The 492,167-nt window shown below is 39.9% G+C and overlaps 2 protein-coding genes, 1 long non-coding RNA gene, 2 other non-coding genes and 5 pseudogenes across 8 annotated transcripts; 6 read left to right on the forward strand and 4 right to left on the reverse strand.

Moving 5' to 3' along the window:
• The first annotated feature begins 9,825 nt into the window (after window positions 1-9,825).
• LOC133078850 (U6 spliceosomal RNA) lies at window positions 9,826-9,932 on the forward strand. Its single transcript, XR_009697956.1, has one exon. It is a non-coding gene; the product is annotated as a U6 spliceosomal RNA (small nuclear RNA).
• A 57,292-nt stretch (window positions 9,933-67,224) lies between these two features.
• BICC1 (BicC family RNA binding protein 1) lies at window positions 67,225-370,171 on the reverse strand. 3 transcript variants are annotated; one of them, XM_061181707.1, is made up of 22 exons: window positions 369,754-370,171; window positions 266,062-266,108; window positions 190,028-190,097; window positions 116,074-116,153; window positions 114,165-114,323; window positions 112,828-112,881; window positions 112,191-112,385; window positions 111,712-111,963; window positions 109,502-109,633; window positions 106,586-106,772; window positions 104,588-104,749; window positions 103,794-103,990; window positions 103,523-103,655; window positions 102,838-102,994; window positions 91,587-91,752; window positions 88,888-88,927; window positions 88,359-88,513; window positions 82,302-82,458; window positions 78,235-78,395; window positions 75,446-75,545; window positions 72,613-72,691; window positions 69,768-69,854 (listed from the first exon to the last, which is right to left on the reverse strand). In XM_061181707.1, exons 1-21 carry the CDS (start codon window positions 369,941-369,943, stop codon window positions 72,636-72,638), a joined length of 2,850 nt encoding a protein of 949 aa, XP_061037690.1. In that variant the 5' UTR covers window positions 369,944-370,171; the 3' UTR covers window positions 69,768-69,854; window positions 72,613-72,635. The 3 variants fall into 3 exon arrangements, with proteins under 3 accessions (XP_061037685.1, XP_061037675.1, XP_061037690.1); XM_061181702.1 differs by lacking the exon at window positions 72,613-72,691 and having other exon boundaries at window positions 67,225-69,854; window positions 91,587-91,749; XM_061181692.1 differs by lacking the exon at window positions 72,613-72,691 and having other exon boundaries at window positions 67,225-69,854; window positions 369,754-370,170.
• On the reverse strand, window positions 220,639-244,578 carry LOC133092280 (5-hydroxytryptamine receptor 3C-like; annotated as a pseudogene).
• LOC133096510 (centriole, cilia and spindle-associated protein-like) lies at window positions 310,224-311,751 on the forward strand. Its single transcript, XM_061198125.1, has one exon. The coding sequence runs from the start codon at window positions 310,270-310,272 to the stop codon at window positions 311,095-311,097; it is 828 nt and encodes a 275-aa protein (XP_061054108.1). The 5' UTR covers window positions 310,224-310,269; the 3' UTR covers window positions 311,098-311,751.
• A 9,758-nt stretch (window positions 370,172-379,929) lies between the features above and the next one.
• On the reverse strand, window positions 379,930-427,200 carry LOC133096530 (uncharacterized). The gene is made up of 3 exons (XR_009701797.1): window positions 427,150-427,200; window positions 398,575-398,609; window positions 379,930-380,023 (listed from the first exon to the last, which is right to left on the reverse strand). It is a non-coding gene; the product is annotated as an uncharacterized LOC133096530 (long non-coding RNA).
• On the forward strand, window positions 383,263-383,941 carry LOC133084963 (cytochrome c oxidase subunit 2-like; annotated as a pseudogene).
• On the forward strand, window positions 383,994-385,643 carry LOC133084953 (ATP synthase subunit a-like; annotated as a pseudogene). The gene has a single exon (XR_009699497.1). The product of XR_009699497.1 is annotated as an ATP synthase subunit a-like (transcript).
• On the forward strand, window positions 387,836-390,164 carry LOC133092907 (NADH-ubiquinone oxidoreductase chain 5-like; annotated as a pseudogene).
• On the forward strand, window positions 390,403-391,542 carry LOC133096519 (cytochrome b-like; annotated as a pseudogene).
• A 61,225-nt stretch (window positions 427,201-488,425) lies between the features above and the next one.
• Window positions 488,426-488,560, reverse strand: LOC133079317 (small nucleolar RNA SNORA61). Its single transcript, XR_009698155.1, has one exon. It is a non-coding gene; the product is annotated as a small nucleolar RNA SNORA61 (small nucleolar RNA).
• Between the last annotated feature and the right edge of the window lie 3,607 nt (window positions 488,561-492,167).

Consider the following 492,167-nt stretch of genomic DNA (forward strand, 5'->3'; position numbering starts at 1 on the left):
AAGCTCAGAGATCCAGGGTAGTCTACTCCAGCTGCAACCCTAGTATCATGATGTGTTGGTTCAGAACAAACCAAAAACTAAAATTACAGGCCATGCCTGAATATAGGGTGAAGCAAAACTATCCTAAACAGTCACTGTTTCCTAAAGGATATAGAGTTTACTTTTTAAATTACACTATGAGAAGCAGGGATTTGCATTCCTTTATGCCTTTATGTGACAATTGCAGAGTCCCTGATGCACAGAGAGAACGGGGTAAAGTATAGTCTATGGTGACAAAATCAGAAGGGACAAAGGACTAAGGGAGTTGTAGATCTCTCCCACCTGTCTTCATCCATCTGGCTTTTACCCACTGCTCCAGTCAGCTTAGTATGAGTGTTCCAAAATCTCCTCCTTGTCCTACCCACCCCCGCCTCCAACTAGGACTCAACGTGCTCCCATCAGTATGTCTTTGTCATAGATTTTTTACTATGTCCTGTCATCACTGATAACTTTCTCTCTCTCTCTCACCATAATGCAAGTGTCATGCACATATGTCATATCTTTTGTGAATTTTTCTCACAGGACTTGGCACAAACATGGCATGCTGTAGGTGACTACTAAAAGTTCAAACATTAGGGTAAAAAGGCATGATCTCATACCCATGAAACAACCATGTTGTTTATTCAGCTTTACATTCATATCAGATAACCAGAAGTGTGAACTGTTTAACGTAATGAAAGGATGCAAATGATATCACCTGGACATGATCTGCTATATTTAAGACTCAAGAATGTGACTTAGAACAGTTGGCTAGAATCCATGATCCACTTATCTGACCTTCTGATAAAAATGGAAGCTAGTGAAAATAATGAGAGTATACAAATACTAAAGATAAAGATAAAGATAAAGGTAAAGATAGTTATACCATTGGCCTTTCTTGTGTGGTGACTGGCACTGGGCCCATTCATGCCTCATGTGTGCCTCAGGACAACTTTGGACTTTCCTTCGAACCATGGTAGAGGCATGAACCCTACTCATGGGTCAGGAAGGGTCTCATTTCTTGGCCACTCAAGAAATAAGAGATCAAGCCTGAAAGCTAGATTCTTCCGAGAAATAAGAGCAAGAGGAGCAAATAGACAATGTGATGCTGTGTGGAAGCTGCCTTGTGTGGGGGGGTGTGGTCAGGGAGGGCTGGGGATGTGCTTTTGTGAGCCAGAAAAGGTATCAGAGGAAAAAAGCAGAGGGAGTGTAAGGCCATGCCACGTAAGCAGGGGATAAAAGGGACGGAAGACACAAGGCAATGTTCTGGAGCCAGGCAAGCAGTGATGGCACCATCTGGGGAAGGATCTCAGTGCCCTAGTTGGCATTCCTCCAGATACTGCATGGTAGTGAGCTGGCTCCAGTGAGACAAAAGCATTCATTTATGGCTAGTAAGCAATCTTGGGGTCGTAACCAAATCCTCCAGGAGCTGGTAAACAATTTCCATGCCTCTTATGAAAATACACTTTGTTCTGAAGTGAGACTATATATTCTCAGGAGCTACGGGGTTCACAGAAATATTTTCAGTAGCCCTTGCCATTGAAGTTGCAAAGAGACCTTGGATGTTAATTTTAATCAAGCTTAAGGTTAGCACATACTGCACCCAACCAGAAGCAATGACAATCCAAGGACCAGCTTTGATCATCCCTATTAGTGCCTTGTATGTAATTACCTGAATAATGTGACTAAATGATTCTGGCACCAAATCTATGTTAACTTACTATGGATGGAAAAGTATCAACATGTATTGAGCAAGCAGGGTGCCAGACATTTTGCTGGATACTTTAACTAGTTATCTCACTGAGTTCTCATAACAAACCTATGAGGTATGACTTCACAGATGAGAAAACCGAGACCCTGAAAGGTGAAATAAATTGCCTAAACCATACAGCTACCAAATAGTAAAGGTATATTTTGGACCCATGTCTGCTAAACTCTTTCCACCTGCAACATTAACAGTAATCATTGTAATAGAGCAAATGTTTATATAGCATTCATTCTGTGCTCTAAGCATTTTATATACATTCTTGGAGGTGACATCACTCCAGCCTCCATTTCCTCACAAAGATCAACAATTAGACAGCTATCCATGAACAAAAGCAGCTCTGGGAAAGCTCTGGAGTCTGCTTAAGGAACTTTAGCAACACAGTGGGAGGAAACCCTGAGAATAACCACACAAGAAGAGAAGAAAGACAGCTTCATTTTGCCTGAATCGTCCCATCCCCCAAGCGAGCATTGCTCCATGCCAAGAAGGAACTTCCCAGGTAGAAAGAGTCCCCCTTGCCAGGAGAAGTAGAGCAGGGTGAGCAACCAGCTTCCCCAGCCTTTCCAGGTACCACATGAAGGTCTCAGTTCAGTTTTACCCCACCCAGACTGCCAAAGATGAGATGTGTAGAGCCAGCTAAGAAAAGAAGAGCCAAGGGAGAAAAGCAGGGGCTACCAATAGCAGCCACATGGGAGGAGCCATTTCGGTTCACAGTGACCTGCTTTGCGGACAAACTGAGCAGATTTTGCCGCTGAAGAAGCCATTGGTCAGCACAACTGATGTGGACCCCCCTTACAGATTTCACCAGAATTTGCCCCACAGGTATTCATGTTCATTGATGCCAGCTGCCAGAGTACCTCCCTGCTCCCTCCCTCCTGCCCCTACTAGAGCCAAGGGACTGCACCTGCAGCCAGCCCAGACCTCTGTGGCTATGCAAATGCAAAACTCCAGCCTAGACTCCCACAGAGGAACCCCATCGCTGTGCATATGCTTGGGAATCACCCTCCAGATATGTACTGGTATGCTGCTTGCCTGACACCTGTCACCAGCCTCCACTACTGGGAGCACACCTTGGGGGAGACTGTGCAGCTACAGGATGGCATGCTGACAACCAGGGCCCCTGCAATTGCAGCGGGCCCAGATCAGGCCGTTTTCTGTCCTGGCCTGCACTACCATGTTCACCTGCAGCAAGCCCCTCTAGCTGTGTACCTGAATGGCCCTGGCCCAACCCTCATCACAGGCCCCCAGTGCAGGGCCTGGCTGTGGAGGGACAACTATGCAGTCACAAGTGAGCACACTGACAGCAAAGCCCCTACAGCTCCCAGTAAGCCCATAGTTTGCCCTGGCCTTTCTGACTGTCCTGGGCTGCACCACTACATTTGTCTGTAACCAGACCCTGCCACTACGTAGGCACCTGTAGCTGGCCCCACAGCCAAGTGTATGCACACCACCAGCTCCAGGCGCCACCATTGCCTGCCCTCCTAGTCCATACTAGCTGGACCTGAAGGTGCCACTGAGGATCCCCAAAGCTCTTGCAGACACTGAAGACTCCCTGCAGTCCTCACCAAGAACCATACATTCGTCAATGCTGTGGACCTCAGCAGACTGAGCCTAATGGACATCATGCCACCTTGGACCCAGTGTCATCACATGTAGCACTTTGTACCATTGGACCTGGTGTCATGCTCCAGGATGCCCCTTCCTGTAGGTGAAAGTCTTCCTTTACCAAATTCAGTCCATAAAGCCTGGAAGAGATGACTGCTTCTTCAGATGTACAGACACCTAAGCAAAGCTATAGGGATCATGAAGAATCAGGAAAACATGACTCTACCAAAGGAATATAGTAAGTCTCCAGTTACTGGCCCCAAAGAAGTAGAGATCCAGGAATTTCCCAACAAAGAATTCTAAATGATTTTTCCAAAGATGTTCAGAGAGCTATAAGAGAACACAGATAAACAATTTAAAATATCAGGAAAACAGTACAAGAACAAAATGAGAAGTTCAACAAAGAGATAAAAAAGGACCAAACAGAAATCTTGGAGCTGGTGAATATAATGACTGAATCTAAGAATTCAATAGAGAGCTTCAACAGTAGGCTTGATGAATCAGAAGAAAGAATCAGTGAACAAGAAAACAGACCAATTGAAATTATCCAATCAGAGGAGCAAAAGGAAAAAATGAAAAGGAATAAAGAAAGCCTACTGTACATATGTGACACCATTAAAAGAAAAAAAGTTTTGCATCATTGGGGTCCCAGAAGGAAGAGAGAGAAATTAGTAGAAAGCTTATTTAAATAAATAATGGCTAATAACTTCCCAAATCTGGGGAGAGATATATATTTCCAAGTTCATGAAGCTAATTGGTCACCACAAAATTTCAATCCAAAACAATCCTTTCCAAGACACATTATAATAAAACTGTCAAAAATCAAAGGTGAAGAATTTTAAAAGCAGCAAGAGAAAAACAATTCTCTGATAAAGACAACCCCCATAAGGCTAAACCCTAACTTATCAGAAGGAAGGAAATAACAAAGATGAGAGCAAGCAGTAATAAAATAGAGATTAGAAAAACAACAGAAAAGATTAATGAAACTAAGAGTTGATTTTTGAAAAGAGAAACAAAATTGACAAACTTTAGCTAGACTAAGGGAAAAAAAAGACTCAAATAAAATCTGAAATGAAAGAATAGACATTACAACTCATGCCACAGAAATACAAAGGATCATAAGAAACTACTATGCCAGGGAGGAGAGGAGTGGGGGAGGGATTGATTGGGAGTTTGGGATTAGCAGAAGCAAACTATTATATATATATATATATATATATATATGTGTGTGTGTGTGTGTGTGTGTGTGTATATATATACATATATGTATGTATATATATATGTGTATATATATGTATATGTATATATATTATAATGGACAAACAACAAGGTCCTACTGTTCCCTGAATAAAGTACAGGGAACATTATTCAATATCCTGTGATAAACCATAATGGAGAAGAATACACACACACACACAAGTGTGTGTGTGTGTGTATAATTGAATCACTTTGCTGTACAGCAGAAATTAACATAGTAAATCAACTATACTTCAATAAAATAAATTTTTTTTAAAAAAGAAACTATTATGAACAATTTTATGCCAAGAAAATGGACAATCTAGAAGAAATAGAAAAATTACTAGAAACATACAACCTACCAAGACTAAATAATGAAAAAACAGAGAATTGGAACAGACCAATAATGAGTGAGGAGATTGAATCAGTAATCAAAAACCTCCCAACAAAGAAAAGGACCAGATTGTTTTGATAGTGAATTCAACCAAACATTTAAAAAATTAACATCAATCCTTCTAAAACTCTTCCCCAAAATTGAGGAGAAGGAGGGAACACTCCCGAACTCATTCTAGGAGGCCAGCTTTACATTGATACCAAAGCCAGATAAGGACACTGCAAGAAAAGAAAACTGTACACCAATATTCCTGATGAATAAAGATGCAAACATTCTCAAAAAATATTAACAAACTGAATTCAACAGCACATTAAAAAGATCATACACCATGATTAAGGGGGATTTATCCCAGGGATGCAAAGATGGTTCAACATCTGCAAATCAATCAATATTCCACCACATTAGTAAAAAGAAAGATAAAAGTCATATGATCATCTCAGTAGATGCAGAGAAAACATTTGACAAAATTGAACATCCTCTTGGGACTTCCCTGGTGGTCCAGTGGTAAAGAATCCACCTTAAATGCAGGGGACGCGGGTTTGATCCCTGTTCAGGGAACTAAGATCCGACATGCCGCGGGGCAACTAAGCCCGTGTGCCATAACTACTGAGCTCACATGCCTCAACTAGAGCCCACATGCTGCAAACTACAAAGCCCACATGCTCTGGAACCCACACACCACAGCTTCAGAGCCCATGCGCCCAAGAGCCTGTGCGCCACAACTAGAGAAGAGAAAACCCGCACGCCACAACTAGAGAGAAGCCCGCGCACCACAACAGAGAGTCCATGCACTGCAATGAAAGACCCCACATGCCTCAACGAAGATCCTGCATGCCACAACTAAGACCTGACACAGCCAAAAATAAATAAAATAATTTTTTTAAAAAATTGAACATCCCCTCAATAAAAACTCTCTACACTAGGTATAGAAGGACCATATTTCAACATAATAAAAGCTTTGGGCAAACCCACAGCTAACATCATACTCAGTGGTAAAATGTTTAAAGCTTTTCCTCTAAGATCAGGAACAAGAAAAGAATATCCATTCTCACCACTCCTGTTCAGCATAGTACTGGAAGTCCTAGCTAGAGCAATCAGGCAAGAAAAAGAAATAAAAAGCATCCAAATCAAAGAGGAAGAAGTAAAATTTTCTTTATTTGCAAATTATATGATCTTATATGTAGAAAATCTTAAAAGTGTCCCCCAAAAATGTTAGAACTAATCAATGAATTGAGTAAAGTTGCAGGATACAAAATCAACATACAGAAATCACTTGCATTTCTACACACTAACAATAAAGCATCTGAAAGAGAAATAAAAACAATCCCCATTCACAATAATATAAAAAATAATGGAATACTTAGGAATAAATTTAGCAAAGGAGGTGAAAGATCTGTACACTGAAAACCATGAGACTTTGATGAAAGAGATTAAATAAGACACAAAAAATAGAAAGATATTCTGTACTCAAGGATTGGCAGAATTAATATTGTTAAAAATGGCCATACTACCCAAAGCCGTCTATAGAGTTAATGCAATCCCTATCAAAATTCTAATGGCATTTTTCACAGAAATAGAAAAAAAGATCCTAAAATTAGTATGAAACCGCAGAAAACCCTGAATAGTCAAAGCAATCATAAGAAAGAAGAAAATACTGGAAACATTACACTTCCTAAGTTCAAAGCTATAGTAATCCAAACAGTATGGTACTGGCATAAAAATAGACATATAGACCAATGGACCAGAAGAGAGAACGAGAAATAAATCCTAGCATATACAGTCCACTAATATTTCCCAAGGAAGCCATGAATACTCAATGGGTGAAGGATAGTCTCTTCAATAAATAGTGCTGGGAAAATTGGATAACCACATGTAGAAGAAAGAAATTGAACCCCTTACACCACTCACAAAAATTAACTCAAAATGGGTTAAATACTTAAGCATAAGACTTGAAACAATAAAACTCCTACAAGAAAACATAAGAAAAACCTTCTTGACATTGGTTTTGGCAGAAATTTTTTGTAAGTAACACCAAAAGCGCAAGCAACACAAGCAAAAATTAATAAGTGAAACTACATCAAATTTCTGCACAGCAAAAGAAATGCTTCTTTTCAACAAAATGAACACTAACAAAATGAAAAGGAAACCTGTGGAATGGGAGAAAATATTTGCAAATCATATCTAATAAGGGGTTAATATCTAAATAAAGTTCTCATACACCTCAATAGCAGAAAATCTGATTAAAAATGGGCAGAGGAACTGAATAGACATTTTTCCAAAGAAGACAAGACCTACAAATGGCCAACAGATACATGAAAAGAAGCTCAACATCATTAATCAACAGAGAAATGCAAGTCAAAACCACAATGAGCTATCACCACATTCCTGTTAGAATGACTGTCACTGAAAAGACAGAAGATAAGTGTTGGTGAGGATGTGGAGAAAAGGAAACCCTTGTGCACTGTTGGTGGGAAAGTAAATTATTGCAGCCACTATGGAACACAGTATGGAGGTTTCTCAATAAATTAAAAATAGAACTACCACCGTATGATCCAGTGATTCCACTTCTGGGTATGTATCCAAAGGAAGTGAAAACAGGATCTTGAAGGGATATCTTCACTCCCATGTTCATTGGAGCATTATTCACAGTAGCCAAGATATGGAAACAACCTAAGTGTCCCTCAAGGGATGAGTTGATAAAGAAGTTGTAGTATACATATATACAATGGAAAAATATTCACTGATGAGAAAGAAGAAAATGCTACTATTTGAGATAATATGAATGGACCTTGAGAACATTATGTTAAGTGAAATAAGTCAGAGAAAAACAAATGCTGCATGATAACACTTATGTGGAATCTAAAAAAGCCAAACTCATAGAAACAGAGAGTAGAGTGGTGGTCACCAAGGGCTGAGAGGTAGGAGAAATGGGGAGATTTTGGTCAAGAGTACTGTTTTATGCCAGTCTCAACCTATCAGTAAGTAGTGTTGTTGCTGGACCCTTATGGTTCTTATCATGATTGTAAGATGCCCTCAGCAATAACCAATAGGAAACTTTGGAAAAAAGGTTTATTATTCAAAGGTTCTGGAAATTGCACAGCACACCTCGGGCCGCACAGTGAAGTCAGGGGTAGAGAAAGAGAGGCAGCAGGCCTAGGGTTCTGCTTTTATTGGCATCAAGTATGGGGACCTAGGGTTTCAAGGGCCTTCTTTTTATTGGTGAATTTAAAACACAGAATGGGAATTTAAAACGTGGGAAGAGAATAAACAAGCAGCCCAAATGGTCAGTTATTGAAATCAATCAAGATCTCTGAAACCAGCTGTCACATCCTCTCAATGACCTCCTCCAACAGTTAAGATGGATATAAAAGAGTATTTTGGTATTATGGAATAGTTCTTTATCTGATTGTGGCAGTGTCTGTTACAATTCATAGAAATGTATATTCCCCCAAAAAAGTCAGTTTTATTATATAATAATTTTTAATGAAAAATAAAGTGCAGGCTTTGCAGACAGACTTCCTAGGTTTGAATCACGTACTAGCTCTTTATCTTGAGATATGTTACTTAATCTCCCTGTTTCCTAATTTCCTCTTTAAAATAATGGGAATAATAGTGACAGCACCCTCATAGGTTTGAAGTGAACATTAAATGGGGTAAAACATGTAAGCATTTAGAACAACCCCTGGTATATAGTAAGTGCTCAATAAATATTAGCAATCATTATTAGTACACATATACATTATGTGGGATTGTTTTATGCTGTGTAATTTTAAAAGAGTATTTTCAACAATTCAGGTGTTCCTTAGTTGATGAGTAGATAAACAAATGTGGTCTAGCAATACAATGAAATAGTATTCAGAAGTAAAAAGGAAGTAAATACTGACCCATGCTACAATATGGGCAAACCTTGAAAACGTTATGCTAAGTGAAAGAAGCCAGACACGAAAGGTCACATATTGTATGATTCCACTTATATGAAATGTCCAAAATAGGCAAATAACTAGAGACTTAAAGTCAATTAGTGATTGCCAGGGGATGGGAGAAAGGGAATTGGGACTGACTGCTAATAGGTATGGGATTTTTTTTTGGAATGACAGAAATGTTCTGGAATAGATCACAGTGATGGTTGCTCAACTCTGTAAATATACTAAAAACCACTGAATTGTATACTTTAAAGTGTGAACTTTATGGTATGTGGATTATGTCTCGATAAAGCTGTTATTTTTTTTATATATATATAATTTTTGCTTGTGGCCTTTTTTCAAGTTTATTTATTTATTTATTTATTTATTTTTGGCTGTGTCGGGTCTTCATTTCTGTGCGAGGGCTTTCTCTAGTTGCGGCAAGCGGGGGCCACTCTTCATCGCGGTGCGCGGGCCTCTCACTATCGCGGCCTCTCTTGTTGCGGAGCACAGGCTCCAGACGCGCAGGCTCAGTAGTTGTGGCTCACGGGCCTAGTTGCTCCGCGGCATGTGGGATCTTCCCAGACCAGGGCTCGAACCCATGTCCCCTGCATTGGCAGGCAGATTCTCAACCACTGCGCCACCAGGGAAGCCCAAGTTGTTATTTTTTTAAATCTCTGAAACAAAGGAGCCTGGGGCAGTTGGGGGCAGCTCAGCCTGGCTCTTTATCTAGCCATGTGGCTGGCAAGGTGTTTATAAGAGATAACTGTCTTTGAAGTGGATGCCTCTTTGAAGTGGCTCCCTTGGCAATCAAAGCTTAAGTCAGACACTTGCATCACAAAAAGAAAAACCAACTGTCAGGGCTTATGCTACAGGTACAAACTGTCCGTCACAAGATAAACAAGGTGCTCTCTTCGGCAGCACATATACTAAAATTGGAATGATACAGAGAAGATTAGCATGGCCCCTGCACGAGGATGACACGCACATTCATGAAGCGTTCCATATTTTTCATCCACATTTGTCAGATTCAAAATCCCAGTATTTTCTAGTGTACCTTGACTATAAATTAAAAATTGTTAAAATAAATGATTTTATGGCATTATATTATGTTAGTAATTTGTTAGTTTATATCAGATATTTATGGTAACTCTAATATCTTGATGGCTATTGTAAATCATGTAGAAATTAAATTTGAGTTATAAATTACCCCTTTGAAAATTCAGTTGTGGATATTATAAATCTATAAAATATAAATTCATGTAAGTAATAAACTAACGCTACCTTAATATGCATATGGAAAGAGTTAAATAATAAATTTCTTAGAACTAAAAAAAAAAAATAAGTTGAATAAGTTCGAGGGAATCTAATGTACAGCATGGTGATTATCGTTAATAACACTGTATTATATACCTGAAAGTTGCTAAGACAGTAAGTCTTAAATGTTCTCATCACAAAAAAGAAATGGTAACGATGTGATGGAAGTGTTAACTAACACTATGGTGGTAATCATTTTGCAATATATAAGTATATCAAATCAACACACTGAACAGCTTACACAACATTAATGTCAATTATATCTCAGTAAAGCTGGAAGAGATATTTTTAATTAAAAAATCACTGTTTTATAAATTAGCTCATTTTATTCTCACAACAACTTTATGAGAAAGACACCATTACTATCCCTGTTTTATAGGTAAGGAAACTAAGGTCAGAGCATTTGAATAACTTGCCCAAGGTCATACATACTAAAAAGGGAAAGAAATGGGATTCAAACCCAGGAAGTCTGACTCCAGAAACCATACTCTCAACACATTCTACTGTTCTGTTTTCAAATATTCTGGAACTAAGTGCTTTTCAGAACTTTAGACTTTCTAGCCAGACAATGTCAAAACTCCAAAATGGCATTGATAAGCCCTTAAAGGAAAACATGACTGACCAGAATCCTAGGGATGAGGGAGGTGACTCACCATCCCTAAGTAACTGAGTGGTAAAGACACCGAAACTTCTTGAAACATTATAATACACACCCCGCACTGTGACACCTCACCTCACCTAATACCTCTTGCTGAAACCCCAGAAGTTAAGGGCAGGCACCTGGAAAAGCCTCAAGGGACCTAGGGAAGTCTGGCTTCCAGTGTTGAGACAGACTCTACTTCCAACACGAGTAGCTGCCCCCCTTTAGGACCACCATACCTGCTGCTTCCTGGCCTTAGATCTGAGAGGTAGGAAAAACATATAAAATCTTCATACGCTGAGCACACACTTCATAGGGAGAAGCAAAGTTCAGATCAAAACAGCTGACTTGGCTTTCTTATTTTCCAGAGCTGCCTAAAATGTATCTCATGAGGAATTCAGCCATCTCTGAAGGACTTCTTTGGGAAGAGAGTGTGAGTCAAGACCTCCAGAAGCCAGGTAGGGTGATCCACCATCTTGGTTTGCCAGGGACTGGGGGACTTCTAGGCGCACGGACTTCGATTGCTAAAACCAGGACAGTTGATCACCCTTCACTCTTGTTAGGGTCAGCAAGGACCCCTAGGATTCTGCTTCATTCCAGTGCATTCCATTCATGCCAAGCTGTGCTACTCACAGATACAGAGGCATCCAGTCATGCAAATGTGTTTTCTGACGGTGAGCATTTTATTTTGACTCCCCCTTCAGCTATTACTGCTGTAACCCCAGCACCCATTTCCTTAGAATGGCCGCTTTATTCACTGAGCTGGGCTGCTTAAATAAGATGGGATTATTTTCACTAGTTGGTGCCTCCCAGCCAGAGGGGATGTAAAGCTTCCTGGCTTGTTTAGAATTTAACCCAATCTCCTTGAGCTGCTGACTCTCTGAACTCGTCACCAGATAGGCTGCTATCAACCTGAGATAAAGATGCCAGACATGAATAATGATGCATTTCACCATTTTAAAACTTCTCAGTTACAAAGCAGTAGCTGGAACTGGCCCCAATGAAGAGTTTTGACTAATTGTTTTTCATTAAGTTTTTCAATCCCTTACATAGTCAGCTTCTCAGAAGCATGTGTCTTGTGGGCAGGACCACCCAATGTTCCCTTGGAAACCTGAAGATGGGGTACCTTCGTGCATGAGCATTTAGAGTGCAGTCAGTCCCATTTAAAATTCCCCATTATAAGTAAAGCTAAGCATGTAGTGACAGGCACAGCCCCTGCTTATAAGAGCTGGTGCAGTCTAATTAAGGAACTGCACACACACACCCTCCTGCAAGCCCCAGGGATTACAGATGTCAGGAGCTGTTAGACAGAAACTCATTTCTGACAGAGGAGGAGGGGAACCAGGTGTGAGTTCAAGCACCAAAGTCTCTGCCAACTGCAGCAGTTCCCTTCCAAATTGACCTCCTGCCTTTGTGTCTTCTACACTTTGGGAAGGCATCTGGATGCCCTGGGGTTGTCCCATGTGGAGGACTGAGTGACTCAGCCTTGGAAGGTGTGTGCAACCCCCCACCTTCTCCTCTACTCTGCTCACATCCACCCATGCAGTTCAACCCCAGGGACTTTGCTGCTCTTCTGTCTGGCAAAGGTGCCTGCTAGAGCCCCATGGTCTCTGATTATACTAATAAGATCCATCCCTGAACAGATGGGCCACCTCACTTACAATGGACTTCATATCTGGCCAAGATAGGCCATTATCTATCTAATGAGCAATCTAGCAAATGAGGTTGAACATGCAAGCATCATTCTTCATTTAATCATCCAAGCTGTTGGCTCATAGGCCATGGACTGTCAGGGAGGCTGAGTTGGGCCTTAGTATATGTAAAGGTGTGGGCAGGGGAAGAGCCTCTCAGAGACCAACCAGGGCACCAGATGGAGTTAGGTAGCATTACATGAATTTAGATTGTGAAGGCTCCCAACCTCTTATGAACAAAGAGCAGGCTGCCCAACTCCCACCTGAGAGATGCCATGATAGAGGGAATGTCTAGGAAACAGCAATTTTCATGCTGATGAGAGCAGTGTTTGTTCATTTTTATTGTCGGCTGCAGTCATTCTTTTTTTTTTATTTTAATTTTATTGGAGTATAGTTGATTTACAATGTTGTGTTAGTTTCAGGTCTACAGCAAAGTGATTCAGTTACACATATACATATATTCATTCTTTTTTAGATTCTTTTCTCATATAGGTTATCACAGAATACTGAGTAGAGTTCCCTGTGCTATACAGTAGGTCCTTGTTGGTTATCTGTCTTATATACAGTAGTGTGTGTATGTTTATCCCACGCTCCTGATTTATCCCTCCCCCCAATGTTTCCCCTTGGGTAACCATAAGTTTGTTTTCGATATCTGTAAGTCTGTTTCTGTTTTGTAAATAAGTTCATGTGTATCATTTTTTAAAAATTAGATTCCCCATATAAGTGATAGCACATGATATTTGTCTTTCTCTGTCTGACTTACTTCACTTCCTGTGATAATCTCTAGGTCCATCGATGTTGCTGCAAATGGCATTATTTCATTCTTTTTATGGCCGAGTAATATTCCATTGTATACATGTACCACATCTTCTTTATCCATTCCTCTGTCGATGGGCATTTAGGTTGCTTCCATGTCTTGGCTGTTGTAAATAGTGCTTCAGTGAACATTGGGGTGCATGTATCCTTTCAGATTATGGTTTTATCTGGATATATGCCCAGGAGTCGGTGTGCTGGATCATATGGTAGCTCTATTTTTAGTTTTTTCAGGAACCTCCATACTGTTCTCTGTAGTGGCTGTACCAATTTACGTTCCCACCAACAGTATAGGAAGGTTCCCTTTTCTCCACAGCCTCTCCAGCATTTATTGTTCGTAGACAGTCATTCTTAAATTTTAGCTTTCAGAAGATCACTTGGAAGGATTTAAAAACGCAAAGTAGGTCCAGGTGTGGGACCAGAGAATTTGCATTTTAACACATTCACATGTGGAGACCATGGGTTCCAGAACCACACTTTAAAAGGCATGGGTCTACAGGAAATAATCCATATAGCAATAAGTTCCTTCTGCGGACCCAGCCCACATAGAAATTGTTGTGAAGTGTCATATACCAACACACCCAGATAGTTGTTGGAAAAAGAGGGATGGAAACTCACAACCAACATTCAATCAACTAACTACAAAGTACTTATTACACAGCTACCATGTGTAAAACTAGGTCCTAAATTCTGTAAAGATTAAAAAGAAATGTCAAATTTAAATTGGAAAAATCTTTCTGGAGGTCATTTAGTCAATATATATAAAAAGCCTTAAAGCTTGCCACTTTTTCACCAAGCAATTCTGTCTAGGAATTTATCACAAGAAAATAATTTAAAATGCTGACACAGATTAAACTAAGGAAATGTTTACTGAAGCTTTTTTAAAGTGAAAAGGTGAACATCTAAATGATCAACAAACATAAATGTAAATAACTAACAGATACATTATATTCTCTCTCATGCACATCCTCTCTCTCTCTCTGTCTCTCTCTCCCTCTCCCTCCCACCCTCCCTCCCTCCCTCCCTCCCTCCCTCCCTCTCTCTCTCTCTCTCTCTCTCTCTCTCTCTCATACACACACACACACACACACACACATGCACACACATACACATGCACAGGCACACTTCCTCCCATGTTTCTCTGGACCAATGGTTCTCAAAATGTCTCGTCACATTTTGAGATTTGTATGTGTCTTTACTTGTCACAGCTCAGGAGAAGGAGTGCCACTAGCATCTAGTGAGTAGAAGCCAGGGACGCTGCTGAGTATCCCACAATGCACAGGATGGCTGTCACAACAAAGAGTCGTCTGGCCCAAAGCATCAATAGCGCCGACCGTGAGAAACCCTGATCTAGCCTCACTTGCCAGAGGATTCTAGCAGAGCCACATTGACTATGATGACTATTTCATAGAATCAGGCCCCCGCTGCAGAGTGAAGGACTCTAGTCCCCTCAGAGTCTCATGCTGTTATTTCTGTGTCTCAGGGACTGTCTCGAGTGAATTCATGCGTGGTTCATGTAGGCTTTCTCCCTCAGCTTCTGCCCGTGTTGTGGCAGCTCAGAGAGAAATCTCTTGGGAGCGGCCACTCACCTCGCACAGCTGCTCAGGCCCCCCCCCCCAGAGAGTGATGATGAGGCCCAGTGCACCACCGTCTGGTGCCCCCATAGCTGGCTGATGCTGTCCTCAGTGTCAACATTGCCATAGCTCTGTGGAGTCTAGTTACCTGGAAACCAAAGCACTGCCATTGGTCGGTCTCACAAAACACCCTATGAGAAGAGTTCCTTTGGCTTCTGCCTGCAGCCGCTCTCCAATACAAGCCCGTGGGGCCTAGCCAGCAGATGAAGACCTGGAAGAAGACTGCGTTATCCTCTCATATCTCAGGTACCTGAGCCAACCACTTTTCTCCTCCTGTGGACAAAATTCTGCAAGCAAATAAACATTTGCAAATCGATATACACACACGAAGAGTAAATACTGTGAGTTCAGAGAAAGAGACAATTATTCCAGTTGGCATTCTCCATGGCAGCCTGGAGAGTCCTCTCGCCACCAGCCACATGGGCCAAGCTAATTCCCATTCCTTTGCCTTAGCTTATCCTCCAACAGAAGATCTCGCTACCTCCTTTCTGCCTATGTAAATCTTGCTATCTTTTAAGACCTGGTTCTCATCTCCTCCAGGAAGTTTTCAAAATCAGCTTGAATGATTTTCGCTGTAGGTAGTAGAATGTTTAAAACAATTAGTGGTCTTATTATTTCACATAAAAAGAAGCATGAAACTAGAGAGTTCCCGAGTTGAGCAATTCAACAATGCAGTGGCTTCTCTCCAATTCTCTTGATTTTGTCTCATGATCACAATATGGCTGTCACAGCATCTTATCATCATGAAAATATCAAAAGACAGGAAGTAAACAAGAGGTTCCCTGCCTCTCCCTTGCCTGGGGTATAAAAAGGAATTTGATTAGAAGCCTTTTTCTTTCTTGTCAGAGAGGAAATTCTTTCCCGCAAGTCCCCAACAGATTTATCTTTATATTTCATTGGCCAAAACTAAGCCAGTCATTGAGATGATTGTGATTGCTTCAGACATATCATGGGTCATTCCTTAGGCCTGGAGGAGGGACCCATCTTACCTTAGTGCATTGCTGCTCGATGGAAAGAAAAGCACAGGTGCTTTGGGAGTACACAGAAGGAGACTGGCCAGGCCCTTTAGAATGCAGAGTAGGACCATGCTATCTTGCATGCTACACATAGTAGCAGCAGAATTATTTGAACCTGTTGATGACAAAACATATCAGGAGAAATACATATTTAAGACCACCAAGTTCTACTTTCTTTCCCATCATTGACCATGCAAGAAGCTCAGTGAAAGGTGCCACAATAGAGAGAATATTGAGAGTTAACATTGAGTTAGTTTTGAGAATAGTGAGAGTTAACAAACTTAGATTTGAGTTCCAATCCTGGCACTGATGAATGACCTTGGACAAGTCATTTACTCTCTCTGAGTCTTAATTTTTGTCAGTTCTGGCAGTCTGTTATTCTCAAATACAGAAAATGGCACCTTGGGAAAGCTGGAAGCTGAAAACAAAAGTGTCTCTCATGGGCTGCCCCCCACTCAATCCTTCCCCCTTCCTCAGCCTCCTCCATAATGGGATATTACCATGAACCACGGTCATGTCTATTCAAAGTTCCAGCAGAAGCTGGACGCTCAACATTGAAACGCTGAATCCTGGCCCTTAGGAACGTTGAACATAGCAGCAAGGGCCAGCCAAGAGTAGAAATATTTAGAATTTCAAAGTCACCAAACTCAAGAAAAGGATTCTATTCAGGACATTGGGATTTTTTTAAAAAGACTTCATCTTTCTTAGAGTAGTTTTAGGTTCACAACAAAATCGATAGGAAGGTGAGAGATCTCCCATATCCCTCCTGCCCTCACACATGAAGAGCCTCCCTGATCATCAAGATCCCTCACCAGAATGGCGCATTTGTTATTAATGATAAGCCTACATTGACACGTCGTCATTACCCAAAGTCTACCGATTACCTTAGAGTTTACTTTGCTGTTGTACATTCTGTGGGTTTGGAAAAATATATAGTGACATGTATTCATCATTATAATATCACATAAAGTATTTTTACTGCCCTAAAGATGCTCTGTGCTCCACCTGGGTATCGCTCTTGCCTCTCCCCCACCTCTGGCAACCACTGATCTTTTTATGGTCTCCATAGTTTTGACTTTTCCAGAAAGTCATATAGTTGGAATCATATAGTATGTAGCCTTTTCAAATTGGCTTATTTCACTTAGTAATATGCATTTAAGTTTCCTACATGTCTTTTCATGGCTATAGCTCTTTTTTATGAGAACTGTTGGGATTTACTCTCTTAATAACTTTCATATATATATCATACAGTGGTGATGACTATAGTTATCACATTGTACATTACATCCCTAGTACTTATTTACTAGTACTGGGGGGATCTTATAACTGGAAGTTTGTACGTTTTGACCACCTTCCTTCAATTACCGCTCCTCCAACCCCTGCCTCTGGTAGCCATAAATCTCATCTCTTTTGCTACGAGTTCTTAAAATTTTAATTAGATTCTACATGTAAGTGAGACCATACAATATTTGTCTTTCTCTGTCTGACTTATTTCACTTAGCATAATGCACTAAAGCTTCTTCCATGTTGTTGCAAATGACGGGATTTCCTCATTTTGTAGCTGAATAATATTTCATTTTATGTATAAAACAATTTCTTAATCCATTTATCCATCACTGGACACTTAGGTTGCTTCCATGTAATGGCTGTTGTAAATAATGCTGCTATGAAGATGGGGATGTAAATATCTTTTTGAGTTAGCTTTCTTTTCCTTTGGACATATTCCCAGAAGTGGGATTTCTGGATTATATGGTAGTTTTATTTTTAACTTTTGAGGATCCTCCATACTGTTTTTCATAGCAGCTGCACTAGTTTCCAATCCCACTAACAGTGCACAAGGGTTCATTTTTCTCCACATCCTCACAAGCAATTTTTTTCTCTTGTCTTTTTGATGATGGACATTCTAATAGGCATGAGGTGATATCTCATTGTGGTTTTGACTGGCATTTCCCTAATTACTAGTGATGGTGAGCATCTTTTCATGTATCTGTGAACTAGTCACGTATCTTCTTTGGAAAAATGTTGTTTAGGTTTTTTTACCCTATTTTAATTTAATTATTTGGTTTTTTGCTGATGTTATTTGAGTTCTTTATATATTTTGGTTATTAATCTCTTATAAGATATGTGATTTTTTATGCTTTTGTTGCTTGTGCTTTAAGAAGTCATATCGAAAAAAATCATTGCCAAGATCCATGTCAAGGAGCTTTTTTCCTATATTTTCTTCTGGGAGTTTCATGGTTTCAGTTTCAGGTCTTATATTTAAGTCTTTAATCCATTTTGAGCTAATTTTTGTGAGTTTCATTTTTTGACATATGCATATCCAATTTTGAGGACCATTTATTTATTAAAGTCTTTTTTCCATTGAGAATCCTTGGATTCCTTGTCAAATATTAGTTGATGTATGTTTGGGTTTATTTGTGGGTTCTCAATCCTGTTCCATTGATTTATTTGTCTGTTTTTATCCAGGACCATACTCTTTTGATTACTATACCTTAAGAGCATAGCTTGAAATCAAGAAGAGTGATGCCTCCTGCTTTGTTCTTTTTCAGGATTGCTTTGGCTGTTCTGGGTCTCTGTGGTTCTATATGTAATTTAGGATTGTTTCTTCTACTTATGCAGAGTATGCCATTGGAATCTCAATAGGGATTACATCGAATCCATAGGTGGCTTTGGGTAATATGGACATTTTAACAATATTAATTCTTCCAATTCATGAACACAGTATACCTTTCCATTTTTGTGTTTTCTTTTATTTCTTTCATCCGTGTCTTGTAACTTTCAGAGTAGAGATCTTTCGCCTCCTTGGTTAAATTTATTCCTAAGTATTTTTGTTTGTTTGTTTTTGATGCTGTTGTAAATGGGATCAATTTCTTTATTTCTTTTGCAGAAATTTCATTTTTAGTGTATAGAAACATTACTGATTTTTGTAGTTAATTTTATATCCTGCAACTTTACTGAGTCTTTTGATTAGATATACAGTAGTCCCTCCTCATTCACAGTATCACTTTCTGTGGTTTCAGTTAACCACAGTCAACCATGGTCTTAAATATTAAATGGAAAATTCCAGAAACAAATAATTCATAAATTATAAATTGTGCACTGCTCTGAGTAATGTGATGAAGTCTTGTGCCATCTCTCTCTGTCCTACCTGGGACAGTATCCTGCCCTTTGTCCAGTGTATCCATTCTGTAGACACAATCCACCCATTAGTACGTGAATAGGAAAAAAAAAACATAATAAGTATACTTAGGGTTCAGTACAATCAGGCATCCGCTAAGGGTCATGGAACATATCCCCTACAAATAAGGGTGGGGGGACTACTATAACAGCTTTTGGTGGAGTCTTGGGGATTTTCTATATATAAAATCATATCATCTGCAAATAGAGACAATTTTATTTCTTCCTTTCTAATTCTGATGGATTTTCTTTCTTTTTCTGGTCTAATTGCTTTGGCTAGAACTTCCAGTACTGTGTTGAATAGGAGTGGTGAGAGAGTAGGCAACCTTGTCTTGTTCCTGATGTTAGAGGAAAAGCTTTCTATCTCCCTTCATTGAGGATGATATTAGCTGTGGGCTTCTCATATATGGCCTTAATTATACTGAGATATGTTCCTTCTATACCTAATTTGTTAAGTGTTTTTATCATGAATGGATATTGAATTTTGTCAAATGTTCTTTCTGCTCTATTGAGATGATCATATGATTCTTTTCCTTCACTGTATTAATGTGATGAAACACACTGATTGACTTGTGAATGTGGAAACATCCTTTCATCCCAGGGGTAAATCCCACTGTATCATAGGGAATGATCCTTTTAATGTGCTAATGAATTTTGTTTGCATGTATTTTGTTGAGAATTTTTGCATCTGTATTTATCAGAGATATTGGCCTGTAGTTTTCTTTTCTAGTTGTGTCATTTTCTGCTTTTGGTATCATGATAATGCTGGCCTTGTAAAATGAGTTTGGGAGTGTTCCTTCCTCTTTGATTTTTTTTTGGAAGAGTTTGAGAAAGATTGGTGTTAATTCTTCTTTAAATGTTTGGTAAAATTCACCAGTGAAGCCATCTGGTCATGGGATTTTCTTTCTTGGGAGGTTTTTGATTACTGATGAAATCTCCTACTAGTAATTCTATTCAGATTTTCTATTTCTTCCTGATTCAGGCTTAGTAAGTTGTATGTTCCTAAGAATTTTTCCATTTGTTCTAGGTTGTCCAGTTTGTTGGCATATAGTTGTTTGTAATAGCTTCTTATGATCCTTTGTATTTCTGTGGTATCTGTTGTAATGTCTCCTTTTTTATTTATAATTTTGTTGATTTGGGTCCTCTCTCTTATTTCCTTGGTTAGTCTAGCTAAAGGTTGGTCAATTTTCCTTATATTTTCAAAGAACCAATTCTTAGTTTTATTAACATTTTCTAATGTTTTCCTGTTCTCTGTTTCATTTATTTCTGCTCTAATCTTTATTATTTTTTTCCTTCTGCCAACTTTGGGCTCAGTGTGTTCTTTTTCTAGTTCCTTAAGGAGTAGAGTTAAGTTGTTTATTTGGAATAATTTTTGCTTCTTTTTTTCCCACATTTTCTTTTTTTTATTTTATATTTTTGGAGTATAGTTGATTTACAATGCTGTGTTAGTTTCAGGTGTACAGCAAAGTGATTCAGTTATACATATACATATATTCATTTTCAGATTCTTTTCCAATATTGGTTATTACAGAATATTGAGTAGAATTCCCTGTGCTATACAGTAGGTCCTTGTTGGTTATCTATTTTATATATAGTAGTGTGTATATGTTAATCCCATACTCCTGCTTTATCCCTCCTGCTCAACATTTCCCCTTTGGTAACTATAAGTTTTCAAAATCTATGCATCTATTTCTGTTTGTAAATAAGTTCCTTTGTATCATTTTTTAAATTAGATTCCACATAAGAGCGATATATTTGTTTTTCCCTGTCTGACTTACTTCACCTAGTATGATAATCTCTAGATCCATCCATGTTGCTGCAAATGGCATTATTTCATTCTTTTTTATGGCTGTGTAATATTCCATTGTATATATGTACCACATCTTTGTTATCCATTCCTCTCTCGATGGACACTTAGGTTGCTTCTGTGTCTTGGCTATTGTAAACAGTGCTGCGGTGAACTCTGGAGTGCATATATCTGTTTGAAATATGGTTTTCTCTGGATATATACCGAGGAGTGGGATTGCTGGATCATACTGTAGTTCCATTTTTAGTTTTTTAAGAAACCTGCATACTGTTCTCCATAGTGGTTGTACCAATTAACAGTCCTACCACTGGTGTAAGAAGGTTCCCTTTTCTCCACACCCTCTCCAGCATCTATTGTTTGTAGATTTCTTGATGATGGCCATTCTGACTGGTGTGAGGTGATATCTCATTTGTAGTTTTGATTTGCATTTCTCTAATAATTAGCGATGTTGAGCATCTTTTCATGTGCCTCTTGGCCATCTGTATGTCTTCTTTGGAGAAATGTCTATTTAGATCTTCTGCCCATTTTTTGATTGGGTTATTTGTTTTTTTGATAATGAGCTGCATGAACTGTTTGTATATTTTGGAGATTAATCCCTTGTCAGTTGCTTCTTTTGCAAATATTTTCTCCCATCCTGTGGGTTATCTTTTCATTTTATTTATGGTGTCCTTTGCTGTGCAAAACCTTGTAAGTTTAATTAGTTTATTTTTTGTTTTTATTTTCATTGCTCTAGGAGGTGGATCCAAAAATATATTGCTGTGATTTTTTTTTAAATTTATTATTTATTTATTATTTTATTTTTGGCTGTGTTGGGTCTTCGTCTCTGTGTGAGGGCTTCCCCTAGTTGCGGCAAGCAGGGGCCACTCTTCATCGCGATGCACGGGTCTCTCACTATCGCGGCCTCTCCTGCTGCAGAACACAGGCTCCAGACGCGCAGGCTCAGCAGTTGTGGCCCACGGGCCCAGTTGCTCCGTGGCATGTGGGATCTTCCCAGACCAGGCCTCGAACCCGTGTCCCCTGCATTGGCAGGCAGACTCTCAACCACTGCACCACCAGGGAAGCCCCTATATTGCTGTGATTTATGTCAAAGTGTTCTGCCTATGTTTTCCTCTAAGAGTTTTATAGACTCTGGCCTTACATTTAAGACTTTAATACATTTTGACTTTGTTTTTGTGTATGGTGTTAGAGAATGTTCTAATTTCATTCTTTTACATGTGGCTGTCCAGTTTTACCAGCACCACTTATTGAAGAGACTCTCTTTTCTCAATTGTGTATTCTTGCCTCCGTTGTCATGGATTAATTGACTAGAGGTGTGTGGGTTTATTTCCGGGCTTTCTATCCTATTCCATTGATCTATCCTCCAGCTCTGTTTTTCTTTCTCAGGATTGCTTTGGCTATTTGGGGTCTTTTGTGTTTCCATATAAATGTTTAAAAATTTTGTTCTAGTTCTGTGAAAAATGCCACTGGTAATTTGATAGGGATTGCATTGCATCTGTAGATTGCCTTGGGTAGTATAGTCACTTTGACAGTATTGATTCTTCCAATCCAAGAATTTGGTATATTGTTCCATCTGTTTGTACCTCTTCGATTTCTTTCATCAGCGTCTTATAGTTTTCAGAGTATAGGTCTTTTGCCTCCTTAGGGAGATTTATTCTTAGGTATTTTATTCTTTTTGATGCAGTGGTAAAGAGGATTGTTTTCTTAATTTCTCTGTCTGACTGTTCATTGCTAGTGTATAGGAATGCAAGAGATTTCTATGTATTAATTTTGTATCCTGCAACTTTATCGAATTCGTTGATGAGCTCTAATAGTTTTCTGGTAGCATCTTTAGGATTTTTTATGTATAGTATCATGTCATCTGCAAACAGTGACAGTTTTAGTTCTTCTTTTCCAATTTGTATTCCTTTTATTTCTTTTTCTTCTCTGATTGCTGTGCCTAGGACTTCCAAAACTATGTTGAATAAAAGTGGAGACAGTGGATATCCTTGGCTTTTTCCTGAACTTAGAAGGAATGCTTTCAGCTTTTCACCATTGAGAATGATGTCAGCAGTGTGTTTCTCATATATGGACTTCATTATGTTGAGGTAAGTTCCATCTATGCCCACTTCCTGGAGAGTTTTTGTCATAAATGAGTGTTCAGTTTTGTCAAAAGCTTTTCTGCGTCTATTGAGATGATCATGTGGTCTTTATTCTTCAGTTTGTTAATGTGGTGTATCACACTGATTGATTTACATATGTTGAAGGGTCCTTGCATCCCTGGGGTAAATCCTACTTGATCATGGTGTATGATCCTTTTAATGTATTGTTGGATTTGGTTTGCTAGTATTTTGTTGAGGATTTTTGCATCTATGTTCATCTGTGATATTGGCCTGTAATTTTCTTTTTTTGTGGTATCTTTGTCTGGTTTTGCTATCAGGGTGATGGCGGCCTCATAGAATGATTTTGGGAGTGTTCCTTTCTCTGCAACTTTTTGGAAGAATTTCAGAAGAATAGCTGTTAACTCTTCTCTAAATGTTTGATAGACCTCGCCTGTGAAGCCATCTAGTCCTGACTTCTGTTGGAAGTATTTTAATTACTGTTTCAATTTCAGTAGTTGTGATTGTTCTGTTCAGATTTTCTGTGTCTTCCTGGTTCAGTCTTGGAAGTTTGCATCTTTCTAAGAATTTGTCCGTTTCTTCTGTGTTGTCCATTTTATTGGCATATAGTTGTTTGTAGTAGTCTCTTATGACCCTTTGTATTTCTGTGGTGTCCGTTGTAACTTCTCCTTTTTCATTTCTAATTTTATTGATTTGAGCCCTCTCCCTTTTTTTCTTGATGAGTCTGGCTAAAGGTTTATCAATTTTGTTTATCTTTTCAAAGAACCAGCTTTTAGTTTCATTGCTCTTTTCTATTGTTTTATTTGTCTGTATTTCATTTATTTCTGCTCTGATCTTCATGATTTCTTTCCTTCTACTAACTTTGGGTTTTGTTTGTTCTTCTTTTTCTAGGTGCTTTAGGTGTAAGGTTAGGTTGTTTATTTGAGATATTTCTTGTTTCCTGAGGTAAGATTGTATTGCTATAAACTTCCCTCTTAGAACTACTTTTGCTGCATCCCATAGGTTTTGGATCATCATGTTTTCATTGCCACTTGTCTCTAGGTATTTTTTTATTTCCTCTTTAATTTCTTCAGTGATTCATTGGTTGTTTATTAGCCTCCACATGTTTGTGTTTTTTACCTTTTTTTTTTCTTGTAATTGATTTCTAATCTCATAGCATTGTGGTCAGAAAAAATGCTTACTATGATTTCAGTTTTCTTAAATTTACTGAGGCTTGATTTGTGGCCCAAGATGTGATCTATCCTGGAGAATGTTCTTTGTGAACTTGCGAAGAAAGTGTATTCTGCTGCTTTTAGATGGAGTGCTCTATAAATATCAATTATGTTCATTTGGTCTAATGTGTCATTTAAGGCCTATGTTTCCTTTTTGATTTTCTGTCTGGATGATCTGTCCATTGATGAAAGTGGGGAGTTTAAGTCCCCCACTATTATTGTGTTACTGTTGATTTCTCCTTTTATGGCTGTTAGCATTTGCCTTATATATTGAGGTGCTCCTATGTTGGGTGCATATATATTTTCAGTTGTTATATATTCTTCTTGGATTGATCCATTGATCATTATGTACTGTCCTTCTTTGTCTCTTCTAACAGTCTGTATTTTAAAGTCTACTTTATCTGATATTGCCACTCCAGCTTTCTTTTGATTTCCATATGCATGGAATACCTTTTTTCATCTCCTCACTTTCAATCTGTATGTGTCCCTAGATCTGTAGTGGGTCTGTTGTGGACAGCATATATATGGGTCTTATTTATTTATCCATTCAGCCAGTCTGTGTCTTTTGGTTGGCGCATTTAATCCATTTACATTTAAGGTAATTATCGATGTGTATGTTCTTATTGCCGTTGTGTTACTTGTTTTGGATTTGTTTTTGTAGATCTTTTTTCTTCCCTTCCTCTTTTGTTCTCTTCTCTTGCGATGTGATGACTATCTTTAGTGTTGTGTTTGGATTGCTTTTTCTTTGTTGTGTGTGTATCTATTGTAGATTTTTGTTTTGCGATTACCATGAGGTTATGATATAGCAGTTGCTATATATACAAGATTGTTTTAAGTTGCTGATCTCTTAATTTCCAACGCATTTCCAATATCCTGCATTTGTACTCTCCTCTTCTCACAATTGCTAGTTTTGATATCATATTTCTGAGTGAATGATTTCCTACCTTTACTTTATGTTTGCTTTTACTGGTGAGCTTTCCCATTCATAATTTTCTTGTTTCTAGTTGTGGGCTTTTCTTTTCTGCCTAGAGAAGTTCCTTCAGGATTCGTTGTAAAGCTGGTTTTGTGGTGGTGAATTCTCTAAGCTTTAGCTTGTCTGTAAAGCTTTTGATTTCTCCATTGAATGTGAATGAAAGCCTTCCTGGGTAGAGTGTTCTTGGTTGTAGGTTTTTCCCTTTCATCACTTGAAATGTATCATGCCACTCCCTTCTGGCCTTCAGAGTTTCCGCTGAAAAATCAGCCAATAGTCTTATGGGGATTCCCTTGTATATTATTTGTTGCTTTTAATATTTTTTTCTTTGTCTTTAACTTCTGTCAGTTTGGTTTATATGTGTCTTGGTGTGTTCTTCCTTGGGTTCATCCTGTATGGGATTCTCTGCACTTCCTGGACTTGAGTGAGTGTTTCCTTTCTCATGTTGGAAGTTTTCAGCTATAATATCTTCAAATATATATTTTCTCAGGCCCTTTTCTTTCTCTTCTCCTTCTGGGACCCCTATAATGCAAATGTCATTGTGTCTTATATTGTCCCAGAGGTCTCTGAGACTGTCCTCATTTCTTTTCATTCTTTTTATTCTGTTACACAGCAGTGATATCCACCATGCTCTCTTCCAGCTCACTTATCCATTCTTCTGCCTCATTTATTCTGCTGTTCATTCCTTCTAGTGTATTTTTCATTTTAGTTATTGTATTGTTCTGCTCTGTTTGTTCTTTCTATCTTCTAGGTCTTTGTTAAACATCTCTTGTATCTTCTCAGTCTGTGCCTCCATTCTTTTTCCGAGATCTTGGATCATCTTTACTATCATTACTCTAAATTCTTTTTCAAGTAGATTGCCTATCTCTACTTCACTTAGTTGTTCTTCTGGGTTTTTATCTTGTTCCTTCTTCTGGAAAATATTTCTCTGCCATCTCATTTTGTCTAACTTTCTCTGTGGTCTCCTTTCTGCAGGCTGCAGGATCATACATAGCTCCTCTTGCTTCTGGTTTCTGCCCCATGGTGGGTGAGGTTGGTGCTGGGGCTTATGCTGGCTTCCTGGTGGGAGGGACTGGTGCCTGCCCAATGGTGGGTGGAGCTGGGTCTTATCCCTCTGGTGGGCAGAGCTGTGTCAAAGGGTGTGTTTAGAGGTGGCTGTGAGCTCAGTATGGCTTTAAGGCAGTCTGTGTGCTGATGGGTGGGGGTGTGTTGCTATCCTGCTGGTTGTTTGGTCTGAGGCGTTATAGCACTAAAGCCTCCAGGCTATTGGATAGGGCCAGGTCTTGGTGTCAAAATGGCAACCTTTGGGGGAGCTCACACCAATCGATATTCCCTGGGGTCTCTGCCACCAGTGTCCTTGCCCCTGCAGTGAGCCACAGCTGACCCCTGCCTCCCCAGGAGACCCTCCAAGACCTGCAGGTAGGTCTACCCTAGGCTCCTATGGAGTTACTGCTTTGTGCTGGGTCCCAGTGCACGTAAAAACTTGTGTGCACCCTCCAAGTGTGGAGTTTCTGGTGCCCCCCAGTCCTCTGGAGCTCCTGCACTCAAGCCCCACTGGCCTTCAGTGCCAAACGATCTGGGGGTTCCTCCTCCTGATGCCAGACCCTCAGGCTGGGGAGCCTGACGTGGGGCTCAGAACTCTCACTTTTGTGGGAGAACCTCTGCAATATAATTATTTCCCAGTTTGTGGGTCACCCACCCATCGGGTATGGGATTTGATTATGTTGCAAAAGCGTTCCTCCTACCATCTTGTTGTGGCTTCTTTGTCTCTGAATTTGAAATATCTTTTTTGGTAAGTTCCAGTCTTTTTTGTTGATGGTTGTTCAGCAATTAGTTGTGATTTTGATGTTTTCATGAGAGGAGGTGAGCTCAAGTCCTTCTACTCCACCATCTTGTCTGGAATCAAGGGGCTGCTCTTAGTTTGGATGCTTGCTTCCAATTTCTCAGTGTGTGCTGGCCGTTATCCCCTTGATATGGGGTATGCAGGTGCAGTGGCCCTTGCGTGCCCCCAGGATGGTGGGGCCAGCACTTGGCACCTGCTCACAGGTCTCATAGCAGCAGCTGTGGCCTGTGCATTCCCGGGACAGTGGGGGCAGAGCTTGCCGCCTGCTCGCAGATCTCTTAGGGACGGCTGCAGCCCACGCACTCCTGGGACAGTGGGGGCAGCGCTTGGTGCCTGTTCATGGGTCTCGTAGTGGTGGCAGCAGCCCATGCCCACCTCTGGAGCCCACAATGGCGGCAGCGACTCGTGCCTGCCCCTGCAGCTCCTGTAGGCAGTATCCTGTTGCCTGAGAGCACACACACGGGGAAGGAAGATCTTATGGTGGTCCCACCCCTCTCCTTGTACACCCGCCAACAATGGCACTTTGCCTCTCGGGTGGGCCCAGGCTTCTTCTGAGTGCACCCTCAGTTCCTCAGGCTGTCTCTGCACAGCCAACCCTGGTCCTCTCCCCGGGTCTGATCTCTGACACCTAAGCTTCAGCACCCAGACCCCACCATCACCAATGGACTAGCATCTCAGGCTGGGGCGTGCAGGGTGGTGGTGCTGACCTTCTGTGCAGTTACTCTCCATTTTGCCTTCCACAGACCAGTTGCTGTGCTCTCCTCCTAGGCTCCAAAGCTCCCCCTTCATCCAGGCTGATCTCCCCGCCTGTGAGGTGCCTTCACAGGATGCAGGAACCTTTCCTTCTTCAAAGCTCCCTCCCTGGGAGGAGGGCCCTGTCCTGATTCCTTTCTTTTACCTTTTCCTTTTGTCCTACCTGGTTACATGGAGGTTTTCTTGCCCTTTTGGAAGTCTGAGGTCTTCTGCCGGCATTCACTAGATGTTCTGTGTGAATCGTTCCACTTGTAGATGTATTTTTAATGTTTTTGTGGAAGGAGGTGAGCTCCACATCCTACTCCTCCACCATCTTCATCCCGTCTTCCCATTTTTGCTTCTTAATGTAGGTTTATTGCTACAAACTTCTTTCTTAGAACTGCTTTTGCTGTGTCACATAAGTTTTGGTATGTTATGTTTCCATTTTCATTTGTCTCAATACTTTTTTATTTTCCTTTTAATTTCTTCTTTGATACATTGGTTGTTCAGAAGAGTGTTGTTTAATTTCCACATATTTGTGAATTTTCCAGTTTTTCTCTTGCTATTAATTTCTAATCTCATATTGCTGTGGTCAGAGAATATACTTGGTATGATTTAAATCTTCTTGAATTTCCTAAGACTTGTTTTGTGGCCTAACATATGGTCTGTCCTAAAAAGTGTTTCATGTGTGCTTGAGGAGAATGTGTCTTCTGCCATTGTCAGATAGATTGTTCTGAATATGTCTGTTAGGTCAATTTCACCTATACTGTTGTTTGAATCTACTATTTCTTTATCGATTCTCTGTCTGGATCATTTATCCATTGTTGAGAGTGAGATATTAAAGTCCCCAACTATTATTGTATTGCTGTTTATTTCTCCTTTAACTTTTGGTTTTTTGCTTTATGTATTTAGGTGCTTCAATGTGAGGCACATAAATATTTACAATTGCTATATCTTTTTGATGGATTGACCTCTTTATCATGATGTAGTAACCTTCTTTGTTTCTCTTTAGCACTTTTAGTTTAAAGTCTATTTTGCCTGATGTAAGTATAGCAAGCCCAGCTTGTTTGTTAACATTTGCTTGAAATTTCTTTTCCCATCCTGCAGTCTCAGACTATGTCTGTCTTTAAGACTAAAGTGAGTCTCTTATAGGCAGCACATTGTTGTATTTTGTTTTTTTAATCCATTTAGCCATTTTATGTCTTTTGATTGGAGATTTTAATACATTTACACTTAAAGTAATTATTGTTAGGCAAGGACTTACTATTGCCATTTTATTCTTTTCTGGTTGTTTTATAGATCCATTGTTCCTTGTTTCTTATCCTGCTGTCTTTTTGTGTGTTTTGATGTCTTTTGGTATCAATACGCTTTGACTTCCTTATCATGTTCTTTTATGTAATTACTATAGGTTTTTCCCTTATGTTTACCACGAGGCTTACATTATATATCTTAGGTTGTTATCAGTTTAAAATGGTGTGTTAAATTTGAACTTCAACAGAATTCTTAAACTTTATACTTTTACTTCCCCTCCCCCATATTTTAGGTTATTGATGTTACAATTTACTTTTTTTTTTTTTTTGCCACGCTGCATAGCTTGCAGGATCTTAGTTCCCCGACCAGGGATTGAACCCGGGCCAAGGCAGTGAAAGTGCCAAATACTAATGACTGGACTGCCAGGGAATTCCCTACATATTTTTTATATTGTGCAACTAATAAGAGATTATTGTCATTATGGATATTTTGACTTTTAAACTAGAGCTGGAAGTGAATACTGCACCATCATTGCCATATTACAGAATCTAACGTTGACTATATATTTACCATTAACAGTGAGTTTTATGCTACCTTCTTATGTTTTTATGATGTTAATTAGTGTCCTTCTACTTTCACTCAAATAACTCACTTTAGCATTTCTTTTTTTTTTTTAACATCTTTATTGGAGTATAATTGCTTTACATTGTTGGGTTAGTTGCTGCTGTACAACAAAGTGAATCAGTTATACGTATACATATATCCCCATATACCCTCCCTCTTGTGTCTCCCTTCCACCCTCCCTATCCCACCCCTACAGATGGTCACAAAGCACTGAGCTGATCTCCCTGTGCTATGCGGCTGCTTCCCACTAGCTATTTTACATTTGGTAGTGTATATATGTCCATGCCACTCTCTCACTTTGTCCCAGCTTACCCTTCCCCACCCTGTGTCCTTAAGTCCACTCAGTACGTCTGCGTCTTTATTCCTGTCCTGCCCTAGGTTCTTCAGAACCTTTTGCTTTGTTTAGATTCCATATATATGTGTTAGCATACAATATTTGTTTTTCTCTTTCTGACTTACTTCACTCTGTATGACAGACTCTAACTCCATCCACCTCACTACAAATCACTCAATTTCGTTTCTTTTTATGGCTGAGTAATATTCCATTGTATATATGTGCCACATCTTCTTTATCCATTCATCTATCGATGGACACTTAGGTTGCTTCCATGTCCTGGCTATTGTAAACAGAGCTGCAATGAACATTGTGGTACATGACTCTTTTTGAATTATGGTTTTCTCAGGGTATATGCCCAGTAGTGGGATTGCTGGGTCGTATGGTAGTTCTAGTTTTAGTTTTTTAAGGAACCTCCATACTGTTCTCCATAGTGGGTGTATCAATTTACATTCCCATCAACAGTGCAAGAGGGTTCCCTTTTCTCCACACCCTCCCCAGCATTTATTGTTTGTAGATTTTTTGATTATGGCCGTTCTGACTGGTGTGAGATATCTCATTGTAGTTTTGATTTGCATTTCTCTAAAGATTAATGATGTTGAACATTCTTTCATGTGTTTGTTGGCAATCTGTATGTCTTCTTTGGAGAAATGTCTATTTAGGTCTTCTGCCCATTTTTGCATTGGGTTGTTTGTTTTTTTGATTTTGAGCTGCATGAGCTGCTTGTAAATTTTGGAGATTAATCCTTTGTCAGTTGCTTCATTTGCAAATATTTTCTCCCATTCTGAGGACTGGCTTTGAGTCTTGTTTATGGTTTCCTTTGCTGTGCAAAAGCTTTTAAGTTTCACTAGGTCCCATTTGTTTATTTTTGTTTTTACTTCCATTTCTGTAGGAGGTGGGTCAAAAAGGATCTTGCTGTGATTTATGTCATAGTGTTCTGCCTCTGTTTTCCTCTAAGAGTTTGATAGTGTCTGGCCTTACATTTAGGTCTTTAATCCATTTTGAGTTTATTTTTGTGTATGGTGTTAGGCAGTGTTCTAATTTCATTCTTTTCCGTATAGCTGTCCAGTTTTCCCAGCACCACTTATTGAAGAGGCTGTCTTTTCTCCATTGTATATTCTGGCTTCCTTTATCAAAGATAAGGTGACCATATGTGCATGGGTTTATCTCTGGGCTTTCTACCCTGTTCCATTGGTGTATATTTCTATTTTTGTGCCAGTACCATACTGTCTTGATGACTGTAGCTTTGTAGTATAGTCTGAAGTCCGGGAGCCTGATTCTTCCAGCTCCGTTTTTCTTTCTCAAGATTGCTTTGGCTACTCGGGGTCTTATGTGTTTCCATACAAATTGTGTAATTTTTTGTTCTAGTTCTGTGAAAACTGCCAGTGGTAGTGTGATAGGGATTGCATTGAATCTGTAGATTGCTTTGGGTAGTATAGTCATTTTCACAATGTTGATTCTTCCAATCCAAGAATATGGTATATCTCTCCATCTGTTTGTATCATCTTTGATTTCTTTCATCAGTGTCTTATAATTTTCTGCATACAGGACTTTTTTCTCCTTAGGTAGGTTTATTCCTAGGTATTTTATTCTTTTTGTTGCAGTGGTGAATGGGAGTGTTTTCTTAATTTCACTTTCAGGTTTTTCATCATTAGTGTATAGGAATGCAAGAGATTTCTGTGCATTAATTTTGTATACTGTTACTTTACAAAATTCATTGATTAGCTCTAGTAGGTTTCTGGTAGCTTCTTTAGGATTCTCTATGTATAGTATCATGTCATCTGCAAACAGTGACAGCTTTACTTCTTCTTTTCCGATTTGGATTCCTTTTATTTCTTTTTCTTCTCTGATTGCAGTGGCTAAAACTTCCAAAACTATGTTGAATAAGAGTAGTGAGAGTGGGCAACCTTGTCTTGTTCCTGATCTTAGTGGAACTGGTTTCAGTTTTTCACCATTGAGGACGATGTTCGCTGTGGGTTTGTCATATATGGCCTTTATTATGTTGAGGTAAGTTCCCTCTATGCCTACTTTCTGGAGGGTTTTTATCATAAATGGGTGTTGAATTTTGTCGAGCGCTTTCTCTGCATCTATTGAAATGATCATATGGTATGGTTTTTCTCCTTCAATTTGTTAATATGGTGTATCACATTGATTGATTTGCATATATTGAAGAATCCTTGCATTCCTGGGATAAACCCCACTTGATCATGGTGTATGATCCTTTTAATGTGCTGTTGGATTCTGTTTGCTAGTATTTTGTTGAGGATTTTTGCATCTATGTTCATCAGTGATATTGACCTGTAGTTTTCTTTCTTTGTGACATCGTTGTCTGGTTTTGGTATCAGGGTGATGGTGGCCTCATACAATGAGTTTGGGAGTGTTCCTCCCTCTGCTATATTTTGGAAGGTTTGAGAAGGATAGGTGTTAGCTCTTCTCTAAATGTTTGATAGAATTCGCCTGTGAAGCCGTCTGGTCCTGGGCTTTTGTTTGTTGGAAGATTTTTAATCACAGTTTCAATTTCAGTGCTTGTGATTGGTCTGTTCATATTTTCTACTTCTTCCTGGTTCAGTCTCGGAAGGTTGTGCATTTGTAAGAATGTGTCCATTTCTTCCAGGTTGTCCATTTTATTGGCATAGAGTTGCTTGTAGTAATCTCTCATGATCCTTTGTATTTCTGCAGTGTCAGTTGTTACTTCTCCTTTTTCATTTCTAATTCTATTGATTTGAGCCCTCTTCCTTTTTTTCTTGATGAGTCTGGCTAATGGTTTATCAATTTTGTTTATCTTCTCAAAGAACCAGCTTTTAGTTTTATTGATCTTTGCTATCGTTTCCTTCACTTCTTTTTCATTTATTTCTTATCTGATCTTTATGATTTCTTTCCTTCTGCTAACTTTGGGATTTTTTGTTCTTCTTTCTCTAATTGCTTTAGGTGTAAGGTTAGGTTGTGTATTTGAGATGTTTCTTGTTTCTTAAGGTAGGATTGTATTGCTATAAACTTCCCTCTTAGAACTGCTTTTGCTGCATCCCATAGGTTTTCAGTTGTTGTGTTTTCATTGTCATTTGTTTCTAGGTATTTTTTGATTTCCTCTTTGATTTCTTCAGTGATCTCTTGGTTATTAAGTAGTGTATTGTTTAGCCTCCATGTGTTTGTATTTTTTACAGATTTTTTCCTGTAGTTGATATCTAGTCTCATAGCATTGTGGTCAGAAAAGATACTTGATACAATTTCAATTTTCTTAAATTTACAAAGGCTTGATTTGTGACCCAAGATATGATCTATCCTGGAGAATGTTCCATGAGCACTTGAGAAGAAAATGTATTCTGGTGTTTTTGAATGGAATGTCCTATAAATATCAATTAAGTTCATCTTGTTTAATGTATCATTTAAAGCTTGTGTTTCCTTATTTGTTTTCATTTTGGATGATCTGTCCATTGGTGAAAGTGGGGTGTTCAAGTTCCCTACTATGATTGTGTTACTGTCAATTTCCCCTTTTATGGCTGTTAGCATTTGCCTTATGTATTGAGGTGCTCCTATGTTGGGTGTGTAAATATTTAAAACTGTTATACTTCTTCTTGGATTGATCCCTTGATCATTATGTAGTGTCCTTCTTTGTCTCTTGTAATAGTCTTTATTTTAAAGTCTATTTTGTCTGATATGACAATTGCTACTCCAGCTTTCTTTTGATTTCCATTTGCATGGAATATCTTTTTCCATCCCCTCACTTTCAGTCTGTATGTGTCTCTAGGTCTGAAGTGGGTCTCTTGTAGACAGCATATATATGGGTGTTGTTTTTGTATCCATTCAGCTAGTCTATGTCTTTTGGTTGGAGCATTTAATCCATTTACATTTAAGGTAATTATCGATATGCATGTTCCTTTTACCATTTTCTTAATTGTTTTGGGTTTATTATTGTAGGTCTTTTCCTTCTCTTGTGTTTCCTGCCTTGAGAAGTTCCTTTTGCATTGTTGTAAAGCTGGTTTGGTGGTGCTGAATTCTCTTAGCTTTTGCTTCTCTGTAAAGGTTTTAATTGCTCCATCAAATCTGAATGAGATCCTTGCTGGGTAGAGTAATCTTGGTTGTAGTTTTTTCTCCTTCATCACTTTAAGTATGTCCTGCCACTCCCTTCTGGCTTGCAGAGTTTCTGCTGAAAGATCAGCTGTTAACTGTATGGGGATTCCCTTGTGTGTTATTTGGTTTTTTTCCCTAGCTGCTTTTAATATTTTTTCTTTGTATTTAATTTTTGATAGTTTGATTAATATGTGTCTTGGCATGTTTCTCCTTGGATTTATCCTGTATGGGACTCTCTGTGCTTCCTGGACTTGATTAACTCTTTCCTTTCCCATATTAGGGAAGTTTTCAACTATAATCTCTTCAAATATATTCTCAGTCCCTTTCTTTTTCTCTTCTTCTTCTGGGACCCCTATAATTTGAATGTTGGTGCGTTTAATGTTGTCCCAGAGGTCTCTGAGACTGTCCTCAATTCTTTTCATTATTTTTTCTTTATTCTGCTCTGCAGTAGTTATTTCCACTATTTTATCTTTCCAGGTCACTTATCTGTTCTTCTGCCTCAGTTAGTCTGCTATTGATCCTTTCTAAAGATTTTTTAATTTTATTTATTGTGTTATTCATCATTGTTTGTTTGCTCTTCAGTTCTTCTAGGTCCGTGTTAAACGTTTCTTGTATTTTCTCCATTCTATTTCCAAGATTTTGGATCATCTTTACTATCATTATTCTGAATTCTTTTTCAGGTAGACTGCCTATTTCCTCTTCATTTGTTAGGTCTGGTGGGTTATTACCTTGCACCTTCATGTGCTGTGTGTTTCTCTGTCTTCTCATTTTGCTTAACTTACTGTGTTTGGGGTCTCCTTTTCGCAGGCTGCAGGTTCGTAGTTCCCGTTGTTTTTGGTGTCTGCCCCCAGTGGCTAAGGTTGGTTCCGTGGGTTGTGTAGGCTTCCTGGTGGAGGGGACTAGTGCCTGTGTTCTGGTGGATGAGACTGGATCTTGTCTTTCTGGTGGACAGGTCCACGTCTGGTGGTGTATTTTGGGGTGTCTGTGACCTTATTATGATTTTAGGCAGCCTCTCTGCTAATGGGTGGGGTTGTGTTCCTCTCTTGCTAGTTGTTTGGCATAGGGTGTCCAGCACTGTAGGTTGCTGGTCGTTGAGTGGAGCTGGGTTTTGGCATTGAGATGGAGATCTCTGGGAGATTTTAGCCATTTGATATTACGTGGAGCTGGGAGGTCTCTTGTGGACCAATGTCCTGAACTTGGCTCTCCCACCACAGAAGCACAGCCCTGACGCCTGGCTGGAGCACCAAGAGCCTGTCATCCACACGGCTCAGAATAAAAGGGAGAAAAAAAGAAAGAAAGAAAGAAAAAGATAAAATAAAGTAAAGTAATTAAAATAAAAAATAATTATTAAAAAATTTAAAAGTAATAAAAAAAGAAGAAAGAAAGCAACCATACCAAAAAACTAATCCACCAATGATAACAAGCACTAAAATCTATACTAAAAAAATAAAAATAACTGGACAGACAGAACCCTAGGGCAAATGGTAAAAGGAAAGCTATACAGACAAAATCACACACAGAAGCATACACATACACCCTCACAAAAAGAGAAAAAGGGGAAAAAATATATATATTGTTGCTCCCAAAGTCCACCTCCTCAATGTGGGATGATTCGTTGTCTATTCACGTATTCCACAGATGCAGGGTACATGAAGTTGATTGTGGAGCTTTAATCCGCTGCTCCTGAGGCTGCTGGGAGAAATTTCCCTTTCTCTTCCTGGTTTGCACAGCTCCTGGGGTTCAGCTTTGGATTTGGACCTGCCTCTGCGTGTAGGTCGCCTGAGGGCGTCTGTTCTTCGCTCAGACAGGACGGAGTTAAAGGAGCAGCTGCTTCGGGGGCTCTGGCTCCCTCAGGCCGGGGGGAGGGAGGAGTATGGATGCGGGGCGGGCCTGCAGCGGCAGAGGCCAGCGTGACGTTGCACCAGCCTGAGGCGCGCCGTGCGTTCTCCCGGGGAAGTTGTCCCTGGATCACGGGACCCTGGCAGTGGCGGGCTACACAGGCTCCTGGGAGGGGTGGTGTGGATAGTGACCTGGGCTTGCACACAGGCTTCTTGGTGGCGGCAGCAGCAGCCTTAGCGTCTCATGCCCGTCTCTGGAGTCCGCGCTGATAGCCGCGGCTCGCGCCCGTCTCTGGAGCTCCTTTAAGCAGCGCTCTTAATCCCCTCCTCGCGCACCAGGAAACAAAGAGGCAAGAAAAAGTCTCTTGTCTCTTTGGCAGCTCCAGACCTTTTCCCGGACTCCCTCCCAGCTAGCTGTGGTGCGCTAGCCCCTTCAGGCTGTGTTCACGCGGCCAACCCCAGTCCTCTCCCTGCGATCCAACCGAAGCCCGAGCCTCAGCTCCCAGCCCCCGCCCGCCCCAGCGGGTGAGCAGACAAGCCTCTCGGGCTGGTGAGTGCTGCTCGGCGCGGAGCCTCTGTGCGGGAACCTCTCCCCTTTGCCCTCCGCACTCTTGTTGCTGCGCTCTCCTCCGTGGCTCCGAAGCTTCCCCCCTCTGCCACCCCCCGTCTCCGCCAGTGAAGGGGCTTCCTAGTGTGTGGAAACCTTTCCTCCTTCACAGCTCCCTCCCACTGGCGCAGGTCCCGTCCCTATTCTTTTGTCTCTGTTTTTTCTTTTTTCTTTTGCCCTACCCAGGCACATGGGGAGTTTCTTGCCTTTTGGCAGGTCTGAGGTCTTCTGCCAGCGTTCAGTAGGCGTTCTGTAGGAGTTGTTCCACATGTAGACGTATTTCTGCTGTATTTGTGGGGAGGAAGGTGATCTTCGCGTCTTACTCTTCCGCCATCTTGAAGCTCCTCCTCCTCCATTGAATTCTTAAGTTCAGTTATTCTATTTTTCAACTCTTGGATCTCTGTTTTTGTTTTTTTATGGTTTCTCTTTCTTTGTTGAACTTCTTATTTTGTTTATTCATTGTTCTTTAATTTTTACTTGTCCATGTGTTCTTGTAGTTCACTAAACTTCTTTATGAGGATTATTCTGAATTTCTTGTCTGATAGTTCTAGATCTCCATTTATTGAGGGTCATTTACTGGAGCCTTATTAGCTTCCTTTGGTAGTATCATATTTATCTAATTTTTTATGATCCTTGATTCCTTACATTGGTATCTATGTATGCTCCTCTTCCAGACTTTACAGGTTCACTTTGACAGAGACAGTTTTTGACCAGTCAGCTCAGATTGGGTTCTGGGTGTGTCTGCTAGCAATTTCCTTGGGCAGATGGGGCCTGCTATTAGGATCTAATTTTGGTTAAGGCAACTATTTGAGCTCTGAGTTTGGTATGAGGGGTTTGCCACTGGCTGAGAACAGCTGGATAAGACTCTACCTTGGTTCCCTGCCCAAGTGAGGCTGTAGGATGGGCTTTGCAGTTGCCTGATTTCTCTGGTAATGCTTACTTAGATGGTCATGACTGGGTACTATACTCACTGGTAGGTGGGGCTATGAATTAGCTTCCCTTCCCTGGCAGGGCAGGAGGACAAGACACAGGGCCTGTACAGCTTGTTGTTTGGAGACCGGAATCAGGCAAGTGTGTGCACTGAATTTCCTGACAGGTGAGGCCACTGGTTTTTGCTCTGCAGATGGGGAGACTAGATGCAGTGCTCTCTGTTCAAGTGCCACTGTAAGCAGGACTGTTGGATGGGCTATGCAACCTCCTATGTGCTCTGGTTAAGTTCCCTGATTGGGCAGTCGGAAAGCTGTTTTCAGCAATAAGTGGGGCTGTGAATTAGTTTCCCTGCCTAGGCATAGCAGTAGAAGCAGCTCTAAGGGCTTTTTGTTTGTGGTCTTCACTCAAGCTGACCCATGCCCCAAGTTCCCTGGTTGAATAGGGCCACTGGCTTGGCTTTGCAGACTATCAGCTCTACCTGCCCATCTCTTGGCTTGACCATTGCTGGATTACCAACTTCCAGGTGTTCTCTCTGGCACTTCTGGTCAGATGGGGCCAGAAGCCAGGCCCCACAGCAGATGAGACCATGACTCATTTCCCTGCCTGGATGGGACAAGGAGGGTCCACTCCAGGAAACTCACAATTTTTCTGAACTGGCTTTCCACTCAGGAGGCGCCAGGAGCTACCCTCTACCTCGGTGAGGCTATGGATTAATTCCCCTGCCTGGGTGTGGAAGGGGAACCCTCTACACCTGATACTGGCTTTACTCTGGGGACATCAGCTCTGCCCAGTCACCTTTCAGCTGAAGTGTTGCTAAGTTACACAGGTCTCCCCAGCCCTTCTGGTCTCTTGGGGCCAGGAGTCATGCCCGCAGCAGCAGGTGGGGCTATGACTGAGCTCTCTTGCCTGGATGTGGGCAAACCAGTCTCTAGGGCCAGCAAAATTCCTTGTTTGAGGACCTAAATCAGGCAAACCTGCACCCCCCACTGAGTTCCCTGGTCAAAGTGTACCCCTGACTTGATTCTTCAGATGAGCAAAGCTGCTGTTTTGGGGCTTTACAGGAAGGAACTTGGTCTGCCAAGATTTGAGTGCTGGTTATTGCAAGCCCCTCCCCTCTTCTCCGTCACAGTCAGATTCCCAGTGGTTGAGCCCTGCAGTCCCCGTGGGGCAAGACCAGAGAGTAGTGGCTCCCACCAAGCAACCCACAGCACTGGGGAGGCTGGGTGAAGTCCCTCCCAGATTCTCTCTTCCCACTGGAGGAATGGTAAACTCAGGGGAGACCTCTCCACATGATGCTGCACTGGCCTGGGGGCGGGGGGGCAGTGTGGTCAGTGTGTAGCCACTTCTTCCCTTTCTGTGCAGTCTATCTTGGTCTCTGTGGTGCAGGGGGTGCTTCAGCCTCATCCCCATGTTCTAGGATTCTCTCAGTGGTGTGTTGTCAATGAATAGTTTTCAGTTTTTCTTCTGTGAGAGGGAATGAAATCAGGGGTGACCTGTGTCACCATCTTGGTGAAATCATGTCCAGCTCATTTCTTTTCAGCACTGATTAATATTACATTGTCTGAATGTACCATGGTTCATCTGAATTTTTAAAGCTATCATGTGAGTGATTCAGATTGATCTATATGCCTCCCTCCACATCCCTGTTTCTCTGTCACTCAGGCATAGTCAAGCGATTATCATCAGCCCTGCTCCCATTTGTTAGTGACCTCCTGTGTGCCAGACATCTTCATGTTCTGTGATCCTCACAACAGTCCTTTAAGTTGAATTTTATCATCAGCTCATTTTTACATATGAGGAAACAGGCTTAGTGATGGTGAGCAGGGTGCCCAATGTCACACACCTAGAGTGGACTTGGCTAGAATCCTATCAAATGCTATTTGGTCTCAAAAGGCGTCTGTCTTGTTCGTTTTTCCATTCCCAGAACATGTTGCACAGCCTGGCACACAATAGCTACTTATGAAATAATTTTGTAATGGATTGATACAAATTGTACTTGTCCTGGTTGAGCTGTTGTTCTAATAGAATTAAAAGTGAGGGTGTGTTCCATATTCTCTGGGAGATAGATGCTTTGTGGCATATCATTTCCATCTATCTGTTTCATAGATGGAAAACTTGAGGCCAATCGAAGTTAATTGCTAGAGGAGATTAGAGCTGTGAAAAGAGCTTAGACTTCCTAGTTTCTAGTACCAACCCCTTCTCAGGCCAGTGAAAGTCCTCACTGCTAAGTCTATTATTTAGCAGATCTGACTCCCAGTACACTCCAGAATGATCTTCACCTGCCAGCTACTACCCCAGTTGCTCTATTGATGTTTCATTTTTGTTCTATATCCCCTTTCCAGTTTGAGGCTATTCTTACTAATTCTTATCAGTTTGATCCTTTGGTCTTTGACACACATCAGACCAAATATCAGCACAAATATTCACAGAGCAATTATAGCAGATGGGCCATGCTGTGAAATGACACAGAGCTTCAACAGAGCATGCTTTTTGTCCATTTCAAGAACAACAGATTCTGCATTTGGAAAAAAAAATAATTGTATCTCATATGTCTTGCATTCTTCTACTTCCTGCCTTAGTTCAGTCACCTCCAGGACCTCCTCCACTATAACTGGGTATGAAATGATATTTACTGAACAGCAGCACAAGAGAAATGCTGGTCATTTCCACTTCTCTGTAGCCTCTCCTTATTTTCCATCAAGTACCCTTGAACTCAGTTCATGTTGGTAAATATTTGCTGGACATTTACTCTTCCACTCATTATCTTAGGCACCATCCTAGGCACCAATGAGGAAATAGAAAGAAGAATGAAAGCTAGCATCTATCCTCAAATTGTAATACAAGGCAGCATTTGATCAACCATGTGAGAGAGGTACACAGAGCGACAGGAATTCAAAGGAGGAGTGAGATGCTTCTACCCAGGTAATCAAGAAATCTGCATGGTGGAGCTGCCTTTTGAATTGGGCCCTCAGAGACAGATAAGATTTCTACAACCAGTGAGTGTCAGGGAGGGCATTTCAGGCTGAGGGAACATGGTCATGGACTCATAGGCATGGAGAATGTGCTCAAGGAATGTCCAGCTGTTTAATTAGGCTGAACAGAAGAGTGTGTGTCCTGAGTCTTGGAAGATAAGACTAGAAACAAAGTGTGGAGGGTCTTAAAAACTGTGATAAAGGACTTGAACTGTGATCTGAGGAACTGGGGAGTGTTGAGGTGGGGATGACTTTCCTGTCCATCACTTTATATTTCTAGGGCAGCTAACATCTGGGGGAAAAGTGTTATTGGATGTTCTTTCCCATATACTCCTCCCTGTAGCTCCTCCCAACAAAAAGGAAAGTTAGAAATCTAATTGCAGAGTCTTTTATCACTCATTGGATCTGTTATTTCTAGTGGGCTAATGCTGAGCTTCACAGATGGAATCCAGACTTCAGCTTGCCTCTTGTCATTTCTGGTCCCTGCCCAGTGGGCCCTCTTTTCACTTCCTCTTCCCACTGTCTGTGATGTGTACCCAGGGCTTGGCCCCTAGGAATGAACTCAGACTGTGCTCCATCGACCCAGCCATCCAGTGTCAAGGGGGGAAGGAATACATCCCTCACTTTACCTCTTGGTTCAACCATGTTCCCAAACTCAGTTTTATCAGAGAATCCTCTTTGGGAAGGGGAATTGGAGTTAATATTAGGCATGTACTCAGCTGTTAATAGAAAGAAGCACTTCATTTCCCATTTAGATACTATTCCCAGAGGCCTTCCTCTTCTGTTCTCACTTTCCTTTCTGAGTGAGCCAAACCATCCTCCTGATAATAAAAGCAGGGGAATCTAAGCATCAGCGTCTGTACTTCCCATTCATCTTTCACTGCAACCCAGAGAGTACGTGTCTATCACTTCCTCTTCCCAGGGTTCCTTCAGGCAGCAATGCTGTTAGGTATAACTGGGAAGCAATATGGATAAGCAACTGCATAGTATTCTTAATACCTACCCTGACTTCTATGAAAGTGGTAAAAAAAAAAAAAAAGGCTGTGAGATGTACCCAGGAACCCTATGATCACACATCCAGTTAACTCTGTTTACAGAACTCATATTATTTCCCTCAACGTCATTTTTTTCTATCTGCCGATAAATAGCTCTAAAATCCTAGAATTCTCATCTCTGGCAACACCTCTAATGCCTGTTTACTTCATTTCCGTGTAGGCGATTTTCTCACGGTCACGTTGGTAACGAGGAGGAGCCCCACTTGTCACCCATGTCCTGCCCTTATGGCAGAAGCACATCTATTCCATTAACCTCACGGTGTCCTTGGCTTACCTTACTTTGTGGTTGCACAGCTCCAACATTTTGCAGATCCCTCTCCTTATTTTGTTTCTCCACAAGGTCTTTTGTAATCTGTACACATTACTCTGAATCCACAGGCTTCACTCATTCTTTTCTTCTTACTAACCCTGGTACATTTCTCCTTCCAACTCAAGATTATCAGTTTGATCAACACTACCTTCTCAGTAGTGCGCACCTATCTTCCTAAATACCTTAGCTTCCTCCAAAAAGGTGCCGTTCATGATATTTTCCTATTTATTCTTCTTCTTGTCTTTTTCTGTTATATTACATTGCAAAAAGAATATAATACTAATAGGATAATTATTAAGATCCTGTTATTATAATCCCTCCCTCTAAATTCTTTAAAATATTAACTGCCCCAACCCCGTATTCCAAATGGTGCTCTGGAGTGACCTCAGAGCACTGCAAGGAGGGCTTCACTTCCCCCAAAGTGATCCAGTGAAACCTCATCTCCCTGATAATTATGTCAGAGTTGGGCCATGACTTGCCTCAAATCCACATAGATCTCTATAAAAGTGTCTGGTTCGAGACATCTATGATGTGTGTCCAATGCGAGTTTCTGAGGCTCTGTTAATTTCTGTCCTGGATGGCATTCACACAGTATTTTAGCTCAGATTGTCAAAGCCTAAGGTACCAGAGTCATATACTAATAAAAAGTGATTTGGATCACATGGTCGGTTACAAAAAGCACAGCAAGGCCCAAACATACACCCAGTTGTCCTGTGAGGACAGGATACCCTGGAGTGGATGAGGGGCACATGGCCCTCCCACACATTAAACCTATCCTGAATCTCTTACTCTATAAGGTCATGACTCAAATTGCAGGTTCAGTTGCTTGAGACCACCCTACCCATATCAGTAATAACCAAAGTATGTAAAGAGCAATTTATTTATTTATTTATTTATTTATTTATTTTTGGCTGTGTTGGGTCTTCATTTCTGTGCAAGGGCTTTCTCTAGTTGTGGCAAGCGGGGGCCACTCTTCATTGCGGTGCGCGGGCCTCTCACTATCGTGGCCTCTTTTGTTGCAGAGCACAAGCTCCAGACGCGCAGGCTCAGTAGTTGTGGCTCACGGGCCTAGTTGCTCCGCGGCATGTGGGATCTTCCCAGACCAGGGCTCGAACCCGTGTCCCCTGCATTGGCAGGCAGATTCTCAACCACTGCGCCACCAGGGAAGCCCTGTAAAGAGCAATTTAATAGATCATAATGATTATGGCTGCCTTTCATTAACCACTAACCATGTGACAGAAACTGTGATAAGTACTTCACGTATCCATTATTTAACTTAATGATGATCATCAATCCTCCACAGAGAAGGCCTCTTATGGGGATAAAGCAAGTACCTGGTTCCCTGGTACCATTCAAAGTTTTATGAAAGCCATACTGAAAATCTTTTCTAGAAAGGACAATGGCTGATGCCTAATATGCCACCATTGGTTCTTCATTCCTTTAGATTAAGTCATTATTTCTGGACAAGTTACCAACAGCCACTTTGAGAGTTAAAAGAAATTCTTGCCATTCACACCTAAGCAGCATTTTTTCCCCTCTCTTCCCCAGGTGACCTTATTTGATTTGAAAGCAAAACTAATGTGTTGAGGAAGGGGACAGACACATGTTGGGGAACCTATAAAAGCAAATGTAGGAGGGGAAACTGGAGGCTCTAGAAGACCAAGGGAAAGCTGAGTGCAGAGCCTGTCAGGGATGAAGTATTTATTCTACAGCTTTTCCCACAGATAACTTTGCTTCTCTCCTATGCAAAAGAACTAAGCATGCAAAGAGGAGGTGAATTAGCTAGAACAGGAGAGATTTAACTGGGATATAAAGAAGAACTCCCTCCTAGTAGTTTTTGTTCACTGATGTTTGACCACTGGGAAACAGAATCCCAAGTCTCTACCAGCTTTGAGCTCATCTTTTCCATTTCCACATGTGTTTCCCACTTCCTCTTGGGTCTTTGGATTTTTTCTTCTAAAGAAATACTACAAACAGCAGAGCTTGTTAATAGTCTTAGATTATAGCTTTAGGAGGCATCTTGATTATAATTCCTTTGGAGCATGCACTGCCAAGAGAAATCTCAAGCAAATGCCACGCTGTCCATAAACTGACCATGTGAAGACGGATCTGCCTCTTTCCACTCTCTCTGACCTCAGTGTCAAAACGGTAGTCAGCCATCCCCAGCCTAATCAGTTCATCTTCCGCTCTGTCACTCTGGTTGTGCAACACCTGGAATTGTTGCAGCGCTCTCTGGGATGGGGACGTCTCATCCCATTTGTTCAGGTGTTGGCAACACAGGCAGAGTGCTGGCTGGTGGGAGGCTGTAATACTTGACCTGCCCTCAAGATTCACTCTCTCCCTCGCCAACAACTAACCTGAGAGAGAGTGACCTGTATCTTGCTTTGGTATAAACAGGTGTCAGGGTGCAGATTCTTCCACGCAGGTGCAGCAGAGAAGGGAGACTGTCGACTGCCCGCAGGAGGCCTGGCAATGTCTGGGTTACTCACACTCACACACACACACATACACTGTGTTCACACAATAGGTACTAAGTAAGGAATTTTGAATAAATAAACGTACAGAATCCAGGGTCAATGATGGGATGAGAAGGGCTAAAGAAGAGTGAAATTCAAAAAATAACTTTTAAAAAAAACCATAGTTGGACCATGAGAACTTTTTGTGGTTAATATTCTTTCTGTCCCTCTCTGGCCTCTCTCTCCCAAGCTGTTCCAGGACTGGTTCTCAAGAGTCATTCCCAGATATCAGGGCACTAGAGAAGTGCCCCCTCAAAATCTCTTCCCTCCTCTATGTACTGCAGGAGCCATCCCGAAGGGCAGGCAGGTAAAGTTCATGGGGTAGTGCAGGGAGGGGGGTTGCTGAAAAGACCCTGATGACTGCCTTCTAGGACAAACACAACTTGCCTTCACTGGTGACTCTCAGGAGCCCTGACTCATGAGCCAGATCGCCTGGGATTGGATCCCAGCTCTGTCATCCACGAGCTGTGGGAAATTTATTGGGCAAGTTATTTCAACTCTCTGATCCTCAGTTTCCTCATCTGTAAAATGGGGCTAAAAAAGGGACTAATCTCTTCAGAGTATTATGGGATTAAATGTGTCGATATCTGGGAAGCTCTCAGAACAATCCCTGGCAAGGACTAAATAGTCAATGCTGTAAGTAAATTAGTTAAATAAATTGTTTAACTAGAAAAAAAAAATTGAAAAGTCATGAGAAAGAGAAAGGCAGCCCCCTAATATGTGGGACAGCTGCCTGGAACTCACAGCCAGAACTTGGTGTTCTCCTGTGCAACATAAACAGTTTTGCACAACATCAGCATCAGACAAGGCCACTCAGTGAGCGTGATGGATCAAGACAAAAACAAGACCATTCCATCACCACGTCTGAACACAGACAAAACATGAACATTGTCCAAGCCTCAGAATTCCAAACATCCCGCTCTCCTAGCTCATGTGGGTCACTGCTTGTTGCATTTTTACGTATCACAGCTTTATCCTATCCTGCATCCTTCTAGATCAAATGCATTAAGAAACCCAATCAGAATTACCCCTGCTTCCTGACAGCATCCAACCCAGAGAAAAACCTCTCTTCCTTTAAACTCTTCCCCCAAATCACCTAACACCAGCCCAAATCCTAAGAAGGCCTTTTTAATACCACTTACTGAGGTGCCCTCACAGTTCCCCATAGGGGCTTTCTCCCTCTCTGCAAGGGAGGATAAACCCAGTTGTCAGCTCCAGGTGTGCTCCTGGTGAGTCTGGCTGGAGAGCACCGACAACTACCTTATGTGAAAAATTCACTTCAGGAGAGGCAAGGAACCCTGCCTGTCAGATTATGAAACGTCATTCTATGCAGATAGCTTTAGTTATTGTTTTTCCAACAGTTTTTGAAGTGTTGCCCTGGAAAGATTACTGGGACAGGAGGGAGGAAGAAATGAACACTTGCTGAGCAATGCTAATTGAAAGGTACTAGGTTAACCCCAATTCTTTTACTTAATCTTCAGGATAACCCTGGGCAGTAGATGTTTGTTAACTACATTTTACAGACAAGGAGCTTGAGTGTCAGAGAAGCCAAATAACTTGCCGCAAAGTAATGACAAGCTGATAAGTAAGCTAAATCCAATGGTCAATATTCAGTCAGTAGCAAAGCTCAATTCCATCAGATCTCTAGGAAGAGCACAGCAGAATATTTGTGATCAAACACTTTCCCAAAAGCACCACTGGAGGAATTCAAAGATACATCAGACATGTTCCCCCACCCCGAAGGAGGGTTGGGAATGGAGGGTGGGAGTGCAAGTGGGATGGGGAGACCTGGCTCATTCCATGTCCTCTTCCCCCTTCCTGTTATAATTGCAATTTCTTCTTGATTGGTTGAGAATGAGGCATGTGGGAGCCACAGCCTTTACACTATTTTCCATGTCAAGGCTTCTTTAGGTTCTGTGGCGACTAGAGAAATCAGAGCCTGCAAATCTCCCAAGAGGGCTGAAGTGTCAGGAAAGCACATTTCCACATTTATTCCCGATGTGACTCCCCCAGGTCAAGTGTTTTCAACACACAGTCTCGAGGAGGTGCTGCCACATCTAAGCTGTGCATGCTCAGCTGTGATCCTCTCCTGTACAAGGTGCTCTCACAGCACTTCTCAGCATTGCCTGGAGAGGGCAGGCTGCACAGAATCCCACCATCCTGTCTGCTCCCAGAGACAGAAAGATGTTCTCTTTTCAAGTCAGTCTTCTGACCACAGTTCCCCTCTAAAAACAAATAGGCAACTTATGATCAGCCAAATCAGCCCATGTTGCCCCAGATCTTTTGCAGCTCAGCCGACTGGAGAAGAGCCTATGTTTAATCCCCCACTGGCTATATGACCCCTAGCAAATTAGGTAACATGACTCTGCATCAGTTTTTACCATCTGCAAGAGGGAATAACAATAGTGCCTCCCTATAATGGAAGTTTTCTGTTTTCCCTGCTACTTCTTCCACCTTCTTCCAACAATAGCCCCTCTTTTTGGGGGAGCTACTCCTCCCCAACTCAATCCATGTGGCTCTTTGGGATGCACCCACCAGTAGGCTTCATGGATGGGCATGTAATCCAAGCCTGGCTAATTAAAGTCAAAGACTGGGTCAGAAATCATCATGTGATCCAATGTAAGCCAGTAAGAGTCTGCTTCAGGACTTTTGCGAGAATAATGTGAAAGACATCTTTCCATAGGCTATAAACTTGGAGGTGCTAATAGCCATCTTGAGGAGAACTAATGAATAAAGCCCACAGAAAGAAAGGCAAACCTGAGAGTCGGAGAAAACCAGACTCCTAAGAATACTGAGTACAGGGACCTAGCCATGCCCGAAGCATCCCCTGGTCCTTCCAGTCGTATGTATCCGTGCATTCCCTTTTTTGCTTTAAATACATTTGAGATGAGTTTCTGTCACTTGCAACCTAAGGAGTGCTGACTAATACCTTCCTAAGGTTATCGTGAGGTGTAAATGAGGTAATCTATGTCAAGTACTTAGCACAGTGCATGCATGGTACCTGGCAAGAGCTCAGTAAATAGTTGAAAGCCAGCCAACCCATTTTCAGATCCTGGTGAGTGCAAAGCTGTCTGGAAGGGACTGACTCCCCTCTGCAGGAAATCCTCAGCACTTGGTAAATACCAAAACACTTACATCACCCTTTTCTCCTTTGAATCGCTTCTGATCTCTGCAACTTTCAGAATTTAGCCAGGTACTGTATGTCTCAGTGCCATGACTTCTTGTCATGTTGACTGTTTCATCTGACCTTTCTACTCCCTGACACATGTCATGCCAAATCCAGTATATCTTAGAACATAAAGTGGGCTACTTAAAGGGTTCAGAAAGCAATTCTGGGTGAGGGTTTGAACCTTCATTTGATTAAACACTGCCTCCTTCCTGCCAATGCCCTAGGCAAGAGAAAACAATTTTCCCTCTCCTCTCACCTGCTCTGTCCTAGTCTAACATCTCTTTCGCCCCGCCACCCCATACTCCCACCTTGAATTTTATTCTTGAGGACCCATTTGATATTTGCTGGGAGTATCAAGCTGGTTAGGAGAAAAAGAAGTGAGTTTTAGCTTAAAGATCACACAAAAGCAGATGATCCAAGGAGGAAGAAGAGTAGACTCGCAGGCTCCTTTGCAAAGGCACTAGGCAAAGTGAGGAAGAATTTAATGGCAGTCACTGGCCAGACCACATGGCCCTTAAGTCAATCATTAACTTCACACACACATGGCCCAGCCTAAGCAGGAGGCAAGGGAGAAAGGATTCTTTTATGATTCTGGCTTCCCTAAAACTCTCCACAAAAACAATAATGATAAAATTATATGCCGAATTGGCTGTTTATTGAATGGAGCCCAGTCTGTGGGCCAAGTGTGGCTTAGAGGGAGCTCTGTGTGTCTTGCCAAGAAGGGGCAGTGGGCCAAAGGAAGCATTCTCCCCATCACTGTTCCAGTGAGAAGACCTATGTCTAATCCCCCAAATCAGGTCACCTCTCCTCATTCATCTTGCTGCACAGTTTAATGTGACAGCCACAAAAATGGAAAGGAAGTTGGACTGGCCAAGTGTTTCTGAGCATTCATAGGGAGCTGGATCAACCTTAGAGGCAGGAACAGCTGCATAATTTGTGGGCCCAGTGCAAAATGAAAATGAGGAGTCTCTTACTCAAAATGTATTAAGAATTTCAAAATGGCAATAGCAGAGCATTAAACCAAGTGCAAGGCCCATCTAAGCACGTCCATGAAGCTGACTGTGCCCAGAATCAAGGGATCCAGCAAGGTAGGAAGGATAAAAGGAGGCACAATGAAACATATTTCCGGTCTCCACATCTTACTTTTGTTTGTTAGGGAACACACCTGTCTTAGCCCAAAGAGGCAGATTTAATGGTGGACTTCAGGTACCATGACAGTCCAGGAAGAGAAATGTTTTAAGCCCCAGGGGAGTGTGGGCTCCCAGATCCACAATGGGAGCTGCCTTCTCAGTGTTTTCAGCACCCAGATGCCATTTTCTGCTATAGGTCACAACGAACATCTCCCCTTCACAGGAAGAAAATTGTTGGTGTACAGAAGAAGAGAAAGAATATGGCAATGACAGAATATGGCAAATCATTACTTCTAATGATGAACTTTAGGACATGAGAGGTTAGATTTAGCTTACAAAAAGAACTTTAATAACGTAAACTTCAGTTTTAAAGTGGTAGAATGGGGACTTCACGAACTGGGGGAAGGGCAAAATTCTAATAATGTAATTTTATTCCTTCCAAGGACAGTGTCCAACCCACTAATCTGTTCTTCAAACCACTGCCTTATACAAATCTTTAGGAAATCTGTGACTGATTACTGGATTATCTTGCAACTGATGTGTACATAGTAAATGTTTTTAAAGTTTGAGGGAGTTAAAAGTGCATTTTCCTAGGATTGCCCCATTTAGAGCTCTTAGTTGCCCCTTGTTATTTACACTTTGAAGAATGGATTTGCCAAACAAAAGCAAATTGCAATTCATCCCCTACTCAAAATCTTTCAATATTATTCAAAAGATGGCGTTAGACGTCAATTTAGAATAGAAAAGTGTTAAATTGGAAATGATTATTTAACAATGATCTGGTCCATTGGTTACAAAGACTGGGCTTCCAGCCCTGATGTGACAGAACCATCTGGGAAACGTAGAAAAATACAGATTCCCTGAAATTTTCCCCAGAAATTTTTCAGTCATTAGAGTGGAGCTGAGAAATCTGTATTTCTATAAAACTACTGGTTTCAATTTAGTAAACATTAAAAAGAAGTACATAGGCACAAGCATCACAAGTCACAAAACCAAGCACAAAGTAGGAATTAATCTTTGTAACTCATAGACGGACCTGGGTCTGAGAGCCAGGAGTGAAAGTATCACCCTACAGGACCCTCCAAGCTGGCACAGGCACTGTATACACACAAGCCCACACAACCCAGCAAGACTGTCTACGTGTGGCTGCAGGATGCAGATATATCTATTTACAAAGGAAGACTTTGTGTGCAAGCTCTGATCATCACTTAACTTCAAACTTGCCGTGGCGTCTTCCCCATTCCTCCCATCATGAAGACAGCGGTGTTCTTGTCTGTCCCCTCTCTCTCCCCCAGCTAACTGGGAGAAATCCTGGAAGGCCTGAGCAGCCCTTGGAAAGGAAGCCTCTTCCTGGAGCCTTGTCATTTCAGGAGTTCCTTTTTTGACTGAAGCAGTTTCCGCTGCATGGCTGGAGGGTCTGGAAGCAGAACACATCCAGGGCCCACAGACAGACCCAGGGATTTCATTCTCTTGTGCTGTGGCATGTAGGCCTTACTGTAGCATGTTCCCCAATTTCCCTCTTTCCCTTTTTAGTGTTTTATTTGGTTCCTTTCCCTTCTGTGTGAGCAGTTGGTCCTCATAATCCCCAGGTGGCTTGTAGTTGGTTTGTTACTGTCATTCCACATGGTCGCTGCGTTCGGTTCCAGCAGGCACATTGGTTTGGACATCCTCTTCACATAGCTGTCAACTCGTTTCTCTAGGCCGTAGGCCGGAGTGGCCACTGTTTGGGATTTGGTTTCCCTTTTTGCTACTGAAAGTGTATCTGTGTCACTGCCTGCTGTGGGTATTGGGATGATTCCTCTGCTTTAGCAGAACGTTGAAATCAATTCCCAAGAGCATCCTAAAGAGGTAAAGTTCTTGACCCAGCTCCTAGAGAAATGGAAATAAAAACAAAAATAAACAAATGGGACCTAGTGAAACTTAAAAGCTTTTGCACAGCAAAGGAAACCATAAACAAGACGAAAAGACAACCCTCAGAATGGGAGAAAATATTTGCAAATGAAGCAACTGACAAAGGATTAATCTCCAGAATTTACAAGCAGCTCATGCAGCTCAGTAACAAAAAAAACAAACAACCCAATCTAAAAATGGGCAGAAGACCTAAATAGACATTTCTCCAAAGAAGTTATACAGATTGCCGACAAACACATGAAAGAATGCTCAACATCATTAATCATTAGAGAAATGCAAATCAAAACTACAATGAGATATCACCTCACACCGGTCAGAATGGCCATCATCAAAAACTCTACAAACAATAAATGCTGGAGAGGGTGTGGAGAAAAGGGAACACTCTTGCACTGTTGGTGGGAATGTAAATTGATACAGCCACTATGGAGAACAGTATGGAGGTTCCTTAAAAAACTAAAAATAGAGCTACCATACGACCCAGCAATCCCACTACTGGGCATATACCCTGAGAAAACCATAATTCAAAAAGAGTCATGTACCAAAATGTTCATTGCAGCTCTATTTACAATAGCCAGGACATGGAAGCAACCTAAGTGTCCATCGACAGATGAATGGATAAAGAAGATGTGGCACATATATACAATGGAATATTACTCAGCCATAAAAAGAAATGAAATTGAGTTATTTGTAGTGAGGTGGATGGAGTTAGAGTCTGTCATACAGAGTGAAGTAAGTCAGAAAGAGAAAAACAAATACAGTATGCTAACACATATATGTGGAATCTAAGGAAAAAAAGAAAAAAAAAGGTCATGAATAACCTAGTGGCAAGACAGGAATAAAGACACAGACCTACTAGAGAATGGACTTGAGGATATGGGGAGGGGGAAGGGCAAGCTGTGACAAAGTGAGAGAGTGGCATGGACGTATATACACTACCAAACGTAAAATAGATAGCTAGTGGGAAGCAGCCGCATAGCACAGGGAGATCAGCTCTGTGCTTTGTGACCACCTAGAGGGGTGGGATAGGGAGGGTGGGAGGGAGGGAGATGCAAGAGGGAAGAGATATGGGAACATACGTATATGTATAACTGATTTACTTTGTTATAAAGCAGAAACTAACACACCATTGTAAAGCAATTATACTCTAATAAAGATGTTAAAAAAAAAAGGTAAAGTTCTAACGTCTGCTACTAAAGAATGGCTCCGAACAAAGTGGCCTGGATTAGCCTTGCAAGGGTGAAAATGAAAATGGGCCTCCCTCCAAAATGCTGTAATATTACATGCGTGCCCTGCCAGCCTCTGCCTTGGAACCCTACAAGCCACCATCTTGAAAACATCAAAGGAAATATTTTTCACTTCTAGAGCGTGCCAGATCCTAGAGGTACTGCCACACAAAATAAACTCTCCTCCAAGTGACTGAAAATGCTATTTCCCCTCAATTGTGGGAAAGCATAAATAAATGGGACAGCGTGAGATGGAGAAACCAGCAGAGGGAGAATTTGATACACTAAACACATGGGAAGCAGCAGTAGTAGCCACATGGCTGGCAAAAGAACAGAAATCAAAAGCAAATCACGTTGACATTGAGTGCATGGGAGGCACATTCGCTGTTTCTCCAGCAGATTTATTCAACTTACCGCATCTTAAAGATGCTTGAAAGCACATCCAAGTTCTTTCTAGGCTGGTGCAGCTGCTAAAACATGTGGACGACACTCAGTAATTCCGTGTGTATCTTTTTAAATACATTTTAAAGCTTTCTATTACAAAAAACTTATAATTGAGTCCTCCTGTAAGAGTGGTCTGTGGAGAGGTGTGCATTTGAGAACTGTTTATTCCTGGTCTACAATAAGTACAGGAAGTGAGAGTAAGCATTTAGAAATGTTTATTATAACTTTATACTGCCACATTGTTTTCACTATATTTTACAACTGTATTAGTTAAATGAATTCATTTTTTCAAATGAATTTTTAAAAACTGGCATTTTAATCACATATGGTTTGGAAGGCACTGGAATAACACCCATGTTTGTATCACCTAGATTTAATTGTTTCTAACAAACTGGGAGAAATACAGAATACTTCATAGAGAAATACTGTATGAAGAGGACACAAAGTTATGCACCTAAGATTTGCTTTTAAATTATTTCTTTAACTTTCTAACTAGCTTCTCTGTCTTGTTAGCTTATCATTGCCTTGAAAGTAGTGTGACCGAAAGTAAGGGATCCATTTTTCATATTTCCACTTCCTAATACATGGATATTCCAAAAAGTTTGTATATACTAGGCTTTTAAAAATACAAGGGAAATAAGTATTACCTTTATCATTCCTGCAATACTCAGTTTCTAACTCAGTTCTGTGTTCTCTGATATTTTTAACAAGTCAGTTCTTTAAAGACATCATTATAGTGGAGTGCCTGATTTAAAATTTATTTTATGACATGTAAAAGCTGTAACTTTCCTTAAAGCTACCCTGTCCCAACATGTTTTATGGAAAATTTTAACATAGTTTTATGTGTTCTTAAAAGATTTTAAATATAGAAAAAATGTCATAGGATGGACTTACCCCCCTCATTTAGGAATTTAACTCAGATTTGTGAAACAGAAGGTAGCCTGACTTTTCACTGTGGAGACTCTTTCAGCCCATAGGAAGAATTTAAGTAGAGCAACTTCATTTGGTTGTTATTAGTGTCAGTTAAAGATTCTGGCAAAGAGGGGGAAAAATAAAGGAAGTGTCACCCACGCACATCACCAAACTTAAAAAGCTGGAGAACTTTATTCACAGTGACTTTATATCAAATTGCATCAGCCATTTGGACAAAGAGTCAGTAGTGCTTCAGTGAAAATTTTGTTTGAACATAAATTGTTTTCTAGATGTTTTGCTAAAGTCTTTTAATGTCCAATTCCCACAACCTCTCTATGAGGGATTAAGAACCAGTGAACACAGTGAGTTCAGAGTCATTTGTTTCCTCTGGCCTTGAAAAAAGAAGGGGGCCACACACACCAAATTATTGAGCTACTCTTTTTTTTCCTCTTGTAGCCCATCCAAACAGTCTATTGTGAAGTTGAAACATTTCAGTTACTGTAATTTTTTCCTAAAGATTCTGGTTCCCACACTGAAATTCTGCCTCCACAGTCAGATTCAGAATCCAGTTCCCAAAATCTGTTCCAAAACACATTGACGGCCTAACCCTTGAGAAAGGAAACTTCAAGCTCCACTTGTCTCCTTGCAGAATGAGTCAAAGTATTTTAAAAAGCAACAAAAATGTGAAATCCCTTGATGAAGTGTTTTTGAAGTGTCCTGGCCACGTCTGTAGAAATGGTCAAATATTATCTAACTCAGTTCACTTTTTAAAATGGAAAACAACTAAACTTAGCACAAATCCAGGCAAATGACTCCTTCCAAAAGAAAAGAAAAGCTCATTATACACACACAAAGGAAACTGGTATTAAACCCTGGGGTGGTGTGGGCCCCAAGGAATGAGAGTGGGAGAAGTTGGGCAAAACCAGGGAGTAGCATTGACTTTAGCGGGGAGAAATGCCATCAGGAAGTAATGAGAACTCTCTGGGAACATGACAATTGGGCCCGAAGTATATGACTCTTAGAATTAGCCACTAATCCTCTCCACACATTTGAAGATTTCTGTTATCAATGTTCTGGCGAGTCAGATTTAAAAGAATCAAAATAAAGAGCAATCAAATACAGTACAGATTTCTGTACAAAGTGTAAGGCCCTCGGCCTTCACCTTCAGGAAAGTGTTCTGACTTCGATCTTAATCAGTCTTGGAGGCAGGTCCCTGAGACCGGAGTTTACAGTTCTCATGACTAATGTTCTGGCACAGGAAATGGGAGTCTCCTCCTGATGCAGAAGGCAGTTGAACACAATGAAGATCCCTGATGGGCAAAGAAACACCCATGCGGTGAAAGGAACACCTAGTTAGTAATAATAGTAGCTGCTGTTGATTCACTGCTCACTATGTGTCACATATTATGTGGGATGATTGACACAGGGCCTCTCTTTACCCTTTCAACCATTCTAGAAGGTAGGTATTATTTCCATTTTACAGGTGAGGACTCTGAGGCAAAGAGGGATTCTCCTGAGATCTAAAGGCAAGATCTAAATGCATGTTTGTCAAACTACAAAGTCCAACCTCTTCACCACTCAGCCAAATTACCTGAAATTTATCTGAATGGCTGTTTGAGGTGAGGAAAGGAAGTGACTTACCTGGAGCAGGATTATAAGAGAAAAAACAGGCTCATGGCCTCTGGCGAGAACTGGAATTGTATAACATTGAAAAACCTTCAGTGTATTATCAAAATTAGCTTAAATGCACGTTAACGTAATCGAATATATTTAATTAATAAATACTCAAGACAGGACAAATCCTAAGCCAATTTAATAATGTATAACAAGTTTTACATAGCCAAGAGAGTGAAAGTTCTTTGGAAACAGTCATCCAAGGAGACTCCATTTATTCCATTGTCCAGTGTCTTTAGGGAGGTCTATTTTTTTTCTTATTATAAGATATTGACTACATTCCCTGTGTTGTACAATATATCCTTGTAGCTTATTTTATACATAATAGTTTGTACCTCTTAATCCCCTACCCCTGTACTGCCCCTCTTCCCCTTCCCTCTCGCCACTGGTAACCACTAGTTTGCTTTCAATATCTGTGGGTCTGCTTCTTTTTTGTTTTATTCACTAGTTCGCTGTGTTTTTAGATTCCACATATAAGTGATGTCATACAGTATTTGTCTTTCTCTGACTTATTTCACTTAGCATAATACCTTCCAAGTCCATCCATGTTGTTGCAAATGGCAAAATATCATTCTTTTTTATGGCTGAGGGGTATTCTATTGTGTATATGTACCACATCTTCTTTATTCATTCATCTGTTGATGGACACTTAGGTTGCTTCCATATCTTGACAATTGTAAATAATGCTGCTATGAACACTGGGGTTCATGTATCTTTTTGAGTTAGTCTTTTTGCAGTTTGGGGATATATACCCAGGAATGGAATTTCTGGATCATTTGGTAGTTCTATTTTTAGTTTTTGAAGAAACCTCCATACTGTTTTCCACAGTGGCTGCACCAATGTACATTCCCACCAACAGTGCACCAGGGCTCCCTTTTCTCCACATCCTCGCCAACATTTGTTATTTGATGTTAGCTATTCTAACAGGTGCGAGGTGATATCTCATTGCGGTTTTGATTTCCATTTCCCTGATGATTAGTGATATTGAGCATCTTTTCATTTGCCTGTTGGCCATCTGCTTATCCTCTTTGGAAAAATGTCTGTTCAGGTCTTCTGCCCATTTCTTAGTCAGGTGTTTGTTTTTTTGACGTTGAGTTGTATGATCTGTTTATATATTTTGGATTTTCAACCCCTTACTGGTCGTATCATTTGCAGATGTTTTTCTCCCATTCAGTAGGTTGTCTTTTCATTTTATGATGGTTTTCTTTGCTGTGCTTAGGTCCCGTATGTTCATTTTTGCTTTTATTTCTTCTGTTTTTGGAGACAGATCCAAAAAAATATTGCTGTGATTAATGTCAAACAGTGTTCTGCCTGTTTTCCTCTAGTAGTTTTATGATTTCCAGTCTTACATTTAGGTCTTTAATCCGTTTTAAGTTTATTTTTCTATATGGTGTTAGAGAATTTCTAACTTCATTCTTTTACATGTAGCTGTCCAGTTTTCCCAGCACCACTTATTGAAGAGACTATCTTTTCTCCATTGTGCATTCTTGCCTCCTTTGTTGTAGATTAATTGACCATAAGTGCATGGGTTTATTTCTGGGCTTTCTATTCTGTTTCATTGATCTATGTTTCTGTTTTTGTCCCAGTACCATACTGTTTTTGTTTTTTTTTTTGTTTTTTTTTTTATAAATTTATTTATTTACTTATTTATTTTGGCTGTGTTGGGTCTTCGTTTCTGTGCGAGGGCTTTCTCCAGTTGCGGCGAGCGGGGGCCACTCTTCATCGCGGTGCGCGGGCCTCTCACTGTCGCGGCCTCTCCCGTTGCGGAGCACAGGCTCCAGACACGCAGGCTCAGCAGTTGTGGCTCATGGACCTAGCCGCTCCGCGGCATGTGGGATCTTCCCGGACCAGGGCACGAACCCGTGTCCCCTGCATTGGCAGGCGGATTTTTAACCACTGCGCCACCAGGGAAGCCCTACCATACTGTTTTGATTACTGTAGCATTGTAATATAGTTCAAAGTCAGCCTGATTCCTCCAGCTCTATTTTCTTTCTCAAGATTGTTTTGGCTATTCAGGGTCTTTTGTGTTTGCATACAAATTTTTAAATTATTTGTTCTAGTTCTGTAAGATTGGTAATTTGATAGGGATTGCATAGAATCTATAGATTGCCTTGGGTAGTATGGTCATTTTAACAATATTAATTCTTTGGGACTTCCCTGGTGGTCCAGTGGTTGAGACTTCACCTTCCAATGCCGGGGGTGCGGGTTCGATCCCTGGTTGGGGAGCTAAGATCCCACATGCCTCATGGCCAAAAAACCAAAACATAAAACCGAAGCAATATTGTAACAAATTCAATAAAGACTTTAAAAATGGTCCGCATCAAAAACAAATCTTTAAAAAAATATTAATTCTTTCAGTTCAAGAACATAGTATATCTTTCCATCTGGGTTGTCTTCAATTTCTTTCTTCAGTGTCTTACAGTTTTTTAAGTATAGGTCGTATACCTCCTTTGGTAGGTTTATTCCTAGGTGTTTTATTCTTTATGATGCAATGGCAAAATAGGATTGTTTTCTTAATTTCTCTTTCTGATAGATCATTGTTAGCATATAAAAATGCAACAGATTTTTGTATATTAACTTTGTATCTTGCAACTTTACTGAATTTATTGATGAGCTCTAGTAGTTTTCTGATGGGGTCTTTAGGATTTTCTATGTATAGTATCATCATCTGCAAACAATAACAGTTACTTCTTCCTTTCCAATTTGGATTCATTTTATTTTTTTCTTGTCTGATTGCTGTGGCTAGGACTCCCAATACTGTGTTGAATAAAAGTGGGGAGAGTGGACATCCTTGTCTTGTTCCTAATCGTAGAGGAAATTTTTTCAGCTTTTCATCATTGAGTATAATGTTAGCTGTGGGTTTGTCATATATGGCCTTTATTATGTTGCACAATTTCTGGAGAGTTTTTATCATAAATGTATGTTGAATTTTGTCAAAAGCTTTTTCTGAATCTCTTAGGTGGTCATTTAATTTTTATTCTTCAGTTTATTGGTGTGGTATATCACATTGATTGATTTGCAGATATTGAAAAATCCTTGCATCCCTGAGATATAAATCCTAGTTGATCATGGTGTATGATCCTTTTAACGTATTGTTGGATTCGGTTTGCTAATACTGTGTTGAGGATTTTTGCATGTATGTTCATCAGTGATATTGGCCTGTAATTTTCTTTTTTGTGATATCTTTGTCGAGTTTTGGTATCAGGGTGATGCTGGCCTCATAGAATGAGTTCAGAAGTGTTCCTTCCTTGGCAATTTTTGGAATAGTTTGAGAAGGATAGGTGTTAACTCTTCTCTAAATGTTTGGTAGAATTCACCTGTGAGGCATCCAGTCCTGGAATTTTGTTTGTTGGTGTTTTTAAATTACTGATGCAATTTCATTACTGGTAATTGGTCTGTTCATATTTTCTGTGTCTTCTGGTTCAGTCTTGGGAGATTGTACATTTCTAACAATTTGTCCATTTCTCCTAGGTTGTCCATTTTATTGGCATATAGTTGTTCACAGTAGTCTCCTATGATGTTTTGTATTTCATGGTGTAAGTTGTAACTTCTTCTTCACTTCTGATTTTATTGATTTGGGCCCTCTCCCTCTTTTTCTTGATGAATCTGGTTAAAACTTTATCAATTTTATCTTTTCAAAGAGCCAGCTTTTAGTTTCATTGATCTCTACTATTATTTTCTTAGTCTCTAATTTATTTGATTATGCTCTGATCTTTATGATTTCTTTCCTTCTACTAACTTTGGGTTTTGTTTGTTCTTCTTTCTCTGGTTGCTTTAGGTATAAGTTTTGGTTGTTTATTTGAGATTTTTCTTATTTCCTGAGGTAAGCTTGTATCATTATATATTGATACTATTGATACTTCCCTCTTAGAACTGCTTTTGCTGTGTCCCATAGGTTTTGGATTATCGTGTTTTCATTTTTATTTTTCTCTAGGTATTTTTTTAATTTCCTCTTTGATTTCTTCAGTGATCCATTGGTTGTTCAGTAACATATTGTTTAGCCTCCTCTTGTTTTTTATGCAGTTTTGTTTTTTGGGGTTTTTTTTTTGTAGTTGATTCTAGTCTCATAGGGTTGTGGTTGAAAAAGATGCTTGATATGATTTCAATTTTCTTAAATTTACTGAGGCTTGCCTAGCATGTGATCTGTCTTGGATAATGTTCCATGTGCACTTGAAAAGAAAGTTCATTCTGCTGCTTTTGGATGGAAAGCTCTATAAATATCAATTACGTCCATCTGGTCTAATGTGTTGTTTAAGGCCAGTGTTTCCTTATTAATTTTCTGTCTGGATGATCTCTTCATTGATGTAAGTGGGGTGTTAAAGTCTCCTACTATTATTGTGTTACTGTCAACTTCTCCTTTTATGTCTGTTAATGTTCCGTTATATATTTAGATGCTCCTATGTTGGGTGTAAATATATTTACAATTATTATATTTTCTTCTTGGACTGATCACTTAATCATTATGTAGTGTCCTTCTTTGTTTCTTGTAATAGTCTTTATTTTGAAGTCTATTTTGTCTAATATAAGTATTTTTACTCCAACTTTCTTTTGATTTCCATTTCCATGGAATACCTTTTTCCATCCCCTCACTTTCAGTTTGTGTGTTTCTCTAGATCTGAAGTGAGTTTCTTGTAGGCAGCATATATACAGGTCTTACTTTTTAATCCATTCAGCCTTTCTGTGTCTTTTGATTAGAGCATTTAGTCCATTTACTTTTAAGGTAATTATTGCTATGTATGTTCTTATTTTGTTACTTGTTTGGGAACTGTTTTATAGATCTTTTTTCCCTTTCTTCTTCTTTTGTTCTCTTATGATTTAATGACTTTTTTTAAAATTTATTTATTTTATTTATTTATTTTTGGCTGTGTTGGGTCTTCGTTTCTGTGCAAGGGCTTTCTCCAGTTGCGGCGAGCGGGGGCCACTCTTCGTCGCGGTGCACAGGCCTCTCACTGTTGCGGCCTCTCCCGTTGTGGAGCACAGGCTCCAGACACACAGGCTCAGTAGTTGTGGCTCACGGGCCTTGCCGCTCCGCGGCATGTGGGATCTTCCCGGACCAGGGCACGAACCCATGTCCCCTGCATTGGCAGGCGGATTCCTAACCACTGTGCCACCAGGGAAGCCCTAATGACTATTTTTAGTGTTACGTTTGGATTTTGTTTTCTTTCTGTGTGTGTATACCTGTGATAGATTTTTGGTTTGTGGTTACCATGAGGTTTTTATATAGAAATCTACATATATACATTATTGTTTTAAGTTGCTGATCTCTTATTTTCAAATGCATTTAAAAATCCCTGCATTTTACTCTTCTCCCCTCATTACTGCCACAACTAGAAACAAGAAAATTACAAATGAAAAGCTCATTGGTAAAGGCAAACATACAGTAAAGGTAGGAAATTATCCATGCAGAAAGCTAGTAGGAAGGTTAAAAGACCAAAGTACTAAAATCATCTATATCCACAATAAGCAGTTAAGGGATACACAAAACAATTGGGAGGTTTATTTTTGGAATTAACTTCTAAATATTACTGTATTTTCCCAGTTTTATTGATATGTAATTGACATATCACTAAATAAGTTTAAGATGTACAGCATAATGGTTTAACTTTCATATATTGTGAAATGATTACTGCAGTAAGTTTGTGTAGCAGCCATCATTTTTATATAGATACAATAGAAAGAGAAAGGAAAAAAAAATTATTTCCTTGTGAAGAGAACTCGGGACTTACTCTCTTAACAACTTTCCTATATATCATACAGCAGTGTTAACTACAGTCATCATGTTGTGCATTATATTGCTAGTACTTATTTATCTTATAACTGAACGTTTGTATCTTTTAACCACCTTCCTCCAAATTCCTCTCCCCTACCCCCTGCCTCTGACAATCAATCTTTTTCTATGAGTTTTTTTTTTAATTGGATTCTTCATGTGAGATCATACTGCATTTGTTGTTCTTCGTTTGACTTATTTCACTTAGCATAAAGCCCTCAAGATCAATCCATGTTGTTGCAAATGACAGGATTTTCTCATTTTTATGGCTGAATAATATTCCATTGTATATATTTACTACTACTTCTTAATCCATTCATCCATTGATGGACCCTTAGGTTAATTTCATGCCGTGGCTATTGTAAATAATATTGCTGCTATGAACATGGGGCTGCAGGTACCTTTTCAAGTTAGCATCTTTGTTTCTTTCAGATATATTTCCAGAAGTGGAATTGTTGGATCATATGGTAGTTTTATTTGTAATATTTTGAGAATCCTCCATACTGTTTTCCACAGTGGCTATACTAGTTTACAGTCCTACCCAGAATGTTCAAGGATTCCCTTCTCTCCACATTCTTGCCACATTTGTTTTCTCTTGTCTTTTTCATTATGGCCATTCTAACAGTCATGAGGTGATATCTCATTGTGGTTTTGATTGTCATTTCCCTAATGACTAGTGATGTTAAGTGTCCTTTCGTGTATGTGTTGGCCACTCCTGTATCTTCTTTGGAAAAATGTCTATTCAGGTCTTTTACCCTATTTTAATTGAATTATTTGGTGGGGTGTTTTTTTTTTTCGCTGTTGAGTTGTATGAGTTCTTTATATATTTTAGATATTAACTTCTTATCAGATATATGGATTACAAATACTTTTTCTCATTCCTAGGTGATCTTTTCACTTTGTTGATTGTTTCTTTTGCTCTGCAGAAGCATTTTAGTTTCATGTAGTCCCACTTTTTAATTTTTGCTTTTATTGCTTGGACTCTAGGAATCATAGCAAAAAATCATTGCCAAGACACATGTCAAGGAGCTTTTTTCCTGGATTTTCTTCTGGGAGTTTTATGGTTTTAGTTTCAGGTCTTACATTTAAGTCCTAATCCATTCTGAGTTAATTTTTGTGAGTGGTGTAAGACAGGGGTCTAGTTAAATTCCTTATGTCCAATTTTCTGAGGATCATCTATTAAAGAGACAACCTTTTTTCTCCATTGAGTATCGTTGGCTTCATTTTCAAATGTTGGTTGCCCGTGTATATTTTGGTTTATCTATGAGCTATCAATTCTGTTCCATTGATTCCTCTGTTTTTGTCCAAAACCATACTGTTTTGATTACTATAGCTTTAGAGTATAGCTTGAAATCAAGAAGAGTGATGCCTCCTGTTTTGTTCTTCTTTCTCAGGATTGCTTTGGCTATTTGGAGTCTTTGTAGTCCTATGTAAAATTTAGGATTGTTTTTCCTACTTCTGTAAAATGGAATTGGAATGCCATTGGAATCTTGATAGGGGTTACACTGAATCTATAGATGGTTGGCAGTAGTTATGAACATTTGAATAATATGAGTTCTTCTAATCCATGAACGTATATAATTGTTTGTAGTATTCTCTTATGATTGTTTGCATTTCTGTGATAAAAGTTGTAACTTCTCCTCTTTCATTTCTGATTTTATTTATTTGGGCCTTCTCTCTTCTTGATGAGTCTGGGTAAAGGTTTGTGTATTTTGTTTATCTTTTAAAAACCAGTTCTTAGTTTCATTGATCTTTTCTATTGTATTTTAGTCTCTATTTTATTTATTTCTGCCCTGGTATATATTATTTCCTTCCTTCTACTGACTTTGGGCTTTGTTTGTTCTTCTTTTTCTAATTCCTTTAGATGTAAAATTAGGTAGTTTATTTGACATTTTTCTTGTTTTTTTGAGATTGGCCTTTATCACTATGAACTTCCCTCTTAGAGCTGCTTAGATTTTGGAAATTTATGTTTCTATTTTCATTCATGTCAAGGTATGTTTTTACTTCCTCTTTGATTTTTTTTGTTGACCCATTTGTTTATTAGTTGCATGTTATTTCGTCTCAATATGTTTGTGTTTTTTCCAGTTTTCTTCCTATAATTAATTTTAAGTTTCATACCACTGTGGGCAGAAAAGATGCTTGATATGATTTCAGTCTTAAATTTTTGAGACTTGTTTTGTGGCCTAGCCTGTGATCCGTTCTGGAGAATGCTCCATGTGCATTTGAAAAGAAGGTGCATTCTGCTGTTTTTGGATGTAATGTTCTCTCTCTCTCTGAATATATGAATATATAAATAAATAAATATATATAGAGTCCATCTGATCTAATGTGTCATTAAAAGCCACTGCTTCCTTATTGATTTTCTTTCCGGATGATCTATCCATTGATGTAAGTGGAGTGTTGAAGTCCCGTACTACTATTGTACTACTATCAATTTTTCCCTTTATGTCTGTTAATATTGGCTTTATATATTTAAATGCTCTTATATTATGTGCGTATATGTTAACCAGTGTTATATTTTCTTATTGGATTGACCCCTTTATTATTTGTGTCTTGTCATAGTCTGTTTTAAAGTCTATTTTGTCTGATATGAGTATTGCTACCACAGATTTCATTTCCATTTGCATAGAATATCTTTTTCTATTTCTTCACTTTCTGTCTGTGTGTCTTTAGCTCTGAAGTGAGTCTCTTATAGGCAGCATATAGATGGGTCTTGTTTTTTTTCATCCATTTACCCACTCTGTATCTTTTGATTGGGACATTTAGTTCATTTATGTTTAAAGTGATTATTGATAGGTATATACGTATTGCCATTTTGTTACTTATTTTCTAGTTGTTCTTCTCTGTCCTTTTCTTCTTTCAGTCTCTTCCCTTGTGGTTTGATGGTTTTCTTTAGTGCTATGTTTGGTTTCCTTTCTCTTTGTTTTTTTGTGTATCTGTTATAGGTTTTTGGTTTGTGATTACCACGTGGGCCATATATATAGACATATATGTTTATTTATTTTAAGCTGTTGTTTAAGTTTGAACACACTCTATAAGCTCTACATTTTTTTTACACCCCTGCAAATATGATTTTGACATCATATTTTACATTTTATTTTGTGTATTCCTTAACTGTTTATTGTAGTTATGGTTGATTTTACAACTTTTTTCTTTTACCTTCCAACTAGCTTTGTAAGTGGTTGATCCAGGTTACACTGGGAGCCACCACCTAGATGGGTGTGGGGAACACTGGAGCCCAGCATGGACCAGGACTTCTCCTGTGGTGCACCAGGGGCTACTGCCTTGGTGGGTAGGAGGGACTGGAGCTGGAGCTCAGAAGAGGCTGGGGGGCATGCTATCTTAGCAGGCTGGCTAGAGTGCCAGGTGCTTTTCAATCTGCTGCCTCTATGCTGGGACTCAGAGCAAGTAACCCCTTTAGGAGCAAGTTTTGGTTTCTTGTTGTCCTCTGGCTCTCCTTGTTGTAAGCCCCAAGGGGGCTCATATTCCCAATTCTAGTCCCTAGGGCTAAGGTGCTCTATTTGGGGTTTGAACCCCTCATTTCTTAGGGAGGACTTCCAAGTTTGTGATATCCCCTTCTGCTTGTGGGTCACCCATTGGGGTGTTGGTCCTGACTAGATTGCATCTGTGCCCCTCCTACCTGTCTTGATGGGTTTTTCCTTTATATCCTTAATTGTAGAAGAGATGTTCTGCTAGCCTTCAGGTTGCTCTCAGAGAAAGTTGTTCTATACGTGGTTGTAGTTTGGGTGTGTCCATGGGAGGAGTTGAGCTCAGAATTTTCCTACTCTGCCGACCTGCCTCTCCTTCATTCTTTTTGCTCCTATGACTAGATAATGTCCTATCTTCCAGGTTGCTGATTCTTTGTCTGCATGGTCAAGTGGGCTTTTGAAGCTCTCTATTGAATTATCAATTCATTTATTCTGTTTTTCAGCCCTAGGATTTCCATTTTGAGTTTTTTTGTTTGTTTTTGGTTTTGGTTTTGTTTATTGTTGTTTTGTTTTTGTTAGTGGTTTCTATTTCTTTGTTAAAATTATTTGGTTCATGTGTTACTTTCTTAATTCCATTGAGTTGCCTGTGTTTTCTTGTAGTTCAGTAACTTAAGAGGATTATTCTGAATTCTTTGCCTGACATTTAATAGTGCTCCATTTTTTTAGGATCCTTTATTAGTGCTTTATTAATTTCCTTGCATGGTGTCATATTTATGTGATGTTTTATGGTCCTTGATTTCTTACACTGGTATATTTGAGTAAGTGGTCTCCTCCTCCAGACTTTGCTGGTTCACATTGGCAGAGAAAATTTTTCACCAGTCAGCTCAGTTGGGTTTCCAGGCATGTCTGCTGGTAACATCCTTGGGCAGGTGGGGAGCTGCTAAGGGTCTATTTTGGGGCAAGGCAACTGTTTGAGCTCTAAGGTCAGCGTGAGGCATGTGCCCCTAGCTGAGAACAGCTGGATAGACTGCTGCTTGGTTCCCTGCCCAAGGGAGGCTATAGGATGTGCTCCACATTTGCTTGGATTCTCTGGTGATGCTTGTTAAGTGGTCATGACTGGCCTCTTTACTCAGCAGTAGGTAGGGCTATGTATTAGCTTGCCTTGCAGGACTGCAGGTCAGGACCCAGGGGCTGCACAGCTTGTTGTTTGGGGACCTGAATCAGGCAAGAGTGTAAAATGAGTATCTTGGTCAGGCAAGGCCACCAGTTTTGCTCTGCAGATGGGAACAGCCATGGATTGTGCTCATGGGTTTCAAGTGACACTGTAAGCAGAGCTATTGGAGCGGCTATGCAGTGTGCTCTGGCTAGGCTCCCCGATCAGGAAGCCTGAAGGAGCTATGAACGGAACTATGAATTCACTTCCCTTCCCCAGTGCAGTGGGAGAAGCAACTCCAAGACCATGATAAGTCTCTCTGTTTGTGGTGGTGACTCAAGCCAATCCATGCCCCAAGTTCCCTGGCCAAAGAGGGCCGCTTGCTTTGCCCTGGAGGTCAGCTCTGCTGCCTGCCTCTCAGCTTGCACATTACTGGGTGATGCAGCAGCTTCCAGGTGCTCTGCCAGCCCTTCCTGTCAGACAGGGTGGGGACTCACAATCCACAAAGGGTGAGGCTATGACTCAGCTCCCTTGCCTGGGTGTGGGCAGACCAGGCTCCAGGGCCTGAAAAACTCATTTGAGGACTTGAATCAGGCAGACCTGCACTCCTCTAAGTTCCCTGGTCAGACTGTGCTACCGTCTTGGTTCTGCAGATAAGCAAAGCTGCTGCTTGGGACTACTACTTGGGCACTGCAGGTAGGAACTCAGACTGCCAAGATCCGAGGGCTGGTTGTTGCAAGCCCCTCCCTAGTGGTGTCTTATCCATGAACAGTTGCTGGTTTTTCTTTTAGTTAGGGGAAGTGAAGTCAGGAATGACCTGTCACCATCTTGGTGACATCATTCTCTATGATTGCCTTCTTGGAGTATCCTCAGGGGAAGCAACCTCATGTTCTTTCAAGGTAAATCTCATTTCTGAATACTGCAAAGTCACTGGGAGTCAAATCTAGGAAGTGATGGGTCATCAACAAAGCTGTGTCATAACCCTTTTGGCTTACACACTCCTTTCAAGAATGTGATTAAATCTATGAAACCTAGAAAAAGGAGAAAGGGATGCTGTGAATAATATTTTGCATTGAAAGCACAGGCCTGTTTCTATGAGATGGGTACTTTCAACCATTTTGTCAAAAACCGGGGTTTCTAGACAGCACTCAAGAGCTCCCTTGGCATGCTGTAAATGCCAGGAGGCCTGTGTTGAAGCGTAGGGTATTCCATCCTTCATTCCCTCTTCATCAGTTCCATCTTTCTCCAGTTTGAATGTAAGATTAGGGAGAACAAGGGTTTATGTTTCATTTACTGGTGTTCCTAGAACAGGGCCTAGTACTCAGCCCTCATTTAAGTATTTATATAATGAATGAATGAGTGAATGGATGAATAATTTAATATTGGGTTCACAAGTAATATTTCAGTTATCAAAAGAACTATTTGCTAGAAACAATTTTTAAGAACCACTAGCACAGGTAATTCAAGTGGAGATAACTCTGGGAGCATAATGGGTAGAGGGCTAGGGTTTCTTTGAGATTTAGACAAATCTCAGGATTAACAGTATAGTGCCAATTCCATCTGAGAATAAGTTCAGATACAATCTCAGAGCAAGGCACAGTAACCATTCGGTGTGACAGCACAGTCAGCTTCTGAAATGGGAACCTGGGTCAAGAAACCCGGCATCACTTCAGTAAGGAGCTCCTTTGCTTACGGATGAGGTCGTCAAAGCAGTCATAGACTTGAGTCTTTATTAAAAAAAAGAATGAACAAGAATGAAACCTGTTCCATAATCTTACTCTTTTTCTATGTACCTGTGGGTGGCCACAGAAACAATGATTGATTACTGGTCCTGGATTCTCTGGCTAAAATAAAGTGCCTTAGTTTCTGGTTGAAAATGAGGACTGTCAATGCAAAACAACAGGACAGGGAGTGCATATATAATTCTACTGCATAAATGTCTTTCAATTCTGCTGAAAATATTTTTTGAAAAGCTAGAAAACAAAGACACATTTCATCTAGCAAGGGCAATACAAAGGGGTTATATAAATTTATTTTTCATATAACAATTGATTAGTTTAGAAAAAAATTCCCATTTTCAATGTTTAATTCCATCTCTCATTTTTTAAAAAAAAGTCACTAAAAGGACAAAAACCCACACAAAAATACAATCTGTATCTGTTCTATATTTACAGATAACCGGTCACTATTAAGGCACAGATTGATTAAAAACATTTATTCAAATAATCCAAATATTTTGTGCATCATATAACACTGACAACACCGTATACTGTAGTGTCATAATCCCTTCATTGCATCAAGAGAAAGTGAGAAAAGTAATTTCCAGTGTTTTTTATTTTTTTAGCTACCCTATTTAATCTGGTTTAATTGGGACAGTTTTCCCTTTGGCGTAATATCAAAGCACTGTTCATAAAACCTATATCAACTCAATACTGCAAATCATTCCATCTTCCTCCTGTTGCAAATGCATGGTAGAGAGCTGGGGGGAAAGACTCCAAATGATTATTTTTTATTTGGGGAGGAGGTCTTATTAAAGAAATGATAAAATTTAGAGCACTGAGTTTGCTGCACAGGAAACTGATCTGGAATTCTTACTCTGTTGCTGAATGTGTAGCATGATGTGTTCATATAGCCATATAAGGCAGGGAGCTCCATGTGATGACCTGCATACATGTGACATACATGCAGGATCATTCCATTGTACTTGTGAAGGGAGCGATTTAGTTCTACATCCATAAGCACATACAGTTCTGTTTGGGAACAGGCATCTCCTTAGTGCTGTTATAATTGATAATTTTATGACAGGTCCATTATCTATGCCTTCACAGTAACCAATACTCTTTTTTTTAAGTGAAAATTTTTCGGTGTGCAAAATTTCTCTCCGATTCTTGTTCTTACTTTAATGATAAGACTTAACCATGGAAAAAATAAGACAAGTATTTCTGATCCCACATCTGTATGAAAGTCCCCAATTGCTGTGTATGAATCTAATGCCTTCTGTGGAGAGCACGTGACAGTGGTTTATGTCCATGTAGAAAGTCTCGAATACTGAACATAAATAAGTCATTACAGTACAGGTAAGTCACCACATGTCCTATGGGAAAGTTTTCCAACAAATTAATACACTTGGAAATAATATTGCTTTGAAGAAAGAGAGGCACTTAGTGATTGTCTTCATGGATTGAAAACCCTTCATAAATCCATAATAAGATGTCTGAAAAGACCTAGGAAACAATGTTGCCTGATTTCTTGGACTTTCACAGTATCAAGATTGTAACGAGTTTAGCCACTTAAAAAATAGTCTTTTATTTTTCCTCCTTCAGAACTCTGCTGTCTTTGTAAACTGTCACCCTGGAGACTTAAATAAAGCCTTTCCATTCTCAACAAACCCAAGTCTACTTCAAGCAGACAGATACGGTTTTAGGAAAGTCCTGTGACCATATGGAGCACAGCTAATGTGTACATAAGGACAGTAATGTGTTTCTCCTCCTCATGGCAACAGTGCTGTCTTGTCAGATGATTATTTATCTTTTTTAAATAAAGTGACAATCTAGGGCTCCAGTTATTGAATGCCGTCCATTCTCTACCATAAATCTCTAGTAGATATCAATTTAATCAGTTATGTACGGTATGCTTATAATATCTAAAAATAAAAGTTTGATATAAATAAGTGTCCTTTAGTGGCAGTATACTAAAAATAGCCCTTTGCCTTCAGACAACCATTAAAAACATTTTAGCAATAAAGGCAGCAGCTAAATATGATGACTGCAAAGGGTTAATATTGCAAAGTCCATTTGGTCTTTCTTTGCTCGCACCTGTTACAGTGAACTAGGTTCATTGCTAAGTGTTTCTAGGATGCTGACATAAATGAACAGAACTGGTCCATAACCAAGTGGAGTCACTTACATTTCCCAAAGTCACAGACTATTCTGCACAAAAACTAATAATCCAGTACTACTATGTCAAATAAAAATTTAACGCAGTCTGATTTGTACCAATACATCAGGTGACATAAAAACGAGAGAAAGAGAGAGAATTTCCACAGGACAAGAAGTAAGAAAGTGTAAAGTGCTGAAAGACCTCAATAATTATTTTAAAGCAGTACCAGAAAATTCCACTTTGATTATTTTTTTTAAAAAATCCCCAAATACCAAAACAAAATAAGCAAACAAACAAAATAACTTCTGTGTTTTCTGGCATCCCAGATGTCAACTCAGCCTTCATGTTAAGTAAAAAAATCAGTGCATATGTTATTATATAGGTAAATAAAAACAGGAAATAAAGCCCTACCCTCATATTGCAAATTCTGTCCAACTGCCGTTAGGAAAAAAAAAAGTAATCCTCGTGTGGCATTCTGTAGGATGACATAAGAACGTCATCTTCTCTCTTTTCGGCACAAAGTTCAGGTGCGAATAAGATGCTTTTGGTCCTGATACCAGACACCCGAGTGCTGAGGACGGTGTGCAGTGAAGGCTGTTCACAGATCTCCTGCGTCCAACTTGACTGACAGAGTTGGCGGGCGTGTGCCTGGACGGTACCGCTACCAGCGGCCACTGACACTAGCAATGTCTGAGTGATACTGACGGGGTAGCCTCCCACTTGCTCCGCCTTCCAGGAAAGAGGTGCGTGTATTTGGCGGTTCAAAGAGCTTTCTTCGGTTTTTATTTAGTTCTGGAGAGAGAGAGAGAGAATCAGCACATGGCAGTAGGGCTCAGCTCAGAAAATGGTGATGTGGTAGGTTTTGGGGGGAAAGTCAAGTAGGTAGCAAAAGGAAAACCTTTAAGTTGACCGTCAAGACATTTTTGAAATGCTAGAAAGTCTGATATGAAAGGTAGCCATTTGTAGCTGAGAGAACCAAGGACAGCAAATCGTTTTTACTGCAGTTCGTAAAGTATCTGGGGAATATGTCATCCTCAGAACACTCTCAAGTCCAAATATACAAAATAGTTTCACCGATCCCAAATGTCATTTCAGAGGCAAAGGGAGAGGCACCATCAAAGCTGGTGAAAGGCATATGAGAGGATGTATTACCAGTGATACAGAAAATTATTACAGCTCATTAAACTCATCCATGTCAAACACAGTGATCATTAAATTATTTAAGTCGACATGAAAAGAGGATCCCACTTCTAAACACCAGAATACTGGAGAAGCACACTGATCTGTTAATCCACAGCCCCAGGTGGGAGGGAGACGCAAGAGGGAGGAGATACGGGGATATATGTATACGTATAGCTGATTCACTTTGTTATACAGCAGAAACTAACACACCATTGTAAAGCAATTATACTCCAATAAAGATGTTAAAAAAAAAAATCCACACCCCTGTGGCTCCACCGACTCATGATGCCTACGCTCCTTGAGTCAGAAAGGGTTATATGAAGAAGCATATCGCATCAGCAGGAGGTTTCTTTGAATAAAAAATCAACTTAGTAAACATAGCAACAGTTACGGAAATTAATACAACTGAAAACAACCAATACATGAATCCAAATTTTCAGGGAAAAACTAAGATCTTCGATTTTCATTTGAAACAAACTAGAGTACTGGTTGTTTAGTTTGTCTTTTCCCAACTAAAAATTATTAACCAGAAAGGTGAAAAATGGAAGCAGCCTACCTGCAATACCCCATCCTCCCCTCCATACACACATTCACAAATTCTCAAGTCAACTGATGTAATTATTACTAACGAACTCATACAAGTAAATAGAATTGTCAGACTCTAGAAAGGAGCGTTTCTGATAGCCACCAAATGCAAATATAGTTGACCATTGAATAGCACGGATTTGAACTGAGTGGGTCTACTTATACATGGATATTTTTCAATAGTAAATAGTACAGTATTACACGGTTGGTGGAATCTGCAGATGCAGAGGAACTGTGGATACGAAGGGTGACTATAAGTTACATGGGGGTTAACTCCTGTGTGGTTCAAGGGTCAACTGTATCTTCAAACTTATTCAATCTCAAGTAGACGGAATATATAGCTGATGTGTTTAAAGCTGTTGTCTTTTTCTCTGGGAGGGTGGTGATTCAGCACCTTTAATTATCTGCATGGAACTCAGTACTTTTTCAACCATACACACACACAACCCCATTCTGAGCTCTGAGATTACACAGCAAGCTGTGGCCTGCTACAGTAATGCTGAGGAAGAGAACAGAGGCTCAGGCGGTTGCAGTGGGTCGTAGGAGGCCAGGGACAGCCATATGGCCAGATGTGCTCTTGTCTCCCAAGTGCTAGAAGAGGGATCAATACCCTTAACATTTCACCCCACTGCTTTCCAAAATGTAACTGTCTGCCCTATAGGGGTGACGTATGAGTGAAGACACCTCTTTTCTGTTTACATTTAAGTCTTAGGGGAGAAGAGAACCAACAGTAATTTATTAGAGCCTATTATACGACAAGCATTTTACATTCGTTGTGTCCTATTTAAGTCCTCCTTAAGGGGTAGATAATATTACCATCCTCCATTTTATAGATAAGGAAGCTGAGTTTCAAAAATAGACGAAGTAACTTGCCCACATGCCTGTTAAGTGACAGAGCTGAAACCCTGCCTGCCTGATGCAAAGGTCTATGCTATGGGCTTCAGTGGTCCATCCATTGGGCGGAGATCAACCGAGGTATCAGGAATACAAATATGAGAAATTGGTAGTTTCAGGTATGTAGATAACAGAGCTTTCCTTCATATTTTATATGGATATCAAATTTACTTTTTAAATAGATAAAGCTTAGAAACTCTGAAGAAGCAAGGAAGATATTACAAGCAAAAGACACATGCAGGCATGCGTATAGATGGCTATCGTTTCAAGTTCCTGCAGAAACGCAGTAGCAATGACATTCCTATCACGTGTATCTTGTTTAAAAAACAAACACGTAAAATTCAGAGATCAAGACAGAATTGAATATATTTAAAGGCAAACTTATAGCCGAGTTGAGAATAAATGAATCCCCTTAAACACAGCCTGGGAAAGTTTTATCACCTTCAAATGAGGAGACTTTCTTTGGCCTCCGTTTTCTCATGGGGAAATAACCCATGAATCAGGAGGACATTCCCACACTATAGAGAAGGAAAAGAAAGGAGTAAGTCAAACACCATTCTCCATGAGCACATGAAAACAATCGGGCCACTGAAGACAAAAATTTTTAACAGACATTGAAAACTTCATTCTGAAAAGTCACATCAGCTAGATTTTTGAGAGGACAAATGATCATGAAGAAATTCAGCCACTCCCTAAAGATGTAATTTCTAAGAGTACATATATAGAGATATTCCAAGTGTGAAGCACAGAGAAAAATCTTTAAGATTATCAAGGATCAAGTCCTACTGAAGAGACTTTAGTTTTTGTTGTTGTTTTTTAAATTAGAAAGCAAACTCCCTCTTCTGATTATTTTCAGTAAGCCTAAGGGATAGTTTGAGAAAATACCAACCTTTTTCTTTGAAATTCCAAGGTTCACACAATCCTGGCAGCTCTCAGGATCTTGTTGCGGATCTGAACAGAGTCACAAACTAAAAGAATAGGTCGGGAAATGTTAGATCTACCTGAGGCTGTGGCGGAAAGCCTGTCAACAGGATGCTAAACTTCCTTTCACTGAGTCCCTGTACATTTAGTTAACCAATCACTAAAATACTCAGAGAGAAATCCATGAATTTTCAAAAAATCGTGGATTTGAAAAAGAGATGAAATTTTTTCTCTGATTCATTCCTATTCGAGATAAATCTCATCTCCTCCTATAACATTAAAATAAATGTCTTCTGGCCCAAGATTAAAAGCAAACCAAAACCTTATACTGAAAGAACAACTCCGATTATAAGTTTAAAATCTACAAAATTTTAAAAAGTAGTTTGAGCAAACTCTGTATCTAACCAAACTATGTAACCACAAGACAAACCTAAGTCAAGGCTGACCTGATATCCTGCCTCTATCTGGAAATGAAGTATTCTGAGACTTTAAATGAATGTCTTTGTTATCAGAGGAATTGAATTGGAAAAAGAAGCTTTTTGATGAAGGGTTTCTCAATAAAAACTCATTCCTTGCAGAGAAAATGATTTACCAAGTTCAAACAAATGCACTTCAACAAAGTAAGGCAAAATCATCCTTAAATAATCAAATACTTCCCACTGTACAGAGCATTCATAAGGCATCTTATTCAAAGTCTCTAATTCCCTTTAAAAGCAAGAGGACCTGTGAACCTCACTGAGAGAGGCAGTCTATAGAAGTAGGACATAACCTCAATAGAACACATTGAAGATGATGATTAGAGACAACATTTTTTTAAACGAGGACTCAAAACCCCTCCTGTTTTTGCACTCTACTCCCCAAAACCCACCTAGAATATATCACCAATGTATCCCAGAGTAAAAGTACTGAAGATCCACTTGGAATCTATGAAAATATTTAGAGTATTTACTTGTTGCTGGAAGCTTTAGAGAGTTTGGAATTGGGTTGGTACACAAAGAAAAGACTTAATTTTCACTATACTGTCACGGATATTCCACAAATCTCTAGTGAAAGATTATGGAGTTCTGAAACATACACTTCTGTGGTATAAATGTGCGGCCCCATAGACATATTTTAACAGTATAGGCATGGTGATTGAGTTAATAAAATTTCAAGTAGTATGTCAATTCCATTTTCAAATTAATAAAATAATGTAAAAATATATAAAGTTAATTTGGGTCCAGAAGTAACCCTCTGAGACTGAGCTTTAGGGTAAAGAAGTTGGAAACTATCTTATTGCCACAGATAGTAAAAAAAGAAAGAACAATAATAATACGTATCATTAAAACTGTAGGTTATTTTCACTGTGCCTGATGCTATAGCACATGGAAGGACAGATTTTAGAAATGGAAGGTGACCTTACACAATCATCTACTCCAATCCACCTTCACAGTTAAGAAACCACAACCAAAAGAGGTTTGGAAACTCACCCAAGGGTACATGACTTGGAGAGGCAAATCTCAGATCTCCTTATGTGAATATAGTGTTCTTTCCACTATAACCAAGCTGATCTGATGAGTGAACAGGAAACCGTGGCTGCCCTGTGGAGCACCATCAACGCAGCCACTTGGGTATATAGGGCGGAGGAAGACTTCTCAAACTGATGTGTGCAGGACTCTATCCATGGACAGGCCTAACGGGCCGCTCAATGGCTGAATTTCTACACCTATTTCAAGGCTACTCTGCTTATATCTGCTTCAGATATATACGATTTCCTGTGGGGAGGTGGGCGGGGTTGATCAGCTGCTATAAAATAATGGAAGAGCAATCTGCTGCTGAAAGAAAACGGAAAACCACTGAGGCTTTTAGTTTGATGGTTCGATTAGCGAATGCTGTTTAGAAAGGGCTTTCACCAGTTGGATGCCACTGCTGACCTCATAAAAGCATAGCCTACAAATTCAGCGTTTTGAAAAGCAACGTCATTTTCTCACCACACCTGACGTTTGGCTCTGTCTTTTTGAGAGACTGGCACACTTATAAAATTGGCATTCATGAACTTCATCAGAAAGACTTTAAAAAGTAACCTCATTTTTTTGCCCCCCAGATTCCTTCCTCATATTTCTCTAAACACCTTTTTGAGGTACGTTGTTATGTATTTGCCAACTCATCATCTGCCCATTCCTTCCACGTGGGAGGTACCTAGTAAATACGTATAGAGCATTTTCTTATACATAGAACATGCAAAAGATGCACAAAGGCGGTGGTCTGGGAGACAGACCTTCAGACTTTCCTTCATTCTGTGACTACTTTTACGATACTACCCTCCTTCTGTGACTCACAAATTCTATTAAAACTTGGGGTAAAGTTAAAAAGCATTAAGACAAGAAATACCAATTCTCTTTTTCTCTGGTGCAATGATCTCAGCTGCTATACAGGAACACATGCATGTAAAGCATGACAGCCAGTCCAGAATAGTTATTCACGAACACAATGATCATTGCTTAATACAACCGCAAAATGGAGAATTAAACTGCTCCCTCATCCCCATGTTCTGCAAAGGGCAGTTTTGGTTAGATCTTTCCGAAGAGATCTGTTCTAAGGAAAGACACTGTCAAGGCAGGTTTTCAGGCAATGCCTTGACGAAGGAGTGGGCATGTTCTTGGCATCTGTCACACTGTTAGTGGGAAGCACTCTGAACCCACAACCACAAAGCTGCCAGGTAGTAAGCAAGGGGCTGATGGGCAGAACCAGCCTCATTGGCTGGAGACCAATGGCAGAGGTTCTTCAGACTTTAAAATATGAATAAGAACATTTATATTCACCTGAGATTGCAAGCAGCATTTTCCTCCTGGCACCGAAAGTTGTAATTCCCAGCTCCTTCAGATCCTGATCTGTGAGAGTGAGGAATGTCTGAAGATCGATCTGTGGGTGAACAAGTAATCTATAATCAATATATTAAGCATTTTTCTTCTTCAGCATAAATTCAACTCATTGCTACACTTATTTTATTTATTAATTACGCTCTGCCTACTTTCAAAAAAGAATGGCGGGGACAATACAAACCTAAGGGACAAGAGTTAAGTAATAAAGGTGGTAAAATGAAAGTGATGATTCTAGCAGAAAACTTAATCTAAGCCAATGATTTACTGCAACTGAGATATAAACTTAGGCATCCTAAGGTCTTAGCATCCTGGCAGCCAGGGCAAAAAGGGAAACAGAAATTGCACAGTTTTGTGATCTGACGAAAGGAAGAATACATACTTGTCCAGAAGAGAGAAAATAATTCTTAGTTTTAGATTCTGACTTGGTTAAGTATATCTCCATAAAAAGAGACTGAATAATACCATAAAGGGTATCTTCCATTGTATTCTACATAAAAATGATAGCAGAATTCACAGTCTACCTCAGACCCATGACTCACTTCGCTTAACCCAGCAGACTATCTCTGAAAGTGGCATATATGAAGTATTTCTAGCAACAGTATAAATGTACTTCCTGGCAACAATGTGTGGAAGGAAGTAGCCCAAGAATCCCACCGTTCCTTGTGAAGACCGTGTGGAGGAACAGAAAGGCAATGGGCTCTGAAGCCAGAGAGACTTGGGTTCAGGTTCTGACTCTGCCATTACTAGTTGTGGGCACTGAGAGTAGACAATCCTATACCTCACAGGGTTGTTTTGGGCCTTAAATATGATCTTAGATATAATGCAATGTGCTCACCAAAGGGGTAAAATAGTTGGCAGCTATAGTTAGTAATAATGTATACAGACATATCATCTGTGAAAGTTGCTAAATAAATCTTCATCCTGGTTACAATATATTAAATCTCCCAAGGTTACTTAATGGGAGATTCTTGTTAAGTCATATCTGTATATGAGAAAATATCCTACATAAAGGGAATAGTACCAAATTTCAACACACCTGAAAACAGTAAAATATACTTTTTATTCAAATTATATAGAAATTAATTTGAAATTTTCTGTTTTGATTTTGAAGATTACACCCAGATCTTGAAAAACCTTTTCATTTACCATTTATCACAAATCTAGAGATATGTTTTTTAGAAATTCTGTCCAATGGAGACTATTTCGGGGATCCTCAAACTCTTTTTAAAGGGCCAGAGAATAACTATTTTAGGGTTAGTGCACGTACTGTCTCTCTTGCAACTACTCAACTCTGCTGGTTTAGCTTGAAAGCAACCACAGGCAATATGAGGTAATTGAGTTAGTGTGGCTGTGTTCCAATAAAACTTTATTTACAAAATTAGGCAGCAGGTCTGCAGGCCGCAGTTCACTGACCCCTGCTCCAGTTAATATTAGATGAAGCCAGTCTGACTTTATATTATCATGTTTTCTTCCTTTTTGAAGTAACTAGATAAGAAGTACCCATAATAAATTTCTATGCTTCTTCAAATAGGAAATAGAGATTTAAAACAAACCCAGAATATCACTGAATAACATCTAGTCACTTACTTTTAAAACCTTCTGTGCATGAGCAAGTTAAAATACCTCTGCCCTGAGCTTCTCAATCAGCCACCTGCATCTAACCAGGAAGACTAAATAAATAAATGCAGTTCTTTAATGCACTGATGATGAACGTGTTATTCAACTTAGAAAATCCTCGGTTAAATGAACACTAATTTAGGTTTAGGGGAAAGAAAACAAAATCATTGTCCTAAAGTCCAAAATACACATGACAACATTTTTCTTGGTGTTAAAGAACAAAAAAAGTTCAGCATTAAACTTAAGTTATGGGCAATACATTAGATTTATGATATAAAGTGCCTAACAAAAATCTTAGATTATTTACTGACTGATGCATGCCAGGGAATTACTGGCATGTAATCTAACATGAAATGAAGCCAACTAGCATGAAACTTGGACCATGTCAGGATTTGAAAAACAGATACATTTAGAGAACTATTCTAACTTTCTGTTGCCTTGAGTTAGCTGTGCCCTGGTAATATGACAACACAATTAGAAAGAACCACACTTAGGGGCTCTTTTCTTTATGCCAGTGCATCACAGCCACGGCTGATCAGTCTGGCCAAAATCCACGGTAGGGATGTTTCAGAAGACATCTTAGTTCTGCCTCAGTTCAGGCAAAACCCAAACAGTAAATTAATGAATAAGTTAACATGTATAAAAAGCGCATTATCTTCTGTGAGAACTTCAGTAACATGATTAGGATGGTGTCACAAACAACCATAGTTATTTATTTCAGACGCTGTTATTTACTTATAAGTGCACCAAATAAAGATAAGAACAGATGAAAGAGTAAAATCTGATTAAATAGAGAGTTGTTGCTGACCTTAGGGAATTTGTGAATCAAAAGTTCCTATAAATCAAGACACTCATTAGGTCTTTTAGCTAAAACTGGTGAAGGTGTTTTGGCAAACACAGTTTCCTATATTTCTGCGATCCTGTGTTTACCAGTTGCACTAAGTAAGAAATAAGATGGCGACAATTTTCTTGGCGGCAAAAATAAGCTATGAGACTTGAATAAATGCTCAGTGAAAGCACAGTCATAGGTAAATGAGTGATTTCATTCTAGAAGTCATCATACACACAACCGAGACAAAGATGCCTGGGAAGATAAGTAAATAACCACCGACCTCTTGTTGCTGGAAGACGTCCGTGTATTTGCCCAGGCCCAGTTTGCTGAAGAGCTCAGGGAGGTCAGAGCCTTTGAAAGAGCTGTTGAGGTTGCAGCCGTTGCTTCCCGTCAGCGAGGAAATGCAGTCCATGTAGTTGCTACTGCTGAGATAGTGCTCCGCTGAAAGGCAGAGGGAAGACAGGCCTGAAGTGTAAATGCCCAGAGACACCATGGTTTAATTAAAAGTCTTAATCACTCAAACAGTTCAGATTCATTGTTTTGGGCTGAATAGACCAGTAGCTGCAGAAATGCAGCAGTCCTTTACTGAAACACTGGCTTTTCATTAAGGAAATGCTGGTTACGGCTTTCAGGGAGGCTCTCGCCATTTAAAAGGTTACGCTTGGGAGGGAGCAATTCGGCAACAGGGCCTCCGTAGTTAATAATCGTTAAGCATAGTCTCCCTGAGCGTTCAGGAACACTGGCTCTTCACAACTGAGTTGATGTGAATTAAACGAGGAAGTGGAAGCAGGATCCCTAGGACACAACAAAGGTAAGGAAAGTTACAGGCTCCTTTTAGATGCAGGCTGGCCCTCTGTATCCACACTTGTGCTTTCCTGTGGTCAGAGAAATACTATGATACTACCACATATAAATCTCATTTCTCTCAAACATAATTGGGCAGTGAGTTCATGAAATAAGAGTGCTTCCAAAATTAAGAGTAACATATGAATGAAAAGAATGATGCTGGAGTTCCTGGATTTAACTTACAACAAAAACAAATCCATCTCTTAGGGGAAATTCTAAGACAGCCATGCCGAGCTTTGCCTTGGCTCTGCTACTGATCTGGTGGGCGAAGATTTCTCCATGTTGTCTGTGGTTCTCAGACCCAAGGACGTGCACAGCTGGGTGACAGACTAGTAAGCCACACCAAGTACTTGACCAAATATTCAAACATTCTTCAGGAGCTGCTTTGGAGAGTCTAGCAGAGCTATGCAGCCATTCCTACCACCCTGAACAACAACTGACTCTCATCCATGTGGAAATTCTATCCTCTTATACTAAAGATGCAGCTTCAGGGGGACTCCCAGATTGATGAGGGCAGAGGACACTCACCTAGGTAATCAGATCCATCTAATCTCCTCTGGCATCAGTGCATTCAGCAAATCTAAGAATTTTGTTCTGCATTGCACTGGGTGCCACTGATCACTTTCTCTGGTTGTTTTCATCTCCCAATTGAGAAATCCTATATATGTTTCAAGTGGAAGGAATTTCTTGATAAGGTTTCTCTTTCTTTTAAAAACAGATATTTTATCTCTTGTAGGAAGAATGTGTAGAGAAAAGGACCCAGGACCAAGCCCTGATGCGCTGAGCCCTGGAACACTCCACCAAATGAAGGTAAGGCCCCAAAGTCACCAAAAAAGATTGAGGAGGAATGACCAGTGAGGTACCGGTTCGAGGGTGACACAAAGCGGAGTATGATGAGCACCCTGGAGTGACCACTGGACTTGACAACATGGAGGTTACTGTCAGGCTGACCACATAATTTACTGTCCAAATGATAAATTTACTTTCTTTGAGGAAAAAAAAAAAGAGGGCGTTACGGAGGAATTACAGTGGAACGACTGGTGAAACAGGGATACCCAGAGAAAACCTAGACATTGGTGACCTTGACAAGGGTGTCAAGAAAACTTTTCTAAAACTCTGTTGTTCAATACACTAGCCATTGGCAGCATGGGGCTCTTGCGCACCTAAAATGTGCTAGTGTGGATTAAAAATGTACTCGAGGTGTCAGATACCACACACCATATTTTAAAGACTTAGTACAAAAAAAAAAGAGAATGTAAAATATCTTTACATTGATTACATGTTTAAATGATAATAATTTACATATGTTGAGTTAAGCAAACAGATCAGCAAAAAGTAAAAAAATGTTTTAAAATATTCTTAGTGATAAATATTTATTATGGTACACAACTTTGTTTTACATTTCTTTTCATCTTAACTACTTATAGTGTCTATATTCTCTTTTATACTCCCTAGGCTCTTAAAACATTGGACAAAGGCCAAGGAACAGTGCTTTTTTAATCAATCTTTTTAAATTAATGAATCCCCTATCTTAACCCTAATCCTGAATTTCAATGCAGCTAAGTCGCACAGTCAATTTTAATCATCCAGGGTTCAGTGCAGGGAAAGGGGATAAAGATAGAAGAAGAGAGGCACAAAGCTAATTGATGTTGGAATATAAAATGGAGATCATTTCCACCCCGAGATGTGCACCTGGCACCAGCCTGCCTCTCAGCTCCACTGTCCTGTCAGCGGTGGAGGACCTAGCCCAGGACTAACAGGAAGACTCCAGGCTACTATTGACAGTACGCTTGGGAATGAAAGAGTAGACCATGCTTTCTTATTTAGACTTGGCCGACACCATGACTGGTCTTTTCAAATCTGAGACTCTTGACAACACGGCCCACTTGATTGATGGTAACAACTGGCTGTTACTGTTTACTATGCTCATTGAGACTGCCTTTCTCCAAGTATTCTTCAAACACTCCAGGGTATGTGCTTCAGGATTCCAAATTCATCAAAAAGCCTGAAATAAGGCATTAGGGGAATATCTTGTGATTACTGTGTCAGTTCTTGTCTGTTTACCTATTTATACAGACATGTGGGTGCTGTTACAGACACAACCGCTGGACTCATGCTGCGTCTTAATCATATTTGTTCAAAGCCTATGCTTTAAACGTTTTTTTTTCCTGTTTATGTCATTTAGCTACATCTTGTCAATTTGAAAAATCTTGCTCTTCACCTTTGGTAGCCAAAGGTGGCTGGGCAGACTGTCCTCTGTTGTCTAAGATACTAATTTGATCACATTCCGCTCAACTCCTTTACATCCCTGCCTTTTCCTCCTCATTCTGATGTTCGTGTGTGCATGACATTCGTATATTCATTCCACAAACATTTACCGAGCACCTACTAGGTGTCAGACACTGTTAGACATTTGAGAGGAAATAATAAATTAAGAAAGAAGGCACAGCCTCCTGTTAGTGGGATTGTAAATTGATGAAGACACTATGGGAAACAGTATGCAGATTCCTCAAAAAATTAAAAATAGAATTGCCATATCCAGCAATTTCACTTCTATTTACCCAAAGAAAACAAAAACACTAATTCAAAAGGATATATGCACCCTATGTCCACTGCAGCATTATTTGCAATAGTCAAGATATGAACGCAACCTAAGTGTCCATCAACAGATGAACGGATAAAGAAAAGGTGGTGTGTATATATATATATACAATGGAATATTACTCAGTCATAAAAGAAAATGAAATCTTGCCATGTGTGACAACATGGAGGGATCTAGAGGGTATTTTGGTAAGTCAAATAAGTCAGAAAGAGAAAGGCAAATGCTGTATGATCTCACTCATATGTGGAATCCAAAAAAAAATACAAAACAAAGTGAAAACAGACTCACAGATACAGAGAACAAATGGGTGGTTGCCAGAGGGGAAGTGCAGGTGGGAGTGAGATGAAGGGGATTAAGAGGTACAAACCTCCTTAGTTATAAAATAAATAAGCTGTAGGAGTGTAACACGGCATAAGGAATATGGTCAATAATATTGTAATAACTGTACAGAAACAAACGGTTACTATACTTTTCGTGGCAATCATTTCATAATGCCTGCAAATGTAAAATCACTAGGTAGTACACCTGAAACTAACATAATATTGTACACCAACTATATTTCAATTAAGAAAAAAGAAAGAAGGCACAGCCTAAAAGAATGCTCGGCACATGGGCACTAAATAAGTGTTTACTGAATGAATGTAGTCCCTGACTTGTGGAGCTCAAATTCTACAGGAAGAGACAGTTATGTAAGTAAGTAATTGTACTTCAGTACGACAAATGCTAATCCATTTTTTGGAAAAAAATAGGGAAGGCTTCTCACAAGAGGTGGCCTGTGAGTAATCCAAAACACTTGAAGGCATGGAGTCCAGAGTTTATAACTCGAACATTACCCTAAACCAACTAAACAAATTCCAAGCTGATTACATCTAAAAGTATGACGAAAAGTCAAAGCTCACTTGATTTGTTCTGTTTACGCTTGGGGCTGCCAATAGAAGCTGCAAATTCACTATGACTTGCGGGTCCTATTCCATTTCGGTCTCTCCAGTTATCGGATTCGCTTCCACTTCCCAGGTGTTCACGACTGTTGGACCTCGAGAGGGACATTGATGAACCCTGAAAACAATCAAAGCCAGATAAGGAAATGTTTAATAAGGTAGGTTTCCCGGGGTGGGAGGAGAAAAGAATACACATTAGACCACTTATCATTTATTTCGATTGTTGGCCAATGTGGTTACCCACGAATGCTGATTCTCAAGAAGAGGCTATGGGACCTGTCTATAGTCTTTGTCTTCCAGCTACCAAGGACACTTGGAAATACACACAGTGAAGTGTTTTTCCTTCGTTATGAGGGAGTTGATAATGAGGGTGCCCAGAGGAGTTCTGAGAGGCCCCAGTATAAAGATTCATTCCTATAAGATTTAGAGGATTCCTATTTTGGGGAACAAGGCAAATCCTCCATCTGGTATAGCAGAGATTCTCTGCCTTGTATCACACAGGATGAGTAGGGAAGCGGTGCAGCTACACCCAATGCTTTGACAGGAATCGAGCTCCCAGGCTCACAGAGTGGAAGGGTGGAGAGGAATCTGGCATTTGTCCTGTGTTACTCTCATTCAAATAAGTACATGATCTCTCCAACAAATTACAAGTACCTGGAAATTTTAACTTTATTAATTCCCCCAAATCAAAATAAAAATAGTAATTTAAAAGATCTCACAGTTTGCACTGAACTTGCATTTATTCATTCTTTATTCATTTATTTAATCACTGTATTACAGGTACCATACTTTGTACTGTATCTACAGTATTAAAGTCAAGATTCTCTGATTCTAAAAGTTTTATGTTTACTGGGTAATTCCAAGAGAATCCTTTACTATTCAGGTCACTAAACTCACTTAATTCAATCCCGCAGCAGCATAACCACAGCTGACCGTGCGGGGCTGTAATGCTTCTTTCGTCAGGGCGTTATACCACCACTCTCGAGGCTTTCTACCTACCTCACTGTAGCCATCGTAGGATCTTCCTCCCCTTTTCTACTCCAAATGTCAGATTACCCTGAGACTTGGTCCTCGCATTCCTTATCATCTCGCTCTACACTTTCTCCTTAAGTAATCAGTAATCGCAACCTCTGTCAAGGCTTAACAACAGCCATGACTCAAATTTTTACCTCTGGGTTTGAATTCCCTACTGAAATTTAGCATCACAGAGTTGCCAATCTGACACCTCCATTTTACTGTCTCATAGGTATTTTAAACTTAGAGTGCTTGAAATCGTATTGTTGATGACCATCTCCCCCAGCTACACCCAAACCTACCCCCTCTCCCAGAATTCCTAAATCTCAGTGATGACCATTCACCCAGTTGCTCAAGCCAAGCTTCTAAGAGTCATATTCGTTCCTCCTCCCCTCACTACATCCAATCTATCAGTTAGTTTTATCAATGTCATATCTAAACATACCCCAAATCTACCTACTTTTCTCCATCTCCACGACTGTCACCAATAGCTTCCTTAATGGACATTTTGATTCCATCTTGCCTCCCACCCCAATAATCCATTTTCCATGAAGCAACTAGGTTGTTTTTTTAAATGCAAATTAGAACAAAATCATGCCTCTCCTAAGTATAAAGTCTTACCATGCTTTTCTAGTACTTTACTGTGGGCTGAGATGCTCCACAGCTGAGTCTCTGCCTGTCTCTCCAGCCTTATCTTCAGTGCTCCACCACCCTACCCTATCCACCTTGCTCCATGAACTTACCAGTCTGCTCTGACTTCAAGATGATAATGCCAGCTGTTTCCCTGGCCTAACACTCTTCTCCTAGATCTTCACAAGGCTGGCCCTTTCCTGCCCTCTAGGTCTTACCTTAACCATCATCTGCTCATTAAACCCAGCTAAGACTACCCAGTATAAAGCAGCCTCTGCTTCACATTTATCAGGGAGTTTATTACTTAATGCCTTCTTGTTAACTTGTTACATATTTCTCTCTACCCACCAAAAAGAAAGCTCTGTCCATGAAGGGAAGAATCTATATTCAAGCATTGTATCTCTACTGTCTAGAATTGTGTCTGAAACACAGAACGTCCTTAATAATAAATATTTGCAGAATACTGGATCTCACAGATACCTTTTCCTACATCTGTGGGATCCCCTTTGCTGAACAGTGGGAAGGGGCATAGGGAAAGGAAGGCTCCTAAGACCAAAAAAAATGCTCTTTTTCAATTAAAACCCACCTTTAACATTATACTTCAACCAGATAAATCCCATGCAGCAAGGGAAATAAGAACATGCTCAAAACTGGTAATTACCAGAAGCATTAATGAGATTATTATGTAGTATTTCTATATATTTTAAAACTTCCATATCTAAACTCATTTTGAGTATAAAAAAACCACTCATCTGAGATCTAAGCTGATTTAATTCACACAGCTATATCAGACCTGGCTAAACGATGTTTTCTAAAAACATTAAGTAAAACATAGTCTTGTGATATTTACTACTTCGTTATCTACTAACTAGAGTATCACGAAGGGCAGCTCACCTCCACTCTTAGATCTGTGAGACGTAAAATAACCAGACAACCTCATTACTCTTAGTGCTGGGGAAATTAAAAACCATTTTTTGATTCCCAATGCAGGTTTTATTTGCTCCAGAGAATATGTAACCATTCCTAATGCCTTTAAGAGATGACTAGCAAAAAGAAAAGGAAAATCCCAAACCTTTTGTAGTTCTGTTGATGTGACAAAAATATTGCAGGTCAAGTAGCCTTTTGTTTGACCTTTGCTGTCCCAGTATATCATCAAGTGGATAGGGTCATACTTTTGAGTCTTGAAGAAAACAAAAATAAGCCTCAAGCTACCTACTTCTTCTCTAAAGGAGCTCTTTGGAAAAGGCTAATTTCTCAAAAATGCCTTAAAACTGGAAACAACTGCTCAAATCTGGTTTCTCAGAAATCTGAACAAGATGTTCAAAGCCTCGGTTGCTTCCCTTAAGCAAGCTTCCCAGAGCAGGAAACTCATGTGCCTTGATCCCCGACACACCGAACAGCCCACACCCATCAGGACCTACTGGCTAAGTGTGCTTCTCTAGAGCAGCATTCTACTTGTCTATTTGGTTTTGTTTTTCTTTGGAAAAGATTAAGGAAAAAGAGTGTTTCTAGCTACGCTCCAATTTTAAAATAGTGCTACAAGCAGAGATGTGGTCAATCTTTTAATAAAAATTGTTTAAGTTCTCTTCACTTTTCCCCAGGTCCTTCTCAACCCAACCCTGTCCCTGTGTTCTAACCCAAAGAAACAATCTTCACTAATTGCCCAGTTTTTAATCCCTCTGAGCTATAACAGAATAAAGAGAAGGGCGGGCACCTGCAGATAGCAGCTGCTTCAGAATATCAGATCATGCTACGTAAGGGCCCTTTCACCTCCTTTCAATGGCTTTCGGATGCATGAAGAAAAGTTCAAGTCCTACACACCTGGGAGAATCTAGAACCATTCCCTAAGAAAGCTTGGTTATATTTCTTCATCAGCAGTGTTTAAAGGGGCCGTGAATAAAAGCAGATTACATGGTGAATGCCCTTGCACTGATCTCGCTGGTTACATCCTCTCCCCTACCTTTCAATGTGAATGAGCTGTTAGACATTAGCCAGGAAGGTAGAACAGCCTAGCCCAAGAGAGCCAAAGCAAGAAAAGCCACAGGAGGGGATTCAGCCACTGAGTCAGGACCCTGCACGTTCCCGCCCACAGAAAGTGGTCTACTTGTCCTTGGACAAGTGCCAGAGCAGAAGAGTCTTCCAGCTTCTGACATGATTTCTGTGCCATCCCCCTTATGTTACGTCCCTGTAGAGCAATGTTTCCAGAAGGGAGGCTGCATCAGAGACAGACTACACTTGTGCTGAAAATGTGGATTACTGGTTCCTGCTGGCTCCCTCCCTGATGAGTGAGATCCTGGGGGAAGAATTTGCATTTTTAAGCGCTCCAAATGATTCTTATGTCTTTTAAGGTGCAGTAACATGGCTCTAGAGCATTTATATATCGCCTTGCTATGTACCCTCTTGAGTTAAACCATTAGGAAGAGGAGTATAAAGAAATTCTGTAAAATGAATTCAAGTCCTCTCTCTGACAACTACTACCATGACCTCAAGTAAGACACTTAACTGATCTGGGCCCCTTTCCCTCACTGGGAGTTTATAGGTATCAAATAAGCTTGTGGATGAAAATATAAAGTATAAAGTACTGTATAAACCCACAAAGAAATAAATGAGTGTGATCTGATAATTATTACTAGCACATTATGTGTTCATATAACACTCTAAGGTATTCCTTTGGATATAAAACGCATATCTAGTTTGAATGTGCAGAAATACTTCCAGCAATAAGCATTCATATATGTATATGAATCACATCTTTCATCAGGCTCTTGCGTTTCTTCAGGGTAAAGTTCTTCGGTGGAAATAACAGTAGCTGCTAAATATTGCTGAGAACTTCCTGCACACCACGCTGAGCACTGGATGCCCTCTCCCACATCATCCTGAAACAACTGCAATGAGAAAATGGGCTCAGAGGCGTGAAGTCACTCATCAAAGCTGTACATGTGTCGGTGGTAGCTGTCAGGCCCCATAGCCCCTGCACTTGACAACTACGTTATTAGAATGATCATCATTTCAACCTGTCACACTATTGGTCTTTGAGAAGAGAACTGAATTAGCATTTCTAAAGTGAAACATTTCATCTCTGAAACTACAGAAACACAATCAACCACCTAACACTCCACTCCGCCAAAGGTGAGGGTGAGCAGGATGGAAGACTGCAGGTATTCAATACATCAGTGGAAGCCTAAGAATTAGCAGAGCAGTTTTAAGGTCTCCGCCAGTGAAAGGAGATGTTTATTTTCTCTCAAAGCTACAATGGCAGAAAGAGGGATGTGCCTCCAGGAGCCTCAGATTTTTCACAATGGTTCCTACATTCTAGCTGCTGACGGTAACTTCAATCTTTAAATACAGCCGCTAGGTTGCTACTTTAAGTCTGACAATGAAATTCACAGGAGACTGTTCTTTTCAGTATTTCAATAGTATTTTCTTTTTCACTTACTCAAAGAGACAAAGGAAAAAATGTCATGTTTGCTTCTGCCTTTCATCAACATTCTAATTTATTACAAAGAAAATGGGTGGAGAAAAGAAGGTCAATCTACAAATGCTAGTTATTAGACTAACAATTATGAAACCCTTAACCACTATTTGTTTTTCAGCCTACAGTGTTCTGGTTGAACACTGTGATTCTTGGATTAATCATTTTCATCCACGTTTGGGTTTGCACAGCCTCACCAGTAGTGTGTGTGCATGTGCTCTAACTCCACCCCACTCGCAAAAGGCTTACAGCCAAAATCTGACACTCTCCAACTGAAAAGCCCTTGCCGAGTGAGTCGTATAGTATAGCCTAGCTGAGAAGCAAGGAACTCTGGATCTCTTCTCCATGTGGTGAGGATACCAGCTTCCCGGTCTCACCCTGAGCACTACAGCCAACATCTGGGAAGCATAACATTTTGGGGCTCTCGTTTGTGCATTACTTCCTGCTGTGTTCCTGGCACATCTGAACACACTGAATTTTTAACTCATATCTGAGAACTTGTTTTTGTTGAATACTTGCCTTTTCCTCCTATGGTGGGCTTGCGACTGATACCCTTGGATAAAGGGATTCTTTATACATTTTTTATGGAATGTTACATCTGTCCTTTGCTCAATCTCAGCCCTGCTCTATCACTTATGACACTCTCCCCCTAACAAAAACAAGTTTATCCAAATTTACACCTCCTTCACAGCTGATCAACACTGTGAGAGAAGACGCATAAAAGATCATAATATATTGGATTGTATCAATTTCATAGCAATACGTTTACAGGAATAGAAATTAAAACAAATCACCATTAATAGATTGTCCTTCTATAAATAGAGAACGGGAGAGGAGAGAAGATTGTTCTCTTCTGCTGAGAGAACAGACAGGAAGAATAGGTAGGGCATGACTCTACAAACCTCAAAAGTGGTTGTCATTGTGGGCTTATAGGACACATGGTTGGCCCTCCTGAGCTCCTTGATGGTTTCGGCGGGCATGGATTTAGAAAACCCGAGGCCACTCCAGGTATCTGTGGGTGTTCTGACCTCCGTCACCACTGGTTTCTTTAACATAGCTTTGGAAAACAGAACGTAAAACAAATGCTTGGTATTTTTAATGAATTTCTTAAATAAAATATTGATGAGTATCATTTCTTTGACATATGTAAAGAAATTATCACTGAATGTTATTTCTTAACACAAAATACCTTAAAATATCCTCATAAAACATTTTATACAAAGTAACGGTAAACTTTAAAATGATACATTATTTCTTAATTGATCTAATGCTAATCTATTCAACCTCAACAAAGTTTGTGCAACTTGAACCTAAACATTCTGGGATTCCTTTTATGAAGGTCCAATTTCTCAGTTCAACATCAACACTGAAAAAATTTTATGTGTTTACTGAAATAAAAATCCAAGTATAGATCATTAACGTATCACATACCTTTGGTTGCTAATAGCTTTTTTTGTTCATAGTCAAATGCCTGAAGAAAAAAAAAAAACAGAGAGAAAATATCTTTATTGTCAGTCTGTCCAAATGTTATGCCAATACTTCATGAAAAGATTTTGACTACAGCCCATGAATCTGCCTGGGACAAACACTAAGCTCTGCACCATCATGTGACAGTAATCCATGCAAGTCTGATAAACATGTTTTCAAAACTAATTCATCATAATAATAAAGTACTACTTCCAACTTTAAGTCATGACAGTGACAAAAGTTAGAAATTTTCCTTCAAAAAGAAAAAAATTCCTATTTACTATGAAATATTTAACACACCAGGACCAATATATGCTAACGTATAGTGAATAACCTAATAAGTTATGCTAAGTTTCAAAATAATGCATTATCAGAATGCTTAAGCAGTACATTAAAATTAAACCTAAATAAAAATATAAACCTAAATTTAAAAAATAAAACTTAGTTATCTTTTATTGCACAGGACTAGGATGGCACCATTTATTCTTCCCATTCACATTGAATAAGTGACTATGACACAGTCAGGTCTACATAGGGACCAAGGTAGGTCATTTTGAAGAAAGAAGTCCAGATATAGCTACATCTCAAATGCTAACCCAGGGTTCTCAACTCGCCAATTCAGGAACTAGCTTAGACTTGATTTAAGAGTGTCTCTTGTAATAAACTATAATGGAAAAGAATTTTTTAAAAAGTATATAGATATATACATATATGTATAACCAAAATCACTTTGCTGTACAACTGAAACTAACACAATATTGTAAATCAACTATACTTCAATAAGTTAAAAAAGAAAAAAAAGAATGTCTCAAAGGCCTATCAGATGGGTCAAGAACCCACTGGCAAGAGCTCTTTGGACCTTCCTCCCAGGAGGACTATACCATCATATGTAGGGTGTCCATATAATTTACGGTCTGAAACAGGATACTTCTGAAAGTGAAATGTACTACAAACGATTAGGCCAAAATAATAAAAGTAAACAGGCTGACCTAGACCAACCAGAAGGAACATGGCAGTAAATTGGGAGAGTCAGATTTTTAGATAACACCGTTTGATAATGTTTTCGAAATCCTAGGTCTAAAATTATTCTGGGAGTTAAAATCAACTTGTAATGACTAATGTCTAAGGGCAAGATGTGGGGAGATGCTAAAGTTACTTGCTCAGTAAATATTTATTGAGTGCCTTCTGGCTAAAGGGACTGTGCTGCACTTTGTGGAAGAATATTACAATGAATCAAAAATAATCTATAGCCTCAAATCATATAGAGGCTTAGCAGGGATGAGTAAGAGAAATAACCCCAAAATAAATTAGAAAGTGAGATAAGTGTGAAGAGAGAGCTGGAGATAGAGAAGTCCAAGAATGATCAGGAGGCAGAGATCATCTTCAGCTAAAGCAATCAGGGAAGTCTTCAAACTATTATCATTGATTTCTTGGTGATTTTAAGAGTCACTTCTTCACTAATGGCATAAATACATCTATTTAAATTGAAACTCTATCACCAAGAACATTTACATCCATCCTGAAAGAAAGGAACATGAAAATGGTTCACTATAGGTATATACCTGATGGAAAAGATAAGAATCACAAGATAGATGAAAACTATAAAGGGATCATAAAGGAATTTGACACTTCTTAGATGAGAGAACTTTAATTTATAATAACTGAAAATAAATCCGCCAGAGAAAATGTAATAAACGTCTTTTTTTTTAACTTTGCACTTTATAAAGGCTATGGCTTTTGTAAAAAACATTCATCTAAAAACTCTTGAAAATGTTCAAATGCAAAGGATTAGAAAAACAGACAAGCAGGATTGTACTGTAGTTTTCACTGGAATTACAGAAGTATAATTTAGTCCCATGAATTAATTTCTTTGACATATCTATGACAACTTCTTTATTTCTAGGGTTTTGTGAAGTTTTTCCCTTTTTTGGAAGTGGGGGGATGGGGATGATAAATCTCTTTCTACAAAGTAGGTAAGTCTACCCAGTAATTCAGATACTGAAATCAAATGTTTATAGGCATCTCTAAAAGCACAAAATCCTTATCTTTCATATTGTGATCTATATGAAAATCAGATTTCTGAATTTCATGATCAATAGTCTATTTTGAGTAATTAGCCTAAAACTTTGAAAATGATACAGAGAAAATCCCTGCTGAGGAAATTGTTCAAAATAATCATAAAAATCTGTGAACCAACATAACCATCAATAATATTTAGCATCTCCTTTCAAAACACTAAAGCTTCACATTAGTTATTTTTATAACTGTCTAAGGAACACCAAATTTATCTTCTCCATTTCACAGATAGAAGAATATTATATCTATTTATCCAAGACTATGTCATGAGATAGTAAATGCTTAGAAATAACAGCTCTCATATTTATCTAAATTTTTTTAAACAGATGAAAAATGTCATTTGCATAAGACACAGTGACATAGACCATATTATATCATTTTTAATATTATATTTTAAAGAATTCTTCTCAAGCTAAATCCTGCATTTCATTTTTAATGTTTATAGCAAAACCAATTCCTCACTACTGCATATATATTTAAATTTAATTTCTGCTCTACTGCTAAAAGCTCACTGAATTCCCCATTCCCCAACCTAGGCAGCCTACATTTGGATGACTTGTCCATTTTTTTTTTTTTTTTGTCGTTACCTGCATGTTGACATATGATGGCCGTGGGGCAAGGCGGGCCCTTTCACTGTTCTGCTGGGCAGCTGCAGCCCTCTCTGCAGCACGCTCACTCCCTGGAGCCTTCTTGTCAGCCACCGGGCTTTCTGCAGTACTCAGCTCAGGATCGGAGAGCAACCTGTCAGTGCTGCTGTGAAAGACAGTTTGGGATTGAACACGCCACCATTACATACAAATGTAGCACACATTTCCTAGGTGCCACATTGACTATGTAGGTTTACCACCGTCAACCATTTACATGTATTATCTCATTTAATCCTCACGGTACTGCTATGAGGAAGGCAGTCTTATTATCCCTATTTTTCAGATGAGGGGAGTACCTTGTCCAAGGTCACACCTCTGGTAAATGGTAGAGCTGGGATTTGAACCCAGACTTTCTGATTCTAGAGATGGTGCCGAAACTATTTCATGATCTATATTCACACACATTGAATATAGCATGTATGATATACACTGTATGCAGTACATATGAAATAGACATACAGACAAGATTTCTAATTTACATACATCAAGGAGATATCCCTGACCCATGTTTACACAGTCTAAACAAACTGACTCAATCTGAAGGCGTGCAGATGATCCAATTCATTTGTGTGCAATATACATGATATTGCTAACAAATCTGCTATGATAAAGGCAGCAGGTAAATATTCTTTAACATCTGTTCAGGGTGCAGGGAAAGAACACGAAAGTGCTTCTTAAAATGGGGGGCAATTATCTGAATTATAAGAATTTATAATGCCCTATACATGCACCTCAAGTTCACATCCAACTGCATGTTAGGCTCAAGTAAAACAGAAATAACAAACAGTATTAGTCAAAGAGCTGATTTGCTCACACATTCTTCTTTTTATCATTCACTCTTCAGTTGTGCCAGGGGAATTCAGAGGAATTTAGAAAGGACTATTAGAATACAAAAGGAGAGGCAAAGAACTTTGTTTGACAAAAGTTCAGAGAGGCTTCACACAGGCATGTGACCCGGAATTTAAAGGGCATCTGCAGGTTCGCCATTGTGTAACAGCAACTCAGAGGGAACAGCATAAGCAAAGGAAAGGAAGTGTGCAGTCACTGGTGGTTTTAAAGCCAGAGTGTGACAAAAATTACTGGAACAAAATAAAGGATTGATAGAGCTGATAAGAGACTGGAGGCAGGGAGACCATTCTGGAGGTTGCAGCTTAATTCAGATGAGAGATAATCAGTTCACACTTACACATTCAATGAACACATTTAATGATGAAAAGTACAGGTATATACTTCAAATGCATCAACACAGAGGGAAAACAAAATCATTTCTCTAACCTATAATAAATAATGTTAATTTGGCGTATTAGTAGCATGTTAAGAAAAACACAAGTAAAGTAGATTTGGACAAAATGGGAACAATGGTAGTTAATCAAAGAGTTTATAAAAAGTAAAACAGATTTTGCTTTTTATAAAAGCAAAACAGATTTTGCTGAGAAAAAGAGGATATAAGAATATATATTAACACAACACTGGAAATCAACTATACTTCAATAAAAATAATTTTTTAGTTAAAAATATATATATATGTTATATTTGCCTAAACACACTCTATTCTGTAACGATATAAAAGACAGTAGAGGAAATTGGGTGGATGAAGTGGATGGGAACAAAACCTTTCGATGTAGAAGCATTCCACTGTTTTGCATTTTTAAAATGTGAATAGACTGCCTATTTGAAAAAAATAAAATAAATGGAAGAAGTAAGGATAACACATTTGTTATCCCTAATGGTGCTATGGTAAGGGAGAATTATATTTAATATAACATATGCATTTATACTCACTGTGATTTGTAATAAGTAAAATCATGATACTGCCAAGTATTTATTACCAAAGTGAACAATTCACTACCTTGGAACAAGGGAGCCATAGTTTAAGTTGGAAATTCAAAGCCAAATGAAGGAGAATTCACACTAAGAAAATTTCTTACAGCAAAAATTGGAGAGTTAAAATTGCCCTGCTGATTACTGAAGAGCAGAGAGAATGCTAAAGTTTCAGAGCAAAAGAGATGGTTTAGAGAATCCAGAAATAAACCCAACCAGCTAAAGGAAGGGGAGAGATGACAGAAGATTTAAGGGTACTAAAAAGGAGACAACAGGCCTAAAATGGAGTCACTTGTCCTAAACCCCACATCAACAAACCAAGACTTGATACCTAACCTAACTGCAGTTTCAGCCTCTCCTAGGAATGTAATCTTAACCAGTCCTGTCTGGAATTTCCTGGCCAACACTAGTGAGGTAATCCACCAGACAGACCACTGCCTTCTCCCAAAGGAAGGTGACCTTGCCTGAAATAATCCTTTTTCTTTATGACTTCCTTGTCCCTCCTTTTTTCTCCTTTTAAAATGTTTTCTTTTCTGCAGCATTTTGGAGCTCCTTTCTATTTGCTAGATGGGATTCTGCCGATTCATGAATTGTTGAATAAAGTAAATTTGATCTTTAAACTTACTCAGTTGAATTTTTTTTTTAACAGATTTGATAGCAGTAATAGGACTGAAGGAGACTTCCAATAACTTTGGGAATGAGAAACACAGGTGTGGCACCTGCAAACCCTTTTGAGTTCTCTGTCTCTCTCACTGCTTCTGAGGACTGTAGTAACTTCCTCTCAGTTCTGAGCTCTGCTCTCTTTGCACTGAGCTCCCAATCTAATTGGCTTTCCAATACAGGGCAGGTCAGCTGGATCCGGCAGATGATTCTGCCGGGAACTCAAGCCCCTAGCCTTTATTTCAGACCACAATAGTCAATTAATTGGTGGAAACCCCCAGGCCTTGATTCTGTCCCAAGATCCATGTGGGAACTATTAGTTCTCCATGTATGTGGAGCCCCTAGTCCTCAGTCTCCATTTGCTGAGGTCTGCTGGTTCAATTCTTTCCCCAGGCCAAGGTCCCATGGCAGGAATTGTTGGTGGTATACACGAGAAGGTGCATGTGTGTGTTTATCTTGTTTTCTGTAGATAAAAGCTACCACTAATAGGAATCTCAGAAGCCAAAAAGCCACAAAAATTCGTGGGCATGGGTGAAGCACTTAAAAGCTGATAAAGTACCCTCCACCTAACTCAAGGACTCCCGTGTTCAAATAAGCTGGTCATGGAACAGGTTACCTTGACACTAGGTCATCCACCAACCTCAAGAAGATTTCCGTGCAACAAGGTTCACTGTAAAACACCACACAATCCCCAAGCCCAGAGCACATCCTTCTTAGATATTGATCTGGCTCCCCAAAACCCAAAAAGGCTTAGCTGAAAGAAATGGGATCCTTAAAATTCAAAGAGTTAAGCACGCTACCTTCTGGTACACTTGCTTATTTTACATCTAAGAACTATGGTCCTGGAAGCTATAAATATCTATAAAAATGGCAAAGTGTTACTGAAGATGACCTACAATTAGAATGGCCATTATGAGGTATGTTCCAATTATATAAGATCATTTAAGAAGTGCACCGAAAAGCAAGGGCTCCCCACTCACCCCCCCCAAAAAAATGGGATACCTATTTTAATTAGCATGCAGAAGACTCCAAAAGGCTTCAAAATTCCAAAATAGCTTCAATGAAAGATTCATTGCAAAAAGGCTAATGAAAAATTAAAGACACAAGAGGTACCTAAAACAAGAGACAATAAGACTGACATAACTACTACTGCTCCCCTCTATCCTCTTTTTTTTTTTTTTTTTTTTGGCCATGCTGCACATATGGGATTTTAGTTCCCCAACCAGGGATCAAACCCTGGGCCCTCAGCAGTGAGAGCACAGAGTCCTAACCACCAGGGAACTCCCTATCCTCTTTTATATGAGTACTCACTCCAGTAATCCTGTCTAAATTGCCTTTCCACTCTGAAGAGACTAGAAGGTCACAAACAAATGTCTGACATGTTAGTGGTCATGCAGTGAAACCATTGGGACCCTGTGGGGCTCCTGGGCATGGAAGCCTTTCTGTGTCCCCTGTTTCTTGTTTGTAGGGAATAGACTCCAGCGTCTGTGACCTTCCCTGAGTTCCAAAGGGCAGATTCGAACAGTTGCTAATCAGGGAAGGGAGGGGATGCAGAGACAAGGGAGGAGCAGTCAAGAAGCAATAGTGCAGCCTTGGGGCAGGGTCCTGGTTCCCCCTCAAGGGATACACATAACAACATCTTTGAGCTCTTCTACGGAACTAAAGACCCCAACAACTGGAAGACGAACTACCTGATGAAGCAATCCTCATTCCAGAGAGCAGCTCACGGTTTGACAGCCTTGAGAACCAGAGAAGCTCATCAGGAGACCACCTGAGGCCAGATTAAAGGAGTGCAGGCCCTGCACACACCCTGATCCTTATCAGCAACCCCACCCTTGAACCACTGCTATAAAAGTCCTCACCAAATCCTCCCAGGTTAGGACACACAGTTTTTCAGGGCACAAGCCCGCTGTGGCCCCCTTTGCCTGGCAAAGCAATAAAGCTGTTCTCTTCTACTTCACCCCAAACTCTGTCTCCAAGATTCGCTTCAGCACTGGTGCACAGAGGCTGAGTTTTCAGCATCAATAGACACTCTCATATCTACCCTCAAAGGAGGGCCCCTGAATGAGCCCCTCTCAGAATCGATGAGATTCGGAGGGATTTTCTTATAAACTGCTATATTATTCCCTTAAACAGCTAAAGGAAACTAAATTAAAATTCATGAAAAACCTTGCCAAATTCTGGTAGATACTAGAGCTACACCCTCTATTTTAAACCTCACTTGGAGCCTGTAGGTGGGATCCTGGGAAAACTGGCAGAAGCCCACGAAGGGAGAAAATTCTTACCGGAGTCAGCTCTCCTGGGTCTCTGTCTGTAGTACCCAATAAAGAGAGGAAAATAAAATATTTTTTGCACCCTCTTCCGGAATACCTCTTAAGTCTAAGGGGTTGTTCAATACTGCCAGAAATATTTACTGCTTGTCCACACTGAAAACTGACAAGATAGTTAAAAGATTTTTCTTTTAAGTAGCTCTGCAGTCAACAGTTGGTCAAAAATTGGAAGCTGATATTCAGAGGCTGATGGGAGTTTTTTTTAAGTCTCCTCCCTTAAACTAAAATTAAACTATGCACTCAGTGGGGAAGAAAAACCCTCTAAAGCCTCTGTGAAAGGATTTACTAAAACATTCCAAAGGCAAACAGCTCTAAATCCAGAACACAGAAATCTTGTGATTGCCACCTTAGTTAGAAATCTCCCTGATATTTAAAAAAAAAAAAAAAAAGCAAATTAAGGATAATGTAGTTGGATGGGTGGCTCAAACTATAATGTCATTTAGGCTGCAACCCAATTCTTTGAGGAATTGAGAGCAACTGCCTTTATCTTACAAATCTTTGCAAAACTAGAAACTAGCTGTAGAGGCAGTTCAAGGTCCACCTATTCCTTTTACCAATCCTAAAACCTCCCCTATTCAGAAGGCTTGTAAGTATTGTAGAAATTCTGGCCTTATAGGAAGAAACCAAAGTCCTTGGAGGAACTTGCATTCTTTCCCTGTACCTTTGAGATGTAAATGTTCTACAAACTTCAGGGAGGTAATTCTTATCAGAAGATGAACAAAAGGGAAAAGGTCATTTGAAACTTAGGTGGACAAAAAACTTTTTAAGTGTCTTCCCCACAAATACAGTAAAAAGCTTCAGCCATCTGAGCAGGTAAACTTAACTTATTCCATCTACCAGAAAACAACTTAAATCCAACTTTTTTTTTTATAACTAGTGAAATTTTGTATTATTGCACCTGATTCACAGCAGTAATTTAAAAATGGAACCCAAAAGGTCTCTGTTTATGACTGTCAATTTATGTGTGTCTATGTATGTGTTGCAGATGTATTGAATTTTCCGGATGGTATTGCCAAAATTAATTTGTAAAAGAGCTCTATTTAAGTGGCTTTAAAAGATTAAGTGCTTATATAAATTAAGTAAATTGAATCCAGTAGTCCCCCTTTATCTGTGGTTTCACTTTCCATGGTTTCAGTTACCCACAGTCAACCTCAGTCTGAAAATATTAAATGAAAAATGCCAGAAATAAATAAGTCATAAGTTTTAAATTGTTTGCTGTTCTGAGTAGTGTGATGAAATTTCTTGCCACCCCACTCCACCCCACCGTGGAATTCCCCAACCATCAACATCATCATAGCTCAACGATCCAGGATCAGATCCTCCTTCTGATATATCATCAGAAGGTCAATAGTAGCCTACCACTAACTACATCACAATGCCTACATCACTCAACTCACTTCAGTTCATCACATAGGCATTTTAATCATCTCACATCATCACAAGAAGAGGAAGGGTGAGTACAGTACAATAAGATATTTAGAGAGAGAGAGAAAGTGAGAGAGAGATACCACATTCACATAACTTTTATTATAATATATTGTTATAATTGTTCATTAGTTATTGTTGTTAATCTCTAATTACATTTTATCATAGGTATATATGTATAGGAAAAACCATAGTATACATAGGAATTCAGGACTATCCATGGTTTCAGGCATCCACTGCGAGTCTTGGAACATATCCCCCACAGAAAAAAGGGGATTACTACAGATGTAAATGGGATAAAAGTTTTTCAGTAAACTTTTAAAATAGTTTCTCTAAAATCTTTTTGGTAACCTAAAACCTTAAAGTTTTGCTAAGTTAAAGTAAATGATGGATAGTCATTGAATATCCAGATCATTTCCAAATAAGATAAAATACTAAAACATTAATTACTGAATGCAGGTTTACCACTTTTGGCCTTTTTATTTTTTTACAGAGAAACTAAAGATATTTGGATACATTAATAAATGTGTTTTGTGCCACACTGAGAAATTTACTATGGAAAAGCATATGTTTCTAGACATTATAAAAAATATTAATTTGTCAAGCCACACAATTGTTTACTTCTTTTCACTAAAAAGGTTGTTTAGGGTTAAAAATTAAATATATATTATACAAATATGTTTATAATATATATATGTGTATATATATATATGTATATATATATAATTAAAGTTACTAGAAATAATAAGGAAACATTTCCATATGCAAGGAAAGTAGGATGTGTGTTTTCAGTAAAAGAAGGTATGAGGAATGGAGAGGAATTTTTGTTGATGAAAAAGAAACTAACTTTGTCCTGAAGTGAGACTGGTTACTTCAGAATGGGAAAGAAGAAAACATAAGACCAAACTGTAGAAGGTTTGTGGGAAAGGAATCTTGGGAAAGGAATTTTATGTGTGGTCAAGCAGGCTAAAATTAGAATGAATTTATTTAAGTGGAAAAAAAATGAGTTTTAATATCAAAAGTACATCAGTGCAAAATCAGAATTGATTTTCTCTCTGTTAAAAGAACAAGTGATTTTGAATTACTGGTCTGCTCTTAATAAGAGATTGTAAAAGGTTGTTCTTTACCTTTAAGTAATCTGCCTAGAAAGCAAGTATTTTGTGCTTTACCAAAATAATTTCCTGTAACAACCATTTAACTTTCTATATTTGCCTGTGTAGTCTTCAATTGTCACTTTGGTTAAATGGATAACTAAATGTTGTTTCACAGTGACCTATGATCCTATCTGACCAAGTGTTTTTAAACCTTTTGATATTTTTGACAAACTTCCCCCAAATCAAATCCCAAATGAAATCTTTCTGACCTCAAACTAACTTTGAGATTTTCCAGAGGGGTCCTGGGACACATCTCAAAAGATTTGTTCCCTCTCCTTATAAAAGGAGAGATCTTAAACTAATTAGGCTTCTTTGATGTGTTAAATTACATGGCAAGTATTGTCAAAAGTAATACTAAGCCCTCTCTATTTTGTATTTGTATAGGTATATAAGTGTTCCAGAGCTGTGTGAAATTCCTAGAGATGTGATATGTCCAGGTATAATATTATCAGTCATAATTAATATTAACGTAAACTGGTGTATATCACAGAAATAACTACATTTCTTTATCAAATGAAATCTCATCAGATCTTGAACAATGGGCATTTTTAAGTCTTTGTCATTTACAGAGACTTATTGTCTTACATGCTTCTGCAAAAGTGTTCTTACAGAAGTGCTTCATCTTCAAGGAGATTCATGGAAAGGATTTTAACAAGTGCATGTTTCTGATAACATAAAGGTCATAAAACTGAACTGGATTCAAGCAGAACAAATATCAATTATTGTACATGGGACTAAATGAACTGAGGAGGAGGATGATTATAATTTTTTAATGATTTTTTTTGTTTGAAAAATTGCTAGTTCCTTAATGTTTTGTTTTTCCAGATTTAAGGAAACCTTTTTTCCTAAGTTATCGATGACTTACAGCAACTTTGTAAAGTATACCTTTGTAAACAAAGACGAAACATTTACTTTTCTCCCTACCTGATCCTTCCAGAATTTGGAAACTCTTCTGTATTCTTTGCACAGCAATACAGTTAGTTATTTGCAAAGGTCAATAAGAATCTGTTCTCCTTGTAACAGAACACATTGGAAATATTGGCTATATTACCAAAGCTCTGACTGAAATGTCATATTTGAGAGAGATGTACACAGACTCAGATATGATCTGACAGCTTTAAGGAACTAAGGTTAACTTAATAAAGCCAATAAAGGCCCTTGAAAAAAACTGGCCTGGTACTCTGCTTACAGGGTTCCTGGCAGCCTTACCCACTGAGTAAGGAAGGTCATTTCCTGGCAGGCCCAGGAACCTCAGGTTATTTTTGGTACCTTATGAAGAGAGGAATTCACCCAAACTATAGGTATTGCAGGTAAAATCTGATGGCGAGTCCTTGGCTTGGCTTTCTGGCCTCAGAGGCTTTTAAGAGTTCAATCTGAGATTCCTTATGAAAAGTTCCTGCAAAGCAGTTTTAAAAAGAACTCATACAATACAATCACTATTCTTGCTGCACTTATGTAAATAATCAGGCCAATTTTAAAGCAAATAAATTAGTTTAACTGCAATTATCTTTTGTTTTAAAAAAATGGAAGTAACTGTAGAGAGAAAAATGTTTGTACTTTTGTAGATATTAGATTCTAGTGCTATTAATTTTCTTTGAGGTTTTGTTATATTCCTGCAAACTGGACTGGATCCTGAATTCTTCTAGTTCCCTTCAAATAACTAGCCACAATTCTCCAAACTTATGTTTCCAATTTTCTCCCACCATTCTGATTTGGAATCACTAAGAACAAAGATGGTCCTTGAGTCTCCTTGGAAGGGACTATATCAGATCCTCTTCACTACTTAGATGGCAGCCAAACTTGAGAGACTTAGGTACACATCTCACAGCTGAAGAAGTCTCCACCTGACATCTGGTCCTGTACACCAGCTGGAGACCTCAAAATCAAACTGACTAGTTGGAGAAGTAGCTGACACTGAGGTAGACTGCTTCCTCCTGAGACCCCAGGTCAAGACTTCATACTTTAAGTAAATATGAAACCTTTTTCTTCTCTTTTTCTTTCCTTTACTCTGTCTGGCATTGATCCAGAAAGATAATGCAGTCATCTGAATCTCTCAGGCCATTGCTAAGGGAGGTAACCTCTGTAATTCAGAACTTTTTATTTCAGGTTAGGAGATTTACTTCCCAAATGCACTGAAAACTTAAATGACTCATGGCTTGAATGGGCAAATGCAACAATCCCTGCAAATGAATCCATGAACAGCACCACTTTAGTGGAAGTGGTCTGTGCCCCAACAGTATTTATCTTTGTCTGTGGTGGTTATCATTCTCCTCGGGCGTATGGATGCCTAGATGGCTGGCGCGTAGCAGGGCAATGCCTCTTGAGTTATCTAACTGTGCCCCTAACTATTTACAAACAAACTGAGACACTTCATTGGACAACTCCCCTGAATTTATATTGCAGAGTTAGAAAAGTCCAGGAGGTTTTCATGGCTCAGGATTCACATTCCATAGCAGGGCCCTACTCCCAGGGTTAAGAGTAAATGTAAATGAAACTATAATCAGGAATCTCTCCTTAACTCTTGAAAATACTGCAAAATCTACCAAGACAGTAGCTGCCCAACAAAATTCCTTAGATTCTCTGGCCAAAGTTGTTCTTGATAATAGAATAGCCTTTGATTATCTTTTAGCTGAACAAGGGAGTGTCTGTGCTGTGGCCAACACTACATGCTGAACCTGGATTAACATTCTGGGCAAGTGGAAACTCAGTTAACTAAGATCACTGAGCAAGCCACTTGGCTTAAAAAAAAATGTCTCCTTCAGCAGGGTCTTTCTTTGACTTATGTGATTTTGATTGGTTTGGGTCTGGGGGACTATGGCTCCGAACTGCCCTCCAAACATTGGAAATTATTTTACTTATTAACAGTCGTAGTAGTCTCCCTGGTGCACTGTATTCTCTCAAAAGCTTTAAATGTATTTTTGCAGCCACTAACCACTGAGCAAATGACCTCCCTATAACTGGAATGCCAGAAAACAAATGAAGAAAATGACTGACTAAAACAATTGTGAGCCTGAAGTCATGACCTGTGAATACCACAGAGATTCAATAGCAAAAAAAAAAGAATCACGACCTGTGAACACCACACAGAGGATCAGTAAAAGCTATAAGAACTAAACTACAGAGAGGTAGCTGAGAGTGGTGCTAATGCCTTAAATTTTGATCACATCTCTCACTTGGGCTGAAAGTCTGATCAAAAGGAGAGAATTGTGAAAAAAAGGGACAACAGGCCCAAAATGGAGTCACTTGTACTAAGCCCCATATCAGCAAACCAAGACCTGATACCTAACCTAACTGCAGTTTCAGCCTCTCCTAGGAATGTAATCTTAACCAGTCCTGTCTGGAATTTCCTAGCCAACACTAGTGAGGTAACCCACCTGATAGACCCCTGCCTTCTCCCAAAGGAAGGTGACCTTGCCTGAAATAATCCTTTCTTTATGATTTCCTTGTCCTGCACCCTTTCTGCCTTTAAAAACCTCTTCTTTCTGCAGCTCTTTGGAGCTCCTTTCCATTTGCTAAATGGGATGCTGCCAATTCATGAATTGCTGAATAAAGTCAATTTGATCTTTAAATTTACTTAGTTGAATTTTGTTTTATAACAAGGGTGAAAGTTATCAGATACTATTCTTAATAAAATTTTTAAAAGTAAAAAGAGAAGGTAATCATAAAGAGAAATGAAAAAACCCACGGATAATGTCAAATGCACTTGAACCAAAGAGCACTAACTATTGAGTTTAACACAAATCCAGCCTGTTATACACTTTCTTTCAAAGGATCAAGGGATTTTAAAATTAAAATACATACTGTAAGTGTGAGTTTTTCGTGCCTTGCAATAGTTCTACTGTCTGCCTCTTGGCACAGGAAACTTTGGAGGGACCCATCATCTGTTTCAAGTCACCAGCATTTCCAGAATGGGAAGGACTTCGGGGCATGCCTACTTCAACAAAAGCATCATTACAACCTGCAGAAGAGGAGAGAAACAAGCAAAAATCCAGACATCACCTTACTATCAACAATCACCTGCAATGGAAACAAATCAGAATCCAATTCTATGGAGACAAAAGCATAACAGCTTTCAGCTACAGAGAAGATGCCTTAAATTCAGGCTACCTCAAAAACTCAAGATGAAATTTGAAGACCCTCATGTTTTTTTAAAGATTGTTAAGGACGAAGGTGTTATAAAAAGAAATACTCTACTTGGGAAAAAATTACACACACACACACTTAGTAAGTTAATGCTTTCCTGCTGCACAATTACAGTCACTTTAATTTAGGAAGGTCCAATGTAATGGGAAAGTGGTTCTTTCTATGGCAAAGTGCTCTTTCACCATGTTCTTTGGAATTTCATTCAAGATACTGTCTTTCTGCAGTCTTGAGGCAGGGTGAATCATAACCAGTTAGAAAAACCCACTCAAAATCACTCCACAGACTTTCTACAATCCCCTTTATCCAATCAAGGGAGCAGGCTGAAGTTCAGAAGGAAAGATACCTTCTGCAGGGTTTGATTTGGTAGATGCCTGCTCAGATGCAGTTGTTTGTCTCGATGGATCACCATGATTCGCACTCAGCACTTTTTCTCCAAGTGATGAAGTGGATATTGCACCATATTTTATATTCGGAGACTGAAATAATAATAGAAAACAACACAGAGATATGGTCACAATTCTAAAATTCACCTCAGGTGAAAGCTTAAACGCGTTACCAGTGGCTTATCTCTTACAAACAGCATAGATCACATGATTCTTGCTGAAGGGCATTACCTGTGTGTGTCCATTTAATGAAGCAGAGATTTTTTTGCTTTCTGTCTGCATACTGTTGATATGGACATCAACAGGAGTCAAGCCAGGAGGGGGAGATGGAGCTGTGTGCCCATAGGTGGGCACTCCAGACAACAAAATATTGGTTAATGTGGCTTGGGCAGTAGATGGAATCATAAGGTGTGGTATAGCAGAAAAACCTACAACAGCATTTCATGAAGACAGACATTAGACAGGAATAAACTCAGAATCAAGAAGCATTATTTTATTACTTTCAGTAACAACAAAAAAAGTCATTTTTGTTGCTGCAAACTGAGAATTCAATTTTGATACCTCTCTGTTAACAGGTTTAACACATTACTATAAAAACATAGAAGTATTAAAATGGAACAACATTTTGGAGAGTATTTAGTCCAAGCTCTTCACTGTACAAATGCAGAAACTAGCTAGATTTAGCACGTGCGTATGACTACCAAGCAAACTTGTCAAACTAGAACGTGCATTTCCTAATTACCAGGTCAGTGACCCTCACGTGCTTTTGCCACTGCTCCCTGCACATCATGCTCTTTTTCCTGATCTGCTTGTCACGTTTGAAGATTACCTATTACTTTTATGAAAATCTCCCTGCTCTATTATGCTTCATTTTAGTTGATTTACACTTTGGAGAATTTGTTTGGCTGCAGTATTCTTTGAACCATAGTCCTTCCCTACGGAAACGGAACCACTAGTAAATTTTACTAAAAAACTGATTAATACCTAAGAATACACACCTTTGATTGTACTTAAATAATACTGACCTGTGGCACTTGAAGTACTAGCAAGTGGAGGTGCCCACAATGTGGGGCTAGGGGTACCAGAACTCGGACTTTGCAAAGGACTGACTGAGCTATTGAGAGCATTCAAAAGTGAGTTCGGGGTTGTCGAAGTATTGAGAGATAAGGCAGTGGGTCCCAAAAGACCTGTAATGAATGAATGTAAAGTCAATACACATAAACTCAAGATTTAGAAATACAGATGGCCTCAATATTGCCATTTGGAATGCACATTCATATAATCTGATATTTTCCAAATATAAGAGTGACAGATTACCTTCTTTCAAATATTCACATGAAATATTGCATGATACAACTCCAACACAGGACCCCACTTGCCCACAAACAGAAATGGAAGACAGATGTGCCCAGACCAGGACAGCAGTCAGGGGCCCGGAGCACCAGTCACTTGCTTCATAATCACTTCAGCTAGCCAGGATGAACAAAATTGTGCTCACGTGGAGACCCATTTTGTATTTCTCTGCATAATTCACTTGTCATCTGCTTCCAAACAAACTCTTTTTAAACCACTTACAATTAGCAGTGACTAGGGGGACGTTTTCCTGCAACAGAATATCTCCCTTCGGTCCATTTGCAGAGGCTGGCCCACCTGGAACAGTTTTCATACCGTGTATGACTGTCCATACATGACGTCTTTGGGTCCATCTCAATGCGTATGAAGACTTTTCTCAGAAAAAAGAATTGTTTTTCGGCTTTTTGCTTGTTTTAAGGGTTTAATGTTTGATTTAGTAATGAAATTTCCCTTCGGGCATTTCAAATATGTTCTAAAGTGAAATGTGAGTTTGTATAAATAAGTTCCCAGGAATACTTAAAGCATTAAGTATTAGAGGCTAGAGATAGCCATGAAAACATTTTAAAATTAAATCACTCTGATCTTTGCTCACTTTTTTTCTCTCTCGTGCAGGAAGAACTCAGTTCCTGCTAAGTTGCCTGATTGGCATTTCCTGACTCACATGCATTGCTGTGTTATTACAACTCTGTTCAGAATCTCCAGTGGAAGGGACAACTTTGGGAGATTAGGGGCCAAAGGGGAAATCTGTCTTTACTTGTAATGGTGTCTGGGCAGGGATACTTGGAATCTTAATCATATTATAACCATATTACATTTTTAAAAAGCAAGAATAGCTATTAAAAATTTTAAAGGCTGCTGAGAGTATTTTTTTCTGTCTCAACACTGAACTTGGTAGAATGATCTGCGAGGGTTATTGCATTAACTTTTTATATAATAGCTACTGAAAAATGTGCAAAAAAGTAGTGAACCTAGAATAACTGTAATATAGCAATGAACTTCATCCTACAAGATGGGAATCCGTAAATGACGCAATACATATCACACCATGCCTACTAAGTGGCTCACCCTGCTTTCTTAAAGAACTAAAGCACCAAGATGATGTTGTTCTTTCATCTTTCTCTTCTTCACCTGAGATATAAATGCAGGTCGGTTTCCCGTGGTGGCCGCAGGCTAGATCTCCTTTGTGTTTGGGCAAGGCAGGCCTAACCACTGGGACTGAGGGTTCTGCTTCCTTTCACCTCCCCCCTCCCCACCCCTCATGCAGGCCTGCAATTACTTTTTGAAAAGCAAACTGGATAATCTTTATCTCTAGGGACTAATGGCAATATTGCAAATGCACGAGAGAACAAACACATCAATTACAGTCAGCCGGCTCACTTCACTCTCAATGGCATTCTTAATTTAGAAGAACAAACACAGCCACCGAAAATACAACAGCCAGACCTTGATTATTTATGCCAAAATAAAAAGAATGTGGGAAACAGAAATCCATAGAGTCTAACAAAAAAATCAAAATGGATTGATTCGAGTTTTGTTGCTTTTCACCTGATCGTAGTGCCTGAAGAGGAAAAAAACAGCCTTTAAAATGTAGCCCCAAACAGGAGAAAGAAAGGAGACTGGATAAGCAATCCCCCAGTGGCTGAGAAGGGCTATAATAATAAATTTTATACCTAGTCCAGTGAGTCCGAGGCCTGCGGAAGCTAAGATATCCAGGCTGGGACATGCCAGGCCGGCAGGGCACGATGCTGGGGATGGACTGGTTGCTATGGTAACCCCACTGCTTTCAAGTCCGAGGAGACATTTCCTTGCTTCATACATATTTAACGCATTTCGCTCAACACTTTTCACAATCACAGACTATGAAAACACATAATGAGAAAGAAAAAAGTGACATGCAAGTAGTCGACAATGAATTGGGGAGGGGGGTGAGAAATGAATATGGTAATAAGAATTCCACTCAGGGAATGGATGAATGATGCTTTAAAATCAACTGCAAATTCTAACCACGTATTTCCTAAGTTTACTCCTTGTGGTAAAACCATAAAATGTTAGTTACCATTTATTGGGTGTGTCCTGTGTCCCAGGCACTGTGATGGAAGCTGCACATATATTCTAATTCCTGCAAAACCTCATGGGGTGGAATTATTATTCATGTTCAGTGAGGACAAGGGCCTTACCCAAGGTCACAGCCCAGCTGTGGAGGAGCAGCTAGAGGATTGGAACTTGGGTCCTTCTGTCTCTACAGCCCATTCTCGTTTATATCCTCTTGTCTTTACATTAAAGCTTTCCCCCCTTTATCTCATCTTTACAAAACAAATCAAACATGTCACCATATACAGACTGCATAATAACAGTCACTTACATTTGACATTTACAGTCTACTAGTTAACTAATGGACCTTGAGGTACCACTCTTCCTCATTGATGACATATCTGTGGCAAAGCTTATAGTAAAATAAATTTCCAAACCATAAATCTTCTTTTTTTCTTCAATGGACTCACCTAGAAAATTGGAAATGTGAACCCAAGGGGGAAAGCCTCCAGTGGACAAGAAAGAAAATGTGTGGCTGAGACAGCAGTTAAAGCAGCAGTCAGCCTCGGGGCCTGTGAGGCATAATTCAACGGCCCGGGGATGCTGCAAGGTTTCAGAGTTCTCACTTAAAATCTCTTTTCCCCTGACCTCTGCTCACTTCTTGCTGAACTCCAGAAACCTTCCTGTGCCTGTCCATCTTTACATGCAAAGTCTCTTCTGACTGTATCTTTTCGTTCTGGTACGTACAGTGACTCTAGTCAACTCAAATTAGTAAAGTACAAAGCTTCACAATACATAAAATTCATGTTCTATTCTCTAACTTTAAGCTCAATATATCAAGTTCATTTAGAATCAATCCTATCTTTTCTTTTAAAGTTTTCTTTTGAAGAAGGCATGATTCTTCTTCTTATGTTGGACACTAAATACCACATTATTTACATACAGACAAAATTGTATATAGTAATACATGTTATACATATACCATATGCATAAATGCATATATGATAAAATTCAGTTTAGAAATTTTAAAAATGGAAGGCACAACTGTTTGGTGTTTTACCTACTATAATTTAAAATATACATAAATGTTATCATTTAGTACATGTTATTATGCAACTTGCTAATTTTTTTTTTTTTTTTTTAATTTTTGGCTGCGTTGGGTCTTTGTTGCTGCACACGGGCTTTCTCTAGTTGCAGCGAGTGGGGGCTACTCTTTGTTGCGGTACGCGGGCTTCTCATTGCGGTGGCTTCTCTTGTTGTGGAGCATGGGCTCTAGGTGCGTGGGCTTCAGTAGTTGTGGCTCGTGGGCTCTAGAGCGCAGGTTCAGTAGTTGTGGCGCACCAGCTTAGTTGCTCCTCGGCATGTGGCATCTTCCCGGACCAGGGCTCGAACCCGTGTCCCCTGCATTGGCGGCGGATTCTTAACCCCTGCGCCCCCAGGGAAGTCCACAACTTGCTTTTCGTATTCAACACCATTCTTGTCCTTTGGCTTCTGATTCAAAGGTTTCTTCGGCATGTATAAGTAGAAGTAGCATCACTGAGGGTAGGGTATCCGTGTTATCAGTGTGAGCAGATGATCACAAGTTGCTTTTCAAAGTGTCTGTGTCAACTTACGTGCTTTAATGTGGGAACACTCCTCTTTCCTCACACTCTCACTAGCACTTAAGAACGCCAGAATTATCGCATTAAACTTTGCAGCATCTTAGAGGAGAAGTTCCAAGAAGGCTGAACTGGGGATGCTTCATTATTTAAAGTATATATGACAGACAATGGCGCCTATTCTTTAAATCTCCAGGGCTAGTACAGTGGCTCACAATTAGTAAGTAAACTAAGTATTTTTTTAATTGCCTTGGATATGTACACATACACATAGGCACATAACACAACGTTTAGCCTTACCAACTCTCCGGCAAGTTAGTAATGTTTAAAGTTACCAGATTGCAAATTAATAAGAAAATGTTTTCTCTTTCCTTCCCATATATGTAATTAAAATAATGGTCGGGCTTCCCTGGTGGCGCAGTGGTTGAGAATCTGCCTGCCAATGCAGGGGACACGGGTTCAAGCCCTGGTCTGGGAGGATCCCACATGCCGCGGAGCAACTGGGCCCGTGAGCCACAATTACTGAGCCTGCGCGTCTGGAGCCTGTGCTCCGCAACAAGAGAGGCCGCGATAGTGAGAGGCCCGCGCACCGCGATGAAGAGTGGCCCCCGCTCGCCGCAACTAGAGAAAGCCCTCGCACAGAAACGAAGACTCAACGCAACCAAAAATAAAAATAAATAAATAAAACTATTCCCTAAAAAAAAAAATTAATAAATAAAATAAAATAATGGTCACAAATGGACTCCAAAAACCAACACATATATAAAAAAAAAGGTCAATAATGAATGCTGTTACAAATTTACATTTATATAAAATAACTAAATATAATACATAACGATGTATATTATATAGAATATTTAGTTCCATGTATATGCAAATACACATTTATGCGAAAATAACACTAGACAGAATGTGAGGTGATACACGGCTCTCTTCGGGCCCAGACTCTGAACCAACCTTGCTCGGCTGTTTTGGCTTCGGTTTAATACTGATGAAGACGTCGAGCTGCTCCATCAGCTGAGCAATGAACTGTGGATCAACTTCAATTTCTTCCTTCATATCAAACATTAGCACAAGAGGAAGACAACCCTAGGAAATGTCACAATGGAAAGGGTGAGAGGTAAAAAGTTACTCATTTAAACATCCAATAATTTAACATGCCTACAGATAATACAATCTTTTATAGATTTAAAGAGTAAAAACCAAAGTATTAAAGCTAAATTATATACCTTCACACAGCTTAGAAGGCTGGTGTTTAAATAATGTTGAGGGGTAGAAACTATTTTTTGGATGTCAAAAACATGTGTCTTATGTTTGTTTTTGGCCCTGAATTCTTTATCTACTCTCCACCTTGGAAAATTCCCCCATTCTCTGACTTCAGTTTTGTTAGTGACGCCAGAAACTACATTCTCAACCACATCAAGAATACTAATCTTGTTCCCTGGCTCAAAGACCTACAGTGGAGGTTTTTTTAATCTGTCTCCTGAATGAACTCTAAACATGTATCAGCCTTTAAAAATCTCCACATTTCAGCTCGGCTTTGCTGGTGCAATCACAGGTTTATGTGTACACATCTGCCCCTTCCTCCAGGCTAGACCAGCCTCTTGACTATCTTTTAAACAGGTTCTCACATTGGTCTCTTAACTCATCAAAAGGCTTCTTTGCCAACCCAAGTCCTACTTCTCTTCTGACACAGCTCAAACCTTACCTCCTTCCTGGAGTAAAATGCTACTATCACCCCTTCTTTTCACTATCTCACTCTATAGCATGGCAGAGTTTAGCACTTTTTTTCTCTGATGCTGTCTTCCTGGCCCCTTATCTACTTAGTATAGGAACCAGATCCCATACATTTTTACGAGGTACAGATTGATGGATTTGTACATAAGTATCAGAAGAAGTTACCATCAAACATACTAGCATTAAAATGAAATCACCATGTTCCATTTCTCTTCTGGATACGTGATGTTTGTAAGGACATTGCTATAAAAAAATGGTGATGGTATTTAAAATGTAAGTTAAAGCCATTTAATTTATCTCTCCCTCACGCCTTTCAGTATTGTTTAATAATAATAATATGTCTCACTGCACACCTGTATTTTTGGCAGGTGTGATCAAAGTATGAATATGAATTCATAACTGTGCTGATCGCTTGAAAAGTTTACTAACTCAAAATAATATCTAAAGAACTTGAAAAGCGCAAAAAAGAAAATATGAACAGTAATCATAATAATCTTTGAATACAAATATGCTCTCTAACTAGCCATATGTTAAAAGTAGCCTAAGTAAGCCTGGCTTTTAAGAAAATTAAAAATTAATTTCTTAAAATTATATATCATAATCCTTAATGATTATAACAAGTTCTCCTCTGTCAGAGGAATGGAATCAACAATACAAATCTGGATCTTCTGAAAGTTTCTCAAGAACAGATTCTGCAAGTTAATAATAGCAAATGTCACACCTGAAGCTTATGGATTCAAATGTCACTAAAGGTCTAGCCCGAACAGGAGAAAATGATGGTGTTTTTAATAAGAATACTTGTGAGTCCACAGTATGTCAGTCTATTTTGTTACTATACATCAACCTACACACTGGGTTTTTAAATGAGTATAGGAAGGATAGAAATATTGAAAATTATAAACTGGAAGCAGCAGTAAATTATATAACTGTTATTTTTCTTCAATGCATGACACAAATTCATGGCTTAAACAGCATTTTTAAAATTGTATCAGAGATTTATGAAATGTTCAAATGTTTCATGCTACCAAAATTTACATCTTTGAGGGTAAAATTTTCAATGTGTTAATTTTTAACTTTTCTGTTTAAACAGAAGACTTTTTTGGCAAACGCAAATTAATACCACACGTCAAATAAAAATAACCACCTTCCACAAAATACAGCCAGTTATTTCAATGTAACCTCTTCTGTTGCTTAGTGTAAGTTAAAAAAAATACTAAAAGGAAATTACTCACCTATCTAATGAAATTAAGTCTGTGAGGCACTATGTACCTTATTCTTTTATTTCCTTTTACCAAGTAAGTTGCTTATTTGACCAGGATTTCAAAGTGCTTCCATAAATTACCACATTGGTACATTATGGGCAGCAACAAACACTGTACCCAAAGAGGTAAAAAAAACAAAAATCGTACCATTAACTTCAGTAAACCTACCATGAGATATTGCCTTGCAAGACAGACAGACTCAATGGTGCCCTGGAGGTAGACGGTGGATTTCTTCTGTGGATTACTGGGATCGGGAAAGTGGATCTGAGCACCCGTTCTCTGCATAATATGTTTGATGTTGCTTCCATTTCGACCCATCATAAAGAGATGATGCTGAGCTGCGATATCTAGTTGCGTGCTCACAGGGATAGCTGACGCCAAACTCCCGGCGAGATGTTCCAATAGCATGGCAGTTCCTTCCTAGGAGAAAAGGGTGGGAAAGAAGTAGGCCTATACAGTAACCGTCCACGTTGAAGGGAAAGATTCTACTGCACTTCTGCCAGCTATGGAAAAACTCAACACATTCTAAGAACCAGAACGTACTATGAGAAAAAATTCTGGAAAACAAATTAGTTTTAAAATCCTTTAAAAATAAAACTTGCATGATTTGTACACCTACAATGTTCGGAATTACCTAAACCACTTACCTTCACAGCACTTGTGTTATTCTGAGACCCTCGTACTATCACAGTAGCACCATACATTCGGGACCGCTGTTTAAATGACACTGAAATGTTGTACGTTTGTGATATGTGCTGAATAGAGGGGGAATTAGGATCGGGCACTGGTTGAAGAATTCCAGCAATCGGCAGCTCAAACATCAGCACCAAAGGAAGCAGCTCCTAAAATGAAATTACAGAACCCAGGGCAGATAGTTAAGTCATTGTACATTTAGAGATGTGTGTAGTTCATTCATTCTTTTCTGAAGATGGAATTTTAAAACATAATGCTTTTATTACAGCCACAAGCTTGGGTAGACGATATAAAGTTTTTTAAATGAAAGGAGCCTTTGTGAAACCTGAGAGTTTGTAACTTAAGCTGCCTGTGGCATTTTTCCTCAGGCGCCTTTTTGATCATTTCAAAATCATCAGAGAAATCGAGCCAGATAAAATCCAGAACGTCTCTAAGAAACACCTCTGATACATTCATACAATTTCTGTCACTATTTCCTACATGTTGAACATATGATTTGGTTATAAATTGATAAATTATGGTATTTTTATTGCCTTATAATGCAGACATCGCTGACATTGATTTACAGTACTGAAGGTAATAAATAGTTACCCGAATTCTAACTCGGGCTGATTCTACTCCTGCCGGTTGTCCTGCTATAGATACCTGCAAAAATAAGAAAACACAGAGTTAGATTTATTGTACTTGAACCCACAACTGCTTTCCCAGTTATCTACACCCTCACTACTCAAAGTGTCGTCCAAGATAAAACAGCATCACCTATCTGGGAGTTTGTTAAAGATGAGGGATCTCAGGCACCAACCCAGAGCTACCTAATCAGAATTCGGATTTTAACAAGCTCTGGTGATGTGTGTCAACTGATCAACGTCACCTCCTGGACTTACCTAAAACCTCCCAGCCCCCATGAGCCCATCCTGCCCTCTTCACAATTTCTCGTGTTCACTGCACTTTCTCCCTTTTTATAAAAACTCTCTGAATTACGAGATGGATATCAATGTGCAATGATAGTGCCACACTAAGTTCTCAAAGTAATGAACTACTTTCATGCTAGTTGGCAAAAAAATGCTGCTCCAACAGCCCTCTCCTGGGATCTCCTGGGCTTTTCTACGATCCATCAACTAAAGAATTACTCTTGGCGTTAAGGCAAGCGGGTGGGGCTCCAGGACAGTGCTCTCTCATGGGCCATGCCCATGCCGTATCAGCTATCAAATATTTTGATTACTGCTCTTGCTTTTTACCATGGCTTCCTATCTAGTTCTTTATGTATGTGTCCCACTGTCACCATTAGTCCCCACAGAGAAAAAACTACATCGTATTCATCTTTGTGGCCAACATAGTTTCTATATTGTGATTAGAGGAGAGAAAACTTCCAAATAACACAGAGAACACCATCTGTTCTTCAAGTACTGACAGCGTTTTCATGTAGACAGGTGAGTTCCATTTGTTTCCAAACCCAAGAACTAGAAAAAAATGTGTATACAACAGAGCCATAATTCAGTCACTGTGAGGAAGTCAGACACTCATACACTGCCTCTCAGAAGGTGATCCGGTGTAGCCTGGAGGACCACTTGTGCGATGCTGCAGACAGAATCCCAGCTATCGATAGGTGCTTGGACTAGGCAAGCTTTCAGGTCCTTTCCTAACTCACATGCCTTCCGAGCCTTTCGTAGGGACTTCGTTTTATGTTGCCATGATATCCTTCCCTCTCTTCTACAAACTGTTTAGAGAGCAAGGATTTATGGCCCATCTACAACTCATCTCTTCAAAAAAGAAGAGCACCTGCAGTCTCCTTGGAGAGGGACATACAATCCATACTAAATGCCATCTTCATGATTACTCTTTTGCTCTCATCTCCCAAAAAAGTTATGCATACAGAAAATTCAAGCTTTAATTTGTCCCATAAAAGTTCATGTGAAAAGACAAAGCACCTGGTTGCTTTTTTCTGCTTGATTATTCCTGTTGGAATCTGGAAAGTGGATGTGGCATCCTGTTTCTTCCATCACCTTCTTAATATTGTTGCCACCTTTGCCGATTACATGAGAATGTTCTGTATGTGAAACATCCATCTTCAAGGTGACCCGATTGCTCTATGTGGAAATAATGTATTATTTCTTGATGCATGAAAAAAGGAAGGAACAACTCCTAAAAAACACGTTTCCCCCAAAGGAATAGGATTAACAAAAAGTGACCCAGTGGAAAATCTTACAGATTTCTTAATAAGATCATCTTAATCTATAAATTTTTCAATTTCTATTTCTCCTAAGCTAATAAAAAAGAAATTTTCGTTTAAAGACAAATTTGTCAGAAAAAATAGAAAGATATATTTTTTACCAAGATAATTTTGGGGACAGTAGTATCTAAGTAAAATTAGGTATAATTACAAAAAAATTACTCATTTTTCCTTTAATAGATATTATTCATGAAACAGAATTCAAATAACTAAAACCAGATGAAAACAATTACAAGAGTGAATATATGTATGTTAGTAGAAACGTTGAACAACGATAGAAAACTAGAAATAACAATAAAATTCAAAATGGAATAAAAAAGTATTTACAAACATTTTCACAATTTCTCTACCACTGTGTGTCAAATTTTACAAAGTAGATAAATTATTCTTGCCGGTAGAAATAAGAGTGAGGAAGATACCACAAAGTATACATCTCTAGCAGTAAAATGGCTTAAGTAAACCAATACGGAGTATAAGATTTGTTAGTTACATTAAAGCAAAATGTAAAATTCTAAAACATAATGAATAATTACAGTCAGACTGGAATCCATGTATTTAATTTGGGAAAATGTAGTGCTGTAAAATTATAAAGACTGACATGAAATGTTTTCTCATTTATAAAATTGATATTGAAATTCTTCAGTCCTTACAAAGTAAAATTAAAAAGTCAAATACAACAAGATGTTAAAAATATCAATAGGTTTACATTTTCTGAATTCTTAAATTTTAAACTTATATCCATTAGATACTTTGGTTTTTAAACTTAGTTCTTCTTTTAGTTTAACCTCTAAAAAGAGAAAAAAAGATATCCTTTTTTGGATATCCTAAAATATTTTATAATTATAAGGTGAATATTTCTTAAAAATTAAAAAAACAACAACAAAAAGGAACAGGAAAGGAAATAAAGAGGAAGAGATCAGAAACCATTTCAGTGAAATACCAGGTGGCAAAACATAGTGGTTAAGAGCCAGACAGCCTGGATTTGAATCCCACCTCCCCACTTTTCAGCTATTGGATCCTGTGCAAATTCCCTAGTATCTCTGTGCTGATAGTTATGAGGATTAAACCAATTAATATTTGTAAAGAGTGTAGCTAAGTGCCTGGCATATAGTAAGTGATTTTGACGTGTTTATTAAAATAAATTCTCACAAACGAGTATACATTTTTACATATTTTAATTTCTCTATTGTCTCTCTCTACATATACTTGTAGAGAGACAGAATGTACAAAAGAAATTGTCAAATTTCATGCCATCACACACACAGAGCTATACAGAAGATAATTCTAGTTTTCTACTGACATAAAGGCAAATATGCTAATTCTTGCAATTTTTATTACTTGCCCTATACTAATCCGGGTCAATATTTTTTAATATATATATATGGGGGGGAGAGAGAGAATATTATTCAATTACCCAGCATGAGAGAACCTATTCAAATTTTAAACAGAACTTTAATCCACTGTAGAATCAATCACACGTGCTTATTTCAAAACCCACCATTACTTTCTCCTGGTTTTTCTTCTCCAAATGGTTCTTTCACAACAGCATGAAGTAGCCCTTGCAGAGACAAGGTTCTGACATCTGAGTGTCCTTAACATTCACTTACTTTTGTGTCTAAGACAGACATGATCATTTCCTTGGCTTCCTTAACATCTTCTTTCTTTCCAGAAACCTTAATATGGGGATCTACAAGAAATCAAAAACAAAGGGCCCATATGAAACTCCCAAGCTCTGTTTTAAAACTGCTGTTACATTATAAGAAAAGAGATTACATAATAAATTTAATATTTGATTCATTCCAGGTGTGTTGTCACTGTAATAAAAACGAATATGGAAAATACCCAAATTGTGCATTTATCGATACTTTTTTTCCTTCTGAACACTGGCTAACCTATTTAAATTTAATTGCAAAATATCATATAATTATTTTTTAAACAAGTAAAGAGTCTATAAATTCAGTTTATCAATTCATCTCTTGCTACATTCCAGGCCCTGTTCTAAGGCTTGAAATGCATGGACTCATTTAATCTACACCACAGTTTTGTGAGGTTGTTTACAGAGGAAACTAAGGCACAGAGCAGTTTAGTAACTTGCCCCAGAAAACCATTCAGGGCTTGTTTATTGTAATCCAATGTCTTCCAACTCTGGATTCATACTTTAAACCATGTGATAATTTAGAAGATATTCTTACCAGTCAAGGTTAATAGAAAAAAAAAACTTAATCTTCATTCAGGAATATTTAATATTTATTCAGAATTAATACTACCTGACTAAATATCTGCTATGTCTATTGCTTATTAGTGCCAGGGAATGTTCCTCTGCAGGAATGCAGAGGAAAGCATTCATTCATTCAGCAAATATTTTCTGAACCTCTACTATGTACCAGGCACTATTCCAGGGGCTGGGGGATATGTTAGTGACAAAAAAAGACCCTTGTCCACATGAAGCTTACAGTCTTGTGCAGGGAGGCAAAAATCAATCAAATAAATAAATGATCTAGTATATTAGAACGTAAATATTATGATAAAAAGGAAAAGGAGAAAAAGACGAAGGATGGAGAAGACCAGCTTTGGACGGGGCAGGGGCATCAGGCCGCACTGAGAAAGGAAGGCTTAAAGGGCGGGAGGCAGCTGGCCAAGCTCTGATCTTCCAGGAGTAGGAGAACATCAGAGCCAACGCCTGTGTGGGGATGTGCCTCTTGGGTTCTCTCTTGAATCAGGTTTTCAAGTCTCCCCAACAATCTGAGTGTTTTATTACCCCACGGGTCAGCCTGACAGAGACCAAGACCATCCTGGGGGGTAAGCTGCACGTTCTATGCGATTAGCTTTAGTGATAAAGCTGAATAACAGAGAATGCATCATCATCCCACCATCGTTAATAACGCCAAGCTTACTGACTGCTTACAACACACTGCCTTCTCTGCTGAGCACACTTCACAGACTCAGGTCGACGACGGAGTCAGCCAGTGTTTGCTGAGCAACTTTCACAATTAGCAAGCAGTTCTGCCTGAGTCCTTCTACACCAGGACAAACTAGGACAAGAAATTACACTGACCTGGGGTAGATTTTATCCAACTACACGCACATCATCCTCATATTGTGATTTAACCTACCCATCTCCACCTCACAGTCATCAAGGCCATGACTCATAAGGTGTGACTGAAAGACAGAGGGAGGGAGAGAGACAGAGAAAGGAATGAAGGATGGGAAGAGGGAGGAAACCATTTTCTAAAGCCCCCCGTTCTTAGGATAGGATGGGGCAATCCTAGTCAACAAGAGTGCACGTGGAGCCTCAGAGCTCGGGAGTGTCTGGCCTCCTGCGGAGGCCTCCCAGCAGCAGGGCCTAATCGGGGTCCGGCCCCCGCCCTCTCCCCAGACTGTGTCTCCTGGGGGCTGCTCCCGGCTCATGCACTTTTCCTTAGTCTGTTCCTTAATCCCTCCTCTGACAGTCGCCCTGTCAAAGGGATGTTGTGAAGATCAAAGACCTTAATGCTGGTTAAAACTTTCTAAAGTGTTTAAGTATCAGGTATTACAAGGCGAGGGGCTAAATAAACGTAGGGCAAAACGGCTGTCCAACCACCGCAAGCTGGGAGAGCCTCCGCGCTATTGCTGCATGATGTGGTGTCTGCTTGCTCCTTCAGGCGTCCTAACAGGGACCGCCTTTTCTGTGCAAGACTCTCGCCAACTTTAGCATACTTTAGTAACCAAACATTCTCTTTAATAATTCTTATTATATCCATTATGGCTCCTAGAGGCAATATTTACATAAAGAGCTGTCTACATTCAAAAGTTTGGTCTCAACTCTCTTGAACTTTGGTTTGAATTACTGTAGGCTCTGACATTAATGTCTACTAGAAATGCTCACTGCTGCAGTGGGGGATTAGAGCTCGGTGCTGCTCTAATCCAGACCCACATGTCTGCTCATCAGACTCACTTGTAGCACTTACTAAAATGTAGGTTCCTGGGTCTCCAGGACCCGGCAATCAGCATTTTGTTGTTTTCCCAAGTGATTCCTCAATCAAGAATAGGACACAGCAGATCAAGCCACATAAAACGTGCAATTGTAATCTCTTATGTATCAGCCAAGTATATATAACATAAGATGCTTCTATAAGAAAAGAATGTATTTTCTCACAAAATAAATTAACACTATGTATTGAGTGGTATGATAATCTGAAAACCTATTACTTTACAGGCTGGATAATCATATTAAAATTCCTATGCATCTGTAGAGGGACAGGAAACCTCAGATCCAATTTAAGAAGGAATTTGATTTTCCACCATCTCTGCATCAAAGGAACAATAAACAAAATAAAAAGCAAAAGGTTCAATTAAAATATATGTATACATTTTATTTCAAAGTGAAACAGCACCATCTAGTGGCCAAAAATATAAACTATCAATGGACACAAAAGAGAGACACAGTAGCCACCAACAGCATCAAACTGTCTCCAGGACCCAAATCAGCACTCATTTGGAAAATGGTGCTTTAAATAATCAAGTCTCGTAAGTAAGTACAGAGCAAAAGATGACAAAATTCCGGTTTAGATTGCTGAAGTAGCCTGTAGTATTGGAGTTTTCATTCCCTCTTTGCTCTTGCTTAAAAGGTATCTAAAGGATGTGAGTGGGCTCTTCCTCCAGGTTGAACTTAATGCACTCATCTCAAATCCTGAAATACTATTCTCTGCTTTCAATAAGTGCTACAGTTTACCCTTCAAGCTTGTCTTGGGACTAAGGTTTCATTCAGACCCATTCTGGAAATACTTGATGGAGAGATGAAAAATCAAAGTATGAACTATATTAATAAACATAAAAACAAGGAAAAGAACTGTTGGAAGATGGTGGAGAAACAGGAAATAAGTATGCAGTCTCCTCCTCCCCAAAACTAATTGCTTTGAAGGACAACTCTGATTTGGGCATGAAAGTTTTAAGACATTGCTCTAAAAATAATATTGATTGCTGTTGAATCAACCCTCAAGCTCTCTGAATACAGGAATTGTCTTAACTGGTTTTGTAACTTCCACAGTTCAAAATAAGTAGTAGATACTCAGTAAACTGTTGTGGAATAGATTGATGGCACCCCTATTTTTGGAGATGGCAAAATACAGTGAGAGGAGATCCAAATCTGTGGAAAGAGTCTAAACCTCACAACCAAGGTGACCGTATGTCCTGCACTTCCCAAAATATTCCCAATAGTTTTAATTTCAAATATTCTGATTTCAGTACCTCTATAAAAATACAGAGAACTGTCAGATATTCATCCAGATTTCGGGTTTTTAGATTCCTGTCCCATCAATCTGCTCTTATCTCTCTGGTGTCATCCTATGAAGACCAGGCAGTGATCCAACCTTCAATAAGTAATATGAAGCTGTATGGACATGGGTATGACATGGGTATTTTATATGTGTACCCTGCAAAAGAGCTAAACCTTTGGGCACAAAGAGGTTTTTTTATGACTCCATATGGAAATTCATAAGGACTTGGTAAAGCAACAAATGTTTTCATAAGAACATGCTAAAAACCGTATTTTCAGAAAGATAAATATTTCAAAGAGTTGGGATGTTTATACGAGCTTAAATTATGGTTTTAAAAGATTATCTCTTCAAACTCTGGTTTCTCCTCTTCTGGTTTTCTATCCTTGGAAACATTCCCATTCCTGGAAGCATTAGTGAATATTTTATTGTCTTTGCCTTCTCTCCTCAAGATTAAACATCCTTTCCGTTTCATTCCTATCCCACAGCAAAAATCTATAGAGAATACTCATGTTAGGCATTTCACTGTATTTATTATGCTACAGAAAGTAAGATACTACTGACACGTGATGAATTTAAGTCATCAATGTTTCACCAATGATCTATTTGTAACTACTTTCCTGCCTCAGAAAAATTCAAAGCAATGCTTTCATTCTCAGCATGTTCTCTTGGAGAGAGAAAATAATAGAAAATCCCTTGTTTGACTAAACTCACTCCTCCCACCCTCAACACCCCAAAATAAAAGACATCATATTAAAATTCATTTTTTTGTTTATGGGGAAAAGTTCCATATCATGGCCTAAAATCAGGATGGCTTTTGGTACATTTTTGCATGTAAACCAAAGTGTCAAACTGGCCTTAAATCCATAAGAAGAGACCAATGGACAGAATTCACTTTCTCCTGGCTTGGAACTCTTTGCACTTTTATTTCTTGTTCTTCCTAAAGAGTCTTAGCCTTTAAACCTGTCTAACTAAGGACACTGGCTGGGGCCAGGTCTGTCAACACTGTTAGGAGTGGTCAGTGTTGACAGGCAGAGAATTTCAACTTCCTCTGAAATTCCCTCCAACCACTGGGACTATATCCTCCGCTGGCAAGTAGTTCCAAAGTAGTATGGCCAAATGTTTTATGGAAGGAAGACTCTGGCTCTAGAGTAGGAATTCTGTCGAACAGCCAATATACATCGTCTCAGAAAAATCCCCACACATCTCAAGGGCACTGGCTGACTTGGATCAAATAGGGAGATGCTAGGAAAAGAGAGCAGATACCACAGAGAAGGGATTAAGTTTCAGTATCTTCTACCTAGGCTACAGATTACCTTCATGTTGTGGGGAGAATACGTGGCTTCTACTGTCATGATACTAAGTTCTGAATCCCGATTCAGCATAAACAAGCTTTGTTACCTTGGAAAGATCACTGAATCTCTGGAGTATACCTTCTTCCAAAAAAAAAAAAAAAAAAATAAGGGAGTTTGGTCAGATCAGTTTTACACTGTCTTATAAATCTGAATTTCTTTGGTGTAAAGCAGTAGTACTATCGGGTTCTTAACTAAAACTAACCTCATAAACAGGTGTATTTTCCAATTTTTTTGGTATCTCATGAAGTGGCTCACACCAAAGACACCACCGTCTAAAATGTTTCCAAGAACCTGAAGATGCAGGGAGAAACACAAATGTGTCTGAAATTGCAACCTGCTTCTACGTGGAGAAGATGAGCTTCACAGATGGCAGCTCAGGCTTTCCTTTTGTTCGGGACACCCTAGGAATGTGGAATTGTGTATCAAAGCAGGTGAAATTCAGTGCTCACCCCACCGCCACCTCCTGCAGAAGGTGCTTGTAGCCATAAAACAAAGGCAGTGATGACCCCAGAGGGAGATGGGATTCTACCTCAAACCCTACTGAGCCATGTCACCATTCAAAGTTAGACACCATCCAATACGTCTGCTATTTTGATCACTTTTCCTTTAGGCTGGAAAGTCGCTTTGCTGATCAGCGAAAGTGAACTAAACTTACAGTCAACTGGCCACAGCCCTTATTTTTCTGTGAAATTAAAGTTTCCCTCTAACTTCTTGAGAAATAGACTTTCCTTTTTAGACAAAAATGTGATACGGGTCAAATAACATACCAATATCACTTTTTTTGAAGTAAAGATATATATTTTATCAAGAGATAGGGAAAACCTGAACTGACTCATTAAACCTGACTGGAAATGACTTTCAAAGAACGAAACAGAGTAACAGGAAATCAATTGCACTTTAAGCTTATTTTGTAGCCAGTAATACAGACTCCAGATTATTTCAAGGAATGCTCCTTTGACAACAAGAATTCCAATAAACTGAGTTAGAATAAAAATAAAAGAGCAAGGAGTATATTTGGACAGGGGGTGGAAAAGCCCAAGCTCTAAGTACTTAAGGCAAAATGTTGGTGAACAGCCATAACAGTCAAATATTATAACTGGGATCAAGAGGAACAAATTCACCTGTTGCAGGCATTCCCTAAACCAACTATGCTGCTTTAGGATATGGCATACGTTCATCCTTATTTACCTTATTTTAAAACAAAAAATTAATCTATTTACTACTCAACTAGAAGAGGGATGGGCAGTGAGACATGAAAAAGCAAATGTATTTTAAATTAAAAAACCTAGTTTTCACAAGAAAAAAATATTTCCACTGGTACCCACCATCAGTTTATATGCCATGATGCCCCTAGATAACTTCCTATCAAAATTCCATTTGGAAGAATGAAACAATACTCAACAGAGAAAGGGTATTCTTGACTTCACAGTGGCATGAATGACACAAGCAAATCAAAAGACAAGAACGTATGGCAAGGTCCTCAAGACACTTTTCAGTTCAACTATTCGGCAATGATTGGAATGAAGTGCCCTCACCACTGTGGTAATGAGCACTTGAAGCAAGTTCTTGCTGAACACAAGGAAAGGGTGTGTTCACATACCAAGATGGACCATATGGACTCTTTATCAAGTTGGTAGGACAGAGCTATCAGCTTGAGAAAATCCAAAGCTAGCTAGAAGATATACAAGAGCTTTTGTTGACGAAATACCAGCATTGCCAACAAAATCAGCAATAAAAGAATTCAAAATACAACAATAATGCTGTTATAATTGTTCTCTACTGATGTTTCAACTTTAGGAGGAAATAAGGCATAAGAGAGGAAGGACGTATACCAGGCACCTCTTTCTTTTCTGTTAAGATTTCTATGTGCTTTATCAAAGCTATTAATTTAATCAGAAACAGAGTTTTAGGAGCTCAGTAAAAACGCAGAAATAATCTCAGAGAAAAACAACGAAATGCAAACAAAGTATAAAGCAAGCTCGAAGCATAAGAGATGAGAAAATCAAGGACAGATGTATTTGAGGAGTGTGAGAACTGGGTAAGGGTTACTGACCTTGTTTTATCAACCACCTTATCTTACGCATTGTAACCTGAACCGCACGTGTAACTGCAGAGTTGCTGTTCAGGTAGAGCGAGGGAGAAAAAATCCAAAGCACAAGAGAAATCTTGCTTTGGAATACAGAGGGTAAAAAAGAAAGTTAAAAACACAAAGCCTAACTCAATTAGTTTCCTGAAGCCTTTGGCATCCGAGCTCTATACTTCAGAAGGAAGTAAGAGAATTCTGAGAAGAGAGAGGAAAGGAAACTAAGTGCCAGGAAGAGATCTGGAATCGTCTGAAGCGTTGGTACATAACAGGTCTACAGCAAGCATGAGCAGTTCTAGGTTACTCCGAGAGAGAACATTCACATTTGTATGGACAACTCTTGTGACAGCAGGAACAAAGCCCAAGCCGCAGGGCATGACAAAAGCAATAATGCAAGGACCTGGGATGAGGAAGGGGCATGTAAAAGAGAGCTGGACTGAATACCGGCCCTCTGGAGTGCAACTCGAGTTCCAGTCCGATACTCAGTGGTCCATTTGATAGAAGAGGGAGCATTGAAGTGGGGACGGAGGCTTGTGCCAGGATAAAGCATCCCCAGGAAACTGCACTGAGATAAAAGCAAGTTATGCAAGAATTTCTCAAAGCCAGAAGTGACTAATCTTCATTCTTTCTCCAAGGAATACTGATGTTCACAGTGTACATGGCAGGTCCCAGTGGTATTGCCTGTGGTCTAAAACCCAAAACTCTGTAATCTGTGGCCAGGGCAGACTGTTCCATCTTACAACAGCTGGGACCATTCGTGCAGTCTTAACGCATAGCTGCTAGCTGCAGTCACAGAAAAGTAACCATGCATAGAGGAGTTCACACACAGTACACGAGGGAAGTCCCGTAAATGGAGATGTGACCCTGTCACACCACATACATGGTGTCTTTGTTTTACTTCTGGCCTACTGAGAGGAGAAATTTAAAAAACAGAGAGCCTTATGAAGATATTTGAGGCACAATTAAGGAAGATATTTGAGGCACAATTAAGGGTTTACATAAGAAACAGCAAAACTCTTAGGAGTTCAGTTCTAAAAATAACTTACCAGCTTGAGGGTGGCATTAAAATTCTCCACCTTTCTCATCTGTGTTGTAAGATCTAGTGAGGAAGTTTTACAGAATGCACTGAAGAGCAGTTAATTAAGGGTTCATACAACTCTGGGGGTTAAAGACTGTTTCAATCTTGTTCATGATCTCGAGAAAGTAATTCTCACAAAAACTGAAAGTACCTAATATTTGGTAAATAAGCTTGAAAGAAAATTATCTGGAAAATGCCTATCTACCAATCCCTTCTTCTTCTTCCCACTTTCTACAGACTAGCTGAACAGCTGATTGTTGATAGTTTTTTATGTACACACATTGAAACAACAGTCAAACCCCTGTCTCCAACTCAGAATCATCCTGTATAGTGCTTGTTTTTCTCATACTTTTTTGGTAACTGTTTCTCAAGTAAGTAGGAACCAAGGGTCTTAATCTCTCAGTCCTAAGAGATTTATATCTTCCGGGGGGAAATATAATTTCAATTATCAAATAACTTTAAAATGGTCCTTTATTATTCTTAATAAAAATATCTAAACTTACCTTGAGGCCCAACAATTTCTAAATCAGAATTCACTAAACATTTATCCAAAGGTAATACTCCTGCTTAAATATCTTAATTAATGAAAAAGTTGAAAGTTCAGTATTTTAAAACTGGCTTGCCTTTTGAGAGCAAGAATGTAGGGCCCTCTCACCAAAAATCACAGAAAATAAACATCACCTAATAAGGGTGACCAATCTGCCCTATTTTTTCTAACAAGAAATTTGATCTTCTTAATTTGTTTCCATACAAAGAGGTCCTCTAGAGCAAGGGGGAATAAACAAACAAAAACAACACTAATTGTCCCACAGGAAAATGGGCAAAAGACGTGGATAAATAATTTAATAGAAAAATGGCCAATGAACGTATAAACATGAATAAAATTCAACCTTACTAAATCATATTTTATTTATAACATTGGGAAAGATTTTTGAAATTATAAGTCTAATAAGGATTTAGTTAGACAAACTAACATATTCTTGATGGAAATAAAAACTGATGCAAAATGCCTGGAGAGCAATTTGGAAATGCTAGGGGAAACACTGAAACCGCCCACCCTGGCCAGGCACCACAGTAACCACTTGCATGAGTTATCTTAAACAGGATGTCCTGGTAAGGAATGTGGAACTAACAAGCTACCACCAACTGGAAGAATTCAGGAAAGGTCAAAAGGAGATAGGAGACTCCAGTCCATATGTCCTACCAACCTCCCAGAATCCTTCTCACTGGAATCCATCTTGGCTGAGTGATGCGTGCACCACCAGGAAGGACCCTGAATCAGAGTGATTGGCCAGAGACAACCTGGAAACCAATCCCATCACCATAAAACCCGAGACTGCGAACCACATGACAGAGCAGTCCTCCTGGGTTCCCTGACCCTCCTGCTCTCCACCCGGGCGCCCCTTCCCAATAAAGTCCCTTGCTTTGTCAGCACGTGTGTCTCCTGGGACCATTCATTTCCGAGTGTTAGACAAGAGCCCACTCTTGGGCCCTGGAAGGGGTCCCCCTTCCTGCAACAGAAATATTAACAAAGACTCATAATACTATAATTTCATTTTTAAAGATACACATATATTCAGTGGAATAAAAAGGAAAACAACCAAATTGATAGTGATTACTTCTAAGTAACAGGGTCACCGGTAATTTTTATTTCATCTTATGCGTCAAACTTTTCTGTATTTTCTTCCATGAAGAAGTATACATTTATAATGTGGAAAAGTACTCATACCTTAAAAGATTATCTGTATCAGCAAAATCTGAAATCTATTTGCTCCAATTAGATCCTTATACTTTAAAACAAAATGTATTTAAGTCAGAGCTCCCTGTTTTCCAAGCACAATGTTTCAAAAGAATTCTCTTAAAAACTGAGACCTTTAAAAATGTTAATGATAACAACAAAGTGCTTTCTCAATTAGAAAAGTTCCTTCTTTCTCCTTTACAATTCTGCAACAGGCTTCTTGCCAGGCATTTTCTGAACTCTACCTCTTTTTTGTTGTTGTGCCATTACCCTTAATATTTTATCAGCGTACTTTGGCTCTGAACACAGACTTCCCCCGTGAAACTGGAGCAGGAATATGATGACAGGGTTGACTGCAGTTGAAAGACGCAGCTGGAACTGCATCCAGAGAGTCGGGCGAAGCCCATATGTTTATGGCCACCACTAACGACACATGGAATTCCTTCAAACAATTATGGCCACATCTCTCTTTTTCTTCAGCAATTGTTTCCAAAATAAATGGAAACGAGCAATCCTGGTAGTGGGAGTATAGTGCCCTTTCTTGAAAGAATTCTCCCATGTCCTCCACCGAGCAAGGACACATCATTCTCGGGGTGATTAAATCACCCATTAATATAAGTACATAATAACCTCAAAGGACAGCGTCCTCCAGACAAAGAGTTTCACCAGCAAGGCAATAACAATTCGTCTTCTCAGGAGAGAAGTCAAAGAGCTGGAAACGGGACGTGGATGTGCTCCGCTTGCCCTGCCCCGGGCCTGCGCTGTCTCCTCCCCACGGCTTCACGCCCGGGAAGCTGAACCAGCGCCTGCGGCAGTCGCTGCCTGGCTCCATGGCCAGCACTGCATGAGCAGCCTCTGTCGTGGTCCCCTTCTCACGGGGCTCCTGCCCTCCTCGGCCCTCCCCTGGCCCCTTCGGCCCCTGGGCGGTCACGGCTTCCAGCTGTTGCCAGTTGCCGTGCCTCAGTGCCTAACCCTTGACTCTGTCTACTGCAAGTAGCTCCTTCATCCAAGTTCATTTAAATCATTTGGAGTTCATTCTGTTTTCCCTCAGACCAAGACTGAGAGAACACCTGCTCCACCAAGGCCTCATCTCCTGATGGGAAAGCATGCCTGAGGCTGAGGCAGTGGAGAACCCCGCATTCAGCACTGGGGCTGCCTCCTTCTCCACAAAAGCACCAACTTTTAGCGGGTGGGCTCCGTGCCTTACGTAGGTTAAAAATCATATTCCTTAGATCTTCGCAGACGTTGTTTTGAAAAGACTGACTTCTTATTGTTCAACACAAGTCCATTTTACAACTACAGTAGAACCGTAATACAGTTTTCTCTTTATTTTCTTTTTCTTTCCTCTTCCCTCTCTCTCCCCACCCTACCCCCATTTCTGTCTCTGTCTCTGTCTCTCTCTCTCTCCCCGCCCACCAGCTCTGCCAATGCATTTTCACCACATGGTCATGTTTACTCTGGTACATTACTGGAAGTATCTTGACACCTTGTGATGTTCCTTGATAAATGTGCTGTAATGTTTATCAGACCTTTGAGAAATATGTGTGGATTCAGCAGCACTTAAAAATCTCTTTAGTATTTCCTTGGCTTCTATACAACTTTTACCTCTAAAGGCATTTGTCTGCATGTTCCTCCCCAAAAACCACTGTTTTAAATACATACATGCATCTGTTTTTGTGCCAACGTCAAATCTACGGAAGTGGGATTTCTGTAAACCATGGCGTCATTCTAAAGTCAGAGTTTCTTATTAGGGAGGGAAGGTCGATGGCTTACCCCTGTGGAGCCTGTGAACCTACCTGGAATTGCATTCAAAGAATGTGTACATCTGCTTTGGTAAAATTTTAGAATACAGTTTCAGGAATATTTAACACATGAATGCTAACCAATAAGATGACACCAAATTTGTGTTCAGCATTACTTTCTTTCAGTTATCATAAGAGACACAGGAGAAAACAGTAACAAAGAATGCAAGGTCTGTGAAAGAAGACACAACTGAATCAAGTTCTCTTTCTTTAAAAATCCTATGTATTTTATTAGAGTAAAAATCCTTTTATCATTCTGCTACAGAAATAGATCGTCATTCAACAGATGATACGAAATCTTATTTCAGAAGAACTCCTAGAATTCTATCAAAGAACTTCAGACCTGGAATGGAACAGACTTCTAGCCTTCCTTCCTGTCCTTCATCAAGGTTCACTGAGGGTCCCCACTGGGCTGGGCACATCCTACAGAGCCCAGTTGCAGTGGAGATGACACCACAGTCCGAGCCGTGTAGGTGACCACAGATTCTAAAACTTCCCACTCCCACGATGCTTTCTCTGTAGAACACGCCTCCCAAACTGTCATCAAGACTGCCACATTTTTAGTGACAGAAAGTGTACTACTTTCTCACACAGCAGAAGTTAGCTGTTAAAAATAATTCTCTTCAAACCACCTTTCTCATCACAAACCTCCGATGATTCCCCAACCTTACAGAATTAAAAGCATGGACTGTTGGCTGTACTCTCCAAAGCCCTCAGGATTGGGACCACACCCAGCCGTTTCTCTTTCACTTCCCTTCTTTCCCTGTATCTAACCTGCACTACAGCCCAGCCTGAACACTCACCATTACACCAGCATGTCCTATGACCTCCCATCTCCGCGCCTCTGTGCCTGAAGCCATCAGACACTGCACTGTTCCTCCTTTCAGCTCCACCTGGCCAATCCGCGCCACCTAAGGTCAACCCAAATGTCACTTTTCATCAGGTCCCTCCAGCACGAAGTATACGTATCACCGTTGATCCCCGAATAGCCCTGTCACAGGCTCCGCTATCATCCACACACCTACCATCCTCCTGAAGTCTGCAGGCTCCTCTATCTGATGGGACACACTGTGTCCCCTTTTTCTATCCTCTGCAGAACATACTGTTTACTGCATCTTAGAATACAGGTGTTAGATGACTCTGGATTTCACTAGAGTGGCCGGTATCTGCTTCCCAATCTCTCTTAAGCACTTACCCCTCCCCCTCCACACTACACAGCCCACTCCCCTTGGCTCACCCATCACAGCCCTCCAGACTTTGGCACAGATTTTGGGGCAGTCGCCCCTGCTTGTTCGGCTAGGAACTGACTTTAAGAGAAGCAACTTTAATTTTTTGAATCCTCAATCTCTGGCATATTCTCTGGAACAAAGTAGGTGTCCCACACACACAGTTGTGAGGACGAGATGATAGTAAGTGGGACAGCATAACGGATTTAGGTCTGTAGAACCTTTTCATCCCTCTGTTAAAGCTGACAGCATTGGCTTTTGTAACAGCACCAAGGACACATCACGGCTGGTGCAGTGACTTTGAGCAACCGAAACCCCAGAGCCTTCTCACATCAACTGGGGTGAGCTCTGCATTTCCCTTCCCCGGACTGTCCCAACAAGTGCAAACAACTTCTCTTCTTTTTCACTACGGTTTTAATATAAACTATATTAAAATGTCTCTGATGTGCTTTATTATGTTAGCATTTGTCTTTCAATGGGAAACTTCTATTGGACTGTTGGCATCGCCCCGAGAAAGAGAGAAGATAAACAACAATGCGATAAACTCTTATTCCTGGCTTTTCAGAAAAACTTTTACATGCGATGTGACACTTGATCTGTTTGTTTTCCCTCACTTTTAAGGAGTATTAGGAATGTACCGCATAGCAGCATGGTAACTCCTTAGTGAGAACCGATGCTCTCCGCAGCCTGTGAGAGGATAACACTTGAAAAGAGAAAGGCAAGAATTAAAATGAGATGTATTCACTTTGCCATCACTTCACTGTTCCTCTCAAAAAAAAAAAAAAAAAAAAAAGGCAAAATATCAGCTTAGATCGTTATGGCCACAAGAGAAATTCTAAAACCTGGAAATCAATGACAGCAAATTTAGCATAAAGTCATCACATCTCTACAAGTTATATTTTTCACAGCAGAGTCTCTCAATGATACTTATAAATTAGAAAATACAGCAAAGGAGTTTGAAGCTAGACTTCTGAAAGTTAAACTAGGTCATATCTGCTAAATATTATAAATGATTGCTCAGGAAATTTTAGGAATTTTCATTTTGCAACTGTAATTAAAAACTTAACCACTAGTTTAGACAGCTTGGAAAGACCATATAATAAAGACACGGAAACATGAAAGTTTTTTCAAGTCCTATTTTCAAAATTCTCCTATGTTCATACTAATCAGTACAAAAGTCTCCAATCCACACTACTTTGTTTAATATTTCCTATTTTACTGCCCACTTTTAGGAGTTTAGGTGACAAATCTTAAATATCCTCTCAGCTTCCTAGCTACTAAAATATAAACCATGGCATATTGTTACTGAAGTAAAATATATGATGAAGGTAAAACCTCAAAACAAAAAGCCATCAATATTCACAAAAATATTTTCCAAAGACAAATAACAATTACCGAATTCTCAAGTTCAGAACTGTTCATGTATATACAGTTGGGCCAACAGTACTTCAGAGAATACTTGTTAAAAGACAGAGACAAATAAGAAATTAAAAATCAAAGAAAATATGTGGCATGGTACTTATATGCCTAACGGTATAAAACCCTTCCCTAATGAAATATGAGCAGGAAAGGGGGGATTGCTTTGAAAATTATGAGATTTTATTGTTGAAGAAGATATCTTATTAGCACCTTCAGCTGATAACTCTGAGATGATCCAAATTTTATTATGATTTACATAACAAACAAAAATATTATGTGCTACCGACGTGAAACATTTCCCTGCACCAACACTCAATTACTCTCCCTACTCCATTTCAAGGGGAGCAATGAAGCTTAAAAATACACACATGGGGTCATTCTTCTACTGTATAATTCCGGCAAGTTCCAGCTGTCCTGCCAGGCAGTGCCCCTGCCACCCCTCTCCACTCCCACCCCATTGCCCGACATCCAAGACTAGATTTGGCCTTAATCTGGTTCACAGATTGGTCTTTCCTGGAACATAGTGCAGTATGAACCACCTCTGCAACTACCAGACACTAAACAGCAATATAACTGGAGAGCAGGCCTACTGTCCGGCCAGAAAAGACCAAGATTTTCAAACCAGCAGGAGGCAGCTTTGGGGAGTGGGGCTGTGAGGCTGACTCATAACTGAGCCAAAAGGGAATATTTCCGTGCTGCATCCAGCAACACACACACTCTAATGTTACTGTGGACTGGAAAGGTTTTCATGTGCCCTGTGGACTGACTTGATTGTGTGCCTGGAAAAGAGATGGGAGTTGGATTGGCTGGCAGCTTTCAACGGACCTACGCTTCTCTGTAACACCTGCTTCTGTTGATTAAACTTTAAAGGGGCTTTTTTCTCTTGATAGAGTTCAAGAGGAGACATGGAACAGGCACCAGCTTTCCTGACATAAGTATTAACAAGTACAGAAGCATTAGAAGTACCCTTACAGAGCAGGAGAAAAGTCTTTTCCCCTCTGACTCGTTATCTTAGAATCCAAGATTTTAGTTGGAGAAAGGTTAGATCGCTTCATTTGTGCTCTGGCCTATCCAGAATTGCTGCTTAGGTAAGTTTTCAAATCTTAGACAGCAAGGGGATTCTCATGGCCATGACAAAGAACATGTTTCAGGATGCCCACTGGGAGTTTATTATGTGCAACCTCATTCATGTGGATGTCACTCATTCACAATATCAAAGTTTTGAGCTAGGCTGGGCTTTACCTTTACTTTGGGAATGAAGAAGGTGTTTAATAAGTAAATGAATGTAAATAAAAATGTTTGGGCAAGTGAAACGCTGTTCACACACCAGCAGGTCCTTTAGAAGCCAAATTTACACATTTTAAACCATATAATACCTATAAAAACATAATAGCGAATCATTAAACTGGTCTCAAGAATATTAGGTCATAATTTGATAATGCAATCCAGAGGGAAAGAAAGCTTTCTTCTAATAATAGCTTTTGGATTCAAATTTTCCCCTAGATAACACAGATATCCCATTGATTATTCTAGATCAGCAATGATTTACTGAAATGTTTGTTCCCACATAATCTGTTGATGATTCCCAGACAGGCTAATGAACTTGCCCAGTTTTATTCCATTTTCGTTTCCTCAGGGTCCCTGAATTTCAGTTCAATGATTTTATATTTTTATCTCCATCAAACAAGGATTAAAGAAAATTAAAGGCATAAAATTTAAAACCAACCCGTTTTCCTGTTTTAGGAAGAAAGTGGAAAACACCCTACCTGGAACCAAAAAAAAAAAAGGGAATTATGGATCAATTTCAAGGCTTAATGTTTCTCTTCCCCAAGTCTGGAGTGGGTTTTATGCTTACTCAGATCTTTTTGCCCTTCTGCTATATCAGCACATACACATGTATCACCTTCTTCACTTTCTGTATGCTTTTACTGCCTTAAGCATTTCTTTTGCTTTTTCATCCACAAGTGAATTTCAGGTCCCTTCCAAGTTAATGGATCTCTCTGCCAATAAGGTGTCCGGAAAAGGATACAGCATTCCAAGTACAGATTTTCCCCACAGTCACATAAACTAGATTTTTTCCACATCTGCTGCTCACGTCTAAAGTCTCTGGGTAAGTAAGCTAAATTCTTATGGATCCTTGATGGAATTGTGTTTCTGGTAATCTGTGGTCACTTCCAGCTCTCTTTGTTTGATCATTTATCTAATAACATTCAAAAGCTTAAGGTGGGCAAATGGTTATTATCAAGGTAAAATCGCTATGAGTCCTGGTTCTACTGATGTGAACTCTGTTTCCTCACTCATAAAATGGTTTTGATAAATTGCCTATTTCCTAATACATGCTTAGTAAACATTAGTATGTGTTATTACACCTGTACCCCCAAACATCACTAAACTTACAGCAATTTTATGACTGAGTCTTTGCTTGGTATTCCTCCTCAGTCTCTTTTCCTGCCTTCTCTGCCTCTGCTCCCAGGGTATCCCCTTTGGCATTTGTCTGTGTCTTTTGCCTGGATAATCCATCTCCTCATGCAGCTTTAACTTCTCCCAGCACCCTGACGCTTTCCAGTTCTGGTTTCCCAGCTTTGGCCTCCCTGCAGTTCCAGCCACCCAGTAAACAACTTCTCACTCTTCAATTTCAACATGGCAGGTCCAAAATGTATTACTGTCCTCTCTCCTTTTGGGAGAAATAGGGATCTCAGCTTAGGAAGGAACATGCTTGTGCAAAAAGCAATTCAAAGATTAACAGATCACCAGCATGTGATCCTGTCCTACTTGACAAGGTCTGTGCTCAGAACTAAGTTCCTCCTGGTTCTCTCCCATGTGAGTAATTCCTCTTCAGCAGTACCAGCCAGTGTGGCACTGTCCACTATTAGGAATCATCATGCTTATTTTTTGCTTTGAATAATTCCAAAATTTATGAGCTTCACTTATATCTGAAAACGTTTCCTTCCTTCATCTAAACCAGATTTAACTTGTCCTTTGGGGATGCTGTCTTAGGGAAAGCTCAGGACTATACAGTCGTAGTTTTAAAATCACCTTTAAAAGTTGACCAACTCATGCTACCAGCTACAGTGGCTGGTATTAGGTACCAACATTGAAAAAAAAGATTAAATATATGTTAGGCAATAATTTTCCCAAGACCTCCAATATTTTTAAAGTAACCATCCTATCTTTTCAGGGTTTATTCATTATTGGATAACTATTACTTTTATCCTTGGTAGAGGTGGTCATGATTGTGCAAGTTTGAAGATCTGACAGAACTACATCTGGGTGTAAGGAGGGAAATCATGTCATGTTAACAACTCAATACTCAATGGCTTCCTCTATCTTTCCTCATTCAAAAAAGTATTGATGAAAGATCACAGGGGGCTTCCCTGGTGGCACAGTGGTTAAGAATCCGCCTGCCAATGCAGGGGACATGGGTTCGAGCCCTGGTCCGGAAAGATCCCACATGCCGTGGAGCAACTAAGCCCGTGCGCCACAACTACCGAGCCTGTGCTCTAGAGCCCGCGAGCCACAACGACTGCAGCCCGTGCACCAAGAGCCCATGCTCCACGACAAGAGAAGCTACCGCGATGAGAAGCCCGTGCACCGCAACGAAGAGTAGCCCCCACTCGCCGCAACTACAGAAAGCCCACGTGCAGCAACGAAGACCCAACGCAGCCAAAAAATAAAAAAAAAAAAAAATTAAAAAGATCACAGGGCCTTGAAACAACAAACATAATAGAGCTGGCTTCATTTCACATTTAGAACCTATGAAATTCTGATAGACTTTTTATTCCGCTGAGTCTGACCAATACATGGGGATGTGCTGTGGCAATGAAGAATATGCTGAGTTCATCCTTTGTTTATAAGGATGAAATCACTCAAATACTGCGATATACTTGTAGGGGCTAATCTAAAAAGAGATTAATACTCTTTGTTTTTTAAAGTTCCAAAGTACACTTGCAAAGAGATTAATACTCTTTGTTTTTTAAAGTTCCAAAGTACACTTGCAAGTTTGGCCAATGCCTTTTGACTTCCATCTCACAATAAAAAGTCAATTGCCATGTAAAGAAAATTTTGAAAAGCGAATGTACAGAAGCTTAATGCCACGTATACCTCCTGGCACAAATGGCCCATCACGACAATCAATCCGCTCATTTAACCAGACAGGCTGGACCTTACCTGCAGCGGCTGACCACAGACCCCAGAGTTTGTAAAAAAGAATGCCGGCCATTTAATAACCTATCCCTCTTTCTTTTACCATATGATGTGGAAGCAAAAGAAAACAAAGTGGACCACATTTTTGGCCAGATACCACGATATAAATATATCATGTAAAATGTTATGGATCTTGATTTTGGCACTTCCACTGTATACTTTAGACATTTTTTGCTGTATTCAGCAAAACTGACAAGTGCATTCTCCAATATTTCACAGACATTCCCATCAAGCTTGGCTGCAAATCAGATCTCAATGTCTGACCAGATTTCCTCGCTTTGGTGGCACCTCTTATAGTCTCTTGTTCTCTTCAAGTTTCCATGATTTTTGTTTTCCTATGTTTGTACATTCTTTCAGCATTCACTTACTTGGCCTTGAATTTGATCAGCTCTGAGAGTCTCCTGGCCACAAAGTTCTCTTAGAGTGAGGAGGAACTGGCCCATCCCAGGTTGGGAACACAGCACGTACAGGCTCTTTCTGACATAAATCAACAAAAAAAGACACGTGGGGAAACCAGTGTCGTCAGGGAAAGCAGTGCCAACTTAAAAACAAACACTTGAAAAAGAGTTTGGTTTCCAACTGAATCCTGGACTCACACCTACAAGAAGCTGACTTCTACCATTTGACCTATTTTCATCCGACTGTAGGCTCCCAATTCTTTCCTGATGGAAATATTTCCTGAGAAATTTTTTCCAGTCATTATGGAAATGGTTGCTTTTATCAGTGGCTGATATGAACTTCAAAACCCATGAGTTCTTGAAGTGTGTTGATGAAAAGGATTATACAGGCACTTACTCCAGACTCCTGGAAGATGAGGACGTGCTCCCAGGAATCAGAATCCCACGCCAATGCTTGCTCTGCAGTCTCCAGAAGAGTAGCCCAGCCACCTCCTTCAGTTAGTACTTTTTTTCTAAGACAGACTTAAGGAATCAATAGCCTGAACCATTTGTTAATCATCTACTCTCGACAACCCTTATCCATAGGAGCACAATGCCTTTTATAATATTTAAGCAGACAAACACTTCTAAATTTTTCTAAGTGATTTTATCAAAATAAATAGAGAGACAGATGGAACTAATTAACACACAAGGGAAATCACAATAAATCATCTTTAAAACTCTATATTCGGGCTTCCCTGGTGGCGCAGTGGTTAAGAATCCGCCTGCCAATGCAGGGGACACAGGTTCAAGCCCTGGTCCAGGAGGATCCCACATGCTGCGGAGCAACGAAGCCCGTGCGCCACAACTACTGAGCCTGCGCTCTAGAGCCCGAGAGCCATAACTACTGAGCCCGCATGCCACAACTATTGAAGTCCACGCGCCTAGAGCCCATGCTCCGCAACAAGAGAAGCCACCACAATGAGAAGCCCGCGCACCGCAACGAAGAGTAGCCCCCGCTCGCCGCAACTAGAGAAAAGCCTGTGCACAGCAACAAAGACCCAAAGCAGCCCAAAAAATTAATTAATTAATTTAATTAAATAATAAATAAATAAATTTATTTTAAAAACTCTATATTGATGGGTTTCTCTGCCGGTTCCTTCCAATGGAAACTGATTTAGGCCCCAGGGAGCTTAAAGTCCTTCACTGGCTCATTTTTTAGCGTTTATCTCACATAGATTTTAAACTTTTGTCAGTGTCTCCTCCTCTAGGATTTGTGCATCTCCTCTTGTAATTACAAAGGAAACAACTTTCTTCCCAGCCCCATCTATAGACAGCTGGTACAGAGTTAGCGACTTCGATCTGTGTCTCGGCATCATCTAGTTTCACACAAACTCATCATTCTGTTCATAAATTCTTAGCATCTTACCTTACAAAATCTTAAATCATACCCCTAAAGAATGAACTTGACATCTTTTATAACAGAGAATGAAGAAGTCTTTGTCTGTAAAGGAATTAAAATAACCTTTGACCTTTCAGGAAAAAAACCTAAGGAAGGCTGCGTGTTACTTCTCAGCAAGTTCCTCTGGTTCCAACAAATGTTCATTTATGTCGATCATAACTAATGTAAAGAAATGATAAGCAAAACAGATTACCAGAGTCTCCAATGGAAAACTATGCATGGTTTAGAGCTCATCTTTCCAGGTTCTCTGATGCTAGCCTTTCACTGCCTTTGAACTACTTATAACTCCTTAAATTTTATATAACTAAGAGCAAAGGAAAACAAGTGTTGTCTACAGACATGCAAATAAATTCTGTCCCCTGGTGATTCAATTAACTTCATTTCTCCTTCCCATTAGAAAAAGCCAGCATCAGATAACGTTTGTAAATTCGTATGACATTCCTTTATTCTATATAAATGTGTGCTTCTCCTGTGAGAGGTTATAACATCTGTCTGGTTCTCTCACTAATAATTAGATAAATAAAATCTCTAACACGTGTTCAATTTATATCTGTATGAGAGTCAGGATTTTCCATTTGGGGGGAAAATTATCCTTGAACTCTAAAACAAGTAATTCCCAAGGCCATTAATAAAGACAACTTAAATACCATTAAAATAGATTCTGAAAAGCATTTTTTGCAACAGAAATTTCTCTGCGTTCAATTTTACTTTAAATAAATGTATTTAAAGACTTAGAAAATGTATTCTATGGTGTTTGGTGGTGATGTATTTACGGTGATGAGATTTCACCTGGAATGTACATGTGAGCTTCTCTGTGGAAGGTAACATAATATATGAGTTCTACAGTTTAACAAGAAGCAAAACTATTGGGTACAGACACACCACAGAGCTGGAAAATAGTGGAAACCATCACCTGGGGACTCACCAATCTGCTGCAAGAATGTAACCTACAGTAATTTAACACCCTTGATGGAATAAGGGTTCCTTGAGAAAACCAATCCCGTTCTCAGACCTGGCAACGACCAGGCTTCTGTTAGCATCATTACCTCTTCCCACAATATATGAATTCACAGTGGACTTACGATCAAAACCAAAAACAGAGCTAAGAATGTGTTCGCTTAAAACGTGCTGATGAAAAACAGCTAGCATTATGTCATGTTTCAAATGACCCCAATTCCCTCAAAAATGAACAATTTTTCTGACTCCTTTGCCCTTCTTCTTGGTATAATTTTATTTTTAGTTTCCATAAAACAGAGGGCCAACACTGAGTTTCTTTCACACTATAGAAAAAGAGGAAACAGAAAGTACTGTCTTAACAATGAAAGAACGATTTTGCAGTTTTCATTCTTTCCCTACTGTGATTTGTTAACTGGGTGAAGAATGTTCTGTGGCACTATACCAATATATATGGTGAATACCCAAAGCTGTTCATATCAATTAATCCTTTCCATGTTCCAGCAAAAGGGCTGAAAATGCCTACTTCCCAGATGTTTAGCCTGATGTTTTTCCTCTAGAAAATTTCACAAAGATTTCAGAGTTTACAGATATCTTGCTCATATTGAAAATATTTACAGTTCTATTTTAATGCCCAAAGCTATTGTCCTTGGAATCTAAGCTGGGCTTTCAGTAAGTGGCCAGCTTTTATTTTAAAAAATCCCATTGGAACAAATGCTCAGTTTTTATTTTAATTTCAGTTTCTTTTCTCTGATCACACTTTACAGAACTTAATAGTTTTTATTCCCAAGAGCAACAGAAATTTTCAACAAGTAAGAAATAATAGAAGCTAGTCCCATTTGTTTCATTATCTTGGACCTACAGATGGTGAGAAGAAATGGCTGATGAAGTATTTCTGATGCTTGACAGCTTTTGGTAATGATCTAAAGGGTTGAAATGGAATTATTATCTAGTCCAATAGTTTGGTTATTAGAAGTAACCTTGCCTTTGCCAGATGAGGCACAGGAAGGAATAATAGGCTGGCTTTTTGTCACAGCTCTCAAAGGGGAGGGGGAAAAGAAGCAAATGAACCATGTGCCAGGAACTGCTTCATTACTGAGTGTCATACTCATGATAGCAATATAATTGCCTCTACCAGGATCTGCCACAAATTCCATTTTTTATTCAGTAGAATTCATAGAATTTGGTAGGCAGGAGGGCATGAGAAACGATCCAGCAACCTTTAGGTACCTATTGTGAGGGCTCCTGCATAATCTAATATCTAATATGCGGCCCATGCTCAACACACAACTGGGGACTACAAACTTTGGAACAGGTAACATTCTATAAGTGTTTTTCTGGACTCGTAGGAAATATGCAATATATTTTGCCAGTCAAAAAAAAATTTTTTTTTACATGATGGCTCTGGTCCCAGTTAAAAGAAAACTGGATATATAATTTTTTAAGACAGTAGAGAAAACATATTGCAAATGCATGTCAGGACATTTTGTCTTCTACCAAATGGCGTTGGGAACCAAGCACCATTCATAAGGTTGTCTCCTGGGGTTGTTTCTGACACAGGGAGTGCAGCTTCTCAGTGTTGCCAACTTCCAAGAACTTCAAACCTTTTGCTGTGCCAGCAAAAAGAAAAGCCTTCCATGTGAGACCCAGTTGCTCACAGCTGATCTGAGTTGGAGGTTTCAGGCTTAAGGACAGACTACATCGGTATTTATGGCACCTTGGTTCTAACAAACTTTACCCACGAGCAACCTAAATCAACAAATAATCTTTGACGAAAGTCTTATACTGGTCCCTGTCCTGCCACCTCCTTTTTTCCTCAGAATACCTGGGAACAACTGACCTGAATGGGGTTCCAGCCTCTCTGATAGGGCGAGAAGTGACTTAGGTGTGTGGAGTTAAGGAAAGGCCTGTCGTCATCAAAAAATCTACAAACAATAAATGCTGGAGAGGGTGTGGAGAAAAGGGAACCCTCTTGCACTGTTGATGGGAATGTAAATTGGTACAGCCACTGTGGAGAACAGTATGGAGGTTCCTTAAAAAACTAAAAATAGAACTATCATATGAACCAGCAATCCCACTACTGGGCATATACCCTGAGAAAACCATTATTCAAAAAGAGTCATGTACCAAAATGTTCACTGCAGCACTATTTACAATAGCCAGGACATGGAAGCAGCCTAAGTGTCCATCTATAGATGAATGGATAAAGAAGATGTGGCACATATATACAATGGAATATTACTCAGCCATAAAAAGAAACGAAATTGAGCTATTTGTAGTGAGGTGGATGGACCTAGAGTCTGTCATACAGAGTGAAGTAAGTCATAAAGAGAAAAACAAATACTGTATGGTAACACATATATATGGAATCTAAAAAAAAAAAAAAGGTTCTCATGAACCTAGGAGCAGGACAGGAATAAACACACAGACGTAGAGAATGGACTTGAGGACACGGGGAGGGGGAAGGGTAAGCTGGGACGAAGTGAGAGAGTGGCATGGACATATTTACACTACCAAATGTAAAATAGATAGCTAGTGGGAAGCAGCTGCATCACACGGTGAGATCAGCTCAGTGCTTTGTGACCACCTAGAGGGGTGGGATAGGGAGGGTGGGAGGGAGACGCAAGAGGGAAGGGATATGGGGATATATGTACACATATAGCTGATTCACCTTGTTATACAGCAGAAACCAACACAATATTGTAAAGCAATTATACTCCAATAAAGATGTTTTTAAAAAAAATAATAAATAAAGGCCTGTACCCTTCCTGCCCCTCTCTGTGCACAAGACCTCTTGAAGCAACTGAAACCTAAGTCAGAAATCCTGAATATTCATCCTCTGAAACAAAATATCCATTTATTAATCATAAGCTACACTCTGGCAATGGACTCTCTGATATTTATTTTTGTATCTTTCAAGCATAAATCAAGGCCCACACAGAGGCACTTTAATATTTGTTGTACTTTTCACCACTCACATCTCAATTAGGGGTGCATTTTCCAACAGAAACACAGAAATGCAATAGTCGGGCAATGAATTGGTAAAGCCAAATACTGTTCCTACAGATAACGTGCTATGATTTCAAAGCACTTACTGAAATCTATATTTCACAACTGAGAAATGTCCACACTCATAAGCAAATATAAATCCACAGACCACAATATTCAGGTAGTGTAACATACAACATGGAGGCTAATTTCACACCAGGGCCAGAGAATTGACATTATTTTATACACACCCCTTGTATATTCTAAAGTGAGGTATCTAATTATACATGTGAATTATGTTCAGCAGTGTGTATTTTAATTACATATGGTTATTTCAATGCAAAATAAGTTTTCTTATCACAGCAATTAAATTAAAGCACCAAGAAAATAAATTGCAATTTTTAATGTGAGCACCTATGAAAATTCTTTGCAAATACCATACAAGCATTCCTCACTATCAAAATCTAATAAATTCATGTTATCTGACTCTATTAGGTCCCAGAGTTTCAGACAGGTAAGTTTTAATAGCATGGTTTACACAGTACAGTACAAAGGCTAGAAAGTTATTTCCTTTCTTTGTGAGATGAAGCCATTTTAGAAGGCATCTCAATGTTGCCAGAGTGTTAAATCAGATATATTTGCACAAATATGATTTTGTTGATTAATTACCTGCTTTTCTTCACAAAGGAATTAACTGCTAACTTAATACGTGACTAGAGTTATTATGGAAAACATTCTGGCAAAAACACTAGTAGGTGCTAAAGAGTCCTGATGACGAAGAACCTCTGTGGAAAGAGGTGTGATCATATGGAAAACGTCTGGGGTAGAACCAGGGCAAGAGAAAAAAGCAAACCAACAGAGCCCTTGGGTGTCCTGCTAGAAAGAGAACCAGAGGTTAACTCAGGAAACTAGTCCCAAATATAGGAATAGCTTAAAATCAACAAAATGTTAATGAAAAACCTATGGGAGGTAGAGGCCAGAGACTCCAAATATTACCATGTCCCCCTCTTCTAACCCCACACGCAATCTCAAAACAGCGAGTTTAATTTCACACAGGAATGCTTGTGGTTTCTAAGTAAGAAGCAACCCATTCCACTTAGGAAAAGCAAAAAGAAGCCTTTCCAACTGGTCTTTAAGCGAGAAGAGCTACTGGTTTCCACACGATGAAAGGGAATTGAAAAAAAGGTCTCCATCTTGAGGATGTCGGAACAGGCCACGGAAGAAAAAAGGAACGTTTTTTCCAAAGGAAAAGATGCAAGACTTGAAGACACAAGTGAAAATGGAACAAGAAGAGGTACGACCTTGGAAGGGTGAGAAGAAGCAAAGGTATACAGAAATGGGAGGGGAACAAAATCTAGAGGGAAAATGGAAAAAAACAAAGGCAGGCAAAAACAGACAGGGCTCATGAGCGCCAACGGGGAAAGTGAGATCATCTCACGACGAAAACGGCAGAACTGAGAGGTGACCCATTAGCACAGCGTCCACAGGCGCAGTCTCTCAGGTTGCTCAAGAGACACGAGCGGCCGGGGCAGGGAAGCTGCCGCTGGAAACCCCAGAGTCTAATCCACACTCAACCACCGCTGCAAAGGTTTCCCCAAAACTCAACTGAAATTCACCTTCCAGAATGGCATTTAATACTCACACTAAAAAGGAAAAAAATTAAAAAGAAAAAAAATATCCAATCCAGGAATGTAATGGAAAAACATCCACTCAAACCTAAGGTGTTTCTTCCTTTGTCCATTCAGAATTGTGAGTTTCCACAAACTCTGTGTAATTCTTCCTGAAGACCTCAGATGGAAAATCCCCAACATGGAGGAAGTGGTGCAGAGTAGCCAGAGCCCAAGAAATCATTCCCCAAATGTACTGTAATGTGAAACCCAACCAAGTGTAAACCGAAATCACATGAAGTCTCAGCTATCCACCAAGCAACCAGCTTTTCTGTTTTTAACTTGACATCCCCACTGACTTTGGGACCACAGAGGCTGAGTACAAGTTAAGTACAAATGCTCTCAGCTCCCTCTTTCCCCAAGATGACCAAACACAAAACAGTAGAGCTGGAGGTCAAAAGCGGGGTAGACACTAAAACGTGTGCCCTGGCAGTTCAGAAAAAAAAAAAAAGGAATCAAACAAACCAAAGTTCATAAGGCTAAAATAAGGCTGTCTACTTAGCTCCCTGCATTTGTACTTGGTTTAAATAAACAGTCACCAAACCCAGAACAATTCCTCCATGAAAACAAAAACAAAGAAAAATCTTGTGATCTGGACACAGCTGCTTTTCAAAATTTTCAGAGTCAGGCTTCTACTCACTAGCAGTTTCGGTTTACCAAGGAACTTTAAGAGAAAGCAGATGTAACCTAAATACAGGGACTGCGATACATACTGTAATTCGTCTGGAATTGCAAGCAATAAACCTCAGGTCTGCAGGGGACCCACTCGCAATTCTGATCTGCTACAAGAAAAGCATTTACACATCCAAAGTCCCTTTTCAGGCTTCCTCTTTTTTCTCTCGATTATTTGGAAGGTAAACAATTTCAACTTGGAAATTCGAGTTCAAGTAGAGTGTTACACACACACACACACACACACACACACACACACACACACACACGTTCGTCCCTAAAGCCGGTACAGTACAGACAGCCACAGAAGGAAAATTTCCCAGCCACGCCTGAGGTATCCCTGGGCTCCTCCGGGGGGACCACCCACCCCAGACACAGATGAGACATCCTTCCTGCTCCCTGCAGTATGTACCATCAGCTGAGTAGAGGTTGCCAACCTTTGGCAAGTTACGAAGAAATCAGAATAGAACTCCGAGAGATTCTGGACTTCTCTCCAAGAGGAAACGCCCACTTTAAAACAGCTGCAGGGTTTGGTGGTGTTGCTTTTTTCTAAACAACTTGTGACCAAAGGTACTTTATTCCTCCGTGACTAACTTGTGCAGACCCCCACGTTTCCAACCTCAGGATTATCCAGTTTGCTGATGGAACTGACTAAATTTATTCAGCATCTTTCAAGTACTATTCAACAGAATCAAAAAAGTCACTTTGTCCTTGGAATACAAGAAAATAAGCACTTCCTCTCAAAGTTCTTCACTCTCAATTCCCAATACAATAATTATTTTTAGTCAGATAAGGGGTGAGAGAGACAAAAATCTAAAATGGCAACACTGTTCAGGGCTATGTTGTAGTTTTAGGTGAACACACTGGTCCACCTGGCAGTAAAAGGACAAAGCAAAACCAAACCAAGCCACAAACGTCTGTGGTGGACAGTGTATTAAGATTTTCATATTACCGTTTTTAGTGTGCGACTGTTGAATCTAGGCTTCTTACACACCTAGTACCTCAAAACTGCTTTTTAAATTGGTGATCCATGAAACAGAAACACAAACGTTAATAAGCTCTTTCACATGCTGCGTACGGAGAGACAACATCTACACCGCACTGTCAATGATAAAATGGGAAAAGCAAGAAACCGAAAAAAGGAAAAGAAAACATCAGTACAGAAGAGAATAGAAAATCGGAAGGACAAGGACAGGACAAGAAAAGAAAAAAGGGTCTTTGCCTACCACAAACTAAGACATATTATGATATCTAAGAGACGAAAAGAACAAGTTCCAGAAAAATATGAGGGAAGGAGGAAAAGTGTGTGTGTGTATGTGTGTGTGTGTGTGTACATCAACTTGGTTAACAAAGGAAATCACAAATCAGTGAGAAAGCACAGATTACCTAGAAACTGGTGCTGAGAAAACTGACTCCTTTTATGGAAATAAATTTGGATCCCTATCTCATGTCATCTACAAAAACACACTCCAGAGGGATCAAAGATCTACACCTGAAAGGTAAAATCAAATAGAAAAAAACAAGATAACTCTGAGCCATCGGGCTGGGGGGAGACCAGCATAGGCTGTCGAACTTTCCATCAGCAGAGGAAGGAGTGATGAACACCTGGCAGGCCTTCCTCCCCTCCCTCCTGACCACACATGACAAGCAAGAAGACGACCAGCACGTAACAGAGAGAATGCCAGCACCTGGGTCCCAGCTGCTACTAATGAAAGTCTCAGTTAAAATTTCAGGAAATCATCTATGGTTGACATAGTTTTTTTGATATCTATATTTTTATTACAAATATTTACCAATAACATCCCAAAACTGATAGCACATTAGGCTGCGTGACATCTGTCAAAATCACAGGAGAGACATTAGGAAATGGGTGTGATCAATATTTTGGCAACTGTACCATTTATGTTAGCATCATTTTACTAGTAGAGAAATTTAAAAGGAGATTTTACATAAGTTACAGGAATAGATGATTTTAAAAAATTAGTGGAGAAGAGAAAAACAACTTTAATCATTTGGACCCCATGGCCCTTCCTGAATTACGAATCATTTCTGGAAGCCTGTAGCCCTGCTACACTTCTATTGCTATTGATTTGGGTGTGTGCATCTTCCATTTTAAACCTCTTCAATGAGCCCTGTGATTAATAGTTTATTCTCTAGAGTTGTGTTTCCATTTCACAAAGCCTTAACATTTCTTTTTAGAGAGAAAGAGAAAAAAATTGGGGAAGCAAACGTCTTTTCCAAAAATGAAGACAAACATGAAATAGGAATCAGCTGTGTTCAGTGAGACCCCTTCATGTAAGAAAATATTTGTGGCTTCAAAAGAATAAAGACTGATTCCAATTAAAAAGCAGGTGCCCTTCAGATTTCTAGAACTTAGGTCTTCCTTAAAAAAACTTGTCACATGGAAATGCTAACAGCTGGATGGTAATGTTAGTTATGATCGACCTGTTTCGTTTCAAGAATCTTCTACTCAATCCAGTTTATGGGCAGGAACATAATATCTAGCATGTAGAATTTTTCATCTATTCTATTTAATTGACTGTAAGATGTACATTTCAACACCAACAAAGTTGTGATGGCCGTGATGCATCTTAAAATTGACAGCTATCAAAACTACAATGAGGGGCTTCCCTGGTGGTGCAGTGGTTAAGAATCCGCCTGCCAATGCAGGTGACACGGGTTCGAGCCCTGGTCCGGGAAGATCCCACATGCCACGAGCAACTAAGCCTGTGCGCCACAACTACTGAAGCCCGCGTGCCTAGAGCCCGTGCTCCGCAACAAAGAGAAGCCACCGCAATGAGAAGCCTGCGCACCACAACGAAGAGTAGCCCCCGCTCACCGCAACTAGAGAAAACCCGCGTGCAGCAACAATGATACAACGCAGCCCAAAATAAAAAAAAATAAATTTATAAAAAAAAAACAAAAAACTACAATGAGGTACCATCTCACACCAGTCAGAATGGCCATCATTAAAAAGTCTACAAATAATAAATGCTGGGAAGGGTGTAGAGAAAAGGGAACCCTCCTACACTGTTGGTGGGAATGTAAATTGCTGCAGCCACTATAGAAAACAGTATGGAGGTTCCTCAAAAAACTAAAAATAGAGTTGCCATATGATCCAGTAATCCCACTACAGGGCATATACTCAGATAAAACTATAATTTGAAAGGATACATGCACCCCTATGTTCACAGCAGCACTATTCACAATAGCCAAGACATGGGAACAACCTTAATGTCCATCAACAGATGAATGGAAAAAGAAGATGTGGTATATATACACAGTGGCATATCAATCAGTCATAAAAAAGAATGAAACAATGCCATTTGCAGCAACACAGATGGACCTAGAGATTATCATATTAAGAGAAGTCAGAAAGAGAAAGACAAATACCATGTGATATCACTTATATGTGGAATCTAAACTATGACACAAATGAACCTATCTACAAAACAGAAACAGACTCACAGACATAGAGAACAAACTTGTGGTTGCCAAGGCGGGGGGAGAGGGATGGATTGGGAGTTTGGGGTTAGCAGATGCAAACTAGTATATATAGGATGCATACACAACAAAGTCCTACTGTACAGCACAGGGAACTATATTCAAGGTCCTATGATAAACCATAATAGAAAAGAATAAGAAAAAGTATATACATATATAACTGAATCATTTTGCTGCACATCAGAAATTAACACAACACTGTAAATCAACTATACTTCAATAAAATTTTTTTTAAAAATCGCAGCCATAATAGCTCTTGGTACTGTAGTGATCATGGATGGCACAGTTCCATTGTCTGTGCAAACTGGGACACAGAGGTTCATATTTTCATATTTCTTGTGTCAAAACACTTCTTACAGTTTGCAGACACAGAATACATGTTATGAACAGTTTTAGAGTTCTGGCACCCAGTGGAATTAATGCTCCTTAATTCTAAATGGAATTTTACAGAAAGCCAGCAGCAACTCAGGAAGATGACCTTAAGAAGCATTAAGGGGGGGGGGCACGGGGGGCGGATAAATTGGGAGACTGGGACTGACACACACTACTATGTATAAAATAGATAATAAGGATCTACTGTATAGCACAGGGAGCTCTACTCAATACTCTGTAATGGCCTGTATGGGAAAAGAATCTAAAAAAGAGTGGATATATGTATATGTACAACTGATTCACTTCACTGTACACCTGAAACTAACACAACATTGTAAATCAACTATACTCCAATAAAAATTTTAAAAGAGAATTCTGTCCCCTAAGTTTAGGTCAATTAAACATATTAGTACAGAGCACTTAGTGCAACTGTGGACTTGGGATACAAACAGAAAATCATGAACAATCATGGCCTCCACCCTTAGAATTGAGCATGCACTGATTTTCCCAAAGAAACTATATAAAATTTACTAAATGCACATCAGTCCAAGTGACCATAAGAAGAGATTTTAGGATTCTCACTTCTTTGGAAGCTTCTCCTCAGTAAACAGTCCTGAATATTAAGTAGTCACCTTGGTCAAATCATTAGTGGGAACTTCCAGTCTCCTTCAAAGAGCTATAAAGCTTTTTCAGGGAGTTTAAAAATACTGGAGGAACTGGACGGGCCTCCAGGATCCTGGAGGGCAGCGGTTCTCTAAGTGCAGTTTCCCAGGCCAGCAGCAGAGCTGGCCTCACCCGGGACTATGTGAGAAATGAAAATTCTCAGGCACCACCCCAGACCCACTGAATCAGAAACTCAGGGGGCGGGACAGCAATCTACGCTTTAACAAACCCTCCAGATGATTCTGATACACACTCAACTTTGACAAGCACTTAGAGAGTACAGTCCCCTCCATGTTGCAGAGAAGTTAAGAACCCTTAAAGGCCATTCAGCCAAAAAGAGACTAAACAGGGACTAATACAACAGGTTTCCTATTGCCTAATCAAATTTTCCCCTACCATACCAAAACACATATATCTTATTTGCCATGTTATATCCATGTATAAATGTAATTTTGAACCATATGTAAAAAGCTCAGAGAATTACCGGTTTGAGATATTTTCATTCTCCATCCCACCCCTTTTTTAAAAATCTGAACCTCACTGGAGATTCAGATATTAGGGAAAATTAACCAATTTATTGCTAATGACAAATAAGACCACTAGCGTGCCCTCAATATACATAAAAATATAGCACATTCCAGGCATTACACGATATGTTCATCTCTTTATTATCTGCCTGCTCTACTAGGCTGCAAGCTCCATGAGGGCAAACATTTTGTCTTCTTTGTTTACTTCTACTTCTTTCACTTTAGAACAATGCCTGGCTCCCCGGAGGCAGTCAAAAATCACTCGATTTGAGTTAATGAATAAATGAATTTAAATTTGACTTGTGCCATCACTTAAACTCAGGGATATCTTTTCTCCAACTATGTACTAAGTTACTAGAGACTCACCCTTTAATAATTTTTGAACCCACATCACCTACTATGGTGTAATGTACCTTACCTGTCTAAGAGTTGACACTATTTTTTCTGTAAAGGGCCAGAGAGTAAATATCTTTGGCTTTGCAGGACATAAGGTCTTTATTTCAACTACTCAACTCTGCCTCTGTGGCAGGAAAGTAACCACAGACAATTCGTAAATGATGGATGTGGCTGCATCCCAATAAAACTTTATTTACAAAAACCGGCGGCGGGGCAGATGTGGCGTGCGGAATGTAGTTAGCTGATCCCTGATCACAGCAAAAGAGCTAACAACTGTTATTACTTTAATATTTTAAAGACTAATTAAATTGACAGATACAAATTAAAGGCTATAAGCAGCTTTCCAATACCTATTTTTAGAAAGAGCACATTAGTGCCTGTTATTTAAAATTTATATACTCTCAGAAAATGAAAAAAGTTGTAGAGACTTACATCAATTATTTATTGACTTAGAAGCTGGTCAACATAAAGTTCATTCCGGTATCTTTTAACATCTTTAATACAGAGCTATAGCCAAGGTGAACATTAAGGAAGGGCTGCCTCCTTCACTTCATTGACCTTGTAAGTTTCAGGGCCAAGGAAGTCAGTAGGAAAATGGGCATGACTTTATTACACACAATTTACTCCAGCACCCCAAGGCTATAAGCGTAATCTTCTCCACAGCACCCCAAAAGGCTTTAATAACAAATATGTCACTTTGTACTTCTCTTTTTTAAAAAAAAGAGTACTTCCTTTGTAATTACAGCCACAGGAAGACAGACCTGGCCGACGAACCACACTGTGTGGTCCCTCGAACCTCAGCGGCTGACATGAGCAAGGATAAATCACTTGGTGCTATTGTTGGGGAGAATGTCCTTTGGAAACAGAGGGAAAGAAGAGAGCCAAGAGCTGGAAGTCACCCTCCGGAGCATTATTCCGTTGCCAGAACCATGGCTATTGTTATTGGCATTCACTTTTTGAAGAGAGAATGAATTATTTCGCTGCTGTTGACACATCAGCTGACTTAAAATTTTTTGTTTAGCAAGTTCTATGAACTCAGAACACATTTTTCCCTCCTTCCCCTTTTTATTAAATGTAATCATTGAGTGTGCTGGTATATGTACACTGCACTAGAAAACAATGGCTTAATATATTCCTGGCCTGGTTTAGGAAAGGAGAAGAATGCTTCTCTCTCCCATCCCACCCCTGCAAACTGAGTCACATCAAGGACCAAAGAGAACCAGACTGACATAGAAACACAGGCACAAACAATGAGCAGCCATCAGGTTCGTCCCCGTAGTTTCCTGGGCTGTAAAAATGGGAACTCATTTTTCCCTCTTCCCACTGATCCTACCTCTGCCAAATTTTAATTAAGGAAGAAGGTAGGTGTTTTTCCTACCCCATCCTCTGGCAGAAGCAAGGAGCAGGCAGATCTCTAGAGATGACTTTGTTGTCTGAACGATTTGGGCTGCTTTACTTCTCAAAATGCTGATAGGCGTCATAAAATAATTTTTATAAAAACATTTGTAAACTGTGAGCCACCTCGCAAATGTTAATACATTTTATTTCATTGTTTTAAGTCTCTGCCCACTCTAAATCATAATATTTGATGTAATTAGGTCATATTTTATGGATATAAGCAAAAAAAAGTTTAAGTAGGGAAACGACCTCTCATGGATAAATGGATTAAATGTTGTTCGTATCTTCTAAGCTGCTGTTAGCAAACCTTCAGAGGCACTAACCAAAGGGGAAGGTCAATTTGGATGGTTATAAAGATATGACAACAGAATTATCTCTAATCTATGTAGATGCAAAAAAGAGCATCAGCACATAATTCTTCCCACTTTTCTCTCTTTCTTTGGCCCCTCTCTTCTGTCTGTGGTAACATACCTGCTCCGGATTGAAAAAAATTGTGGGAAAATATAAGCATCTACTCTGTAACACTAGGATAGCATGAGATGAAAAGAGAAAAGGGACAGAATAATTACTTGCCCACCACAGATTTCCACCTCCTAACTCCCTGGATCCTGTGAAGGTGTCAGGTTACATGGCAAAGGCTATTTAAGGTTGCAGATGGAATCAAAGTTGCTAATCAGCTGATCTTAAAAACAGGGAGGTCGGGCTTCCCTGGTGGCACAGTGGTTGAGAATCTGCCTGCTAATGCAGGGGACACGGGTTCAAGCCCTGGTCTGGGAAGATCCCACATGCCGTGGAGCAACTAGGCCCGTGAGCCACAACTACTGAGCCTGCGTGTCTGGAGCCTGTGCTCTGCAACAAGAGAGGCCGCGACAGTGAGAGGCCCGCGCACCGCGATGAAGAGTGGCCCTCGCTTGCCACAACTAGAGAAAGCCCTCGCACAGAAACGAAGACCCAACACAGCCAAAAATAAAATAAATAAATAAAAATTAAAAAAAAAAAACGGGAGATTATCTTGGATTATCTAAGTGGGCTCAATATAACCACAAGGGTCCTTAAAATTAGAAGAGGGAGGCAGAAGAGGAGAGTCGGATGGAGATGTCACCATAGAAAGGCTTTGAGGGTGACAAACGGGCCTTGAGTTAAGGAATGTGGGTGGCCTCCTGGAATCAGAAAAGGCAAGAAAATGAATTCTCCTCTAGAGACCCCACAAGGGAACACAGTCCTGCCGACACCTTGATTTTAGCCCAGTGAGACCTGTGTGGGAACCGTGACCTATAAAACCACAAGGAAATAAATTTTTGTTGTTTTAAGCCACTCAGTTTGTGGTGACATGTTACAGCAGCAATAGAAAACTAACATATTACACAATTCTGATATATCAATTCTTCTTTTTTTTCTTTTTGGCTGCATTGGGTCTTCATTGCTGCATGCGGGCCTTCTCTAGTTGCAGCGAGCGGGGTCTACTCTTCGTTGCGGTGCGCGGGCATCTCATTGTGGTGGCTTCTCTTGTTGCGGAGCACGGGCTCTAGGCGCCCGGGCTTCAGTAGTTGTGGCACGCAGGCTCAGTACTTGTGGCTTGTGGGCTCTAGAGTGAAGGCTCAGTAGTTGTGGCACACGGGCTTAGCTGCTCCCCGGCATGTGGGATCTTCCCGGACCAGGGCTCAAACCCGTGTCCCCTGCACTGGCAGGCAGATTCTTAACCAGGGAAGTCCCTATCAATTCTTATATAATTGTATGAAGCAGGTACCATTATTATTCCCATTTCAGAGAGGAAGATACTATGACAAGAGAAGTTAATAACCTGCCCAAGGTCACAGAGCTAGTAAGTGGCAGGGCCAGGATTCCAGCCCAGGTAGTCAGGCTCCAGTGCCCACACTGTCAGCAATAGTTTACGCTGTGAAAGACGTGAAGCTGCAGAGAACTCCTCATGGACAACCACATCCTGTGGCTAAAATTTAAGGTTTTGGGACGAAGAGTCATTGGAAGATTAGAGTCATCATGTGGTCAAAGGAAGTGAAGTGGTTTGTTATGACATTTAATCAAGAATGTGGATGTATCAAAATAGGGTCATAACCGGAGACAAGAGACAATCCAATTTAACGCCTGACTGAATCTGGGAAATAGACCAAATAAAAACACCCTTGTAAGATCTCTCAGGATTAGTCTAGCTTTCTCATTTCTTCCAGGCCATCAATTCCATCCATTTGCTGTAATTAACTTTCTTTCTGTGGTTCAGCTCTTATGAAGTTACCCCTGCTCACCTTCAAGTGTCCTCCATCTCCCAGTATCTTTGGCATGACTCCCTGCATCCTTCTCCTGGGATCAAGGTCCAGAAGTGGACACTGTCCTGAGCACCAGACAGAGACATCTGGATTTCACAAAGGGGGACTTAGCAAATGGTTTCTTACCCAAGATAAGAATAAAGATGCCAAATCATGAAAAGTTCATCATGGAATTTAAGATTTCATGCTTTCCCCTCAATGGTCAGTAAATAAAACAGAATACTTAACAATAAACAAATACAAGAAGAATAATTGTCACTTTTGGGAAAAAAATGATCCTATTAAAATTCAAGTGATATTGGTTAATGAATAAAACAGCTTATTCCTTAAATGGCACTTCATTCATTATACCTGGGTAACAGTTTAAATCCTTCACAAAGCTTCAAAAAGCACACATTACAATGGCCACTGAACTAAAACATTAAAACTATTTTTCAATTAAATCTTTTAATAAATATATGGCTTCATCAGGTATTAACTTGAAAATGAAATTTTTATTTGGTGGAAAAATTAGGGGGAGAGGGTGTATGCCAGAACATGGAGAGACATTATTTATCATACTACAAAATCGCCAATATTAAAAAACAGCAATTTTTTGCTATGCTTAAGAAATTTAAATTTTTGAATCATAAATTTATGATATGTATTTTCCAATTGGCAACTGAAATAATATTTACTTGTTTTTAAGTGAACAAAACATCAATTTAACATCACTCAATTGTTTTAACAGTTCACTTATAATTGTAATTTTATTAAGCTCTTAACAACAAAAAAAGATTTTGAAATATTTGTCCATATAACACCTTGAACTAACTGAAGTCTTCTGCCTCAGCTTATTAGGTAGCGATAAAAATCGAATGCATTTTTGCGACAAATATTTTACAGCAAAGATGATACTCAATACCTGCAAGCAGTTTTGTTGTCATGGGGACCATCTAGGAGAAACCATTTAAATGCCAGAATTTCAAACCCCTTGAAACACTACCTTCAAGTCTGGCTTCACTTATAACTTGGAAATCAAAACTGTAGTGACCATTTTTATTTTTAAAAAATGTATAACCCATCTGCTTTACAGAAAAAGAAGTATTGACTTCACTCTTTGAAAAGTCTTAAATTTCCTTTCCATGAAAATTCTGATGCTAGAGCATACCAACTGGGGGGATTCTGCTGCCTAGCAGGTAGTCATGGCAACTGAAGTACACATTGTGAGCCTGCACTGAAGCTAGCATGGTAAGACCACAGTTGAGAAGTTTGGCATATGTTTTCACAGCTGCTGTCTCCTTGTTTTATTTCTGTTGATATTTTAAAAGAAATTCAGCAACCTTCATCTTTTCCTTTAAGCCTACCTGAAAATCACCATCAAAATAACGATTTGCCCAAATGGTGAAATTAAATGGCATCAGAGAAACAAAAATTCAAGCGGGGAGAAGGGGAGAGGCCCTGATTCCCAACTAGTTGGAAGCATGTATGCACCATGCTATGAGCTGGCCTGGTAGTCTCACACCAGCCCACGGAAGCATCCTAGCCAGGCTCATACTAAGAGACTGGGAGAGTGTATTTTCTTAAGAAATCAGATATTATAGTCCTCCTCAGTTTGGTACCAAGCCACCTTATTTGAAGCCTGTTTCTAACTACATTATTCCATGAACTCTGCATTCCAGCCAAATCTGCCTGATTGTCATTCTATAAATATGCTGTGTACCTATCTGACACACCCTTCGCCATACCCACCACCTAAATACCCTCTGAGCCATCATCCTACAAGGAGTAAATGATCTATAAAACCATGACCAGGGACTTTGCTGGCAGTCCAGTGGTTAAGACTTTGCCTTCCAATGCAGGGGGTGCGGGTTCGATCCCTGGTCGGGGATCTAAGGTCCCACATGCCTCGCGACCAAGAAACCAAAACGTTATGAAACAGAAGCAATATTGTAACAAATTCAATAAAGACTTTAAAAATGGTCCACATCAAAAAAAAATCTTAAAAAAAAAGAAACCATGACCAATCCCCATCCAGCAAAAGTGCCTTCTGCATTGATATAACTCTTTTATTCATATTGCTTGTTTCACATTAACTTTATGCCTTCCAGAGTATTCCGGGGTCTAGCTCACCTCCCCATACTCTGAGAAGCCCGTAACATAAGAAGGCAGTAATAGTTCTTGATCTAATAGCTGGTGCTCCACTTCCTTGGACAACAACAGTAGAAGGAATGGCAGAAAATTAAAGAATATTGATAGCAACCAGCATCTAATAATAATGACGTATAAACCTTTAAGCAGATGAAGCCAGAGTTGTATGAGACACACTATTAGAACAGAAATTTTTTTTAAAAATCATACACATAACCTCATGGCAGAGATGAACAACTCTTGAAAACACCACTGAGATACAACAATCCATTCACATGGATACTTACTGGTATCAGGAAATCCTTAAAATACTCCCAGGAGCTAGAGATAGTATACTTCTCTCTAAAGAAAATGATTAAAGATATTTTTCTCCTAAAGCTTTTTTCCAGACAGCTTTCTGACAAAATATACACATACAAAATGAAGTATGATACTTGGGCATGAAGTATCAATAATACTGCAACTAGAAAAAAAAAAACAGAAATTTTCAAAGTGACTACTTTGGCCACTTGGGACATCAACTTAGAAACTTTTATTTAAAGCCATAATAAAATTGAATATCCATAAAGATGATACAAACAGATGGAGAGATATACCATGTTCTTGGATTGGAAGAATCAACATTGTGAAAATGACTCTACTACCCAAAGCAATCTACAGATTCAACGCAATCTCTATCAAACTACCAATGGCATTTTTCAAAGAACGAGAACAAAAAATTTCACAATTTGTATGGAAACACAAAAGATCCCAAATAGCCAAAGCAATGTTGAGAAAGAAAAACAGAGCTGGAGGAACCAGGCTCCCTGACTTCAGACTATACTACAAAGCTACAGTAATTAAGACAGTATGGTACTGGCACAAAAACAGAAATATAGACCAACGGAACAGGATAGAAGGCCCAGAGATAAACCCACGCACTTATGGTCACCATATCTTTGATCAAGGAGGCAAGAATATACAATGGAGAAAAGACAGCCTCTTCAATAAGTGGTGCTGGGAAAACTGGACAGCTACATGTAAAAGAATGAAATTAGAACACTTCCTAACACCATACACAAAAATAAACTCAAAATGGATTAAAGACCTAAATGTAAGACCAGACACTATAAAACTCTTAGAGGGGTACTTCCCTGGTGGCACAGTGGTTAAGAATCTGCCTGCCAATGCAGGGGACACGGGTTTGATCCCTGGTCCGGGAAGATCCCACATGCCATGGAGCAACTAAGCCCGTGTGCCACAACTACTGAGCCTGTGCCCAAGAGCCCATGAGCCGCAACTACTGAGCCCATGTGCTGCAACTACTGAAGCCTGTGTGCCTAGAGCCCATGCTCCACAACAAGAGAAGCCACTGCAATGAGAAGCCTGTGCACCGCAGCAAAGAGTAGCCCCCACTCACCACAACTAGAGAAAGCCCGTGCGCAGCAACAAAGACCCAATGCAACCAAAAATAAACAATAAATTAATTAATTAATTAAAAATAAATAAATAAATAAAAATAAAACTCCTAGAGGAAAACAGAGGCAGAACACTCTATGACATAAATCACAGCAAGATCCTTTTTGACCCACCCCCTAGAGAAATGGAAATAAAAACAAAAATAAACAAATGGGACCTAATGAAACTTAAAAGCTTTTGCACAGCAAAGGAAACCATAAACAAGATGAAAAGACAACCCTCAGAATGGGAGAAAATATTTGCAAACGAATCAACGGACAAAGGATTAATCTCCAAAATATATAAACAGCTCATGCAGCTCAATATTAAAAAAACAAGCAACCCAATCCAAAAATGGGCAGAAGACCTAAACAGACATTTCTCCAAAGAAGGTACACAGATTGCCAACAAACACATGAAAAGATGCTCAACATCACGAATCATTAGAGAAATACAAATCAAAACTACAATGAGGTATCACCTCACACCGGTCAGAATGGCCATCATCAAAAAATCTACAAACAATAAATGCTGGAGAGGGTGTGGAGAAAAGGGAACCTTCCTGCACTGTTGGTGGGAATGTAAACTGATACAGCCACTATGGAGAACAGTATGGAGGTCCCTTAAAAAACTAAAAATAGAACTACCATATGACCCAGCAATCCCACTCCTGGGCATATACCCTGAGAAAACCATAATTCAAAAAGAGTCATGTACCACAATGTTCACTGCAGCTCTATTTACAATAGCCAGGACATGGAAGCAACCTAAGTGTCCATCGACAGATGAATGGATAAAGAAGATGTGGCACATATATACAGTGGAATATTACTCAGCCATAAAAAGGAACGAAACTGAGTTATTTGTAGTGAGGCGGATGGACCTAGAGTCTGTCATACAGAGTGAAGTAAGTCAGAAAGAGAAAAACAAATACCGTATGCTAACACATATATATGGAATCTAAAAAAAAAAAAAAAAAAATGGTACTGATGAACCTAGTTGCAGGGCAGGAATAGAGAGGTAGACATAGAGAATGGACTTGATGACATGGGGTGGAAGGGCGAAGCTGGGGTGAAGTGAGAGTAGCATCAACATATATACCCTACCGAATGTAAAACAGATAGCTAGTGGGAAGCAGCCGCAGAGCACAGGGAGATCAGCTCGGTGCTCTGTGACCACCTAGAGGGGTGGGATAGGGAGGGAGGGAGGGAGACGCAAGAGGGAGGGGATATGGGGATATAAGTATATGTACAGCTGATTCACTTTGTTATACAGCAGAAACTAACACACCATTGTAAAGCAATTACGCTCCAATAAAGATGTTAAAAAAAATTTGAATATCCAAACTTTAATGGCCCATTTTATAACAGAAAAAGTTACAGTTCTGTCAGGTCCAAACTATGCTTTTCGTGTCTTTTCTGTATTCCAACTGCTTGCCCAACATCTCCACCAACCACCTCAAATGCAACAAGTCCAAACCCAAATGGCTTCCACACACACAAAACAAAACCAGAACTGCTCCTTCGCTCCTATTTCCTATTTCAGTTAGATGCACCAGCAACTGTGGTCAGTCAGACCAGAAGCCGTTAAGTCAGCCTTGACTTGTTTCTCAGCCTCAAACCCTAAATCCAACAATTTCAATAGGGAAACAGTATCACATAAAATAAACAGCAAGGATTTAAATATAAGGGCTTCTTATTAACTATAAAATCCTTGGACAACATATTTAATCTTTTTAACTCTCAGTGAGGATATGATTCGTCTAAGACTTTAAAAAAATAGGTTTTGGGCTTCCCTGGTGGCGCAGTGGTTGAGAATCTGCCTGCCGACGCAGGGGACACGGGTTCGAGCCCTGGTCTGGGAGGATCCCACATGCCGCGGAGCAACTAGGCCCGTGAGCCACAAGTACTGAGCCTGCACGTTTGGAGCCTGTGCTCCGCAACAAGAGAGGCCGCAACAGTGAGAGGTCCGTGCACCGCGATGAAGAGTGGCCCCCACTCGCTGCAAACAGAGAAAGCCCACGCACAGAAACGAAGACCCAGCGCAGCCAAAAATAAATAAATAAATAAATAAAGTGTAAAAATTAAAAAAAAAAAAAAAATGTATTGTTAAAAAAAATAGGTTTTGAGATAGATTTCTATTATGCTATTATTATTCTCTTGGAACTCACAAAGCATGTTAACAGATTAAAGGTGATGGGAAATAACATAATGAGAGCAAAAGCTGTTTCACTTTAATTACTCTTTCACAAACTTATTTGACTTCTTTTTTTTAACATCTTTATTGGAGTATAATTGCTTTACATTGTTGTGTTACTTTCTGCTGTATAACAAAGTGAATCAGCTGTACATATACTTATATCCCCATATCCCCTCCCTCTTGCGTCTCCCTCCCACCCTCCCTATCCCACCCCTCTGGGTGGTCACAAAGCACAGAGCTGATCTCCCTGTGCTATGCGGCTGCTTCCCACTAGCTAGCTATTTTACATTTGGTAGTGTATATATGTCCATGCCACTCTCTCACTTCGGCCCAGCTTACCCTTCCCCTGCCCCGTACTTGACTTATTTTTAAGGAATGAACTGACATTTTTTCTTCTAAAAAAAAAAAAAAAATCACTCGTGAAATACTTTACTAACCTCTTTCATGGGCTTGGCTCTGTGACTGTGTGTGGGGAAACGCAGGTCTTTTGGGGTGTCGCTCTGTGCTGCATCCCCTCCCAGATGTCCCACCAGGCCTAGGGTGTCTGGGGGCTCTGTGGTATGTGCCCACCCTTTCTCCCCATTAGCCTTTCACTTTGGGTCCAAAACGCTGCTCAGGGCAGCTTCTGCCAAGTGGGACTAAACAGGATGGGTTTTCTTTTGTGTGTGTGTGTGTATTTTTTCTTTCTTTTTTTTTAAATGAAGTATAGTTGAATTACAATGTTGTGCCCGGGCGTCCCTGGTGGTGCAGTGGTTGAGAATCTGCCTGCTAATGCAGGGGACACGGGTTCGAGCCCTGGTCTGGGAGGATCCCACATGCCGTGGAGCAACTGGGCCCGTGAGCCACAACTACTGAGCCTGCGCGTCTGGAGCCTGGGCTCCGCAACAACAGAGGCCACGATAGTGAGAGGCCCGCGCACCGCGATGAAGAGTAGCCCCCGCTTGCCGCAACTACAGAAAGCCCTCGCGCGAAACGAAGACCCAACACAGTCAAAAATAAATAAATAAATAAATTTTTTAAAAGTAGCTATAAAAAACAACACCAACAACAACAAAAATGTTGTGCCCATCTCTGCTGTACAGCAAAGTGACTCAGTTATACACACATATTCTTTTTTTATATTCTTTTCCATTATGGTTTATCACAGGATATTGAACATAGTTCCCTGTGCTATACAGTAGGACCTTGTTGTTTATCCATCCTATATATAATAGTTTATATCTGCTAACCCCAAACTCCTGGTCTTTCTCTCCCCAGCAGTACTATTCACAATAGCCAAAACATGGAAACAACCTAAATGTCCATCAATAGATGAATGGATAAAGAAGATGTGATACATACATACAATGGAATACTACTCAGCCATAAAAAAGAACAAAACAATGCCATTTGCAGCAACATGGATGCAACTAGGACAGATTTTCTTTTGATGAGTCAGATGCCAGAAAGAGAAACCATTCCCTTGAGTGTGTAATGCACATTAGAGAATAAAGCTCCTGTTTCTATGCTTAAAAAAAAGGTTTAAATATGAGGGTAAAGCTCATGTAGTATCATGCACATCCCATATTAATTAAAATCCTTTCTCCTGCAAATCAACCCTATTGCCTAAGTATCCCACTCTTAACCTCTTTTGTTCCTATTTCTGTCACCACGTCTCATCTCTCATCTATATCTATCCTCTCACCTCCTCCACTCCTCCTCCACCCAGACACCTCTCTAAAATATAGATGTGGGACTTCCCTGGCGGTCCAGTGGCTAAGACTCTGCGCTCCCAATGCAGGGGGCCCAGGTTCGATCCTTGGTCATGGAACTAGATCCCACATGCCGCAACTAAGAGCCCGCATGCCGCAACTAAAAGATCCCACGTGCGGCAACTAAGACCTGGCATAGCCCAATAAATAAATATTTTTAAAAATAAAATAAAAATTTTAAAAAATGCAGATGTGAACACTGCCTTCCAGGTGAAGAACACATTCCTTAAGATACACACCCTTCTCAATTTGGCCCAAATCCTCTTCCAGTATCTTGACACACTGTTGCCCACTGGCGGCCACTCTCGCACAGGTCTGGGGGCAGCTTTCACACTGTCATTTCTTATGGTCCCAGCAGCTAATTTTTTTTTTTTTTACCGTTAATGAAATACATGTGCTTTCAGGGCTCTGCCTTTTCACGTATGGCTCCCTTGGTCTGTAAAAGCCACCCCACACCCATCCTGTTCTCTCTCTGGCAAACAATTCATCCTTCAAAGCCAACCCAAATGTCACTTCTTCTATGAGGTCTTCCAGAATGAGTTAGTCACTCCTTCTGTGGACTCCCATGGCACTCTGTTCTCAGCTCTGTCCTGGGGAGCTATTAAAACTCAAGAACAAAAGCGAAAGACATAAACACTGATTTCGAAATTATTAATTCCTGATGAGTTTTTTCCACCAAAATCCCAGGCACTCCATATCTTCTCTTGATTACACACACACACACACACACACACACACACACACACACAACACACACACAATCCAGGGAAATACTGGGAACAAAAAGCCTCAATATAATCAAATAAATTCAGAAACCATCAGAATCATCCGAATGAATCAGACCTGATCTCATTTTGAAATACCTGCAACTCCTAAATGCCAAAGGAGTTTCAGGGAACAGCCAAAAAATTTTAAGACTCTAAGTTTCCAAAATATAATTCCTAAATTGTAACAGTCTTTTCTTTACACATGTGTAAAACTTTTAGAATTCAATGGGGAAATAAACCTTCATTTCAAAAGTTAACTTTGAAGTTGGAAAATCAAAACATATGCTATTTCCAGGCACTGGTCATAATGATAATCGCTACCATTTGCTGGGGGCCTTGTGCTAGGGCTCCTCAGGGCACCACTTCCTGCAGATTCCTGCACGTGAATCCTGCAGCTACTCCATGCAGTAGAAGTCAGTACTCCTATTTTACAGATAAGGAAGTTGGTCAAAAAGATTAAGGGAACCCAAACAGACATTATCCAGTGTGGACTCAAATCCAGGCCCTCTGACTCCCTGGCCCAGACACACGTTCTATAAGCTACGATACAGAATCAAAGCTAGGCCAACTGGATGACTTCTCTATGGAGCAAATAACCAAACACCTGCTCAGACTGCCCACTTCAAAGGGGCAGCCTTCTGTAACCAGGGGGCTTTAACATGAGCCACTCACCTAGGATTTATACACTAATCTCCCAGAGTACTAAAAAAAGTTATCAAAAGTATTTTTATTTCCTCCTAAAGGGAGAAACGTTAAAATTTCCTTAGAAAATGATATATAAATATTTTTTAATTTGACAGAACTATAAACTCAATTTAAGGAAGATCGATTCTAAGAACAAAGGAGTTTGTTGAGCTAAAATTTATATTAGCTCAAAAACAAACAAGAGGGGGAAAATCTTGCAGTTCATGTAAGAATTGTTGGAAATAAAGTATAGAAAATATTAAACCAAGGTTTTGTAAATCCAGTTCTATTTTTCTTTACTTCTCCCATCAAATCAATGTTTCTCATCTTGGCTGAACATGACAAAAAGTTTAGACGTACATTTCCTTCAAACTACTCGGCTCACTTCTCTTTTGTCAAGTACTAGGTAATCATAAAGAGTACTGTGCTTCAGTAAGTCTCCCATTAACACGAGAATTCTATATCATAACACTGACCTTGATTGTAACTACTCTGTAAATACATATTTATCTTCATACACAGTCTTTCTTTAATAAGAATGGAGATAATTTTAAAATTTGTTTGCTTATTTATACTTCCCAAAAAATGCATCAATAAATCACAGATATATGCACTGGAAAGATAGCATTGTAGTCTTCCTGAATTTTATGGAAATTTAGTCAGTCATAAATGCTCCAAACTGACCAATATTTTCACCTCTGTGATGACTCACACAAGTTATCTGGTACTTGATTTTTCACAAGAATAAGAAGTGCAAGAAAAAAAGAGCATGCTACGTTGGATGAAGTAATGAATAAAGCAAGTACCAAATGTAATCACAGAATTCTACATATTATTTAAATTATTTATGAGAGAATATATGATAAGCAAAGTAATAAAAAAAAAATTTTAACACTCTGTCCCATTTTAGTGAGTCAACACCTATTGTTGAATGCCTGGTATATACCACATACCACCCTTCAGGGATGTAGTGGGCTATGCCTCTCATAGAGAATAAAGACAGTAAACAAATAATGACAAGTGTGATATGGAAACCACAACAGAGGAGAAATATAGGGTGCTTTGGGTTTTGCATAAGGTAAGATCTGAAGAGTAAACAGAAGTAGGCAGAGTAGCAAACAAGAAGTTTCCAGGTGAAAGAAATAATGAAACTGAGCAGGACCCTGTGGGGCTCCTGGGCACAAAAGCCTTTCTGTGTCCCCTTCCCTGAGTTCCAAAGGGCAGGTTCAAACAGCTGCTAATCAGGAAAAGGAGGGAATGCGGAGACGAGAGAGGAGCAGTCAAGAAACAAGAGTGCAGCCTTGGGGCAGGGTCCTGGCTCCTCCTCAAGGGACACACATGACGATTTCTTTGAGCTCTTCTGCAGAACTAAAAGCCCCACCAAATGGAAGATGTTCCAGAGAGAAGGTCACAGTTCAGTAACCTCGAGAACCACAGATCAGGAGACCACATGACGCCAGAAGATCTCTGGACTGAAGGAATGTGGGCCCTGCACGCACCCTGATCCTTATTAGCAACCCCACTCCTTGACTACAAAACGCCTCACAAACGCCCCCGGGTTGGGACACACAGTTCTGAGGGCATTAGCCTGCTGTGGCCCCCTTTGCCTGGCAAAGCAATAAAGCTATTCTTTTCTACTTCACCCAGAACTCGGTCTCCGAGATTCAATTCGGTACCAGTGTACAGAGGCCAAATTTCGGCATCAATAACAGGCAAGCAGGCCCAGAGGCTGCAGGGAGACGTCACGCGTGGCTGGAGAGGAGCCCACGCAGGGAGCCGAGCAGATCTCCCTGCGGGATCGAAGGACTCACTCCCCTAAAATGCTGGGAGGGGTCAGCCCCCTCTGCCTCCACTTCAGCCTCTATTGAGGAAAACTCCCCTGCCTGGTCACAGCTTCTTCCCGCGGCATTGGGGGACTATCCACCTCATGGTCTAGAGGCCTGGCCCTTTGACCCAACTTGGGACAGCTCTGAAGGGCCTCCCAACGCCAAAGCTTCCACTGAGGGCGGGGGGACCTGTCATGGGTCCTGCACTGCAGCGCCCTCCTCCCTGCACCCAGCCAGGCCTTCTTCTCCACCCCTCCCTCCCACACGGGGTTGATCTCAAGGGCAAGGGCATTCCTCAACAAATGTATCAACCAGGAAACTCCCTCTGAGAGTCTGCTCTCCAGCTCTGGGATCTAGTGTGAGCCGGGATGAGAGGTGAAAAGGTAGACAGAGGACAGCTCCCTCAGGACCCCACCTGGAATCTAGCCTAAGGGTTTAAAATAAAGGTGTGACAAGATCACTAATTACATCATTAGAGGTGAGTCCTAAAGGACAAGAGAATGCAAAGAGAGAACATCAGGGGAAAAAAAAAAAATCACCCACTAGGGAATTTCTCCCCAGACCTTGGGGCTGGTGATCATGGAAAGTAAATTATCTTGAAATTCTGATATAATAGGATTACACCTCAGTTTGTGTACTGGTGTTCATCCAACCCTGGCTTCATATAGGGATTGTGATGCTCAAAAGCCTTAGGTTAGAAATACTAGAGCCCCAGGATAGCATTCATCTAAAAAATTCTTATATGGAATCACATGAGAATAAAAAATATCCCATACCATGTGGCACAGCAGCTGTATTCTAGTGGAAACACTGTAACAAAAAGAAAAAGAAAAAGGAAAAAGAAGGACAAAGAAACAAATCCTTTCGTGTTAAGTAAAACTTTGCAATTTGAATATTTCCTGCAGTGTAAAAGTCACACCAGAGAAAATTTATTGAAAATATCTCCCTGTTGCCACCTTTTGGTATTTTTGTATGTAACTCCTTTGGGGGATCTATTTCTTGGTTTACAAGTTACCTAAAAGGTGGTAGCAAATAAGCCATAATTCTGCCAAAGATAATTCATTCAATGTGACGTGTACAAATCCATTTTAAATACCGTCTTACCTCTAGACGTACATAGCCTATCAAGAAGAAGCAACTTTTAAATTTGCGTTTGTTGGATAAAGCCACCTTCTGAAAAATCAAAACAAAACAAAACAAAACGGCTGTAGGGATGGATTAAAGTGGAACTAGAGCAGTCAGAGTACTGTATAGTCCAGATGAGAGGGGAAGGCAGCTGACTGGGGTGTGGGTGAAGAAACGGGGCTCAGGGGTGGACAGACTGAAGCAAAGGCGGTGGCCACTGGGGGGCGCTGTTCAGACCGCCCTTTCAGATAGAACTTGCAGTGCAGCTGCAACAGTGTAGTTAGCCGACTGCTTCCGGCTACAGGGCCTCAGGATTTACCTCAGCTTTTCAGCCCAGGCCACACTCTTCCCCAGGAGCCCCCAGCCAAAGACTAAGTCCAGAGGCATATTAGGATCCTGTCAATTCTGCTCAAAATGGGATTTCTGTAACAGGCAACTTTCCCTCCAGAGCCGCTGTTGGACCAGCAGAGGCGTTGTCAGGTCTGCATCGCCGTCTAAGGCTCTCCTGGCCCCATCTCCTCTCCCCGCATGCTTCCTTTCACAGGTGTCACAGCTAACTTGGGCCTCCACCCTGCTTCTTTCCCAGGCATTCCTCCAACTGACACAGCGATGCTTAACAGGTAAAATCAATGGTACTTTGTGCCTGACGGAATGTGGAGGGTGAGACAGAAAGAGGAGTCAAGGATAACTCCTGGGATTCTGGCTTGAGCATCTGAAATGGGAACTCTGAAAGGGGGACAAATTTAGGGAGATCATAAAGTCACTTTGAGTCAGGATAAGAACGAGGTACCTTGGAGAAATGCATTTTCATCCAGGGACCTAATGGTACAAAGAACCCAGTTTGGGACCCAGATTGGAATTTTGTGAATTTCTTTCCAGCCTGACAATATTCACTGATGATCTTGAATGTTTCACTTCACTATAAAATTCAGTGAGGTGACTGGTGTGGTAGGCAGGCTTTAGACTCTAAGAGATACAGGTTTAAATACCAGCACATATTAGCTGGATAGTTTCCCAAGAGTGCCGCAAGGGTCCGTTTCCAAATCTTCACTTGGGGTGGTAATCCCTGCCTGGCTGGGTGGCTGTGATCTAGCACAATGACTGAGATATACCAGGTACTTTCAAAGGTGTATTTCGTATTCTTTTTCCTATCTCAGTGGACACATTTGTTAAGCACAAGCAACACTAACCCCTTCATTAGATAGACATGCGCATGGAAGGGTTAGATGAAAAACATCCTAGAAGGCTCCGTGCCCTGTGAAACCTGGCTGGCTTCAAAGGTTTGAACAGCGTGTGGCATGTCCCAATTGAAGGCACCTCCACTTGCGTGGCAGCTAATGCAGAAAGAGTGAGTGTTTCCAGTAACACTGGGAGCAGGAAGGAAAAAATAGCCCCAGACAACGGAATCCAAACAGGAGACCACATGTTCCAAGTAGACCCTGCTGCAGGGAGAAATTTTAAAAAACACTCATGAAGAGAACATAGCCTATCACATCACAGACAATGCATGTTTAGGAAAAAAAATGTTTTCTTTTTCACAGTATAAAAGAAATTTAAAAAGCAATTTACTTCTGCTTAAGACTGGATGTACTATATCCTCATATAATTTTTCACCGTCTACCTCCATAAGAAAGGCCATTGTGATTTATTTCCTGGAGAACCAGAATTTGTATGGCAACTAGTGAGAGAATGAAAATTCATTCCATGAGATCTGCTTGACTGACAGTTATAGAAACCAAATCTGCTTGCAGATGTGGAAATACACATGGCCGACTGTTTTTGTGCCCTTGCACCACATACCATATACTACCCAGCCTTCCTCAAATATTGATTTAATATTTAGACAAAGAAAACAATTTCTTGATGTGCCAAAAGGTCAAGTACTGCCTAAAGTCACTGCAGACAACTTGGCAGCGAATTCCCTTGAAAAAGGAGTTTTTCCTATGAAAAATGGATCATTTGCCTCTTCACTGAGAATTTTAAAATTCAGTTTTCTCAGCTAATATAAAGTTACCACCAATTTCCTGAAAATCCAAACACAATTTTGAAACCCCAAAATTATGATGCCAAAGAAATATTTCCAATTCACTTCGGCATCAAGCTAAATGAAGAAAAATGTTCAGGATTCCCCAAATCATAATCGTTCCTCTTCATCCACTTCAAACACCCAGTGAGCAGAAGCAAAGTATTTATCGAGTCCATATGGATGCTTAGAAATGTTAGCAATTGTATTTAAAACAAAAATAAATTCAACTCTGTCAGCATTTCAGGAATTTATAGCCAAAAACCACAGTCAACACATGCCAAAAATCTCATGCTAACCAGAAAGCATTTTCAAACTTTTCCAGAATGAACATTTTTATCACAATGATCACAGACTCTGAAGAGTTTAATTAAACACTGGCACCTAGACGGAAACAGTGACCTGAAGTCCTTGCCAAGCTTACAAGTCACAGAGAGGGGGTGTTTGCTCCCCAACAGGTGCAGATGACCAGAAGCAGGGTGGCAGGTGAATAATTAAGTATAGCCCTGGCTATTAATTAAGGTTAGCCTTAATTATACTGAGGTAGACATCAATACAAATCCCCTAAGAGGTAGCTACTACTTGTGTTCCCATTTTACAGATGAGGAATCTAGAGGTTTAAGGGGGCCTACTGCCCACTGTTTCATGATTAGTAAGTAGCTGAGCCAGGATTCCAACATAGGCAGTTCTGGATTAAGACATCACGCTCCTAACCATTGCCCTGTACTAGAGTAGAGATCTTTAGAGCATAAAAGAAAGTCCTTCCAAGATAATCAAGGCCAACCTGACACGCATTTACCCGGCCATGCTGACGGATCATGTAGCAGCTGCAGCAGCCAATGAGCCACTTGACTCTCTCGGCTTTAGCTGAATCTGGGAAGGCAGGGAAGCAGGTCTGATGGTGTCGGGGACTGATAATGTCTAGAGGGACTGATAATGTCTAGAATACTGAGGCTATCAATCTCCACCGAAATTTATTTGGACTTTGTGCCTGGGATTATTATTCTAGTTTTAATCCGGCATGTTCTCTAAGTATACCAGAGTAAGGAGGTAGGGGACAGAAGAGGAACCACTGGTTGTTTATTAGAATCCTAAGAAATTGCACTGACAGCAAAAGGAGGGGTTAAGCTCGTGTATTCACACATCAACCCACTGATCCAGGCATCAACCACACATGCACCAATTCTCTCTCTCTCTCTCTCTCACACACACACACACACACACACACACAAACACACACAAACACACAACATTCTAAACACCTACTATGCATGAGGCACTACCTCAAGGGCTGGTAACTGTTTCACAAAGTCCTATTCTCAGCGATCCATAAAAATTAGAAGAATTACAGGTGTTTACAGAGTTATGCTTATTTTTAGCTACATCATGATTGTCTATCTAATCTCCCTATACATTACTAGTTTATTACTTGATTAAAAAGCTGTTAACTGATATCACTCAGGTGTACTGCTAAGCGAATATAAATCCAGTTTCTAAAGACTATATTTTCAATACAAAAAAAGACTCGCTTTTTCACAGAACTTTGCTATGAATCCTTTTGCAATTGTAAAGTATGAAAACAGTTTTTTTAACTATCCGGTTAGAGACATTGGACACTTAGGCATTAAGTTTTCTCAAGGAGAAGTAAATACGTAAAACATAGCCAGAATCAGCATTCTAATCATGTCTATATTACCTTGTTACTGTTCCATGGAAAATTCCATTTTCTCTCAGTAAAATTCAGTTGGGTTTTGCACCGAAAAGAGCAACAATGAATTCTATCACCTTTTAAAGGCAAACATTAACATTAGTGAGATAAAGTTACAAAGCTCTGTGAGGTTAACATTTCTGCTTATTTTTTAATCAACTGTTTACATTTCTCAGTCACCTTCTTCACATTTTCTCAATCTCCCACCCGCACACATATTCTTTTCCTCCTGGACTTTAAACCCTGCCAAGTTCCAGGAGGAAAAAAAAGTTTCATTTTACATAACAACAGTCTGAAGATCTGATTTTCCCTGGGGTAAACTTGTTCCTTTGTACACTGATTAAAAGATATTTACCATCAATTGAGTTATTCAACCTTAAGAAACAACTGCAGAACATTCCATGGTAATAGGTGTATATTTTTAAGATGATGACCCAAAGGAAAAAAAAAAAAGTAGGAGGCCAATGTTAGTTGTTCCAGAAGAAAAGGCTACCAGCTAATGTCTTGTGTGTAAGTAAGAGACACAGGACGAATGGGGGTCGCACAGCCACCTCTAATCTATGCTTATGACGTAATAAAAACATCATCTTCTAAACTCAGAAAGATTTAACTATTAAAGTGCTCAAAAATATACACGTGTCATCCAAGTATAACAGGTCAGGTCCAGGGTTCTATACCGGAAGCCCTAAACACCGTCAAGAGGATGGACTACCGGCTAAATGAACTGTGGGTGCAAATTTCCAGTCCGGACACGTACTAACTGCATAACCCTAAGCGTCCGTTCCTGCATTTGAGATGAGATGTTAGGTCACAGAATTCATTAGAGTGAGATAAATTAGAAAACACATATACCGTAATCCAATGCCTGACTTAGTAACAGGTGTTCAATAAATGATAGTTGTTGTTATTGAAACAGGTTAAAAGATTAAACCCATTGTGGATAGTCTTATCTGGATGAAAATAGACATGCTTATTATCTGATCTCATTTTTAATTCTTCCCATTCGAGGCTACAAAGACTTAATTTTAATGGGCAGGAAGAGTTGGTCAAATCACTGAATTTTCAGTCTAATTAAAATTATATTACGCAAGGAACAGATTCTCATCCATTGTGGATATGAGAGAGAAAGCGGTAGAAATGTTTTAAATAATTAAATTTTATAAGTAAAAATGCCACTAACAATCTACATTAAAGTTGATGTTGGCATCCCCAATTATAAAGGGCATTTATAATGCACTGAGTGTGCAACCAATTCCCCACAAAGTTGTTAAGAAACATCAATCAAAACAATAAGGCAAGTCTTCTAGAACTTACTTCAGCATAAAAAAAAGACACTTTTTTTTTTTTTTTTTTTTTAACTAACTTTCCCCTAAAAACATGTTTTCAGGAAACCAAGCACCTATAAGATATCTCCCCAGATGGTGCTAGATTTATGGTATTAAGACTGGTAATCCAAGCTGTCTACCAAGCCTGAGGTGGCCAGGAAGGTCCCAGGCATCAGGTGAGAGTCCACAGGTCCACAGTTTGAAAGATTCAAGAATCATGTGGGGGCTTCCCTGGTGGCGCAGTGGTTGAGAATCTGCCTGCCAATGCAGGGGGACACGGGTTCGAGCCCTGGTCTGGGAAGATCCCACATGCCGCGGAGCAACTAAGCCCGTGAGCCACAGCTACTGAGCCTGCGCGTCTGGAGCCTGTGCTCCGCAACAAGAGAGGCCGCGATAGTGAGAGGCCCGCGCACCGCGATGAAGAGTGGCCCCCGCTCGCCGCAACTAGAGAAAGCCCTCGCACAGAAACAAAGACCCAACACAGCTAAAAATAAAATAAATTAAAAAAAAAAAAAAAAAAAGAATCATGTGGATTTGTAAAAGTAAAACAAGCAAACACACAAACAAAAACACATGCTGGTTACTTCCCCAAAGGAGCCATCTCTGCCTTTGGATACGATGTGTTCACCCCGGTGGTGAAATACATTCGCACCTTGCTCCTCTCCCCTCTTAGAGACTGGCAGGTGAGGGAAAAGGTACCTTCACAAGCCAGAACTTAGAGTAGATGATCCATACTTTAAGGAAGCCCAAATGGCGACCAGGGTCAACATGAAGGCAGAGAGACTATTTGATGTTTTTAAATGTTTGCTGAATTACATTAGGGCAGAGCCTGGAGGCCGGGATTGCAGTAGGGAGGGGGCTGCCAGGAAGCAGAGTCTCCAAGGAAAAGAGGAGGCTAAGCAAACTCTCTTGCTCCCTCACACATTTAAGTCAGCCACAAACGCCTTGCACGGCTGATACAAGACGGAAACCCAAAAGGAAAGGCTGTGCTCCTTGCCATTAATGCATAATAAAGGGCACAGGACAGGAAATTCGGCCATACTTTAAATAAGGTAGAAATGACTAGATGCAAGTCTCCCGAAACCCACACCCACCAAACTGCTCTAGAGAACTACGGATTCTCTCTCACTGCAAATGGGGAGGGATTTGAGCAAAATGTATTTGCATTTCAAAGGGAATAGTGGACTTCAGCTTATACCTACACCAGGCAGGGACTCGAGTTCAAATAAGACTCTGGCTAGTAAAGGGAGAAAAACAGACAGCCAGGACAGGCAACCAGATCCTTAGAGACTCTTATCTGCCTTCACCCCCTGAACTCACTTCTCAGTAAGGGAGGCCAGACCCCATGATGAGTAACTGGGGGTACAAGAATCAGAGACCTGAAGGTGTGCTGTCTGCTTCATCAGAACAGAGGCAGCCATGGCTTTGGGCAGACGTGCTCCAGAAAATGCCAGTCTGTGAGCCAAAGCCTCCACATCCTGGAAGTCACCAACAGACCCTGCTGCTACAGCAATTCAGGGGATGCTGGAGGGGAAGGAGGGCTGAGCATAAATGGCCACTCAGGCAGAGTCAAAGGCCTGGAATAGAAGGAATGGCTGGGAGGGTGGAGAACACTCCCTGTGACTCCAAGGAATCCTGTGCATAGCTCCAGGGTGGCACAGGTCACAGCTTTTGATGTTCTGGAACTGAAAGGTGACCTAGATGGTCACTGGGGTGGTCCAGAGGGAGCAGCCAGAGAGATGGTCAGATCAATTCAATTCTAATTAATATTTGAGTATTTGCAAAATTACACCCACACACCCACACATAAATGTTCTTCAGCCAATCATCCTGTTGAATTTCTATAAGAAATATAACTTTTTCCCCCTTGTAAGGAGCCATGAGATTACATAATGACTTCAAATTATATAACTAGGAAGTTATGCAGTTCCTAGATTGTGTAACATCTAAGAATCATGGATGCCTTTATTTTCTTTCGCCCTATGATGTAATTCTCACTGGAAAACATGCATAAGTTATGAGGTGTTTGCACATGTAACATTTTAAAACTGGCTAGCAAAAGCATTGATCGGCTGTTACATAAGTCATTTTCCCATACATGAAAGTCAATGACTAAAGGAGTATGAGCTTGGCTGCCCAGCTTTGAAATCACACAGAATTCAGTAAACTAGAGTCATATTGACACTAACTGTTTCCATCTTACTTGGTTTTAACTCCTTAACAAGTTTCTTTTTTGCTTGTTTAAAGAATCCAATTTAATTTTGCTAAACAATCCTAAAGTTGCTAAAAATTATTAAATTGTGAAACTAATTATACATTAGTAACCCACAAACCCAGCCATAAATTGGATCTCATCACAACCCAGACTATGCCACTTCTAAGACTTCTTCTAACTGGTCATTTCTTCCTGTGGCTACAATCTCCTACCAATGCAATTCTTGAATGCCCTCAACCCTGCAAGTTCTCTAGGATATTATGTCTCCCGGTGCCCTGCCCTCTCTCTAGCTTCCTGCTGGCTTCAATTCTCCCTGTGCCATCCCACCCCCAGGTCGACCATTTCACCCTCTCATCACACACCCTAAAATCCCCCTAATCTGTGTTCTCCACTTCTGAGTGACCAAAGCACTGGGAAAAGGCATATAACTGTCCTAAGAAATCTGACTACAAATTCATACTGTGCAGCCTCAGCTGTATACTAATTTGGTTTGGCAAGTTTTTTATTCATCTCTATTGCATTTTCCATAAGCAGCTGTTCTGAACGCTCCCCAGTTTCTTCAGGTCTCCAAAGCATCCTCCTATGTTCCCAAGAGATGACTTCATCTCCAAACAGACTGAGCAAAGTAGAGGAAATTTACACTCAGTTTTCTCCCCTGTCTCTTAAATCCATCGCAATCTTTACTCTTCTCTCCTTCTTCTCACCAAACTCAGGAAAATATGTTCAAACCCATTTAACAGACATTCATCGAGGACATACTCCAAGCCAAGCTTTCTACAAGTCATGTATCTGGCAGGATCAATGACCTCAGGCATTAAACCTGTGACCATACCTAGCAGAGTCTACTGAGGACTACAGATAGGAAGCAAGCATTGAAACAGGTTATTGACTAAAATGAACATAATAATATCAGTGGAAGGACTCACAAAGTGAGGTGAATAGCCCAAGGCTAACTAACTTCAGCCCCAAAACCTGTCATCTTAAATCTAGCCCTGCTCTCCTATTTTCCCTAGTGGCATTCTTTTCTCTACACTTTCTCAGCCTAGAAGTTCAATCAACTGACTTTTATAAGAAAAGAATGAAATAGTAAAAGAAAAATAAACTCAATTCACCTCAACCCACGGACGTGTCAATCAACCACTCCAACTATTACCATTTTCTTTCATTTCATAGATAGACACCCTTCAATATTAGTTGCTGCCTCTTCCTTTCCTGCTTGTTGTATTCTAGAGTCTGCTGTTCTCTCAAAGGTCACTAATGTGATCATTACTTAATTTTACTTTCCTATACATGATGTTTTATTCAATGGAGGTGACGATCTTCTGAATAAAAAAAATACATGTTCCTAAAAAGTATTCAAGTTTTATTTTATTCCTTAATTCATATGACTGATGAGATTATAAAGTAATAATGCAGATGAGCTCTCCAACATTTATTAAATGGTAAACAAACAATCCATGCTTTACATTCACTTCAATAAAATTAATAGATTTTAGGAGAAAAACATCAGTATATACTTTCTTTCCCTTCTAGAATAAGGTCCAATACAGAACACAGGGCTAAATAAAGCCAGGGTTTCATTTTCTAAGGCAGTGTAATAGATAGGACCACCCCTGTGCAGGCATCTTTTCAGTCAACCATCAAGTTCCAAATGCTGAAGAGTGCAGGTATGATTGTTCATGGAAACCGGATGGATTCACTGCTTCCTTCAGTTTTAAGCAATTTTCTTGCCATTTGTCTATAAAACTCCATCAAGGGCTGACTTTTAAAATAGTTGGATGCTAATATGATCATGAGGAAAAAAATAGGAAAAGAATGAAATTCTTCTGATTACTGTCAAGTAAATATTTCAGAATCCCCATGGAGCATAGTTAACAACTATATTGTTAGTAACGGAAATATTTTCCCTAACTTGGCTGAAGCCACTCAGCGTGACTTTTCAGAACACAACAAATGGACAGAAATGATCCTATGGTGGGTCCTCTCCCTGTGACTGATCGTCAGTGCTCCCTGACGTCAGTGCTCCCTGACGTCAGTGCTAACCTGGCAAGAATCACATCACAGCTGCCGATGGCCTAGGACTCCTAAGCCACCTGGATGACACCCAGGTGAGGAAGCTCAGGGCTCCTGCTCTGCTCACCCACTGACATTCTCTTTCCTGACCTGCTAAAATCACGGGTTTCCAGACCCTTTCTCTCTTCTTGCTTCTCCCCATATAGTGTATATTTTTTCTCTTTGTTGACAACAATCTAATGTGCCTGGAAACTGCTTCAAGTTCCTATGTGCTACTTGGGATCATTTTAATACTTTTGCAGATGGTTTGGAGCATTTTTTTCTCAAAATGAGCCCTGAACTCTAAATCATTTTGCCATATTTCTGCACTGATATATAAAATACACTTGAGATGAATGCAGTCATTTTTTTCACTAAAAAACAGAGTTGTTAATTAACGACTGGGAGAGAATGCCAACTCCACTTGTCCATGGCATAATGACTGTTCAATCGACCAGGATAGCCATCGTAGCTTGCGTTCCCCCAGGAAAGAACCTGAGACAAGAACCTGGGTTAGTGTGTGTTAACTTGCGATAGTTTATTCGGGAGGTGATCCCAGGGAGCACAAGTTAGGGAGTTAGGAAAATATGGGTGAGGAGAGAGGAGAGCCAGTAAAGGGAGTGGTGCGGAGCAGCCACTGCTGGGGCTCCATCCCCCTGGGGCATCCTGAGGAGACATGAATAATATGTCGCAGCACTGTCCCACAGAGAGGAGGGGAAACTGGACACGTGTTTTCTGACTCCAGTCCTTCACTAACGTTGAAGGCTGTCCCTGGGAGAGTTCACTTCCAGCATCACTGCCAGCACTTCTAAGCTGCTCTGCACCAGAGGAGGAAGTTCCCACAGGGCTGACCCCGGGGCGGGCTGGGGTGGGGCGGGGGAGGGGGGAGAAGGGCAGCAACCCAGCACTCGAGGTGGGAAGCTGTCAGCATGCATGGGAGATGCCCACCACAGGTAAACTCAGAGGGAGGCCGAGAGCCAAAGAACACCATTTGCTACAGCAGCCCCAGTTCCCTGCTTTCATCAAGCCACCATGTTCTGCTTCACCTTTCAAGAAGTCTCCTTGATCCCATTGATCAAATATGATCCACTACACTCGTCTCCCAGTCTTTAACCCCTTCCTACCACATGTATCACTTATCTCCTGCGACCATCCCCTACTCCAGGCTTCCCACTGACCACAGGATGGACGAGGTTCACATGAGGTCATGGCCCTCACGGACCTGCCCTACCTGCCCAGCCTTATTGGCCACCAACTCTTCCCACTCTCTCCCTTTCACCTTCTCGTCCTCTAACAAACAATGATCCTTCTCAGCTTTGAGCCTTTCCCACACAGAATGCCTCAACCCTACCTGCCCTTTGGAAATCCACACTAGGAAGCACCGACTCCTAAGGAATATTTTCCTTGGCTGTGGCTTGCACTCTTCTCCTCCTCCTCTGAACTATTCTAGTCTTGACAGCAAACAATGCCATTTTAAAAAATGTGTTTAAAGTGAGAGGGCAGGAAACGCTGGCCAAACTCTAAGGTTCCAAGGGGCAGAGACTGAGATCAATGCTCCTTTAAATTCCTCCAACACTCACTATAGGGCCCACTAGCTAAAGACCACCAGCAACACAACTGCAGTGAATAAATCGAGCTTTCTTTAGCTTGCTACAGCAAGAGAGAGAGTGCACCAACGGGACTGGGGCATCCAAAAAGGAAACTGAAGGAAGCTTATTATAGAACCTGGGTTTGTTCTGGGTGATTCCAAGGAGGTCTTAGGAAAGTGGTGACCAGATTTGGGCTGGAAGCTGTCAGGAAGTGGGGGAAATTTACTGAATAAGTATCTTGGCAAATTTAACACAGAAGGCAGAGGATGAAAGCAGAGTTGGTGTCATCGTTGGTAAAGCAGCAGCAATCACTCAGGTCAGTCATAAAAGACGGATGCTTAATTACTTTTGTGGCTGCAGAGTGTCCTTGTCTCAATCTTGCTTCAGACATACTGAAGGAGTAGCCTTGTCTGGTTATTTATACTCTTCAAGAGGTATTTATGTTCAACTGGGAACACTGCGGCCAAGCTGCCAGGCACATTTTTCACTTTCTCCAAAGTGACTCAAAAGATACCAGAATGACTTAAATCACTGCTGAATTAATTTCAAATTTGTTCTAAAGCTAAATGATAATGTAAACTTTAACTCCTAAGTTATAACTCCACTCCTGGCAGGCAGTGTGCACACGGCAGGGAATAAGCCATGCTGGCCTCTGACACAGGTCCATGAGTTCACAGTGCAGGAGGAAAGGCAAAAGTCTAGGCTGATACAACACAAGCCTGGAAAGTGCCAAAATGTAAAAATGCGTAAGGTACTGACTTAGCGTAGGGAACTGAGTATAAACTGCATCTGGAGTGTCGGTGAAGCTTTCCAGGAAGACATGTCATCTGAGATGGATGTGGAAGGATGACTTAGGAGTTGACCGGTTGGAAAACGAAGGGTGGAGACGCAGCAGACACAGCAGACGCAAAGGTGTGAAATGGCTTAATGGGTTGGGGAACAGAACATAAGTCAATGTGACTGAAAAAAACTTTACTGAAAACTAAAAATTTTGCAATGAGCTCGAATGAATTTCCAAACCTAGACTATACAGATACTACATTTTGCAGGTGTGGAAAGAGAGAGTGTTACATAACTTGCCTATGATGTAAAAATCGATTCAGCATTGACCTAGGGAGAAAACCCAAGAGGATTAGATTAAAATATACCCACTTGATGGTGAAAGCAAAGGAAATAGGGGCATATAGTTTGATCTCAAACATGTATATCCTCAGTGGCTGAAAGTCTTTTTTCCTTTCTTCAGCCTCACTTTGCTGAGTTCATATATATCTCCCAGCTAAGTGAAATAAATCTGGACTCCTTGGTGCTGTATCAGATTTGAGAAAGAGTGAGGACCACCCAAAGAAAGCAAAGGGGCACTTCTGAAACAGTGCAATGCATAAGGAGACTTTAGTTCTGTTAAGTCAACTGAAGGTTGAAGAGGAAGTAAATTTTACCAAAAACTAAATACTCTTATTTATGGATCCCACTCTAAAAGTGGAGACAGTGTAGAAACAGAATACAAGTCAATCCAAAATAACATATTTAGGTGTCCTTCCCTTGAATATAAGGGGGAATGGAAAAATTTTCAGAAACTTTTCCCACTAAAATACAAAACTAAAGCCCAATACATGCAAATACAGGCAAATGACTTACTGGGTCTTATTTCTGTTACACCAAGAAAACTCAGGAGTTCAATGATTTCTTGAATAATATTATAATTATTTCTCATGCCTTGCCAAATAACACACACATCCATATACATACATAAATACATATCTATATGTATGTGTGTATATATGTGTGAGTATATCTATATATTTATATAATTTCCATGCTATTAATATTGACAATCCAATCTTTAAATAGTTTACTTTGGAAATCCAATGTCTTAAAAGTTCATGCATACTTTTGTACAGTCCTTCAAAAATTAATACATTATTACTACTTAAGGTCAATTCATTTCTTTCTAGTTTTGAATAGAAATGATCCATGAATTACTGTAAATAAATATTAATAGTGAGAAATGAGCCATTTGGACACTACAGTTAGAGAGAAGCATAAGTAATCTTAAATTTCCAAGTAGAAAAAACAATTTAAAGGTCTTTATTTCATTAGAAAGAAAAGATGAACTACTCACTAGAATAGGTAAATGATATGAATCAACCAACAAAAGGTAAGGACAAGCAATTCACAGAATAATACAAACAAGTGTTCCATGAACAGATGAAACATGCTTAATTAAGGAAGTGTATGAGACAACGTATTTTTCACTATTTAGGCTGCCTGAAGATGGGAAAGCACAGTGTTGGCAAAGATGGGAGGGAAGAGTTGTTTCCTTTCCAGAAGCCAGTCCCTTCTGGTAGGAGTTCAACAGTCATTGGGAGGACAAGATGGCAATCCTAAAAATTATCAAAGTTGCTCATTGCCTGTGGCCAAGGAACTCTGCTTATAAGAATTTATGCAACAAAAAAGCCTGTACAAATGGACAAATAAATCTGACATTCATTGTAGGAAAAAAAAAGAACATCGGCCAAAGTCTATTAAAACAGATGTGTCAAAACACATTATGATATATCCATACCCCACATACACACAATGGCATTTCATACCGCTACAAAAAAAGAATATTACCATTTATGTGCCTACACAGAAGACATCCTCTTATTTATTTTTTTTTTTTTTATATTTTTTATTTATTTATTTATTTATTTTTGGCTGTGTTGGGTCTTTGTTTCTGTGCGAGGGCTTTCTCCAGTTGCGGCGAGTGAGGGCCGCTCTTCATCGCGGTGCGCGGGCCTCTCACTATCGCGGCCTCTCCCGTTGTGAAGCACAGGCTCCAGATGCACAGGCTCAGTAGTTGTAGCTCACGGGCTTAGTTGCTCCACGGCATGTGGGATCTTCCCAGACCAGGGCTCGAACCCGTGTCCCCTGCATTGGCAGGCAGATTCTTAACCACTGCGCCACCAGGGAAGCCCCATCCTCTTATTTTTTAAGAGGAAAAGTCCAATTGCAAAAATGCTTGTGTGTATAGAATGAGCCCATTTTCATAAAGTGATAATATATAATTCTGCATAGACCAAATAGCCAAAAACATATGTATGCTGTGTTCTCGTTTTATTTTTATTTCGGGCAAGACTTATTTGCTTTAAGAGTAATTTCTGGGGGCTTCCCTGGTGGCGCAGTGGTTGAGAATCTGCCTGCTAATGCAGGGGACACGGGTTCGAGCCCTGGTCTTGGAAGATCCCACATGCCGCGGAGCAACTGGGCCCGTGAGCCACAACTACTGAGCCTGCGCGTCTGGAGCCTGTGCTCCGCAACAAGAGAGGCCGCGATAGTGAGAAGCTCGCGCACCGCGATGAAGAGCGGCCCCCACTTGCCACAACTAGAGAAAGCCCTCGCACAGAAACAAAGACCCAACAGAGCCAAAAATAAATAAATTTTTAAAAAGTAACAAGTGTTCAAGTACAATTGGTGTCTTTAGAAAAAAAAAAAAAAGTAATTTCTGGCAACAAGATATAAAGAGAATGTAACTCTTCATTCCTGAAATCTCTCTGATATCTTCTGATAAAAACGTCTGTTAGTACCAAGGTTTGTATGAAAATGTTATAATAAGCCACAAAGCATGTTTTAGTGCCACAGAAAGACCATTTGAAGAAGTGAGGCTGCCACTATGATGTTGTTTTCCTTAGCTTATGAGAAATGCCACATGGTACTTCGGTCATGTTTGCAACTGCAAAAGTCTTCTTGAAAATAATCTAATTGCTACCGACAGGCCTGACAGACGTCACCGAGTTCTGTCCAGCAGTGCCGTGACTGACAGAGGAACGCCAGGGAGATGCCACACATGGCTTGGGAAACCATCAAAATCTGGTGCCCATCTCCAGGCCAAGTTAGGAGCATATGGCACCATCGTGGTGTTCAAATATGGTCATAAAACCTTAGCAACTGTCACAGTTATCACAACCACGCGTTCCAGAAACGAGGAATGGAAGACACAGACAGCAGGAACTGGGAGGGCGGCTGGCCCATCCCCCAGCACCGGAGCTACAGGCACAACTTGAAACTTGGGCTGAAACACTCATGGAGAATAAACGAACAGTGCAAGTTGCACAAACTATATAATTCAAACTTGACTGCAAACTAGCTTTTAAAATGCACAGGCTGGCCCTCTTACCGTGTTTTATCTCTCTTACTGAAATTCCGTCGCTTCACCTATGTTGTTACGTACGTACGCCCTTTCTTCAGGAGTCACTAATATAGATCAACTATCCCGTTTCCAATGCTGCAAAAGGAAACCAGTTACACAAAGCAAAGGGCTGCATGAAATGGTCTAGTAAGAATCCAGTGCATGGATGGACCTAGAGATTGTCATATTGAGTGAAGGAAGTCAGACAGAGAAAGACAAATATCATATGATATCGCTTATATGTGGAATCTAAAAAAATGGTACAAATGAACCTATTTACAAAACAGAAATCGAGTCACAGATGTAGAGAAGAAACTTATGGTTCCCAAGGGGGAAAGGAGGGGGGGATAAATTGGGAGACTGGCAATGACATATGCACACTATTCTATATAAAACAGATACTAATAAGGACCTACTGTATGGCACAGGGAGCTCTACTCAATACTCTGTAATGACCTATATGGAAAAAGAATCTAAAAAAGAGTGGATATATGTACATGTATAACTGATTCACTTTGTTGTACAGCAGACACTAACACAACATTGTAAATCAACTATACTCCAGTAAAAATTTTAACAATAAAAATAAATTACAAAATAATAAAAAAGAATCCAGGGCTGTGCAGAGAGCTGTCTCCCAATACCACGCCTGCTCCTCTAAGCTCAGCGTTTCTCAGCCTTGCACTGCTGACATGTTGCATCAAATAATTCTTGTTGTAGGTGGCTGTCCTGTGTGCTGCAGCATCATGCCTGGCCTCTACCCACCAGAGGCCAGTAGCACCACCTCTCAGATGTGATAACCAAAACTATCTCGGCAGTTCCACACTGTCCCCTGGGGCATAAAACCATCCCACCTTGAGAACCACTACTCCAGATAATTATTTTATGCAAATCCTAGTAAAACCATTAATGGGGTTTAAAAGAGGAGAAAAGGAAGGAAAAATACTGCAAAAAGCACAAAGAAAAATAAAAAATCTAGGTTGAAAGAAATTTTAAAGATGGACATCCAGCAAGCTTCTAAAATGTGGGTATAAGGAGTTAGGATTGCATTTCTTCCTAAAGAGATAGTTAAGAAACATATTCTCAACCTGGGTTTCCCTAAATGAACGTGCTGGTGAATCTTCATTCCTTTGGTGACCAAACTCATCATGAGCACCTATGCTCAGGCTTAGGGAGTGGAGGGAATTACCTTGAAATGTGAAATCAAGGTTTATGGCCTAACTCCATCATTTCAAATTCTATGTATGACACTGAACAAGTTATACCACCTCTCCATCAGTTACTCACGTGTATCATAGGGATAATAAGGTCATTCATATAGGGTTATCGTGAGGATTATGAGAGATAACACACCTAGAACAAGGCCTATTACAAGGTAGACAAATAAATATTTTTGCTCTTCCTCCTCATACGGTTTAACAAGGAAAAAAGAACTGTAGGTAGAAGGGATCCTGGGATAGCAATTTCTTCACTAAAGGCAATGGACTTAAAATAAAACATCTGCACCCCAATGTTCATTGCAGCACTATTTACAATAGCCAGGACATGGAAGCAACCTAAATGTCCATCGAAGAAAGAATGGATAAAGAAGATGTGGTACATATATACAATGGAATATTAGCCATTAAAAAGGATGAAATAATGCTATTTGCAGCGACATGGGTGGACCTAGAGATTATCACAGAGTGAAGTCAGTCAGACACAGAAAGACAAATATCATATGATAACACTTACATGTGGAATCAAAAACAAAGGGTACAAATGAACCTATTTACAAAACAGAAATAGAGTCACAGATGTAGAAAACAAACTTAAATTAGGAGATTGGGATTGACATATACATACTACTATATATAAAATAGGTAACTAATAAGGACCTACTGTATAGCACAGGGAACTCTACTCAGTACTCTGTAATGGCCTATATGGAAAAAGAATCTAAAAAAGAGTGGATATATGTACATGTATAACTGATTCACTTTGCTGTACAGCAGGAACTAACACAACATTGTAAATCAACTCTACTCCAATAAAAATTAATTTAAAAATAATAATAAAAATAAAACATCTGTTCAGGAAAAGAAGACAACTGAGGGAAAAGGAGCGCTCCCCAGGAGACAGAGGTCACAAAGAAAGATCATGACTTGGCTCCAGTCACCTTCTGGGGAATAAAAAGGTGTGATTTACCATTTAATCATCCTTCTCACTTTCTTTTTTTATTTTACAAAACTTTTCACTGGTTCTTAGGAGATTTCATGGTGCTTTTAAACTTATACATTAAGGAGTTATTGCTCATATAACGTTATCTTTGCATATAATACACTTTAAAATGCTGATTATAAAGTACTGTGCCCAATATCTAGGACTATTTTTTTAATAAAGACTTTATTTCCTAGAACAGTCTCAGGTTCACAGCAAAACTGATGGAAAGCACAGAGTTCCCATATGCCCCTCGCCACACGCAGGCACTGCTTCCCCCACTGTCAACATCACATCGACATCAAAACCCATTTTGTGGGTTTTGATGAATGTATAATGTTTCGATGAATGTATAATGACATGTATTTACCATTTTAGATCATACAGTTTAGCTGCCCTAAAAATCCTCTGTGTTCTGCTTATTCATCCTTCCCTCCTCACAAGCCCCTAGCAAATACTAACCACTAATCTCTTTACTGTCTCCACAATTTTGCCTTTTCTATAATGTCACATAGTTGGAATCATACAGTATGTCTTATTGGCTTCTTTCAGTTAGTAATACTCATTTTAATACTCATTTAATACTCATTTTAAAATTCCTCAAAGTCTTTTCAAGGCTTGAGAGCTCATCTCTTTTTAGTACTGAATAATATTCCATTGTCTGGCAGTACCACAGTTAATAATATTCCATTGTCTGGCAGTATCCATTCACCTACAGAAGGACATCTTGGTTGCTTCCAAGTTTGATTATCAATAAAGCTGCTATAAACATCTGTGTGTAGGTTTTTGCATGGATATAAGTTTTCAACTCATTTGGGGAAATACCAGGGAGTACAACTGCTGTTGTATAGTTAAGATTATGTTTAGTTTTATAAGAAACTGCCAGACCATCTTCCAAAGTGGCTGTACCATTTTGTATTTCTACCAGCATTATAATGAGAGTTCCTGTTGCTCCACATCCTCACCAGCATTTGGTGTTGTCAGTGTTTTGGACTGCAGCCATCCTAACAGATGTGTAGTGGTTTAATTTGCAATTCCCTAATGACATATAATATTGAGCATCTTTTCACATGCTTATTTGCTATCTGTATATCTTCTTTGGTGAGGTGTATGTTCTGGTCTTTTACCTGATTTTTAATTGGGTTGTTCATTTCCTAATTTGAGTTCTTTGTAAATTCTGGGTAATAGCCAATGTATCTTGTGCAAATATTTTCTCCCAGTCTCTGGTTTGTCTTATTCTTTAAATGCTTTCACTTTTCCACTTACTTTCTAACCTCATCATTCTACTCCAAATTTGTTTCCTTACTAAGTTAATGAAAAATATCTTTCTAAAAAACCATCAGGTATATTTGCTTATTTCAGGTTTGAGAGGACAACTGGAAAGCTAAAACCATCTTCCTCTCTGGCCCTGGTACAGGAAAGAGAGAAAAGACTGGAAAGAGCAGCTAGCCTGCGGCAGTTATAAGATGAGCAAGTAAGCTAATCCTTGGGGCCTTCAGAAGGGAAGATAAGGGAACCAGCTAGAGATCAAGAAATGAACCCAAGGGACTTTCCTCGTGGCACAGTGGTTAAAAATCCGCCTGCCAATGCAGGGGACATGGGTTCGAGCCCTGGTCTGGGAAGATCCCAAATGCCGCAGAGTGACTAAGCCCATGCGCCACAACTAATGAGCCTGCGTTCTAGAGCCCGCGAGCCACAACAACTCCTGAGCCCGCGCGCCACAACTACTAAAGCCTGCGTGCCTAGAGCCCGTGCTCCGCAACAAGAGAAGCCACTGCAATGAGAAGCCCATGCACCACAACGAAGAGTAGCCCCCGCTCGCCGCAACTAGAGAAAGCCCGCACGCAGCAACGAAGACTCAATGCAGCCAAAAATAAAATTAATTAATAAGAAAGAAAAGAAAAGAAAAGAAAAGGAAAGAAAGAACGGAAGGAAAGGAAGGAAGGAAAGGAAGGAAAGAAAGGAAAGAAAGGCAAGAAAGAAAGAAAGAAAGAAAGAAAGGAACCCAAGCTCAGGTCCTGAGTCCTGATAATATGTCACAGAGCATGAATCATCTCACCTGTGAAATGATGTGTGTGTATGTTTTATGTCAAGAGCAGACGTAATCAGAAAGGATCTCATATTTGGATGTTTGGTACCATCTACAAATGAGGTTATTCATGTAGAAAGAGATATACTGACAAATTGTATATTTAAAATACATATTAATTTTTATAAGCCTTTTATTGTTTAAGTATACTGGAAGCTTCAAGAACTAGAAATACCCCAGGGCTCTATCCTCCTCTGAGAAGTCCTAGTTACATCATGTTCTCTCTAACCAGAGAGACTATTAGTACACTGCATACAACGTTTTCAGCTCTTGGCTGAATTCCTACTCGTGGCCCCTAATTAGCATTCACCAATTGATGGTGAGTCACATCAATAATATGCAAAAATGTTAAGTACAAAATCTTTCTACCCAGCAGAAAAATAAAGGTTCCTGGACAGGTCGTAGAAATTACTATCAAAGATGGAAGGCAAAAAGGCAAGCAAAAACCCCCCAAGCAATTTATAACATATTCTGAGCTTATTTTCCTTTCAAATCCATCTTCGAAGTTGTTTAGCTTAATGACAAATCAGAAAGTCTCTTCCTAAGGAAATAGCACATGAAGGCAGGAAATATCAAGTTAAAATTCAGAAGCAGGCATTTTTCTACATGCACACAGCTAGGAGCGGTTTCACGGAGTGGGGGGGGTGTTGTTGTTTTTGGCTGCACCACGTGGCTTCTGGGATCTTAGTTCCCCAACCAGAGACCGAACCCAGGCCCCAGCAGTGGAAGCACTGAGTCTTAACCACTGGACCACCAGGGAATTCCCTTCAAATTTTTTTTTAACTGTCAGGTCTAACTGCCCTGAAAACTGAAGTGTCATCTATACGAGTAAAGACATGCTAAACTTAGCCCATCTTCAAGCCTCTGGAATTCCCAAGGACTGAGGCATTATGAAACTGATTGTTATTACTGACTATAATCAGCTATTCTTGGAAACGGGTGACAAAGGGATGTTACATGAGAGAACACCCTGGAATTAAAAAAAGGCATCAAGAAAGGTATTTTCTCCCCCAGGTTGTGGTTGAGAAAAGGCATTAGAGTACAGTCATTTGGATGTGGGGTTCTGACAACAGATCTGAGTTCAGGTCTGTAGTCCGCTACTTACTAACTGTCAAACCCTGAGCAAGTTATTTGACCTTCATGTGCCTTAGTTTTTTCACCTGTAAAATGAGACTATCACCACCTAACTCACGGGTTGCTCCGATCAGTAAATAAGATTATATATGTAAAATATTTAGCAGAGTGCTTGGCCCCAGCAGGTCTCAACAAATGGTAGTAGTCAATACTACTATTGATGTATCAATTACATAACCAAATCCTAATTAAAATAACCACAATCAAAACAGTTCCGGTCTGGAAGACAACCAGGAGGCTGCGTCTTAAGTCTCATTTACACACCCACTAAGAATAGTACCAGAGTTTTACTCATTCAAGGGTCCCATGAGTGACAACCATCAGATCATTTTCCTTAAGTTTCTTTCCAAAATTATTAGTCAATAATTTTCTCAATAGTGAATGCCACTCCTCTGTGAAGGCTGTGATTCTAAATCTTTTCCCTACACAATACACCTTAGTGATATATATTCCCATCTCTACTCATAGTTTCACTATACCCACGACTGAGTTGAGTTGAGGGACCAATCGCCAACTATATACCGGTTACAGTGCTAGAAACACAGTGATGAACAAAATGCATGTACTCTTTACCCTCTGAGGAACTAACTGCCTAGAACAGCGTTCTTTGACCTTTATCACCCATTATACATCATGACCTAGTAATATATGTGTGTATTTGTTTGTATATATAAACAGTGACATATATGACTAAAGGTTTCATGAAACAATACTCTTACACTCTGATGTTTTCTAATCTAGAAGTGGTTTTTTTACATGCTGGTTGTGACCCCTAAATTAATTTTTGATACACTAATAGGTCACAACCCACCACTGGAAATACTGTGGTCCATATGCTATGCCAGGCCTCCTTTCTGCCCTCTGCCCTTTGAGCAATAAATACCACGTTAAAATCCTTATCTAGTCCAATGTGAACACACAACAAAAGTTTAAGTACACTCAGCAAAACATTTTTCCTCTGGAAAAAAATAAAGTGAAAAGTCTACAATTTTTCTCATGCTAAGATTTTGTATTAGATATTGCTTGTTCTGATGGAAGACAACCAAAAATAATAAAACTTCATGGAATTTTGATGATCCTCTTGTTTATTCTAGGAGGAAGAGAATGGCCAAACTTGGTGCCAAATGGCCTCCAAAACAGGATACATCAAGCAACCCAGTCAACACCTTTCATTCCCTCTGTCTTGGGGCATCGAAAGCGTCATAAGAGAAACACTTGCAGACAACAGTTTCTATCGCTAAACTCTGCAGGACAACTCTTCCCAGAACAAAAGACAATAAAGCTTCATTAACGCTGACCTTAGTTATTTGGAATTTGGCATAAAACTTTAAACAATTTTTAGTCACATTTACCTTTGCCAGTCTAAGAAGAAAGAGATTGATAGCAAATTAAGAGCAAGAAGAAGACTGTAAGAAAAATGTTTACCTTATTTGAGAGAATAAACTCATCTAACATCACGGAGCATGCAGCACAATAATACCAGTGCGATAAATTCTCATTACCAATCACTTTTATCTATTTGTTAAGGCAGCTTTGGCAGGGCTTGTATTTGGCGAAACAGTCAAACTTGTTCAAAATATTATTTGTACTTCAGTAAAGCTGCATTTACTTTAAAATAGGCTGTGATTCAGAAAAACATTCAAAATTTTAATGAGTGCCTGAAGTTATTCTGTTAGTAAGTTCTTACAGTATTATACACCTTAATTTTTTTTTTTTTTTTTGGCCACACCATGCGTCTTGTTGATCTCAGTTCCCCAACCAGGGACTGAACCTGGGCCGCAGCAGTGAAAGCCTGGAATCCTAACCACTAGGCCACCAGGGAACTCCCAGCACCTTTTTTTTTTTTTTTTTTTTAGTATTTACTTATTTATTTAGCTGCGCCGGGTCTTAGTTGCAGCATGCGGGACCTAGTTCCCTGATCAGGGATCGAACCCAGGCCCCCTGCATTGGAAGCACAGAGTTTTAACCACTGGACCACCAGGGAAGTCCCCACCTTAATTCTTAAATACTGCTCTCACAGGCACAAACCTCAGGTCTTTCTATGGAAAGCAGAATGTTCTAGTATTCTGACTCCAACAGTTGGAAAGTTTTATTTTCTTCCACTCAAAATAAATTTATGTTATACAGAAGAAATACTAAGTATTGTTTTATTTTTCTTCATCATGACCCCCATTAAGACAATCCTAGACTTCCCTATTTAAATGCCATTATACTGAATCTTAAATTCTTAGTTCTTTTTGACTCTAATAAGGATTTGATCTCCCAATAATTTCAAATACTAGGGAATTTTTTTTTAAATTCTATAGTCCCTGAGTTTATACCATAAAATGTGCACTTCCCCAAAATGCCCTGCTTACTAAATGACAATGTTCCTAGTACATTTTTTCCAGTGTATTCTCTATGGTTAAAGGGGAATGGAAGAAAGGGAAAGGGAAGAAGAGGGGGGAGAAGGAAGGGGGAAAAGGGTGGCATGGGAGGAAGAGGGGTAGAGGGAGGGGACAAACACCAGACGGTCTTTTATCCAAAATTACATTTCACACAGGCGCTGAACAATGAGGTTATCATCGTTCTAAACTCATTCACGTTAACTGATTGCAAAGATGACAGAAACTTAAGATTAATGAATCCATGCAGGTGCAGTTCGTTAGAAACCAAGATGGACATTATCCAAGAGAAGTGACTGCTGAAGGATTCTGCCTGTTTTGGGTTTGTTTTTTTTTTTCCCAAAGATGAAATGTTTATTTTAACCGGGCACCAGAATATAACCTGATCGCAGGGGCAGATAGGGGAAGAGAGCAGAGGAAGACTCCAGGAGTAGTTTACCTTCAAACAGTTCTGCCTGTTTTTCAATAGCAGTCATCATCCATCCATTGCTTTCTGAACGCATGGTCTCCTTAGTGACTAAATCATGATATTTCCATGTCGGATGGTGAGATTTTTGTTTCCCAAACTCAACCTTAACAACCACCAGGGGAACTTGTTGAATATATGGATTCCCAGTCCCACCCCAGACTTACTGAGCCAGAATCTCTAGAGAAGAATCTTAAATTTCTAAATGATGTCAACTTCAGGCTGTTGGCTTTTTGCCTTTCTGCCGGGCAGGATCCTACCAGCACATCAACCAAAGGAGCCATACAGCTGCTCTGATAAAGGATTGATGACTTAAAAATTACAGTTTGGACAGGACTACTAGAAGTTTATTTGAAAAACACAGGACTAATTCCAGTAAGGTAAAGAAGGGGACAGACTATGGTAACAGTAGCCATGAAAAATGTTTGTCTAGGCTCAAATATTCAACCAATAAGCATCATAAATCTAGAAGGTGAAATACAACACAAACAGATAGCTGCATTGCCTCTCTGGCACACTAGGGATCATCTGTATATTCTAAACCTTCACATCACCATGGGATTTAGAATTCAATAATCATCCAAAACATGGCATGAGTCCCTAGACACTTTTATATTCTTTGGTCTCTTGAATAATAATAGTTTGGAATGAAGAAGGCTTAAAATAAAGACCACTAACTCTTTCCTCTACAACATTCAGAGATAAGAAAGGATCAGATGAAAGAGCAAATAATTACCTTCTAAAATTCCCCCTGCCGTTTTCATTTTACTTTTACTAAATACGAATTGTAGTCAAACAAACTTCATCTCTGAATTAGACCATTTAGAAAATAATATAGGAATACACGTATCAGGGCTGTTAGTCAAGATCTGATTCAGCAGCTGCGTCTTCAAGTAATAAGGGCAACTCAAGTCAATTCTCAACAGTAATTTCCTCTGAGGAAACCTTTTCATTTTTTTCTTTCTTCCTTGAGCTCCACCTCTCTCTTCTGGCACATTCTGCTCATCATACAGTACTGTGTACATTTATAGCACTTCATAAATAATAAAAAATAAAATGATGTCTGTAGACCTAGGCCTGGAGGGATCAATTCTTAGGCACAATTCCAAAGGTTAACTTTTAACCATGTGGAAATTATGCTAAATGCCCTCAAATGTAGTGCTGAGATATTCTTATTTTCAAAGCAAAGTATATAATCATAATGTGGAATATAGTTGGCCATTCTGAATGGGTTTAATGTGTCAATGACTGGAAACTAAAACATTATCTTAATCTATCCATCTCCGTATTATCTAACATCTCTAAAGTTGTAACCACATTTTAAACTAAAAAAATGAATCAATTCTCAGCTTCTCATGATAGTGGGGGGAAAACCGTAGCGTGGATAATGCAAGAGAACAAGCCATCCAAAATTATCTGGGATTGTTTTAATATTCATGTTTCCTAGGGGGTTTTCTTTAGGGACCGATCAAATTACATTTTTATTAAGCTAGTAATGAAGCTCATGTCATTCTTTAAGTAAAAATACCTGACAACAGGGAAAGGCTCCAGTTCATGTTCAAGTTCCAATTTACTCAAGTGGCCGGCCAGGGATTTTTGTACGGCAGCAAACAACCAAATAGGTAGATAGCCCACTAACAGCAGTTTCTCCTTCTGCATAATGAGTATAAAACATCTCAACACACTGAAGATTAATTGAGAATATATCCTATAGCACTTAGCAAATGCAAGGTTTCTACAAAGTTGGGGAATTCCACTTGGAAATTCACCATTTAGCACATAAGCTTCCCCTTCCCTCGCCACTATGGTCACAAATAAGAAAGTAACAAGATCAGAGTTTCAGTACGAATTCCAGTCCCCTGTCGTCCAGTTAACCACACTCATAACAAGAACTGCAAAATAATTTACATTCCATGTGATGAGTAGCTCTAATAAAATGCAATTAGAAGAAGACAATCTGGATGAAAAGAAACAAGAAAACTGACCAATCTTGTGGTGTTTAGTATCATTTAGTAATAAAAGTCATAGGGAGAAGGGGCAGCAAACACAAAACTCAACAGCAACAACAAAAAAGCTAGACCACAAGAGATAATGCTCAGCTCACACAATCATTGTTTTTTTAATTGCTTGGTGATAGTTTTCCATTATCTCCTAGTGACTACATGCATTTTTAATGAAGTATACACAACAAAGTTTCTTGACACTGAGGTTATCCTTGAAAAAGAAAAGCTATCCATAGAAGTATATACTGGCAGATCATTAGAAAATACTATGTAATTTTGGAAGAAATAAGGGTCCTGTATTTCCCTTTCTGACCATCCACACATTAGTGAGTGGCCTCTAGGTTAAGGCAGAGGAAAGGCCAGACAAGGGAAATGCTCGGCCTAAAAGAGTAATCAAGTGTGTTCTTCACTGTGCAACAGACGAAGAGGAGAAGCAGCAATCAAAAAAGGAAATCTAAGTTCCTAGCATATTGGAGGGGAAAATAATCAGCTGTTAAATCTGGTACATAATCAAGAAGCCTAAAGTGTACACAGTGGGAGTTTATGTGTTGAAAACACATTATTACATGTGGAGAGAGTGACCATGATTCACGGCCACCGAATGAACAGTCATCCTTGAAATCGTAAGTTGCCACGATATCTTCTATAATAACATTTCTATTACAACAGAATACTTAAAAATATTATTCTGTTGTTGGATAAAAGGCTGTACATTATTTTTCATTATGATAATCCTCCCCAAATATTGCTATTTAACAAATATTTGGGGACAAATATGATAAGGATAAAGGTTGATTTTTCTCCCCAGGAAACCTGCAGGAATTCCGCAGTCTCCATTACCAAAAATTTCTTCATCTCTCAGGATTTACCTTTCTTGGATTTGGCGCCAATCTTCAGTTTTGATGGCCAAGCAATCTGCGTATTTGTTTCCTCCATGATCTGTAGCAAAAATTAAGAGAAAATTATTGATTCAATTAAGAACTTGTATTTACAGATTTTTTTCCCGAGAGAAAAATTCTTTTCAAGTCCTTAGCCTCATGCTGATGCAACAAAATGATCTCCTTTTAAAACAATGCAAAAAAAAAAAAACTTTGGGGGAAGGAAAGAGATGCATTTTTATAAGCCTTTAATCTATTAGAAATATTCACATATATTTTGTTACTCCCAGCGTTCCTCTCTGTGATGCTCCAGAATTTTAACGTAGAGACGAGACCAAAAAGTACATGAACAAGTAATTAACCCAACTTGTTGCCAAACCATCCGAGATGCTTGGGCTGAATAAAGCAATCACCAACAGATTGCAACACACCAAACACGATCCTTGTAATACAAAACGATGTGGGTTAGGCCTTACTAAATGAAGTGTTTTTTTTTTTCTGGGGGAAAAAAAAATTAACTTGCTTTGGACACATTTGTGTTTCATTAAAACTGATGAAAAGCCTCTAAACGGGAAATCATGTCGTAAGGCTGCACGTCCCATCATCTTTCGCCTCGTCTAAAATGGCATTTTTGCCACAGTTCTTTTGCAGTTACACGCACCTAACGCTGGCCAGAAGGACTTGAGACCCAAACGTGCTGAAGCCCAAGAACAAGTGATTCAGGCGTCTGCAGAGCAAAGGAAGTCGACAGTAAATGTGAGAAAAATGAGCAACCGAGATAGGCTCACCCTTCATTCTTCTCCACTGTTATCACTTAAATTAGCCTAGTTTAATGTCTACTTTCATACCATGAACATAAAATTCACCCAACAAATGAATAAAAGCAAAGAACTGAACAAATCAGTAGGCAAATGACAGCAACTACCACTTATGGATTTAGAGGTAACTAAACAAATTAATGGTGAAGGCAATGAAACGCATGAACAGCGCAATTAATAAAAAGTACCTCCGTATTGGTTACGTTCTGGGCACAAGGCTAAATGGTTAACATGTTAACATGCACCATACTTCACTTAATCCCCTTTATCACAGCAGCAAAGGGCTTGCAGCAGATGTTTCGGCCTGGCAGCTCACAGATGCATTCTTATGCAATCCACCATAAGTTTTTTTTAAATGTAAGCCAACATTTTTAAATCTGGGAACTTCACAGAGACATTTCTGTTTCTCTGGAAAACGTGGCAGATTTAGCACCTGGAGCCCACATTCCCACATGGCAACACTTGGCTGGCACTGAGGACCAGATGCCCCCTTTAGTCAGGGTCAAGAGACCCTGGGCTGCCCTCCAACCTCCACTGCGTCTCCCACAATGAGATCAGGAGCCACTTACCATTCTCATCACCGTGTCTGTATTACTCACTTGCCATTTATCATGGTGCCGGCACTGCTGTTTTTCTTAAGAGAAATAGCTCCCTACACCCATATCTCTATTAAAAATTGAAAAACAAAAGTGAGGTCTTTACAAAGTCGAGGGACTGGCCTGGCCCTGAAGGTTGTTTGCCCCAACTCTCCGGATCTGGCCCCTGACCCTTCTCCTCCCATCTATGCTGTCCTTGTTCATGTGTTTCATTGTCTTCTCCATGAAATTGCTTAGTTAACTGTAAATCCGTATCTTTAGTTTTTATTGGAGTATAGTTGATAAACAATCTTGTTAATTTTTACTGCACAGCAAAGTGAATCAGTTATACATATACATATATCCACTCTTTTTTAGATTCTTTTTCCATGTAGGTCATTACAGAATACTGAATAGAGCTCCCTGCGCTATACAGCAGGTCCTTATGAGTTACCTACAGAGAAAGACAAATACCATATGAAGTCGCTTCTATGTGGAATCTTAAAAAAAGGTACAAATGAACTTATTTACGAAACAGAAATAGAGTCGCAGATGTAGAAAACAAACTTACGGGTACCAGGGGGAAAGGGGAGAGGAGGGATAAATTGGGAGATTGGGGTTGACACATAAATCCGTATTTTAAAATAAAATAAATTATTATCACCCCCCCTCAACTTCCTCGACTGCGGCCATACGGTCTCCCCAGGAAGGCGCCCAGCAGACCCCCCTTCAGGGCCCCAGCTGCCCCCTTCCCCAGCTGCCCCTCCCGCTCGAGCACCCGCCCAACCAGGTCACTGTGTTCGTTTCCCTCCTAACCCTTACCACAGTCTGAAATTCTCCTGTTTTCTGTGTTTACTTGTTTATAGTTTGTCTCTGCAAAATAAAAGCACTCTGCCCTGCACACAGCAAGCGCAGATTTATTTGGGCAAATGAATCTACATAACACCCTTAGGAAGTGGATTCCTTTATTCCTCAAACAGCTGGGAAGCAGCAGTGGGGATAAAAACCCCAGACTGCTGACAAAAACCGTCCTTTTAACCACCATACTGTACTGAATATAAGGCCTCTATCTTTAAAGAATGTGTATATACACATTTGAAAACATGCTTTAGGATTTGTGCAGACTGACTCGTTTTAACAACCTACAAATATTTGTCAAAAGCCTCCCTAGGTGCCCTAAGTGCCAGGACCCATAGCAATGAATAAGAAACAATTCCTGGTGTTCACAACCTTACAGTCAAGCCAGGGACATAGACAGACAAAAAAGGCAACTACCTGACAATGGGGTGGGTGCTGGCACAGTGCCAACTCACAGAGGTGGCTCTGGCTCCTATCACGAAAGGTCGGGGTTGGGGGAAGGTTAGTAAAGGGCTCCCCAAAATATAACCTGCAAAGCCACTCAAGTCCTGAAAGCCAAGTTAAAGCAAATTTATGAATGAGTTCATCAGTCACTAAACGAGGGCAGGAAGGCCCATTTACGAGGGCTTTCTCATTGGTCACATTTTATCACCTGTTATCTCCAGCTACTGTACACATATCTTCAAAGTGACTAAAATTAGACTGTGCGTTTTCCTCTAAGGTGACTAAGGCACCTTAAGAGATAAAATGGGAAATTAAGATCTTACTATTTATAATGCTATTGGTGGGGAAGCAGAAAGAAAATAATCTATATACTTTTTGTGAATGAAATAATTTGGCCATTTAATCCAGTAAATTACATCAGGTTCCATAACTATAAGCCTCAATAAAGAAGCTTCCTTGTCAAATACGGTTGGAAGACATAACTTTCTGAAATCTTAATCAGCTGGAGAGCTTCCCAGCGATCATCCTGCATATGATCATCTCTTTTTATTAAACACCAATAGAGGGACTTCCCTGGTGGCACAGTGGTTAAGAATCCGCCTGCCAATGCAGGGGACATGGGTTCGATCCGTGGTCCAGGAAGATCCCACATGCCGCGAAGTAACAAAGCCCGTGTGCCACAACTACTGAGCCTGTGCTCTAGAGCCCACGAGCCACAACGACTGAGCCCACGTGCCACAATTACTGAAGCCCACGTGCCACAACTACTGAAGCCCACGTGCCTAGAGCCCGTGCTCCGCAACAAGAGAAGCCACCACGATGAGAAGCCTGTGCATGGCAAGGAAGAGTAGCCCCCGCTCGCCGCAACTAGAGAAAGCCCGCACACAGCAACGAGGACCCAACGCAGCCATAAATAAATAAATAAATAAATAAACACCAACAGATGCTCCAGAACAGAAGCACGTAACAGAAAATCATTTGCCACAGAAAATATCCTATTAGCAGGTAACAGCCATCAAGTTGAAATGCCTTCTTTACACACACTCCCTCTAGACCTCACACCAGTCCAGTGTCTCTATTGTGTAGTGAAGTGATGGGGCCCCCAAAAATTACATTCAACCTACCCACATCCACACTGTCTTTGAGAGGAAGAGACAATATCCTAAGCTTTGTATCCTTAATTCTAAAACCAGAGTTCTATCTTCTGTACCACATGATCTCCAAAGTCCATTGAGCTGCAATAAATGTCAAATTTTTCAGAGAAAAAAAATCATTAGTTATTGGAATTTGGTACCTGGAGCTGACCTTTCCCATATGACTAGGAAAAAAAAAAAAAAAAAAAAGCAATTCCATTGACTGTGGCCAGCCAAGGCCAACCTCACAGGTCACTGACCAGGCTGCAGTCCCCACACGGAGTTCTGAATGGATGCCTTCTCCGGCATCCCTTTATACGTTCATCACTGTGTTGAATCTAGTCATGAAGGGCAGTTGGCTCGAGAATCAAGGACCAGCTCTGCCACTTTCTAGCCATCATGTTGGGCAAATTACTTTCAGCAGCCTCACTTTTCTCCTCTGTACAATTAATGACTCACAGAGTTGTTGTGCTTCGCTAAGAAAATACGTGGAAAACCCAAAGCACAGAGCGTGGCACGTATTGATTGCTCGGTAATACCGTTGTGTTCATTCCACATTGATGACCTCTGGCCAGGCACTGTCCTAGACACTAGGGATACAAGAGCAAACAAGACCGGGCTGCCCTCCAGGAGCTCGTGGTCTAGCGAGGAGAATACTAGTTAACCCACCATTAGGTACTGGGTGCCAAGCTGCAGAATGGGGAACGGCAACAAGAGTGTACTGAAGGGATCCTCACCCCGCAGCGTGCTGTCAAGAAAAGTTATCTCAAGGAAATGCCTATTAACACTGTGACCTAAAGAGGAAGGAAAAGTTGGCTAGTTGGGGAAAGAGGGGAGAAAGTGACCAAGGCAGAAGAGGAGTGTGTGTGTACAGAGTTCTAGAAGGAGGGAGAGCAGGTACCCTGGAGGGCTGAGGGGGATTCAGTGCAGCAGAGGCGCTTCGAAGCCCCCTCACGCGGCAGAGCCAGGGACCTTGTGGCGCGTTTTCTCCAGCCGCCCACGGCTCCGCACACGGGCATGCACAGTAGAGACTTGAAGACACGACACAAAGTCCGCCAGGACCTGTGCTCGGCTATCACCTGCTACAGGTAAACTCTGAGAACCAGCGGGGTAACTACCCACAGGCAGTGAGACTCCCCATAGGAAGTTATCAATGAAGCTTTTCAAACCAGCCTCTCCGGTGACTCCAAGTCAGTTCCCACAGCTCCGACACCGCACACTGTTCATTGGTTTTCACCTCTGCCAATTACGGGAGTAGCACTAGCTGAAGAGCAGAGTCGCAGTAGGGCGCATGCTCAGGAGGAGGCGGCGGAAGCGCAGCTCTCCCCTGGGGGTGTGGGTGGCGACTGCTCCAGGAATCCCAGGACTGAAGCCGAATTACTGCAACAGGGGGCTGACAAGCATGTCCCCTGGTAGAAGTAGGATACGGGTGGGCGTCGGGGAGTTCAGAGGCAGAAATCAGGGCACTCAGCAAGTCCGAGGCTCTGTCTCTACCATGTTATGCTTAAAAAGATGGCCTGAATGGTCATCAAGACAAGTATTGTAGATAGGGGAGCTGGAAAAGGTGAGGTCAGGAAGCTTGTGGCTGAAATCAGAGAAGCCACAAAACCTCTGGGAAAAAAATGACTACCTTACATCTCAAAAAAAAGAAAAAATAATCCCAAAGTGAGTTCCATCGAGTTTTTTTTTTACTCTTATTATGGCCCCTGTTTCCACCTTCACAAAACCAAAGCTTCAACAACTACTAATTTTGAATCATGTTCTATAAACATCAAATCACACCTTAAATATTTTAAATACTTGTTTTAATTCATAATTCTGGATGCTGTAACCTTAATAAAGCAGCTAATGAATGGAGGTCAGAGATAAAGCTAGGATTTCTCCTAGAGGCAAAAAAAAGAGCTAGAAAGCTTACAGGTGAATTCTACATGTTTTTAAAAAGATGTCCCAGGGCTACCAGACGACCCTGACCTAAGGGCTTACTTTCCTTTTCACAGAGGCCATGTCCTTGAGTTGAACAACAGCTTGGGTGTGGACACAAGTCATGTCAAAGTCGCTGAGAAGACTGGGCTGTGGATGTAACAAGTTCCTAGTGCATCTAAAGGGTCAGCACGTTGGGAAAGGAGATGAGCAGGAACGACTCTCACAGGAGCTGCGGGCAATCTCTCACTGTCTTCACAAAATCCAGACAGGTTTAGGAGAGAAGTGAGAATTAAAGTGACATTTTTTTTTAAAGCATGGAAACAAGGACACTGGAGCAGTTCATTCTGTGGATCTTATAATGTATGAAAACCCTGACACCTTTTCAAGAGGATAATATACACTTCCCACAATCCAATTAATTCCTGCAAAACTTCACAATGAAATCAATTCCCAGAAACCCCATGATATGCCCTAATTTTTAAGCAAATCAGGATGATGTCCAAAAACTTCAGTTTGCATTCAAGGAATAATTCAATTAAGTGGCTAACACTGACCAACCCCTCTCCAAAAAATAAGTTGTTGATGTCCTCCAGTTGTGTGACATTTGAATTGAAATTTGGGAAACATGCTTAAAATGAACTAGTGCTTCCTTGTGAAACAAAATCTATAAATACCCTGATGTCAGTTAAGCTAGGAATGCCTAGGTATACAAAGCCACAAAACCTCTGAGAAGAAAATGACTATCCTCGGTCTCAGGAAAAAAGAAACCTAAAGTGAGTTCCAGCTAGTGTTTTTTTCCTAAATTGTATTATTGTTCTGGCTTCCACCTTCACAAAATCAAAGCTTGAAGAACAAATATCTGATGTTGAGTCATTTTCAATAAACATTAAATGATACCTTGAATATTTTAAAGACTTGTTCTAACTCATAATTCTGGATGCTGTATGTTTATAGCATCTCAAATAGGTCAGTGTCAACTTCTGGACAGCTTCACTCTCAGAAGAATCTCTTCTCAATCCTACCAATTTCTGCTAGGTTTCTTTAGCTGCTCTCATAATAGGCAGCAATTCTACATGTCATAAGGAGAGAGGAGATTTTGGAGGAGTCCATCTAAAAATATAATTATTTGAAAAATAACTTTTAAATTTCTGTTGTTAGACTTACTGTACTCATTACTTACAGGGGACTAATTATTAAAATGTAACCTAATTCTTTTTTTTTTTAATGTTACATTATGTCTTGATACCTTAGTTATCTTTTGCTGTGTAACAAATTACTCCAAATTTTAGCAGTTTATAAATTTATTTATTTATTTTTGGGTGTGTTGGGTCTTTGTTTCTGTGCGAGGGCTTTCTCTAGTTGCGGCAAGCGGGGGCCACTCTTCATCGCGGTGCGCGGGCCTCTCACTGTCGCGGCCTCTCTTGTTGCGGAGCACGAGCTCCAGACGTGCAGGCTCAGTAGTTGTGGCTCACAGGCCTAGTTGCTCCGCGGCATGTGGGATCTTCCCAGACCAGGGCTCGAACCCATGTCCCCTGCATTGGCAGGCAGATTCCCAACCACTGCGCCACCAGGGAAGCCCCCGTAACCTAATTCTTATGCTAATCTCTGATATAATGAATTGCAAATACTTATACTAACAAGAGTATTTGACCTACGAATACCAATTTTGAAATATATGAAGCAATTAAAACTAAGATTGTGGATATTAGGAAGAATACCTATTTTTATAGTTTATCTTTAAAGGGTACTTCATCATGAAAAATCTGATGAAGACAGAAGCTGATAATAGCTTTGGAAACTAAAGAGCCATCTTAACATTCTAATTCATATTTGCTTTTCATAAACGGGGAGTAGTTTCCTTGATCAAAGAGTAATAGCACTGCTTCTTATATTAAAAAGGTACCTAATAAACATGGAATCATATATTCTTATTTTGGTTTTAGTTTCTGTGGAGTAAGGGAGGGAAAGAAGGAAAGGAGGGTAATGTTTATATAAGCTGGAATATAGAAGCTTTTTTTTGACTGGAATAAACTTCTATCAGCTATTGAAAAAAATTATCACAGATTTACATGGAATCATTTAAATAATTTCACTTTCCTTAAACAACCTGCCAAAATTAGAATAAAATAAACAAGCATAACTTAAATTCCACATGTAGTTTCACCCATGATAAAAATAATTTCCATTTATATTCCTCAATGCTCAAGTCACAGTAGATTTTTTCCATCTCCAACAAATTCCAGATTAGCACACCATGTGGAAAGAGAACATATCTATGAATGTTCACTATACTACAACCTTCTGAAAGTCTGCAGCAATTATAGGATAATATCTTACAGATGAAGGAAACCTGTGCCAAACCAACAACATTCTACTAATGTGCTTATTTCACCAAATTCTTCAGTCCAGACGTAAAGTTAAAAATCCACAGGTAAGTAATCAGCATCTCAGATCAACCTGAAACAAGTCTATTTATGCTGACTTTACTTGAAATATTTATTCTTGGACCAGGAAAAGAATGCTCGACATTTATACTCTAAACTACTGAAAATTCATCATTCAAAATGGCTACCAGCTGGGCGCCATCTGCAGCCCGCTTCTCCAAGAGACCAACTCTTGTGTGCTCTATTTTCCTTGTACCACTAGAGAAATAAGGTCTATCTTCAGGGAGGAAGCTGTTTCAGGGTACTTCACATACTGATGGATTAGGAGTCAATTTGCTGAACTTCACCATGAGGGGAGCAAAGCGAGAAAAGAGCAATTAGAAGACACTGGAAAGTGGAGATGGGAAAGTAGTGAACTTCTCACACGAGGGGGTGTCTAAAAGCTGAGGATACTGATTTTGCTGAGACATTAGAGGCCTCTAATATATTTCATTTTAAATCCAAGAAATGCATCTCAGTGATTAAGTTATTCATCATTGTCAGAACAACTGCTCACATTTGCCTGATGTTCACATGCACTTCCCATGTACTCACAATAATCTTGTAAACCTTTTTTTATAGATAAGGAAATCAGGATTCAAAGAGGTTAAGCAGCAGATAGGCATGTGGCAAAGCCCGGCTAGACGATTAGTCACGTGACTCCCCAGGCAAGGGCAATTTCTGCCTCACTTGGCTTACGAAGGAAGGGAAGGCACCACGTACTCATGGGGAGATGGCTCCAGAACTCTGCCATGAACACTGAACTGCTCACCAGCAGCAGAGTGGCTGCCCCTCAACATTCCAATTAACTAATGACAGAGTGACCCTATCCCCACCCTAAGCACATATGGAGAATGTGGGAAGCATTTTGGTTGTCACAGTGACACAAAAGAGGGCCACACTGGCACTCAGTGGCCAGCACTACAGATGCTGAACTTCCCACAAAGGGCAGGAAAATCCACTCAAGATATCCATAGAGACAGTCCTGGCTTTGCAAAGTTTTGATACGCATGGATTTTAGTTACCACAGCTCAGTTCAACACCACCAATTCCCCAATTACATTCCAGTTACCAAATTCTATTAATTGTGATTGTGAGTAGTTGCATCAAATAGAAATTCCACTGCCAGCTCTTCAGTGCACAAATCACTTCATATATAACAGATGCTCATGTTGATCAGTGATCAGTCATGTTGCTTCTTTCAAAGTCTGTCTGTGGTTACTCATGGGACGTCTGTAATCAGTTCATGCATAGACACCAAAGCAAGGAATTGTGCTGACTTCCTGTCTTCCAGTGATAAAACCAAGTGACATGAAAATGGATAACCCAAAGTGAAAACTGGCCAACGAAGATGAAAGTGCAGCAAAGAAATAAAAAATTATACTGCTGGAATTGGAATTTGAATCCAATGTCAGTGGGGGTAGAATGAATAGCTGAGGGCTTCCCTGGTGGCGCAGTGGTTAAGAATCCACCTGCCAATGCAGGGGACACGGCTTCAAGCCCTGGTCCGAGAAGATCCCACATGCTGTGGAGCAACTAAGCCCGTGCGCCACAACTACTGAGCCTGCGCTCTAGAGCCCACGCACCACAACTACTGAGCCCACACGCCACAACTACTGAAGCCCACGCGCCTGGAGCCCGTGCTCTGCAACAAGAGAAGCCACCGCAATGAGACGCCTGCACACTGCAATGAAGAGTAGCCCCTGCTCGGCAAAGCTAGAGAAAGCCCATGCAGCAACTAAGACCCAATGCAGCCAAAAATAAATAAGTAAAATTAAATTTAAAAGAATCAATAGGTGACAGCGGGAATAATGAGACTGCCGCTGTGTGTGAGACTCTGAATACACAGCCAGAGGAACTTAGTGAAGACAAAGGTATTGAAATTAAAAAATGAAAGCTGTAGTCACAAAAAGGATGAAGATGTCCCAGGGGAGGTGATGCCAGCAAAATAACTCACATTAAAAAAAACTCTGGGAGACATTTCACAACTTTCAAAGTACAAAAGATGAAATGTTGGAATTTGATACAGACTTACGATTCTGACTATTCAAGGCATAGAAAAGATGCTCTCTCCATACTGTAAGTCAGGGGTCCCCAACCCCCGGGCCACGGACCAGTACTGGTCCATGGCCTGTTAGGAACCAGGCCGCACAGCAGGTGGTGAGTGGTGGGCGAGCGAGCAAAGCTCCATCTGTATTTACAACCTCTCCCCATCGCTCGCATTACCACCTGAGCTCCGCCTCCTGTCAGATCAGCCACAGCATTAGATTCTCATAGGAGCGCGAACCCTACTGTGAACTGTGCATGCGAGGGATCTAGGTTGCACACTCCTTATGAGAATCTAATGCCTGATGATCTGAGGTGGAGCTGAGGTGGTGACACTAGCACTGGGGAGCAGCTGCAAACACAGATTATCATTAGCAGAGAGGTTTGACTGCACAGAGACCATAATAAATCAATTGCTTGTGGACTCATATCAAAACCCTCACAGTGAGTGGCAAGTGAAAACAAGCTCAGGGCTCCCATTGATTCTGCATTATGGTGAGTTGTATAATTATTTCATCATATGTTACAATGTAATAATAAGAGAAATAAAGTGCACAATAAATGTAATGCACTTGAATCATCCCGAAACCATCCCCCCCACCCCCAGTCCGTGGCAAAATTGTCTTCCGTGAAACCGGTCCCTGGTGCCGGAAAGGTTGGGGACTGCTGCTTTAAGTTATACAACAAAAAGAAAGCTAGCGCTGTTGCAACTTGACAAGCTTTTTACAAAGAAACGAAACACGTTAATTCTCGATATTTCTAATGTTTAAATATAGTGTTCTGAATAAATATTAATTTTACTGTTTTTTCATTTTCCTATACATTTATGACTGTTAGGAAGAGATTTTTTTTAATGTTTTGACAAAAATTTTTAAAGGTTGCATATCATTCCATTTTCCCATTGATTACTAAAAGGGCTTTGCACAGTTTCAGCTTGCAAGGTCATTTTTAGGGTCCCACATCACTATGCAAGGTGAAGACTACCTTTTTCACCCCACTGAAAATCACTGATAAGGAGTTTCAAACTGTTCACACTATAGGCAGGTTTAGCTCATTTACTTCAGAAAGTTCAGAGAACACTTACTTATCAATCAAAACCTAGCTCAAATGTGCCCTCCACTGTGAAAACTCCTCCAACTTTCCCAGGCAAATGTCAGCTCTCTCTCTCCCTCCTCATCCTCACTTTGGTGTGGCAACATTATCGTGCTGCTTTCTTTGCTTAGGTTGCCAATCCCACCAATGAATTGGGCTCCTGGTGACCAACAACTGTATCTTGTTCATTTTTAAACATTAGAATCTAGCACTTAGGATCTCAATAAGCATTGGTAAAGGAATTAGCAGAGATAAGGAAGAGATCATGAAGGGAAAAGGAGACTTTCTTTTTTCCGGACATAGAAAGTATTTTTCCTCCTCATCTTTCATTAATATTTTCTGCACTTATTTTCTCTATTAAGACAGATATTTGACTTCCTGAATCTGCCTTCTTTCTCTTATCATTTTCCTCAGCTTTTTAAAATCACTTTTCTCAGGAAAACCTCCTGCACTGTTTGTGGGAATGTAAATTACCAACAGCCACTATGGAGAACAGTAGGGAGGTTCCTTAGAAAACTAAAAACAGAGTTACCATATGATCCAGCAATCCCACTCCTGGGCATATATCTGGAAAAGATGAAAACTCTAATTCAAAAACATACACGCACCCCAGTGTTCACAGCAGCACTATTCACAATAGCCAAGACATGGAAGCAACCTAAGTGTCCACTGACAGAGGAATGGATAAAGAAGATGTGGTACATATATATAGTGGAATACTACTCAGCCATTAAAAAGAATGAAGTAATGCCATTTGCAGCAACATGGATGGACCTAGAGATTATCACACTAAGTGAAGTAAGCCAAAGACAAATATTGTATGATACTGCTTATATTTGGAATCAAAAAAAAAAAAAAGATACAAATGAACTTATTTATAAAACAGAAATAGATTCACAGACATAGAAAACAGACTTGTGGTTGTCAAGGGAGGGTGGTGGGGGAGGGAAGGGTTGGGAGTTTGGGGTTAGCAGATGCAAACTAGTATATATAGAATGGATAAACGACAAGGTCCTACTGCATAGCACAGGGAACTATATTCAATATGCCCTGTGGTAAACCATAATTGAAAAGAATATGAAAAAGAATATATATATGTATTAAAAACTGGGTCACTTTGCTGTACAACAGAAATTAACACAACACTGTAAATCAACTATACTTCAATAAAATAAACTTTAAAAAAAGTTAAGTAAATAAATAATAAAATCAATCAAAAACAAAAACAAAAGAAGAATTTCCAATTATACAACACATGGTGTAGCACAGAGCGCAGCCATTCCATCTACAAAGTCTCCTTTAACTCATCCAAAGCATGGCATTTTTGAAGAGTATGCTTATAGAATAAATGAACTGAGTGAACAGTCATTAAATGAAAGTAAATACTAAATCACTGACAAGATTCATTCTCCCAGGGGATATCTGCATTATAATAAACAAACTCTCCAGCCACAATGTCTGAGGTGGCAGGGTAAGTACAGTGCGTGGCAAGTTGGGCCAAGTGTAGGTGGGAAGTTCTGTCATTTCTGTTCCAGCCTATGGTTGGCACAGGCTTGGGGGGACAGGGCACACCCACCCATTTTAAAATCTGATTTCTAATTGTTGGCACCTATTTCAATAATGTAAAAAACACTTTGTGGGCAAAAAAAAAAAAAAAAAAAGCATGGTTCCCACTTCCCCATCTGTGCTCCACACCAAGGAGAATTTTCATGGGGTATGAGTGGGTTATTCACGATCACCTATAATGTTAGTGAAAAACCAGTTTCTTGGTTCCCCTGGGACATAAGGACCTGTGATTCTTAAGGTTATTCCATTCTCCAAGTATCACTTTATTATAATTCCTCAGAAAGATTAACCAGCTCTCTAAGAGATTTATTAAACTTGAACTATCAGAGTATAACTTTTGTGTAACTTGAGTGGAACAGTATATAAATTGGGGGAAAATGTAATACTATTGATATCTTTAATAAAATCAAGTTACCAACCTTTGATTGTTAATTTTCTAGCCTCTGATTTTTCATATGCTTAGTGACTCCAGTTACACGAATCCACTTTTATGCTTTTTTAGGCAATACATTTTACCACCCAGCTCATCTTAATCTTCTCAAAGTCAACAATCTTACTTAGCTCAGTAATCCCCAATGGCATTGATGCTGATGAGGAATAACAGATCAGCACAACAGCAGCTCTATAATGGCATCCCTGAGACATCAAAAAGAGATAAAATTCCATGCAGGCTATGCTACTGCAACAACTCCAAATGGAGCGTGTTCAGGAGGTGAACAAAACAAAACTTGATTCCTCTCTCATGTTAAATGGCCTGCATGAGTCGGCAAGGGGCTTGGCTCTACACACTTAGGGACCCAAGCTAAACGGAGGCCCTTGCATTTTACAGTCGCCCACCTGGAATCCATGGCCTCCTCAGTCTCCCTTTGGGAGAAAAACAGGAAGAATCCTGCATCACTCTTTTACTGCCTTGGCCTAGAAGAGAAACACACTACCTCCCCCACAGCCCACTGGCCATGACTACATATGTATCTCTGCCAACTCAAAGGGATCAGGGACATGCAAGGGGCAATCAGAATATTTGGTGGGCATGACTGCCTCTGCCAGATAGTTCTTTAAAAGCTTCAACATCAGTTAGTTGAAGAACTTATTCTGAAGTAAAACCTCCCTCTGCCCTTTCTTTTCAGAATCCAGACTCATACACATAGCCTTTTAAGCTCTCTCTACCTGGATATCTCACTAGCTCCTCAGACATGTTTAAACTGAGCACAATCTTCTCCGTGCAGCTTGACACTATACGTTGTCTACCCAGGATCCAAAATCGACCAATTATCTAAGAGTGATGCCATTCCCATTGCCAGGGGTTAGTTTAAAAACAGTCATGTTAAAACTCAACAACAAAGAAACAAACAACTTCATCCAAAAATGGGCAAAGAACTCGAAAAGACATTTCTCCAACAAAGATATATAAATGGCTAATAAGCACATGAAAAGATGCTCAACATCTGTGATCGTTAGGGAAATGCAAATCAAAAGTACAATGAGATACCACCTCATACCCATTAGGATAGCTACTATCAACAAAGCAAAAAACACAGAAGGTAAGAAGTGTCGGCAAGGATGTGGATAAAATGGAACCCTCATGCACTACTGGTGAGAATGTAAAATGGTACAGCTGCTGTGGAAAACACTATGGTAGTTCCTCAAAAACGTAAAAATAGAATTAACATATGATTTAGCACTTCTGGGTATATATCCAAAAGAACTGAAGTCAGGGTCTCAAAGAGATATTTGTACAACTATCAACCATGTTCATAGCAGCACTATTCAAAGTAGCTAAAACGTGGAAGCAACCCAAGTGTCCATCATAGAATGAATGGATAAGCAAAATGTGGTTTATACATACAATGGAATATTATCCAGTCTTAAAAAGGAAGGAAATTCTAACATATGCTACAACATGGATGAACCTTGAAAACATAACACTAGGTGAAATAAGCCAGTCACAAAAATACAAATTCTGTGTGATTCCATGTATATGAGAAAAGTAGAGAGTCAAAATTAGAGAGGTACAAAGTAGAATGGTGGTTTCCAGGCACTATGGGGAGAAAGCAATGGGGAGTTATTGTTTCAGTTGTACAAGATGAAAAGAACTATGGACATGGATGGTGGTGATGGCTGAACGACATTAATGAATGTACAATTAAAAATGGTTAAAACGAAGTGATGTCAGCATCATGGCGGCATGAGACACTCCCTTTGTCTCTCCCCTTTAATCTACAACTAGTGAAACATCCATAACTCAAACAAAGGTTCCTCTGCCCAACACACCAGGATGCCAGAGACTCCCACACATCTGTACACCTATAGGTGGGTGTACTGGAACACATGGAGGAGGTGGAACCAGGGGAACAGCAGAGGCAGTGACCATGATCCTGGCCCCCCCAGCCATGGCAGCTGAGCCTGCAATCCCAGAGAACCTAGTAGCAGGAGGGGAAGCAGGGTACATGGCCCTGGCCTCCCAGCTGCAGCAGCACCTGCAGCCAGGGAACTGGGCAACAGCAGCAGGACCTGTGACCCTGGTTCTTCCAGTTGCTGCAGTGCCCACGTTTCCAGCCCCCCTCCCACTCACAGCAACAGTGCCCATGAACCCAACAGCCCTGGATGTAGCCGAGGCACCCAACTCATCTCCCCAGCCTTCCTACCTGCCCTGCCACAGCAGCTGCCTGCAACGCAGGTGACCCTAGACATGGTGGTGACACCCACCATCCCAGTGTTCCCAGCAGTGACACCAGCAGCGGCAAGGCACCACCAACCCCAAAGGCACAAGCAGTGACAATGAGGGCACCAGGAAACACATCTGACAGAGAGGCAGTGGAGGATGGAAAGTGCCAATTCTCAAATATAGCCAGAGGCAGCTCAGGTAAGAGAAATCCAAAACTTGTAATATAGCACCACCTACTGAAAAACAAAAGAAAAGCCTCTAATTACCAACCTGCTGAATTGTTAGAATCAAATGAAAAAAGCTTTACCTAAAGAAGAAAGGTGTCTGCTACTTCAAAAGTGCCAGAAGAACAACTCACCGAGCACCATGAAAAACCATAACAACATAGTATCACACACACACACAAAAATGACAATTCTCCAAAACTCAAACTTAAAGTCATCGAATACTGCAGTCTAAATGACAGACAATTCAAAATAGCTGTCATGAAGAAACTCAATGAGCTATAAGAAGAATCAGAAAGGCAGTTCAATGAGCTCAGGAATAAAATTAATGAACAGAAACAATACTTTGCCAAAGAGACTGAAACTGGAGAATTTTAAAGAACCAAACAGAAATTCTGGAGCTGAAGAACTCAATAAATGACATTTTTTCAATGCATTAGAAAGCACTGGAGGGACTTCCCTGGTGGTCCAGTGGTTAAGACTCCTCACTTCCACTGCAGAGGGCATGGGTTCAATCCTGGTTGGGGAACTAACATCCCACATGCCACGTGACACAGTCAGACAAAAAAAAAAAGAAGAAGAAAAGAAAAGAAAGCACTGGAAACAGAGCAGACCATGTGAGAGACAGAATTAGTGAACCTGAATATACAAATCTAGAAATGACTCAGGAGAGAGAGCTATGATTTTTTAAAATGAAGAAATTCTAAAAGAACTATCCATTAGGAAGGGCAAGACGTGTTGGAAAGGCAAAATAAGGATAATGGTATCCGAGAGGGAGAAGGGAGCAGAGAGTTTATTTAAAGAAATAATAGCTGGGAACTTCCCAAATCTGCAGAAGAAACTAGATATGAAGTCAATGAAGCCAAAAGAATATCTAAATCTGTTGACGCAAAAGGACCTTCACCAAGACACACTATATTAAAACTGTCAAAAGTCAATGACAAAGAATGAATTTTAACGGCAGCCAGGAAAGAAAAAGACAGCAACCTACAAAGAATCCCCATTAGGCTATCAGCAGATTTCTCATCAGAAACTCTACAAGCCAAGAGAGAGTAGAATGACATACTCAAAATACTCAAAGGTAAAATACTGTCAGCCAAGAATATTCTATCCAGCAAAGTTATCCTTCAGATTTTTAGGAGAAATAAAGGCTTTCTCAGTAAACATACTTTGAGGGAGTTCATTACCACTAGACCCGCCTTACAAGAAATGTTGAAAGGAGCTCTTCTACCTGAAATGATAAGGCAAAAGTACACAAAACTGAGTAAGGTAATAATCAGAAAGGAAAAATCAGAAAAATTCAACTCTATGTCAGAGTAGGTTGTTAAGCACTTAATTATAACATAAAGGTTAAAGGGAAAAAAAGCAGTAAAAAAAAAAAAAAACTATAGCTACTCAATTTGGTAACAAACTCACAACATAAAAAGGGATAACTTGCAACAACAAAAACATAAAGGGAAAGAACAGAACCCCTAGATGTAAATGAAGACAAGATGCTATCTCAGCATAAAAAGGACTATTTTAGCTTTGAGACATTTCGTATAAATCTCACAATAACCACAAAAATAAATCTAGAGCAGAGACATGAAAAACAGAAAACTGAGAAAAACATTATAGAAAACTGCCAAACTAAAATGGTAGACAGAAACACAAGGAAAAAGAGAAAAAGGAGAAATAGAGCAACCAGAAAACAAAAGATAAAATGGCAGTACTAAGTTCTTATTTATCAATAATCACCCTAAATGTAAATTGATTGAATTCACCAATACAAAGAGACAAGTGACTGGGTGGATTAAAAACAACACCAAACCATATGTGGCCCCCAGGAGAATCATCTCGGCTCTAAAGACAAACATAGGCACAAAGTAAAGGGATGAAAGATGATACTCCAACCAAATGGCAGCCAAAAGAAAGAGAGCAGAGTCATACTCGTATCAGATAAAACAGACTGCAAGCCAAAAAGGGCAACAAGAGACAAAACTGTACATTATATAATTAAAAAAAGGTGACAATCCATCAAAAAGACATAACAGTTAATATATATGAACCTAACTTAGGAGCACCAAAATATATAGAGCAATCATTTACAGATCTAAAGGGGGAAACTGTCAGCAATGCAATAATGGTACGGAACTTTGACACTCCACTTACATCAAGGGATAGATCATACAGACAGAAAGTCAACAAGGAAACATCAGCCTTAGATAAAACATTAGACCAAATGGACTTAACAGATTTAAACAGAATAGTTCATCCAAATGCAGCAGAATACACATTCTTCTCAAGTGCATATTCTCAAGGATAGACCGTATGTTGGGACACAAAACAATTCTTAATAAATTTAGAAGACTGAAATCATATCAAGCATCTTTTCTGGTCACAGTGGTATGAAACTAGAAATCAACTATAAGAAGAAACCTAGAAAAATCACAAATGTGTGGAGACTAAACAATATGCTACTAACAAATATTGGGCCAATTAAGAAACCAAAGGAAAAATCAAAAAATGCCTGAAGGCAAATGAAAATACCAAAATCTATGGGATGCAGCAAAAGAGGAAGCAAGAAAAAAGTTTACTGCAATACAGGCCCACCTCAAAAAACAAACAAAAATATCACAAATAAACAATCTAATCTTACACCTGAAAGAACTAGAAAAAAACAAAGCCCAGAATTAGTAGAAGGATAGAAACAATAAATATCAGAGAAGAAATAAATGAAATAGAGACTAAAAAGACAATAGAAAAGATCAATGAAACTAAAAGCTGGTTCCTTGAAAAGATAAACAAAATTAACAAACCTTTAGCTACACTAAGAAAAAAAGAGACTCTGATAAAGAAATTCAGAAACAAAAGAAGAGAAATTACAACAGATACCCCATAAACACAAAGGATTATAAGAGAATACTATGAACAGCTATATGCCAACAAACTGGACAACCCAGAAGAAATGGATAAATTCTTAGAACCATACCACCTTCCAAGACCAAATCATGAAGAAAAGGAAAATCTGAATAAACCAATCACCAGTAAGGAGATTAAAACAGTAATCAAAAACCTCCCCAAAAACAAAAGTCCAGGACCAGACAGCTTCACAGGTGAATGCTATCAAACATTCATACGAGATTTAATACCTGTCCTTCTCAAACTCTTCCAAAAAATTGAAGAGAAGGGAATGCTTCCTAACTCATTTTACATGATGCCAAAAGCAGACAAAGACAACACACAAAAAAGAAAATTACAAGCCAATCAATATCTCTGATGAATATAAATGCAAAAATCCTCAACAAAATGACAACAAACCAAATACAACAATACAGTAAAAGGATCATACACGATGATCAAGTGGGATTTACTCCAGTGATGCAAGGATGTTTCAGCATCTGCAAATCATTCAACATGATATACCACATTAACAAAATAAAGGATAAAAATAATATGATCATCCAAATACATGCATATAAAGCATTCAACAAGATTCAATACACATTTACGTTTAAAAAACTCAATAAAATGGGTATAAAAGGAACATATCTCAACATGTATATATGCCATATATGCCAAACCTACAGCTAACATCAAACTCACTGGTGAAAAACTAAAAGTTATATCAAGAACAAGACACAGATGCCCACTCTCATCACTCTTATTCAGCAAAGTACTGGAAGTCCTAGCCAGAGCAATTAGGCAATAAAAAGAAATAAAAGGCATTTAAATTGAAAAGGAAGAAGTAAAACTGGCACTATTTGTGGATGACAAGATTTTATACATAGAAAACCATAAAGACTCTACAAAAAAACTACTAGAAACAATACACAAATACAGTAAAGTTGCTGGGTACAAAATCAATATACAAAAATCTGTTGCATTTCTGTATATTAGCAATGAACTAGGAGAAAGACAAATTGAGAAAACAATCCCATTTACAATCACAACAAAAAGAATAAAATACCTCAGAATAAATTTAACCAAGGAGGTGAAAGACCTGTACACTGAAAACTGTAAGACATTGTTGAAAGAAATTGAAGACAATACAAGGAAATGGAAAGATAGTCCATGCTCACTGGATTGGAAAAATTAACATTGTTAAAATGTCTATATTACCCAAAGTATAATCTACAGACTCAACGCAATCTCAACATTTTTCACGCGTCTAGGACAAACAATCCTAAAATTTTTATGGAGCCACAGAAAACCCCAAATTGCCAAAGCAATTCTGAGAAAACAGAACAAAGTTGGAGGTAGCACACTCCCTGATTTCAAATTATACTATCACAAAGCCATAGTAATCAAAACACCATGGTATTGGTGGAAAAACAAACACACAGATCAAGCAAGAACTGGGAGCCCAGAAATAAACCCACACATATATAGACAATAAATTTATGACAAAGGAGCAAAGAACATACAATGGAGAAAGGAGAGCCTCTTCAATAAATGGTGTTGGAGAAACTGGGCAGCTACATGCAAAAGAATGAAACCAGACCTATCTTACACATACACAAAAATTAACTCAAAATGGATTAAAAACTTGAATGTAACACCTGAAACCATAAAAATCCTATAAGAAAACATAGGCGGGCTTCCCTGGTGGCGCAGTGGTTGAGAGTCTGCCTGCTAATGCAGGGGACACGGGTTCGAGCCCTGGTCTGGGAGGATCCCACATGCCGCGGAGCAACTAGGCCCGTGAGCCACAACTACTGAGCCTGCGCGTCTGGAGCCTGTGCTCCGCAACAAGAGAGGCCACGATAGTGAGAGGCCCGCGCACCGCGATGAGTGGCCCCCGCTTGCCACAACTAGAGAAAGCCCTCGCACAGAGACGAAGACCCAACACAGCCAAAAATAAATAAATTAATTAATTAATTAAAATGAATAATGCTTAAAAAAAAAAAAAAGAAAACATAGGCAGTATGCTGTTTGACATCAGTGTTAGGAATATCTTTCTTAGTATGTCTCCTCAGGCAAGGGAAACAAAGCAAAAATAAACAAATGAGACTACATCAAAAAGCTTCTACACAACAAAGGAAACCACCAAAAAATGAGAAGATGACCTACCAAATGGAAGAAAATATTTGCAAATCATATCCTCAATACGGGGTTAATATCCAAAATACATAAAGAACTCACACAATTCGACAACAACAACAAAAAAACCAGATTGAAAAATGGGGAGAGGATTTGAACAGACATTTTTCCAAAGACAATATACAGATGGCCAACAGGCACATGAAAAGATGTTCAACATCACTAATTATTAGGAAAATGCAAATCAAAACCACAATGATGTATCACCTCATGCCCATTAGAATGGATAGTATCAAAACGGCAAGAAATAGCAAGTGTTGGAGAAGATGTGGAGAAAGGGAACCCTCACACACTGGTGGCGGAATGTAAATTGGTAGCAGCCACTACGGAGAACAATACAGAGATTACTCAAAAATTTAAAAATAGAACTACCATATGACCCAGCTTTTCCACTTCTAGGTATTTATCCAAAGAATATGAAACACTAATTCAAAAAGATAAATTCACCCCTATGTTCATGGTAGCATTATTTACAATAACCAAGATATAGAAACAACCTAAGTGCCCAAGGACAGAAGAATGGATAAAGAAGATGTGGTATTTATATGCAATGGAATATATACTCAGCCAGAAAAAAAAGAAAACATAGTTATCTCCAACAACATGGATGGAGCTTGAGGGTATTATTATCCTAAGTGAAATAAGTCAGACAGAAAAAGACAAATACCGTAAGATTTCGCTTATATATGGAACATAAAAGAACAAAAACAAAATAAACAAACCAATCTAAACCAAAAAACCACATAGATACAAAGAATAGGTTAGTGGTTACCAGAGCAGAAGCGGGTGGGGGGAATGGTGAAATGGCTACAGAGGGTCAACTGTACAGTGACAGAAAATTTAAACTTTTGATGGTGAGCATGCTGTAGCATACACAGAAGTCAAAAGGTAATGTTGTATACATGAAACTTACATAAAGTTATACACCAATGTTACCTCAAAAAAAGGTTAAGATATTAAATTTTATACCACAATTAATAAAAAGAATAGTCAGTCATGTAATCTAATTTGGGCCAAAGACAAGTGGGAAGTGGTCTAATGGAAGCTTTTGAGAATGAAGCTTTCAGGCTTTTGTAAGAGAATTTCTGAAAAGGTTTTCTCTATCCCACTAGATGTGAACAAAGACAAATGGAGCCCGACTCCTACAGGCTGCCACCCGTGACCATGAGGAGGATCAGCTTCCGGATAAAGCCATCCATGTGGAAGGCAGAGCTGAGAGTCAGGGAACATCTGAGCTTTGGATGACATCATGAAGCTCTTGATCAACCACTCCTGAAGCCCACTTACCTCTGCACTCTTCAGTAACGTAAGCCCACGCATGTCCATGTTGTCGGAGCCCACCTGTTACTTGAAACTGAAAGCATCCTATCGGATACACCTTCCAAACCAGGTCCTCCTTCGGACATCCATACTCGACACCATCCGTTCAAAACCTTCCCCTCCAGCTCCTCCCTCCCCACTGCCCATCCCCCCACACTACCATAACCAAGAAGCTGCACAGACCTAGTGATTCTCTCTCCAAATCTGTGCCCAGAATCTAAGACAAGTTTCCATCCAAATCATCGCCCCTCGTGAACACTTCCACATTGGGTTTCACCACTGGTGGCAGCACTTCCAGCTTTTTCCCCTTCAAGTCATAGGCTCTGATAAGTCCCTCCCCTAATTCAAAAGTCAGCCAGGGCTTATTCATTATCCCTTAAGTTAGGCGCAAACTTCTTGGCCTAGCATTTAAGACTGTCCATAACCAGGCCTCAACCCACCTTTTTGGTTTTGCTTTTCCTCCATTTCCTCTACTTTCATCAACACCTCTAGCCACTGTCCTATCCACACCTGATCCCTTCAATTTTTTTCCTTTATTCAAACTGTTCTACGGTTTCATTGTCTCCTGCTGCTGATTTTCTACCCATTGTTCAAGGCAAAACATAAAAGCAACTTCAAGATCCCCTCAATCAGATGTAATCTTTCCCTCCTCAGAGCTGCTATATTGTCTCTCTTAAGCCAGTTATGTGACATTACTATTTTTAAAAATGGTTCAATCTCCTTTTTAAATATACAATCCTTACGGCAAAGTTTGTTTTACTTATACTGAACTTGCCATGTCCTATAAGGCCTAATTATTGGGAAAGCCAGAAACAGCTACCCTCTTGACAAGTCACAGACAGGATACCTGGGAATTTTACTCCAAGAGAGTCGTAAGCTTCGAGGAGATTAATATACTGTCCTCTGAGGGACCCAAAGGTGGAGTCACTTTCTTTTTATACGATCATACATCTAATCAAGAGTCCCTGATTCATATGTCTATAGGAGCCAGGAAAGGAACTGTTAACAATGAAGGGGCATAGTGCATGCTTTTAATTCAAATATACATTCCACAAAAGAAAAAACTAGACATATAAAAGTTATTCATTTCCCCAAACAAATATACCTTCTCTCATTTTCTTGGAATTCACTGTCTACCCCCTCACTCACATTTCCCCTAGACTGACAGACAGGGGTACAAGAATTATTTTATTGTACCATGAGAAAACCAATAGTACAACAAGGATAAATGGTAACTGACACTTGACCTCAGTGTCAGGGAAACAACAGGGAGTGGTAGAGGGTGTACCAAACAGGAGACCACCTGTCCTGCCCAAGGTGGTTGCTTGATATCACCAGCTCCAACTAGCATGTGCAGGAACCGGCCCAAAACAGCCAGCCTTCCAGATTTTTCAAGAAAAGCTATCAAAACAGATTGGTTATGTAAAATCTCCTTAATTTTAAAATGTTGGCAGACACATCATTTATATCAAAATCACTGTCTGAATGAATATGATACGGCCTAAACACGCTGTATGCCAAATATAACCAGCAAGTGATCCATTCGTCTTCTGTTTACCTGAAATGGGTTCAAGGGAAAATATCAGGACTGTGGTAATACTCAAAAGAGTGAGTAAACAGTACTTCTACCAGAATCAGAAAAGCTGGTGCCCCAGGCATTTTATAACTAGCTAGGCTTTGATCTTAGGAAGAAGGAATGAACAGACAGCTTTATAGCCCAGCACCTGACTTTTGGTTGAGGGTATATGGTGGAGAGGCCTAGGGCTAAAAGCTGTTGGGAAACTGAGGCCAATTAACACAAGGTGATAGGCAAATCCCCTTGCACTTGGTAGGATTTTTAAAACCACTAGACTTTCCTGAATTGAAGTTGGAAATCATTCCTTCCAAGAACATGCCAGAAAAAGAAAGTGTTACCCCACTGAATTTATATGGCATGGTAGAAAATATCTACTGTACTCCAAATGTATTTTTCTGCAAAAGTAATTTTAAATCTTTCTGATATAGGAAAATGTGTGGTGCCCATAAAAAGTTATGAGTAACATTCAAAGAATTTACACATTTCAAAAATGAATTTAACTGATTATGAAAATTTCCAAAGAAGCTTCTCTGGAGGCTTAAGCTCACTAATGATGTCACAAGGGAGACTTGGAAAGACAAACATGCAGATGGACCAGGATTTCATTAATCTTCAACAGTGCAGAATTGCACTTGGCAATATTTCAGATGTCTTCATGTGATGCTCAGGATGAAAGTTTCAAAACAGTTTTTCTCTTGCAAATTTTTAGGTTCTTAACATCTAAGGAGAATCCAATTAAAAATCACTCAACTCTCCAAATTCTGGTTTCAAGAAATTAAGATTCTCTCCATACATCCTCAATCTCCAGCACCTAGTCACATCTGATAAAATGGTATATAACTATCATAGTATGAAATGTCAACCAGTTGGTGAGGTATATTTTCGCCACTATGAGCTCATTTACGAAACAAGATGAGTGTGGAGCAAGATGCTCATCTGATGGGAAACAATGATTGACAAAAACAGCCACGGCCACTGCTCTCATGAGGCTGACAGTACAGTCAGGGAAATAAACAACCAAACAACCCTGCCCGATGTATAATTAGAAAGCGTAAGAATTTTCAAGAAAGAAACTTAAAAGTTGCAATGATACCATCTGATAGAGAGATGCCATGTAGTCTATTAATCAGGGAAGGCAACCTTCAAAAAAGTGAGCCACAATATGAAGCATGGTAACACAAACCAAACCATGCCAAGGAGAGGGATCGGCTTTCATTCATTTACAAATATGTACTGCCTGCCAAATATGTGTCAGTCATCGTGTTAAACATTAGGTCTATGTCATAGGGAATAGAATTTAAACAGTCCCTGATAACATTTACAATCTACTGGGGAAAAGGAACAAATTTTTCTAAATAATAATAAAATAAACCTACTGGGGGAAATGAAGAAAGAAGGGGAAGAAATCATTGTTTAACATGGGGGAGGGGTTAAAAAAGAACAGGATGCTCTGAATCAGAACAATAAGAGGGTTTCTACTTAATACTGGCTGGGGCAATCTCTCTGGGTCTCTAAAGGGTCATTTAAGCCAAGTCCTGAAGGATGTCAAGAATACATACAGAACATTGCAGGAGGGGAGTACCATACAGCCCAAAAGCCCTGAAGCAGGAGGGAACTCGGTGTTAAAGGAACTGAAAGAAGATCAGACTGGAAGGAGAAAGTGGCAACACGTGAGGTGGAGAGGACAGTAAGGGCCAACTCATCAAAGCCTGGAAAGCCATGGTAAGGAGTTTAGATCTTATTCTAAGAGTACTAGGAAGGCAATGAAGGGTTTTAAGACTTGGAGGAATGACTCTATTTGTGTTTAAAAGAACACATTGAAGGGATCAGGACCGGGAGGAGAGAGATGAGTTAGGAGGACATTGCAGTTGTCAGGCAAGAGATGATGGGAGCGTGGTGAAGGTTAGGAAGGTAGAACGAAGAAAAGTGAATCAAATCAACATGTACTGAAGGTAGAACTCAGAAGCCTACTGACTGGTTTGATTGGGGTGGGGGGGGAGGGAAAGGAAGTTATCAAGTTATCAGGCATGTCTCTGGTTTAAATAACTGGATGGCTGAGCTTGGAAGAAAGGAGAAGAACAAATGAGACTGAGAAAATAAAAGTTTTAGATAAGTTATATTTTTTTTAAAGTCTATGAGCTGTTGAAGTGGATTTCCATCCAAGTGGAAATATCAAGCTAAAGTTTTAAGAATCTAGTGATTGAAGGGAAAAAATCTGATCAAAAATATAAATTTGGAATTCTACAGATGATATTTAAGGTCATGGAAACTGAGGGTCTCGCATAGGAAGGACACAAAGAAGAGATAAAGGTGCTCCCAATTTATTTTTATTTATTTATTTATTTATTTATTTATTTGGCCATGCCACTCGACTTGTGGGATGGGATCTTAGTTCCCCGACCAGGGACTGAACCTAAGCCCTCAGCAGCGAGAGCGTGGAGCCCTAACCACTGGACTGCCGGGGAATTCCCAAGGTGCTCCCAATTTAGATGCAAAACCAGCCTTGAGAATTCAAAGGGACAAAGTAGAAAGGTAGTTGTAAGGAACTGGGGGTGGGGAAAATGGCTAGTTATTGTTTAATGGTTACAGAGTTTCACTTTGGGAAGCTGAAAAAGTACTACATGTGGATAGTGACAGATGGTTGCACAACAATGTGACTATACTTAATGCCACTTAAAAATGGTGAAATTTTTATGGTAAATTTTATGCTTTGTATCTATTACTACAATTAAAAAACAAAAAAACAGAAAAACTAAACCTTGAGAAATTCCAGCATTCACGCATTAGGTAGAATAGGAGATGCTGAAAAAATAAGTGGATAACGAGTTTCCAGAAGGATGGCAGACGATGAAGTCACAGAAGATGAATGGAAAGCTCGAGACTGATCCACATACAGGGAAAGTCCTTCAAGGGAAAAAGAACTGAAAGCTACTGAGAAATGACATCAGATAAGACTTGTACATATTCCTTATATTCTTGAAACACCGAGATCACAGGTAACCTTGACACAACCAACTAGGGTGAGCACAGGAGTTGGGGTGAGTTGAGAAGAGAAGGGGCTTTGAAGAAGTAGAATATCATTAATAGACAACTCTTTCAAGTTCTGATTCTAAAAAGCAGCAGAAAAACATGACAGTGGCTGGAGAGGAATGTGGGGGTCTAGGGAGGTATGGCAATGGCAAATACCTACCCCAGTTGTCCACTTTCCCCAAATCAGAACCTCCGATTTTTAGCTGCCTTCCTTGAAAAATAGGTGCGGCCAGGTAACTCAGTTCTGCACAGGGAAATGTTAGCAGATTCTGAGAAATCTCATCATCCAATGAGTGGATGTCTTTTGTCCTTTCTTCCATTCTGCTGATTGGACTGTGATTTCTGAAGTTCCAACTTGGATTATGAAGATACAAAGGCCATAACCTAGGAGTGGGAAACTGTACAGGGAGAATCGATTTGGTTTACTGAGGTCTTGGGGGAGCGCTGTCCTGCTACACAATTCTTCCAGGAGACATAATCTTCCAACTTATTTTAAAAACGATCATTTTGCTTTGCTTTGATTTTCTGCTGCCACAGACAGTTCTAATCCAACTGATACAGGCAGTTTTTGTCTGTCTTTAAAATGGGAGACACCAGAACAGAACTGTGGGTCAATGGGAATGATCCGATTAGAGAGACTGAGCCAAGACAGAGGAGGATAAAGCCTAAGGCGCGAAGCATGTGCGACGTGCAAACCCAGCGTGGTTAGAAAGGTGAGAACCAGGGAAGAGACAAGAGTCAAATCATGCAGAGCCTTGCAAACTATGGTCAGGATTTTACTTTTTTTATCCTAAGAGCAATGGGAAACAACCAGACATTTTTCAATAGGTAAGTAACATGATCTAATGTGTGCTTTTTCAAAGATCCCTGACAGTAGTTTGGAGAAAGTAATAGAGGGAGAGCCAAGAGAGGTGGCAAGAAAACTAGTTAGGAGGTTACATTGGCAATCCAGATGAAAATGGTGATGGCTTCCAACAGGATCATGATTCGGCACTATGGCAAAGTGAGTAAATGTGATGAAGACAGTACTGGCAGGACTTTGTATATGATGACGTGTGAGAGCTCAGGGACACGAAGCAGTCAAGGTTATGACTTGGACAGCACTTTGAAGGGTGGTGCCATTCACTGACACAGGGACTTGGGGAGAAGACACAGTTGGGTAACCTCAATTTTGAATACACTAACTTTTAAGCTCCTGAGTTAATCAGATGGAAATACCCAGCAAGTAAATGGCTTGTTCTCAGCAGCTTTACTCATGATAGCCAAAAATGGGAAACAGTCAGGAAATAGATAAACCTTGGTGGGTTTCATATGATGTAATACAACTTATTAATAAAAAGGAATGAATTACTGATATACATAACAATACAGATGAAACCCCAAAACATTATGCGAAGTGAAAGAAGTCTTACACCACAGAGTACATACTGTATGTTTCAAGATATGTTCTAGAACGAAAAATACTAATCTTTGATTTAAAAAAAAACTCAGAAGAGTGGTTTCCAGAACGGTTGGGATGTGATATTCAAGTGGGCTGAGGGGAAGGGGTAGGAGGAAACTTTTTCAAGTCACGGTTTGTATCTTCATAAGAGTTTGGGTTACATGGATTTATATTATACATCTGTCAAAACACAGTGAATGCTACATTTATTTTAAATTTAAAAGCAACAAAACACCATGAACAAATACTGAATGCCAGTTATTGGTATGCATGTGCTGTCTGCACATCAGTCTGAAATGCAGCAAAAAGATGGATTCATGAATAAATAGAAGGCTGGATAGATGATCCATGTGTGATGAAGCAAATATTTAAAAACTGTAGAATGTAAGTAGTGGCTATATGGTATTCCCTGCATAATCCTTTCAACATTTTTGTATTTTTATAATAAAACGGTAGAAAAGCCTTAAGTAACCAAACAATGCATTTCTATAAAAGCATTAACTAAAATTTTACAATAATATAGACAAATGTACTCTCCTTTACTTTCCTTCACATCTTCACTTTTATTGTGAATCCATGAATGTTGACTACTAAGGAATTTGTAACCAATTCAATCACCAAGAAAATTAATATTTTATGCCATATGAAATCATTATCAAGGGCCCAAAATACGGACTTTGCAGAAAAAGGGTTAAGCAGAAATACTGTAATGCATTTTAAGCAATGAAACCATGATAATTCAAGAAAAAAACAGGGAAAGTTCCAGCTAATACAGGGAAAATAACGGTCATTCTGACTTATGTAACATTTTAATGGATACTGTTTTCTTCCTTTTTTTTTTTTTTTTTTTTAATTTTTGGCTGTGCTGGGTCTTTGTTGCTGCGCAGGCTTTCTCTAGTTGCGGCGAGCGGGGGCTACTCTTCGTTGCAGTGCGCGGGCTTCTCACTGCAGTGGCTTCTGTTGCGGAGCACGGGCTCTAGGCACGCGGTCTTCAGCAGTTGTGGCACGCGGGCTCAGTAGTTGTGGCTCGTGGGCTCTGGAGCGTAGACTCAATAGTTGTGGCACAGGGGCTTAGTTGCTCTGCAGCATGTGGGATCTTCCCGGACCAGGGCTCGAGCCCGGGTCCCCTGCATTGGCAGGCGGATTCCCAACCACTGTGCCACCAAGGAAGTTCCTGGATACTGTTTTCTTATTTTCATACATTGGTAGGTCTTTAGGACCTATTTAAGAAGTAGGTAACTAACACTGGCATACCAAATGTCACACTGTGTTACTCATTAATGTTTTTTTTTAATGTTTCCCTAGGAATACTGCTTATATCCTTAATTTCCACTACCAAACACAAGTGTTTTACTTAAGGAAAATTCCTAGGTCATTCATTGCAAAAATTAGTAACTATAAAATTATTAAAGGCTTAAATTTTACTAAAAATATACCTTCAAAAAAAAAAAAAAGTCGAATTGTCCCCTTTTTTTCCCCCCTGCAAAAGGGTTGACGGGAGATGATTCAACAAAAGAAGTCCAGGAACTTGATTCCTGAGGAGCCAGATAGAGCTCCAGGGCTGGCTGAGGGGAGCCAATGGCATGCAGGGGCAAAGACGTGACTTCTGGAGAGCGCAGAGGACGATCCAGGCCTGGTCTGAAGCTGCATAGAAGAACTGGGTTAAAAACAAGGTGGCTGCCAGGGCTGGGGGCTGGGATCTGGACAGGCATGAGCGCCTGACCAGTTTCCAGAGGCAAGAGAAGCTCCAGACTAGGGTTGGCACGTGGACACCTGCTGAGGTGTTCCAGAAGACAATGACCATGATGATGCAAGAGGCCGAGAAGAGCAGGGAGAGGTGAAAGAGAAGGGTACCCGTCATGTGGCTCAACAGCACCCACAAGCCCACCAAGTGCTGCTTCTGAGTCTCACATTTCTACTGGCCCTTGTTGATGCAGGGCATCCATTTAACTCTGCCTCTCCGGTACCTGGCACCTTCCCTACCAACTCCACTGGCTCCTTCAGGCCAGGCAGGCGAGCGGGGGTGAGACCTAGACCCTTATTTCCTTTCTGGGGTGCAATAGGGCAGCATTTTCTTGGGCTGGTGCAGTGCAGAGGCAGAAAACAGGCTACCGAGGCACGGGTGGGGGCCAGGTACAGCAAGGCGGTGACGAACGTGGTCTCTGGCAGGCTGAGATAGGCAGGACAAATCGGACATGGATGAGGGGGTGCCAGTGGCCAGGAATAAGTCATACATCATGAGCAGAAAGGTGGTGTAGCCCAGGAGAAGTGTCATCATCTTTCTGCCAACAGGAGGAAGCTGAAGGCACTGATGACAAACAGAAAACCACCAGGCACCAGAAGGTTCATCATGCAGAGGCTGGACCTGGGCCTGATGGCCACCTGTTCAGATGAAAGGGCCGAAGAGGAGTGTGAAGTTCTGTTCATCGAAGGGGAAACAGAAGATGTCCAGGTTACAGATGGGGACCTCTCACAGTGGCTTCTCGTATTTGATGGACCTTCACCGTTGACATAAACCATGAGACCTGTAGGTACCTGATCCACATCCATGAACTCCTCAACAAAGGTATCTAGAAGCCACAGGCTCTCAGTTGCCATGCTGAGCTTCCTGATGCCCTCATATTCCTCTGGGTTCCACCTGATGAATGGATTGTATGAGATCTTATTTAGTCACAGGAACGACGTCATCCGTTGAAGCTGTGCATCCACTTCCAGGATGGTGGACAGGGTGAAGGAGATGTTGACATGAGTGGGATGCTGTAGCTGATGACCGGATGGAAGCCCTTCTGTCAAACAACAGGATCTACACCATGCTGGTCAGAGCCTGAGTGACTGACAGTCAAAGTGTTTCCTTTTTCTTGAAGCAGCAGGTAGAGAAGGAGGCAGAGGAAAAATCCTTCCTGTGGAGCCAACCTCTTTCCATCTTCCTCTCCTAGGCTCTTCTCTGGAGACTTAGTGATGATGTTGACTTTAACAGATCACAGGCCACACCTTGAGCCCTAGCTCAAATTATCCTTTTAATTAAAACTTTTAATTAAACTGTATTTTCAAAACCAACAACAAATTAAAACACTCAATATCAACTCTCATTCATTTATTCAACCAATCCTTCCAGAAAGCTTCTTATGTGGCAAGCACTACTGTCAATACTATATATGAAAAGAGTTTTCATTTAGTAGCATAAGTATTTTAATTACATACTCACTGCTTGGGAAACTATAATTTATTGCTCATTTTCAGCAGTGAAGTTTTTAACATATAGTCTGGGGAATATTATAAGACAAGTAGCTTTCCTTACTGCACATGCTATCAGCTTGGACCTTTCCTGTACAAAACTTTTGATAATCCTTTTAAACTCTGAAAGAAAGGTTTATTAATCCCTCAAGAAAACATCTAGCCACTATCTCTTCTTAGAGCCCCATTGTTAAAGTAAAGGAAAAAGAAATAGCTAAGTGAGCACAAGTCTGGTCCCAAGTCCTCAGTTTGTAAATTCTTCTCTGGTCTGATCAGGAAAAATACTGAACTAGTTACACCCCCCAGTTTTAGAGAGGGAAGAGAAATCTTATTTTACAAGTTGATGGGTCCTGGTTTGCATACTGAAACTGGCCCAAAGCAAAGTGCGTTCAATAAATGGGGTAAACAAACACCAGGACTCAATGTCATCAATAAAACTTGAGTTTTCCCAAACAAGAGAATGTCGAGTTACACACGCCAGCCATTTAAACTGATGCAATGCTTGGAATGTGTGTTCATTAAAAGGGCAAATGAAGTCATGTAAAGCTCAAATGTGGCTACTGGGGTACAGGCTGTTGTGCTAAAGGAAAATGTCAAGATTGTTTGCGACGAGGGTCAGACCTAAAGGTGAGACTCAGAGCGCTGTGAATTCATCTGGAAAAACACTGAGCAGAAAGTTGAAGTGTGAAACTTTATCGATATTTTCCCTTTCTTTTATAAGGACATTCGGTGAAGATCAGAAGCCCACAACAAGAGGACTTCACAGAAGAAAACGCAAGGAAAAGTCGTTACAACAGCTTTTTGTATAAATTGGTGTACCTGACCCAAGGCAATAATATGCACTGACTGAAATTAGAGCATCTAAAGATGATATTAAACTCCATTTTCTCAAGCTAAAATGATTCAGGGAATCTTCCAAAAGAAGTTTTACTTCCAGTCTGCACCCTGTGCATTTTGTTAAAAAGTGGAAGACCATAAAATATTTAATTCTGTGCTTACTGCCAATTTTCTACTTATTATGTTCACACCAAAAAGTAATTTACAGTAAGTCAAGATGAGACAAAGGAAAAAAACATTGATGGAGCACCTGGTATACATCAGCACTTCATAAACACACACACGAGCTCCACTTCATCCATGTAACCGTATAAAGCAGGCGTGATCCCCTTTAACACTTGAAGAGGAAGTTTAGGGAGATTAAAAAGCTTGCTTGGATCATGTAGCTGTGAGTCAGGAGTATCCTTCGCTCCTGGTTTTGTCATTAACTAGCTATAAATCCTATATATTTATAAGTCACCTCTCTGACACTCTATTCTCTCATACGCAAAATAAAAAGACTCAACTAAACATTTCCATTACGTTAAAAGGTGAATTTGGTTTTTGAGGGACTGATGCTGGATGCCCAGACTTCTTTCTCCCCCCACCCCTCCTCCACCTCTACCCTGTCTTCCATGCCTTGGTCCCATTTCACTCTTCTTCACCCATTCCACAAGAAGGCAGTAAAAGGAACAGCTCTCCTACCCTAAAAGAGTACTTAAAAGTTTTGATACTTGACAACACATCTAATTTTTAAAGGAAAAAACATCGTGAACAGAGAAATTAAAACTACTTCCACTTTTTGCTATATTTTTTTCATGATTACAGTGAACAAATGAGAACTGACTTCATAAAATTCCCTCAAGTGCCTCACATCTTCACTACAAAAAAATAAATAAATCATTATGGTGATTTCACAGTAACAAGTTTGGTAGACATGGAAGCAACCTAAATGTCCATCAACAGAGGAACGGATAAAGAAGATGTGGTATAGGGCTTCCCTGGTGGCGCAGTGGTTGAGAATCTGCCTGCCAACGCAGGGGACACGGGTTCGAGCCCTGGTCTGGGAAGATCCCACATGCCGCGGAGCAACTGGGCCCGTGAGCCACAACTACTGAGCCTGCGTGTCTGGAGCCTGTGCTCCACAACAAAAGAGGCCGCGATAGTGAGAGGCCCGCGCACCGCGATGAAGAGTGGCTCCCGCTTGCCACGACTAGAGAAAGCCCTTGCACAGAAACAAAGACCCAACACAGCCAAAAATAAATATAAATAAATAAATAAAATTAAAAAAAAAAAAAAGATGTGGTATATATATACAATGAAATGTTAATTTTAGCCATAAAAGAGAACAAAACAATGCCATTTGCAGTAACATGGATGGACCTAGAGACTGTCATACTGAGTGAAGTAAGTCAGAGAAAGACAAATATCATATGATATCACTTATATGTGGAATCTAAAAAAAGGTACAAATGAACTTATCTACAAAACAGAAATAGAGTTACAGATGTAGAAAATAAACTTATGGTTACCAGGGGATGGAGGGGAGGGATAAACTGGGAGATTGGGATTGAGATATACACACTACTATATATAAAATAGATAACTAATAAAGACCTACTGTATAGCACAGGGAACTCTACTCAATACACTGTAATGGCCTATATGGGAAAAGAATCTAAAAAAGAGTGGATATATGTATAACAGATTCACTTCGCTGTACACCTGAAACTAACACAACATTGTAAATCAATTATACTCCAATAAAAAATTTTTTTAAAAAAGTTTGGTAAAGAAGCATTATTAATAGTAAGTGAGAAATTGTAATGTCTAGGCTATATTTAAATGTCATTCTTTGCGAGTTAGCTCTTAAAGAACTAGAAGGCCAAAGGGAATAAATGAGTAGTTTCTTCTGTATCCTGTTTATAATCCACAGAGGTACAAAACTCATCGCAATTAGGTAGAAAATAAAATCCTAGTTTGGCAAGTAGTCATCTGTGCCTTCCTTGAAACTGTCAAGCTGCAATGAATTGAGATTTTTCCATCTGGCCTAAATTGTGTACCTCTCTTTCTAGTTCATTATTGAAAAGGCAGAATAAGCTATCACTTCCAATATATCTGTCAAAGGAGCTTAAATATTAAATAGAGAAGACAGGAGCAAATAGGAGCAAATGGCTGAGATTTTTGTATTTTAAGTTCCTTGCAGAGGGGAACTCAAGGGAAAAACAAGCGTATACTGAATAATTCACTGGGTATTTGAGAGGAAGCATGAGGTTAACATTTGAATGCCTAATATGGGAAACGCCAAGTGGGAGGTTTTCTGTAGGTTGCTTCATTTAATCAGGTCTTTAGTCCTGTAAAAGGTAGGCATTACTATCCCATTTAACAGGTAAAGAAAGAGACTCAAAAACTAGGTAATTTGCCCAGTGTCACACAGCTAATAAATACTGATGATGTGTCTCCGGCTCAAATACACTTGAATATAAACGGAATGAAAAGTCTTTATACTACCTCCTCCCACCTTTTCTGTGCTTGGCTAAGGATTCAAAACTACATGATTATGACACAGTTTATCAACTGCTACAGCAAGAGGGATGAGAAGATAGCATATAGAACTTGCACTTCCAGCAATAAGGTAAACCGGATACTCAGATAAAGCCAGTTAAGTAGAAAACATCTTAAAAAATAAAAATGTATTTTGGAATGTAAGGAAATTCTTTAGAGATCAGAAATGATAAAGAAAGAGATAAGAAGAAGTTGGAGTAAGCATTTGCCACAGAAATGTCCATTATTACCTGGTAGCCTTTAGCCTGGATTTTAACACACCACGATCAGAGAATAGAAAATAAAGTTCACATCAAAAACACTCACATAAAGCCCCAGAGGTTGAAATAAAATAAAACTCCCCCTTAATGATGGACCGTGGTGATGAGTGCCTGGCTTTTCCTTGGTGGAACAAGGGAAAAGAGAGAAAGTCTCCCCGATAATTTTTTTTTAATTTTATTGAAGTATAATTGCTTTACAATGTTGTGTTAATTTCTGCTGTACAGCAAAGTGACTCAGTTATACATATATATATTCTTTTTCATATTCTTTTCTATTACGGTTTATCACAAGATATTGAATATAGTTCCCTGTGCTATACAGTAGGACCTTGTTGTTTATCCACCCTATATATACTAGCTTGCATCTAAAACAGCATTTCCTTTTGTCCAAGCCCAAGGCCGCTGGTGGCTTTAAGCTCATGGTTCTGTTTGTACGACCAGCAGAGTTAAGAACTGCAGTGTGCCTGGGACTCCCCTCTAAGCAGCACACTTCCCACTGCCCAGGACAAAGACACAACACCAGAGTACAACAAACATTATCAACAGCGTTTTTTTCTCGAGTGTATTCATCTAGCAGTTCAAATTCATTTTTCAAGTTTCCTATAAGCAGTTTCTCTGTTAAATTTGACTCCTCAGACCTCACGTGAACTCGTCACTCTTTTTTCTTTCCCTAGTAAATTAGATTTTTATTTTGTTTTGGAAATAGGATTTTGATTAAATTTTGTTTTCTTTGAAAGAATAAAGCAGTGTTCACACTTTTTTCTTTGAAGTATAGCTGACTTACAATGTTGTGTTAATTTCTGCTATACAGCAAAAGTGATTCAGTTATACACATACACATTCTTTTTTTTAATACTCTTTTCCATCATGATTTATCATAGGATGCTGAATAAAGTTCTCTGTGCTGTACAGTAGGAACTTGTTGTTTATCCAGTCTACATGTAAAAGCTTACATCTGCTAACCCCAACCTCCCGCCCCCTCCCTCCGCTATCCCCTGAGAATTCTTAAACACAAGTCTATATTCATGCACCCTTGGTGACAGAATTCACAAACAAAACAAATTAGTTTAAAATGGCCTTAGGCTAAGGCTGTGCTCCCAGACAGAGAGACAAATACTATTTGGAGCAAAGGGATTTAAACATAGTCTTCAAAAAAATCTCATGGATAAAATTCCAATGAACATGAGCTCACAATCAAAAAAAAAAATCACTAAAGATGTGAGAGGAAAACCTATGAGTAGTGAGGAATAACAGAAACAATAAGCTACAGAAAAAGACCACCAAAATAATACAGATATTATAATAATTGACATAGACCATTTATGCTGAAAGATGTAAAAGAATTTATCAGAACTATGTTGAAGGAACAAGAGACTATCAAAATTAATCATACAGATTTCAAAAATAATTAAAATGAGAGGGCAGGAGCACTGAGAAAGCCCATTTCCTGAGGCTCAGGCACAGAGGGCCTGCCTAAAACTGAGGCTGAGGGAGAAGGGAGAATACCAACTCACCCTCTACCCCACTGTGAACCTTGAACCAAGTAACAAGCAACAGCAGTCTACTGCAGGGGAAGGGGCAAGAACACAGAGAGCGCCCTGCGGCCCAGGTATGCAGTACTGACCTGAAAATCGAGGTGGCTCAGGAACGCTGAGAAAACCTTCCTGCGCCCCAGGCCTCATACTAAGCTCAAGTTAGCAGCAGGCCACCACTGGGGAAATTTGAAGCCTGTTTTGTACTCATAGTAAATATAGCAACAACAAAATTCAAATTCAGCTCAACTACTGACAATAGTGACACAAATACCTACATTAAGGGCCTGAAGGAAAAAGAGAAGTTACCATTTACTGATATTAATATTATTTACCTCAGTCTCCGTTGTCCTTTAGCACACAATACCTGACATTCAATTTAAAAATTACTAGACACAAAATGAAAAAAATAGAGCCACTGTTAGTAGATGACATAGTCAACAGAACCAGACTCCAAGATGACCCAGATTTTCTTAAGTATCAAGTATTTAAGGGTATTAAAACGTTATAAATATGATAAGGATCTAACTGAAAAAAAATGATCAACGTGTACATAAGCGGGGGAGGTAGATTTACTACAGAGATGAAAATTATATAAAAAGAGTCAAATGAAAATGCTTAAAATGCATTTTAAGAACAAAGCCACAGGCTGGGAAAAAACGTTTACAAAACATATCTCCAACAAAGGGCCTGTGTACAGAACACTTACTACTCAATAAATAACCCAATAAAAAGTTAGCAAAACGTTGAACAGACACTGACGCCACATGAATGGCCAATAGCACATGAAAAACTGCTCGGCAACACTGGTGATCAGAAAAATGTAAATAAATCCACAAGGAAAAATTACTAAGGTATCCACTAGAATGGCTAACATTAAAAAGATGGACAATATCAAATGCTGACAAGGATGTGGAACAACTGCAACTCTCATGCATTGCTGGTGGGAAGCCAAAATCGTACAGCCACTTTACAACACAATTTGGCAGTTTCTGATAAAGTGAAACATACACTTACCATATGAGCCAGCAATTCCACTCCAAGGCACTTACCCAAGAGAAACAAAAACATATGTCCACACAAAGACCTGTATGTGAATTTTATAGAACCTTCATTTATAACAGCCATCAAATGTAAACAACTCAAATGCCTAAGGACTGGTGAATGAACAACAAAAAAGAAGTATACAACAGACATCGACTCGGAACAAAAACAATAAACTACCGATATACCCAACCACCGAGATGAATCTCACAAGATTTATTGTAGGTGAAAGAAGACATAAGACTAAATACCACAAGATTCTAATTCAATGACATTCTGAAAAAGGCAAAACTGTAGGGAGAGAAACAGATCAGGGGTTGTCAGGTGCTGGAAGCTGAGGGGAAGGAAACTGCTCTTTGAACTAAAACTTATAAACTGAATTTTCAAAACCAACTTACGAATAAAAATATCTTTCATTTATTTACTCAACAAACACTTACTGAGTACCTATAATGGGGCAGGCAGTACTCTAGACACTGCACAAAAAAGAGGTTCTTTTAGTTGCACATGTTTGAATTTTCGGAAAAGTAACTGATGATCCAGGTTTTCCATATGTGTTGACAATGTTTATCAGTCAGAACTCTTAATATCTTCTCCATCTTCTTACCAGATCATTACAAATATCCTGTATTTTATCATAATTTATTATACATTAGAGTTAACCATATGAAACTGCAGTATAATCAACAAAATCGTTCTTTTTCTATGTTCCCACAGACAAGAATTCAAATAGGAGAGCTGTAAAAGTAATCAGTGGTCACGTCACACCTTCTCATTGTAATGCAAAATAATCAATGACTGAATTTCAAGTCAAAACACCAGATATTTTGGGCTAACTTTTTTTCACTTTTCAAGAATTCTTCCCAAAATCCAGACTGAAATGTGTTATTCATCTCATAAACAGAGATGATTGCTATGGAGACTTAGCTGACTTCTGGTTTCCTATTTCTAATGTAAGAACTAAAGGACAACAAAATTACTCCCGTTTTTAGTTAAAAGCCTTATATTTAACCTCCTTCTTTATCCTTAGTGGAAAACATGTGACAATCCTTCTTAAAAGGTTTATTTCATTGAGGCATTTTAAAATGGAATATACCTATAAAAAAATTAATGTACTTTCCAGAATCAGAAAAATCAAATGGAATATCCTTTTGTTGAAGAAGCAATTTTATGTGGCATAATTCATGCAGATAACTTTAGGAAAAAATTTCAAAGTTCATGCTTTAACACTATCTTAATATTTTTTTTTACAAGCCATTGGGGCATTTATACACTTCTAGTAGATTATTTCCACGAACTGTGTGGACAGCATTTTGGCCTGGAGGGACCACCCACACACCAAGACAACAGAGCTGTAGGACGATGAGTCTCACAAAGAACCTCATCACAGAGAAAACACAATGAACAGAAATTCAGAACATAAGGGACGAAACTTTTTTTATCCCTTGCTCCTAACAATTTTTTAGAATTCCAAAATATGCAAGTTCTCAAAGTTAAAAGTTTAGTTCTCTTTGTTTCCAATTTTTTTCTTCAAACTCTACTCTAATTTTTATGCTTTTTCTTGATTTCTTCATCATTTATAACTATACGAAATCTTCAAGCTATGGAATTTAATCTTTAGTCAAATGAATGCTACTACAAAGCCTAATATTTTAAAATCTAAATTATATCAGATTTGAAATTCATATAAATTCCATAATACTTAATCCAATTTTTTAAGTAAAAGTGAAATTTTACATAAAGTGCTCTGTTACCCTCCAACTGACTTCAGATATTTTCCACTATGTAAGAGATCATCTGAAGTAAACTTGCGCCATATAACTTTTGCAGAATGAATATATGCCAACAAATGAGCAAAATCTGAACACAGCATACGTAGGTAACTCTATACCTTGATTTTAATTGTTTAAACCTAAACACTGTCGATAATAGCAACCAACGTAACAATCTGCAGAAAATGAAAAACAGATGAAAAGCCTTAGATCATCATGAATCACAAAGCAACGGAACTTAGCTTTAGATGACTCCTAGGATTCTTCTGACTATAATCAGGTTTGGGGCTTTGATTTTTATAATCTAGGCCACTGGCTCCCAACTACTTCTCCCTCCAGATTTCCCAAAAGGGATGGGGTTTGTCTAGGAGATGCGTTACCTCTTTAAAATGCCATTTCTAAACTGAAGGGAGAAAAGACATGGGACCATCTTGATATCAGTGCTTCTGAATTTAGTGAAAAAGCAGAAGCAGAGAGAAGCATGAGAGAACTTCAGAGACTAAGAGAGAAATCCAAGCTCAATATCCGAGCCCTTGTAAAGTCACACATTTAAATAACACACTACTAGGGACTTTCCCGGTGGCACAGTGGTTAAGAATCCGCCTACCAACGCAGGGGACATGGGTTTGATCCCTGGTCCAGGAAGATCTCACATGCTGCGGAGCAACTAAGCCCGTGCGCCACAACTACTGAGCCTTCACTCTAGAGCCTGCAAGCCACAACTACTGAGCCCACGTGCCACAACTACTGAAGCCTACGTGCCTAGAGCCTGTGCTCTGCAACAAGAGAAGCCACCACAATGAGAAGCCTGTGCACCACAACGAAGAGTAGCCCCTGTTCGCCTCAACTAGAGAAAGCCTGCGCCCAGCAACGAAGACCCAACGCAGCCAAAAATAAATAAATAAATAATTTAAAAATAATAATAAAATTTTCTAAAAATGAACACACTATTATATATAAAATAGATAACTAATAAGGACCTACTATACAGCACAGGGAACTCTACTCAATACTCTGTAATGACCTATATGGGAACAGAATCTAAAAAAAAAGAGTGGATATATGTATATATATAACAGATTCACTTTGCCGTACACCTGACACTAACACAACATTGTAAATCAACTATACCCCAATAACATTTTTTAAAAAAAGAAAAGAAAAGCATCTCCCCCCTTAAAAACATTGACCGTACCAGGTTGCTACCAATATACCAGATCAGGCCATTTTGGAAACCACATCCTACTACCACAAAGGAAATTAAAAACATCAGAATAAAATCCAGCTATCAATACCCTGCTAGAGTCTCACAATTAATAAGAATTTATCTCTATTCTACTTATGGAAGAAATTAGAAAAAGACAAGCTGATAACAAAGATACATCTCTCAAACCTCAACTACTTCATGAGAAAAGAATATATGGTTTGAAATATTTAAATCAGACATAACGTATGAAATGTGTTAAATACAGTGATTTTCAACATTGACAGCACATGAAATCACAGCGGGGGTGGAGGGGGTCCTCTCTTTACATTCCCTTTCCCTCCCTCCTGGCATGAAGATATTGAAATCTGAGGAAGTGGGACCGTGACGGGGAGGGAATGCCATGCAGAGACATGGGTGGCAGCGTGCCTGGCTGCCAGGATGAGAGGAGAATGGGGGAGCACAACGGTGGCAGAAAAGAGGATTTCTAAGCGGCTGGAATATTGGCTACATTAAGCAGAATTAATTAATTAATTGGGCATAAAATTAATTAACTGCGGATAATGGAAGCCAGCTTTCTCAATCTCTGGAGAAGGAAGGCTAGAAAGAATACCGAGGAATTGGATTACAAATTGAACTATCAGAATAAACTCATTTTTCTAAAGTTATACAGACAGATAAATATAGAAATAGTCATAGATATACATGTGTGTATGAATGTAGACACATATATATTTCCTAGTTCTGCCTGCTGAGAGGGCCTGGAAACAACAGCACCACTGATGCCCAGATCATGATTCTAGCTACCATCTTCCACTCAAAAGAACAAGGGCTGGGGTCAGGGTCGGGAACGTACAAGATAAGCCTGGAACATCTTTTTGTGCCTGAAAGTAGGAAAATGCTCAAGGAATGACGGGAAATTGTCAAAAGAACACAGGGGTCAACGTGAAAGATCCCAAATCTGGGACAATCTGAGTATCAGAATAATGAAATTATCAGAGTAAAACCCATGAATAAAATGAGAATTCATAAATCCATACTAAGTTAAATGGATAAATTCATTGACAGATAAGGAAGAAAAGAAAGCTCTTACAGAATGTCAACTAATAAATGTAGATGGGATCATGAAAATAAATAATCACCATTCAGCAGCTATCAAGTGGTAGTCTAAAAAGGAAGGAGTCATGAATGGATGCTAGGGCTTACAGGCGGAGATGTGATGAAGAATAGGATATTGGCACAATATGGGAACATCTCCTCACAAAATATAACTAAATACAATGGGGACAATGGTGGCTGCACAGTGGACAGACTCAGCATTCCCCAACCTCAACATGTGATCACAGTTAACACCACCAGTGGTGGGACAGACCGACAGTATTTTTCTTGACCTGATAACACTTTAAAGAGCCTGGCATCATTCCTGCCAAGAACGCATGGCCTGAGTCCGGTCATGGGAAAACACTGAGTGATCCCAGTTGAGGGTTTCCCTATAGAATGAATGGTCTGTCAAGGGCATGAGAAACAGGGAAGAGACGTAGGAATGGGTTCCATACTGAAGAAGACTGATGCGTATGACAACTAAATTCAACCTATGTTCATATATACAATCCTGGACCAGAAAGGGAAAGATAGACATTACTGGGGCATTTGGTGAAATTTGAACAGGGTGTGTGGGTTGTATGGTGGTTTATGTAAAATGTTGATTTCCTGATGGCTGATAGACAATTTTTCCATTCCTTCCCATCCTCCCTTACTTTCCTTTGTCTGACCCTCCCAGCATGGTGACACTGACACCCAAGGAAGTGGGGCAGGAAAGGGGATAGAGTGCAAATCTAACAGCCCAGGGAGGGGGGAGGGCAGTGAAGGGGAAGCATGGTGGTGAAGGGGGAAGGAGACTACAGGGTCATTACAAATATGAATGTATGTAGGGGAAGGCACTTCTTTGGAGAGGGTACACACCACAGCATTTAAGGGTGATGGAGCATTATTTCAAAAAAAGATTACATTACACAGGTTAATAAAAAGGGAAGAAAATTCAGTGAAAGGTTAACAACTAGGAATCTAGGTGACAGGAGTGTAAGAGTTCTTGGCAACATTTTTGGAGATCCAACATTATTTAAAAGGAAAACTTACTCTATTAACAAAGAATCCCCTGGGGAGCTTGTTAAAAAAAGCCCAACACCCCAAGCTTCCCCTTCCACCAACTAAATCTTTGGGTGGGGAGAATCCAGGGCCAGTATTTAATGCTCCGAGGAGAATCCACCTACTTAGCTCTCTATGACACACAGTGACTGCTCAATAAATGGTTGATACTGGTGCTCAAGCTATTCTATTTAGCAGAGACTCACATGTCTATATGCAGAACATAATCCATATATTGAAAACTATTCTTTAAGACAGCAATCCTGAATAACTGTAACCTCCTATCTTAAGCAGCAAAGTTCCAACACAAGCGAAGAGGTGGCTACTATTAGCAGAGACAGCACTAAGAAAACTGTAAGTAAAATATTAATAGTGATGGGAAAGCAAGTCTTTAACCTCTCAAATGCTTATTACATCTCAAAACAATTACTAAATTTGATCTCAGATAAGGATATAAATTATTACAAACATTATTTGCCTATAGAGTCCTTGGAAATAAATAAAATATCAACTTAAATTGGAAACAAAAAGAAGCATATTCAACTAAGAGCTACTTGTACCAAATGGGTTTTTAAGTGGCTCTTTAAAACTTAAATTTTGTTATTTTGTTCACTAAAAGAAGAATTTATGTAAAACAAACTGTACCTATTAAAATTGTCTCTATCTTCAAAGAATACCCTTCTCTTTGTTCAAGATCTTATACTTCTTCTAGTTTTTTTTCCCTCCTCCTCTAGTTTTGCAAATGCCTGAAAATTCATCTCTGTTACAATAAATAGTTGTATACAACTTAAAGGTTCCCCAGTCGGGGACAGGTGAACCATTACGCTGCTTCCATATAACGTAATAACATGTAACATGCAGCAGGAAGAAAAAACAAGGGTCATCTTTATGTATTCAACTGGAATAAGTTCCCAGATATATTGTTAAACGACGACAAAAGGCAAGTTGCAAAACTGGAAATATTAATTACATGCTGGGAAGGGAAAAGAGACTGAAGATCTTTTAACTTCGTATGTGCACTTTTGTATGTTTCGAATCCTGAATCCTGTAAGCATATTAATTAAGCCAAAATTTAAATTAACTTATACACAGAACTGTTTTATTTTCAAGAAATCCTCCAGCACTAAGGTAACTTTCACGGACCCAGACCCACTCTTCTCCAAAATCACTGTGTACATTAAGTGGAGGCCACTTAAATCACAGGAATGTGCATTCATTCAATGACACTGAGCTCCTACTGGGACACAAGAATTACCACAGTGCATGTTCCTTTGAAACATATCAAAAATGCAAAAACAAGCACCTCTGCCTTTATCTGGATACAGCATGTCTATTATATTGCAATGCAGTGTTGCATGCAAACAAAAACTCCAAGGAGGGATAGATGGTGCATATAGCACATTTGTAAGGATCAGTTCCAGCTCCCCGTGATCAGGGATGACTTCACTAAAAAAACAAGGCAGGTGGCCTTTCAAGAATAATCCATCAATAGGCAAAAAGAGGGATAGAAGGAGAGCATTCAGGTAGATGAAATGGCAAGACTGTTGCATTTGGGAGCAGCTAGCAGCCCATTTGGCAACAGCACATGATTAGCATACAAAAGCTGAAATTGAAGAGGCTGGAAAGTGAGGCTAGTGCAGAAAGCAGAGGCACTTAAATTACAGGCAAATCCAAGGCCCAGGTTAGTGTCTAGCTCACAATAGATGCTCGATAAATGTTTAACATGGTAAGTCATGGTGGAGACATTGTCAAGATTATAAATTGTCTGTACACCCAGATGCAGTCAACCGTCTACAATAAACTGAAGGTTGGAAGTAGTCCTGGCAGTGTGTGTGGAGATGTCATTTACTTTAATTCATTCATTCTAGAGTTGTATTCTCAGATCAAGGAACTTTAAGAATTCTGAAAGACCAAACTTACTAGGACTTCTACGATTTAAACAACTATGTTTTCTCACTGAAGTCACAATCTATACAGGCTAAACATGTACTTGCTGGAACAAAGCAGGGACGGTGACACTTGGTTAAGGATACACGTACCCTGATTCAAACAGACCTGTGGATTGAACAGATGGCAAATGAAGGCTGGACTCCAGCGTTTTCCATGCTGGACTATTTTGAGTTCAAACTTTGAAGAAATGCTGAACAACGTTTTCACGGAAATAAAGCGTCCCTTCAGAAGAGAAGTGCGTAGTTCAATGCTTACGAAAAGGGCTTTCAATTTCCGCTACTGCCTCTGGGGTGCACCATCTTTGTGTGGGCGTGAGTCCCTGAACATTTGTCCCACCAGTGGGGCTCAGTTTCAAAAAGAACTGAAAACTAACCAGACCCATGAAGATGATGCAATACCCCTGGAATTTTGGAGACAACTCTATGAATCCCCAAACTATTTCTGGCTACTTACCCAAACTCCGGGCCAAGTGTTTGTGTCTGCCCATCTCAGTGAAAACACAATCTCTTACATGAAATATAGCAGCTACTATTAGCAGGACAAATCATCAAAATCATTCACCCTGACTAAATATACACCAAATTGTAGAGAATAACCAGCCTTTTAAATACAACATTTCAATAACCTTATTGAAAGTACTCAATGATTAGCTCTAAGGCTGTAACTATGCATTACTGTGACTAGTCTATTAGTTTCCTGTTTGTCTCTTGTATTAGTGGCTAAAATCTTTATTGGCATGGCCCAAATGTTCTAGTGTATGTAACAGGCTGTCAGGGAAACCTGTGTTCAGCCTCCCTATGTACAGATTTCAAATTACAAAGCCTTCCACTAATAGCAAACACTCATTTAAGGAGGAAAAAAACTTAACACTTACTAAGCTCCAACTATGTGCTAGGCAAAGTGCTTGTCCTCTTCTACCCAACGTATAGAATATGTTTAAGAGTTCTTTAATAAGTAAATAAAAACCAGCTACCTCCTGCCAGACAATAACCACATTCAACATCCTTCTCCCCAAAATCATAAAACAAAAACGTTTAACAAGGCAGACTCTAAGGTCTCCTCCAAGGTTAAAATGGTGTGTCTTTATAAAATGTTTTCAAATGAATTCTGAGGTAAGGTAGCAAGGCATTATGTAACTGACCATTTTTAATGGACGATACTATAAAATTCCAAGTCAGAACAATCAACGCTTATTAAATAGCTACAATGGGCATATCAAAACTCACCAAGAATATGACTATGAGTAAGTAACCTTCTTGGTAACTTATAATCACAGCTGCGTGCATGTGTGTGCATACACAATTACTTCCATTTGCTTTACTCCAAATTATGAGGAAAACACCTGTCTGCTGGGTCTGAACGCCGATCATTCTGCCAAGAGACTGCAATGACGGTATGAGGATTAAAGTTAATTCAGCCACCACTAAGGGCCTCAAATCTCAGGACTCCCAAATGTCTACTTACACACGTTGTGATGGTGAATGCTCTTTTCAAGGTTCTATTTTAACTGCATTTGGAAAATCACAGAACTTTAGAGTTATGTTCGTTTTGTCTAGCTCCTTCATTTTATAGAGGGGAAGACTAATTTAGAAAAGGGAAAACGGCTTCTCAAAGTAACATCACTGGCTAACAGTTCTCTTGCTTCTCAGGATCAACACCTCACACTCCACCTGCTTCTTCTGAGATATTAAGTATGATGATTTTTTTTTTTTTTTTTTGGCACTGCACAGCTTGTGAGATCTTAGTTCCCAGACCAGGGATCAAACCTGCGCCCTCGGCAGTGAAAGCGCAGGGTACCAACCACCGGACTGCTAGGGAATTCCCAAGTATGACTTTTTAATATGCTTTCTGTCCCAATTCATTACTGAATGTGGAATGGCCCTGTGGATGGTTCCTTAAAATCTCATATCAGCTAACTCTATTGAGTAATTAAGATGACCTTTCAATCATCTTCATCCTGCTATCTCAAGAAAAATCCACTTTTATCTTAGTCACAACTACCCTTGCCAAACGTAGAACAAGAGTTCAAGGTCTGCAGAAAAGCTGTGGTCCTGCTCTCCCACTATAAATTTGGAGCCATAACTTGTTTTCAATTACAACCACTATTTAAGGCAGTAGATAAGCAAAGCTAAAGCTTTCAAAACACACGTTACATTTACTCGGCAATGGCACTCCGGATGTACGTGATTCACGATGAGAACTGGAGGTGTCTTATTAAACAGCACGTATGAAACAAAAGTATCCCATGAAGAATCGAGAGAATCCCAGAAGGAAAACTAGGATGGGAGAAGAATAAAACCAAGGGAAGGATAGGGACACAGAATTTCATACCACAGGGCTTGAATGGTCACTGTCCTGGGCTGCAAATTTGATCCCTGCTTCCCTCAAGCGAAGAGAGAAACCACATTTGTACACTACTCAACAGTGTCCATAAAGCTTAAAAAGTATGCCAATTTTTCAGGGCAGGAGCACCAAGGTTGCGGGTATTGAGATCTGTAAGCAATTTCCCCAGCAGTTCCTCATCAAAAGTCCAGTCTGTGATGTAGTGGCTGTCCTCCACAATACTGGCATGTGTGGCTCTTTTCTGTTCATAGACTCTCAGTACAGGATGATGGCCTAGAGCCAAGTAAAGGAGAGACCAACAACCCATCTCACTGGGGTGCAGAAGTACACGTGAAGAAAGCCAAAACCTCCCTTAGAGAAGAGTCTGGCTCCACTCCAACTCTGAGACAAATGGGCGATTAAGGTCACAAAGCTCAGAGCCTGGTCACAATCATTTTAGCCTGGAAAGTGTTCAAGGCAGGCATTCTTCATCGCCTCCAGAAGTAATTTGTAAATTGGGGGTGGGGTGAAGAGGGAGCCTAGTAATTTTTTGGTCTCTAGAAAGCATGATTCAATGAACTCTAACAGAAGTTTTGCCATTAACACTTGTACTTCTTTTTCAAGGACTAACTGCCATTGGTTTCATCTTTTCCTACCGAGACATTTTTTCATCTTGACTTATTTTTAACAAAGGGAGTTCCAGGTTGACTTCAAAAGCTTATTAAAAGGATATATTTTAAAAAAGGATATAAAGAGGCTGAGTTTTATTGAAAATAAATTATAAACCAAGGAGGAATGAATGAATATGATGTGCTGTAAGAAATAAATGCAGTCATAAATAAGTCTGAACTAGCAAAATAAGTCATTTCAATAAAATCTGCTCTGGGCTACTAATACAAAATAGATAGAGGTCTGAAATCAGCACCCCAATAGCCCCACATTAGCAGTGAATAAGAAGAGGATAGCCTATATTCCATGGATGACAGGCAAGACCCACAGAGGACAAAGTCATCCTACTTGAATTGCAAGCCCCTCACACTGTCATTCAGTCAAAGGCTGATATAACCAGCTCACAAAGAAATCACGGATTGCGGGGGCAGTAACATGAACCCCGACATCACTACTTTCAACTGTGCTCTCTGGAATCCCTCTTCCCCATCTCTTACCAGGAAGGTAAGAATCCATCAATTTCTGGTCACTTTCAGTATTAGAAACTCAGTCCAGTGCAGTGTAACTCTCCACTCTCATAACCAACTCTGTTAACCCCACTCTCCGTGACCAGCCAGATTTACAGCTCAGGAAACTCCGGGTGGTGTGGACAGGGGAGAGGAGAGGAGAGAGCTACAGAAAGAAGGCACACAGGGAATGGGCGCTATTCCTTCCTCCCTCCAAACCTCTTCTAAGCTCCAGAGCATCTACTCAGTAGGTGGTAACTAGCATTTTTTTAACGAAACAGAAAAGAACAGAAAAAATTCAGGTTGTATTACACGTAAACGTCATTTCATTAACTTTTTTCCATTTATTTATTTTTATGTAGGTGTGTACTGGGTCAGAATGTAAAATGTATTTCTTCCTGCTGGTGACAGTAAAAAACTGAAAGTCACATCTTTTGACCTCAGATGGTATGACAAGATGGTGGTTATAGCATGGCCTTGGGAGCCGGACCACCTCGATCCAAATTCCAAATACTAAATCTCTCTGTGCCTTAGTTTCCTGTGTATGTAAAATATGAACAATAATAGAACCTATATCATAGGGTCATGTTGGGAGGATCAGATGAAATAACACATGGAAAGTGTGCAGCATATGCCAGTGCAGATTAGCTAGTTAGGGGGGAAAAAAGGATGAAAGAAAAAGCAAACGCCTCCTTACTGACCTGGGTGCATCAGCAATCCTCTCACCACTGCTTTCCAGGGCTTCTCTGACTAATGCTAACCAGCTGCTGACAACCTCTCAGGGAAGGTCTGCAGGTGTGGCTCTCCTGTGGGGAGTCTATATGAGTTTTCGAGAGGCAGCCATGAGGATTCCACTGCACACTTCCTTGACATGAGAAAACCAACATCCTCCATGTCTCCTTACCCACCGACACCAGGAGAATAGCCAGTGGTCTCTAGATGCTGGGCTCTCCTCACCTAGCGATCAGGCTTCATGGGTGGGTGAACAGAGAGACAGCTCTCCAACCCAACTACCTTCAGTGGTATCAACTTGACCCACAGTAAACTTTGGGAGAGTTTCTCCCCAGTGCTCTTTTCAAATCTCACACAGACACTGGGGCACATCAGCAAGACTGTTGCTTACATAATTATGCCACCAGGTAATAAGACACTAGTCTTCCTCTTGCAGACATGCCCAATGTTTATGAGAGACTTCCTTGGAAAGACCCTTCTCCCAAGGGATCATCTTGTTTTTATGGGGACCACCCCCATTTCCCACCGGCCCAACATGCCCAATGACTCTCTAACTCTTCCTTCCCACTTCAACCTTCTTATTGGGTAGGGGGTTTGCAGGGAAGAGGGGTGGCTTGTCATGGTGGCTGCTGGTATTAACAGCAGTTTCTGCCACCCCTTAATAAATGTGAAGAAGTGTACAGATTCAAGTGTTGGCAATTCTTCTGACTCTCTCTTCAGAGTGCCAGGGCCACAGAGCCCTCCAATCTGAGTCCTAGTTGCCAATTGTGGGGTAACAGGAAAAGGTCCTACTCAAATCTCGTGTAGTGGAACTACCAAGAAAAAAAGAAAAGCAAAAAGGAAAGAGAGAAGCAAAGAGATCAGAAGTCATCTTGAGTAGGAGGAAAGGCAAGAGTAACAAGTAGCTTTATCCTCAGACAATGGAGAGGATTTCCAACAGCAATGAGCCATTCTGTCCCTCAGCGCTCTGGCAGTTACGCGCGCGCACACGCGCAACCTGGGATATTTTTGTATATTGTGAGTATCTAAAACCTCCAAGTACCACACACTCCTACAGCAGATGACTTCAACCATGTTCTACTGTAGAAGGTCTCAGTCAAAAGAGCTGACACCGCCTTTCAAGATGTCCTCGTGGCTTGCTGAATAAGAAAAGTGTTTTTTTAATGCAGTTGGCTGTGCCATGTTTATTTCTGAAAACCTTTTCAAATTAAAATAAGGCATGAAGACCCTAGATCAAGTTGAAAAAGAACTCAAGGTGCCCTAAAGCTGGGGGAAAAAATGTTGTGATTTCTGGAAAATACATTGCTGAATGCAGTGTGTCCTCAGAACAGTTTACAACACTTTATAAAATCAGTCAATCATGGCAACATTTGTCAACTTTTCTCTGTAGTTCTGGTCAAAGCAAAGCACCAAAGGGAGCTGGAGAAAACTTCAGCCAGTTTCACGTTTGCAGAGCTGTGCTTCTCTCCCATGATTACACACACACTCTTTTTTTCTTTTTTTGAGAAAGCACTCCCCAAATCCCTTAAGCACACATTCTTGTAATGGTGAGGGATAATCCTTTATACCCCATCAACAAGACATAAAAGTAGTTGTGAACAGCCAAAGAGGGTTGTGTGACTTGGAAAAGTCTTATGTTTTCAAAGTGCTGACAAGCCAAAAGACACAGATTATGGTGAAGATGATGGTTTTCAGGAGTGTGGAAAGTCACCTTGGGAAAAATCACTCCTTCACAGTCTTTGATACTATAACCACTATGACGCATTCCTCTGGATTCCAGATAACTAGTATTTTATGGTATTAAAATACTTCCTAAACTCATGAATGATCTTTAAGTTCTTTCAAATTTCTGAACTAAGCTAAAGGCCAAGGATTTCTGATTCTCTAAAGCAGCAAAGAGATTTTGACATTTCTGCTCTTTCCTAAAACGGTATCCTTTCCATGCTTTTATAAACTAAACTTCTTACAGCAGAAAGTTGGCATCCTCTCTTTCAACGGTTACTATAGACAAATATTCAACGTTTAATGCTAGTTTTCTAATTAAATAAAACATTTTCGTATTCTAATGAGAAAATTATTAAGTGATTCCATGATCATCAAACAGGATACTGTAAACCGATATTTATGAACAAGAAAAGTTGATGACTATAAAAAACACAATACAGACTATTTGGCAGAGTCAATGACAATGAAATGAAATTATATATATAGGCTTATCTATGACAGGAAGATGACTAGAGAGATACTTCCAACATGCATGTAGTATCTTTAGGCAGGAATGTGGCTTTTCTTTAGTTTCTGCTCTGTAATTCTCTGCACTCTTTTTTTCTGTCAACGAGTACATAGCATTTCTACTGGGGGGGGGGAAAAAAAAGAAAAAGCTATTTCTCCAAATAGAATATAAACTTATAAAAAGAAACATTTTCTGTTGTATTTAAAACTAACATGTGAACTCCTTAAAACAGACAAGGCAAGAGAGACCCTGTATCTCCCAAAGGCAGGACTACCTGTTGCCTTTTTCACAGAAGTGTCTCCCACGGCCTAAAATACAATTGTGAACTTCCATTACTTCCACTGTGAGTTTCCTAAGAGGTTCTGTGCAAGAGGCGCACAGATACCATGCGAGTCTCAGTCAAAATGTTCTAGACACATGAGGCCAAATTAAAAAGGGTTATTAGCAATGAGCGTTTATACGCAGAAGGATGTCGATCTTTACAGTAATCGCCACAGCCTCACCTCTATGTAATGATATCCAAACAGACAATGCAGGCAGCCTGCGAGACCCTAAGCCTTTTTGGAAGGATATATGATAGTCATACCTCACCAGGAAGCATGGTAAAGCTAATTCTGTTTGTGTATTATGGAGCATTTTAGCCCAATGGGTTATTCATATATACTTCTTTTACAGGTAAAGGTAAATTTCATATTTCACATTCTTATAAACATCCCAAATGTGCATACTGACTCTATTTGGGAAAGTGGAAAGTTATATTTATCAGCATCTTGCCCCCAGCATGACTGACACATTTAAAAGGTGTTGTCTTTGAAACATTTAGCCTTCGTAATTGGTCTACATTTTCCATCTCATAGTAAATAGCACAGTACTATTCTTGGCCCGAAGAGTCAGTGCAAAACAAAAACAAAGATAAGTAAATGTACAGACCTATGGTTCAACAATTACTTTTCAACAGCTTTGCACGTCTAATCACTAGTCCAGAAAAACATGTATTTCTTCAGTTTCACTGGCATTGCCCCAAATTCATCTGGAAAAGCTGCTTAAGTAAAGGACTTAAGTGTACCTGGGTGTGTGAAAATTTTGTTCATTTGCCAGAAGAAAGAGATTTAAAAAAAAAAAAAAGCCAGCATATCTCCAGCAGGAAAATCCAGTCATCAGAAAGGAGAGCACCAAAGGAAAAGGCCACTCCTCCTGGCAAGATGGCGTTGTTTTCTTTATATAGTTTCTCTTCACCTTTGAGGCGGTTCAAATGACCTGGCCCACAGTCTTGGACAGCACACCCTTACTTCAAGTCAGCCACCTGGCCTCCTGGGGAGAAAACTCACTTCACTACTGACTCAAATGACAATGTGACTGCTGGCAAAATTCTGTATTCCAAATTCAAACAGTAATAGAGTTGACTACATTTTGAGCCAGGATCACAAAACTCAAACTGAGAAACCAGCCAGGTTGGACGCTTGGGTAATGTCCTTCGTGTTTGTTGAAGTCTGCCTAGCAACCACTGGCAACTTCTGAAAGCACGTTCACCCTGGAAAAATAAATAACCGCCAAAATGCCAATGTGGTTCTAATTGCATACCCTCTTTAAAACGTATCATCAGCTTCTCCACCTTGACCTAAGGTACCACAAATTGTGTGTGTGTTGGGGGGTAGTGGTTGGGGGCGGGGGGTCCCTTTCTGTCCATATAAAGCAAATGCTTTGTTTCAACACACATTCAACCTTTTAGAGTGTAGACATAATACTATCCTATGAACGTCGTTACTAAAAATTGACATTTAAAAGTAACTTTGTCTCTGGCTTAAAATATATATAGGCATATTAAAGCTAGTTTTCAACATATGCTATACTGTCAAAATGATGGAAGGAGAGAACCTATACACTGTTTTTCACTTAAATTTTTAATCAAGAGGACGTGGTAGAAATATTATCAGATCTCAAATATCTTTACATGGAAGGCTTTTTCTTTTTCCTCCTTAAAAGATTGCCCTTCCTGACAACATTAGACGAATTAAACTTAATTATGTTTTCAAAGCTTAAGAATATTTAAAAAATCAAAGCAAGAAAATACTTGTTCTTATCTAATTTTTCCAATCACTCTCATGTGGCTCTGGATGCACAGCTCTGAGTCTTAAAGGGAGCCAGCTGTGGAACGCCACAAAGCACGCCTGCGACACACAGGGGGCCACAAAGAAACCAGAGGCGCCCAGGTGCAGGGGCGGCCGGGGGTCTATCTCTGTGCTGCATGGGCTAATGTGAAAAAAAGGCTACTCCCTGGACTGTTTTTAAGATTTGGCTGAAAAGAGCTCAACTGCCCTCTCTTCACAACTTCTTGGTCTCAGGTAGTGGAATCTGTACAAGGCGCACGAGCCAAGTCAGTCAAATTGTCTGAGCCAATTTCCTTTCCCTGAAGTCAGAATAAAGCTTCCGCCAGGTTTCTGCAAGGATTACGAGATGTCTTCTGCAGCAAGTGCCTCAATACCATGTCTGACACATTATAGGGACTAGGAAAAGGGTAGCCACGTGTTAGAAAGTGGTGTTATTGCTAGAATTATTAGTAAGGATAAAAACGAATAAGTAATAGTAAAAGCTCGATCACCACCTTATCTAACTCAGCTGGGAGAAGGAATATTCATCGAGGATTGTCTCACAGCTGTATAGGTCATCCTAGATTTTTTTTTTTTAATTAATTAATTTATTTATTTATTTTTGGCTGCGTTGGGTCTTCGCGGCTGCGCAGGCTTTCTCTAGTTGCGGCGAGCGGGGGCTACTCTTCATTGCGGTGCTCAAGCTTCTCATTGCAGGGACTTCTCTTGTTGCGGAGCACGGGCTCTAGGCATGCGGGCTTCAGTAGTTGTGGCACTCAGGCTCCAGTAGTTGTGGCTCCCAGGCTCTAGAGCACAGCCTCAGTTGTTGTGGTGCACGGGCCTAGTTGCTCCGCGGCATGTGGGATCTTCCCAGCCCAGGGCTCGAACCCATGTCCCCTGCACTGGCAGGCAGACTCCTAACCACTGTGCCACCAGAGAAGCCCCCATCCTAGATACTTTAAATTCCTAATTTTTGTAGAATTGCTTTAACTCATAGTAGCACAAAAGCAACTCTATTTCTCCCACACTGAGACGTAACCAGAAATAATCATACAGCAGCTGGGAGTAGTTGCTGTTGACAACACAGCCTACCAGACACATACTGCAGGGTCTCCTTTAGCAAATTCACAAAAGATCTTCTGAGGTTGAGGCTCCTGTAGCCATAAAACCTGTGATCTTCCTGAGCCACTGACACAGTTTTAATCTTCTGAAACTTGTGCTTCTCATAACCGGTCAGTTTTTCAGCTTTGACCATGGGGGAAGCTCCGATTCTGAGGTGTGTTTTGTATACAAACCCTAATGCTCCTCACCTCAGATTATTTCCAAACTCTTATTTTCCCTTCACACTTTGTGAAACAAGGGATAACACAGTGTACCTTAAAGCTTGACCACTGTGCCATTCAGAACTCACCCTGAAAATAGAAGAGTGCTGTGTTCAACGCAGGCCAGCCAAGTTTGCACCTGGAGGTAATGGAAAGGTTTCTCTGATGGACAGATGGTGACAGATGACTATGGAGGAAACCGCTTCAGGAAATATCTGGGAAGCTTGGCAAAATCAGATGCAAAGGAAGAAGACAGCAAAGAGCTCTGTAATCAAAGGAGGGTGCTTCAAACACTGGATGCAGCCAAATGCTTTTGGATGCACAAGGATGTCACGTAAGCGAGACTATCACCCCTCCCTCGAAGGCTCACATCCCGATCTGAGACTGGCACCATCACAAAGCCTTCAGAAGACAGACCAACCACAGGGATTTAAACTCTCCAGTTTTTAAGCTGAGAAATTCAACTTGGCTTTCCTTTAAGTAACCGGTTGGTTGAGAAAGCCAGACAACACAAAATTTTGTTCAGTGGTATCTAAGAGAGACCTGGTTGACAAGCCCCAAAAGTAAATGTCACCTCGTAGGCATTATGGTCTAAGAATAATACAAATGAATGGTCCATATTTTCAGGAGCGTAGGTGTTCTTGCTGATTTGTCCAATTAAATCATGGGTCGTGCAGTCAACCACACTTTCCTGCAAGACCACGGGCTGCGGAGAGGACAAAGGGCCAGACTGGTGGAACAGAAATGGTGACTGCACAGCCCAGACTTGACGGAAAGGTTTTGCAGGTGTTCTCAAATCACCAGGAACTCATTACAGAAAAAGTTCCACCAAGTTCCAGGAGTAACGCCAGCCTAGAACTCCTCTCTCTGACCTCCTCCTCTGCCCTACCAGAGTCACTATTCTCCATCCTGGAACACGACACACACAGAGACTTAATAAACATTTCAGGGAAGACGGACTGAGCTCCACACAAGTGCTGTTTCCCACAAGCATCTTTCACAATGCGGAGTAAGAAATAACACAGTAAAGACTGTGAAATGTAGAAACATGTTAGAGGACCAATAAAGAAACAAAATCGCTGATATAGCATGGATTAAAAATTGAAGTGATCAGATCTGCTGAAGTCTGAGAAACAAGTCTGGAAATTACCCGCTTCCCCACGAAGCACGGGCACACCTGTATGCATGCAGCTGCTGTGGTCACCCAGCCACTGTGGAATTGTAACCTACTTGCGTGTACACGTGGATATCTACAAATACAGAAGACATTCCAGTTCACTGGTTATTAAAATGCATCAAATAAAGTACAAATAAAAGAAAAAAAAGAAGCCACGATCAGCAGCTGCTGTGCATTTTTGCTCACTCCTGAAGCGCAGAGTATCTAACCCCTCACAAAGTGCAAAGAACTCCTTGTGCTTTTTCCTAGGCACCCAGCATCTATCAACTATTTAGTAATTCTAAATGCCGGCTTTAGAGTGACTAGATACTGTTCACTGAAATGTGCAAAGCTGACCTCTTAAGAATCCTGGCTATTCCAGATAAATATGCAGCAAAGCTATTACAACTTCAAATTTTATCTTTCCAGCAAAATATTTCGTTTCTGTGATTCAACATGAAATTTCTTTCCCTATAAACAAGTGACTTATCTTAATGTCAAAATACAATTCAGATGGGTTGATTTTTCACAGCAAGAATTTAAGCGGTAAAAAAACGTGAATGTACTTAATGCCACTGAACTATACACTTAAACATGGTTAAAAGGATAAATTTTATGGTATATGTATTTTACCACAGTAACAAAAAACAAAGAATCCCTAGAGTGAGGTTTCCTCTGTCTAACCATATTATTAACCACGTGGCCAACTCATTCTTCATTAGAAAGTGTAGAAGCTATTGGTTTCCTAAAATACAAGTGATAAGCTTTACTATATTATTAGAACTTAAAATTATAAATGATTCGTCTCTTTAAGACTAATCAAGACTTGACTAGCTCGGGGCATGAAGACACCACCATACACTTCCTTCCAGCAGTTGTCACTGCTTGAAATTATTCAGCAACAGTGTTCTTCCAGGGAAAGCAAAAGATCAACCTAGATGGCGCCAAATCATCCCCGAACCTCAGGAAGACAAACATCTGCCTTGGAATTTGCAACAAGCCCTAGAAAAATTCCGACATGAAGAAAGGGCACGACAGCAAAACCACAATCCAAGTGTTGCCCTGATTTAAAAGGCAAACAAAACCCCGAGTCTGTCCAACACAGAGTAGATAATGAATAGCAGCCATCACATGATAAAGCTTCCCTAAATCATTTCCTCGGGATCTGACTGTTTAGATTGGCTTAAATCGGTCTTTCTCTCCCTCCCCCTCCCCCCCCCTTTGGTTGCTCTATAAAAAGAAATTTTTTACCAACTGTCTTGACATCATAGGTAATGGAATAATACATCAAATGAGATGCTTCATTGTTCCTGCTGAGGCTTAGCTCTAAGGAATGTAGTACTGTTTTGGAAGAACTGTAAAAGAATTCCAATAAAGACAACTAAAGAAAACACAATCATATCCTTCATGGGTAAGATTTCTTAAATGTGCTAGTGTAAGTGGGAGGGTAAAGAATTGCTTTTGAAAGCTGAAGTAAACACTATAAAAAGCTTTTTGTATATTCCAAGGAAATGATTAAAATTTAGCTGTCCCCTGAAATTACTTCGCTTAAAAAAATTGAGTTCTTTTTTACTTGATATGTTCATCCATTTAATAAGCCTTTCCCCATTTTAGTACTTTGCATGTTTCTTTCATAGATGGATTACAATCAATCATGGTTTTATTTGCTTATTTTCTTGTATTGTGTTTGTATCCTTCAGTAAAATTTGTTTGCTCCATAATGGCAGAACTTACATCTAAATCATTCACCACTGTATGCCCAACACAGTACCTGGCACACATTAAAAAAACTCAAAAAAAATTTTAATGAGTAAATCATTTCATTCACTCAATCAACAAATATGTATTGAATAACTTTACTCCAGGGCTTCAACAACCATCTTAAGATTTAAGCAAATGTCTATAAGCTACGTATGTAAACTTTTTTGGTCTCTGGAATTAAAAACTCACAAAAAGGAGAGACAGGCAGTTTGTAATTTCTTTAGAATCTAATGACTGAAAACACCTTAAAATTTCACATGTAAAGAAGTCACAATTCAGCATTCCTCAGTATGAATCAAGACTAGTTATTACATTTCATGACACTCCTACCTGTTTACAGGTAAACATTTTGGTACAAGTAACAAATAGTAAACAAAATCTGCAAGGCATGTTGTCACTAAACAAAGGTAGGGCATATGTTGTGAACCTACAACAAAAACTAGGCTGTGGATTCAATTCTTTTTCTCACCCAATCCTTTCTGAGACACTTATATTGCTTAACTTACTATATATTGCCTCAACCAGAAAGGGGAGTACAAAATAATGTTTCCTTATGCTTAATGAGAAATTACCATTTCTGTCCAAAATTCAGTTAACGAGAACTAGTCATGAGGCTCGGGGCAAATCATAAAGCTTTTTGTACATGCTCCCATTTGTCATTACCATGTGGTTTCCAAGAAGATGAACCTGGATTAATTTCAGTGGTGGGCTTGCTTATTGAGACTGCTTTAACAACTGAAGACCTTCCTCCTGCCCTATCTTACTGGGGAGTTCAGGAAAATAAAAGCCTTGGCAAATATAAGAGTGCTACATAAATCTCCCATGACGAACAAATATACTCTATGAGCTGCTACTTGGACCCCGTCTTGATTTATTGGGAACACTTATAGTATGGATACGGATCTTACTTCCGTGCACTAAAAAAGCAGAATATCACAGCTTTAGAGACCAGATGGTGCTGCCCCTTCCTTAATGAATAAGGACCCAGAGACTTAGAAAAGATATCCAACACTGGGATTATCTCCCTCTTCTTTCTCCTCATCCAATGCTCTTTTCCCAATAACCAGCTGTTAATAAACTGGTACAGTAGCCTTGGGCCTCCTTTCTCATCACGACCATACCACAGAACCACTGCGGAGGCTGATGTGACACAAGTGACTCTTTGGAAGAAGGAACTTTCAAGTCTGTGAACTCTGGGTGACCACATATTGATGCATATGTGGCAGTGAGACACTGGTCTACATCTCAGAAGCACTGAGACCAAAATGAGGGCAGGAGAGTTAGGGGAGAGGAACCTGAGGCAGGAAGAGAGCAACGAAGGAAGGAGACAAAGAACTGAAGCTTTCTTCCTTTCACTGCAGCTTGAGCTCTTCCAAATACAGACCCACATTTCAAAAGAATACACATATGCTCGCATTTCCTATTGGATATCTTCTAGCCATTTTTTTCAAATCTCCTTTAAAAAAAAAAAAAACAAACTCCATGATTACTTACCATAAAATGTAATGGTTATTTTCCATAATGTTAAGGAGATGGTTAAGAAAACTCCTAGCTTATAGGCAATTTTACACAAACCACTTCACTATTGCTGGAATAATGCAAGTGATTCCAAACAAGTCACTATTTTCAGCCCTGATCTCTCTGCTACACTCTACCAAACATCTCCACCTTGGTTTCAAAGTCAACACGCTTCTCCAAAACAGCTCTCCTGCTAGACGGTACTATGTCTGTCCCTTTTCGTATTTGAAACTTTGAAGTCATCCTTAATTCTTTCATGTTCTTCTTCTCCACACCGCTAGATGCTAGCAAGACTCTTCATTCGCATTTCCTTATATCCGCCCTTTAATCATCCTGTCTCATATCCGCCCAAAGTTCCCGGTCTTCTTCACCTTACAGGTCCTATGTAAGTGGCTCCCCCTGGCCCTCACAGCACAGGCCCACCATGCCTGTACCAATTTAACTGTCAGTTACAATATCCAAACCTATACTGATCCCCAAATAAATACCTCCACTTACAATCAGCAACCAAGAGAATCACTGTCTTATCAGGTCCCTGCAGAGGCCTAACAGTGCCCCACATTCAATATTCAATAAATCTTTCAAAACAATCATGTTGCATGGCTCCCACTACCCCTACCAAGAGGCCAACAGGCTGTAGAAAATGGAGTTCATGAGTGGTCTTCAAAGGACTCTCATGGCTCAGAGCCAAGAGCCACGAAGCCACAAGCTGCAAGCAGCACAGGCATGAGGAGGGAAGACAATGCACATCTGAACCAAAATGGCAAATTCTTGTGGCTGAGACATGAAACGTTCCTTGCACCCAGAGAGAACTGGCAGCCCCTGAATCAAAAAATTGCTTGGATTTTCTTTTTATCCTCTTCTGCCAAGCAGAACAGAAATATTTTTTTCATCCAAAATGAAACTTCGGTTTGCCCTGATGATCCTTTATTGGTAGCAAACCTCACCCAGCCACAGGCCTTCATTCCCTGACAATTCTCCATCCCATAACAAAGGAGGACTAGGATTTCTAATAGTGCAAACTATTCCATTGCATGAGCACTTAACACCATCAACAGCACCTCAAGAAAAAGAAAGTCACTAAGGAAGAAAATATTTTTACTGTCAAATACCAAAAAAATTTAACATAGTTCAATAAAAAAACAAACCAACAAATGGGATCTTTTCTCAACATAAGAATCCAGAAAGTAGTATCCCCAAATAAAAGTTACTATCACTCAATTCTAAACTGAAAAGAGTTACCAACGATATTATAGACGTGTGTGTGGTTTTTGACCCAAGCAATTAAAGACATGAGGTCCCCTCCCAGGAATTCCCTGGTGGTCCAGTGGTTAGGACTCCTTGATTTCACTGCCATGGGCCCAGGTTCAATCCCTGGTCGGGGAACTAAGATCCCACAAGCCGTGGCATGGCCAAAAAAATAACAATAATAAAAACAAGGGGTCCCGTCCTAAAACAATAAAGCCCTGCAGGCTTCCCTCAACCTCAAAGATGCAAGCACTGACATGGAAGGGTCTCAGAAGAATCCCATCATCTCTCACATTTGCTCAAAGCTTTTCAATTTCAACCAATTTGAAATTGCTCAGATTCAACTGATTTTAACACTAATTCTACGAGGAACTGTCTCCATTTTTAAGTGAGTACTAGTCTCAACAACCAAATGACTTGCATAAGATTTCATCGTTGGTGACTGCACTGGGACTTGAACTCAGATCTCATGGTACCTAGTTTAGTGTTCTTCATAATATTGACATCTCTTATTTGTTTCCTTCACTGATTGGTTCAGAGTGAGGGCATAGCATCAGGAAAGGGAAGAAGGGATAAGGAGGGGATGGTATGAAGGAATGCACACTGTAATCACCTCTGGGACATCCAAGTTTTAAAAACCCAGCTTCCTAAACACCATCTCAAACAAGTGTTCCCTAAGAACCTCCAAAGCATCAAAATGTGGGGGTAGGTTGGAAGAGTGAGGAACAAGACAGCACTTTCTCTCATTACTTTGATCTGTTTTAAGTAACGATATTAACTGTTTTGCCATTAACAAGAAAGAAGGCCAGGAGATTTTAATTTTTCTTGAAAGAGCAAATGGATTTTTTTAAAAGACATAAACTGTCAGTGCAGTGAAAAGAAGAGTGACTTGGGTTTCCTCTCCAGCTTCAACAATTAGAAAGTTATATGACTTGGACAAATGGCTTAAATTCTCTAGGTCTTTCTTCATTTCTATGCTAAACTAGAAAATCTCTTAAGGTCCCTTTCAGTCCTACAATAACATGATTCTAAGAAGTTACTTAGCCCCAACCATGCACAGAGACCAATGGGTTAGACCCCAAAATACTTGACTCTCTCAATTCAGAAGTCAGAAACTAGTTGGACTATTAGTATATCAACTCCAAAGAACAGAACAACAACACAAGAAAATTAACTTTTTAATAAAATCCAAAGTGATGCAGGTGTGTAACGTATAAAGAAATAAAAACTGTCCATGGAGGCTGGGCCAGCCCAGAACATGCCACAGAATGGTGGGACTTTTAGCTATACACCTGGAAAGGGTCAGAGATCAAGGTGAGAAAAAGACTTTCTAGGTGGGTAGATATTTTTATCTCCAGCCACAAAAGTCAGGAATGATCACGGCTTGGGGATCCCACTGGTTGATACCAGGGGGGTTGGTTTAAGCAGCACTGGGAGACAAAGGTCAATAAGCAGGAAGGAACCAGACTGTAATGAACGTTCAATGCCAAAGCTTAAAGACATTTAAGCTTTATCTGGGAGGCAATGGAAAGATGTTAAAAAATTCTGAGCATGGTTATCAAATGATAACAGTTGTGTTTTAGGAAAGAATCATGTACTCTGCAATGATTTACACTCTTCCCCCTATCATGAGGCTCACTGAGGAAATATACTTTTTAAGAAAGTCTCCGTTGTATAAGTGTATCACGTCCAGCCCTAATACAAATCTTGGTCAGTGGAAAAAAAGGAATTTCTAAATAATTCACTGATTGTTTAATTCTATAGACTATCTTGTCACCAAAAGGAAAAAAAATGATCAAATAGTATTATGAAGTGCTGCATAATATATATTCCTCTAACAAATTCACAAAATGCAAATAACTAACACATTAGTGGCTGCAAGCAGTTCTGAAGGAAAGAGCCTTTTTTAACCGTATATAACAGCATTCCTCAAACTTACCTAATCATGGAACTTTTAAAAGTACAGTATTTATTAACATAATACAGAACTAGTGTTCCAGAGTATATCCTTTTGGAAATCGTACCACGGAACACTTAGTCCTAAGAGAATGAAACTCAACAGAAAGTGAAATCCATTCATAACTGGCACAAACGCACACAAAATACACACAATTCCTTCCTTTTAATCAGCATTAGAGACCAACACAAATTTAGAATTTCTCTCTGCACTTGCCCACATGCTGTATCAGTGGTTCCAAACCTTGGTTGCATATTTAAGTCACTTGGGCAGTTTAAAAAATAATAATAATGCTCAAGCTTTAACCTTCCAGAACAATTAAATGAGAATCTTTAGTTTGGACATCAATAGCTTTTAAAAGATCCACAGGCAAACCTACAACAATGAGGGTTAAGAATACTGCTGTATATTAAGAATTTACTAACTCTAAAATGGTTCACGGTAGAGTTAGGGAAATGGGAAAGGGAACATGAATTCCACTTCTTTCAGTTAGAAAACCTTCCCCTGAAAAAATGAGACTTGGCTATATTTATTCTGCATACAATACTCGATCTCGAATATTCTTGGCCTTCTCTGTACTTGTTCATCATTGTATAATGGTGGTTTAATGCTAACACTAGAACATGCTAAATGGTTGATAGCCAACAATTTCTTTAAGAGAAGCTTTAATTTTGAACAAATAGAACCAAATTTTCTATTATTTGCCAAACTGGAATCATTGGTCTCAGAAGTTTTAGTCTGATTCCCATAAAACACAGCCAGAAGTAAACTGCAAAGCCAAAATTTTCAACTGTCCTCCTGGAAAATACATTTTTTAAAAACTGCCTATCATAGAAGGTTTGGGACTTAGTCAAATGATGCTATTTATTTTATAGCCATCATTCCAAACTTGGAAGTTTTATCATCCAAAATGCAATGAAGGTATTACAACAGTTGAAAACTCATGTTTCAAAGCATAGTTAAAAGTTAATCTTCCTGGGAATGCATTTTTCCTCCAGGAAAGTAGAGGGAAGAAAAAAGTAATAATACACCCCTAAAGCCAGCACTTACAAAGAAGTCAGAAGCTGCAAAACAAACTGTAACACAAAATGTTTGGTTATCCTGGCTATCGTCTTTAATTCTCATCATCTTTCAGTAGACAATGAATACAAACAGTATGATCTCCTAAATTTAATCTGGATTTCCAAACCTTCTATTCATCCTCTCAACCTTCCACTTGACTCTGAGTAATTAGCTCAGAAAAAGATGATATAATGATATATATCACTTTTAACTCATTTGCTTTCTAGGCCACAGGACAGAAAAACATTCTCCACTGTCTCTTATTTTGCCTTTGCAAAGGCACTTAGGGGGTTCTTTCCGTGAGGAATGCCTTTCCATCTTGCCTCCATTAAGACATTTAGGTCACTTTATCACAGGTCCAGAAGACATCTTAACCTAATCTCAACCCTGCTCTCTGCTCAGAAACTCTTCCACAAAGCCTGACCTAATCTTACCCAACATACTAATCATATGTGTTACCTTTCCCTCAAATTCCTGCTCCAATGCTTTCTCCTGAGGGCAGCCTTTCTTGATGCCTGAGAGGAGAACAAATCACTTCTTCTGTTTCCTCTGTTACATGCTCTCGCCACCCTGGGTGGCACTTCCGTGCCACTTCTCCTTTAGAGTATGACCCCTTTGAGGACAGGGACCAGATGTCGCCCGTTTCCCCTCCACGATCCTGCACCTGCACAGTGTGTAGCTCACAGGGAGGGTGGTAAGTGTCTCATGAATGGCCTCCTTGGCATCTTTGTAAAGCCTGTACTTCATCATTCATTCTAACCCTTTCTTATAAACATCTTTCTCCTTCTGCTTGAAAGCTCTTTGAAGGTAGAAATTATTTCTTCTTTAGTATTCCCATGAAACTAGAAGACAGAGTTTCCAGATTGACAGAGTATGAGGTAGCACGCCATATTTTCTTTTTATTCATTTATTTTTTTGGCTGCGTTGGGTCTTCGTTGCTGTGCGCGGGCTTTCTCGAGTTGCGACAAGCGGGGGCTACTCTTCGTTACGGAGCACGGGCTCTAGGCATGCAGGCTTCAGTAGTTGTGGCACGCAGGCTCAATAGTTGTGGCTCGTGGGCTCTAGAGTGCAGGCTCAGTAGTTGTGGCGCATGGGCTTACTTGCTCTGTGGCATGTGGGACCTTCCCAGACCAGGGCTTGAACCCGTGTCCCCTGCATTGGCAGGCGGATTCTTAACCACTGCGCCACCAGGGAACTCCTAGCACACCATATTTTCAATGTGTGAGAGGGATGCTAAAGTGAAGTGGTACTCACAAATGAGAAGAAACACAACATCCATGTTCCAAATAAATACTAAAATATACTACTTCCTCAATTTTGTTAATAACTCCTTCTCAGCATACTGGCTGAAACCAGGAAACATTTAGGCTCTCCCAACCTACCAACCTAAGGACCATGCCACAGAGCGTCTCAAACAGCATCTCCTATTGACTTACACATGGATTTGGACAATTGTCTTGGAAAATCCCATAGACAAATATAACAGGAAGATGTTCTATTTAAGAAAACAACTCCAAGGTAACTCAGTTTACAGTTTTCTTATTCACATGGGATTAAGGTTTCTTGGCAACTCCGAAGTAAACAGCCACATGGGAATTGAAGCTGGGTTTTTTTTTTTTCTCTCTCTCTCTCAAAAAAGTAATTGATGGAAAACTCAAGAAAGAAAACCGAGAAGGAAACACAGAAGCCTCTATGTATTTGCCTGTAGTTGGTTTCATCTCTGGCTAAATTCCTTCATTCCCAATCGTCATCACTTGAACTATTAAGAAGCAGAAAATTTGAATGACTGAATGATAATCTAGAATGACAAGAGTACTAATGGTAATAAATGCTAAGGAAGGAAAGACATACTTATACTCTTATCCTAGATCATTTTGATTTCACCAAGGGGGAAAAAAACGGTAATGAAATCTATTTTTTCACCTCTTAAAGTGACAAAAGGTAGCTCCTTTCAAGAAGGAACTTGCCTCCAAAGAAATAAAAACCTGCAAAAGAACTAGTTTGGGACAATCCACAACTGCTGAACATACAAAATAAGAGAGTAAAATTCAGGATATTTAATAATTTAATTAAAGGATCATGTTACTTAAAGAGGCAAAGAGTAACAAAGTGTTCTCCCTAACTATTACTAAGAAAAACAGAAAATGTTGTATGCTGTACTAACCCCTCCTCACGTTGGCTGACTACAAACTTCCCACAAAAAGCCTAACACTGACTAAAACAATATATTAGTGCCAATGTCCAAGGAGAAGGAGGAAATCCTAAAACGTACAAAAAAAGCCCACAGCTAAATCTTTTTGGAAAATAAGGCCAGCACAAGCTTTTTCCACTGAAGATATTAACAGCAATTATGACCTTATGATTCCTTGAATAATGCTGGCAACTGACGAGCAAAAAGAAACACACCCTGAATAAGAATACTATTCATACACACACACACACACACACACACACAAACATATATATATGTATATATACAAACACATATATATACACACATATATATGAATTTTATTCAGTAAGAGTCTTAATCATATACTGGTATGGTATATTTTCATGTTTTACAATACACTGTGGTATGTGTTGTAAAACACGAAAATATACTATACCAGTATATGATGAACATTCTCTCTGAATAGAATTCATATATATATATATGTGCTGCTGTATACATATTTTAATGACCCGTTTGGGGAGAATGTCTTAGGTCTTATCTAGGGAGCACTGCTCCTTTAACGATATAACTTAATTTGAGATACTCCTCGAGGGGTTCAACTATTCTACACACAGACACCAAAGTTTCTCAAGCACATCAAGAGAAGGGAAGAAGTTTGCAAAAGCACCTACTGAGCCAAACTTGAGAAACATCACAAACTGTGCCAGCTCCCCCAAGAGGCATTACTCCCTCCCTCTCTCTCTCTCTCTCGCTCTCATTCTCTCGCTCTCGCTCTCGTTCTCTCTCTCGCTCTCGCTCTCTCTCTCGCTCTCGTTCTCTCTCTCTCGCTCTCGTTCTCTAGCTCTCTCTCGCTCTCGCTCTCTCTCTCTCGCTCTCTCTCTCTCGCTCTCGCTCTCTCTCGCTCTCGTTCTCTAGCTCTCTCTCGCTCTCTCTCGCGCTCTCTCTCGCGCTCTCTCTCGCTCTCTCTCGCTCTCGTTCTCTCGCTCTCTCTCTCTCCCTCTCTCTCTCTCGCTCTCGTTCTCTCGCTCTCTCTCGCTCTCTCTCTCTCGCTCTTTTTTTTTTTTGGTGGTTGTTGTTGTTCCATGTTCCCTTCTGTGGATGGGTTTCGTCTGCTGACTCACAGCCGCCTCCCCCTGTGACCCCAGCATTTTCCCGTGGCCCACACGGTCACCCCCGGCTTCCCCCCGACCCCACCCGACACCACGACCTTTCCCTCCGCGTCCCCACTACCACTCTAGGTCTTAGTTTCCCCGATTTGTTAGAGACAAGTCTCGCTCAGTGAGTTTTCAGAGCCCGTCACACAGGTCGTGGCCAGTGTCTACAGAAGGTCCCTCATTGGGTCTGGTGCCACATCTAGGACTGTCAGCTGCGGCTGGAAGAGCAGCGAAACGGGTGATGCAAAACACCTGGCTCCTCTCCTTTTCTCATGGGAGGGTATGTGGAAAGGCAGGCATATAATCACATAAATGCCAAAGTCCATAAATTTAAAGGTATTATTCAGAGACAAAAGGTAAGAGTTGAATTAGCCAAAGTACAAAGTCTAAAGCAATCTATTTTGTCTAAATAAAATGCAAAATTTTAAACGCCATCAAGCAAAAGGCTGTTCTTTAAAAAACAGCAAGAGTTCCTAAATTGAAGAAAGGATTGATTCATGAGATGACCATAAGCCACTATTGTAACTCTCCTGGATAAAATAAAATAGTGAAATATCAGACCAACCAACCTTAATATGATTTTGAAATGTGACTGTTTAAACAAAATATAAAGGACTACAAAATCCATACCATTTATTTTACAGTATTAATTTGCTTCAGCCCTTTGGCTGTCCCTCTAATGCACCACAATGACTCTAATTCAGAGTCCTACTCAGCAAAACTTACAGCTTTAGACAGAACTTTTCTCACTATAGGAGCACAGTCCCCCCAAGACGGCATGATAATCACCGATTTACAGAAAATGATTTATATTTTATGAACAACAGTCAAACAAAGTCAGAAAAGCACTCTTCAAGTCCTGGCTGCCACCAACTAGGTCTCTGACAATGAAAAAAAAAAAAAATCAATCGAAGACCATTCAGATCCTTGTCTAGAAGAAAAGGACATGACCACCACCCCCAATTTTTAAATGTACTAATTCTTCTGTAAACCCATTTTAAAGCAGTCAAGCTTAAAGCTCTTTACTAAATGTCACAGCATTCACTGGAGTCACACTAAAAGGCACTGCACTGGCCCCGTCATTTTATGGGCTGTCATGCTGTGGTTGAGTCCTTTTCCCAGGTAACGTTGTGAAGTCCATAATGAAGAAAATCATGCAGGAGTTCTGACTACACAGTCCCAGAACCAGGTGAACTCTTTCAAAGGGATGCTTCCCACACTTTCATGTTCTGGCCACCTTAACTGCCACATGGTCTCCAAGCCAAATGTCAGGTCAAGAGTTTAGAGTGACAGAGCATGTGAGCTATCTATAAGTGGGCTTTAACCTGCCAGTCAGGATTCTAGTATCCTTAATTTATATTATACACCTAGTAATGACAGTTGGAGCCACACATTCCTCTTCAGTTGGATGAAGAATGGCCAAAAAAAAAAAAAAAGCCAATTCTTCACGTCTGTGACCAATTAACAGTGCCTAAAAATTATATAATCTTTAGCTACTTCTGGATCACATCTGTATCATGGATATCATGGCCTCACTATAGCTGTACTCGTCAGGTTATACCCAAAATACTGTACCCAGATATTGTTGCCACATGTAAAATCTTGCTCCTAAAAGTGAACAGAATGGTAAGGGATCTGAAAATTGAGTTATATGATAAATAAAATCTAAATATCTTTAGTCTGAAGAAAAGAAGATGTACAGATTTTATAAAAAATATCTTTGAAAAAATTTTTATACCTCCAAATGGCAAAACAAAAAGATCACATGGATGAAAAGAAAGGGGGAAACTTTCTGAAAATCAGCACTGACTAAAAATGATCTGCCTTGTATATACATCTGAGACCTGTACTGTCTTTATACCTGTTGTAGAAGATACAGAAGGAACTTCCGTACTTCATGGGTGGCAGAAGCAAATGACCTTTCACACTTCTTTCAACAAAATACTTTATGTTCTACAAACTGGCAATAATTTATGCATTCATGGGCAACCTCAACCTACTTTAGCCATTACGATCTGTTTCTCTCCATGAGGTGGTGGTGATGATTAATCTTGGTTTCAAAAATAATAAGGGTTCACTGCATAGTAAGTATAGAGAAAGAATACAAATCAACCATAATCTCATCACTGAGACAGACACTTAACATTTTGGAATAATTTCTGCCCTAGTAATGTTTACATGATTTTTAAGGCCTACATAGTAATCCAATCATAAACTCAATGTGATTTTCCACATGATCCAATGCTTTGAGTTTGGGTTCAAGAGACATTTTAACCAGTAATGACTAAACTTTCACAGGGTATTGATTTAAAGTAACTATTATTATTCACTTTAAAAAATCATAATAGCAATTAGGGTATATTCACTGCCATCAAACACACAGTTTAAAGGAACCCCAATGACATCCACTACCTCCCTAGATGCTGAAAGAGGAATAAAACAGCAAATGTGGTTTTCATAAAGCAGTTGCGTGAAATGACTGCCGAAAGAAAAGCCAAGTACCTGATACGATGACAGAACTCAACAGGTGACTGTACAACATGCTCGAGACTATGGGCTTGACACCCAGGCTCCTCGTATTCAAGTCAACACAAAGACAGAACTTAGAAAAGAAAAAGAGAGAATGAGCAAATCACTTAAGACAGTCTTTTTCTTAATCTTTTCTCACTAACCCTTATCTGCTCGACTCTGATGGAAGACAGAGAGCAAATCAGAAGATATAAAAACAGGACAGATTCTTACCCTTAACAACTTTCTGAAAGATGACCATATGAGAAAAGAATCTAAAAAAGAGCGGATATATGTATCTGTATAACTGATTCACTTTGCTGTACAGGAGAAACTAACACAACACTGTAAATCAACTCTACTCCAATAAAAATTAATTTTGGGGCTTCCCTGGTGGCGCAGTGGTTGAGAGTCTGCCTGCCAATGCAGGGGACACGGCTTCGAGCCCTGGTCTGGGAAGATCCCACATGCCGCGGAGTGACTAGGCCCGTGAGCCACAACTACTGAGCCTGCGCGTCTGGAGCCTGTGCCCCGCAACAAGAGAGGCCACGACAGTGAGGGGCCCGCACACCGCAATGAAGAGTGGCCCCCACTTGCCACAACTAGAGAAAGCCCTCGCATAGAAACGAAGACCTAACACAGCAAAAAAAATTAAATAAATAAATAAATAAATAAGTCAGGAGCTCTTTAAAAAAAATTTTTAATTAATTAATTTCTTAAAATAAATATAATTAATTAATTAAGAGATGACCAGAATAACCTGTTTGGGGGGTTGTCCATTTTTTCTAAGTCTTGTACGTGCCAGTTACCCCTATTTAGCCAGTTGTAGGAGAAAACAGTGATCACAGACTCTCTCAATGAAACTTATGCTCAAGTCCATAACGCTGTCATCAGAAATAAGAACTCAGGGTCCCTGAATGTTGGCTTTAAGGCCTAACTGTCCATTCGTGATGACATCCAGTGGTGACAACATTTAAGTCTGGAATCAAAATCAACACTCATTCTGCAGCCTCCTCAGCCCATCTTCAGCACTGTGACATCAAATACTCTTCACTGTATATACACGTCCTCTTGGAATGTCTGAATTGTGAACCACGTGAATATATTACCTATTGAAACACATACTGAGATTAAAACCTTAAATATCCTAATTTCATTTAAATCAAATTTGATTTTAAATGTTTAAGCATAAAGACTCAGTGCTAGAGAAAGTATATCATGGGCTATAATGAAGTGAATTCACTTTTAAATAATTAAATCAAAACTTATTTCTATGACCAGAGGACTATGACCTATTCAACCTATACAAAATAATGGTCAGTGGAGGAAGCAGAAGCAATTATACTTAGAGATTTCTGCCTCCCCCCCTCCAATAAAAAGATTCAAGTGGCCCCATCTAAGACCAACTAATGCACTCATTTTGAGGTACAAAGGGAGACAGATATTCCTCCAAGCAATTTATCCCAGAAGACAACACTTGCTACCTTCCAGTCTCAAAATGACAAATCTATTTGCCTAACAAGATGAGCCTGAGGGTAATAAAAATATGCCACATAAACCATCAAACAGTTTCTTATTTATATTAGTCTTAGTGATAAGCCCTTCTGAAAAACCATAGTTCAAAGGTCACTTTTCTAAACTGACATATTTTAAGGGTATAAAATATCTCTACTTTAAAATATGTGATGTGTACTTTGTGGTGAAACGATGTATATAACCCAATGTAATGGAAAACTTGGCTTTCATCAATTATGATGCCGAATGGATTTTCTCTTCTTCAGCCATTGGGATTCGAGATTCCTAAAGCATTTTGCTTTGATGAATCACATTTGTAATACAATCACTTTACTCATCCCCACCTAATACACTGTAACACATCTTCCCCTCCAAGATGTCTCCATAGTCATTTCACAAGAGAAAGAAAAAAAGTAGTCATTTCACAAGAGAAAGAAAAAAAGAAGTGATTAAAGGAAACAGGACAGACAGTGAGTAAGCCATGAACAACTGGCCAAAGAACTGTAAAACTCCTGGCAGATCATTTCCATGTGTTTCAATTAAAGTTCCATGAGAAGTGGACAAAGAACTAGAGAGAACAGCAATAGTCGTATCCATTCCCTCCTTTTGTAAATATAGTTAGAGCCAAAGAATAAAAAATACAATTACTGGAGAACTTGCAAATTTCAACATAGAAAAACATTTGGGATGTACCCAATACAAAGAGTCTAATTTGTAATCTCATCAGCCAATCAGAGAATATTAAAAAGCACTTTACATTTTTAATATAGATAGAAAAAAGGACTAAGGGTGTATAAATAGTAGTTCTCCTTCAAAGGTGGGATGACTAAGTGGATTTTTTTTTCTTTCTTGCATGTTAATTATGTATTTGTTATAGACAACTTAAAAATGACTTGCTATAATGAAAGAAAACAATTTAGTACAAATGACTAGGAAGTTAAAATCTATAGATCAAATTGAGTATCAAAACATGATAACACAACAATTCTACCAAATTTTTCTAATTATAGTAAATGTTCTACAAACTTTATTTCCTCCATTAAAAGGTATTAGTAGTTGAATTGTGTCCCCCAGAATTCATATGTTGAAATCCTAACCACCAGTACCTCAAATGCGACCTTACTTGGAAACGGGGTCACTGCAGTTGTAATTAGAGAGATGAAATCATTAGAGTGAGCCCTAATCCAATAGGGCTGGTGTCCTTATAAAAAGAGGATGTTTGGACACAGCAAGACACACACAAGGAGAACGCCATGTGAAGAAGGCAGAGATGGGGACGATGCTTCTACAAGCCAGGAACACCAAAGACGGCAAGCAAACCTCCAGGAGCCAGGAGAGGGGCGTGGACCAGATTGTCTCTCACAGCCCTAGGAAGGAACCAACCCTGTCCACACCTTGATCCTGGACTTCTAGCCTCCAGAAAGGTGAGACAACCCATTTTTAGTGTGGAAGCCACTCAATTTGTGGTACAAATTTTTAGAGCAGCCCCAAAAGATAATACAAAACGTTTCAAAGCCTTAACACACAGAGATATTACCCTCCGACCACATTCATTTTTCTTTAATCTGTCTTTTGGTAAATAACGTTTGCAAAATCAGTATTTCCTCCAGATGCTCCTCCTCCCACCCCTATGACTGCAGTTACATAAGGCCACATAAAGGAATTTTCTCCAGGAGAATGTGAGAACAAGTGACACATGCCAGACCCAGACCTGACCTGCCTTAAGACCACGGCACACTCCCTCCTTCTCACCAGCTCCCATCTGGCCATGGTGATGACCCAGTTTTAACCATACAGATGAGATCGTGCCTTAAGGAACAGCAGGGCTCTGTCTTAGAAGGAATCTGGGTCTCTCACTGACAGCATGGGACAATGCCACCCACCAAGCGGGAATACTCTCCTTAGAATGTTACATGAAAGTAAAATAAAGAACTGTTCTTTTTTTTTTCCTTTTTGTTATTGTTTCATTAAAAATTTTACAAAAGATGTACACACTTACTTAAAAATTGTACTATGTGGAAAGGACAAAATAAAAAGGTGCGCTCTCTGTTGATGGTTTTATGTATCTGAAATGTGTACCATTTCAGACCTATATTTTATCTTGTTTTTATATGTATTTTGCAAAACAGAAATCATACTATTTACATGTTTGCTTTTTGATTCAGCAATACATTGCAAGTATCTTTCTGTGTCAATGGGTAAAGATTTACTTAGTTTTTTTTAAACACTGCATATAATTTCATGATGTGAATACACCAAAATTTATTCAACCATTCCCCTATTTTCGCACTTTTAAGATGCTTCTAATTTTAAAGAACTGTTCTTTAAGGCAAGATATTGTTGGCATTATCTGCTGTAACAGGTTAGACTTTTACCCTAATAGAGTATCAGTGTAAATAAAACATTTTAAACACATACAGGAAAACAGTATACAGAAAACCAGGGAGATCTCTGAAACAAACAATAACTGTGACTCCTGGCAGAAGTCTAAGTGTACAGTAAACTGAACAACTGCAAATTATAGCTCCAAATTTGAGACAATACATTTGGTGATCCCAGTAGTTGTTAAACTACAATTTCAACCCTTTGTAGAAATCTACCCATTCTTACTCTTAAAGATATTTAAAGTTTTCTTTTATTTTTTAATTTCAAAAATTACTAATGAAAATAATAACTATAATCATATTGTTATGATTTTACATATATTTTGATCGTCCAAAAAAACCCAAGTAACATATACAAGTCTCATCCTCCTCTTCCAATCCTCTCGTTAGGGAGAGCCAGTATGAATCCGGGAGGTATCCTTCCAGACTTAGATATTTTTAAAGTCAGGATAGTCAAATTTTAAACTCAGCTCAAAGAGAGATTCTAATTTTGGTTTGTGATACACACCCCAGAGTAAAAAACCAAAATATATTCTAATAATAAGCATATAGAAACTTCATATTTGCATTTCCCTGGGAGAAGAAAAGCATTTTTTCAAACATGCTAATGACCAGCAATGTCGTTTATTTTTTGTTCCCAAATGTTTCGCAAAATGCCATTAATTTTAATGGAAGATGTGTGACTAGAAGAAAGTTCCTGGAGGAGAATTCAATATTTCTCCGCTCCTTCATTCTACTGGAGACAGACCATTAATGTCTACTTCTGTCTGGTCAAAACACTGAAAATTACTTTTCCGAAATTTGGGACGCTTGCCTTTTAGTAAGCTGCAGGGTTTTTTCCAGGGTAAGTATCCAAATCTTATATTGACACTTGTCTATCAGGAAGATACTTTATTGAACAAAAGAAGAAAATGAGGAGATTAAAAAGTACTCCATTTAGTTACTCTGAGACTTCATTAACCTGTGACCAAGAATGTAATCTATGATTCCAACTCACAGTTTGTGGGATGCACACATGTTCCTGGATTCAAACATGTGTTTCCATTTAAACTGCTGGAATGTATATATGGCTGTGCAAAGAGTGATAAATATTAGCAAATCTTCTAAGAATGAAGGTCCTTTATGACCACATACACTGTGTTTCGATTCAGGTTTTAAAATGTCTGAGTCACACAAAGCTGAACAGGCTGCTTTTTACATCTCTTCGCAAGTTAAAGAAGAACTCAAAAAAAGAAAAAAAAATCCTTCCATAGATTGCATCTATTTGTACCACCACAGCCAACCCAAGGCAAATCTGCTATTTGTCTTCTCTTTTCTTCCCCTTGTGGCAAGCCTGCCCCAGCTAAAAGCAGAGTATTCTGAATTGCCCAAGTATTGAGTACAAGTTGGACGTGAACCAACGTCAGACAATGCCAAGGAAGGCGGATTCAGACACAGTACATAAACTTCAACAGCATGAGCCTAAAAAGCAGGGGTGGAAAACTGTGGTCTGGCACATTCTATTTGGCCAGCACAGCACTTTTCAATTTTTAAAATTTAAATCCCTTTAAGAAAGGCCGCCCAAACAAAGAAGGTACCTCATCATATAGGATAGTACACCTCACCTTGCACTATCAACTCTCCGATGTCATATGCCAGCCAAATGTTTGAAGTATGAATGCTGCATGAATTCTTCCACATCTGAGCCTTTTTCCATTCTGTTTCTTCACCTAGAATGCCCTCCCCACCCACCCAAGCCTACCTCCACTTGGCTAATTTCTACTCTTCTAAAGACCTCAACAAGTCCTTTTTAATCTCCTCAAGTGCCAGTCAAGTGCTTAATCCTGTACGGCCCAGACTTTCCTGCTATTTATGCGGCTTTATCATCAAACGCCAGACTAATTCCTTTAGGGCAGGGACTACGCCTTGCTCATTTTGGTCTTTCCAGTGTGTTGCACAACACAGCAGGTGGTAAACAAATATTTTCAGAATGAAGAAATGGCAATGCCAGTATCAGCTCTGAAAATATTCGCTTTCAATATCCTTGGAAGAGAATGCAGATGAATGATGAAGTTGACCAAAAAAAAACAAAAAAAAAACAAAAAACAAAAAAAAACGCAGATCACACCGAAGGCAAGAGAATGAGGAGGATTGTAAAAGCCACATCTGGTCACACAGGTGTTTTCCAAAAGTTTGATGACCCTCTACAGTGATATTTAACCTCATCCGTAGTTGCTGCTGTATTTCACTCTGGGACAAACTGTGTATTTCTTCCTACACACATGCCTTCTGGAAACCAACAACAAACACACAAATATAATAAATTCAACTGAACAAAAGAAAGAAGAACGAGAACTCGAGTCAATTTCTTTGAAAAGACAGACATCTTCCCTTACATAAAACACTTATTTTAAAATAGAGCTAACCAGAATTAATCAACTGCTCTCCACACTATCTCAAATCATTTTCCATCAGTTCCACTCCTATTTCCCTCTATGACTGGCCAGGCTGGCTTCACTGAAGGTCAGAACTTCCAGAGGGCAGCCGGGGACAGAATGGACATGGTTACCAGTCGTGAGCAAGCAGGTCTAATGGTGCATCTTTTGCCAATTTTATTACCTCGCCCATGGTCATGCTTACCAGAAATGAAGAAGCTGTGAGGGACTCCTTCTCTCCAGCCCCCTAGGCCAGGTATGTGTTTGGGGAAGGAGGAAACAGGTGGTAAAGAAGACAATCTGGGCAGCAGATCTGGCAGTCCTCACTGCCTCCTTGCCTCCAAGGGAAAACTTCGTTAAATTTGCCTAGAAGGAGCCCCCTTTGAATGGTTACATCCCAAACAGCCGACCACCCTTTCCTTGCCCCAAGCGTCTCCAGCTATCTTATCAAAACCTACTCTCTTTCCTATGGAAGGGGCGCTTTCAGGGGCTTCTAGTGTAGCTGCTGAGACAGGTACATTTCTCCTTAATTATCGCCAAGGCACGAGTAAAAAGTGACTTACCTTCTGAAAAAAGTCTTCCCCACTTTTGCCTTTTCCTTCAGCAGCAGCTGTAAATAAAAATGTATACATTTAAAATAGTTTCGTTTTTCAATCTATGTATTTAAAAAACTCTCGAGTATCAGGTATGAGAATACAAAGGTAAACAAGATACCAGCCTTGCTCCCCCAAAGCTCAGTGCCTGTCGATAGGCCTCATCTGTAACGCAAAATGGATACAGAATAAAATACTAATCCAATCAATCAGACATCTTTAGATAACTTCACACTCCTTTTTCTGTCTGAAAGCCTCACAAGTCTCTATCTTCACACACAGATGAAAGTAATCTTGTTTTCTCATAGTCAAGGAACTACATACGTGAACAAATTCAACTACCAGTAGAATCAGCTGTGGTGCTGTGAGCACCTCCTGCCTGTAATGAGTCCCAGGCGCGAGGTTGCCTTTTCAAGTGATGGCTCATCCGACAAGGCCTACTCAGAGCAATTTCAGCTTTATGTTTTGCAATGACTGTATAATCTACTTGGATTTCAGCTGGCATCACACACTACACTTTAACTCACTCCTTTATTCACATTTACAAAGAGAGAGACAAAACAACAAGAGAGTTAAAAAGCCATGGTGAAGGTCCCAGACAACAAAACTTCACCTGAGATTAATTTCAAGGTCATTACATTTGAACAATCATTTTCATATCTGAATGGTAGCCTATAAATAAAGGACAAGCCCAGTTCTTTACGCGCAAAAGTTTTACGGTTCTGTGAACATTTTCTTTTTAATCTGTGGAGAGACAGGAACAAAGAGCTAATGGCATCTTGCTTGCAATAGCATCAAATTGCACCTTTCAGAAGGCAAACACCAGGTCTCAGATTCAGGCACAGGGTGGAAGAGTTCCCTCCCTGCCCAGGACAGAGAAACGAGCAGGAGCAAGAACTTCTGGAAACTGAAATCCGGAACACCGTGGTACCCCAAACACCTAGTGGGCAATACCGTCAAGGGGCCTACCTGTAGGCACACAAGTGTGTGTGTGTGTGTGTGTGTGTGTGTGTGTAACAAGGGCACTTGCTAAAATTATTAAAGACCCAATAAGTGTGGCAGATCATTCCGTTAAGTAGAGAATTCAAAATTCAAAGAAATCCTCTCTGCCCTCAAAAAGTAGTAAGTATTAACGTCTAAATTCTTTTGTCACCAACTTTAATTTCTCAGTTAAATGTAAGATATCTTCTATAATTTTGTAAAAATGTGTATTTTATTGACATGTTTTCATTTAAAAAACAGAGCAGAGGGCTTGCCCGGTGGCGCAGTGGTTGAGAGTCTGCCTGCCAATGCAGGGGACACGGGTTCGAGCCCTGGTCTGGGAGGATCCCACATGCCGCGGAGCGACTGGGCCCGTGGGCCACAATTGCTGAGCCTGCGCGTCTGGAGCCTGTGCTCCGCAACAAGAGAGGCCGCGATAGTGAGAGGCCCGCGCACCGCGATGAAGGGTGGCCCCCACTTGCCGCGACTAGAGAAAGCCCTCGCACAGAAACGAAGACCCAACACAGCCAAAAATAAATAAATAAATAAAAATTTTAAAAAATAAAACATAAAAAACAGAGCAGAGTACATGTTTCTGTGATTTCCAAAGAGAGTTTGGGGAAATGTATGAAAACAAGAGCTAGAAAGAAATAATAAATTAAAAACTGTATTCTAATATGTGGCAGCTAAACAGCCCCTCAAAGATGTCATGTTCTAATCCCTGGAACCTGTGAATATATTACCTTACATATGCAGAAGGCATTTTGCAGGTGTGATTAAATTAAGGGTCTTGCGGTGGGAAGTGTATCTTGAATTATTCAGGTGGACCCACTGTAATCACAAGGGGCCCTTTTAAGAAGGGAGCATGAAGGTCAGAGTCCAAGAAGGCAATGTGACAACACAGGCAGAGGGAGAAAGAAGGACATGTGATGGCAAAAGGAGAGGGTCAGAGCAGAGAAAGATACAGAGATGCTACACTGCTGGCTTTGAAGGTGGAAAAAGGGGTCAAAAGCCAAGAAATACAGGCGCCCTCCAGAAGCTGACGAAGGCAAGGAAATGGATTCTCCCCTAGAGTCTTTGGGGGAAGTGCAGCCCTGTCAACACCTTAGTATAGCCCAATGAAACACATTTCTGATTTCTCACCTCCAGAACAGTAAGATAATAAATTTATGTTGTTGTAAGCCACTATACTTGTGATTTGTTACAGCAGCAAAAGGAAACTAACACACAATTCCAATACCATTTTAACTTTACTTTTTGCACAAATACCACATCATCAACAGCATGAACTAAGCACAGAAACCGATGTGAGCATCTGAGTCACACACTTCCACAAATAGATTCTTTGTAGTTAACTCTACAAATTATGATTTTCACTCCAACTAGGAAATATACCAAAAGTAAAGCTTTTGAAAGACCATAAAAAGCAATTTTGAACAACAACAAAATAAGCAAAGCTCACTCTTTCTAAATAAACTGGCAAACTTGGTTGGTCCTAGCCAGAGGGGCCAGGAAGATAAAAGGTTGGCACCCTAACCTAATGACACAAATGCCTTGGGGGCACTTCAACTCAGCTACCTCTTGGGCTGGCTTTATCTCTAAAGCCAAAAATAGCTTAAAGGCACCCCTGCTCGATGACACAATTGCTTGGCAATGAAAATAAATTGCATACTAGGGCACAAAGATTGGAAAAAAAATTCTAGTGACATCGAGGGAACTCTTCTTTTAAAAGAAATTTTAGAATCAAAGGTATTTTCAAAGGCCTATCAAGCAAGGCAGATAAACACCCCTTTCACCCACAGGGAACCTCTTCACAAATTAAAATTCATCAGTTTAAATTTCATGATACAATTAACGTTTTATTACAGAAACTTCCTTTAGACACTTATTTTGCTCATGACAAACGCATTATGTCACAACCTTGAAATGCCCCTTCATGCCAAGTCCAGCTCAACAGACTTCATAGAATGGCCTTTCAATCCCTGGATGAACAAAAGGGGGGGAACTTCCTTAGTTAGACCCAAATTATAATTATGTTCCCAGAAAAACATCTAAAACTTAACCAGAAACCTGTACCTTTAGCAACCTTATGATTTGAGGGGGAACAGGAGGGAGGGAGCCAGAGATAGCACACTCATTGACACCAAAAATCTCTGGCTTTTTTCATTCCAAATGTTTACACACAAGAAACTCCAAATCTGAGCCTGATTTTCCCCTAAATCCTGAGACATGTCCATTTCCCAAGCCCACAAGGACCTGGTAAAAGCCTCTGGTTGGACTCTTGGGTAGTCACTGTCTCCACTGCAAACCATGGTAAGTCTGCCATCAGTCCTTGCTGGGAGCATGCTTACCTCATTCCCAGGTTGCTGGGTCTCCTGCACAGCTTTTACTGACTCCACCCAAACAAAGCTGTCAAGGCCACAGAAGCCAATCAAGGGAGAGCAACATTTCACCAAAAGTATTCTCTCCCCGCCCCAAGAGGGATCCTTCTGAGCTCAAATTTGAGAGTTCCATTCTCAAACTTACTCTAAATTCCTCAGTATTAAAATATCAACTCCTCTTGAAGAAGTGAGAGACTGGGAGGGAGGAGGTTTGCGGAGTATTTCTTTCTCAGTATAAACTCAGGCATATAATAAGATGTTCATTCTACAGACCCAGAAAAGAAAGAGAAGTTCACTTTCATTCCACAAATATTTAAGTCCCATGCTGGTGACTCAAAACAGGCAATACAGACCTTCATTCAACTTACAACCTTGGCCCATATATTCAAAGCCACCCAACGAGTGAGATCAAGACAGAATTAAAATTCGGTTCTAGAAACAACTTTCCCTAAGATCTTTCCACAGTCACAACTCTATCCAAATTAAACGTATTAGAAATTTAATTTAGCTATTCTTATTCTGGACAATGCACTAAAGAGCTAGTCATTTTACTCTTAACCCAACACTAGAGCTGGGTACCTACTGTTAGGACTAAAGAAGAAAGGGTGCTTCCAGGGAGACCATTTGAGAGTTGGATTGCAAGAAAAAATAGGAGGTATGGTAATTTCTTAACCCAATGATTTTCTTTTTATTATGTATGGAGGGGGAAACATCACCTGTGGAATGAGCCAACCCATACTTGATGTCATGGCATTCCCTGATCTTTGAAGTCTGATTGTATTCTGTGGTAGAACAGTTCTATCGAGCCTTCACACATTCTTATACACTGATACACCCTCATCTTTTTTACTCACAGTAACATAAACACACACAACGATTTAGCAGGCTTTTTCTAACTGTCGTTACAATATGACTTCTGCCTGATGTTCCAAAAGTTAATCGTTTGATTGTAAAAACCCTGGATTATTCCTGCCAATGAAAGCAACTGTCTTTATTTTCATGACACAGAACTCCAGGAATAAATTACTTCAATACTACTGAAACATGGCTTCATGTGCAGGTAAAGCATTTCATGTTTTAAGCTGAACAATTCATTTTTTATGGTTATTATAATTTCTCCAATGCTTTGCCCTATTTTATTTCATATTTTTGCTTCATAAGAAATACGGGATGGCAAAACCCACGGCCAAAAAAAACAGCAAAAGTTGAAACAGGTGTAAACTATTACACTCCCCCAAACTACAGGGAAAGTCCAGTTAATTACTGAATTAAAGATGGGGGGAAAAAGCTCGATTTTCAGTTCTTCACAGGGCAAATGGAAACTTATTTAAATTCATTCTGAAATGCTTTTCCATAACATCTGATGCTTTCTTTACACAGCCAAATCTAAAAACACAAGAGCTATGTATTTCATATTTGAAATATAGTATAGAATATCTTTAAACATTCCTTTGAAAAGAAATGGGTTTTTTTCACCCTTGTGGAATATGAGCAAGAAAAAAACCAAATTCAAATTACAAAAATTAATTGAGAAATAATTCTTCAAATCTGTGAAGAGGCCATCTTGAACTGCAGTGTCGGGTGCAGCCATTTCGCAAGAGGAACTCTGGTCTGAAGCGCTGGAGGTGAGGCCTCTGCACGTGGCACCCTATGAGCAAGTGAAACTAGACGAAGCACTGAGGAAAGAAAAAAGCTGCCCCCTGCCTCCCCAGGAGACACTCCAAGACCAGCAGGTACACAGGTGACTTGTGGCCAACATTTTGGACAGCACAGATCTGGAGAGCAGGAGAGGAACAGGAAGACTACCCAGGATTAAATTAGATGAAATGATTTTGAAGGAGAGCTAATAAAAAGAGAACAGGAGAGGGCAGACAGCAGAAACAAGAAGAACTACAATCCTGCAGCCTGTGGAACAAAAACCACATTCACAAAAAGATAGACAAGATGAAAAGGCAGAGGGCTATATACCAGATGAAGGAACAAGATAAAACCCCAGAAAAACAACTAAATGAAGTGGAGATAGGAAACCTTCCAGAAAAAGAATTCAGAATAATGATAGTGAAGATGGTCCAAAACCTCAGAAAAAGAATGGAGGCAAAGATCGAGAAGATGCAAGAAATGTTTAACAAAGACCTAGAAGAATTAAAGAACAAACAAACAGAGATGAACAATACAATAACTGAAATGAAAACTACACTAGAAGGAATCAATCACAAAATAACTGAGGCAGAAGAACGGATAAGTGACCTGGAAGACAGAATGGTGGAATTCACTGCTGGGGAACAGAAAAAAGAAAAAAGAATGAAAAGAAATGAAGACAGCCAAAGAGACCTCTGGGACAACATTAAACGCAACAACATTCGCATTATAGGGGTCCCAGAAGGAGAAGAGAGAGAGAAAGGACCCGAGAAAATGTTTGAAGAGATTATAGTCGAAAACTTCCCTAACATGGAAATAGCCACCCAAGTCCAGGAAGCGCAGCGAGACCCATACAGGATAAACCCAAGGAGAAACACGCCGAGACACATAGTAATCAAACTGGCAAAAATTAAAGACAAAGAAAAATTATTGAAAGCAGCAAGGGAAAAACGACAAATAACATACAAGGGAACTCTCATAAGGTTAACAGCTGACTTCTCAGCAGAAACTCTACAAGCCAGAAGGGAGTGGCATGACATACTGAAACTGATGAAAGGGAAGAACCTACAACCAACATTACTCTACCCAGCAAGGATCTCATTCAGATTCGATGGAGAAATCAAAAGCTTTACAGACAAGCAAAAGCCAAGAGAATTCAGCACCACCAAACCAGCTCTACAACAAATGCTAAAGGAACTTCTCTAAGTGGGAAACACAAGAGAAGAAAAGGACCTACAAAAACAAACCTAATACAATTAAGAGAATGGTCATAGGAACATACATACTGATAATTACCTTAAATGTGAATGGATTAAATGCTCCAACCAAAAGACACAGGCTTGCTGGATACAAAAACAAGACCCATATATATGCTGTCTACAAGAGACCCACTTTAGACCTAGGGACACATACAGACTGAAAGTGAGGGGATGGAAAAAGATATTCCATGTAAATGGAAATCAAAAGAAAGCTGGAGTAGCTATGCTCATATCAGATAAAATACACTTTAAAATAAAGAATGTTACAAGAGACAAGGAAGGACACTACATAATGATCAACGGATCAATCCAAGAAGAAGATATAACAATTATAAATATATATGCACCCAACATAGGAGCACCTCAATACATAAGGCAACTGCTAACAGCTATAAAAGAGGAAATCGACAGTAACACTATAATAGTGGGGGACTTTAACACCTCACTTACACCAATGGACAGATCATCCAAAATGAAAATAAATAAGGAAACACAAGTTTTAAATAACACAACAGACCAGATAGATTTAATGGATATTTATAGGACATTCCATCCAAAAACAGCAGATTACACTTTCTTCTCAAGTGTGCATGGAACATTCTCCAGGATAGATCACATCCTGGGTCACAAATCAAGCCTCAGTAAATTTAAGAAAATTGAAATCATATCAAGCATGTTTTCTGACCACAATGCTATAAGATTAGAAATGAATTACAGGGAAAAAAATGTAAAAAACACAAACACATGGAGGCTAAACAATATGTTACTAAATAACCAAGAGATCACTGAAGAAATCAAAGAGGAAATAAAAAAATACCTAGAGACAAATGACAATGAAAACACGATGATCCAAAACCTATGGGATGCAGCAAAAGCAGTTCTAAGAGGGAAGTTTATAGCTACACAAGCCTACCTCAAGAAACAAGAAAAATCTCAAGTAAACAATCTAACCTTACACCTAAAGGAACTAGAGAAAGAAGAACAAACAAAACCCAAAGTTAGCAGAAGGAAAGAAATCATAAAGATCAGAGCAGAAATGAATGAAATAGAAACAAAGAAAACAATAGCAAAGATCAATAAAACTAAAAGCTGGTTCTTTGAGAAGATAAACAAAATTGATAAACCATTAGCCAGACTCATCAAGAAAAAGAGGGACAGGACTCAAATCAATAAAATTAGAAATGAAAAATGCGACATTACAACAGACACCGCAGAAATGCAAAGCATCCTAAGAGACTACTACAAGCAACTCTATGCCAATAAAATGGACAACCTGGAAGAAATGGACAAATTCTTAGAAAGGTATAACCTTCCAAGACTGAACCAGGAAGAAACAGAAAATATGAACAGACCAATCACAAGTAATGAAATTGAAACTGTGATAAAAAATCTTCCAACAAACAGAAGTCCAGGACCAGATGGCTTCACAGGTGAATTCTATCAAACATTTAGAGAAGAGCTAACACCCATCCTTCTCAAACTCTTCCAAAAAATTGCAGAAGAAGGAACACTCCCAAACTCATTCTATGAGGCCACCATCAACCTGATACCAAAACCAGACAAAGTTACTACAAAAAAAGAAAATTACAGACCAGTATCACTGATGAATATAGATGCAAAAATCCTCAACAAAATACTAGCAAACAGAATCCAACAACACATTAAAAGGATCATACACCACGATCAAGTGGGATTTATCCCAGGGATGCAAGGATTCTTCAATATACGCAAATCAATCAATGTGATACACCATATTAACAAATTGAAGAAGAAAAACCGTATGATTATCTCAAGAGATGCAGAAAAAGCTTTTGACAAAATTCAACACCCATTTATGATGAAAAGTCTCCAGAAAGTGGGCATAGAGGGAACCTACCTCAACATAATAAAGGCCATATATGACAAACCCACAGCAAACATCATTCTCAATGGTGAAAAACTGAAAGCATTTCCTCTAAGATCAGGAACGAGACAAGGATGTCCACTCGCACCACTATTATTCAACATAGTTTGGGAAGTCCCAGCCACGGCAATCAGAGAAGAAAAAGAAATAAAAGGAATACAAATTGGAAAAAAGAAGGAAAACCATCACTGTTTGCAGATGACATGATACTATACACAGAGAATCCTAAAAATGCCACCAGAAAACTACTAGAGCTAATCAATGAATTTGGTAAAGTTGCAGGATACAAAATTAATGCACACAAATCTCTTGCATTCCTATACACTAATGATGAAAAATCTGAAAGAGAAATTATGGACACACTCCCATTTACCACTGCAACAAAAAGAATAAAATACCTAGGAATAAACCTACCTAGGGAGACAAAAGACCTGTATGCAGAAAACTATAAGACACTGATGAAAGAAATTAAAGATGATACCAACAGATGGAGAGATATACCATGTTCTTGGATTGGAAGAATCAATATTGTGAAAATGACTATACTACCCAAAGCAATCTACAGATTCAATGCAATCCCTATCAAATTACCAATGGCATTTTTTACGGAACTAGAACAAATCATCTTAAAATTTGTATGGAGACACAAAAGACCCCTAATAGCCAAAGCAGTCTTGAGGGAAAAAAACGGAGCTGAAGGAATCAGACTCCCTGACTTCAGACTATACTACAAAGCTACAGTAATCAAGACAATATGGTACTGGCACAAAAACAGAAACATAGATCAATGGAACAAGACAGAAAACCCAGAGATAAACCCACGCACCTATGGTCAACTAATCTATGACAAAGGAGGCAAAGATATACAATGGAGAAAAGACAGTCTCTTCAATAAGTGGTGCTGGGAAAACTGGACAGCTACATGGAAAAGAATGAAATTAGAACACTCCCTAACACCATACACAAAAATAAACTCAAAATGGATTCGAGACCTAAATGTAAGACCGGACACTATAAAACTCTTAGAGGAAAACATAGGAAGAACACTCTTTGACATAAATCACAGCAAGATCTTTTTTGATCCACCTCCTAGAGTAATGGAAATAAAAACAAAGATAAACAAATGGGACCTAATGAAACTTCAAAGCTTTTGCACAGCAAAGGAAACATAAACAAGATGAAAAAACAACCCTCAGAATGGGAGAAAATATTTGCAAACGAATCAACGGACAAAGGATTAATCTCCAAAATATATAAACAGCTCATTCAGCTCAATATTAAAGAAACAAACAACCCAATCCAAAAATGGGCAGAAGACCTAAATAGACATTTCTCCAAAGAAGACATACAGATGGCCAAGAAGCACATGAAAAGATGCTCAACATCACTAATTATTAGAGAAATGCAAATCAAAACTACAATGAGGTATCACCTCACACCAGTTAGAATGGGCTTCATCAGAAAATCTACAAACAACAAATGCTGGAGAGGGTGTGGAGAAAAGGGAACCCTCTCGCACTGTTGGTGGGAATGTAAATTCATACAGCCACTCTGGAGAACAGTATGGAGGTTCCTTAAAAAACTAAAAATAGAATTACCATATGATCCAGCAATCCCTCTACTGGGCATATACCCAGAGAAAACAATAATTCCAAAAGACACATGCACCCCAATGTTCATTGCAGCACTATTTACAATAGCCAGGTCATGGAAGCAACCTAAATGCCCATCGACAGACGAATGGATAAAGAAAATGTGGTACATATATACAATGGAATATTACTCAGCCATAAAAAGGAATGAAATTGAGTCATTTGTTGAGACGTGGATGGATCTAGAGACTGTCATACAGAGTGAAGTAAGTCAGAAAGAGAAAAACAAATATCATATATTAACGCATGTATGTGGAACCTAGAAAAATGGTACAGATGAACCGGTTTGCAGGGCAGAAGTTGAGACACAGATGTAGAGAACAAACATATGGACACCAAGGGGGGAAAACCGCAGTGGGGTGGGGATGGTGGTGTGCTGAACTGGGCGATTGGGATTGACATGTATACACTGATATGTATAAAACTGATGACTAACAAGAACCTGCAGTAAAAAAAACAAACAAACAAACAAAAACAACTAATACTAAACTTTCTTTGGGTTATTTGTATGGAAATATGTTAATACAAATGTTTCAGACATTACATGAAATTTCTAAAAATCTTATATGTTCTGATATAATGTTATGTCATAATTCTAGTTATTACTTTAAAATGTATATCTCAGAAATTACTAAAAAAAAATAAAAATAAAAATCTAAAAAAATAAAAATCTGTGAAGATTCAGGGCGTTCCTCCCTTTTTTTTTTTTTTCAGACAACCCAACTGTAGCACATTTGCAACTAAGAAGGTTGCTGCACCTTAAGTTCACCTGAAAGATAAATGTAACCATTTAGCTAGTCTAATTCTCCTGCAAAAATATTTTACTAACAACTTTTTAAAACATTCACTTATTGTTATCGATGTAATCCATATGCTAAAAGAGCTTTACCATATATTTTATTTGTATATTACTGTTTTCAGAAAACTTCCCTACAAGTCTACTGGAAGAAGAATCAGCAAAAGATGTAGAACATGCAGTTTCTATATACTCCCAGAGAACTTTTTATGCTCAGCAATCATGTCTAACACTCTAGACTGGCATGCAAAGCTCTGAGAATTGATTGAAGAAATAGTGGACATTAAGTCAATTTATAAAGTTTCTTCAATTCTCAGTTAAAAACATTTAAATACTCTAGCCAACTGAAGAACATCTCCAAGTTTAAACTCCAGTAGTAAATAGTGTCATTTGAAGGTTGTTTATCATAGTAAGTGGGAAGATGTTCAGACCTCACCATTCCTAAAACTCCCTACCTGCTTCCCAGAGTTAACTGAGAACAAAATCAAATTCACTCACCCTGAAAAAAAAAATCATGTACGCCTACAGAGAAAAATCAAGAAACAGACAAAAATTAAATTTATCTTTACAGTGGCTGGATATTTAAGGATGGTTTTCCTCATCTTCTTTTTTCCTTAAATACTGTTTTATTTTTGCAGTTAAAAAAATTCCCATGTTCAAAAATGCAATAAATTGTGTATATTTGAGGGGGCTATAAAACAAGACATACAAAATGATCAATTCTGTATTGAAGTATCATGTGTGCATATACATATAATGTATATGTTAGGGGAAAAAAAGACTTAACGGATAAACAAAATATGAACAAGTGTTATTTGAGTGGTTGAATTATTGGGTCATTTATGGCTTCCTCCTTTGCATTTTTCATTTATTTATTTGTTTGTTTGTTTTGTTTTTGGCTGCTTTGGGTCTTCGTTGCTGCGCGTGGGCTTTCTCTAGTTGCAGCAAGAGGGGGCTACTCTTCGTTGCAGTGCGCGGGCTTCTCACTGCTGTGGCTTCTCACTGCTGTGGCTTCTCGTTACGGAGCACAGGCTCTAGATGCGTGGGCTTCAGTAGTTGGGGCACGCAGGCTCAGTAGTTGTGACTCGCGAGCTCTAGAGCGCAGGCTCAGTAGTTGTGGTGCACGGGTTTCAGTAGTTGTGGCACACGTGCTCAGTAGTTGTGGCTTGTGGGCTCTAGAGTGCAGGCTCAGTAGTTGTGGCGCACGGGCTTAGCTGCTCCGCGGCATGTGGGATCTTCCCGGACCAGGGCTCGAACCTGTGTCCCCTGCATTGGCAGGCGGATGCTCAACCACTGCGCCACCAGGGAAGCCCTGCATTTTTCAGAATGTCTTTAAATAGTTTGAATAAATAGCTTTTAATAGCCTCCAATTAGGAAAAAAATCAGTCAAAATCATTTGAAATACTTCTGCCTATTTGAGAGTGAACCAAGTTTTTACCATTACTGGTTTGTCACAGCCTCATTTTCAGTCCACAGTGTAAGGCAATCTGGCAAAAGTCTAAAGGTCAAATGTAGACATAAGCTACCAAAGGAGATAAATCACTAATGTAATAGCAGAGACAGATAACAGTCCATAAAATCATGCCCAGCGTTGAACATCATACGCCTTAATCAACCTAGCACTATCTAGATTGAAATTCTGATTATGTGCAACTAACTCTGAGTAAAGAAGTTTTAACAACTTAACGCCTAGAGTAAGAAATTTCACAGCTGATAGAGTTATGGATGTGGAGAGCAAACTTATGGTTACCAGGGGGTAGAGCGGCGTGGAGGGATAGATTGGGAGATTGGGATTGGCGTGTACACACTACTATATATAGAATGGATGGCTGATGAGGACCTACTACTGTATAGCACAGGGAACTCTACTCGGTGCCTTGTGATGGCCTATATGGGGGGGGGGGGAGTCTGGAAAGGGATGGATACTGTATATATGTATATGTATATGTATATGTATATGTATGGCTGATTCACTGTGCTGTACACCTGAGACTAACACAACATTGTAAATCAACTCTACTCCAATAAAAATTAAATAAAATTTAAAAAGTGGATGGAATGCCAAGAAAGAAAGAAACAGAGAGAGAGAAAGAGAGAGAGAAAGAAAGAAAACTTCATAGCTGAAAACACTAAACAATCCAATATTTGGAAAACCTCTGTGAGTCACATCCAAATTTAATAGCTAGCCAAAAGACAGAAAGAGATGCTCTCTAAAATGCATGAATCAAAAGGAGAAAATTTTTACTATATAGTTCTCATTATACATAAATTATACATTAAAAAAAGGCCGTTTTTACCGAAAGGTCACATCAAATAAAACATGAAATAAAAAGGATAACACCTATTATATTTCTATGTTATATTTAGATTTACCACATTCTAAAAGGGCTCAATGGCTAAGAGTTTGAAAGAAAAGAGATGGATTATCTATGATAATTTGAGCTAAGAGCATGGACCACTTAACACCAAAACTCCAAGACATCCACTGAGGCTTTTTTTTTTTTTTCATTTCCCATCAAATTTTCAACAGAACTAATAGAAATGACATAGATAATGATGGGGGTGAGGAGAGGAGTCCTGATCTCTTCTAACAATGGGGGCCACTGCTGCCTCTTTAAAGTTTATACCTGCTAACTCTAACAATTAAGTCCTAGCCAGACTACACGTCTCAAAATTCAGATTTCAGGGGATTTTTTTTTTCCACGTTAAATCTCTCAGGGCAATAAACCTCTGCTAATATTCCAGTACTGGGGACAATCTAAGCTGGTGGTGGCCCTGCCACACTCAGGGCACAGCAGGAGCCTGGAGCAAAGGCCAGCCTTCTGTAATCTACAGGCTTTATAGTTTCAGAAAGCATCTGTTGCTGTCAAACGTAAGAAAACAAATATTCACCAAAATCTGAGAACATCTAAATTACATTATTCATTGCGTCAAGCTAACTTGAACTCTTCAAGCAACTCTGGCTAAGAGTTTATTCAGACTTCAAATTTATTGGCCTGCAATGAAGACTTCCTTGTGGGCTAATGACCCTGACATACATCAATGGACTTTGAGTCCAACTGATTAACAGAAACTTTGGTCATGTCAAATGTCTTGTGTTCACACCCTATTTCTTCATACATAAGCAACCTCTGAAGCACCATTTAGTTTGGCCTGTGGTCACAAACACTATTTGACAACTTTGGAGTATTTACATAATATTAGTTTTTTGTTTTTTTTTTAAAGCAACACTCTTCTAGCTTTATGAAAAGCTAAAGCATGTTCATGGCCTTTATATAGCTTATATGGGTCTTGCCATTGAGCTGTGCTGTCTAAAATGATAACCATTGGCTGCTGTGGCTACTGAGTGCTTGAAATATGGCTGGTCTGAACCAGATGTGCTGAAAGAATAAACACAGTGGACTTCAAAGACAGTACAAAAGAAAGTAAAACCTCATTAATAATTTTTGATTATATGTTGAAATGATACCATTTTCATATATTGGATTAAAGAAAACTATATTAAAATTAACCTCACCTGTTTTGTTTCTTTCTCGTGTGGTTGTAAAATTTTAAATTACACTGTGGTTCGCATTACATTTCCATGTCACTGTGTTACTATAGGGGATAGTAACTTTGCTACTACCCAAAGAGGGCTGCAAAGGACCGAAAACAAGGAATACTTCCAAACAGAAGGAGTCAGCAGCTTGAAATCCAAGCTGTATCTGTCTTAAACCCCTGGGAACATTTTGAGGGAAGAAGAAAAAGGTTGCCTGGTGTTTGTGGAGGTGCTGGGAGGGTTAAGGAATTAGTTTGAATAAAATATGTAACATTAATAACCATTTCCTTAATATCCAGCTTTGGCCCAACCCAAAACTATGTAAGAGTTTATGTGGATGGTTATTTAACAGAATGAAGTTTATATTTCTTTTGTGTTTGTAATAACATGGCAATGGAGCAAGCCAACTTGTTTTAAATCAGAACCAAATGTGTTCCAGGCATGTTTAAAGTTCAGGTTATGTGCAGAAATCGGATACAGGGCAATCTGTTTGCTATTCTCCTCCACCAAAATGGGTGCAGGGGTGGGAGGGGGCAAAGATGTGCTTCCTTTCATCAGGGCTACTCCAATTCATCTTCACGCTCAAAGACTCATTTATTGATTCATCTAAACAATACTTATTTAGCACCTGAGGCATATAAAGAGGAGATCAAAGTTGTGGAGTCAGAGAAAACTAGGTTCACCTCTAGGTTTGCCACTGACTAGCAGTATAGCTCCAAGTGACTGAGCCTCCCAAAGGCTCTATTTTTACCTCCAGAAACGCAAATAGGCACTCTGTAAGAATTTAATAAATGGAAGCCTGCAACTTTGACCTCAAAGAACTTACGGTCTTACCTGCAAGTTCTTTGAAGTTAGTAATTTAACATGACAAGACTCTGAAAGGTTGAACGTCATACAGGAGTCACAGGTAACAGGAATTCAAAGTATGGACACGGTAGGGAGCTTCCGAGCTGACTGTTTAACATGGGGAAGGACTGAGACATGGGGAGATGTGCAAAGTAAAATCTGGGCAGGGAGAAAGCTGTGAATACCCACGTCTGTCTGTCAGAAACTTTAGTTTCCCTTTTATGTGCCTCAGAGCACTTAAAATAGCCCCTCTTCCTAAAAGGAGCTGTAGGTGCAGCACAGCAGAGAGGAAGGGAGCTCTCCAGTGACCGTGGGGCAGGAATTCCTTAAGTAGGCTCACGGTGATGCTCCTGAGGAAGCACCACTCCTCAGAGGCGCGTTCAGAAATATGTAGGTGTTTTCTGTCGTCACAGGATGGGGCAGTGGTGCAGACATTTAGCACCCATCCAGGGTAGTCACAAAGAATCCAGCTCGATAAAGAAGTGTCCCACCCATTAATGCCAAGACCCTCAGCTGAGCAATACTGTTAAGGGTGTTTCTTTTTCACATGTTCTTTTTTTCAGTAAATGATCTAGATAGTGCATATCTCTGTCTCTTCTCCTTTCTATACTGTCAGCGACTCAGACTTACTCAAGGACCATTCACTGCCATGAAAACTGTTCCTACTTAGGGTTAGAATTTCCTCCTAGGTGCTCCACATGTGTGGTTCTAATGCATGATATTCTAATTCAGGACCTTAGCTGAGGTACTGCTCTACGTGGTGGGGACTGCACTGTGGTAAGACGGCCATAGAGCAGTTATTTACCTTGAAATGTATCAGCGTACAAGGTCATTCCCTTGTTGGCAAGGTCCACCAGTCAACAAATCCCACCAATGCAAAATGTTTCCCTCACTCTAAAATATGAACAAGAGCAAAACAAAATGACAGAAGGAGGAAGGGGAAGAGGAGGTGAAGGGGAAGGAGAAGAAGGGAAAAGAAGAGGAGGAGAGGGAAAAGGGGAGAGGAGGAGAGGAGGAAAGGAGAACAGGGCAGGAGGAGGATGGGGGGAGGAGGAGAAAGACGAAGGAGGAGGTGACAGTAAGGAAGGACAGGGTAGGGAACAGGGGAAGATAGAGGAAGGAGAAGGGGAATTTTTTTAAACCCACAGTATTATCATAATGAGAAGAAAAACTACCGCATTCCAAAAAATGGTATACTATTTTTAAAAGAAAAATATTTAGTGAACAAGAAAATATCCTGTAAACTAAAAATAAAACAAAAATAACACAACAGTATCCAAAATTTGGAAAATTTTTAAAATCTCCCAGAAAGGAGAACAAGAGGACATACGTATGTAAAATAAAGGAGGAAAGATAATATAACTTTTTTTAAAAAGTTCAATCCAAGAGTCCAAAACCAACTAACCGAATTTCCAGAAAGAAAGAAAACAGATAGACTATAAACTGGATAGGGGATTCCCTGGTGGCGCAGTGGTTAAGAATCTGCCTGCCAATGCAGGAGACATGGGTTCGAGCCCTGGTCCGGGAAGATCCCACATGCCGCAGAGCAACTAAGCCCGTGTGCCACCACTACTGAGCCTGCATTCTACAGCCCGCAAGCCACAACTACTGAGTCCACATGTCACAACTACTGAAGCCCATGCGCCTAGAGCCTGTGCTCCGCAACAAGAGAAGCCACCACAATGAGAAGCCCGCGCACTGCAACAAAGAGTAGTCCCCACTCGCCGCAACTAGAGAAAGCCCACGCACAGCAACGAAGACCCAACGCAGCCAAAAAAAAAAAAAAAGAATATAAACTGGATAGAAAATATCAAAGAGATATACCAGAAAATTTCCAGAATTAAAATGTTTCTATATTGATAAAGCAAACTAAGTATCTAAGCTGATATGAATGAATGAAAAAATACCCTTATCAAGGCACAGCCTACTGAAATTTCACGCCTGAAGTAAAAGCAGCTTAAAATCTTCCAGAGAGACTATAACAAGTCATAGGCAATTACAATAGTATCATAATTCTCATTCATGCCATAGAAAGCTACATCATAATGAAGTAAAGCCTTCAATTCTACGGGAAAATGATTTTCAACCCAAAATTCTTTATATGGCTAAAATTTCAGTCAAGCAGAAGGAAACAGTGACATTTTCAGGCATGCAAAGTTGAAAAAAAAGATTACTTCCCTACTACTTCCTGGCACTATTCGAAGTTGCATGCTACCAAAATGAGGAACTCAGCCAAGGAAGTGAGAGACTTTCCTGAATATAGAAAACTGAGAGTTAAAGACAGAAAAGAGGGGGAAAAAAAAGAATTCCCGGGATGGAAGCAGAAAAAATTCCTCGGATGCTAGGGGCATCCCAAGATGACAGCTGTACAGCCAGCCCAGAAGGCAAATGGTAAAGGATGGATCATGTCAACCAACTTCAGGCAGAAGATTATCAGGGGGAAAAAAAAAAAAAAAAAAAAGGAACTAATTATCTGACATCTTGACCATGGAGAAAACTACACTGAGAGGATACAGAGGTTGTGGAAAGAACCTGTGATAAGTATAAAAATATTAAGCTCAAGGAAAAAAACAAGGCAATTGTTAACTCCAGGGAAAACAAAATTCTGTCAAAAAAGGAAACAAAATCTTTGTATATTCCTGGGCTTGTCAGGGAACAGCAACAGCATACATAATATAAACAATGAATATTGAATATTGATTTAACCAAAATTTGTGATTTAACTTTATTGGGAAGAGAAGGGAGGAGAAAAGTGAACAACTAAATCCTTTCTACCACACAAGAGTGCAGCAGAATATGTATGAAAGAAATGAATCAAGAGAAAGCAATAAAAATAGATTATTTAGAAAATGGAGAAACAATACTAGGAGAAACAGCTCAAAGAGTAGAAAGTGGCTTCATCTAAGGAACAGAACATGGTGTTGTAGGTAAGGGTACTATGATTTTTTAATAAGCCTTTTTATACAATTTCATTTTTAAACCATATGTATGTATTATTTGATGATCATTTTTAATATACTGGCCAATTTCAGTACTCTGGCCTCAGAAAGAACATAAAGGGCAAGTGTGAAAATCTGGCCTAAGACCATTACAACTACCCTTGCTAAGTACAGAGTCGACCTAATGTTCTTCCATGATTTGTAAAGATAGTAATTATGCTTTTACTTAATTTTTTTTATCTTGACCTCATAGTATTTACACTGACATCTTATTTTAAAGGATTCTGGTTAAAGTTGAGTGGTCTAAGTATCAGACAATGAAACAACAGCAGCAAAAAGAAAATGTTACTTTTTCACTGCAGCCTTCAAGACAGCAGTAGCGGGAATTCCCTGGTGGTCCAGCGGTTAGGGCTCCGTGCTTCCACTGCAGGAGGCGCAGGTTCGATCCCTGGTTGGGGAACGAAGATCCCGCATGCTGCGTAGCGCAGCCAAAAAAAAAAAAAAAAAAAGACAGCAGTAGCAAGGCTTCTTGCAAGTGGGTTCCACTTTCCCACCTCCCCAGGGTGGGACTGGGCAGCACCACACTAGGAATGTCAGGGGACAATGGTGGCATTAAGTGAACCACTCAAGGGGCAACAGACTGGAGGAGCCCTTTTGCTTTGAAGTCTTCTTGGCAGTGCAGAATCCAGTGGGAAGACAGAGCAGAAAATGGTGAGACAAATGGAAAGGCAGTGGGGCAGACGACACCCGCAGCAGTCAAAAAAGAAGACAGGTCTTTGCACATAACAGACAGATCTGAACGTTATCTGAAGATCATTAAGAACAATTACACAGGCCTACCCAATATTGGTGATGCTTCGTATCACTTATGCACTAAATCGAGTACCAAATGAGTGTCTAGTTGTCCACTCTTCTGTGACTTTAGAAATTGTACCAACAGAATGCTGTTGTCCTCCCACTCTAATAACTATTATGGAAGATTGTCATTTTCACTACAAGGAGGACTCCACCTCTGTCAGTGTACCATCTATATACGTTCACTTGCTCCACAAAAGTAACCCGTGAACTACCAAATGGACAATTAATTCACATGGTCTTTCCATAATCTTTTAAGTTGTCGATACATTTAACTATATCACAAAATTTACCTGTTTTTCACTGGATGCTCCCACTAGCTCAAATGTTTGCTGAAGCAAACAAACCAACTGGACAAGGGCTTTCTAATATTCCAGTGGACTGTAGTTATATCAACTCAAAGACACACGGGGGGAGACGGGTGCTCATGGAAAAAAATCATATTTGTGGGCCCTACCCTCAGATCCCAGTGAATCTTAATCATTGTGGGGGCCCGGGAATCTGCATTTTTATAAACACATCAGATGATTCTCACACACAGTTAAGTCTCGAGCATTGAGACATCGCCAAAATCACGTGGTGATGTCAGTGCTTTTCTTTCCAAACTCAGTCAAATTGGTTTTCTATCATCCTAGCCAGCTGCCCATCGCCATCCACTGCACTTTTCACCTGAACCCCAGGGCTACCGAGAAATACAATTATTCTGAGGCAAGTAAAGGATTTAAATCTGACAACCTAAGTCATTCTCGGCATTAAGGCCATGCCAGCGCTCTGGATATGCAGCATAATTCACCGCAGCCTAGAGAAGTTTTCAGGGCTAACTAAAGGATGGTAGAAGCAGTCACAGACTTACCTGTTACTGTGAAAACTGCTTCCAGCCTTTTCTAAACTTGCTCTACTCAAGGCCTGTTGAGCCAACACTGCCTCACACTGTATCTCATTAGAAGAGGTCTCAAGTGCTAATATAATCAGCAGGTGTTCAGTAGGTCTGGAGAACGTTTTCCTCCACTCAAGAGGACTGGGTCTATGATCTACAGGCTTATGGAACGAGTTCAGATATGTAAGACAGCAAAGGAAGTCATTCAGAGAGGATCTGACCTACGACCCCACCAGGTCCTTCCTCCACAGCCAGCTGCACAATTCCACCTTCTGTAAAACGTGGCTTTGCATAATCAAGTTACTACAGATCAAGGCATCCTCATTCGGAACGCCTAGGAAAACATTTAGGGGAGCTCTTATTTCTTAAACTCAGCAGTTTGCTGCCGATAAATCACAAGCCTGTTTTTAGGAAATTAAGCAGATGCCCTCCTCTCAAGACATTTAGTCTGAAAAAAGATAAACTCTTTGAGGGTTAAGCCATCAATTCTCATCTCTGAAAAGAATCATTTGTTTTTGCTAAAGCTGATCGAAATCTAACATCTGATTATAATTTATTCCATTTAAAGGCCTTGGTTGGTTAACGTGAATTCATTTTTCATCAGTAGGCAGAAAACTACCTTTAAATGTGGTTTTCATCTCAAACAATGCTTGAGGAGTAATTTTAAGGTAATAGTCTTTGGCCTAGGATAAAAGTTATAACCGATATCGTTACCTCGATTTCCTTTCATAAAATATGTGCGTATATTTACGATGCAAACATGGTGGTCATATCCTAAGCCATAGCTTTATTCTTCTTCCCAGAATTGTAACTTTGGTTAAGGATCACATTCTATCTCAATTAAAATGAATCTGCTGTAATAGCAACGTGGGCCTGGATGTATTCATTTTCTTCTGTTTTCTCAGCAGCTTTTTGTACTCTGTTTACTTTGGAAAGTTTAAACTCATTTTTCTTAAGTTCAAGGAACTTAAATGTCTCAGGCCTTGATTATTCACCAGTCTCAAAATATTCAAGCTTTTCTAAAAAGGTAATGAAAATTTCTTTTCCAGCCCTGGGTTGATAGTTGGCAATGCTCTGTCAAGCTCTGGGTGTTCATGCTTAAAGCACCTATCCTGAAACATAAAGTGTAAAATACTCTAGATTATCTTTCTGATTTTGCTAAATCTGTTTAGGTTAATTTCAGAATGGTTTGAAAATAAATTCTTGATATGTAAGGGGTCAGATATAATACCTGAATCCATTCTTTTTTTTAAATGCTGTATTTTCCCAGAGAATTTAAAGATTTCATCTCAAGGTTTTATAATTTCTAAAACTATGTTATAATAACCATGAAATTCAGTAATACCGTAAGCGTCAGTAAGAATATAGTGCTTGCAGAGTGAAGTATAAATTCACATAATCATTTTGGAAAGTAATTTGGTTTATATAAAGAATAATTGTAGGGCTTGCCTGGTGGCGCAGTGGTTAAGAATCTGCCTGCCAATGCAGGGGACACGGGCTTGAGCCCTGGGCCAGGAAGATCCCACAAGCCGCGGAGCAACTAAGCCCGTGCACCACAACCACTGAGCCTGCGCTCTAGAGCCCGCGAGCCACAACTACTGAGCCCACATGCCACAACTACTGATGACCGTGTGCCTAGAGCCCGTGCTCCACAACAAGAGAAGCCACCGCAGTGAGAAGCCCGCGCTCCGCCACGAAGAGTAGCACCCGCTCACCGCAACTAGAGAAAGCCCGGGCGCAGCAACAAAGACCCAGCACAGCAATCAATCAATCAATAAATAAATAAATTTATTTTTTAAAAAAAAGAATTGTTATTCTATTTCTAGGAGACTAGGTCCTAAGAATATAATCCAAAACGTGAAATAAAGAGGAAAAACTATCAGCACAAATGTGTTCATTTTAGTAATATTTAAAATAAGCAAAAGGCATGGCAAAAGCAATCTGAGAATTAAAAAAATTTAGATATAGGCACTTATTCAAACATTTTAAAGTTATTTGAAAAGATGGTTTTGATGATTTGCAAAAGGTGAAACAGTAAGGAAAAAATGATTATAATAAACTATCCAGTAAAAATAAAAATTTTAAATGGGCATGATTTTTAAATGGGTCATAAAATTGTGAAATATGATTACAACTATTATTTTTTAAATATACACACAAAAACTAGGGATGTTCATCAAAAGGCCAAAATGTGTATGCTATGAAAGAATATGATTACTATATTATAGTATTTTTTTTTCATTTCCCAATTTTTCTTGGGCTACAGCTGCAGTACTCTGATAATGACCCCAAAAAAGTACAGACACACACATACCTAAAAGTAAAAACCACTTAAGAGTTTTTATCGTAAGTCTAATCATTTTTTAAATTATCTCCTTTGAAAAAATAAGAACTTTATGAATTTGTATTAACTCATATATCTAACTAAACCCAGTAAAGCCTGTATTTACAAAGGCTATTTAAGATTAACAAAGTCAAGCAGAGGGATAAATTGGGAGACTGGGACTGACATATACACACTACTATATATAAAACAGATAACTAATAAGGACCTGCTGTATAGCACAGGGAACTCTACTCAGTACTGTAATGGCCTATATGGGAAAAGAACCTAAAGAAGAGTGGATATATGTATGTGTATAACCGATTCACTTCGCTGTACAGCAGAAACTAACATAACATTGTCAATCAACTATACTTCAATTAAAAAAAAAGGTTAACAAAGTCAAAACAAATGTACCAAACAGTACATCTTGCCCAAATTCTTCCAAAGTCTACCCAAGCTAGAATGCCTGCCTTCTAGTAGGTGCTGCCAAGCTCCTCCCGCTGTTGTGAGGTAGAAACAGCCTCCACCTTCCCACTCCCTGGTCCTGATTCCACACAGACTCTTCCCCTGTACAAGGCAGTCAGCTTAACTGTACCTGCTCAGTGTCTATAAACAGAACTCTACAGCTGTGGGGCTTCCAAATAAGCACGTTTTATGAGCACAAGTCACGAGCCAACAAAAACGGTTTTGAAAAATGGGGTGCTATGTTACGTGCCTGTTACAGCAGCAGGGGCTGAGCGTCAACTTCTCAAAATAGCGCTGCTGTTCACACCAAGAGAAACCCCCCTCACACTCACGAGCAGAGACAATGAGGGCCAAGGGAAGAGCAAAGAGTTCACCTCCAGCACTGAACAAAGAATATCTCGAGCTTCAGTGGATGCATCTTGAAGCAATTCGTAACCAATCTTTGCCCAAAGAACGTCTCAAAGTGTAAGGAATCACAAAACAGAAGCGAGGTGTTCCTTCCCATGCCTGTTCTACTAGATTTTGCAAAAGACAATCAAAATTGCATTGGTTCAAGCAAGAATGCTCTCTGGGAGGCACTCAAGCGGCTACAGTGTATGAAGAAATATTCCCATCAGAAAAAAAAGTCTCCTGTACTTGTCACCGTCCTGCCCCTGAAATGGAGGGAAAACTGGTCTCAAATTTTTTAAATGGAGATGCTCCTTGGTCAAGCAATCCACATTGATCTGCTACTGCGTCCTTCCCTCTGCCAGGTGGAAATGATGGGAGAAGAAGAGGACAGGTAAGTAAAAGAAACTTAAGAAGAATTGTTTAAAAATTATTTGAAGGACTTACGGTTAGGAAGAAAATCAACATCACTGCAGACTATTCTCTAAAGATAGTTGATACTGACCAGGGTTCTTGGTCTTCCCCAATCAACAGAAATTGCCTAGAGGCCAGACAAGAAATTCAGGCAAGGCTTTACTGGGGCTTTCCCTGTCTGCTCAACAGTTACAGATGCGCCCCCAAAGTTAACCTGGTTCCTTCCCTTTCTAGGCTCCCCCCCCTTTTTTTAGTATTTATTTATTTATTTGGTTGCACCGGGTCTTAGTTGAGGCAGGTGGGCTCCTTAGTTGTGACATGAGAACTCCTAGTTGCGGCATGCGTGTGGGATCTAGTTCCCTGGCCAGGGATCAAACCCAGGCCCCCTGCATTGGGAGCGCACAGTCTTAACTACTGCGCCACGAGGGAAGTCCCTGTAGGCCCTTTAATGGCTATTGTTGTTGTTCTCCTTTTTAGCCCTTGTTTATTTAACCTTTTGATTGAGTTTGTGTCTTCTAGGCTGCAACGGTTTGAAGGAAGGCTCATGATGGCTCAAGGAATTCAATCCATTCCAGCAGAGGGTGGCCCAGGTCCCTATAGGTCCTTGGAACAGTTAGCAAGGGACTTCTACACCTCTAGGGTAGGCTAGGGTCTGTGGCCCCTGTCCAGCAGAAAGAAGTTTCAGAAGAAGAGACCTTCAGTCCCTTACCCCTTAAGAATAAGGGTGTAGAGTCTCTCAGGGGAGAATGAGACAGGCTGGGACCTGGAACCCTTTGCTGCAGTGCTTGCACTTGGATGAACCTCTCCTTCAGCAACAAAATACAAAGAAACTATAAGCGACTAAAAATAACCACATGCATGCGGGCAAATTCTGCACGAAAGATACAAAAAGACCAAAAAAACCTCAACTGCCGCTTCCGAAGAGCTGGGAGCAAAACCAGGGGACTGCGCATGCCCCCTGCACACACCACCACGAGAGGGGTGGGCAAGCCACCTAAGCCCTACCCCTGGAGACGCCCCTACCCCACCCCATACAAGGAACAAGCTGGTCCCCCCTCAGGTGGGGACACGCAAGGGAGACTCGCTCCCCCCTGCTGCAGCAGGAGACCCAATAAAGCCTTGCTTGAATTTCATGTCTGGCCTCTGGTCAATTTCTATTGACTGGGGAAGGCCAAGAACCTTGGTCGGTATCAAGTGACTCAAAATCTAACTGTCCCCAACTTTCTCCACCATCTTCCCCCCAGCCCTCACCAAAGAAAAAAAATGAACAATGACAAAAGAGAGGGCAAAGAATATTATCCCAAACAAATAGCCATATGTGGAATACTGCATGTACTTCTCATCAGGACACCTGAAGAAAGGACTGTGTCCAGATAAGACCAATTAATATAATGAACAAGATATTTATTAGAGACTATTTTTCCTCTAACAAAGTTTCCCGTGGAAACTTTCATTCTAGGGAGGAGAAGTTGAGGACATCATAAAATCGCATCTATAAAATTAGAAAAGGTATGCAGAAAATACGAAGGTTTGTCACGTTCTGGGAAATACACTCTATGTATTCTAGAAATACATGCACCACCACCTCATCTTGAGAAACACAACTAAGCACTACTTTATATGCGGTTAGCAAACCTATGAAACTTGGTGGCAGACCAGAGAAACAGAACTAGGTGCGAAAAGGATTCAGAGCAATTCATTCACTCCACAGTCCACAAGGAGGGAGTGTGTTTGGAGAAGCTGGGTGTCCACGGGGTCAAAGAGCAGACAGCTCGACTCCTGAGGACACACCAGCCTTTCTGAGACAACTCGAGGTGCCTCCTATTCAGAGAACCGGCATCTTCTTGCTGCATCTTACAACCTCCGCACCAGTTCAGCTCACCTTCCCATTCTCTTCACTCTGCAACAACAGGTGAAAGGAATCTGCTTTTCAGTCTCACCAAGGGAAGAGGCCCCCAAGTCACACTCACACTGGGTTTAATCCTTCCCAGCATTTCTTATCTTCTTACGACTCAACAGCACCTAAAGCAATGTGAACAAGCACGCGTGTGTGTGGCACCTTCAGGGGACAGGATGTGAAGCAGATGTGAAGCTGGGAAATGAGGAGCCAGATGTGATGAATGAATGAAAGCATATTTCCCCAAACCAGGGAGTGTCTGTTTAGATCTTTGAGGGAAGGCAGAAGTGCACTAGTAGAAAGGATTAGTAGACTGGAAAAGGCAAGCGAGCACTTATGGTCAAAGGTCAGTTTCTCAAAGGCAAAATTCTTCCACGTCTTTTTCCAAGTAAACTATTTCCCGCTGATTCCTAAACATGGGCATTGGTTATACTCTACACTTCTGCATAATCTCATTTTATTTCTGGGGATCATCTGCCAGGCAGTTGCCTTTTTTTCAATGGGTAATCTAAAGAGCCTATAAAACTACAAGGGATTGAGAACAATGGGAAAGAAACTTAAATGCTCAGAGACGGGAGTCACTTTTATTAGAGAAACTTGGAGCGCTTTCAGTTAGGCTGTAGGTTTGCCGTGAAAGGAGTTTTAAGTCCGTTATGATTCCCAAGCCTCTCGCTTTCAAATAAGAGGGAAATACGCTCATTCCCCAAAGCATCCATTTTCACAAGAAATTCAAGTACCATAAGTATCACAGCCATTCTCAACGCACACTACGTTTCTTGGCAGCAACTAGAAATGAAAGCAACAAAATTCTTTCATTAAAGAGAAATTTTAAGAGATGCTCTAAAACAGGGAGGGATTTGTTTTTAACAGACTTCCTTATAATGAGTCATTTCATAGATAGAAGGCTCCAGGCTGAGAGCCAAGAAGCAGGAGACACAACTCCTCAGCACAAGCAGGCCGTTTACATCCAATCTGGTCGGAGACGTCAAAGTCCTGCTTCCAGCCAAGGCCAGGCTGAGCATCACTAGGGCAAGGGATAAGCACTGCGTCCTTAGTCAGCAACTCCCTGGTTTGGGAAACTGTGTATGAAAGATGGATTTCTCCTTCGTCAAAACAGCTCCAAACTCCTCTACAACGAGTTTTCTGCTCCACGCTCAATCCTCTGACATTAAGTGTAGCACAGATAAAATACCACACCATCCAGCAACCCACTGGGCTGATGGTTGCTTACTGTTAATTCCACAGGAATAAATAAAATTTTAGATTTTCTGGAAATAGTGGCCAGTGGGCAAGTATGGAAACAAAGCCGTACACGACGTGATAATGAAAAGTTCCTCATTAGCTCGACGGTGCGCCCACCAAAAGACTCTGAGCAAGATGACAACCTCCCCCACGTGAAAAGGGGGCAAAAAGAGTTCCCAGCCCTATGTTTTTAATTGGATTCTCCCAGAAGCAGACTCTGTGACAAGCAGCTGAGTGAAAGGCATGTATGCAGAAGCTGATCCCAGGGGTCACTGGAAGGGGGGAGGGAAAGACAGCAAAGGAGGAAGCTGGTCCAGGTGTGTGAGCGGGGCCCTCTGCCAGCCTCAGGGCCAGTTCCGCAGGGGACCTCTCAGGGCTGTCCCTCAAGGGGCTTGGAGGCGGACATTCACCGCCCCCAATTCTAGCCTGTCACTGGTGGAGGGCAGCTTCTGCTCTGAGCAAACTCCTCGGGCTGCAGGGCCCTCAGGCAGGAGTCACAGGCTGGAGGACCCACTCATCAACGGGTTTTTAGCGCTGGAAGTCCAGGCTCCCGGGAAAACCCTCAGGTGCAGGCAAACTAAGACAACTGGTCACCCTACCTGGTGCTCGAGTGGCGAGGGGGAGGGGCACAGCACTGCCAGCGTCTGCTCAGCCGTCCAACGTCACGAGGGTCAGATGTGCTCCGCCAGGCAGAGCGCTCAGCCCGGGGTGTAGCACTCAGAGTGGGATGTTAGCTGCTTCTGCGTATTCAAAGCAGCGTTAGGAGTCATGGGATCCGCTCTTCCCACACAGGACACACGTGGGGCCCGTGCCCTCTGGAGCTGGGTCCGCTGGACACCACTGCTCAGGCTGCCAGGCCCTGCCTGCTTAGGTGGCTCCAGAATAACACAAAGGGGAGCCTCCGATACAAGAAATGCCCTTTTTACCTGCTCTGTCTCTGATTTGGAGCAGAGAAGCTCAGCTTGAAATTTAAGTTAGACATAAAAGAGAACTGAAGGTGTCACACCAATAGGAGCAGCTCTTCTAATCAACCTCCACATCTCCATCGCTCTCCCCGCCCTTCTGCGAGACGAAGGGACCCACACACTAGAGGACCCTGAACCCTCGAGGCTGATGAGATACACGCATGCACCCTGGGCACCTCCGCTCCCATCAACTCTGTTGTCTGTTACCAAGATCCAGCTGTATTTGTTCCCAAATGTCTGTCAAATAAATAATCCTAAAAAATGTGACTGTTTCTAATCCCTCATATTCAGAAAAGGTCTTGGCCCTGTAACAAAAAAAAAAATGTAAATGGATATTTATATTTTAAGGGTATAATAAAATATTTATAATATGTATATAGTTTTTGATGATTTCCCCAATTTATCCAAGTTTATTTGGTTTCAATCACTTTGGAAAAGCACTTTTTTTAAAAAAAAAAGGCACATTTCTTTTTTTAAATTTTTTTAAAATTTTTTTATTTTCTTTATTTTTTTGGCTGCATCGGGTCTTAGTTGCAGCATGCGGGGCCTTCGCTGAGGCATGTGGGATCTTTCATTGCGGCGCGTTGGCTTCTCTCTAGTTGTGGCGTGCGGGTTTTCTCTCTCTAGTTGTGGCGCTCGGGCTCCAGAGCACGTGGGCTCTGTAGTTTGCAGCGCACAGGCTCTCTCATTGAGGCGCACGAGATCAGTAGTTGTGGCACGCGGGCTTAGTTGCCCCGAGGCATGTGGGATCTTAGTTCCCTGACCAGGGATCAAACTCACGTCCCCTGCTCTTGGAAGGCAGATTCCTTACCACTGGACCACCAGAGAAGTCCCTGGAAAAGCCCTTCTACTGTATACAACCACTTCTCTAGGTAGTATATGTGGGGTGGCTGGGGAGTCTGTTCAAAGATGGCTTCCCAAACAATCTAGAGGAGCTCCTCTCTGAAGGTGGCAAAGGAGACACCTGACCAGTTATTAATGAAAAGGAATGAACTACTTCCCACAATACACAGAAAATGCAAACAATCCTATCAATTACTGCTAACCTTAAACATGCTCCCAGGTTTACTCAAAGGCCAGGAGTTAGATCATGAATATCTAACTCTTGGTCAGAATGAAATGGAGCTTCTTAGCCACCCAAAACCTATTTACCTTAGTCTAACGCTTTTTCTTACAAAATAACATTTCCATACACTATAACTTTGGACCATACTATATTAAAAATGTTTACAACACAGAGGAATAAAACTGGCAAGTCCAAATTCAAAACCCTGAAGACAGAAAGGAGTTTCAAACAGCATTGTCACCTCCGTCCACAAAGCTTCATGATACTGACCTGAAATTCTGAATATGAAAAATATTTTTCCAAGGGGGTGGGGGGGTGGGAGAGGGTTGGATTGGGAGTTTGGGATTAGAAGATGCAAACTATGATATATAGGATGGATAAACAACAAGGCCCTACTGTATAGCACAGGGAACTATATTCAATATCCTGTGATAAACCATAATGGAGAAGAATATGAAAAAGAATATACATTTGTACAACTGAGTCCGTTGCTGTACAGCAGTAATTAACACAACACTGTAATTCAACTATACTTCAATAAAAAATAAATTAGAAAAAGAAAAAAAAAACAATAAAAAAATATTTTTCTTTTCCCTGAAGCTTCTGGTACAAGGCTCAGGGAACTTTACAACTGGACATCTGTGATGTACACTAACTGTATTGTTTGAGAAAATTCAATTCTGCTCAACAGGGCTGGAAATTCTGCTCAATAACACAAGAAAATAGATGCATAGATAAAACTCCTCAGATGTGTTAAGCATAGATAAGTAATGAGACAAGACAAAGTAAGTTGAACATTTGCATGTGAACACAGAAAGGGATGGAAGGGCCAAAAGACACCTAAGATTCATGAAACACTAAATATGCAAAAGACAGCTAATATTCATAAGGCACTAAGGCACTAAATGTGCAGAAGGCACCTGACGCACACTAAATATTCATGATACATAAATTATACATGAGCCATGTGGCACTCACTATTCATGAGGTCTTAATTAGGCCACTGGGGTAACATTCTTCTGCACAATACACACAAATAAAACCCATAGCTGTGAAGAGGCTGACTGGCAGATCCCTGTGTCTCTCCCACAGAGAAGCAGTGGGCAAACCCGACCAGAGAAGACCCTGGCTGCAAGTTAAAAATGTTTGGTTGATGCCTGTTTGCTGAAGTCAACCTCAACTGAGTGAACGCACACACACACACACACAAAAAAAATTTCCAAATGATATATACATGTTTGTATGCAACTGCATGCTTCTATACCTATACAAATATAGGTACTTGCATATATTGGGTTGGCCAAAAAGTTCGTTCGGGTTACAGGAAAAACCCGAACCAACTTTTTGGCCAGCCCAATATATACACATATATAGTGTGTAGTGTGCGTATGTTTGTGTATAGTGTATGTGTGTGTCTACATCTACTATATGACATATGAGTGTAGGAAATCTGTGATCTTTTTCACATTGTATTTCAGGCACCTAACAAGAGAGTCTGACACTAAGTACTCAGCAAATATTTGTGAAGCTAACTGCTTGTCAGTAGGAGTTACCAAGAACATTCAACTACAGACCTTGAATTTCACCCAGACAGAAATTGGATTTTAATCATTTTATTTTTTTACCCATCAATCCCCCAATCTACATATCTGAAATACAGCAGACATATAAAACACATTAAATGGATGGATGGATGGATGAATGAATACATGGGTTAAGAAACCAAAGAATAAAAGAAATAAGTAGCATTTTTTTAGTTACTCTACTTACGAGTATTTAATCCTCATAGAGAAAATTGCATGTGACTACATTTTGATTACTAGCATGTATAAACTCATTTTATATTTTCAGAAAAATTTAAATAATAAGGTGAGGATATCTCTTAAATGATAAAGCCTAACTGGAGTAAATGAATATTAGCAATATTGTGTATTTTGTGTGTAGCATACCAACCCGTACCTTTCAGAACAAAAGTTGTATGTCTGTTAATATATAGTAACAATACGTCTTAACCACCTCTCTGAAAATATATCATTATCTGTCACACTGGTAGAATGCTACCTACACCGTCTAGAGTTTTGATGATTAAATGAACTAATGAGTTAATAATAATTATTGAGAAAACAGAATCATAGCTGATTTTTTTAAAACTGGATTTCAAAATGACCGCACAAAGAGTTATGGCATACAGTCCTGGATAGGAACAGACCACTCAGACTACCTGATCCTTATTTGCTAATGCAAAACACTCTTCAAAATCAAAAGAAAAAAATGCTATATAAACACATGACTCCAGTCTTATTTAATATCACAAATTACTGATCTGCTTCACAAAGCATTGAGTCAACTGAATTCCACTTTTCATACTCTACCTCTATAACTCATTAACACTTGCCAAGTACAACTGTAAGCTAGAGATCTAAGGTGAAGGAAATTAATAACTGTACAGGTGAGGTTGCACAATGACTAGCTGTATTTATTCTGAATATTTATTAACTGAGTGAAGCAGAAACACTTGCAAACATCTTGCAATCACGTTAGCCTTTGTCAAACTCTTCTGTACTCGTTTATTCAAAAACCGTTTTATACCCACTTTGTCAGTCACTATGCTAAGAAAACACTGAAATACACTAATTCACCCCAATTTGCCCGGGAGTTTCCCATTTTTAGCACTGAAAGCCCTATTTCCTCAGAAACTCTTCAGTCCTAAACTAATAGTTGGAATAGTTGGTCACCCACACTGAGAAATAAACGAAGAGGAAAAACAGATATGATTACTACCCATGAACTTCACTGCCCAATGAAGGAGAGAGAAATTAATTAACAATCACAAAGAGAAATTATGTAATAGCATCACAGCAATGATCCCTGAATCCTAAATTATGGCTAAGGCCCAGAGATAAGTACACCACAGTACATGTTCAGAGGGCAGCCTGCAGAGCACCAGATATTGGGGAAGCCCTCCTCCCAGATTTTACTAAGAGACACCAGGACCGGCCTTAACTCTGCCCTGCATCATACCATCCACCCAACCCCGGGGAATACAAAAGGGGGACTGAGAACACAGCGATGGCCACATTTTAAGGAGACTAGAATTCATGGAGGAAGAAGTTATTTCTTCCCATTCCTGATTTGAAGACAAAAGATGTAAAAAGAACAAGATTGAGACTTAAACACAGAAATGAGAATGGAAAGTTATAATATCTGATTGAAACATCATTCAGGAAGATGTTATATTCTACCTCGCAGAAAAGGGAATTTCAACATAGCAGAGCTAAGAACAGTTACTGAAAAATTATGTGTGTACACGTGTGTGGTGTGTATATGACAGTTTTGTGTTTACATTCAGAGTAGAGATACTTAACTACTCAATAAAATAGTTCAAATTGCAAACTGTGACAACAGTTATGAAGAAAAACTACAGGCAAGTCTGAGAACACTCAGCTGGAGTCCTTGACACAGAGCAAAGAGCACAAGCAAGGTTTTCTGTAAGGAAGGGTATTGATCAAAATATGAAGAATGAACGTGAGTTAACAAAGCAAAGATGATGAGCAGTCAGGGAGACGGGAGAGCTTCACAGCAGAGAGAAGAGTCCACATAAAGGCCCTGAGGCAGAGTGGGAATGGAAAGAGAACCACAGAGAATGACGGGATCAATCTTGAGGCCACATCACAGACTTTTTTTTGTCTTGAAGCTTTTAAGAAGAGAAGTGACACTAGCATATTTGCATTTTTAAGGACCACTCTAGCTAAAGTGTGGAAAACGTCTAGAGGTCAAAAGAATATACCCAAATGCTGTACACTTTAAAAAAATAATCATGTTGTACAACCTCAATATATACAGTCACCCCTCGGTATCAACAGGGAGATTGGTTCCAGGACCCCTGCCAATACCAAAATCCACAGATGCTCAAGCCCCTTATATAAAATGGCATAGTATTTGCACGTAACCTAATGCATCCTCCAATATATTTACGTCATCTCTAGACTACTTATAATACCTAATACAATGTAAATGCTATATAAATAGTTGCCTGCAAACTGCAAATTCAAGTTTTGCTTTTTGGAACTTTCTGGAATTATTTTACAAATATTTTCAGTCTGCGTTTGGTTAAATCTGTGATGTGAACCTGTGGATACAGAGGACCAACTGCACAATTTTTATGCGACAATCATACCTCAATAAAGCAGAAAAGAAAAAAAAAACATATTGGGAGAGTAGTTAGGAAGTTCCTACTATACTAGGGTACCTACTCTTAAAAGGTACCCTAGTATAGGTATGGCAGAGGCAGATGTCTTTCTTTGATCTGAAAGCTATCTTGGAAGCAAAATACACAAAGTTGATGACAGATTACATATTAAGAAAACAAAAGATGGAATCAAAGATAACTCTGAGGTATCTATTTGCTCAACTGATAGATAGTGGAGTGATTTACTAAGACACAGAACAGAGGAAGACTAAGTTTAGGGTAGGAAAACTGAATTTCGTGTTGGCTACATGCAGTTTAAGTGGTACGGTAGGCAGGATAATGGCCCCCATATCCTGATCATTGAAACCTGTGAATAGGTCAGGTTACAGGGGGAAGGAGAATAAGGGCTGCAGATGGGATTAGGGTTGCTAACAGCTGAGTTAAAATAAGGAGATTATCCTTGATTCTCTGAGTGGGCCCAGTGTAATCACAAAGGTCCTTAAAAGATGGAAGAGTTAGTGTCAGAGATTTGACGAGGTTTCTCTGCTGGCTTTAAAGATGGAAGGCGCCGTGAGCCAAGGAACAGAACGCAGGCAGCCTCTAGAAGCCGGGAGAGGCAAGGAAAGGGATTCTCCCCTAGAGCCACTGGAAGTAACACAGCCCTCCCGAAGCATTGATTTTTAGGCCAGAGAGGTCTATTTTGGACTTCTGACTTCCAGAACTGTAAGATAATAATTTAGTGTTGTTTTAAACCACCAAGTTTGTGGCAGTTTATTACAGAAGCAATCGGAAGCAAATACAAGTGGCCTTTGAGACATCTAAATAGACGGTAATTGAATAGGAATATATAACATCATCACACCACACCACAAAACAGAGGCACATGAAAAGTTGAAATATCCTCTTTAAAAAACTTGGAGTATTTTTCATATATGCTCCCAAGAACCATATCAATCAATATCTGTGGATTAAGAAAAACAAGGTATTTTAAAACAGTATTAAACATGTATACCTATGATGATAAAGAAGTTGATCATGAATAACAATATTATAATAAACTGATAAATATTCTAAATACAAATATTACCACTACCACTTAGGTTTTTTGTGGCTCGGTGAAGTACTCGAATTTAGGAAAGCACCATTATTAAAAATAGTTCAATTAACACTTCAAAAGATGCCTCAACATATGAAACCTTCAATATTTATTTTTTTATTCTTTTGACCATGCCACATGGCATGCGGGATCTTAGTTCCCAGAGCAGGGATCGAACCCATGCCCCTGCGGTGGAAGCGTGGAGTCCTAACCACTGCACTGCCAAGGAATTTCCAAACCTTCCATATTATTAAGTACAATTATCTGAGATTTTGCATTATCCTTATAAAAACAAGACTATAAAGAGATTTTTATTCCTCCTGTAATTAATAAGTATGAACAGTAGAAAGATTTCACTGATTTTTAGGACAAGAAAGAAAGTTACCATTTATTTTCTAAAAGGAAAATAATACAGCATAGTGACTACAGTTAATAATACTGCATATTTGAAAGTTTCTAAGATAATAGATCTTAAAAGTCCTTCTCACAAGAAAAAAAAATCTGGGACTTCCCTGGTGGCGCAACGGTTAAGAATCCGCCTGCCAATGCAGGAGACACGGGTTCGAGCCCTGGTCCGGGAAGATCCCACATGTCGCGGAGCAACTAAGCTGGTGCGCCACAACTACTGAGCCTGCACTCTAGAGCCCGCGAGCCACAACTACTGAGCCCATGTGCCACAACTACTGAAGCCCACACGCTCTAGGGCCCGCGCACCACAATGATGAGTAGCCCCCACTCACCACGACTAGAGAAAAGCCCGCATGCAGCAACGAAGACCCAACGCAGCCATAAATAAATAAATAAATTTTATTTTAAAAAAAAATTTTTTGGGGGGCTTCCGTGGTGGCGCAGTGGTTGGGAGTCTGCCTGCCACTGCAGGGGACACGTGGGTTCGAGCCGTGGTCTGGGAAGATCCCACATGCCACGGAGCAGCTAGGCCCGCGAGCCACAATTACCGAGCCTGCGTGTCTGGAGCCTGTGCTCCGCAACAAGAGAGGCCGCGATAGTCAGGGGCCCGCGCACCGCGATGAGGAGTGGCCCCCGCTTGCCACAACTAGAGAAAGCCCTCGCACAGAAACAAAGACCCAACACAGCCATAGAATAAATAAATAAATAAATTTAAAAACAAACAAACAAAAAACCAGCCCTCATCTTGGGAATTCCCTGGTGGTACAGTGGTTAGGACTCGGTGCTTCCACTGCAGGGGACACGGGTTCCATCCCTGGTTGGGGAACTAAGATCCCGTAAGCTGCATAGTGCAGCCAAAAAAAAAAAAAAAAAAAAAAAAAAACAAAGGGCTTCCCTGGTGGCGCAGTGGTTGAGAGTCTGCCTGCCAATGCAGGGGACGCGGGTTCGAGCCCTGGTCTGGGAAGATCCCACATGCCGCGGAGCAACTGGGCCCGTGAGCCACAACTACTGAGCCTGCGCGTCTGGAGCCTGTGCTCCGCAACAAGAGAGGCCGCGACAGTGAGAGGCCCGCGCACCGCGATGAAGAGTGGCCCCCGCTTGCCGCAACTAGAGAAAGCCCTCGCACAGAAACAAAGACCCAACACAGCCAAAAATAAATAAATTAATTTAAAAAAAAAAAAAAAAAAAAAAAAAATTTTTTGTAGCTATGTATAGTGACAGATGTTAACTAGACGTATTACGGTGATCATTTCACAATATATACAAATATCACATCATTATGCTGTACACCTGAAACTAATACAATGTTACATGTAAACTATACCTCAATTTAAAGAAAAGAAACAAACGAAACAAATAAAAACTCTAGGACACTTCTAGGAACTTTCTGTGCACAACTTCAAACTCTGAATACCACATCTCTCTCCCTGATTAAAACCTTTCCTAGAATCATATACAATAGCTGTCACGTAAATTCTTCTGTTCTTACTCCCATCCTAAGCAGACACAAAATTCCTCTCACACTGTTTGAACTTGAAAAACCACCACCTCTGTTATACACTGAGGTTCATTTCTCTTGTATGTACTCTATTTGGAAGAGGTTTTCAAATTTAATGGAAATGTTGCTTGACGCTGGGAAGGGGAGGCTGGTGGCAGGGAGTGCCAAAAAATCCAGAGCATAAAATTCAGAGAAAAATATAATAGAATCAGTTCTCACATAGCCGTGGAACTCAACTGGAGTGATTAAGAGTGAGCGACAGTGACTTCCCTGGTGGCGCAGTGGTTAAGAATCCGCCTGCCATAGGGAATCTAAAAAAAAAAAAATGGTTCTGAAGAACCTAGGGGCAGGACAGGAATAAAGATGCAGACGTAGAGAATGGACTTGAGGACATGGGGAGTGGGAAGGGTAAGCTGGGATGAAGTGAGAGAGTGGCATGGACATACATACACTACCAAATGTAAAACAGATAGCAAGTGGGAAGCAGCCGCATAGCACAGGGAGATCAGCTCGGTGCTTTGTGACCACCTAGAGGGGTGGGATAGGGAGGGTGGGAGGGAGACGCAAGAGGGAGGGGATATGGGGATATATGTATATGTATAGCTGATTCACTTTGTTATAAAGCAGAAACTAACACACCATTGTAAAGCAATTATACTCCAATAAAGATCTTAAAAAAAAAAAAAAAGAATCTGCCTGCCAATGCAGGGGACATGGGTTCGAGCCCTGGTCTGGGAAGATCCCACATGCCACGGAGCAACTAAGCCCATGCACCACAACTACTGAGCCCGCACTCCTAGAGCCCATGCTCCGCAACAAGAGAAGCCACTGCAATGACAAGCCTGCACACCGCAACGAAGAGTAGCCCCCACTCGCCGCAACTAGAGAAAGCCCGCGCACAGCAGTGAAGACCCAGTGCAGCCAAAAAAATTAATTAATTAAAAAAAAAAAAAGAGTGACAGTGTAAACGGCCTATTATCCAAAATAATGGATAATCCAAAAGGCTGTTCTTTTATACTTTGGAAAACATGCAGGGCTTTCTTTGCTCTGTAGACTTACCTTTCTAATCATACTCCCTTTTAAGCTAAGTTAGCCTGCATTCCCTCTGAGAACACACCGACTCAACCGACGGGGCAGAGTCATCCAGAAGCAGATTAGGTGGCAACGGGGAGGTGCCAGCGCTTCACAACCGGCTCAGGGGTGGGGAATTAAAAAACTCCCATCACTTCAAACATCAGGAAGGCTTAGGAATGAGCACCTCCGACCCAACCTCCCTCCTGAGAGAAGGAAATAATCACCTGGCAATGAGAGGATGACATTCAGTGACAGCCCTGAATTTCTCTGCCTGGGATGGACTGTAAAACAAGAGCAATGCAGCCAGGGAAACACTTCCCCGCCAGGCCAGGCCAGGCTCTGGGGTGTGACCACTGCTACATGGATCACCCCTGTTACGGCGCTGGCCACCAATGAGCGCCCACACACAGACAACTACTCCTTAGGAAGGAAAGTTCTCCTTTTAACCACGGGTGTGAGACCACCCCGGCAAAACCTGAGAGTCGGGTCAAAGTGTCTTCTCTCCAGCACGGAGCAGCCCATTCCCACCATGGAAGCTTACCCACTAAGCTTCACTTTCAAACCTGCCGTAAGGAGAGTTCCAATGAAGCCAGAGGCATGACCGAGTCAGGGCAGCAGTTAAGGCCTCGGGTCCCAAGGGAGCACGGCGGGGCTCGGAGGGGTTGACCATCAGTGGGACAGTGTGAGGGGAGCTCTGGGTGCCGCAGCAGGTCCTCATCAGCCAGAACTTCCATGAGGAATCAACTCAAGAAATGTAGGTATCATGAGGATTTACTGCAAAATAGCCACTTCCTGGCCGTTCAGGGTCTTAAGAGGCACTGCCGAGGTAGGCCCCCCCTCCTCCACGTGCACAAGAGCAGAGTGGACGCTGGCGCTCAGTGAGGAGCAGCACGGGGGCACGGAGAGAATTCTGCACACTTGTCACTCCCCCACACATGGGGGAGGGAAGCCCGGCTCCCACAGGATCCTGAGCTCCTCTCGGAGGGAGGGGACGGGGACACAGCAACCGGACCCCTGGCCTCTGGCAACTATGCCAGAAGCTGTTTACCTCCACTCCTTTCAAATCTCCATTTCCCACACATTTAAGGAGAAGTGGTATCAGGAAAAGCCGCTCTCAAACACTACAAAGTTTTCGGCCATCGGGAGGCAATCATTTCCACTGTGCTCACAGAGGCATGAATGTGGGCTATTATTTTAGGAGCATTTTCAACAGCCTGGGTCAAAAAGAAAAGTTTCTGCATCCCTCCTTATTAAGAAGAAAAAGAGATTAAGCGGAATAATCCATTTCAAGTTTTCTATCAATTAGGGAAGTGTATTGGAATACAATGTGGGCGTTAAACCACGGGCTGTTGGATTGTATTGGGGAATAGAGAGGCAGGCTGCAGAATGTTCTGGTAGAAAAAACAAAGCAAACAATTCGAAGAGATTCTCTGACTCAAGTCTCAGGAACAAAAAATAGTAACTTGAAAACACTCTCTAAATGAAAAGAAAAAAATGATCAAAAGTAAAGATATTAAAGTTGGAATGTTACTGAAAATGTCATACAGGGAAAAAAGCATAATTAGGGAACTGAGGTCACAAATCAATAGTCCTTTTTATAAGAGAACATTTTAGTTGTCCTTAGCCTCCCACATCCACCTCTCCATACCCATTACAGGGGACTATGTCGTTATTTGTTGCCTTATGACTGAATATAAAAGCTTTTGTTATCACTTAGGTAGAAAAGTCAAAGACAGCTACAGTGAAACCTCCTTTGGGTCTTCCATTAAGGAACAATAATTAAACATTTAAGTAGAAAACATTCCATGTGTATGTAGTAAGGGAGCGCTAAACGTAATCTTTCTTTAAAGCAAAAACACAGCTTACTCTAGCTGAAACAGTTGCCAGTTCAGAAATATTTTTTCCACTTGGAATAAAATACTACTTCAAATAATCATTTGGAGTGACTCCTTCTGTGCTTCCACCATTGTTATTACAAAGAATTTAGGGTTTTAAGAGCATATTTTGGATTAAAGGACCACGGTTTCAAATTCAGGTACGTATATTTTTAAAACTCAAAGCAGCTTCAGAAAGATTGCAGAGAACTAGCAGAGATCCAGAAAGTATTGCAACGTAGCCAAAAACCTTTGGATAAATAACATCTGGCATTAGTGGTTTGCTATCCTTGAGTTTCTCAACTTCCTCTCTGGAGAAACTTAAGTCCCTTTTGGCTTCTCTCTGATTTCCTTCAAAATGTTTCTGGAAACAGATACTTCATTATCCAGCTTCTTTATCTGGAGAAGTACTGGAGGAATTGGTAGGAAACTATACTGGAGCGAGTAAGCACCCACATGCTCCAGCTCTCGGGTGGGCCCACGTCAGTCTCACCTCCTGATCTTTTCAATTTGCAGCTGATCTGGGAAGAGCAAGAGGCTGTGGCATCACACTGACGTGGGTTCCAATCCCAGCCTCACTGCTCCCTAGCTGTGTGTCCCTGAACAAATACTTTACCTCCATGGGCTTCACGGTCCTCTTATCCGCCTTCTTGGATCTGTCATGAGGATGAAGTGAGGTTCCATGAAAAGAAACCAGCCCCTGCCTGGCACATGGTTGGCGCCCAGTAAATGGTAAGTGCCCAGAGAAATCCCAGCCCTGACCGTGACAATCACAGCTCCAGCTGAGAGCTGGGAAACCAACCTCATCTCTCTCTATCTGCTAGATCCTCCTCTAGCCCTGGCCGACCTGTTGGATTCTGTTTGCCCTCTTTTTCTCAGCTGCGGCCCCTTCTGACCGACTGTACCTGTGCTGCTCCCCTCACCCACAAGTCTTCAGTAAAATGACTCTAAGAACCCAGCAAAGAAAAAATAAGCAACCACTCATTCCTTCCCTTAACTCAAGCCATCTGGGATAACCTCTTTCTCTCGCTAACTTGTTATTTTGTCCCCCTCAAACTAGTAAGCCAGTGCTGGTATCTTGTTCAGTGAGAAAATAAGGTCCAGAACAATGTTATTTGAACTTATGTTTGAGTATATTTTGGGAACAGTAGTGATCCTTTTTAATAATATACTTTGAATATACATACCTTACTTTTGCAACATCATTTCCAAGGTACAACACTATTTAAATATTATTTGAGAAGGCAGAGAAGAATATATAAGAATTCTCTAGTTTAAACTGAGGTTAAGGATGGAAGGCAGGATGTAAAATGACTAAAATCCAGGTTTGAACTACGTGAGAAGGCACAGCGGTTATAATGGACATGGGTGCTACTTGAAGTGTGGTCTGCTCCCAGACAGCAAGGCGATGACACTGAATAAGACAGAATTGAGGGTAAGCACTTAGAAACTCTTACAGAAACTTGAAAGGGTAGTCATATGTACATGGAATAAAATAGTAAAAATTGGGACCCGTCTTTGCTGCTTTTCTAGCAATTTTCACTTTCCTCACAATTCATTTTCACTGACTATTAAAAGAATAGTACATGGAACAAAAAGTCTACTGCGAGTTTAAAATTTTAAAACACAGATCCTATACAATAGATTTGTTCCTGAAAGGCTTGGGAGAGAGACTTGCTTTGACCTCCATAGACGGCACAAGTTTGTGGAGAGTATAAATATAGTTAATTAGGGCTAGGTGACACTCGGCCAAGTCCACTCTTCTAAGGTGTGAAATATAATCCACATAAGGTGAGAAAGTAAAATGACTGCCCTGAAATAACCTATTTAAAGCACACACTAAAAAAACCATAGTAAATAGTACCCTGTGTTCTTATCATAAGTGCTCATCAAGCATTAAAATATTACAGTGAAAACTTCATATACGAACGTTTGGAAAATCACCCAAAGCAATAACTCTCTGCAAACAACTCATCTCTTATCATGAAGTTGCCTCAATAATGGTGAATGCTTCCCTCTCCCTGAAATCTAAGTTTGATTAGAAGGTAGACACAAGTTATGGTAAACAAGGACATACACTGAAAAAGAACAAATCACACAAGCAGAACCATCAGAAAACCCTCATTTAAAAATTGGCTGCACCGCTATAGAAAACAGTATGAAGGTTCCTCAAAAAACTAAAAACAGAGTTGCCATATGATTCAGCAATCCCACCCCTGGGCATAGATCTGGACAAAACTACAATTCAAAAAAGTACATGCACCCCAATGTTCACAGCAGCACTATTTACAACAGCCAAGACATGGAAACAACCTAAATGTCCATCAACAGATGAATGGATAAAGAAGATCTGGTACATATATACAATGGAATACTACTCAGCCATTAAAAAGAATGAAATAATGCCATTTGCAGCAACATGGCTGCAACTAGAGATTATCATACGAAGTGAAGTAAGTCAGAAAGAGAAAGACCAATACCATATGGTATCACTTATATGTGGAATCTAAAATATGACACAAATGAACACATCCACAAAACAGAAACAGACTCACAGACATAGAGAACAGACTTGTGGCTGTCAAGGGGGAGGGGGGCTGGGGGAGGAATGGATAGGGAGTTTGGGGTTAGCAGATGCAAACTATTATATATAGAAAGGATAAACAACAAGGTCTCAGTGTATAGCACAGGGAACTATATTCAATATCCTGCAATAAACCCATAATGGAAAAGAATATGAAGAAGAATGTATATATATAACTGGGTCACTTTGCTGTACAACAGAAATTAACACAACATTGTAAATCAACTATATGTCAATAAAAAAATGAAAGTAAAAATTGGCCGCACTAGCAGCGGAGGAAATTTCACAGTGCTGCGTACTCAAGGGTAGGCCTGCAGGAACCTCAGTTTTCCTCCACTATAAAATGGAGCTATAACTGATGCCTCACGGAGAGCATAAGGACCAAATCAAGTCGTGGTTGGGAGGGCACTTGTTGAAACTTTGGAGCAGAAGTTCTCAAAGTGTTGTCAGGACCCTTGGGGATCCTTGATATTCTTTCTAGGGGCAGTGGGGGTGGGAGGTCTGAGAGATCAAAACTATTTTCAAAATACTACTAACTATTTTCCAGTACAGCAGGCATTAGAATCCAGCTGTTTCCCAGTACGTGAGATACTACAGAGATCTGCAAAAATATAAAACAGGGCTTCCCTGGTGGCGCAGTGGTTAAGAATCTGCCTGCCAATGCAGGGGACACGGGTTCGAGCCCTGGTCCCGGAAGATCCCCCATGCTGCGGAGCAACTAAGCCCGTGTGCCACAACTACTGAGCCTGCGCTCTAGAGCCCGGGAGCCACAACTACTGAGCCAACGTGCTGCAAATGCTGACGCCCACGTGCCTAGAGCCCGTGCGCCGCAACAAGAGAAGCCACCGCAATGAGAGGTCGCCGCAACACAACGAAGAGTAGCCCCCGCTCACCGCAACTAGAGGAAGCCCGCGTGCAGCAACGAAGACCCAATGCAGCCAAAAATAAATAAAATTAAATTAATTAATTAAAATATATATATATATAAAACAATGTCACTCACTTTCTCACTGCAAGTCTTGTTTTGGAAAAGAGAATTTCTCATGAAAAAAAATTTTTTTTATTAACATGCAATGGGTTTGGAGTTATGTTTAAACTCTGATAAACTGTTAAACTCTGTTAAACATAGAATTTACATTTAAACTCTATGTATTGATAAATACATTAAAATTTCTCAATGTTAATTTCCTTCTTAAAGATTTATTTATTTTTTTATTTATTTTTGGCCGCATCGGGTCTTAGTTGCAGGATCTTCATTGAGACATGCGGGATCTTTCGTTGCGGCTCATGGGCTTCTCTCTAGTTGTAGCACGCAGGCTCCAGGGCGCGTGGGCTCTGCAGTTTGCGGCACACGGGCTCTCTCGTTGAGGCACGTGAGCTCAGTAGCTGTGGCACGCAGGTTTAGTTGCCCCGCGGCATGTAGGATCTTAGTTCCCTGACGTGGGATCGAACCCACGTCCCCTGCATTTTAAGGCGGATGCTTTACCACTGGACCACCAGGGAAGTCCCTCAATGTTAATTTCTAATACAGTCAGTATCAACAGCTATAACCCACACAAATGACATCTCTTTTGGGGTCCTCAAATAATTTTTTAAATGTAAAAGGGTCATGAGACCAAATGTTTAAAAACTGTTGCTGAAGGTGAAAGGGTTGTGTACACTTTAATATGTGATCCATACATAAAATCAACTTTGTATTTATAAGTATACCTTGCTTCAGTATGCATTTCTATTTTATGCAAAGAAGAAGTTTATTAGACTGCATTCTGTGTTTGTATCTCACTTCCACGTTGCCTCTGCCCAGGAAAAAGCACTGAAAGGGCCTGTTCTCTGGCAACCATGTGTCCAGGTTTTCCCAGCCCATCTTAACATCAAATGTGTTTCCAATTTTTCCCATCAACCACAAAAATGTTCCTTATATTTCAGTTTTTTTGCGTCCAAATGCATCTCCCAACCTGGTTCTCACATAAAAGAATAATCACAAAACATCCTCCTATTGTGTTGTCTGTAATTATATGTTAAATACTTCAGCACAGCTCCTCTGACAAATGCATATCGGCTGTTTCTGACCCACACCCCAGGAATGGTTGATTACTCCAGCTGAGAACACTCAGGCGTGTTTCCTTAGCATCTGAAAGCCTCCACTCAGAAGGACACACTCTAGGGTCAGCCAGTAGGTGTCTGAATCTTTCTTTCTCTTTCATAAATACCAAAGGCTTTGTTAGTTAGCAAAATGAACGTTAAAAAATATTTTCATGGGTGAAATAGTGATGTTTTTAACATGTGGACTGACTACAAAGACTGTAGGGTATTCCAACCCTTGACCAAACAGGGCACGTGAACTGAGAAAGTCCAGTGGCCCAACTCCTCTGGATCAGGACCCTCAGTTCAGGGTTTCCAGTGTAAGGGTTGACCAGAAGTCAGTCACGCTGCTTGCACAACTGCCCTTCTGGCTCAAGGAACGTCTCATACAAGGACTGTAGGAGTGCCAGAAGGACAGAGAGCTAGGACCTCACTGAGCTTATGAAGCAGCATTACTGGGCCCTGCTCATGAATAAGGACTTGCATGTGAGGCAGAATTCCTTGTAAAGTTTTTTTAGTGGTTACACATTACCTGGCAGTAAGGCTGTTGAAGAGGAAACCTACAGCCCTCACCTACGCTACCTGTTAGGTTATGAACACCTTCAAAAAAGAACCGAAAAATTACAAACCATCCAATTAGCTTAGAAGTGTTAGCAAAACCTCTTTCAGACCACTGGGGCCTCAGGAATGCCTAGGCCTTCTCGTCCAGCTCTATCATCTAACCGCTAAGAACTGCCTAGACGGGCTCAAAAGCTGCAAGGAGATTCCGCCTTACAAAGCCAGTCTCCTCAGTAATGACAAAGGCTAGATATGATTTTTCAATGACTGAAATGCAGAGTCTAGTTACCTTTTGATGAGCAATCTAGCTACATCTTCTTGCAAGAAAAGTAGTTGAGGCGACAGCGCGGCGCGGAACGGCGGGCACTCGGGGCCGGCGGGCAGCACCATGTCCCCGGGGACCGGCGTGAAGAGCGAGTACATGAAGCGCTACCAGAAGCCGCGCTGGGACGAGTACGGGCCGTGCTACCGCGCGCTGCTCCACTACCGCCTGGGCCGCCGGCTGCTGGAGCAGGCGCACGCGCCCTGGCTCTGGGACGACTGGGGCCCGGCCTGCGCCTCGGACGACTCGGCGTCGTCGGCGTCCTCGGGCGCCGGGGCCCCCGCGCCCCAGTGCGCCCCGGCCTCGCCGCCGCCGCCCGTGGAGCCAGCGGCGCGCGAGGAGCCGGAGCAGCGGGCGCGCGCGGCCCCGGAGGAGGAGCGGGGCGCGGAGGCCGCGGGGGACGCGGAGGCCAGGGACGCGGAGGACGCGGAGGACTCGGCGCTGCCAGCACTGCCAGTGAAAGACATAAAAGAAAAACCTGAACGACAGATCAGGACCAGAGAGCCTGACAAATTACCCAGCAGTACCGAACCTCAACAACCACCAAGTGCCTTACCTGCCAGAGGAAGTAGGAGAGCGGTCAAGAGTCCTCAGAGGTCATCAACTAAAATTAAAGAACATAAGCATCCGTTTGCCCTTTATGGGTGGGGAGAAAAACAGACGGATACAGGAAGCCAAAAAACTCACAACGTCTGTGCTTCTGCCTCAGTGCACGAGATTCATGAGTCGGCCCTGCGAGCCAAGAGCAGAAGGCAGGTGGAGAAGAGGCGGCTGGCGGCGCAGCGGCAGCGGGCTCACTCCGCCGCCGAGGACAGAGCCAGGCGGCTCAGGCCTGCCTCGTCGGAGAGCCCGTGGGTGACGCAGTACATGAGGTGCTACTCCGCCAGAGCTTGAGGGCCGGGACAGCTGCTCGGACAACCTCTTTTAAAAAGCGTAAATGAAAGAGAGGAAAAAACAAAACGAAAACCGTCGAAAGAAACTGGACACAGGTTTAAGAAACCAACTGATTATGCAAGATTTTTCTTAGGGAATTTCCAAAAGATTGTCTCTTTTGATGAATCCCGGTCACCTACCTCAGCAGTAGGGTGACAGCTGAAAGCCATAGACATTTGGTTATTTATGAGAATTCCCTAAATCTTTGATATTCTTATAAGGGTTTTGTTTTCAAGCATCTTAATCTTTTAAGATACTGACACCAAATGCCTTTACATGGCTTACAGATTCTTAACTTCAGTATCTTCCCTCAGTTTAGGTGGAGCCTGTGTTGCTCTGTTCTGAACGAGTTCTGAGATTCCGTAGCTGGTAAGATCACACCAGCTGCGGCAGAAGACTCATTTTCCTTATGTGTAGATTTCTTTGTGAAAGAATATCACGCTAAAAGTGAGTTTCAACGCTAGTACTGATGCCATGTATAGTGAAAGTAGAGCTTTGGTAGTTCCTAACAATTAAACCTGCTTTTGCATTTCAGTTCAGCACCACTTCATGTGGGCTGTGATATTTAAGAATTATTGGGCTGGGTGAGGGTCATCTTTTCTCTTTAAATTGTCATCTAGGCACTTATTAATAGTTTAATAGTTCAAGTGCATTCCAGTAAACGAAGTGCCAGTGCAGTGTGCTTAGAAGTAGTACTGGTTTCTTTTGAGTCAAAGACTGTCACTTTTGATTGGGAGATTTCTTAAGAACACATAATGGGGTACCGTTCACTTGCTGCGGTCTGGCCCTCTGACACACACCCACTGTGGACTTTTGCCTCCTTTCTGATAGTTTGGCGATGACATTTAGAATTTAATCGTCCTGCCCATTGGGGATGGGGACAGATTTTAAGATACCCATTAGAGATGTGGACCACCCCTACTTTCTCCTCCATAGAACTCACCAGTAACAAAGGCTTGATGATGTACATTGTTGAGACTTTTGGTTGAAATACATTCCTCCTAGGTTGCTAGCCGGAAGGTCTTGTGTAGAACCTAACGCGAGAGGATGCTGGTGTGTGCGTGGGCAGAGGTGTATGTAAATGAAGTGCTCCTTTTCTCTAGTACATTTGCTTTTGTGGTAGAAAGTGATTTTGAGGAACACTGCTTTCCATCCAGGAGAGACAGGACTCTTCAGGAAGGATGAATGGTAAACTCCTCATAGGAGAGAAGGAAGTACTTTGCCAACTTAGCACGTGCAGGCGTGTGAATGAAAATCTGGTGTTTGATGTGAGTTTGAGCATTTCCTTGACATTTTTACTCTGGGTCTTTGAAGTATTATGGTCAATTTTTAGAACACAGATGTTTTATTCCATGTAATATCTTCACACAGTATCATCTTACACAACTGTATTAAGTTTTGCAAACTCATACTGAAGAATCATGAGCTTTTTAAAAAAAAAAAACAACTTTTAAAATATTTGCATTGTTTTTAGGTGAATACATCGTGAGCTCTCCTGGTCACTGCGATGTATATTTAGTACGAAGAAGGTCTGTGTGTTGTCCAAAACCACCTCGCTAGTGATTCTGGTGAATCTTGCTGTTATTATAGTCCTTAAACATTGCAGGTACCTAAAGATGAAATTCCTGTGGCGTCGTGATGGTGGAAACTGTTTCTTTAAAATCACTTCCCGCATGTTCGGTTTCAGCCACCGGCTCTGGCATTCCATTCCCGTTGCAGCTGACAATCTTAGGAAGAGGCCAAGGGGAGTAGCTCGGGTCCCCACGGATGGACTGTCTTAGAAAGCCGACCCTTCGAGGCTCTGAGCAAGCCAGACTCTCTCCTTTAGAAAACAGACTCATATTCAATGTGCTTACTTATTACTGCAAACTCCAGATGCAGATCTGGAAGAACCTAGAGGGCAATACTGGCCAATTTTTCCCCATTTTTAAGTAGAGGACAAATGAACACAATTTTTAAAGTACTTTTAATGTGCATGAACAATGAATGAGTCAATATGAAGTACTTGTGAGTCCCCTTCCTATGTCCAGGTCATTAGTTGGTTAGGGTTTCTTTACTTTTCTTTCTCTTTAGGGGTAAAGATGATCTTTTAAGTCTACAAAATTTTTTAAGTTGTAACAATTTGATGTCCTACTTTTTCCTTCTCATTCTAGAAACTGATGTGATCATGTTCCCATTTCTTTGGACAACTTATAAGACGGCAAGGTAGTTTAAAATTACCTATCATGTTGAAAAGTCTGAAACTGAGAATCCAGTGATATTTAAAATATAGAATAAAATAATTGCTACATAGGACTCTCTTTTTAAAAAAAAAAAAAAAAAAAAAAAGAAAAGTAGTTAATGGAACAAACATCCATTGACTACTTTCACATGCCAACACTGAGCTACACCTTATAAAAATGCTATAAACTGGACCCAATGCCAGAGAAGATGGGAAGGCAATCAGCTCAGGGCATCACTACACGATCACTAAGACAGCCCCACCTACAACTGGAGGAAGCAGGGAAGGGAGAAGAGAAAGTATCGTAAGAGCGGGAGGGAGCCAAGAAGGGAAAATACGCAGTTTCCAAAATTCAAGCCACACCCAGGTGTTGTGTTGTCATTTGCTTGAGGTAAAACTTCAGATAATACAGAAGCCAAAGTCAGATGTGAATTATCTGCTTGGGCTTCCTTCCATTAATCCTGATGAAGAATTATTAAGAGTAAGCACCAAATCTTCTCTCTCACTCCCCAAATAACCAAAACAAACCAAACATCCATAGGATGGAATACCACAAAATAACAGAAAAACATGCTATCAAAACATTCACCACATTTTATCTTCCTCTCCTCCCAAAACGGGAGTGGGGGGGGGGAGGCGGGCGGCGGGCAGCTATGTACAGCATGGTGTTTTCTTCCTCTGGCAGTTTATTCTTATACTTCCCAACACCAGAGATAATCCTTTTTGACATACTGTCCCTCTAGTTTTCTCTACATCTTTAAATATAAATATATATGCTAAATATCTATCTACAGATACAGATATGAGATATAAATGTTTAAGGGTGACTTTTTGTGCTTTTCAGTTTTATGCATATATTAAGAATTATAACATCATTTTTAATGAAATTTGTTCGAATTGACAAATAATGTTTTCATATTAGATTAATAATAAAATCCCATAGCAGTTATATATTCTTGCCTCTAGGTAATCTCCATAAATGTGGCCTCCATCAAGACCATCTATAAAAATAATGGACTGCTTGGCTGTATCAGTTCTATTCAACAAGTTTTTAATTAAGCATTTCCACTAGCTAGGTTCTTTGATAGGCCCAGTGGAAAGACAAAGGTTCCTTCCAATAAAACTATGCAAGTCTCTGAATTCTCAGTACTCCACTCAGAGCTAACCAGAGTGCCTTCCTAAAAACTTTCAGTCTATGAAGAAGAAATTTTAAAAAAAGAAAACCTGGGAAGTCAGATTCACAATTCAAATTGTTTAATGTACTGCTTACAAACAAATCTAGAATGTCCTGGATACAAAGATATGACAGATGAAGGTAAAAGAAGTGAGAAATTGGTGAAGTGGATACCTTTGCTGGGTACTGAAAATGGCCAGAGTCAAGAAAATCTTTCTATGCAAGAAGAACAAAAAAAATCGGCAGCAGTATTTTTACAAACCCAAAACGGAAATGGTGTCATGAAACATTTCACAAACAAAGGTGATTCAGATCCTTCTTTATGATTCACATAAAGCAAGAGCATCTGGAAGAGTCTGACCAAAACTACAGTTGCTACCCGTTTGTTTCTGTTTAGGCTGGGTCCATGCTCAATTACCAGTTGGCTTAGTGATTCCAGGTTAAATGGGTTCAGGTCTGGGAAATACACACACAGTTATGGTTTAAGTTAAATTTTCTATTGACACATAACTTTCCTAACCTTAAGTTTCCAAACTGTATTTGCACAAATCAAGCAAGAATTCTAAGTTCTGCTGGCTCAAATCTAGTATGGCTAGAAAGTTAAAGGAAAGACAAACACACAAAGCCAAAGTAAGAAGCAGTTCAAAAGTTTGAAAAGAAGCCTACAAAGATGGGATCAATTGCAGTAAGTCACTCCGCATCTGTTCGGAATAGCTCCACTTCATCCTCTTTCAACACCAGAATCCTAGCTCCAATTATCTTGGCTGCTCCTGCCATCGCCCCCAGCCTATCACGTTCAAAGAGTTCATCATGAGGGTTGGCCAACTTGGAGAACCTTTAAGTCTACCAGGGCCAAACTTACGAGAGCAGCAAGCCAGGAAAAGCACATGAGGGGCATCACGCTCCAGCATGCATTTCAATGTTACAAGGCAAGATAGAAGATAACCTTAGCCAAAGATAATTTCTCTACTCTGCCATCAGAACTAGACGCTGCGACTATTGTTTTTAACTAAATTTTCCTACGAAGGCGCTTTGAGCTTCCCAGAACCAACAAACACATAAACATTCATCTTATCATTGCTCTCGAGCTAAGCAGTCATGTGCTTCTTTACTCATTACTGCAGTGGATCAAGAAATCATCTTCAGTTATAATTCCCAAGGCTACAGGTTTGAAGGATACTCATAAAAAATAAATACTCCCCCAAGAAGGATTCCTGACATTCCATTTCAATTGCAGTATACAGCCCTCAAGACGTTTAAATGTTATGACATGGACACTTGTTCCCGGTGCTGAGGGGAACAGCAACGAGTAGGAGAATGCAATACTGTGTAATTAAAGAGGTTGAGACTGGAGAACCTCCAGGAAACTGTGTAGACAAATGCTCAGCTACAACATCTCCAAACGAATGCCACTGGCTATATAAACTCTATCAACTGTAATCTACACTTAACTCACTTGAGGTGCTCTTTTCCTCTTTCAGTGTAACTTGAAAAACACTTGTTTTCAAGTTAAAAGAGCACTTGTACTGCTCTTTTACCAAGCCCATCCAGGTTTATTTCCCTACCTGTGCTTTTTGAAGAAGGAAAAAAAAAAAAAATGTTAAAGCCCAAACTGAGAATTCTTAAGCATAACCTAAGAAGTGCAATGTCTTGACTCATCTTTTTGCAAAAATCTTTCCGTAGGAACACAAAAAAACAGGGGCAACCTGAGCAGTCTCTGCCTCTCACTGCTTGGTGAGCCCACAGCCCAGCAGCTCCGGGGTGAAATTCCCCTTCCTTAGGAAGGCCCCGGTATTGTCCTGTAGTTCTGACAAAAGGTAGCCAGATGTGAATCCTACCCCTCTCTTTTATGAAAATCCACTGAGCTGAGAGGGGGCAGGGGAGGCGGGGAGAAGGGGCTGGAGCACCAGGAGTAGGAAAGAATATAAAGAAGTCCAAGCCCAACCCTTAGGGCTTCCCTGGTGGCGCAGTGGTTAAGAATCCGCCTGCCAATGCAGGGGACGCGGGTTCAAGCCCTGGTCCGGGAAGATCCCACATGCCGCGGAGCAACGAAGCCCGTGCGCTGCAACTACTGAGCCTGCGCTCTAGAGCCCGCGAGCCGTAACAACTGAGCCCACGCGCCGCATCTACTGAAGCCCGTGCTCTGCAACAAGAGAAGCCACTGCAATGAGAAGCCCACGCACCGCAACAAAGAGTAGCCCCCGCTCGCCGCAACGAAAAAGCCTGCGTGCAGCAACGAAGACCCAACGCAGCCAAAAATAAATAAATAAATCATAACAAACAAACAAACAAACAAAAAAGACCAACCCTTACCTAAAGAAATCCCTGGCTGGACTTTGGGGATTGAGAAACCTCCTGCCTCCTTGGAGTGGATGTGGGGTGCTGATGTGGGCGATCTCTGCACAAGTTTCTTTTCTGTTTTTGCTGGCCAGCAACCCTTCTTCCTTTCCTTTCATCCTTGCCAGAAGGATTTCTCAGTTTAAACTTTGGGGTTAAGAGATAACCCGCTGGAACATTTAAATAAGTGCTGTGTGATACAGAATGAGATTTAGAAGGCCTTGGAATAAATTTGACCCAGGTTTACGGTGTGATGCTCTCAAGGGGAACTCTTTGAAGGGAACAAACCAAATGTTGCTTATGCAAGGGCATTCCCAAGCCAGACTTTTCCCATAGAAGTCTGGGGCTCTGTTTGGCACCTGCCAGTCTGGTCTGGCCTGCTGAAAGTACCAGGGATGGTTGCCCGGGGTCCTGAGGAGATTGAAGAGAGAGGGATATCCCATGTAGAGGACTTAATTCCAGGAAGTGTCCTAGAGGCTTCTATATCTTCTCTGCTAGTCCTTATGAAAGCTCTCCTAGAGAGCGACACTGTTAGCACCATTAATTGTGCAGATGAGGAAACCAAGGTAGAGAATGGGGTACGTTACCCAAACTCACATGGCCAGAAAGTTGTTGGGATTAGAATGTCATTGACTGCAAAATTCCCACTCCAGGAAAGAAGACTAACCTTTTCTTTCTTTTTTTGCCCCAGATTTCCTCCCTGCAGTATTTTGATCACATAACACCTCTCAGTATTCTCTGAGGAGACCATACCCTTTCTAACATCCAAGACTTTATGCTAAAAGGTGCCTCTGCCTGAATGTTCTGAAGAAGCTCACTTCAGAATCAGATGATGTTAACTCCTCCCCTGGGCAGCCTTCAGCACCTCTCCAGGCACAGGTGGTCAGGGGATCCTTGGACACTAAGAACTTGAAAAATGCTACCATAAACTATCCATTCGTTTATCTATCTCCCACGGCCAGTGGCTGTCTTAGGTCCTAGTTGGCTATACAACTCTGGTTATAGCACTGAGCAGGAGTTTAAAAAAATAAATTAAAAAAAAAAAAAAACAGTCAAATACTGAAGCATCAAAGTCAAATAAGCCAATTACGGGGGGAGGAAAAGGAAATACATATATTATATATTTTTATATATTATTATATATATTTTATAGAGATTATGTATATTCTCTTTTAAGAAACGACAAATCACTTTTCTTTCTCTTCACAGCTCTCCTAAAGGGAGAAAAGAATTCAGTTTTGTTTTTTTTTTCTGGCTGTGCCACTCAGCATGCGGGATCTTAGTTCCCCAACCAGGGATCAAACCCGTGCCCCGTGCAGTGGAAGGGGGGAGTCTTAACAACTGGACCGCCAGGGAATTCCCAAGTTCAAATTATTTTTGAGGGCTTATGCTAAAGGCTGACTCATGAGAGCTGTACTAAAACTTCAGCTTTATGGCACTTCTAGGGAATGAGTCACCATAGAACACTAAAGTTTATGCTCTCGAGCAAAACAACTACAACAAAATTTAAGTTAACCACTGAGTATAGAACGTGTTCTATGAACATGTTAAACACTTTTTCCACATCTTTCAAGACACAAGAGACATGGTCTAATCCAGGTCATCACCATGAACCTGAATGACAATGCTACACAGCCTCCGGAGATGTGAGTGGCAGCAGCCCCAGACAACTATCAGTTTTTACACCTTTTTATAATTCTCCCATCAGGTTTTCAATTGTGTTTCATGCTGATGATGTCAGAGCAGCTGGCCTAAGTATCCCTTCTCCAAGCTTCTAATGTGCCACTTCTAGTTGGCCATAGACTTAAGTGCCAGGTAACCAAACTTCTAAAACTGAGTAACAGAAGAAAACACACAGGTTCCAAGGAAGTGCCTTGCTCATAAATACATGGACTGGAAAGGGTTATCTTCCAACAAAGCAAGCAGAGGCAGCGCAGTGTGTGACTGCCAGGAAGAATGGCCATGTCAAGATGGCACTGTCGCCCGTTCATTACTTCTCTAGGCAGCCAGAATCTCACGGGCATGGATGGTTACTACAGACATAGAACTTTTTGCTTAGCTAATTCAAATGACCTATGAAATAGGAGAATGTCTTGAGCGTCTTTTTCCAGCTAAAGCTATTGATAGTGATTCTGCACCAGCTGGCAATGAGAAGGTAAGCTCCGTTCTCGATGTCCCTGGCCACTTCCTGGTAAGACTTGAGAAGATTCATTATTAAGATGACTTTCTCCCCTGAAAAAAGTGTTTCACGGACTTCCCTGGTGGCACAGTGGTTAAGAATCCGCCTGCCAATGCAGGGGACACAGGTTCGAGCCCTGGGCCAGGAAGATCCCACATGCCGCGGAGCAACTAAGCCTGTGCACCACAACTACTGAGCCTGCACTCTAGAGCCCATGAGCCACAACTACTGAGCCCGTGTGCCACAACTACTAAAGCCCGCATGCCTAGAGCCCGTGCTCCGCAACAAGAGAAGCCACCGCAATGAGAAGCCCACACACCGCAACGAAGAGTAGCCCCCGCTCACCGCAACTAGAGAAAGCCCGTGCGCAGCAACGAGGACCCAACACAGCCAAAAATAAATAAATAAATAAATTTTTTTTAAAAAAACTGTTTCACTTGTTGTGCTGCAAGGGCTTTGTAAAACTCATAAGCACTGTTTAATTAAGTAGGGAATTTATCCCCGAGCACAACTGAGTTGTAATGAATTAACAGATACCTGTGAGTAATTCCTCAAAATTTAGGGAAGGCTATTTTTTTAAACCTACTACCTCAAGATTTCATTCCAGTCAATTTTGACAACCCTTAGACTATAAGTTTAAAAATTCAAGTGTTGAAGTCAGTATTCATTTACTTATTCGTTCATTCTTTCCTTCGTTTGTACCTTTAGTTAGCATGTGCTGTATTCTGTACTGGATTTTAAAACGTAAGAGACACAGTTCTGCCCTCTGAAAACCTCACCGTTTGGGGGATATATTATCAATAGTTTCCTATGGCTGCTGTAACAAATTACCACAAACTCAGTGGCTTAAAACAACACAGATTTATCATGTAGATGTTCCAGAGGTCAGAAATCCTAAATGGGTCTTACAAGCTAAAATCACAGCGTTGGCCAGGCTACGTTCCTTCCGGGGGCTCTAGGGAGAATCATTCCCTTGTCTTTTCCAGCTACTAGAGGCCATCCACCACATTCCTTGGCTCACAGCCTCTTTCTTCATTTTCAAAGCATATCATTTCAACCTCTGCTTCTATCCTCCCATCTCCTTCTCTGTTACTATGACCTTTCTTCTTATAAGGACCCTGATGACTACACAGGGCCCACTGGATAATCCAGGACAATCTCCCCAGCTCAAGGTCCTTAATTTAATCACATCTGCACAGTCCCTTTGCCATATATGGTAATATATTCACACGTTTGGGGATTAGGACATGGATGTCTTCAGGGGAGCCATTAATCCGCCTCCCATAAGGAGACTGATGGAAATAAAACCATGAATCTCAGCAAGAGATTCTACTCTTTATTCTTTAAGTCCTCTCTCTGAATCTTACTGACTCTTAACAAAATTCCTAAAAAGCTTAGTTACCTGCTAAACGATGTCACAGCACGGTGCACCACAATGTAGAAGAATGGAGGACATATTAGGGTCCTAATTTCAGGATATATATTAACACTGGAACAGGAAACATACAAATAAAATGCAGACTTGCTACAGTACAAAACCGTAATCTTAAAAAAAAACAAGAAAGTTAGTGTATTCAAGAAGGCAGAAAAGTGTATGAAGAATTTTAGAAGCACTTCAACTTTTAAATGTTTTACAATATGCTCAGTCTACTACTGATTTTTAAAGTGCATAATCCTATGTATATAGTCACAGAAAAAAATGTAAAGATGTAAAGATAAACCAAGGATTAACAGTGATTATCACTAAAAAGTATTGCTGAATAGTTAAAAATAGAGGTACTTTTTTTTCTTACCCTTCCCTTTTAACTTTTTCTATAATGAACACACGTTATCATTTCAACCAGAAAAATATATGCTGAAATATAATTTTTAATGATTTGGTAGTTAAAAGTATAGGCTTCAGTTCCCTGGAAATATTCAATTAAATTAGAATATACCTTTCGGCTATAAGGCCGCATTTATTTTTAAGTCTTCATTGAACTTGTTGTAATATTGCCTCTGTTTTATGTTTTGTTTTTTTGGCCGCAAGGCATGTGGGATCTTAGCTCCCTGACCAGGGATCGAACCCGCACCCACTGCATTGGAAGGCAAAGTCTTAACCACTGGACCACCAGGGTAGTCCCCACATTTGTTTGTTAACTATTTTATTAATTAAAGATCTGTTCTATAATGTTACGAAGTAACATTCTGATTATTAATTGACCCTCTCAGCTGCAGGGAAATGGATATCCTGGAATTAGTACTTTAATCACTGACCATTTACAGATTTTTAATGCATTTTAATATGGTTAAAATCAGACTTATGTATACATATACACACAATAGTTAACAGTTTTATGTGTGTAAATCACAAAATCAATCGCTAGTTAAGATCCAAAGAAGGGCAACACAGGTAAGCTTAGCATTAGTATGTTCACACCCCCAAAAGATAATAAAAGCAATACTCTACATTTTTACTCATTGAAATTTCATTCATATATGCACACTTCTCCATTCAGAGATGGGAAATTTAAACAGCATATTTTTCATGCATTTCTCATTCCTCCTGCTTTATGGGGGAAGAAAGAGAGAGGAGGAGAGAGGAAAAGGAAGAAAAACAGGAAAAGGAGAAAAATTTAAAAGGCAGGCAAGAGAAAAATCAAGCTTTGCCCTGGATACTTACCTGGACCAGCATTACACAGCAACACTTCGTTTTAAAAACACCATCTCCCCCCTCCTTTGACAGATTAGTCAAAGAAGCTACCACAGATTTCGCAAGGACTTTCAGAATATTAATCAACTTTACAACCAAACCAAAGAGAGATCTACATAATATTGATATGACAAAGGGCTCCCTGCTAAAGTATTTTGTCTTTCCATTAGAATTTAGTACTATCCTCCCAAGGCAGGTAATTTGGAGTGGGCGACAGTATTTTCCAGCTACGGTGAGGATGGGGGTAGTCTGCTTTCTCACTCAGAGGCTTGTTCTCTTTCTTAAGCCCCCAACGGACATGGTGTACAGAGGCAGGGCTTTTCAGACCACATAACTGACCAGCTCCCCTGAGGGCAGGAGGAAAAGAGGCTTCCCTCAGCAACTGTTCAAGGTTCCCAGACTCCTGCAATCCTTGACAGCAAGCCCTTGGAGATGAGAGCCCAGGTCTGTCTCGTTTACACTGTATCCCTAGGATTGGGGACATAATAGACACAACAGAGGTCCTTCACATGCACCTATCTGCTGAAATGCCACCTATTAATAAGCATAAGGGCCAATAAAATCCTAAATTTAAAGTGCATATTTCTATCGATTTGCAAGTTATGTCACCTTCTAACTCAAGAACATAAACGGAATATTCATATTATACCGAAGAGATGAATCAGTAACTCTGAAAAGTGTTGGAAAGATTTGGCTTTTATAATAAAATGAGGCGAAAATTGTACATAGGTAAATCAGATAAGAATCATAAAGAAGAGGGTGTCAGAAGTGGCTGGCACCCAGATTCTTAAATAGTTCCTTCTTTCCTAGTCCCCTTTTCTGCTGATACTACTGATATTTAAAATGGAAAGGACAAAATTATACACGAAATTTGTCATTTCATAGATACTTTTTAATTATTCCTAAAAGTACTTCAACAGCCAGAGCCATGCACAGCCACATTTTCTAAAGTCATATAAAATGGTCATTATAGCCCATTTTTTATAAAGCGGTAGAAATTCCCTACAGACAGTTCAAGACTGTAAGTGACAGACTGCAATTGATTGTACCCTGGATGAGGGTACAATGACCTCTGTGACAATGGACAAGGGCACTAGAACAGCCAATAGTTGCCTCTAGCAGTCCAAGGGGTTGGGTTGGAAGACAGCATAATGTCGTGGGTGCTATGGAGTCCAAAGAGTCAGCCCTTTGTTAGTGGGGTGACTTGAGGGACAGCTTCCTGTGACCTCACTGAGGATCAGGTCCCTCATCTGTAACATTGCTGCATGTGCTCCCAATGCTTTTGAGATGATCAATATAAAGTGCCTGCCGCCTGCAAACCCCAGGAGAGCCCCAGGAGTTCAAATGCAGCAATCGGCACTTCTGGCCTCACTCAGGGAGCCAAAACCATTTTCTCATTTATGGACTTGATTTAGAGCCATGGCAAATAAACAATAACTGAGAGCAAAGCACTTTGCGAAAGACTTTGCTTCAAAACCATTTTGTTTTTTTTAACAGCCCACAAAGAGAAAGGGAAAAAGATTGAAAATGACCCAAAATTATTAGATATACAACAAAAGTATAAAGCTAAAACAAAGAGATTTTTACGTGAAATCAGCTTAAAGTAAGTCAGCTTTCACTCACCTCAAACTTTGATCACATTGCTATCACAAAATAGCACAGAGCTTTTATTTTATTTTTTCTATTTGAAAGCCAAACGCAAAAGTTGTATGTAATAAAATGTGGAATAGGACTCTATTAGTAATTAAATAAATGCATTTGGGTGTTCAAATACGCAACCTGTTTCTTATAGCAAACATTAGGAAAAATTGTGGCAACTGTTTTCCAAGAAATTTCAATAACTTCATCACATCACTAAAAATTTTATCACACATAAAAATGCAATCCAAAGAAAATTATTTGTTTGCTGTCACTAAGAGACACCAAAGGAAACACTCCATTGTTTCTGAATTTAAATTTTCATGTATTCCAAAACAGTTACATACCACCCATGTAATGGCTGCACTTCAATATTAACGTTTTTAAAGAAAAACACAAAAAGTGAATAAGTGTGCTACCATTTTTCAGTTTTGTAAGCTGTTTAGAACTTGAAGTTTAATGTATTTCAGGATTATGACTGAACTCTGAAGATTTCTACTGTATTGTATACACCTTCTGATAAGTCATCATCAATCATCCAAAATATATAAAGACATAATATTTTTCAAGCTCTAAGTAAAACAATAAAAGTCTGGGTGTTTTTATTAAACAAGATGCATTGTGACGTTAACAAGAACAACAAGGCAATCCTATGAATGTTGCTTGGAGATGATTAAGATCTCACAGGCAAGAGAAAGAGGGACCGGATTTATCCACACAATTTTAACAACTCAAAAGTGGACAAAATATTTTAAACAATGGTTTTAAAACACTGGACGTTGAGCAACAAAGGACTGATTCCTGAGAGACAGGAAACAAGCAAGGTAACCATACGAAGCGTACCGCCTGGATAGAATTTTCAGACTGTGGCCCAAAGAATGGGGAGCCAGGCAGAGCCCCGTGCTCTCCCTGCGTTGCGAAGATGGAGCCAGGAGTTCAAGGAGGCCAAGATGCCTGAAGTTTGCAGGGCAGAGTACCAGAGAGGAGAAGGCTGCAAAGACAGAGAACTCTGGAGATGTGCTGGGGTCCCCCCTTGAGTCTTCAGCTGACCAACCCACGTGTGTGAGGAAACTACTCAAGAACTATCTGAAAGGATGAGAGGGAACAATCCCCAAAGCTCACACAGGCTGGAAAGGCCTCCTTATGCTCCCGCTAATCAGAGTGGGAAAACCTCGTAACTAACAGGACATTAGGTAGAGTATTTAGAAGGGTTTTACCTCAGTAGGCAGTAAAATTAGAGTAAATGCTGCTCTGGTTCTACCTAAGAAAGCTTAAAAGCAAGACATGAAAAGGTCAGACCCTTTCCAAGTGACTTAATTACATCCCATAACAAAGCTCAAGAATAAAAAAAATATTCAGCACCCAACAAGATAAAATTCACTATGTCTGGCATCTAATCAGAAATTACCAGGCATGTAAAGAAGCAAGAAAATACAATCCACAACAAGGAGATAAATCAATTAGTAAAACTGACCCAGAACTAGCACTAACATGTTAGAATTAACACAAAAGGACATAAAAAATGGTTACTATGTGTTCAAAAAGCTCAAGGAAAATTTGAAAATTTTAAGATATTCAAGTATCTTAGATATTTGATTAGATCAAATATCAAAGATATCCTAACTGAACTTCTAGAGATGAAAACTACAATGTCTGGGGTGAAACACACAATGGATGGGATAAACAGTACATTAGACAGTCACAGACTGCCAACTCTATGTCAGCATTCTATAAGTAATATTTCTTGATAACTTTCTTTTCCCCTTCATACTTTTAACCAATTTGCAGGAAAAAAAAAAATTAGTGTATTTAAAGTGATAGAGACTAAAAGGAATCACAGTGGTAAAAAATACTGGAAAAAAATGAACAGAGCATCAGTGGAACAACTTCAAACTGTCTAATGTGCACGTAAAAGGAGTCTCCAAAGGAGGAGCAACAGAAAAAATATTTGAAGAAATAATGGTTGAAAATTTTCTAAATCAAATGAAAACTATACATGCATAAATTTAAGAAGCTCAATGAACTCCAAGCATAAGATACATGAATAAAACAACACAGACATACACATCAAATTGCTTAAGACCAGCGTTCAAGAGAAAATCTTTAAAACAACTAAAGAAAAAAAACACACATTATTTACAGAGCAACAAAGATAATGATGATCACCAATTTCTCACCAGAGACAAAGTAAGCCAGAAGACAGTGGAATATCTTAAAAGTAATGAAAGAAAACAAAAAAAAATGGCCAACCTATAATTATTTATCCAATGACACTATCTTTAAAAATGAAGGCAAAATAAGAATATTCAAGGGTAAGAAATGTTAAAAGAAATTCTTCAAACAGGAGAAAAGTAATTACCCAGGATGATCTCACCATCTCAAGATCCTTAACTTAATCACGTTTGTGAAGAAGCTTCTGTCATGTAAGGTAACACTCACAGGGTCCAGGAATAAGGACATGGACACTTTTGGAGGCTATTATTCTGCCTACTATACACCCCATATGAAGATATTACTAAAAATGTTACATTAAAAAATAATGCAAGATAATACATAATATTTTTTTTAAAAAACCAATGGAAACTGAGTATGACTGAGAAGAAACAAACATATAAAAAAAATTGAGACTCCTTTGGACTTTGATTCCTGGAACATTCTCCTTTAACCTGCAGATTTAGTAATTTAAGATTTTTTTTTCTTAGAATACTGCTCAATTATTATGTAATAATGGTACTTTAAATGTGTAGATAGTACCAAATTTATTAAATTTTTTAGTTAGTTCATTATTTTATCTATATCCCCAAATATTCATATGTTCAAGATAGAGGAGAAAAATTCAAGAACCCTCTCACTAATAATGCTTTCTATTCAAGGGCAACTAATATTTGGGCATCTGCACTAAATCTCCAAATCTCTGCCATATACCAAGTTATGGAGTTCAGCCCAGCAAAACGAGTGATCATGCCATCTGCCCCAGAAGCAGCAGGAACTCTGAAAGATCTTGAAGGAAGTGCAAACACAACCAGGTGTAGGACATTCTGCAGGTTTCAAGTACAATCTTTTGTTTGATTCACTTTCCTGAACAAATGTATTTGTGATATTAATAATGGAGCTATAAATAAAAATTACTGAGTTGAATTTAAATAAATTAAAGGAGACTAAATATTCAAGCAATGACCATCCAAAAAAAAAAAAAATTGTCTTTTTCTTAACCACTCCAAGCATACTACTTGATTCTGCAGCAAACAATATTTACATATTTATAATATTGCAAATGCTGTTTTTTTAAAAAGAACTCAAAAGCAATCAAAAAGAGTGATCTGAAAAAAGCCCAAGGCTCCTGCCTTCTTACATCAAGTGCTCTATCAATCAAATTAATTTTAAGGACAAATTGAAATTAAGCTAACTTAACTCTATGACAATATTCTGTATGTAGTATTTCTTGATAAATTTCTTTTCCCTTTCACACTCTTAACCAATTTGCAGACTTTTATGCTAAGTGGATTTATGGCCCATCAGGAATTTCAGTAACTCTAATATACATTTTTTTCTTACATGAAATGCTTCAATGCATGACCAAATTGACCTATTATAACATTTTAGAATTAGTAATGCAATTTCAGAATTTGAGAAGCTGCAAATGAGTAAAATTAATCTTCTTCTACTTGCATGCATATACCCATGCCAGTAAAAATTAGAATCAAGGCTTCCCATTCAACAGTAAAGTCACATTTTTAACACAACCTTGGAGGTATAACTTTCATCCCAAGTTAATAATTTGTCATAGTATTAACCATCCCCCAACACATCTAAATAGAAGTTCCACAGTCTTACAAATAGGCTTTCTCATCCTATAATTTATAAATTATCTAAATAACCACAATTAAGCAAATAAATGGAAGACATTTTTAAAAACATACAATTTAATATTACTTCTCCATCCAAATACTACCTAACTGGGAATAACAGTTCTCATCCTTAGTGTAGAACACCACATTTAGAGAAACAAGGACCATCTACAGAACTAATTCTCTTTAGTGATAACACCAGGTTCACCAGTGGTGAAATATTTCACTTGACTCTCCTCCAAGCAAAGTTAGGGGCTATTTAAAAACCAAAATCAGGGCTTTGAAGCCACTGTATTTGTTCACCGACTTCATCTATTTCCATTTAATGATTAAAACTCTGTTTAACAGAGGCCAAACCCATTTGGCCATCGTTTGAGTTCCAGAGATGCCAGGCCAACATTTAGTTTCACATGAGAGACCCCACTGACAAGCACACACTGAAACTTCCCTTACCAGGGGCTGCTAATCATTATCATGAGAAGAGATGAGAATGCTGATGGGCTCGCTGAAAATTAACTGACTCCACATACAGAGAACCTCATTACCTCGACCTCAGCTTCCCTTTTTCGAGCTTGATGATCACAAGAGAAAGTGTGCCCGTTTACACTGATGTTTCTAGGACTCCTGCCAGGACTACTGATTACTACACAATTTTTTTTTAAGTTTTTATTGGAGTATAATTGATTTACAATGTTGTGTTAGTTTCTGCTGTACAGCAAAGTGAATCAGTTACACATATACATATATCCACTCTTTTTTTTTTTTCTTTTTTGGCCGCGCCACACGGCATATGGGATCCTAGTCCCCTACCTGGGATCGAACCCGCGCCCCCTGCATTTGAAGCACGGAGTCTTAACCACTGGACCGCCAGGGAAGTCCCTAGCCACTCATTTTTAGATTCTTTTCCCATATAAGCCATTACAGAGGATTGAGAAGAGTTCCCTGTGCTTATTAATTATCTTTTTTATATATAGTAGTGTGTATATGTCAATCCCAATCTCCCAATTTATCCCTCCCCCAACCCTTTCCCCCCGGTAGCCATAAGTTTGTTTTCTACATCTGTGACTCTATTTCTGTTTTGTAAATAAGTTCATTTGTACCATTTTTTTTAGATTCCACATATAAGTGATATCATATGATATTTGTCTTTCTCTGATTTACTTCACTCAGTATGACAATCTCTAGGTCCTACTTTCTAACCAACTCTCTCCCAGAGACGACACAAAAGTAATGCTGCAAAGGAGTAATTAATCCAATAGGTGAACTATCTAGGGCCACAAGTTGCAGTATTCAGTATGCTGCTCATGTCCTAGGGCCAACCACCTCAAAGAGTCCAACAGCCTCCACTGCATTCAACTATAAAATAGAAATCTGATATCCATGAAGTTGTCACAACAACGGAAATCAAGAAAGTGCATTATACCAAGTTTCAGAAGTTTGCACCATCTAAAGATAATTCAAACAAAAATATGCTTTTAAAAATCTCAAAAATGCACTTTTCCCTAAGTAATTATTCTAGATCTAAACAATTTTAACTAAAATAACGATTTTTACTTTCCCCACTTTGTGTGAGTTAGTTATTATTTATTCCTTTACCTTTGAAAGGACTCTGAAGTATCTATCACAAAATCTGGTCAAACATGCCAGCTGAAAATAATGAATTCAGAGTTTACACATTTAGTCATGTTCTTGATCAGACACAAAGCCAAAAAAGAAACAAACATAATGGAATTAAGCTTATAAGGAAATAAAAGAGTATATTAATATACATTATAGAAAAAGAGGTAAGCATATGTAGCAGAATTTATACCAAAATTAAACATAATTCTAACAAAGTCGGAGAAGCAAAAAATCCACATGTAATTCATGTAAGAACTTTAAAAATCACATAGTTAAGCCAACATTAATATTAAATTTTAAAAATTAGGTCCTTCGTTTTTGGCATATCAAATATTCATATTTCATGGGTCCAAAGCACAAGTAATTCTTATCTTGTATATGCTGTCCTGGCAAACAAATCAGCATTTAGCTGATTCTTGGCCCTTCCTTTATACTTCCTTTATACTTTCAAAACTACTGCTATTTAGGGTTGCATCAAAAGAAAAAACAAACAAAAGGAGAAAATTCAGAAACTGAACGATAAGAATATGCCTGAAAAATAAGAATGCCTGTTTGTCTGACATGTTTATAATGGCTGCTGCATTTTAAAAGAGAATACTGCAGACTCCTTATAAGAAGTATATAACTTCAGAATTGACTGAAACAATTAAGTTCAACTTTAAGAGCTTAAAATTTTCTCATTTTCACCTTACCTCTGTGTGTAGCAAGACGGAAAAAGACGAGTGGATTTAGAGCCCAGAGATTTAAGTTCTGCTCAGGGTTCTAAAATAAACCAGGTGAGCTAACTTGAGCTAATCCCTTAAACTACCCTCTCTGAACCTCCGCTGTCCTTAACTGTGGAATTATTATGACCTCAACAAATCTTCATAGCTCCTTCTGCTTCTTATAAGGGATTAACAACTCTGAATTCAATCAATCCTGCCTCCCATTTGCCACTTGATAAGAAATCTGTCCATTCACATGTCGAGAAAATGGCATTCATTTTAAAACTAGCTATTTTTAAATACACATAACATAATATAAATTTTAGTTATTTTTTAAAATAAAACCCTTATTCTAAACCATCCAACGTCGTCCAAATTCAAATACAAATTATTCAATGTTTTTAATTCTATAGGTCAGGGACTTCCCTGGTGGTCCAGTGGCTAAAACTCCGCACTTCCAATGCAGGGGGCCTGGGTTCAATCCATGGTCAGGGAACTAGATCTCAAATGCCGCAACTAAGACCCGGTGCAGCCAAATAAATACATAAATAAAAATATTTTTTAAAAAAATTCTATAGGTCAGCATTCCTCTCAAATATTGTAGGTAACCAAGAAGCTAAAACTCTTATCTCGTGAGGAGTGAACCCCTTCTCATCCAGACCCAGTAGACTGACACCTTCAAATTTCTTACAGTTTTTGTACTTTACTGCCAAAACTTCTAGAAAGCTAACCTTGAAAATGACACGAGAAGTTTTAGCATTAAAAATGAGTATTATAATTCATGATGTTCATTAAAGAAACCTAAAAATAGGGGCCCCACTCCCCCAAAATTATTTGTCTTGATACATTTTATGAATGTTTTCAGAATGTTAATTTCTAAAATTGATTTACACAGTGCTCTCTGCACTAGACATCTGTATTTTCATTAGTTTCCTATTGCTGCTATAACAAATTACCACAAACTTAATGGCTTAAAACAACACAAATTCATAATCTTACAGTTTTCAAGGCCAGAAGTCCAAAATGAGTTTTACTGGGCTAAAATCAAGGTGTTGGCAGGGCTGCATTCTTTCTGGAAGCTCCAGCGCAAAATCTGTTTCTTTGCGTCTTCCAGCGCCTAGAGGCTACACACATTCCTCGGCTCGCAGTCCCCTCCATCTTTAAAGCCAATCAGGGCCAACTGTGTTTTTCTCACACGTGTCCCACTAACTCTCCTGCCTCCCTGTTTCACTTATCACCTTTGTGATTACAATGGGCTCACCTGGATAATCCAGCGTAATCCCCCGACTTCAAAGTCAGCTGTTTAACAAACTTAATTCCACCTGTAACCCTAATTTTCCCTTGTCATGGTAACAGAGTCACGGGTTCTGGGGATTAGGATGTGGACAACTTTAGGAGACTTCCACCTAGCACAACATCTATTATCTAGTGCTGAGAGAGCCTACCGACAGACTGCAAGACGGACAAGCCCTGTGGGAATCAATTTAACGGGGATGACAAAGAAGATAAAACTATAATTCAGTGGGAAAAAATATAAACACAAGAACACTTAGCAACAAAAGGCAGATGTATAGGGAATATTTTTTAATAATAATTTAAAATATGGTCGACTGAAGCCGCATGCTGTTAGAGATAAGAGTCCTACATACTTGAACATTACTTTGAGGAAAGACCTAGTATAATATGCCACAAGAAATGAGGTCATTATCAGTTACAACTTTAGGAACTGATGGGATCTTAAGAGATCATCTAGTCACTGAAACTAGTGGTCCACTGAGACGCAGGGAAATTATAACTTTTATAAGATCACTTGGTTAGGTCATTTCACAAAAAGGCCTTTAGCCCAATTTCTTGATTTCTGGTCAAAATATTATATGAGACAGCACAAAGAATAAATTAAGTTCAGTATAGTGTATTTAAGAAATCAAAGTAACATTTGAAAATACTGACTGCAGACTTTTCCAATTATAAATTCTGCTTAATGCTTAAATGGTTAGAATGTTTAGCCATTTAGCAAATTCACCTTTGTACAATAACCTGTTGCTCAAAGATGTTATACATTTGAGACCCCGTATTTCATTCATCTAGTTTACACTACATCACTGAGATCTTACTACATGCCAGGCAAGTCCTAGGCAAAAGACATACAGCAGTGAACAGCAACAACAACAAAGTCCTGCTCTCATGGATCTTCAATTCTTGTGAAGAATCAGGAAACAGATGAAAAACAGCTAAATAAGTGTATCATATGTCAGGGAGAGGTTCTATTTACTATTACAGGGATATGAAGGAAGACTACAGACATGCATGCTCAACATCACTTGAAAACAAACACGATGTGCAATGTTAAGAGTTTATGACAAGATGGAGATAAAAGATCTAATGTTTTAAGAAAACTCAAACACACAAGCATTGTTATAAAACTGACTCCTTTCTCAACTCCTAACTAAAAATTAATACCAATTAAAATCAAAATCAAGACAGAGTGGAATGGGCAAAAGAACAGACATATAGATCAATGGAACAGAATAAAAAGCCCAGAAACAGACCCACACAAATATAAACAACTGACTTTCGGAAAAGGCACAAAGGCAATTCAATGGAAAAAGAACAGTCTTTTCGACAAATGGTGCTAGTACAACTGGATATCCAATTAGATATCCAATATCTATCTAACCTAGACTTAGATTTTACAACTTAACAAAAAAATTAACACAAAATGAGTCATAGACCTAAATATAAAATGCAAAACTATAAAGTTTCCAGAAGAAAAGATAGGAGAAAATCTACATGACCTTGGGTTTAGCGGTGAGTTTTTTATATGCCAAAAACACGATCTAAGAAAGAAAACATAGGGAAGTTGGACTTAATAAAATTTAAAACTTCTCTGTGAAGGATACAATTAAGAAAACAAAGAAACAAGCCAAAGAATGGGAGAAAATATTTGCAGAACACATATCTGATAAAGGATTGTATACAAAGTACGCAAATAATTTTTTTTTAATTTATTTATTTTGGGCTGCTTTGGTTCTTCGTTGCTGTGCGTGGCTTTCTCTAGTTGCGGTGAGAGGGGCTACTCTTTGTTGCAGTGCACAGGTTTCTCACTGCAGTGGCTTCTCTTGTGGAGCATGGGCTCTAGGCACGTAGGCTCAGTAGTTGTGGCTCGTGGGCTCTAGAGCGCAGGCTCAGTAGTGGTGGCACACGGGCTTAGTTGCTCCACGGCATGTGGGATCTTCCTGGACCACGGCTCAAACCCGTGTCCCCTGCATTGGCAGGCGGATTCTTAACCACTGCGCCACCGGGAAGCCCTCGCAAAGAATTTTTGAAACTCAACAATAAGAAAACAACCCAATTTAAAAATGGGCGAAAGATTTGAACAAACACCTCACCAAAGAAGATATATAGATGGCAAATAAACATATGAAAAGTTGGTCAACATCATACATCAATAGGAAAACACAAATTAAAACAATAATGAGGTGCCATTACACATCTACTAGAATGGCTAAAATCCAAAACACTTTCAATGTGAAGTTCTGATGAAAATGTAGAACAACAGGAACTCTCAGTCACTGCTGGTGGGAAGGCAAAATGGCACACAGCCACTTTGGAATATGGTTTGGCGTGTCATAAAGCTGAATGCGGTCTTAACATACAACCCAGAAATCTTGCTCCTAGGAATTTATCCAATTCATTTGAAAATATATGTCCATACAAACACCTGCATGAGAATGTTTATACAAGTTTTATTCATAATGGTCAAAAAATATAAACAATCTCAACAGGTAAATGTATAAAAAAAAATTGTCTTCCATATAATGGAATACTACTAAGAAAAACAAAGAGTGAACTATGTAAAGCCATGCAAAAACATGGATGAATCAAATGCATACAGCTAAGTAAAAGAAGCCAGTCAGAAAAGGCCGCGTACTATGTGATTACATTTATGTGACCTTCTGAAAAAGGTAATATTATAAAGATAGTAAACACACCAGTCATTGCCAGGAGGTTGGGAAGAGGTGAGGGTTGAATAGGTAAAGTACATGGGATTTTTAGGAGGGTGAAACTATACTGTATATTATAATGGTGGACACATGACATTGTGCATTTGTCAAAACCCATAAAACTTTACAGCATACACAGAAAACTTAATGTATGCAAATTTTAAATTATTTATGAGGATGGAGAATCCCAGGATGGAATGCAGACTGTGACAAAGGAATCTAACAAATGTGTGAAATAAGCTCACTTAAGGGGAAGAGGGAAGTGCTGACCTTAGAAATAAGTGCAGTGTGTAAGGGTAAAGGCAAAAGGAACTGTACATAAGCTCTGTTGATAAAATTATTTCTCACGGGGGGCGGGGGGGGCGGTATTAGTAAACAATTCTAAAACCACTATATACTGTATACTAGAGTTGAACAATTACATAAATGAATGGTGGATCCTGAGAGCCAGATTTCTCATTGTTGGAGCAGGTGTTTACCAACAAGGGAAAAAAGCTCCAATGACCCATATGGTAATAGATGAGAGTTGGAGCTATCAGTTCTGAGCTCATGTTTAGCTTAAACAGAAACACATAAATACGAGTATATATGGGTTACTATACACAATATAGCTCCTTGCTTGCTCTGTCAGCTGAGAGAGCCTAGAAGCAACACAGATCACAGATTTAGTGGCAATGAGCACACCAGATCTTGGTTTCCAATACCATTCTCCAATAAAAGAAACCAGGGCTCCTCAGAGAAATGGCTGGTTCTAGGGCTGACCAAGGAATATAAAAGACGAGCATAGCCATCTTGCAGTGCTAGAAAGTAAGAAAATGCTCAAAAAAAAAAAAAAAGGCGCAACAATGGGGGTATGTGAAAGGGACACAGGAGCCAAGTCAAAGAGCTCCCAATGGCCAAAGCTAGAACAATCTGAGCACCAAAATAAAGAAGTATTGCCTTCTACCCCAAAGTATAAAATAAATATCCATGGTCTACACTGATATAAATAAATGACTGAATAAAGAAATAAAAGGGGGAGAAGAGACCAATCACCCACATGAAAGAATTCCATAATATTACATGGGCTCTCCCCTCTCAGGGAGGTGCAGCAGAAGTCCCTACTGAAGTGTGGACTGCACACTGGGACTTCCTTCCAGTATCCAGTATGGAAAGGGGAAATGTTTAAAAGAATAATATTACAGTGGAGAAACCTGACAAATACTACGTCAGCCCGGTGATCAAGATTAGCATCAACAGTGACAGGTCATACTGATGGTACGTGATGAGAACGGTACTTCACCTCTCTGGTCTTCCTCCCCAAAACTCATCACCCCAGCCGAACCATGAGAAAAAACTCAGACAAACCCCAGCTGAGGGACGTTCTACAAAATACCTAACCAGTACTCATCAAAACTGTCAAAATCATCAACAACGAGGGAAGTCTGATAAAACTGTCAGCCGAAAGGAGCCTAAGGAGACGTGACAATTAACGTAACGTGGTATTGTGGATGGGATCCTGGAACAGAAAAAGTACATTAGGTAAAAAAGAAGGAAATCTGAATAAAATAAGGACTCTGGGTCAAAATAATACATCATTATTGGTTCACTAACTATGAAAATATACCACACTGATGTAAGATGTTAATAATAAGGGGAAACTGGGTGTGGGATATACAGGAACTCTGTACTATGTTCACAACTATGCTGTAAATCTAAAATTGCTCTAAAATAAAAAGTTTACTTTAAAAAATTCGACTAAAATGAATTAAAAATTCTCACCAGTGGGGAAAATAAGAATCCTGCATTATTTCCCTAGGTATCAACTGAAACACATCTAAAAGTCTGACACATTCCTTACATATTAAAAATAAAATAAAAGCTGATACATTTACAAGGCAGGAGGCCAATACATTATCATTTTTTAAAGCCTACCATTTTCTAAAAAGTACAAACATCCTCTGGATTGCAAAACTGATACTTCAATATTGATTTTTTTCTTAAGTATTTGAAACCACTGATAACAGGACAACAAATTAAATTACAATAATAAGAGGACCATTCATTTTAGGTAAAACTGTGGTCAACTGTGGGTGTCATTTGGAGCTAGGTTTTTCCTGCAGCTACAAGAGCCATTGAATACTGAGTCGCAGAGGTGACTCCTCCAGGACTGGTCACCAGGGTACCTCAGTGGAAGTGATGTTCTACAAGCATCACCCACGACCTGGAGGAGCAACAGGCCAGCTTCCTACACTCTACACTGAAGGCTGAGAACAGGTACTGTATTATTTGGCCCATAAATATTTCTTTTTAATCTGGACTTGGTACCCATAATAAAAATCGGGAGACTGTTCAACTATATATACTTCGATAAAATTTTTTAAAAATTGAGAGACTGCATGTAAAATAAATCAAATTACTACCTTTCTGTTCGAACATTAGGAAGATCTGGCCACACCTGGCTGCATTTCCCCAGGGCAGCGACCTGACGCAGCAGAGCAGAGCTGTCCGCTGTAGGCCAGGCACCGCCTCTATAGTTCGCCTGGACCCCCAGCACTCCCTATTTTTAATATCCCAACACACTTCACTTATTACTCACAGCTCTACAACCGGCCACCCCATTACTCCCGAAATTTGAAAAACAATAACCTCGGAGACACAGCAACGATATCCATAAGCTAATACAAATATTATTATTTTGGGGGTTTCATGACCCAGAAGTATCCTGAATTATACTGGTAATAATGGGCAACCCTACTAAAAATGCCAAAACAGCATTAATTGTTTAATTCTGGTTCAAGAAAGAAATCATGGATTAGGAAGGATATGTAATAGATAAGACAAGATACAAATACACACACTCTGCTAATTCCCATTTACCTTCAGGAATCTAGAATAAATAATGAGATGGTCATGGGATCATAAGTGAGACAAAGAGGAACAAGGCTCTGGCACTGTGTAGACTTCTTGTCTTGGAGCTGAAATAAGGGACAACCCAACTGGGCTGCTCGCTAGAGCGCTAACCCTCCAGAGGCTCTAAAACCTCTAGGGCACTAAAACATCACCCGATGTAATAAGATGGAGAAAACAGTATTGACCAGAACCCGGCTCAGAGAGGATGCTGCACGTTCCAGAGAAAATAACTTGATAACCTTCTTTGCATAAAGAGTGAACTCCACAAAGGACAGGTAAAGAGTCTTCTAGAGAGAGCAGGACTAACGAGTGGGTGGGTTTGCTTCACTAAGGTGGAAGATGCAAGTTTGGGCAGCAGCAAAATTTCCTGAAACAAGAAAAAAGAGGCCTGGAGCTGCCACCAGAGGGCTGACTTCACCCTTCCCCCATGCACTGCCCTGCCTCTCCAGGCACTATCCATAAAACAAATATCTAAAGAATCTGGGCCAAACCATGAGCCTGACTGGAGCACTCACTTTTCTTGACATTTTCTATTTCCATCACATATATCCAGTAAACTTAAAGAAAAACTTTGAAATCAAGCTAGTTCAAATTAGTCACAACCATTCAAATCCAAGAGACAAGATCATGAGCAAACCTCAGATACAGAAGAACACTACAAGTTATTATCAAACCTTATACTCGTATCTAATAAAGGAGTCACAAAACAGCCAAACATGTCACGGCCATAGTGATATATACTCTAAGGATAAATCAAAGTTGAAAGTTTCCATTTTAAACTTTAAGAACGAAATTATTCTTCAAAATATATCCAAAGGACAACTTTTGAATCAACCTGCAAGAGATCTATGAAAGTATAAGCACTGAATTAAAAACCAATACTACAATAGCACACCTATACATTTTAAACTAAAAGATGACTAAAATAATCTAAAAGGCAAAGATAAAGTAAGCAGCATAAGTGCCATATATTACCGTTACAGTAAAACAAGTGTCATTTATAAAAAGCCTGCAGTACCTAAGAACGCTCTGAATAATTCAGCTATATTTTCAAATTGTTTCCAAGCCTTTAATTTGGTGCTGAATAATCTGGATCAACGAAATTTGTTTTCCAATTATTTATTCATTTGCTTAGTCTTTATAAAGTTTCTCCTGAAAAGTACTGTGGTTAGGAAAACTACGACTGCACATCCTACACAATCCTTTCTACAGCCATATCATGTTTAAGAATGCACATTTACAATATTCATTGGATAATGTACAATCTAGAATAAAATGAGCTTTTTTGTAATAATTTACAGGTAGTCAAGGACTTAACTTTATTAGATGAAGAAGGCTCCATCACCTAAAAAAGCTGTATGTCATATCAAGACAATGGGTCCCACTAACAGAAACTAAATACATAAAACTCTAAATCTATAGTAACAAAAATCAGGCATGAGCTTCCATTCCAAAAGTAGGCTTCACTTTAGGAAAATAGTTCACTATATGATTTCTTTGAATAGCTACATCATCTAATACGTTCAAATTGTGGCTTAATTTTGATATTTGAGGAGCGAGAGTTAATGCTTTCCAGTGCTGTGTATCACTACATTATTTATTTTTAATTGTGGTAAAATATGCATAACATAAAATTTACCATTTTAACCATTTTTAAGTGTGCAGTTCACTGTCATTGACTACATTCACACTGTTGGGCAACCATCACCACCATCCACCAGGTGGTTTTCACCTAGGACTGTTTCATCTTTCCAGTCTGAAGCTACTCATTAAACCGTAACACTCAACTTCCCTTCCCCCTCCCCCCATACCCTGTCAACCACCATTCTACTTTCTGTCTCCTTTAACTTGACTACTCTGGGTGCCTCACATAAGAGGAGTCATACAATATTTGTCCTTTTGTGACTGGCTTATTTCACTTAGCATAATATCATCAAGGGTTCATCCATGTTGTAGGATGTGTCAGACACCAGAGTTCCAAAATAGTTACATCAGACAGATTCTGCCAGTGCAACAGCTGTCTAGGTGGGAAGACAGATCCCTGGAGCTTTCTACTCTGCCATCTTCTCTCTAGCTCCCCCAGTCCATTGCATTCCATTTCGTAAATTCTATGAGAATACAATCCACGTTGACCCAAAGAACCACTCTATTTATTGCAAATCAACTGAAAGGGCAGATATTTTGATATTTAAGAAGTTACTGTGAGAGAATATGCTTTTTTACTTGTTGCCATAATTATATATCTGGACTATTTTAAAGTTCAATCCTAGCCAAAATATTTTTCTCTTAAAACATCAAGGAGTAATACTGCAAAATGAAAACCAAAAATGTAAGTACAGCTCTTGTATGAAAAATTCATTGAAAGCCAAGGAATAATTTGCAACAAAACCACAAATGAAGTTCCATATAAATTACCTTAAAAGTTATTCCCTCTAAAACTCAACGTCTCATGGCATGTTTTCCTCCATATCCTTAAAATTAAAATTAGAAAAATAGGAATCATTTGATGAAAAAAAAAACAAGAACTCTGAGAAATTCCACTTCCAGTAGTGGCAGACCAGGTATAGAGACCCTCCCATTGTGGTTAACTAAAAAAGATGGACATATTTTTTTTAATCTGCTTGGAGGCACTAGAGCATTAACAAGAGACGGAAGAATTGCCAAGCCAGGATACAGTGGGGAACAGAAGATCAGGAACAGGAGGGCAGCACGTGGGGCCTTCTCCATGAGAACATGTGCTGATTTCAAGAGGAGCGTCCCACATCATGGGCTGGACAACCTCTCAACTAGAAGCTAGAGAGTCAGGCACTGGAGTTACGCAAGATGGCATACTGAAGAGATGTGTCACGAAAGTGACCATCCAAATAGCCAGGAAACGTGAAAAGATGCTCAACCTCATTAGTAATCAAGGATGTGCAAATTTAAACCACAATGAAATACTACACACTCACCAGAATGACTACAACATAAAAGATTGACAACTATTATTGGCAAAGTTCCAGAGCAACTGGGAAACTCTTAGATTGCAAATAGAGTGCAAGGTGGTATGACCACTTTGGAAAACTAATTGGCAATATCTTCTAAAACTAAACGTTTTCTTACCATATATCATTTTCATCCCGAGGCACACATCCAAGAGAAATCAGTCCATCAAACAACATGCACAACAACATTCACAGCAGCTTTATTCATAATAGCCAACAGATAAAAATAACATAAATGACTGTCAGTACAGTAAATTGTGGTATGTGCATACAATGGAATACTCCAGGGTAAAAAAAAAAAAAAAAAGAACAAATATGCAGCAATTAACATGTTCAAATAAAACTAAGAAAACTGGTCTCCAGCAAAACTGTACTACAAGTAATCTTAAAGTGATTTTTTTTCAGGATGAAGGTAAACATTACATAGAATCTTGGGTGTTAAGGAAGAAATGAAGAGCTCAAAAAAGGCAAATATGTAAATAGATTCACAAATAAATTTATCTTCTTGATTTCTTTAAAATACACATGGCTGTTTAAAACAAAAACTTGTAACATTGTACTGTGGGATTTATAATTTAAGTAGCCATAACACATAGAGGAACTATATAATAAAGGATGGAGGATGGTGGTAAATGTATGTATACGGTTGCAAGGCCTTTCCTTTTACATGAAGTGGTCAAAAATTACTCTAAATAGATTGTGAGAACCTGAGGATGCACAGTGTAATACTACAGTCACCATTAAAAAAATAAGGAAAAGACCTATTGCTAAAAAGCTATTAGATAAGTTAAATGGAAATTTTATAAGTAATCAATTGAGCCAAAAGAGGGCTGGACAGGAAAAATCAAAGAACTTGCCATTATATTTTTGTTCAAACCCATATAATGTACAACATCAAAAGTGAGCCCTAATGTAAACTACAGACTTTGGGTGATTATGATGTGCCAATGTAGGTTCAGCAACTGGAACCATTGTACTACTCTGGTGGGAGATGTTGTTAATGACTCTGCATGTGTGGGTTCAGGGAATGGATGGGAAAGCTCTGTACCGTCTGCTCAATTTTCCTGTGAACCTAAAACTGCTCTAAAAAATAAAGTCTACTGAAAATAAAATAAAAAATAGATGAAACAAATAAAATAATAGTAAAATTATAGATCTAAATCCACCTATATCAATAATCACATTAAATATCTGTGGAACTAAGCAGTCCAATTAAAAGGCAAGGATTGTCAGAGTGGAAAGGATAAACTATGACATGTTCACACCACAGAAAATATTCAGCAGTGAAAATCAATAAACTTTAGTATATACAATAACATGGATGAATTTCAAATTTTGACAGAGAAAGCCAGACGCAACAGATTATATATTGTATAATTGTATTTCCATGAAGTTTAAAAGAAGGCAAAACCCAACAAAGTATACAAGGATCCCTCTGTGTGTGTGTGTATATATATATATACACACACATACACACATACATACATGTGGTAAAATTATATGGCAAGCTAAGACAGATACTACCATCCAAATGAGGAGAGTTGTGACTTCAAAGGAGTGGGCATGAAGGGAGTGCTTCTGAGATGCTGATAATGTTTTCTTTCTTGACCTGAGTGGTGTAAATAATTTATAATTCATTTTTGGTACATTTCTTGTATCTCTATTACACTTCACAATTTAAAAGCTTAAAAATAAAAACAAAAACAAAAATTACTCTCAACTGACTAGATTATTTTATAACTAAAAACTGTGGGTTTGAAGTGTTAGGATGGAAACAGACATAACAAAAGCACCCAAAAAAAGTGTATTTTGAAAAGACACTCATGGCGATAACACACAGGAAAATTCTATCCCAAAAATTCAGTGTCACAAAATTCTCAAATTCATAAATATCATAGAATGTCCCTTGATTAGTTATTCTCTAAACATGAAATTCATTTTTGGAATAGATAATAAAAATTTACCAATGACTAGGTCAATTTTTGCAAAAGGTCTGAGTTCTTCATTACTCCAAAAACTGTATAGTCTTATCTTCAACACTAAGTGTAAAACCTTTTCGGTGACATACCTTGGTATATTTTGAGCTACTAGATAACTGGACAACATAGTCAATAACATGACTGAAAGAATGCTAGCTTCATAGAACATAGTTTCTTTTGTATTCTTAATTAAAAATTACTGCAAAGATATAGAGAACAGACTTGTGGTTGCCAAGGGGGAGGAGGGGAGGGGAGGAATGGATTGGGAGTTTGGGATTAGCAAAGGCAAACTATTATATATAGGATGGATAAACAACAAGGTCCTACTGTATAGCACACGGAACTATATTCAATACTGTGTGATAAACCATAATGGAAAAGAATACATATACACATAACTGAATCACTTTGCTGTACAGCAGAAATTAACACAACATTGTCAATCAACTTCAATACAATTTTTTTAAAAAGTTACTGTGGGGCTTCCCTGGTGGTGCAGTGATTAAGAATCCACCTGCCAATGAAGGGGACACGGGTTCCAGCCCTGGTCCGTGAAGATCCCACATGCCGAGGAGCAACTAAACCCGTGCGCCACAACTACTGAGCCTGCGCTCTAGAGCCGGCAAGCCACAACTACTGAGCCCACGTGCCTAGAGCCCATGCTCCGCAACAGGAGAAGCCACCGCAGTGAGAAGCCCGCGCACCGCAACGAAGAGTAGCCCCCGCTCACCGCCCCACGCACAGCAACAAAGACCCAACGCACCCAAAAATAAAATAAATAAATTTATTTTTTTTTAAAAAGTTACTGTGAAAATCATTGATCAGGCCAGTTTAACAGCTTTTCTTTTAACACTATCTTAATCTATAAAATTCAAGTAGGTATAAAACTTTTTCACCCAAAGATTAACCTCTCTCAACCTCCATAGCAACAATAAAAGTATCAATACCTAACATTTTAAAATAGCTTTCTTCTTCTCTATCACTAACTCCAATTCTCCCCAGTCAGAGATCTGGGTAAGCCAGGTAGTGAACTCGGATATGGGTTCACTTGGATATGGGATATGGGAAACCTGGGTATGCCATGGATTGCAGAGGGAAAAAGCTGAAGGAACGCTTCCTCTGCCACTTTTCCTAGCGCTGAACTCGTGTCCCTTCTACTGATGACAAAATGAGCACAAGAAAAAGGGATGTACACCTTGGGGCAGTGGAAAAAAATGGTCATTTGAAGACAGCTGTTGCTAATCTCCAGAAAATTTAATTCCAGTATGTGTAATTTTGAGGGTTTTTTGTTTGTTTGGTTGGTTTTTTGGTGCTGAATAACAATAGATTTGTTTAGGTCTCTAGTGGACTCTGGCACTGCTACAAACTGCACAAATTCATAAACTCCTGAATAAGGTCTGATTTGTATTTATACAGTACAGGGTCAGAGATTCTAGATCCACTTTCCAAATCTAACTGCTTCATCATCATGGCCTACCTTAATTTCTCTACCTGCCTGGGAAACTAATTTCTTAAGAGTGCTTCAGATACACTAAGAAATGTTAAAATGTTCAAAGACTAATCATGTATTACAGCTAAATAAGTATATCCTGATGTGTTGCATAATAGGGAAACATATTATATTAGCTTTTTACTGCTGCCATAAGTACCGCAAACTGGGCGGCTTAAACAACAGAAATACACTGTCTCACAGTTCTGCAGGCTAGAATTCCAAAATGAAGGTGCTGCAGGGTTGGATTCTTCTGAGGGCTGTGAGGGATGGCCAGGTTCTCCCTATGTGTCATCACATTGTCTACCCTCTATGTGCCTCTGTGTCCAAATTTCCCCAATTTTTATAAATACCTCAGTTATACTGGATTAGGGTCCACCCTAATGACTTCACTTTAATTTAATTACCTATGTAAAGACCCTATCTCCAAACAAGGTCACATTCTGAGATTCTAGGGGTTAGAACATCAACACGGATTTTGGGTGTACACAATTCATTCTACAACATATACATAGATATGTATGTATGTGTATATTATATATATATGCATGTATATATGCTACATGTATATATATAACTAGAACCATTCTAATCAATTATCAAGACAATTTAATTGTACTGAATATTTTTCATTCCACTTCTGAAGTCTCATATCCCTAGTAATGTGTATTTGTAACACAGTGTACGACATTTTTAATTCTTTCCTTTCTAGATTCATAATGCAGATCACACATATATATCCATGCTTCACGGCTAACCAGAGGTGTTTCAAGCCAAGCAGCCTGAAACAAACATTCAAAATAGGGCATATTTTCCAATGGAGGTAAAGATTATAGTGTAACCAACAGGAATGTGCAAGCAGGCAATAATTTAATTTAGTAGCTGAGCCAAACCATGATAGTCCACTTGAAAAATAAGGAAATTTGAGAAAGTGATACTGCTACAATTGTTAACTATGGAATGCAAGCACATTTAAACTTCAAGTCATACAAATCCATTTCGTACATTTATTTTTTTAAAGAAATGTTTATTCAGCACATTTGGGACTTGAGAGCTTGAAAATAACTGAATCCTTTTTCCTGTTATGTGCATGTTAACACCAAATGTAAATGCTATGACAAGGTTCCAGTTACCGCAGGACTCTGCCTTCGTGCTGACTTATTTTTATGCATTTCTCAGAAGGAAATACTCATGGTTCAGGTTTCAATGGATGAATGCTTTCACCCTTATGAAATACACAAAGTGCTCCCCTCTTGAACTTTTAACGAAAGATAAAGAACTACTTAGGATTCTTCAAGTGCCTTTGCTCTTTCATTTTGAAACCTTTTAAAGAGTTTTTAAAAGATCACGACTGTTCATAAAGGTTTACCTAAGGCGAATCTGTCATGTTAGGTTAAAAATCAGATGACAGCACACAGGATTGTGTTCTTTTTTGGTTTTTTATTGTGGTCAATAAAACATAAAATTTACCATCTTAACCTTTTTTAAGTGTACAGTACAGCAGTGTTAACTATATGCACATCGTTGTGCATCAGATCTCTAGAAGTTTCTCATCTTGCAAAATGGACACAATAATCACTGAACAATGACTCTCCATTTCCCTCCCCCCAGCCTCTGGTCCCACCATTCTACTTTCTGTTTCTAAGACTTTGACTACTTTAGATACCTCATATAAGTGGAATCACACAGTATATATCTGTCTTTTCGTGACTGGCTTACTTCACTTTTTCACTTAGTATAATGTCCTCAAGCTTCATCCATGTTGTAGCATGTGACAAGATTTCCCTCCTTTTAAGCCTGAATAACATTCTGTTATATGTACATACCGTACTTTGTCCATTCACCTACTGATGAACATTTAGGCTGCTTCCAACTCTTGGCTATTGCAAATAATGCTGCAATGAACATGGGTGTGAAGCTATCTCTTTGAGATACTGTTTTCAATTCTTTTGTATATATACCCAGAAGTAGGACTGCTGGATCATATGACAATTCCATTTATAATTTTTCAAGGAACCTTCATACTGTTTTCCATACCAGCTGCTCCATTTTACATTCCCACTGAGAGTGCACAAGCGTTCTAATTTCTCCACATCCTCAGCAATACTTGTCATTTCCCAGTTTTTTGATAACGGCCAACCTAATGGATGAGAGGTGATATCTCACTGCAGTTTTAAATTGCATTTCCCTAATGATTATTTGAGGTTGAACATATTTTCATCATTTTTGGCCACTTGAATATCTTCTTTGGAAAAGGGGCTATTAAAGTCCTTTATCCACTTTTTAATTATATTGGTTTTTGTTCTTTATTATGGATATTAGTCCCTCAATCAGATCTATGGTTTGCAACTACTTTCTCCCATTCCATAGGTTACCTTTTCACTCAGTTGATTGCTTCCTTTGCTGCACAGAAGACTTAAAGTTTGATCTATTTGATCTAGATCAAATAGATCAAACATTTGTCTATTATTGCTTTTGGCGTTTGTGCTTTTCATGTTATATCCAAGAAATAATTGCCAAATCCAGGGTCATAAAGCTTTTCCCCTGTTTTCTTCCAGGATATTCAGGTCTTACATTTAGGTGTTTAATCCATTTTTTACTGAAGTATAGTTGATTTACAATATTGTGTTAGTTTCAGGTGTACAGCAAAGTGGTTCAGACGTACAGAATGGACTTGTGGACACAGGGAAGGGGAAGGGTAAGCTGGGACGAAGTGAGAGAGTAGCACTGACATATACACACTACCAAATGTAAAATAGATAGCTAGTGGGAAGCAGCTGCATGGCACAGGGAGATCAGCTCGGTGCTTTGTGACCACCTAGAAGGGTGGGATAGGGAGGGTAGGAGGGAGACGCAAGAGGGAGGAGATATGGGGATATATGTATATGTATAGCTGATTCACTTTGTTATACAGCAGAAACTAACACAACACTATAAAGCAATTATACTCCAATAAAGATGTTAAAAAAAAAAGTGGTTCAGTTATATATTTTTTTCAGATTATTTTCCATTACAGGTTATTACAAAATATTGAATATAATTCCCTATGTTATACAATAAATCCTTGTTGTTTATCTATTTCATATGCAGTAGTTTGTATCTGTTAATCCCATACTCCTAATTTATCCCTCTCCCCTCCCTTTCTGCTTTGGTAACCATAAGTTTGTTTTCTATGTCTGTGAGTCTATTTCTATTTTGTATATAGGTTCATTTGTATTGTTTTTTAGAATCCACACGTAAGTGATATATTTGTCTTTGTTTGCCTTACTTCACTAAGTATAATATTCTCTAGGTTCATCCATGTTGCTGCAAATGGTAGTATTTCATCCTTTTTTATGGCTAAGATTCCATTGTGTGAGACATAGATAGATAGACAGGTAGACAGATAGATAGGTGTCACATCTTCTTAAGCCAAACTTCTATTAATGGGCACTTGGGTTGTTTCCATGTCTTGGCTATTGTAAATAGTGCTATGAACATTAGGGTGCACGTTTCTTTTCAAATTAGAGTTTTTGCCTTTCCCAGACAAACACCTAAGAGTAGGATTTCTGGATCATATAATAGCTCTATTTTTAGTTTTTTAAGTAACCTACATACCATTTTCCATAGTGGCTGCACTAATATACACTCCCACCACCAATGTAGGAAGGTTCCCTTTTCTCCACAACTTCTCCAGTATTTATTATTTCTAGACTTTCTAATAATAACCATTCTGACCAGTGTGAGGTGATACCTCACTGCGGTTTTGATTTGCATTTCTCTAATGATTAGTGATGTTGAACATCTTGTCACATGCCTGTTGGACATCTGTATGTCTTCTTCAAAGAAACGTCTATTTAGGTCTTCTGCCCATTTTTCAGTTGGGTTGTATTTTTGCTCTTGAGTTGTATGAGCTGTATGTATATTTTGGAAATTATGCCCTTGTCAGTCGCATTGTTTGCAAATATTTTCTCCCAGTCTGTAGGTTGTCTTTTCATTTTGTTTATGGTTTCCTTTGCTGTGCAAAAGCTTTTAAGTTTGATTAGGTCCCATTTGTTTATTTTTGCTTTTATTTCTTTTGCCTTGGGAGACTGAAGAAAATATTGCTACAATTTATGTCAGAGAATGTGTTGCCTGCCTATGTTCTTTTCTAGGAGTTTTACACTGTCATGTCTAATATTTAGGTTTTTAAACCATTTTGAGTTTGTTTTTGTATATGGCGTAAGGGAGTGTTCTAATTTCACTGATTTACATGTAGCTGTCTGGCTTTCCCAGCACCACTTGTTGAAGAGACTGTCTTTTTTCTATTGTATATTTATGCCTCCTTTGTTGTAGATTAATTGACCATAGGTGTGTGCGTTTATTTCTGGGCTCTCTATTCTGTTCCATTGATCTATATGTCTGTTTTTGTGCCAATACTATGGTGGGTTTTTTTAATTAATTTTTATTGGCGTATAGTTGCTTCACAATGTTGTGTTAGTTTCTACTGTACAGCAAAATGAATCAGCTTTACATATACATATATTCCCTCTTTTTTGGATTTCCTTCCCATTTCGGTCACCACAGTGCATTAAGTAGAGTTCCCTCTGCTATAAAGTATGTTCTCATTAGTTGCTATAAAGTATGTTCTCATTAGTTATCCATTTTATGCATAGTATCAATAGTGTATATGTGTAAATCCCAATCTCCCAATTTCTCCCACCTCCCTCCCCCATGCTGTTTTGATTACTGTAGCTTTGTAGTATAATCTGAAGTCTAGAAGGGTTATGCCTCCAGCTTTGTTCTTTTTCCTCAGGATTGCTTTAGCAATTCTGAGTCTTTTGTGGTTCCATATAAATTTTAGGATTATTTGTTCTAGTTCTGTGGAAACTGTCATGGGTATGTTAACAGGGATTGCATTAAATCTCTAGATTGCTTTGGGCAGAATAGCCATTTAAACATATTAATTCTTCCAATCCAAGAGCATGGGGATATCTTTCCATTTCTTTGAATCACCTTCAATTTCCTTTATTAAAGTCTTGTAGTTTTCAGCATATAGGTCCTTCACCTCCTTGGTTAAGTTTATTCCTAGGTATTTTATTACTTTTGATGCAACTTTAAATAGGATTTTTTTTTTACTTTCTGTTATTTCATTTTTAGACTAAACAAATGCAACAGATTTCTGTATGCTAATTTTGTATCCTGCTACCTTGCTGAATTCATTTATTAGTTCTAATTAGGGCTCTCTACATAGAGTATCATGTCAACTGCAAATAATGACAGTTTTACTTCTTCCCCTCCAATTTGGATAATTTTATTTCTTTTTCTTGTCTGACTGCTGTGGCTAGGACTTCCAATACTATGTTAAATAGAAGTGGTGAGAGTGGGCAGCCTTTTCTTGTTCCTGAATTTAGCAGGAAAGCTTTCAGCTTTTCACCATTGGGTATTATACTGGCTGTGGGTTTACCATAAATGGCTTTTATTATATTGAGACATGTTCCCTCTACACCCACTTTGGGGAGAGTTTTTATCATGAATGCAGGTTGAATCTTGTCAAATGCTTTTTCTGCATCTATTAAGATGATCATGTGGTTTTTGTCTTTCCTTTCATTAATGTGGTGTATCACATTGATTGATTTGCAAATGTTGAACCATCCTTGAGACTCTGGAATGAATCCAACCTGATCATGGTGTATGATCTTTTTTTATGTAATTTTGGATTCAGTTTGCTAGTATTTTGTTGAGGATTTTTGCATCCATATTCCTCAAAGATATCGGCCTGTAATTTTCTTTTTTGTACTGTCTTTGTCTGGTTTTGGTATCAGGGTAATGGTGGCTTCACAGAATGAATTTGGGAGTATTTCCTCCTCTGCAATTTTTTGGAAGAATTTGAGAAAGATAGTTTTAACTTCTTCTTTGTACGTTTCGTAGAATTCCCCAGTGAAGCCATCCAGTCTTGGACTTTTGTTTGCAGGGAGTTTTTAATTACAACTTCTATTTCACTTCTAGTGATCAGTCTGTTCAAATTATCTCTTTTTTCTTGACTCAGTTTTGGCAGGCTCTATGTTTCTAGAGACTTGTCCATTTCTTCTAGGTTGTCCAATTTGTTGGCAAATAACTGTTCATAGTATCCTCTTATGATTTTTTTGTATTTCTGTGGTATTGGTTATTACTTCTCCTCTTTCATTTCTTATTTTGTTTATTTGGGTCCTCTCTCTTTCCTTCTTGGTGAGCCTGGCTTGAGGTTTGTCAATTTTGTTTATTTTCTCAAAAAACTAGCTCTTGGTTTTATTGATCTTTCCTATTTTTTTTTCCTCTATTTTATTTACTTCCTCTCTGTTCTTTATCATTTCCTTCCTTCTCCTACTTTGAGTTTTCTTTGTTCTTCTTTTTCTAATTATTTTAGACAGTAGGTTAGGTTGCTTATTCGAGATTTTTCTTGTTTCTTGAGGAAGTCTAGTATTGCTATGAACTTCCCTCTTAGAACTGCTTTTGCTGCATCCCATAGACTTTGTGAGGTTGTGTTTTCATTTTGATTTGTCTCAAGGTATTTTCTGCTGTCTTCAATGATTTCATTGTTGAAAACAATGGTTGGTTTTTTAGTAGCATGTTGTTTAGTCTCCATGTGTTTTTGCTTTTCCCATTTTTCTTTCTGTGTTTGATTTCTAGTTGCATACCACTGTGGTCAGAAAAGACGCTTGAAATAATTTTTATCCTCCTAAGTCTTTAATCCATTTTGAGTTAATTTTTATATATGGTGAAAGGTAAGGGTCCAAGTTAATTCTTTTCAACGTGGATATCCAGTTTTCCTATCATCACTTGCTGAAGAGACTATCCTTTTCCTATTGTATAGCCTTGTCACCTTTGTCAATGAGAAGGTTTATTTCTGGGTTCTCTATTGTCTATATGTCTGTCTTTATGTTAGTACCATTGTGGTTTGATTATTGTAACTTTGTAATATGTTTTGAAGTCAGGAAGTGTGAAGCCTCCAACTTTGTTCTTCTTTCTCAAGACTGGTTTCACTATTTGGGGTCTTTTGAGATTCCATATGAATTTTTATTTTTTTTTCTATTTCTTCAAACATGACATTGAGATTTTGATAGAGTTTCCAATGAATCTGTAGATCACTTTGGGTAATATAAACATTTTAACAATATTAAGTCTTCCAATCTATGAAAACAATACGTCTTTCCATTTATTTGTCTTTTTGCCAACAATTTTTGTAGTTCTCAATGTTCAAGTCTTTCACCTCCTAATTAAATTGATTCCTGTTTTATTCTTTTTGATGCTATTGTAAATGGTACTGTTTTCTTAATTTCCTTTGTGGATTGGTCATTATTAATGTATAGAAACACAACTGACTTTTGTGTGTTCATTTTGTATCCTGCAACTTTGCTGAATTCATTTATTAGCTCTAACATGGTTTCATGGAATCTTTAGGGTTCACACAATATCAAGTATATATAAGATCATGTCATCTGCAAACATAGATAATTTTACTTCTTCCTTATCTATTTGGATGTCTTTTCTTTTTCTTGTTTGATTGTTCTGGCTAGGATTTCCAGTACTATTTTGAATAGAAGTAGTGAGAGTGGGCATCCTTGCCTACTTCCTGATCTCAGAGGAAAAGCTTTCAGTTTTTCACCATTGAGTGATATTAACTGTGGGCTTTTCATATATGTCCTTTATTATCACATTGAGGTAATTTCCTTCTATTGTGTTTGTTGTACATTTTTGTCATGAAAGGATGTTAAATATTGTCAAATGTTCTTACTGCATCAATTGAGGTGCTCATGTGGGTTTTGTCCTTCATTCTGTTAATGTGGTATACTACACTAATTTTCATATGCTGAACCATATTTGCATTCCAGGAATAAATCCCACTTGGTCATAATGTATAATCTTTTTAACTTGCTAGAATTTAGTCTCCTAATATTTTGTTGAGTTTTGCATCAATATTCATCAGGGATAGTATGTAGTTTCCTTTTCCTGTAAAAATAAAATCTTTTCTTGTAAAAATCAAAATCTTTCATTTTGTCATCAGGATAATGGGGACCTCGTAGAATGAGTTTGGAAGTGTTTCCTCCTCCTCAATTTTTAGGAAGCGTTTGAGAAGAACTGCTGTCAATTCTTCTTTAAATATTTGGTATCATTCTCCAATGAAGCCATCTGGTTCTGGGCTTTTCTTTGTTGCATGGTTCTTGATTACTGATCCTATTATTCTAGGAATTTACCCATTTCTTCTAGACTATCCAATTTGTTGGCTATAATTGTTCACAGAAGTGTTTTATGACCCTTTTTATTTATGTGGCATCACTTGTAATGCTTCCTCTTTCATTTCTGATTTTTGTTACATGAGACTTCATTTATTCTTAGTCTAGCTAAGAACTTTTCAATTGTATTGATCTTTTCAAAGAACCAATTCCTAATTCATTGATTTTTTTCTATTGTTTTTCTATCCTCTATCTCTTTGATTTCTGCTCTAGTCTTTATTATTTCCTTCCTTCTGCTAACTTTGGGTTTAGTTTATTCTTCTTTTTCTAGTTCCTTGAGTTGTAAAGTTAAGATGTTGATTTGAATATTTCTTCTTTTTTAATGAGGCATTTACCACTATAAACTTCCCTCTTACTACTGCTTTTGCTGCATCCCATAGTTGTGGTACATAATTATTTTCATTTTAATTTGTCTCAAGATATTTTCTGATTTCCCCTGTGTTTTCTTCTTTGATCCACTGATTATTCAGAAGTGTGTTGTTTAACTTCCACATATTTGTGAGTTTTTCAATTTTGTTTTTTGGGGGGTTTTTTTGGCTATTGATTCACTGTTTCATCCATTATGATCAGAAAAGATACCTGCTACGATTTCAGTTTTCTTAAAGTTGTTAATACCAGTTTTGCAGCATAACATGTGATCTATCCCAGAAAACGGTCTATGCATACTTAAGAAGAATGTGTATTCTGCTGTTGTTGGGTAGATGTTCTATATTTGTTTGTTAGGTCCAACTGGCGTATCATATTGTTCAGGTCCTCTGTTTCCTTGTTAACCTCTGCATGACTGATCTCTTATTAAAAGTGGGGTGTTGAAATCTCCTCCTATTATTGTGTTACTGCCTATTTCTCCTTTCAATTCTGTCAGTGTTGGCTTCATATAATTGGATGCTTTGATGTTAGGTGCATATATTTTAATTGTTATAACTTCTTAGGGAATTAAGCCTTTCATATTATATAATGACCTTCTTTGTCTCGTGTCAGTTTTTGACTCAAAGTCTATTTTGTCTGATATAAGTATGACAACCCCTACTCTCTTTTGGTTACCATTTGCATGGAATACCTTTTTCCATCCTTTCACTTTCAGCTTGTGCATGTCCTTATACCTAAAGTGAGACTCTGGTAGACAGCATATAATTGGCCTTTTTTTTTCTTTTTTATCCATTCAGCCACTCTACGTCTTCTGATTGGGGAGTTTAATCTGTTTACTTTTAAAGTAATTGCCAATAGGGAAGGACTTAGTATTACCATTTTGTTAACTGTTTTCTGTAAGTCTTGTCAGTATTTTGTCCCTCTTTTCCTCTTTTGCTGCCTTTCCTTGTGTATTGTTGATTTTTTACAATGACATGCTTTGATTCCTTTCTCATTTTCTTTTGTGCATCTTCTATAGGGATTTTCTTTACCAGAGAGCTTTATATTTTCATATGCTTTAGTGATTACGAACTCCCTCAGTTTTTATTTATCCAGGAAGGTCTTTATTTCTCCTTAACTTCTGAAGGACAGTTTTGCTGAATATAGCATTTTTGGTTGACAAGTTTTTTTCTTTCAGAACGTTGAATAGATCATCCCACTCCCTTCTGACCCATAATGTTTCTGCTGAGAAATCCGCTTGTTATCTTATAGGAGCTCCCTTGTAACATAACAAGTTATTTTTCTCTTGCTTCTCTCAAGATTCTCTGTCTTTGACTTTTGACTGATCATTTTGTATGGACTTCCTTGGGTTCTTCCTAGTTGGACTCTTTCAAGCTTCTTGAATTTGGATGTTCATTTCCTTCCTTAGATTTGGGGAGTTTCCTGCCATTATTTCTTCAAAGAAGCTCTCTGCTTATCCCTCTCTTCTCTTCAGGGACACCCATATAGTATATATAGTCCTTCTGATAGTGTCCCATAAGTCCCTTAGGCTTTTTTTTCACTTTTCTTCATTTTTTTCCTTTCATTCCTCCAATTCAATAATTTCAAATGAACTGTCTTCAAATTCACTGATTCTTTCTTCTGCTTGACTGAGTCTGATATTGATCCCCTCTGGTGAATTTTTTCAATTCAGTATTGTATTCTTCAGCTCCAGAATTTCTGTTTGGTTCTTTTTTATACTTTCTCTTTTTTGATATTCTCATTTTGTTCATATATTGCTTTCCTTATTTAATTTACTGTGTTCTCTTACAGTTGACTGAGTTTCTTTAAAATGATTATTTTGAATTCTTTGTCAGGTAATTCATAGATCTTTATTTCTTTAGGGTCAGCTTCTTGAGATTTATTTTGTTCCTTTGATTGAGCCATGTTTTCTTGCTTTTTTGTGTGCCTTGTTATCTTTGTTATGATTTTTGCACTTAAAAAACAGCCACCTCTCCCAACCTTTATAGATTGGCTTCGTACAGAGGAAGACTTCCATATCAATCAGCCCAGCTAGAGATTCTGGGGGCCTTTCAAACCTTTTACAAGCATGCCTCTTCTCCAGGCATGCTGGGTGAAGGGAGGTCTGCTGGTTTCTTTTTCATGAGTCTCTCACTCCCTCTGATGTCTGTCTGCAGTACTGCAGGTTCTCTGGCACTGCCATAGGCTGCTAAGCTCTCTTTAGTTCTCAACAACCTCCAGGCATCAAAACTATGCCAGTTCCCCCATCAGTACTCCAAGTCAGGCAAAATAGAAACCAATCCCTCAGGTAGTCCCTCAAAAAGCTGGAAGGTTGAATGTATGTTCCACTATTCTCTTTGCCTTCCAAGGGAGAAGCAGCATATTGGGCTTTTTCTCTCAATTGCTAGCTCTTCCAGCTTGGGAAAGGGGCTGGTGTAGGTGAAATGAAACCACTTTTCTAACCCATTTCACTGCAGCTGTTCTTGCCTTTGAGCTTGCCTGGGCATTCTCATAATGGCTTTCTGAACTGTATATTGTTGATAAGTCAGTGTTTCTGTCAGGCAGTGAGTTCTGGAGCTCCTTACTCCACCATCTTTCTGGCGACAGAAAGGTTTATTTCTGTAATCTCACATTACAGCAAACTCAACAGAAACATACACAATAGAAGTCATCAAAAATTTACAGTAAAGACTTTTCTTTGATTTAAAACAAAGAGCATGTCACATTTTAAACATCCACTTCTCTGTTTCCCTTTTTTTTTTTTTTTTTTTTGCATTCAAAGTATATAAAGATATTGCACTGTAGGAACTTCTCCGGTGGCACAGTGGTTAAGAATCTGTCTGCCAATGCAGGGGACATGGGTTCGAGCCCTGGTCCAGGAAGATCCCACATGCCACAGAGCAACTAAGCCCAGACGTCACAACTACTGAGCCTGTGCTCTAGAGCCTGCGAGCCACAGCTGCTGAGCCCACATGCCACAACTACTGAAGCCTGTGCCTAGAGCCTGTGCTCCGCGACAAGAGAAGCCACTGCAGTGAAAAGCCCGTGCACCACAACAAAGAGTAGACCCCGCTCGCCACAACTAGAGAAAACCCACGTACAGCAATGAAGACCCAATGCAGCCAAAAATAAAAAATAAATTTAAATAAATAAATAAAATAAAGATATCGTACTGTATACACCATCTCACCCCCACTACACTTCATCTCTGATTCCAGTCAGGCTACAGTAAATGGCTCTGATCACATGTAGACCCACTTTGTACTGACAGTGCCTCACCTCAAGCTGACAGCAGACAGACTTCTCATGTCCTGCTCTGGGCTTTTGCTGGATGTATGCAGGGGCTGGTAGGTATCACATGTATGTAACCCAGAAGTACAGAAGGGGCAAACCTCATGGGGCAACCCTCAATCCTCTTCAAAGAGGGACAGAAGCTGATAGACAAATGATTCTTTGAGTCCCTTATATGAATGATTTACGGATGCAGACTCTGCGACTCACCAGAAATAGCAATCACCCTCAGAGGTAACCAACTCAATTATACATCATTGTAGTGGCTTTGCCTTCTTCCCCATGTGACTCTCCTTATTCCCTCACTTCCTCTCCTTGAGAGTACTTCCCAAATAAACTAGCTATCGCAAGCCCTCATCTTGCGGGAGAGAGGTAGGCAACCCCAGACTATGATGCACACTAAGTAAGCACAGCCTTATTCTATGGGATCTCCTTTTCTTCTCTATTAACAAATTCAGGTAGGTTTCCTCTCTTCCACTAGATTGTATTCCTCTTAAAGGTAAAGGGCCTCATTCACTTATGCAGTCCCATTACATGACTTCATGATTTTAACACATACAGTAATTTCCCACTGGGTTTTTCAAATGGCTTCACTATTCCTGAATAATTTATAATGAGAGACAAATTTCACGAGGTTGAAAGCTAATGATTCATACAGAACTTCAAAGTCAAATCCATTTTAATAATATTTTTTGCTCAAGCCTACTTGTTTCGACTTGGTCAAATAAACTTTCATAGATAATGCATCCCAGATACTCAATCACTGATAGTAAAAATTTTTTTTTTTTTTGGCCACGCCATGTGGCTTGCAGGATCTTAGTTCCCCGACCAAGGACTGAACCCAACCCCAGCAGTGAAAGCGCTGAGTCCTAACCACTGGACCACCAGAGAATTCCCAGTAAATATATTTTTGAAGCTATCTTTCTGTTTAGGTGACAGTATGACTGCCAGCAATGTTTTACTAAATTACAGATCCCTGTAAAATAAAATTAAAACTCTATAGATCTATGCTATCTTGGGTTTCTATTTCCCATATTAAAATTTTTTTAATTTAAGAAAAACTGTCTCCCGGACTAAAATAAACATTTCTTTATAGGATTGCTCCCGCAATACTAAAGCTAAACATGTATTTTCCTGACTTTTTAAAATTAAATCATTATAATCAAGCAATTTAAAAGATTATAAAAGCTTGTCAGAATATTGACTTTGGGACTTCCCTGACAGTCCAGTGGTAAAAACTCTGTGCTTCCAATGCAAGGGGCATGGGTTCAATCCCTGGTCAGGGAACTAAGATCCCGCATGCCACGCGGCCAAAAAAAAAAAAGACAAATATGCAAAATATTGACTTTGTTTGAATGGCACTTCAAAAGCTCAGCATATGATAAAGGAATCAACTCAAAACATAGCTAATACAAGCTTTAGTGGTATTCTGTACAACACAAGAGAAATATTTTGCTAGTTCTCAATAATCGATAAGCAATTAAAGCGATTCTGAAAATACTTAAAATCTGGACATACAGATGTCTTTTCAAGTGAGATTTTACTCTAATGAACACTATTATGTTTCCCTGCTACATTTCTCTAGTGGTTTACATGACAGATATAAATCCTGGCACGTGGAACTTGATAACTGGACACACTGGCAAAGGAGGAAGGAAAATGTGACAAAAAAGATGCTACTTGGGGAGCATACGATCTCCTTTGTTCATCTAACACAGTGTGTCAACACCAGCAAGTCTCAACTATGGTTTACACTGTCATTCCTGCTCAGTTACTGCAGAAAACCTTAAATTAGCTAACATCTAGCCCACAGAATACAGGGCACTGTAAACCTGACTGCCAAGATGTCAGAAAGCAGAGCTTGTGGTCAGCTGCCTTGGGAATACTTGCTCCTCCAAAGATACTCCAACTGTCTTCATTCCAGCATCTTCCCCGTTTGCTGTGAATGCTCACGTGCGTGGTTCAGATCAAGGCAAATTTGTACCAAAACTACTCATGGATGTAGAGCTGAGTCAGACCCTAACACCACATGCCAAGTACTATTGGGCTTGTACTGTACACTGTGCAAAAGACTCAGAATACTGGAGTTGGAAAGGATTTTAGGGGACATCTAATCCAAACCCTAAAAAGTTAAATAACTTATACAAGATGACAGTGTCAGTGGAAAGACCAGGTCATGAACTCAAGTTGCCTTGAGCTCCCAGTCACCCGCTCTGCTGCGAGGAGTGGTTTATTTCCCTTAACCCAAAATACCTCAGTGAGTATCCTAGTGCAATGAACAAACTAACATAAAAAAAATCTCTTATGTGAGATGCTTTAAAAGCACATTTAAACAAGTATCTGGAGATGTATTATTCTAAGAATAAGATAATCTGTAACCGAATAAATTGAAAAATTATATTCACTGTGACAAATTTCAATTTATAAAACTAATCAGATACAGCCACAAATTATCCCACATTAACCTCACTTGAATTAAGTTTTGCATATCCTCATTCAAAACACCATGCTAATGCACTATCACTAATAACACAACATTCTACACAAGCCCTAGACTGAGGGTGAAGAAAGACTACCTTGCACGTAGGGAATTACTCTGCCTTACTTACTTATGTAAGGCAGAACTATTTGGTGTTTCTTAAGGCCAAGCACATGCCCTAGCTTTAAAGTTCCGTTCTATGAGGTCAATGCCAGGTCCACCAGCCCAAAATGGTACAGTCTTTAATCCAGATCCATCATGAGCCATTTACTCTGTAAACACACACAGGTATTTTCACAGCACTGGGCTGGAGGCTGCACAGGAATAAGAGATGAATTTGAAACATGTAGACCACGTACAGGGCACCAACTGCAAGCCAACTTTACATACATTCTCATATGATCTTCACAAAAACCCTAGGAGAGAGGTATTATTATCCCAGTTTCACAAAGGAAGAAACAGAGAAAACTTAACCAAAGCTAGCAGAAGGCAGCACTCTGGAACGTCTGCATTCTCACCAAGAATTCTAACCACCTCTGTGCCTACCACCACAGCCCTCTGCATTTCGGCAGGGAACTGAGGAAGCAATAAAACCTTTTCTGGAGTACAGTTTATCATCCTAGACTCAGATTTGATATGTCTCCACACTATGTAACAGCTATGACTCTGTAACAACCCCAAGAGGAAAACCAGTGTCTAGGTCCACTCAGAATTCCAAAAAGAAACCCAGGCCCCAGATTTAAAGGACTTACAGACACAAACTAGAGGACAAACATATGGACACCAAGTGGGGGGGGGAGGGGGTGGTTGAACTGAGAGATTGGGATTGACATATATACACTATTGATACTATGTATAAAATAGATAAGTAATGAGAACCTACTGTAGAGCACAGGGAACTCTACTCAGTGCTCTGTGGTGACCTAAATGGGAAGGAAATCCAAAAAAGAGGGGATATATGTATACATCTAGCTGATTCGCTTTGCTGTACAGTATAAACTAACACAATATTGTAAAGCAACTATACTCCAATAAAAATTAATTAATTAAAAAATAAAATAAAATAAAGGAGTTACAGCTTTTGTGTCTGTAAAACAAAGACCCAAACAGCATCTGTATCTATTGGGTTGTTGCATGAGAGGCTGAGATGACTGAACAGGCATAAAGCATCAGAACAGTGTCTCACACATAGTAACTGCTCAATTAAAGTTGGCCGCTGCTTTCAAAATCGCCGCTATTCTTCAGTAACCATATTCCTCAAAATTTTTTCCTCGGAATATAGTTTCAAAGGAGAAAAAAGCTATGTAATTCGCATTCACCATAAGGTAGTCTAGAACTGCAAAAAAAAATTTTTTTGATCAAAGGTACCATTATCCAACCATAAAATTTTAATTCTGAAAACTTGCTTAGAAACACAAAAACATTTAATATATTAGATTAATGCTGAATACAAAACAGTAGCCAATGCTACAACAACAGCTACATAACCCCTATGCCAATAGTCAAGGACTGTATTTCAAGGACTACATTTCAAGGCAGAAAAATGAAAATAGCTGTTAGGAAGGTGAGATTACCAATGATTATTTTTCTTTTTAAAAGTTTCCCCTCATACTGCTTTTTAAATTTCTGTAATAAAAAAATGTGTGCTCTTAAGTTATTTGATAATATATTAAACAGATGTCTGTTACACCTGACTTTATAGGAGTCTGTAGGACAACTAAATGCATTCTGAGCCTGCTGTGCCATAATAAAGACAGTATATCCCCTCCACAGAAATATACAGGGTTATGCTCTTCCCCCAAGTTCCTTACAACAAGCCACTCTCTAAACAACGTTGTGCCAGTTATAAATTATGCTCCTAGACTAAAATGCTTCAAGGTGGTTTAATAACATGGAGAAAGTACTAGGTTCAAGGGTAAAGGGAATCAGGGCTTCCCTGGTGGCGCAGTGGTTAAGAATCCGCCTGCCAATGCAGGGGACACGCGTTCAAGCCCTGGTCCGGGAAGATCCCACATGCCGCAGAGCAACTAAGCCCCTGCGCCACAACTACTGAGCCTGAGTGCCACAACTACTGAAGCCCACGTGCCTAGAACCCGTGCTCCGCAACAAAAGAAGCCGCTGCAATGAGAAGCCCGTGCACCGCAACGAAGAGTAGCCCCCGCTCACCACAACTAGAGAAAGCCCACGCGCAGCAACGAAGACCCAACACAGCCAAAAATAAATAAGTTTTTTAAAAAAAAGAGGTAAAGGGAATCAAAGAAAGAAAAGGGCCTGAACATTCTTAATTTTGATCACCGTCATCTAACTATCTAGCAATATTTCTCAAAGTGTATTCCTGGGAACACCTACATTAGACTCACACGAGATTCTTTTCAAAATACAGATTCCCACCACAAAATACAGATTCAAACCTACAGAGCTGGAATCTCTTGAGAGGCCCAGAGTTGGCCATTTTGTACAATCTCCCCAGGTGATTTTTATGCACACAGATTTTAAGAACTAGTGACTCCCAGACATGCTACTCAGGTATGATAAACATAATTCAAAGTTTGCTATGAAAGAAACAAACAGAACTCTAACTCTAGATTGGTGATTCAATTATTTCCTAATTTCTCACAACCACCAGCTCAAATAAGCCAGGATGTCGGATCACAGGTACAAGGAGAAGAGAGCCTACAAATTTGTTGTCTCTTCTGCCTACGATATGAATCTTTCCAGAAAATTTTTTTGCGAACTTTATCAAAAGCCTTAAAAATATCTATTCCCTTTGAGCTAAAATTTTCACTAGTAAGAATTTTTCCTCTGAGAATAATTAAGGATGGAAAGAAAAAAAAAAAGGTTTTTAGGCAAAAGTATTTGGGGCAGCAGTGTTAACATTCATCACCTGACAATTCTTGAGTATATGCACTACATCTGGCACTGGTGCATGCTTGACATACAGTATTTTTAACCCTCACAACCTAGAAATGATATTCATTCCATTTTAGAGATAAGAAGACTGAGGTTCGGAGAAATTATTAACTTGCCCCAGGCCACACAACCAATAAATGATAGAGCCAGGACCTGAATCTGGGACATTCTGAGTAGAAACATTAGGTTCTTTCCACTGCCTGGCCACCTAAAAACGTTATAAAATATCATAATGTTTAAGCAAATCATGACATGTCAAGGTAATATTATATAGCTATTTAAAACCATGTTCTTCCTTATCTACAAAACAGAAATAGAGTTAAAGATGTAGAAAACAAACTCATGGTTACCAATGAGTTAGGGGCGGGGGAGGGATAAATTGGAAAATTGGGATTGACATTACACGCTACTACATATAAAATAGATAACTAATACGACCCTACTGTATAGCACAGGGAACTCTACTCAATACTCTGTAATGGCCTATATGGGAAAAGAATATAAAAAAGAGTGGATATATGTATATGTATAACTGATTCACTGTGCTGTACACCTGAAACTAACACAACATTGTAAGTCAACTCTACTCCAATAAAAATTTTTTAAATAATAATAAAACCACGTTCTTCAAAAATCTTTAATGAAATGGAAAATATCCGTGATACAATGTAAAGTGAAAAAGAAGGGAAGTATGATCCCAGTTTAGAATTTAAGGGGCACAAGTCACACAAGGGTAGGAACCATATCTATCTTGGTTTTGTCTGCACCCCCAAAGCCCAACACTGTACCTGACATATAGTAGGAACTCAATATCTGTTGCAAAAATAAATTATGTGTGAGCATACTTTTTAAAGACCAGGAAAAAATTCCCAAAATATTACCAGTGGTTATTGCTGGATTCTGGACTTAGGGGTGACTTTTGGTTTTTCTTTTTTACATCTGTTTGTATTTTCAAGTATTCTATAATAAGTTTGATTACTTTCATAATCTGAAAAAAAATACAATGGCTAATTTTCAAATCTTATGTTTAAGCATCTTCCTATACAAGAGAGTTAAGCTCCAGATCAACTCAGTATGCAGACTGATATGTGGTTTATCTTATTCACTGTAACAGAGAAACTACTTTATAGCTAGAAAGTGAGCATTATCTTTTTATATGCCAGCATCATAAATGGGAACAGGATTTAATATGTGTTACAAATATAAATGCTTTCATCAACCACAGTTATTAGTAGCTTATTAGGTAGTAAATGGATTTATAAGTGTATAACATCTACAAAATGTTTCTATTAATGGTTTGTGCATTCTGGATACTTCCCTAAATACTAATACCATAAGGATTAAAAATCAAATGTGGTGGCTTTTGCAGCATAACAACAAGGGTTTCTTGCCAAGATCATCCCCACACTGCAAAAGACATTATAGGTTAGCATTAAAATTGTGCCTTAGGACTTCCCTGGTGGTTCTGTGGTTAAGAATCCGCCTGCCAATGCAGGGGACACGAGTTCGAGCCCTGGTCCAGAAAGATCCCACATGCCGCGGAGCAACTAAGCCCGTGCGCCACAACTACTGAGCCTGCGCTCTAGAGCTCGCGAACCACAACTACTGAGCCTACACGCCTAGGGCCTGTGCTCCACCACAAGAGAAGCCACCGCAATGAGAAGCCCGCGCACCACAACAAAGAGTAGCCCCCACTCGTCCCAACTAGAGAAAGCCCGCATGCGGCAACAAAGACCCAACGCAGCCGAAAAACTAAAATATAAATTAAAAGAAAAATTGTGCCTCATCCCAGGTAGTCTATTAAGCATTTTACATAAAGGAATAGTCATGGTCACTATTATCTCATGCATTTTTAAAGAACTAGATTTTTAAATAAAGAGAATGAACTGAGGATGAGCCAACTGGTATTTTTATTAGCTCATCATTCTGGACAATTTCAAACAGCAAAACATGGCACAAATCTGATGATAATTCTATTATCAAACTGCCTCCAAAATGACTTCATCTTCTGAACAAATTCTGGCTTCGTTGGCCAGATGCTATTGCAGTGGCCACTCCAAGAAAACCCTAAAGGGCAGAAGCATGAGCTACATTGAACCGGTCTATTCTAAAAGCGACCTGAGATGGGTGGTGGGAGGGGAGGAAGTAGGAGGGGAGAAAGTATATCTTAGAGTAAGAAAAGGTAAAATGTCGGGGAGGGAAGGACTGGGAGTCTGGGGTTAGTAGATGCAAACTATTTACATATAGGATGTATAAACAACGAGGCCCTAATGTATAGCACTGGGAACTATATTCAGTATCCTGGGATAAACCATAATGGAAAAGAATGTAAAAAAGAATGAATACATGTGTATAACTGAGTCACTTTGCTGTACAGCAGAAATTAACACAACACTGTAAATCAACTATACTTCAATAAAAAAATAAAATAAATTAAAATAATAAAATTTTTTAAAAAGGTAAAATGGGGCTTCCCTGGTGGTGCAGTGGTTGAGAGTCTGCCTGCCAATGCAGGGGACACGGGTTCGAGCCCTGGTCTGGGAAGATCCCACATGCCGCGGAGCAACTAAGCCCGTGAGCCACAACTACTGAGCCTGCGCGTCTGGAGCCTGTGCTCCGGAACAAGAGAGGTCGCGATAGTGAGAGGCCCGCGCACCGCGATGAAGAGTGGCCCCTGCTTGCCGCAACTAGAGAAAGCCCTCGCACAGAAACGAAGACCCAACACAGCCATAAATAAAATAAATAAATAAATAAATAAGTGAAATTCTTTTAAACAAAAAAAAAAGGTAAAATGGACGTTTGTATTGTGTTGTATGATTTTCAATGAAAAAAACACCTGACAGGCAGAAAACAGTGGAGGAGAAAAAGACAGTTACAGTACTTGGGGGTCCTAGGTTTTGTTTGTAAAAGGAGTAACAACATGAGAACTGCTTTCCATGATCAAAGCTGTTTTCTCTTTGGGAATTAGGTTTATTCCCGGACTATGCCAAGAAGAAATTCCACCCACATAAGCATTACCAAATCATCTAGATTTCTAGGGGTTATCAATGCAGGCCAAAGTCTCTGACACAGGGAAGCTTTTGCATCAGGCACAACTTGGAACTTCTGTCACAGTGCCCTCTGCTTTGCCCTTTGCGGGGAAACTACGGGTTGGATCACTCGGCATCCATTCTGACTCCCTTCTTCCTTGCCTACTTCTACGAGAGAAGCTAGAAAAGAAGTCACTTTCCCAGAATCTCTTGTAGCAAAGAGTGGCCAAAGAAATACAGATGGAAGTTCCAGGAGAGAGAATTCTTTGTCACACAAAAAGGCAAAATCTTGAATAAAAAATTTTTTAAAAAACCATTTTTGTTTCCCTCCCTTTTCCCTGCAGAGATCACAGGCGCATCTCAAGGCATAGCCTTGGCCAGACTGCACCAATGAGGCCAAAGCCATCAGCTGGGATGGCCGAGGTCAGGGGGTAGGTTGCTGGGCTCCCTGAAGCCCCTGAGCAGCTCTTGAGGCCTGGCCCTCTTAGTCCCAGGTTTTTTTGTTTCAACAGGAAAATAAACCCCTGGCTTGTTTAAGTCACTCTGTGTTGGGTTTTCTGTTAGTCACAGCCAAATAAATACATTCCTGCCTGTTAAAATCATCGATATAACAAGCCCTTTCTATGTTTTAACTTATCAATGATCAACTTAAGCAAAACCCCAGAAGTCTTCACAGAGATAAGACTGACAGAGAGCGCTGACCCCCTGCCCACGAGTGCAGGCCTGTAACACCCTCTCACAGCATCCTCGCGGGGCTCTGCAAGAGGTGAAGTTAGGACCCCAACCCAGGCCAGCCTGATAACAGTTCCTGAACTCTTCACCGCCAGGCTACACAACCTCTGATGGATTTTATTCATTTAGTTTCTAAAACAATCTGAACCTTCAGTTCTGCTCTCTGAGTCTACTACACTTGTCCTAATAAACTCTTCTGATTGGAAGAAGAATTTCACTGAAGAAAAAAAGAAAAGATTCATATGCAGTTGTTTTAAAAAAAAAAAAACCTGGCAAGCATTTGCTTTCCAATGTTTTGAAATCCTTATGCATCACATGGCACGGGGCTGCTGGGGCTGCTGCAGTACCGTCTACCAAACACCACGTGCCCGGCACTGAGCTCCACTTTTCACACACATCATCTCGTTCTGCGCTCACAACACCCCTGGAAGATAGGACCTTCATGGTCCCCATCTTACAGGTGAGCAAACAAAACACGTTAGCCCAGGCACAACATTTTCTTTGAAAAAGTCTCTTTCGAGACACCAATGAATGACAAGTTCAGAGCAACATCAAACTACAATGGAGATTAATGGATTTTTGCGGCTAGTCTCTAGTAAAAATATTAGAAGTGACGTGCTCCGGACCGTTCAAAGAATGAAAAATACTCAAGGCAAGAACAATGACAGCTAAAGAGAGCGCAGAGCCCTCTTTTCCTGCGCAAAATCGAAAACTCCACACTCGTGTCCAGTACAGCTTTACTCATACCTGCTCCTCCACCTTTACAAGGGGCTAATACACTGGGCGTACAAGGAAGGCCAATAAAAATATTTAGATAGCTGTGAATGTTCATTTATTATAAACCATTTAATTCATTTTCAAGTATACTTGATTTTCATTTTCAATATGAGAATGTGCATTTTATGAACTATGGTTTATAATAAATATGGTTATTAGTGATTTATTCAGCACTTACTCTGTGGCCAGCGCTGTGATGTTTTGCATCCATCTTTTTTTCTCTTAATGGTCACAACTACCTCAGATGTAGGCACGATGATTAACACCCCCTTTCATAAATGGGGCTGCAGGTAAAGAATTTTCCCAAGCTCCCTATTTAAAGGTAGGACCAAGACTCAAATCCAGATCTGGCCAAGAACACTTTGCTTTCAACCATTAAGCTTCATAAAGTTATTGGATTTGTTCTTATTGTTTATTAGCCTTAATCAAGCCTTAGCTAGAAAACTACATTCAGCTTAGCTCTTGTTTGTTTTCATTTTCAGCACTCCCCCATTCTCATATATTTTTACTTCATCTCTCTCCCTGATCCCACAAAAGCATCTAAAAGATTATTATCTATTTACCAAATTATAAGACAATCTTCACTAAAGTTTGCCAAATTAAAAAAATATGTAGGGACTTCCCTGGTGGCGCAGTGGTTAAGAATCCGCCTGCCAATGCAGGGGACATGGGTTCGAGCCCTGGTCCAGGAAGATCCCACATGCTGCGGAGCAACTAGGCTCCAAAACTACTGAGCCTGCGCTCTAGAGCCCGCGAGCCACAACTACTGAGCCCATGTGCCACAACTACTGAAGCCCACGCGCCTAGAGCCCGTGCTCCGCAACAAGAGAAGCCACCGCAATGAGAAGCCTGCGCACCGTAACGGAGAGTAGCCTCCGCTCGCCGCAACTAGAGAAAAGCCCGCGCGCAGCAACGAAGACCTAACACAGCCAAAAAAATAAATAAGTTAATTAATTAAAAAAAGAAAAAAGATATGTAATTACATAACTGCTGCTCTTACTTTTAATCTATATGTGATCAGCTGTTTTAGTGGCTAGTTCTACTCCTCAAGCAAGCAGTGGTCAATGATTCCTGTTCTGCCCATCACTGTGAACATGTAAAAACATGTTTGTTTTTTTTTAATTTTTTAGCCACGCCGCATGGCACATGGGATCTTAGTTCCCCAACCAGGGATCCAATCTGTGCCCCCTGCATTGGAAGCACGGAGTCTTAACCACTGGGCCAACAGGGAAGTCCCCAAAACATGGTTCTTAATGTCTTTAACAGCAATATCCTAAAAGTCCACCAGATATCAACCTCAATTCATAAAAACAGGCCACTGCCCCCAGACCACAATTCTTTCTATGATGAAATACAAGGGATTCTGAACCTTGAAAATGCCTATGAGTCTAAATTTTATGTAGGGATTTTTAACTGTACAGCATGCGTATATGTTTTTCAGTGTAAAAATAAAAGTATAATCATAAGATGTAAAACAACCCCAAAAGAAGAAAAAGGAAAAAAAAAGGAAAAGTATAAATGTACAAATTCCATGTTTGTCTCTCAGGACACTGGCCAACACCAAGGCTGTATTTCTGACTCTTCTGACCCATTTATTTGCTACTTTCTCCCAGACTTTCCTCTAGACCACTCTCCTCCCTCTTTACATACCATAAATCACATTTAATTGACTGAAATGAATCAATACTACTATCCCACATGAAATATGAAGTCTAAATTCTGAAGATCAGTATTAAGTAAATCAAGAACAATTTTTCTTCATTATTATAATGTTGTCCGTCGTGTCTATTCCAAGGCCTACCATCCCCATCAAAAACCTAAACTAAACTTGAAAATCAATTCCCATTTACAAAACTGTTGACTAATATAATCAATAATCTTCATTTAGATTCAAACAGAAGTGTCAGATACTCTGCACGGCTGTTCCAAAGTAGGTATTAGATAAAAAACAAAAGCAAAAAATAAAAAACTAGTGATCTTTTTTCCTACATTTTTGGCCTGGTGGATTTTACGTGTATCAATTCTTTGGGGATTCATCCAAGAATGGTATTTCATTTCTTTGACCACTACCCTACTGCCCATATTTTAACCTCACTGAATTTTTGGTCCATTGCGTAGAAGAATTTCTCTACTAATAAAAATACAACCCATTAAAGATTAACTTACCCCCAGGACAGTCTCTCTGGAAACAAATTCCAAGCATTATAATCACCAATTTGCACTATGTAGACTTAAAGGCAGAGAATCTTATTTATCCTGATTTAAATTGGAAACCTGCACATATTTTAAGGCGATTGTGTGAGGAAAAATGGCAAATCCAAATTCACAATAATCAGAAACCCAACCAGGCAAATACAGACTTTTCTTAATTGGCACTTTTCAAATGAAAAGCTTTCCGCCCAAGGATATCTAACAATATTAGAATATTTGTTGACTCTCCAAACTTCCTACCTTGTTCTCTATTTTACTTCTTCAATTATGAAACTGCAAAATTCTTTTGTTCTCTAGATATTTAGATAGAGACTACTGTCAGAAATTGTGATAGGCATTGGAAGTTATTTGAATCCGTGCTATAATATTTATTATTAGTAATAATAAAATCAACTGATATATATTAAGCTGTTAGCATTTATAAAACAGTGTGGCAAGTTTTAGCTTATTAGGCTTTATCTCTGTTAATTCTCACAAAACTCTAAAAGAAAGGTACTAATATCAGTCCCATTTTACAGATGGACAAACTGAGACGGGGAGGTGCCCAGGAACTGTCCCAAGGTTCCACAGGGATTTGAACCTAGGTCTGAGTGATTCCAGTTGCCCACGCTTGCTTTAACCACCTAGTATCGAGCAATGAGACACATGATTCTGTTTGGTTCAGAAACTAGTCTTATTCCTTCAAACATGGTGGTTCTAACAAAATTTGACACTAGGAAGCATGCATGACAAAATGCGTTGGTACACAGTGCACTGGGTTCTATTGTCAAATGTGTTCAAACTTACTTTCTTAGAAGGCATAACTCACTTATTAGTGATTTTGGAAAGTTAATCAAAGCACTATGTTCAATTATTCAAGAAATCTTTGGAGTTGAAGTGTGAATATTTCATTAATACATAGATTGTTGAAGAAATACTAACTCAAGAGTTTCTGTAAAAGCAACTTCATCACAGCAAAGCAATTTTAAACTACCTCATGTCAGAATATCATATCTACAAAGGGAATGGCCTTCAAATTTTAAAAAATGCCTTACCCATATTTCGTTTCATTCTAAATGGAAATTAATTAATTCAAAAAAGAAATCCACTTCTAAAGCTCAGGTTATGCAAGAGGGCTTCCTAGGAGCTAACATCACTGTCGTTACTTGCATGTGCGTAGGCAAGGCAGGTAAGGAAGACGTAGAAGATCCATCTTTCACAACCCTCCAAATGTACAAAATAAACTAGAAACTTGCTGAAAGGATAGGTATGTGTGTTATCAGTTCAACCCAAACAATCTCACAGCAATATTTTTCTGGATAAATTTAATATTTTGTTTTATAATAGGAACTAGGCAAAAAAGAACCACGGAACAAATGGAATAACTAAAATAGGTTACTGAAAGGCAACTGGGGCTTTAATTTCCAAATCCACTTTGCAATATTCCTATTTGAACAGTTTATCACAGAAGTAACTCTCCTAGAAAGTTACATAATTTAAGGAGGAAAAAAAAGAGGGAGTAAGACAGAGACATGATAAGCACTGGGGATGTTTATCAATAAAAATAAGCAACAAGGGAGATGAGTTTGTAACTCATCCAAAAACGCCTACCAAACACTCTTGCTATTTGTTTCCACCAAGTTATTGTTTTGGAAAACATCTTGTTCTGTCTTAAAATAACCTGCTTAATTGTTCTACAAAACCACTGCATTTCCATGGAGGGCTAAACAGCTCCCACACTGCGATGCACTGACTGATAAAGTCAAAGTAAATTAGGCACCAAGCCACAGAAGAAAGTTGGAAAGCTCCAATCCTCCCTTCATATAAGGATACGAGCTACTGAATGAATCCACCACTGCACCCTTAGTGAAAGTAATGCCTGGTCCCTCTACAATATTTTAAGAATAACAGTCATTCAATTTACCTTATTTCTCTGGATGATGGAAATGAACCACACTGGGGACTACAGGTAAGCTAGTAATTAACATTTTTAGGGAAGATCAAAATGACATTGGACATTTTAGCATTCACTCTGAGAACTCCAATCCTCCCATTAAAAGTCAAAATTTGTTCCCAGTCCTGTATGGTTAAAGCTGTTACGCCTGGGAAAGTCCCAGAGAAACGAAGGAGTTTAAAAAAAAAAAAAAAAAAAACCCAAATTGTGAAAGACAAAGTTAAGATACCCATAATACGGGAAGACTTTTATGAACCGAGTGTAACTCAAGATGTGTTTTATAAGCCTGTCAGGCGATGAACACGCACTGTCCCCCAACCCAGCAGCACTGCCCGGACACAATCCCCACGCTTTGGCCGCTCACCCCCATGCTGGCCCCTCTTACTCCGGGTGCGGGGCGGGAACTCCTGTCTTAAGCTTTGACATCTGCAGAGCGTTTCCCAATAGCGAGACAAGGCCCTTCAGCTGGAGGAAGTGAATACTGACAAGAGGAGGGAGAGAAACAGAGACGGAGCTAGAATTCCAGAGTGCCAGAGAGTGGGGAGGGAGTCACGCATACTCTGCGCGGTCCGACTGGGTCCGGATGGCATAGGCCAGGTGTCCGGACTAAAGCTGGCATCTCCAAAGTCCAAGAACGCCACTTGGGCGCGCGGGTACAAACACGGCCTTCGGCTTTTCTGAAGCCGGTCAAGTTAGCACAGGGTTCTCGGTGCCCGGAGACCTGGGAGGCGTGGAAGGGTGGAGACTCCCGCGAGGTCTGCACTCCCTGTGGGTGTCCTCCGGCTCCGCGGGGGAAGGGACGGGGGAACTAAGTCGGCTTTGGGCCGGAGCGGCGGGCGCCGGGACGCGGGGCGGGGATGTCCGGGAAGGAGTCGCGGGCGCAGCCCGGGAGTCCGAGAACGCGGGGTGGATGCCTACCTTGTAACATGGCCTCAAGTTTCTTCCTGTCCACGCGGAAGCGCTCCTCGCTCCACTCGGGGCTGTGCAGGGGCGCTCCGGCGACCAGGTCGTCCTCTGAGCCGGGCATGGGCGAGTCGGTGCTGCGCTCGCTATTGGAGCCCGGGTCCGACTGCGCCGCCAGGTAGCCGGGCTCGCCTTGAGCGGCCATGGTGGGCGCGCGGCGCTCGGGCTCCGGCTGCGGCCGCCGCTCTGCCTGCGCCGCTGCCTCCGCTCGCCCGCCGGGCTCGACTGGCTCCCCGCGCCGCGGCGCTAGCTCGTGGCCCCGCGGCCGCCGACGCCGCCGCCAACGCCGCCGCCACGGATCCCCCTGCGCATCCCAGTCCCGGGCGCCGCCTATGCCGCCCGCCGCCCCTGGTCCGGGCCCCGGTCCCCGGCCAGTGGCTGCGCCGCCCCCCGCCAGCAACGCCCGCGCGGAATGAGCGCGCCGCGCCGCCCGCGCCTCCATCCGCAGGGCCCCTGCGCCCCCTCCCCGCCCGCCGCCCCTGCAGCCGCGCGCTCATTGGCCGGGCCGGCCCACGGGGAGCCGCGGCGGGCGGGCGGCCGGCCCCTGGCTCGCGCACTCACCCGCGCGCACACACTCACCACGTACACGCTACAACTTTCCGCGCTTACACGTCTAAATCTTGTCCCACACACATGCTTTCACAGTTCTTCCGTCACAGACACTCGCAAGTTCAAGCACAGCACCCTCCTGAACGCGCTCGAAGTACACACACAATGCCCCTTCTATTGACGTACACACACTACACCCTAAAAGTCACAGCCCCAGTCGGTCCCACAAGTTTGAAAACAGGAGGAAGGAGAAAAAGAGGATTGCGGAAGAAACAACGTCCATCTCTCTCAGACATCACTGTGGTCCTTGCTTCCAGACACCTCACTCCTCCACCAAATGTTAAAACCAGATTTCTCCTCTCATCCCACCAAAGTGGCCAGCTGCACATGAGGCGGACAAGGGGCTTACACTTTTTATTGTGAGGAATGGGATTTTTTTTTTTTTCTTGAATGAGGTGAGGAGGGAGTCATTTTCTATGCGATTCTCAAGGAATGGATTCAGCTGATTTAAAAAAAAAAAAAAAAAAAAAGGGCTCAGGAGAAAAGAGGCTCTGAGATTGCAGTGGCGGTTAGCTGGATCCCGCTGGCATCTGGGCAGGGCTGTCTTGTCAGGGACTGAAGGCTTTTCTCTGTTCCCAAGGTCAGTCCCTCACAGGTGATGGCCAGCAAACGAACCTCTGATCCTACCTGACCAAGCCAGCTCACCCACTGCCACTCTCAAACTTGAACTTGAAGCACCAGGAAATCCTGTTGGAACTCTGTTTTTCCAGTTCACATTGATTCTTACTCTCTCTTGTGACCAAAAGCACAAATTTTTTTTGACATTTTTAGGGGCTGGGGATGGGATAGCTGTTTGTCACCGACCGCAGAAAGAGACTTACTGGCCTACATAAGGGGCAAGCCATATCGTTGGCATGAGCCTGTGGATAATCATGTACTGTGCTTAATTAAGTGAAATTCTTATCAGTTCCGTTGCCTAGTTACCAAGAATTGACTCTGCGCTGAGTACTGTGATGTGATTTGACAGATGAGGACACTCGGACTGTAAGAAGTCAAGTGACATGATTAAGGTCACACAGCAGCAGATAACGGAGCCAAGAATTGAACCCAGGTCTGGGTATCCGGCACATAATCTCCACAAAACCCTGCCTTGTTGAACAGGGAACCCCCTGCTCAGAGTCACCTCCTGAAGAACCAGGAGCAGATGTACAGCTTAACTGGTCTTTGATTCACCCTCCGTGTTCCTTCTCAGAACTTATTACTTACTGTGCAAAACACTAATTTAAGCAGCAAAAGAGGTTATCAAAGAGCCTTCCATCAGAGATGGTTACCGTTTTTTGTTTCAACAAACATTTTGGGGGGAAACCTACTAAGTAGTGAACACTGTGTTAGGTATGAAGAATAGTGACAAAAAAACAAACACTATCCTAGTTTCCTGGAGCTGACATTTCAGTGAGAAAGACAGAATGTTAACCAAAAATAAATACATAAATCACTCAGAAAAATATAAAATTGCACCTATATTAAGCATTACAAATAAGAGACTCAACATAACGAGAAAAGCTGTAAAGAAGTAATTGGATTCAGTCAGAAAGGTCAGTGGAGGCTTCTCTGAGAAAGTGACTCTGGAGCTGAGAACATAAGTTTGAGAAGAAATTAACTGGGCAAGAAAGGGGAGGAAAGAGCCTTCCCTGAAAATGATCATTTGATCATAATAACACGATTATGATCAACTCTATTACAATTATCCTTATTTTCCAGTTGAGGAAACTGAGGCACAGGAGATAAACTAACTTACCCAAGGTTGCACAAATAAGTAAGTTGTAGAATCGGTATTTGAACCCAGGCAATCTCCCTTGAAAATTAGACGTGAAATGTGCTATGCTTAGCTGCCAAGCTGTATTGGCTCTCAATTGGATCACAGTGTAAGCAAAGCTCATGTAGTTAGAGGTGGCAGCATGGGGAGCTAAAAGAAAACCAGCATAGCTGGTACAAGAGAATGAGAAATTAGATGGTGTTTGCCAAGACAGGAGAGGTACGTAAGGAGTACAGCTTGTAAGCCCTGCAGGCCAAGTTAAGGAGTTTTTGTTTTTATCCCTAGAGCAGAAGGAAGCCATGTAGAGGCTTTAAGCAAAGGATGATGTACTTACATTTACATTTTAAAAAGATGACAGTGGCTATAATATGGAGAACAGATTGAGAGACCTAATAGAAGTAGTTAGGTCAACTAAGAGACTACCCAGGAAGTTTAGATAAGAAATGCTGGTAGCTTACCTAGAGTGGTGAAGATGGAGAAATGTGAGAGGACTTGAGAAACACTTTGATTGTAAATATCATCAGCTAGATGGGTGATGGATTGGATATGGAGCAGTAGGAAGGGAAATGCCAAGAATGACTCTAGGGTTCTGGCTAACATAATTGGAGAGAGAGAGGTACCATTAACTGAAATAGGAAACACCGGAAGAGGACTGACTACCTTGGAGGAAAGATGACCTTGAATTGGATATATTGAGATTACGGTGCCATTGAAACCTCCAAGAAGATATGTCAAGTAAGCAATTGGATATATGGGTCTGGAGTTCAGAAAAGAGATCTTGACTATAGATTAAAATGTGTTATTTATTTGTTTATAGGTAGTAATTCTAGTCATATGCATGGGTACCACCGTCTAAGGAATGAGAAGAGAATTAAAGAGGACCAAGGAAAGAGCCTTTCACAAATTCTAACATTAAGTGATCAAGTAGATGACAGTAAAACGGGAAACATAATAGAAAAAGTAATGAGAAGAAAAAACAAAACAAAGTTTTATCATGTAAGCCCAGGAAAGATTCTGTTTCAAACAGGAAAGTGTGATCATCTTTGTACAATAAGAGAGGTCAAAAAGTTTTGATGGAGGTCACTGGAACCTTAGCAAGAAAGCCAGAATGGAGTGGTACAGAAGTGAATATAGCTAATGAAATGAGGAGTAAAGACAGCAATCTGGGAGAAGTTTGGCTAAGAACGGGAGGAAATAGTAGTAGCTGAAGGATAATGTGGGTAGATGTTTCTTGTTTATCGGGTTGGTTGGCTGTTAGGTTGGATGATGATTTAATGGGTGAGGTTTGAGCACTGGAAAAACCACTATACATGGTCCAGTTGCAAGAAATGGAACGTACAAAAAAAAAAAGGAGTCATCATTATTATAGGGCTTTGAAAACAGGAACAGAATAGACTTTAAGATACAAGTAGAGGAGAAACAGTTCATCAAAAGATGAACAGATGAGTATAAATATAGGTCAGTTTGTAGGCTTCATCTCTGGAACACAAGGGCATCCCATCTGATGGCTTTTATTTTCCAAAAAAAGTAAAAGTCAAAGTTATCTGTTGAGAGTGTGGGAGAAGAGCTGCCAGAGGTTTGAGAAAAGTAGAGAGGGGTGTGTGTGCGTGTGTGTGTGTGTGTGTGTTTAGAGGTTTTAAAATAGCTTTTGCATCTGTAAAAGAATGAATTGGAATGCTGCTGCTTTAAATCAACTATACTTCAATAAAAATTTTTTAAAAGAATAAATTGGTACTGTTGAGAGTCCAGTTCATGTTGGTAGTCATAAATTTATAATGGGATCACTCTGCTTGTCCTGACTTTCTCCACCAGCGCTAAGCTTCATGGGTACAGGCACAGAGAAAACATAGGAGTCCTGCCAAGTAGGTGAAACACCAGGAGCTAGAAGGCAATGGAACAGTGCCTGATGGCAAATAATTTTCAACGTAGAAGTTGAAACTTCTCCAACGTAGAAGTAGAATCCAGCAAAACTATCAATCAAACATGAGGACGAATTCATGCATCCATATGAGGGTCTCAAAGACCTCTCCTTATACTCTATCCGAACAAGCTGCTGAAGGTTGTGTGCCACCGAAACAAAAGAGTAAATCAAGATGAAGAGAAAAACATGGAACGTGGGAAATAAGAGATCCAGCACATGATAGAGGCAAAGGGGGTCCTCAGAATGATGGTGAAAGGAGAACAAAAATTGGAATAGGTCAGACATCTCCAGGGTTGAGATTTCCTCTAGATTAAATAGATAGAATTCTTGACTATGAACATATTCAGAGATTAAGAAAGTTTTTGGAGACTTTGGGGTTAAATTCATGATTGGTTCATAGAAAACTATTAATAACTCCAAGTATTGATATAACAAAACATTGTGCTGAAAAATTACAGTATTCTCCATGGCTGAGCTGTAATTAGTATTTACGTAGTTGTAATAATGTAAACTCTGGATACTGATCTAACCTAAATTATAAATATAACTAGATTAGGAATTTGAGGGTTGGGAAGTATACATGTGGGTAGTGGGGGCTTTGGGGAGGCAGTAGTAAAAAAGTGAGACCTCATCTGCTCTAGGGGAACACCAAGAGATGATGACTAAAGCTTTTTTAAAATCAAGAAGTAGCAATATAAGCATGTTATTTGGAGATATGAGGTAAAAATAGAATGGAGCTGAAAGTGTTGGAAGTGGTTGCCTGTAGGAAATGGGAAATGGGGGGAAGGCATATGTTATACTTCTGGTTGTTACACAAGTCTTCTAGAACAAGTTGATTCTTTAAACCATATGGATGTATAACTTTGATTATAGAAAAGGTAATGAAGTAATACATAATACCATTATTGAAATGGTATATAAATAACAGAACCTTGAATTCACAACTTTGAGTGCTGTGCTCTTTCTACAAAAATTGAACCACAGTTTGAATAATTGAAAATCTTTGTTTCCATTAAGTATACTTGTTTTGTTTGTCTTTATCTTCCTACATCATTCAAGAAAAGAATAAATTTCAGTTACTCGGAAGGATAGGAACAGATCAGATGCCAGGTAATCAATTGTGCAGGTTTTGTTTTTTTTTTTAATGGAGTAAAGCTCTCAAAAAGAAAAATCCGGGACTTCCCTGGTGATGCAGTGTATAAGACTCCACAATCCCAGTGCAGGGGACCCAGGGTTCGATCCCTGGTCAGGGAACTAGATCCCACATGCATGCTGCAACTAAGAGTTTGCATACCACAACTAAGGAGCCTGCCTGCTGCAACTAAGACCCAGAGCAACCAAATAAATAAAAAAAATATTTTTTTAAATCCCTGGGAAAAACTTAAATAACTAAGATCACCTTAAATCTTCAAGTTTACAAAATATGAAAATCCATAAGACTTTAAAAGAAAAAAAAAAAACAAGAAGTGAGTGTTATCTTACATTTACTTTAGAAATGCACGCCGAACTTTGATTAGTGGTCATCTAATGAAAAAACTCCTCTGAGAACTTTTAAAGTAAAATGGATTGGTGTTCTTTTCCAGATTCTCTTAATTAGTTTCCCTGAATTCGTTTCTTCTAAGACAAAATACAAAACTATTGATCCTACACTGATGTATTTTTGTAAGAGTTTCAGAAATTTATATTAATAACTACTTTTCAATTTTAATTTAAAACCTTGGCATTTCACTTACATTTGAATAATCTCAATACACATTAAAGCAATTATCTTTGCATTTATTGTCTTTATCATCATCATTATTATACACCTGATGACTCAGTTCCTGAAGGCAAGAAATGTATCTTTACATCACTGTGTCTCCAACACCCAGCAATTGCCTGGTACTATATAGTCTAACAAGCTTTTAACCATGCACATAGAAACATATGTTTAGAAATTATTTTGTGATACAGTTTGGATGATTATGTAACCAGAGAGTAACCAAGTTGAAGAAGAGCATAAATAGAAAAGTTAGAAAACTCTAATGCTAGAATTAAAAGCAGCTGATAGGTAGGAACATTCTCTTAATTTGCAGCTGAGGAAACAGAGGTCTGGAGAAATGAGACAAATTGATTAGAGTGCCACATTATGTGAAAATCAACTTAGAAGCATCAATGTTGAACCTGAAAAATGATCTGGTCCAGTCCTTTTACTTCACAGTTCAAAAAACTGAGACCTAAAAACTCAAAGAAAAATGAAGTTGTGCAAAGATATGCTTAAAACTTATGAAAAAGTTGATTTTCAGCAAAGCATCATCCAAGAAACTATTTGTTTCATCTCATTTTTTTTCACTTTAACTTTTCACTGCAACTTTTTGGCCCAAAATTATAGCCATGGTATGGTACAGTATATTTTAGAGATCTTAAGTGAACATTCTAAAATTATATAACATTTCCCTGTAGTGTCAAATTAAAAGAGCAGCAAAGTATTTGATATTCTATTTTAATACCTTTATATTTGGTTCTAGGAGGAGGCTTACTTGACATAAACACAAATGAAGTAATAAAGGAAGATGAGCATGCCATGTAGAGTGTCTTTCAGTCTTTTCAGACTAACAATAACGCCTAACACTTATTGAGTATTTATAATTTGCTGGACACTTAATTATCTCATTTGTTTCTCACCACAATCCTATAAGGTTGGTACAACTATCATCTCCATTTTACAGAAGAGAAGAGCTAATACCTCTCGAGGATAACATGCCTGGAGACCCACAGTCTGGAGTGGTTGGGACTGAAACACAGAGACACCTGACAGATGATGTTCCATCACACTGGCTTTCTCTCCTGTCTGGGCCTGATTACATGTAGCTAATGCAAACTGTTAGAGTGGAAGGAACCTGAGGCTCATCGATGCTGGTAGTTTTCACATTTAAAAAACAGAATCTGTGTTTCACATAAACTCTAATACAGAAAGCTCTTATAGAAAACTAATAATAACAGAGTTATTCTGGTCGAAAAAGGACAGGGGATTCTTACTAGCTCAATTTTCACCTTTTCCTTCCATGATCCCAGGGTTCCAAAGGCTCACAAAACTACTGATCTCTCTTTCTCTCTCTCTCACACACACACACATACACACACACACACACACACACACACAGGCACACACATTTATATCTGGGTACAAATAAGGCATATAGAACCAAAGTGACTTGCCTAAATTCCACAGCTCAAAGCATCAAGGCATGTTCAGGTTTTTACAGCTTTCTCATCAGAAAAGGAATGGTTTTGTGTTTTCCAGAAGTCAAGGGCAGAGAATATCTAGTTGCCAGAGGGCATGTTGGATTCTCTTACTATTTCAATACAATAGGCTTCTGATAAAGAATATTATGAAAAGTAAAAATTTTCATTGGGGTTTCAACACCCCAATGCTGAAAAGGAAAAGAGAAGATGTAGGTCATTGAAAAGAGAATAGAATGAATCCAAATGGAAGAAGAAAGTTAAACAGCAGACAGAAGAATAGAAGAAGGAAACAAACTTTCCCAGTCACCGAATTCCAACATTGCCCAATAATCCACTTACCAAAATGGGAAAGGGAAAAAAAAAAAAAAAAAGCTAGCAGTGCCACGTTGAAACTACCACCCATGGAGATGCATAAGCCTCAGCCTCACGGCTCCTACAAGTTTCTGTCCAAGTTTCAAGGCACATGTTAATTGTGCTTTTGATCTACAATACCAATATTTTACCCTGTCGTCCAGGATAACTGTACTAACACTAATGTGCAAATTTATCCTCACGAGCCCCTGGGACTGAAGAAGATGGAATGTTTAGCAAAAGACAAGAGTAAGTATGTGCAAAATTGTACCTTCCTGCATTTTTTTTTTTTTTTTTTTTTTTTTGATGGCCTGGCAGGTTGCTGGCAATGTGGCTTTCAGATCTCGCCAGAAATGGAGCCATAAGAGCATCCAGCCTTCAGGGATGTGAGAACTGACTGGCTCCTCTTCTAACACTATACTCAGTTACAAGGTAAATTTCACCAACGTCACTTATGTGCTAAACCTCACATCACATGAGAAGAAAAAGATCCCAGAAACGAGGGCCTTCCTGGGCAGCTTGTGTGGCAAGAATGGTTCATAGCAGGAAAAGCATGGGTCATCAAAGGAAGGACCAGGCCCCAAAACTACAGAAACACCAGCGGGCAAATACATGGCACAAAGTCCACCACACCCTCAACCTCCACTCATGGCTGACATTACTAGTTGATCACAGCCCCTTCCACTCCAGCTCAGGAAATGCTTCTCAATGAGTCCAAAGAGCCAAGACAAATCATGTGGGGTTGGCTCTGGATATGAAACTTCATTGCCATGTTGGAGCCAGTGTTGTGGTTAAGGGATTGGAAGACGAATAGTCATTCAGTTGGACCCAGACTGTTGACCTCTCCTTCAGAGAAGGTGAGCCTAAGAGCAAAGGAAGTAAATATCCTACTCATCATCGGCTGTTCCCTTCACGATCCCTCTGTTTTTGTACAGAGAAAATGAATGGGAATCAAATTGAACCTACTCCACGTTCAGAATGTGGTAGTACGCTACGACCATGTAGAACCACCAGTACGTACCGGCTCACAGTCCTAAACTGGACATCAGGAGACCTGGATTTTAATCCCCATTCTTTCACTAATTCTGGAACTTTAGGCAAGTCTCTTAATTTTGCTGGACCTGATTTCCTTACCTGTAAAAACTGGGAACAGTTTGGTTTGGACTACATGAATTTTCAAGTTCCTTCTAACTCCAAATTTCCATGACTTAAAGAAAGTGCTCACTTATTACTCAGTTCAGCAACAGGCAGTTTCTACATAGAAAATGTTCTCTTAAAGAAAAATTAATAGAACAAAGGAAGAGCAGGAAGACCGTCAAATTCAACGTGGTAGAAATAGTAGCTCATAAAGTTAAAGGCTACTCAAAGTCAGTGTCACAAAGAGGTGAATATAGACCCTGGAATGAGAACCCCTGTGTTCAAGGTCAACTGGAACACTTATTACTTTTATGACCAGTGCATTAGTTATTTCTTGCTGTATAATAAATTACCTCCAAATTAACAGCTTAAAACAACAAACATTATCTGTGGATTTTTGTGGGTCCAGAATCCTAGTATAACTTAGCCAGGTGCCTCTGGCTCAAAATCTCTCACAAGACTGCAATCAAAATGTCAGCTGGATGTATATGTATGGCTGATTCATTTTGCTGTACAGCAGAAACTAACACAACATTGTAAAGCAACTATACTCCAATAAAATTAAATTTTAAAAAAATTGTCAGCTGGAGTTGTGGTCTCATTCAAAGGCTCCATGATCCACTTCCAAGTCATTCATGTGGTTGTTAGCTGTATCCAGTTCCTCACGGGCTGTTGGGCGGAGGGCTTCAGTTCCTTGCTGGCTGTTGTCTGGAACCGTCCCTCAGATCCTTCTACATGGGCCTCTCCTAAGGCAACACACAACATGGCAGCTGGCTTCCATCAGGATGAGCAAGCAAGGAAGTAAGAGAGAGTGAGTGCTTGAGCCACAGTCTTCTTGTGGGCTTATTTCAGAAGTGACATACCATCATATTTTCCATACTCTGTTTATTACAGGCAAGTCACTTGATCCCGTCCACACGGAGGGAAAGGGATCGCATAAGCACATGAACACCAGGAGGCAGGGATCATTAGTGCCATCTTAGAAGCTGCCTACCCCAAACTGGGATCAAATATTTTAGCTTTTTAAACCGTGGTTACCCTTATTTAATGGGCATAAAGTAACTACATCCAAAGGTTGTTGTAAAAATCAATGAATACTTTATAAAACATTTAATTCATTCAGTACCTGGAATGTAGTAAGTACTCAATAATGGTGGATATTATTTCTAAAAATTGTTTTCTGTAGAGAAATTGAGAAATCTACTTGAGAAGACATATTCATATACCTGAAAAATATAAATAAAAGAAGATTGAGGTGGGGTTAGCGGTTTATTTTCTGAAACTCTCTGAATCCTCTTCCCTGCCCTGCTCCCCCCCCAAAAAAAACCCAGACAGAACAATTAGTTTGCAAAACCAAAAACTCACCAAGAATATACACAAGAAAACTAGATGACTAAGTATTCCCTCAAACCTCAGAATAGAGGCTAGTGGGGACAGCATCAGGAGAACCGCAAAACTACCATCAAGGACTCGTTAGAAAGTACAGAAAGCTAATCTGAACTCAGCTGAAACCAGGTGGGAGTCCTGCAGTATCCAGTCTGTAGGTGAGCACAATGGGATGGCGATAGGTCTGAGTGTTGGTGCTGAAGCAGTCTGGCCCCTGTGAACAAAACTCTCTTTCAAGTCAAATCCCTGTATTGAGGAGAAACTTCTGGAAATAGGATCAAATTAAGGAGGACAGAGAAATGGGGCAAAGGAAAGAGAAGTTCAAGACACAAATGGAAGAAGGGAACAGAGGAAGCAAATCTTAAGAGTATGGGGCCATGTGTTTTTACCTCTTTGCTAAAGAAATCTACTTTCACTTTAAAATGAGCAACAGAAATAAACTGAGATTGAATTATGATGGGAAAAAAAAAGGAAAGAGAATTTAAATAATGTAGAAGATATCCCTAGAGATAATGAAAACATGTCAGAAAGACATCCTTACAAAAAGCTGAAAACTGGAACTTAAAATTTCAAAACAAGTGAAAAGAAATGTTTTTAAATAATAGGAAATATAAAAGAAGAAATAAATCAGAATTGAAAAAACTCTAATATGAATGGAGGAAATGGAGGTTTGGAAGAGAGGATAAAGGACTCAGGAAAGAATCAAATAAGTTTAAATTAAGAAATTAACACTAAATTAGAAGAAACTAAAGAGTAAATGAACACAATGAATAATGCCTGAAGAGAAATGGAAAATGGAAGGAGAAAAATATTTTAAGTAAAAAAAATATATATGTTTTTAAAGAGATTTGAGAGAAAGTGATAGAACAAGGGGAGGGGGACTTCCACATAATAGGAGTCTCTGAAGAAGAAAAGCAAAGCAATGGGGCAGAACAACACTAAAAGAACAACACTAAAAACTACTACTACTACCCCTCACACCAATACTCTCAACCCTACTGTAGGAGTTTAGGTTAAAACTAGACCAAGAGCCTTCAAAGCCCTAAGCAAGTATAATTTACTTAACTCCTGCCTAATAAGGACTGCAAGACTATATCTTACATCAATTGAATGCAAATCAAACACTTTAATTAAGCTAAATCCTCACTAGATTGGAGGGATACATCTCCCACGAACTTTTAGTTAACAGCTAAATACCCTAATCAACTGGCTTCAATCTACTTCTCCCGCCGCGAGAAAAAAAAAGGCGGGAGAAGTCCCGGCAGGATTTGAAGCTGCTTCCTTGAATTTGCAATTCAAAATGACTATTCACCACAGGACTTGGTAAAAAGAGGACTTCAACCTCTGTCTTTAGATTTACAGTCTAATGCCTACTCGGCCATTTTACCTATGTTCATAAACCGCTGACTATTCTCAACCAACCACAAAGACATTGGCACCTTATATTTATTATTTGGCGCCTGAGCAGGAATAGTAGGCACTGGCCTAAGCTTATTAATCCGCGCTGAACTAGGTCAGCCTGGCACCCTAATCGGAGACGATCAAGTCTACAACGTATTAGTAACAGCCCACGCCTTTGTAATAATCTTCTTCATAGTAATACCCATTATAATCGGTGGATTTGGAAACTGACTAGTTCCCTTAATAATTGGAGCACCTGACATGGCTTTCCCCCGTATAAATAATATAAGCTTCTGACTACTCCCTCCTTCTTTCCTACTACTAATAGCATCCTCAATGGTCGAAGCCGGTGCAGGCACAGGCTGAACTGTATATCCCCCTCTAGCCGGAAACCTAGCACATGCAGGAGCTTCAGTCGACCTTACCATTTTCTCTCTACACCTAGCTGGCGTATCCTCTATCCTCGGAGCCATTAACTTTATCACAACTATCATTAACATAAAACCACCTGCCATAACCCAATACCAAACACCTCTTTTCGTATGATCAGTCCTAGTCACAGCAGTGCTGCTCCTACTATCACTACCTGTCCTAGCAGCTGGAATCACCATGCTATTAACTGACCGAAACCTAAATACAACTTTCTTCGACCCTGCAGGTGGAGGAGACCCAATCCTGTATCAACACCTATTCTGATTTTTTGGTCACCCTGAAGTATATATCTTAATCCTCCCTGGGTTCGGAATAATTTCACACATTGTGACTTATTACTCAGGAAAAAAAGAACCTTTCGGCTATATAGGAATAGTCTGAGCTATGGTATCTATCGGATTCTTAGGCTTCATCGTATGGGCGCACCACATATTTACAGTAGGAATAGACGTTGACACACGAGCATACTTCACATCAGCCACTATAATCATCGCCATCCCTACAGGGGTAAAAGTCTTCAGTTGATTAGCAACACTCCACGGAGGCAACATTAAATGATCTCCTGCCCTAATATGAGCCCTAGGCTTCATCTTCCTTTTCACAGTAGGTGGTCTAACAGGCATCGTCCTAGCCAACTCATCATTAGACATTGTCCTACACGATACCTACTACGTAGTTGCCCATTTCCACTATGTACTTTCAATAGGGGCCGTCTTCGCCATTATAGGAGGCTTTGTCCACTGATTCCCGCTATTCTCAGGGTACACGCTTAACTCAACATGAACAAAAATTCACTTTATAATCATATTCGTAGGCGTAAACCTAACATTCTTCCCACAACACTTCTTAGGTCTATCCGGTATACCTCGACGATACTCCGACTATCCAGACGCCTACACAATATGAAATACTATCTCATCAATAGGCTCATTCATCTCATTAACAGCAGTTATACTAATAATTTTCATCATCTGAGAAGCATTCGCATCCAAACGAGAAGTATCAGCAGTAGACCTCACCTCTACTAATCTTGAATGATTAAACGGATGTCCTCCACCATACCACACATTCGAAGAGCCCGCATACGTCAACCCAAAATGATCAAGAAAGGAAGGAATCGAACCCTCTCCCATTGGTTTCAAGCCAACATCATAACCACTATGTCTTTCTTTATAGATGAGATATTAGTAAAATCTTATATAACTTTGTCAAAGTTAAGTTACAAGTGAAAATCCTGTATATCTCTATGGCATATCCTCTCCAACTAGGCTTCCAAGATGCAACATCACCTATTATAGAAGAACTTCTACATTTCCATGATCACACATTAATAATTGTTTTCTTAATTAGCTCCCTAGTTCTCTACATCATTACCCTAATACTCACAACTAAGTTAACACATACCAGCACCATAGATGCCCAAGAAGTAGAAACTATCTGAACTATCCTTCCAGCCATCATCCTAATCTTAATTGCCTTGCCCTCTCTACGAATCCTTTACATAATAGATGAAGTTAATAACCCCTCCCTCACTGTAAAAACAATAGGTCACCAATGATATTGAAGCTACGAGTATACTGACTACGAAGACCTAAACTTCGACTCCTACATAATCCCAACATCAGACCTAAAACCAGGAGAATTACGACTACTAGAAGTAGATAACCGAGTAGTTCTACCCATAGAAATAACAATCCGAATACTAGTCTCCTCAGAAGACGTACTACACTCATGGGCCGTACCTTCCCTGGGCTTAAAAACAGATGCGATCCCAGGACGCCTAAACCAAACAACCTTAATATCAACGCGACCTGGCCTATTCTATGGACAATGCTCAGAAATTTGTGGCTCAAATCACAGTTTTATACCAATTGTCCTAGAATTAGTACCCCTAGAAAACTTTGAAAAATGATCTACATCGATACTATAACATCATTAAGAAGCTAAACTAGCGTTAACCTTTTAAGTTAAAGATTGAGAGCCCAAACTCCCCTTAATGATATGCCACAACTAGATACATCAACATGACTCCTCACTATCCTATCTATACTCCTAACCCTATTTGTATTATTTCAACTAAAAATTTCAAAACACTCCCACTCCCCCAACCCCAAATTAGTACTAACCAAAACACAAAAACAACAAACCCCTTGAGACACCACATGAACGAAAATCTATTTGCCCCTTTCATAACCCCAGTTATAGTAGGTATTCCTATCACCACCCTAATTATTATCCTCCCATCCATTTTATTCCCAACACCAAACCGACTAATCAACAACCGCACAATCTCTATCCAACAATGATTAACTAAACTAACATCAAAACAACTAATAAATACGCACAGCCCTAAAGGACAAACCTGATCTCTAATACTTATTTCATTATTCCTATTTATTGCCTCCACCAATCTCCTTGGAATATTACCCCACTCATTCACACCCACCACACAACTCTCAATAAATGTAGGAATAGCCATCCCCCTATGAGCTGGCACTGTTTTTACTGGATTCCGCAACAAAACAAAAATATCCTTAGCACACCTACTACCACAAGGCACACCCACCTTTCTTATTCCTATGCTAGTAATTATCGAAACTATTAGCCTATTCATTCAACCAGTAGCACTGGCCGTACGACTAACTGCCAACATTACAGCAGGTCACCTACTAATACATTTAATTGGAGAAGCAACCCTTGCACTAATAAATATCAGCCTATTTACAACCCTTATCACCTTTGTTATTCTTACTCTATTAACCATCCTTGAATTCGCTGTCGCCTTAATCCAAGCCTACGTATTCACCCTCCTAGTAAGCCTATACCTTCATGATAACACATAATGACCCACCAAACCCACTCATATCACATAGTAAACCCCAGTCCTTGACCCCTCACTGGAGCTCTATCAGCACTTCTTATAACATCAGGCCTAATTATGTGATTCCATTTCAACTCAATAATCTTGCTAACTTTAGGCTTACTAACAAATATCTTAACAATATACCAATGATGACGAGACATTATCCGAGAAAGCACATTCCAAGGCCATCACACACCAACCGTCCAAAAAGGACTTCGATATGGAATAATCCTATTTATCATCTCAGAAGTCCTATTCTTCACAGGCTTCTTCTGAGCCTTCTACCACTCAAGCCTCGCTCCTACTCCAGAACTAGGTGGATGTTGACCACCAACAGGCATCCACCCCTTAAATCCCCTAGAAGTTCCCCTTCTCAATACCTCTGTGCTGTTGGCCTCCGGTGTATCCATTACCTGAGCTCACCATAGTCTAATAGAAGGAAACCGTAAACACATACTTCAAGCGCTCTTCATCACAATTGCACTAGGTCTCTATTTCACCCTACTACAAGCATCAGAATATTACGAAGCCCCTTTCACAATTTCTGACGGAATCTACGGATCTACATTCTTCGTAGCCACGGGCTTTCATGGATTACACGTAATTATCGGATCTACCTTCCTCATTGTTTGCTTCCTACGTCAAATAAAATTCCACTTTACATCAAACCACCATTTTGGCTTCGAAGCCGCTGCTTGATATTGACATTTTGTAGACGTCGTATGAGTATTTCTTTATGTATCTATCTATTGATGAGGCTCCTAGCTCTTTTAGTATTAATAAGTACAACTGACTTCCAATCAGTTAGTTTCGGTATACTCCGAAAAAGAACAATAAACCTCCTATTAACACTATTAACAAACACAACACTAGCCCTACTACTCGTATTTATCGCTTTCTGACTACCCCAACTAAATGCATATGCAGAAAAAACAAGCCCCTATGAATGCGGATTTGATCCTATAGGATCAGCCCGCCTGCCTTTTTCCATAAAATTTTTCCTAGTAGCTATCACGTTCCTCCTCTTCGATCTGGAGATCGCCCTTCTACTTCCCCTCCCCTGAGCAATCCAAACAAATAATCTAAATACAATACTCACTATAGCCCTATTCCTAATCTCCCTACTAGCAGCCAGCCTAGCCTACGAATGAACTCAAGAGGGCCTGGAATGAGCCGAATATGGTATTTAGTTTAAAACAAAACAAGTGATTTCGACTCACTAAACTGTGATTAAACTCACAACTACCAAGTGACCTTAATTCATATAAATATCATTATAGCCTTTAGCATGTCCCTCGTGGGCCTACTAATGTATCGATCCCATCTAATGTCCGCACTACTCTGCCTAGAAGGTATAATATTATCACTTTTCGTCCTAGCAGCCCTTACAATTCTAAACTCCCACTTTACCTTGGCCAACATAATACCCATTATCCTCCTAGTATTCGCAGCCTGTGAAGCAGCTATCGGATTAGCTCTATTAGTCACAATCTCCAACACATATGGCACCGACTACGTACAAAATCTCAACCTCCTCCAATGCTAAAATTCATCATCCCCACAATCATACTAATACCCTTAACCTGATTATCAAAAAATAATTTAATCTGAATCAACTCCACAACCCACAGTCTATTAATTAGCTTCACAAGCCTACTCCTCCTTAACCAACTCAATGATAACAGCCTTAATTACTCCCTAATTTTCTTCTCCGACCCCCTTTCCACCCCACTTCTAATATTAACAATATGACTCCTTCCACTAATACTAATAGCAAGCCAATCTCACCTCCTCAAAGAACCACCAGTCCGAAAAAAACTCTACATTACGATACTAATTATACTACAAGTCCTTCTAATCATAACATTCACCGCCACCGAACTAATTCTATTCTACATTATATTCGAAGCTACGCTAATCCCCACCCTTATTATTATTACCCGCTGAGGTAACCAAACGGAACGACTCAATGCAGGACTATATTTCCTATTTTATACACTAGTTGGATCCCTCCCACTATTAGTAGCACTAATCTATCTACAAAACACAACAGGATCCTTAAATTTTCTACTACTACAACACTGAGCCCAACCACTATCCACCTCCTGATCCAATATCTTCCTATGGTTGGCTTGCATAATAGCCTTCCTAGTAAAAATACCCCTCTATGGACTACACCTTTGATTACCCAAAGCACACGTAGAAGCCCCTATCGCAGGTTCCATGGTCCTTGCAGCCGTATTACTAAAACTTGGAGGCTACGGCATGTTACGAATCACATCCATGCTTAACCCCTTAACAGAACACATAGCCTACCCATTCCTCATGCTCTCCCTATGAGGAATAATTATAACCAGCTCTATCTGTTTACGCCAAACAGACCTAAAATCACTCATCGCATACTCCTCAGTCAGCCACATAGCACTTGTCATCGCAGCCATCCTCATCCAAACCCCCTGAAGTTACATAGGGGCTACCGCCCTAATAATCGCTCACGGTCTCACATCCTCTATATTATTCTGTCTAGCAAACTCAAACTATGAACGTATCCATAGTCGAACCATAATCTTAGCCCGAGGCCTGCAAATTTTTCTACCACTGATAGCCACCTGATGACTACTAGCAAGCTTAACAAACCTTGCTCTACCCCCATCTATCAACCTAATCGGAGAACTGTTTGTGGTCATATCAGCCTTCTCATGATCTAACCCCACCATCCTTCTAATAGGAACAAACATTGTAATCACCGCTCTCTACTCCCTATACATACTAATCATAACACAACGTGGCAAGCACACACATCACATTAATAACATTACTCCCTCCTTCACACGAGAACATGCCCTAATGGCCCTACACATCATCCCCCTCCTACTCCTATCACTTAATCCCAAAATCATTCTAGGCCCTCTTTACTGTAAGTATAGTTTAAGAAAAATATTAGTTTGTGAAACTAATGACAGAAGACCAAAACTTCTTACTTACCGAAAAAGTATTGCAAGAACTGCTAACTCATGCTCCCACACCTAACAGTTGTGGCTTTTTCAAACTTTTACAGGATAGTAGTTATCCATTGGTCTTAGGAACCAAAAAATTGGTGCAACTCCAAATAAAAGTAATAAACCTATTTACCTCCTTCGCCCTACTCACACTACTAATTCTAACCACCCCAATCATAATATCCACCACAAACATCCACAAAAACAACAAATACCAATCTTATGTAAAAAACATCGTCTTCTGTGCCTTCATCACCAGCCTAATCCCTGCAATAATATATCTTCATACCAACCAAGAAGCACTCATCTCAAACTGACACTGAGTTACTATCCAAACCCTCAAACTAACACTCAGCTTCAAAATAGATTACTTTTCACTCATATTTATACCAGTATCATTATTCATCACATGATCCATTATAGAATTCTCAATATGATATATGCACTCCGACCCCTACATTAATCAGTTCTTTAAATACCTACTCCTCTTCCTCATCACTATATTAATCCTTGTTACAGCTAACAACCTCTTCCAGCTCTTCATCGGTTGAGAAGGAGTAGGGATCATATCCTTCCTACTCATCGGCTGATGGTTCGGACGAACAGACGCAAATACAGCCGCCCTCCAAGCAATCCTATACAACCGCATTGGAGACATCGGACTCCTCGCATCAATAGCATGATTCCTCTCTAACATAAACACATGAGACCTACAACAAATCTTTATACTTAACCAAAACTCCCCGAACTTTCCACTCATGGGACTTGTACTAGCCGCAGCTGGAAAATCAGCCCAATTCGGACTCCACCCCTGACTTCCATCAGCAATAGAAGGCCCCACCCCAGTTTCAGCCCTACTCCACTCAAGCACAATAGTTGTGGCAGGAATCTTCCTACTTGTCCGGTTCTACCCTCTAATAGAAAATAATAAATTTATCCAAACAACAACCCTCTGCTTAGGCGCTATCACAACCTTATTCACAGCCATCTGTGCCCTCACCCAAAATGACATCAAAAAAATCATTGCTTTCTCCACCTCCAGCCAACTGGGCCTAATAATAGTAACAATCGGCCTCAACCAACCATACTTGGCATTTCTACACATTTGCACACACGCTTTCTTCAAGGCTATATTATTCTTATGTTCTGGCTCCATCATCCACAACCTGAACAATGAACAAGACATTCGAAAGATAGGAGGACTATTCAAGGCCCTTCCATTCACCACAACTGCCCTCATCATCGGATGCCTTGCATTAACAGGAATACCATTCCTCACTGGATTCTACTCCAAAGACCCCATCATTGAAACTGCCACTTCGTCGTATACCAACGCCTGAGCCCTACTACTAACCTTAACCGCCACCTCCCTCACAGCTATCTATAGCACTCGCATTATCTTCTTCACGCTATTAGGACAACCCCGCTTCCCTCCCTCCACAACCATCAATGAACATACTCCCCTATTAATCAACCCCATCAAACGCCTACTAATCGGAAGCATTTTCGCCGGCTTCATCCTATCCAACAGCATTCCTCCAATAAACACCCCCTTGATAACCATGCCCCTACACCTAAAACTGACCGCCCTTGCAATAACAACCCTAGGCTTCATCCTCGCATTCGAAATTAACACCCACACACAAAACCTAAAACACACATACCCATCAAACTTCTCCAAATTCTCCACCTTACTAGGATATTTTCCCACAATCATACATCGTCTGCCTCCTCACCTTGACTTGCTAATAAGCCAAAAACTAGCAACTTCCCTACTAGACCTAACCTGATTAGAGACCATTCTACCAAAAACCACAGCCCTTATCCAACTAAAAGCTTCCACACTAACCTCAAACCAACAAGGCCTTATCAAGCTTTATTTCCTATCCTTCCTCATCACCATCATCCTCAGCATAATCTTATTTAATTACCCCGAGTAATCTCTATAATAATTACAACACTAATAAATAAGGACCAACCTGTAACAACCACTAATCAAGTTCCATAACTATACAATGCCGCAATCCCTGTGACTTCCTCACTAAAAACCCCAGAACCCCCTACATCATAAACAACCCAATCCCCCAGCCCACCGAACTCAAATACAATCTTCGCCTCCCCACTCTTTAAAACGTAAACCACAACTAAAAACTCTACTACTAACCCTAAAATAAATGCTCCCAGTACAACCTTGTTAGAAACCCAAACCTCGGGATACTGTTCAGTAGCCATAGCTGTCGTATAACCAAATACAACTAATATTCCCCCCAAATAAACCAAGAACACCATTAAACCTAAAAACGAACCACCAAAATTTAAAACAACTCCACACCCAGCACCACCACCCACAATCAACCCTAAACCCCCATAAATAGGCGAGGGCTTCGAAGAAACCCCTACAAAACTAATTACAAAAAGAATACTTAAAATAAAAACAATGTATATTATCATTATTCTCACATGGACTTCAACCATGACTAATGACATGAAAAATCATCGTTGTTATTCAACTACAAGAACACTAATGACCAACATCCGAAAAACACACCCACTAATAAAAATTATTAATGACGCCTTCATCGATCTCCCCACCCCATCAAATATCTCTTCATGATGAAACTTCGGCTCCCTACTTGGCCTTTGTCTAATTATACAAATCCTAACAGGCCTATTCCTAGCAATACACTACACACCAGATACAACAACCGCCTTCTCATCAATTACACATATCTGTCAAGACGTAAACTACGGTTGAATTATCCGATATCTACATGCAAACGGAGCCTCCATATTCTTCATTTGCCTCTACGCCCACATAGGACGCGGCCTATACTACGGCTCCTACGCCTTTCAAGAAACATGAAACATTGGAGTAATCCTACTATTCACAGTCATAGCCACTGCGTTCGTGGGCTATGTCCTACCCTGAGGACAAATATCATTCTGAGGTGCAACCGTCATCACCAATCTCCTATCAGCAATCCCATACATCGGTAATACCTTAGTCGAATGAATCTGAGGTGGTTTCTCCGTAGACAAAGCAACACTAACACGCTTCTTTGCCTTTCACTTCATCCTTCCCTTCATCATCCTAGCATTAGCAATCGTCCACCTTCTATTTCTCCACGAAACAGGATCTAACAATCCTACAGGCATCCCATCTAACATAGATAAAATTCCATTCCACCCCTATTACACAATCAAAGATATCCTAGGCGCCCTACTACTAATCCTAGCCCTACTAATACTAACCCTATTTGCACCTGACCTGCTTGGAGACCCCGATAACTACACCCCAGCAAACCCCCTCAGCACCCCAGCACATATTAAACCAGAATGGTATTTCCTATTCGCATACGCAATCCTACGATCAATTCCTAACAAATTAGGCGGAGTCCTAGCCCTATTACTCTCAATCCTAATCCTAGCCTTCATCCCAATACTCCATACATCCAAACAACGAAGCATAATATTCCGACCCTTCAGCCAATTCCTATTCTGAGTATTAGTCGCAGATCTACTAACCCTAACATGAATCGGCGGCCAACCCGTGGAACACCCCTATGTAATCGTAGGCCAATTCGCATCCATCCTTTACTTTCTCCTAATTCTAGTTTTAATACCAATGGCTAGTCTTATCGAAAATAAACTCATAAAATGAAGAGTCTTTGTAGTATAATTAAATACCCCGGCCTTGTAAACCGGAAAAGGAGACGAACCACATCTCCCTAAGACTCAAGGAAGAAGCACTATACTCCACCATCAGCACCCAAAGCTGAAATTCTACTTAAACTATTCCCTGAAAAAGTATATTGTAGAGCATCACAAAACCACAGTATTATGTCAGTATTAAAAATAAATTATCCTATTACATATTGCTATGTAATTCGTGCATGCATGTACTACCACATAACCAATACTGGTCCTGACTCATAAATTGTACTTATACATGCTATGTATAATTGTGCATTCAATTATTTTCACTACGGGAAGTTAAAGCTCGTATCAAATTTTATTTATTTTACATACGTACATAATAATCATTGGTCGTACATAGTACATGTCCTTAAACCAATTCAAGTCAGCTGAATCTTATGGCCGCTCCATTAGATCACGAGCTTGGTCAGCATGCCGCGTGAAACCAGCAACCCGCTCGGCAGGGATCCCTCTTCTCGCACCGGGCCCATTAGTCGTGGGGGTAGCTATTTAATGATCTTTATAAGACATCTGGTTCTTACTTCAGGACCATATTAACTTAAAATCGCCCATTCGTTCCCCTTAAATGAGACATCTCGATGGGTTAATTACTAATCAGCCCATGCCCACACATAACTGAGGTTTCATACATCTGGTATTTTTTATTTTTTGGGGGGGGCCTGCATAGACTCAGCTACGGCCCGTGGGACGGGCCCTGTCACAATCAAGCAAATTGTAGCTGGACCTGGATGTATTTGTTATTTGACTAGCACAACCAACATGTGCAATTAAATTAATGGTTACAGGACATAGTACTCCACTATTCCCCCCGGGCTCAAAAAACTGTATCTCTTAGGGGATCAAACCCCCCTCCTTCCATACAATACTAACGATCTGCTTAGATATTCACCACCCCCCTAGACAGGTTCCTCCCTAGATCCACGAGCCATTTTATTCATAAATCAATACTAAATCCGACACAAGCCCAATAATGAAAATACATGAACGTTATTCCTATCCAATAAGTTAATGTAGCTTAAATATTTGTAAAGCAAGACACTGAAAATGTCTAGATGGACTTAACTAACCCCATTGACATTAAAGGTTTGGTCCCAGCCTTTCTATTAGTTCTAAACAGACTTACACATGCAAGCATCTACACCCCGGTGAGAACGCCCTCTAAATCATCAAGGATCAAAAGGAGTGGGTATCAAGCACACTAACACTAGCAGCTTACGACGCCTCGCTTAGCTTTCTTAGTTTAAGAAACTGTTGCATGCCGCAACAAAGATCCTGCATGCCACAACTAAGACCCAGCGCAGCCATAAATAAATAAATAAATAAATAAATTTAAAGAAATGTTCACAAAATAAAAGATGATATAAATCTACATATTTAAATCAAATTTCCAGAACTTAGGGCAATCAACTTAGAATAGCCAACCCTGAGACTATTCTAGTAAAAGGTATTATATTTTAAATGAAAAGATAAAAATTCTTTGGACTACCAGGCAAAAAAGATGAAGTCATTTATAAGGAAAAATAATAAGATTGTAATTAGACTTTCCAACAGCTATACTTATGCCACAAGACAAAGAAATAATATATTTTAAGTATTCAAGAAGAGAAAAATTGAGGCATTCAAGAAAAAAATAAGAAAATTCCCATATCAAGGATTCTATATCCCGCTAAACTTGTTTACTAGTATAACAAGGCTACAGATAAACTGTTATGAATATACTTAGGAAATATTGCTCCCATGAGCCCTTCTTACAGAGTCTTCTAAAGAATCTACTTTAAGCTCTCATCACACAAAATGATTTGGGAGATATCCAACATAAGGACTGAACATTAAATTATGATTAAGACCTAAGGCTAAATTATGATTATAAAGGAGATAGTATAGTATGCAATGTCTCTATATACTTCCAATGTAGATACAGAACAAGTGAAAGACAGGAGGAAAAATCAGGAGAGGATATGAAAAATAGAAAAATCTTAAAAAAGAGAGAGTGAGAAAGAGAGAAGAAAAAGAACAGGATAACTAACAATACCATATATAATCATCACCCTCACGCTTACAGGCATTAATTAAGTTAGGGAAGTCATCTTTCTTTAGCAGAAGTCAGTAAGAAGAATATCTATAAGAACTGTTCCAAGCCTTTTGCCTTTTAATAGCTCTATATTCTGCATTATGAAATTTCATATATGAAAAATTTCAGAATGAAATTTCTATGGTCCCTTTTTTTTTTTTTTTTCTTTTGGCTGCACTGCACGGCTTGTGGGATCTTAGTTCCCTGACCAGGGACTGAAGCCGGCGCCACAGCAGTGAAAGTGCCGAGTCCTAACCACTGGACTGCCAGGAATTCCCTATGGTGCCTTTCTTAAAGTATAGTCCAAGGTCACCTATATCCGAATCACTTGGAGTACTTATTAAAAATGGAGATTTATGGGACTCTTCCCAGACCAGCTATATCTGAATCTCATAGTGGGAGATGGAGGAAGAGTGCTTGAAAATCTACACATTAACGTGTTTTCCGGAAGATCCAGAAGTCATTTGAAAATCACTATTCTAAATTCTTACTCAAACAAAACATAATCTCTATATGCAGGTGTAATCCCTTTTCTCTACAGTTGGGTCTTGGTGACTGGAACACAAATGACAGTGGCATATAGTCAGTCCCTGCATATGCCTTTCACTGAAGTAATAAGGTATTCAGTTACATATTCTTTTTTTTTAATAAAAACATAAATTAAACACTTGGATGATATTTTTCCTCTTAAAAATCAACAAAAAAACTCCCAGACCCATCCTTCAACCCATGTTCAAATACATTATTCAAAAATCCAAACCACCCAAACCCCACATATTTGTGATTGAATTCCTCCCTCAAATATGTTTCAGTTTCTGCCATATTTTAACTCCAAGCTAAATTCTACCTTCAGTTATACCGATCAATATTCCCTGATTATAGCACATACTTAGTGAAAACAAATGAAGTCTGTATTTAATTCCTATATTAAAATTCCTTTTGCATAGTATAATTTGCATTTTATAAGGCCAAAGGCAATATGGCTACAATAACATTTAAAGGGAGCATGTGATCAGGTAGATAGAAGAGGAAATAGTGTATTGTAAAAGCTCAAGGTCAAAACAACAATAAAAAAAAAATTTGCTCATCTTGGCAAAAATCTTTATACTTTTGAATTCTTTCTTCTTTCTTTTGGCCCTGTTATCACTGTGGTTTGTTCTTACTCATCCATTGGTACAATATCTCTGACATTTCCACATACTATATCTGATCGACAAAAAAAAGAAATGGCAGGGGATGGAAAGAAAAAGAATCAATGGAGGCTGTTTACCTGTGTTCACTGTCTACTTGATTGATCTCCATGTTCACACTTTTAAGACTCAAATGTCACTTCCTCAGGGGAGACTTTCCTATTCATCCCCAGCCCAAAGGCAGAACTGACCACTCCTCAAGTGTCTTTATGGTACTGACTACCTGATTCTATCATGGTATCTGACAATTTAGTCACTGTATACATACCCATCTTTGTCTATTAATCACTAAGTCCCTTAAAAACAGGCTCAGGACTTCAATGGCCGCCTGGTTAAGAATCCATGCTTCCACTGCAGGGGGCACAGGTTCGATCCCTAGCTGGGGACTAAGATCAAGCATGATGCGTGGTAGTGCAGCAAAAAAAAAAAAAAAAAGCAGACTCAATCTCTCTATCTTTATATCTCCAGCACTAAACAAAGTTAACACACTGGAGGCACTAAATAAAGTGAATGAATTAATGTTCTACTTTCCAACAAAACTGAATAAAAAGTGAAAAAAATAAAACAATCAGGAGTTCTGCTCAAGCACAAAATAACCAACATGATTTCTCTCCTGCCCTTTTTTTTAAGTGACTGGCTGTTTTGACATATATACATGGTTTTTACAAGATTGTTTCCAAGGACTTTAAAAGGAGAGCTACTTCAAGGAAGGGATTAAATAACAGAAGCAGAAAAAGAGGACTAGCCCTTGATATATGGTGTCTATTTACACTTTACAACCATTTACTACCAGTTTGATGCTGGTTCTAAATATGTATGGTAGAATGCAGAGTTGTTCAAATTATCAAGTGAATAATGCAACATTTCCCCCAAATTTATTTAAAAATACCAAATTGATATATGAATTTCTTCAATTTTAAGTTTTTCTCTCAGAAAGGTTTTTAAAATAATTTTGGAAACTACAGCTATTTGTTTATTGACAAAATCAATTGGATTTCCTTACTAAGCATAGATTAATGGAGAACTCAATTACCATGAACTTAGGCTTACTTAGTTAGACAACTTGTCTTTTTCACAGGCTTCTTTGCTTGTGGTTATGGATTAATAACTCATAACCAGAGAAACAGGAATGTCCAGATCTCATTTAGCACTCTCTGTGAGAGATTAAGCTCCCGTCTCTCAGCTACAAACCCACCCTTGTATACATGCTCCATGATGCTGGGACTGGCATTTCTCTTTTGGGAGAGCATTTTCTGTTAGGTTCTGCGAATGGAAACAATAGAGGGAGACAAAAAACCTGGAGGAGGAAGAAGGGATTTGCTCCATCCCTTTTGCCACTGTCATCACTGCCCCAGTAATGTCCTTTGGCCCCAGCAGCACAGGTTAGTTGCAGTTTCAAGCTCCTCCCATCACTGCTGGAACCAGCCTCAGCCTCAGAGGTACCAAGAGCAGGTGGCGGCACCCCCTCTGTGGAGGTCATATACGCAGCTTCTTAGGGTCCCTCCAAGCTTGCAGATTTTGCACATCTAACTCTTCCTTTTGTTCCCCCCAGCCATGGGGGTCACAGTTGCTCTCCAAAAGTGTTTACCTGCATTACCTTAATGTTCCCTTTTTGCCTACATCCAATACTATTTAATCAATTTCCTTTATTAAATTTTCTCTGTTGGAGTGGTGGGCAAGATGGTGGAGTAGGAAGACCCTGAGCTCACCTCCTCTCATGGGCACACCAAAATTACAACTATTTCCACAGCAACTATTGATGAGAAAGACTGGGAAAAAGCAGAAAAGGTCTTCTACAACTAAGGATATAAAGAAGGAAACACAACAAGATGGGTAGGAGACACGGTATAGTCAAGACCCATACCCCCAGGTGACTCACATTTGGGAGGAGAATTACAACTGCAGAGGTTCTCCCCCAAAGAGTGAGGGGTCTGAGCCCCCCATTGGGCTCCCCAGCCCAGGGGTCCTGCACCAGGAAGATGAACCCCCAGAATGTTTGGATTTGAAGGCCGCAGCAGGGCTTACCTTGGAGAGAGCCAGAGTGCTGTGGGAAGTAGAGACTCCACTCTTAAAGGATGCACACAAAATCCACATGCTCCAGGACCCAGGACAGAAGCAATAATTTGAAAGGAGCCTGGGTCAGAGCCACCTCCTGATCTTGGAGAGCCTCCTGGAGAGGCAGGAGGCACCTGGAGGTCACCTCAGGGACACAGACACTGGCTGCAGCCATTTGGGGAGCTCCTACTACCAGGTGGACAGTGGTGCTGGGGAGCGTCATTTTGGAAGCCTCCCTCGAGCCTATCAGCACCAGGACCCAGCCCCACCCACCAGTCTGTCCTCACTGATACTGGGACGCCCCAGGCCAAGCAATTAGCCCTGCAGGGACATACCCTATTCCCCAGTAAGCAGGCTGCTTTTTAAGACCCCTGAGCCCACTCTGGGGCACAGCCCTGTCCACCAGAGGGCCTAGGACCTGGCCACACACACCAGTGCACTAGCCCTAGCCCCCAAACCCCAGGGCCCCACAGCCAGATATAACAGGACCCAGTTCCACCCACCAGTGACAGCACTAGCCCCATGACCCCCAGGCCTCAGCCCCACCCACCACCAGACCAACACCAGCTCTGAGACACCTTAGACCCCTTGGCCAGCTGCCCTGGGATACAGCCTTACTCACCAGCAGGCCAGCACCAGCTTTGGGACACCCCAGAACCCAGAGCCAGCTGTGTCAGGAACTGGCTCCACCCACCAGCAGGCAGACACTGGGAACCCCGGCCCTGTAACCACCTATCCCAGGATAGTGGGCCAGCATAATAAGGCAGTTGTGGGGCCCTGCAGCCAGCTGCCTTGTGAACCTGGCCATGCCAACCAGCAGCCAGCAGCCTCTGCAGAAGGCAGAGCCCAGCAACCAACCAGACTGGGGGCCAGCCACATCTACCAGCCCGCTCACAATAGTCAGCCTGCTGCAACAGAAGGACCCATGCAGCCCATATAGGGCTTATAACTCTGGTGACCAGGGGGGAGTGCACTGCTGGGACACACAGGACATCTCCTACAAGAGGCTACTTCTTCAAGGTCGGAAAACATAACAAACCTACCGAATACATAGAAATAAAAACAGCAAATTAGACAAAATGGGGCAACAAAGGAACATGTTCCAAATGAAGGAACAAGATAAAACCCCGGAAGAACTAAGTGAAGTGGAGATAGGCAATCTACCTGATAAAGACTTCAAGGTAATGATGGTAAAGATGATCAGAGAACTCAGGAGAAGATTGAATGAAGACAGTAAGAAGTTAAAAGACAACCTATGGAATTGGAGAAAATATTGGCAAATGATGCAACCTACAGGGTGTTAATATCCAAAATATACAAACAGCTCATACAACTCAATATATATATTAAAAAAAAGCCCCAATCAAAAAATAGGCAGAAGACCTAAATCAACATTTTTCCAAAGAAGACATACAGATGGCTAACAAGCACATGAAAAATGCTCAACATTGCTAATTATTAGAGAAATGCAAATCAAAATCTCAATGAGGTAATCACCTCACACGGGTCAGAATGGCTATCATCAAAAAGTCTTCAGATAATGAAAGCTGGAGAGGATGTGAAGAAAAGGGAACCCTCATACACTGTTGGTGGAAATGTAAATTGGTGCAGGCACTATGGAAAATAGCATGGAGATTCCTCAAAATACTAAAAATAGAGTTACCATATGATCCAGTGATTCCTCTCCTGGGTATATACCTGAAGAAAATAAAAACACTAATTTGAAAAGATACATGAACCCAATGTTCATAGCAGCCAGCATTATTTACAATAGTCAAGCTATGAAAACAACCTAAGTGTCCATCAAGAGATGAATGGATAAAGAAGATGGATAAAGATAAAGAAGATATATACATACACACACACACACACATATTTACATACATATACATATACATACCTACATAATGGAATACTACTCAGCCATTAAGAAAAAGAATGGAGAGGCCGTCTTTTATCCATTGTATATTCTTGCCTACTTTATCAAAGATAAAGTGACCATATGTGCGTGGGTTTATCTCTGGGCTTTCTATCCTGTTCCACTGATCTATATTTCTGTTTTTGTGCCAGTAACATACTGTCTTGATTACTGTAGCTTTGTAGTATAGTCTGAAGTCAGGGAGCCTGATTCCTCCAGCTCCGTTTTTCTTTCTCAAGATTGCTTTGGCTATTCAGGGTCTTTTGTGTTTCCATACAAATTGTGAAATTTTTTGTTCTAGTTCTGTGAAAAATGCCATTGGTAGTTTGATAGGGATTGCATTGAATGAAGGGTAAGCTGGGACGAAGTGAGAGAGTGGCATGGACATATACACACTACCAAATGTAAAATAGATAGCTAGTGGGAAGCAGCCACATAGCACAGGGAGCTCAGCTCGGTGCTTTGTGACCACCTAGAGGGGTGGGATAGGGAGGGAGGGAGGCAGACACAAGAGGGAGGAGATATGGGGATATATGTATATGTATAGCTGATTCACTTTTTTATACAGTAGAAACTAACACACCATTGTAAAGCAATTATACTCCAATAAAGATGTTAAAAAAAAAAAAGGAATGGAATTTTGCCATTTGCAACAACATGGATTGACTTGGAGGATATTATGTTCAGTGAAATAAGTCAGAAAAAGACAAATACCAAATGTCATCACGTATATGTGAAATCTAACATATGAGATGAATGAATATAACAAAACAGAAACAGAGTTACAGATATAGAGAACAAACTAGTGGTTACAGTGTGGGGGGGTAGAGAGAAGCTGGGAGGTGCAAGACAGGTGAAGGGGATTAAGAGGTACAAACTACTATGTATAAAATAAATAAGCTACAAGGATATATTCTACAGCACAGGAAATACAGCCAACATTTTATAATAACTTTAAATGGAATATAATCTATGAAGATATTAAGGGACTTCCCCGGTGGTGCAGTGGTTAAGACTCTGCACTCCCAACGGAGGGGGCCCAGGTTTGATTCCTGGTCAGGGAACTAGATCCCAGATGCATGCCACAACTAAGAGTTCGCATGCCACAACTAAGGAGCTGGCGAGCCGCAACTAAGGAGCCCGCCAGCCACAACAAAGAAGCCTGCCTACTGCAACTAAGACCCAGCGCAACACAAATAAATAAATAAATAAATAAATACTTTGGAAAAAAACATTGAATCACTGTCGTACACCTGAAATTCATATAGATAAATAAATAAATAGGAAAAACACTTAGGTTACAGGGTTGTTATGATGATTAAATATGAAATGTATGAAAAATAATCAGTGGAGTGCTCTAGCAGATCATCAATAAATAAAATACCTATTGGATGAGATAGTCAAAAAAATTCTCTTTGTTAAAAATAACCAGTGTGTTTTTTGTTTTCTTGACCGGGCTCTGATGTCTTGTTTGACTGTGGTGGTTAATGCATCGTTCATACTTAAGGAAACAAGGATATCTGCTTCCCCTTCATCAGACTGTGACTGCAAATAAGGGTTATGTCTATCTTTAGCCAATCACTTTTTTACCAGCTAAAGCAGCAGTTTAGTGCCACCTCAAAGAAATCCTCAAAGAGGACATTATACATTGTCACACGTCAATCTATTAGCACAATCCATTATGAGACATCCACAAAGTAATGTTCCAGCTCCCACTTATTCATTTCCACTTCTCATAAAACTTCTCTGAAGACATCTCAATGCCAATGTCTTTGCCAAGTCTACAGTAACTGGATGCCTCCAAAGCCATCAATTCTCATGGACTGGCTGGGTCCTACACATAAATAAGAAATGCCAGAACTTCTGAAGATTGACATGGAAACATGTCTATTCTATATACAGTTAGGTTAAAAAAGCTGCTTTCAGAACAATATTTATTTCAGAACAACATTATATACATGCTCTTCCTTTAAAAATCTTGATTGTAGGGGCTTCCCTGGTGGCGCAGTGGTTGAGAATCTGCCTGCTAATTCAGGGGACATGGGTTCGAGCCCTGGTCTGGGAAGATCCCACATGCCGCGGAGCGACTAGGCCCGTGAGCCACAACTACTGAGCCTGCGCGGCTGGAGCCTGTGCTCCGCAACAAGAGAGGCCGCGATAGTGAGAGATCCGCGCACCGCGATGAAGTGTGGCCCCCACTTGCCGCAACTAGAGGAAGCCCTCGCACAGAAGCGAAGACCCAACACAGCCAAAAATAAATATAAAAATAAATAAACAAATAAAAGAGCCTTCCCTAAATTAAAAAAAAAAAAAAATCTTGATTGTAAATGGTGGGGGAATAAGAGGTGGGGTATATTCATATTGAAGATAATAGTTAAGAGTGATTATCTCTGGGTGAAAAATATTATAAATTTAAAAATATTAGACATTTCTCACAATCATAATTATTGGGCATCTTCCTACCAAAGAGAATTTAAAGTTGAATTAAAATTTAAATTGAATTAAATTTTTCTCCCGAGATGAAAACAAAACAAAAACCCAAAAAGCAAAAACAAAAAATCTCAAAATATCAATCAAGAAAGTAGCTTCCTACTCTATTTTATAACTTGTACAAAGGTTAGCTTTAAGTTGCTTGGTAATTAAAGTCCTAAAAGTAGTATCCCAAAGTCTGGTCAATTTATTCCGTTAAATATGTGACTACACTATTTCATGGAATGAAGTATATGATACTAACTCTTGTACCTCAATTTTTAAATAAAGAATTTGGATCTATCCATAAAGATCATAAAACTGAAAGTAAAAGAAACTACTTTTTAAAAAATCAGCCAAATTCATTTGTCTGGGAAGCTGTTTACCCAGTACATGATTTCTGGTCTGGTTGCATTTTTCTGTTTTTGGCATCTATGGAGCCCTTTATTGTATACCACATAATTACAACCATTCCTAGCTAGCCAACATATTATTTATACCAAGGGAAAATAGGTACCTTGGTTTTTGAGTCATAAATGTAACAAGGTTTTTTGTTACATTTAAGAGATTTAACCCAAAATTTTCATCTTTTATTTTCTCAGGCTTGATATTGTCTCTAATCACTAATTTTAGGGTTATGAAATTTGAGACATCATCTACCTTTGAAATTTATTTTCTATTTGCCTCCTGATGGTGAAATAAACGTATTTATAAGTATGCCCTGACTTGAAGACAACCTATCCTTGGGAATTAAAATTTGCAAGCAGTACACTGGGGGGCAACTGATTATTCTATTGAAAAGAGATGCCCACATACAATTAATTTCTTACAGAGAAGAGGGAGTGGGTGTTAGAAAGCTGTGAAATCGCAAGAGGGAAGAAACACTTAAACCTTAAGTGTTAAATATCTGGAGATGAGTAAAAAGGTATCTGAAATTATAAGTCTATGAAAAAGGCAATATGATGAATATTCAATTTATAAAAAATAAGTTGACAGCACAAATTTTAGGGACATATATAACATGGAAATCAACATTCATCTGTAGTGGAAATCTGTCCTTCGCTTATTATACATTGAACAAATCGAGCGTCTGCCTTGTTTCCAGGCACTTTGTGAAATGGTCACTGATGGTAAGCGTGGAGCTCTGGCCTAGCCAGCCTTAAAATGAAATACCAGGAATCCATTAGCATCATACAAAAGAAGTGTATTAAGCCACTTAAAAACTGTTGGTGGCATCACAGTGATACCCCACGTTGTATGGTTCTTAGGCAAAGCTAACACTGGGGGTGGTGGGGTGTGGATGGGCCGAGGAGGGTCTGCTGGGAGCCAACAGAGTCTACTATTTCTACATGAGTCATCTTTTGTTTTTCCAGAGACATATCAAATGTCAGAAAGAGTACCTCCAAATGTGCTGTCTAGTGAGTAGCATGGAATTTTTACTATGCATGTTGAATGCTCATACTCAGAAACTGTCCCATTTCCAAATGGTCCAATCCATCTGCATTTGGCAGGTCGCTTCAACTGTAAAGAAACACTTGAAATCATTGAAATAAGAAAAAAAAATTGCAATTGAGTTTGAAAATAATGAGTTGAAACACCAAGTGATCACTAAAATGGCAATGCTGATTTCTGAATTAAATGGTATTTGTAGCTATCTTATTTTTATAAATTTATTTAATTATTTGTTTTTATTTTTGGCTGTGTTGGGTCTTCGCTGCTGCACGTGGGCCTTCTCGACTTTCGGCGAGTGGGGGCTACTCTTCATTGCAGTGCGCGGGCTTCTCATTGTTGTGGCTTCTCTTGTTGCAGAGCACGGTCTATAGGCGCACAGGCTTCAGTACTTTTGGCTTGTGGGCTCAGTAGTTGTGGCTCCCAGGCTCTAGAGCGCAGGCTCAGTAGTTGTGGCGCACGGGCTTAGCTTCTTCACAGCATGTGGAATCTTCCGGGATCAGGGCTCGAACCCATGTCCCCTGCATTGGCAGGCAGATCCTTAACCACTGGGGAACCAGGGAAGCTCTGTAGCTATCTTAAGGTGGTCTCAATGTAATGAATAGAAAACAATTTATTGATAGCTTATAATGTGTCACTTACTGTTCTATGTGCTTTGGGTTTATTATCTGATTTATTGCTCACAACAATCTTTTGAAATAAGTTCTTTTATTATCACGCTCTTATAAATGAGAAACCTAAAACACAGAAAGGGGAAGCAATTTAACCAACCACACACAGCTAATAAGCATCAAAGCTGACCCACTATATCTGCTGCCTCAATAATTTGCTTGAAGGCTCTGTTTTGCCAATTCATGGATGCTTTAAAGATTAACTATTTTTTAAAAACTTGATTCAAGTTTTTTCTGGATTTTAATAGATTCATTCTGCCAGTTTTCCAGTTGATGAATTTCTATACATAGGCCTTATGTGGGCCTCTCACATAGTTTGAAAAGTTTACTCACCTAAGCAAATACAAAAGTAGCTATTTTCAGGACTGATCTGAGAACTTTTTCCATAAGCTACTTTTTGAGCAGATCATGAGACTCTCAAAATAGAATAAAAATAGTAAAGTTCAAACCCATTTGGGTAATGGAAGCTAGAAGTATGTAAAATAGAAGATGGTGTAGCTTTTCCTCTTTGTACACCTCAAAAACATCTGAAAAGATTTAACCTTCTCAAAAAAATGCTCACCTTTGGGCTGAAACCAAACAGAAAGAACTTCAGTTCCAAAGGAAGCATTAAAAAAAAATTCTGAGTGAATTAGACGAGGCAATTGCCTGGAATTTGGTTGCATACAAAGCTACATTTTGTGCCCACACGTGCTCTAGTGTTGGTTTCCTGCTCAGTCAGCACTGATAGTTATTATTCTATAAAATAAATGTTTGCTTCTCAGGGCTATAAATCCTGAGACCACCTCAGAATCTTTAATGAACTTCATCTCTTATAGCAAAGAGAAAAACAGCCTCCTTTTTCTTTTGGTGCAGGATTTAAGATGTGGTGGAGGGTTTCCCTGGTGGCACAGTGGTTAAGAATCTGCCTGCCAATGCAGGGGACACAGGTTCGAGCCCTGGTCCGGGACGGGAAGATCCCACATGCCCCGGAGCAACTAAGCCCCTGCGCCACAACTACTGAGCCTGCGCTCTAGAGCCCACGAACCACAACTACTGAGCCTGCGAGCCACAACTACTGAGCTCACAAGCCACAACTACTGAGCCTGCGCACCTAGAGCCCGTGCTCCGCAACAAGAGAAGCCACCGCGCTGAGAAGCCCACGCACCGCAACGAAGAGTAGCCCCCGCTCACCGCAACTAGAGAAAGCCCGCGTGCAGCAATGAAGACCCAACGCAGCCAAAAACAAATAAATTAATTAATTGATTTTAAAAAATAAAAGTGTGGCACTGCCATTTAAAAAAAAAACAAAGATGTGGTGGAAAGAAGACACTGTAATATTTCCCCATCTTCCAACACTGCCCCATATCTAGGGGCATTATATCCTCCATGGAAAGCAATGGATGCCCTGTCGATAATATATGCAATATTCCCTCGGTTTAAAAATCTCATCAGTTTAATAATAGTTTTTGGCTGTGGGAGGGGAGGAGGAAGAAGAAATACTACAACATACATCATTAAATGAACACAATGATTGTGGGGCATGACTAGATATCAGATACATTAACTTATGAAAAAGCATGTCTTTAGAATTGAAGAGATTTGAGTATTTGTTGAATGGAATTAAATTGAAATAAAAGCTGTCAAGGAACAATTAGAAGTTACAAAGCCCCATTTCTTTTCCTGTTATGTCAAAGATGGCAGCCAGTGCTGCCACAGCTTTTCCTGAGAGAATCTACTCCCAACCCCAGCGCTTACTGCATCTCCAGTTACAGCTGATTGGATGATGGAGGGACACTTGACAATAATCCGGGCCAATCAGATTTTTCCATTCTGGGAATTTGCCATTGGGACACTGAAAGACAGGCTCAATTAGCTGGGGGAGACAAGTTTCAAGGACATTAAAATTTGGCTCAGAGTCAAGCTCACAGCCAGAGCCATCACCTGGAAGGCAAAATTATGGGAGAGCAGCGATAGCCAGTGCTCAGAGAGGAGCACAAGAATGCAGATCCTGCTGCCTTTGAAAAGTAATGGAATAGCCTCAATTCCCCAGTTTTCACTTTCACTGCCTGTTTAACTCAGCTGTTCTTAATTTGCTGCCCTTTGCTAGTGTTAGCCCTAAAAATCAACTCTTTTTTTTCTCTAAAATAACTTGACTGCGCTTTTTTCTTTTAACAAAACAGTCCCATTTTCCATTCTCAAGCCATTATTTGTTGCCTTCCTGGCAGCCACAATGCAATGTTCATACCTACAGCTGATATCTGCTACAATATTACCTAGCAAGGTCCAGACAGCCAAGCAAAGTTCACTGACTTGCCCAAGGTTTTATCATCTAAGCCAGAGCTGGATCCTAAGCCAGGTTTCCTTTACCACCTAATGAAGTGAAATCTGCTCCAAATCTGGTCCCTTTCTGCATGCTTCTGACCAAAAGCTTCGTTCCCTTTGAAGTAAATACTAGCTGTTCCCAAATTATCTTCCCAAAGTTTGTTGGTACACATTTTCTTACAGAAATAATATTTTAATGGTGGCCAAGTTTCAGATTAGGCCTGTTTTACCTATCATGAATCTGAACCCCACTTTGTTTATTAAGAAAATAGTGCAATACAATAGTTTAGCAATGGTAGTTATTAAACAAAATAGTAAATTGAATAAGAATTCTTTTTATGTATTTTGAAAGTTCAGTTTGAGGAAGACCAGATTTTATTGGAGATTTAATGCAGATTCCTAAGAGCAGGTCTGGGTATTTTCAAAGGCTTTTTAGAGTTTCAGGAAACCAACTCTTCTTCATTATGCCTAAATACACCTCAAAATTTAACACCACCAGGAAAACAAAACAAAAACAAAAACCTGAACCAATATGCCCCCAAACTGTTATCAGAGGTTGCCTCTTGTAGGTGAAGTTATATGAGACTCTCTTTCATACATTTTTAAATCCGTCAAACTTTTTAAGCCACCCTGTCTTACTTTTATCATCTGAATAAAAGCAATAAAAAGACAAAAATCTTTACAGCTTCCTTTTACTGGATACTGTTGTCTCCTATACTTATGATTTATGATCATAGTCATTTTTGGATTCACAAATAGAAGAAAGAGTACATTTTATTATACAGACATGGGAAGAGAGAGAGATCTAACAAGGATTTGACACATGGGAGAGAGTTGTCCGAGGTGGAAATATCCGAAATGTAGTTTGGCTGGGGTATCCAACATATCACTATCAGGAGAAAGGAAGGAGGTGGTAGTAGAAAAAAAAGAGAGAGAGAGAGAGAGAGAGAGAGAGAAGGGAAGGAAGGAATGAAGGAAGGAAGGAAGGAAGGTAGGAAAGAAAGAAAGAAAGAAAGAAAGAAAGAAAGAAAGAAAGAAAGAAAGAAAAAAAGAAAGAAAGAAAGAAAGAAAGAAAGAAAAGAAAAGAAAGAAAGAGACAGAAAGAAAGGAGGAAGGAAGGAAGGAAGGAAAGAAAGAAAGAAAAAGAAAAGAGTCCCTGCTTTCAAAGGTGTAGAATGGTTTTCTGGAACAGATAAGTTAAATGGGATGGGCCTTTGGGAAGACCACAACTAGAATCAGTGTACACAAGACTGGGATTGTCACAAAGAGGGCATTTAGAACCAGGGGAAATGCTTATGTAGACAATAAGATCAGCCTTAACTAAAGGTGGAAGTAGGAGAGAAAGGGGATAGGAAGGCATCCCTCCTCTCCTCCCCATCAGCGTACCCCATGAAATGACTTCACTGAACTTCTTTCAATATAAGAAGGGCCATTACGCTCTGCAAAAATAAAATTGAAGTGAAGAATGCAAACATCCTTGGGAGAGTAACAACTCAAAATTACACAAATACCATGAATTAATATTAAAAGCTATAATTTATAGAGAATAAATTTGCTATAATGGTGAAAGAATTGTAATATAGTGCTTGATGAAGGGGAAGTCGAGCGGGGGTTACTCTTCGTTGCGGTGCGGGGGCTTCGCATTGTGGTGGCTTCTCTTGTGGAGCACGGGCCCTAGGCACCCGGGCTTCAGTAGTTGTGACATGTGGGCTCAGTAGCTGTGGTTCGCAGGCTCTAGAGCGCAGGCTCAGTAGTGGTGGCGCACGGGCTTAGTTGCTCCGCGGCATGTGGGATCTTCCCGGACCAGGGATCAAACCCATGTCCCCTGCATTGGCAGGCGGATTCTGACCCACTGTGCCACCAGGGAAGCCCCCCCACTCTCATACGTACTGACTGCCCAGGCCATGATCGGTGTCTTCATCTCCCTCCCCTTCCGTGGTTTGCTGCTATCAAGGAGCACTTTCCACCCAGCACAACCCTCACCACTCTTGGTCCTTCCAGCTCCAAACAGATCCTACTGCCTGGGGCTCCCAACCGCCTGTAATTCGTAAGTCATTTTTGAGAAGTGATGCTGCGAATGCTCACTCAGACCGCTGCTCCCAAAACACATGTGATAGGGACAAAGTCACCTAATACCTCAGAGCCATTTCCTCTTCGGTAGAATGAAGACACCAGGTTCAGTGATCTATAAGGTTCTTTCTCAAAAAAAAAAAAAAGAATAAATGAAAACTAAGAGGATAGCAACTATTAATGTAAATGGAATAAGTAGTCAACATATATTCTGTCAGACATTTCCTGTTATGAAGAGTATTCTCTCTCTCTCTCTCTCTCACACACACACACACACGTGCACACACACACAAGTTGAAGACATCATAGACTTTAATATGCACCATTCCTTTATGTACTACTAATAAACAAAAAAGTGCTGCCAAATGACACACCATTGATTGTAAGATGCATCCCACTTTCAAAGATATTGAGCTGGATCCTAAAATCAATGAAATATACTGAGGTGCTGGGAGACTCACTTCTCACATTAAACTCTGACATATTATTAGCATTTGCTACAACATACCTGTACTACTCTATCAAATAGTGCAAAGTTCATTCTTATTTCTCCCTGTGATACATCCCACTTCCTAGCTATTGATGGCTCTTCATACCCTCACTCCAGGCTCTCTGAAGCCTCAAGCTCCCATCTGTTTCCCAAATGTCTCCAGAACTTCCTAGAAGTATCTCTTCCTCCTCATTATGATAATTTTAACTTTTCTAGCTCCCCTGTCCCTTTGAAAATAATTCAGTCCTGTATCTCATTCTCTTAGGTCTTGTTAAATGACTGGAATAAAATTTATGATGTAATTACAGCTAGAGTTTTCATGATGGGCAATAAAATTTTCAGATGTCAGCTTTTCATCTTAATGTAGGCATTCTTACAAAAGAAACCAATGTGTATTTATTGAGGAATAAAAAGGGTGGTATGTGGAGAAGAAGAGTTTTGTTCCCTTTAAGTCATACTGTTTGATCACCATTTATTGCCTCAAATATGTAAGTCTGGGTGGCCTCGCTGCCTTCTTACCACAGGGGCTACCAGAAGTCTGAGAAACCTCACTTTCCTTTGTCTCCTGCAGGAATGCAGATGCAAAGCCTCGGAAATAAAGAAAATCTAAGCAGCTACTATGACCATCCACCTCTCCCTCCTCCCCTCTATCATCGTCATCATCATAATCATCCTCCTGCTTCCCTCTTTGATTTCTTTAAAAAGAAATCCTTTAAAAAGCTCCTTTAAAAAGACCCTCAAAATTAAAGTAATTCCCTTTCTCCAAGGATCTGTATAGGAACCCAGTGCCTACACTTTGAATACTAATTGCATTTCGGGTTGTACCTTAATTTGGATCCTTATTTATTTTTATTTCTATATTATTTCCCTGTGGTAGATATAACTTAGAAGTGCATTTTACCTTTTTTTAAAATAAGAGGGGCATTAATTTATGAGCTCTTTGTAACTTTTTAGCAATTTTCCCCATTGAAAAACCCTTTCGTTGGTACCCAAACACACTGCTTAATGGGAACAAAACTTGATAAGATTTCTCTGATGGGCACTGTGTCAATATGCATCAAAAACCTTAATATTATGCAGGAATTTTAAACCCAGAAGTTTCATATCTAAGATCTTATTTTAAGGAGAAAATTTGAGATAGGTAGAAAAGTTTAAGAATATTCATTAAGTGCATTTTATAGTTCAATCAATATGAATTTGGTTAGGTGTTAGTGAATCCAAACAATGGATTATTAGGCAGCCATTATTGTCATATTGTTCAAGAATATTATTGACATGGAGATGTTCATAATAAATTTCTAAACCAAAAAGACAGGTTACAAAACAAAACTCTCGCTATTATACCATTTTCACATAGTATAAAGGTTAAAATGTTTAGAGTCAAAAGACATTTGGGTTCAAACCTTGGTTCCTTGGTTCCCAGTTCTATCACTTGCTCCTTACACAAATGTGGATAGGTTATTCAGCCTCACAAACCCTCAGTTTCCTCATATGTTATGTAGAAATAATAATGTCCAGTTCTTAGGAAGATTAATTTAAATAATGGGTGCAGAGCCCTAAGTACATGGCCCTACATATAATAAGTGCTCCATAAATGGTTCTCAACATGTGTGTCATTTGGGGTTTTTGATTATAGGTAACAGAAATAAATTTTGGCCAACTTAAACAAAATTTATTGAAAATAATGCAGGAAAGTTGGAGAGCTAGGCCTCCAACCAGAAATAGGCAGAAACCAATTTAGCTTCAGGGGCTAGAAAGCAGGAATTACAGGACTGGTCTTGTAGTGGAGCAGCCTGGTAGAGACGTTGCTGCCCTGATAAAAGAATGCCAATCCCTTCACTGACCAATTTCACACACTCAAAATCAAAGTCCCAGCAGAGAGCTTCTATGGGCTGAGCTGAAGCCACAGCCCACCTTCTGGCCACAGGAGGCAGGAAAGAAACAATCTGCACCCCAATGTTCACAGCAGCACTAGTTACAACAGCCAGGACATGGAAGCAACTTACATGTCCATCGGCAGAGGAGTGGATAAAGAAGATGTGGTACATACATACAATGGAATACTACTCAGCCATCAAAAAGAACAAAACAATGCCATTTGCAGCAACATGGATGAACCTAGAGATGATCATACTAAGTGAAGTAAGTCAGACAGACAAAGACAAATATCATATGATATCACTTTTATGTGGAATCTAAAAAAATGATACAAATGAACTTATTTACAAAACAGAAATAGAGTCACAGATGTAGAGAACAAACTTATGGTTACCAGGGGGGAAAGGGGGGAGGGATAAATTGAGAGATTGGGATTGACATATACACACGACTATATAAAAAACAGATAACTAATAAGGACCTACTGTATAGCACAGGGAACACTACTCACTACTCTGTAATGGCCTATATGGGAAAAGAATCTAAAAAAGAGTGGATATAGGTATATGTATAACTGATTCACTTTGCTGTACACCTGAAACTAACACAATGTTGTAAATCAACTATACTCCAATAAAAATTTTAGGGGGCTTCCCTGGTGGCGCAGTGGTTGAGAGTCTGCCTGCCAATGCAGGGGACACGGGTTCGAGCCCTGGTCTGGGAGGATCCCACATGCCGCGGAGCAACTAGGCCTGTGAGCCACAATTACTGAGCCTGCGCGTCTGGAGCCTGTGCTCCGCAACAAGAGAGGCCGCGATAATGAGAGGCCCGCACACTGCGATGAAGAGTGGCCCCCACTTGCCACAACTAGAGAAAGCCCTCGCATAGAAACGAAGACCCAACACAGCCATAAATAAATAAAAATTAAACTTTAAAAAAAAAAAAAGAGTCTAAGAATTCTTAAGTTTATTAAAAAAAAAAATTTTTAAAAAAAGGAAGAAAGAAATAATCTGGGCCTTCAGAGCACAGGCAGCTGAATTTTTTTAATCTCATCGAGATGATACACAATGGTTGTAGGCTGACCCTCCCAGAGGAAATCAGGGTTCTGTAATGAAGGGCGTGTATGCTGCTGGGTGGCCATAAAATGACACATGTTCTTATAGCACATAATCATCAGGCAATTTTTTTTTCATATTCTTTTCCATTATGGTTTGTCACAGAATACTGAATGTAGTTTCCTGTGCTATACAGTAGAAGCTTGTTGTTTATCCATCCTACATGTAATAGTTTCCCTCTGCTAATTCCAAACTCCCACTCCTTCCCTCCCCCACCCCCTCCCCCTTGGCAACCACAAGTCTATTCTCTATGTCTGTGAGTCTATTTTTGTTTCACAGATATGTTGATTTGTTTCGTATTTTAGATTCCACATATAAGTGATATCGTATGGTATTTGTCTTTCTCTTTCTGACTTACTTCACTTAGTATGATAATCTCTAGGTTATGTTGCTGCAAATGGCATTATTTCATTCTTTTTGATGGCTGAATTATATTCCATTGAGCATGAGGTAATTTTGAAATGGAAAAAATATAAATCAAACATTTATTTTAAAAAGAAAAAGAAAGCTCTTTCACATACATGTGACCAGCATAAAGCCCTATGAGGAGAGCAGGAAAGGAACTGTTTTCATTTTACACAGAGAAACTGAGACTCAGGGAAGATAAGGGACTAGCCCAAGGACTTCACACTGGGTTTGGGGCAGAGCTGAGACAGGGTCATGACTCACTGTCTAAGGCTGTTCCCTAGGTGCTCAATGGAAAGCGTCAAATATCTCCCAGCCTTCCCTGCTTCCCAATCCAAAAGTTCAAAGGACACAAGGTTATTGGTTGGTGGTATTTCCCTTTCATAGCACTTGCTGGTCCCCCTGCTGCTGGGAGTTCAGGCCCTGAGCTGGAGGCCCTGCTGGAGGCAGGACAGTTGGCATAGCTGAGGGAGGCCAGGAGACTTGGCAGCCCGCCTTCATCACATTTGGGGGAGGGAGTGGAGAACCAAGGGCTGAGAAACCGTTGGAGAATAAGTCAGGCTAGAGGAAGACAAAAAGTCAGGGGCCTGGGCTTCCCTGGTGGCGCAGTGGTTGAGAATCTGCCTGCCAATGCAGGGGACACGGGTTCGAGCCCTGGTCTGGGAAGATCCCACATGCCGCGGAGCAACTAGGCCCGTGAGCCACAACTACTGAGCCTGCGCGTCTGGAGCCTGTGCTCCGCAACAAGAGTGGCCGCGATAGTGAGAGGCCCCCGCTTGCCGCAACTGGAGAAAGCCCTCGCACAGAAACGAAGACCCAACACAGCCAAAAATAAATAAATAAATAAATAATTATTAAAAAAAAAAAAAAAAGTCAGGGGCCAGCCTGGAGAGGAAGTGTTATGGAGGGCAGGCAGTGAGGAGACAGAAGAATGGGGTTTTTTGAAGCTAAAGAACTGGCGAAATTGTTAAATCAGCCAGGAAGGGGCCCAGTGGTTACCAAGATCTCCTGCACCTGGCTGCAGAGAAAAAAAAGTAAAAGCCTCACAAAACTGCCCTCCCCTGCTCTGATCACTTCTCGTGATTTACCATGATATTTGACATCTGAGTCACTGAGGGTTGTCTTCTGCTTTTTCTCTCTCCTTACAGCTTATAGAAGAGCCCACCAGAAAGAACAAACGAACTGCAAATTCCCAGATTCCACAAGTTACAATGATAACTGAATAGTTCTAGAAAGATCCTATTTAGGAGTCATCTTACCTAATATATGCATTTTTCAGTTAGAGAAACTGAGACACAGAATTACAAATTTGTCCACATCTATCTATTTATATACCTTAAGACACTTAAAATATGACTATCTAAACCAGGGCTTGGCAAAGGGCCATCTAGTGAATATTTTTGGTGTCGAGGGCCATATGGTCTCTGTTGTAGTACTCAACTCTGCCACTGTAGAAAAAAAGCAGCCATAGACAATATATAAACACATGGATATGGCTTTATTCCAATAAAACTGTATTTACAAATACAAGGTGTGGGCCAGACTTGGCCAGTAGGTTACAGTTTGTCAACACCTGATCTAGACCTAGTTATTTATTAAACACCATGTGAACATCCCAGAAAAACATATGAGCAAATAGTGGGTATCAATTAAATTCCCACAGGAGTGATAGTAACAATGGCTACAATTTATAAAGCACTTCCTATGTGACTTTCCTCACTTAATCGCTCCACCGGTCCTGTGAGATGGATACTATATGCTCTCCATGTTTTCCGATAAGAAAATGAAAAACACAGGCAGGTCAAATAACCTGCCAATGGTCAGACAGCTAGGAGTTGGTAGTTTCTGTATTTGAACCCAGATCCATCTCACTTAAGGACTCAAGTGTGCTTAACAACATCAGATAAAAGAATATAAATACCTAGAAGGCAGAATAGAAACTGTGTGAAGTTTCTCACAAAGCATTTAATGTTTCCATGTTATTCTGAAGGAAACTTCCAGTAGTTTATATATTTTAACAATGCATCTATATCAGCAATTTGGATGAGGCATGGGTCTGCCTCTCTCTCTCTCTCTGTAACATTCATTTTGTTACCTCTTTCTTACGATCATTCTGTGGGGCTCTCTCTAGCACACATACTAAGATTTAAGGAAGGATATTAGCTGGAGCCCACCCACCTCACACACTGGGAAGCAAAAGGTCTCGAACACTGAGAGGAATTTAAGCCTGAAGGGGAGAAGAGGACAGCTCTTGATGATTATCCTAAATTGTTGAAGCCAAACCAGGGAAGACTTGAGGAAATGACTCACTGAACGCAGGAGAAAGAAAAACAGCTGAGTGATGGCAGGAGAAAATGAGGATAATATAGCCTTACTGTTAAAGTGAGGGTTAGAAGTCCACAGAGACCCAGAAAGGAAACACTGAAATGGCTGAGTTACATTCCTGAAACTAACATGCAATATTGTTTTATCAGGCTTATGGCTGTTTGGGCCAAGAATGAGGCAGGAACAGATTTCTTCTTAACAGAGACAACATCTCATGTGCTTTACTGTCCCTAGATTGTCTCCTCTGCTAGAGCCCTAAGGGGAAACCACAGCCATCTCTGTCCCTTCTATTCCTGAATCACAAAACTGGTTGTTCCTGACTCCAATGCTGAGATTGGCGTGACAAACAGATGTACTATACTGCAGCCATTAAAAAATCTCCTAACATTTGTACTGAGTCCATGAAAAGACTTTGAGCCATCAACTCTTCAGCTAAAAAGAAGCCTGATAGGAAAAGTTTGGGAATGCGTTCAAGCATGAATACAGTCAGCTTTCACTTGGTAGATCATTAGAAACAAAATGAAACTATGGGGTAAGTAAACTTTGTCCTCAGCCTTTTCCTATCCATCTATCAAACTGTCACTGAATTAACCTTCTTAATGCAAAGCTCTGGTCATGTCATTCTGTGCACAAAGACCTATAAAGTTAACACACAGTATTGGTAACAGTGCTGTGAAACAGGCACTTTCATATATTGCTGGTGGAAGTGTAAATTGGTACAGTCTCTAAGGAGAGGATTTCTAAATGTCTATTAAAATTATGAATTGTACATATCTTTGATCTAAGAATTTGTTCTATAGCTGTACCACATTTGTATGAAATGAAGCATTATAAGATTATTTGTTGTGATACTATTAGTAAGAATAACAGGTTAGAGACACTTCTGCTCCTGGTTACAATGTAGGAGAGGTCACAGGAGGTCAAAGCTCTTGCTGCAACAACTGAAAACAAATGAATAAATGGAAAGAAACATGTTAAAGGCATCAAAGACCTGTGGAGAATTGGATGAAGTAAAAGTCCAGAGGGAAAAGCCCTTCTTAGGGCTGGGAAGACATAGATACTCCAGGCTCTCAATCAAAAGCCTGTCCTAAAGGACAGAGACAAACCAGGGACTGATAGAATCTTGCTAAAATTGTAAATCCAGCCCTACCGCAACTCAGTCTATGACTGAATTGAGGTAATTAGCCCCTGGCCTTACTTTCCTAAAAAAGAAAAAAGAAGATACCTCTCTAGTGAAAGGTATCATCAGAAGGGTCTGCTGTTCTTTTATACACAATGCCCAGCATACAGTCGAAATGTATCATATATTGAAAAAAGCAGGAACAGTGATCAACAATCAAAAAATAAAATAGGGACTTCCCTGGTAGTGCAGTGGATAGGACTCCACGCTCCCAATACAGGGGGCCCAGGTTCAATCCCTGGTTAGGGAACCAGATCCCACATGCATGCTGCGACTAGGAGTTCACATGCCACAACTAAGGAGCTGGTGTGCTGCAGCTGGGGGGCCCAAGAGCCACAACTGAGGAGCCCACCTGCCTCAACTAAGAGCCGGTGCAACCAAATAAATAAATAAATAAATATTTTAAGAAATAAATAAAATAAAATAAACACAAACCCACAGAGGATTAGGATAATGAAGTCATAATAAAAGTACAATACAATAAGTATGCCTAATATGTTAAAGAAAACAAAAGAAATGACAAAGGATTTAAAGAGAGAACCAGAATCCACAAAATAAAACAAATGTATATTTTAGAACTGAAAAATAGAATTTCTGGATTTAAGAACTCATTGGGTTGCCTTAAGAGCAAACAGGACATAAAAGTCAGGATTGGTGAATTCAAAGGTCAATCAATAGTAACTATGCAAACTGAACCACAGAGAGAAACTAAACTGGAAAGAAAGAGTATGTCCATATATACAATGGAATATTACTCAGCCATAAAAAGGAATGAAATTGGGTCATTTGTAGAGACGTGGATGCATCTAGAGACTGTCATACAGAGTGAAGTAAGTCAGAAAGAGAAAAACAAGTATCATATATTAACCCATATATGTGGAACCTAGAAAATGGTACAGATGAACCGGTTTGCAGAGCAGAAATTAAGACACAGAAGTAGAGAAAAAACGTATGGACACCAAAGGGGGAAAGCGGTAGGGGGTGGGGGTGGTGGTGTGATGAATTGGGAGATTGGGATTGACATGTATACACTGATGTGTATAAAATGGATGACTAATAAGAAAAAAAAAAAAAGAAACAGTATGTCCAAACGTGAGACATACTCAAACAGTGTAATATACATGGAATGGAGTCCCAAAAGGAGAGGTGGGAGAGAGAATGGAGCAAAAGAATATTTGAAAACATATGACTGAGAAATTTCCAGTAATGAAGAAAGACATAAACCCACCAATTCAAGAAGCTCAATAATCCCCAAACATGATAAATACAAAGAAAACTCATACCTGGACATATTATAGAAGCTGTTGAAAAAAAATGAGAAATTCTTAAAAGCTAGAGAGAGAAACACCTGTTATCTTAAGACTAACAGCTAACTTTTCAAAAGAAACTATGTGTGGTGGCCATGGATGTGCACTCCTCAGACCTTCTTTCAAGAAAGGGTGCTGCAGGGAGCATACCTGATTGACAGCTGCTGCACTTTCAGATCCACTGAAACCTTCATGCCAAGTCACACTCCCTCTGGGCTGCTTCCAGCCAATGAATGACCACAATGAAGGTATTAGAACCAAGCCACATCCGTAGATGCGGATTTCTCTAACAGACAACTTAAGCTCGGGAGATCTCCACTGGCCTGGCCAAGCATTTCTTACAACTGTTCCATAGTCTGAGGCTTTTATGACCCAGTTCTTCCTTCCTTCTCTTCTTTCACAGGTGTCAGAACTTCCTGGTTGTCTGAAGTTTCTCCCTACCTACACCTCTCCTTCTTCATTTATCTGTCACAGGCATTTTTCCTCCAATAAATCTTCTTTTCATTTTTAATCCCATCTTGGTGTTTCCTTCTCATAGAACACACAATGGAAGTCAGAAGACAATGTAATGATTTCTTTAAAGTGGTGAAAGAAAAAAAAAAAAAAAACCCTGCCAATCTAGAATTATTTACCAGTTAAAATATTTTTGTCAAACAAAAACAAAGAAAACTTATTGCAGCAGCACACCATTGATGTAAGTACTACAGAGACTTCTTTAGACAGATGGGAAATTTTCCCAGGTAGAAACAAAGAAAATTGTGAGGAAATGAGAAGCACTGAAAAGAGTATACACTTGTGGAAAAACATAAAAGAATACTAACTCTTTAAATCAACAGTGATAGTAACACCTTTTAGAGTTTAAAACATATAATATAAAATATATGACAACAACAGCACAAAAGGTAGGACGTGGCAAATGGAATCAAGTTAGAAGATTCTTACATTCTTCAGGAAATGTACTGGCGAGGGAAACTGTAATGAATTAAGGATGTGTATTGAAGTCTCCAGGGCAATGGCACTCAACTGGGAGCAATCTTACCCATCAAGAGACATTTGGCAGATAGATAGATACATAGATAGATAGCTGACAGACAAGGAGAGAGAGAGAAGTATTGAGAGAGAGGGAGAGAGATTTGGCAGTACCTGGAGAAATTTTGGGTTGTCACAACTATGTCACAAAATCATCTTCAGTTGAGACACACTAACTAAAAAACAGAGAATGTCAGAGTAGATGAAAAAACATAACCCAACTCTATGCTGTCTCTCAGAAACTTACTTCAAATGTAATGACATAGGTGGGTTAAAAGAAAAAGGATGGAAAAAGAGGTTCTAGGCAAACTCTAATCAAAAGAAAGCTGGAGTGGCTGCATTAATATCAAAGTAAACTGCAAAGCAAAATAATTTACTAGGGATCAAGAAGGGCACCGCATAATGATAAAAGGCTCATTTCACCAAGAAGACATAGCAATTCTAAATACCTTTGTACCTTTATCTGGACTTCAAAAGGCATGAATCAAAAACAGATGGAACTACGATAGAAACAGACAAATCCACAAGTATAGTTAAAGACTTCAATTTGCCTCTCTCAGTAACCGATAGAACTAATAGGAAATCAGCAAGGATGTAGATGAACCGAAAACCATCAAACAACTGGATCTCACTGAAATTTTTAGAATCTTCTGCCTCCAACAGCAAAATACACATTTTTTTCAAGGGCATGTGGCACAGTTTCTAAGACAGACTATATTTCTGGTCATGAAGCAAACTGCAACACATTTAAAAGAACTGAAATCAAATAAAGTATGTTCTCTGACTATAACGGAATAAAAATAGAAATAATTATAGAAAGATAACAGGAAACCTCCTAACACTTGGAAATCTGAAACACCCTTCTAAATAAACCCATGCATCAAATAAATCTCAAGGGAAATTAGAAAATATTTTAAACTGAACAAAAATGAAAATACAACACATCAAAATTTGTGTGATGATTAAAAGCAATGCTTAGAGTGAAATTTATACCATTAAATGCTTACAGAAAGGACCTTAAGAAACTAGACAAAGAAGAGCAAACTAAACCCAATGCAAGCAGAAAGAATGAAATCATAAAGGTAGACATAAATAAAATTGAAAAAAAGAAAAATAATAAAGTCAAAACAACCAAAATCTTGTTCTGTAAAAACAATAAAATACAAATTAATCTATAGCGAAACATACAAAAAAAGAAAGAAGACATAAATCCTGATAACGGGAATAGAAGAGAAAATATCACTATAGACCCTGCACATAAGAAAAAATAAAAAATAAAGCAATACTGTGAGCAACTCTACACACAAAAATTTGACAACTTAGATGAAACTGACCAGTTCCTCAAAAACCACAAATACTAAAACTTATCCATAATGAAACAAATAATGTGAATAGCCCAAAACTATTTAAGAAATTGAATTCATGGTTTAAAATCTAGAAACAAATTATCCGGCACTTCTTTTTGTTTGTAGTGGGAAGATTTCAGGTTCTCTTAGTTCACTGTATTGCCAGCAGTGAAACTCTAGTGGTTGTTTTTTTTTAAACACCAATTTGAGCTGAATTTTCTGTTACTTAAAGACAGGCTTTTTTTTAAAAATTTATTTATTTTATTTATTTTTGGCTGCGTTGGGTTTCGTTGCTGCACGTGGGCTTTCTCTAGTTGCGGCAAGCGGGGGCTACTCTTCGTTGTGGTGTTCGGGCCTCCCACCGCGGTGGCTTCTCTTGTTGCAGAGCATGGCCTCTAGGCACGCGAGCTTTAGTAGCTGTGGCATGCAGGCTCAGCAGTTGTGGCTCACGGGCCCTAGAGCACAGGCTCAGTAGTTATGGCGCACGGACTTAGTTGCTCCGCGGCATGTGGGATCTTTCCAGACCAGGGCTCAAACCCGTGTCCCCTGCACTGGCAGGTGGATTCTTAACCACTGTGTAACCAGGGAAGCACAAAGACAAACTTCTAAAACATAATTTTCTGGGGTTCAAAATAATACTACAGTTGTTGAGTGTCCAAATACAATATTGAGATGACCCAGACTAGTAATTATAAAAGAGTGGCAGCAATCATTAGTGGTGGTGTGTGGTAGTAGTATTAGAGTATAATAATAATAACTGTGGGACTTCCCTGGCGGTCCAGTGGTTAAGACTCCGCATTCCCAATGCAGGGGGCACATGTTCGATCCCTGGTTGGGGAACTAAGATCCCACATGCTGTGTGGTGCAGCCAAAAAAAAAAAGAATTGTGGCTAAGAGATACAAAGCACTTATCTGCGGCACTCTGCAAAACACTTACATTTGCAATGGGCAGCACAGTATTGTATTGGGTTGGCCAAAAAGTTCGTTCAGGTTTTCTGTAATTTTTTGGTAAGAGCTTACGGAAAAACCCGAACAAACGTTTTGGCCAACCCAATAGAAGAAACAGAAGTACAGACACGGGCTTCCCTGGTGGTGCAGTGGCTGAGAATCTGCCTGCCAATGCAGGGGACACAGGTTCGAGCCCTGGTCTGGGAAGATCCCACATGCCGCGGAGCAACTGGGCCCGTGAGCCACAGCTACTGAGCCTGCGCGTCTGGAGCCTGTGCTCCGCAACAAGAGAGGCCGCGACAGTGAGAGGCCCGCGCACCGCGATGAACAGTGGCCCCCGCTCGCCGCAACTAGAGAAAGCCCTCGCACAGAAACGAAGACCCAACAGAGCCAAAAATAAATAAATAAATTTATTTTTAAAAAAGAATTATTATAAAAAAAGAAGTACAGACACGAGGTCAAAACAAAAGAAAACAAAACAGTGAAATGGAGTATCAAGTGGGATTTTCTGGAGAACAGTTTTCTTCCCAGCCTACTGTTTGGTTGTGATCCTCTTGTTCTGGATAGACTAAAACTAAAAAAATTGCCATTTTTTCCCACCCATGGGAAAATGCCTGAAATGGCACATAATTGGTCTCCAGGAAAGTGCTCCCAGCCTGAGAAAAGCCAAGTCCTGGCAGCATCAAGATCCTACCAAGAGAGGGCTGCAGATTGTGCTTCTCCAGTTAGGGCTCGTCTTTTTTACCAATTAGATCACAGATCCATCACCTGTACTTGCTGAGGTCTCCCAGGGCCTTCTGAAACACACACACACACACACACACACACACACACACACACACCATGAGCAGTGAATGGACACAGAGTGCCTGGGAGAGCTACCAGCTTAACAGGAGGAATGCCTCAGTGAGATGGTCAGTCTTTATGCTGATATAACAATGATCTTCAAAAAAAGTATGCAGATTCACCTTGTTTACTTATTGAAATAAGACCCTGAAAGGGCTACTATGCAGTGTTTAGAATTATGCCCATAAACTTACTAATTTCAAGTAACTACTATCCAATAATCTTCTGAAAGTTGAAACAGAAACATACATGCAAGGGAACTGAAAAAACAAACAGATGAGCACCACTTATTTCTACACATTCTCCATTTTAATGAGGTCCAAGAAAACAAATTCCTGCCTTTGTTAATCAGCTGCCAACATGAATGGAATTCTTCAGCTATGAGAAAATGTCTTTTGAAGGGTACAGGTTGGTTAATATTGGAAATTCTTATGTACTTTGGGAGATAACACTATTTGCCCTGATAAGGACCAGTACTTTTTTTGCTCTGATAATGACCAGTGCTTTTTTCTTCCTTTTTATCTGGACTTGTCAAGAATCAGTCATGCCATTTTGCATTTTTCCTTTTTCTCTCCCTCAACCTTGCCCTCTTTGGGATTAATGCCAGCAACATGTTTTCCTGATAGGGTGGTGGATATAATCCAGTATTGACATTCCCTATGTTAAATAAAATCTTGAGATTTAAGAGAAGTTCTCATTTAGGAATAATAAACAAAAGTCACAATGTGGAGCGGCCGCAAACTGTGCCAATGCAAGTGTTCTGCTTTATGACTTTGAAATCTTATTGTAAATCAATTTACTGGTATTGTTTTACACATCAGGTAGAAAGAAGATGGATGGATAGAAACAAAGAAGAGAGAAAAGAAGGGAGGGAGGGAGAGAGAGAGAGGGAGTAAGAAATCCAAGTTGGGATTCAGGTACTTGGAGGAGTAAGACAACTTCGAAAAGCAAAAAGAAAATAAAGCCAACTCTGGAATTTCCAGCTACCTATTGGTTACTGTTTGGAAAGAATTGCTCACTGACAGATGGAAATTAACTCTCAGCAAAAAGATCCCATTCTAGGGGCTTCCCTGGTGGTCTAGCGGTTAAGGCTCTGTGCTCCCAGTGCAGTGGGCCTGGGTTCAATCCCTGGTCAGGGAACTAGATTCCACATGCCCCAACCAAAGATCCCGCGTGCTGCAACTAAAAGATCCCACACGTGGCAACGAATATCCTGCGTGCCTCAACTAAAGACCTGGCACAGCCAAATAAATAAATAAATATTTTTTTAAAAAAAGATCCTATTCTAGATACATGTATATGTATAATGGAACCACTTTGCTGTACACCTGAAACTAACACAACATTGTTAATCACCTATACTTTAATATAAAATTAAAAGTTAAAAAAAAAGATCCTATTCTGAGTTCTATACACCTAGGATATAGACGGTTCTCAGTAAATATTTGATAAATAAATAATGAACGAATAAATGTGTAAGTTTCTTTTCGTATTTTAGCAAAACTGAAGCCTGCGTATGTTTAGTGAGTTGCCCAAAATCATATTGAAGACTTAGGTGCCTAAAGTATAATAGATGGAAGATGTAAGAAAGATCACCAATTGGGACCTAAAAGATCTGGATTCTGGTTTGGGGTTTGTTTTGTCATTTCGCCTCCTGGGTCTCTAGATTGCAGAGGGCAGGGACTCATCTATATTGTTTTTTGATGTTCCTTCAATGCCTAGCTCAGTCTCTAGTACATATTAGATATTCAATGGATGTTTAAATATCTACCATTGCCTCATCTGTAAAATTTAGTTTCCCCACGTGAAAACTGAGGAGACTGGCACCAAGGCTTTCTGGGTACTCCTTCCAGTTCTATGTCACTGTGAGAGGATCTATGCTCTCAGTCCTCATTTCATCACCCACTTTCCAACTTCCACTGCTCAAGTTGTACGGGAAGGCAAATACAGGTGTGTGAGGTTCCAACATCCTTTCTCCAATGTTATACCATCATCCCTCTGAGCTCTTATTTCCACAAGAAAAACCACAAAAATGCAGTCTTAATGGAAAACAGTGAATCAATCAATTACTTCATTGTCTATTTTGTAAAATGAGTTCCAGAATCACCACAGACCTCCCAATCTCTCAACCTCAGCAACCAAAGATTCCCCAAACTTTCACATTAGGTGGCTCCAGCTACTCTTCCCTAGAGGGGAAGCCAAGTAACATTCTTTCTCCACGTCTTCCGGGGGTGGTCGACAGGAATAAACAGCCTGGGAAAAAAAACAGCAGCTCCGCGGATTATAGGATAGCATCCTGGAGAGAGAGACGAATTCTCCCACACTCCTAATGCAAACCCTTCCCCTTCCTTTCATGACACCCCTCTGGCGAGAAAAATGGTCGCAAACCTGAAGCATGGACAAGAGAATCCGTGGAATTGGCAGTATGCTTCCTGTTTGCCCAGACAGGGAGGGAGGGAGGGAACCCATCCACCCAGAAGATACGTGTTTTTCTTCTTTGGGGGACTCCTTTCCTGAGGAGGGGCAGTCCCGGCACTGCCTCACCCTGGGTGACTATGGGGTCATTTAGAGTATCCTGAGGAGTGTCCTGACCAGGGAGTTAAGAATTCCAATTTGACCTCTGACAGACTGCATGACTTGGGAAAAGTCACCTTCCTCTCTGAGCTTCAGATTCTGAAATTTTTAAAATGTATTTGCCCTTTTAAGTGGTTACAAGATTCCTTTTTAAAAAATACTTTTCTTAAATCATTATGTTGTACAGCTGAAACTAACGTAATGTTATATGTCAATTACATCTCAATTAAAAAGTACTTTTCTTATTATAAAAATAACAATATTGTAGCCACTTAAAAATACAGATACATTTAAAGAAAAATAACGATCATAATCACTGTTAACACTTTTGTGTATTCCTTTGGTGAGACTGCTGGGCTTTTAGTATCGCTGAATATACAATTCCTAGTGACGGTTGACCCTTTAATATCTCTCTGATGCTCACACCTGTGCCAACAACGCTGTCCATATAGTAGGAAGTTGGCAAATCCCCATTGATAACTAAGTCCCTGTAGACTGTGACATAGTCTTTTTTTTTTTAATAGATCTTTATTGGAGTCTAATTGCTTCACAATACTGTGTTAGCTTCTGTTGTACAACAAAGCGAATCAGCCATATGCATACATATGTCCCCATATCCCCTCCCTCTTGAGCCTCCCTCCCACCCTCCCTATCCCACCCCTCTAGGTCATCGCAAAGCACCGAGCTGATCTCCCTGTGCTATGCAGCTGCTTCCCACTAGCTATCTACTTTACATTTGGTAGCGTATATATTGTGACATAGTCTTTTGAATGCCCTTGGTGATAAGTCATGTGAGGCTAGTTTTGAATACTGGAAAGGTCACTTGAAGACAAATCTGATTTGATTTGTCTTTACTTGATTAGAAGAATGATCAAGCTAGGTACCTCCATTTGGTGTAGATGAGGATCATCATCGTCACTATAAAGACTGTTTTTCATCTTTCTCTGAAGTTTCCAAAATTTTTGATGCTTAAATGTACAGAAGGAGAGGGATAAATTTCATTATTTTAGACCCAGATTTCCCAAAATGTGTTCTGTGACACCTGCTGCAGATGTTCCCCTGGAAAAAAGAGTTCTGTGCTCAAAGGGGTCTGGGGAGAGCTACCCACGTTACTCCCTTAACGCCTGACTGCGCTCATTTAATGTATTAAAGGCTCGGAGATTCCTCTGCAAAGAAGGCCCTTTAATTTTAACTAACTGTGTTTCCTAAATGTATTTGAGTTCAAGACATTGATTGAGAATGTCACATCAGTTTGCCTATCAGTCATGACAAACAGTACAGTTTGGTGGACAAGCACACAGACTTCTACGGGCACATAGCTTAACTTTTCTGAAACTCAGGCTCCTCTTCCACAAGATAAAGATTGAAACTTTACCTACATCACAGGACTACTCTAAATTCTAAATGAAATAAAACATGTAAGGAACTTACAGCGGTGACTGGCACATAGCAAGTGTTCAGATAAATGGGAGCCCTTATTATTTATTAGTTGGGATAGATAAGATAATGAGGAGAGGATGAGGATGAATAAAATTTGTGGAGGAGGGGAAAGGTAATAAGGGCAGCGATTCCTCTTAACTGGGATGGCAAGTTGTTGCCTGGACACAGGAAATCTATTTTTGGCCCTAAGGCAATCTGGATTCCAGACAGGATCTCCAAGTACAGAACACCTGAAAACTTTTTCTAAAATATAAAATTCTTATTTTTAAATACATAGCTGAACTGGTGAGAAAGAGGAAGAAATAACAAGAAAGTACAAGTCCAAAGAAGAAAGTAAGCACTGGAACCACCTTTCACTGAGGGTCATTTTACAAGTCTCTAGTAGATGACAGTTTGGATTTAATGGCCTATGCTCAAGTGGCAAAAGACAAATCCTGAGACCACTGCAATGTGAGAGGTTGTATTATAGACCACTGTATAAATTCAGGAGCCCCTAAAAGATAATGAGGTCAGTGGATAAACAGGAAAAAAAAATTCATAAGAGGATGGGTCGTGGGAACACTATAGAGCTAAGGCTATTTCAGCCTTAGCTCTAGATGAAGCAGAACAAAAGAAAAAAAAATCTCCCCTGATAATTCCTAACTCACCATGAGCCCACCCTCATGCAGGTTTGGAGCTAAAACTCATACCATTTAAGCAGCTTCAGGTTGATAGCATCATAAAACACCTGACAGAAGCAAAAACCAATCCTCTCTTGAAGAACACACTTAAAGACAGGTCTTAAGGATGCCAGAGGAATTGGTACACAATTTTAAAAGTCACTGAGCATATTTGGAAACAAGTCATCATCATCATCATCATCATGAAATAAATAAACTGTAGGATCAGTTTTAAACAGACAGCAGATGCTGGAATTACCAGATACCAAATACAAACTAAGTTTAAAGAACTGTACAGAAGTATTTAAAGTATCAAAATTGATGAGACAAAGTGGAAAAAGACCAAATTTTTAAATGTCTAAAGATTAAAAATTAATAGTTAAAATTTGAACCTCAATGGAAGGTTAAAATATTGGTTTAGACACAGATGAAAGGAAAGCTAGTGACCTGGAAAATAGATCTGAAAAAATTACACAGAATGAAGCACTTTATTTGAAGGAGAGACTGACAAATCTACTACCATAGTAAGAGATATTAATGTACATTTCTCAGTAATTGATAAAGAAGCAAATGAAAAAAATGGTAAAGCTCTAGAAGATTTTACTGCATAGTCCCCCTGTTTGGATTTTCAGTTCCTGGGAGGGATTGTGTCATCAGCTGCCAGTCACTCAGCCCTTAGTGTAAACTATTTTACCTGGTTCTTCCCCTGTGATAGCTAGCTTAAAATGACTATAAGGGAAAGAGATTTTAAACATATCTCAAGCCTCTTTTCCTTCAAGAAGCCTTCCCACAAGACTCTCCTGAAACTAGACTTCAATAAGGCTTATGTTTCTGTGCCTTCTGCCTCTTAATATTTGCTACTTTGCATAATTCCAGTTGTTTTTTCTTTTATTTTTATTTGTCTTCCAACATAATACAAGCACATTATTAAAATTTTGCAAAATACAGATAAGGCGAGAAGAAGGAGAAGAAGAAAAAGGAGGTGAAGGGAAAGGGGAGGGGAAGGGGAAGAGGAGGAGGAAGAGGAAGAACAAGAGAAGAAGAAGGAGAGGAAGAGGAAGGAGAAGAAGGAAAAAGGAAGAAGAAGGAGAGGAAGAGGAAGAGGAAGAAGAAGGAAGAAGGAGAAGACGAAGAAGAAGGAGAAAGGAGAAGGAGAGGAAGAGGAAGAAAAAGAAGGAGAAGGGGTTTCCCTGGTGGCGCAGTGGTTAAGAATCCGCCTGCCAATTCAGGGGACACGGGTTCGAGCCCTGGTCTGGGAAGATCCCACATGCCGCGGAGCAACTAGGCCCGTGAGCCACAACTACTGAGCCTGCGCGTCTGGAGCCTGTGCTCCGCAACAAGAGAGGCCACGACAGTGAGAGGCACGCGCACCGCGATTAAGAGTGGCCCCCGCTCGCCACAACTAGAGAGAGCCCTCGCACAGAAACTAAGACCCAACGCAGCCAAAAATAAATTAATTAATTAATTAATTTAAAAAAAAAAAAAGGAGAAGAAGAGGAGGAGGAGGAAGAAGAAGAGGAGGAAGAGGAAGGATAAAATTAAAATGACCCATGATCCCACTATTCAGAGATAAGCATTGTTAGTGTTTTAGTATATTCTTTTCAGTTTTTTAATCTGTAATGAAATTCATTCACTGTTTAACACCTACCACATGCTTCACCCTGTTCTAGCATTTGGGCAGAAGTAGTGAAAAGTAAAGTTCCTATCCTCATGGCACTTACATTTTTTCTATACTTTCATATATGTAAATATGTATAATTTTAAAACAAATCAAGAGAAAAAAACAAGATTATCAGTTAGCAATTATTCATGTACCTGTTACTTCCTCGTGAGGAATTAGATGGCAGTAATCATAGTATTCTTCATATCACCTGGCAGAGTATCTGCTTATAGAAGGCACTTAACCAAGTTCTGTGGGTCCAAAAGTTGAGAGGGTCAAAGGGAGCAGGGAAAAGGCAAGAGGCAACTGGAATCACGTGTCCCTCACATCTTTGGGCAGACCCTAGCATACTGGCAAGCCAGCTCCTTGGTGGGGGGCAGGGGTCCTAATTTGTAGTGTCAGCTGATTTCCATAGTGTAAATACTCCCACTTGGCCAATTTCAAGTTTCCAGTGTTACGTCTCTAAACACAAAGTTTAGAAAACATACTCGTTATTGACTCTTGTGAAGTGGTACAAACGAGCTCCAGCATATCAATGTCTGGCCCTGATAGAACCCTTACATCTTTCTGCCTCCCAGTTCTGATGGTGCACTGGAGAATGGGACCTTCTCTCAGGAAGAAAAGAGGAGTGCAGAGAGAGGCTGGGATGCCAGAGATAAACCTCACCAAATCCTCCTTTTGGTCTAGTATGCTTTCCTTTTCAGAATCCTGTGCTGATCTCCAGATAATCAGAGTTGCCTAGAACAAATGAAGACCTACGCTGCGCAAGACCACGGTGCTGCATGGGATATAGAAAATACAGTCATGATCCCCACTCTCACGATGTAGCTAGGGAAGAGGTCAGAACGATTGCTAGGTGATTAGTTTTAAAATTGGTAGATGGGAGGGAGGGAGATGCAAGAGGGAAGAGATATGGGAACATATGTATATGTATAACTGATTCACTTTGTTATAAAGCAGAAACTAACACACCATTGTAAAGCAATTATACTCCAATAAAGATGTTAAAAAAAAAAAAAGTAAGTGACAACTTAAATGAAAAAAAAAAAATTGTTAGAGAATGTATAACTGATTCACTTTGTTGTACACCTGAAACTAACACAACATTGTAAATCAACTATACTCCAATAAAATTTTTTAAAAATATATTATGAAAGAATTTCACTGTATAGCCATTCAGCTAAATGATAGCACTGATGCTTTGTATTAACCTTCTCTTATCTTTTCTGCTGATTTACTTTTTCCTTTACATTTCGGCCACCTCAAAAATGCATTCAAAAGGACAATTAACAAATAAAATTACATATTATAAAAAAAAAAAAAGGTAGAGAAAATGATCTCTCTCAGAGATAAGATTTTTATGGAAGTCCAGATGCAGTATAATGAGGGCTCTCATGTCAGACATATGACACGAGAGGATCAAAATCCTTACTCTGCCACTTGCAGGTTCTGTGATCTTAAGCAATTAATTAGCAAGTCCGTGTCCAGATTGTTATGAGAATTAAATAAGACAATGCATGGACAGTCATCACATGGTGCCTGGCACACAGTCAGTACTCAACAAATACTAGAGTTAATAACCGTACCGATATCAATAGTGTTTGTCATACGGCATGAACAAAGACAACAAAATAGAAAAGATAGGGGTTGTTTCATGGACTAGCCAGTAATCTAGTTTTCTCAGAATCTGTGTGATTAATGGAAGATAAGATTGGATAATTATTTGGGGAGGGTATTGAGAGCCAGGCTGAGGAGTTTGCACTTAATTTTATAAATGATGGAGAACTGGTAAAAATTCAGCGACTTCATCTGAGCTGCATTTTGGGAAGATCAAGCTTGAACTTTTGCCACTTTCACAGACAGGCTTGGTAGTTTCTGCTAATATCTGAGCAGATGAACAAAGTGTTGAGTGTGGTCACAGGACCTGGGCGGTCAGGACTTTGCTCTCCGGGATCTCCCTGTGGCCTCATCCCTGGGGATAACTTGCCTCCAAAGCAGGCAGCAACTATTTTCCTGGAATGATGCAAAGTCCTCTTTTCCCTCTCTTACTCTGTTATTTTTTGGCTCACGGAGTCACTAAATATAAACATCCTTGAAAAGGATCCCAAGCCAATTCATTCCAATGAGTATAAGAGTTATCTAGGAACTGAAGGGACATACTAAGACCCATCAAGATAAGCCCACTTCCATGTCACAGTCTGTAATATCTTTGACCAAGTTTTGGGGGGAACCAGGTCACTAACAATAGCTTTTCACATTTCTCATTATCTTATGTAAGAGGCTAGTTTTTCAAGTTTGTTGACACATGAAGCAAATAAGCTGTTAGAGAAGTCTGTTGCAAAACTCGAAACAAAATGTATCTCAAATAGTTTACAACCGCTGAGAATCAGGAGTTGGGAGGTGGTCCAAAAATTCCTGCTTCCTGTGGAAAGCACACTCAGCTCAGTGGGATACGTTCGTCTGGTTGTGATATGTAAATGATCTCCGTTGTGTATTTACACTTGAAATTTTCACTGATTCCTGTTATTTCAGACCACATACGCCCACACAACTATGGTTACTTGGAATCCTTGACTGGAATACATCAGGAGTAATCGGGCTGGTATGCCATCTTTTGTTGATAACTGGAAACTTTTGGACACAACACAAGAAGTTAACAGATTGCCCTGAACCTAGCCATATGCTTGAGGAGTTACAGCAACAATAATTTTCTGCATATTTCTAGCTGGAACTCAAGAAGAACTTTGTGACTACTGCACAGGTCTAGCCCTAATGGTCTCCAGAATAGTATTTCATAAACAGAAACAAGATCCTTGCCTAATAAATTATTCATAGACCTGGTTGGGACCCCATATTGCACAAGACCTATTCAAAGGGCCTTTCTTTTATTAAACTACAGTCAGGCCACAGGGTAAAGATAAAGGTTTCCATTGCAAGGCAAATTAAACACCCCCATGCAATTTATCATGTGTACTGATTGAAACTGGAGGACTCAATGGGATGTTAAATATTTTCCACATCTGATTATAAAAGTGAGAGGAGAAACACACATGGAGATGATTATATTTTGGATGAAATTTGGGAAACCAAGGAAGCTTATTTTTTTTAATGTTATACCACATTTTCCTCCCCTAAATACTAGTGAAAGAGTCGTTTCTCTAGAAAAACCTATTAGATCAAAACTAGTCAGTCAAGATGAGGAGGCAAATTTGATTCACAGGATACAGAAGCAAAACTCTAATTAAACATCGAAGATAAACACAATAAAAGCTTTTAAAAAATACCCCACAATACTGGTTATACATCAGAGAAAGCAAAATTTACGTAAAGAAAACGTGGTGTAGGAATTGTTCAGATAATGTGAAATAACAGCATTATTAATATCAGATGAGGTCAATAAAAGCCAGGATGGTGAAAACCTTAGCTGGGCTTTGGGTAGGGCCATAACTTAGTGGAAGGGAGGGACCATGATTAGTCTAGAGAGCTTAAGACTGAAAAACCAGAGATGAAGCTTCCAATCTCGCTTTGCCACTAACAAGCTATGTGATGTTATTCTTATTCTCTCTAATCTCAGTTTCCTTCTCAGTAAAATGAGGAGGCCAGCAATAGGCACATGAAAAGATGCTCATCATCACTAATTATTAGAGAAATGCAAATCAAAACTACAATGAGGTACCACCTCATGCTGGTCAGAATGGCCATCATTAAAAAGTCTACAAATAACAAATGCTGGAGAGGGTGTGGAGAAAAGGGGAACCTCCTACACTGTTGGTGGGAATGTAAATTGGTGCAGCCACTATGGAAAACAGTATGGAGGTTCCTTAAAAAACTAAAAATAGAGCTACCATATGATCCAGCAATCCCACTCCTGGGCATATATCCGGAGAAAACTATACTTCAAAAAGATACACGCACCCCAACGTTCATTGCAGCACTATTTACAATGGTCAGGATATGGAAGTAACCTAAATGTCCATCAACAGAGGAATGGATAAAGAAGATGTGGTACATATATACAATGGAATATTACTCAGCCATAAAAAAGAACAAAATAATGCCATCTGTAGCAACATGGATGGACCTAGAGATGTGTGAAGTAAGTCAGACAGAGAAAGACAAATATCATATGATATCGCTTATACATGAAATCTAAAAAAAGGGTACAGGGACTTTCCTGGTGGAACAGTGGTTAAGAATCTGCCTGCCAATGCAGGGGACATGGGTTCGAGCCCTGGTCTGGGAAGATACCACATGCCATGGAGCAACTAAGCCCATGCGCCACAGCTACTGAGCCTGCACTCTAGAGCCTACATGCCACAACTACTGAAGCCCACACACCTAGAGCCCGTGCTCCGCAACAAGAGAAGCCACCGCAATGAGAAGCCCGCACACTGCAACGAAGAGTAGCCCCTGCTCGCCGCAACTAGAGAAAGCCTGCACACAGCAACAAAGACCCAACGCAGCCAAAAATAAATAAATAAAAATAAGTAAATTTTTTTTTAAATGGTACAAATGAACTTATTCACAAAACAGAAATAGAGTCACTGATGTAGAAAACAAACTCATGGTTCCCAGGGTGGAAAGGGAGGGGAGGGATAAATCGAGAGATTGGGATTGACATATACACACTGCTATATATAAAATAGATAACTAATAAGGACCTACTGTATGGCACAGGGAACTCTACTCAATACTCTGTAATGACCTATATGGGAAAAGAATCTTAAAAAGAGTGGATATATGTATATGTATAACTGATTCACTTTGCTGTACACCTAAAACTAACAAAACATTGTAAATCAACTATACTCCAATAAAAATTTAAAAAGGACTTCCCTGGAGGCACAGTGGTTAAGAATCTACCTGCCAATGCAGGAGAAACGGGTTCGATCCCTGGTCCAGGAAGATCCCACATGCCGCGAAGCAACAAAGCCCGTGCGCCACAACTACTGAGCCTGCGCTTTAGAGCCCACGAGCCACAACTACTGAGCCCGCGTGCCAACTACTGAAGCCCGCAAGCCTAGATCTCGTGCTCCGCAAGAGGAGAAGCCATCGCAATGAGAAGCCCACACACCACAACGAAGAGTCGCCCCGGCTCACCACAACTGAGAAAAGCCCGCATGCAGCAACGAAGACCCAACGTGGCCAGAAATAAATAAATAAATAAATAAATTTTTAAAAAATTAAAAAGAAAAGAAGATCTGGTATATATACAATGGAATACTACTCAGACATTAAAAAGAATGAAATAATGTCATTTGCAGCAACACGGATGGACCTAGAGATTATCATACTAAGTGAAGTAAGTCAGAAAGAGAAAGACAAATACCATATGATATTACTTATATGTGGAATCTAAAATATGACACAAATGAACTTATCTACGAAACAGGAACAGACTCACAGACATAGAGAACAGACTTGTGGTTGCCAAGGCGGAGGAGGAGTGGGGGAAGAAGGGATTGGGAGTTTGGGATTAGCAGATGCAAACTATTATATATAGAATGGATAAACAACAAGGTCTTACTGTATAGCACAGGGAATTATATTCAATATCCTGTAATAAACCATAATGGAAAAGAAAAAAAATGAGGAGGCCAGGCTATATTATCTTTTACTCTCGCTACCCATGCTAAAATTCAACTTCTTGCTCTCTCTCTCTTTCCTCATATTTCTGGTCTTACCTCACATGAAATAAACGTTTTTAAGAAAATCAAGAGTATTATCATTAATAGACTTTTTAAAAAATTTTTTGGCCAGGCTGCACAGCATGCGGGATCTTAGTTCCCTGACCAGGGATTGAACCCGCGCCCCCTGCAGTGGAAGCATGGAGTCTTAACCACTGGACTGCCAGGAAAGTCCCAATGGGATTTTATATTGAAAGCTTTCTGCAAACAAATGGCTTCATTCTTTTTTTTTTTAAATTTATTTATTTTTTTAATTTTATTTTTGGCTGAGATGGGTCTTCCCTGCTGCGCACGGGCTTTCTCTAGTTGCAGCTAGCGGGGGCTACTCTTTGCTGCAGTGCGTGGGCTTCTCACGGCGGTGGCTTCTCTTGTTGCGGAGCATGGGCTCCAGGCATGCAGGGTTCAGTAGTTGTGACGCGCGGGCTCTAGAGCGCAGGCTCAGCAGTTGTGGCGCACGGACTTAGTTGCTCTGCGGCATGTGGGATCTTCCCAGACCAGGGCTCGAACCTGTGTCCCCTGCATTGGCAGGCGGATTCTTAACCACTGCAAAACCAGGGAAGCCCTATTCTTTTATTCATTCAACAAAAATTGATTTCAAAGCCCAGTACCTGTTGTGAACCAGATACTCTACTATTCCATAAAAGGCTTCCCAGGTAAAGTGTAAAAGTGAATAGGACAAATTACCTGCCCTCAAGGAGTTGATAGTCTGCTGGTGGAGACACACATAATCTTAATAAAAGGTACAAGTAAATGATAGAGGTAAGCAACAGCAAGCTTTGGGAGGATGAAGAAATGATATCCCCTCATTAGATGGGGAAGCCTTCCTAAAGGAGGAGACACCTGAGCTAAAGGATGAGGAGGGGTTAGCTCTTCTAGTTAGAGAAGAAAGATGGCCAAAGTACAGAAGAGCAGAAGCAGAGAGAATTACACACAGCTAGGAGTCGCTAGAACATAAAGCACAGGGTAAGGAAGGACAGGACAGGAAGTAAGCAAGGACTGGGCTTCCCTGGTGGCGCAGTGGTTGAGAATCTGCCTGCCAATGCAGGGGACACGGGTTCGAGCCCTGGTCTGGGAAGATCCCACATGCCGCGGAGCAACTGGGCCCGTGAGCCACAACTGCTGAGCCTACGCGTCTGGAGCCTGTGCTCCGCAACAAGAGAGGCCACGATAGTGAGAGGCCCGCGCACCGCGATGAAGAGTGGCCCCCGCTTGCCGCAGCTAGAGGAAGCCCTCACACAGAAATGAAGACCCAACACAGCCAAATAAATAAATAAATAAATAATAATTTTAAAAAAAGAAGTAAGCAAGGACTAAGATAATGGAAATCCTGGTTTTTTATTTTAATCTAGATCTACTGATTCAGAATCTCTTGGGATGAGGTCTGGGGTTCTGCATTTTAAGAGAAATATGCCAGTATTTCAGATACCACCTAAAGTTTGAGAATCATTTGTGTTAGGTGCTTTTACATCCATTATTTTTACTTAATTTCCACCACAATACTATGAGATATGGGAGTTGGGGTTCAAGGAAAGATTTCATTCCCTAGGAGAACTGACGAGAACAACACACATATTATGCACTGAATAAACACTGGGATAGATGAATAGACGACTATCTCAGGAACAGAGAATAAAACTGGGACTTGGGTGCCAGAAATATGCTTCAAAATGGAGATTTAATCTCTAAAAGGCAGAATATCCAGGCAACAGACTGAAGTATAAGATCAGATATAATAAATATGAGCAGTTGAAAACACCTCCAACAACCTCAGTTTCTATTCTGTAAAATGGGAATAATAAAATCTTTCAAAGACCATGTAGACTCTGAGACACTGCCCTACTTGCAAACTAATAGATTGGCCTGCCACAGTTTCATGGGTGCTAGTAGAAGACATAAAATTCCTGGGCCAGAGGCAAAGGACAGTTACTTAACGGCAACACCAGTAGCCAGAGGATCAGCCATGTCTGTGCTGGCTCCCCAAGCCCCATTTCCCACATGGAGATGTAAAGAAGGTTGTGTTACAAAAGAGGAACCCTGAGTTTAAGGAACGTGAATCATTTATAATGGTCAATAAACATGTCTGTCCTTTGCTCTGACAGGAAACACTATCTCTATCTTCCAAGGCTGTTTGTTATACAAGCATCCTTCAAAAGTTAGTCTGGGGGACTTCCCTGGTGGCGCAGTTGTTGGGAATCCACCTGCCAATGCAGGGGACACGGGTTCGAGCCCTGGTCCGGAAGATCCCAAATGCCCCAGAGCAACTAAGCCCGTGCGCCACAACTACCGAGCCTGCGCTCTAGAGGCCGGGAGCCACAACTACTGAGCCCACGTGCCACAACTACTGAAGCCCACATGCCTAGAGACCATGCTCCGCAACAAGAGAAGCCACCACAATAAGAAGACTGCGCACCGCAACAAAGAGTAGCCCCCGCTCGCCGCAACTAGAGAAAGCCCGTGCGCAGCAACGAAGACCCAAGGCAGCCAAAAATAAGTAAATGAAAAATAAAATTAAAAAAAAGTTAGTCTGGAACAAAGGGGAACCAGTGCCTTGCTCACAAGATGTGCAGAAATGCAAGAGACCCTCAGAGAATTGTCTCCTCATAATATAGACTTTACAGGACAATATAATAGTTAAATGGTTTAAAGCATGTAAGTTACTTAACAAAGTGTTTAGAATGCAGAAATAGCTCAGTAAAAGTAACTGCTGTTATTACTGTTATAGTAATTGTCATTTTGGATTTTGTTGCTGTTATTACACATTACTCCCATTACAGCTGGTTCATGGTTTACCCACCAGCCTATAACTTACCTTAATCAGGAAGAGGACTGATCCAGGAACTTGGAGTAGGGAGGCTAAATGGCCTGCAGTGGGGCTAAATGGCCGAGGAAAGGATAGTAAAAAGGGCAGAGTGGTCATTAGAGATACGGCCCTTGGGCATCTCAGTGGTGACAGCATGATCAGTCCTCTGCAACCTGTGATAACAGGGTAAGTGATAAATCTGGTGACTGTTGTCAGAGGCTTCAACCTCTATTATTTTGTTTCCTTCTCTATCCAAACAGAATCTGAAATTTCCTAACACAGCATCCCCCTACCTGGAATACCTTCCCCTCCCCTCTCTACCATCTGTTTTCTGGAAGGTGACATATAGTAGAGAGAACCCAAGAAGTCCTGGACTTGATTCCAAGCTTTGCAACTTATGAACACTTTTTAAAAAAAATACAAAACAGAGTAACTGACATTTAAATCTTTTGTATTTCCACTACCCAGGATAAGCTTTAGGCAAAGTGATGAGTTTTGACATGGTGCTTCAGTCTCTTTGAGGTCCAGCCACTGGTGGCCACTGCCCAGGGGATGGTGGGCCTAGATCTGCCCTTCAAGGCCTAGAATATAGGTCTTCCTGCTCCTTTACTCTGCCCAGGCCATTTGGAATTTGTACTCCTTGTTTAGCTTCCTCACAGGATTCAATCCTTCCCATAAAAATACCTAACAGTGCTTTCGAGTAGCTCTAGTATGCTGCTAATGGCCAAAACTTTCAACCTACCTAAGAAGCACAGGTCAAATGTTTGGTGATAGTCTGGCCTATTTATAATTTGTCTATCACAATGTATTATCTTCAGAAGTTATTCCTGGACTTGTAAGTCATTTCCCAGTAGGAATGGTTCTTTTCTTCTTGGTTCATCGTGACATATTTGCTTGCTTCCGTTGCATGTAGCAGGGTCTGTGCCTCTGACATAGTACGACATTTTAGAATGGCCAGTAGGCTTGGAGTCAGTCTGGATTCAAGACCCAGCTTTATCACTTCCTAGTTCTCTGGGAGGCAGCATCTAGAAAGGACGTACTCAGGCAGCCATGGGTGTGAATCCTAGCTATTCACTAAGTAGGTGGCTTCCGGCTGACCACATAACCTTTCTGAGCCTCGCTTTTCCCATTTATAAAATAGGAAGGATAATACCTACCTAGTAGAGTCTTCTGTGAGTTCAATGAGCTGTCATGCCTGCCACAGTGCTTGTCACACTATCTCTGAGGACTGTGGCAAACTGGGGAGTGTGTGTTTCACCTAACACACCCACCTCTCCAGCCCATAGTTACCCGACACGAGGACAAACACATATTAGTAGACCTTCCTTTTATTTTCAGAAGGAGTCAGAAATCTGGATTTTTAGGTAAATGCTCTCAGTTTTTAAATATTCGGTCACTAAAAAGCAAGCACATACAGAAGCAAACTTGTAGCCCAAACAAAATATTTCTCTGAGTTTAGTCCCGTCTAACCGACTAGGAGACTGTTCAATCACATTCACTTGATATCACTTAAGACCTGAGTTTATATTACTCCTTACTTCTTTTTATTTTATTGTGTAATTTTCAGTGCTCAAGTTCTGTCTCCAGTTATGTCTTGTTAAGCTATTTGAATAAGATATTTGAGAGCAGGGTTGGTGTCCTGCTCAGGAAATAGCCTCAGTTGGTAAACTCTCCTTTGGGTTATTTCCTTTACGCTTTTGAAATGGCTTGCTTCCCTCCAGAAGACTTCTCTCTGCCATGACACAGGAATACAACAGCTGGCTGCCTCCGGGAGGTTGAAAATAAACAGGTTCAGAAGCTCCAAGGACAGCAAATGGGCGTTGTAGGTGGAGAAACAGCCCAAAATAAATACAGCTGTTGAGGCAGAAAATTCTATTTACTTTGACTCTTTTGAGGTCTACACTGGAGGAGGGAGAGTTGCTAACCCTGAGACTTTTCATAGACTGACCACGGAGACCTCACTCAGGGGCTGTTCCCAGTGCTAAGCACATTTATATTAGTCACTCAGTACATACTTGATGATTAACAGATCGACTAGGTATCTCATACGATGGAGGACATTTTAACACAATGAAGATGATGAGTTAAATGTCTCTGCACTGGAGGGACTGTGTTAATGTCTTTTCTGGTTTGGAATATAACTCACATTGAATATTCTTTAACAACTAGCTTTTGTTTGCCATGTAGACATAATAATACAGACACTAGCTTGGGAGGCAGAAAATCTGGGCTCTAAGTCTTAGTTTGCTAGCCAGCTGTATGACCTTGGTAAATCACTGCAATACCCTGGGCCCCAGTTTCCTCAACTATAATGGGAAGATTCGGAGAGATCTCTAGGGGGAGCAGTGGAAAGGGTATGGGACGGGGGGCCAGACAGTCCACATGTACGGCCTCGCTCTTATCATTCTTTCCTGTGAGAACTTGGATGGCAAAGAACATGATCTCTGAATCTCTGTCTCCACCTCTGCCTCACAGGACTAATCAGTCTCCTTCCTGATGCTGCAGCTGTGATTTAGAGAGTAGAATCGAAAGGAAAGTGCTTTGAGAACGGATATACGGGCATGAACATTGGTATCAGCCAGACCTATTTTTGAATCCTTACTCCACCACTTGTGTGTACTTATGAAAAGGTGACTTAAGATCTTTAAGCACAGGGAACTATATTCAGTATCTTGGGATAAACCATAATGGAAAAGAATATAAAAAGAATGTATATAGGTGTATAACTGAGTCACTTTGCCATAGAGCAGAAATTAACAAAACATTGTAAATCAACTATACCTCAATTAAAAAAATATATCTTTGAGCATTTTCCTAATTTACAGAGTGGAAATCATAATACCTACTTCACAAAGCTGGGTTGTTGTGATGATTAAATTAAGTGAAGTCATGTAAGGAAAGTGCTAGAACAAGGCCTGGCACAAAATGCCATGAGTAGTCATTATTATTTTTAGTAAAAGAAAAATGACATCAATAGAAGCTCTCTATTCTGTAATTCTATGATTCTGATTACCAACCTTCTTTTTTACACACTGATCTGAACCAAAATTGTTTCTCTCCCTTTACAAAAAAAGAAAAAAAAAAAAAAGCATCAACAACAAAACAGAAACTTATCCAGTCTAAGCTGAGCGTGATCCCAGTTGTTTTCTGAAGCCAAGGAGAGAATAGAGTCAAGATTTCCAAACGTTCTGGCCCAAGTTTAGCCTGCCCTACAAGGACCTGTCCCACTGAGGTAGAAACTAACGGGAAAGTTTCCTCCAGAAAGAAAAGAGCACATTCTTTTTTTGTTTTCCAGAAGGAAGCCCATGGAAATACTTGGGTCTGTAGTGATCCAGGAAGCAAAAGTAAAAATCCCAGACAGAGGCTGTTGCAGATTGTGTTCTCAGGGCAACATTCCAGACTTCTGTAAAATCCAGATCGCAGGAGTGACTATCTAAATGGCTCTCCAGACCTTGCCAATATCACAAGGTACACCTGAAATCAAACTGCATCCAGATGGCGAGAAATGAGTTAAACTCTCCACAGAAGACAACTGAACTAATTTATTCACTGATTTACTCGTTCAAAACACAGCTCTTATGACTTAATAATAGGCACTATGCTAGATGCTACAGCCATCAACAGGCAAAGTCCCTTCTCTTAGTAATGATCTAGAATATAAAGATTCTCACACATATCACTCTAAGGGCTTTGTAATGTCAGGGTTCTAGTGAGTAAATATTAAAATACATGAAACAATATTAAATGTATCAACTCTACTACAGATACCTTAATGCTAACAATCTATCTCCCACAAAAGGGAAAGACTAATTATATACATAAACATGCTCATGGAGCTCTTTTTTTTCCTTTGGCTGTGCCGCACAGCTTGTGGGATCTGTTTCCCGATGAGGGATCAAACTCCGGCCCCATGCAGTGGAAGCAGGGAGTCCTCACCACTGGACTGCCAGGGAATTCCCATGGAGTATTATTTACAGTAGTGTTAGGGGCAATATAAATGTCCAAGAAATTGAATAATGGTACAAAAAGTTGGGGTGTGTGAAATAACGGAATAATATGCAGACATTAAAAACAATGTAATTATGAAGATCAGAAAGATGAAATTTTCTTATTCACTGAGATGATAGAAATAATACAAAATTATGATGTATCAAGGACATTCAACATGGGGTACGATTACATATTTGAAAAATATACCTTTGTTTCTGAATAAAGCCTGGAAGGGGATATAAAATATTTGTTATTTTATAAGGATAGTGGAATTTGGGGTGATTTTTCCTCTTTTTCTAGACTTTCTAGAGTGTTATTACATGTGTAAGCCAAGTAAGAGGTTAATGCATGCTGTGATTTGAGTAATGGAGAAAATGTGTCTTATCCTTATAAATATTTCCTTCAGCACCATATCACTGAATACAAGGTTTATCAGTTTTTAATTCTCTTTCAAATCTGGTCTCTTTCTGCATTCTGATTGACACTGCTTTGGTTCAGCTTCTCAGTTCACCTGACTCCTGCCATAGCCTACTAAATCACCCATGTCTCCATTTGCAGACTTCCCAGGTGTTTCTGCATTCAACTAAAATACTTACTGTCCTCAAATATTCTGTCCTGGTGATGAAATGACCTTCCCTAAACACACCAGACATGCACATGTATATCACGCCTGTGTCTCAGGTTGCCATCATCCCTGACATTAGAGATGCACGTACAATGCATAAACAAACAAATTCCTTCCCTATATTTCACATATCCTTTCTTTGGCATGACTAATTCTGAAGTCCTTCCATTCATGCTTGGGAGGCAGAAGCATTACTACGTAAGTCTTCAGGTTCTACACAAGAACATCTAATACATTTCTGAAGAATTAGACTAAGGTGAGGGGACTTGTTATACAAGATATAAGTTTAGTTAAAAGCCAAAATAAATAAAATAGCGTGGGTACTCTGTTCCTAATAATGACTGAGTAGCTCCTACCAGACTAACTCTCCACATATACGAACTAAGATTCTAGAATAAATATAAAAGACAACTTCCTGAAAGAACTGGAAAGCAACTAAAAGCAGGTAGCTTATATGTGGAATCTAAAAAATGGTACAAATGGACCTATTTACAAAACAGAAATAGAGTCACAGATGTAGAAAACATACTTATAGTTACCAAGGGGGAAAGGGGGAGGGGAGGGATAAATTGGGAGATTGGGATTGACATATACACAGTACTATATATAAAATAGATAACTAATAAGAACCTACTGTATAGCACAGGAAACTGTACTCAATACTCTGTAATGACCTCTATGGGAACAGAATCTAAAAAAGAGTGGATATATGTATATGCATAACTGATTCACTTTGCTGTACACCTGAAACTAACACAACATTGTAAATCAGCTATACTCCAATAAAAATTAATTTAAAAAAAGAAATGTCTTTCAAAATAAAAAAATAATAACAAAATAAAAGCAGGCAGAAACTGGGTAGGAGTCTACACTTAGATAAAGGTAACAGAACTGGGTGAGTTTTCCATTTTCAAGTGGATTTTTATTTGAGGGCAGGAATTAGTTGGCTGAAACTCAGTCTGTAATGTCACTGGCTTGAAAAACCAAAGGACAGAGTTTGGGCAGAAACAATAGCTAAAAACTGAGGGGAGAAATCCAGCAAAGAAGAGAGCTGAAAAGGGAAAGTCCCAAATTCTGTATATAAATTCTTCCCAAATCTCTGGCTGATCCCTGAACTGTGCATGTGTGGAGCAGACTCTAAGCAGCTCTGCTAAGGCTAGAGTAGTTAAGCAGAGATTTCACCTGCAAAGTAGACATATTGAGGAGTCTGAGTTCAGCAAAGTTAATTGCCTGCAAAATCAACATTCTCAGAGGAATATAACAGAATTCAGAGTCTACAAAATATCTTTACAGCATCCAGGATATAATTCAAAATTGCTAGACATATAAAGAAATAGAATCATGTGATGCACATTCAAGAGAAAAGGTAATCAGTGGAGACTGACTGACCAGTTGTTAGAATTAGCAAAGATTTTATTGTAAGTATCCTCAAGAACATAGAAGAAAAACATTCAAATGAATGAACAGTAGAAAATCCTCCAGCAGAGAAACAGTAACTATTTTTAAAAATGGAAATAGTAGAATGAAAAAATATGTCCGAAATTTTAAAATAAGAGATTTTTCTCAGAAATAGATGAAATGACAGGTAAAACAGAAAAAATAAAAGCCCAGGGCTTCCCTGGTGGCACAGTGGTTAAGAATCTGCCGCCAATGCAGGCGACACGGGTTCGAGCCCTGGTCCGGGAAGATCCCACATGCCGCGGAGCAACTAAGCCCATGTGCCACAACTACTGCGCCTGCGCTCTAGAGCCCACGAGCCACAACTACTGAGCCCACGTGCTGCATCTACTGAAGCCCGCACACTCTAGAGCCCGTGCTCTGCAACAAGAGAAGACATCGCAATGAGAAGCCCGCGCACTGCAAAGAAGAGTAGGCCCCACTCGCTGCAACTAGAGAAAGCCCGCGTGCAGCAACGAAGACCCAACACAGCAAAGATAATAAATAAATAAAAATAAGTAAATTTATAAAAAAGCCCAGAAGCAAATCCATGAAAGTGCATCAACTTGACATATAACTAAACCGACATTAAAGATCAGTGGGTAAAAAACAGACTACTCAACAAACTATATGGGATAAATGGACATGCATACCGAAAAACAAAATAAACAACAGCAAAAAAAAAGGATCGCTCTCTCACACCATATGTAAAATCAACTCTAGATTGATTAAAGACTTAAATGAAAGAGGCAAAACTTTAAAAATTTAAAGGATAATATAGTAGAAAATTTTCATGACCTTTGGGAAGTTAAGGGATTCTTAAGAAACAAAAAGTACTAAGGTTATAAATTGATAAATTCAAACATATTTTTAAAAGTTTAAAGCTAGATACAATAGGGTGAGTATGGACTATTCTACCATTTTTATAAGAAAGAAGAAAAAAGAGTGTGTATACAGAAGCAGAGAAAAGATAGACAACAGATGAAAATGATTATCTATATGGAGTGGAGTAGTTGGAAACTGGGTGAAGAGTGAAGAAATAGGGATCAGGACTTCTCTGAGTAAATATATATATTCACCCATAAAACATGTAAATATTATAAATATTTTTAAGTTAAATCAAAATGGATTTTTAAAACCCAAACTCTAAAATTGAATACAAACAAAAACAAATGACTCTACCTATAAATCAAGTTGATAGAACACTTAATCACACAGGGAAAATAACTAATTCAAGTAAAATTTGAACACAATTCTCTGGCTGTTCACACTTACTATGATATAGTCTAAGGATAAAAAAAGAAACACAAAGAAAATTTGAACTCTGTTTAGTAGTTTTGTTTTGAATAAGGGTACTGGTGGCATTGTTCTAATACTGTTTTGTGTGCATTTCAGGGTAGAGAAAATCAGTAAATACTGTTTGCAGTGTTATTTGGGAAGCAGGGTTTTCATAATGGGAGAAGGGCAATACAAAAATGGAATGGGAGAAGATAAGAAACACTGTGGCATTGGATTTGAATTAGATGTATCAGTAAAAACTCGGGATTTTTTAAAAAGGTAATTTCCTAGTACTGTCCCTGAAAAGAGTTAGAAATAATGAGGCACCAGTAGTAATAAGCACACCTGCAGCCCAGATATTATATTCTAAATCTCATTCCCCACCAAAAGGAACCAGAACTCCTTGGAGAAATGGTTGATACCAAGTCTAGGACAAGGAACATACAAAGTAAAACTGAAACATCACGTAGTGCCAGAAAGCAATTATGTGCTTAAAGACTAGTAAATTCATGTTGTAATCAGCAACAGAGCTATTTTCAAAAACAAAAATTATTTGGAACGGTAACATGTAAAGGGGACAAAAGCAGAACTGTGAGACAGGTGGAAGGCTCAGATCCCTGATCATTCACCCTCCATCTTATCTCCCATCCCCATTCAATGCCAACCCCTGAGACCCACAGTTTCAGAATCACTGGTCTATTGAGAAGAGCCCAAGTTTAAATGGCTGGAGACTTGGATTCTAACCCAAATTCGGCCAAACATTAGCCAAATGGTCTTGGATAAACATTTAGTCTCTCTGGGACCTATTTACTTATGTGTAAAGCAAGGCTAGAGCTACTAATTTACCTATTTCACAGTTGCTGTGATGATCAAAGAAGAGGATAATTGTGAAAATGCTTTGAAAGATTAAATAGAATGGTTCTATACTAGTGTAATTTACTACACTTCATGGGGCATTTAAACCCATTTTTGTACACCATTTGGCAGCTGTCATTCTTAGCACTCAGCAAATGGTAATGTGGCAGTAAGGGATTTTTTGATACATATCAGGGGAAGATGGAGTTTCCTGTCCAGTCTTTCTTCCATCAAAATTTACTAGACATGAACTGTGTGAGGCATCTGATAGCACAAAGACAAAGATGCAAGATTGGGATCTCAAGGAGTTCACTGCCAATAAAGGAAAATTAGCACAAATAAAATATTTGCAATGTAGTATAAGCACAATGCTGGGAACATTCGTATTACATTTACAACCAGAAGACAATGCAAATAGCAATGCCAGGATTCGGGGTAGAAGGGTGGCAAGGAATACTGCATAGAAGTGAAGGTGCCAACATAGTAAATCAGCTGGCAAAAATTACTGACTACTAACTTGCATGTAAAGATGGCACACTGAAAACATGCACCTACTTTCACTCATCCTTGAAACCCCACTAAAGTGGCAACGTGGATTGGCAGTATAGCTAAATGATATAACATAAACCAAGAAGGGTTTATACCAGAAATTCACACTGTGTTTTGGTTTAACACTTGAAAATAATCAACCAATGTAATTTGCCATTTTAAGAAGTTCAAGAAGAAAAACAAAAATTCAACAGATGGAGAAAAGAAGTGGAAATTCAATATTCTTTTGAAGTTAAAAAGAAAAAGCTCAGCACACTAAAAATAGAATGGATCCTCCTTACGTGAAAATAATAAATAAAAATAAAGTTTAAAAATCCATAAGCAGGGACTTCCCTGGTGGCCCAGTGGGTAAGACTCTGCACTCCCAATGCACGGGGCCTGAGTCCAATCCCTGTTTGGGGAACTAGATCCCACATGCATGCTGCAACTAAGAAGTCCACATGCCGCAACTAAGAACCCCGCATGCTGCAACTAAAGATCCCACATGCCGCAACGAAGATGCCATGTGCCACAACTAAGACCCGACACAGCCAAATATAAATAAATAAATATTTTCAAAAATACAAATAAAAACCCATAAGCAAACAAGTTTTAATGAGGAAACACTGAAAATTATCTGTTTAATATAAGGAACAAAATAAGGATGCCACTGTCCCACTTCTTGTCAACATTGCCCTAGGAGTCTTAGCCAAAATTATGAAGCAAGACAAAGAAATATGATATACAGAGGGCAGACAACAGAAGCACGAAGAACTACAATCCTGCAGCCTATGGAACAAAAACCACATTCACAGAAAGATAGACAAGATGAAAAGGCAGAGGGCTATGTACCAGAAGAAGGAACAAGATAAAACCCCAGAAAAACAACTAAATGAAGTGGAGATAGGAAACCTTCCAGAAAAAGAATTCAGAATAATGATAGTGAAGATGATCCAGGACCTTGGAAAAAGAATGGAGGCAAAGATCGAGAAGATGCAAGAAATGTTTAACAAAGATCTAGAAGAATTAAAGAACAAACAAACAGAGATGAACGACACAATAACTGAAATGAAAAATACACTAGAAGGAATCAATACCAGAATAAATGAGGCAGAAGAACGGATAAGTGACCTGGAAGACAGAATGGTGGAATTCACTGCTGTGGAACAGAATAAAGAAAAACGAATGAAAAGAAATGAAGACAGCCTAAGAGACCTCTGGGACAACATTAAACGCAACAACATTCACATTATAGGGGTCCCAGAAAGAGAAGAGAGACAGAAAGGACCCGGGAAAATATCTGAAGAGATTATAGTCAAAAACTTCGCTAACATGGGAAAGGAAATAGCCAACCAAGACCAGGAAGTGCAGAGAGTCCTATACAGGATAAACCCAAGGAGAAACATGCCGAGACACATAGTAATTAAATTGGTAAAAATTAAAGACAAAGAAAAATTATTGAAAGCAGCAAGGGAAAAATGACAAATAACATACACGGGAACTCTCATAAGGTTAACAGCTGATTTCTCAGCAGAAACTCTACAAGCCAGATGGGAGTGGCATGATATACCTAAAGTGCTGAAAGGGAAGAACCTACAGCCAAGATTACTCTACCCGGCAAGGATCTCATTCAGATTCCATGGAGAAATCAAAAGCTTTACAGACAAGCAAAAGCTAAGAGAATTCAGCACCACCAAACTGCTCTACAACAAATGCTAAAGGAACTTCTCTAAGTGAGAAACACAAGAGAAGAAAAGAATCTACAAAAACAAACCCAAAACAATTAAGAAAATGGTAATAGGAACATACATATTGATAATTACCTTAAATGTGAATGAATTAAATGCTCCAACCAAAAGACACAGGCTCACTAAATGGATACAAAAACAAGACCCATCTATATGCTGTCTCCAAGAGACCCACTTCAGACCTCGGGACACATACAGACTGAAAGTGAGGGGATGGAAACAGATATTCCATGCAAATGGAAATCAAAAGAAAGCTGGAGTAGCAAAATTCATATCAGATAAAATAGACTTTAAAATAAAGAATGTTACAAGAGATAAGAAAGGACAATACATAATGATCAAGGGATCAATCCAAGAAGAAGATATAACAATTATGAATATATATGCACCCAACATAGGAGCACCTCAATACATAAGGCAACTGCTAACAGCTATAAAAGAGGAAATCGACAGTAACACAATAATAGTGGGGGACTTTAACACCTCACTTACACCAATGGACAGATCATCCAAAGAGAAAATTAATAAGGAAACAGAAGCTTTAAATGACACAACAGACCAGAGAGATTTAATTGATATCTATAGGACATTCCATCCAACAACAGCAGATTACACGTTCTTCTCAAGTGTGCATGGAACATTCTCCAGGATAGATCACATCTTGGGTCACAAATCAAGCCTCAGTAATTTAAGAAAATTGAAATCATATCAAGCATCTCTTCTAACAACAACGCTATGAGATTAGAAATCAATTACAGGGGAAAAAAAGTAAAAAACACAAACACATGGAGGCTAAACAATACGTTACTAAATAACCAAGAGATCACTGAAGAAATCAAAGAGGAAATCAAAAAATACCTAGAGACAAATGACAATGAAAACACGATGATCCAAACCCTATGGGATGCAGCAAAAGCAGTTCTAAGAGGGAAGTTTATAGCAATACAAGCCTACCTCAAGAAACAAGAAAAATCTCATATAAACAATCTAACCTTACACCTAAAGCAACTAGAGAAAGAAGAACAAACAAAATCCAAAGTTAGCAGAAGGAAAGAAATCATAAAGATCAGAGCAGAAATAAATGAAGTAGAAACAAAGAAAACAATAGCAAAGATCAATAAAACTAAAAGCTGGTCTTTGAGAAGATAAACAAAATTGATAAACCATTAGCCAGACTCATCAAGAAAAAGAGGGAGAGGACTCAAATCAATAAAATTAGAAATGAAAAGGGAGAAGTTACAAGAGACACCGCAGAAATACAAAGCATCCTAAGAGACTGCTACAAGCAACACTATGCCAATAAAATGGACAACCTGGAAGAAATGGACAATTTCTTAGAAAGGTATAACCTTCCAAGACTGAACCAGGAAGAAATAGAAAATATGAACAGACCCATCACAAGTAATGAAATTGAAACTGTGATAAAAAATCTTCCAACAAACAAAAGTCCAGGACCAGATGGCTTCACAGGTGAATTCTATCAAACATTTAGAGAAAAGCTAACACCCATCCTTCTCAAACTCTTCCAAAAAATTGCAGAGGAATGAACACTCCCAAACTCATTCTATGAGGCCACCATCAACCTGATACCAAAACCAGACAGACATTACAAAAAGAGAAAATTACAGACCAGTATCACTGATGAATATAGATGCAAAAATCCTCAACAAAATACTAGTAAACGGAATCCAACAACACATTAAAAGGATCATAAACCATGATCAAGTGGGATTTATCCCAGGGATGCAAGGATTCTTCAGTATATGCAAATCAATCAATGTGATACCCCATATTAACAAATTGAAGAAGAAAAACCATATGATCATCTCAATAGATGCAGAAAAAGCTTTTGACAAAATTCAACACCCATTTATGATAAAAACTCTCCAGAAAGTGGGCATAGAGGGAACCTACCTCAACATAATAAAGGCCATATATGACAAACCCACAGCAAACATCATTCTCAATGGTGAAAAACTGAAAGCATTTCCTCTAAGATCAGGAACAAGAGAAGGATGTCTACTATCACCACTATTATTCAACATAGTTTTGGAAGTCCTAGCCACGGCAATCAAAGAAGAAAAAGAAATAAAAGGAATACAGAAGAAAAGAAGAAGTAAAAGGAAAAGAAGAAGTAAAACTGTCACTGTTTGCAGATGACATGACACTATACATAAAGAATGCTAAAGATGCCACCAGAAAACTACTAGAGCTAATCAATGAATTTGGTAAAGTTGCAGGATACAAAATTAATGCACACAAATCTCTTGCATTCCTATACACTAATGATGAAAAATCTGAAAGAGAAATTAAGGAAACACTCCCATTTACCATTGCAACAAAAAGAATAAAATATCTAGGAATAAACCTACCTAGGGAGACAAAAGACCTGTATGCAGAAAACTATAAGACACTGATGAAAGAAATTAAAGATGCTACAAACAGATGGAGAGATATACCATGTTCTTGGATTGGAAGAACCAATATTGTGAAAATGACTATACTACCCAAAGCAATCTACAGATTCAATGCAATCCCTATCAAATTACCAATGGCATTTTTTACAGAACTAGAACAAAAAGTCTTAAAATTTGTATGGAGACACAAAAGACCCAGAATAGCCAAAGCAGTCTTGAGGGAAAAAAACGGAGCTGGAGGAATCAGACTCCCTGACTTCAGACTATTCTACAAAGCTACAGTAATCAAGACAATATGGTACTGACACAGAAACAGAAATATAGATCAATGGAACAGGATAGAAAGCCCAGAGATAAACCCACGCACCTATGGTCAACTAATCTATGACAAAGGAGGCAAGGATATACAATGGAGAAAAGACAGTCTCTTCAATAAGTGGTGCTGGGAAAACTGGACAGCTACATGGAAAAGAATGAAATTAGAACACTCCCTAACACCATACACAAAAATAAATTCAGAATGGATTAGAGACCTAAATGTAAGACTGGACACTATAAAACTCTTAGAGGAAAACATAGGAAGAACACTCTTTGACATAAATCACAGCAAGATCTTTTTTGATCCACCTCCTAGAGTAATGGAAATAAAAACAAAAATAAACAAATGGGACCTAATGAAACTTAAAAGCTTTTGCAAAGCAAAGGAAACTACAAACAAGATGAAAAGACAACCCTCAAAATGGGAGAAAATATTTGCAAATGAATCAACAGACAAAAGATTAATCTCCAAAATATATAAACAGCTCATGCAGCTCAATATTAAAAAACAAACAACCCAATCCAAAAATGGGCAGAAGACCTAAATAGACATTTCTCCAAAGAAGACATACTGATGGCCAAGAAGCACATGAAAAGCTGTTCAACATCACTAATTATTAGAGGAATGCAAATCAAAACTACAATGAGGTATTACCTCACACCAGTTAGAATGGGCAACATCAGAAAATCTACAAACAACAAATGCTGGAGAGGGTGTGGAGAAAAGGGAACCCTCTTGCACTGTTGGTGGGAATGTATATTGATACAGTCACTATGGAGAACAGTATGGAGGTTCCTTAAAAAACTAAAAATAGAATTACCATATGACACAGCAATCCCACTATTGGACATATACCCAGACAAAACCATAATTCAAAAAGACACATGCACCCCAATGTTCATTGCAGCACTATTTACAATAGCCAGGTCATGGAAACAACCTAAATGCCCATAGACAGATGAATGGATAAAGAAGATGTGGTACATATATACAATGGAATATTACTCAGCCATAAAAAGGAATGAAATTGGGTCATTTGTAGAGATGTGGATGAATCTAGAGGCTGTCATACAGAGTGAAGTAAGTCAGAAAGAGAAAAACAAATATCATATATTAATGCATATATGTGGAACCTAGAAAAATGGTACAGATGAACCGGTTTGCAGGGCAGAAATTGAGACACAGATGTAGAGAACAAACGTATGGACACCAAGGGGGAAAAGTGGTGAAGAGGGTGTGATGAATTGGGAGATTGGGATTGACATATATACACTAATACGTATAAAATGGATAACTAATAAGAACCTGCTGAATAAAAAAATAAATAAGATAACATTCAAAAAAAAGAAGAAATATATTAGGGTTGGACACAAAAATGTCATTATTTGCAGGTGATATGATTTTATATATAGAAATACAAAAATAATCTAGAAATAAATTATTAATTCAGTTTAGCAAGATTGCTAGATACAAAATCAATACAAAAATCTGTTATTTCATAGAAAATCTGAATAGACAAATTACTAGTAAGGAAATTGAAACAGTAATCAAACATCTCCCAACAAACAAAAGCCCAGAACCAGATAGCTTCACTGGCAAATTCTACAAAACATGCAAAGAAGATTTAATACTTATCCTTCTCAAACTCTTTCAAAGAAAAAACTGAAGAGAAGCGAAACCTTCCAAACACATTTTATGAAGCCAGCACTACCCTGACACCAAAACCAGCCAAGGATACTGAAAAAAAAAAAAAAAGAAAACTACTAGCCAATATCCTAAATGAACCTAAATGCAAAATACTCAACAAAATATTAGCAAACCGAATCCAACAATACATTAAAAAGATCATACACCACATTCAAGTGGGATGCAAGGATGGTTCAACATCTGCAAATCAATCAATGTGATACATCACATTAACAAAATGAAAGACAAAAATCATATGATCATCTCAATACATGCAAAACAAAAGCATTTTATAAATTCAACATCCATTTATGATGAAAAATCTCAACAAAGTGGATATAGAGAGAATATACCTCAACATAATAAAGGCCATAAAGGAGAAGCTGACTGCTGACATCATACTCAATGGTGAAAAGCTGAAAGATTCTCCTCTAATCAGGAACAAGACAAGGTTGCCCACTCTCACCATTTCTATTCAACACAGTACTGGAAGTCCTAGACTCAGCAATTAGTCAAGAAAAAGAAATAAAAGTCATCCAAATCAGAAAGAAAGAAGTAAATGTCACTATTTATGGATAACATGATACTATATGTAGAAAACCCTAAAGACTTCACCAAAAAACTCTCAGGAATAATAAATGAATTCAGTAAAATGGCAGGACACAAAATCAATATACAGAAATTTGTGGTATTTCTATACACTAATAATGCACTATCAGCAAGAGAAAAAAAATGTAATTCCACTTATAATTGCATTAAAAAGGATAAACTACCTAGGAATAAATTTAACCAAGAGATAAAAGATCTGTACTCTGAAAACTATAAGGCACTGATGAAAGAAGTTGAAGAAGACACAAATAAAAGGAAATCCATGATCATGGATTGGAAGAATTAATATTCTTAAAATGTCCATACTACCCAAAGCAATCTACAGATTCAATATGATCCCTGTCAAAATCCCTATGACATTTTTCACAGAACTAGAATGAATAATTTTAAAATTTGTATGAACCACAGAAGATTCCAAATAGCCAAAACAATCTTGAGAGAAAAATGAACACAGCTGGCGGTATCACACTCCCTGATTTCAAACTGTACTTAAAAGCTGCAGTAATCAAAACAGTATGGTACTGGCACAAAATCGGACACACAGATCAATGGAACAGAATTGAGAGCCCAGAGATATGCCCACAATTATATGGATAATTTATGACAAAGGAGCAAAGAACATAAAATGGAGAAAGGACAATCTTTTCATTTAATGGTGTTGGGAAAACTGAAGAGCCACACACAAAAGAATGAAAGTAGACCACTATCTTACGCCATGCACAAAAATTAACTAAGAATGGATTAAAGACTTGAATGTAAGACCTGAAACCATAAAATTCCTATAAGAACACATAGGCAGTAACCTCACTGACATCTGTTTCAGTGATGTTTTTATGGATCTGACTACAAAGGCAAAGGAAACAAAAGCAAAAATAAACAAATGGGACTATATCAAACTAAAAAGCTTCTGCACAACAAAGGAAACCATCAACAAAGTGAAAAGATGACTACTGAATGGAAGAAAACATTTGCAAATCATACATTTTATAAGGGAATAATATCCAAAATGTATAAAGAACTCATAAAACTTAACAACAAAAAAAAACCCAATTTAAAAATGGGCAGAAAATCTGAATAAACATTTTTCCAAAGAAGACATACAGATGGCCAACAGACACATGAAAAGATGTTCAACATCACTAATCATTAGGGAAATGCAAATCAAAACCACAGTGAGATATCACCTCACAGCTAATACCTGTTAGAATGGCATTTTACCAAAAAAAAAAAGAAATAACAAATGTAGGAGAGGATGTGGGAAAAAGGCAACCCTAGTGCACTGCTGGTGGAACTATAAATTGGTTTAGCCACTATGGAAAATAGTATGGAGATTCCTAAAAAAAATTAAGAATAGAGCTACCATATGATCCAGTTATTCCACTTCTGGGTGTTTATACAAAACACATGAAAAGATATATGCACCCCTATGTTCACAGCAGCAGTATTTACATTAGCCAAGATAGGGGAACAACCTAAGTGTCCATTGATGGATGAATGTATAAAAAAAGAATTGACAGTGATACACACACACAATGGAATACTACTCTCCCATAAAAAAGAATGATATTCTGCCATTTGCAACAACATGGATGGAACTTGAGAGCATTATGCTCAGTGAAATAAGTCAGATGGAGAAAGACAAATACCATATATGTTCACTCATGTGGAATCTAAAACAAAAACAAAAACAAAATGAACAAATAAAATAAAACAAAAACAAACTCATAGATACAGAGATCACATTAGTGGTTACCAGAGAGGAAGGGAACTGGGGGATGCATGAAATTGGTAAAGGGGGTCAACTGTTGGTGATGGATGCTGGACTAGACTTGTGCTGGTGATCAATTTGTAGTGTTATAGATGTCAAATTATAATGCTGTACCTGAAACTTATACAATAATTTTTGTTACTTCTGTATATGAGCAGCAAACATTTAGAAAACAGAAGTTAAAAGAATATTCCATTTATTATAATATCAAAATATTAAGTAACTAGGAATAACTATAACTTAAGATTTGTACAATTTATACAGCAAAAACTGCAAAATGTTAATAAAGAAAATTAAAAGAGACCTAAAGAAATAAAGAGGTATATGTACATGGATTGGAAGATGCAAAAGCGTAAAGATAACAGTTCTCAACAATTTTATCTAAAATTTCAATGCAATCCAATAAAAATCTCCATAGGTTTTCAGAGAGATATTAACAAACCAATTCTAAAATATGTATAAAATACAAAAAGCCTAGAATACACAAGAAATAATTACAGTAGGAAGATTGACTCTACTGGAAATTGACATTAAACTATAATAGTGGTGCACAGACAGACAACTAGACCAATAGCATAAAGTATGTGTGCTCCAGAAACTGACCTACACATATATGGATAGAAGATTTAGGACAAAGGTAGTACTGCAGAGTAATCAGAAATGGGTGAACTTTTCAATACATAATGACAGGAAAGTTGAGCAGTATTTGGGAGGAAAATGATACTGGAACACTTAACCATGCAACGAAATCAATTCCAGTTAGCTCATGGCACTAAGTACGAAAGGCAGAACAATAAACCATTTTAGAAGATGATATAGGAGAACATTTTTAGAACTTCAGGGTAAGGAAATATTCTCAAACAAGACACACACAAAAAAGATAAGGTTAATATTAAGAAAAATATGGGGGACTTCCCTGGTGGCGCAGTGGTTAAGAATCCACCTGCCAATGCAGAGGACACGGGTTCGAGCCCTGGTCCCGGAAGATCCCACATGCCGCGGAGCAACTAAGCCTGTGCGCCACAGCTACTGAGGCTGCGCTCTACAGCCCACAAGCCACAACTACTGAAGCCCGCGCCTAGAGCCTGTGCTCCGCAACAAGAGAAGCCACCACAATGAGAAGTCCGCGCACCGCAACGAAGAGTAGGCCCCGCTCGCTGCAACTAGAGAAAGCCTGTGTGCAGTAACGAAGGCCCAACGCAGCCAAAATTTAATTAATTCATTAATTAATTATTTTAAAAAAAGAAAAATATGGGGAATTCCCTGGCAGTCCAGTGGTTAGGACTCCGTGCTTTCACTCCAGTGGCCCGGGTTCAATCCCTAGTTGGGGAACTAAGATCCCTCAAGACATGTGGCACGACACCCCCCAAAAAATTAATAAATTTGACAAAATTTAAATTAAATACTTCTGCTTATGAACATTCACCACTGAAAGAAACAATGACAATCCCAGAGCAATGAGTGCCCCCAGCATCTAGATTGTGATCTCTCTATACCATTTCTCCAAGAACGGACCCAGAGCACCTTATAGAAATGGCAGTTCCAAATCTGTAATAGGAAATATGCAGGATGAATCTGAGACATCTTGTCTGGCCTGAAAGCAAGAAAGTTATCAGTCGCTACTAGAGTCATACTGAAAGAACACAGGAGCCAATTAGAAGGGGTCTCATATTGGCCAAGATGGGACAACTCCAGCATCTAAAATATAATAGCTTTGATAAGCTGAAGTATGTGAAATATATACAAAAACATGTGTTCATAATGATAATCCAAAAATAAAAACTCATTCATCACTTTATTTTATTTTTATTTTTTAATATTTATTTATTTATTTATTTTTGGCTGCGACAGGTTTAGTTGCGGAACACGGGATCTTTCGTTGCAGCATGTGGGTTTCTTTCTAGTTGTGGCATGCAGGCTCCAGAGCACATGGGCTCTGTAGTTGCAGCACGCAGGCTCTCTAGTTGTAGCGCGTGGGATCTTAGTTCCCTGACCAAGGATTGAACCCACGTCCCTTGCATTGGAAGGCAGATTCTTAACCACTGGACCACTAGGGAAGTCCCCATTCATCACTTTTAGAAGTTGCTAGAGCATGAAATCTTTATTCTAAAAATGATCAATAAAAAGAAAGAATCAAGTTTTTATATTGTTTCCTGGTACACTACTTCAGGCTAACAAAATAAATGACCAAGGAAATTTCTTCTTTATAAATGAATCACAGCTAGTAAATGCAAGAAGAACAATAGCATTAGAATATCATCAGTTTGCAACCCCTAATGAAAATAGATCATTTAGGCAATGTTTTTTGGTCCAGAAATATTAGGTGAAAGGTTGATGGGGAACATTTTCATGGATATTGTAGATCATATTGATTACACTATCTCAACTCAAATCTTAGCATGACGGGGACTTCCCTGGTGGCACAGTGGTTAAGAATCCGCCTGCCAGTGCAGGGGACACAGGTTTGAGCCCTGGTCCAGGAAGATCCCACATGTTGCGGAGCAACTAAGCCCGTGAGCCACAACTACTGAGCCCGCGTGCCACAACTACTGAAGCCTATGTGCCTAGAGCCCATGCTCCACAACAAGAGAAGCCACCGCAATGAGAAGTCCACGCACTGCAACAAAGAGTAGCCTCCGCCCACCACAACTAGAGAAAGCCTGCACGCGGCAACAAAGACCCAACACAGCCAAAAATAAAAACAAATAAATAAATAAATATAAATTTATTGTAAAAAAAAAATCTTAGCATGACTAAGAGTGGGAAACCAGTCATTATGTGCCTCCAAACATGATGGAGAGGAACTAAATAGCATTACATCTATATACTAGCAACAAAGATCTGGATATTGAAATTGAAAAGGCTTACCATTTATAACAGCAGCAAAAATATTAAATACTTACGGTGAACTTGGGTTGAGTAAAGATTTCTTAGATATGATGCCAAAAAGATAATTCATAACAAGGAAATTCATAAACTGGACTTCATCAAAGTTTAAAATTTTTTGCTCTTTAAAAAACATTCTTAAATGAAAGAATGAAAATGAAATGAAATTACAAATGAGAATGAAAAAGCAAGCCACATACTGGGAAAAATCTTTGCAAAGTATATACCTGATAAAACACTTGTAACCAGAATATACAAAGAACTCTCAAAACTCAACTATAAGAGAACAAACAACAAAACTAAAAATTAGGCAAAAGATTTAATCAAATACTTCACCAAAGAAGATATACAGGGACTTCCCTGGTGGTCCAGTGGATAAGACCCCATACTCCCAATGCAGGGGGGCCTGGGTTCCATTCCTGGTCAGGGAACTAGATCCCACATGCCACAACTAAAAAAAAAATAAAGATCCCACATGCCTCAACAAATCTCACGTGCTGCAACTAAGCCCCGGCACAGCCAAATAAATAAATCAATATTTTTTAAAAAAAAGAAGAAGATATACAGAGGGCATATGAAAATAAGTTCAACATCATTAGTCATTAGGGAAATGCAAATAAAAGCACAATGAGGTACTACATACCTATTACAATGGCTAAAATTAAAAAAAGACTGACCTTGGGACTTCCCTGGTGGTGCAGTGGTTAAGAATCCTCCTGCCAATGCAGGGGACACAGGTTTGATCGCTGGTCGGGGAAGATCTCACATGCCGCGGAGCAACTAAGCCTGTGTGCCACAACTACTGAGCCTGCGCTCTACAGCCCACAAGCCACGACTATTGAAGCCCGCGCGCCTAGAGCCCGTGCTCTACAACAAGAAAAGCCACCGCAATGAGAAGCCCGTGCACCGCAACGAAGAGTAGCCCCCGCTTGCCAAAACTAGAGAAAGCCCGCATGCAGCAACGAAGACCCAACGCAGCCAAAAATAAATAAATACATAAATTTATTTTAAAAAAAAAAGAAAGACTGACCTTACTGAGTTTGGACAAGGATGTAGAAAACCTGAAACTTTCACACAGTGCTGGTAGAAATGTAAATGGTACACCACTTTGGAAAATATTTTGGCAGTTTCTTTAGAAGTTAAACATATACCTATAATATTATCTAGTCATCTGATTCAGAGGTATATACCCAAAAGAAAAGGAGATATATATCCATACAAAGACTTGCACATGAATGTTTATGGCAGCTTTATTTTTATTAGCCAAAAAGTGGAAACAACACAAATGTCCATCAACAGGTGAATAGATAAACAAATTTTTTGTGTATCCATACAATGGTATACAGCTCAGCAACAACAAGGAATGAACTAGTAACACAACAATATGGATAAATCTTAAATTAACTAGGCTGAATGAAAGAGTACACACTGTATGATTCCACTTACAGTGGAAAATTTGAACTAATCTACTGAGATAGAAATAAGTGGTTGCTTAGGAAGGAGCAAGTTGGAGGGATTACAAAGGGTCATAAGGGTGGTCACAGGCCCATTGCATGGTGTCAGAGCACCAGTAAAATGATGAGAGCAGAAAAGTAGGGGAGGGACCAGCAGCTGTGATGGGAGATTGGTTGTACACAAAGGATTCATCGATTAAGTAAATTTGTGAAGAATAATGGGAAGCAGCTTTCTAACTGTTCAGAGAAAGGGAGTAAAAATGTGGAAAGGGAAAACTAGAATAAACCCTGTGGTATTGAATTAAAACTAGAGTTATCATTGTGGACTCATAGTTTTTAACACATAGATTGATAGAGAAATAAATACAGATATAAATGAGTATTGTTATGTATGAATATTATATATATACATATGACGTATATATGCATACATACATATAAATGTATGTATACACATACATATACTCTCGAGCTATGTCCACTAAAAGGGCATAGGAGCAACAGTACCCTCAGTAGCAGTGAGTACACATAGTGCCCGGATCTTGTTCTCTAAATATCCATTAAATGGAATCTTGGAGTTAAATTTCTCAGAGGTATAGCTGGTTCCAGGGTAGAGGCAGGGAAAGTAGAAGACAATCCTGGAACATTCTTTCTTCTTGTGCCAGAAAATGAGAAATTTCTCAAAGAATGATGGTGATATGTCAAAGGGGCAGAGAACTATCTTGAAGGGACCCCTGTCTGGGATGATTTGAGCATCAGAATAAATAATCTATTAAAGCATTATAACCCATTGAGTAAAATTGGAAACCATGACCCAAATTTAATATACATTTTTAAATGAATAAACTGAAAGTTTTGTGGTATATTTAAATGAGGTACTTCAATATCATAAAAAATCTTCCCATAAAATATCTATTAATTATAAAGGGGAAAAGAGTAAATCTACAGCTGAGAAGCCTAGCAGACTTAGCTTAATCAAATGACCAAAATGAACAACATCAATAATGGAACAAACTGAAATTATGTGCCACCTGGTAGAATGCAAAAAACATAATATCACTTTTATAGTTTTTCTGCCAAGATGCATAAATTAAATCTGATCAAGAGGAAATATCAGATAAGCTCCAATTAAGGGACATTCCACAAAACAACTGACCTATAACCTGTAAAAGTGTCATGGTCCTGAAAGTCAAGGAAAATTTGAGGAACTATTTTGGACTGCAGGATACTAAAGATACAGGACAAATAAATGCAACATGTGATTCTGAATGGGGTCTATCAGCTATAAATGACTTTATTAGGACAATTTACAAAACTTGAATGGAATCTAAAGAGTAGATGTTACTGCACCAAGACTAATTGCCTGCTTTGGATGGTTGCATTGAGGTTATGCAGCAGAATGTCCTTGTTTATAAAAAAACGAAAAAATTCTAAAATGATGGGGCATTATGTTAGCAATCTATCTCAAATAGTGCAGGAAAAAAAAAGTCTTGACCCATATTTTCAACTTTTCTATAAATTTGAGTTTACTTCAAAAAAAATGTTAAGTGGAGAAAGAAAGTCAACCACAATAAAATAGGTAGTGTGTGATTTCACTTATATAAAGTTCAAAGATAAAAATATATTTTTTAGGTATATGTAACTGGGTGGCAAAACTAAAATGAAAATCAAGGTAATGAACCCATAGAAGTTACTTCAATGGTTACCTTCAATGGTATGGAAGAGTGTTATGATTGGAAAGGGAAATACTAGGAGAGTTAAGAGTCAGAATAGAATGTGATGACAAAAGCAAAGTTAGAGATATATGATGCGAGAAAGACTCAACCAGCCATTGCTGGCTTTGAAGATGAAAGGAAGCTTATAGAAACTAGCAAAGACAAGATAATGGATTCTCCCCTAGAGTCTCCAGAAAGCAACACAGCCCTGCTGACTTTGATTTTAACACAATGAGACCATTTCAGACTTCTGACCTCCAGAAGTGTAAAATAATAAATTTGTGCTGTTTTAAGCCCTAAGTTTGTAGGAACGTGTTTGCAACAATAGGAAACTGAAATAGTGGGGAAGTGTAAAATTGGGGGGAAAATACCAAAACAGGTAGCAATATTGGGCCAAGTAGGGCAGACCAAATAGGGCTCCACAGTGGTGAACTCTGGGCCTCTATAGGGCAGTAGGAAAATTCTGAGCACGGGAAGATAAGAATAACAGATCCGGGAAGGGGAAAAGGGTCCTGAGAGAAAACAGTCTATAAAAAACTTGACTTAGTTCATTGTGTTCCTAAACACAAACCCTGGACTTGGATCCCCAGAGAAAGAAAGGAGAGAGAGCAGGTTTTCTTGGCAGAAAGATTCCCAAGACTTGCTGAATAGCCCAAGGGCGATCCCTTTATTGTTCCCATCAGGTCCTCTCATTTTCCTAGCTTGAGCCTGGCCAGCATCTTACCTGAATTAACGTGAGGGGCAGCCTTGCCAACCAGTGCATGAGCTGCAAACCTGGGACATTTTTGAGGTTTGACTCCAAGCTATTCCCGCAATCCTTGAATAATCTCCATCCCTACTCAAACCAATGCAAGTTTTATTTGTGTAAAAACTCTTAGCCAGAGTCCTTTATTACTCTCAGTTATGTGATTGATGACCTTAAACCACCCTAGCAGCAGACTAAGGCATCAAAAACAGAAAAATCTGCTTACACAGTCTTTGGATTTGAAAACCAAAAGGAAACGTTAATATCTTAAAGCTGAAAGTAGTTACTGGATAAAACTCCTAAGGAACCTTGAACAATCTACTGAACCAAAACAACATCCTGTCCCACAAATGCTTTCAATTCATGTTGTGAAATAAAACAGACATCATGTTTTTACCCTTAGAACATAAAACATAGTATTGAGCTTCCAGTGCTCTGAAATAGATATACAGTTTCAAAAACTAGGATGAATGTCTCTAGTTCTGTTGAAAAATAATTACGGCTTCATGTTTATTTTTTTCAGGTTGAACCTATTGCAAGATAATTATTTCAAAATGAATCTCTTTCCCAATCCTCTGGAGAAGAATGCTTGGTATGTTTTGATTGGTCAGTGTGCCATCAAGCATTTTATGAGCTCTTTGCTTAATCTGAGGTTAATGTATTCTTTTCAGGCAAAGGAGAAAGACATGCCCAGAGGTGACAGCAGTAGCACCTGGATTGCTCAACAGATATTCATATGGTTCAATATGCCAAAGAAAGGAAGGCAACTCTGTCCTCTTTTATTTAAAATCATATTCTTCCTAAAGCCTTCCCTGACTGATTAGCTTCAACAGCACCATGTACTTCTCCATCATAACTCTCAATGCACACATTCAATGTCTGAATGAGTAATAACCTACTCAATGTCTGCTTTCCCTATTACATTGTAAGCCACATGAGGGTAAGGACCACGTTAGTCTTTTTTTATATATATAAATTTATGTATTTATTTATTTATTTTTGGCTGCGTTGGGTCTTCGTTGCGGTGCGCAGGCTTCTCATTGCGGTGGCTTCTCTTTGTTGCTGAGCACAGGCTCTAGGCACATGGGCTTCAGTAGTTGTGGCAGGCGGGCCCAGTAGTTGTGGCTCACGGGCTCTAGAGCACAGGCTCAGTAGTTGTGGCCCGTGGGCTTAGTTGCTCCGCAGCATGTAGGCTCTTCCCGGACCAGGGCTCGAACCCGTGCCCCGTGCATTAGCAGGCAGATTCTTAACCACTACGCCACCAGGGAAGTCCCCCATGTTATTCTCTGTCCTACTCCTAGTACCTAATACTGTGCTTGGTACATGGTGAATTCCATTTAAATATATTTTGAGTTAATGAATGAGTGAAAAGGCAATTGCTTCTTTCTCCAAGGGCGGAGAAGTTTAATCTCAAGACAGCTAGATGCTTTTGAAATAGCTCTTTCTAGACAAGTACAAATGACATGGAAATTTTCTAAATATACTATTCATTGAGGAAGTATTTTTTTGTTCTGTCACACTATAAAAACTCTTATCTGACAATCTCTTCGGAATGTTGAGTATATATTGAGTATGTATTTAGTATTTTTTCTAGTCTAACTTTTTGTCATGCTTTTATCTTATCAAATCATATATGTTTTTTTCTTTGTTTGTTTTATCTTTGGCTGCGTTGGGTCTTCTTTGCTGCACGCGGGCTTTCTCTAGTTGCAGCGAGCAGGGGCTACTTTTCGTTGCGGTGCGCGGGCTTCTCACTGTGGTGGCTTCTCTTGCTGCAGAGCATGGGCTCTAGGTGCGCGGGCTCAGTAGTTGTGGCTTCCGGGCTCTAGAGCGCAGGCTCAGTAGTTGTGGCCCGCAGGCTTAGTTGCTCCGTGGCATAGGGGAGCTTCCCAGACCAGGACTCAAACCCTGCACCGGCAGGCAGATTCTCAACCACTGCACCACCAGGAAAGTCCAGATACTGTTTGATTTTAATAGAGAAATGAGTCTTAATGAAGAAACTCTCAGGCAGTAGACATGAGATACCAGAGAAGTGGCTAAACTTGACCTTGAAGTTCTGTTCTCTCCCTTTTATGTTTCTTCTTCTGATCGAATAACCATCAAAAAGTAGCCACATTTCCAAGGGGATGGTTTATCGGTTTATGATTATCAGGTTTCAAGAAATGGGCCTTCCAGGGAAAAGTATGAGCATATGTGATGTCAACAGAGGAGGGGAAGAGGTGGGTCTAGGCAGAATTATTTCTCTGCTCAAAGCTGTTGCTCATCTTGTTCCACATTTCAACTCTTTCCCTCATCCCTTCCTGTTACGTGGATTATATTAAAAATTACTGAGCAAGTGGCACCAAAATCATTAATGTAGAAGAGTTTACAACTTTGCCCCTCTGTGACTGTGTGCTTGTCTCCAGGCCTTCTGTGAAGCTAATCAGAACAATGAATAGAAAGATCAAGAATACTACTCAGCCATAAAAAAAAATGAAATAATGCCATTTGCAGCAACATGGATGGACCTAGAGATTATCATGCTAAGCGAGTAAGTCAGAAAGAGAAAGACAAATACCAAATGATATCACTTGTGTGTGGAATCTAAAATACAACACATATGAACATACCTATGAAACAGAAACAGCCTAACAGATATAGAGAACAGACTTGTGGTTGCCAAGGGGGAGGCAGGAAGGGGAGGGAAGGACTGGGAGTTTGGGATTAGCAGATGCAAACATATATAGGATGGATAAACAGCAAGGTCCTACTATATAGCACAGGGAACTGTATTCAACAACCTGTGACAAACCATAATGGAAAAGAATATGAAAAAGAATATATATATGTATAACTGAATCACTTTGCTGTACAGCAGAAATTAACACATTGTAAATCAACTATACTTCAATAAAATTTTAAAAAAGAAAGATCTGAATATTAGAAGACAATAGACAAACTGAGGATGTATATAATTTTAACCTTAGAAGTTGGGGGGGGGTGGAAACTTACTTTGTTGGGGGAGAAAAAAGGGGGGAAAGACAAGAACTCTGAGTGCATGCAGGGATGAGAAAGAGATTTGGTGAGTTGAGAAAGTCTTTGGAAAGAACTTTAGAGTGGGTGGGAAATAGAACAAGAGATGAAGAAATAATTTTAAGGATTTCTACTCTTTTGACATTCTTTGAGAGTCTCAGTAAATGTATGAATTACCTTCTGATTTGTCTCAGTTGTCAAACCTGTGTTTAGTTGAATGTGACATGTCATACAGACTGGACCACATGGGGCCCCATGTTTAAATGGGCCATTTCTCCCTTTCTTCTTTCCTTTATGCCTATAGAAGGAAACTGATATAAGTGAAACTCAACTAATCAGAATTTTCTTAGCTAATTTAACCATTATTTTCCCAGAAAACTCTTAGGGAAAACAAATAAATGAAAGAGACTTATCTCATACAAGAAATTTTCTTAGAACACACATACACACAACTGTGACAGGATATATACATTCCAGTCTTTAATGCTTTCTACATCTACAGCTCTAATCTATCAACATGAACACTCAACTGAAGTTCAAAATGGTGAGCCTGTGATACTTTTAAAATCTCACTTTTTGTACCTACTAAATAAAGAAAAATAACCAAAAGAGATTTTGGCATAAGACTCAGTCCTTTATAGCACTGTGACTAAGGGCAGTTTGCAGCACACCTGCTTAGCCACCTTAAAGACACTGCACGCAGTTCAGAAAAGGATCAGTCACTTGTGGCCACATGTGTGTAAAAGGAAACCTCACCTTGACGCACCAATCATTTTTACTGTTTCTTTTCTTTAAAAGACGGGACTATATGAGCACCACCTGAAAGCAGCACACTGGCATCTCTCTGTACCCAGAGGAAACTCTAAAACGCCGGAGGGCAAAGCAACTAGACTCTTTTTTCCCACTGGAAACTTTTTCCCAAAATGACCCATTTCTACTAGTTTTGTTTATACTTCTGAACCAGGACAAAGAGGCAGGGCCTCACACCCACACACCATTTACAGGCATTACTGTGGCCAGGTTTTTGTTTTTTTGTTTTTTTTCTGCCTCCTGTCATTTCTGTTGAGAAGAAAGCCCGAATTCCAACTTCTATTGATGGCTTTCCTCCCAGGCCACACATTTGGCCAAGCCCTGAGTCCCAAGACCTCCCCAAAACATAGAGATGCCTGGGAATCTGAGACAGGTACCATGGGTTATTTTAGCAGTCGGGCCTTTTGTTTTCATTTGCCACTGTTACTTAATTCTTTAGACATGAATTTCAGGTCCCTAGCTTGGTCTTTTTCCCACTGACATATTTACCCCAGTTCTCTCCTCCTCTTCTCGGGCCTTGGCTCTTGACATCTCTGCGAGAATGGACAGCAACACGTGTTGTGATTCTGTCTCCCCCTCAGTGCCAGGCTTACTGATGTGGTGAGTGGAGCTCTGGGAAGTGGAGCCAGGGAGGCTGAGTCATCAGTCATCATCTCCTGTCGCCCTGAGTCTGACCAAAATGACAGAGGCTCCTCTCACCAAAGTGTCACTGGGAGACCACAGCAGAAAGGAGGTGGAGGACTTCTCCCGTTTGGTCTAACCACTTTAAGAAAGGACACTTTTTTGGCAGAACAGCCGTGGAGATGTTAGGAGAGAAATCTCAATGCAGCTTCCATCCCCCTTTGTCCTTCGGGCCTCTGCTGGAATGTGATCCTTTCTAAACGGGTAAAGCACTTTGGAAAGCTCCTAAAGCTGAACATACGCATACTCTGGGGCCCAGCATTTCCACTGAATAAGTATGTATATTGCATATACAGATATCCTCCGTTTTAGAAAGTCTGTTTTACACCCCTTCACTTTAGTGAAAGAGCTACATTAGTACCTGTTTTTGCTAACTGAAAGAAATCTGAAGAGGATTTTTGCTTTTGAAAAAAAAAGGTGAAAAGTGAAAACAGTGTTCAGTGTTTGTTTTACAGGGAGCCATTCTAGAGGCAGCGCTCACCCAGGTAACGAGAGTGGCCCCGCCAAGCTCCTTCCCTGGGAGCTACACTCAGCATCTCAGCCTCAAGCTGCCAGAGCTTTGAACTGTGTCTGTGAGCATCTGTGCGTTAGTTACATTTATCCTGTGCATCTATTAGCAAGATGCGTCCTTAGGTAATTGTTTCTTCACTTCGCCATTTTGGCTTACAAAAGGTTTCATAAGAATGCTCTGCTTTCAGATAACAGGGGAAACCTGTATATAGGTTCATATTATATATTCACATTATATACCATCTATTAAACATATATTACATATGCATATAAATAATATAAATCTATTCATGGGTTCACCAAAAGACATGTTCAAGAATTTTCATAGTAGCACCATTTATAAGAGCTAAAAACAGAAATTACCTAAGTAGCATCGACAGTATAAAGGATAAATAAATTGTGGTATATTCATACAACAGAATGAGACTCTTCACACATAGCAATGAGAATATTCATACATTGCAAAAAGAATAAAAGAACTATACACAACAATATGGATGAATGCCACAAACATAATACTGAACAAAAGAAAGCAGACAGAAAGAGAATAAATACTGCATGGTTCCATTTATATAAAGTTAAAAACTAGGTGAAATTAATCTGTATTCTTAGAAGTCAGGATAGAGGTTATCACTGGGGTTAGGACTGGAAGGGAGCATGAGGGGGTCTTCTGTGGGGCCAGTCACTAGATTTCTCATCTAGGTGCTGCTTACCCTGATGTGTTAAGGTTGTGAGGAGTTACTCACTTTTCTCTTTGTATGTTATACTTCAATTAAAAGCTTTTTAAAAAGTCATCTTCTCATACATGCTACAACATGGATGAACAACATTGAAGACATTATGCTAAGTGAAATAAGCCAGATACAGAAGAACAAATATTGTGTTATTTGTCACTTATATGAGTTACCTAGAACAGGCGAATTCACAGAGATGGAAAGTAGAATAGTGGTTACCAGGGGTTGAGGGAAGGGAGAAATGGCGAGTTATTGCTTAACGGGTATAGGGTTTCAGTTTGTGATGATAAAAGCAGTTCTGGAAATGGATGGTGGTCATGGGTGTACAACAATGTGAATATACTTAATACCACTGAACTGTACATTTTTAAATGGTTAAATGGTGAATTTTATGTTATGTATATTTTATAACAATTAAAAAATGTTTTTCTCATTGCAGACTTTCCTGACCACCTCACATAAAGAACCACACTCTGTCACTCCTATTACAAAAATCATGTTATTTCCACCATATGCACTTGGACTATTTGCCACTTTCCTGTTCCCTATCTATTCTCAGTATCCTTATTATCAATGTATACTACAATGCAAGCTCCATAAGGGTAGGTATCTTGTCTGGTTACTAAACTCTATCTCTCAGCTCCTAGACTAGTACTTAACATAGTTAAGTTCTCAATAAATGTTTGATGAGTCAACAGATCTTCTGGGTAATCCGAAGCAAGTTATGAAACACTTCTGCAAACCTTTCTTTCTTCATTCATTCATTCTCCAAGTATTCTAATCATTTATATACATGTTCTGGGGGCTTCAAAGGTCAAATGAGGCAGCATGTTTTTACAGGAATGAAGCTAGCTCTTGCAAGTAGCAATGAAATTCCCAGTCTTTGGCTAGCTCTTGGGTACAGGGTAGATCAGAACAACACATAGGTTTCAACCCAATGTGGAAGATCAGATGGTTTAGTGTTAGCTGCTTCCAGCGTTTGTTGAAAAGGATTCTGAGGCCCCGTTTGGACTCAGCAGAGAAAGAAATGTCATTTAAAAAAAAAACAGTGGTATCTACCATGAGATCTTAAAAGGGGAATAATAATGGCATTGGTATCATAGATTTTGTCATCCTTGGGTTTATCTCTTTTTAAGGGTGCTGTTGATGTGAATCTGGAATCAGATTAAACCTGAACTAACAGATGACTTCTGAGTCTCCTCCAACCTAAGAGTCTGTAAGTCCATCAGTGAGTCAGATTTGGAGGGCATGGCTAGGGAGCACCTGATCAACAGTCTTAAAGCCCTACACAGTATAGCATCCAATCAGGTAGGGAAAAGAAGGAGGTATGGGAGGGGCCAAGACCATGAGATCCAATGGTCATATCATATATTGCTCCATCCAGAAGCTGCCAACCTGTTAGAATAATGAAATGACCTACAGAAGTACTAACTCCTAGGTAATACTCTGCAAGGATGGGGTACCATCCTCCAGGATGCAGTGCACACACTGAATCAGAGACCTATTGATTCCGCATCCCCAATAGGAAGAATTCGTGGATCCAGGAACCAAGCAGGAGTGGCCCCACTTAACATCATTTGCAATGACCCATCAGGGGGCTTTGTGCTTTCTGTCCAAACAACTCTGGACTCTGCGGGATTACAGGTCCTGATTCCAAAAGGGGACATACCCTTGCAAAGGGACATAGCAAGGTTTCCACTGACCTGTAAGACAAGGCTGCTATCTGGGAACTTTGGTCTCTTTATATTTAGGATCAGCAGGCAAGAACAGGAGTTACTGCCTTAACAGGAGTTACTGAGCTCGATCCGTAGGAGGCAGGGCTGCTGTGACACAACTGGGACAGGGAGGAATATGTGTGGAACTCAGGTGACCCACTGGGGTACTTCTGGTTATTCCCTTGTCCAATCGTAACTGTAAATGGACAAGCGTAGCCATCCTGATCTGAGAAGAGTATGGTTCCTAAGGGTTCAGAGTCCTTAGAATTAGCACATGGGTCAAACCAATCGATAAGCCACTAAGGACAGAGAGGGGGTAGATGAGGGAGAGGGGAATTTAGAATGGACACTGGAGGGGAACAGTGAATACCAGCTGGAACCCATAACTTCGCCATCAGGAAGAGAGGCTCATTGAAACCCTAGAGAAGCTGCTGCCATGCAGCACAAGGGGTGGACCACGACAGCCATGGAGGCTGACCACTCAGGACTCCCTTCAAGGAAGAACTTGCTGGCAGCCTCAGCTGTTCATGCTTTTGGGATCTGCCATTAACTTTCAAGCTGAAACCATTCTCTTCCAAGGCATCCCCCAGCCAATGACAGCACAGCAGGGACATCAGGGCCTGGCCATTTCTGCATATTCCAATCTTTGCTCTAGAGCTCCGCATTGGGTTGGCTGAAGTTCTGTCATCTCTGCATCGCAGTCTGAGGCTCTCCTTCCCCAGTCCTGCTTCCTCCTCCTCTCCCTTCGCTGCCACCAGAGTTTACATCACAGTCTGAAGGTGATCCCACTTCTTTTATTACCTCCCAATAAACCTCTTGCATTCCCAACTTTGTGTCAAGGTCTGCTCACTCTAGGACTAACACAAACGATTTCAAGCTTAAGCTCCAAATTTAACGCCATGAGGGCCGACACTGCAAATTACAAGTGCTCATTTGGAAACAACTTATTTATTACATCAACAACTCTACGTGGTGGGCTCCAGGGTGAGAGGCAGCAGGGATTTATTTAATGATCATTATGATTCTTTCAAGAAATGAAGGGCCAGCTAGAAATAAAATTATAATTAAAATCTACCAAATTGTTACCATGTACCAAAACTTCAAATGTAATTTCCCACTTGTTCTTCACAAGGCCTTATGAAGTATGTAGTATTTTTATTATTCCCTTTTGCAGAGAGCAAACGGGGATTAGTTTGATTGCCCAGTGACAATTAGTAAGTTAGAGAGTCAGAATTTGTACCTTAGGAAAGCCGAAGCTATTAACCACTACAACAATCCAGTTATCCAGAGTTGATTTATGTTGTTTACAACTGAAGAATCCTAACAGATACGAAAATTGTTTCCAGGGGGCAAGTTGTAGGGTAAAGACCATCAGGGCATTGTCACCCCTGGAAACAAATTTAACCCCATCTGAAAGTATCAGCCATGCTTCTGAGACAAATAGCCTCAACATCAATTAGTAAAAAGTTTGCTTTTTATTTTTTATTTTTTTGGTTGATAAAAATTAAGCAATTCTTGCAATGTTTTCAAAACATAAACTTCCTTTTGAAATGTCTGGTTTTGCATATGACCCCAGGGAAAAATGGGACCTGGTCCTAGTCCCTGGCCTGCTGACAGCAGATGTAAGGGGGAGTATCAGCTTCCTCCTGGAAGAGAACTCTCAGGATGGCAAAAAAACATTTTCTATGGACAAAGAAGGTAGAGGGCTTCCTTATGCAGTGAAATGTCAATGGTGGGTTTTTAAGAGAGATTGAGTACTTGGAAATCTCTGATTCCTTTTCTAATTCTTATAGCAATCTCAGCCCTGCAGCTACAAAAGTTAGGGATTCTCGTAGCACACTGGTCATAGAAAATTGAGGAATTTCAGTTTGTGACTCCCTGAAAATCAAACTCTGAGGTTAATTTTGTACACTGTAGGTTCAGTTTGAAATCTTGTCAAGTATCTTATGTGAAAATCTGGACATTTATCAGTAAAGAATCCACTTACCAGAGACTCTGTATTTGATACACCATCTGGAGTAACAATGTCATTCTAAGAGTGGCTGGTATACTGTGTATTCATGTAAAGTGCCCTTGGACTGGAAATACCCCAAGAGCAGTTGTTGAAAAGCATAAATAAGTAGAATGTGTCTTGTTTACGGCCAATCCTATGAGGTCGAAAGGGCTTAGATATTTCTCATACTAGTGTGTGGATAATGTCAGGGAACCCATCCCAGCTGTGCCTCATTCACAAGGAAAGTATGCAGAATAGTTGAGGAACTTGGCAGGCATCCTCAGATCTGTAGATTCCTTAAGCCAGTGATATCAGAATGCATCAGCCAGTGGGTCTGTGGGACCAGGGAAACCACACTACATTAATGTTAGTGTGGTTAGTTCCTAACAAGCCTTTCTAGACTGGCTCACTGTCATCTGCTAGGTAAATGATTTTTGAATGAATTATGGCTGTGAGCTTGATCGCCAGCACGCAATCCAAGAGATTACCACCTCACATCCATTATAATAGTAGCAGTGGTGGGATCATAATTATGTACTTTAGAAGTGGGGCAAGGAACACAGGAAGAAGTAACTCATTACTCCTAAGTTTTCATGGTGGTTTTTCATCAGTTCACCTGAAGGCTACGAAGATCATAGAGATATGGATGACAGTGCTATTCTTGGGCTGTAGCTTTTGCTTACCTTCAGCCAATGTATCATTCATGGGTCACTATTAGAAAAACAGAAACCAGTTTAGCTATTTTAAGCAGGAAGGAATTTAAGAACTGCAGAGAATTGGGTGAGTATAAGACACTGAAAAACTCTAATTTGAAAAGATACATGCACCTCAATGTTCATAGCAGCATTATTTACAATAGCCAAGACATGGAAGCAACCTAAATGTCCATCGACAGATGAAAGAATAAAGAAGATGTGCTATATATACACAATAGAATATTACTCAGCCATAAAAAAAAATGAAATAATGCCATTTGCAGCAACATGGATAGACCTAGAGATTATCATACGAAGTGAAGTCAGACAGACACTATCATACTAGAGACCTAGAGATTATCATACTAAGTGAAGTAAGTCAGACAGAGAAAGACAAATACCATATGACATCATTTATATGTAGAATCTAAAAAAAATGATACAAATGAACTTATTTACAAAACAGAAACAGACTCACAGACAGCAAAAACAAACTTATGGTTACCAAAGGGGAAGCAGGGGGGAAGAATAAATTAGGAGTCTGGGATTAACAGACACACACTACTGTATATAAAACTGATAAACAACAAGGACCTACTGTATAGCACAGGGAACTATATTCAATAACCTATAATGGAAAAGAATCTGGGGGCTTCCCTGGTGGCACAGTGGTTAAGAATCCACCTGCCAATGCAGGGGACACGGGTTCGAGCCCTGGTCCGGGAAGACCCCACATGTGGCAGAGCAACTAAGCCCGTGTGCCACAACTACTGAGCCTGTGCTCTATAGCCCGCGAGCCACAACTACTGAAGCCCACGCGCCTAGAGCCCGTGCTCCACAACAAGAGAAGCCACTGCAATGAGAAGCCCGCACGCTGCAACGAAGAGTAGCCCCCGCTCGCCACAACTAGAGAAAGCCCGCGTGCAGCAACGAAGACCCAACACAGCCAAAAATAATAAATAAAATAAATAAATTTTTTAAAAAAGAAAAGAATCTGAAAAAGAATATATATACATACACATATATATGCATACGTGTGTGTGTGTATATATATATATATATATATATAAAACTGAATCACTTTGCTGTACACCAGAAACTAACACAACACTGTAAACCAACTATACTTCAATTTTAAATAAATAAATAAGCTGTATGATAAATCTCACTGAAGAGTATGGGGGTAGAGAACTGACCTAAGTAACTTTGGGAATGAGTAGAAACAGCAAGTCTAAAGACAAGTATACATAAACAATTCTGAAACTACTACACGTATACAGGTATTAAATAAATAAATGAATGAAAGAAAAAAAAGGAAAAATCTGGAAGATCTGGAGAAGCAAATTTGAGGCAAGGCCTCCAGAAATGGCTCCCAGACAACAGAACTGTCTGCCAAGGAACCAGGTAAAATCAAGAAGATACGATCAGGAACTGCCCTGGAACTGTTAGCTACAGAAACTCACAGCCTAAACAGCAATCTGGGAATCACAATGCCCCACCGCTGCTGCTGTTGCTTTCAAAGTCACACTGCTACACTGGCATCAGCAAAAACTGCATGCTCAGACCCCTCGCCATGACCCCCATGAAGCTAGTGACTGGACACGGTCATGCTACTCCAGAAAGCCCAACCCCTCCGCACCAGGCTTGCCTGCAGGCAACAGAAGCAGCAACAGCGCCTCTCCAGGTACATATCTGTCTTCCAAATGTCCCCAAAGCGCATCTGACTGGACAAACTTAAATCACATCTGGAATCTTAACTATAAGGGAATTGGGAGACAGAGTTTTTGGCGTTCCTTTGGCCCCATCCTAAAAGGAGGGAAAAGGGATGCTGAGCACTAATCCACTATGAACCCCAACCAGCTCGCTGTGTCCCTTGAGGAAGAAGAGGGCAGTGGGCAGTGAAAGCCACAGGGGAAGGCATTTCCTGGCTTGAAATCAAAGTGGAACCAGAAAAAAAGAGAGAAAAGCCTAGCCCAATGGAGCATTCAGGCGGGTTTGATGTGGAGAATTCTTTCGGTCTTTTTGAAATCCCTATCAAATGCTGCCCTCTAATGTTTGTGGAATAAACTACTTTTGAGAAACGCTGAACCAGAACACATCTAGCTGCAGTTTTCCAGGGTGAACAGCTATGGATATCCGTATTTCATGGAAACTGGAAAAAATCCACTGAACTGGACACCAAAACTGCTTCCAAATGATGCGGCCAATTGACATTCAGATCAAGTTTCGCCAAGATATTATTGACTCAGACCTCTTGATATGGGTTATTTTTTTCTCCATAACAGAGTGGGGTAGTTTTAAGTATTACTTGTGGTTCATGTAATAATCAGGAAAGCAGATGATCAATTAAATTATAAATCATTTACACAAATTATGAATCCGAGAGACTTCCAACAAAGTAATTTATTGCCAGTATTAATTTGATTTTCTTGGTTTGTTATCTATCTTTACAAGTCCCCCCCCCCAACCATACCACCATCACAGTTGGTGATTAGGAAAAGAATGATATCACTGATGTTCAGAATTTTATATGCCAAGAGGAATAAGTGTATGTCAGCAAAACAAAACAAAGTTCTTAACAGTCCTGGTGCAACCGAGAAATGAAGGACACTACGTTTAAAATTATTAAATCCACAGCTATCAATTGCAATCCAAAACACCTGTCAGAATCATGGATTAAATAATAAAATCCACGGATTAGAAGCTGTCCCTTGGGCATACCAAGCATGTTCGTGCCTCGGTGCCCTTACCTTCTCCCTGCTTAGGACATGCTTTTTCCCAATAGTGCACCTGTAGAAGTGTGGCTATTTTGTCTTCTATCCAAGCTGCTAAAGTGATAAGGTCCAGGGTCCGTGCTCACAGGAAGTAAGTTGTAGTCATAGCCTTCTCTTCCCTCTTATTTCCTCATGGCCATTTCATGGTACACCGGTAGAATGGTTTGGGATCTTTGGATGGTGAAGTTGGGTGGGAATAGGCCTCCTCTTTACAGACAACTTCATGTGAGTTGTCTATATTGGGATTAGGGGCCAAAAGCACATTTACCAATCAAGTGTTACTTTGTTTTCCTTTGCTAACCTTCCTTGACTATATGCCTTTCTTGGTTATTCTTTGGTAGGATTAAATATTCATGTGTCTCTGGCCAAAATAATTTCTAGTAGCATTTCAATCTCACTCTGATTTCTAACCGGATACAGGACAGAGAAAACAAGGAGATTAACGAGAAAAGGCCATCATGGCTGGAATTGTAGCACTCCTTTCTGAGAAGTGTCTCCACCCCAAGACCACCATCTCTGAGAACCTCTAAATATTTGAGAACTCTTTCACAAACAGTACGAAACTATCCAAGTTTGAGGCTAGAGCAGTACTAAAATACAACAAGCTGGAGATGCTGAGCAGAAACCACTTCATATATTGCTTCACGCAGATAAACCTTCAGTTTCCAGGTGCCAGAGCTGTCCCCACTCCCACTTCTCTCTTGGGTCCTCTGGCATGAAGGGAAAGGCATTTGCAAACAAGTCACTGCAGAGATCAGAGTGTTCCCCCTTTGCATAGCCTGGGGGACATGCATCACCACTCTTCCCACTCCACTGTTTGCTTTCCCACTGGGGAAGAAATGGACTCATCTTCAGGATGCAGGGATGAAAGGCTGCAGAAAACAACAAGCTTGAAGCTGTGTAGGGTCAGAGCTGTGTGTAATCAGTCATTAGGGGGCCCTGATCTGCTGATCTGCTTCAAAGCTTTGGAATTTGACTTAAGGGATGTCATCCTGCTGGGTTCACAGAAGAAATTCCCAGGGGCTAGAGGTGAGGTCTAGCCACAGAAGTGATCTCATAGGTGGAGACACACTTAGAAGTTTGTAGTGCTGTTGTTATGATAATCACAATAATAAGTCAACCACAAGGATCCTCCCAAGACTGTCAAATCCCTCATGCTGGGTAGTTTAGTCATAGGACAATCAAATAGTGTGGCTCTGAGAGCTAAAGAAATGTGGGATAGAGAAACAATTTTAATGTTCACAAACAGCAGACAGATTAAACAAATTATGGTAATCCCTACAATAGAATAATACGCAGCCATTAAAAAATAATGTAGGACACACATATTCCTGGTGGGTATGTAATTAGTACTACCTCTATGGAGGGCAACTTGGCACCACAGATGGAAACTGCACATGCATATACCTCTAATCCAGCATATTCCACTTGGAGGAATTTCTCCTCCAGATATATTCAAAGAGGTGCAACATGATATGTACATACATGCATGTACAAGATTATTTATGGCAGCATTTTTTGTAATGGCAAATGTTTAGGAACCATCATTAGGGAACATATTTTAAAAGTTATGGGGGACTTCCCTGGTGGTCCAGTGGTAAAGAATCTGCCTTCCAATGCAGGAGACGCGGGTTTGATCACTGGTTGGGGAACTAGGTTCCCACATGCCGCAAGGCAACTAAGCCCGTGCGCCACAACTACTGAGCTCGCGGGCCTCAACAAGAGAGCCTGCGTGCCGCAAACTACAGAGCTCATGTGCCCTGGAGCCTGCGCGCCACAACTAGAGAGAGAAAACCCGCACACCACAACTAGAGAGAAGCCCACGCACAGCAACTAGAGAGAAGCCAGAGTGCCGCAACGAAGACCCGACGCAGCTAAAAAATCAAGAAAATAAATGTTTTTAAAATAAATAAATAAATAAAAGTTATGGTACAGCCATACAGTGGAATACAGGGCAGTTTTAAAAAAACAAAGTTCTGTACGTCCCAATACATTGCTAAATGCAAAACAATAGCAAAAAAAAAAAAAAATCAAGCTGCAGAACAATATGTGTATTACACCACCATTTGAGGTTAATAAAGCAAGGAAGAGGGGGGAAGAGTATTTGCTGGAAGGAAGTATTTGTTGTCAGCCTCTGATGCCTTCACCTCACCCAGCTGGGTACTGAGCTATTCCTGAACTGGGCAGCCTCATCTGAGGAAGAAGCATATCTATGTCCTCTAGTGAAGTAGATTTTAAATTTTAGTGGGCATAGGAATCATCTGAGTTACTTGCTGAAAATGAAAATTTAAGGGATCTGTCCCTTTTTCTTTTTTTGGCTGCACCACTGCGCGGCATGCAGGATCTTAGTTCCCTGATCAGGGATCAAACCTACGTCCCCTGCAGTGGAAACACGGAGTTTTACCACTGGACCACCAGGGAAGTCCCAAGGGATTTATCCTTAGAGACTGTGACTCAGTAGGTCTGGGGTTGGACCCTGGAATTGGTAGGGATTTTTGTTTTTTAAATAGACTTTCTGGGCTTCCCTGGTGGCGCAGTGGTTAAGAATCCACCTGCCAATGCAGGGGACAAGGGTTCGATCCCTGGTCCAGGAAGATCCCACATGCCGCGGAGCAGCTAAGCCCGTGCGCCACAACTACTGAGCCTGCGCTCTAGAGCCTGCAAGCCACAACTACTGAAGCCCGCGCACCGAGAGCCCGTGCTCCACAACAAGAGAAGCCACCGCAATGAGAAGCCCGTGCACCGCAACCAAGAGGAGCCCAAGCTCGCCACCAACTAGAGAAAGCCTGCGCGCAGCAACCAAGACCCAACGCAGCCAAATAAATAAATAATTAATTAATTAATAATAAATAGACTTTCTATTTAGAGCAGTTTTAGGTTCACAGCAGAATTGAGAGGAAGATATGGCGGTTTTCCATATACTTCCTGCTCCCACTCATGCACAGCCTCCCCCATTATTAACATTCCCTGCCAGAGTGGTACTTTTGTTATAACTGATAAACGAACATTGACACATCAGTCATTATCACCCAAAGTCTATAGTTTACATTACAGTTCAGTCTTGGTGTTGCACATTCTATAGGTTTGAACAAATGTATAATAATGTGTAGCCACCATTACAGTATCATACAGAGCTGTTTCACTGCCCTAACAATCCTCTATGCTCTACCTTTTTATCCCTCCTAACCCCTGGAAACTGACCTTTTAACTGTCTCCATAGTTTTCCCTTTTCCAGAATGTCATGTAGTTGGAATCATACAGTATGTAGCCTTTTCAGATTCTAGTAGTTACGTAGTGATATCTCATTGTTTTATTTTGCATTTCCCTGAAGACGTATAATGAGGAGCATCTTTTCACGGGCTTATTTACCATGTGTATATCTTCTTTGGTGTGGTATCTGTTAAGGTCTTTGGACCACTGGCTTTTTTTTTTTTTAACAAGCACAAAAGGTGATTCTGATGCAGCAGATCCTTGGTCCAGTCTCTGAGAAACTGTGCTATAGTAACCAGAGAACCAGCATCAGGGATAAACTAAAGTCTTCTCACTGTGCTCAATCGATGAGGATCTATGAGAGGGGAACCCAGCCAACCCATTTAGCCTCAAGCTCAAGCTCAAAAGAGCCCTAAAATTTGGCTATTGTTCTCTGACAGAAACAAGCCCTTCCACAAATATTCATATTTTGGTCCTTTTGAGCTTGAGGCTATCTATATCATTTTCTAATAATTAAAATGGAAATCCAACAGAGGTAATTGCTGGTCACCCAGAGTTATTCACAGATGGAAAGCTGGATTTATGAGCACAAAACAATTGGCTGCCCAGTTTATGGCTTAAGGATGTTTTAACTACTTCTATTTAGATGATGACACTTTTCCTTTCAGTGAACTACATGAGATAGATATTCCCTTAAATGATCATTCATACACTTCTACGTATTATACATACTGTAGTTCATGTGCATAATGCATGAGTATTGTAGCTTCATTGTTTTGTCGATTACCTTTATTTCTTTTCTTTAAGTCTATTCCTTCATTAGTTGTCCTTTGTAATTTGTTTTTTACTTAATTCTTTTGTTATTTTTAGATGTGATTCAGATAAAATAGAAGTGTAAATACACATGCAACATTTATACGTTTTTCTTATACCACTATCATCATTCTTTTCATCAGCCGTGTAATATTTTTCAAATCCATCAATATTCACAGTTTCGCTTACAATTTTAAATTTTTATTTATTTTAGTTTTGGCTGCGTTGGGTCTTTGTTGCTGCTTTCTCTAATTGTGGCAAGCCAGGGCTACTCTTTGTTATGATGCGCGGGCTTCTCATTGCGGTGGCTTCTCTTGTTGCGGAGCACGGGCTCTAGGCGCACGGGCTTCAGTAGTTGTGGCACGCGAGCTCAGTAGCTGTGGCTCGTGGGCTCTAGAGCACAGGCTCAGTAGCTGTGGCGCACAGGCTTAGTTGCTCCGCAGCATGTGGGATCTTCCCGGACCAGGGCTCACACCCGTGGTCCCCTGCATTAGCAGGCGGATTTTTAACCACTGCACCACCAGGGAAGCCCTCGCTTACAATTTTAAAAGTTCAAATTACTCAATCTACTTCTGGGGACTTCCCTAGTGGTCCAGTAGTTAAGAATCTGCCTTCCGGGCTTCCCTGGTGGTGCAGTGGTTGGGAGTCCGCCTGCCAATGCAGGGGACACGGGTTCGAGCCCTGGTCCGCGAGGATCCCACATGCAACGGAGCAACTAGGCCTGTGCACCACAACTACTGAGCCTGCGCTCTAGAGCTCACGAGCCACAACTACTGAAGCCTGTGTGCCTGGAGCTTGGGCTCCGCAACAAGAGAAGCCACCGCAATGAGAAGCCCTCGCACTGCAATGAAGACCCAACACAGCCAAAAATAATAAATAAATAAAATAAATAAATTAAAAAAAAAAAAAGAATCTGCCTTCCAATGCAGGGGACGCGGGTTTCATCTCTGGTCAGGGAACTAAGATCCCACATGCTGTGGGGGAACTAAGCCCATGTGCTGCAACTACAGAGCCCATGTACTTTGGAGCCCGTGCACCGCAACTAGAGAGCCCACGTGCTGCAACTACTGAGCCTGTGCGCTATGGAGCCCATGAGCCACAACTAGAGAGAAGGCCCGTGCACTATAAGGACGATCCCGTGTGCCGCAACAAAGATCCCATGTGCCGCAACTAAGACCCAAAGCAGCCAAAAATGAAATACTTTTAAAAAATCAAATTCTTAAATTTAGATACATATATATATATATATATTTTTTTTTTTTCTTTTTTTTTTTTTTTTTTTTTTTTCTGGCCATGTCATGCGGCATGTGGGATCTTAGTTTCCCGACCAGAGATCAAACCCATGCCCTCTGCATTGGGAGCACAGAGTCCTAATCACTGGACTGCCAGTGAAGTCCCTTAAATTTATATTTTATTCAGGAAAGTACAATGTTACATACTAAATGAGTGAGAACTTAGACACTGCATTTTCAAAAATTTTGTTCTATATAAGACACGTTTCCTGATAAGTAGTGCTCACTACGTAAGGTACTGTTCTAAATGCTTTATAAATATAACTAATTTAATCTTCAAACAAGACTATAAGTGCTATTCACACAACGCCATGTTGACTCTCAGTATTGCTGTCAAAGTTAGACTTCTGACCCTAATTGAAATCCATATTCAACTGAAATCTCCCCATACTATCTCATTCAAGAGTTAAGTGGTCTCAAAATCTGAATGCTCAGTGGCCTCCCCAGTGCTCTCAGAAGAATTTTCCCTACATATCATACTGCTCCAGGTCAGTCCCTATAACTACATTGTGTCTTGATAGTTCTGCTGGAACTGGGGTCCTTGCTTGCACCCCACCCTTCTTGACATGCAGCCCAGCCTTTGCCCTAGAAACCTAGGAACTGGCTTCCTGAGGCATAACTGTTGCTTCTACTTGTCTCTGAGCATTGCCTGTTGTCTCCATTCCCTCTGAATACTGTACATTTCACCTTCATCTCACCCTTAATTGGGCTAATGGGTCTGACCTCCTAGAGACTGTTGTCTACTTGATCTATTCCAGAGTTCAGTAGGCCCTTTAAATGCTGACAATAACCTCACAGCTGGGCCAGTTTCTCCTGACCCAGTTCTGACTTTTTATCTCCATTTACAGGTTTTGGGTGCTTAACATATATAGTATAGAAATCTACCTAAGCTATGACACTTTTGTGTCAAAAGTGGAGGTTCCTCTGATTTGGAAAATATTAAAGGCTCTGAGAAACTAGGTTTCAGTGATGTGACTGAAAGCACAAAGCTCTCATGTTATACAAGGAAGGAGGTGAAATGTAACAGAGGGACTTCCCTGGCGGTCCAGTGGTTAAGACTCCGTGCTTCTCCTACAGGGGGCACATGTTCGAACCCTGGTCGGGGAACTAAGATCCCACATGCTACACGGTGTGGCCAGAAAAAAAAAAAGAAAGAAAGAAAAAGAAAACAAATATCAAGATGGAAAATAAAATCCAACCATATCAGTAATTACAATACAAAAAAAAAAAAAAGAAATGTAACAGAAGCCCCGTAGGAAGTTCAACATCCTTGGTCGCACCCCTCCTGCTTCAGAGATGTCTCCTATTCTGCTTCACATCTGGTCTGCTCTTTCAGTTTATATGAAGAACCGTCTATTTAGAGGCTGTACGAATTTTGTTCCCCCAGATGATGGTATTTTACTTCAAGTTGGGCACCTCAACACACCTATACAACCATCCTAAATTTACTTTCCCTCAAATTTACTTTTCCTCCTAAGTCTGGCACTCTCATTGTGAGGAAGAAGAGTGAGTGCTGAGCTTTGGAGAATCCAAGACCCTGTGTTACTTCATCAGATGGCTATACTGAGTACTCCTGAATTCCATAGTATTCATAACCTGCTTGTTTTTTGTTTTGTTTTGTTTTGTTTTTGGCCACGCCTCGAAGCTTGTGGGATCTGAGTTCCCCAATCAGGGATCGAACCCGTGACCCTGGCAATGGAAGCGCAGAATCCTAACCATTGGACCACCAGGGAATTCCATATAACCTGTTTGTTTTATCTCAAAAACACTGAGTCAACCTCTTCGAACTGAAGGTTGTTTGGTTTTGTTTTTGTTTCAGACAGGGTACCCCCACAGAAATCCCGAGAAGGGTTTAAAATGTTTAAGGAGAGATCCTATTGACCCAAATATATATTAACTTGAAAGCTTTCAGTTTTACGTCTACTTTCATCCATTCTTTTATTCAACACTTACTAAGGGCTGAGTATGGGCCAGGCACAATTCTAGGTACAATAGAGAACAAAAGAAAGTTTGCTGCCCTCATGGAGTTTATATCCTAATGGCAATAAATACTAAACATAATGAGTAAATTATATAATACTTAAAGGAATTAATGTCTACAGAATAAAGAAAAATAAGAAGGGATAGAAAAGATGGGAGTATGGGGATGGAAACTACCAGTTCAGAGAGTGTTCAGAATGGGCTTCCCTGAAAAGATGACATTTGAGAAAAGACTTAAAGGAAGGAAGAGAAGCACACCCCACAAATGTACATATGGGTGAGACATGAGTGGAATGAGGTGAGTTAGGGGTAGAACAGGAAGTGAGATCAGATAGGGAAATGGGGAGGTGGGGGAAGGTGTGAATCTACAGTAGCCTATTATTCAAAATAGGCTTTGGTTCAAAAATGAGAGACTTTTGGGAATTCCCTGGCTGTCCAGTGGTTAGGACTCCACACGCTCACTGCCAAGGGTCCGGGTTCAATCCCTGGTCGGGGAACTAAGATCCCGCAAGCAGCGCATCACAGCCAAAAAAAAAAAAAAGAGAGAGAAAGAGAGAGACTTTTAGTCTCTTTTAATCCCTGAGTAGGGATTTATTCTTCTGCATATTTCCAATAAACGTGTACTGTTTACTGTCTATTAAAACTTGGAACAGGGACTTCCCTGGTGGTCCAGTGGCTAAGACTCCACACTCCCAATGCAGGGGGCCCAGGTTCCATCCCTGGTCAGGGAACTAGATCCTGCATGCTGCAACTAAGAGTTTGTGTGCTGCAACTAAGACCTGGCACAGGACTTCCCTGGTGGCGCAGTGGTTAAGAATCTGCCTGCCAATGCAAGGGACACGGGTTCGAGCCTGGTCCGGGAAGATCCCATATGCCACGGAGCAACTAAGCCCGTGCGCCACAACTACTGAGCCTGTGCTCTAGAGCCCGCGAGCCACAACTACGGAGCCCATGTGCCACAACTACTGAAGCCCACGTGCCTAGAGCCCATGCTCTGCAACAAGAGAAGCCACTGCAATGAGAAGCCCACACACCGCAATGAAGAGTAGCCCCTACTCACCGCCAACTAGAGAAAGCCCACGCGCAGCAACGAAGACCCAACGCAGCCAAAAGACCTGGCACAGCCAAATAAATAAATAAATATTTTAAAAAACAACAAAAAAAAACTTGGAACACATTTTTGTCGACCTTATTAATGTATAATTTAAATTGTACAATTCAATGAATTTTGATAAATGATTACACCTGTGACCTCACCACTACACTCAAGTTCCAGAACATTTCCATCATCCCTAAGAGTTCCCCGTAACCCTTTGCAATCCGTGCTTCCCTCCACTGCCAGCCCCAAACAACTACAAGCCTGCTTTTTATCACCATAGATTTGGTTTGCATTTTCTAGGATTTTTATAGAAACGGTATCATATATATTCTTTTGTCTGGCTTCTTTCACTCAGCATGATGCTTTTCAAATTCATCCATACTAATGTATATATAAGTATTTCATTCCTTTTTATTGCTGTGCATTCCATTGTACAAATATACCGTTATTTACTTTATCTTCTTTTTTTTTTTTTTTGGCCACACTGCACAGTTTGTGGGATCTTACTTCCCCAACCAGGGATCGAACTCTGGTCCACGGCAGTGAAAGCCCATATCTTAACCACTGGACCACCAGGGAAATCCCTATCCTCTCACTTATTGAAGGAAATTTAGGTTTTGTCCCCTCAAAACTGTAATATAATGGACCTAGAGATTGTCATACTGCGTGAAATAAGTCAGACAGAGAAAGACAAATATCATATACTATTGCTTATATGTGGAATCTAAAAAAAGGCTACAAATGAACTTATTTACAAAACAGAAGTAGAGCCACAGATGTAGAAAACAAATTTATGGTTACCAGGGGGGAAGGGATAAATTGGGGGATTAGGATTGACATATATACACTACTATATATAAAACAGATAACTAATAAGGACCCACCGTATAGCACAGGGACCTCTACTCAGTACTCTGTAATGGCCTATATAGGAAAAGAATCTAAAAAAAGAGTGGATATATGTACATGTATAACTGAGTCACTTGCTGTACACCTGAAACTAACACAACATTGTAAATCAACTATACACCAATAAAAATTTTTTAAAAACTGTAATATATTAATGCTGTTTTTATTAATTATGTTTTAATAGGTATTATAATGATCCCACAATCCAGAAACGTTAAGTACTTAAAGCCTGTGGACACAGGAAATCTTAAAAGTTCAATCCAAATTTATATACATATTTTTGCTCCAGAGAATTATGAGAGGGTCATAAAAGACATTAAAGCATGAAAATATACTATATTAGTAGGATAAAATTCTATGGAGGGAGTGGAATGGAAAAGAATGATGGGAAATTTCCCAGTGGTAAGAAGTTTATTACATGTTGCACTATGGTAATTACAACCTATTATTTACATTTAAAGAAGTAATGTGACTTTTATCTTTTGAAGTCAGTATTTACAATATGCCAGAAATTTAATACTTTACAACTCTTTAAACTTATAAAATTTTAGATATCAATTTTAAAATGTGAATGTGAAAATTAAAAAATAGTAGTAATAAATTTGAGTACCCCTTCTCTCAGTCCTGTTCCTAAAGGTTGCTCTTTCATTGATCTGGGGTGGGCAGGAACATCATGGTTTTTAAAGTTCCCCAGGTGATTCTAAAGTGCACCCAAAGTTGAGAACAGGTAGTCTGAAAATAGTATTCTCTCTCAGTAGACAAGGAGTAGAAAAAATGAGAGCTACACAGTTTACGGTTTGAGAGTATTAGTCATCTGGCAAGTAACTATTTTCAAGGTTTATAAAAATATCAAATCAACAGTCCTTATAGAACTTAAGCACAAAAATGTTAACTGATAACCATGGCTGGTACTTATGGTGCCTTCCAATGATGAAATGCTATTATTTGCAAGGCACTGAGCCAACTGTTGTAAGTAAATGGTAGTATTATCTCCACTGTAGATAGTTCTTGGCCTGGAACACTAACCCACAGATGTGGTGACAAAGAAAACCCCCAGAGGGCAGTAATTATTCATTAATGGCAACTGCCCCTGGGCTCATCTATTGGCCTTTTTTCACAGTAGTATTTCTTTTGGCTTACTGTCCAAAATCGCAAGTCTGCAATTCAATTTTATTTTCTACTTCTCTGTTTCTCCTCTGTTCTCCTTTTGTGCCTTAGCTACTATTTTTCTCACTCTTGTTTCTTGTTATGATTTACAGTATAGTCATAAAAGATGGGACTAAGATTTGGGCTTAAAGCCAAATTCCACACTTAATTAGGCATGTGACCTAGTAAAATAATGTAAAATGGGGGTCACTGTTGCCCTGTGTAGTGGACTGAATTGTACCCTTCTGAAGGAAAAGTTCACATCCTAATCCCTGGGGCCCATGAATATTACCTTACATGGCAAAAGATGTGATTAAGTTAATGATCTGGAGAGGAGAACCTTATCCTGAATTATCTGAGTAGACCATAAATGCAATCACATGTTTGCCGGTGAGAGAAAGGTAGAGGGAGTTTTGAAACATACACATAAGAAAAGGTGATGAGAAGACAGAGCAGAGAGAGATACAGCTATTACATGCCAAAAAATGCTGACAGCCACCGGAAGCTGGAAGAAGCAAGGAACAGATTCTCCCCTAAAGATTTCAGAGGGATTGCAGCCCCACCAAACCCTTGATTTCAGACTTCTAGCCTCCAGTGCTATTAGAGAATAAATATCTATTGTTTTCAATTGTCAAGTGTGGTAATTTGTTACAGCAGCCACAAGAAACTGATATACTCTGGTTACCTCCCAAGGAAAAGAAGCTAAGGAATGTATAAGTGCTTCATAAACCTAAGTGCTATACAAATACAAGCTCTCCTTGCTGGTTGCTTTCTACAAGGACCTCCAAGACCATGCAAATAGTCATCAACCTGGATCAGTCTTCACAGAATGGATGTAAGGGGAGCTCCTGGGGCTTTCCTGGGCCATTGTATACTCTTCCCTTAATCCTTCTCTTGCCACAAAGCTTAGTATTTCTTTTGGTGGTGGTGTGGGTATTGCTAATGGTAGCAACTACCAAAGAAAATGAGTTAGAACTACTTTAGCCATGTCTCTTAAATCTTGCCAGCAATTACTCTTCTCTTTATTCCAAGATCTTTTGTTAGTCCAGGTGTAAGCAGATTGGGTAGGAGATCCCCGGAGAAAAAGAACTAGGCATGGCTTTCTTGTCATAAGAGAAGCCATTTTTGGCCTAAGCCATTTTGGAATCTAAGCCTGGCCACAATGCTTGCCCTTGAACAGGTCTCAGTAATAATGATTTAAGGGAACAAAAGAACAACCTGTTATCAGGCAAGAGAGGTAACAATAGCAAAGATAGTAAATCAGTTGCAAAGACTCCCAGTTCTGTTTCAATGACAAAGATTAGCCTGAGGCACTTTCTTGAACTGTTTTGCTGAATTTAAACCCCGCTTGAGAGCTCAACCACCAGATCAACTGGAACCTAAGGGATGATGATGTTGACCTTTTCTGACCTTCACAACTTCAATCAACTAAAGTTTGGACTTTCTCACCCTGTGCCCCAATTCTATGCCGAATTCACCTGTTCAAGCCCCTTCAAGGATATGCATGTACCCTTAGCTTAAAACTTTCCCAGTTTTGCTGTTCAGGGGGACACTGCTTTGGGAAAGATCCCCGGTGTTCTCCTTACTTGCTGCAAGTAATAAATCCTTCCTTCTCCCGATCTTTGGCTTGGTTGTGTCTTTTGGCTCAACACCCACCAAGAGGAAAACCCAGTTTTCAGGTAACACAGGATTTAGAGTAGGCTTTCTCAACAGCAGCAAAATTGACACTTGGGACCAGATAATTTTTTTGTTTGGGGGACTATCCTGCACAATGTATGTTTAGCAGCAACCTTGTGCTCTATCCACTGAATACCAATAGTACTGCCCGTAGTCATGACAATCAAAATGTCTACAAAAGCCAAAAGTTCTAAGGGGGCAATTGCCAGCCTTCCCTCTCAACTATACCAGATCAAGAACCACTTATTTAGATAGGACTAGCTAAAGATCTATCTGGTATGGCTCTACTCCTGGTAGATAACCCCAATCTCCATTCATATATTAAGATCTGTCCTAGGGACTTCCCTGGCTGTCCAGTAGAAGACTTCGGCTTCCAACACAGGGAGTGAGGGTTCAATCCCTGGTCAGAGAGCTAGGATCCCACATGCCTTGGGGCCAAAAAAAACAGAACAAAAAACAGAAGCAATATTGTAACAAATTCAATAAAGACTTTAAAAATGGTCCGCACCAAAAAAAAAAAATCTGTCCTAAAACGAGAGAATATATCTCCTAGGAGCCTGCTGATTCTTCATTAAATTGGTCTTTTTGATAGTCTCATTGGTATTTCTCAAATTACAATCAATATTTCATTTGCAGCAGAATCATTTGAGCTTGTTGACCTACTAAGACACCCAGGAATTTGCATTTTACGTGTTTCGCAGATGATTCTTATTTTAATTTGCTGAAGACGGGTTCTGGGGGAATTCCCTGGTGGTCCAGTGGTTAGGACTCCTTGCTTCCACTGCAGTGGGGCAGGGGATGAACTTCAGACTCCAGGTGGATGATGTTCTTTACTCTAATCTCTTGGTTCTGGAATCTGATCCTGGTTTTGTAACTGAGCAGGACTCTGTGGGGCTCCCAGGCACAAAAGTCTTTCTGTGTCCCCCATTTCTTATTTGTAGGAAATAGGCTTCATTCAGCCTCCATGACCTTCCCTGAGTTCCAAAGGGCAGGTTCAAGCAACTGCTAATCAGGGAAGGGAGGGGATTCGGACAAGGGAGGAGCAGTCAAGAAACAATAGTGCAGCCTTGGGGCAGGGTCCTGGTTCCCCATCAAGGGATACACGTAACAATATCTTTGAGCTGTTTTGCAGATACCAAAACCCCCACCAGGTGGAAGAAGTTAATGGTATGCTGCCCACAAGCATGTAGACCCCAGACCGGTTGGAACCAGAAGTTTGATGATGCTGACTCCCAATTACCTCACCACCAACCTATGAGAAGAACGTCCACAAGCTGATCAAGCCCTCCTCTTTGAACCATTACTATAAAACTCCTCACTACCACCTCTGGGTTGGACACACAGTTTTGAGGGCATTAGCCTGCTGTGGCTCCCTTTGCCTGGCAAAGCAATAAAGTTATTCTTTTGTACTTTGCCCAAAACTCTGTCTCCAAGATTCAATTTGGTACCAGCACACAAACGCTGAATTTCAGCTATGCTACCTCACCAACAACCAATCAGAAGAAAGTCACACACCCTGCAGCCCTCACCCAAATTTTGCTATAAAAACTTCTCCCCTAAAACCAAGGGGAAGTTCAGGGCTTTTGAGCATTAGCCACCCGTTCTCCTTGCTTGGTCCTGCAATAAACCTTTCCCTGCTCCAAACTCCAACATTTTGATTTGTTTGGCCTCACTGTGCATCAGGCACATGAACTCTGTTCGGTAACAAAATGATGGCCTAAAACTTTCCACACTTAAAAAAACCTATAAACCTACAGTTCCAAGAAGCTCAATGAACCCTAACCTAAAGAAACACAAAAAAACCACACCAAATAACATCAGAATCAAATTGCTCAAAACAAGTGATTTAAAAAAAATCTTAGCCAGAAAAACAGACACGTTAAATAAAGAACATATATAAGGATGACATCATATTTCTCACTGGAAACAATACAACAGAGAAGACTGTGGAATGACATCTTTAAAGTCCTGAAAGAAAAAACAGTCAGACTCTAATTTCAGAGAGAGCAAAAATACCTTTCAAAACTGAAGGCAAAGCTTCCAGTTCAGGACAAGCTAAAGAAGGTGTGCTTCATATTCCTCCCATTAAATACAGCTAAACATCCTGAATATTATATAAATAAACATAACAAGGTGGAGAGAAAACAGCAGACCAAGAAGGGATCTTGGGGCCCAAGAAATGACATGACATTGGGCTCCTGGGTTTTATTTTTGCCTCATATATTCTACACTGGGTGTTTGAGAAGCCAGCAGTCTGAAAACGTCAATGGGTGCTAAGAGAAGCCTGCTCTTCTGAGCCAAAGGATGAGGAAAGGGGCAGCCTTGTAAGACAAAACTTTTAGACAATAACCACCCTACTCCAGCCAAGCTCCGCAGAAAAAAAGTGTGATGCCACCCTCACCCACGTCAGCCAAGGCCCAACAGGAAGCCTAGACTTCCCCTCACCAGGCTGCAACACACACATCTCACCCTCCCAGCCAAGCTGCTGTCATTGAAGGTCCAGTAGAGAACCTGACAGCCGCCCCAGTCCCCTAGAATGAGGCACCTCTCCCATTGCCCATCCTCAGACAGTCAACAGAAGCCGAATGGAGAACCTGAACTTCCATCTTACCTGGCAGTAATGAGGTAGCATCTCCCTTTCCTTTGCCAGTGTGGTGTCAGAGAAAACCTGCTAAAAAGAGCAGATTTGGGTAAGAGACAGAGTCTCATGAAAATGCTGAAAATGTCCAGCATCAAAAAAAATCATCAGGGGGCTTCCCTGGTGGTGCAGTGGTTAAGCATCCGCCTGCCAATGCAGGGGACACGGGTTCGAGCCCTAGTCCAGGAAGCCTGCGCACCGCAACGAAGAGGAGCCCCTGCTCGCCGCAACTAGAGAAAGCCCGCGCGCAGCAACGAAGACCCAACACAGCCGAAAATAAATAAATATATTTATTTATTTATAAAAATAAATAAATAAAATTATTTATTCATTTATAAAAATAAATAAATAAAATTATTTATTTATTTATAAAAATAAATAAATAAAATTATTTTATTTATAAAAATAAATAAATAAAATTATTTATTTATTTATAAAAATAAATAAATAAAATTATTTATTTATAAAAATAAATAAATAAAATTATTTATTTATAAAAATAAACAAATAAAACAGCAAAAATTACTATAGCTTTACGCTTGGTCTTGGAATACTCCTGTGAAGACAACAGACAAGGTTGATTAAAGAAAGGCACAGAAGAAAACATAAAGTATGAAAACAACATATACAGAATCCAAAGACATGCAAAACTATTCAATACATTTTTCTGTGGGATACAATTTTAGTCAAATTATAAAGAAAAGCAAGTAATTGACAAACATAAAATTCAAGACAGTGATGAGGGGAGCTGTGATGATCGGGATCACACAAAGGGTCATAAGAAAAAAGGTGGAGTTCTATTTTTCTTTCTTTTTTACATCCAGGAGTCTTTTATTGGTCACTTATATGCCAGGTACCAACATTAACAACAACAACAACAAAAAAAAACCCCACAAAGGTCAAGGTTTCCACATAAAAGAGCCTATTATCTCTTAGCTTGGGTCTTCCCATAAAGTTTCCCTCCCAACTCTGTAGATCCACAATCACAGATGAATGCAGCTTTACTGGTAACAGATCTTAGGAAAAAGGAACACTCTCAATCAAGAGGCAAGAAAGCCATTGATAAATCTCTCCCAAATACAGAAATACCAGTCAGCAATCACTGTACCAACTGCCCAAGCTTCACATACAGCCTCCCTTTAAGCCTAAGATTATGCCATTTTACAGGGGAGGAGGAAACAAGTTCTAAGAGAATTACACCTTGTTTGAAACTAGCCCACATGCTATATAGCAGACTACAAGCACTGTGAGGACAGCTTCATTCCTACTATTCCTCCCTTTATGACCACGAAGAGCAGTGTTCAGATCTAATGGGAAAGGGGACGGGGTAGAGTACTACTTCTTAAGATTAGTGGTGGATACACAGATCCCGGATTGAGTAGTATTCTTTACACCTTCGAGATACGTTTTACAATATATCTCGTATATGTCATATTTTTAAAGTGGGAAAATATAACTACAATCAAATCTTTATAATAAAGAAAAATATGAGAGCGTGAGACAAAGCCCTGGACCCACTCCCCCAACCTGCTGAATTCAGGCTCATTGCAAGATGAGTTGTCAAAAAGGAACCAGTGCAAAATGTAGTCAAAGGTATGACTAGAAAAAGAGAAGAGCAAATGGCTGACTACACACATGCTGCAGCAAAGTGTGACCAGGAGGCAAAGGAAATCAGTCAGGAAATATTTCAGATTGAAGTATTCAAATTTAGTGAAGCTGATGAAGGAAAAATACAGAGAAGAGATGCAGATACAAAAGGAAGAAATAAAACTTCTGGAGAAGAAAAATTCAAAGGTTTGAAAATATTTCCTCAGGGAACAGGAAATGGATAGGAGAAAACTTTCTGAGTAATAAAGCCTTCTGCAAGTTTGTGAGTCTTTAAATATGTGAATGTACTGCCTTAAGAAATAAAACAAACTAAAGTAAAAAGAGCTTTCTCCCAACCACGTCTACACCCTTAAAGGTGTCCCTACATGTTGGCGCAGACTTCTCATACCTCCGGGTCCTAGGATGCGGACCCGTCCAGGGCTCCCCAACATCCCTGCCCTAAAAAAGGGATTTTCCCCAAACTCGTCCCCTTCTGTCCCGCCCCCGTCCCACCCTTCACTTAGGGTTCCGAGTCTCCATGCTCCCGCTCTTCTGCACATCCGGCACCTCAGTCGTCCCTACCCCTGTGAGAACCTAGAAGAGGGTGAAACGCGAGGAACTCTACAGTAGTAGTTGAGACAGTGGAGGCTGTTTAACCATCACAATGGAAACCCCTGGGCGGGGCTTAAGAGGGGCGTGGTCAGGAGCTCGGCGGGCCGGAGTCTACAACTCCCGCACGTCGTGCGCACGCATCGCCTCCGGAAGCCCTTCGGCTCTCGGCGTGTTCTGCCCCCTGTCGGTCCTGTGCCCAAGCATCCGGGAACGACAGCCCCAGGAACCCGCGCCCCCGCCCCGCTTCCGGGTTCTCGCCAAACCCCACCTTCTTCTCCAGTAAGACGCGGCGCAATCCTACTTCCGAAAGCGAGCCGGAAGGACGCAAAGACCGCGCCGGGGCGGGGGTCTCCGAGGAGGGCGTCCGGGGGCAGGGCCACGAGGGCGCCATTGTGACGCGTCCGGAGCGGAGCCGGGGATTGGTCGGCCAGGCGCAGGGCGGGGCCGGGGCTTGAAGAGCCGGGCGCTGCTGGGAAGGGAGGCGCGGGATCTGGGTGATCTCTGCTCGGGGGTAGGGTAGGGCTTGTGAGGCACGCCTGAGCTTCTAAAGCTACTGACGGGGAGAGTCCCCCAGACAGTGAGCCCAAAGGACGGCTGGATTGAAGACCAGAGTGGTAGAAGGAAGTGAGAGTCATTTCCTGCTGAGAAGGAAGGAGGGAACCGGGAACAGCGGAGACCGATAATGGCGGCTCCAGAGGCAGAACTTGAGGAGCGGCCGCAGGCTGTGCTGTCAGGTCTTGGGTCGCTGCTCCGCAGGGTCACGAGACCTCGCCTGGCTCCCTCGGCTTGTTCCTTCAGACCAGTGGTCCGCAACCTTTTTGGCACCAGGGACTGTGGAAGACAATTTAGGGGGGGGTTGGAGTTTCAGGAGGTAATGCGAGTGGTGGGGGGATGGTTCAGGCAGTAATTCCAGCGATGGTTCAGGCGGTAATGTGAGCGATGGAGAGCAGCAGATGAAGTTTCGTTGCCTGCCGCTCACCTCCTGCTGTGTGGCCGGGTTCCTAACAGGCTAGGGACTGGTAGCGGCCCCAGGGGGTTGGTGACCCCTGCTTCGGGTCCGCAGGGCTTTCGGTTCAGGCCTGGTCCTCAGAGACAAAGTGCTGGGGCAGAGGATGTCACCACTAAGATCTTCACTTCTGGAAGAAACACGCACGCCAGTTCAGTGTCATTTGAGTTCCTGCTACATCCAAACCAGCCGTGTTTCTGCTCTGAAAAAGACAGATCGAACTTTCCAGCCCTTGGCGACGAGTTATTTGTTAAGCACATGTAGAGTGTCGAATTAGCAGTGTCAGGGACCAACTGTTGTCATATCCTGTAGCAAAAGCTGCTAAGCAATCTCCTTTTGCTTTCCATCTTAATTATGATCAGGTTCAACTCTAAGAAGTAAAGGAACCCCCAGAGCCACCGTTGGTAGCTGGCCTGAACGCCCTGATATACATAAGCGATGTCATGGAATTTTGATGTCAGATGAGGTCTCTGATGAGATGGAAGGTGAAGAAAATAAGACTAATCGTGCCTAAACAGATGGACACTGCAACCACAAAAAGATGACCAAACATCCCTTCCCTAGCTAACATGAGTGACTGTTGCTTCACTAATGACCACTCTAGCCCTGCTCCATTTTTCTTGCTTTCCAGATAAAAACTATTAAGCGAATCACTGAATTGCCCCGCTTTCTGACAGCACCAGAGCAGACCCCTGTTTCCTTGGGCCTGCCCCAAAATCACCTAACACAAGCCCAAGCACTATAATAAGCCCTCTTTAACACCCCTTTCCTGAGATGCATGGTTGCCCATAGTGTCAGGTCTCCCTCACTATAGCAGTTAATAACCCTTCATTGTTTGACCAGAACTATGTTTCGGTAGTCTTTGGTGGGCATCACCAGTATGAATAAACTTACATTTATGAATTATACATAACCATACAAAACTTTAGAGCCTATACTCTAACGAGAAATCAAAACAAAACTAATGTGAATGGTAAAATGGGGCAAGATCTTGGTATATGAAAGGCTTGTATGCTAAATGCCATGTGGGATTGTGGTTTGGATTCTAGAACAGTAGAAGGACATAAACGGTAAAATCAGACTAAAGTCTATAGTTTAATTAAGAGTATTATACCAATGTGAATTTCTTAGTCTTGACAAATGTGCCATGGTTATATAGACATTAAATACAGGAAAAAAAGTAAAGGGTATAGAGGAGCTCCCTGTACTATCTTTGCAACTTATCTGTAGACTTAAAATTATTCCAGAATAAAAATTTTATTTAAAAAAAGCTTATGCCCAGGGACTTCCCTGGTGGTCCAGTGGTTAAGAATCCGCCTTCCAATACAGGGGACACAGGTTTGATCCCTGGTCGGGGAACTAAGATCTCACAAGCTGTGAGGCAGCTAAGCCTGTGCACTCTGGAGCCTTCACGCCACAACGAAGAGCCCACGTGCCACAACTAAGACCCGATGCAGCCAAATAAATAAATTAAAAAAAAAAAGAACCATTTAAAAAAAATAGCTTATGCCCAATTTACCCTTTAGGGAGAAGGCTTATTTTTGCTTTGAAATGGGGTGATGGTTATTGTATCTAGAGTGACCCCAGTATGAGCAACAGAAATGAGAAGAGGTATAGTCAAGAGCAACAGCTCTAGTCACAGCAGCTCTTCTGCCTCAATTCCAGTTTCTGGATCTTCCCTACCTGATATTTCAGGCTTCCTTCCTGGGGCCCCATAGCCCCCCACTCCCTGCCCC

The sequence above is a fragment of the Eubalaena glacialis genome, chromosome 1 (assembly GCF_028564815.1).
Source record: "Eubalaena glacialis isolate mEubGla1 chromosome 1, mEubGla1.1.hap2.+ XY, whole genome shotgun sequence".
Classification (NCBI taxonomy): Eukaryota; Metazoa; Chordata; class Mammalia; order Artiodactyla; family Balaenidae; genus Eubalaena; species Eubalaena glacialis.

What these genes read in the sequence shown, in the direction of transcription:
- BICC1 (XM_061181692.1), bottom strand. Translation starts at nt 369,943, where the DNA reads ATGGCCGCTCAAGGCGAGCCCGGCTACCTGGCGGCGCAGTCGGACCCG. An exon ending in TTGCAAGGCAATATCTCATG is followed by an intron (nt 109,634 to 111,711) that starts GTAGGTTTACTG and finishes GACATTTCCTAG; the next exon opens with GGTTGTCTTCCTCTTGTGCT. An exon ending in CCTCGGACTCACTGGACTAG is followed by an intron (nt 104,750 to 106,585) that starts GTATAAAATTTA and finishes CATTCATTACAG; the next exon opens with GTCTTTTGGGACCCACTGCC.
- LOC133096510 (XM_061198125.1), top strand. Translation starts at nt 310,270, where the DNA reads ATGTCCCCGGGGACCGGCGTGAAGAGCGAGTACATGAAGCGCTACCAG.